The 460,043-nt window shown below is 46.8% G+C and overlaps 13 protein-coding genes and 2 long non-coding RNA genes across 52 annotated transcripts; 9 read left to right on the forward strand and 6 right to left on the reverse strand.

The window, feature by feature from the left end:
- Positions 1-1,382: 1,382 nt before the first annotated feature.
- On the reverse strand, positions 1,383-37,524 carry GAL3ST1 (galactose-3-O-sulfotransferase 1). 18 transcript variants are annotated; one of them, XM_083478694.1, is made up of 6 exons: positions 36,645-37,237; positions 35,186-35,234; positions 18,365-18,500; positions 7,976-8,189; positions 7,621-7,754; positions 1,383-5,785 (listed from the first exon to the last, which is right to left on the reverse strand). In XM_083478694.1, the coding sequence occupies exons 3-6, from the start codon at positions 18,418-18,420 to the stop codon at positions 4,642-4,644; spliced, it is 1,548 nt and encodes a 515-aa protein (XP_083334820.1). In that variant the 5' UTR covers positions 18,421-18,500; positions 35,186-35,234; positions 36,645-37,237; the 3' UTR covers positions 1,383-4,641. The 18 variants fall into 18 exon arrangements, with proteins under 18 accessions (XP_083334820.1, XP_083334819.1, XP_083334817.1 ...); XM_083478693.1 differs by lacking the exon at positions 36,645-37,237 and adding an exon at positions 36,547-36,598; XM_083478691.1 differs by lacking the exons at positions 35,186-35,234; positions 36,645-37,237 and adding exons at positions 31,234-31,313; positions 34,984-35,000.
- Positions 37,525-38,733: 1,209 nt separating this feature from the next.
- Positions 38,734-57,551, reverse strand: PES1 (pescadillo ribosomal biogenesis factor 1). 2 transcript variants are annotated; one of them, XM_083478701.1, is made up of 15 exons: positions 57,419-57,551; positions 56,202-56,281; positions 54,809-54,962; positions 53,674-53,783; positions 53,195-53,366; positions 51,629-51,718; positions 49,402-49,518; positions 48,053-48,130; positions 47,482-47,571; positions 46,902-47,032; positions 45,278-45,403; positions 44,843-45,027; positions 43,955-44,085; positions 43,692-43,859; positions 38,734-39,677 (listed from the first exon to the last, which is right to left on the reverse strand). In XM_083478701.1, the coding sequence occupies exons 1-15, from the start codon at positions 57,440-57,442 to the stop codon at positions 39,597-39,599; spliced, it is 1,737 nt and encodes a 578-aa protein (XP_083334827.1). In that variant the 5' UTR covers positions 57,443-57,551; the 3' UTR covers positions 38,734-39,596. The 2 variants fall into 2 exon arrangements, with proteins under 2 accessions (XP_083334827.1, XP_083334826.1); XM_083478700.1 differs by having other exon boundaries at positions 43,955-44,088; positions 57,419-57,550.
- Positions 57,552-57,900: 349 nt separating this feature from the next.
- On the forward strand, positions 57,901-72,779 carry TCN2 (transcobalamin 2). 2 transcript variants are annotated; one of them, XM_083478745.1, is made up of 11 exons: positions 57,901-58,143; positions 59,386-59,627; positions 60,838-60,988; positions 61,814-62,003; positions 63,460-63,620; positions 63,882-64,043; positions 65,339-65,514; positions 66,464-66,635; positions 68,594-68,792; positions 70,359-70,480; positions 72,167-72,779. In XM_083478745.1, exons 3-11 carry the CDS (start codon positions 60,922-60,924, stop codon positions 72,226-72,228), a joined length of 1,311 nt encoding a protein of 436 aa, XP_083334871.1. In that variant the 5' UTR covers positions 57,901-58,143; positions 59,386-59,627; positions 60,838-60,921; the 3' UTR covers positions 72,229-72,779. The 2 variants fall into 2 exon arrangements, with proteins under 2 accessions (XP_083334871.1, XP_083334870.1); XM_083478744.1 differs by lacking the exon at positions 57,901-58,143 and having other exon boundaries at positions 59,280-59,627.
- Positions 72,780-73,885: 1,106 nt separating this feature from the next.
- On the forward strand, positions 73,886-88,131 carry SLC35E4 (solute carrier family 35 member E4). 2 transcript variants are annotated; one of them, XM_083478845.1, is made up of 4 exons: positions 73,886-74,372; positions 77,324-77,887; positions 78,996-79,695; positions 83,330-88,131. In XM_083478845.1, the coding sequence occupies exons 3-4, from the start codon at positions 79,056-79,058 to the stop codon at positions 83,749-83,751; spliced, it is 1,062 nt and encodes a 353-aa protein (XP_083334971.1). In that variant the 5' UTR covers positions 73,886-74,372; positions 77,324-77,887; positions 78,996-79,055; the 3' UTR covers positions 83,752-88,131. The 2 variants fall into 2 exon arrangements, with proteins under 2 accessions (XP_083334971.1, XP_083334972.1); XM_083478846.1 differs by having other exon boundaries at positions 77,672-77,887.
- Positions 88,132-91,503: 3,372 nt separating this feature from the next.
- LOC310694987 (synergin gamma-like) lies at positions 91,504-100,310 on the forward strand. 2 transcript variants are annotated; one of them, XM_083478944.1, is made up of 6 exons: positions 91,504-91,647; positions 92,768-92,822; positions 95,055-95,151; positions 96,519-96,679; positions 98,166-98,279; positions 99,215-100,310. In XM_083478944.1, exons 2-6 carry the CDS (start codon positions 92,772-92,774, stop codon positions 99,323-99,325), a joined length of 534 nt encoding a protein of 177 aa, XP_083335070.1. In that variant the 5' UTR covers positions 91,504-91,647; positions 92,768-92,771; the 3' UTR covers positions 99,326-100,310. The 2 variants fall into 2 exon arrangements, with proteins under 2 accessions (XP_083335070.1, XP_083335071.1); XM_083478945.1 differs by lacking the exon at positions 98,166-98,279.
- A 1,565-nt stretch (positions 100,311-101,875) lies between these two features.
- Positions 101,876-106,858, reverse strand: DUSP18 (dual specificity phosphatase 18). 2 transcript variants are annotated; one of them, XM_083478938.1, is made up of 3 exons: positions 106,796-106,858; positions 104,270-104,374; positions 101,876-102,733 (listed from the first exon to the last, which is right to left on the reverse strand). In XM_083478938.1, exon 3 carries the CDS (start codon positions 102,676-102,678, stop codon positions 102,112-102,114), a length of 567 nt encoding a protein of 188 aa, XP_083335064.1. In that variant the 5' UTR covers positions 102,679-102,733; positions 104,270-104,374; positions 106,796-106,858; the 3' UTR covers positions 101,876-102,111. The 2 variants fall into 2 exon arrangements, with proteins under 2 accessions (XP_083335064.1, XP_083335063.1); XM_083478937.1 differs by having other exon boundaries at positions 106,792-106,858.
- A 91-nt stretch (positions 106,859-106,949) lies between these two features.
- LOC310694990 (uncharacterized protein C5orf52 homolog) lies at positions 106,950-110,531 on the forward strand. Its single transcript, XM_083478948.1, has 3 exons — positions 106,950-107,112; positions 109,029-109,137; positions 110,109-110,531. Exons 1-3 carry the CDS (start codon positions 106,979-106,981, stop codon positions 110,367-110,369), a joined length of 504 nt encoding a protein of 167 aa, XP_083335074.1. The 5' UTR covers positions 106,950-106,978; the 3' UTR covers positions 110,370-110,531.
- Positions 110,532-114,186: 3,655 nt separating this feature from the next.
- On the forward strand, positions 114,187-270,075 carry OSBP2 (oxysterol binding protein 2; the record flags this gene model as incomplete). Of its 11 annotated transcripts, none has more annotated exons than XM_083478548.1 (14): positions 114,187-114,815; positions 146,661-146,869; positions 210,175-210,425; positions 241,873-242,065; positions 243,696-243,819; positions 245,731-245,797; positions 246,594-246,758; positions 251,196-251,441; positions 253,154-253,274; positions 254,691-254,794; positions 256,903-256,998; positions 260,554-260,741; positions 263,336-263,556; positions 265,419-270,075. In XM_083478548.1, 14 exons carry the CDS (start codon positions 114,502-114,504, stop codon positions 265,559-265,561), a joined length of 2,442 nt encoding a protein of 813 aa, XP_083334674.1. In that variant the 3' UTR covers positions 265,562-270,075. The 11 variants fall into 11 exon arrangements, with proteins under 11 accessions (XP_083334674.1, XP_083334677.1, XP_083334679.1 ...); XM_083478551.1 differs by having other exon boundaries at positions 243,699-243,819; XM_083478553.1 differs by lacking the exons at positions 114,187-114,815; positions 146,661-146,869 and adding an exon at positions 146,949-147,725.
- On the reverse strand, positions 232,930-245,620 carry LOC310695022. 2 transcript variants are annotated; one of them, XR_014519865.1, is made up of 3 exons: positions 245,496-245,620; positions 243,671-243,884; positions 232,930-233,253 (listed from the first exon to the last, which is right to left on the reverse strand). It is a non-coding gene; the product is annotated as an uncharacterized lncRNA (long non-coding RNA). The 2 variants fall into 2 exon arrangements; XR_014519866.1 differs by having other exon boundaries at positions 243,671-243,866; positions 245,496-245,617.
- A 3,653-nt stretch (positions 270,076-273,728) lies between the features above and the next one.
- Positions 273,729-306,368, forward strand: LOC310693890 (uncharacterized protein; the record flags this gene model as incomplete). Its single annotated transcript, XM_083476285.1, has 25 exons — positions 273,729-273,761; positions 274,337-274,463; positions 274,986-275,089; positions 275,680-275,761; positions 276,582-277,694; positions 278,798-278,884; positions 279,035-279,089; positions 280,070-280,220; positions 282,574-282,666; positions 282,808-282,920; positions 284,063-284,183; positions 285,732-285,887; positions 286,653-286,871; positions 289,228-289,290; positions 292,583-292,678; positions 293,401-293,481; positions 293,878-294,060; positions 296,708-296,827; positions 299,085-299,278; positions 300,178-300,316; positions 300,580-300,663; positions 301,732-301,928; positions 302,023-302,101; positions 302,725-302,934; positions 303,630-306,368. 25 exons carry the CDS (start codon positions 273,729-273,731, stop codon positions 303,687-303,689), a joined length of 3,960 nt encoding a protein of 1,319 aa, XP_083332411.1. The 3' UTR covers positions 303,690-306,368.
- Positions 305,093-308,451, reverse strand: LSM8 (LSM8 homolog, U6 small nuclear RNA associated). Its single transcript, XM_083478968.1, has 4 exons — positions 308,300-308,451; positions 307,341-307,381; positions 306,208-306,335; positions 305,093-305,328 (listed from the first exon to the last, which is right to left on the reverse strand). Exons 1-4 carry the CDS (start codon positions 308,328-308,330, stop codon positions 305,238-305,240), a joined length of 291 nt encoding a protein of 96 aa, XP_083335094.1. The 5' UTR covers positions 308,331-308,451; the 3' UTR covers positions 305,093-305,237.
- A 49-nt stretch (positions 308,452-308,500) lies between these two features.
- LOC310694884 (uncharacterized protein) lies at positions 308,501-324,624 on the forward strand. Of its 4 annotated transcripts, XR_014519843.1 has the most exons (6): positions 308,501-308,752; positions 316,946-317,151; positions 318,079-318,205; positions 319,300-319,413; positions 320,996-323,094; positions 323,260-324,624. XR_014519843.1 is itself a non-coding variant. In XM_083478678.1 (5 exons), the coding sequence occupies exons 2-5, from the start codon at positions 317,122-317,124 to the stop codon at positions 322,483-322,485; spliced, it is 1,761 nt and encodes a 586-aa protein (XP_083334804.1). In that variant the 5' UTR covers positions 308,501-308,752; positions 316,946-317,121; the 3' UTR covers positions 322,486-324,624. The 4 variants fall into 4 exon arrangements, 3 of the variants coding, with proteins under 3 accessions (XP_083334804.1, XP_083334803.1, XP_083334805.1); XM_083478678.1 differs by having other exon boundaries at positions 320,996-324,624; XM_083478677.1 differs by lacking the exon at positions 308,501-308,752 and adding an exon at positions 309,079-309,998 and having other exon boundaries at positions 320,996-324,624.
- Positions 324,625-359,118: 34,494 nt separating this feature from the next.
- LOC310694706 (apelin receptor-like) lies at positions 359,119-360,940 on the forward strand. Its single transcript, XM_083478060.1, has one exon. The coding sequence runs from the start codon at positions 359,242-359,244 to the stop codon at positions 360,469-360,471; it is 1,230 nt and encodes a 409-aa protein (XP_083334186.1). The 5' UTR covers positions 359,119-359,241; the 3' UTR covers positions 360,472-360,940.
- A 23,484-nt stretch (positions 360,941-384,424) lies between these two features.
- On the reverse strand, positions 384,425-438,953 carry MORC2 (MORC family CW-type zinc finger 2). 2 transcript variants are annotated; one of them, XM_083478503.1, is made up of 26 exons: positions 438,112-438,245; positions 428,884-428,937; positions 427,202-427,236; positions 425,649-425,717; positions 410,781-410,871; positions 403,621-403,729; positions 402,793-402,952; positions 402,512-402,623; positions 400,829-400,954; positions 399,802-399,881; positions 399,219-399,301; positions 397,077-397,162; positions 396,179-396,319; positions 394,767-394,921; positions 394,479-394,607; positions 393,249-393,354; positions 392,352-392,481; positions 391,682-391,756; positions 391,202-391,591; positions 390,615-390,758; positions 388,456-388,510; positions 387,946-388,087; positions 387,411-387,605; positions 386,860-386,953; positions 385,159-385,347; positions 384,425-384,756 (listed from the first exon to the last, which is right to left on the reverse strand). In XM_083478503.1, exons 1-26 carry the CDS (start codon positions 438,177-438,179, stop codon positions 384,688-384,690), a joined length of 3,087 nt encoding a protein of 1,028 aa, XP_083334629.1. In that variant the 5' UTR covers positions 438,180-438,245; the 3' UTR covers positions 384,425-384,687. The 2 variants fall into 2 exon arrangements, with proteins under 2 accessions (XP_083334629.1, XP_083334630.1); XM_083478504.1 differs by lacking the exon at positions 410,781-410,871 and having other exon boundaries at positions 438,112-438,953.
- On the forward strand, positions 438,681-441,173 carry LOC310695013. Its single transcript, XR_014519855.1, has 2 exons — positions 438,681-438,784; positions 438,952-441,173. It is a non-coding gene; the product is annotated as an uncharacterized lncRNA (long non-coding RNA).
- The last annotated feature ends 18,870 nt before the right edge of the window (positions 441,174-460,043 follow it).

Here is a 460,043-nt window from a genome sequence, read left to right on the forward strand (position 1 = left end):
GCTCATCCTCCTCTGCTGCTCAGAGCCAGCGCAATGCAATTTGGTGCCTGAGGCAGAAAATTCAAATGGACCTCCCCTAAGCAACTGGGGTTGCTTCTCAACAAATTGTTTATCGAGCGTTCAACCTGATTTACTTGCAAAAAGTTTGCAGCAAGATTATGTTGGCTAGTTATGAAACATTTGTTTTGATTTGTGCATGGGGAGGTTAGACGATGGTACACCAAGCAAATATTGTCCTGCACTTTGCGGTTCCTTTCCCCATTGCCTTCCTTATCACAACACATTCGTTTTGAGGGGTGGGGCGAAGAGACAGGTTGATTGTGGAAGAGCACCAATTCAACATCAGTTGTGCACCCTGAAATCGCCAGTATGTGATTGAATCCCACCCCCCAAATGGCAAATGCCTGGAAGTGTCCTGATTCTCATGGGACACAGTTGTCCGTTGGGAGGTTCTCCTGTGATGATGTCACTAGATAGGCTCTGCTGAGCTCCAGAAACACTGCTCTGCAATTCCTTCGCTAGCTGGTATCACATAGGCTGCCTCATACCGTGGCGGTTCATTGGTCCATCCTGCTCAGTATTGTCTACACTGACTGGCAGCAGCTCTCCAAGGTTTCAGACAGGACCGCTGAGCCATGGTCCTTCGCCACACTCACACCCCAACCCACCCCAGCTCACGCCACCACTACAAGTGGGGGAAAAGGAATCAAGAGTCTGAACAGCTCAAAGATCTTTGTATTATAAACAGCCTTACATTATAATTATTTTACAAAATTATAGTGATTTTTAAAATTTCTCATCTTTACAAGTGGAGAACATTAGACATCTATACTGAGTTAATGGTGTGTGTTTGTAGGTATATATACATAGAGAGAGCGAGAGAGAGCTGTGATGGAACAGACAGGAAGTGATGCTGTTCTGAACTATTGTTATTAGTCACAGTAGGACCAGCAGTAGCCAACAGGGTTGGCTCCCATCCTCCCTAACGGTTGCTGGCTGCAGGTGCTGGTAGCAGCTGAAGTTCAATGGCTTCTGGAGGGCCCCACCTTGGCTGTCCCTGAAGTCATACATGGGGCAAAGGGGGGAGCCCCAAAAGGATCTCCCTCACCGTACCCTTCTGAGTACACTCCCCACATTTTGGTTACCTTTTAGCACCACCCAGTTCCTAAGCAACTCCTTTGTGGTGGAAATACTCACTTGTGCACATTTAAAGCACATGACTTCTCCCAAAGAATTCTGGGAACTGGACGTTTGTTAAGGGTGCTGGGAACTGCAAAGGGTAATCTACAGCTCCCAGAATTCTTTGGGGGAAAGCCATGTGCTTTAAATGTATGGTGTGTTGGCAGACGCCTCTCCTGGGTTTTGTTTTGTTTGTTGGTTGGTTTGCAATGAGAAGCAGCAACTGGGAAGCCTCCTCCCTCCCACCATTCCTCTCTCGCATTCTGGGTAGAGCCCTCCCTGTAAGCACACTAGTCCTCATCAGATCCCGTTGCTTGTCAGGGCTGACACCTCCTCTTTGAGGAGAGAAACTCCAGGACCCTCCAACCAGCGAGGACATTAGCTCTGGCAGGGACGGCGGAAGTTTGGAGGAAGACAGCAAGCGACATTCTGCATCCTGTGGAACAACCCCACAGAGGTGTCTGGAAAATGGCTCTGCTGGGTGATGAAGATGATGACAAGGGTCACATCCATACATCATACATTGAAATCACAGCGCTTTCTCAAAAGAGTCCTGGAAACGGTAGTTTGTTCAGGGGGCTGGGAATAATGGCTCCGTTATAGGTAAACTATGGTCCCCAGGATTCTTTGGGGGAAGCCGTGTGCTTGCAATGTGTGGTGTGTACACAGCCGGAGTCCCAGGCCTCCATAATCACAGAAAGAGGTACATTGGCACAGATTGGGTTTGTCTAGGTAGTGTTCCAGGGTGGAGAATTCAACCTGAGATGATGAGGAGCACTCAGTCTGAAATGACTCAGCTCCCAAGGACCTTTAACTAACACTGTAAACACACCATACATTTAAAGCACATGGCTCCCCCCTCAAGAATCATGGGAACTGTAGTTTGTTAAGGGCGCTGGGAATTGTAGCTCTATAGGGGAGAAACTACTTCTTTGCAGGAAGCCCTGTGCTTTAAATGTTGAACGTGCTTTGTATGTATGGCGTGCAGTCCTGAGGTCTTCCAGCTATACGTCAAGAGGGTCTATAGTTTTATGTTCCCCAAGAGCCTATGCTCATGTGAGGCTGAGGGTTTAGGGCGACATGGCACTTTTGGGTTGGTCACCTTCGCACCATACATTTAAAGCGTTATGATACTATTTTAAACAGGCATGGCTTCACCCAAAGAATTCTAGGAGTTGATAGGAAACCCCCTCTTCCCAATTCCAGAGCCACAGTTCTCAGCATGGTTTAACAATAAATCGTTCTTCAAAGAGAGCTCTGGAAATTGTAGTTTTGCAAGGAGGAATAGGGGTCTCCTAACAGGGCCTGCAACAAACTACAGCTGCCAGAATTACCTGGGGAAAGCCATGACTGTTTAAAGTAGTAGCATAGCACTTTAAATGTATGGTGGGAATGTGGCCTTTTTCTTTGTTGCTTACTGTGGTTTGAATGTCTTGGGTTGGCGATGGCAGCGGATGGAGAGCATTTCAACCCTCATGCCATTTGCTCAGCTACATACTTAGTGGTGCCTTCTGTCCTAACAGCCCCATTGCTGAAGCTGCTTTTAAAAAAACAATACAACCCACCCACCCACTTCTTGCTAACTGCTAAGCAATTTTTTAAAAGTGTTTTTATGAGCAAAAGAGAGGCAGCATAAGCAGATGAAACCAACCACACACACACACACACAGAGAGAGAGAGAGAGAGAGAGAGAGAGAGAGAGAGAGAGAGAGGTGGCAAGAACAGCCTTTGCTGGCAAACCCGAGTTCCAGTTTTACTGGGCATTTTATTGTATACCTCCAAAGCAGCTATTTGTAAGCACCAGAATGTGATTAAAAGAGGGATCTGCTAAGGACATGGCTGATTTTTCCCCACCTATAAAGGATTAAGAAAGTCAAAGGTGCCCTTGATGGTTCTCCTAGAACTAAAAGGAAAGGAAGTGTGTCAATTCTGGCATTAATGTACTCTGTACAGCAGCCTCTGCCTACCCTGGGCCCTCCTGATCTTCTTTCTGCGCTACAACTCCCATCAGCCCCAGACAGTGGTTGCCGTCTGGGGCTGATGGGAGCTGTGGTGCCAAACCTCTGGAGGGCCCCAGGTGGGCAAAGGCTGCTGTCCAGTCTATCGCTGCCAGGTGAGTCAGTGCAATCCACAGTTTCTTGTTGCCTCTCACGCATCTGTCTGAAACAGAGGCAGATTTCAGTGCACAAAGGAACACACTCGATCATCCCCCCCACCCCCGGAGCAAAAGACACTGGGCTGTTTCAGTCTCAGGAGTGCACTGCCAACAACACGCAGGGGCGAAACGCCACCTTCGTGTTGGAGCTTAACTTGCGTGTGCAATTAACATACACAAACACACACACTCATTCACAGTTAATCTGTTCGCAGTAATGTTTCAGTCCCCCGCATGGACAATATCTACACTACACATGCATAGCAGTTGGCTATTGATTTAACTGCTGAGGGTGACCACCCTGGGAGCTCTCCTACAGTGAGGATGCTAACCAGGGTCTCTGCCTCCCTCTCACAGAATTACAGTGCCCTGGATTCTCAGGGGAATTACTATTTAACGTGGGGTTAGCCAACGTGGTGCTCTCCAGATGTTGTTGGGTTCCATCATCCCCCATCAGAATTTCCCTATCAGCCCAACCACATCTGGAAGCAAGGTGTTGGCTACCCCTGATTTAACTAGTTTTAAGTCCGTGGTATAGATATGCCCATAGACAGACGTCCACTATTTGCGTCTTCGCGCACATGTTCAGAAATGTGCTGCCCATCCAGCACATCCTTTGTCCATCAGATGTGAGCAAATTACACGTGCGTTGACTTCCCTTCTTTAGAAAGGAGCATCTGTCAATACATGCAAACGCATACATGTGCGAATAGCCACACAAGCACAAACAAGCAGCCACTTCCCCCAAGTTTCTCCCAACCAGGAGGACACAGGAAGCAGGGTGGTGGCAGCTCATCCATCACTGTTCACAGCAGTTTGAAACGAGAGTCAAGAGGAAGAAAATCTGAGCTCTAAAGAGTTAGCAAAATGCTGCAAATTGGCAGAGGTGTCCAGATGCCGTTGTCTGCGGCTGCTTGCTCTGCTCTCAGCTGAAACAGTGGGGCCGGCTCAAGTGTTTGGACTCTGCATGGCACCCAGGGGTGGTGGGGGCCCATCTACTTCAGCCCTTGCCTGTGCTGCAACATCCCCCTCCTGGCACAGCCTGGGCCCAAATGGATGATTTGATAGTGCCTTCCCTTGGCCTTGGCCATTCCTCTCCTTTTAACCGCTCAAGCTTGCTGTCCCTTTTCATTCTGAGGCTAGTTCAAGCATTGGCTGGTGGCAAGCAGGAGCCGTATCTGACCAGCTAAGGTAAAGTAGAAGTGTGGGTAGGGGGGGCGGATGGTTGGGAGGACCAAAATGAAAGCACCTGGTTGTTCTCTTGGACGGGGCACATGTTTGTCAGGAGCAGGGATTGTGTGGCCCTCCTACCACTTGAGGAACTCGCGCACCCAGCTCCACAGCTTGGTGACCCAGATGTTGGCCCCCAGGTCCGTCAGGTACTGGATCTCAGGGGTTAGCATCTTGCGGCAGAGCTTCCGGTGCTTCTTGTTGATCCTCTTTTTCAGATTGTAGCCCAGGATGGTCTTTTTGCCAAACGGCTGCCACGGTTGCATGCCAGATTCCTGGATGGCGCTGGCGTCCACCGGGCGGCCCCCGTCAATGCAGATGTTCTTCATCTTCTCATTCTCTTCCTGAAGCCTGGCCACGTCCCTGGCCATCCTCTCACGCCCGTAGGCTTCCACCTTGCGCCAGAAGGTGGCATTGAAGTAGTGGTAGAGTTTGGCGTCTATGAGATTCCAGGCCGTGGCCTTCTGGTAGAGCTCGTCCGTCAGCCTGGAGATGCTGGAATCATTCCGGGCGTTGAGCTTGAAGTAGATGATGTCTTCCAGCTCCCAGCAGAGCAAGTCCTTCAGAAGCACCAATGACTCGTCAAAGTACTCTAGCAGCATGACCAGGTGGAAACGCTCGTCCACTTCACGGATGTACTGTTCAACTAGAGGGCTGTTGGCATTCATGCTACTGTCATAGCCCAAGTCGAAGAAGAGGAGATTCTGGAGGTAATGTGCACCAAATCCATTGGGATCATAGTAACGCCAAGGGTCCTGCAGGAATTCGGCCAGCTTATCGCCGTCTGACAACTTCCAGGTCATGGGAATGAGGCGCCCAAAATAGTGGAAGGAGGACTCAAAGAGGTAGGCGGGGTCCCGCAGCACGGTGACAAAGATGGTGTCAGCTGGTAGCAGCTTGCGCACTTCCTCGTAATGGAAGCGCATGTGGTTGCAGATGATGTTGAAGCACATGCCAGGCTGGTAGTCCTGCACTTGACTCCGCTCAAAGAAGGAGGGGTAGTAGAAGTCGTTGCGTCCGCTGGGAAAGGCGAACTTCAGGCGGTGCTTCTCCCCAAAGCGGAAGAGGATGTTGATTATGGTGCTGCTGGCTGTCTTGTGGGTCTTCAGGAACATGATGTCCAGCTTGGGATGACACTTCTGTGGACTGTGGCTACCGTTGGCCAAAGCCAGCAGCCGAGCCTGGGAAGGGTAGGAAGAGCACGAGTAGGGAATGGGGACCCTAAGGGGAAAGCAAGGTGGACAATGAGGATCTCTCCAGGAATGCATAAGGAGCTCTCTCACTATTTTCCTTAACTGCGCTACGCTTGGCAAGGGTTCCAGACCTTCCTCTAGCTTCCAGTTTCTACTGGACATTCATTTTCAGGAGTTGAATGTGGTTTGCTAGAGGAGGTAACTGATTGCCAATGCGTTCTGGGCCCAATTCAAGATGCTCTCAATGGTACTTAAATCCCTAAATGACCTAGGCCACAAATATCTGAAAGACCATCTCCATCACTACCAAGATCTTTGTGTGTTAAGATCTGCAGAGATAGTTCTGCCACCCTCCAAAGTGCAGAGAATGGTGGCCCAGGAGAGGACTTTCTCTGTGGTGGTCCCTGAATTGTGGAACTCCCTCCCCACAGAGGTGCATCTGGTATCTTCATCAAACAGTTTTCACCATATGCTCAAGATACACCTCTTTACCATGACCTCCGACCCCTGAAATATATTGTTTTAAGTTTGTGGGGGGCAAGACTCCCCTAAAATCTCTGGATTAAGTAAAGGGGTTAGCATTTAAGCAAACCCCTAATTCCTGGCTTTAGTAAATGTTGGAATTTAATCAGTGGATTTAACATTGAACCTTTCTGAGACCTGAAGGTGTAGGGCAGTATATATATTTTTATAAATAACAACAACAACAACAATTCAACAGTGTAAAAATACAGGCTGGACTTGTTTTCCTGACCAGGGAAAGGCCTGGGTATGGGCAATTATGGAGCAAAGGCAGAGCCATTAACCCATAAAGAAAGCCATCAACAAGGCAGGAGACCTTGAGCTCTAGGTATTTACCAAAAGTCAATCATAGAGTTGGAAGGGGGAAGTTTCCAGGGTTACAGTGAGTGAAGATATACCATATAATGAAGGAGGGGTTCCTCCTTCAGTTGTGTGTTGGTGGGCAGAGATGAAAGGGGTTTAGGATTTCCAAGTGGATGACTTAACCAAACACAGGAAAAAGTGCCATTTTGGCAAGCAGTTTGGCAAAGACAGGAAGTGGGGTCTGAGCTTTATGTGAGCTGGCTGTGACAAAGAGACACAGAGAACATGGCTGATTTCTCTGCTTGCAAACCCAACTCTGCTATGCCTATGAGAGACGTATAGGGGCCCTTTTAGGGTGCTAATGCTCTGAACCCCTCCATAATAGGCTCAGGTTGTATATATGTGTAAATAAACCATATATCATAAAAACACTACAGACTCCACTGTGCCTCCTTATTCTAAAAGGAAACACAGACCCTAGTAAGTGTGCCTGGTACCCCTAGAATCTCTGAGTGGTGCAAGAGAGATATATGCTCACCACATTTTCTTAACTGTAGTTTGCTAAAAAAAATGGGAGGTGCAGAGGGCCTTGGTGGGCACCGAGGGGTGACCGAGGGTGCTTTGAGGCTACAGACGCCACATTGGAGATTCCAGAGGGACATATTCACCAGTGGCAGAGTGGACTGTACCAGTACAGTGCTTTCCAACATTAACCCTCCCACACACAAAACCCGGTTCCTTGAAAACAGAAAGCTAGCATATCAAGGATAACATTTCTTGCCCACCCCCCACATATGTCAAGTTTTCTACTTGCAGGGAATTTTCCTGCATGCCCCCAAAGGAAAGAAAACAGATCCCCCCCCACCTGCCGCCTGAAGTGATACAGTCCATTCTACCACATCAAGGCTCAATCCCTTCACTCTCCTTTGTGCATCTATTCTGTTCTGAGAGCCTTTCAGTGGAGGCAGAACAGACTGTGGTTCCGCTCCTGGTCTCTTGGTCCACACGTCTTCTCCTATGCGCACCAGACTCACTCACTCTGTCATGCTGACTTGTAAGGGTGGGACGGCGTAGGAGTACAGCAGCAGCATGAAGCTGGTTAGGAGAGTCCCCAGGACGAGGCCCTTACACATGGACTTCCAGTTCTTCCCCTGATGCACCATCGCGATCACCTGAAAAGGAAAACAGAAAAAGGGCAGTGAATTCATGGGCAGATTCCTAGAAGCAAGAACCCAAGAAGCTGCCTTATACTAAGAAAAACCTTTTGTCTCAGTGTTGTCTACAGCGGGGGGTGAGGGTGGAGAATCTCCGGCTCTTTGCATATGGCCCTCAGAACTCAACCCAGGCCACACCCTTCACTGGTACTGCTTTGAACCCCGAGTGTTTTCTTTACCTGCCTGGAAGGTGTCTCTGAGCTAAAGATCCCCTCACGCCTTATATACCCAACTGATTGCTGAGGGTTTCCTGTAGATACCATCTTAGCAGGAGGTCCATTCCATACAATGTAGGTGTGGCCGCGGCGGCTGCCCCCCTTTGGTATTCTCTCCCTCCCGTCTCTGTTGCCTCTTCGGCACCTGCTGAACACCTTCCTCTTGAACTTGCAGGTACTGAAGTGGGAGGGGGAAGAGTCAGAGCCAACAGATACCAAAGAGGCTTGTAATCACGGGCAGATTGCTTAACTATAGTTCCCTAATCCCTGGTTTCAAGCCTTGGTTACTTAAGAGAAGAGGCAAGGAACCTTTTTCAGAATGAGGGCCACATTCCCTCGTAGATATAATAATAATATTAAAATAATTTATCATTTATACCCTGCCCATCTGGCTGAGTTTCCCCAGCCACTCTGGGTGGCTCCCAATCAAGTGTTAAAAACAAGACAGCATTAAATATTAAAAACTTCCCTAAACAGGGCTGCCTTCGGATGTCTTTTAAAGATAGGATAGCTGCTTATTTCTTTCACATCTGAAGGGAGGGCGTTCCACAGGGCGGGCGCCACTACCGAGAAGGTCCTCTGCCTGGTTCCCTGTAACCTCACTTCTTGCAATTAGGGAACCGCCAGAAGGCCCTCGGTGCTGGACCTCAGTGTCCGGGCTGAACGATGGGGGTGGAGATGCTCCTTCAGGTATACAGGACCAAGGCTTTAAAGGTCAGCACCCTTCTGGGGGCCACATGCCAGTGGTGGGCAAGTGTGGAGGCAAAAGTGAGTGGGGCAATTGATGCGGATGTTACCTTTGTGCAGTAATTTAACTTCTACACACACTTGCATACCCGCCTCTGGGCAAGCAAGGGGCATTACTGGTGTTCAAGGACAAATTCCAGCCGCGCAATAACCACTCAAGGAGGGTACAAAGCAGGGCCAGTGAAGGGGTGTGGCCTGGTAAGAGTTCCAAGGGCCAGACAGAGAGGTTTGGAGAGCCAGATCTGGCCCCCGAGTCTAAGGTTCCTCTCATCTGGTTAAGGCTGGCAGGAAAAAATTGAGCCAGAGAATAAACAAAGCACACTATCCCATAGGGCTCCTTATTTTGTAATGCGCTCCCCCCCAAAAAATCCTACACACACACAAACAAACAAACAAACAAACACAGACATACACCCCTCCTCCCTCTAGTCTATCCTAACAATTTGCTCAGCAACCTCCTTGCTAGCAGTGAGCAAAGATGAAACATGAAAAGGCTACAGCACCTGCCTGCTGTCCGCAGGAGGAGTCTGCTGAAATCAGACCTCAGAGTTGCTCCAGGAGCTTCAGTGGCTGGATGGAGCAAATGCCTGGTCCTTTCTGAGGCTGAGAGAATGCCTGAGCACCCGGTGTGTGAGTGTCTGCAATGCAGCAGCATTGTCCTCTGTGTCAGGCCAAGGAGACATACTTCCTGGGGCCTTGCAGTGGCAGAGCTGGCAATGGGCACGGCAGGCAGGCAGAGTTTTGGGAGAGAGTGCAAATAGGTTGCTCCCTGGCTGGCAGCCAGGAAGGTCTGATTGAAGGAGCTCTGGGTATCCAACCAGCCTTCCTCAACCTGCTGCCCTCCGTGTGTTTATTTTTTACCCCCTGCCAGTTTAAAGGGCCTTAAGTTGTTAATTAGCCAAAGGCCTGGGGGAAGAGAATTATTATTATTTGCATGGCAACTAAAGATACAGTTGGGTGCCTTCCCCTCTCTGCCAAGCAAGAGCGCATGGGATTCCAGGCCCTCACCCAGGGTTTGTGCTTCTTTGGCAGAGACCGTTGTAGCTTTAAGAAATGTGATTTATTCACATATTCAAAATAAAAAATTCCTTCCAGTAGCACCTTAAAGACCAACTAAGTTAGTTCTTGGTATGAGCTTTCGTGTGCATGCACACTTCTTCAGATACAGAGTGTATCTGAAGAAGTGTGCATGCACACGAAAGCTCATACCAAGAACTAACTTAGTTGGTCTTTAAGGTGCTACTGGAAGGAATTTTTTATTTTGACTATGGCAGACCAACACGGCTACCTATCTACCATTATTCACATATGACACCTTCAGTTTGCATGGGGGTGTAATAAAAAAAATTAAGGTCTTATGTATATAATAAATGTTCATAAATGTACCAACCAAGCACGTACATAGATATGTGGACCACATATCTGGAACAGCACAGGAAGACCGCCCTGAAACCATTTTGACTCCCAAACTAACCAAATATTTTCTCTGCGAGGGAGGGGGTGAGGGAACCTTCCCATTGTCTCAGGAATGGGGTAATCACAATATCAAAGGAATGGCCAGACTACCAGGAAAGGCAATCAGATAAGGCATTATCAGATAACCTGGCAGACAGGAAAAAGAACAACATCCAAATTTCTGTTGTAGACCGCCTTTTCTGTGATGTAGGTATGATGTATCTGGGGGGTAGTCTTGGGCTACACCCCTTCTGTGATCTATGTATGAGGTTTCTGGGGGTGGTCTTGGACTCCAGGGCAGGCAATTTAAAATGTCTAAATAAGGGCAGGTGTGATAGGAATTTTGAGGTCTTAGATATATGTTAAATGTTCATAAGTGTACCAACCAAGCACATACATAGATCTGCACAGGAAGACCGACCTGAAACCATTTTTGATTCCCAAACTGACCAAATGTTTTCTGCAAGGTCAAAGGAAAATGGAAGCGCCTCCCCATTGTATTTTCCTTCACAAATCCTGTCTAAAGGGCACATTTAAGATATGAATAGGGTGTGAGCCTGTGACCTGGCTCAGGAACTAAGTATTTATCATTGCAAAAGACTGGCCAGGCTCCCCAGGCAATCCAATAAAATGATCATTAAACAAGTAACCTGTAAGACGAGATAAACAACATTCATATTTCTGTTTTAGACTGCCTTTTCTGTGATGTATGTATGATGTTTGTGGGGTGGTGGTCTTGGGTTACACCCCTTCTGTGATCTATGTATGATGTATGGAGGGGTGGTCTTGAGCTCCAGGGCAGGGAATTTAAAATGTTTATATAAGGGCAGGCACACCTTGGTTCTGGGTTACTCCTCCCTCCCTGTTGCAACAGATCAATAAAGATCAGGCTTACTAGCTGCTTTGCTTCTCGATATTCTCTGGTTGGCCTCTGTTATTTTCTCCTGTCGATGGGGAACCTACAAAGGACCCCATAAGGGCTCTTGTGTCCCCCATAAGGGAATAAGGGCAGATTTTGTTTACAAGAGGGGAATCCACATCTTACAGCATGGTCATCGCAAGAGAGGCTTGTTCCTACAGCAGTGCAACACTGTCCAAGGCATCTCTCCTAAATCTGTCGTTCCTAAAAAAGTAAGCCTTCGCAATTCAGTTGCATTCTAACTGTCAGTTCTTTGGATGCTATTAAGTACTGTGATAGGAATTTTGAGGTCTTAGATATATGGTAATGTTCATAAGTGTACCAACCAAGCACGTACATAGATCAGCACAGGAAGACCGACCTGAAACCATTTTGATTCCCAAACTGACCAAATGTTTCCCCTGCAAGGAGGGAGGCGGGGTCAGGGAGCCTTCCCATTGTCTCAGGAATTGAGTAATCAGCATTTTAATGGGTGACAGACTATCAGAAAAGGCAATCAGATAACCTGGCAAACAGGGAAAACAACATTCAAATTTCTGTTTTAGACCGCCTTTTCTGTGATGTAGGTATGATGTATCTGTGGGGTGGTCTTAGGTTACATCCCTTCTGTGATGCATGTATGATGTTTCTGGGGGTGGTCCTGATCTACAGGGTGGGAATTTCAAAAGTCTATATAAGTCCTTGCGCGCCATTGTTCTGGGTTCCTCCTCCCTCCTTTGTGTGGTGAGTGAGGACCCTGTTGCAACAGAGCAATAAAGATCAGGCTTACTAGCTGCTTTGCTTCTTAATATTCTCTGGTTGGCCTCTGTTATTTTCTCCTATCAACAGGGAACCTATGTAAGGACTTTATATGGGCTCTTGGATACCCCATAAGGGGAAAAGGGCAGATTTTTGTTTACAACAGTACTACTGGTTAATCCCCTCAGGTGTCACCTAACAAAGGAATTTCCCTGATTTTATGAACACGTTGATTGACTAAGATTAAAGACTGGTACACACTTAGAACATTTACCTAGGTTTACTCTTCACATGCTAATTGCTGATGCTCAGAAGTGGGTACGCACATTCCAGTACACATGGATCTTAATTACATTCTCAGACTTTGAGAATGTAATAATAATAATAATAATAATAATAATAATTGTTATAAGAATTTTAAGGTTATATATATATATATATATATATATATATATATGCAGGTTTTGGTGTCCTCGGGTGTCTTCCCGTGTAAAAGTTGGGGTGTCTAGGCGACGTTTCGACGAGGTCTCACTCGTCATCTTCAGGCTGGTGCTTTCGGCTTCTTGTTACTGGAACAGAGCGGGATCTCAGTGTTTGAGTTCCTATAAATACTGTAGAGGGGTGTGGTGTATTGCCTCAAAAGTTCTGGGCAGAGGGGAAGTTCCCAGGCTAGTGTTCTTTTCTTCTTTTGTTCCTTAATTACTTGAGGGATATCTTGAGTGATTTCTTGAGTGATATTCTGAGTACCACTTAGGTACTTGAGTGATTTCTTGAGTGATATTCTGAGTACCACTTAGGTGGGTCATTAGGTGTGGATTAGTTGCTAAAGCCTTCGTGTCTTGACCTCTTGAATTTGTGAAGAGTTTTTCTGGGAAGATGGCTGTACTGCACTTAGTTGTGCTTTGGCTTGGCTTCGTGTATAGGGGCGAGCTGTGGTTTTGTGCCCTGTGCCAGCCAGATCTGTGTAGGGATTGCAGGGGGGTGCAGCATCCGGAGGTGCCACTATGCCCAGAGAAAAATCATCCAGATGCCCCAAACTCTACGGCCTCCCCAAGATACACAAAGAAGGAACACCACTCAGACCAATAGTCAGCTCCATAGGCTCACCTCTACAAAATCTCGCTAAATTTCTCGCTAAGCAACTTCAGCCCTATGCAGAATCCATCTCTTCACACGTTACAAACTCCTTCCAGTTCATAGAAACAATAAAGAAGCAAAACCTACATCCCGATGACCTACTTGTGAGCTTCGATGCTGTATCTCTCTTCACACAAGTGCCCATTAATGAAGCCTTGACAGCCATTCAAAACAAATACAATCCCCCCGAATACATCCTGGACCTGACCAACCACTGCCTAACCAACACGTACTTCATCCACAATGGACAAAGATACAAACAGATAGAAGGAGCACCTATGGGATCACCCCTCTCACCGGTCATCGCAAATCTGTACATGGAACACTTTGAAACCAATGCTTTAGACAAGTCAGAACACAAACCCAAACTTTGGCTCAGATATGTTGACGACACCTTTGTAATTTGGCCACACGGGAAAGAAAAACTAGATAGCTTCCTCACACATCTCAACAGCCTACACCCCAAAATACAATTCACTATGGAAATAGAAGCCAACAACCAGCTTCCCTTCCTTGACGTCCTAATCTACAAAAAACCTGATGGCTCCCTAGGACACACTATCTACCGGAAAAAAACACACACCAACCGCTACTTACATGCTCAATCACACCACCACCCTGCACAAATAAACTCCGTAGCCAAGACCCTCATCTCCAGAACCAAACGCCTGGCTGACAAAGACCACTTGACAACTGAGTTACAGAATCTCTCAAATGTGTTAATCGCCAATGGATACCAGCAAAACAGGGTTAAGAAGCTAATCCAAAAAGAAACACCCCCCAAAAACCAAGACACGGAAGAAAACAATGGCATGGCCCTCCTTCCTTATATCAAGGGCACTACAGATAAAATTAGCAAAATCCTCCATAAACACAATATCAAAACAGCCTTTTGCACCAACCAAAAAATAGCCAATATCCTCAGAAACCCCAAAGATAAAATCCAGTTGGAAAACCAAGGGGTCTATGAAATACCCTGCAAAGTCTGCCCAGCCACGTACATTGGACAAACAAACAGACGAATAAATGCACGTATCGCAGAACACAAGAATGCCGTCAAAAAAGAAGAAAAATCTTCCTCTCTTTTCCAACACATGAAAGAAACAGGACACGAAATTAATTTTGCAGATTCCAAATTGCTCTTTAACATGGAACATCACCACAAGAGAATAATCATGGAAGCCATCGAGATAGAGAAACACCCTCACAACATGAACAAGCGTGACGACACGTCCCGCCTGCCAGACATCTGGAAATTAGCCCTCCCCACAAAAACCGACACCAGATCCAGAGGCACACAGAACGCCACCACCAATCAACCACACCAGACCCAAACCCAGACCCTCTCCACAGATAAATTACAGACACCATCCAGTAACCAAACCATAGTGGCACCTCCGGATGCTGCACCCCCCTGCAATCCCTACACAGATCTGGCTGGCACAGGGCACAAAACCACAGCTCGCCCCTATACACGAAGCCAAGCCAAAGCACAACTAAGTGCAGTACAGCCATCTTCCCAGAAAAACTCTTCACAAATTCAAGAGGTCAAGACACGAAGGCTTTAGCAACTAATCCACACCTAATGACCCACCTAAGTGGTACTCAGAATATCACTCAAGAAATCACTCAAGTACCTAAGTGGTACTCAGAATATCACTCAAGAAATCACTCAAGATATCCCTCAAGTAATTAAGGAACAAAAGAAGAAAAGAACACTAGCCTGGGAACTTCCCCTCTGCCCAGAACTTTTGAGGCAATACACCACACCCCTCTACAGTATTTATAGGAACTCAAACACTGAGATCCCGCTCTGTTCCAGTAACAAGAAGCCGAAAGCACCAGCCTGAAGATGACGAGTGAGACCTCGTCGAAACGTCGCCTAGACACCCCAACTTTTACACGGGAAGACACCCGAGGACACCAAAACCTGCATTCCTGTACCCGTGAAAATCTACGAAAACATATATATATATATATATATATATATATATATATATATAATGTTCATAAATTTACCAAGCAAGCACATACAAATATGTAAACCATGTCTGAAACCAACAGAAAAGTCCGGAAACCATTTTCTCCCTCCCAAAATGACCTCAAATATTTCTCTGAAAAGTCGAAGGAAATCAGAAATCTCCCCGTTGTCTCTTTCACAAATCCTGTATTAAGGGCACATTTAAGACAGTGTTTCCCAACCGGTGTTCCGCGGCACACTAGTGTGCCGTGAGACACCGGCTGGTGTGCCGTGGGAGGGAGGCGGGCGAGTCGGGCGGCGAGAGGCGGCGGCGGCGAGGATCCGCGTCGAGCCGGGGGCGGCTCCGCGGTGCTGGTGCCGAGCGGCGGGGCAGCGCGCGCAAAAGGGAGGAGCGCGAGACAGCGGAGGAGGAGGAGGCCGGCATGTCCGGGCAGCAGCAGCAGCAGCAGCAGCAGCAACTCCCGGCGACGGCTCCTCCTCCGCCCGCTATCGCCGCCACCACCACAACAGCCGCCGCCGCCTCAGCTGCCGCCGTCCCTCAGTCCCTCGCTCTGCTGCCTCCTCCCACCCCGGCAAGGGGAAGGGAAAAAACTTTCACTTTTGTGCGTCCCTCCCGGCGTGACGCTGCGCGCTGACGTCACGGGGCGGGGCTTTAATGGTGGTGTGCCGCGAGATTTTTTTCCGGTAAACAGGTGTGCCGTTGCCCAAAAACGTTTGGGAAACACTGATTTAAGATATGAATAGGGTGTGAGCCTGTGACCCGTGACCTGCATTTAGGAATTGAGTAGGTATCCTAACAAGAGTGGCCAGGATGCCCAGGTAATCCAGTCTGGTAACCTGGCTGACAGAAAGAAACAACACACCCAGATTTCCGTCCCCTCTCTGATGGGGTGGGGTCTTGGGCCACAGCCCTTCTGTGATGTATGTATGATGTTTCTAGGGGTGGTCTTGGACTCCAGGACGGGCAATTTAAAATGTCTATATAAGGGCTTGTGCACATGGCTCGGGGTCCCTCCCCCCCTTCCTGTGTGTGTGGGGGGGAGTACCCAATTGCAACAGCTTTAATAAAGATCAGACATACTAGCTGCTTTGCTTCTCAATATTCTCTGGTTGGTCTCTGTTATTTTCTTCGACCGATAGAGAACCTACAAAAGGACTCTATATGGGCTCTTGGTTACCCCATAAGGGGAAGGGAGCAGTTTTTTCTCATAACATCATCATCATCATCATCTACTTATACAATGCCCATCTGGGTGTGTTTCCCCAGCCAGATTAATATCTCTGTGTAATTAAAATCCATATTAGTGTATTTTTGGTCTTTGTGGAAGCCGCCCAGAGTGACTGGGGAAACCCAGCCAGATGGGCAAGATACAAATAATAAATTGTTGTTGTTGTTGTTGTTGTTGTTGTTGTTAAATAATAAATTGTTGTTGTTGTTATTTGTAAGATCCACAGTCTTTACACATAATCACTATTTAAACAGCTCAAACTCCTTGCATAATACACAGTCTTACAGCACATCTCAGTTACAACATACAAGTTTTAAATAAATCCTAATATTTACTTAACCTAAACATTCAGCACCACAGATCTATTACAACACCTAATGAAGGTGCCAGGCAAGGCTTCCTGGAAATGGCATTCCACAATTTGGGGGGGAGGGGCTGCAGAAAAGGCTTGTTCTCATGTTGCAACCCTCCAGAACTCTTGCGGAAGAGGCACACAAAGAAGGGCCTCAGATGATGATCGCAGGGTCCAGGTTGGTTCATATGGGGAGAGGCAGTCCTTGAGGTATTGGGTCCTGAGCCCTTTAAGGCTTTATAGCTCAAAACCAACACTTTTAATTGGGCCAGGAAACTAATTGGCAGCCAGTGTAGTCAGGCTGAGATTGGCGTTATATGCTTCAACTGTCTTGCCCCAGTCAGCAGCCTGGCCACTGAATTCTGAACCACTGAAGTTTCCAAGGCAACCCCAAGTATAAGGTGTTGCTGTAGTCCACCGAGGTTAAAGCAGCTAAAGCAGTTAACCAGTTATACTCTAGAATATGCCTTCTAGCCGAGTCTAACTTTGGGGACTACAACTTCTGTCAGCCTCAGACTTTGCTCCCATCAGCCTTAGCTTCATACAGCCATGTTGGCTGGAGGGGGGACTGATGGGAGCTGTAGTTCAACACATCTGGAGAGCACCAGGTTGGCGAAGGCTGGCTTCCTTAATGTTGACTGAGTCATAGCAAGGCAAATATTAGTTCTTGCATGTGGTGGGTAGGTGTCCGGCAGCTCATTTGCCACGAGCAGGTAGCCATCATAGGTTGCGGCTGTCATACACACACAATCTTCCCTCTCTGTTCTGGGGTTCTGGGCTGAGTGAAGTTCACTGTTCCTGTTTGATTCCCCACTGTTTCAGTGACTGCCTCTGCCCTTGCCCTCAATGACAAAGAGACTGCCAAAGCGGTCTGAGTCCTTTCACCCTCCCCACCCAAAACATCTGGAGGGCATCAGGGTGGCAAAGGCTGGGGTAATGGAAGGAACTTCTGCATGGAACACTTTTTATGTGCAGTTTCTATTTGGAGTTTGTGGTCTGTTTCACCAGCTCGGCTCTCAAAAGGATCTCTTAGATGGAGGTCTAGTCTTGCTACCCCAAAACTCTTGAGGGTGATGACAGGGCACTTGGCTCAAATGCTAGAGACTCAACCCCTTGCACAACCACCAAATGGCCAAAAGGAGGGTTGCAGCTCAGTGGTAGAGCATCTGCTTTGCATGCAGAAGGTCCAAAAATCCAATCCCCAGCAGCATCTCCAGGTAGGGCCGAAAGAGAATGAAACCCTGGAGAACTGCTGCCTGTCAGGGTAGGCAATAATGAGCTACCTGGTCTGATTCAGCAGAAGGCAACTTCCTATGTCCCTATTTAAATCAGCTCTTTATTCAGAAGCATGAGGACTAGGATCTTACTTTATTTTTACAGCAAGGGCTGTAGATCAATCCCCAGCAGCTCCAGGTTGGGCTGGAAATGCCCCCTGCCTGAACCCATGGAAAGCCACTGCCAGTCAGCATAGAGAGGCACTGAGCTTGTGTGTATGCCATACATTTAAAACATATACCCCCCCCCCACATTCCAGTTCCCAGGAATCCTTGGGAGGTGTTCAATATGCCGACATGGTATAAGGCACCTTCCTACATTCCATTTTTCATCCCTCACCTTTTCTTCAAAAATACATTTTAATTGCCCCACATCATTAAAGAACAGATAGATATATAAGACAAATAAATGGTTACAACAAAATGATCAAAATCTATACATCAAAACAAAACCCGACAAGGAAGACAATCTAAATCAGCATCATGCGTGTAAATAAATCAATCCATCAGCTAATTATTACTGGCTTTTTGAGAGAGACAATCTAAGGAGGACAGAGCTTTTTGTTTGCCTTGGCATCCTGGGAAAGTCCAGGGAGAGTGAGGGAGAAAAGATGTCTTTGTTACTTATTTCACCTTTTCCAGCTAGAGAGTAGGAGCCTGCGAGAGATGGCGACACAAAAGCACCCACCAGCAAAGTTATCCAGCTGAGACAGAAAAGGTCAGATGAGAGATTTCTGACATTTCTGAAACTAGAGGGGGAAAGAGAGCACATTCATCCAGCGAGATAAGACTACACGCGTATCCACACTTACCTTCTGCCTTACACTGTCTAGGCACAAGTCTGTGATTTAAAGCTCTGTGGTGGAGCGCTCTTTGTTCCGCCCCGGAGCTTTCCCCAGAAAAACACGCTCTTAAAAGCTGAAGTGCAATAATTAGCCATTTGGTTTCTCTTGGATTGCTGTTTGCTCTGATTCAGCAGTAAAGGAATGGTTTCCCGGGGTGAAGAAAAGAACACTTGGTTATGGAGCTGTACATTCTTGGAAATCGTGGAGGAAAGGCAAGTGTGGGTAAGCCCTACGGTGGCTATTTCATGGGCTTCCATTCTAATCTGTTGGAGGGGAGGTTAAATGATGCAGCATCAGATCAAGTGTCACCCCCCCGCCCCCGTTTCCCAGTCCATTTTCATGTCACTTTCCTGGTTGCAAAAAGTCTTATCTTTCGCTACAAGTCCAGTTCAAGGGTAAAAACATTTAGTGGCACTTTGCTAGAGGCTAGCAAATATATTGTGACCTCTGTTCAACGGTTGGGTGCTGCCAGCTGGAAAAAGGCTTTTATCATATGAGGTCCAGTTAACAACCAAATTGGAGTGGGGGCGGCAGCGTGTGCTTGTGGAATAGCAGCTGGCAACTGATTAGGTTTCCATTTAGGCATTAACATGCACCTGGAGCTGCCCTGAAAGTGATGGTATCCAGCTGAAGCCAACGCTTTTTTTCTCCATTATGCCGACAAGAGCCCCAATTATTGGCCCGGTCATGTACAAAGGAGTCAAAGGTTTCTAGGGCATATGCAGAATGGCAGCTAAGAACGGAGAGAACTGTTCATTTCGGTAAACTGGGTTCTCATTTTTCCAGCCTGACATTCAGTGCTCCACCTTTCTACAGCAATCTGCATTTAATTTTTGTAAAAATAAATAAATCCTCATGACAATTTGTCAGCATTTTAGTGTAAATGTCTAAGAATTTAAGAATGCTGCTGAGTGGGGCCAAAGGAGGCCCATATACAGTAGGAGACTCAGGGTTGTGGGTTTGAGCCCCATGCTAGGCAAAAAGATTCCTGCACTGCAGGGAGTTGGACTAGATTACCCTCGTGGTCCCATCCAACTCTACAATTCTATTATTCTAGTCCAGCATCTATTCTAGTTTTTGCAGTAGCCAACCAGCGGCAAGCCCATAAGCAGGACCCAAGCATTTAAAGCCCCTCCCCCAATTCTGGAAACTGTAGTTTACACCTCACGGAGTTACAATTACCAATGCCTTTAAACTACAACTCCCAGGGTTCGGGGGGGGGGGATGTACTTCAACTGTGTGTACATAGCCAATGCCAATGACCAAGTTAAGAACATAATAAGAGTCTATTATAGTCCCAATAGCTCAACAGCCTTCCTTCTGCACAGCAGCCAAATCATTTGCTAAGTGTAAACAGTGGGATTATACAAACTCAGAGACTTTTACAGTAATCCAAAAACCCTTACAGCTCCAGAAAATATAATATCTTGATTATCCTCATGTGGAAGGTCCCAAGTTCACTGAGGTCCAGCACCAAGGGCCTTCTGGTGGTTCCCTCCCAGTGACAAGTGCAAATTCTCCTTTTAATGTGAACTGAATAAAATTTCTCTCACAATCAAACTAAACTTCTTGCTAAGGCTGCAACCCATCAATTGCCCTTCTTGGTAGTGGTGCCCTCCCATCAGATGTCAAGGAAATAAACAACTATCTGACTTTTAGAAGACATCTGAAGGCAAGGTTTAGGGATGCCTAGGGAGGTTTTTAATGTTTGATGTTTTATCGTGTTTTTAATATTCTGTTGGGAGTTGCCCAGAGCGGCTGGGGAAACCCAGCCAGATGGGCAGGGTATAATTAATAATAATTACCATATTTTTCTCTATAAGATGCACCAGACCACAAGACCCACCTAGTTTTTGGAGGAGGAAAACAATAAAAAAAAAAAATCCTGAATCTCAGAAGCCAGAACAGCAAGAGGAATCGCTGTGCAGTGAAAGCAGCAATCCCTCTTGCTGTTCTGGCTTCTGGGATAGCTGCGCAGCCTGCATTTGCTCCATAAGAAGCACACACATTTCCCCTTACTTTTTAGGAGGGAAAAAGTGAGTCTGATAGAGCAAAAAATACGGTATTTCCTGCCAAAATAATTGCAAATTCTTCAGTGACTCAAAAGCATTCAGATTTGGCATATGAGCTGTGTGCAAATTTATTGAACAGCATCCGAATTTGGAATGTTACTGTGCATATACAAACTCCCAAGAATGGGCTTACTTCCAACAGCACCCTCTCCATATCAGTCTGAAGTTGTGGGCACACTATACATTTAAAGTACACATAAAGCACATCCTCTACCCCCCCTCCAATAATCCAGAAAAAGAAAACTGTAGTTTACCCCTTACAGAGCTACAATTCCCAGCACCCTTAATAAACTACTGTTCCTCGGGTGTACTTGAAATGTATGGCATGCATATGACAGAAGCTAGGGTTGAGGGATAGATGCATGGTGCTAGCTGGCTGCATTATGTAGCTGAGATTCTCATCTCAATGAATAATGAATGGAAATTGTAAATAGATCCTGAACTGGGTAACAAGACTCCCTTATTCTTTCTTGACATTCAACACTGCATCCCAGTGTCTTTATGTTGACCTTTCCCTTGGAGGCTGATCCACAGAAAAAACTGGGAACCTGATACAAACTGGAGGGGAAAGAAAGACAGAGAGATAGGTTGCTGGGCAGAGAAGGAAGGTCCAGCCACTGCCTGGTTTGGCATACAGGAGACCACCTAGAGCATGGGTAGGCAAACTAAGGCCCGGGGGCCAGATCAGGCCCAATTGCCCACGGACGGTCTGGGAATCAGCGTGTTTTTACATGAGTAGAATGTGTCCTTTTATTTAAAATGCACCTCTGGGTTATTTGTGGGCCATAGGAATTTGTTCATTCCTCCCCCAAAAAAAATATAGTTCACCCCCCCCCACAAGGTCTGAGGGACAGTGGACCGGCCCCCTGCTGAAAAAGTTTGCTGACTCCTGACCTTTGTGGCACCTCCAGTTTGGCTGCCTTTCTTCATATATTATTTCATGCCACCCAGTGGCAGATCATAATGTACCACTGCCTGGGGTGGGCGCATGAGGTGTGCCCCTGAGGGGGGCAGGGGGCAGAGGGAGCCCACCGAGGCTCTCATCACAAAACGGGATGTGGGTGCATTTGTACACCGCAGCCCAGTGGAGGAGAGGGGTGGCAACGCTGCCACCATCTCTCCTCCACTCCACCCCTGGGTCAGACCTGACCCAGGAGTGGAGCTGCGGCTGGGTGTGAGGAAGCTGTCTTGGCAATGAAGGAGCCTGTCATGGGGACAACTGATCGCACCCCCTCCAAAAAATGCACCCAGAGCTGCGGCCCGCCCCCCCCCACTACACCACTGACACCACCCCAGTCTTTGGGTGGTGCAAGATTCCAGGGGTCCAGGCATTTACCCAGGGTTCATGTTTCCTTTCGAAATGAGGCACAGTGGAGACTGTGGGATCTCCCCCCCCCCCCAAGTTTAATCAATCAAAGGCCCATGTGGGTTTATTTCCTTTCTCTGTATTCCATGTCATATTTTGATTGCTTGGAATGAAATCCACATGGTTAAAAAATGCTCTTATGTCACATAGAGGAGGGAGAAAGGTTGTTTTCTGCTGCTCCAGAGAAGCGGACACGGAGCAATGGATCCAAACTACAAGAAAGAAGATTCCACCTAAACATTAGGAAGAACTTCCTGACAGTAAGAGCTGTTCGACAATGGAATTTGCTGCCAAGGAGTGTGGTGGAGTCTCCTACTTTGGAGGTCTTTAAGCAGAGGCTTGACAACCATATGTCAGGAGTGCTCTGGTGGTGTTTCCTGATTGGCAGGGGGTTGGACTCGATGGCCCTTGTGGTCTCTTCCAACTCTATGATTCTATGATTCTATGATACTCTTACTGCCCATCTTCTGTATTGACTTTCCGTTCAGTGTTAGGGTAAATAATTAATATGCTTCAGAAGGAACTGAACCTGCAGTGACCCAGCCACTCAGGCAGTTCTGGGGGTCCCTTTTTATGCAAGGAACTTACTAGAAGTGAGAATCGGTCCCTGCCTCTTGCCCCAATGACAGTATGGTAGCTGTCCGCGAGGGTCAGAAAGAACTACTGCATGTACAATGGGATCTGTTACAAAAGCCGGGTGCCTGCCCCTCTCTCTGCAAAGCGGTGGCAAGAGCCCATGTGCCCCTTTGGAGAACAGAAGACACGGCAGAGACTGTCGTGCTTTAAGAAATATGGTTTATCCACCTTATCCCTCCCTTCAGTCTGCATGAAGGGAGTGCAGATCTTATAGCATGGTCATTTCTAGAGGCAGCACCGCAAACAGCTTTCCCCAAAGATGGCTCTCCCGTCCTCTTCTCTCCCAGAAACCCCTTGCCCTCCCCCAAAGCAGTTACCCTGGCAACCTCCCAAATCCCCAGTCTCTTCTTACACCTGGGGGCAAGAGGGAAGTTCCCTTGTATTGTTAATGGCCTTTATTGTTCTCTTGATAGCTGTAGCTCTGCCAGGTTGGTTTGCATTAGGTGGCACAGCTCTCCAGTTTATGTTTTAATCCATATCCCAATTAATAAAAATCCTAGCATTTATTCATTCCTAGGGTTTAGGGGGATTCCCCCCCCCCAATCTATAACCTTCTGGCGGTTCCCTCACTTCGAGAAGCGAAGTTACAGGGAACCAGGCAGAGGGCCTTCTCGGTAGTGGCGCCCGCCCTGTGGAACACCCTCCCACCAGATGTCAAAGGAAAAAACAACTACTAGACTTTTAGGAGACATCTGAAGGCAGCCCTGGTTAGGGAAGCTTTTAATATCTTAAGGACTATTATATTTTAATATTTTGTTGGAAGCCGCCCAGAGTGGCTAGGGAAACCCAGCCAGATGGGTGGGGTATAAATAATAAAGTTTATGATTATGATTATGATTATGATTATTATGACACCCTTAAACATGCAAAACACAGCCACTCATACAGCAATGTTCACTGCCCCAGAAACAACCACTATTTTACATCACTTTCTCCTGGAAAGACAAGAATAAAGACGATGCCTTTTAGTTGCAATAAACTGAAACTAAACAAAGTAAACGAAAGCTTGCACGATATAAATTTAATTGCACTTTATTCCTGTTTGGGCTTCTGGGTATTCAGTCTAAGACTTTTTCTTTTTAACCTAAGCGCACTATTGGGTTGCTAACTGGCAGGAAAATGCAAGTAGAGGAAGAAATAAATAAATAAATGCAAAACCTGTGCACAAAAGATTCAATTTCAGCCAGTATTCGCCAGGGCTAAGTCCCACACCGTTAAGCATGGAACATGCCGAATAATAAGAGAGGAAAGAGTTTCTCAGAGCAGGTACACACAGTGCAATTTCTTCACATCATGCAAATACACGGAAATATTCACAAATGCACGTCAGTTTGCGGCACACAATCTCTAGCTATTACTAGACATCACCTTCAGCCCAATTCCCAACCCATCTCCCATCTCCTCAGCCCCTCCTCTTCTCATTGCCTTACTCGCCCCTCTGTTGCCGGCAACACAGCATAACAAACAGCCTGGCTTTGTACTTCACCTTTCCCTCAGTTTAAGCACCTTCCAGCAAACCTTCCTTCGCCCTGCCACCACCAAAGCAGAGTTTGTCAGGGAAACTTTGGGATGCTTCTCCGACATGGGATGGCCTCTCCGCTAGCAGATCTGCTTACAGCATCCTAGAAACCCTCTGCCGGTGTTGGCAAGCCTTGGCCAAAGAGGGAGGTCTTTGCTGGAGCTGAGAGGACCCTCAGGAAGGCCCACCACCACTGCCGCCAAGGGCTCTTCACCTCATTGCAAGGACCAGCTTCCTCTTTTGGGAAGCTTGTAGGAGCCTTCCACTGTCTCCCAGGAGGACAAGAGTTCTGGAAATGAACTCTCGCTGCTGCTGCTCCTGCTGCAACCCAGGCTGACTCTCCTAGCTTTGCCCCTCTCTTCCCACGTCAGGGAACACAGAGAATTCTTTCACAACGGGCTCCCAAGCCAGCTCCAAGAACAACAGCATCGTTTGTATGTCTCTGCCGTGCTGGTATCAACAAAGACATTGTCCCTGCCATCACTGCCTTCTTTTCCCTGGCTCTCCTGCTAAGAGCAGCAAAATCCAGCAAGTCTTCTCCACAGCTCAGCCTACCATAGCCAAATCAGCTGAAAGCATGGAAAATAAAATAAATATGTGGCTCAGAGGCCAGCAGAAGACTCACATTAGGTGGCAAAGAAGGCAAGACTGCACCAGGTTTGTATGTTGGTTTATGGGCGAGGACGGGCAACTGTTTCTATGTCAGCTGAGATTTCAGTAAATATACCCCCGCTCTGCTTCCATTCAATAAGAAGGTGGGGCTTGTACAAACAGGAGCATACCATCACTCTGGAGGACCATTTTTTATGGAAGCCAAAGGTACCACTCTACATATAAAGAAGTGGGATCTACAGGTTCGGGAAAACCTTAAGATTTGCAGAAGCGTAGAAAATATTGGGGGGGGGGGAGTTATGATGGGCTAGGGACCCCCAAAACAGCACAATGCAAGCTGGAACATGTTCAGTGGCCATAGATTTTTGACTGACTGTTGGGGGCTGTAGGGGCAGGTATGGTATACTAGTTGAGGCAGGAAATAGAGTGAAGCATCTCACTTGTGGACTTATTGATGGCCTCACCTGCTGACTGCTGGAACTTGTTCTTCTATTATAGAGTAACAGCCCTCACTTTAGATGACTTTAAAGAAAGAGCCAGCAATTTTTTATGAGGCCTTTGTTTGTTTTGGTAATAACAAACAGCACATATAAAAACAGTACTACTTAAACAAGGTATTAAAGAAGGAGAGGAGAACCGCCAGCCTTTGGGGCAAATCTGGTCCACAAGGCTGTTTCCCCTAAACCACAAAACATTAAAAGCCATGTAAAAGGATCAAATTGAGAACATATAGGTAAAGGGATCCCTGACCATTTGGTCCAGTCGTGACCGACTCTGGGGTTCTGGCGCTCATCTCGCTTTATTGGCCGAGGGAGCCGGCATACAGCTTCCGGGTCATGGGGCCAGCATGACTAAGCAACTTCTGGCGAACCAGAGCAGCGCACGGAAACGCCGTTTACCTTCCCGATGGAGCGGTACCTATTTATCTACTTGCACTTGACGTGCTTTCGAACTGCTAGGTTGGCAGGAGCTGGGACCGAGCAACAGGAGCTCACCCCGTCGTGGGGATTCGAACCACAGACCTTCTGATCGGCAAGTCCTAGGCTCTGTGGTTTAACCCACAGCGCCACCCGTGTTATACACACACACACACACACACACACACACACACACACACACACACACATATTCTCTGCCCAGCTGCTGCTGCTGTTCTCAAAGTCATGATCTGGGAAAGGCTGCTAGGGTTGGAGGCTGAGGCAAGGCAGGTGGAAAGAGCCATTGCCTGATGAACAGTTGAAAGTGTCTCTCCCTTCCCTGCACGATTAGGAAACTAGCCTTAGGGCTGGGCTTAATCACTTTGATTCTGCCGCAACATTTCTTTTTGAAACTGCAGCCTGCCTTGCCTCTAACTTCAACATTTTATGAACGGGTCTGGATGTAGCCCTTTAGCAGGGCCAAGGAAGCTCTTTCCCAAGGGCTTCAGTCTATGAAGAGGCTGTGGTTTTGTTCATCGGAAACAAATGGTTCCTTTTGCTGTTAGACGAGCGGCGGGGATCACCGGAGAGGCAGCCCGCTGGCTCCTTTGTTCTCAATGAGCAAGATGATGGGGGCTGAAAGAGGAGGGTGCTCTTTCCGGCCACATGGCGGCAGTGGAGCCTTGCCCCCATCCACTGGGACTGCCAAAGACATCACCCCATCTTCTATTGTGCAGAATGAGATGCATTGTGCAGTTGGCACCAGCCTGGGCTTTAGCCTGTCAGACTGAAATCAAGAGCAACTATTTTAAAGGGATGACACCAGTGGTGTAGCGATCCACAATTGCAGGGGTGGGGTCATGGGTCAAAGACACATTATTATTCCTCTTGCGGCAGAATGCCTGTCTCCTACAGCCGCCCAATCAGCATGAAACAGGACCTTTTTTAGCCACTGTATGCTCCAAAGAGAAGCATTTAGGGAAACGGAAAACAACAGATGCTTCCGTTTCAAGAGAATGATGTGCAAGTTCTTTTATGCGCAATGGAACTTCAAGGAAAACACAAGTTGCTCTGAAATAAGATATTGGAGCCCTCCAAAACATTTGTCCATGTACGTGCACAGGAAATAGTAGATTTGTCCGAAATGCAACACCTGGATTGTTCTGATGCAACTCTAATGATGACTATTGTGTAATTACGAGGTTATTGTATAATCTTAGGTAAAGGTAAAGGTACCCCTGCCCGTACGGGCCAGTCGTGTCCGACTCTAGGGTTGTGCACCCATCTCACTTAAGAGGCTGGCGCTGTCCGGAGACACTTCCGGGTCACGTGGCCAGCGTGACGAAGCTGCTCTGGCGAGCCAGCACCAGCGCAGCACACAGAAACGCCATTCACCTTCCTGCTATAAAGCGGTACCTATTTATCTACTTGCACTTAGGGGTGCTTTTGAACTGCTAGGTGGGCAGGAGCTGGGACCGAAAGATGGGAGCTAACCCCGCCACGGGGATTCGAACCGCCGACCATGCGATCGGCAAGCCCTAGGCGCTGAGGTTTTACCCACAGCACCACCTGCGTCCCTTTGTATAATCTTTGTATAATCTTAGAAGTTTGTATAATCTTAGATAGGGTCTGGGTTTGCCTACCATGAAGGGACCTCTGCCCTTCTGAATTTTGGGGAAGCCATGATTTTTCAGAGTGGCATCAGAGTGCTTTAAATGCTGTTGGGGCCAAATATTGCGGGTCTCTAGCTTTAAGCCCTTGCGATCCTCTTACTGTTCCCTTTCTAACACTCTCATGTTATATTTATTTCATAATTAATTTCATGAAATGTATATACCGCTTGATGGTAAAATGAAACAAAATGCAAAGGGCTTGAGAGAAAGAGGACGTGCCAGAGAGACAGCCACTGTTTAAATGGCTCAAATCTGCAAGCCTAGGAACAGCCCACCCACCACTGCTGACTAGCTAAGGAATGGGGGAAATTCTATGGACAGGCCGGGTGCCCACGTGTCATTTCGTTAAGAAGACACAGTGAAGAGGGCCCCATCTCTGTGTTCTGTACTTTTGATCAGATTGGATGGCCGCCAGCTCTTATCTGCTGCCAGTCAGGAGTTCTGCTGGACTGAAAGGAACAGTTTTGTGGACTGCAAAGAATCCAACTCAGGCTTGAAAAATGTGGGTGCCAACAAAACAAAGCACTGCAAACAGAGTCAATTGCTTTTGTGATTCTTCACAGAGCATATTTCTCTGCAGAACTCAGTACTGACTTTGTAGGTTTGTATTCATAAAGTTATCACTCTTCATTTTCTAGCCTTCGTGGTTAATGGGATTAGGGGAAGGGCTTTAGTTCAGTGGTAGAACACCTGCTTTGCATACAGAAGGTTTCAATCCCTGGCATCTCCAGGTAGGGTTGGGAATGTCTCCTGTCTGAAAACCCTGGGGAGCAGCTTCCAGACAAATGGTCAGTAGATGGACCAATGGTCTCACCCAATACAAGGCAACTTCCTATGTTCCATTATGTTTGGAAGTTGTGTCAGTGAAAGTGCTCAAAAGGAAAAGCTTCAGAAGGCTAATCCCATTCACACCCAATCACAATTGTCAATCATGTTCCTATCACTCAGGTTGCAAAGCAGACCAATGAGAGATGTGAACTACGGACATACCAAAGGAAAATAAAAGAGGATTGTGATAGCGAAACATTGGAAATTTAATACAATACCAACAAAAGAATGGCTCTCAAAACTAAGTGAATATCTAGAACTTGCCAAATTAACAGACCTAATAAGAAATCACTCAAAAGAAAGATTAAGGAGAGAATGGGATGTCTTTATAAATTACATGGAAAAAGAAGGCTTCCAGAGCATCACTTGGCTTAGCGTAGGTTGAATTCCACTGACAATCAGACGGTTTCTCCAAGACCTACCATCTAAATACAGTTATCTGAGGGGCAAATTGATGTACTAAGTACGTTCATGGATAGTGGGAAGTCATGATTCGAATTAACGAGTCAAGCCAAAGCTGTGTAAAGAAGGCTTGTACTCCCTATGTAGAAGTTAATTTGAAAATATTTGTTTTTTGAAGTTAGTTATCCATTTTTTGTTTTTATTCTTTTTCTGTTTTCTTCCCCCTCCCTTTTTTATTTTCTTTTTCTTTTCATTTTATTAATGTATAATGGATGTATCTACATGTTTGCAATAAAGGTTTTTTTAAAAAAAGGTTAAAAAAGAGGGGTGTGAACTGAGGAGATGGAGTGTGGCCTAGGGATAGCTCTGAGGGCCAGATTCGAAGGACTGGGGGGCCACATTTGTCTCCTGGGTCTGCGGTTCTCCATCCCTGCATTGGAGCATCTGGCTGTCCACTATCAGATCAGGATCCTGAACTAGATGAGCATTTGGTCAGAACCCACTACAGGGGCATTCCTTTGTAGGTATAACGCGTGTCAGGTTTTTTTGTTTGGAGGAGAGGTGGTCACTCCAGCACCCAGCCCTGAGATGGATTTGCCCTCGTGCTCAGTGACTTTCAGCGATCCTTGTTTCCCCTCTGCCAGCTTCCTTTTCAGGCTTCCCCACCCACCACTTTCCCAATGGCTACATGCTTCCTGAGCAGTGGAGGTGGAGGACCTGTGGGCACAAACAGCCTGGCGACTCGCATCTATGGTGCTGAGCCATAGGCAGTGCAAGTTCCACAGGTGTTGCTGTTGCTGCTTGCCTCTACCTCCTTTCTCTGTGTGCTCACCTTCTTTACTTGCTTTCTCCCCCCTTCTAACTGAAATAGTTTCTTGAGTATGTGTGAATGGTTTCTGCCTGTGCCTTCCTTCTCCTTATTTGTTCCCACACCTCCTTCCCTTTCCCCTCTTTCTCTCTCCCCACACAGCTGCTCCTGTCCCAATACTGTGTGTGGTGCCTTGCATGCCTGGGTCGATAGGGACTTCTGACAAGAGTTTCACAAGATCGTTTTTTTGATAGCAGGGCCTACTCCATGTATTCCAAGTTCTTATTCAGGTAGACCTTTCCAGAAGAATGTGTAGCCTCCTTTTTCTTCCTTCAGTTGTCCCTTCTAGGGGGCAGTGGACATGTCTTTCACCACTGGATAGCTTCAAGAAAAATGCAGAGAGCAAAACCAACCACTATATATGGTGTTTATTGACCTGACTAAGGCCTTTGATACTGTAAATCATAATGCCCTGTGGACTGTCCTTCTGAAAGCTGCCCAAATAAATTAGTGAACATCCTTTGGCTCCTCCATGATAATATGACAGCAACAATCGCAGGTAACAATGGCTCTCAAAGTGAACCATTCATGGTGGGATCAAGTGTTAAACAGGGTTGTGAGGTATTTAGGTATACCTTCCTGAAGAAACCAGAGGCCTTTCTCTTGGGCATAGTCGGCCAATTGGTGCCAAAGAAGGACAGAACTTTTTTTATGTATGCAACAACAGCAGCAAGAACATTGATTGCAAAGTATTGGAAGACACAAGATTTACCCACACTGGAAGAATGGCAGATGAAGGTGATGGACTACATGGAACTGGCAGAAATGACCGGCAGAATCCGAGATCAGGGAGAAGAAGTGGTGGAAGAAGACTGGAAGAAATTTAAAGACTATTTGCAGAAATACTGTAAAATTAATGAATGTTAAAGGGATGTTGGATTGAAAATAAGCAGTATTGGTAAAAAGATTAATAAGAATATGTAAATACGGATTGACAATGGTTGGAAATATATAGTTATAAATAGGTTAAGATATTAAGTAAAGATAAATGATAGAGGGTAAGGATTTGCTGAATTAACTATTTGAACTGGAATACAAAAAAGGGGTGTGTGAGGAGGTCAGGAAACAAGTAACTGAAATATAAGACAGGAAAATATTGATTCTTTTTTTCTCACTTTCTTTTTACTTTTTATGTATTTTGTCTTTGTATTTTTGTATCTTTTTTTTTTACTATTGTTATTATTTTTTATTTTTTATTCTGTAACTTTTTATTGTTTGTAAAATTCTAATAAATATCATTAAAAAAAACAACAAGTGTTAAACAGGGTTGTGTTATTGCCCCAACTCTATTTATTATTTTCATTGCCATGATCCTACACTTTGTTGAAGGGAAACTCCCCACTGGAGTAGAAATTATATATCAAACAGATGGAAAGCTCTTTAATCTGAGTAGGCTGAAAACAAAGATTAAGGTTACCATAACTTCCGTCATACAGTTTAAGTATGCTGATAACAATGTAGTGTGTGCACACTCAGAGGATGACCTCCAAAACATCCTAAATATCTTTGCAGATGCTTATGAAAAGCTTGGCCTATTGCTCAACATCCAGAAAACCCAAGTGCTGCACCAACAAGCACAAAACAACCTCTCTGCAGTGCCACAAATCCAGCTCAGTAGTGTAATGTTGGAAAGTGTTGATCACTTCTCCTACCTGGGCAGTTATCTTTCCACAAGGGCTGACATTGAGGCCGAAATCCAGCATCACCTGAGCTCTGAGAGTGCAGTTTTCTCCTGATTGAAGTGCAGAGTGTTTGAAGACCAGAACATTCATAGGGAAACCAAAATGCTTGTTTACAAAGCTATTGTACTACCAACTTTACTGTATGCTTGTGAAACATGGACCACTTACAAAAGCCATCTCCAACTGCTTGAAAGATTCCAACAACGGTGTCTCCAAAAAATTGTACACATCACTTGGGAAGACAGGCAAACAATGCCAGTGTACTGGAAGGAAGGAAGATCACCAGTGTCGAAGCAATGATTCTTCAACATAAACTTCATTGAACTGGTGATGTTGTTCGGATGCCTGATTATTGTCTTCCAAAGCAACTACTCTATTCCAAATTTAAAAATGGAAAGCGTAATGCTGGTGGTCAACAAAAGAGGTTTAAAGACTCAAGGCAAATTAAAAAAAAAAAAGTAGTCTAAACACTGACAAGTGGGAAACACTGGTCGTGAGCACTCCATTTGGAGAACAGCCTTTACCAAAGGTGTCATGGACTTTGAAGTCGCTCAAATGCAGGATGAAAGAAAAAACAAGCTAAGAGAAAGGCACATTTGGCAAACCCTCACCATGATCAACTCCTGCAGACAAACGAGAACAGCCTACCAGAGATATAGGAAATTAGGGACTGCCACCCTACTTAATGCTTATATTCATGTGAGACGGTCCTACAAACAATTATTAAGGAGAAAGAAATTGGAAGCTGAACGAGCCGCATGGCAAAGCTTGGTTAAGGCATCGCAAGAGAAAGATACTACTTGCTTTTGGCGAACCATATCTGGTCTATTGGACCAGGAGCGCACCAATTCCATCTGTACAGTGGAACCAATGGAGTGGTTGCGTCATTTTCAATCCTTGTTTCACGACCAGGAAGTCCAACATTATAAACTACGCATCCAATTGGAGGACCTACCTCATTGGCCACCAGTAACTGCAAAGGAAGTTGAGAACCTAATCGCACAATTAAAGAACAATAAGGCCCCAGGGAACGTTTATATCCCTGCTGAACTTCTGAAGTCTAACATCGGCTGGTGGGCCCCCCTGTTGGCATCTCTATTTTCCTGGATTGACTCAACGGGTCTACTTCCAGATGGCTGGACAGAGGCAATAGTTATTCCAATCTATAAAAAAGGACCTACGCCAGACCCGGCGAGCTATAGACCAATCAGCCTTCTGCCCATACCCAGCAAACTATATGCCAAACATCTTTATATTAAGCTAACCAGCTGGCTGGAAACTGAAGCTATTTTAGCGGAAGAGCAGGCGGGTTTTAGGCAAGGCAGATCCACCATAGACCATTGCTTCACCCTAGCCCACCTAATTGACAAATATGCCAAAAAATCCCGTGGGGTGCTATACGCAGCCTTTATCGATCTAAAGGCTGCCTTCGATTCAATTCCACGTGCAAGACTCTGGGACAAATTGAGCGCATCAAGTATAGACAAAAGACTATTATTTTTGATCAGCTGTTTATATAAAGACACGGTGTTGTATGTAAGAACTTCGTTAAATGGCCATCTTATAGGACCAGTTCCTGTCAGCAAGGGGGTCAAGCAAGGTTGCATCCTGGCCCCAGTTCTATTCAACTTTTACATCAATGATATGGTTAACTGCTTGTCATCTCCGGACTTCCATGCCCCCAAACTGGCTGACAAATCAATATCCGTGCTTTTGTATGCTGATGATGCGATACTTCTATCTCGAACAAGAATAGGCTTAAATAGGCTCATAGGTGAATTTTCAGCATACTGTAGGAGAGAGCAACTGGTAATAAACTATCAGAAAACCAAAATCATGGTTTTTGGAAGGAAATGCAGACAGTATAGCTGGAGGATGGATAACCAGACAATCGAACAGGTTAAAGCCTTTAAATATCTGGGTATCGTCTTCCAGTCGACCGGGTCCTGGGATGTCCATCAAAAATATGCCAAAGAAAAAGCAGCTCAAAGCATTAAGATGCTGTCGCGCTTCTTTTACACGAAGGGGGGCAGATATATCCCAGCAGCCTTTGAAGTCTTTCAGGCAAAACCTCTGGCGCAGTTACTGTATGGGGCACAAATATGGACGGGGAACCACTGCTCAAGTCTTGAAACTGTTCAGTCTAAATTCCTAAGGCAAATATTCGGTGTCCCCTCCTGTGTCCCAAACGCAGCTTTACGACTCGAGGCCTGCCTCCCATCTGTAGAAACTCAGACCTGGCAAAGAACACTCAACTATTGGCTTCGCCTTAATCTAAATCCACCCGGTCTACTGCCTCTAGTAATGCAAGACCCCCATAAAAGCACGTGGTTCAAAACTGTGCATCAAAAACTCCTTACATGCGGTCTGCATTCGCAATCCCTACTATCAATGGGCCTTAGTAAAGCAAAGAGCCTAATAGGCCAGCGCCTGAAAGACATTGAACGGCAAAACAACCTGACTATTCTAAAGAAAATGTGTCCATGGTATACTTACTTTCCCCCTGCCCACTTTGACTTCCCAGCTTCATATCTGTCTAAATTAACCATCCCAAAATACAGACGCGCCTTTACATTGGCTAGATGGGATGTTCTTCCCTCTGCCGTACTCGAAGGTCGTTACCAAAAGACTCCATTTGAAAAACGACTCTGCCCATGCAGAGATGGCAACACGGAAACAGTGTCCCACGTCCTCCTATCCTGCCCCCTTTATAAAGACCTAAGGAATGAGATTATTACTCCACTCATTCTCTCCAACCCCGGCCGTCCACAAGACATTATACTGTTCTTTCTCTTATCTGATACGGACAGTCAGACAACAGAGAAGGTCGCAAGGTACATCGAGAGAGCTGTGAAATTGAGGGCCACCATCTGAGTGACAGACGTGTTCATCTGACGGACCTCCTTTTGTTTGTTTTTATCCCCTCTTTATGTTTATTTTATTTTATTTTTAATTCTTGTATAGCTGTGGCCTGTTGGCTTTGCTAATAAAGTTCTGATTGATTGATCAACTCCTGCCCAGAAACCTATGTCCCCAGTGTGGAAGGACGTGTGGATCCAGAATTGGCCTCCACAGTCACTTACGGACTCACCGTTAAGACCATGTTTATGGAAGACAATCTTAGTCGGCTACAAGTTATCGCCAAAGAGGATGAGGAAGAAGAAGAAGATTTCTGGGCATGTTGCAAGACACTATCTCGTTCCCAAGCCCTGTTTCACCCCTGGGGATGAGGTGCTAGGCAGCATGGATGCAGCTTGAAACCTTCTGCATTTCATCAAACACTTGACTGGGCCTTATCTCTTCACCTCTCCCCAAGGTTTTATTCCAGTGACAAATCAGTGGATCTTTCCTCCAATTCTTTCCCCCAAGTTTTCTGTAAGTTCTGGCAACATGAAAGCTCTAGTAATAGATAATGATGAAAGATGATGAAAATAGTTCACAATGAAAATGTATGCCATATTTATTTACTCATAATAATAAATAATAATAATTTTTTTAATTTATATCCCGCCCTCCCTAGCCGAAGCCAGGCTCAGGGCGGCTAACAACAATAAAATAATACAGCATTCTAAAAGTCTTGGGACAAAAACTCCTTTCTTAAAACCCCAAAGAGCTACTGCCAGCCAGTGTAGGCAGTACTGGGATCCAGGTGGACCAATGTTCTGCCAATGAAAATGTTTTGCATGAGACACCTTAGCATTTTCTTGGGACGAAACTTACATTTTTGGTGCCAGGAATACAAAATGGTCTGAATAAGGGAGTCCACCTGAACAGGATGATGATATGTTTCATAATTCAACTCCTGATATTTCAATATTTCTGCTGTCTGGGACAACATATTCCAGGGCCAACCAAGCTGTCATCTCTATTTCAGGGAGATAAATTATTGCCTTCACTACAATGGACCAAATGAAGCAATTACCTTGAAAGCAATCACTGAATCACCTGAATCACTCCTGTCCTCCTGAGAGCTACAAAAAATGGAAAGGGATCAATCAGATATGAAGTATTTTGGCTTTCATGACATCGCAGGTGTTGTATCTCAGTTGCATAATTCATTTTATATTCAAAACTGCTTATAATCACAATTTTCCCCTGGTAGAAAGAACAAAAACAGCCCTGTCTATGAAATTTCACACAATCACTAGGTCTTAAAAATTATTCCCTTATAATATTACAGATTGCGGAAATTCACCAGGGTGACCAAGGCTATCCTCTAGCCCGAAACCACAACAGAACTGAGATGGAATGGATCCAAATAATTTAAACCGATGAGGCGTCAGCATGGATTAAGTTAGGGCTAGTTGGAAAGTAAAAACAGTCTGCCATGGGTCAATTTCTGGCGGAGCAACCATGACTCTCCCATTTTAGCACTGGTCACACCAAATTGAGCCTGCCCTTTTTAGCCCCCCCCCCCCGCCCAACACCCCACTACCACTACTAGGCCTCACTCGCTCCTGCGGCTCAAGAAACAAACAAAACAGAAGATAATAAACAGCAGGAGCGCAACCCCAGTCCTCAATATAATTAATGATGATGATGGTGATGAAGAAGAATACCCCAAACTGTGTCAAATCGTAGCTTTGAGACCAGAAAGGGAGGGGGAAAGCTAAATTTCCTCCCCCCTAAAATAATAATAATTACCCCAAACTGTGCCAAATTGTTGCTTTGAGGCTAGAAGGGGGGGGGGGGCGGGGGAGCTAAACAAATAAATCCTCCCCTCAGTAGTAGTAGTAATAACAATAATAAAAATATTAATAACCCCAAACTGTGTCATATTATAGCTTTGAGAACAAAAAGCTGACGGTGGCAGGAAGCTAAATAAATTAATAATAATAATTACTCTGAACAGTGTCTTATTGTAGCTTTGAGACTAGAAAGTCGTGAAAAAGCAAGATGGATGGAGACAGAGAGAGAAAGCAAGCCTCCCCAAAGTTGGTTTGCAAACAGGCCTTGCTCTTTTTCCTCCTCAGAAAGCCAGTCTGATATGCAGAGGGGGAAATCATTATATTAAGATCCACAATGTGGGGGGAGGGAAGTCAAAGGGGATTATATGTTTATATTTTTATTTTGCTTGTATATGTAAAATAGAAAATGGGGAAAAAGAGAGAGAGAGAAAAAGAAAGCCACTCTGAGGCCCTAAGGAGACCATGGCTGCAAAATTTCATTTGGCCTCTGCCGTGCCTTAGAATCAAAGCCAGAGCTTTCACTTTTCTCGGCCTACTCCAATCTGCGGCCTGGTCACAACCACTTCTGCCCTATTTGCACATTTGTATTGCATACCCGCCAACATTTCACAGATGAAAATAGGGGCCTTCTACATAAGGAAGCTTCTTCTGCGTTTGATCTCCTGCACACATTGACGTCATAAACACACCTACATGGGTCACCTTGAGCCAATACTGTGGGATTTACTTCTGAATAGGCAGTGTAGGGCTCAGTTTACAATAAAGGAATCGGCACTCCAAGCGCTTAAAAATGGCTGGCTGCTGAAGACTGGCAATTCAAGAATTTAAAGCGGACTGGTTACGTTTTTCCTTCAGAATTATAGCAAGGGCCTCATATGCCAGCTTCATCATTTCCTTAGTTTGGTACAGGTATTTTATTGGTCAGTACAGTATAAGCAGGATTCTTGTTTTTGCACCTACACACACACAGATCGCTTTTAATTGTTCTCTGAGATGTGGAGAGGAGGAAAAAGGAAAATCATGAAATTCCAGGATCAAGTCGGAAACCACGATGGCTTCTGTAATTCCGGGACTGTCCCTGAAAAATCGGGACACTTTGGAGGGTATGCATTTGCGCCCCCATGTTTTACTCTGGATTGATGAATGCTGAAGCATTGATTAGCATTGCTGTGGAGTAGGATCTCTCATGACTCCACATACATGCACATGCTGTTTATTACATATTCTCCAACATGCCACCATTGAAATCAGGGACATGGTTATGACACAGAAATACTCCCAAAAGCTGCAAAAGCCATAGAGGCACCGCACCTTTCCAACAGCTTGTGGTCAGACTGGACCCTTACCAGAGTACCAAATGTGTACTGAAGGAACTTCTGATATCACAAATGCAATTGTCAAGAGTGTGTCTTGTGTGTAACTTTTCTCCACTTCCCATGGAATGGGAAGCATGGAAGTATCGGGGGCCCCCTTTTTTCAACTGCAGGGGGAGTAGATTGGTGTAGGCTTTCACCTTGCTGCCATCTGGCCACACACACCCTTTGCAAGACATGCCTCACATATTTGACAATGACCTGTTCAACCACCTTGTTTTGCTCCTCCTCTTTGCTCCTCATATCAAAGGTGCCAGGGTCCTGATTCTGCAAAAAAAAGAATCAACGTGGCAGCAACACAAAGCAAGGAACAGGACTGTTTCTACCTTGAGGGCCATAGTTCAAGGATACAGGACCTGCTTTGCCTGAAGGTCCATGGTTTAATTATCGGCACCTCCAGGTAGGGTCTGTCTGAATTCCTGCCAGTCAAGTATTGACACTACAGAGCTAGATGGACCAATGGGATAAACGTGGTCACAGAATCTCAGTGTTTGAAGGGACCCTGTGAGTCATCTAGTCCAACTCCCTGCAATGCAGGAATACGTAGCTGTCCCGTATGGGGATTGAACCTGCAACCTTGGTGTTATCAGTACCATGCTCTAACCAGCTGAGCTATTCAGGGCAGCTTCCTCTGTTCCTATGGTACAAACACAGTAAAGCATCCAGTTTGCATGACTGAAGGTCTCACCTTTAATCCTTGGTGTCTCCCGCTGTGCCTGAAACCCTGGAGACACACTGCTGGTTACTGTCCTACAGAGGACACTGAGCTAGACAGTCCAACCATCCGACTCAGTATAAGGCAGCTTCCTATGTCCCTTTTCTGCAATGCCCTGTCATCTCTAATCCTAACCTACTTCGCAGGGTTGTTGCAAGGATAAAATGGGAAGGAGTAGAACCAGTTTGTTTGCCACCTTAAGATGCTTAGAGGAAAAAGGACGGGATATAAGCATAGTAGATTATTTACTCTGGTAATAAGGCATTTGCAGGGAGGCGGCAAAAAAGCTGGCCTTTGTGGGTGGTGGGCAGGCATGGGGAAGAGGCAGGCAAAAGGCAAGGTGTAAGACACATTTGCTCTGTGGTTCACTGTCCTTACCCTGGCCTCTTTACACAACCCGAGATGTGTGTTGTCAAAGCCCACCCTATTCACAGAACCATAGAATTGGAAGTGACCTTAAGGGTCATCTAGTCCAACCCCCTGCAATACAGGAATCTTGTCTGACACGGGATTTGAACCCACAACCCTGGGATTAAGAGTCTCATGCTCTGCCAACCGGACTGTGATTGCAATTGGTTCTAACTGCTTTTAAGTTTGAATTATTGCAACCCACCCTGGGACTTGCTGGTGAACGGCAGGCAATAAATTCAATGATGTTTGTGAGAAGGAGAAGGAGGAAGAAGACTGCTGAGACTCGTTTCAAAGCTCAGTTTAATAAAAGAGAACGTAAATTATTCTGCGATTTGAAATTGTAATACAAAATGCGGAAGAGGTTCGGGGTCCAGATGCATTCTTTAGCTGTCCAGGCTATGAATGGGTGCTATGGGGCAGCATCAGAATCAAAGAAGACAAAAGCAAGGCTGGGGTGGTGGTGGATACATACCCCATTATCCCTAAAATCCCCAAGCTGTTCCATTTACCAAGACAGGACTGCTCTACCTGAGCCCTTGAATCAACGTGTAAATAGGTTTCTTTACAAAGCACAGCAACAGTTCAGAGGCAATTCTGCCCTCTGGAAAGACCACAAGCTCCCTCCCATATGCTCACCAACTAGAAGAAAGTGACATTTAAAATTAAGGGGTGGATTCTGTGGTGGTCTTGCAGACCTCAGGCCTACTTATTCCCTGTGCCAAAATAGCCAGAGAGACTTTTTCTCACGAAAAGTCACTTACAGGAAGTGTATGTGGGGAGCCTTATTCACAGTCTCTCAGTTACCCCACACATTTACCAGTGCGTTTTTTGTTTCTATCAAAGCCTAGAAAGCCTGTCCTGACTGGCAAATCTGATGCATGACAGCAACAATCATACAACGAGAAAACCCTGATGGGAACTGAGGAGAATTCAGATGTGTTTTTAAATAAAGCGGACCTTCTCCTCCTTGAAGCCCAAGGTACTACTAGGCCCAATCATCCCACAGGAGTCCACCTTGGTGAAAATGGATTCAGGGGAAGAAGCCAGAATTCTGAGGCATCCCACCAACAGCTGAAAGGCCCCAAGTGCCCATCTTGTAGGCCTGTGTGAGAAGGGACAGGCTGGGATGAGAGGCCTCTGTTACTCTCATTGTGCTTTCTTCATTTTCTTCTTCTCCGATTTCACTACCGCGTCGTGAGCTTTTCGTTTCTCTGCTAGTTTGTTAGCCTGAGAGGGGAGGAAAAAACAAAATGCATTAGTTCATGTCTCAAAAATCCAACTTTTTTTTGACACATGTGGTATATACAGCAGGGGCTGCCAACTTTTTTGGGTCAGTGGTCCCATTTGGAATTTTGGGAAGGGGCTGTGGGTGCCAGTCACAAAAAGGCTGATGTGTGTGTGTGGGGGGGGGGGTGTAGTGTAAGATAAAATGGCTGCCACATCTAGAAAGGCAAGAAAAGAGACAGGCAAACCAAATGCCACGAGCACTGCCACCCATTCCTCTATGTGAAGGGAAGTCACCTACATCAGCCACCCCTGCACTGGCTCAGAGAGAAGCTATTTGCAGTTCTCCTCTGTTCAACATGGAAGGGAGGGAGCGTGTCCAATTCTGACACCCAGTGAAATGTGGGCATGTTTAAAGAGGTGCATTCAGCACAGCAGATGCCAAGTCAGTGCAAACAGAAACTGAGCAGGAACCGCAAACAGTCTTTTGTGCCTTGTGGAATTCTGATATCTTTCCCAGCTACTACAGGAGGCACTGATGGGCAGCCTCTGTGTATATCACGAGCAATTTCACTGAGCAAACACCCCTTTGCAGGCCATCATCCTCTGTTAGTATGGGTGCTGGGCACCCGAATGCTTGGATTGGAACTCTCAAGCCAAGAAGACCTCGAGATTCAGGTTAATTTAGAAGACACAAGATTTACCCACTCTGGAAGAATGGCAGATGAAGGTGATTGATTACATGGAATTGGCAGAAATGACTGGCAGAATTCGAGACCAGGGAGAAGAGTCGGTGAAAGAAGACTGGAAGAAATTTAAAGACTATTTACAGAAATATTGTAGAATTAATGAATGCTAGAAGGATGTTGGATAGAAACTAAGTGGTTTCCAGCTGTGATGCTTTAAGAGATAGGAAAAAAGGTTTACAAAAGGGTAAAAGCTTAATGGTAAGGATTTGCTGAACTAACAAACTGAAGTGGAATACAAAAAAGGGTGGTATGAGGAGGTCCGGGGAAATAAGTGTAAGGAAGGTATGTTATGGAAAATCAATGTGTTTTTTAACTGTTTTTATTTTGTATGTTTCTTTTTATTTTTCATTTTTACTGTTATACTTTAAAAACGTTAATAAATATCTTTTTTAAAAAAGAGATTCAGGTTAATTTCTCGCAGAAGTGAAAGAGTAGGGGACATAGAGAGATTTTTGCAGCAACACTGCACTCTGAGTCACAGAGAGTGGCATACAGTTCATTAATTCTATGAACCAATGAATCTGCTCTCCAAAAGCAGCCCCATATTGACCCTATACACTCTTGCTCAAGTCCCCCCTTTCTCCCCCCCCATGACATGTTAGGTCAATGCTTGAATTTTCAGCATCAGACAAAATAAAGCAACCTTGGCCAACCTAGTGCTTTCCAGATGTCTTGGACTACAGATCCCATCAGCCCCAGCCAGCAGTCGTGATGGGAGTTGTAGTCCAAAACATCTGGAAGGCAACAGATTGGTCGAGTCTGGATTAAAGCATGTGTTGTGTTTCTTCTGAAGTTGTCCCACAATCAAACAAAACTCACTGCTACTTAATCAAATGCAAACAACCAAGCTCTGGGCTTCCCAACCTGCTGCACCACCAATGAAAACAAATATATGAATAGATAACAAAACTATCCACGTGATGCTGAAACAAAACTCCATACACACACTACGCAACAGAAGGAAACAGCACTACCCCCTTCTCTCCCCACCCCCCAAAGCTCACAGTGCCTACGATAGCAATGACTCACACCAAATGTAACCGACTATGAAAAAGACTCTATGAACTAAAAACAGGAGACGCTATATGGAGCACTGTTAGCCATGAAAATCTTTCAATAAAACCAATCTAAAGAAAGAAAAGTATGTGGCACATTCCACAAACTTAAGATCAGGAAAGTTTTGTGTAGTGAGCACCAACTTTCCATCACTTCACTGCCTGTGTGGGGAATATTTGGTCCTCCAGTTGCTGTTGGACTACAATTCCCATCATTCCTGGTCATTGGTCACGCTTGCTGGGGCTAACAGGAGTTGTAGTTCAATAACTTCTGGCAGGCCAAAGGTTTTCTACGCCTGCTCTATTGAATGCCAGACATTGCAGAGGGAGAGCTAAGAATGCCTCAGCTAATACCCACAAACGCACAATGGCAGAAGCAGAGGACAATGTGGCCCTGCACACATACAAGCCGCTTCTCTTCCTGCAATGGTAGTGCTGGATGTGTGACTCATAGGGTATTGATGCAGCAGAGTTCAATGTTTATTTTGTAATGTTTAAGGAAGGTGGGGTGTGTGTGAGTTGTGATAAGAAGATCCCAACAAAGAGGCTACTCTGGAATGGTAATCTTGGATTTGCCGATACTAATTATAACTTGAAATGAACAATAAACGCTAGTGACTGCCTCTTTTGTAAGTTTAAAAATTATCTAGAAAAATAAAATAAATCCAGCCTGTCTTCCTCCTGTGCCTTGCAAGAGCTTTATGTGTGGAAACAAGGAGGGTTAGCTTTTTACAGCCTAGAGTTGAGCACTGCTAATGCGGTTGTAGCCAAGACAGTGCCTTTCTGGATGTTGCTTGACTACAACTCCCATCATCCCTGTCTATTGGCCATGGTGGGGCTGATAGGAGTTGCAGTCCAACAACATATGGAGGTCACCATTTTGGCTACTCCTGTGCTTATGTCTGTAGATCAAATTGCTGTTCAAGGCACATGACTCACTTGAAGAAAGGGGGGGAAATCTTGGACTGCATCCAACAAATTGCTGTAATCCTGTTTGTGCTATAGCTCAGTAACAGGGTATCTGCTTTGCACACAAAAAGGTCCCAGGTTCCACCCAAGAAATCTCCAGGTAGGACCGTGGAAGATTCTGTCTGAACCCTTGAAGACATGCTGCCCACAAGTGCTGACAATACTGAGCAACATGGGCCCATGTTCTGACTCAGTATACGGCAGCTTCCTATTTCCCTATTTAAATCAGTCTTTAATTTGTAACATGAGGACCAGAACCTTACTTCATTTTAGGGAAGGGCTGTTGTGCGGTGGTAGAGTATGTTCTTTGCATTCAAAAGATCTCAGGTTCATTCCACCAGCATCTCCAGGTAGGGCTTAGGAGACCCATTTGCTGCTGGTGTAGACAATACTGCAATGTACTCTACGTGGGGCTACCTTTGAAAGTGACTTGGAAACTACAACTAATCCAGAATGTGGCAGCTAGACTGGTGACCGGGTGTGGCCACCGAGACCATATTATACCAGTCCTGAAAGACCTACATTGGCTTCCAGTATGTTTCTGAGGACAAGTCAAAGTGTTGGTGCTGACCTTTACAGCCCTAAACGGCCTTGGCCCAGTATACCTGAAGGAACGTCTCCACCTCCCATCGTTCGGCCCGGACTCTGAGGTCCAGCGCCGAGGGCTTTCTGGCAGTTCCTTTACTGCGAGAAGCAAAGTTACAGGGAACCAGGCAGAGGGGCCTACTCGGTAGTGGTGCCTGCCCTGTGGAGCGCCCTTCCATCAAATGTCAAGGAAATAAGCAACTATCTGAAGGAAATAAACAACTATCTGAAGGCTTCCCTGTTCAGGGAAGTTTTTAATGCTTGATGTTTTATCATATTATTAATAGTCTGTTGTGAGCCACCAAGAGTGGCTTGGGGAACCCAGCCAGATGGGAAGGGTATGAATAATAATAATAATAATAATAATAATAATAATAATAATCAGGAAGGACCAATGGTCTGATTCGGCAGAAGACAGCATCCTATGGTCCTAAGGACTGCACAACATGACTTCCTCCGCCTTCCCTTGCCCTGTGTTACTCCCCTTGCAAAGCTGCTCCAGATTTGAGGGGCACGTGGTGGGGAGAGGAAGTCCCACAGTGCAGGTGGGAAACCTAACAGGACAACTTCGTAGGACACACCCGCAACCTTTTCCTAGGCCCAGCACAGCAAGACAGCTCAAGCCTAGGACAAGAAGGAGCGGCCCATTGTGACAATACCTCTCGGATCTTGCGCCTCTTCCCAAACATGATCTTCTGGTACAGGTACTTCTCCCGCTTCTTCATCATCATGATGGCCAAGCGCTTCTCCTCGCTCTGCTCCTCTTGCGCCAGCCGCTGCTTGTCCTCTCTCAGGACTTTACCTGCCGTCACCTTCACCGGGAGGGCCTGTGGGAGGGGGAGGATGAAATCACAAACTCAAAAGGGCAACCCGGAGGCAGGCAAAACTTTCAGGAAACAATTGTGCCTCTCTCCCCACGTACCTTGCTCTGGGTCCTCTGCTCTTCCATCTTCTTCAGCTTCCCCTCGTCTTCTTTCTCAGAACCCTCATCCTCGTCCTCCGAGCCTTCTGTGGCATCGTCACTCTCTTCCTGTTCTTCCGATCCGCTCTCTTCTCCTACAGGAAGGAACCACCTCGTGTTACTTTCCGTGAGCGCCACACAGGTAAGGCAGGCTTGCGAGAAGAAAGCCCCTCACCATTCACTGAACGGAACACATCAGAATGATTGTGGTGCTCATCTCGCTTTCAGGCCGAGGGAGCCGCCGTTTGTCCACAGACAGCTTTCCAGGTCATATGGCCAGCATCACTAAACCACTTCTGGCACAACGAGACACCGTGATGGAAACCAGAGCATATGGAAACACCGTTTACCTTCCTGCCACAGAAATGCCTATTTATCTACTTGCACTGGTGTGCTTTTGAACTGCTAGTTGGCAGGAGTGGGACAGAGCAACGGGAGCTCACCCCGTTGCAGGGATTTGAACTGCCGACCTACCGATCAGCAAGTCCAAGAGGCTCAGACCGCAGGAACAGTATTCTTCAGCCACCAAATTTATGGGTAAAGAGAAATGCTTTCAAATTCCTCCTGAAAGTTAATAATGATGACAACAGGTGTGTCTCACTAGCGACGGAATTCTGCAACTAGGGAACTACCAATGAAAAGGCCCTGTCAGGGGTCAATGCCAATCAGGCAGCCCCCAGTGGCTTGGGGGATTTTCAATTTTGGGGGATTCTCAGATGTTGTGGAACTGTCCCCCCCCCCCAATAACACTGACTAAGCAACTGGGGATTATGGGAGTTGCAGTCTAATATTGGCAGGGGACCCAAGTCTGGAGAACCATGGGCCCCGGTTCACGGAGCATCGCGTTACCTGGCTCGTCACCTCTCTGCAAGGCTAGCAGTTTCAGCTTCTCTGGTGGGATGTAGTCCCCTTCCTTCTCAGTCACGAACGGTGAGAGGTGAGGAGGCAGCAGGACGCCGAGGAAGTAATCTGCCACCGGAAGGCACAGCTTGGCATTGACTGAATCGAAGACCCACTGCGGCTGGATGTAATACCTGGGGAGAAACACAAGCCCAGTCTCTCGAGAACCAGAATGGACAAGTGATCCAGAACCAGGTGGATTGGGGGGGGGGGGATCTGAGACCCTTTATCTCGCTGTGAACCTCCAAGCCTTTATCCCAGAGGTAGCCAACCTGAGGCTTTCCAGATGTTGTCAGACTACAGTTCCCATCATCCCTGGCTGGAAGACATGCTGCCTGGGGCTGATGGGAGTTGTAGTCCCGACCAAGAGACTGCTGCACTCACCTGCCTATCACTTGCTTTTCCAGACTAGGCCGGTCGACGATTTGATGGGTGATGGTTGGGTCCGTCACATCATAGGTAGCGCCAATGCAAACAGACTTGTCCCAGGACACTTGGCCCCCAAAGCACCTGCCAGAAAGGGGACGATGACACACACCCTCTTGAACCAATCAAACAGGAAGACCAAACCCTACAGCACAAACCCAACCATGCCTGCTCAGAAATGAGTCCTACTGAATTGATTGCCAGTCTGTTTCTGCACACAATTCAACTGAGGTCCAGGTCTGAGGGCCTTCTGGTGGTTCCCTCACTGTGAGACGTGAAGCTACAGGGAAGCAGGCAGAGGGCCTTCTCAGTAGTGGTGCCCTCCCGTCAGATGTCAAGGAGATAAACAACGATTTGACTTTTAGAAGACATCTGAAGGCAGCCCTGTTCAGGGAAGATTTTAATGGCTGATGCTATTTTGTGTTTATAATACTTTGTTGGGAGCAGTTCAGAGATGCTCTGGCAACCCAATCAGATGGGCAGCACATAAATAATAAAATTAATGTTCTTCTTCTTCTTCTTATTATTATTATTAAAAGAAAAGGTAAAGGTAAAGGACCCCTGACAGTTAAGTCTAGTTGCAGATGACTCTTGGGTTGTGGCGCTCATCTCGCTTTACAGGCCGAGGGAGCCAGCGTTTGTCTGCAGACAGTTTTTCCGGATCATGTGGCCAGCATAACTAAGTTGTTTCTGGCGTAACGGAACACCAAAACCAGAGCAGCGCACGGAAACGCCGTTTACCTTCCCGCCGGAGTGGTACTTATTTATCTACATGCACTTTTTGACGTGCTTTCGAATTGCCACGTTGGCAGGAGCTGGGACTGAGCAACGGGAGCTCACCCCATTGCAGGGATTCGAACCGCCGACCTTCTGATCGGCAAGCCCAAGAGGCTCAGTGGTTTAGACCACAGCACCACCCGTGTCCCGCGTCTTATTATTATTACTTCTTTAAAGCCCTAAATGCCTAAGGCCCCAAATATCAGAAAGGCAGCCTCCTTCCCTACAGGCTTTCTTGGATGTTAAGATTAGCACAGCAGGCCCTCTTGGCAGTTCACCCACTCTCAGAAGCTGGGGTGATGTTGGCATGGGAAAGGGCATTTTCTGTGGCAGTCCCCCAGTTACGGAACTCCCTCCTGACAAAGGTACAGCTGGCACCTTGAATGTACCGGCTTAGCTGCATGTATAAAATCTATCTCTTTACCCTGGCCTTTGACACTGGAGGTGTGTGCTTTCAGGACTCACTTTATTCCTGGGATCACGATTTGTTTTAAACTCCTTTTAAAGGTCGCATTTTAAATTGCTGCAACCTGCCCTGGGACTTTTGGCTGAAGGGCAGGCAATAAAACAAATGAATTATTGGAATAACTCAATGGGGCTTACCTCCAGGTAAGTGGGGCTAGGGCTGCAGTCTTAGCCCTTAAGCCTGGAATGAGGCCAGGGTTCGGGGTCCTTGCATGTAGACTCCCCTCCTCTCCCCACCCCAATAGGGCCATCAAAATCCAGCCAAACTACCAAGGCCTGGGATGCACCTGGCAAAATCCCCAGAGCCAAAAGCCCAAGGCAGAGCGACCGCGCTACATACCGGATGATGAAAGCCAGAGGCTCCCTGGGCACCTCCCTGTTGAGGAAGAAGCGAAGGCCTTCAAAGAGCCTCTTCTGCTTCTCCAGGGCCTCCTGCTCCTTTTTCCGGGCCTCCTCTTGCTCTGCACTCTCCTGGTGTAGGGGGGAGAAAGGCACAGTGAGATCCCTTCTAGGCCAAGCTTCCCAAACTCAGTGCCCTCCATACGTTTTTGGAGTATGACTTCCATCAGCCTTGGAAGTTAGAGCACAAAGCATCCGGGGGCATCAGGTTAGGAAGATCTTGGGTGACTTCTTCGTTAACCTGAGGTGAGTTCAGGGGAGCTCTCCCATCTCAGGTACCCACCACCAAGGCTAAGGAAAGCTACAGTCCAAGAGAAGCCCCTCCAACTTCTGGCCTTGCCTTCCCAGCCCCTCTGAAATGGGCTGGAGCGGCGACTTATGCTGCGTGGCTTCATTGTTCCCACAAAGGGCCAGTGCCCCATTTCCAGCAGGCCACAGTTACACGTGGTGGTGGTTTTTTTGGTGGGAGGGGTGGATCTGTGGAGGCCCTCCCCTACTCTAGAGCTCCGGGCAGAACTTACTTCCTCCACGGGGAACTCATCCACGACTGCCTCGTCCTCCGGGTCGGGTGCCACCACTCGGGCCAGGCTGGCGCTGAGAGCCGACAGTTTCTGAGGGGAAAAAGATGTCCAGCAATTAGCAGATACTTAATTGTGTCACCGGGTGCAGATGAAACAGAAGCAGAGGTGGTTTGCCGTTTCCTTGGAACGATCATTTGGGGCAGGAAATAAAGCAGAGCTGGAGAGTGGCCAACAGGGAACTACCAATGAAAAGGCCCTGTCAGGGGTCAATGCCAATCAGGCAGCCCCCAGTGGCAGCAGCAACCAACAAGGCCTCACCTGCCGATTGTAGGGTCCAATCTACAGCACTGATCTTCAAGCTCGGGGTTCTCAGTTGTTGTGGAACTGCAACTACCACCCCCAACCCCCTCAACACTGACTAAGCTAGGTCAGGTCAGGTGCCACCACCTGGGCCAGGCTGGTGCTGAAAGCCGACAGTTTCTGAGGGGATAAAGATGTCCAGCCATTAACAGACTGTTGTTCCCCATCCAAGGCCCAGACGGCTGATTCTTGGGGACTCCTGCCCACTCACCTCCAGGTAACTCTCAGAGTCCAAGGCATACACCTCCCCATCCTCTGGCGTCAGCTCTGACAGGGACTGGCCTTCGATCTGAAAGACACACAGAAGCAGGGATGACCTCCTTCCACAGAATCAGTTTAACAAGAGAACATTCCTGCTGGCTGGCAGCCCCAGCCTTCAGGGCTTTTCTGCCTTTAACCCTCCTTGACCCCGCCCAGCCATGGTGGTGATTGGAGGAGAGCCGTCTCTCTCACCCACACCCAGATTTTGGTCTGCTGAGATGTGGGACGGGGCCTTTTCATGAGTGGCGCCCAGCATGACCCTCAAAATTGCCTGATCTTTCTCTCTCCCCATCCCTTCTGTGCTTTTGTGACCAGTTCATTTTTCAAGTTTTTTGTCATTCCTTTTAAAGTGACAGGTCTGCTGCTTTAAAATCAAGCTGGTCCAACGTGATGACGGCCGAATCAAAATTTGATGCCCCCGCACTGCCTTCCCAAAGCCAAGTAAGCAAGATGCTGGACTTGGGGAAGGAGGCATGGGGGCTCTGACAGGGTCCTAGAGCCCTCACCTCCTTCCCAAAGCCTAGGTAGCACTTTCCAAGCTTTGGGAGGAGGTGTGAGAGCTCTAGGACCCTGCCTGAGCCTTGCATCTCCTTCCCAAAGCTCAGAGCCTCACTCAGCCAGCTCTGGGAAGGCAGCATCAAATTTTGGCCTCACTCTCCTCCCCCCCCACTTGACAAGGCAGTGAATGGCCCACAGGTTCCATGTCAAAGTATTCTTGCGGCCTCCTTGATATAAATACAGTGGTGCCTCGCAAGACGAAAAGAATCCATTCTGTGATTCTCTTCGTCTAGCGGTTTTTTCATCTTGCGAAGCAAGCCCATTGAAGGATTAGCGGATTAGCGCTATTAGCAGCTTATCTGCTGATCGGGTCAGCTGATAAGCAGCTTAGCGGCTTAGAAAAGGGGGGGGGGAGGGAAAAAAACCAGCAGGAACTCGCAAGACATTGTCGTCTTGCGAAGCAAGCCCATAGGAAATTCGTTTTGCGAAGCACCTCCAAAACGGAAAACTCTTTCGTCTAGCGAGTTTTCCGTCTTGCGAGGCATTCGTCTTGCGGGGCACCACTGTATTTTGGTTAATGAAGGAATAAAAACCTTACCGCACTAAGCCGGCAATTGGGTATGAAGCTTCTGGGTCACCTTGGCCAAGTCACTGCCTCTCTCAGCCTAATCTACCTCACAGGGTTCTTGCAAGGATAAATTGGGAGAGGGAGAGCCACGTACACCAGCTTGAGTCTCAAGTCCCTGGGATTTCCCCTGCCCTCCAGTTGTTTTTCTCAATTCTACACAGTGAATTCCTCACCTTTGGAGGGTAGTGCAAGTTGATGGACTGGTAGAGGCGGAAATTAATGAAGCCCACGAGAGTGGTGTAGAACTCCGTGAAGGTGGCCATGACTCTGTAGTCCACGTCTGTCGGGTGCTGGGAGGAAAGAGGGGTGCCGATTAAGCCACTGTAACACACACACACAAACACCCCTTTCAAAACACCCAGTTCTACTTCCATGTAGAAGTTTTCTCTACAGACATATCTCATGTTCCGTTTAATTCATGTTACGTTCTTTCAGGTTACATCCCATGGCGACCCGGAAGTACCGGAAAAGGGTTACTTCCGGGTTTCGCCGCTCGCACATATACCAAAGCGCGAAACGATGTCACATGCATGCGCCAAAGTGCTGCGGGTTGCGCTCTTTTCATGTTGTGAAGGGGCCTCTGGAATGGATCCTGTTCGCAACCAAAGGTACCACTGTAGTAACATCTTCACTTTCATAGCTCTATGCAGAACGTACTCCTGAAGGCAGTGACAGCCAATGACTTGGATGGCTTTACAAGAGGAGTAAAGCTATCCATGGCTATTAGACATGGTGATGATGCTCTGCCCCCACAGCTGAAGGCAGCAATGCTTCTGAACACCAGTTGCTGCAAACTACAGGAGGGAAGAGGCCTCTTGAGCTTGGCTGCTGCTTTTGGACTTCCCTTTAGGGCATCACTGTGGGTGGAGAAGTCATCATCTCCCTTCCTCTTCTCTAAGTCTAAGCTGCTTGGCTTTCTCAGCCCGACTGCAACCATCCCCCTTCCGCCTGAAGCAGAATAATCTTTATTTGCATCAGCCACTAGCCACAGCAATAAAATAAAATGTACTGAAGTTAGAGGTAAAAACTTAACTATAGAAAATACATTTTGGGGGTTTACATCAATAATCAAATAACAGATCTTATTGTAATTGCCCCCGTTAAAAACCTTGCAGTTTTTGCTGTCACTTGATCATCTTCATCTGCTAAAAGAAAGGACACTAGGAATGGTTGAGCGACCCGGCATGGACAATAATAGAGGGGTAATAACCTCACTCCTCAAACCTTTATACAAGCCAGAAACATATAAGCCACTGACCCAATACTGTCATCTCAGCAGGGACGTGTTTTTCCAGTGGAATTTTCTGAAATTGACCCTCAAGTACAACCAAAGGGAGTTTATTCAATCTTGCGAAAGCAAAAGCATGCCTGTATTTTGGAATTGTTAAATTTTACAAGCAGGGTTCCAAAGTGTCAAAACGACTTGGTGGGAAACAATCACAGCATGGACAAAATTTCCTGATTGTGGCCAGATTATTCTGCTGCTCGATATCATATAGGCACTGTCTAATTAAATTATTTGCTTTATCCCCCTTCTGCCTGCTTGCCAACAGCAGCACCTGTTATCCAAACAACCCCCTTTAACAAGGCATGGTTGTATATGTTGTTATTATATCTGCAAGGTGCATTAAGGCATGGCCTGATGGGAAAAGCAACAGATTTAAGTTATGCAAGCCAACGGACAGGGCCAAATGTGTCCAAATAACTGGCTGCCCACCAGCTGAGCAGTGTTCCGGGGGGGGGGGTTAATTGTTAATTAAGGTCACTTCTGCAGTGCCCTTTTTCTAAAGTTAATGATTCTTCGACCCAAGGGAAGCTCAGCTGGAATAACCAAGGACAAGAAGTCAACGTGCACCACGGGCAAAAGGACTCAAGGCCCAGGTCACGGTCTCCTAGTTCCCTTTGGGCGGCCAATGGGGACGAGGAGGTGGGCCAAGGCACAGCCAGGGCACCATTGATTGGAGGGTTCTGGTGGCCTCACATCGAAAAGAAGATTGCAGAAAAGGGCAAGCAAAATGATCCGCCACAGGAATCTATGTTATCTATGTTAAGAAAGATATAGTATGGAACTTAAAAACGGGGGGAAATAGCCACCAAAATGGAAAGATTTATCATAGCAAGCTGCCCTATTCTGAGTATGATCCTTGGTCCATCTAGCTTAATACTGCCTATACTGACTGACAGCAGCTCTCTTGGCTTTCAGGAAGGGGGCATTTCCAGCCGTACTTGGAGATACTTTTGGGGAATGAACCAGGGATCTTCTGCATGCGAAGCAGGTGCTCTGCTGGTGAGCTATGGCCCTTCCATCCCATGATACTGAAGGAGTTAGTGCCTTTGTTTTGCAGGGAATGACAATGAGATTAACAAAACTATCCCAGGAAATCTTGCCCAGGTACTCACATTGTGGGAAAAGGCGTAGGGTGTTATCCAGGTGACAAGCTGCCCCATCACCTCCGCCTGGTAGTAGATGCCTTTGATGGACAGGAACACCTGGCAAGGGGAGGAGAGAGGGTGGTTTCAGCTGGAGAATCAACACAGAACACAACGGAGAAGTCCAGTGCAGGTGAAAAAAGGCCGGCCACTTCTCTGATATTGCCTTCCTCAACTTGGCGGCCTCCAGATGTTCTGGACTATGACCCCCATCAGGCCATCAGGGTTCAGCCCTGCCCAGACCTCAAACCTGCAGTCTCTGCAGGAGGAGGGGCAGCACTGCCTGTGACCCTGGGAAGCAACAAGAGCCAGATATCTCTGTTCCAGGGGCTGGAGGTCCTGGTTTCCTGGCTGTCTCTCAGACTGCTCCCCAACACTCCATCTCCAGCTAGCTGCACCTGGGTTTACTTGGGAGGAGGAGGAAGCACACAGAAACTCCTGCCAGAATCAGCACTTGAGCAAGAAAGAAGTGGAGCCTACAATTCCTTTATAAAGCCCCCCAGGCTGAGTTACTGCAACAATGGTTACTTTTCCAAACTCTAGATTTCCTGGCCCAGAGAAATCAGTGCTTCCTCTCTCCCCCTTGCCCCACCAGAGAAAGAATCGACATTAAAAGGGAATTATCAAGCTCTGCCAGCATGGCTGTGCTCCCAAGCAGCCTCAGCATCACACAGTCACGCTTGCTGGTTCTGATGGGAGCTGTAGTCTAAAACTTTTGGTGGGCACCAGGTTGGCCAAGGCAGTGATGGAGCGCTTAAGCCAGCCAGATGTTGCAGGCAGTAATTCTCATCAGCACCAGCAAGCGCAGCCCAAGGGGGCGAAAACTGTTAGTTTCTGTTTGCCACTGTGCAGTGCTTGGAGTCACAGGACTCTGTTTACATTCCTGGGATTCCAGACTGTTGGAAGTCTCACGGAAGACAGGAGATGGATGTGATGTTACTGGTTTCCTGTTCCTTTGTTTGTTCAGTTGAGTTTGGATTTGGATTTGATATCCCGCTTTATCACTCCCCGAAGGAGTCTCAAAGCGGCTAACGTTCTCCTTTCCCTTCCTCCCCCACAACAAACACTCTGTGAGGTGAGTGGGGCCGAGAGACTTCAGAGAAGTGTGACTGGCCCAAGGTCACCCAGCAGCTGCATGTGGAGGAGCGGGGAATCGAACCCGGTTCACCAGATTATGAGTCTACCGCTCTTAACCACTACACCACACTGGCTCTCTGCTTTCACAGAGAGAGGATGTGTTTTCTGTCTGCATAGTTAGTAATAAAGCATAGTGATGTAGCCATAAATCTCATCACTTCTGCGTGTTGCTTTGATTCTCTGCGTAATAGGGAATGTGCCTGGAGCCTTATCAAAGGCTCAGGTCGTTAATCACGTCGGAGGCGATTCCGGAGGAGCTCGGCTGATCACAGGTTCCAACAAATACATCTGGAGGGCACCAGGATGCTGAAGACCCAGCTTGATGTGTGTTGATCTACCTGAAATAAAGCCAACCCCTTCCTGGATCTGTAACTCCCCATAGCCTCTCACCCAGCTCACCTTGCGTAGAGAGCGTGAGCAGATGACGTAGTTGAGGAACTCCACGGTGAGTCGGCGGCACAGCTGGATTGTCTGAACGTGGCACTTGCCGGTACGCGGGAAGGTGGCGAAGAGGAAGCACATGGAAAGAGCGTCGTCAAGGTCCCGCAGGGCATCGATGAAGGTCGGGTACCTGCAAGGGGGAGGTGAAGAACAAGACCATGTAACTCACACAGCCTTAATCATCCCAGAGTGCTTTATAAACAACCGGACTATAGTCAGCTTGCCCTGTCCCCATGGGATCGGATCCCCCTTCTGCTGGGGACAAAATTGAGGATGCTGGATCAGAAGGGGAATTGCATGTAGGGCCAGTCCCAGCAGCACATCCATAGGATGAGCTCTTGGCCAGAAGGAACTGCACTGCCACCCCCTGACCCTCCTGTGCCCAGTTATTTGGAACCCCATTGCAGTTCCTCTGCAATGTTCTCCCTGTCTCTTACCTCTCCTTGACAATGTGGTCCAACCTATATCCGGGTTTGTTGTCCTTCAGCCGCTCCACAGTGTTCCATTGGCTCTTCCCGTACGCTTTGCGCAATTTGCGGACAAACACCTTGTGGGGAAGAAAGGTTTCAGAGACAGGCACCCTTGCCAGCTCCCAGCCGCCCAGTTTAGAATTCCCTAACCTAGTCTGCTGCCCACCAACATTATATTATCATCCTCATTGCTACAGATTTAATAATCACCTTCTTTACCACCGTCTCAAGGCAAGATAATTAAAAACACGAGAACAACAAAAACATTTAAAACAAGACTAAAACCCTGACAAGGTTAGGTAAAGACTCCTTTACGCAGCTGGGAAAGCCTGGTCAAAACAAAATGTCTTCAATTGTTTCCAGAAAATGCAGTGAGCGCCAGTTGTACTTCAAGTTCCCTCTCTCGCTTCTGCAGCACCCAATCTCTTTGTAGGTAACACATGTTGACTTTAGCTTCCCTGCCAGAAACACTAACGGCTGATAAACTTTACACTGGACAAAACCAAGTTTGATTTCATTGGAGGGAACTGATATTCTATCACTTAATGCATCTCATTAGCAACCGGGCTCAGGATCATGTCATTAAAGGCAACGATGTGGGATGTTTCAGTGCTTTGTTTTTTCCATGGAAAATATTCAGTTGTAGAAGTTCATTTGAAACAAGGAATGAATCCCAATTTCAAATACAGTATCAGGCACATTTGGCAGTTTCAAAATTTTCAAACTTTGTTTACTTGCTACAAGCAAAATAAATAGGCAGAATTAAATCACTCAGGATATTTCCTGATACTTAAGTCCCGTAAGGAAGTTACTCTTTCAGAAACAGTAGTTTTAGTTTGCCTTGATGCCTTTTTCTTCTGCTGTCAGTGATGTGGGTTAGCCAGGAAATTCTGAAACAGAAATTTTTCCTTTGCAGTTCAAAATTTTCTATAAAACCCAAATTGCTGAGCAGGGGGGACAAAATGGACTGCAGCTCTTGAAAGGAAATGGTAACTCCCTTCCTCTAATCCGTCTCCAAAGTCAGCTCTCTAAAACTGTTGCAGGTGGTGATATTAAATTTAATACTTGTGATTGGCTGCAGGATCCCCCGGGATCACAATACCTTATATTCCCGGAACTTGTTGACAATGGGCTCATGTAGGAGAAATTTTATGTCTTTCAGGAGGTAGAAAGTCCTGGCAGCAGTAGATCCTTTGTTCACCTTCTTCTTATGTTTGGGTTCATGAGGGTAAATCCCTTTTAGGATGCAGAGTCGCCTGGAAAGGGCAGGGGGTGGGGAAGAGAACAGATGTCTTGTCGGTTTCCCGTTGGCCAAGTTAAGGCAACATAACGCACAATGCTATTCACTGTGAAGCTATCACAGGTCGGAACTGTTAGCAGTCACCTAAATAATGCAGACGGAGACCAGAGAGAAGTGAAAGTGATAATACTTGATTGGGTAAACTGAACAAAAACTGCGTATAACTTGAGGAGACATAGACAGAGAGGTTTTGTCTCATTTACAAGCCTTGTTCATAGCAGAAAGATATTCAGCAACTAAAGAGAAAGAGTAAAACTTCCTCTGAAACTACACAGCCAGTTAGAACGTGAGCTCTCCTGGCAAGGATCATGCCAATCTGCTGGGCAACACCACAACCTTCTAACTAACTGTAAACAGAATTAACCCTTAGGTTATTAACTGAATAGTTCTGCCCTTGTGCTTCCGACAGGATACTGCTGTCACCACCACTACAACCCAAAGCCAAGAAGTCAGTGCGACAACCAACACACTGGCCCTAACTGACATAGGTAAAGGTAAAGGTACCCCTGCCCGTACGGGCCAGTCGTGTCCGACTCTAGGGTTGCGTGCTCAACTCGCTCTAGAGGCGCCATCCGAAGACACTTCCGGGTCACGTGGCCAGCGTGACGAAGCTGCAGCTGGCGAGCCAGCACCAGCGCAGCACATGGAAACACCGTTTACCTTCCCGCTATAAAGTGGTACCTATTTAACTACTTGCACTTAAGAGTACTTTCGAACTGCCAGGTGGGCAGGTGCTGGGACCGAACGACGTGTGCTCACCCCGCCGCGGGGATCCGAACCGCCGACCATACGATCGGCAAGTCCTAGGCACTGAGGTTTTACCCACAGCACCACCCGCGTCCCTGACATAAGACCTTAAGAACTGATATAAGACCTTAAGAAAGGCCTGCTGGATCAGGCCAATGGCCCATCCAGTCCAGCCTCCTGTTCTCTCTGCGGCCACCCAGATGCCCCCAAATGAAGCCCAGTAGCAGAACTCGAGCACCAGAGCACTCTCTCCTCAGACTGTGGAAGAGCAGAGTCATTGTGGTGAGTAGCCACGAGAGAGATGCAAACAGAGATCCAGTGGCATGTGTGTACAGAGAGACAAACTACACTCCTGCCAGGCAGCACTGCAATACTCAAGACACTCCTGCCACACACACATGTATCAAGGGGCCACAGTAAGCTGGTAAGCGATGATTCCTTTCCTTACCTGAAGTCTGCAAGGCTCAGTTGCAACTTCTTCCGGGCTTTGTTCCTGGTAATATAGTTGGTGGCAGAACCCCTCTCGTACTTTGGGACGAAAAGAGAGACAACGCTTAATACCCCCAAGTGTGTTTTATAAGCTGGTCTCCGACTGTAATAAATTATCTATCTATCTAATGCTTAATATATGTCCTTCCACGAGTTAAACCCAAACAAAGAACTGAGTGGCTCGCAGTGAGAAATTAAGCGTATTAATTTAAAAGCAAGTGATCCTACAGTGCTGCCTTCATGCCTAGATAGTAAACAGCTAAGACAGGAACAAAGGAAGCTACCTTAAGCAGAGTCAGACTGCTGGTTCATCTAGCTCAGCATTTTTGACACTGAAGGGCAGCAGTTCTCCAGGGTTTCAGGCAAGGAGTCCATCCCAATCCTGAAATGCCAAGGATTGACATATGCCTTCTGCATATGAAGCAGATGCTCTATCAATGAGTTATGGAAGCTGCCTTATGCCATCTAGTTCACTATTTGTCTGCACCAGCCTTTCTCAACCTTGGGTCCCCAGATGTTATTGAACTACAACTCCCATCATCCCCAGTGAGAAGGGCCAGCAGCCAGGGATGATGGGAGTTGTAGTGTCAAATAACATACGGGGACCCAAGGATGAGAAAGGCTGGTCTACACTGACTGGCAGCTGCTCTTTAGGCCGGGTTTCAGGCAGGGGACATTCGCTGCCACACCTGGGAATGCTGGGGAATAAGCCTCAGACCTTCTACATGCAGATGCCCCATGGTACTTCCAACTAGAGTGGCCAACAGAGGAGGGTGACACGAGTTGGAAGTCCAGCATCTTGAGAGCATCCCTTCCGCTACTCCTGCCCCAGGACACGGGAACGTAAGAAGCTAACACATCTCGAGCCTGGCTACTGGCCCACCTAGCCCAGTAGCGTCTACACGAACTGGCAGCAGCTCCTCAGGGTTTCTCCCAATTCTATCCGGAGAGACCATCAGGCTCTGAACCCGAACATGGGACCTTCTGCATGCTACGGCCCTGCTTCACCAGAAGGATAGTAAAAAAAAAAACCCGCAAGCCGCCGTGTATTAGGTAGCTAGTTCCGGAAGTAACGTGTTTCCACTTTCAGACGTTACTTCGCTACACGGGAAAGCGGCATCCCCTCATGAGAGCAACGCGGTGAGCAGGCTGGGCCTGCCTTAAGCCACGCGGTACCTTCTTTTTCTCCACGCCGCCCATCGCTGTCGCCGCTCCTGCCGCCCCGCCGACACTCACGTGGCGACTCTCGCAGGCCGGCCGAAGGGGCTCCGCCCACTAAATGCGTCATCGCTCCTCCTTCTCAGGGTGTCCACGCAGCTGCCTGACCGGGAGCCAACGTCCTGGAGTTAAGCCCACCCGGCGGCGTGTCACCGGCCAAGCGAAGCGGATCATGAAGTCGCTTCGTTTCAGTCGCCATGCCGGGAAGCTCTCCGAGTAGCAAAGGTTTCGAGCAGGCATAGATTAGGGCACCTTTAGGGGGGCCTTAAGCAAGTCCCTAGGTCTAGGAAGCCGACCTGGGGGAAGCGGCGCATGCTGGGGGATTGGATGACTATGATAGAGGCCTAGAAATAGAAAGGCTTTCTGTGACTTAAAGTCGGGTACCTAGAGATAGGAAAATGTAGACTGACACCCAGGGCTTAACTTTCGGTTCTTGTGTGCATGCAGGTTCAATCCCCAGTGGCGTCTCCAGAGAGGGCTGGGCATTTTCCCTGAAGAGCTGCTGCCAGCCAGTGCAGACAATATAGAGCTACAGGAACCAGTGGTCTGGCTCAGTAGAAGGCAGCTTCCTAGGTTCCTAAACAGTAGCAGCAAAGACCTCCGCTTTCCCCCCCTAACTGGTTTTTAAACATGTCCAAGTCCCAGTCCATTGAAGGCTTTTGTATCCAGCTGCCTGCATTTAAGTAAGTGGGCCTTTTCCTGCAACGTGAGGCGGAGGTCTGAAGCCCAAATCTGCCTCAGCTCCACCACCAACTTGCACTTTTAACACTGGACTACATTGAAGGGCTGTTGTAAGCCTCTCTTTCTCAGCCACGCGCCCATCCAATCATAAATATGGGGACAATAGATAACAGAGAAAACATGCTGCCTTGGGTTTATGACACAGCAAGCAGCCTTGCCCAGTTTGGGATTAAAAAAATACTTGGGAGGGTCTTTAGCTGCTTACCCACTATACCTTTTAAGCACACCTGAAGCACAAACTCCCCTCAAAGTATTCTGGGCACAGTAGTTTGTTAAAGCATGCTGGGAATTGTAACTCTGTGAGGGCTCAACTACAGTGCCCAGAATTGTTTGAGGGAAAGAATATTATGCTTCGAATGTGCGCTAAATGTACAGTGTGCCCAATTTTACAATCAGAGTACCGTACTTCAAATGAATATGCAGCCCGTCAGTGATTAATCCAGGCTTTCCCTGATCCATAAATTCAGACTCCGATTTATGTGCCCGAATCACCCGGAATTCCTGTTTTATTTGTTATGTTATCATATTACTGTTTTATTGGTTTTATGTTACATTTTTGTTTTTACAATAATGTTTGCTTTTATGTTGCACGCAGGACTTAATATTTCTCTCCACCAAATATATTATGCAGCTTATAAATGCTTTTAAACAAGAAAGGGACATTTCCAGCATTTTTTTTTTTTTTGAGAGAGAAATGAAATAGTTACATCTGATTAATGGTCGAATTAACTCAGATCCTGCAAAAAGAAGTTCATATACAGAGCTTGATCCCTCCTTTTTCACACTCTGGTATTCTATAGCCTAAACATATATCTTGATGCAAAATCACTATGGGCAAACTTCACTTTGAAAACTTGTGTGAGGTTTCTTTCAGTGAGGAGTTAGGTCTTTTGTTTCTTTTTTTAAAAAAGGAGAAGAGTTGTGTTCAGACAGGTGCCAGCTTAGGCTGTTACGATCTTTGTACCCGTTATCTGAAGACACATTCCAACCAAGAGCATTGCATTATTTCAGATTATTATCTGAGGTAAATCATGGGAAGGTACTAATATATCATCAGCTAGGTCACAAGGTTATTTGGGGCTCCTTTGTTCCTGGCCGTCTCTGTGAATTATTCCAACGTGCTCTTGACCTGTCCTGATTCCACATATTCAGGACTCTGGAACTTGCGTATTTTTCCCTTCCAGAGCTGCAGCCCAGCCACTTAAATTGAAAGGAAACACTCTGCAAACAGCTGACTTCAGCAGCTGGAGGAGATGTCACGTGACCTGAAATAAACAAGAGTGAAAGAAGATTCCTCACTGCCTGCCTGTGGTGAGAAAGTGGAGGAAAAGTCTCGTTCTAAAAGCTGATTTCAGTCCTCGCGCACCCTAATTCATAATTCACAGGAAGAGGTGAAGACTCCTAGGACATCAAGTGACCATATCAGGTAGGCTCTCCTCCTTAAGACAGCTCGTTTCCCCCTCACACCCCACATCTCCCCACATAATCCTTGATCCCTCGGGTATAATGTTATATTATTGATATAGCTCAATCCCATGCACATTTATTTATGCAGAACTAAGTCCTGCTGTATTTAGTGGGGCTTCCTGCCAGGAATAGGTCCATGGGGTTGCAGCCTGAAGCACTCTTATCCAACAAGGGATGTAAGAGGCAGACACAATGGCTTGGCTGAGCAAGTTGAAGGCGGAAGAATGCACGTAGTTCAGTAGTTCCCAAAGTGGACGGTATATCACACTATCCCCTCTTGCAATTCCCAGCAACAGACATTTAGAGGCATACTTCCTCCGATAGGGGAAGTGGAACGTAAACATCTAGTAGCCACTGATGGCAGATCCTATTTTCCAGGGGCAGCCCTCAATTTACAGAAGCCGTCCCAGTTTCTGATTTGATCCCAGAATGTCCCGCTTTCCCTTAGGACGTCCCTAGTTCCATTGCAGAAATGTTGGAGGGTATGGTATGATGTCCCTGTTTTCATCAGAGAAATGTTGGAGGCAGTGCTGGATTTATGTATAAGCTAAACAAGCTATAAAAAAATTTCACTATTAATATACTTCTTCTTAATTGTATTTCAGTTCAACAATTAAATACATATTTTGTTATGTGCAAATGGCTTTAGATACCTATTAGATCCATAAATTACCATATAGCATATATTCAGCGCACAAAAAAGCAACAAATTGTTGTTTATGAAGGACAGCTGGACATAAAAAGGGCCCCATTACCTTCAGTAGCTTAGGGCCTCATCAAACCTAAACCTGGCCCTGGTTGGAGGGCAGGGGGAAGCATTATCCACGACAAGTTTATTCCTGCATTGAGGGCATGGGAATCCTCTCTGTGAATGTGTGGTGGACCACTTCCTATGCTTGATCTCAAAGGCTGTGGTGTGGAGTCTCATCCTGCCACCCGCTATAAAATATCTAGTTGAGATAAAGTGGTTTCTGTGGAGCCAGATATGTGTGTAACATGCTATCTGTGAAGCATCAAGAGGAAGGATAGCCAATGGACATTTCTGATCTGCCTCACCAGCACTTGTTGTCTCTCATCCAGCCAAAGTCCTTCCTGTTGCGCAGACTCAGCACTTCTTCCTTGGGAAGATTGTGTCATCACTGATATTCCTCCCATTGAATCTTTCACAGGCTGCCTTTGCCTCCAAGCTCCTGGACTCCTTCCTGAAATTCTGGCCGGCATCTCTGTCTGTTGACTTCCTTCTTGTGACAAGCATGGACCCCAGAGGTCTACGGTTCTTCGTCCTCTTCCCCATCGTGTTTGCCTCTGTCCAGCTGTGTGGTAATCTCTGCTTATGAGAAGTATCATATAGATAGATAGATAGATAGATGATCAATAGAGCGATAGATAGATAGATAGATAGATAGATAGATAGATAGATATAGATAGATATAGTTTGCAAATTGTTTTTCCCTCTCACTGAAATTTAAAAAAACATGAACAAGATTCACATTATGATGTATAACTATTGAGGATGTATAAGACAAGGTTCTTACAGCCATAGCTGTCAACGTTTTTTAAAGGGAAATTCCCTTATTCTGAATAGGAAGCTGTCAACCTTCCCTTTTTTTGTGGGAAATTCCCTTATTCCAGCGCCGCTTCCTGCTGCTATCCCGGATTGTTAGATATCCTGTAGACTGTCCCTGGGACAGGTGAGGCTGCTGATCCCTTATTTTCAAATCTGAAAGTTGACAGCTATGAATAGGATTCCTCGCAAGAAAAGGGAAAAGTTGACAGCTATGCTTTACAGCAGAATGTAGAAGAGAATCAGAATGAAGGTGGAGAATCTGTGGCACTGATATGGGAAAAGTTTTTACCTTAATGAGGAAGGGTCAGGGCAGATTCACCCCATGCATTTAAAGCACATTCAACACACCTTCAAAGTTCATGACCCCCACCCACCCGGGCAAGAATGCTGGGACCTGTAGTTTTCCCCTCACAGAGACACAAGTTGGCTTCATTGCAGGGGGTTGGACTAGAACTCTATGATTCTATGAATTGCCAGAACCCTTAATATAAACTACAGTTCCCACAGTTCTTTGGGGGAAGTCATGTGTTTTAAAGCAGCCACATTTGCGATCCTGTTTTGTTCTTCTCTCGGGTCAGAAATCTCTGCAGGAAATTCTGATCGCATCAGGTCTTTGAATGCAGAGCTCCTGAAAGTGGCAGAGGATGCGTCTGAGGAGCCGAACCCCAGTGTTTACCTGGCCCTGCGGCTGTCTAACGACCACAACTTGCAGAAGGAGAGCCAGTACCTCCAGCGCCTGAAAGATGCCTTTCAGCCCAATGCCAGCGCGTATGTTTACAGGGTTTGGGTGGTGGGGAATTTTGCAGCATGAGGGCCAGAGGCAGAAGGGGGTGGAGCAATGAATGTGCATTGCTGGGAACCACAGAAAAGTCCTCTTGGGATCAGGTCCTGCTTGCAGGTTTCACATATGGGTACAGTCATACCTCATGTTACGTCCGCTTCATGTTACATTCTTTCAGGTTACGTCCCGCGGCAATCCGGAAGAACCGGAAAGGGTTACTTTTGGGTTTCGCCGCTCGCGCATGCGCAGAAGCACAAAATGACGTCATGCGCAGAAGCGGCAAATCACAACCCCCGCGTGCGCAGACACACTGCTGTGGGTTGCATTCTTTTCCTGTTGCGAACGGGCCTCCGGAACGGATCCCGTTTGCAACCAGAAGTACCACTGTATCTGGTTGGTCACTATGAGAACAGGATGCTGGGCTGTACGGGCCACTGGCCTTATGCAAGCAGCAAGAAACTCTTAATCTCAGGGTTATGGGTTCGAGTCCCATGCTGGGCAAAAAGATTCCTGCATTGTAGGGGGTTGGACTGGATGACCCTTGGGGTCCTTTCCAACTCTACCATTCTATGATATATTAGTTCAGTATACTCTTGCATTCCAACAAAGCAACATCAAGCAAGCAAGCAGACAGACAGGCCCACCCCATTCCAAGCATCTTACAATCTGAGTTTTGACAGTGTGGGAGACAACAGAGGGGAAGAAGGGGAGAGGGTGAGGGTTACGATCAGGTCTTCATTTAAAATATAGCAATAACGCCACCATTATTATGCCAGTGAATGTAAATTTTATTATGAATGAACATCCTAATTCTAGACGAAACAAAGAGAGAGCTGGTGGTGGTGCCGTGGTTCATCGGCTGGACTAGCAAATCCCTGCTCAGCCACAAAGCTCACTGGGTGATGTTGGCCCAGTCAGGCACTCTCAGCCTAACCTACCTCGCAAGGTTGTTGCGCGGGGAGAGCCGTGTACACAACCTTAAGCCCCTTAGAGAAAAAGGTGGGCTCCAGTGGCGTAGCGTGGGTTGTCAGCACCCGGGGCAAGGCAAGTAATTTGCGCCCCCTAACCCGTGGATTTGCGCCCCTTAACCCGTGGATTTGCGCCCCCTAACCCGTGGATTTGCCCTAACCCCAGATGTTGCGCCCGGTGCGGCCGGCCCCCCCTGCACCCCCCACGCTACGCCACTGGTGGGCTCTGAACACAATAAAACACGGTTTCCCAAACTTAGGTCTCCAGCCGCTCGCTAGCTCCCATCCTCGCTAGCTAGCAGGACCAGCAGTCAAGGTGTGTTGGGATTTGTAGTCCAGAAACAGCTGGAGACACAAGCTTGGGAAGCCCTGTAATAAAATTGAACTGGATAAATGAAGTTAAACCTGGAGAAGGCCTAGCCTGGTTGCATGGGAGGGGCTAACGGCGTGGTTATTCTGACTTCTTCCAATCCAGCTCTCTGACTCCAGTCCGCTACCATGAGCATCCTAGCACAGGTCAGCTGGCCCTGTACCTCCTTGCGCTGCGGGCCGCCTGCCACGACATGGAGGCACTTGAAGGGAGGCAGCTGGTGACGCAGCTTAAGCTTCACTTGAACAAGGAAAAGGCGCAGATAGGTAAGGTTCCAGGCGATGGCGCCTGCTTGGTGTCAAGTGGCAAGGAGTTCCAGTGGGTAGGTGCTGCCACATTAAAAGACTGATTGAATGAAAGCAAGTGTTGGAAGTCTGAATTAGGGGCCAGCACTTAAGGAGAGGTTTTGCCAGCATCTGGAAGTCTCAGAGCAGGGCTTCGTAGGCTAAAGGTCAGCAGGGAGCTAGGTAATTAATTACGGCAGAAAAGGCAGATTTACCCATTGAACTTTCTCTTCCTGCACCCAGGTCACAAGGACACAGGACACCCCATCACCAACTACTACCAGTACAGCTTGGGGGTCTTAGCCTTGTGTGTTCACCGCAAGAAGATCGACGAGCATGTGATCCGCAAGCTCTTGCACGCAGAGGAGCGGGGACGATTTGTGCTCCATAACAAGCACTCTGTGGGTACGTGCTGCCCCCTTTGCACATGAGTCCATTCAGGTTTCTTGATCTCAACTGTTTTCTGCCCGGGGGTGGGGTGGGGTGGGGTTGATGCCTTTCAGCTTTAATGGTCTGTGTGGCTTCTGTCTGGGGGCAGCAAGCAGTTGGGGATGACCCATTTTAATCTGGTTTGCAAGAGGTTTTTTTTACTGCTGGTGAATGACTAATAATGATGATGATTTTATTTAAACCCCATCCATCTGGCTAGGTTTCCCCAGCCACACTGGGTGGCTCACAACAGAATATTAAAAACACGACAAAACATCAAACATAAAAAACTTCCCTAAACAGGGCTGCCTTCAGATGTCTTCTAAAAGTCAGATAGTTGTTTATTTCCTTGACATCTGGTGGGAGGGCGTTCCACAGGGCGGGCACCACTACCAAGAAGGCCCTCTGCCTGGTTCCCTGTAACATCATTTATCGCAAGGAGGGAACCACCAGAAGGCCCTTGGAGGTGGACCTCAGTGTCCAGGCTGAACGATGGGGGTGGAGACACTCATTCATGTATATATTATTGTTGGTAGTAGTAGTAGTAGTAGTAGTATACTATCCTATACCCGCAGGTCTCAGGGTGGTTACAACATAAGCCACAGAATAAAAACACAAACTACATTATAAAAACAAAAACATCCCAATGAACTTCCGCCATACATTTTAAAAGGGCATTGGATGTTAATCAGCCAAAGTCCTGGTTAAGGAGGAACATTTTTTGCCTGGTGCCTAAAGCTGTATAATTAAGGCGCCAGCTGAACCTCCCTGGGGAGAGCATTCCACAAACGGGGAGCCACTGCAGAAAAGGCCCTTTCTCGTGTTGCCACCTTCCAGACCTCTTGTGGAGGAGGCACACCAAGAAGGGCTGCTCTGGGGCTCTGTGCCCATTTCCCCTGTAGCATCTTGGCTGTCTTCTCTGGGACCAGCCCTACCGTTAGACAGAGTGGGGCATTGCCTCAGGTGGCAAGGGGCAGGGACTGGTGATTAGCTGTTGGGAGGACAGCGGTATGGAGAAGCAGGGAGCACCGTGGGTATGGAAAACGGGTGGCGGCGTTCAGTGGTAGAGCACCTGCTGTGCTTGCAGATGGTCCTGGGTTCAATTGCCCACATCTCCAGTTAGGGCTGGGAGAGACTCCCAGAGCTGCTGCCGGTCAGTGTAGACAGTACTGAGCTAGGTGGACCGATGGAGGATGCAAAGGATGTAGACATGTGTTGGGACTGATGGGTCAGCTCTCCTCTTCATGGCTGTTTTAACCTTGCTTACCCAGACACAGAGGCGATGGGAGGTCTGGCCTTTGCCTGCTTGGAACAAGCCACCTTCTACAGGCCAGAGCTGGTGGCAAACCTCAGCCAGGCTGTGCAGAGAGTCAAGCGGAAGATATTGCAGGCCAAGACTGCAGAAGGGGCTTTTGGCAATGTCGACAGCAGCCCCCTGGCCACACAGGTGAGGAGGACTCTGCAGGCAAAGTGGAGGGATGGCAATTCTCACGATTACTATTTTGTAGCTCTTGCTAAGCCATTTTCTTACTCTGTAACCACAAGGTGGAAACTTGAAGGATCTCTCTACTAGTGGGCATGGCCCATTAGAGCACTGGTCCACCAACCTACCTCTGCCCCCGCCCAGCCCCCACCTGCCTGGCCTTTTATATACAGTGGTACCTCGGGTTAAGTACTTAATTCGTTCCGGAGATCCGTTCTTAACCTGAAACTGTTCTTAACCTGAAGCACCACTTTAGCTAATGGGGCCTCCTGCTGCCGCCGCACCGCCGGAGCACGATTTCTGTTCTCATCCTGAAGCAAAGTTCTTAACCTGAAGCACTATTTCTGGGCTAGCCGAGTCTGTAACCTGAAGCGTATGTAACCCAAGGTACCACTGTACAAGCAACCTGGAGGTAGCTGAGCCTCTCTGCTTCCTCCTCCTCTGTAGTCGCAGAACTCAACAAGTAGGAGGGGAACAAAACTAGGATGAACTGGCTCCTACTGTCATTGACTCTGGTGCCACCTACTGCTGGTCTCCTTACGTTCTGCCCCATCAGCCCCAGTCACCTCTGGATTTCCTTTCCTGTTGCGTCCCATTCCAGAATCTGATTCTCTCCACTTGGTTCTATGGTTTTTTCCAAACGCAACGTGCAGTGCTGAAGAGGCAAGTCTTTTTTCCCCCAATCTGAGGTTGAAGACCTTGGCTAGGGAATGGCTTGCCTCTTCAGAGCAGAGTGGAAACCTCTGCGGAACGTCCGGCTGATGCGACATTTGCCTTCTAGCTTTGCCAGGATTTCAGGCAATGCCAGCAAGCCACTGGTAGCCTCTTCTGCCGTAGGTGGGAATGCAAGAACTAACATAAAAAGGCACTTTTCTTCAGTCTCTGATGCCTTTCCCATCTCTTTGTGATTCAGTTCCTCATTGCTACGGGGATGAACCCAGAGTGTCCCGAGGCAGTTGCAACCCTGATTCGGAGCCTGGAGCGAGGAGATTTCCAAAACACCCTCATCAAGTCACAGTTGCTGCCTGCCCTGCGTGGCAAGAGTTACCTGGATGTCGCCAGCATGGTGTGCCAAGCTGAGCCAGGTAGCGGTGGGGGGGGGGAGAAAAGAGGGTGTTGCAAAGGAGTAGTGGGGACACAGTCTACTTTTGGGTCCAGTCAAGCCAGGGTAGAGCTGCGGAACACTGAGACCATAGAGGGGGGCCAGATCCAGAACTGGCCTCTGCGGGCCATTTTGACAGGTGCAAAGGGCTGCCTACATGTCAGTTGCCTGACATCAAGTCACATGATCAGACACAGGCTTGTCCCAGCAAAAGAAGGAAGGATGCAAAAACTTACGAAATATGCAGAAATGGCAAAACTTACTGGAAAAATAAGAAATCAAGGCAACCAAACTTTTTATAAAAGAATGGAAATGGTTTATTGAATATTCACAACTAATCTGTAAACAGATAAGAACACTGGCAGGATTATTGTAATAACCTGCAGTTTTATAAGAGTATATATTTAAAGTAGATGAATTAATGAGCACCATATTTTTTGCTCTATAGGACGCACTGGACCACAAGACGCCCTTAGTTTTTAGAGGGGAAAATCAAGGAGGGGAAAGCCTATCCGCTTCTCCCAGAGCTTCTTGGGGCTGCGGGGGAAGCCTGGGTCCTCCCCCCCCCAGCCCCAAAGAGCAAAGAAGCCAAGACAGCAAGCAGGATCCATCCCACTGGCAGTCTTGGCTTCTGCCATAGCCGCGCAACCTCTCCAGCCGGGAGCTAAACCTCTCCAGTGTGGCTAAAGAAGTGTGGCTAAAGAAGCCAAGGCAGCGAGCGGGATGGATCTCTCCTGGCTAGAGAGGCTGCACAAGGCTAAAGAAGAAGCCTCTCCCTGGTGGAGAGGCTGCGCGCAGCTATGGCCATTAAAAGACCTATAAGCAAAGACTTCTCTGTGATCTTAGTGCTGTGATGCTAAGCACTAAGGTCAGAGATAGCAGCTCCCTGATGTCTCATCTTAGCTCTCAGTGCTTAGATTGGAGGCAGCAGATCTCTGTGCCTGGAGCTGCGGAATTCGCTCCTCCAAGAAGCAATGATGGCCACCAGCTCAGATGGCTTTAAAAGACAAATTTATAGAGGAAAAGGCTGTCGACAGCTACTAGCCAGGATGGCTGTGTACTACCTCTGCTGTCCGAAATATGGGAATCACACTCTGTGCTGTGCTCAGGTCCTGCTTGTGAGCTTCCCAGCTTTCCGGGCCCAGCAGGCACTTCTTATGTCCTTACGACAACTTGCATACTCTCTTCGCCGCCAGCCAAAAAACAAGCAGAGGTTTCACCTGAGCATACACAGAGGGCCTCTTGCTCCCCCTCTGAGATTAAAGAGGCAGGGTTCTCTGGGTACCACTTGAAGGCCGGAGGGGGAAGAGGGACACCTGTGGGGAGGTGGAAGACACCTGGAAAGGGTCCAAAACTGCATCACCAATGATGCAGAAATGAGAAGGTCCACCAGGGGCTCAGCCTACACTCGAGTAGGGCCCTAGCAGAGACACATGCCCGACTGGCATGTTCCCTCCCTCCTGGTCAATCATTCGGGAGCTTCAAAAGCTTTCTTCTGCCCGAACATCACAGCGACAGATGCCAACCGACACCGGCATACTTAGGGATCCGCAGAGTTTGCGCAACTTGCGTGACAGACCTCAGCATTTTGGCTAATCTACTTTATTTACATATAAACATACACGGAGCACTGCAACGTGGCTCCCTCTCTCTCTAGCATCAGACAGCAAAGAGAGAAAGAACAAAGGACAATAGTCCCACTTCACGGAACACAGTAACACAAACATCCTGTCTCTGTCACTTCCCACTCTGTGGTGTCAAAACATACACCGCCATACGATAGACAACAATCCCATGACTGCAATCATGGAGCAGGAATTCTAACAGAACACACCTGGGAAGGGTCCAAAACGGCATCACCAATGACGCAGAAATGATAAGGTCCACCAGGAACCAGCCTGACTCCTGATGCAGCCTCAACCTTTGTTTCCTTGCGTGCAGGTGGTTTGAATTTTGTCACCTCCTCTCCCAGGCTGGAGCCGCCCGCCGGGAGTAGGCCGAGCATCTGGGTCGAGCTGCTTGTGAAGCAGCCACCTCTTCGCGTGCCGTTGTACAGACACGTCGTCAGAGTTCCTCTCGGCTCCTCTCTGCTGGACGTGCTGAAAGTTGCGGAGGAGCTGAACACCCCTAAGCGCTTCACGTGAGGCTAATTCCATCTTCATTTGCTTTGGCTGGTGTTATAGAGGGGGTGGGGGACAGTAGAGGTAAAGGAACCGAGGGAGCTGCCCTCCACCCAGGCAGACCACAGATCCATCCAGCCCAATACTGCCAGCACTGTCTGGCAGTGACTCTCTAAGGTTTCAGATGGGTGATTCATAGTCCTACCTGGAGATGCTATGGGGTGGGGCGGGGTTTGAACCCGGGACCTTCTTCATGCATTGTTTTTAGTTTTGATTTACAGTCGTGCCTTGGTTCTTGAGCAGAATGCATTCCGGGATTCCGTTCGACTCCCAGAACAGTTCAGAAACCGATGCACGGCTTCCGATTGGTTGCAGGAGCGTCCTGCAGCCAATCGGAAGCCGTACCAGATGTTCGGCTTCCGAAAATCATTCGAAAACCAGAACACTCACTTCCGGGTTTCGATTGTTCGGAAGGCGATTTCTTCGGGAGCCAAGGCGTTTTTGAGATCCAACGTACGACTGTAGGTGTGTATGGTGTTTTTTGTGGGGTTTTTTTTTAATTGTTTATGTACTTAAGAAAGAACATACACTTCAATAACATACAAGACGAAAGAAAGGCAACTTAACAAAATAGAAATTAAACATACACACAAATTTCTGTCGTTTCATTCAAAATAATTATTGTTAGCGTTGTTGTTGGGAGTGGGGATAGCATCCCCCCCACACAATTTTAATTATTTGATTTTATCATCTATAACAATACAAATGCTTTGTCTTTTAATTTAAACTTATTGCTGTTTTTACTGTACATCGCCTTGAGCCAATTGTGTAGAAGGTGACTGATTTTATTTATTGGTTTGTTTCAGAAAATTTATACACCCCTTGCTTGCAAGAAAACACACCCTCAAAATGATTTCTAATTAATACGTTGATAATGATATTAATAATATAATAAAGCAATCAGTGCCTACTAGCTGGCTGCTCTGCCTCCCCTTATCTCTGCCTCTGAATACAAATTGGTAGCAATCACAAATGCAGAGAGGGATCTTTTATTACAATTATTTATTATTTATTGGGGTTTATATACTGCCTTATACCCAGAGATCTCAGGGCGGTTCACAGAAAAGATCACAACATATGTAAGCAGAATAAAAACAACAACCCAATAACCCCCCCCCCCGAAAAGAGCCACATTTTAAAAGGGCATAGGATGTCCATCAGGTCAACCAAAGGCCTGGTTAAAAAGGAACATTTTTGCCTGGCATCTAAAGGTGTGTAATGAAGGTGCCAGGCAAACGTCCCTGGGGAGAGCGTTCCACAGACTGGGAGCCACTGCAGAGAAGGCCCCATTCTCGTGTTGCCGCCCTCCGCACCTCTCGAGGAGGAGGCCCACAAAGAAGGGCCTCGGAGGGTGATTTCAGGATCTGGGTAGGTTCAAATGCTTGGATTGCAAGTTTCCCACATGCAAACTGTTCAGCCACTGTGAGAACAGGGTGCTGAGAAGGGAGGTATCTGACCTGGTCCAGAATGGTACTTCCAGTGTTCCTCAGCAATTCATGACAGTTCTTCCTTCTTTTGCTAAACAGGTTTGAGACCCAGAAGACGCTGTCTGGCCCTCTGCTGACCGCAGTGATGGGGGTGAAGCCTCGGGAAGGGGAACGCAAGTACTGGAAGGTTCTCCGAGCTCCAAACACTGCCCTGGAGCAAGGCGAGTGATAGAAGCCCAGCAGCAAAGGAGGCCTTTGTCCTATCTCTGGGGGAGGGGAGGGAGGGATTGGCTTGGACCAGGCTTTGCCAACCCGGTGCTCTCTGGGTTGTAGCTTTGGGCTACAAATCCCATCAGCCTCAGCTAGCATCACCAATTCCGGCTCTGAACCATTCCCTAGGCTTTGTCCCCACATGATTCCAAGCCTGGTTTACACCCTTAGGGACTAAATAATGTGCCTGTGCTGAGGGTGTTAATTTGAGGGCATAGATTCTCTTGGCAGAGCCTTAAAAGGTAAAGGTAAAGGGATCCCTGACCATTAGGTCCATTCATGACCGACTCTGGGGTTGCGGCGCTCATCTCGCTTTATTGGCCGAGGGAGCCAGTGTACAGCTTCCAGGTCATGTGGTCAGCATGACTAAGCCGCTTCTGGCGAACCAGAGCAGCACACGGAAATGCCATTTACCTTCCCAACGGAGCGGTACCTATTTATCTACTTGCACTTTGATGTGCTTTCGAACTGCTAGGTTGGCTGGAGCAGGGACCGAGCAACGGGAGCTCACCCCGTCGTGGGGATTCGAACCGCCGACCTTCTGATCGGCAAGTCCTAGCCTCTGTGGTTAAACCGACAGCGCCACCCACGTCCACAGCCTTACCCTACATCAATTTCTCTGCTTGGGTGTTGCAATTATAGAAGGGCAGTTGAATATATATAGTTTTAATTCTATCCAGGTTTAATTGTTTTTTAATGATCCCCCCCCGTGTTTTAGCTGTTATTATTTTAGTTGTAAGCCACCTTGAGTCAGGGGAAAAGGAAGGGTGTTATTATTAGTAGTACAGTGGTACCTCGGGTTAAGAACTTAATTCGTTCTGGAGGTCCGTTCTTAACCTGAAACTGTTCTTAACCTGAGGTACTTTAGCTAATGGGGCCTCCCGCTGCCGCTGCGTGATTTCTGTTCTCATCCTGAAGCAAAGTTCTTAACCCAAGGTACTATTTCTAGGTTAGCGGAGTCTGTAACCTGAAGCGTCTGTAACCTGAGGTACCACTGTAGTAGTAGTAGTAGTATTACAGTGGTACCTTGGAAGGTGAACGGAATCTGTTCCGGAAGTCCGTTTGACTTCCAAAACGTTCGTAAACCAAGGTGCAGCTTCCGATTGGCTGCAGGAAGCTCCTGCAGCCAATCGGAAGCTGCGGAAGCCCTGTCGGATGTTCGACTTCCAAAGAACGTTCACAAACTGGAACACTCACTTCCGGGTTTGCAGTGTTTGGGAACCAAAACGGACGAGTACCAAGGCGTTCGGGATCCAAGATATGACTGTATTGTTAATGCACACAGCATTGTCCTTGCATAGCCAGCGGATTTAATTCCGTCTTGAATTTTGTTGCATTTCCAGAAGGCGTTGAAGGTGGCTTGGATGTTACAGGCACAGAGAGGTGGATGCATGAAGGCATACACTTCTGCTTGGAATGATTTATCTTCAAGAATATGTCTGCAAACCTCAGGTCTAGGAACTTAACGTTTTTATTTAAAAAAACAGATTGTCAGGAGACGGAATTCTGCACTTTATTTCTCCACTCCCATATCACTGCAGCAAACCCAAAGTCCTGGCGAGGAGCTAGAGGAGGATTTGGTCTTTGGAATGCCTCTCTGTTCTCACAGCCTCGTCTTTTGCCCTCCCGTTTTGCAGGTATCGCAGACTACATCCCACAAAACGAAGAAACCATCCTCTTCAAATTTAGCCCTTGGTAGAAACAGCCCACACTCTGATTGATTGGCTCTCTGCTATCTCTGCCCCAACTGGCTCGCAGGACACATAAAGACACCAGCACAGAGGGAGCAATGAAGAAATCCTGAAACAACAATGGGACACAAGCTCTGCCCGAGGCATAATGGAAAACAGCAACAACTGATAGACATAATATATTACAAGGACAGGAAGAAACATTACAGACAGAATAATTGCCACACCCAGGAAGAACAAGAAGAGCGTTTGAATGCTTCACCTGTAGCTGTATAAATCATTTAATGTGCCAATACAAATGGAAGTCTTTAAAACTGCAGCTGGCGATATAAAGAATTGTTATTTTGACCAGAACATAATTGGAATTTATAAGATTTTGGAACGCAGAAATGAAATAAACCTTCAAATCATCAATTCTAGCACGCGGGAGGCCACCTAAATTGTATAATTTGGCATCTCAGTGATTGGTATTATTAATTGTATTATAATTTGGCAATGTTAGAATGAGGGTAGGATTGGATTATTGTAGTTGAAAACTAATAAAAATTATTTTCCATTCTTACACAGTAATTCTTTTGGACTTCCACCCAACATTCCATGACAGTTTTTTGTACATTTCAATTAGCTGCACATGTAGTAATATCTTCGCCTTATTTTCAACCTTCTCATATCACTTATATTGTCAACTGCTAGTCAGAAGATATTCCCTACTTGGAATTCGTATTTAAGATTGAATTTTTGTAAATATTCCCCTAAATACTCCCACTCACTCCTTGTCTCTTTCATCATCTACATTTCTTATTTTGGGTGTCATATCTGCAAGCTTAGCAAATTCAATGAGTTTGTTTAACCATTGTTCTTTCCCTGGGGTCTCTGTTTCCAGTATCTTGCGTATAATATCCTTGCAGCTGTTGTAGCATATAAGAATAAGTTATGGGCTTTTTTTTGTTTGTTAACCCACTCCCATTTATACCAAGAAGTAATGCTTCTGTTTTTTTTAGGAAATGTAAATGATAATAATAATAATAATAATAATAATAATAATAAATTTAGCTTGTTGTACACCAGAGCCTAGGGCTTGCTGATCAGAAGGTCGGTGGTCTGAATCCCCGCGACGGGGTGAGCTCCCGTTGCTCAGTCCCTGCTCCTGCCAACCTAGCAGTTTGAAAGCATGTCAAAGTGCAAGTAGATAAATAGGTACCACTCCGGCAGGAAGGTAAACGGCGTTTCCGTGCGCTGCTCTGGTTCGCCAGAAGCGGCTTAGTCATGCTGGTCACATGACCCGGACCAGTAAAACGAGATGAGCGCCGCAACCCCAGAGTCGGTGACGACTGGACCTAATGGTCAGGTGTCCCTTTACCTTTACACCATTTGCCCACTTGCATTTCCACCATAAGTGAAAAAAATATACCCTCAGCTTCTAGGCATTGCTTTGAGCTGCCGTGGGAAAAACACAAACAAAAAAACACATAAATAAATAAATAATATTTATTTATAAATATATTTTTATATAAATTTATTTGTATAAATAAACACACATACACACTTTAAAAACATGGATCCAATCCGAAACTGCAATCTCTTCCCAAGCCTTGCTTGGGTACGGCAGCGGCCTCTGCGCACAAGCGGCGGTGCGGGCGCAATTTTGCGCGCGGAGCCGCGGGAGGCAAGGCAACGTTACCCCTCCTCCTCCTCCGGTGCGCTTAAGCCAGGCTGTCGCTCCCCACCCGCGTCCAGGAGGCGGCGCCGCCGAGACGGCTTTGGCCGGCAGGCTCCCGTTTTAGCTTTGCTAGGCAGAGGGGGCGGGAAAGAAACCCTGCAAAGCGATTGCGCTCTCCGCTTTTCTCCCTTTTCTCTCCTCCATCGCTTTCCTTTCTCCCCTCGACAAGCCGCCTCCGGAGGGTTATTGCAAGGATACCGGAGCAGCAGCAGCGCATCCTCGCCTCGGAAGGGAGCGTGGGAAAGGACGCCCAAGGGCAAGGAGGGACCCGATCTGGGATGCTGAGCCCGGGGGTCTGTGCGCGGTCCCAGCCACCGGCTCGCCCCGGCTCTGCCTCGCCTTCTCGGGAGAGCGATCCTTTGGCGACCCTGCAGCCGGCGCCCCCCCTGGCTGGCTGCGATGGAGCTGCGCCTCGCCCCGCCTTACCTGAAGGTAAGAGTCACCTTGAGGGCGCCGCACTCTACTCTTCCCCTCCACCCGCATCGCCCTCCTCTGGCCGGTATGGTTGCTTCCCGGGCCTGCGTTCAGACGTTCAGACGTAACGCCGTTCCTAACCCGGGGAGACGCTTGGAGGCGTGTGCCGGGTCTCCCTGGACGGGGCCGGTGGATGCCAGGACTCCAGGAGCCATCGAAAACGGGGAGAAGAGTGCAGGGGTTAAATAATAATAATAATAATAATAATAATAATAATAATAATAATAATAATTTATTATTTATACCCCACCCATCTGGGGGCTTCCAACAAAACACTAAAATACAATAACCTATTAAACATTAAAAGCTTCACTTCTGGGGCTTACGTCTCCCCCCCCTCAATTTTTTTTATTGGTTTTCACAACATTATAAACAAACACATCAAACAAACATAAATCATAACCTTATTAAAAATTACACTTATTAACATTGTTAAGTGACTTCCTTGCTTCCCCTTGGTTGAATTTCATTGCATGTCCTTTTAACAGTTTTCCAAATCACAGTTCTTAAAATAATTTAACTTAAAATTAACATCCTTAAATCTTCACGTTATGAAATTAAACATATTAATTCATCACTTAACTTAAATAAAATCCTAAGCCAATTAAGTATCTGCAAGCTGTTTTCAGTTAGTTAAACTTAACATGTTTAACTAAGTAATCATTAAACTCCTTCTGGGGCTTACTTCTGAGTAAACGCAGGACGCTGCCTTATTCTGAGCCAGGCAGACAGGTCCAGCCAGCTCAGTGCTGTCTGCACTGACTGGAAGCAGCCGCTGTCCAGAGATCTAGGCAGGGAGCCTTTCCCCTCCCCCCCCAGCCTTAGCTGGAGATGCTGCCAAGGAATTTGAACCTGGGATCTTTTGCATCCAAGGCAGATGCTCTTCCATCCAGCTGTGTGGCCTTTCCCCCTTTTGCTACCAGAACTACAGAATCTGTGATTCCTGACTCCTAATTAGTTTGGGTCTGTACAAATTGGGCTCCAGGTATTAATCTGTGTGCAATTCACCCAGGGGTGAGCGGAGGGGTTTTTGCCTTGAGATGTTGATATCGGTTGAGAAGCCAGGCAAAAGGTCAGCCTATGGAGGAAGGACAATATACAAAATTTAATTATTATTATTATTATTATTATTATTATTATTATTATTATTATTAATATGTGTCAGTTGTTGATTTTCTCACCCAGCTCCCCACCTGTTTAGGGTTTAAACCAGGGGTAGGTACCTAAGGCCCGGGGGCTGGATGCGGCCCAATCGCCTTCTAAATCTGGCCCGCAGACGGTCCAGGAATCAGCATGTTTTTACATGAGTAGAATGTGCCCTTTTATTTAAAAGGCATCTCTGGGTTATTTGTGGGGCATAGGAATTTGTTCATTCCCCCCCCCCCAACATATAGTCCGGCTCCCCACATGGTCTGAGGGACGGTGGACCGGCCCCTGGCTGAAAAAGGTTGCTGACCCCTGGTTTAAACCAACCTTCCTAAACCTTCTATTTTATTTCCAGCTGTTTTCTTTCCAGGTTTCTTGGGGTTTGTGGGTGGTTTAAATGTGCCTTAAATGCATGGTGAGTACAGAGCCTTAGACTACAATTCCCATGAGGCCCCAGCAAACACCACTGCTTTGAAGTGGCCTGTATCACCAGCTTAGGGCATTTCCACCCCATATATTAAAGTATATTCAACACATGCTTAAAGCCCATGACTTCCCACCAAAGAATTCCAGGGAGCTGTAGTTTGTTCTGGGTGCTGGGAATTAAAGTTCTGTGGGGGCAGGTACCATTCCCAGGATCCCTTGGGTGAAAGCCACATGCTTTAAATGTATGTTGAATGTAATTTTGGTAGTTTCACAGCCCTCAGAAGCTTGGGGGGGTGTGGGCCAGGACGGGGCCTTCTCAGTGGCAGCCCCTAAATTGTGGAACTCCCCACAGAGGTGCGTCTGACAGCTTCATTACATGGCTCTCAGAGAATGCTGAAGACGCACCTCTTCACCCCAGCCTTTGACACCTGAAATGTGTGTGTTTTCAAGGCCCACCCTATTCCCATGACTGCAATCTGCATTTTTTATTCTTTATTTTATTTTATTTTATTAACATATAAAACACATACATTTACATTTACACAATACATATACACAACACACTACCTTATTTTCATAGCATAAAACATACCTACATTATATAATACCTACCTATACTGTACATATCAACATACCTACATACTTACCTCACACAGACACCCACCAAGTGACTTGACTTCCAGCCGTTCTTGTTACGCTACTTTATTTTTCCAATTAGGTTAAACGCATTTCATTCTTTCTTTAATCTCTTCTTCTGTCTTAACTTTACCCTCCTTTCGCTCTAATCATTTTCTGGATTCACTCAAGATCTGTCAAAAGTTCTACTTTTTCCACATAGATTTTGATGTATTCCTTAAAGAAAGTCCACTCCTTATTCACTTTTTGTACCGTATCTCCTCTTTTTTTATTCTTAATTTTAAATCTTCGTAACTCAACCCTGGAGCTTCCTGCCAAACAGCGAGTAATAAATTTATGAATAGTACTGATCAAGAAATCAATGAATGCGTGCTTTAAACAGCTGCAGCTTCCATCACCATTTTGAAAGCACTTTTGGACGCATATTGAAAGCACATAGTTCCCCCTTCCAAGAATCATGGGAACTGTAGTTTGTTCTGGGTGCTGGGAATTGTAGTTTGGCGGGAACAAGCGTTGCCAGGATCTTTGAGTGGGGTGGAAGCCATGTGTTTTAAAGGCACAGCGTGGCACAGTCTCTCTCTCTCTCTTTTGGATTGCTATGTTTCCATGGTGACTGGGTTTTTTGTTTAGGATGCTCTCCTGACTGCTCTTTCTTTCCGCTGCTGCTGCAGCCGGTCTGTATGATCTTTTTCCTCCCACAGGGACAAACCGCAGATGAGTCGGCCTGGGCGGGCCCACAAACCGCTTGGGCTGCCTGGCCCTGATCACTTTAAGGAGGCAGACACATGACCCATTGTTGTTGTTGCTGCCGCAGTCCCAGGATACGAGAGGGAGGAGCTTCGCTGCCAACCTCCCAGGCAGCCCATCACACTTTCCACTGCCTTCCTCCTCTCCGCCCGGCATCCTTACACAAGGCTAGCCGGCAGCAGAAGCGGCTAAGCCTCTCCTGAAGTGGGGCAGCCTCTCTCTCCGTAGGCGGCAGGCCAGCCCAAAGACCTCTGGTTTAAGTGAGACTCCAGGGATCTCATCTGTTGTGTGTCGTCCTACAGAATGAGGCTTGCCGAATGTCTAGAAGCCGCTGGATTCCTGTCCCGCCGGAGCTGACAAGGTGCCGGACGTCGCAAGGGCTGGAGGTCGCAACCGAAGGTGATTCTACAACATCGAGGCACATCCAGGGCGTTTCTCCTCTGTCTGTTCCAGATTCCCCCTGAGAAAGCCAGAGGGATCCTCGCTCGCTCCCAGCCGGGACTGGAAATTGGATACTGGTGAGTCACTGGGAGTGACTTTTGGAGAGGAGACAGGAAGGGGGAAATAGCTGAGCGGGACATGGCAAACTTTGTGTGGGCACCAAAACCAGCCAGGAGGCAGTGAGCTCAGGCAATACAGTGGTACTTCAGGTTACATACGCTTCAGGTTACATACGCTTCAGGTTACAGACTCCGCTAACTCAGAAATAGTACCTTGGGTTAAGAACATTGCTTCAGGATGAGAACAGAAATCGTGCTCTGGCGGTACGGCAGCAGCGGGAGGCCCCATTAGCTAAAGTGGTGCTTCAGGTTAAGAACAGTTTCAGACGGACCTACGGAACGAATTAAGTACGTAACCAGAGGTACCACTGTATTATGGTATTGTATTTATTTATTTAATTATTTATTTATCAGCCAGCTTTCCCCCAGACTGGGACTTCATGAAGGCAGCTTTCACAACTTAGAACAACACCGATAAAATGCAAAAAGCTCCTTGAGTTTGCAGATACCCCATAGTGGTGAAAAGTAGTGTTTTTTTTCTAATTGACTTATAGCAGTTATTTCTAAATTTTCACCCATAAATTACCATCTCTTTTTTATAAAGCACTTTGAGGCTTTTTAGAACCAAGCGGTGTACAAATTTTATGAAATAAATGAATAAACATGCTATTTTTATGTTAAATAAATAAATAAATAAAAATGCAAAACCGCTAAAAACACGTAACAGGTAATTGTTAAAAAGGAACGGAACTCTATAACAGAATTAAAACAAATCTATTAAAATGCTGATAGTAAAAACAGCACCTTAAAAGAAATAATTTCCCAAAGGACTGTTGGTATAGAAGTCTTCACCTGCCATTGGAAGGACAGCAAGGAAGGAGCCAGTCTGGCCTCCCTAGGGAAGGAGCTCCAATGTCTGGGAGCAGCCACTAAGAAGGCTCTGTCCCATGTCCCCACCGAGCGTTCCTGTGGGGAGTAAGGGAACCGAGAGAAGGGCTTTGCTCGAAGATCTCAGAGCCTGGGCAAGTTCAGATGGGAGAATATGGTCCTTCAGATAACCTAAGCCCTATAAGATTGACATCTGGGTTAGTTGGGTGATTGTTTCAGGATAACTTTTTGTCTCTAGGCTCACAGCTGTTTGCACAGGGACTCTGTCCCTTGTGCTGATGCCAGGCTGCCGCCCCCGATGTGCCCACCCTCTCCGGGGAGAAGAAATGAAGCAGAGATGAACGCTGGCAATGGGGCACGACCCCCCTCTCCCTGGAAGCTGGATCCGCTGCCGCGTGGGGGGCAAAGGCCGCCCGAACCGTCCCGGCATGCTCTGCCCCTGGTCTTCACGGTCTTCGTCTGGCTGGCCACGGGGACCACCATGTCCAGCCTCAACAAGTGGATCTTTGCCGTCCACAACTTCCGCTACCCGGTCTTGCTCTCCTCCCTGCACATGTTGACGGCCGTGGTGGTGGGCAACCCTTTGGCGAAGCTGCGGGCCGGCGGGGCCGGGCACCCCGCCCCGTGCCCTGGAGCCAAGGGCAGGGTTTTCCTGCTGAGCCTGACCTTCTGTGCCAGTGTGGCCTTTGGGAACCTGGGACTGAACTACGTCCAGCTGGACTTTGCCCAGATGGTTTACACTACGACACCGTTCTTCACCCTGACCCTCTCCAAGGTGCTGCTGGGGAAACACCACCACCCACTGCAGTACGTGGCCATGGGGCCTATCTGCCTGGGGGCTTCCTTGAGCATCGTCGGGGAGGTACATTTTGACCAAGCCGGCTGCTGCTTCCTGTTTGCTGCCACTTTCCTCCGCGGGCTAAAGTCCATACAGCAAAGTGAGTGCCTTGCGTGGCTGCGTGTGGGCCGCAGTTCCTGCGGCAGGGTGGCCTGTGTGGAACGTTGGCCCTTCTTAAAGGTAAAGGGTAAAGGGACCCCTGACCATTAGGTCTAGTCGTGGCTGACTCTGGGGTTGCGGTGCTCATCTCGCTTTATTGGCTGAGGGAGCCGGCGTACAGCTTCTGGGTCATGTGGCCAGCATGACTAAGCCGCTTCTGGCGAACCAGAGCAGCGCACGGAAATGCCGTTTACCTTCCCGCCGGAGTGGTACCTATTTATCTACTTGCACTTTGACGTGCTTTCGAACTGCTAGGTTGGCAGGAGCAGGGACAGAGCAACGGGAGCTCACCCTGTGACGGGGATTCGAACCGCCAGCCTTCTGATCGGCAAGTCCTAGGCTCAGTGGTTTAACCCACAGCGCCACCCCATGGCCCTTCTTAAGGGTCCTTTTAAAAGTGAGTTTCTAGTCTGGGAGTTGTTTTAGACTCACAGCTGTCCTGAGAGGCGTAGGTCAATTGTGTGTCCAGGGCAGCTGTCTACCAACTCCATCTGGTACGCAAGCTGAGACCCTATCTGCCCGCGGACTCTCTCGCCAGAGTGGTGCATGCTCCAGTTATCTCCCGCTTGGACTACTGCAATGTGCTCTACGTGGGGCTACCTTTGAAGGTGACCCGGAAACTACAACTAATCCAGAATGCGGCAGCTAGATTGGTCATATCACACCTGTCCTGAAAGACCTACATTGGCTCCCAGTACGTTTCCGAGCACAATTCAAAGTGTTGGTGCTGACCTTTAAAGCCCTAAATGGCCTCGGTCCAGTATACCTGAAGGAGCGTCTCCACCCCCATCGTTCAGCTCTGAGGTCCAGCTCTGAGGGCCTTCTGGCACTTCCCTTCCTGTGAGAAGTGAGGTTACAGGGAACTAGGCAGAGGGCCTTCTTGGTAGTGGTACCCACCCTGTGGAACACCCTCCCATCAGATGTCAAGGAAATAAACAACTATCTGACTTTTAGAAGACATCTGAAGGCAGCCCTGTTTAGGGAAGTTTTTTAATGTTTGATGTTTTGTCGTGTTTTTAATATTCTGTTGGGAGCCACCCAGAGTGGATGGGGAAACCCAGCCAGATGGGTGGGGTATAAATAAATTATTATTATTATAGTCCTTATGGCTGCAGAGATGTGCTTGAAAGCATGTGGGTGAAGAATATGAGCACTCTGTTTTAGTTCTCCCTGGGAATAAATAATGGAGGAATTATGCCAATAGAGCAAATCTGCAAAACGTCTCTTGTTTTGCATTAAGCAGAGTCCAGCCCTTCCCAGAATTCTAATTGCATTGAAACCAGAGCCAGATTCGAACCTGGAATCGTTCGTTTCGTTTGTGTGCTGAAACTTAAAATGCTGAGCAGGGCAGGCAGAAGGCATGTTTTGTTTTTGGGATGCTAAATCTTTGCCGGGAGGTTTGCAGAAGGGAATACTTTATCCTTCGCTGGGCTGTTGTCTTGGAAATGGGATAGCTCATTCCAGTTTGTGTGTAACTTAAACATACAGCCTTCTGAACCTTCTAGTGGTAGAGCTAGGTCAGAGTCACGCCATCTATTCAAAGCACCACAAATGCCACTTTAAACGGTCAAAGCTTTCCCCCAAGAATTCTGGGGGTTGTAGTTTGTTAAGGACTCTGGGAGCTTGTTAGGAGATACCTATTCCCCTTCCAGAGCTGGAGCTCCCACAGTTTCCTGGGAAGAGGGATTGATTGTTAAAGCACTTTGGGGAAGAGGGAAGGGTTTTTCCTAACAACTCTCAGTGCCCTTAACAAACTACAATTCCATGACTAAAGTGGGATCATAGTGCTTTAAATGGATGCTGTGAATGTGACCCTACACCAGTGAATCTTTATGCCAGTGATGGCCAAACTTGGCCCTCCAGCTGTTTTGGGACTACAATTCCCATCATCCCTGACCACTGGTCCTATTCACTAGGGATGATGGGAGTTGTAGTCCCCAAACAGCTGGAGGGTCAAGTTTGGCCATCACTGCTTTATGCATTTATCCAGCTGCTGCCGGGCAAGCATTTGGGACTACAATTCCCATTAGTCCCGGCCAGGGCTTATGGGAGCTGTCGGTCACAACAGCCATGCTGGCTAAGACTGATGGGCACTATAGTCCAAAACACTTGGAGGGCATCAACTTGGGAAAGGCTACTCCCTAAAACATCATCTCTGGGCTGGACTCTTGTCTCCAGTGCAGGGTTGTGCAAATTTAACATGTACTTCCTCATTCTTGCTTGGTCATCTAGATGCTCAGAGAAATGTAAGTGGCTGTTTACTTTTGCATAAGAGGCCACTGGGGGCTTTATGATAAGATTTATTTTTATTTCAAAAACACATCTTTTTTAAAAACAACAACAACAACACCCACATATACAGTTTGGAAAAGGTCAGGACTCAAGGGCCTAGTTCTCAGTGAGGTGGTGAACCTGTGTTAGGGCTGTACTGATTCAAATTGCGGGTTTGGGACTCCCAGGATTGAATGTTCCTCTGTACAAAAGGATTCAATGCACATAAACAGTGAGCCTTCTCCTTGACCTGCTGATTTTCTATGTGCGGGGAGTTTCCTACCTGTGAGGGAGCATTTCAGTGAATGAGGCTTCGTTTCCCAAAATCTGAAATAATAATAATAATAATAATAATAATAATAATAATAATAATAATAATAATAATTTTATTACTTATACTCCTCCCATCTGGTTGGGTTCCCCTAGCTACTCTGGGCAGCTTACAACATATTGAAAAACAGTTGTATGAAGTTGGGACTGATGGGTTGCTTGGCAATCCTGGCTGGGGCTCATGGGAGTTGTAGTCCAAAACAACAGCAGGGTGCCACGTTGAAGAAGTCCATGCCATGTCGAGGAGCGGCCATGCCTCGGGGAAGTTCTCTCCTGCCTCCTGTGTGCTTTTCTTTCCCTCCTCAGCCCCTTTCTGAATTTGGTGTCCAGCTCCGAGGGCCTTCTGGCGGATCCCTCCCTGCAAGAAGTGAGGTTGCAGGGAACCAAGCAGAGGGCCTTCTTGGTAGTGGCACCCACCCTGTGGAACGCTCTCCCATCAGATGTCAAGGAAATAAACAACTATCTTACTTTTAGAAGACATTCTGAAGGCAGCCCTGTATCGGGAAGCTTTAAATGTTTGATAATATTATTATTATTATTATTATTATTATTATTATTATTATTATTGGTAAAGCGACCCCTGACCATTAGGTCCAGTCACGGACGACTCTGGGGTTGCGGCGCTCATCTCGCTTTATTGGCCGAGGGAGCCAGTGTACAGCTTCCGGGTCATGTGGCCAGCATGACTAAGCCGCTTCTGGCGAACCAGAGCAGCGCACGGAACCACCGTTTACCTTCCCGCCAGAGCAGTACCTATTTACCTACTTGCACTGGCATGCTTTTGAACTGCTAGGTTGGCAGGAGCAGGGACCGAGCCATGGGAGCTCACCCCATCACGGGGATTCGAACCGCCGACCTCCTGATCGGCAAGTCCTAGGCTCTGCAGCGCCACCTGCGTCTATTATTATTATTATTATTATTATTATTATTATTATTACTACTATTACTATTATATTTTATATCTCTCACCCCAGGTACCTTCCTGCAGGAGGAGCGGCTGGACTCGCTGACCTTGCTCTGCCTCACTTCCCTGCCCAGCTTCTACATCCTCTTTGCGGCCGCCCTGGTCCTGGAGGTGGGGCCCGCCTGGGACGGCACCCTGGCCTACGGAGGGGGCCTCTGGGCCTGTGTCCTGCTCAGCTGCCTGGGCTCGGTGCTGTACAACTTGGCCAGCTTCTACGTCATCTCGCTGACGTCGGCCCTCACCATCCACGTCCTGGGGAACTTCAACGTGGTGGGCAACCTCCTGCTCTCCCACTTCCTCTTTGGCAGCCGCCTGACGCTGCTCAGCTACGCGGGCATCGCCCTCACCCTCTCGGGCGTCTTCATGTACCATCACTGTGACTCCATCGCCTCCTGCTGGCGCTCCAGGGGTGGGCGGGGCAAAGAGGAGTAAGCGGAGAGAGGGAGGATGTGATTGGAGCTGTGACTGCCAATCGCGGGAGCCGTAGGGCCAATGGGGTAGGGGCCTGCCCCGCCAACCTCAGCCTGCTCTTGCCCAGCCCCCATCTGGTCCAGGAGGGTTGGCACTGGCTGCCCGCTTCCTGCTCCCCGGTCTCAGTGTCGCTCAGCCGGGAGGAGGACGGGGACAAAACTAGAATGAGTTGACTCAGCCTGCTCTCTGGCGCCACCTACTGTTGGGCTCCCTGCTTTCTGCCCTACTCGGCCGCCACGAGGAGTTAGGGTGACTCTGAATACCCATTGTTGGGAATTGCAGGTGGGCAGAGTGTCGGTTTGCTCAGGTCCCGCTTGCAAGCTTCCAATTGGGGCATCTGGTTGGCCACTGTGAGAACGTGATGCTGGACTAGATGGGCTTGATTCAGCAGAGTTGCTCTTATGTTCTTACACCACCACTGCAGGCGGTGGCACTGCCGACCAGCTTCCTCCCCTCGGTGTTGCCCTTGCGGAACTGCAGAAAGGAGGACGGGGACAAAAGCTGCAATTAGCTGCCTCTGCCTGTCGTTGGCTGTGGCGCCACCTACTGTTGGGCCTCCCTGCTTTCTGTCCTGCCAATCCCAATGGGTGCCAGCCACTACTGCCACTGTGGGAAGGTGTGCCTCTCCTCTCTGATGGATCATAGCATGCCTCTGGTACGTTGCGGGGGGACAGTGGGCTCTCATGATCAGCAGATGCCAGAATTGTGGGAAGGCTTATCCTCCCCCAAATAACTCAGCCCCACCTGACCCCGAGCCATTTTACGCACTGGGCAAGAGCTACAAGCAGATGGTTTTTAGAGGAAACCAGGAGACGCCACCTCTGCCCACCGAAGGATTTGACGGCACGGGGTGCAGGGATTAGATGCTGCGTATCTGAATTCTCACCTACATAGAATCTTTTTTAAAAAATATATTTTAGAAATCCCTGCCCCTAGAAAGCCAGCACTTTGGAAGAGAGAGGGTTCTCTTCTCATTTTCTCCCTGATGTGCTAGATTTCTACATGCAGGTAGTCTCCCCAGCTCCTCTGAGGCAGATAATTCAAGCATGCAGACTCTGGGGAAGAGAGAAGGGAAGAGCGGATCTGCCTCATCAGACCTCCCTGGCACCAGCCGCTACTTCTCATAGGGCTAAAAATTGGGGGAAACCAAGTGTTTCCTTCTTTTTAAAAAATGTTGAGACTTGAATGTGTGCTGGACTTCACCTCTGATCTCCGCAAACCGCTTTGCAGCCATGCCAATTCTCGTGCCAGTTCCTCTCCAACCCCTCCGAGGGCACTGTGGGATTGATGCCCGCAGAGGGAGGTGGCACAGAGTTCCTCCTTTCCTTGGGTAGGGCTCCCCACTAGGTACCAAAGTACTGAATGAGGAGCTCCCATATAGGAGGAACATGGAGATGAAAAGTGGTGTGTTCAGGACATGCATGTGTGTGTGTGTGCGCGTGTGTGTGTGCGTGTGAGTCTATTTCCGTTCTCTACTGCCACCTGGTGGGGTGGCGTATAGTGCAATTTTTATGGATGGATGTTTTATTTCTGTGCTGCCTGCTAGTGAGTTAAGGGTGTGTGTGTGTTTGAGAGAGAGTGAGAGCGCATGCACATTTGCTTATGAGTAGACACCCATTAGTATTTCCTTATCCTCACTGGGCTACATCAAGGATGAGGAGATCTGTAGCCCTCCAGTTTCTGTTGGACTACAGCTCCCATCAGCCCCAGCCATCCTTGTCAATGGTTAGGGATGATGGGAATTGTAGTCCCAGCATCTAGAGGACTATAGAGGTCCCCCCATTCCTGGACTAGGTAACTCCTTAGGGTGCTCATTTGCTTTCGGTGGATGAAGAAAATCTTTACTTGTGGCTTGTGTGAATATATTCAAAGGGCATTTTCCACCTGCCCACCAGATTCACTGAAATCCTCTGATAAATGGGCACCCATTAAGCCCACTGGTAGTGGGTGAAAATGGTCAGTATTACGCTCCATGGGGTAAAATGCTTTTGGACACGTTTGTTTTTGTTTACTTGTTGTTTCAGGGTGGGGATGCACCCCATTTTTGAAGGAGTCAAGATCAATCTGTGCATGCAGATCAAATCACATGGCGCAGAATTCTCTTGGACCAATTTCTGCTTGCACGTAAAAGTCTAGCATGTGAGGGGGTGAGAGTTCTAGCCCACCCGAATTCCCTGGGAGGCTAGCTTTCTACACGCAGGGAAGTATTCGCTCTGCATTCTTTGGTGTCCGTTCCTGCGGTTCGACGTGGAACTCATGTGTCATGTGGTTCACCAGCAAGTGTTGGTTGGCTTTCAGCCACTCCTATAGAAGTGGATTGTCGTTTCCCCCTTACGACACTGGCTGTCCTGCTTTGCATTTTTCGTTCTCTCCAAGCGGAGGCTAATGTGCATATCCGTAATGTCTGCAAGATGCGCCAGTGTCGGCTTGCTGTCATTTATAGCAAAGGGGGTTCGATAATCTGTGTGTGTGTGTGTGTGTTGGTCAGGCTTCTCTGACCTGGCGCTCTCCAGATGTTTTGTTCTTCCATTTCTACCAGATCCTACCAGCATAGCTGTTCTGAACTACAACTACAGCCATTCTGGCTGGGGGCTGCTGGGAGCTGTAGTCAAAACATTTGGAGGAAGGCTGGGTTCCAGATATCATGGGCAGAGCCAACACATTTGTGCCTGGTGAAAAGGCTGTGGATACAGGCATTTCGCTACTCAAGTGTAAAGGGAAACATAAAGGCTGAACTGACCCCCACATAGCCTGCCAGAATCAATTTGGTGCAGCAGAAAGAACTGTTAGCAGATTAATAAGATTGCCACTAGAAGGCTAGCCGTGAGCACTCAGCAGTGCTGGGTGTGTGTGTGGCCAAATGTTTTTGCCAGGGTGTAAATTATTCAACTTTTTTTATTTACCATATGTGTGTGTCTTTTTCGGGAGGGTGGGGAGGGTGGAATTAGGTTCAGCCCTAGCCACTTTTGTGCCTGAGATAAAAATTCGCAAGGCACCACTTTTGTCCACTGACATGAGGAAAAGTCAATATGACGATTCCTCTGTATATGTTCATATAGGGCTGAGTAAAAGTGTTTGGAAGTGCTGGTGGATCAGGTCTGTCTGTCCTACTAGTACCCAAAATATATCGGCTGGAGCAGCCACTCCTAGTGTCTGTCCTCTGTCCACTGTCGGAGGCAGTATGCAGGGGAAGGTAGAAAAAAACCACCACTGTTGAGGAATTCAGTATTGAGAGTTCTTGGGCTTCTGGTCTTTTCTGGCCTCCTGTTTATGGATTGATAGAAGGGCAAAGGTCTCCTCACAATACCATTTGTTTCATAAAACCAGATTTCTACGGTGTGAGGTGGGCCCTGTGTCATTGTTAACTGCTGCCTGAGTTGTCCATAAAGCACAAGGTATTTTGTGACAACCGGAGTGGTGTAGTTGTGAAAAGTGTCTAATCAGGACCCGGGAAAATTTAAGGCCCTTTCCTCACTCAGCCTCACTTCAGGCCAGTCACTCTTTGGACATAACTATCCTGGCTTCATACCCCACGGTTTTTGGATTCTGGCTAGTAACAGAAAGCCACAGTTTCGTGTGTAATGGGAAACTGTGCTTTGGTTCACCAGTATTAACACAGGAAGCTGCCTCACACAGAATCAGAGACTGCCGGTCCACCTAGCTCAGAACTGCCTACGCAGGTTATCGGCAACTCTCCAGAGTTTCTGATCTGAGACATCACCACCAGCCCTACCTGGAAATGCCAGGGATTGAACCCACGGCGTTCTGCTTGCAAGGCAGGTGTTCTGCCTCGAGCTACGGCCCTTTCCTTGAAGCCACCAGGGGAGGGGAAGGAGTTTGTAGGCTCGGTTTCACAAACCATGGTTTCCAACGCCAGGATTGTTACATCCCGACTGACTGTGTCCGTCAGCTTAGCCTACCTCACAGAGTTTTGTGGTGAGCATCTAAAGGGTAGGCAGAGGACCTCATATGCCACGCTGAGGTCCTCAGTGGGAGAGTGTTAACAAAATCACCACCGTAGTGGAGGCATCGCCATTTTTGCATGCACAGCTCTGGGGAATTGTATCTGTCCGGTTTCCTGTCTGGTGATGCTGTCGCCGCTCTCGCCCCTGACCCTTCCTTCCAGCAGTGAGCGATCCTTGCCGTATCACACCCAGCCTGAACCGTCCCAGTTAGGGACACGTGTCAAGTTCTCCTTTCGTGAACCGTCCGGGTCATGCCATCCGATCAACGAGATAATGGGCGACTGAGGGAACCTCTGGCGCAACCAGAGCACAAAGAAGGCCAAGCCGGCCTCTCCGGTTTCATTTGCCCTTCAAATAAAGCTCTATTTTTGTCTTACTTGAGCGGTTGTGCTTGTGTCCTTGAACGACCTGAGGAAGGGAGGGAAACAGAGATGTGGGCGAGAGGGAGAGCTGGAGCCCACTCCTCCACCTCCAGCAGCTGTTTTGAGGAAAGAAATAGCTCTACATCAGGAAAGAGGATAATTCCCCAAGGTCTTTGCCCTTCCGTTGCCAGAGAAGGCGGGCGATGCAGGAAAATGCCTGTTCCTGCCCATCACGGATGGTTGCCATGGCAGCCGGTCGCATGAAAGGCTTGCTTTTGCCAGCAGCAAACTCAAGGGAAGGTTTTTCATCCTATGCCAGGGGTGAGGCATCTTTTTCAGCCCGATGGCCATCTTCTCTTCCGGGCAACGGTGCCAGGGGTAGGCGGGACTGGAGGCAAAGATGGGAGGAGAAAGAAATACAAGTTTTGACTTATATATACTAGGCAGGTTCCTACTCACACTCAAACACAGCTCCATCTGCCGTTCAGGAAAGCAGGAGGCATTATCGGAGTTCAAGGGCACATTCCAGCCTGGCAAAAACACTCAAGGCCAGATAGGAAGCAAAGCTGGTGAAGGACAGGGCCTGAGGACAGGGAGTGTAGCCTGGAGAGCATTCCAAAAGCCAGATAGGCCTGGAGGGTCACACTGACTCACCCCCCAATGTATGGAATAAATGGAGGCAGCAGATCAAGCCAAATCTTAGGCCAGGAGTCAGCAGACTTTTTGAGCAGGGGGCTGGTCCACTGTCCCTCAGACCTTGTGGGGGGCTGGACTATATTTTTGGGGGGAAATGAACGAATTCCTATGCCCCACAAATAACCCAGAGATGCATTTTAATTAAAAGCACACATTCTACTCATGTAAAAACACGCTGATTTAGAAGGTGATTGGGTCAAATCCGGCCCCCGGGCCTTAGTTTGCCTACCAATGTCTTAGGGCTTAGGCCGTCTGTTCCTCCTCCTCAGATTTCCCTCAGCTGATCTGGCCAGTTTTCTTACTGAGCTCCTGAGGCAATAAGGAGCTGTCCACTAGCTATATATTTGAGCTAATGTAGGGGAGACGTGGAGCTCTCTTGCTTCATCCCAGTTTAAAACAGATCATTAATTGACCCTGGTTTCCACCCTTCAGTAAGGGGCCCAGGAAGGCAACGAAAGGGAAAATAATATTGCTTGGTGCTTATTCTCCCTTGCCTCTCGCCCTTCCCCCCCTCCCAATTTGGATTAACAAGATTAACGTCTTGGCATGATCTCGCCCTCCCGGGAGCCGCACAGCATGGGGAACATTCTGTTCCTGGTTTGTCACCTTCTTTCTCCAGCAGGGCTCCTGTGCCTTTCAACGCTGGAACCCTAGCAGAAATGCAGGATCCTTATGGCAGGGAATGTCACACAGGACAGACATCCGTCCTGCATGCGGCAGTCGAGTGCATCAGAGCTTAAAAGGACATGGAAAGTGGGCAAGAGATTTAGGGCAAGGGATCCCCAAAGCTGCCGCACACAGAGCAATGGGAGGCTTTGTAAACACTGTACATTTAAAGCACCATGTTAAAGTTTTGTGCAAACAAGTCAGGATGGAGGCTGAATAGAGGGGCCATTTAAAAGAGCTCCTATTTTAGCACTCAGATCTCTGGATGAACGTGGGTGGTGCTGTGGGTTAAACCACAGAGCCTAGGACTTGCTAATCAGAAGGTTGGCAGTTCAAATCCCCATGATGGGGTGAGCTCCTGTTGCTCGGTCCCTGTTCCTGCCAACCTAGCAGTTTGAAAGCACGTCAAAGTGCAAGTAGATAAATAGGTACCACTCTGGCGGGAATGTAATCGGCGTTTCTGTGTGCTGCTCTGGTTCACCAGAAACGGCTTAGTCATGCTGGCCACATGACCCGGAAGCTGTACGCCTGCTCCCTCGGCCAATAAAGCGAGATGAGCGCCGCAACCCCAGAGTCGGCCACGACTGGACCTAGTGGTCAGGGGTCCCTTTACCTTTACCTTTACTCTGGATGAACAGAGGGTGCTTTCAGACTGTTACTGTTTTCAGGTGAGATTCAGTCACTTCCTGACAAAAAGATTAGACTTTTTGCAATAATGAGAGTTGTGGGGAAATGCACTGGAAACAGTGAGAAAACCCTTGTTTCGATGCCACATCATCTAAGCTCTCCAACATACAAATGAGAATGGATCCCGTTAAACAGCCAACATCGTGCGATCTCACTGCAAATAAATAGCCAACATCGTCTAACCTCCCTGAAAACGAATCAGGATCGATGCTCAAGAAACTGGTCAGCTGGAGGCACCAACAATCCTTCTATGCTACGCCAGGTTTTGTAGTTCTTATTTATTTTCCTACACCCTGTACAAATCACCTTTAAGGACAAGGACTCTCAAGGTAGCACACAATTTTTAATAAATGATGTAATAAAAGCACGTTAAAAACTACTGAAAACAGCTGCAAAATAAAAGAGTTAAAAACCAGCAACAGATAAACGCATTCTTGGCTTTAGCTTTTCGGAACACGGTGGACATGGTGACATGAGGCTTTTCCTATTTTGGAAATATTTTGTCGCTGCTTATCTGTGTGTCTGAATTCTTACAGCTAGTCGGAAAAGACATCTGGCTTTCTGTAAACACAGTGGAGCTCTTTGGTTTATATTCTTGTGCCCAAGTTGCCACCTTTACATCCTGGCTGTGCTCCTCCTCCTCTAACAGCAGACAGAGCAACGCAAATAATTTAGGCAGGGGAGTTTTTTCCTGGCAGGGAGATAATGTGTTACCTGCTTAATTACATCATGGTTGCCATTGCTTAAGACAGAATGCTTTGTTGGCAACCCTACATTTATATAAACCAAATATAATAAACATATTGAAGCAGTTCATATAAAAAGCAGTAACATAAGCATGCCTATATTATAGTTCTTCAAAGAGGAACATTAACAGTGCAATCCTAACCTAATGTCTACTCAAAAGTACGGTAAGTCCTACTGAATCCAGAGAGCTTTCTTCCGGTCAAGCAGGGTAGAGAATGCAGCCTTAAACACTACACTGTGTTTTAAAGTGTTCCAGTTATTCAACAGACGTTTAAAGCACATGATTTCCCCCGACAGAATCCTGCGAACTTTAGTTTCCTCGCAGAGCTAGAGTTTCCAACACTTTGAACAAACGACAGTTCCCAGAATTGTTTGAGAGAAGTCTTCTGCTTTAAATTTATGGTGTGGATCTGTCCTTAATTTATTGAGAGGAATGAATTTATTGAGTTGTGGCAAACCTGGCGCCTTGTGAACTCTCACTCTGCAATGCGCTTGAGAGCCGCAGGAGATTACATTGAGCTCAGGTGGGAAAACTGGCCTGCTCAGAATCCAGAGTTTGTCAGCTGACTCTGGAGTAGCACAAAGCAAACTTCCTGTAGACGGTAAAGAATCCGCCAGGTTCCTGTTCAGTACTTTTCCTTTGGAGAAAGGAATAAAGTCGTTTGCTTGCCCACATATCTCATCCAGAAAACACCTTTGAATTCCAGCTGCAGAGGACTTACCTGTCTCTCCAGGTAGGTCAAGGGCTTCTCTCCTACTTTACAGGAGTTTAAAGAAGCTGTGGATTTTGTTTCGAGGTGGACTGACAAGTGTGTGTGTGTATGTTGGAGGTGAGAGAAATTCAGAGCAATAAGAATGTGTAGTGTGCTCAAAACCCATGAAGCCATGCTTAATAGTTGGTTTGTTTTGTTTTTAAAAAAGCAGTAAGTGCTGCATTCTGGCATCCAAGAAATCTATTCCCTTTGGGTGTGGAGGAATTACATCAGCCTTCCCCAACCTGGTGCTCTCCAGATGTTTTGGACCGCAGTGCCCACCAGCCCTCGGGCAGGGATGATGGGAACAACAGGCTAAAACATCTGGAAACTGCCAGGTTGAGCGCCGGCTGCATTAAACACTCAGATGTGAAGTTAGCAGCCAGGCTGTTTAGAAGCGAGGGGAAAGCACACCTTTCAGCTGGCTGTCTGCTGCAAACAGCGGGAATTAGTGGCTGTTTTTATCTCCACACTCCTGTGTTTCCTTGAACGCTTAACAAACCTGCTGGGTAAGAAAAAAACTTTCGTGGACCACTGCCTGCTTTGTCAAGATGCAGTCTTAAAGGTGCCAGTGGACTCTTTTGGGTTTTCTTTTCACTGCAGGAAAACCAGATCATTCTGTTCTTCTGTGTACATGGCCTTTCATTAAAGTCCTGGCCCATCTAGCTTAGTATTGTCTACACTGACTGGCAGCAGCAACTCTCCAGAGTTTCAGACAGGGGACATTCCCCGCCCTACCTAGGACCTTCTGCATGCAAAGCAGATGCTCTACCATTCAGCTACCGTCCTTCCCCTAAAAATGAATTAAGATCCTGGTCCTTATGGTTTTAAAAGTGGCAGAGCGTGCAGGGCAGATGCTCTACTACTGAGCTACAACTCATACTCCTCCAGTGTCTTTGACAGATGCACGACACTCAGAAATATAGCTGGCAAAGCTTTCCCTGTCATGGTGATAAAGTAATGGGGAAAGATTCAGCTGTTACACTTATTTTATGTTAATCTGCCCATGGCCAGAGGCAGAGGAAGAGGGGCAATGGTCGGTGAAACCCCGCCACCACTTACAGTTTACATCACTCTTAACTTCTTCCTCATTCCTGTCAAGGCTGATGAACTCTGAGGCTGCCCATCTGATGAGATGCTTGCAGCAGATCCATAAGGTAAGGCTATTGGTGGCTATTAGCCACAATGTTCTCATAACTATAATTAAGGGACCCTGTACTTCTGAATTTGCTAGTACGCTACCGTCCCAGGTATGGTGACTGATCTGCCACTACAAGCAGAGGCGTATCTTCTCCCCCACCCTGTGGAAATAAGTTGGTGCCCTCCAACTGCTTTGGGCAACTATTTATTCAATTGATTAACTGCTTTCTACATAAAGAGCCTCTTTAGAACACAAGGCATAACGTCAGGTGAAAACACCAATACATCACAATAAAATCCATAGAATAACCTTCAGAAGAGACCCAGTTAAACAACAGCAAAAGCCTATAATTAATAAATAGCACCACCGTCATCTGTGCAGACTGGGGTTGATGGAAGCTGTAGTCCAAAACAGCTGGTGGGGGACACAGCTGGAAGTATGGGACGTGGGTGGCGCTGTGATCTAAACCACTGAGTCTCTTGGAGCTTGCCGATTGGAAGGTCGGCGGATCAAATCCCCGTGACGGGGTGAGCTCCCATTGCTCTGTCCCAGCTCCTACCAACCTAGCAGTTCAAAAGCACACCAGTGCAAGTAGATAAATAGGTACCGCTGTGGTGGGAAGCTAAACGGCATTTCCGTGCGCTCTGGTTTCCGTCACGGTGTCCCATTGCGCCAGAGGCGGTTTAGCCCTCTGGCCACATGACCCAGAAAGCTGTCTGTGGACAAACGCCGGCTCCCTTGGCCTGAAGGCGAGATGAGCGCCACAACCCCATAGTCACCTTTGACTGGACTTAACCGTCCAGGGGTCCTTTTTACCTTTTAGCCTGGTGTGGCTTATATGGGCAGTTTTGAGCCTTTCTTCTCTCCTATTCTTACAAGTTAAACCTATGTCCTGTTTTGCATTCCTCGTTCCCGTCCTTTGTCACTTTCTCCACTCCTTCAGTCTTCTGGGACAAAAAAACCTTTCAAATGCTGATTGCAGGATTATTATTTTTTACTGCCTGGTTGCGTGTTTGGCATCTTCCCCCCTCTGCTGGTTGAACTTAGTCATTGCACCGGCATATGTGGGTCAGCCCTTTGATTCTTTTCAATTCTCTTGGGGACTCAGCGCCCTTCAAAGAAGTGTTCTTTATGTTCTTTGTGTTGCATAACTTTGGTTTTTGCTCACAGGTTCTGGTTTGAAAAGTGTATTGTTTTTCCTTCTCTGTGGCAAGCATCCAGTCTGGAGGGAGAGACGGCACTCATCATCTTATATGGGAAGCAATGGATTGGAGAAATAGTAATTTTTGATGTGCTTGAAGCCCTAAGAGAGGATTTTTAAAAAGCCTCCCTCAAATCTCTGTTTAATTCCTGCACATTCAACAGATGCAGCCAGGACAAAACTGGTTTTCCAACTCTTCTTTGGCTAAATATTTGCTTTTCCCCAAACCAGTCTCTGAATGATTGGCTGGACCAGGGGCTCAATGTGGCCATCAAGCCCTGTTGTGTGTTTTTTGAAATGTTTAATCTTTTGGTTGTTGTTGTTAACTTTGTTTGCGTTAAATATGTATTCTGTAGTTGACCACCTTTGTAATGTTTTATTTTGAAATCTTTAGGATAATATTTTAAAAAGGTAAAGGGACCCCTGACCATTAGGTCCAGTCGTGGCCGACTCTGGGGTTGCAGCGCTCATCTTGCTTTACAGGCCGAGGGAGCCGGCGTACAGCTTCCGGGTCATGTGGCCAGCATCACTAAGCCGCTTCTGGCGAACCAGAGCAGTGCACGGAAACGCCGTTTACCTTCCTGCTGCAGCGGTACCTATTTATCTACTTGCACTTTGACGTGCTTTTGAACTGCTAGGTTGGCAGGAGCTGGGACCAAGAAACGGGAGCTCACCCCGTCGCGGGGATTCGAACCGCCGACCTTCCGATCGGCAAGTCCTAGAATAAAGAAATAAACCTTTATTTTTAAAGATGCCAAAACGTCATGCAGTAGCTAGCAAGCTTCTGAGTCCAGCAGAACTCTTCATCGGGTTGGATATTAAGCAGGGCAGGAATAAGGGAGAAAGCTGACTTTCTATCGAAACTACAGTGTCTGCATGGTTCAAAAGCTCACTTTTGTCACATTGTCTTAGGAGTGTTGCTGTTTGGATTGCTGTGACGACTGCCTGCGTTTCAGAGTTTGCTGTTGCTAGTGATCCAGCTCTGGTGTGCAGAGATGAACATACCAAGGACTTTGGTTACAGTCTCTCTCCCTCTTTCCCCTGCAGGTATTCAGCAATGCCAATGAAATCCTCGCAGGCATCAGTCAGCCATCTGTGTGCAGCGAGGTGCTGCTGTCTGCACCAGGGACTGCATATATCCTGGGTATGGTATGGATTTGTGCCTATAAAAAAAAGGCCCAGTGTCACAACCTCTACTGCCTATTGGTCTCCCTTTTCCGGAACTTGGGGGGCTGTTCAGTGAAGCTGACTATTAGAAGATTTGAGACAGACAAAAGGCAGTAGTTCTTCACACAGTTATGGAACTCGCTGCCACGGGAGGCAGTGGGGGCCGAGAAACTTGGATAGCTTTAAAAAAAATTAGACAAATTCATGGAAAAGGCTAACAAATGGCTATGCTCTGCCTTCATGGTTGGAGACAATGAATAACAGCTGCTGGAAAGCTCAGGAGCAGTGATGTAGCGTGGGTTGCCAAGGCCCGGGGCCACGTGGAAGGAAGGAAGGAAGGGAAATGGATGGAAAAGGATGGAATACACATGCAAATTCAACTGCATTCGCACCACCCAGGAGATTGCAGCTGTAGAAATAAGAAGACTCATTTTCATTGACCGGAGAGGTCACTTCCTGGTTCACATGGAGAAGCTATTTTCATTAGACCCCAGCTAGGGAAGTACACAGCTGTAAGAAGAAGAAAAAAGGGATGTGGGTGGCGTTGTGGTCTTAAGCCACTGAGACTCTTGAGCTTGCTGATCAGAAGGTTGGTGGTTTGAATCCCTGCGATGGAGTGAGCTTCCGTTGCTCTGTCCCAGCTCCTGCCAACCTAGCAGTTCGAAAGCACACCAGTGCAAGTAGATAAATAGGTACCGCTGCGGCGGGAAGGTAAACGACGTTTCCATGCGCTCCGGTTTATGTCACGGTATCCATTCCGCCAGAAGCGGTTTAGTCATGTTGGCCACATGACCTGGAAAGCTGTCTGCAGACAAACACTGACTCCTTAGGCCTGAAAGCGAGCTGAGTGCCGCAACCCCATAGTTGCCTTTGACTGGACTTAACCGTCCAGGGGTCCTTTACCTTTCTGCACAGCTGTATTGAGACAGCAACAGGTGATGAAATTTTGCTCCCCTAACAAATTTGCAACCGCCCCTGTAGCCCCTCCCCAATGCTACACCGCTGCACAGGAGGAGAGGGTTCTTGTGGTCCTGCTTGTGGGCATCCCATAATGGGCATCTGGTTGCCCATTGTGAGAGCAGGATGCTAGCCTGGATGAACCACTGGCAGCCTAAATTTGCCGATAGGCAAGCTTGATCTTACCCACAAAACAGTGGACTTTGGGAAGTGGCTGTTGCAGCAAGGCTTGCAATATGTGACCTGAACCCTCAGAGGTGATATCCTCCCTCGCTAATACTTTTCTAAGTAACTCCACTCCACTGGTTTATGCTTGTGCACGTGCAAATCTATATCCCAACAGCTGCAGAGGACGACTTTCCTTGCTGTTTCTTTTTTTGCATCCAGGGTTGTCGGAAGTGTACCGGGTCTCCAAGCGCCTGGAAGAAGGGATGAAGGCTCGGAAAGCAGAGAGCGAAGCCCTGCTGCATTGCCTGCGCAAGGTGGATCTGGCCTGGAACAACCTCGTGTCCTTTCTCGCCTTTGGCCATTCTGTATTCCAGATGCTGGTAAGGACGACACAGGTGGCGCTGTGGGTTAAATCACAGAGCCTAGGACTTGCCAATCAGAAGGTTGGCAGTTCGAATCCCCGCGACGGGGTGAGCTCCCGTTGCTCAGTCCCTGCTCCTGCCCACCTAGCAGTTCAAAAGCACATCAAAGTGCAAGTAGATAAATAGGTACTGCTCTGGCGGGAAGGTAAACGGCGTTTCCGTGTGCTGCTCTGGTTCGCCATAAGCAGCTTAGACATGCTGGCCACATGACCCGGAAGCTGTATGCCAGCTCCCTCGGCCAATAAAGCGAGATGAGCGCCGCAACTCCAGAGTCGGCCACGACTGGACCTAATGGTCAGGGGTCCCTTTACCTTTGCCTTTAAGGACGTCTTAGTGGATACATGAAGAACACCTGGAGGCAAGGGCTAGCACTGACCCCACCACTCCCTCTGCTTGGCTTATTTGGTGGGTTTCTCTCTGATGACAACTTGTTTACATAGCCTCAAAAAATTCTCCAATGAAAACAGGGACGTCCTAAGGAACAGCAGGACATTCTGGGATCCAATCAGAAACTGGGATGGCTTTTGTAAACCCGGGACTGTCAAAACTGGGACACTTGGAGGGTCTGTATTTATTTGACCTGCTGAGGCTTGGTCAATGGCACTCTGGGAAATGGTGTCATCATTCCAGCGGTGAAATAAGCAGCAGCTTATTTATTTGTCCCTTAGGAAGATAGAAAGCTGTCAAACAGAACTGGGTCATCTAGCTCAGGAATGTGCACACCATTGGATCATTCTATTCTTCTGGGTACATGGCCTTTCATTAAAGTACTGGTCCGTCTAGCTCAGTATTGTCCACACTGACTGGCAGCAGCTCTCCAGGATTTCAGGCAAGGGGACATTCCCAATCCAACCTGGAAATTCGGAGATTGAACCCAGGACCTTCTGCATCCAAAGCAGGTGTCCTGCCACTGAGCTACAGCCATTCACTGTGCTGAATCAGACTCTTGGTCCATCGAGCTCAGTGCTGCCTACACTGACTGGCAGCAGCTCTCTGGGGTTTCAGGCAGGGAGTCTTTCCCAGCCCTACCTGGGGATGGTGGGGATTGAACCCGGGACCTTCTGCATGCAAAGCAAGTGCTCAACCACTGAGCTACAACCTTCTTCACCATCTCTCTCAGCATTGCTTACTCTGACTGGCAGTGTGCCTCTTCAGAGTTCTGAAGAGCTGTTCGACAGTGGAATTTGCTGCCAAGGAGTGTGGTGGAGTCTCCTTCTTTGGAGGTCTTTAAGCAGAGGCTTGACAACCATATGTCAGGAGTGCTCTGATGGTGTTTCCTGCTTGGCAGGGGGTTGGACTTGATGGCCCTTGTGGTCTCTTCCAACTCTATGATTCTATGATCCTTGACCAAGTGCCTGGGTTGCTGATTTGGCCTTTGGGGGAGAGAAAGCCAGGTTCTGACACTTTGGGTGCCCCCCCCCCACCGTGTTGACTTTGCTTACAGAATGTTAACCTGCTGGAGCCGCCTGGTGAAAGTGACTCTCGCTTGTCAGCTTCTGACCTTGCACCCGAACCAGTCTGTGGGGTTTGCCTAACTGAGGTGAAGCGGGAGCCCCAGGTGAACTTATTCATTTTCTAATTTGTTTCACACATGGAATGGGGAATCTGTGGTCCTCTAGATGCTGGTAGTAGTATTTTAGTTGCTTGTTATCCAAATGTAAGGGACGCGGGAGGCACTGTGGTGTAAACCACTGAGCCGCTTGGGCTCACCGATCAGAAGGTTGGCGGTTTGAATCCCCACAATGGAGTGAGCTCCCGCTGCTCTGTCCCAGCTCCTGCCAACCTAGCAGTTCGAAAGCACGCCAGTGCAAGTAGATAAATAGGTACCACTGCAGCGGGAAGGTAAACGGTGTTTCCGTGAGCTCTGGTTTCCGTCACAGTGTCCCACTGTGCCAGAAGCAGTTTAGTCATGCTGGCCATATGACCCTTAAAGCTGTCTGTGGACAAACACTGGCTCCCTTGGCCTGAAAGCGAGATGAGCGCCACAACCCCATAGTCGCCTTCGACCATCCAGAGATCCTTTACCTTTATCCAGATTTTAAAATGACCATAATAGTTGTCGTCGTTAAATTTATTGCCTTCCCTTCACTGGCAGGTCCCAGGATAGGTTACATCAGCTTAAAATGCAGAATTAAAAACTGTTGAAACATCACAGTCAGAGGAATACGGTGGGTCCTGAAAACTCACACCTCAGGTGTTCCAGGCTTGTTTAAAGAAGAACATTTTCAGCATTTATTGAAAGCTGAAGGTGCCAGGCACACTTCTGTGGGGTACAAAACAGAAGCATGAAAACAGAAGAACACCCTTAACAGCCACAATAAGCTTTGGCAGCACATCTTAGTCTATGAGATGCCATGGGGAAAACACAATTCTGTAACTGGCGTTGAAAAGATCTTAATGAAGGTTTCAGGTGGATCACACTGGGAAGGGTATCCTGCAGACAGGGAGCCATGACCAAAAAGGCCTTATTTTTTTTTTCCTTTGCCTTCTCAGGTGAGTTCTGGAAACTCAGATCCTATTATGTATGAAGGTAACTGTTATCATGCCAGCTGTGCCAATTTCTGGCTGAACTGTGTGGAGGCCACTTTGCCAGGAGGGACGTGATTTTTTTCCTCTCCCCCCCCCCCCCAACTTTCTGAATGTACTCCAGTCGTCAGTTTCTTTGGAGGTTAAGAAGATCTGGAGACAGAAACAGAGACTTTTGGAAGGCTACAGAATCATCTCCCAAGGTTTCATTTGTGGTGGGAAGTATCTTTGGAGAGACAAAACAAGATTGCGTGAAACCAGACTTGTACTTTTCTGTTCATCAAAACAATCTTGTTTTTTAGGATGCTTTAAAATGTGCCCAGGAACAACCTGTTTTCTAATTTATTTCGAGCACTTCTCTATCTGTATTCTGTGGTTTGCATCCGGACTAAATCAGTGGTGGTTCATCTATGTGAGCATCAGTGGGACTACACAGAATCTTTTTGCACGATTGATGTTGTTGGTGAAGCTTCTACCTCAAGTGACAGCGTTTTGGATCTGCTGTGACTTTTTCTGCCCACCCAACCAAACGTCTGCTAGATGTTTTGGACTACAATATATAATTCGGTATTTGAAAGATTGGTATTAGTAATTGTATTATAATTTGGTATTGTTATAATGAGGCTGTTATTGGATGGTAATTGAAAATTAATAACAATTATTATCAGCCTGGTGACCACCAGAAGTTTTACACTACAACTCCCTTCAGCTCCAGAACCATGCTGGCTGAGAGTGATGGGAATTCTATGTAGTTTAAAACTTCTGGTGGTCACCAGGCCGGACTTAGCAGTGTGAGACCTGACCTGGGCAGCCACGATTTACATCCCTGGTATCTTTGCTCCATTGCCAATTTTATGCCATCTTACTTTGGTCCGACTGAATTGAATTAGCCTTGCCCTTGGGTAAGTACGTAGCATGACATTTGCAACCAGTATCGCCAAATAAAGTCTTCATGCAGGTCTGTAGCCTGAAATAAGGTGAGGGTAAAGAAGCCTAAGGAAATACTGTAAAATGCAAGCAGTCTTTTATTTTTCTAATTAAACATATTGTTCAATTCTATTAATATAGGTGCTCTGTGTGCAAGTCAATTGATGAACCTAATACTAGTTCTGCGGGCTTGCCTGCCTGCCTGCCTGTGTGCTCTTGCTGGGCAGCTCCCTGCCAAGCCACACAGATCAAGGAAGGAAGGAAGGAAGGAAGGGGGTCAAGGAGGAATGGGCAGCCAGGCAGGGGACAGACATGCTGCACACTCACATGTGCCCCCTTTCTCCTCTGGGAGGCAAGCCAGAAACAGAGGGTGGCGCCTGGCTGGGGGGAGGTGGCAGACTGAGGGAGGGAGGGAAGCAGGAAGGGGGGCAGGGGAATATTGAGGGTGCTGTGCTACCAGAAGAAAATGAAAGGTAAAAAAGATCTTTTCAATGCCAGTTAGAGAATCGTGTTTTCCCCATGGCATCTCATAGACGAAGATGTGCTGCCAATGCTTATTGTGGCTCTTAAGGGTGTTCTTCTGTTTTCATGCTGCAATTCATTTGTGCCCCACAGAAGTGTGCCTGACACCTTCATTCTTCAGCTTTCAGTAAACACTGAAAAAGGCACGCAGGTGGCGCTGTGGGTTAAACCACAGAGCCTAGGACTTGCCAATCAGAAGGTAAGCAGTTTGAATCCCTGGGACGGGGTGAGCTCCCGTTGCTCGGTCCCAGCTCCTGCCAACCTAGCAGTTCGAAAGCATGTCAAAGTGCAAGTAGATAAATAGGTACCACTCTGGCCAATAAAGCGAGATGAGCGCCGCAACCCCAGAGTTGGTCACGACTGGACTTAATGGTCAGGGGTCCCTTTACCTTTACCTTTAAACACTGAAAATGCTCCTCTTTAAACAAGCCTTGAACACCTGAGATGTGAGTTTTCAGGACCCACCGTATTCCTCTGACTGTAATGTTTCAACAGTTTTTAATTCTGCATTTTAAGCTGATGTAACCCACCCTGGGACCTGCCAGTGAAGGGAAGGCAATAAATTTAACAACTACAACTATTATGATCATTTTTTAATGTGGATACAGGTAAAGGACCGCTGGACGGTTAAGTCCAGTCAAAGGCAACTATGGGGTTGCAGCGCTCATCTCGCTTTCAGGCCAAGGGAGCCGGCGTTTGTCCATAGACAGCTTTCCGGGTCATGTGGGCAGCAGGACTAAACCGCTTCTGGCGCAACGGGACACTGTGACGGAAACCAGAGTGCACGGAAACACCGTTTACCTTCCTGCCACAGCGCTACTTATTTATCTATTTGCACTGGTGTGCTTTCCAACTGCTAGGTTGGCAGGAGCTGGGACAGAGCAACGGGAGCTCACTCCATTGTGGGGATTCGAACCACTGACCTTCTGATTGGGAAGCTGAAGAGGCTCAGTGGTTTAGACCACAGTGCCACCTGCATCCCTCAGAAGAAAATTACTGGGTAGGGGGCAAGGGACCCCAGCCCCCTTGAGTTGGCACCTATGTGGTCTGGTAACCCTAGGCACTACAGTCCTGCTTTGCTGCAACATTGGGTGTTTCCCAAAAGAAAAGCTCTCCGAGCCCCCTAAAGGCTTTGTTATTTTGGAACGAGACACAAAAGAGTCACAAACTGAGCTTGCCTATGGTTTGCTTGTTTTTTCAATTTTTTGTCGCTTTTATGTATAGAAAAGAAAAAGGCACACGCATACACACAGAGCATCCCCTTATCGACAATCCCACCCCCTTCTTCTTCATCAGGCAATAGGGTTCTGCACTGGACAGAGTTGGGCAAAATTTCACACTTAGTAAAGATAGCGTCGGGGTTCGTTAAGCTCCGCTGAGCCCCCTTCTCCCGGAGGGTGCGAGTTCTGTAATTGTCACAAGGCTATCATGACCCTGACTTCGTTTTCGTAAAGGTCAGGAATCATCCCCAGCGGGGACTGGACCATCTTGACGCTGGTTTTCCCAAAGAGTTTCTGCTCGTACTGGATGAGCTGCTGCCAAAAGCCGTTGTTGGGCCGGACGATGGGCCGGCAGCACTTGACCCAGGCGTGGGCGTTTGCCAGAGACATCGAGTGGTACTTCATCAGGTAGGCGATGCACAGGGCGGCGGATCGGCTGACGCCCGCAGCGCAGTGCACTAGCGTCCGGCCTTGGTTTGATTCCACAGCGCGGATCTTATCGGCTACGGGGTCGAAGAAGTCCAAAAGGCGAGACGAGGGGCAGTCTGTTATGGGGACGTGGATGTAGTAAATGTCTGGGAAGTAAGTGTTGACCACCTCCACTGAAACGTTGATAACTGTGGTGATCTGGTTGGCATAGAGGAAGAGTTTGTTGTTGGCGGCCTCGCCATTACTGAGGAACAGGCTGTTTGTGATCCGGGAAAGGCCGTAGACAGACGGGTGCCTGAATATGATAGGGATGGTTCCAAACACTGCATTCATCAAGGCGAACTTTAGACATCAGCTACGACAGGAAGCATCATTCTTGCTCGCTATGCTTTAGGGAGGCAAATGAGGCTTCCGGTTAGACAACAAGGAAAAAGGAACCAGAAGCTTTGCTCTTGGGAATTATAGGGACAGAACTACTGTATTTTTCGCTCTATAAGACGCACCAGACCACAAGACGCACCTAGTTTTTGGAGGAGGAAAACAAGAAAAAAATAGAATTCTGAATCTCAGAAGCCAGAACAGCAAGAGGGATCGCTGCGCAGTGAAAGCAGCAATCCCTCTTGCTGTTCTGGCTTCTGGGATAGCTGCGCAGCCTGCATTCGCTCCATAAGACGCACACATATTTCCCCCTACTTTTTAGGAGGGAAAAGGTGAGTCTTATAGAGCAAAAAATACGGTACCTAAATTGTATAGAAACTTATTCATGTATGCGACTACAGCGGCAAGAATGTTACTTGCCCAAAAATGGAAAGAAGAAGTCCCAGCAAAGGAAGAATGGATGCAAAAACGTATGGAATATGCAGCAATGGCAAAACTGACCAGAAGAGTAAGAAATCAAGATAACAAGCTTTTTTATAAAAGAATGGAAATGGTTTATTGAATATTTACAGATACATTGTAAACAGATAAAAACACTGGCAGGATAATCGTACTAACCTGCAGTTTCATAAGAGTATACAGTGGTACCTTGGTATTCAAATGGTTTGGCTCCCGAACAAATCAGCTCTTGAATGCCGCAAACCCGGAAGTGAGCGTTCCGGTTTGTGAACATTTTTTGGAAGCCGAATGTCCGAACGCGGTTTCCGTGACTTCCGAATGAGTGCAGGAAGCTCCTGCAGCCAATTGGAAACTGCACCTTGGTTTACGAACACTTTTGGGAGTTGATCAGACTCCCGTAACGGATTAAGTTCGAGAACCAAGGTACCACTGTATTCTTAAAGAAGATGAATAAATGAGCAAATTAAGTTAATTTGGATATGCAGAAGATATGAAAAATAAAGTTAAGGAACTGCAGAAAGAGGGGGAAGGAAGTCAAGTTTTGAAATGTCAAAAGGATTGTAAAATCAGTGAAATGTATAAATCTGAAAAGTATAAATATATTTTAGAAAAAATAGACAATGAGGGAAAAAGCAAACTGAATGTGTGGTATCCAGCAGTGACTATCACCAGGGTTTTTGGGTTTTTTTACCTCCCAGGTAGGCGCCATCACCATTCTAAGAGAACAAGGGAGAAATTATTGGTGAGTTCCTAGCACCTCATTTTCTAGAAAAATAGTACTGGCTATTGCTCAATGTCGGGAATTATTCATAAAGCGTTAGGATTAAAGATGTGAAGGCACTGAAGAATAAAAAAATACCTGCCAATTTTTCTGGTTTCCCTTGCAGAGAACAGGGCTGGAGGAACCTGCAGATCTCCAAATGTTGTTGGACTACAACTCCCATCAACCCTGGCAATTAGCCCTGCTGGCTGATGGAGGTCGGAGTTCCACTCTAGAGGGATATATGCCATTATATAAAAATCTTGCAAATCTTGCCAAAGTTAGCAGGGAAAACAGCAGCACTTTGTGAGTCGTCTTTAGCTATACCTGTATATATTCCTGGTCAAACACCACCGGCATCTATCGTGGCCCCCAGACACACTGATTCAGGAAGTCGTTTGCTTCTTGAACATCATAGTCTTTCAATAATGTCTAAAAGGAGAAAAAGACATTGAAAACTTGGAGCTATTTCAAATGAAGTTCTTTGTAGTCAGGCCTAGCTCTCTGCACCCTTAACAAACCACAGTTCCCAGGATTCTTGGGTGGTTAGAGCCATGACGACTACTATTTTTCACCCCATAAGACGCTCTAGACCATAAGACGCACCTAGTTTCTGGAGGAGGAAAACAAGAAAAAAAAAATTCTGAATACCAGAAGCCAGAACAGCAGGAGGGATCACTGCGCAGCGAAAGCAGTGATCCCTCTTGCTGTTCCTGGCTTCTGGGATAGCTGCGCAGCCTGCATTCGCTCCATAAGACGCACACACATTTCCCCTTACTTTTTAGGAGAGAAAAAGTGAGTCTTATATAGCAAAAAATACGGTATTTAAAATGGAACAATACTGCTTTAAATGTATAGTGCATAGTACAAGTAAAAGTGGGAGGGAGGGAAGACTAATGACTTGGAACATTTGTTGTATGAAAAGTTACCAGCAGTAACTTACAGGATATGCACCCTTTGGAAAATGAAACAGTGAGACCACCCCAAAGCTTCTGAAGATGCAAAAGCAGGATTGCTTAGGACCACCTTGCTAGCACCGCAAGCGCAAATCCTCATGAATTGCATCCTAGTTGGATGCAACCCTTTAAAAGCATGGTTGCTATTTTGATTACCCTCGCCATCTTTGAATTTGCTCAGACCCGCACATTTGTGCATCTATGTGTATAAATTAGCACATGCAAATTTGCACCAGGAGCATTGCACCTTCTTAACTACCTAGAAATCAGCATTCTGCGATTCTCTGTTTCTGTGAATTAAGTGTCAGAATTTAAGGACTCGTTTTGAGTTCAAGGTTCCAGGCTAAATGGCCCTTCTGCTCCCCTTCTCCAGGGTTTCTGGCAAGGATTTTTGCAACCCCTCCTGGAGATGCGAGGGGCTGAACTGGTGGTAAACTACTGAGCTACAACCCTTTCTCCAAATCCCAAATCCTGTCAAGGCTCAGAAACTGATATGCCAGAGCAGTGAGATGGCCAAATTTGCTGAACTGCTCAGCAGGGTTGTTAAAAGAGAGAGGGGGGGGGGGAGGGAGAGAGAGAGAGAGAGAGAGAGAGATTGCAAAGGGCTGCAAAGGGACCCTCTCCAAACTGAGTGAATGGGCAAATATATTATCATTGGGTCTGAACAATGGTGGACTTGGTTTTTTTCCAGATTTTAGCAGTGCCCTGTGCAATGCCAAAATTTGGTGCCCTCCTGCCTCTCGTCTTCCATTCTAAGTGACTGTTGCAGGAGCTCCTACAGCACCCTCTTGGCTAGGCGCCCAGTGCAGGTGAACGGGTCCCTCTCCTCTGAATCCTCCTCTGGTTTGAATCCGCCTAGGAGCAACTGTTGGTGCTTGGAGTTACAGCAGATAGCTAGATGAAGATGTCAACCCAATACAGTATATGTCAGCTTTGAAAAAGGCAGATCCCACGCTAGGGATCATTCGGAAAGGAATTGAAAACAAAGCTGCCCATGTCGTAATGCCAATATACAAATCTAGGATGTGACCATATTTAGGATAGGTAAAGGTAAAGGGACCCCTGACCATTAGGTCCAGTCGTGACTGACTCTGGGGTTGCGGCGCTCATCTCGCTTTATTGGCCAAGGGAGCCGGCGTACAGCTTCCGGGTCATGTGGCCAGCATGATTAAGCCACTTCTGGCGAACCAGAGCAGCGCACGGAAACGCCATTTACCTTCCCGCCAGAGTGGGGACCAAGGAGCAGGGACCAAGCAACGGGAGCTCACTCCGTTGCGGGGATTCAAACTGCTGACCTTCCGATGGGCAAGCCCAAGAGGCTCTGTGGCTTAACCCACAGCGCCACCTGTGTCCCATATTTAGGATACTGTGTACAATTCTGGTCGTCTCCCATCAAAAAGGGCATTGTAGAGTTGGAAAAGGTTCAGAAAGGACTTCTTCAGACAGCACAAACTATGGAACTCCCTGCTGCAGGAGGCAGCGATGGACACTGACTTGGACGGCTTTTGAAGAGGATCAAACAAATTCATGGGGGAGAGGGCTGTTGATGGCTACTAGCCACAATGGCTCTGCTGTGCCTCCATAGCCAGAGGCAGAAATGCTTCTGGAAAACCCGCAGGAGAGTCCCCTTAGGGCTCATGTCCTGCTTTCCACTCAGGCCTCAGGTTGGCCACTGTGAGAAGAGCATGCTGGTCTAGATGGCAGGATCCGGCAGGCTCTCCTTACGCTGTTATGGCCATTCAGAGATAGACTGCCTTTGGACATGGAGGTTCTCTCCCCCCCCTCCTCATCCTTCCCTGACTTTGGGGATGGATTCTTTCGCAGCGCTTCCTCCGCGCCCCACTCGCCCCACCAAAACCCCTTCTCGACCTGACGACGGGGAGCTCTCCTTACCCACCGCCCACCCCAGACGCTTCCTGCGGTGCCCCCTCGTCCTCCTCCTCCTCCTGCTTCAGAAGCAGCGGCGGCAACGAGAAGGCATTGAGCCCTTCCAAGCCCCGGGGCCGGTTTCCAGGGCAACTCTGAACGCCCGATCCCATTGTGACCTCCGCTCCCTCCAGCGGGGAGGCATTTCCCAGCCATGGCTCAGCGCAGTCCGGTCCAGTCCCCGGTCAGGGGAGGCGCCATGGAGGCGGGGAAACCCGAGGACGCCCCGCCGGCCGTGGTCACCTTCTTCCAGCCCCACGTCGGCGGCCAAGTGCTGGTGCTTTTCAGGTAAAGGGGGTGGGTGGATGGAGGGAGCGGGGCAAGCCCCCCCCCAGGGCACAGGGAGGTAGGGGAGGGGCTTCACTCGTGACACCCTCCCCCCTCAATCAGGAGTTTGCCCCGTTTTGCCTCTGAACATGTGCAGAGTTCTTTTCCTCCCCGAAAGGGGAAAATACTTTTTCTGGGCACAGGGAGGTAGGGGAGGGGCTTCACTCGTGACACCCTCCCGTCTCAATCAGGAGTTTGCCCCGTTTTGCCTCTGAACATGTGCAGAGCTCTTTTCCTCCCTGAAAGGGGAAAATAATTTTTTTGGGGGGTCCCTCTTTCACAAATGTAAATATTGCACAGTCCCAATGGAGGGCCCTTGAACATGTGCAGAGTTCTGCCGTTCCCTGATAGAAGAGGGAAGAGGCTTTGTTGCGTTTCCCCCCTTTGTGTCTGCATGAATTGCATGCCATGTTCAGGGGTAGCAAGACAGCCCCCAGTGACATGCCTCTGAGCATTTGCAGAGTTATTTTGCTTCAGGAGGGAAGAAGGGTTTATCTGTTGTTCCTCACATATAAAGCTTGTTTATGTGTCTCCTTTAGGGGTTGCAAGGCAGCCCCGTGGCTCAGCTTCTCTGAGAGTTATTTCGTTGAAAGAAGAGGAAAGGTTTTCGTTCAAAGAAGAGGGTTGGGGTTTTTTTGTCTTTCCACAAACATAAAGATTTATATTATGTGTATGTAAAAAATAATATTCTCTGCCTTATAGCAGTAGCTTTTGGTTAAAACAAAAAACTAGTGACCCAGAAACAGATCTCCCAACACTCTATATACTGGGCATTTTCAAAGCACTTAGCATATGCTCTTGAAATCTTTACAATAAGTATGCAATGTATATCAGTATAAATATCGTTCAGATATTGCAGAGGGCCTGAGACTAAGAAAGAAAGAAAGAAAGAAAGAAAGAAAGAAAGAAAGAAAGAAGGCCTGACTTTTCTTTAGGTTACGAGGTTAGAAAAGCAAGGTTCAAACCAGGGACTGCATGGTTTATTTAAATCTTAAAATGTTTATTTGCTTCCCCCCCCCCCAAAGAGGCTTACAAAAATAAGAAGGCAGCTATATCAGTGTTGCCGGAAAAAGATAAAAAACACATTCAAATCTTCCATAACATAATATTTCAGCCTTCATCCAGCGAGCAGGAGAAAATGGCTCATGGAAAATTAACTTGCATGTGGTTCAGCCTCCTCCTAGCTCCTAGAATACACCAGTGTGAAGAGACAGTGCGGTGTAATGGTTATAGTGCCAGACTATGACGCAGGTGGCGCTGTGGGTTAAACCACAGAGCCTAGGGCTTGCCTATCAGAAGGTCGGCGGTTCGAATCCCCACGACAGAGTGAGCTCCCGTTGCTCGGTCCCTGCTCCTGCCAACCTAGCAGTTCGAAAGCACGTCAAAGTGCAAGTAGATAAATAGGTACCGCTCTGGCAGGAAGGTAAACGGCATTTCCGTGCTCTGCTCTGGTTCGCCAGAAGCGGCTTAGTCATGCTGGCCACATGACCCAGAAGCCAATAAAGCGAGATGAGCGCCGCAACCCCAGAGTCGGTCACAACTGGACCTAATGGTCAGGGGTCCCTTTACCTTTACCTATGACCTGGGAGACCAGGGTTCGAATCCTCACTCAGCCACGATGAAGCTCACTGGGTGACCGCAGGCCAGTCGCTGTCTCTCAGCCTAACCTACCTCACAGGGTTGTTGTGATGGTAAAATCGGGATTAAGGAGAACCATGTGTACTACCTTGAGCTCCCTGAGGTATATAAATGTATGAAATAAAAAAGTGCTAGGCCTACAGGCGGATATTCCTAAATTAGTGGTATTTACTCCCTTAATTTTGGAGGGAGGCAGTATAGCAAATGCGGTTCTAACCAGGCCCCTTTCCCCCGTGCAGTTTGCTCAGTGGCAGCGAAGCCGTTTTAAAGAGGTTTTTACCCAAGAGTCATCTTTCTAAGGTGATCATTCGTGACAACATCAGTGTCCAGAGAGTGCACGATATCAAGGTACATCTCACTATTGAACCTCCTTACCTGAGCCTCCTGCTTGTGTTACATTTCAAATGCACAAGAGAATGTTTCTTTAGGCTGGTGAGCCAAATAACTATTGTGTATCCGGGAACTTGTTTGTATACCTCTATCTCTTTTATCTTCAAGAAGCTCCCTTTGTGTCAATGGGGGAAGAAGACATTCTTTGTGTCAATGGAGGAAGAAGGCGTTCTGTGCACACAATGTCCTTGCAAATCAACTCCATCCACAGGAATGAGCAGAGTTGTGGAGGTGGAAAGAGCTCCACATGGCTCCCGAACCAGGAATACTTTGGCTGCATTCGCACAGCGGTTTATCCCATTTCCCCAGCGCTTCCCTGTTAATTTCAGCATTATATTTGAGCTTTCATACAACGCAAAAGCCACTTCTGGAAAACTAATGGAATACAGTGCATATTGGGCATTTTGTTTCCATGTTTTTGAGCCCCCGAAAATGTGTTTGCAGCCCCCAGTTTACCTGGAAAATTGTGGGAGTAAAGCAATGAAATTTGGGGTAGTATACTGGCATACGTCCCCCCCTCTCTTTTCATGGGGGAAATAGAAGCACACATATGTGGAAAGGGCGGCGGTGGCAGCGGGGCAGTTAATGACATTATCCAGTGACATGCACGTCTGAATGCACCCCTAGGTTACACAACTGGATTTTGTGTTCAAGCACAACAAACCCGCTTCTGACCAGGTAGAGTGGCATGAATTTCACACACAAGCTCTGATTGGCTGAGTAGTTTGTAGGGCTTTTCCTTCTGTATGTTTGGTTATATGTCTCTCTTCCATGAATGGAGAAAGACAGAACCTCTCTGTTCCTTAATCCTCAGATTATGCACCGGTTTGGTTCAGCTTGCTTAGAGTGTTATTAAGACTTTTCTCTCTGGACTTTTGTCTGTGTTTATTTAAGTGACTTTGCTAACAGTTGCTTCCGATTTCTTAAAGCTCAAGCACATTGAAGAAAGCAAAAGGAAGATGGGCAATCTCATCGACCAGATGATGAAGAAGTTTGTGCATGACCAGCAGAAGAAAATGAACCGCTGGAAGAAGGAATATGGCCACTACCAGAGAATGCTGGAGAAGATTGACCAGAGGGCCTGGCTCAAAGCCCACACCTCAACCTTTGCACTGCCGGAGCTAACAAAGGCCAAGGAAGTCACAGGATGGAAAAATGTGAACCTGCCACAGCAAAACAGGCTTAGGTAACGTGAGTGACCATGAGCTAGAGGAGTGGCTTCATGGTTCCACTTGGCACAGAAAATCATCATGAAAAAGACCCATGCGTGTCCCCCCCCGCCCCGTAGGCTTTCCTGCTGGCTTGTCTCAATAGGATAATGGAATTAAAGTTAATAAAAGGCCTTCACAGCATCCATGTGGCACAAATGTTTCTGTTGTAGGCCTTTAATTGGATTTTTTTTGATGTTCAGAGGGCTTTATGGTCTTTTTGCAGGTCCAGCCTTACCATTAGGCAAAATGCAGCAGCAGATTTAGGGTGTTATGGAAAAGTTGCAAATTGTTAGCTATTGACCAATTTATTGTTATTGTATTCTTACTGACAGGAAGGGGGTAAGGTGCCTGTGGGTTGGTTTGGATTTTTTTGCCTCAGGTGCTAAAATACCTCAGTTTGGCCTTAGATGCTTTGCAACTTGATTTGGGGTGGGAGGGGGCACCAGGCTGCCTGCCTCAAGCGGCATAATGTCTTGGACTGTCCTGGTCTTTTGGTTCTCTACAACCTGTTATTCCCTGTTTACAGATAGTTGATTGACTAAAGCTGAGAGAGAAATAGTGACTTGCCTAAGGTGAGTCTGTGACCATGGCGGGGGGGGGGGAGGTATTTGAACCAGCTTGTCCAGATCGATCAGATGTTTCCAAAAGAAGATGCATTTGAAAAGTGCAATGAAATGGAACATCCTGGGTCTGGTGGGGTCCTTTTCTGCAGGTTGGTGTTCTGGTATGCAGCTGGCTGGCAAAATTTGCATGGCACTACACAACACCCCCATTCCCAAACACCAGTTCTATCTGCATTGCAGCCAAGGTTGTGCATAGCACACGTTGAAGGAGACAGAAGTACCTGGGTTTATTTAGTGTCTGTACCCTGCTCTTTAGTCACAAAGACTCCCATGGCAGCTTACAAACAATCAGATATAACTGTTGCTGTCTGCAGGCCTACAACGTAAAATACATGGCACACAAGGAAAGAAGTATAGGGGTGGAAGAAGAAGAGAGCAAACCCAAGAGCACTTCTTAAAGTAAAAAAGTAGTTCTTATAATGACCAACTGGAAACAGTTCAGCGGCCAGAGATGCCTGATGAAGCTGGTCTTAGGAACACAGGAAGCTGCCTTATACAGAGTCAGGCCATTGGTCCATCTTGCTCAGTAATGTCTACAATGACTGGCACACACCATGAATAAATGTATACATCTGTATCATCTCTGCTTACCTGCCTTTCTTCCTTAAACTAAAACCCCTTGATGATGTAGTCTTTTCTCAATCTGCTGGACACACAAACAATTTAGCACCCTCCTCTTCATGTCGTGCAGGCAGCAACAGCCCTCCAGTGGTGAGCCTCTAGGAATCCCTGAACTTGAATCCTCTTATACCACTCACATAGAGAAACTACTAATAAGTACTTCTTTTATTTATTTCTCTATGCGGCCAAAAGATGCTGCCAGCTATCAGCAGAGATGTCTGATGAGCTGAATAGGCAATGAATGGTGTCCTTTATGTTTACTCCAGAGACAAACTGGCTTCCATCTGAAAAGCATCCAAAAGATGTAGACACCTGACTTGCAAAAGCAATAAAGATCTAATTCATTTCTGTGACATACATTTGCAAGGGATTAAGACAAGAAGATATGGCCTACATTGATCATCTGTGCTAAAGGGGCAGTCTCATATGGTAAAATTGGTCTGTACACAACTGAGTTGAGATTGGCAAGGTGAATTTTCTCATCTGACATCACAACAGGCTGCTAGCAGAATACACATTTTTGTGTGTGCATCTCACACACCTGCACAGAAAACTGGACAGCTGACTGCCTTCCAATAATGGTTCTGTTCTCTCAGGTGCCTCCCACCAGCTTATGGATATCCTGGCTCAAGTTCGCACTAAAAGACAGCACCAGGACTGACTGCAAATTGCCTCTTAGTGCCTGACAATTCATTCTGCTAATGCCTGTACTAGGCACAAACCCTGCCTGCAGTGTTCTTGCTAAAGACTTGTCTGTTTTCGGCATCATTCTGGGTGAAGTCTCTTCCTGTCCCTTGATCATCCAGAAAGAAAGGACCTAGGTGACTGGAGATATGGTGGCCACAACTCCTACGAGGCACCAACTCACTTGTAGGTTTGAAGTCCTATCCCCAGAACTATAATGGTTGTTGCTTCTGACTTGTCCTAGCTCCCAGTGCTCCCAGGTCAGACCTAAATGAGCATGGCAGGTGGGCCACTGTTGCTTACCAGGAGGGGCAAAGCAGTGTGCAGGTCAGCATGTGCCAAATAAAATAATAAGCAAAGTTCACTGGATAAGCCCAATGAGTCATCTAGTATAGCACCCTGTTCTCAAAGTCAAGCAGAACCCATTCACAGGAGCCCTGTCCTCTCCTGTGGTGTTCACAAGCGGATATTCAGAAGTATTACAGTGGTACCTCGGGTTAAGTACTTAATTTGTTCCGGAGGTCTGTTCTTAACCTGAAACTTTTCTTAACCTGAAGCACCACTTTAGCTAATGAGGCCTCCCGCTGCCGCCGCGCTGCTGGAGCCCAATTTCTGTTCTTATCCTGAAGCAAAATTCTTAACCTGAAGCACTATTTCTGGGTTAGCGGAGTGTGTAACCTGAAGTGTATGTAACCTGAAGTACCACTGTACTGTGTCTGACCATGGAGGCAGACTATGGTCATTGTGGCTAGTAGCAGTTAATAGGCTTATCCTCTATGAATCTGTCTAATCCTCTGTTAAAGACACCCGGGCTGGATGGGCTTTGCTGGCATATTTGCAATCTTCCTGCATCAATCCTGTAGCTGGGACTTGAGGCTCACAAGGGATGAGGCAGGCTGAGTTGGACGGATTCAGGTGGAAGTAAGCCCAGACATAACAAGTCCGGGCAGGGCAAGCCTGCTGACTCGGCCACAGCATTCTCTGGGGACCAGCAGTCAGGACCATGGATAGCTCCAGGTACATTGTGCTACCTGACCCGTAGGCTGCAACCTTAGCAAAGGATTCTCTGATGAGATCCCCCAACAACATCTGTAGTGGCAGGTGTCCACATACACATTTTACCACACCTCTGTTTTGCAGAATTGTAAAACTGTGTGAGAAAATGCAGAGTCAGGTGTTGTCTGGATGGAGTGACAGTTTAGCAGAGTTTAGATGTGTGTTTCATGTGTTGAAATGCTGCTTCGGAAGTCAAATGTTTCAGCTTTCAAATGCTGAAAACCCAGAAGTGAATGCTTCCATTTTTCAAATATTTGATGTACGTTCTTAGAATGTACAGTAATTGTTTAAAACATTTATTACTTAATTCTTTGATTATAACTATTTTAAGTACTTCTCACCGTGATGCATTAATATTTCTGACTTTTAAAACTTATATATTTATACAAACACCATTTTAATTTTTTATCAAAACATATTTTCTTAAGCTCGCTCCCGGGTGTGTTCCTTTTCCCTTTTCTAGATTGTAACCCTGAAGGCAGCGACTGTTTTGTTTAAAACTGATTGGATTTAGGGCTCTTTATATATAAATGTGTAATAAATGACATATATATATAATTTTTTTTGATATAAGCTTTCGCTTGCGTCGTCTTGGCCACGTCGCCAGACGAAGCTTTTGCCGCCCTGTCACCTGAGGTAACAGCGTGGCAAAATGGCCGCCGGCGCCTCCACCTGGACAGCGAAGCGCTGAGCCTCGAGGAGCTTCCCGCCTTTTTTTTATTCTAATCAAGCGGCGTCCGCATCCCTATTCCTTGATTGGCGCCTTGCCGGCCCCGCCCCCTTTCCATTCCCCGCCCTCCGCCTTCCACACAACTCCCGCGAGATCTCCGATCCTCCGGCAGCCCGACGAGCCTCGCAGACGAGGCGCACGTGATTGGGGAGCCGTTCGGCGCGCTCGCCGTCGGAGAGGGGAAAAGAACAGAACGCGGGGCGCCGCTGTCGTAGCGGCCGCGTCACGCCGCTCCCTCGGGTGGGGTGGCGCGTCACATGGCCAGGAGCGGAGGGGCGCGGCCTGCCGCCGTCACGTGTCGCGCGGCCCCGCCCCCTCGCTAGCCCTGGCGGCGGCGCTGAGGCGAAGCAGCCAGGAGGAGGAGCGGCCGGGCGCAGCCTCAGCGGCGGCGTCGCCTATGGGGAAGGCAGCCGCGCCGCTGTGCAGCGCCGGCACCCGCGGGCTGGTCTCCCTTCTCAGCGCCGTCCCTTGCCTGGCCTGCAAGCAGCCCCCTCGCCGCCCTCCTCCTCCCCCCGCCCTCCTCGTCGCCATGAGCCTGGCCGGCGCCACCACCCTCGAGGGACCCTTGCCCTCCACCCCCGCGACCACCCCAACCTCGGCCGGCCCCGGGCCCGACACGTACAAAGGCTGGCTCTTCAAGTGGACCAACTACCTGAAGGGCTACCAGCGCCGATGGTTCGTGCTTAGCAACGGGCTGCTCAGCTACTACAGGTACCGTGGTACACTTTTTTTGCCCGGGCATTCCTTTGCTAACGTTTGTGAGTGCGCGAACTTTAGGGGCAGTGTGGTAGTTGTTAAAGGGGGGGCAGGCGCTTGTGGGGCGCGCGAGTACTGCGCTGCTGCAGACTAGGGGGTAGGAGAAGTCGACGTGGCCCGTTACTAGTAGTATTACGGTAACGCTGTCTAATGTATGGCACTCGAGAGAGGGGGGTCGTGGTCGTGTGACATGGGTGCTGTGCAGCTGCTACGATAACTCAGATGATTTCCGAATACTGCTGATGCTCCCACCCCCAATAACTCACCAGCAACAACCTGCCACCCAGAGTGTATCTGTGATCCTTAGTTCGATGGAAGAGCATCTGATCTGCGTGCAAAAAGTCCCATGTTCAATCCCTGGCCTGTGTAGGTAGGACTAGGAGAGACTCCTGTCTAAAATTCCAGAGAGTCACTGCTGGTCAGTGCAGACAGTACTGACTTACCGTATTTTTCGCCCTACAGGACGCACTTTTCCCCCTCCAAAAATGAAGGGGAAATGTGTGTGCGTCCTATGGGGCGAATGCAGGCTTTCGCTGAAGCCTGGAAAGCGAGAGGGGTCGGTGCGCACCGACCCCTCTCGCTCTCCAGGCTTCAGGAGAGCCGCAGCGCCAGCCCCACAAGGTCGGGGGACAGCGGGGAGGCGGAACGCCGCCATCCCACTGTCTCCCGATGTGGTTTGGAGGCTGATGGTGGGGAGACGCATGCTGATGGTGGGGAGAGCCAGTGTGGTGTAGTGGTTAAAAGCGGTAGACTCCTAATCTGGGGAACCGGGTTTGCGTCTCCGCTCCTCCACCTGCAGCTGCTGGGTGATCTTGGGCCAGTCACACTTCTTTGAAGTCTCTCAGCCCCACTCACCTCACAGAGTGTTTGTTGTGGGGGAGGAAGGGAAAGGAGAATGTTAGCCGCTTGGAGACTCCTGAAGGGGAGTGAAAGGCGGGATATCAAATCCAAACTCTTCTTCTTCTTCTTCTTCTCCCCACCGCCAGCCCCGCAAGCTCCGGGGACAGCTGGGAGGCGCAGCGCGTCTTCCCGCTGTTCCCGGACCTGGTATGCAGGCGGGCGGCGGGGAGAAGAGCGCTTCTCGCCACTGACTGCCCCGCAAGCTCCGGGGACAGCTGGGAGGCGCAGCGCGTCTTCCCGCTGTCCCCGGACCTGGTCTGCAGGCGGGCGGCGGGGAGAAGAGCGCTTCTCCCCGCTGCCGGCCCCACAAGCGCCTGGGGGGGAAATAATTCCCCCCTTTATTTCCTCCCCCCCCCCAAAAAAACTTGGTGCGTCCTATGGGCCGGTGCGTCCTATGGGGCGAAAAATACAGTAGATGGACCAATGTGTCTGACTCATAGAATCCTAGAATTGTAGAGTTGGAAGGGACCGCCAAGGATCATCTATTTCAACCCCATGCAATGCAGGAATCAATGGCCATAGCTCAATGGTAGAGCACCTGCTTTACATGCAGAATGTCCCAGCTTCAATCCCTGCCATCACCAGGTAGGGCTAGGAGAAGCTCCCTTTCTGAAATCTTGGAGAGCTGCTACCACTCACTGTAGGCAGTGCAAAGCTGTGTGGGCCAATGACCTGACTCCATATAAAGCTGCCTTCTATAATAGGGAAAGGGTTGTAGGCAGCTCACTGTTAGAGCATGTGCTTTGCAGGCAAAAGGTCCAAGGCTCAGTCCCCAGCAGCAACTCCAGGTAGGTCTGAGACTGACCCCCGACTGAAACGAGAGTTGCTGTCAGTCAGTGTTGACAGGACTGAGCTAGGTGATCTGATGTAGTATAAGGCAGGCTCCTATACCTTTTTGGGAAATTGTGTTAACGCTGTGTGTGTTTGCCTGCATGCTCAGCTACTGTCTGAATTGTGACAAATGAAAGATGGAGTAGTGCAGTTTCTACAAGCAGCATGTGGTAGTGTGTCCCACCACACTGTAAAACATGCCTTCAATGTAGGTCTCTTGTCTGTTGAATTAGTAGCTGCAGTCAGAGTACCAGTTGTGTTAGTGGAGGGATCATCCTGAAAATTCCTGGTGTTTTTAGCGCTTCAGGTGAAAGCACTTTGCAATAACAGTAACAAGAAGAAACTAGTTCCTGCCTGCAGGAGTTTATGGTCTAAGCTTCAGCAGCTGGGAAAACAGGGAAGGGAGGGGAGTGGCAGGGTAACAAAACAAATACAAGAAAAAAGGGGGGAGGATACAATGAGAACGGGAAGACGGGAGCAAATAGTTAGCAATATCTTTGTGCTCAATTTCCAGAGAAAGGGTATTTTTTGTTTTTGCAAAAACAGGCTTACAAGAGATCTGTGGCATAAAGCTTTTTGGGTGAAAGCTCACTTGGTCAGATGCACACAGAGGAAAAATGGGTTATAAACAATGGAGACAAAGACCATGAAATTCAGATGGTAGTGATAGTTCTCTCTCTGATAAGAATAGAAGGTTCCGCAGGTAATGCTTTTGCCATGCTAATTTCTTGCCTAAGAAGAGAACAGCTTTCAATTATTGATTAGGTTTAGTTTAACCTAATTTGCTAATGAGTACATTAGCAAATTTTGGTTTTCGAACAGCTTCGTTCTTGAATGTTTTGGCTCCTGAACTCTGCAAACCCGGAAGTGAGTGTTCCAGTTTGTGAACTATTTTTGGAGGCCGAATGTCCGCCACGACTTCCAGAGCTTCCTGCAGCCAATCAGAAGCCACACTTTGGTTTCCGAATGTTTTGGAAGTGGAATGGATTCCGTTCGACTTCCAGTGTAAAACTGTACTACTTAATCAATTTAATGCTGTATGAATTTCTGAATTACTGTAATCTGAAAGGTTAGGCTGGAAGCTGTGGGTCCAGCTTTTGGAAACTTGGTGCCTTCTTTATGTTTTGGAGTTGTGGTCATTTCCACACTATGGTCTACTAGGCCTTTAGTAGAAAGTTGCAATGGCTGGAAAGAGCTCTGGTATTGTTCTGTCTTCTTGCTTAGTGTGAGAAGAATAGGCACTCTTTTGTCAGATATAAGTATTTAAATACAAGTTTGTTTCCTGTTGCACCAGTGACGGCTGCTTGAGAAAGCAAGGCTTCTTATACAACAGGAAAATTGTCTTCCCAGATGCATGTTGGCAGTGGTTCTCCAAAAACATCTTGAATGAAGAATGCTTCTAGTTTACTTTTGTGAAATAGCCAAATGAGTATTGTATAGGCAAAGTCTGAAAGGAAATAAATAACAAATTATTGCTTAAATATTTATATCCTGCCTTTCAGTTCATATAGTGCTTTTGTGGCATCCGCAACAAATGTTAAAACCGAACAGAATCAATAAAATTGTCTGCGGTCTTAGGGTTGTCTGGATAACAGGCACAGGTCTGGATAATAGGCACAGGTAAGGTTGGCTAACGTTGTCAAGTGACTTGCTGCTCAAGTCAACTTACTCATTTACTCATTGCTTTGTTTCATGTATTAGCACTTTTGGATCGGTGGGTGGAAAAATATGTTGCACTTTACTTGGCAACAATCACAGACTCTTAGATTCTGGATTCGCACCAAACCATCCACTTTATATTGTGAAATGACAGGTTTATAACATAGACCAGACATTTCAAGCTGCTTTTATTCAGGCTTTGCTTGGTGTGGAGCAGTGGCTTATTCTGTTGATACTTATATTTTTAGTACTGTGTTGTAAGCTTCCCTAAGCCTGTTGAATGGAATAAGCAGCATTTGTAAGATGACTGCATTGAACAATTTTTTAACTTCCTGCCTTCAGGTGGCTGATTGCTTTTTCCATATACCACTAATGGCTTTTGTTTGTGATAGAGAGAAGTCAAGGGGAATTTGCATCCCTGCACCTCTATTTTGGGGACGTGGGTGGCGCTGTGGGTTAAACCACAGAGCCTAGGACTTGCCGATCAGAAGGTCGGCGGTTCGAATCCCTGCGACGGGGTGAGCTCCTGTCACTTGGTCTCTGCTCCTGCCAACTTAGCAGTTCAAAAGCACGTCAAAGTGCAAGTAGATAAATAGGTACCGCTCCGGCAGGAAGGTAAACGGTGTTTCCGTGCGCTGCTCTGGTTCGCCAGAAGCGGCTTAGTCATGCTGGCCACATGACCCGGAAGCTGTATGCCAGCTCCCTTGGCCAATAAAGCGAGATGAGCGCTTCAACCCCAGAGTCGGTCACGACTAGACCTAATGGCTAGGGGTCCCTTTACCTTTTACCTCTATTTTGGGGTAGAAATGGTTCTTAACAGCTACACTCTTGAGTGGCTATGGGTTGTATCTGATATTAGTCCTACTTAGAGTATAGAACCATTGGAATCGATGAACTTTAGGACTAAAACAAATGTGACAGGTGAAGAAGCATATCTTTTGTCAGGATTTTAGAGAGATGTGATGCGTAAAGTCAGTTTTAAAGCATGATTCTGCTACTATATTATTTATCTAGGTATCTCACATGAATGTGGTTTTACTGATTGTATTCCTTTTATTGCTTTTGCACCTAGTGTAATTTGTGAGAGCAAAAAATTTGGGGGCATGTTTTCTGTCTGACAGCTTTAGGGGCATCCCTGCATCAATATCACAAGAAGAGCCCTGCTGGATCAGGCCAAAGGCCCATCTAGCCCTGTATCTTGTTTTTACAGTGGCCAACCAGTTTCTCTTCTGGAAGCCCTGCTAGCAGGACCAAATTGCAATAGCTTTCTTCCAGCTTGGGATTCCCATGAATTAATTCCCCCATGAATTATTTGTTTCAGTGAATTCATGATCTTGTTTCTTTCATAGCTGAAGAGTTTAGGTCCAGGAACATGATAGATAAAAGCAATAAAAAGTTTTTATCAGAAAGAAATATATCAACTTACCTCTATCTAGCCTTTAATAACTTCTATTGATGCTTCAGGTGAAAATCCTCACTCTGCAGGCAGGATTCCTAGAACACAGCGCAAGGTTTCATACATATTGTGTCCTGCAGGGCTTTAATATGCTTTATAGAGAAACTGTTCCTGGTCAACACTTCAGATGCATTGGAAATCAAAAACCTCTTTTACAGAACGGAGCCCCAAGCTATTTTCCCATTTAACACACACACTAGGTGAGAGAACACTACTTTGCTGCTAATCAAATTGCCAGCATTAAATATTGAGACTGCATACTGGTTTGAGAATGACCTTTCCTTGAGCTGAGTAGCAAATGTAAACAGGTTTGTTTTCAAAGACTTGAGAATGTCATAATAACATAAGAAGAGCTGTGTTGAATCAAGCCAGTGGCCCTTCTAGTCCAGCATCCTGTTCTCACAGTGGCTAGCCTGACATCTGTGGGAAACCCATAAGCAGGACCTGGAAGCAGCAGCCACACTCTCCCCACACCCTTAGTTTTTCCAGCAGCTGGCATTCAGAAACAAACTGCCTCTGACTGTGGAAGCCGAGTGTGCCGGTTGTGGCTAGTAGCCATAGTTGGCAGTATCCTCCAAGTATTCTGTATTCCTCTTTTAAAGCTGCCCAAACTGGCGGCTGTCACTATTTATTGTGGGAGCTGATTCCATGGTTAAACTACCGTATTTTTTGCTCTGTAAGACTCACTTTTTCCCTCCTAAAAAGTAAGGGGAAATGTGTGTGCGTCTTATGGAGTGAATGCAGGCTGCGCAGCTATCCCAGAAGCCAGAACAGCAAGAGGGATTGCTGCTTTCACTGCGCAGCGATCCTTCTTGCTGTTCTGGCTTCTGAGATTCAGAATATTTTTTTTCTTGTTTTCCTCCTCCAAAAACTAGGTGCGTCTTGTGGTCTGGTGCGTCTTATAGAGCGAAAAATACAGTAATTGCTGCAGGAAGAAGGACTTTCTTTTGCCTGTCCTGAATCTTCCAATGTTCAACCTCATTGGATATCCACCAGTTCTAGTGCTATGAGGCAGAGAGCAATACCTTTCTCCAACCACTTTCTCCGTGGATAATTTTATACACTTCTGTTTTGCAGCTTCTTGTTTGTTCTTTCTATAAATAAAAATGCTGCAATCTTTCCTCATATAGGAGTTTTTCCAGTTCCTTGATCATGTTGGTTTCCCTTTTCTGAATAGGCAGAACTTTGTAGCTAGGAAAGTAAGAAAAATACAGGAAGCCCAGAGCATTTGTTCTTATATTCATCTTTACATTTATACCTTGCCTCCAAACAGCTCAAAATGGATATGTGCTTCTCACTCGGCATTTTATTTTCACAACAACCTTGTGAGGTAGATTAGGCCGAGAGACAATGAGTGGCCCAGGATCACCCAGGTGGCTTTATGCCTCTGTGGGGAGTTCAGTCCTGGTCTCCCAGTTCCTAGTGCGACATTCTAAGCACTACGCCACACTTGGCAATATTGAGAGCTGCCATTTCTAAGCAGCAGCCAACACTGCTGAATTGCAGCTGTGTGTTCCTCTTTCCTGTGTGGCTTTCTATTCTTCTTGCTGAAAACCTTAATTCAATAATGCTTTGGGACAAGCACCCTTCTTTGGGCAGCAGGGGTGGCAAACCTGTGGCTCCCAGGTGGCGTTGGACTTCAGCTCCCATCAGGCCCAGCAAACATGGCCAAGGGCTAGGAGTGTTGGGTGTTGAAGTTCAGCAGCAGGTTAGCCACCATGATTTACAGCAGATTTGGTGTGTGGGAGGTAGAGCACCTTGTTAACAAGGAAATGCAAAAGAGTGCAGACACAGTTTATTTAACCCAATAGATCAGCTGAAATATTTCACAGTGAAGTCAATATCTCTGCAACTGATGGAGATTTTCAGAAGTCTTTCCCACTGGCCAAATGCAGGTGGGACTCTTGTATTCTTGACTCCTGTCACGTCGTCAGTGTATCAGGTGAACAGAAAAAAGAGAGTCTAACTAGCCTTTTTATTCTCACTCAAGGAGAGTGCCGCTTCACCTCTAGCTCACCCATAGCCTATTAACCAATCATATTCCACGGAAAGTTTAATAATGCTTTCTATTTGGGTGGGTCTTCGATTAGTAGGGTTGCTTACAGAACAGCATCTCACACAAGCACAATGTCAGTGAACTTAGCAGCATGATTTAGAGCTCAGATAGCCATCTGAAATGAGAACCCCAATAAGCAGCACGTTGACTTTGTCTGGAACTATTTTGCATAATTCATCTTAAGAAACGTCCTTTGTGCCAACTGCAGTCCTTGAAGGAATCCTCCAGCTGTGCCTGGCCCCGCGTAGCTAATGTCCTCAAGTGCAGCTATATTTGCCTTTGCAAAAATTCAAGAATGTGCTGCGATAGTATTTATAGCGGACAACTTGCCAAATGTTGACAAGCAAGTACATGCACCCTGGCAGCCTTGCAATATGTGCTTGATACTCCACAGAAAATTGAAACAAGACCTTGGTAGAAGTGTGCATTATTAATCTGGCAAAATCTGTGACATGGCAGCAAGAGAGCAGGCAAATCCAAGTTGGTACAACCACAAATGAGAAACATTAGCCTGGGGTAGGCTGTGAGCATGAGTGTTTCATTATTATTATTATTATTATTTAAATTTATTGGTCATTTTTTAACCAAGGTAACTCAAAATGACTTACAATATATAAACAAAGCAACACGCACATTAAAACTGGCATAAAAGAAAAAGAAAAATCTAAAAGACAACCTTCTTTTTAAAGGGCAGGAGTAAAACTTGCCCCCTGCTCAAGGAGGCCACAGCTAATTAAGAACTGAAGGCTTGCCAAAAAAGAAATGCTTTTTGCCTGGCACCTAAAGCTATGTAATTGTAGTGCCATCAGGCAAGCATCCCTTGGGGAGAGCATTCCACCAACCGAGAGCCACCACTGAAAAGCCCCATACTCCTGTTGCCAAACCCAGGAGTGGAGGGGGCACATAGAGAAGGGCCTCATATGATGAAGGCCCTCATCCTTAGGGATGTCCACTTAGTAAGGCCCTAAGGGATGTCCACTTAGTAAGGCCCTAAGAAGAACCTTCTCCTATGAGCTACATTAGGAGTAGCCACTGTTGTGCCCTCCATATGTTCTGGGACTGTTAACTCCCATCAGCCCCAGCAAGCATGGCCCATTATCAGGGATGATGGGAATTGTAGTCCAACGTTTAACAGGCACCATGTTGGCTATACTTGACCTAAATGGTGAGGCTGATGCACTTTGTCATGTGCATTGGGACCCCAAGGTATTAGAATTTTATAAGCCAATGACAGAAACTTGGATGGGGCTCAGAGCAGAACTTAGAGGCTGGGTTTAGACAACATGATGAGCTATGGTTTTATGGTTTGTTGCTCCTGGTGCATGGCGACCTCACCTGGCGTAGGGGAGGTGCAAAGTGGGGGACTTTCAAGCATGCTGCTCATTTGTGTTTATACCATAGGTAAACTTTATCAATTGTTTAACATGACACGTGAACCAGGTCAGTGTTTAGCAGTAGCTGCTGACTACAAAGACAGCCACTCTGCCTGAAATGTAGTCCTGGAAACCTCCCCATTTTGGTTTCATGTGACCAGCACTTGCCTGCCAGCTGGATTGAGAAACTACAAAGGGGCTTTGTTTGTAGACTAACAATATCACAGAGATATTTTAACTTCAGTGCCTTGTAGTGTAATTTCTAAGCAATCTTTCATTTGAAACTTACAGCTTTGCTGAGCTCCTGTCTAGCCTTTATTTCTTTAAATTAGAAGTAGTCACTGTGGTGCATTCTAGATGTTAGGCTACAACTCCTATAATCTGTGACCATTGGTCGCGCTGGCAGGGACTGATGAGAGTGGGAGTCCCGCCCTAGATCAGATGTGGTTGCAGCAGCCACGTATAGGGATGTTGTGACTTGTTGTGTCCATCGTCTTTACTTTGCAAGGCCTGTCACTGATGTTCTAAAAGGCAGCATGAGCAATTGTTTACTGTGGAGCCTCACATCAGGAAGTGGCCTTCTTCCAAGAACTGCAGTTCGTGATCTCCTAGTGTACACCAGAATATTTATTACATGCATGAGTTCTGTCCCCTTTTGACCAGAATGAATGGTGGTTATGGTTCAGTTAGCATGGTGTTTTTAGAGACTGAGCTTCAAAGGGAAACTGGAAACTCGTGCATTACAAAATGCCAAGGGTTACATTGCATTGTGAATTGAATGGAGACAGTTATGTGTATTAATTGGCTAACTAATGCTAGGGTGTCTGTATCAGAAAACTGTTCTGTGAGTTACCAGTGTTATGTAATTAAACAAAAACCATCTGTACTTTTCCGCATTTCATTTCCCCCTGACCTTGCTTTTTACCATGCCATCCCCCAGGTATACATTTATTTACCTGCATCTCAAGTGAGCTCTTCATGCAACTTAGAAAAAAGTGGACTTTTGTTCATGAAAGCTTATGCTTGGTGTAGCAGATGTGATGCCCTCTAGGTGTTTTTGGACTGCTAACTCATGTAACCCCCAGCCAACATGGCCAACTGCTGAATATTTTCCGTCAGTGATTATGAAGATACCCAACAGCATTTGAGAGGGCTTCAGGTTGACTACAGTGGTGCCCCGCAAGACGAATGCCTCGCAAGACGGAAAACCCGCTAGACGAAAGGGTTTTCCATTTTTGTGCTGCTTCGCAAGACGATTTTCCCTATGTGCTAATCCGCTAAGCCTGTAATAGCCGCTAAGCCCTTAATAGCCGCTAAACCGCTAATAGCGCTAATCCGCTAATAGGGTTGCTTCGCAAGACGAAAAAACCGCTAGACGAAGAGACTCGCGGAACGGATTACTTTCGTCTTGCGAGGCACCACTGTACTGCTGGGTTCCACCATTGTAAATTGGTTAGTCTTCAAGGTGCCCACAAGACTGTGTACAATTTTAGGTGCCTCTTATTCCCTTTTTGTCTCTTAAAGCAAGGATTGTATTGCTGTGGTTCTTACCAGTTCCGTACTAAAATTCATATAAAAACATGTTGCCATAGCAACTGTAATTATACGCTGGGAAACTTTGCAAGATGTTTCTATGTTACATAACTTCAATGGGGGTAAATGGTGAACTCATTCATGGGAGTACCTATCTTAGAAACACATTTGACCTTCTTCCGTCCCATTCTTCCATATGTTCAGAGTTTTCTGGTCACTTAGTGTTCATTACTATTAATCTTCCCAACATAATACACTTCTGCTCAGGGGCGTAACATGTGAAGCAGGGAGTAAAATGCTGAGCATGTTTTAAAGAAGGTTTTGCCTGTAAATGTGAGTAAAGTAAATGCATTAAAAAGGAGTAGTTCTTGCAGTCCAGCAACATCTCTGGATGGATCATAGGTTCTCACGCCTGATTTAGGAATGCAGGAAGCTGTTTTTTGTTGAGTCAGAGTATTGGTCCATCTTACTCAATATTTTCTGCACTGATGGGCAGCAGCTCTTTGTTTCAGATACAAGTTTCTTCCAGCCCTACCTGGAAATTGAACCTGAGACCTTATGCATGCAAACAGATGATCCACCACTGAACTGTGTTTCTTTTTAAACAAGACTTCATGTTGCTTTGCTTTTGTAATCATAGAATCATAGAGTTGGAAGGTACCCTGAGGATCATCTAGTCCAGCCCCCAGCAATGGAGGAATATGCAGCTGTTCCTTACGGGGATTGAACCTGTGACCTTGGCATTATCAGCACCACGCTCTAACCAACTGAGCTATCCAACTATTTCCTTTTTTAAAAAATTGTAAGTGTAGGCTGACTGATCCTGGTATTCTAGGATAGAAGCCAAAGAACAACAGCTGAGTAAATCATTCATATTTATAGAAATCATGTCCAAGAACACTACAACAATTCATTGTAATTTAAAGAAAAATAAATTTCATTTTAACAGTAATAGCTAACTTAGAACAACAATTGCTTATAAGCGTATGTATGTTAGGTCATTGGCAATATTTGACCAAATATGTTTTTCAATTCTTTTTTGACCTAGTTCAGTGCTTGAGGGAAAATTGAGGTAGTGCTGCATTGGTAACCAGTACCAACAATTTCATTTCTTTCTTTTTCTCGGTCTAAGAGGAAATTTTGTTTTGTTTTGTTACTTTTGCCTTTGTATTCTTTTTGAAGAAGTGAAACAAAAGTAAACAGAGGTTGGATGGCCGTCTGTCGGGGATTCTTTAGCTGTGATTCCTGAATTGCAGGGGGGTTGGACTTGATGACCCTTGGCGTCCCTTCCAGCCTGACAATTTTATGGTCCATGATTTGGACAAAGAATTACCGTATTTTTCGTCCTATAGGGTGCACCGGCCCATAGGACGCACCTCGTTTTTTGGGGGGGAAATGAATTAAAAAAATTTATTTTCCCCCCTCCGCCCTGGCTGCCGCCCCAAGCCTTTCGCTCACCTGCCCGAAGCACAGGGCACCCTCCGGAGGGCTCCCTGTGCTTCGGGCGACAGGCTGCCGCCCCAAGCCTCCCGCACCCGGCGGGACCTCCGGAGGGCTCCCCGTGCTTCGGGCGACAGGCTGCCGCCCCAAGCCTCGCGTGCTTGGCGGGACCTCCTGCCGGGCGCGCGAGGCTTGCAGACACTCGCCCAAAGCACAGGGAGTCCTCCGGAGGGCTCCCCGTGCTTCGGGCGACAGGCTGCCGCCCCAAGCCTCGCGCACCGGGCGGGACCTCCTGCCGGGCGCGCAAGGCTTGCGGACACTTGCGGGGGCTGCAGGCTGCTGCCCGCAAGCCTTGTGAGCCCGTGGGAACTCCCACCGGGCTTGCAAGGCTTGCGGATAGCTTCCTGAAGCCTGGAGAGCGAGAGGGGTCGGTGCGCACCGATGCCTCTCGCTCTCCAGGCTTCAGCAAAAGCCTGCATTCGCCCCATAGGACGCACACACATTTCCCCTTCATTTTTGGAGGGGAAAAAGTGCGTCCTATAGGGCGAAAAATACGGTACTCAAGGACCTAGACTTGGAAGTTTCATGAAGCTGCCATGCATATATATTCATGTCAGAGCTACCACCCTATTCCATTAACTTCATATTCATTGAAATTAGTCCTTTTGAGCAATGTATTGAGTAGGTGGAATTAAGTTGTCAGTTCTGGAAAACAACCTTGTTAAGTGTTATCAAAACAGTGGACTCTCTTGTTAGCTTAAGCATAGAAATTAAACACAAGCGGACTGAATTTCAAGAATGTGTGTGTGTTCTGTTCTGGGTGAAGAGCAGCTTTTTCAGCTGGAGGGCCGCATTCCCTCATGGGGAACATTCCAGGGGCCACATGCAAATGATGGACAGAGTCAGGAGCTGAAGTGGGTTTGGCAGTGGATGTGACACCTTTGTACAGTAGACTTTTTTCCAGCCACACACTCCTTAAGCACACACACTCTTATGCACATATCCCTTCTTCCACCATCCAGGCAAGAAGGAGGTGTTATCAAAGGCTATCCCCGAGGTGTGACCTAGTCAAATATGGGATTTAGTTGTACTTCTGTAGAATGTACAATGGTTGGAGGCAGTAATCGTTCTGAATACCAGTTGCTGAAAACCGAAATGGGGTGGGCTGGGGAAATGCTCTTGTGCTCTGAGGGTTTCTCATAGACATTTGGCTGTGTCGCTGTGAGAACAGGATGCTGGCCTGGATGGATCACAGGCCTGATCCAGTGGGCTCTTCTTACATTCTTAGAAACAGTGTTAAATATTTTTATACTTTCTAAATGGCTTTACTGTTTCAGAGTTCATAGAAGATTTTTTTTTTAAAAAAAAAAACCTTCTACATTTTGCATTTTGTTTTTACCTTGTACAGTCATACCTCGGGTTGAATGCACCTTGGGTTGAGCGCATTCGAGTTGCGCTCCGCGGCAACCCAGAAGTAACGGAGTGTGTTATTTCCTGGTTTCACCGCTTGCGCATGTGCAGACGCTCAAAATGACGTCACGTGCATGCGCAGAAGTAGCGAAAAGTGACGCGCGCAGATGTGCCGTCGCTAGTTACGTTTGCTTCTAGATACGAATGGGGCTCCGGAACGGATCCCATTTGTATCCAGAGGTACCACTGTAGTGGTAAAAATGGTTTATAAATTTGTGAAGTGGCCTGTGAAGTGGGGGCATGAATGAAGAATGGCTAGGGCCAGATATAGAGAGCTTGAGGTTTCCCACCTTTGGACCGTATTCTACACAGCATTACAGTTGTCTGCTCAGTGGCGTTTGCTTACTTGATTCCTTATTTCTGCATTGCCAGAAACCAAGAGCAATAACCTGATTGATTTTGGCAGCTCTGCTGTTGTTTGGCAGCAAACTGCGCCTACACCGTGTCAATTTCTATGTTCAGATGGGAGTTGTGGTCCAAAACATCTGGAGAGTGTATGCTTTTTATTCTGTTTTATTGTCACTGATGTTTTGTCATGTGTTTTTAATGTTGCACACCGCCCTGGAATCTTTGATAAAGGGTGGTATATAAATTGAGTAAATGCAGACGATCCCAGCTTCAGTCCCTGCCTTCTCCAGGTAAGGCGGGGAGAGAATCTTCCCTGAATCCCTGGAGAGCCGTTGCCAGCCTGTTAGACAGGTGGACCCTGTGCTCTGACTTCTTAACCTGCATCACTGCTTTGTGGCTTTGTGGCTGCTTCTGAGGAGGGATTTGAAGGAAAAGAGAGGCGATATCTGGAAGCGGAGGCTAAGGAAGCAACCAGGGCTGCAGCAACTGAACTTGTGCATGGTCAAATTTAGGATGAAGCTGCTGAGGCATTGCTGTGGGAAAGATGATTTGGGCAATGGAATGCTTACATCCCTGGGCATGGAGTCACTCTTGACAAATGTGGCAACTGGTTCCTCTTACCAGAACCCTCTTCTGATGCTGCTGTCAGGGAAGCATTATAAGGCATAGGTGGAGCTGGATGTTTCTGTACTATCTCCGGGATCACAGAGTACATTTTTATGGGCAGCTGGCAGCACCCCAACCCTTAAAATCATCCATGCATGCTAAGCGATGAGTGTTCATTGCCACATTTTGCTTAAAAAGAAAGAAAGAAAAAGTCATAGAGCAACATGCCCTTTTCTTAGTTGTTCCTTATTTATGCAAGTTTTGAAGTTGCCCTGGCACTCAGGGTTTCTGCTTGGAAATGCTTGCTCAACATCTATTCTTACTGAAGTCCCAGGGTATAGTTTGAATGACACATAGGAGCACCACCTTGCTGAATCAAAGTAGGTCCAGGTCTAGTCAGTGCTTGGATTGCCTGAAAACCACATGTAGGCCTCCGTGGATTCCATGATGGAGGAAAGCTGGATTATAAATGTAAGCGAGTAAATAAATACTTTTCAGGTGAATGGTGTAATATAAATACTTTTTTATGAACAAACCGGAAAGTAAATGGATGAAATTCATTCTACTTACATTCTTCAAACTGGCCTGCAGCCATATGTAATTGTAGTGAGGGCTCCTTTGGTTAACAGTAGATAGTGGGAATTGCAGCCTCAAACAGCAGCAGGGCACCTGGTTGGTCAAGACTACCTTAAACATTGTCCCTAATTTCCACTGCTTTTTGGAGACATTGGAAGGGGCAACATTTAGGGCAGCTTCCCACAATTGGGTTCTCTTTCTGAGCTCTGCTGTACAGTACAGTACAGCAGTACTTTGTATAGGAAACTTAATTTCATATTTGACAGTCATGATCTGTCAGTTTCCATTTAATAAACCAAGTACTTGAGATGAGACAAGAAGCTTAAGCCCAGAGCTCATGCGCTATTGGATAACTTATTTCAAATACATTAACCTGAATGTCAGGGAACTTCCATCAGCTCAGAGGTGAGAGATGGAAAGGCAGTTGTGATATAGGGAGCCTCCGAAAATCTTGCGAAGCAGTTCCTCTTCTGGTGACCAGGGGACCAGGGGATGCTAGGGAGAGCCTCAACACTGAGCCTGAGCAAACCGGAGAGGCGGGAAGTACGCCCTTGCCAGCGCCCATTCTGCGCAGTAGGCTTTGGCGTAGAGAGGGGCGGAAAAGGCTGGGGGTGATGTGACTTTTATGCTGGGGGGAGGTACAAAGACCGACCACTCCCAGATTCTGTTAGTGATTGAGCCAGACACTGTACACTCTTTACTGTAAATAGTTTGCACCAAGAATAAAGTCTGGAAAAGACAGGTTGGAGTCTTGCCTGTTTACTCTTGAGCAACCACACCAGCACCTGACACTGAAGATGGGTTAAGAGAATTCTTTAGGATGAATATGCTACTGCCTGCATTTTGTTCGCAAGCAACATTTATTTGTCATTTATAGCTCTGTCCCAGAATGGGACTTTTGTCCCTGCTGCAAAAGTGGTGACAAGTTTTATAATGGAAGGTTTCTGCAGGTGGGTTGCACAATGGAAAAGGTGCAGGGAAAGGGTGTATTTCTCGGAAGCATCCTAAAAGCCAGTGCATTGATTGTTTTTTGTGGACTGCATGTAGAAGAGGCTAGTTGCCTCCCCCCCCCCCATTTCCCCCAAGAATGTTTTGTTCTCAAGTCTCCTGTTCTGCCCATTTTTATGACTTTGTTTTGTGACTGGGTAAGTGGAATTTCCCTACCATAACATGTAGAGCTCAGGCATACAGTGGCTATGAATAAAAGGCCACACTTAAGGGCAACTCTGCACTCATTTGAATGAACAGGAAATTCCTGTCTTCATTGAGATTATGAGGACAAAGGAGCTATGAGGGAGAAATTGATGTCTTGTTGGAGCACTCCTGGGTGCTAGGGCCCCTGTTCATGTCCTGGATTTAACGTTCTCACTAGATGGGTTTCCCTTGAAATGTTTTGGAAACTACAATTAGTCCAGAATGGGGCATCCCAGTGCTTGGTGTGAACAAACTGTAGTGTGCTTATTAGTCTGTTGTTAAGCGTGATGGCCTGGGAATCCGATTCAGAGGGTGAACCGGAGGAATCCCAGCCTGCACGGCTGAACTGGGGCAGGGCCTTGATTCTGAGGCGCCTGCACCTGTGCCGGATCCTCAGGAGCAGGCACCAGGTGAATCCACTCTGGCTCCAGAGGTGGTTAAGGACTCAGTGCCTACAGGTGAGTCTCCCCCTGGGCCCAGTAACCCTTCAGCCTCTCCTGAACTGCAGAGGCTCAGGGCAGAGAGGCGAAGGGAACTGGTTTCTCCCAGGAGGAGTGCTCACCTTAAGGCCAGGAGAGGCGGGTCTCCTGGGGGCCGGGACCGCCCCTGGCCTCAGAGAAGATAAAGGCCAGTCAGCCAGGTTGCGGGAGCAACATCGTTGTTGAGTACCTGTTCCTGCCCGGACCCAGACCTGACCCTCCAGTGTTCCTGTCCCCGCCCGGCTTCCTGCTTCGGACCTCGCCCCGCTCCTTGTGAACTGTTTCCAGGCTAGTGACCCAGGACCAGACTTTGACTACGCCAACGGTAACCTTCCCCCCGGGACCAGCACATTAAGGCAGCTTTCACTGCATCTGCTTGAAAGTGAAGCAGTCTACATACATATTCCTGTATATTTATATGTCTAGGTCCAACAAGGACTGATGAAATAGAACAATGCAATATGAGGAGAAGGTTCAAATGACAGCAGATATTGGGCACAGAACAGGTTAAGAATGCATCAAGAAAATGTGAAGCTTCGATAGTTTCTCTTCTTTATGTTCCTCTACCAAAATATATACTGGATAATAATGGATAATAAATGGAAGAGCTCATGTAGGGTGGGAAATGCAGACCCACTTCAAACCATGATTTCTCGCCCTGGTTTGCAAGGGAACAGTAGGGCTATATTCAGTTCTCTGCCCATTAGTGCAAGGGGTAGGTGAGTTTTAATGTTGTGGAGCAAAGTACCGTAGTTTTCGCTCCATAGGACGCACCTTGTTTTAGAGGGGGAGAACAAGAAAAAAAAATCTCCCCCTCTCTGCGCAGCGCCCCTTCAGCGAAGCGGCAGGAGAAACGGAGCCCCTTCCATTTCTCCTCCCGCTTAGCTTGAAGGGGCACCTACCCCTCAGCGAAAGGAACCCGAAGCCTCCGGAGCGCAGCGGGAGCTCCCGCCGCACTCTGGAGGCTTTAGGCGGTTATCCTTGAAGCCTGGAGAGTGAGAGGGGTCGGTGCGCACAAGATTGTGCAATCTATAGTGATGGTGGAATTTCTCTGAAAAAGGGAGAGGAGGGAAGTGAATTTATAGAGCTGTTTCAGATTAGCCCTGTATTGGCCTATGGTATTCTTGAAACACTTTCCGCAGTAGATGCTGAAGTGACTCTTGGACAGTGTGAACTCTATAATGGTGAAGTCACGTCCAGTGGTGTTAAAACTTTTAATCAATCTGCTGCTGTTTTGGATTACATCACTCACCATCCCTAAGTAGGACTCATAGCATTTGTAGGCTAAAACATCTGGAGGACACCAGGTTGGAAAAGGCTGCAATAGACTCTAGATCTGCCTTTGGCAAAACTACAGGAATGAGCTGTATTTTTCTCAGAAATTAATAAATCCAGTAAACTCTGTTAAATCCAGTAAACTCTGCAAATTTGTTTTATGGATATTCTGCTTTATATGGAAAAAGTGTCTTAAACAAGATGTGTTTTGGATAGTGTCTTAAGCAGCGATGAGATTAATATGATGCTGTAAGTATGTCTACAAGTTAGCAACCTTTTCATAACTGCAAGATGTTTGGTGTGCATTTTATTTTCATAAGCATGTATAAGAAAAGCACCCTTGTCTGACTGCTGCAGCAACGAAGAGTCTCGTGGCAACTTATAAATATCAACCAACTTACTGTGGCTTGAGCTTTTGTAAGGATACTTGAAGAGGATAGTGAATAAGTTGTTGTTTAAGGTAATGCGTTTTTTGCATCTCTGCTATAAAGTGTCCACTTTGCAATTTAAGCAAATTGAGTATGATTTTATTTTATTTTTCTTTTGCATTGTTCTCATTTTGCAAGTTGTGGGAGAGGCAGAGGCACCAGAGTTTACACAGAACGATTGAAAAAACTTAATTTGGCTTTCTGGGATATTTAGTTAAGCCTTTTCAGTTACTTCAACCTTCTTTGTTGATTTTTGATTACCGTAATCTTGCTGTAAATTTTGCAGAACTTAGGCGAGGTCTTGGTGTGATTACTATAATATTTGTTCTTTAAGACAAAGCCCCATACAAATTAATAATTCTGCTAGAGGAATGGAAACGCAAATGTAAAATGAAAAACTCGCTGTGTTACTTTTACAGCACTGTCAGCCAGAAGCCAATTGTGCAAATATAAATACATGCCTATTTCTCTCTCAGCTGAGTTGCTGGATCAGCAAGTTATAAAAATACAATTGCTACATGTGGTGGTGAAGACCAGCAGGATTGTCAGAGGCAATTTGGAGCCCCATCAGCCACACAGGGAAAAAGGGCAGAATGGCATAATCAGTTTTTTTATATACTGCATTTGTGGTCAAAGCAGTTCGCAGGTGGGGAAAAGAAGTCTTCAGCAATTGAGACTGGTAGTTCCCCAATTATGGAATGAGTCCCTAGCAAAGTGCTTCTGTCTTCATCACTAGGAGAACATTTCTAGACATTTGGTGACGGACGGATACTGTCCCTGGCAAACCCCCAGATTCCTTGATGGAAAGATGTGGGTTTTTTCACCTGAAACTTACTTTGGAATGTTTCTAACTGCAGTTGCCTTTAGATGAGTGTAATTGGTTTTAGAATGTGTTAACGGTTTCAGAATGTTTTTGTTTCGTTAAAAAATGGTGGATCTTGCTTGCTGCCCTGGGCTGTTTTGGCAGGAAATAAATCCAGTAACTAGGAATAAAAGTGCAGAATGTTCCTCTGTTTGCTTTATGCTGCAAGAATCTTCTGTGAATGTAAAATCCACAAAGTGTAGGATATGAGTAGCCAGTGTGGTGTAGTGGTTAAGAGCGGTAGTCATGTAATCTGGGAAACCGGGTTCGCATCTCCACTCCTCCACATGCAGCTGCTGGGTGACCTTGGGCCAGTCACACTTCTGTGAAGTCTCTCAGCCCCACTCACCTCACAGAGTGTTTGTTGTGGGGGAGGAAGGGAAAGGAGAATGTTAGCCGCTTTGAGACTCCTGAAGGGGAGTGAAAGGCGGGATATCAAATCCAAACTCTTCTTCTTCTTCTTCATTGTGGCACCCTCCAGTTGTCGTTGGACTTCCAGCTCCCATCAGCCCCAGTCAGCATGGCCAATAGTCAGGGATGATGGAAGTCAGAGTCCAGCAGCATTGGGAGGGCACCATGTTTCTTGTTGCCTGACCCTGAGCTATGATGTGCCCTTGATTTTTTTATGCGTTCTTCCACTAACGCAGCAGTTCTCCACCTGTGGGTCCCCAGATGTTGTTGGACTACAACTCCCATAATCCCTAGCTAGCAAGGCCAGAGCTCAGGGATGCTGGGAGTTGTAGTCCAACAACATCTGGGGACCCACAGGTGGAGAACCGTTGCACTAACAGCATTCAAACAATGAATTTAGGAATTACATCTGTCGTAACAGTCATAGTACAACATCTGGCTTTGGCTGGCCGGCTAAACCAGGCGAGGGTAGCTGATGGGTCTCAAACCCTCAGTGAATTGGGGACTTCCACAGCATGCAAAGACAAGTTCTGGCTGATGGAGCAGGCAAGACCAAGAGTGGGTCCAATGGTAATGGGTCCAAATGGTTTCTGCACAGGGAAGTGAGGGGCCGGTATGGCTCGTCCATCAGGGAAAGGTAGCCCCTCTCAGAGAAGGAAAACTCTGACCTTAAATCACCGCTGCCTTGTGGGATATCTTTAGGAGGAGAAAAGACCAAGGAGTAAACCCTACACAAATCCAGAATGGCATCCTTAAGACGGTTGGGTGACGCCCTATATGCCTCTTTCTGGCAACTCCTGTAGCCAAGCTGGTACCAAACGTATTTCTTTCCTTTCCTTTGGACCACATCAGTGAGGTCAAAAGGAGGGACCTCCATACACACTGCCCAGGCTTGCGCCCCAAGGAAAGCACATCTCTGCTGCTAACGCAGTGGTTTGATGCCCCCCCCCCCGAGGAACACTCCATTCTCTCTCGAGACAAATGGATGCCAACAACTTTAAAATGCATATGAAGTAATGTGTACTTTTAAAAGCACTGGCCTTACAAAATTGCATTCCAGGAATAATTGTTTCAGGGTTAGGAATAGTTCAGCCCCACCTCAAAGATACTTGGGCATGTAGGTGGGCCAGCTCAGGCTGCCCTTTTTTATAATAAGGACAGCAGGCCTTTGTTTTTGTAACCCCCAGCCTGAACCAGTTGCCACCAGCTCATGCATTCTTTTTATTTGGTTTGATTTGACATAATGCTTGTCTTGTCTTGTATTGCCCCCTTCTGAACTCTACCACTTATTGTAATAACAATAACAACAATAATAACAATAACAATAATAACATTTTTATTAAGCAAAGAACCAAGTTGTATTTGAATATCTATGTTCACATATACAGTGGTACCTCTAGATACGAATGGGATCTGTTCTGGAGCCCTGTTTGCATCCAGAAGTAAATGTAAGTAGCGATGGCATGTCTGTGCACGTGCGTGTTGTTTTTTGCCGCTTCTGCGCATGCGCGTGACGTCATTTTGAGCATCTGCGCAAGTGGCGAAACCCGAAAGTAACACGCTCCGTTACGTCCGGGTTGCTGAGGAGTGCAACTCGAACGCGCTCAACTCGAAGCGTATTCAACCCGAGGTATGACTGTAATGATAAACCATATCCTAGGAAAACTATGGCTGACCATGAGTAAGCAGCATGCTACCTACCTGCATGCTGCTCAAATCCTGAAAAACTCTATTTGCTGAATTGGAAGGAAACAACAGCTGTGGATGTTGCATTATGTGCAAACCAGCGCTCCTGGTTTGTTTACCCCCAGGCAGACCTTGACTTCTTGCTTGTGGTTTGTTTGGAGAGAAGTTCAAAGCAACTGTCCACACATAACTCCAAGGCAACACTGTGATTTCCCCCCAGTGCAGCAAAGGAAGCAGCAGTGAAGGTGCAATTTGAGCAGCATGCAATTCAAAGTATTCTGCAACACCCACATTGCTGTCTTGTATATAAATCTTTTGTGCTCCTCGGTTCTTGTGGTAGGAGTTTAGTGAGCAGTGTTCGAAATTAGCCAAGCACATTTTGCACCTAGCTTTCGACCACTTGTGACCAAGTGAAGATGCCTGGGTGCCAGGATGGTGCCTGACATCTCCACCATATGGGGATCACTGGATCTGGATTGTTTCCACACATTAATATCCTACCCTATAGTATTCTATCAGTTGTATTTTATCTGTACAATCACAATGAATCTGTTGAATCAAGTTGCTTTTTCTGTGCAGCCTGAGCAAGTGCATTAAGAAAAAGAGGTTGGAATAGGCCAATATATATGGACTGTCCCTGGACCAAGTGACTTTTCTTCTTCAAGTTCTCAAAGCTCCTAACCTAGCTCAAGGTTGTCATCTGAACTAGCCAGGTGTTTAACTGAGAATTGATCACAGTTGGCCCATCCTTAAAAAGATAAGACTTAGAGTCGTCTTGCCCCCAAATGGCAACTAGGCATTCCATTTTGGCAACCGTAACCTTGGTTTAAGGAGCCATTTCATGTCTATCTTATATATCTGAGTTTCTAGCACTCGTAGTAAGGATGTTGTGATATCAGCTAAGCTTTCTGTTATATCTCCACTGTTGGAGGCAGTATGTCTCTGAATATCAGTTGTTGGGAATCACAAGTGGGGAGAGTGCTGTTGTGCTCAGACCCTGCTTGTGGGTTTCCCACATGTATCTGGGCGGCCACTGTAAAAACAGGATGTTGGACTAGATGAACCATTGGCCTGATCCAGGAGGGCTATTATGTTCTGATTCATAGGCAGTCTGGTGCTCAAAACTTGTTTGAGTAGCCACACGGCACAATTTGTTTTCGGAGGTTGTGCCTGCATTTTTCATTTCAGTTGGAGAGAGGGAAACTAGGACATGCATCGCCTGTTGATGTAAGTGTATCTGAGCACCTGGCTTCTCCTCCAAGGCTATTAATCATCCTACTCTGTGGCTCTGGAGACGAAAAGATGAGTTCCATGATGCAGCATTGCTTGGAGTCCTTGAGGCATCATGTGATGCGGCTTGATCAGAAACACAGCAAAGCACTCTGCCTTGGGGGCGTGGGAGTCTCAGAGAGGCAGCGCTTGGGCTCAAGGCCACTTCGGGTTGCATGTAAGAGAGGGACTGAGAGAATGAGGCCACACCGGAAGTTTCTGATTTGCCTAGGACCAATGGAAGAGGAATGACTTATACCGTATTTTTCGTCCTATAAGGCGCACTGGCCCATAGGACGCACCTCATTTTTTGGGGGGGAAATGAAATTTAAAAAATTATTTCCCCCCCCCAGCTCTGGCTGCCGCCCCAAGCCTTGCGCTCACCTGTCGGAAGCAGGGGGAGCCCTCCGGAGGGCTCCCCATGCTTCGGGCAACAGGCTGCCGCCCCAAGCCCCGCGCACCTGGTGGGACCTCCTGCCGGGCGCGGGAGGCTTGCAGACACTTGCCCGAAGCAGGGGGAGCCCTCCGGAGGGCTCCTCGTGCTTCGGGCGACAGGCTGCCGCCCCAAGCTTCGCGCACCAGCGGGACCTCCTGGAGGGCGCGGGAGGCTTGCAGACACTCGCCCGAAGCAGGGGGAGCCCTCCGGAGGGCTCCCCGTGCTTTGGGCGACAGGCTGCCACCCCAAGCCTCGCGCACCCGGTGGGACCTCCTGCCGGGCGCGGGAGGCTTGCAGACACTCGCCCGAAGCAGGGGGAGCCCTCCGGAGGGCTCCCCGTGCTTGGGGCGACAGGCTGCCGCCCCAAGCCTCGCGCACCCGGTGGGACCTCCTGCCGGGCGCGGGAGGCTTGCAGACACTCGCCCGAAGCAGGGGGAGCCCTCCGGAGGGCTCCCCGTGCTTCGGGCGACAGGCTGCCGCCCCAAGCCTCGCGCACCCGGTGGGATCTCCTGCCGGGCGCGTGAGGCTTGCAGACACTCGCCCGAAGCAGGGGGAGCCCTCCGGAGGGCTCCCCGTGCTTCGGGCGGCAGGCTGCCGCCCCAAGCCTCGCGCACTGGCGGGACCTCCTGCCGGGCGCGGGAGGCTTGCAGACACTCGCCCGAAGCAGGGGGAGCCCTCCGGAGGGCTCCCCATGCTTCGGGCGACAGGCTGCTGCCCCAAGCCTCGCGCACCCGGTGGGACCTCCTGCCGGGCGCGCAAGGCTTGCGGACACTCGCGGGGGCTGCAGGCTGCTGCCCGCAAGCCTTGTGAGCCCGCGGGTACTCCCACCGGGCTTGCAAGGCTTGCGGATAGCTTCCTGAAGCCTGGAGAGCGAGAGGGGTCGGTGCGCACCGATGCCTCTCGCTCTCCAGGCTTCAGCGAAAGCCTGCATTCGCCCCATAGGACGCACCCAGATTTCCCCTTCATTTTTGGAGGGGAAAAAGTGCATCCTATGGGGCGAAAAATACGGTATGTAGCGCAGCTTCCAAGGATGGTATATGGTGGGTCAGATGCTTGCCGAGTGTCTTCAGAAACTGTATTATTAGGACAGTAACAGAATCACAAAATCTACTCTCTTCTGTAAGACTTGAGATTTCTAGAAGTCCTGAGAAGTTTTGCTGGCTGTGGGCTAATGGGAGTTGTAGTCCAAAACATCTGGAGGGCAGTGTTTGCAAACTCCCATTGTTCTAGGCGCACTTTGCGACAGGTAATTTCATTAGCGTGAGCAGTTTCTGAGTTCTGGGTGCAGTACTGCGCCTAAGATTTCAGATTAGAACTGCAGAGTGGAAGGAAAGGAGGACCTTTTTCTGCCTCCCCACTTCCATCTACTCTCTGAAGACTGGTGAAGAGACCTTCTTAAGAATATTAAGGGTGTGGGCAGGGGAAGGACTAGACCAGGGGTGGTCAACTCCCAAGAGGCTGCAATCTACTTTCTGAATTAAAATCTGGCAGTGATCTACCCCTGTTTTTAGGGGGTTCAGTTCAAAGTTGTTGAGCTTTTTTTAGGGCCTAGGCTGTGGTCCATTCCTGTGGTTATAACCTAGATTTATGGTGCCATTTAGCACCTAGCTTTCATATCTCAGTTTCTAACACTGCTGGAGGGTTCTAAATTAAAGAAGGCTTCTCTAGGGAATAGCAGTGGGGGCGGTGACGTACACCTGCATCAACTCTAGGCTGGGTTTCAAGCAGCCTTCAAGGGATCAGTGTTAGAAATTAGCCAGGCGCCAAGCACATATCGACCACTTGCAGCCAAGTGAAGATGCCTGCAGATCATTGGATCTTGATGGTTTGCGCAGACTAATACCACATCCTGTAGAATTCTATCAGTTGTATTTTATCCGCACAATCAGAATGAATTTAAAGAAACAAAATGCTTTTTCTGTGCAGTCTGAGCGGGAGCAGTCACCATTAAAAAATAGAGGCGTGAGTAGGTCAGTACAGTATATATGTGGACTGTCCCTGGACCAAGTGTCTTTAATTCTTTTAAGTTCTCAAAGTTCTTAAGTAATCTGAACCAGACACATGTATACATCTATACTAGACACATGTTTAACTGAGAATCAATCACAGTCAGTCCATCATTTGAAAAATAAGACTTTAGAGCCATCCTACCACAAAATGGCAACAAGGCATTCTGCTTTGGCAACTATAACCTTGGTTTAAGGAGCCATTTAGTGCCTAGCTTTATACAGTATATCAGAGTTTCTAACACGGTTAGCGATATACATATTCTGCTATTGAACTCTTTTGTACCAGGGAAACATTGTTGCACAATAGATTCTGCAATCTGTTGCTCAACAAGTTTCCGATACTGCAGCACTTGTACTGGATTTTTCGGCAGAATGTTACAACTCACTCATCTGCTAGTACATGACACTGGTCTCCAGGAAATTAAAAAGCCGAAAGAAATTTTGACCCTTAAAACACACACACGGCATATAGCCAGCTTCCTTTTGGGTGGAGTTGCAAATCCTTTTTACATCCTTTAATGAATCAACTATATTGGCTTCAGAACAGCTTCGTAGACATCGGAAACAGATGAGATCACTTCCCCAAACTTGAGAATCAGCAAAATACAGTATGTATCATACATTGGTGTAAACATTGAAAAGGTATTCTCGTTTTAAAATGAGGTGAATATTGGGGGGAAAGGCCCCATTGCCCTGGCCCAAACGCAACAAGCATGCATTGGTGACTAGACAGGCAAGTCATTAAGGGTACCTGGTAATTATACCTCACTGTTGTGACCAGAAGATATGTGTAAGTGGTTGCAGTCACCCATTTCACACAACACTTACTCTTTGGGATGCCTTGCTGACAGGGTTTGAAATTAGCAGGGCACCAGGTGCATTTTGTGCCTAAAGATTCTCCATTTGCGAGCACCTCAGAAAGTCTGGGTGCCATTTTTTGCGCCTGGCTGACACTCAAGGATTACTGAAATGTATGTGTTTTGAAGCCTCAAAGTATATGCTAAGGATAGACAATATGTTAAGGAGTTTAACAATAAGGAGTGAGGGTGTTTTGAAAATTGAAGTACAGTGGTACTTCGGGTTAAGTGCTTAATTCGTTCCGGAGGTCCGTACTTAACCTGAAACTGTTCTTAACCTGAAGCACCACTTTAGCTAATGAGGCTTCCTGCTGCTGCTGTGCCGCCGGAGCACGATTTCTGTTCTCATCCTGAAGCAAAGTTCTTGACCTGAAGCACTATTTCTGGCTTAGCGGAGTCTGTAACTTGAAGCATATGTAACCTGAGGTGTATGTAACCCAAGGTACCACTGTACCTCTGTACCATTCCAGAGCCCCGTTCGCATCATGAGCAGAACGTAACCCGTGTCTGCGATTCGCCGCGTCTGCGTGTGCGCGTGATGCCATTCTGAGCGTCTGCACATGCGTGAGCGGCGAAACCTGGAAGTAATCTGTTCTGTTACTTCCCGGTCACCGCGGGACGCAACCTGAAAAGATTTAACCCGAAGCGACTTTAACCCGAGGTATTACTGTATGGTACCAATATTTTTTATTGTAAACACCAAATTAAACATGTATTAACAATTTCTGTTAAAAGTGTGATATTCACAATGTGTCACTTATGTGAATTGCATATTAGTTCATGCTTATCAAAATAATAAAGTGTTACTGACATCCCCCCCCAAATGATGACTAGACATTCTGTTTTGGCCCCCACAATCTAAGTCCCAGAAGCCATTTGGCTCCTGGCTTTTCTATCCCAGTTTCTAACAATGCTTACTGATTTCATTATTGGTGTCAAGATCACCCTGAACCTTTTGGAGACAGTATGTCCTCAGGACTAAATGAGTCTTGGAATCGTGTGCTACCACTCACAGTGATTCAGTGGACAATTCTGTCTCTTTTAATTTTTCTACTTCTTTTGACTTTGTGTCCTCTTTGATGTGCCGTAGCATGTGCTTCTATGCTCAAGAGATAAGTGTCCCACTGGTTTTCTCCATCCTAATAGGCTTCCATTAACCTAGCAGTGCACACTTCCAGACCAATTCCATTTTGCAGGTGGGATTAAACTGTAGTCCAGCAAATTCAGGTTGCACAACATGGATTTGGTGCTCTTGTGCAACAAACATGTTTCCAAAAATAAGAAGCCAAAACAAAAAATCAGGAAGGTATAACTTCTCTGCAAAATAAAATTGGAATGTCTGCTCAGATAGGGTTGGGAAGTGACCTTAATTAATCTTTACAACCAAGCATGCTCACTTAGACTCCTATAAGGTTTCAGCTTATATTTGAGTTGGCAATTAACAATGTATGGAGTTCTTCACACAATTTTTACTTAACCAAGTGCTAAACATTAGGTGTTTAAAACAGTGTTCCGTGTGTATTTTGGAGAAGCATTCTTTTGTCAATTCCTTATTTAGGTGCCCTCTTGCTAATATCCTTCTGTTTGTTAATACCAGCAAAAATGACCGAAGGTTGATGTTCTAGCATTATCTTTGTGTGTGTGTGTGTGTGCGCGCGTGTGTGTGCGCCTACATAGTAATCCAGGACTGTGTCTCCCCTACTCCCTCCATGCATGCTTCTTAAGGATTATCTCATATTTGAGACTGGAAACTTGCCCATGTATTTTTGTTATTCAGTCGTTGAGATGCTAATACTGAGTAGGAGAATCTGTTGAGATGCTGGCTATTCACTGCTGAAGGGCACCTTTACGGCTCCGTGCATAGCAGTAGATGGGGAAGTGTCTGCTGAGAGCACTCTGGGAGTGTCTGCGTGCAAGTAGGGAAAATAGATTTCCGTGTTATCTTTAAAAGTGATATTAAAAAAACAAACCTCCCTTAAAAAAAATGATCCCTTTTTTGAGAGTAAAGGAGCTGGTCAACGTACTCTGGAACGCAGTCCAGCCGTTTGGTTTGTTGAAGTTATCCTCTGGGAATGTGCATGTGTCTGGAAGTAATTCACGAATGACTGATTTCCAAGCAAAGTCTTGAGCAAGACACGTGCAGCTTGCTGAGCACTGCGATCCACGTTGGCAGCATTGTGAGCTGTGCTCATTCTGTTCGTTCCAAGTTAACCCCCCCCCCCTTTCAAACACAAGTTATCTGGGTAACTTAAAGTAAAACGTTAGAAACTTCTTAAAACAGCTAATACATTAAAATAAGCTAAAAAAAACTGCAAGTTGCCGTTTAATTGAGATTAAACCGGCCAGCATGCTAAAACATTTAAAAGTCTGGTAAAATAAAGCAGGTTTTGCTTGATGCTGGAAAATGCATTGGAGCAGGTGAGCTGCTTGGGGAGAGCGTTCTGGAACTGGGGTGCCGCTAGTTGGGAAGGCCTTACAGTGGTACCTCAGGTTACATACGCTTCAGGTTACATACGCTTCAGGTTACAGACTCTGCTAACCCAGAAATAGTGCTTCAGGTTAAGAACTTTGCTTCAGGATGAGAATGGAAATTGTGCTCTGGCGGCGCGGCGGCAGCAGGAGGCCCCATTAGCTAAAGTGGTGCTTCAGGTTAAGAACAGTTTCAGGTTAAGAACTGACCTCCGGAACGAATTAAGTACTTAACCTGAGGTACCACTGTATTTCCAGTAGCACCTGCACCACACCTGGGAGGACAGGGAAACCCAGAGAAAGACCTTTGAGGATCTTGAAGGATAGCAGAGGCACATAAGGAGATGGGTACTTTGGCCCCAACACACTAAGAGTTTGTAAGTCAGGACCAGAACTTTGAACTGCTCAAAGCAGCTGATCCCAGTACAGTCGTACATTGGTTCTAGAACAGAATGTGTTCTGGGAGTCCATTCAACTCCCGGAGCTGTTCAAAAACCAAGGCGTGGCTTCCGATTGGCTACAGGAGTGTCCTGCAGCCAATCAGAAGCTGCGCTGGACATTCGGCTTCCAAAAATCGTTTGAAAACCGGAACAATCACTTCTGGGTTTTGATTGTTTGGGAGCCGATTTGTTCGGGAGCCAAGGCGTTTGAGATCCAAGGTACGACTGTAGCAGCCGTATTATGAAATAATTGCAGTTTTCTGCATATCTTCCTTGCAGGTTTAAATTTGCGTATGGTTTCCATGAATAAGGCTTCGGATGCCAAACGGAAGTTGGTGGGTGGGTTGGATTCGCTTAACCATCTGGATGGGCACCTTGGACTGTGCAACCTGCACTTAGATTTAGCAGCATCTTAGCTGTTGGGATTTTACATCTTCATTTCTGATAATTTTGCATTTGCTTCGGTTGCAGCAAAACCGTGATGCCTTTAGTGAAAATAACCAGGAAAACCTTAAGCAGCCCTACAGAGGCAGGAAATTGCACACGGCATGGCTTGGGCTCTGCTTAGCTGAGTTGGTAGAGCAACTTCCTTCCATTCAGAAAGTCCCAAATTCAGTTCGCAATGGCATCTCCATGCAGGGATGGGAACCTGCTGTCTTGAAACCCTGGAGAGTCGCTGCCAGTCAGGGTAGACAGTACAGAGTGAGATGGAAGCGGGTTGCATAAATGTTCCAAGTGCGCCAGAATACAGTTGAATCATCCCTGTAAAATAGTGACAATCTGGAAGCTACCCAGACGTAGGAAATAGGCTTGTTTTTGTCTTCCTTCTTAATATCTTTTTCAGCGTGTACTCAGAAAAGGGCAACCAAAATGTTCAAGGGGTGGCACAACTCCCCTATGAGGAAAGGTTAGGGAACTGTGGTATTTGCTTCCACAGGAAGTGTCAGGGGACTGCTATCGGAACAGGGGTGGAAGGCAGAGGAATACAGAGAGCCTCCCATGCTTCTGAGGAGCAGCTCCTCATCCAACAGTGGGGAAAACCACACCTCCAGTGGAGCAGAGGAGGAAGGGGAAAGCCGAGCGAGGAGAGGGCTCGAAGATGCTACTGAGAGCCCAAGCGCATCACCTAGCCCGGGTCGCCCAGTTTGCACAGAGGGGTGAAACGTAAGGAGGGGAGGCGAAGATTTGGGGTGTCTAAGTTCTTATGCTTGGGGGGGACCAGAAGAGGCCACTCCCGGAATCTGCAAGTGACTGAGACGGACATGAACTTTCTGGTTCTGCACTGTAAATAGTTTGCACAAATAAAACCTGTTAAAGACAGGTGGGAGTCCTGCCTGGTTACTCGTGAGCAGCCACCTCACCACCTGACAGGACGTAATGACAGCCACCAACTTTGATGGGTTTAAAAAGGATTCATGGAGTTTAAAGCTCTCAGTAGTTACTTGCCAGAATGACTGTGCTCTATCTCTGCTGTTGGAGGTCCAAATGCCAGCTGCTGGGAATTGGGGTGGGGTAGGGGGAGAGTGTTGTTACACTTCCAGACTTACCACGGGCATTTGGATGACCACTGTGAGAACAGGACGCTGGACTAGGTGGGCCTTTGTTCTGACCCAGCAAGGCTGCATTTATGTTCTTAGGTATAAATCTAATAATTAGATTTTGAAACTGTGGCAGGGGCTGACTTGTTTTTAATATCTGTGCAGTGCCCAGAACACTTTAGACTCTTCATGCAGCAGGATTAGAATAATATGCAGCAATGCTAGTTTATGCGGAGAAAAAGACCACTTTCCTCACAGTCTCACCGTTTTCACACGCCCCGGGGATTTCCAGAGCACAACTCTGTGGTTTTTTGTTTTTGTTTCTGCTGCCTTAAGTATGACTACTTCTGGGAAATTATAGTCTTCCTGCTGTCAAACCTTCCAGCTATTTTTGAGGCTTAGGGACCCCACAGCAAAGTAAACAGGCTGCTACTCTTTGAATGGGCTTGTAGCAGACAGAGCTGAGTTTCCGGATAATTCTGTTTGTTCTTTGACAACTTATTGGCAAATATATGCTTTGCAACAGGACAACAGGTACGCAGGACAATTGAAACATTTTCACAAGGAGCTTAGACTTCTTGCTTGCTTGAGGGAGAATGTGTCTCTTTTGATATATAACATTGTCAGTTGGCATTACTTAAGGCACACCCACTACTGTAGTTTCGTCCGTCAAAACACTTGGTTTCATCCAATTTGTCACACACAGGTGACTCCCTAGCAGATGCACAGCAGCCTTCACCAACTTGGTGTGCTCCAGATGTTTGGACTACAACTCTAGTGCAAAGCTGCCTGCTGCCTGGGGCTGATTGGGGTTGTCGTCCAGAACATCTGGAAGGCACTAGGTTGGTGAAGGCTGATTTTAAGGTGCCGCTTGCTTTGAGTTAAGTTTATACAGTGGTACCTCAGTTTACGAACTTAATCTGTTCCTGAAGTCCGTTCTTAAACCAAATCCATTCTTAAACCGAGGTGCACTTTCCTTAATGAGGCCTCCCGCTGCCTGTGCCCTTCCACCATTCGGCTTCTGGTAGTAGACCGCGGTAAAGTTTGCAAACCAGAACACTACTTCTGGTTTTGTGGTGTTCATAAACTGAATAGTTCGTAAACAGGACTGTTCGTAAACTGAGGTACCACTGTACTGAAATCTAGGTTTTTATTTCTGTGTTACCAGTTTTGGTTTCAGTATATATGCAAAACAAACGAGGCATCAGGAAGCCTTTGCTGATCTATGGCAGATTACCCAGAGATGTACAGTACTAGTAGATCCAGGATTCCACAGTGAAGGCACTGCTTACAGCAGAGCTTTCCAAACTTTTCATATTAGTGACACACTTTGTAGACCTGCATCATTTTGTGACACAGTACAGTGGTGCCCCGCAAGACGAACGCCTCGCGAGACGAAAAACTCGCAAGACGAAAGGTTTTTTCGTTTTCGAGTTGCTTCGCAAGACGAATTTCCCTATGGGCTTGCTTCGCAAAACGAAGCTTGCCACCGCACCCCGGACCTCTTTTGAAGCAAGGGGCGGCGGGGAGAAGATCGCTTCTCCCCGTTGCCAGCCCCGCAATCTCCGGGGACAGAGGGGAAGGCGCGCGCGTGCCTTCCCCTCTCTCCCCGGACCCCTTTTGAACCAAGGGGCGGCAACGGGGAGAAGCGATTCTCCCCGCTGCCCCTTCCCTTGCTTTAAAACAGGTCCGGGGACAGAGGGGAAGGCCCGCGGCGCTTCCCCTCTGTCCCCGGACAGTCTCCATAGGAACGCATTGATTGATTTTCAATGCATTCCTATGGGAAACCGTGCTTCGCAAGACGAAAAACTCGCAAGAAGAAAAAACTTGCGGAACGAATTAATTTCGTCTTGCAAGGCACCACTGTAATTCAGTTTTACTAGCAAACCAGAGGTTAAACTAACCCCTTTGTAGCCCCGAGAGGAGCATTCATGCAACACACTTACAGACTGCAGCTGACTTACTAATGTGTCGCAACACACAGTTTGGAAAGCTCTAGTGTTCAGTGTTTCTTGGCACAGTTCAAACCAGGACCTGCTGCCCGAAGGAAGTTTTACTTGATGCAGTCATGTGGGAATCCTGGTTTCAGTGCCTAGGGAAGTCCTGGTGGGGGAGGTCCCCCACCCCCCTAGCTAGCCTTGATCAGAAGGTGAAACCCAAGGCGCTTGCTTATGCTTCTTCCCTTGTTCCTTTTTGCAGGACTCAAGCTGAAATGGCTCACACCTGTCGGGGAACCATCAACTTGTCAACGGCTCACATAGACACGGAGGACTCTTGTAACATTGTGCTTTCCAATGGGGGAAGGACATACCACCTGAAGGCTCACTCAGAAGTGGAGCGGCAGCGATGGGTCACTGCTTTGGAGCTGGCCAAGTCCAAAGCCATCCGCATGAGGAACAACCAGTCAGGTAGAGTCCGTGCTTGGTGGGGAGGATCTTTCTGTAGGCCCCTCCTCTCCTGCAGAACACCCCAGTGGCAGAAGAAGTTGCAGGGGAAACTGGGGTCTGAGGAAGCATTGCACTGTTCCTTGAGAACTGCACCGTCCTTAGTGGAGGTGCAATGTCGTAACAGGAGCACTGAGCTAAATCTTGGCTCCTACGCCAGAAAACTAAACAAATCACTAGATTCTAATCCTTAATGTGGGTGCTGCAGGGGCTGGTTATGCAAGGCTCCTTAAGGTTCTGCAGCCGGAGAGAGGTGCCTTGCATGCCTGACTGTCTCCTCTAAGAATTTGGATAGGTCAGCATGAATCAGCAGAGCAAGCAGCTTTTCCACACAGCTGTGAGCTTGGGCCCAAAGGGGTTCAGAAACAGTACTTCAGCATTTTAAAACCAGAAATCCACAGGGCCCGTTATATCTTGACCAGACCTGCCGCCCAGAATCTCTTTATTTTAACTGTTAATACCTTCGACACAAACACACAGTCTTAGGGTGGCGTAAAGGTCTTGCCGCTGTGTTGAGTGACGGCGATACTAATGTTACATTTGACCGAGATGGAATGAAGAGGGCTTTCCAGGCTAGTAAATGAACTTGGGAGGTGTTGGTTTTCTGTGACACAGTCTTCAAGACGGTGACCACCGGTGGTGACCTTATCAGGCTTCAGGTTTGCGGGGTGGGAAGCTGCCTTGCGCATCTCGCGCTTCCTTTTCGGTAGTGTGCAAGCTGTTGGTGAAGGCCCAGGGATGCTGTGTCGCGTCTCACCCTCTGCCACAGGTCAAGCAATGACTACCAGCCGTGCCTGCCTCACGACCAGCCAGGGACTTGGTAAGGCATGTTGTCAGCCTGTTTAATTGAAAGAGCAGGGCAGCACCTGACAAGCCCCTGTGAGTGGCTGGAGACTTGGGCGAGGGCTGTGGCTCGGTGGTAGAACATATCCCATCAGGAGGGGCTGGGAGAGACCCCTGCCTGAATCCCCAGAGAGCCTTGTAGGGGTTGTGAATGGCAGGCAAGTGTGCAGGGGGAAATGGGGAAAGTAATGTGGATGTAAAAGTGGACAGGTTGTCCCTGTATTCTCTTCTCTTTCCTCGTCTCTGCAGTTACTAGTTGGAAAGGGCTGTAGCTCACTGGTTAGCGTACCCATTTTGCATGCAGAAGGTCCCAGGTCCAATCAGTCAATGTTTATTATGGGAAAGCAGCCAGCATACACCCAAGGTTCAATCCTTGGTGACTTCTGATAGGGCTGGGAATGTGCCCCTGGTCTGAAACCCTGGACAGCTGCTCCCATTCGGCGTAGACAGTGTTGGGTCAAATGGACCAGTGGTCCAACTTTGGTATAAGACAGCTTCCTGTGTTTTGGTTTGAGGGGTCAGAGGTTGTGCAACTATGCAACTCCTCCCTCAGTCTTACTGCTCCCTCACAATTTCCAGCCACTTGAGGGTTTCTACAGGAGAACGTTTGTCTTGATATAGTTTCAGGGGGTAAATTTGCAGCAGGTTTATTTATAGAGGAACTGTAATATCTTACAAAACAGATATTCAAGGCTGCAGTAAGTGGGGGGTAGGAGGGCAGGGGGAAGCAGCTTTCTCCAGGACAGTCTTCCCCAGCCTGATACCCTACAGATTATTTTTTTTGGACTACAGCTCCCATCAGCCCCAGCCAACATGGCAAATGGCCAGGGTTCATGGCAATTGTAGTCCAAAAGGTGCCAGGTTTGGGAAGGCTGCCCTAGGAATAATACTGGAAGAAGCTTCCTTTGGAATGAATAGAACAGTTTTCCTAAGCAACATGCTTGAGTAATGAAAGGAAGGTGGTGGTATTATATTTTGGGACTGCTGTATGGAGATAATAAACATTTGAGATACATCAGGGCCATTTCCAGGGCTTCTAGGAATGCTTCTGCAGGTATGAAAATAGTAACGTAAACAATGGGTCAACGTCTTAGGCACAGCTTCCAAGACTGTAAAGCAGGTGTGACCAGTGTGGTGCCCTCCATATACTTTGGACTACAGTTCCCATAACTGCTGACCTTTGGTCCTGCTGATGGGAATTGTAGTCCAACAGCATCTAGAGGGCACCATATTGGCGACCTCTTGCTATAGAAGTGGTTCCCAATTAATTATATGTAAACAAAGTTATTAAACTCTTTCTTCCCACCCTTCCTGAACCTTTTTGCTGTCAGCCTGTCATTGTGCTATTACCTTGCCCTGAATCACTTTCTACCAAAGATAATTTGCTTCTCTCTCTCTCTCCCCTCCACCAACGCATACACACAGATTCCTTTAGAATGTCACATTATTCTTCCTCTTTTTCCCCTAGCCCAGGCCCCCTCAGCCATGTGTTCATTAAATCCACGCCCATTAGATCCAAATTCAGTACTTTGTCAACTTGGCCAGACTTGTTTCCCCTCTGTCTGTTCGCAAGGATGGATGCATTTGCTAGCTCCTTTCTGACACTCTTGACTTCAGGAAGCCCCAGTTTCATTCCACTTTGAAGATAGAGCAATGTCATAACACAGATTAAAGGGATTTTTAATCCTCTTTAGAGACCATAAAACCACGTTTTGCCTACATCTGGCACTAAAAATAAACAAGCAGTCCACCCCAGGATTTTTTCAATGCTCTCTCTCTCTGCTTGCAAGTCTGATTAATTCCCGCTGACTTTAATGGAATAAGTATAGCGGTTTGGTATTAAAACCTGCCGAGTCTCCCCTGCAGAAGCTGGTGGAGTGGGGGCTGCCCAAGGGACGTAGGAGCATGTTGCCCTTTTATGGAGGCTGCTGGGCGTCTTTTTAATTAATCATGCCCTACAAGCCCTCCTGTTATTTCTGCTTCTTTTCATCACACAGGCTGGTTGTGTTTGCTTGGGCTTAATGGGTGTGAACATTATGCAACATGAGCTGGCTGCTTGGTTGCCGGGTCACTTGGGGTCGCCACTTGCTCGCTTCTAGCCTCCTTGAATGAAGGGTCTTTTCTCTTGCTGTCATCTCTGAGAGCTGGCACGTGCTCCTCCCCCCCCCCCCAAGTGAGCATCAGGATCTGCCCCCTCACTTCCATCAATCTAGTTCCAAAGCTTTGTACCTAGTATAAAGGCAGGGTTGCATCATCAAGATGCCCTTCAGCTGGAGATCCCTTTGCAAAACCACAACTGCCTCATCTGGGATAGAACAATGTTTCATTTGATCAGGAAATTGTGTGTGTGGCTCCAGAACCTGAATTTCCTACCTGTTGCCAGAGGCTTCCTTCCTGTGTTGGCTGAAGAAGAGAGTCCTGATGAGCAAAAAATAATAATTTCCCCTCGTCAGTGAATCGCTAGAGCGTAAATGCCATCTTTCTAAGGCTGGAGGAGAAAGGGCATGATGCCCTTTGCACACTAGCGTGACTTTAAATCAGAATCTTTAGTGTGAATTTAAATGAGAGCCTTTGGCTTTTGGGCTTCCTGTTAGGGCATCTGGTTGGCCGCTGTGAGAACAGGATGCTGGGCTAGATGGGCCTTTGGTGGTTCTTACATTCTTAAAACAATATGAAGCCTTGCACAGATGGAGATGTTGGCTCACACATTTCATACACCTTGCTGGGCTGTAATACTGACATTCACATCTGAGGGTTGGTGTAGCTGTAGGCTGACTCTCTGCGCTTCAAGGGGGACGGACTCCTTTTGTACTGTTTACAGTGCTGCATGCAGTCTGTTTTGATCCATTTGCGCACACCCTGTCTTGCCAGCTGGCAAACCTTTCTGAACCTGGCAGTCCTGTTTGGTGCTTGTGCCCTGGGAGAGGAAGGGAAGGCAGAAGAGTGTGCAAGGAAACAGTACAAGTGCAAGTTGTGTGTGTTAGAACTCCTTAACTGCACTATAGCCTCTGCACACACCTGGGTTGCTTCGTAATATGGTGGTTCTACACCTCTGTTTTTCTTTTCAACTTCAGGTGGGTTTTATTTTAAAAACCACACAATTCAGCATGCTCAACAGCACAGTCTAATGAGATACATAAACCTATTAAATATACAATACAGTCAGTGGCGTAGCGTGGGGGGTGCAGGGGGGGCCGGCCGCACCGGGCGCAACATCTGGGGGTTAGGGTTAGGAGGCGCAAATCCACGGGTTAGGGGGCGCAAATTACTTGCCTTGCCCCGGGTGCTGACAACCCACGCTACGCCACTGAATACAGTCATACCTCGGGTTGAAGTTGCTTCAGGTTGAGCGTTTTCGGGTTGTGCTCTGCGGCGACCTGGAAGTAACGGAACGCGTTACTTTTGGGTTTCACAGCTTGCGCACACGCAGACGGTCAAAATGTAAGCTTTTCACCCCAGGCTTTTCTAGGTGATTTTGCTCAGCTGTGTATTTCCTCCTCCCTGCTGTGTCCTTGGTGCCCCCTAGCGGCAGCTGTTTTACTTGTGGGATTTTCCGGGAATAAAGTTCTGACCTTCCAGAATCTGTGCCCTCCTTCTGTGTTTTCCAGTGCTTTTTTCTAACCTCGCACTCACCCTTGCTTTCCCTCTCTTTCCCCTACTGCCCCGTGATGGACATCCCGGTTGTGAAAATCTCCAACTATTATCTGTTTCAAATGGAAGCATTTAGATCAAATAGTCCTCCAATGATTTGTTTGCTTGGTGAATATAAAATACAGCAGCACCAGAGCTGTAATACTGAGCCATTACTTCAGCCATGGGGAACCTTTGGCTATTCAGACGTTTTGCTGAACTACAACTCCCACCATCCCTGGTCATTGGCCACACTTGCAGGGGCTGATGGGAGTTGTGGTTCAGCAACATCTAAAGGGCCAAAGTCTCTCCATTTCTGCATTACTTGAAAGAGGTGCCATGGAATTGAAATGCAGTGTCACATATTGTTCTTCCACTGGTTAGGCCTGAAAAGCTTCTGTTTTGTCTAGAACATTGTACGTATTTGTGCCTGTTTGAAAACATTTTTCTTTGTTTTGTCTTTTTCCTTGATGTCCTTTTGCATTCATGTTTCCTGCCTCTGTAAAACCTTTGGTGGAGGGATGTATATATGTATGTATGTGTGTGTTCATTTCAGGTGCTGGGTTCATATATATCCACTCTCTTCCACTGTTACTGATGCCATTAATAATTGTGTCACACATTTACCATTTCCATCTTTTCTGCTGTTCATCAATAAATGTTGCATGCATATAACCTTTTGTGGCTTATTTTGTTCGTTTGCTTTTCCCCACTTCAAATAGCAAAACCTAAGAATTTCATTCTGTGCGCTGCACATGGTCAAGGTTTCCTTCCTATTTTCCATTTTCTTTAAGCTTTCATTTCTATATTGGGAGTGTTTGTTTAGAGCAGCTTTTCTCAATCTGTGGGTCCCCAGATGTTGTTGGACTACAACTCCCATCACCCCTAGCTAGCAAGGCCAGAGCTCAGGGATGATGGGAGTTGTAGTCCAACAACATATGGGGACCCACAGGTTGAGAACAGCTGGTTTAGAGCATTTGTACTCCAACTCTTCACCCAAAAATGCTTCCAGGGTGGCATACGTGTGATTAGTTAAAACAGTCCTTGCCCGCAGGCTTACAATCTAAAAGACATGTCACACAAGGAAAAAGGGGCAGGGAGGGAAGAGGGGTGAAAGCAAACTCAAGCATCACATTATTAAAGTTAGGCAGTAGTTCTTATAACTCCCAGAAAGTGCTTAGCAATATTTCTCAGAAGTGCACATGTATAAGTGGACACACTCTCCAGTTTGCTTTAGACATGCATCAACCTTCCCAGTCTTCTGTGCTCCACCAGATGCTTACCACCAATTTTGTCCTGCTTTAACACCACACAATAATCTGCTTTTTGCCCAGCTAAACTACAGAAGCATGGAGTGTGGGATGGCAATGAGACCATCAGTGGAAAGGTTAGCCCCCTGCTCTCTCTCTCAGCCTGTGAGAACCCGGGGTTAATGGTTATGGGATGGGAGGGTCAAGGCTAAGTTGGGTGTAGAAGGGGAATATTCCTGTAAATAATTGGTCTTCTGGTAGATCCCTGACTCTCTTATGTCTGCCCTAAGGCAGCACTGTCAGGAAGCTTTTATGGGAGCATCTTGAGTTTTGCTTTCCACAGCAAAGGATGGTGTTGGCTCTTGATAGGTTTGAGGGTTAATTGCTGGCAAGACAGAAGCATTCTGTCTCCTCCAAAGCAGATCTGTAGCCACTTCTTACAGGTATGATGTATAGAGCCCAGGCTGGATCTACACTGATCTGGAAAAGGCTATTAAAAACACTATTAAAAAATACAGCTCCCAATGCAATTTGCGACTGGTGACAGATTGCTGCTCTACAGCGCCCTCTGGTGTCACATTTTCAGAATGCATTTTAAACGTCATAACTCACCAGTGTAGATTAGTCCCCAGTGTGGTATAATGGCTAGAGCAGTGTTTCCCAACCGGTGTTCCGCGGCACAGTAGTGTGCCGGGAGATGTTGCCTGGTGTGCCGCGGCGGCTACAGCGGCAACCTCGGGCGGCTCCTGAGGCGGCGAAGGCGGCCCAGCGGCCGGAGGCGAAGACGGTTACGGCTGCTCCCGACGCTCACCAGCGGCCTCCTCTTCCTCGCCGCTGCTGCTTCGCGGCTTCTCCTCCGCCTCCTCCTTCTCCTCGCCACCGCCTTTTTCGGGCTCCGGCTCCTTCTTCCCCTCAGGCTCCTCCGCGGAAGGCCCGTCCGGCAGCTCGGCCTCCGAGTCGCCGCTGCTGCTGCCGCCGCCGCCTCTTTCTCCTCCGCTACCGCCGCCGGGCTCTCCTCCTCCTCCTCCTCCGGGCCCCTCGTCCTGGGCGGGCAGAGCGGCGGGGGTCTCGGCGGCCGCCGGGCTCTCCTGGGTCTCCTGCATGGGGGGCTACGCGGCCTTCCCGCTCGCCTCACACGCGCGGCGCACGAACAGGCAAGGCGGCGCGCTGGGCCGAAAAGGGGGAGGGAGGGGGTACAGAGCGCGCTGGCGCGCGCGCAGGCGCGCGCACAGGCAAGGCGCCCTCTCGCCGGGCTATGTGCGCGAGAGCGGACCCGGCGGCGAGTCTCGCGAGAGGGGCAGGGACCAACTCGGCAGACGAGAGGGGGAAGGAACGGATTATATGTTAATTTCCTATGTTAATGGGCTAGGACAGGGTTTGCTTTCCCCCTAGGAATTAGGCGTTTCGGTCTTGAGGTACGCTCGCTTCACACCCCACTTGGAGGTTCCCCGGCAAGGAACCGGGGAAGGGGGAGGGAAAAAAATTGAAAGTTACACCCTCCCGGCGTGACGCTGCGCGCTGACGTCATGGGGCGGGGCTTTAATGGTGGTGTGCCGTGAGATTTTTTTTCAGTAAACAGGTGTGCCGTTGCCCAAAAAAGTTTGGGAAACACTGGGCTAGAGCAGTGTTTCCCAAACGTTTTTGGGCAACGGCACACCTGTTAGCCGGAAAAAAATCTCGCGGCACACCACCATTAAAGCCCCGCCCCGTGACGTCAGCGCGCAGCGTCACGCCGGGAGGGACGCACAAAAGCGAAAGTTTTTTCCCTCCCCCTTGCCGGGGTGGGAGGAGGCAGCAGAGCGAGGGCAGCTGAGGCGGCGGCGGCGATAGCGGGCGGAGGAGGGGGCGGCGGCGGGAGTTGCTGCTGCTGTTGTTGCTGCTGCTGCCCGGACATGCCGGCCTCCTCCTCCTCCGCTGTCTCGCGGTGCCTCCTGTCTCCGCTGTCTCCCTTTTGCGCGCGCTGCCCCGCCGCTCGGCACCACCACCGCGGAGCCGCCCCCGGCTCGACGCGGATCCTCGCCGCCGCCGCCGCCTCTCACCGCCCGACTCGCCCGCCTTCCTCCCACGGCACACCAGCCGATGTCTCACGGCACACTAGTGTGCCGCGGAACACCGGTTGGGAAACACTGGGCTAGAGTGTCAGACTAAGGCTTTGGAGACCAGGGTTCAAATCCCCACTTAGCCATGAAAATCACAGGGCGACTTTGGGGGCCAGTCACTGCCTTTCTCAGCCTAACCTACGTAACAGGGTTCTTTCTGGGGATTAAATGAGGAGGGGGGAACCATGTACGCCACCTTGAGCTCCTTGGAGAAAAAGGTGGGATATAAATACAATTAAATAAATAAATAAACAAGCAGAGAAGAGAGGGGTTGGCTTACTGATGTTTTGTGGGGAAAGTTGTGAGGCTCTGTGCTAGGGTAAACCCCATCCCTGTTTGGGTCCTTTCAACTTGTAGGGCTACCTGAACATTCATATGACATTCATTCATTCATTCATTCATTCATTCATTCATTCATTCATATGACATTCATTCATTCATTCATTCATTCATATGACATTCATTCATTCATTCATTCATTCATTTCTTTCATATACGACCTTTATCTGCCAAGGAACTCAAGGTGGTGAACCTGGTTCTCCCTCCCATTTCATCCTCACAACAACCCTGTGAGGTAGGTTAGGCTAAGAGATGGTGACTGGCTCAAGGTCACCCAGTGAGCTTCAGGGCTGAGTGGGGATTTGAATCCTGGTTTCCCAGGTCTTAATCCAACACACTTAACCATTTCACCGCACTGTCGCTAAAACAGCATGTGATCAAACTGAGTGAGACTGTTCAAAGATCTTGGAACATTATTTACTTTTCTCTGAAAATTTGCTTTCACAATTCTGCTCGTAGTGTGTGATGACCCTGGTTGCTTTGACACTAAAATATGTTTTTGGACAAAACCACACAGAATGTGTGTTTCTCAAAATTTGACAAACACAGATGCTAATGCAAGAATTCTGTGCCGCCTTTAAAGTGTAACTAATTCATTACAGTGTAAGCTGTAGTTTAACTCTGTAATAAATTTGTTAGGGTTGTATGCAGTGCTGGCCCCCTGCTCAGAGTAAAACCACTGAAATTAATGGACCTCAGTTAAAGTCATATCCATTAATTACATTGGGTCTGCTCTGAGCAATACTAGCACTGCATACAAGAAGACTGGTGTTCTTACTGAGACAGAGTGACCCTTCTGGAAGATGCAGAAGTCTCTCCCAATGAGGACAGCCTCTGGTGCTATACCTTGCCTGCTTGGAATGCTTCCTAATAGTTATATAGCACAAATATTTCCCTGCCTCAGTTCAGCTGTTACTTTCAAATTAAGCTGGAACTTAGCAGCAGCTGCTGTGATAATTTATTTGTACCGGAGAGAAGAAATATATAACATGCAGGCAATATTCCAGGATATGAAAAGGTTGCTGGACCCACCAGCTTTTTCTGGGTCTCTCGTAAGAATTACAAAGCTTACAAAACATGGCTTACTGTTTCTATGCAAGTGAGAATGTTTGGGACAGTTACTCCCTATAGAAATTTGAACATTATGCTGGTGGCCACAAGGTGGCTGTGTTGCATTTGTCTTTATTGTAAGGAATGCAGGATGGGGAGAGTATATTTGGTGCACATTGAAAGAAGTTGCATACCGCTTTAAGGAATTGTGCTTCTCCCAATGAATCCTGGGAGCTGTAGTTCATTGTTTGCTGCTGAGAGATGTTGGGAGACCCCCCCCCTATTCCTCTCACAGAACTACAACTCCCAGAATGGTTTAGCAACCAATCTCTCTTCCCAGGGAACTGTGGGAACGGTAGCTCTGTGAGGGGAACAGCGGTCTCCGAACAACTTCCAGCACCCTTAAGAAACTACTGCTCCCAGGATTCTTTGGGGGAAGCCATGACGGTATTTCGCACGGGTGGGTCCTAAATCACATGATGTCTCCCAGATGTTTTGGACAGTAGCAGTTGCTCTCAACCCACACCCTGTAGGGCCACTGTGCTGGTTTCCAGGAAAGGAGGAGGGAGGCTGTATAAGAAGGAAGTTGCAATGGCATAAGCTGCCTGGTGACCTCGCTGACCAAGAAGCCCAGGGAAGCATTCTCAGGGGCATTAGCTAATACATACCCTCAGTTTATTGGCTAAACCTGTCGGAATAGGATTACTCCGGAAGTTCCAAGAAGCTGAGACGCACTGTTTGGTGCCTGCAGAATTCTCTCTCTGTGAGAGAACCATCTTGCAAGCCCTGGGATGTTCTCCCTGCTGTTATTCAAATACGAACTTTCAGTTTCTAGAAGCTGTTTCTAGCCAGACCTGCTGAGTGATCCACATTCTCCTTTAAAAGGGACCCTGCTGTTTTGGGGAGGGCAGGGGGTGAGGAGGGAGAGATCCCCTTCACATTTCTTTCCTGAGCGCAAGGAGCTAAAGCTAAGGGTGCCCTCACTGATTCAAGTGGCACGGTTGTGCCAGCACGGCTACAGCTGCTGGAGCAGGTAAGGACTATTTATAAAAGTCTATGTGGAGGGGTGGGTTGCAGCTGGGGCCTCTGGGTAATGAAAGGAATGGGGCTTTTGTGTGTGTGTGTATACCTGTAGGGAATAAAAGGGACGTGGATGGTGCTGTGGGTTAAACCACAGAGCCTAGGGCTTGCCGATCAGAAGGCTGGTGGTTCGAATCCCTGCAACGGGGTGAACTCCCGTTGCTCGGTCCCTGCTCCTGCCCACCTAGCAGTTCGAAAGCACGTCAAAGTGCAAGTAGATAAATAGGTACTGCTCCGACGGGAAGGTAAACGGTGTTTCCGTGCACTGCTCTGGTTCGCCAGAAGCGGCTTAGTCATGCTGGCCACATGACCCGGAAGCTGTACGCCGGCTCCCTTGGCCAGTAAAGCAAGATGAGCGCCGCAACCCCAGAGTCATCCGCGACTAGACCATTTACCTTTACCTATACCTGTAGATGTCCCAAATTTGCTCACCCTCCTGCCAGTAAAAGCAAAGTCCAGTCCTTCCCAAACATTATAGAACATGAGACTTTTAATTTCAGCATTGAGGGCTCAAGCCCTACGTTGGGTGAAAGACTTGGTGATCCTCCTGGTCCCTTTGAACTCTGAAGTTCTATGATTAAAAGAGGCAGCAAGGACAAAGACCCATGGAGCCACCTCCCAGGCAGCAGGAAAAAAATGTAGCGATCTTTTCTACCGTAGGCTGATTGTGGCCTTGCTGATTCTTTGAGAGAAGGAGACTGAATTCCTAGACAGGGTTTTATTTTGTATGTGTGTTTAAACAAAAGAACATTTCCCCAGCATTTCCATATTAGTGTGAAGTACCAGACTAATCAATCTGCAGCTAAGGGAAAGCTAGAAGTAGCTTGGTGAGATTTGTAATTGTTCTTGCAGGGAAGGAGCAGAGATTCCACCCCCCCCCAAAAAAAAATGTAAATGGAACTATTTTGCACCTTATTAAAGAAGAATGTTTGCAAAAGGTGGGGTGCTTGGCTTCCTTGCAGTGCTTTGCAATAGCTCACCACATCCTATACATGAAACAAAATGGATCGGGACCTGTGATTGAATTGACTTGACCTCCCATAATTTCTAACCATTGAGCATGATGGCTGGGACTGATTGGGGTTTGGGGTGCAGCAACATCTGGAGGGCAACAGGTTGGCTAGCTCTTGAGTTTCTGTATGGATCACAAATTGGGAGCGGATGCTAAGCCTGGATGCAACAGCAGGGGGCAACAGCGCTGCAGTAGTGGATGGGTGTTTACAAAAGCTGAGCAACAGTTTGTGTGTTTGCAATTAAGAGCCCAGTTTTATGATGCACAAAGGCTATCATCTTCCTTGCTGGGTTTTAAAGTTGCAGTATTGTTGCCGTTTTTTGGAAGTGCCACATAAACACAAATAGGGCCCTGCTGAGCTTCATTGCTTTGTATGACGCACGCTCACCAAGTCTGCTGTGAATCAGCAGCAAATGGATTGCAATTCTCTTTTGTTTTGTTTTGTTTTGTTTTTATTTAAAGGCAATTCCCTTCATTTTGAGGAGCAAATTAAAATAGAGGGTATGACTTGTGCTAAATTCCCAAAATGAAAACAAACAAAAACATTTAAGGAAACAAAGGAAAATAATCAACTGCATGAAAGCAAAATGAAGCTACCACCGTTAATGAAATATCAGGCAGCTTAAAAATATGTGCTCTACGGGTTGCCTCCCACTAAGTTGGCAGCAGCGGGAGCTTTCCCGCCTAAGCTGAAGGAAGGGAGGTCTCAGGACATAGCCAAAGTCACAGTGGGCTTCATTGGCAGTTTTAAATTTAAAATGAGCAGTTTCATTTGGGCTCTGCAACCACCCAGTTGCCAGTTCAGCATGTCTTGCCACAGGGACGTGGGTGGGTTAAACCACAGAGCCTAGGACTTGCCAATCAGAAGGTCGGTGGTTCGAATCCCCGTGACGGGGTGAGCTCCCGTTGCTCGGTCTCTGCTCCTGCCAACCTAGCAGTTCGAAAGCACGTCAAAGTGCAAGTAGATAAATAGGTACCACTCCAGCAGGAAAGCAAACGGCATTTCCGTGTGCTGCTCTGGTTTGCCAGAAGCGGCTTAGTCATGCTGGCCACATGACCCGGAAGCTGTACGCTGGCTCCCTCGGCCAATAAAGCGAGATGAGCGCCGCAACCCCAGAGTCGGTCACAACTGGACCTAATGGTCAGGGATCCCTTTACCTTTCCTTTATGTTTTGCCATTTCTGAACCTCTCTTTCCACAAAGCAAAGTATGGTCATCTGTTTGGGTGCACCAAACCAAGTGGTGATTTATCACATTGTATAAATCTTCACACAGAATTCTGCACGGAATTCAGTTCCACTTCAGTGTAATAACATACCTACATACATAATTTTATTTAGGAAATGTTCTTGTGTTTTATCTTGTATTTTATTCTGTGAACCACTCCGGGATCTCTTGATGAAGGGCGGTATTTAAATTAAATAAATAACAGTAATTTCCACAGTTCAAATGATGCTCAAGGTGACTGACAACATGAAAAACAACAATGTAACTGCAACATATCAAAGTGTTCATAATAAATAAAATATTAAAGGATATACAGCCAAATGGAACAATTTCCACATAAATCACAACAAGAGTGAAAATAAAGATACAAAAAACCAACAGCAACCCCCCCAGAGCAACACCCCAGCCCAAGAGCATGTAACGAGCTGTACTAGTAGGGGCAATGCACATTAAAAATATATATGGGGGCTTTTGATCCCATTTAGAGCAGGTGTAGAGTATTGAGTGCTTCCCTGTCGTCTTGGCAAATGCAACACTAGTTTATTTTTAAGGAAGGCAGTGATGGCACCCACCCCACAAGCCTCCTTGCTGTAAACTAAAATTAATATTCACAGCCAATGTGAGGAGGTGGGGGTGGGGGAGAGAATGAGGCTGCAATAAAAATCCATTTTATTATTTCCCCCGCTGGGCAGTAATGGGAGTACAAACTGCTGACTGAGGCAGCTCCATACTTGAGCGATGTGGCGAGATTTAACTTTTGCCACCCAGGAACAAAGCAGGGCGTGGATTTCGCAAGCTCAGAAAGCAAAATAAAGCAAGACACTGTTTCTGGGAGTGGGGAGAAAAGTGCTCAGTTTGGGGTCCATAGCTCTCTTCCCACACAGGCCTCCCTGCGGTGCTTTTGCAGACCTTACAGTCTCTTGCAATCCATTGCTGTCTTCTCTTCTTTTCTGAAGCAGAGGAAGATGCCTGATGCTGGATCCAGACCGCTTATTCAAGTATCCCAGGGGTGGAGAACTGTGGGCTCAGGGGCCAAATGTGGGGCTACCCTAGGGGGCATAGTCCAGAGACCCCAGCTGGTGCAAAACACTGCAGTTACACTGTTGGTGGGTACAGACCAGGCTTCCTCAACCTCAACCCTCCAGATGTTTTTGGCCTACAACTCCCATGATCCCTAGCTAGCAGGACCGGTGGTCAGGGATGATGGGAATTGTAGTCTCAAAACATTTGGAGGGCCGAGGTTGAGGAAGCCTGGTACAAACTATTGCCAGCATAGAATTCAGGTGCTCAAAACTCTCCACTGGCTTGCCCTCGTGCTACTGGGCCAGGTTAAAAGGTGATGCATTAATATACAGGACCCTTAACAATTTGGGTCCAGGATATCTCAAGGACCTCCTAACCCCTCATATCCGTGCTTGATGGATGAGGTCTTCGAGGGATCCATTATCAGTGTTTCCCCGTGGCTAGGATGCACAGCTTGTATCTGCCAGGAGTCCTGTGTTTAGTATTGAGGGCCAATTTTCTGGAACTCCCTTGCAGTTGAACTTCCAGTACCTACAGAATATTTTTTTTAAAAAATTCCAGCAGGCATTTTAATTAAAGGTTGATTTTATCGTTTTAATTGATTTTTTTTGTTTTGTTATTGTATCTCTGTAAACTGCTTAGAGACTATTGTAATTAAGCAGTATGTTGCTATCAAGGACTGGTTGGATGCAGGGGGATGGGGGGAGGAACCAGTTGGGGAACCCCCAAGGGATGAAGGCTTAGGGCCAGAGGATTTGTGGTGAGATGACGATGAGTGATCCGAGGGAGAAGACTGGGACGAGGAGGTGTCAGAAGCTGAGAAGGTAACAGGATTTAGTGAGCAGAGAGAGTCTGTGTCAAAGAGCAGCCCAGAATCAGAAGCAGGAGAGGAGGAACTCCCAAGAGGTAGAGATGAGTCTGCCTGGTGAAGCATCACGGGTGTCTCTCAGAACCAGGACAGGTGTGAAGAGGGCAGAGGAAAAGTTAGCTTCACGCAGATGCAGTCTCTGATTGCTTGTGGAAAACCCTAGAGAGGGAAGAGACTTGGGCAACTGCTGGGAGACACAGACCTTCAGTCTCAGCAAGTGCTTCATGGGGGCAAGACCTGCTTTGAGGTCAGTTGCTGTGCTCATGAGGTCTAACACTCCTGTTCAGAGATGCTACACTCCTATTTTTGCTAATAAAGAGTTAACTCCCATTTGCTTGGTGTGATTTACTGCTGGCTCGCTTCTGTCAATTGCTTAAATAGATTTCCAGCCTTTCCTGGTGATGCCATAGGGGATCGAACCTGCAACCTTCTGCATGCAAAGTGGGTGCTCCGCCACCTGAGCGATGGATGGTTCCTGTTGCCTCCCCCCATTCTTCCCCATTGCCAGCCCTTCTGTGCACTCTGCTAGGCTCGGCTGCACTGCCTCCTTTCCATCCGTGACTTGCCCCGCCTCGGCTGTGATCCCGCCGAGGCCATGGCTTCAGTGTAATTACTTTGAAATATATCACTTGCAGATTGCAGCTTTAGGCATCTGGAGTGCCCGTTTGCATACTTTATTTGTCTCATCAGTGTAGCAGCCCATCAAAGGGCTTGCTGCAATTTGTCCCGGTGGCACTCCTGAGTGTATTTAAAATGTGGCGGCGAACATAGAGAGAATGTTCCATGCATCATTGTCCCTTAATCAAGAGCACATTGCTAATGGAGATGGAGAAAACTCAGGGTTGCTTGCTGAGAGATTGCAGCAGAAAGGATGTTAACCAAACAATCTCTCAGCTGTGGGGAGACCACCTGCCGTGGCTGCTCTTTTTATACCTTCACGAGAGCAGGGATGATCCCTGCTGGATCAGGCCAGTGGCTAGCTAGTCCAGCATCTTGATCTCACAGTGGCCAACCAGATGCATGTGGGAAACTCGCAAACAGGACCTGAGCTCAAGAGCTCTCTCTCCTCCTGCGGCTTCCAGCAACTGGTATTCAGAAGCATTGCTGCTTCCAATTGCGGAGCCACAGCAGAGCCATCATAGCTAGTAGCCATTGATAGCTTTCTCATTCATGTATTTGGCCAGTCCTTTTTTAAAAACCATCCAAGTTGGTGGCTTTCACTGCCCTCTTGGGAGAGCAAGTTGCACAGTTTATCCCAGTTTCCTTGGATGTCCATGGCCTCTAGTGTTATTAGGAAAGGAGGGAAGCTTTTCTCTATCCATTTCCTCTGTGATAGGCATTATTTTAGGGACACGGGTGGCACTGTGGGTTAAACCACAGAGCCTAGGACTTGCCGATCATAAGGTTGGCGGTTCGAATCCCCGTGACGGGGTAAGCTCCAGTTGTTCGGTCCCTGCTCCTGCCCACCTAGCAGTTCAAAAGCATGTCAAAGTGCAAGTAGATAAATAGGTACCGCTCCGGCGGGAATGTAAACGGCGTTTCCGTGCACTGCTCTGGTTCGCCAGAAGCGGCTCAGTCATGCTGGCCACATGACCCGGAAGCTGTACGCCGGCTCCCTTGGCCAATAAAGCGAGATGAGCGCCGCAACCCCAGAGTCAGTCACGACTGGACCTAATGGTCAGGGTTCCCTTTACCTTTTACCTTTAGGCATTATTTGATAAGCTTCTATCATCATGTCTCCTCTTACTCAGTTTACTTGTTGGAGTTGTTCAATCTTCCAACCAGAGGATATATTTTCAAAGGCAGGTTAGGATAAAGAGTGAGGAAGTTGCCCTTTAGTGAGATTGGTGAGATGAAAGAATGTTTAGTGAAGGAAGTAGAAAGGAAGAGTGTGGTTAAATTGTGTTCAGCTGTGTTAAGTTCACCTGATGGAGTTCTTTGTGGAACATTCATGATTCTACCCTCTCAATCGTCTTTTTTTCTTTAAAATGAAAAGTTAGGCCATTCATGGCTCCACAACACAACTTTTTTTGTACTGAAGTGGACTTGGTTTTTTTGTTTGTTTTTTAGTAACCAACCTACCCCAAATAAGGAGGATGCCCCAATTTTATCAATATAGAAAGCCTTAATTGGATTTTATAATTAATAATAAATTCTTATAGTTTAAATGTAATTCCTCCCAATAAGGTTGAAGTCTGTGCCACAGCAAAAAAACCAAATGATGAATCTATTGAGAGGACCCCCAAATGTAGAAAATAATTTGGGGGGGGGGCTCGTGAAATCAATTACAAAAAGAGAGAATAGTTCATTAACTTTTACTTCTGCTGCTGAATGAGCAACTGGACACACTCTGAGCTTTCCTGGTGGTTGCCATTGTTGTACAAACCCATTAATTTCATCACTTTGGCGAAATTCCAGGTTGAACTTGTACCAGCAGGTGCAGCAGTAATGGGCGTGACACTCTTTTTCCCTGTTCCACATGAGAACTCTCTTTTAATTTTTTTTTTAATTTAGAGCATTTGTAACTTGCTCTTCAGCCAAAAAGACTCCCAGAGTGGCTTACAACAAATGATTAATCGAAGCAATACAATCCCTTCTTGCTCACAGGCTTACCATCTAAATAAAAACCCACACCACACAAGGAGGAGGGGAGGTGAGGGGAAGAGAAACACAAGACCAGTTCTTAAACAATTGTTCTTCTAATGACCAGCTTGCATAGTTCAGAGGTAAGAAGGTAAAAAGGTAAAGGGACCCCTGACCGTTAAGTCCAGTCGTGGACGACTCTGGGGTTGCGACGCTTATCTTGCTTTACTGGCTGAGGGAGCCAGCGTTTGTTCGCAGACAGCTTCCAGGTCATCTGGCCAGCATGACTAAGCCGCTTCTGGCAAACCAGAGCAGCGCACGCAAACACTGTTTACATTCCTGCTGGAGCGGTACCTATTTATCTACTTGCACTTTGACGTGCTTTTGAATTGCTAGGTTGGCAGGAGCAGGGACCGAGCAACGGGAGCTCACCCTGGTGTGGGGATTCGAACCGCTGACCTTCTGATCGGCAAGCCCCAGGCTCTGTGGTTTAGACCACAGCACCACCCACGTCCCTAGTTCAGAGGTAGAAGGTGCCTAATGGAGCTGGGCTTTGGGCAAAGTGGATGGATTGATCTTTCTCTCTCCTTTTGAGGCAGTCTGATGGAATGGCTATCCCAGGTGTCAGTTGAGGGAAGAGGAGGCCCAGTGGGGTTGGCCTGGCACAGCAGGGCAGATGGAGGGAGCCCTGCTTCTCACCTCTCCCACTATTTAAAATATCTATTTAAAATATACACTGCTTAGGCATGTAAAACATGTCTGGGATCTTTGCAACAATAATATAATGATATAGTAAAAGCCAAATATTATATAAAACAGTGGACAGGAACATATATTTTTTATGGTTATTTGCTTCCCATAAGGCTGCAATTATTATTATTAATTTAAGTAACTACCTTCTCTTCATCAGCAAGTCCCAGGGCGTGTTGCAACAATTAAAAATTCAGAATTAAAAACAGTTTAAGCATATGCAATATAATAAGAGATACGAAACAGTTACATATATTTTTAAAAAATCTAAGAAATCACAAATTTAAAAAGAAAAAATATAAAACAGTTAAAAACGACAGTGGCATGGACATAAAATCAATTCACATCAAAGACAGATACCAACAGGGATAAAGATTTTAGCAGGTTTGTTGAAAGAGGAATGCATTTAGCAGGTACCAAAAACCTAATAGAGAAGACACCTGTCTGTTATGCAGTGGGAGGGAGTTCCAAAGGATTTAATTGCTACCACATTAAAGTTCTGATTCTGACATCATACAGAACAGACTTTGGACAGCACCTGTGGGATGCCCTCTCTTGCAGAACACTGATTGGTTGAGTATGTCAATCACATGCTTTGGCGAAAAAGTCTTTCAGCCTGTGCCTGAACTGCAACAGTCAGTGTGTGGTTTTATTTCTTAGCAAAATGGATGTAAATTCAGTGTCCAATTTATATGCAACCCAGTCAAGTAGGCCAAACCAAGATATCCGTTGGTGCAAATGTTTCGCTGCTTTCCTCTGGCAACTCTCCGTTTTAGAACCACAAAGGCTACCTTCCGAAGTTCATCTCCAGGTATTTCTTCGATAGGAGTGGATGTTTTCAGCAGACTTGCCCGTCAGTTGCAATGGTCTCACAAAACGCCTTGATGATGCGTCCAGATGGTAGCTTGTTCTGTTCTGGAAAAACCACAACAAAACAAAAAAAGGTCCCACGGAGGAGGTGGCCAGCCAGCCAGCCAGCCTCAGCCTGAAAGCGTACATATGAAACCATGCTGAAGAAGTCCCACTTGCTCTGGTTTCAAGACCTTAGAAAGATCACCAAGTTGAGTTGGGGCTTTTTAAAACCTCCTTACTTTGTGGACTGTGGGGAAGGGAAGGAAGAAGGGAGCAGCCAGCAGCAGCAGCAGCACGGTGGCTTCATCAGTTTGTCACACCCCAGATTTGCGAAGGGGAGGGCGGCGATGTTCCAAGAGCCAGGAAGGGAGAATTGGGAGTGGGTGGGGCCGCCCAGCACCCGGCAGAACACATGACTGCCCAATAAGTCTCCTCTCCTTCTCCTTGAGTGTGCGCGGGTGGTTTTTTTGGGAGACCCATCCATCTGGCGGCTGTCCATGGTGCTGATCAGATCGCTGCCCTAGGCAGCCTCGGCGGCGACGGCAACGGCGGCAGCAGCAGCTGCGACTCCTCTCCTGGGTGGAGATTGATGAGAGCTCCTTGCGGATCCCCATCCGGAGATTTCACTTGCTTGTATTTATTTGCTTTCGCCTGCCTTTCTCGGCAACCGAGACGAGGGAGGGGCTGAAGACGGATGGACTGAGGTGGGAAAGGATACATACCAGAGTGGAAGACCACTATAAGCCCCACACGCGCACCCCACCCCACCCCACGGCAGGTTTAAGGAAGACTTGTCCTTTGTCTCTCTAGCTGCTGCGAGGGGAAGACTTGGCTGGGTGAGTAAGGGAGGGGTTGGGGAGATCGGGGAGTGTAGCCTCTCCCACCCCCACCCCCTATTGCTGGACTGGCAAAGCAGAGCAAAAGGGGAGTGGGGTCTTTCCTCCCCTCCTGTTTCTCTCTCGCACGCAGCTCCACTCCTTAGCCCGTTCTCCGGCTGTATGGAAATGGCACCTCAGGGTGGAGCAGCTGTCCAGGCTGAGAACTGGGGAAGAGAAGGAGGTATAAAATGGAGGGGGGGGGGAGTTTGAACTGCTTGGCTTTCGTGAGCACTGTGTGTGAACCCACTTTCTGGAGAGGAACAGCAGCCCCCTACCCTAATATTTTTAGGTGAACCCTCCCATCTATTGCTTCTAATGTGAAAATATACAAAGTGGAAAGTGGGGTGGGTGGGTGGAGAAATGAAATCCAGTGGTTTGGGGGATTATTATTATTATTATTATTATTATTTTGCAACTCTTAAGGATTCTTGTAAAAAGCTGTAGCTGAGCAGGGCATCTCTCTCCGATCTCTCAGGTTGGGGGTTTGGGGGTGGCGGAAGAGTAAGGAGCCCAAGTCCTGGGAGGAGGGGGCCGATTCATGAGAGATGCTACATTTTCTGGCCAGGACCCCTGCTCTCTTTCTCACTTCCCCCCCACCTTCCGTAGAGGCGATCTCTGCTTCTTCTCTCCCCCCCCCCCTTTGCCTGGGCAGTGCCTCTCTGAGTAAGCACTTGGTTCCCAGTCTCTCCGCGAAGCTGGACTGCACAAGAAGCCTTGGTTCCCCCTCCCCCCCTAAGCCTCCCCTCTCCTGCCAGCTCTCCATGGGGGAAATGTGCCTTAACCTTATGGGTCACCTCTGCCTGCGGCCCCATCAGAGTGAGGTCTCCGTCACGTGGCAAGGTCAGAGAAGCATAGGAGCAAAGCTGGGGAGGGGAGGGGTGATGGGCTGCTGCGTGGGGTGGGGTGGGCTGGGGGCGAAGGCTGGGGGCGCCCAAACCGAGACTTGCTTATCATGCCGGGTTAGGTGGCAGCTTGGAAGCGGGTGGCGGCAGCGAACGCTGCCTCTTTTACAGACAAGGCACTGGGAATTTCGATACTCCCTGCAGTGTGGGGGGGAGAATCACCTGTGTATTGTAACTTCTCGCTTCCAGAAAGCTGTCCTCTTGTTTAGATCAAGTTGCTTTAAACAAAAACAGAAACCCTCCGTGAATTTGTACAGCTCTGGATAAAACCCTGCCGGTTCCTCTGGGAAGGGTGGTGGAGCCCAGTATTGATTCTCTGTTAGTCAAAGAGAGAAGCACTGCAATACTGGCAGGGTACTGTTTTGCTGGTTGGAAGTGCTGTGTCAAAGCATCCTTCAGAGGGGAGGGGAGGGGGGCAGTTTCCCTAACACAGGCTTGTCCTCCTATAGCAGCGTTTCCCAACCTGTGGGTCATGACCCGCAAGCGGGTGGCAGGCACACGGGGAAGCCAAGGGAGGGGCCAGGCTTCTGACAGTGACACCCTCCCTCCCTGGTGATTCAGCACTTGGACCTTCAGGTGAGCTTCAGGTGAGCCTCCTCTGGTCTGTCCGGAACAGTCAGGCATCACTCGGTCAGCATTGAGCTAAGATTTCAGCCACCCTAGGAATTTGCTTCACTTCCCTGTAGACGTGCATAGGCTGTAAATCTCTCTCGGTTAATTCAATGGGGCATTTTACCATAACGTTTTAACAGAAATGCTTAACTGTGTGTAACTGTTACTAAATTAGTAGTAATAAGAGTGAATGATTTAATAAGTTAATAATCATTAAAGGGGGCGCTTTAATCACAATCACAATCATGTATTTTCTTTAGCCATGCTTAAAGTTAGCATTTAATTGATAGAGGGTGCGATCCAGCCAGAATATATACACTTTCGGTTCCTATGGGTTCCAGTGGGAGGTTCCCATTACATCTGTTAGAGCTTTCCCATTGAAATCAATAGAATGTGCAGCCAGTTTAATTCAGAAGTAGCAGTGAGTTCCATAGAACTCACTCCCAGGTAAGCATGCTTGGGATAGCCGCCGTAACATGTTTCACTTTGAGTGGATTGTGCCCATATCAGAACATGATTTACTAATTGCAAAAGCTCATCGTTAGGAAATAACTGAGCACCCTGGTTTGACAATGTATCCCACTACAAGCTATCTACTATGAAGAATATACAGATTCCTTTGTAGTAGCTCACTGTTTTCACTTCTGGGTGAGAAATGTACAATCCCTCCTCCTTACAATGGCCCCTTTTTGGTGCATCTTTCCCCACCAACAGATGGGGTTCATACATCGCCTTAAACAAAACTGTGAATAACTTTGTAGGTATAATTGTTTCAACAAATTCTGCATCAATAGGGACGTTGAGTAAAGAATTTTATGGAATGCCTCAAGGAATTGTTAACAAAAGAGGCAGAGTTGCAGTTAAAATGCACAAAACTGCTGCAGAAGAGCCAACGTCCCAAATTCATATGACAATAAATTGTCATAGCAAGGAAATTTGGGCTTGTGGGATCACCATACCAAAAAGTTTGGGAACCACCACTATGTAGGACCAAAAAAAAAAAAAAAATGGTGTTGAATCAGGCTGGTTGCCACAAATGAGCTTTTCAAGGTAAGATACTAGGCATCTTATTGCCTTTTATTTTTATTTCTTGGATTTATGATTCGATATTGAGGTGGCTGATTTGGAGGCTGAGAATTTAGTAAGAGCAGCAACGCACTTTATTATGTGTGACGAGGTTTTGAAGTAGAGAAATGATGCACCGTGGCTTCGCTGGATTAGTGTAATCACAGTCTTTTCAACTTCCTTAGCAGCCTTTAAAAAGAAAAAAAAAGCTAATCAGATTGTTGCTATTAACTAAACAAACATTATATGGGGAAAATAAAAATGTTGCCATTGAAGTATGTGCTGCTTGCTTTGGGAAACTGGACTTTAGATGAGCTACCGCACTAGACCAGTCGTTAGAGCATGAGTTTATTAATCTCAGGGTTGTGGGTTCAAGGTCCGCATTGGATGAAAGATTGCATTGTGGGGGTTGGACTAGATGATCCTTGTGCTCCCTTCCAACTCTTATGATTCTATGATTTCCATGCAATCCAGACTATTCCAGAGTGTGGGGGTTTGCTTTGTGAGAGCCCCAGTTAACTCATTCAGTAGCATTGCATTTCCCTCTATCCCCCTCCACCCTCCGAATCTTCTTTGGCACTTTGTAGAACTTTAGAGGAAACCACTAGTACATTAAGTTTGACCTGGGAGAGAAATCCAGTTCCAGTGCTTTGGAAATTGGTGCAAATAGAACCACTTTCAATTTTCCATCTTCTAGAGGAATATCAGGGGAGTGATAAACTCTTGTTGTCAAGAGCTAAGTGCACATGGAAACAAAAACGAGTGGCTTGCGAGCTTAATATGCTGCTTCTGAAAACAGAAGCGGACCACTGGAGCAGGTTCTGAACAGCTTGTTTTGCTTGAATGAGATGACGAGTTGATGTGAAATATAGAATTCTTATGTTGCTTTTGGAGGGCATTGATAGCCAAGGCCCGATTGACATCTCACACGCTTTTCAAGCCCTCTGAAGTCTCTAATTTTCCACGTTGTCGTTATGCATTGATCCACCTGAAGCATGGGTAGCTTTTGGGGTTAATGACTGGAATCTGAGGGCCCGAGTGTGGAGGCCTTAAGATTGCTTTCAGTGAACTGCATGTATGAAAATAAAGATTTCTTCGCTAATACGTGCTTCCTGGCCTTCAATGAAAACCTTTCATGAATGCGATCCAGTTTTCACAGTCTGAATATTTGCAAATCTGTAAATATCAGATGAAAATGAGATCGGGAGAGTTCAGGTTTTGAATGTTGTTGTTTTTTTACAATCTTGAATAAGCAGCCTTTCAGAAATAGCACGGTTTCTGAAGTACAGACAGTGCTAATTCTGAAAGGCTGTTTATTCAAGGTTGTAAAAACTGTTAAAATCTGAATTCTGTAAGATCTTATGTTTTCACTGAGAAGGTGAACAAGTCAGAATTACAGATGGGAGTCAGTATTGAGTTGAATGCATAAATGCATGATGGGGCAAGGTTATCAGAGGTTACTAGTCACAGTGGCTATACTCTGCCTCTGAATACCAATTACTGGAAGCCACAGGAAGAGTGTTGCTGTTAGGTCAGATCCTGCTTAGGGTTTTCCCATGGACATCTGGTTGGCCACTTTGAGAATGGATACTGAACTGTGATCGGCCATAGGGCTATTCTTAAGTTCAAAACATTTTATGAATGGGAATATATATATGGAAAAAAGGAAATAATCTTGTTAAGAGCAAGTGTTTATATATAGAAACACATCTAAGCAACACCATAACAGTTGGGGGGGTCTTTTTATCATACGTGGGGGATGTGTTGAGTTGCAAACAGGTACGGGAGTAAAATTGGAACCGCTGTAGAAAAGATGAGCCATATAATGCCAGATCCTTTGCTACTTCTCCTGAATTATATAAAGAAATTACTGTTAAACTGATGCAGCATTAGCCATGTATGTGATTATAGTCACTAGGCTTTGATACGTGAAGTTAATGGAAAATACTCCCGAGAATGACAGAATGGGAAAGTGGAGCGCGGTGGCGTTGTTATGTTTAAATGAGCCAGCTATACAAGAGTGGAGGGAGGAAAATAGCATTGTAATAGCTTCTTAGAAAATCAGGAATCGTTCCTAAGTCATTGGCAAATTGAAACATTCGCTTGCGCCCGATGGCGTGAACGCTGAAACCTTTGACTTGAAATAACTTGTTCCTTCGGTATGCTATGATCTATGGCTGCTTTCATTATTTCCATTATTCTTTGTAGTAATTCGCTCTGTCTTTTAAAAAAGAAAGATTGCTCTCGGGGCACAGTGAACGCTCCCACACATACTCACACAAGTCATCTACCCCTCAAAAGAGTGTGTGATGATGACCCCCTCCCCCTTCTCTCTCTCTCTCTCTCTCTCTCTCTCCTGCTTCTCCCCTTCTCTTTCCCCCCAGCCCTTCTGTCCTCTGCCCTGCCCTGAGTAGCAATTTGTTCCCAGTGGGGACTCCCTACCCCACCCACATTGCTGCACTGGGATTTGTGGGCTGGGATGCATCAGAGCTGGGAAGGGAAAGAAAGGGGTAGTAATAAATAATAATAATAATAATAATAATAATAATAATAATAATAATAATAGTATTATATATACCCCACCCATCTGGCTGGGTTTCCTCAGCCACTCAGCCAACAGAATATTAAAATACAATAACCTAGATAAAGGTAAAGGGACCCCTGACCATTGGGTCCAGTCATGGCCGACTCTGGGGTTGCGGTGCTCATCTCGCTTTATTGGCTGAGGGAGCCGGCGTACAGCTTCCGGGTCATGTGGCTAGCATGACTAAGCCGCTTCTGGTGAACCAGAGCAGCGCACGGAAACGCCATTTACCTTCCTGCCAGAGCAGTACCTATTTATCTACTTGCACTTTGACATGCTTTTGAACTACTAGGTTGGCAGGAGCTGGGACCGAACAACAGGAACTTACCCCGTCGCGGGGATTCGAAGCGCCAACCTTCTGACCGGCAAGCCCTAGGCTCTGTGGTTTAACCCACAGTGCCACCCGCGTCCCTTTTTTAAAAGCTTCCCTAAACAGGGCTTCCTTCAGATGTCTTCTAAAAGTCTGGTAGTTGTTTTTTTCTTTGACATCTGGTGGAAGGGCATTCCATAGGGCAGGTGCCACTACCGAGAAGGCCCTTTGCCTGGTTCCCTATAACTTGGCTTCTTGCAGCAAGGGAACCACCAGAAGGCCCTCGGAGCTGGACCTCAGTGTCCGGGCAGAATGATGGGGATGGAGATGGTTGCAAATCCCCCCTTCAACAACTAGATTAAGAAAAAAAGCTTCCATTGGTACCGATGGGAGCTTCCTCCACCCCCTAAAGCTATAATAGGCATGTGGTGGACAGGGCCAAGGATGAGTGGCTGCTTGCCAGATTCAAGAGACACCATGGGCTGCATCTGGCTCTTAGACTCGTGATTCCTTACCCTAGTGTTTCCTCACCCCCTAATTTATAGCGTGGGATGAAGTTGGGGTAGACCCAACATAGAGAAGGTGAATCTGAAAGTTGGCGGTTCGAGCCCGTCCAGGGACAGCTGTGGCCGGATACTACCTTTTCCACCATTCTCAGACTTTTTCATTGTTTGCTTTTGAATGTTGATGTCAGTTTTCTAGCCCTGTTCATTAGATGTGCAAGGATGCTCTGTGCATCTTTCTTGTCTGCAGTTAGATTAGCAGTTTCAGAGAGCAAGGCATGGGTGGTGGCGGCACCACTTCTGATCAACACCCCCGCCCCACACAAGGCCCACTTCACCAATCTGGTGCCCTCCAAATGCTTGGGACTACTTCAGAGGCAGAGGGCCTTCTCGGTAGTGGCACCCACCTTGTCGAATGCCCTCCCATCAGATGTTAAGGAGGTGAGTAATTATATAACATTTAGGAAACATCTGAAGGCAGCCCTGTATAGGGAAGGTATTTTAGGCTTAATGTTTTATTATGTCTTTATATATGCTGGAAGCCGCCCAGAGTGGCTGGGGCAACCAGTCAGATGGGCAGGGTACAAATAAATATCATCATCATCTCCCATCAGCCTCAGCTAGTTAGTTGAGAACATCTGGAGTTCAGGATTCCATTCTTTAAATGCATTAGTAGCAGGAGGCTGGGAGACAGCTGGGCCCTTGGATGACAAGGGAATCAAAGGTGTGCTAAAGGAGGATACAAACATTGCAGAGAAACTCTATGAATTCTTTGCATCTGTCTTCAGAATGGAAGAGAAAAGGGTTCTGGACTAGATGGGCCATTGACCTTATCTGGCTCTTCTTATGTTCTATATAACAGTTCTCATTTCAGCGTACCAGTGCAAACTTGGAAATGTACAGTGGTACCTCGGGTTAAGAACTTAATTCTTTCTGGTGGTCCTTTCTTAACCTGAAACTGTTCTTAACCTGAAGCACCACTTAAGCTAATGGGGCCTCCTGCTGCCGCCGTGCCGCTGCCGTGCGATTTCTGATCTCATCCTGAAGCAAAGTTCTTAACCCGAGGTACTATTTCTGGGTTAGCGGAGTCTGTAACCTGAAGCATCTGTAACCTGAAGCGTCCGTAACCCGAGGTACCACTGTACACTGTTTTCTTTCTATTGTATAATTAGAAGGGATAGAATCATAGCGTTGGAAGGGACCCTGAGGATCATCTAGTGTCAGAACCCCCTGCAATGAAGGAATATATTGGGGGGGGGGATGAACGAATTCCTATGCCCCACAAAATAACCCAGAGATGCATTTTAAATAAAAGGACACAATCTACTCATGTGAAAACATGCTGATTCCCAGCCTATCCGTGGGCCGGATTTAGAAGGCGATTGGGCCGGATCCGGCCCCCAGGCCTTAGTTTGCCTACCCATGCTCTAAGCCCAGGACTGTGGGCTTCTTTTATTGTTGTGGGTGCTTCCTGGCACTCTCCAATTCCTTTATTGGGGCGGGGAGAAGTGGGACATAAATAAAATGAGGCTAAAAATGCAGACCTTTCAGAACTCAGCATGAACTCTTTTGCTGGTGCAACAGAATACAGAGGTTTGTGTCCCTGGGTTGTTGGCCAAGGGTGGGGTTGAAGAATGGAAGAAAGAGGGTGGGTGGGTGGGAGGAAGCAAGCAAGCTGGGAGACAAGGCTGGCAGTCGAACGAGTATTGCACGAGGAAATCAATCTCCCTGCACGGATCTTGGGTGTATTCAGGAGCTAATTATAAAGCTGTCAATATGCACATTTATTATTAATAACAACTAATAAAAGCCCAGCCAGATGGAGCCACAGACTTATTTCAGGCTTTTTCTGATAATATTAATGGTAGCATCTTCCTATTTCTCATCCCTCAACCCCCAGATTTCTGCATGCAGATCTAAATAGAAACAAAAGATAAACTCTGTTTAAAAGATGGTTTTAGCAGCTGATGCAAGAGAATGCAGTAGTTTATATATCCCTGTGATGTTTCAGGATGTGCCTGTCTATGGTTACCCCTGCTCCTGACTGCATCCGTGTTTCAATCTCTTTAGCCTTTGGAGCAACCTGAGATGTTTCTGCATCGAGTACCCTCTAATCTAATTTAGCTGGCATCCCACCTCCCACAGTCCATTTAAAGATTATTAGGCGGAATAAGATGATTTCGTTTTCGTATTGCCTAGCAATACTTCTGGCAAATTCACAAGCTCATCCTCTCCTTTGTGGATTTTCGGTCGGTCTTAATGACTGTATTGCCCTACCGTGACTTTTGGATGCTTTTCTTAATAAACCAAGATAAGAGAGCTGGTTTGTACATAACTCTAAGCCAAACTATGGTTGATTGGGAACGCAGTAGCAAGAGGGTTCCTGGAGAGGCGGTGCTGGCTGTTTCCTGCTTCCTCTGGTCCTTGTATTGGTTCAGCTTAATGTGTTGTCTGAATCTGAGCTTATGGTTTGTCTGGAGCAGAATCTCCTCTCCAGGAGCTCACAAATGCTTGAGCATTGGTGCTAAGCCATAGTTTATGGATGAGACAGCTGAACAAATGGCCATTTTGTCTCTGACCACAGGGACACTGCCTCCTGTTGGCTGTTGAGGGAAGTGCACTTTAACTACTGTTTGGAAAGACGGGGCACTCAACAAGCCTTGTAGTCTGATTGAAGCCACTTATCCTAAGAGATCATGGCCGCTGGGCCCATCACCTCCTGGCAAATAGAAGGGGAAGAAATGGAGGCAGTGAGAGATTTTACTTTCTTGGGCTCCATGATCATTGCAGATGGTGACAGCAGCCACGAAATTAAAAAACGCCTGCTTCTTGGGAGAAAAGCAATGACAAACCTAGACAGCATCTTAAAAAGCAGAGACATGACCTTGCCAACAAAGGTCCGTATAGTTAAAGCTATGGTTTTCCCAGTAGTGGTGTATGGAAGTGAGAGCTGGACCATAAAGAAGGCTGATCGCCGAAGAATTGATGCTTTTGAATTATAGTGCTGGAGGAGACCCTTGAGAGTCCCATGGACTGAAAGAAGATCAAACCTCTCCATTCTGAAGGAAATCAGCCCTGAGTGCTCACTGGAAGGACAGATCGTGAAGCTGAGGCTCCAATACTTTGGCCACCTCATGAGAAGAGAAGACTCCCTGGAAAAGGCCCTGATGTTGGGAAAGATGGAGGGCACAAGGAGAAGGGGACGCCAGAGGACGAGATGGTTGGACAGTGTTCTCGAAGCTACCAGCATGAGTTTGACCAAACTGCGGGAGGCAGTGGAAGACAGAAGTGCCTGGCGTGCTCTGGTCCATGGGGTCACGAAGAGTCGGACACGACTAAACGACTAAACAACAACAACAACAACAACATCCCAAGAGATGCTACAGACTGAGCTATGTATGTAAACCTAGTTTCAGTGTGACTGCTCTGAGTAGGACTAGCATTGGCTACAACCTATACCACCCACTAACTCAGTATTGCTTACACTGACTGGCAGCAGTCCTCCAGCGTTTCAGACAAGGAATCTCTTCCTAGGGGATCAACTCTGGGATCTTCTGCATGCAAAGCAGTTGCTCTGTCACTAAGCTGCAACCGCTCCCCGGAACGCGAATGTGTGCTGTTAGTCTATACATTTTCTTCTTACTCTGAGCTCTGAATCTTTACTTTGTGGTCCGACAGACTTTAGGATTTCCCCCTAAAGGTTACAAGGACTGGGAATAATAAAATTAAATGCTTGTAGGCATTTATAGGTGGTTTCCCCATTTCCCCCCTCATCTCTCCCAACTCCTATTCAGCAGCAAATACCCTTTCCATAGTGAGGTTACTGTAGCTCACACCTAACAGGAATTTATCCAGCATTTTCTCTCTCTTGCTCTTGTCAAATTCCTTCTGTGGGGTAGAGTGTGGGGTGGGGAAGTGCATATTCAGTTTGGGGGCAAGCCCAGATTTCTCCTCCAGTAGAGGGGTGAGAAACCTTTCCCTTTGGGTATGAAATTTATTTTGGGGGCGAATACAGAATTGTTCGTTTTCTGAACGTAGTTTTTAGGTCATTTTTCATTTAACAGAATGATGTAGAAATCACTCTTCCAAGCTGTGTGTGTGTGTGTGTGTGTGTGTGTGTGTGTTTAAGCTCTGATGCATATTCCAGCAAACGTCCTAAAAACAACCTCTAGCGAGGATTTAAAGGCACAGGGCTCTTTCCCCAATTACCTTCCCAGATCGCCTTTGTCAGCTTCCTGTGGTCCATGTGACTTTGCAAAGCGCATGTTCCATAAAGGGGAAGCAGCAAGCCGCCAATGCAGCCTATGCGTTTCATATGCGGCTCTCTCCTTTCCCTGTTCCAGTCCCCTTTTACTTTCCGAGAGAACTCCTGTCTCCCCAGCAGGGATGGAGTTAAGCCTTGCCTTATTGCTCCCAAAGAGAGGCTGTGGTGCATTGTGGTATAATGAGGCAGCTTTCATGGTTGCCGGGAGATCCATGGGGCTAAACTATATGGAGAGAGAGGCATAGCATGTGGCCAGAATCTGTAATGTGGGATGTGCTTTCTCTGAGAGCAGTGATGCAGCAGGCCACCATCTCCCTGCTGAATCAGGATGTTTCTTAAATATTAGTGTCTTCCATTTTTTTTTTTTTATAAACAACCTCAGGCAATGCCCTGAGCTGGAGCTTCCGCCAGACCCCTCTGACGGCGGGAATGAAGGGGAGGGGCTGCTGGGAGTCAGGATCCGTCCGCTCCTTCTGCAACTCGGGCTGCCTGAATAAAATTAAGAAGGGTTAGTTGGCCTTCTCTGGACTTCTCCCCCCATCACCACCCCCTTTCCAGAGGCCTTCGGTTATCTATGGGCCCTTCCGGCTTCCACTGACTGGTATATTTCACTGCATGATCAATTCATGGGGATATTTGTGTACTTTAAAAAGAAAACGGGGAAAGTGTTGTGCTTTATTGTGGGGGTGTGGGGGAGGTTGCCTTGCAGCTGGGAAAAGCATGTTAATCTCATGCGGAATGAAAGGGAGCAACAGCAATAGACCACCAACTATGTCTGCACAGAGCTTAATTCTCCTTCTCTTGGCAGCCGCGGAGAGTGTGAAATTGTCACGGATCAGAGTGGGGGAAATCCACGTTTTTCATAAATGTGGAGAATGTGGCTTACTTTGTCTCTCTTTTGACTACATCCTATTTATAAGTTCAGTGGTACCTCGGGTTACATACGCTTCAGGTTACATACGCTTCAGGTTACAGACTCCGCTAACCCAGAAATAGTACCTCGGGTTAAGAACTTTGCTTCAGGATAGGATCAGAAATCACACGGCAGCGGCGCGGTGGCGGCAGGAGGCCCCATTAGCTTAAGTGGTGCTTCAGGTTAAGAACAGTTTCAGGTTAAGAATGGACCTCCGGAACGAATTAAGTACTTAACCTGAGGTACCACTGTACAACACTGTAGTCCCCACCCCCGTCCCCAACTTATCTCTGTGTATCAAACTTAACTCCTAACACTTCCGATCACCTGCCCCTTTGCCTGTTTTAACTGGCACGAGGTGGTGAGTTCTTGAAGAACTGGCTCTTGCATAACTCTAGCATGCTCTGAATTCAGCTGGAAGGTGAAAAAACATTTCCCAAAGCACAAAATATGTGGACGGTGGCATTTAAAAGTGAAAAGTGGTATTTTGAGGTTTTTGTAGCAAAATATATACCCTGAAGCAAACATGGGAAAGGTTCTGTCTCTGTAGAAGTGGTCTGCTCCTTCCCTTATCTTTGCCTTCAGGAACTTGGTACCTTTCAGACTACAACACCCCTCAGTATGAACTGGCAGGGGCTGACGGGAGTTGTATTGACAATATCTGGAGGGGGCCCCAGCTTGGCAAAGTCTTCCTTATATGATAGAATAATGCTTTGTGTTGATGGGGTGCTTGACACAGTGCTCTGTGGCATTGCATGTGGAATACTTTTGGTGGGTCAGAGCTGCCTCACGGCAGTACAGTGATACCTCGGGTTAAGTACTTAATTCGTTCTGGAGGTCCGTTCTTAACCTGAAACTGTTCTTAACCTGAAGCACCACTTTAGCTAATGGGGCCTCCTGCTGCTGCTGCGCCGCCGGAGCCCGATTTCTGTTCTCATCCTGAAGCAAAGTTCTTAACCCGAGGTACTATTTCTGGGTTAGCGGAGTCTGTAACCTGAAGCGTCTGTAACCCAAGGTACCACTGTACTTGAACATGGCAGAGGAATCCAAGGGTGTTCTGCTACTTTCCCAAGAGGAAGGATGTGAATGACCGATCCTGGATTTTACACCTGCACAAGCTTTTGTGCAAGTGTTTGTGGAACAGGGTGCTAGTGTCTGTTTCCTTCTACTTCCTGGCTCTTTGGATCTAATCCACCCTCTTCGCAATAATTGCATTAGCATTATAAATCAGGTCAGTACAATTATTGACCTATTTCTGATGTGGGCCTAGTACCAAGATATAGTGCCTTGCCTGAGGGCACATAATGGCCTGGTTTGGACATCATGATAAGCTGTAGTTTAGTATGGACTGCCATTCTCCAGCCCAGTATTGACTGCCATTCTCCAGCCATTCTCCAGCCCAGACCCTGCTGTTTTTATCACTGGCTCTTCTCTGTGTGGCCCACCTATGGGAAGTGTGGAGGATGGCTGCATGAGAATGCTCCTTTTCAGTGGTGGCCCCCATCTGAAACACTCTTCCCAGCGAGATGCACCTGGCCCCATCCTTGTCAGTCTTTAATCACTAGACTAAGGCTGTTTGTTTCCCCAGGACTTTGGTTAATTAGATTGCATCCTGTGGTGGTCTCATCCTTTAGCGGCATGGGTAGGACTTGTCCTTATGAATATGTTGCTGGATGAGTATTTAATGCATCTGTATTGTTCATTTTTTCATGGTTTTAATTGCTATTATCTGTTGTATTGGGACGCAGGTGGCGCTGTGGGTTAAACCACAGAGCCTAGGACTTGCCGATCAGAAGGTCGGCGGTTTGAATCCCCGCGACGGGGTGAGCTCCTGTTGCTCAGTCCCTGCTCCTGCCAACCTAGCAGTTTGAAAGCACGTCAAAGTGAAAGTAGATAAATAGGTACTACTCCAACGGGAAGGTAAACGGGATTTCTGTGTGCTGCTCTGGTTCTCTAGAAGCGGCTTAGACATGCTGCACACATGACCTGGAAGTTGTACGCTGGCTCCCTCGGCCAATAAAGCGATATGAGCGCCGCAACCCCAGAGTCGGTCACGACTGGACCTAACAGTCAGGGGTCCCTTTACCTTTTATCTGTTGTATTTGCTGTTGCTAAGTTGCTTTGAGGTTTCTTTTCCTTGTGTAAAGCGACTGATAAATGTAATTGATATTAATAGCAATCATTAAACTGTGGCTTAACGTGAACAAGCAGAATGTGTGAACTAGGTTTAACCCTTGTTTTCCAATCGTGGTTTGCTTGGACAGAAGCAAAAGCCACGAATGCCGGTTCCCACATAATGCAAAGCACGCTTCCTGTTTGATTTCTTCTCCAACATGTCAAAGAAAAGAAAAAGTGGGGTGCAGCAGGGACAGATGAGCGGTAAGCACCGACACATACTGCTTGTTCATGTTAACTGTGACATCTGAACCCAGCAGGTGAGTTTGTTGTGACACTTAATTTTGCACTGGGACTTCTGATTGACAGTTGTAGTCTTTTAGCCACTATTACCAGTTGTTGTTGTTGTTGTTGTTTAGTCGTGTCCAACTCTTCGTGACCCCATGGACCAGAGCACGCCAGGCACTCCTGTCTTCCACTGCCTCCCGCAGTTTGGTCAAACTCATGCTGGTAGCTTCGAGAACACTATCCATCCATCTCGTCCTCTGTCATCCGCTTCTCCTTGTGCCCTCCATCTTTCCCAACATCAGTGTCTTTTCCAGGGAGTCTTCTCTTCTCATGAGGTGGCCAAAGTATTGGAGCCTCAGCTTCAGGACCTGTCCTTCCAGTGAACACTCAGGGCTGATTTCCTTCAGAATGGAGAGGTTTGATCTTCTTGCAATCCATGGGACTCTCAAGAGTCTCCTCCAGCACCGTAATTCAAAAGCATCAATTCTTCGGCGATCAGCCATCTTTATGGTCCAGCTCTCACTTCCATACATCACTACTGGGAAAACCATGGCTTTAACTATACGCACCTTTGTTGGCAAGGTGATGTCTCTGCTTTTTAAGATGCTGTCTAGGTAGGCCCCTAAATTGTAGGCAATTGCACTAAGGCTGTTTCCAATAACTGGAGGGCTGAGAGATTCCCTTTACTTTATTGCTATTAAAAATGGGACAACCCCACTCTTTCTTTAATCATTAAAGGTTTTAAATGTTTTAAAATTTGAATATATTAATGTTTATGTATCTGGAAGCTTTGCATGCTGATGATGGACGTTTGGAGAGTGTGATGTGTTTGTATATCATAGTTATGGTTATCTGGGGCCCCAGGGATAAATTCCACCCTTTCCATTTTTTTTAGTACGTTGCTGTTGTGTGCAGTTCGAATTGAAATAGAAAGTGTCCATGGTCCAGTGGCACATACATATACCGTGGTGGCTGGTGCCAATTGGGACTGGTTGGGTGGTAGGCATGGAGCCCAACAGTAGGTGGCGCCAGAGACAATGACAGGCAGTGGCAACTGATTCTAGTTTTGCCCCCATCCTCTTCCCTACAAGGGCAGCATTGAGACTAAGAAAGAAGAAGCTGGTGGCCAGTGCCATCCCCTGGACTGATTGTGAGAACATAAGGAGCTGCCTTATACAGACTAGCTCAGGATTATCTACAATGAGTAGCAGTGGCTCTCTAGGATTTTTTCCCAGACCTACCTGCAGTTGCTAAGGATTGAACCTGACACCTTCTGCATGCAAAGCAGATACATGAGGGCTGGCTACAGGCAGACTGAGGTTGGTGGAAGAGTGCCCTAATGGACCAGCCTCCCCTGTAAATGTGTTTTTCCCCTACCTGCAGATTTCCTGTCCCTCTTAAGCAGCTCAGCAACATGCTCAAATATTCTGTTTTCTCTGAATAGCAATGTTCTCTGAACATTTTCATTTTCTCTGAACTAGCAATACGGTCTAGGACCCTCGTACCTATGGGATCGCCTCTCCTAGTATGTCCCACAGAGGAACTTACGGTCTTCAAACAAAAACATCTTGGAGGTCCCAGGCCACAGAGAGGTTAGGCTGGCCTCAACCAGAGCCAGGGCTTTTTCGGCTGTGGCTCCGATCTGGTGGAACGCTCTGGCACAAGAGACTAGGGCCCTGCGAGACTTGACATCTTTCCGCAGGGCCTGCAAGACAGAGCTGTTCCACCAGGCCTTTGGCCAAGGCACAGCCTGACCCCCTCCTTTGGTAATCCTCACAGAACTCTAGCCCAATGGTTGCCATTAATTTGATTTGAACTGATTTTATAATGAAATGATTTTAGAACGTTGTATTATTTTATTGTTGTTAGCCGCCCTGAGCCCGGCTTCGGCTGGGGAGGGTGGGATATAAATAAAATATTATTATTATTATTATTATTATTATTATTATTATTATTATTATTAGGCTGCAGATGGCAGTCACCGTCTGAAGAGGCCTCCACCCTATTCCATCTCCATACATTTCTCATGTAAGGAGGAGGTAATGCATCTTCTATCTTGGTGCCTGCTCCAACTACTGAAAAGCAAAGTTCACATTTTGCTTTGGGAATTCCCCCCCCCCCCTTGCTTAATGGACTAAAACTCATATGATTTTAATGAATGGGCTGAGAGCAGCAGTAGTTCATCCGGCCGAAGTTTAAACAATTGATTTTGTATTTTTCCTCTACGAGCAACGCAGCTTGGATTTCTGTTGCACCTGCAAAAGGTTCTGGCCCACGAATGCCTGGGCTGAAATAACAGCGTCAGCTGTTCGGATGCTGCAATGGACCAACATGGACACCTTTTGGGGGGGATCTGCTTCCCTTTTTTATTATTTATTTATTTCATAAAAGATCATGCACTGCTTGAATGTTAAAACAACAACAACACCGCGAGGCAGTGTACAGTAAAATTATCAACAGGAAAACTTAACAAGAATAATTTAAGACTTTTGAAAAGTTAAAATAACAATAGGCGAAAAATGGATTAAGGCTTTCGTCAAGTTCCGAAACATCTGGGTAGGCTTATCTAAACAAAAAAATCTTTTTAGCAGGTGCTTAAAAGAGTACAGTGATGGAAACTGCCTTCCATCCTAGGGTTCAGCTGGCTTGATCATTTTCCACTCTTGGTGATGTGGTGGTCAGGTGCTATTTTTATCCCACCATTACATAATTGTGCATATACACACATACATGCAATCTGTGCATTATATAATTAGAACTTACTCTTGCTTTTGTTTTTTGGTCATGCATAAAAGAGGACATTGCTCTCAGTCTAATGGGTTTAATTTTCAGCCATGTTTAAAATGTTGAATGTATAGTTAATAATAATAATAAATTTTATTTATATCCCGCTCTCCCCAGCCAAAGCCGGGCTCAGAGCAGCTAACAACAGTAAAAATAGCACAATTCAGAATCAAATTAATGGCAACCGTTGGGCTAGAGTTTCATGAGGATTACAGAAGGAGGGGGTCAGACTGTTCCTTGGCCAAAGGCCTGGGGGAACAGCTCTGTCTTTCAGGCCCTGCAGAAAGTTGTCAAGTCCCGCAGGGCCCTAGTCTCTTGTGACAGAGCGTTCCACCAGATCAGGGCCACGGCCGAAAAAGCCCTGGCTCTGGTTGAGGCCAGCCTAACATCCCTGTGGCCCAGGATCTCCAAGATGTTTTTATTTGAAGACCATAGAGGCGTGGAAACTCAGACCTCAAGGTGCTTGAGGTTTTCCCAGAGGCATTTGGTTGGCCCATATGGGAAAGAGAATACAGAATAGGTTGTAGGCGCTTTAAAGATTACAGGCTGCTCTCCCAAGCTGGCGGAGCCAATAGAAGGCAAGACCCTAGCAGTGTTCTTAAGATTTCGGGCAATGCTGGTTCTTGATTGAGACAACATCTTCCCCACCTTGTGTGATACGCCTTGTGCCCAGGCCTGCCCTGGCCAGACTGGAAATGACTTTTGCTTCCCCTGAAGACCCCACACAATAAGTGGAAGCTCTGTGGCGCCAGAGGTCAGCAGATGGCTATACTCTTGTGGCCTCCAGCAGCAAAGACCCAGGGATTTGGGATTGCAATCTCACCCAGCATTAAAGGGAGCAACTCCTTTCCATCATCACCACTGATGGTCTGCCTTGGGAGACAATGGAGGAGTGAGACTTTGGGGGGTGAGATCAAGCTGTTGGAAGGTTGCAGCGCCAGCTACGGCTGCAGAGATAGATGCAGAAGAGACACGTTTTGTTTCAGCTGGGGCAGACAAAGGTGTCCAGTCGTGCTACTGCAGATGCACCACGGCATTCCTTCTCCCTGCAGTCCTCCCAGAGGTCATTTCTCCTCTGGTCACTGCTATGGGTGTACAACTTGTCTGCAGTCTCCAGGCACAGTGGTCGCCTGCAAGGGACGCCCACATGGCAGGGTGTGCGTGATGTTGTTGCCATTATTATTATTGGGCTGCAGCCAACCTACACAGAGTAGATCCATGGACCTAAGTGAGTCATGTCCATTAATTTCAAATGGTTCTCTATTGAGTATGTCTAATGTTAGATACAACCCATTATATCCCAGTGTGATTATGTCAAGAAGGTCAAATGCGTTGCAACTGAAAACCAGCCTGCTTGCTTGCCTGCCTGCTTAAAGGTAAAGGGACCCCTGACCATTAGGTCCAGTTGTGGCTGACTCTGGGGTTGCGGTGCTCATCTCGCTTTACTGGCCGAGGGAGCCGGTGTACAGCTTCCGGGTCATGTGGCCAGCAGGACTAAGCTGCTTCTGGCGAACCAGAGCAGCGCACGGAAACGCCATTTATCTTCCCGCTGGATCAGTACCTATTTATCTACTTGCACTTTGAGGTGCTTTTGAACTGCTAGGTTGGCAGGAGCAGGGACCGAGCAACGGGAACTCACCCCGTCGCGGGGATTCGAACCGCCGACCTTCTGATCGGCAAGTCCTAGGCTCTGTGGTTTAACCCACAGCGCCACCCGCGTCCCGCCTGCCTGCTTGCCTTTCCACAAATTCTGGACTCCTTTCCTCCCTGCTGTACTTGCATTATCATTTAGGAAAGTTTTGGCAGGGAGTTTTAGAACAACTCCCAAGAGCAGTGAACTGAAGGAAGCCTGTATGATCTTTTTCCTGTGTTGTTTTTAAATGGCTGAAATAGCTTGATGCTCAACAAAAGAGTTCAAGCTTGTTACCAGGGCCACGTCCTCGCCACATCTCCTCTTTCTCCTGGCCCCCTGGGGAAAATGTGAAAGGGGGTCAGTCTGTTTTTGCATCCTTCTCTTCCTGTGAGATGGCGAAACCCTAGAACGTCCTGAGGGTGGAAAATGTATTTAAATAATGATTAAAAATTTATTTTCGGTGACACGTTTAGAAAAGCAAGAGAGAGAGAGAGAGAGAGAGAGAGAGAGAGAGAGAGAGAGAGAGATCGCCTTTATCTGCCTACTGGGAAATTATATCCGTGGGGGAGCTTGCAAGTGAGCTGAGCTGTGCCCCAGTTAGTGAGAGGGACCTGACTCCAAATGACGTCCCGGAACTGGTGTTGCTTACAGGCCTCGGGCTCCTGTTCTGCCTCGCTAGCATTATTTATCCCCCAGACACGGAAGTTGCACAGGACTTGTGCAAAGCAACTGTGTTTTGCCCTGTGGTGGTTTAATTGGGAAAGAGACTGCTACATTGAGAAGTAGCTAAATGGGTTTACCTCCCAGCAGTCACTACAGGTTGCAGTGTGTGTTTAAACGGATGTTCAGGTTGCCTGTGCTGTGTCTTATCTGCTCCAGCATTCTGCTTCCAGCAGAGGGCAGCCAAATGTCCTGGGAAGCTCAGAAACATTGGTCCATTCTGTCCACTGTCAGAGAGGCTGTGTGTGTGTGTGTGTGTGTGTGTGTGAGAGAGAGAGAGAGAGAGAGAGAGAGAGAGAGGAGAGTGAGAGCACACTTTTTTTCTGGGAGTATGCAAGGGTACGCATACCCCTAAACATTTTGCGAATCTAAGTTTGGCCTCATTGAGGGGCAGTAGGAAAATGAGAGTACCCCTAAACGTTTTTAATAGAAAAAAACTGTGTGTGTGTGTGTGTGTGTGTGTGTGTGTGTGTGTTTCTGATGATACACAGAGTAGCTTACAGCTAGGAAGCTAAATAACTACAGTGGTTCCTCGGGTTACAGATTCTTCGGGTTACAGACTCCGCTAACCCAGAAATAGTACCTCGGGTTAAGAACTTTGCTTCAGGATGAGAACAGAAATTGTGTGGCAGCGGCACAGTGGCAGAGGGAGGCCCCATTAGCTAAAGTGGTACCTCAGGTTAAGAACGGACCTACAGAATGAATTAAGTTCTTAACCCAAGCTACCACTGTATTCTGGGTGATTGATAACTTCTTTGTAAAGACTATACAATGTCCAGACTCTTTATATTCAAAAAGAACTTTGCTTTCATAAACATATAACAGAAGAATATATTTACAATCTAACTGCTGCACAGATTTCTCAATTATTTAATTAATTAAGTAACCGCCCTATACCTGCAGGTCTTAGGGCAGTTCACGGGATATTAATGTTTAGGGATCTTCCTCTGTTTTACTTCAGACGGATCACACTGACACCACACCGTCCTCAGCAGTATCTTGAGAAGCCTCTCTCAGCAGCCATTCCCCCTCATACAGAGCAAGCAAGTGAGCGAGCAAGCAGAAAGCTGTTAAAAACAACAGTTACTGGAATAACAGTCACAACAGAATGGAATGTGACTCTCATATGACTCACAGTCAGCCAATCACATGACAGCTAGTGCCAAAGGATAAACCCCATGCTAAAAATACACAGTAACCCAACATAAGTAAACATTCCCATTTCCGGAAATTAAACCATTATCCTTAACGTTCAGGTAACGTATCAGTTGCTGAGAATTGCAGGTGGACAGAGTGCTGTTGCGATCAGCCTGAGGAGAGTTCTGAGGGCCAGATGAAGACGTCTAGAGGGCCACATTTCTCCCCCAGTCCTGAGGCTCTCCACTCCTGAAATGCAACCCCATATTCAGAAACAGGCTTTTCTGTCCAGTTTCACTTCATGGTTACTAAGCCCAAGACCATGCATACATCTCTGGGAGGGTGCCCCACCTGTTTTTGAAAACCCCTCTCATCCAGATATATAAATAACTTTCTGTACAGGAGAGAATGAGTCTCTTCTTTTGTTTTTCTAACAATGCGCTTGGCTTGGTTTATATTTGGGCCTCATTATGTTTCCTGCTGATTTCTCTGGCTGTTCTCTGGGTCAGCTTTGTAGCTATTGAGTTCCCGATGTTGGGTTTTCTCTTTGACGTGTTACCTGAGCTGCCTGTGACCTTTCTTTTATTGTGGAGAGAATTGCAGCTTGTTCGTGGATATGGGACAATGAAGCCAGAATTTGCAGTTGGAAGCTATTCTTCCCACCTATTCTTGCTGAAGGGCTAATCATTTTGTGACAGAAAGGCTATATTTGTGACTGCACTGCCAGATACATGAGCAGTAGTCTAGTGGTCAATCCAGAAGTGCAGGGTCCCTACACGATAGTCACAGCTGTGACCCTTCTAAGATTATACAGCTTTCAAAGATTATACAATAATAATAATGATGATGATGATAACAACAACAACAACAACAACAACAACAACAACAACAACAACAACAATAATAATAATAATAATAATAATAATAATAATAATAATAATTCAGGATACATTGCATTGATGAATGCCGTTCTCCATGTGTTGTCTTTTGGCCAGATCTACTATTTTTTGTGCATGTAGATGGGCAAATGATTCCAAGTGCTTCTATATAATCTTTTGGAGCGACTTAAGTTGTGTTTTCTGAGAAGTTCCATTGTACATAGCCAAACATGCGTGCCCTTCTTGTGAAACTGAAGCACCTGGTATTTTCATTGTTCCTAAATGCTTAGCTTTGGAGCATACAGAACAGCTCCGTCTTGGTGTTCTTCCCATGTTCTTTCTCCAGAAGGAACCCTATGAGCCCATCCTCAGTGGCTAGCTCACTTCCTTTCCCTCTGATTGGGCAGCTTTAGGACACTAGAGACATGGACCCTGATGGAACCTTGCTGCAGAAATAGCAGCAGGTCTTAGGACACCCCACCCTGGTACTCACAGCTGTATATGAGCTCCCACCCATCAGTTGATCTTTGCCAGACATAGGCAAACACTGCCCTCCAGATGTTTTGGGACTACAACTCCCATCATCCCTGACCACTGGTCCTGTTAGCTAGGGATGATGGGAGTTGTAGTCCCAAAACACCTGGAGGGCCGAGCTTGCCTATGCCTGATCTTTGCAATCTAATGTGTATGGTCCACACAGTCTCTGTAAAAGGTAAAGGGACCCCTGACCATTAGGCCCAGTAGTGACCGACTCTGGGGTTGCGGCGCTCATCTCGCTTTATTAGCCGAGGAAGCTGGCGTACAGCTTCCGGGTCATGTGGCCAGCATGACTAAGCCGCTTCTGGCGAACCAGAGGAGCGCACGGAAAGACCATTTACCTTCCCGCCTATTTATCTACTTGCACTTTGATGTGCTTTCAAACCGCTAGGTTGGCAGGAGCTGGGACAGAGCAACGGGAGCTCACCCCGTCGCGGGGATTCGAACCGCCGACCTTCTGATCGTCAAGCCCTAGGCTCTGTGGTTTAACCCACAGTGCCACCCGCGTCCCACACACAGTCTCTGTATTAGGGGCTTAGATCAGCCTTCTCCAATTCAGGCAGGGAACACTTATTTGGGCAACTGGATAGCTCAGTTGGTTAGAGCATGCTGCTGATAACACCAAGGTTGCAGATTTGATCCCCAAAAGGGGACAGCTACATATTCCTCTGGGTCCCTTCCAGCTCCATGATTCTATTCTTCTATTAACCTGGTGATCTCCATATCTTTGGGGCTGAATCTCCCATCAGCCCCAGCCAGCCAAGATCCAATTGGTTCTGATGGCCTCTGTGAAGGTGCTGGTGAAAGCAGCAGCGAGTGGAGACAGTGAAGCACTCCATCCCCCCCAAAAAAACAAAACAAAATGGGAGTAATTTTGGGCTCACAGCTGTCCATGGAGGCGCAGGTTAATTCTGTGTCCAGGGTGGTTGTCTACCAGCTCCACCTGGTACGCAGGCTGAGACCCTACCTGCCCGCAGACTGTCTTGCCAGAGTGGTGCAAGCTCTAGTTATCTCCCGCTTGGACTACTGCAATGCGCTCTACGTGGGGCTACCTGTGAAGGTGACCTAGAAACTACAGCTAATCCAGAATGTGGCAGCTAGACTGGTGACTGGGGGTGGTCCCCAAGACCATAAAACACCAGTCCTGAAAGACCTACATTGGCTCCCAGTACATTTCCGAGCACAATTCAAAGTGTTGTGCTGACCTTTAAAGCCCTAAACGGCCTCAGTCCAGTATACCTGAAGGAGTGTCTCCACCCCCATCGTTCAGCCCAGACACTGAGATCCAGCGCCGAGGGCCTTCTGGCGGTTCCCTCGCTGCGAGAAGCCAAGTTACAGGGAACCAGGCAGAGGGCCTTCTCAGTGGTGGCGCCCACCCTGTGGAACACCCTCCCTTCAGATGTGAAGGAAATAAGCAGCTATTCTATCTTTAAAAGACACCTGAAGGCATCCCTGTTCGGGGAAGTTTTTAATATTTAATGTTGTACTGTTTCTAACATTTGATAGGGAGCCACCCAGAGTGGCTGGGGAAACTCAGCCAGATGGGCGGGGTATAAATAATAAATTATTATTATTATTATTATTTATTATTATTAAAACCACAGACTCGTTTCCCTATGGACCATGCTTTTCACTGCACAAGCAAGGACAGCGAGGAGCCATCTGGCCGGGCTGTGCATCTCCCGCTGGGGCTAGGGTCCCATCTGTGCCATGGTCAGGCTAGCCTTTCCCTCCCCTTTGGCTGAGCTGACCGCATCCTTTCCCTGCTTCCGCTGTGCTCAGAAGCGCTGACTTTTAAGAGCTGTCTCTCGCCAGCCATGAGAGATCGCTCTTTATTTTTGCGTGCAATCTATTTGTGCCAAATGCTATAGGTATGCATTAACTATGAAAGCGGGCGGTTGTGGTAGGGGGAGAAGAGTGGGGTGTCTTCTGCTTGTGGTGTTGTAATGGTGAAGAAATTGTTTAATTTTGCCAGCGCCAATTTGCGTTCCACGTTGTCGGTTTCATTAAATTGCAAATTTTGAGAAACTGAAAGAATTGCCTACCTCTGCCTTTTATTTGTGGTTTCTATTAAAAACAAGGCAGCTGTCTCAAATATATAAACTAGAAGGCCATTAAATATGAATGAGGCTTTCTGTTTAATATTCATAGCTATTAAAACGAGGTGAAAAACAATTGAGAGTCCCCCCCCCCCATTAGAAAAATGACTAATGCTCCCCCTTTACAGACAAGCGGGAGACGAAAGGGATGTGGGTGAGGACAGAATGAAAGAGATTAAGTTTCTTTGTGGGACAGGAGTCGGGTTAGCATTCCACATTGGAGGCGTGCAGATACGGCAACATATATTAATAGCTGTCATTTTGCATTCTGTTGCAATTCCTGTGGGCTACGTGGCGGAGGCAGAATATTGACTGAAATGCATTGATCTATTGGGTATGTAGGAGATCGTCTTACCACACATACGAACGCTTGATGGTTTTGATTGGCAGAGCTGGCACCGTTTTAGGTGCCGCACAATAACCTGCTCTGCATTTGTGAGAACTCAAATCTTTTAGCGTGGCAGCGACGGCACCCTGGAACTCACTGCCTTTTGACATCAGGCAGGTGCCTATGCTGTGCTTATTTTGCCAGTGAACATAAAGTGTTGGTATATTGATGAACGTGCGGGGTGGGTGGGGGTTCAAAGTGAAGATATTAATTTATATTTAAATTCAAATTTAGATCAACCAAACGCTGATTCCGTGTGTGTTGTTCATTTTCTGGAATGCTGACATATGTTATGAAATTAAACCACACTGGGCTGAAGCCGTCTTTCCTTATCTGTCCATGTGTCGACCGTGGTTTATTTGTTAACCTTTCAAGGAGGGCTGTTTCCCAAACTGTTTTGTACCAATTGTCTATCGTTGTGCCAAAAAGGTCTTTCCCTTGTCTGGTTATGTTAATGTTTCTTGTTGTAATGATTCCTAAATATCCAAGTTTTATGTGACAAAGTCTAATGCAGCGGTTCTCAACCTGTGGGTCCCCAGATGTTGTTGGACTACAACTCCCATCATCCCTGAGCTCTGGCCTTGCTAGCTAGGGGTGATGGGAGTTGTAGTTCAACAACATCTGGGGACCCACAGGCTGAGAAAGCTGGTCTAATGACTTTGAGGTCTGTGAATGCATTTTGGATCTTAGGTGGTACATTGAAGAAGAAAGCTTCATATTTTGAGAAAACCTGCAGGCCTGATAGTGTTGCAAAGTTGTTAAGCTCTCGAAAGTGCTGTTGCTTCCGTGTTCAGCAGGTCAGGTGTCATAATCATTAAATTGTCAGCAAATAACCTGATTATATAGTTTTGTTTTCCAGTTTGGACTCCCTTGATGTCTGGTGTTGTTCTGAGGTATATAGCTAATGGTTCTATAGCTAGGATGAACAAAAAGGGAGAGAGTGGACAGCCTTTATTTGTTCCTTGCCAATTTCCCACTGGGGATGAATTTATATTGTTTGTTTTTAGTGTAGCTGAAGCTTTGGAGTGTATTCGTTTCAAAATCTGTATGAATTTGGGCTCAATTTGTGTTTTAGATAGGACTGTCAGCATGTTGTCCCATTCTAGGCAGTCAAAGGCCTTGTGAATATCCAAGGCCCTGAATAGAAGGGGGGAAGTTGTTTATTTACTATGTCTGAAAGTGTTCTGATTGGTTCAGTGATATTTTGATAGGGGACAAAGCCAGCTTGATCTGGGGCTATTATTTTTTGTAGAAATACCTTAATCCTGATGTAAATATGTTACGATCCTGATTAATCAGAGAGATTGTCTGAAAAGATTCTACCTTCTGGTGGTCTTTAAATGGTTTTGAGATAACTACAATCTTGGAGTGGTTCCATGTTTTGGGGAGGGGTGCTCCTCTAATTTTTAGGTCATCAAATAGGTGAAATATATATGGTGAAATATGGCCATAGTTGGTTGTCTGTATGGCATTCACATCTTGTCAACCCATTGAGGAAGTTCCTCTAGTGTGGTGTAGTGGTTAAGAGCGGTAGTCTTGTAATCTGGGGAACCGGGTTCGTGTCTCCGCTCCTCCACATGCAGCTGCTGGGTGACCTTGGGCCAGTCACACTTCTTTGAAGTCTCTCAGCCTTACTCACCTCACAGAGTGTTTGTTGTGGGGGAGGAAGGGAAAGGAGATTGTTGGCCGCTTTGAGACTCCTGAAGGGGAGTGAAAGGCGGGATATCAAATCCAAACTCTTCTTCTCTTCTTCTGTATGATGGAGGTGGTGTTAGAAACTCGGATCTATCAGCTAGGCACCAAATGGCTCCTTAAAGCAAAGTTGTAGTTGCCAAAAGGGAACATTAGTAGTTATTTTGGCTCCAAAGTCTTATTTTTTCAAATTATGGACTGACTGTGATTGATTATCAGTTAAACATCCATCTAGTTCAGATGACAACCTTGAGCCTAGGTTAAGTGCTTTGAAAGCTTAAAGAAGAAAAGTCACTTGATCCAGGGACAGTCCACATATATATCACCCTATTACAACCTCTTTTTCTTAATGGTGACACGGACCATTCATAATGTGAGCAGGGCAGTGGTAGGGTAAGTGAAAACAAGCTACAACAAGTGACTATAATGTTGTTCACTGCTCCTTCTCAGGCAGCACAGAAAAAGCACATTCCGATTGTGCAGAGAAAATATAACTGATCGAATTCTACAGGATGTGGTTTTAGTGTGTGAAAACAGCCCTGATCCAAGGATTCCCAGGCATGCACCTCAAGATGGTGGGGATGTCAGGCATCATCCAGGCTCCCAGGCATCTTCCCTTGGTTGCAAGTGATAGATAGTTGTGCAAAATGCGCCTGGCGCCTGGCTAATTTCAACACTGGATGGAGGATCTTATAGTTGGAGTCAGCTGCTGTTTTTTGAGTGTGCAAAGCACACCTTGCAATAGGGAGCGGTGGGAAGGACCATGTGGTGTCGTTTCAGGGAGACCTCTGAAGAGCAGGATGTGGTCCCTTTTGGTAACAGATTTCAGGGGTAGGAAATACCGGTCTGCCTTTTTGCCTTCTGTGTCTAATACATTGCCCCCTTGAGAATGCAAGAACAGGATCTTAGCTCAGGGCTAAGCAATCTGTGGCCTTCCGATGCTGCTGCACAACAGCTCCCATCATCCCTGGCTGTTGGCCACACTGACTGGGGCTGATGGGAGCTGAAGTCCAGCAACATCTGGAAAGCAACCGGTCCCTCATCTCTACTTTACCTTAATATTTGTTTGTGTTTGGGGTAAATCAGCCTTTCTGCTTCCTTATCTCTCTCTCTCTCTCTCTCTCTCTCTCTCTCTCTCTCTCTGTGTGTGTGTGTGTGTGTGTGACTGCTGCGGGCTCATCATCACCTGTAGGTGAAATGATTTAGAATCAGCAACAGCATCTGGTCTCATTGCTTGCAACTTGCACAGCAGCTAATTAAAATTCAGATGATGCCATTTTCGATTCAGGGTTGCTGCTTTGACAGGCCAAAGCCATGCCAGGAATGTCAAATTGCAATGGCTTGGGCTGAGAAGGCTGCTTGAAACATCATTTTCAGGCCAGGAACAGGCTGTGCTCTAAGAACCACAGGAGTCCCCTAAATGCCTTGGTTTCTTCTCAATTACTTGCCCTCTTCACATATGAACTGCGACATTTATTTCACTAGTTTATTCCTTTTATTTTACCTATTTATTTTATTTCAGCTGGGCTTAATCTCTGCATCTTCTAAGCAGTGTGCATAAAAAGAGCTAAAAAGCACAAAGTGGATAAAATCAGTTAAAATGAATGATAAATACAGTGGTACCTCAGGTTACATACGCTTCAGGTTACATACACTTCAGGTTACAGACTCTGCTAACCTGGAAGTAGTACCTCAGGTTAAGAACTTTGCTTCAGGATGAGAACAGAAATCGGGCTCTGGCAGTGGTGCTGTGGCAGCAGGAGGCCCCATTAGCTAAAGTGGTGCTTCAGGTTAAGAACAGTTTCAGGTTAAGAACGGACCTCCAGAACGAATTAAGTATGTAACCAGAGGTACCACTGTAGTTACAAGTTACAAGAAAGGAGATTGCGACTAAACATCAGGAAGAACTTTCTGCTGGTAAAAGCTGTTTGAGAGTGGAACGAGGACTCCCTTCGGAGATTGTGGACTCTCCTTTGTTGGAGGTTTTTTAAGTAGAGCTTAGTTGAGATTCCTGCATTTCAGGGGTTGGACTAGATGACCCTCAGGGCCCCTTCCAACTCTGCAATTATATGGGGAAAAACCAGGAAGCTTTCTTAAAATGCCTGGAATAGAAAGGCATTTGTTAAGGAACGGAGTGTGCAAAACCGAGACAACACTGAACGTATTCCTTCCATTTACGAAACTGGGTTATTTGGTATTTAACAAAGACACACACAGACCCAGAGCTTGTTCCTTTTGTGTCCATGGGATAAGCTGATACATGAATTTGTCTAGGATTATCCATCAAGGCAGGGGATTGGGCATTGTCTTTTTGCAGAGACCTAAGAATCCATAGTTTGCAGCAAGTAGGGCTGGAGAGGATGGTTTAAAAATAGAATTTGCAGTCCTTTCCGCCAGCAGCCTGGCTTGTGCCCACGCCACGGTTTCCTGAGCCGAGATGTGCTCAGCGCTGCCCCTGAGACAGCAGGCTGGAGATGCATCTCACAGGAGGTTAGGGCCAGTAGCTTCTGAGCCACGGTACGCCAGAGACTATCGTAGCGTCAGGTGTCTAAGAATAGCAGCCTTGGCTTTCCGTGAGGCAAGCAGTTCCTATGGCAACCGGTTCATTTGTAAGTGTCCTGCAGATCAGAGCCAAAAACACCCACCGCCCATACCCTTGTCTGTCAAAGATATCATAATAGCGAGAGGAATGACAGGCAAGTGTGTTTTGGGTTGGCATGTGGAGCTTGGCTCAAGTACGTGTTGAGCATGCCAAAACAAACAAACAACAACAGCTTGGTCTTCCATTTAAATGTACAGGGAGTAAATAACAAACGAGGCGTTTATACATCTCTGCTAATAACTCAGTGTTCTGACGTTGTGTTTGATCTGGTGTAGAATCACCTGCGGTTTCCATTCTCCCCCTTCTAAACATTGCAAACGCATAGCTTCCCGACACGCACAGAATGTGCGCCGATTTATTCTTAGCGTTTTTTCCGCCGGCATTCAGTTCACGGTGAGAATGGCTTCCTGCGAAAGCATTTGCTGGCCTCGGTTGATGGGGAGGTTGATGCCTTCCAGGGAGGCAAGTGGTGGGTCGGGTTCTCCTGCAGATATGCATGACGTTGTAAAGGAGGCAGTGATGCAGTTGGACGGTGCAGAGTCCACAGCTATTTTGCAGGTTGGATCCCATCTGCATATTCCTATTAGATTGGTCGCAACTAGGGCCAGGGCCTTTTCAGTACTGGCCCCGACTTGGTGGAACGCTCTGTCACAAGAGACTAGGGCCCTGCGGGACTTGACATCTTTCCGCAGGGTCTGCAAGACAGAGCTGTTCTGCCTGGCCTTTGGTTTGGACTCAGTCTGACCCTTATGTTTTTCCCTCCCCTTATGGTTTTGATCTATGGGCTACTTTTAAAATGAGGCTGCATTTTAAATTGCATTTTAACCTTTATTTTAAATTGCCCCCCCCCATTATGAGTTTACTGTAATTTTACTGGTGTTAGCCACCCTGAGCCCGGGATATAAATAAATTTTATTATTATTATTATTATTACTACTATATTGCAAGGGGTTGGACTAGATGATCCTCAGGGTCTTTTCCAATTCTACCGTTCTATAAGGGGAGCTATTCCTGGCCCACTGGTTGACCTCTGGAACATCAGGAAGGAGGGTCTGAGAGAGAACCCAGGCGGCACTCAGTGGCCCTTCAGAATAAAAATTCCAGGGACACACATTATTGAAAATATAAGTTCTATAAAAAAAGAAAGCACTTCTTCATGCTGTGCATAAAACTATGGAGCCTGCTTTCACAGAAGGCAGTGATGGCCAACAACTCAGATGCTTTAAAAGAGGATTGTACAAATTCATGAAGGATTAGGCTGTCAGTGTCTACTAGCCGTGATGGCTGAGCTCTGCCTCCATGGTTGGAGACAGCAATGCTTTTGAATCCCAGTTGCTCTTGTCCTCAGGTCCTGCTTGTGGGTTTCCTGCAGGCATCAAGTTGCCCCTTGTAAAAGGTAAAGGACCCCTGGGCGGTTGAGTCCAGTCAAGGCGACTATAGGGTTGCGATGCTCAGCTCACTTTTGGGCCGAGGGAGCTGGCGTTTGTCCACAGACAGCTTTCCAGGTCATGTGGCCAGCAGGACTAAACCGCTTCTGGCGCAACAGGACACCGTGACAGAAACCAGAGCACACGGAAACGCCGTTCACCTTCCTGCCGGAGCGGTACCTATTTATTTAGTTGCACTGGCATGCTTTCGAACTGCTAGGTTGGCAGGAGCTGGGACAGAGCAACGGGAGCTCACTCCATCGTGGGGATTCGAACCACCAACCTTCTGATTGGGAAGCCCAAGAGGCTCAGTGGTTTAGACCACAGCGCCACCCGTGTCCCTGTAAGAACAGGATGCTGGATTAGATAGGCCATTGGCCTCATCCAGCAGGCTCTTCTAATGTTCCTGTCTTGATTTTTGGCACTGACTGCATAGATTTAAAGCATATCCTTACATCTCTCCCCCTCCCTGAATCCTGGGAGTTCTAGTTTAAGGGGACTAGGAATTATAACTGTGAGTGCTAAACTACAGTTCCCAGAATTCAGGTGTGGAGTGTACACAGCCATGGAGCTGGATGTCATGAAAGGCAGCCTTCTCCATCCTTGCACCCTCTAGATTCTTAGGACTACAGTTCCCATCAACATGGCTAGGCTGCTTGCAGGTCCCATCAGCCCCAACCAGCACAGCCCTGCTGATGGAAACTATAGCCCAAAGAATTTGGAGGGCACCAGGTTGGAGAAGCCTAACGCAAGGTTATCTCTGATTTCTCTATTTGAAATTCTGAAAGCAAATCCACATGTGTGTGTTTATTTCCCAAACATCACTCATGTGAGTCATCTCTGCTTTTCCTTGCCACCCCTGTTGTCAGATACCCCTGCTGGTTAGTGGCACTCTGTTGGCAGCTCTGATTTGCAAGGACAAGAAGTGTGCGGGTGTTGTGCGCTCTCTTGTAAGTGTCACTTATTTTTGAGCATGATAAAACAGTGGTTAATATAGTAGTTGCTGGAAAAACCCGAGCTAAACCCCAAACTGTGTTACTACTTAGCTCTGTTTATCCTTCTCCATCTGTCTGTCCTGTCTGTTTAGATCAACTTGTTCGGCATTGAGAAGCCCTTCGGAAATGCATCAGTTGTTTGAGGGCTGTTTCTTTTTACTGTTGGGTGATTAATGGAAATCCATGTGGCCCATCGCATTAACCACCCAGAGTGCCTTGTTACTTAGGCCTTCATTTTTCTTGCAGATAGAGAACCACAAGAGACTTTGGTCTTTCGCTTTCTGCATGATCTCGGAGTAAAAGGAACTATTCCAGACAGAATTCAAGACCAGCTTCGATCTAATAAAATCTGAAAAGGCCTGATAGTTAACATTGCTAAACATTAGGAGCTGGATCTGTTGTCTTTGTTTGCAACTACAGTGGTACCTCGGGTTAAGTACTTAATTTGTTCCGGAGGTCCGCTCTTAACCTGAAACTGTTCTTAACCTGAAGCACCACTTTAGCTAATGGGGCCTCCCGCTGCTGCAGCGCCGCCGGAGCACGATTTCTGTTCTCATCCTGAAGCAAAGTTCTTAACCGGAAGCACTTTCTGGGTTAGCGGAGTCTGTAACCTGAAGCATATGTAACCTGAGTTACCACTGTACTGATTATCTTACTCTTCTCACAAGCCTTTTAAGTCGAGCTCTTTCCCAATCTGCATCTGAATTGTTTTTAAGGTGTTATTCATATGTTTTTACTTTTTAAATCACTTGTTGTTTGCTTCCCTGGGCTCCTTCCGGAGGAAGGATAGGATATTAATTTAATTTAATTAAAAGAAAAAACCGTAAGCCACTTTGAGATGCAGAAAAATGGGGCAGAAATAAGTTAGCAGGCTGTTGTTGCCATTCCCGTGTGAGCACAGGAACCTTGCAGGATTAGGCCAGTAGCCCATTGGGTCCATCACCCTGTTCTCCCAGGGGCCAGCCAGATGCAGCTGGATAGCACATTTGGTTAGAGCGTGGCGTTGATAACGCCAGGGTCGAAGGTTCAGTCCCCCTAAGGGATAGCTGCATATTCCTGCGTTGCAGGGGTTTGGACTAAATGATCCGCAGGGTCTCTTCCAACTCTGTGGTTCTGCGATCCTATGGAACCTGCAAGCAAGACCTGAGTGCGAGAGCCTTCCCCACCTCCTGCAGTTTCCAGCAACTGGGATTCAAAAGTACAGTGGTACCTCGGGTTAAGAACTTAATTCGTTCTGGAGGTCCATTCTTAACCTGAAACTGTTCTTAACCTGAGGGTACCACTTTAGCTAATGGGGCCTCCCACTGCTGCCACACCGCCGCCATGTGATTTCTGTTCTCAACCTGAAGCAAAGTTCTTAACCCGAGGTACTATTTCTGGGTTAGCAGAGTCTGTAACCTGAAGCGTATGTAACCTGAAGTGTCTGTAACCCGAGGTACAACTGTATTACTGTCTCTTGACTGAAGGCATTGATGGCAGAGCCTTACCCTCCATAATACAGAAGTGCCACAGCTCAAAGGGAGGGGAAATGTCACAGTGATTTGAGCATCTGCTCTGCATGCCAAAGGTCCCAGCTGCATCTCCAGGTTAGGAGCCCTTTCCTGAGACCCTGAGGAGCTGCGGCCAGTCAGTGTAGACCAGGCACCCCCCAACTCGGCCCTCCAGCTGTTTTGGAACTACAACTCCCATCATCCCTAGCTAACAGGACCAGTGGTCAGGGATGATGGGAATTGTAGTCCCAAAACATCTGGAGGGCTGAGTTTGGGGATGCCTGGTGCCTAGATAGTACTGAGCTAGATGGACCCAACCATGTCACAGTACAGTGGTACCTCGGTTCTCAAACCTAATCCGTTCCGGAAGTCCAAAACCAAAGCGTTCCAAAACCAAGGCACGCTTTCCCATAGAAAGCAATGCAAAACAGATTAATCCGTTCCAGACGTTTAAAAACAACCCCTAAAACAGCAATTTAACATGAATTTTACTATCTAACAAGACCATTGATCCATAAAATGAAAGCAGTTATTAATGTACTGTACTATAAAATAAATAAGACAGTATTGTAGATGATAAAAATTAGAATTAATTTTTTTCTTACGTGCACTCAATCAATCAATCAATCAATCAGTAGCTGAACTCGGTTCCACACAGTCACAAAAACAAATGAACCAAAAAAGCCTCAAAAACAAAAATGCAAAATAAATAGCGAAAACAAAAGTGCCAAATACAGTGGCACCTTTGTTCTTGAACTTAATCCATTCCGGAAGTCCGTTTGACTTCCGAAATGTTCGAAAACCATGGTGCGGCTTCTGATTGGTGCAGGCACCCCGGAAACGATAGCCGACAACCGCATCGGAAATTTGGCTTCCGAAAAACACTCGCAAACCGGAACACTTGCTTCCAGGTTGTCTGTGTTTGGGAACCAAGGCGTTTGAGAACCAAGGTACCACTGTGTAAGGCAGCTTCCTACATTCCCCAGAAACGCAGAAGCCATGTGGGAGAGGGGCAGGATCACGTGGGAAGAATTTTGCCCACTGCTACACCAGACGTAGGTGGCGCTGTGGGTTAAACCACAGAGCCTAGGACTTGCCGATCAGAAGGTCAGCGGTTCAAATCCCCACGACGGGGTGAGCTCCCGTTGCTCGGTCCCTGCTCCTGCCAACTTCGAAAGCACATCAAAGTGCAAGTGGATAAACAGGTACCGCTCCAGCAGGAAGGTAAACGGCGTTTCCATGGGCTGCTCTGGTTCGCCAGAAGCGGCTTAGTCATGCTGGCCACATGACCCAGAAGCTGTACGCCGGCTCCCTCGGCCAATAAAGCGAGATGAGCGCCGCAACCCCAGAGTCGACCACGACCTGTTCCCTGCCATAGGCCTTTGCACCTTTCCCAGGGCAGCTTCCTACGACGGCAGAGGAGCAATGCCACTGCTTCTGTGAAACCAACCCGAATGGAGCATCCCATCCAAACCCAGAAGTTTCATATTACGACATCAGTTGAAATTGGTCCAGCAAATTTGGTGCCTGGTGTTTCTTGACACACTTGGCAACCGTTTCAGAACTGGAGGGTGTGTGTGTGTGCAGAGGTGTGTTTTTCATTCGTTTTCAGTTCCTTCAGATTTAGTCACGTTCTGGAGATTTTTTTTTGTCTTAATAATAGCAGCAGCAGCAGCTGCCAGTGCCGGTGGCTTGTTTTCACCATAGAAAGAAATAAAGGCTTCCTCTCTGAAATCATACTGTAAACTTGTTTTCCCCTTTGTTGCCGTGCTTTAAAAGGAATTCATAGGTTGAATGCCTGTAATGACAGCCCTTGAAATATAAAAGGGGAAGCTTCGGGAGAAATGGTAGTGTTGAGCATTGAGAAAGCACATTAGGGGTTTGTGGGTGGGGTGGGGAGAAGCAAATCCTAATGTTCCGAACTGCCTGTTGGTTAAATCTATCTCTAAGGGAAATCGAATGTCCGCAAGCCCTTCAAAGCAGACAGAAGTCTTTTGACCGACAGCCTTTCCACTGAGCAGGGCTCACAAAGTTGTTGTTGTTGTTTTTAATTGCCGCAAAGCGTTGCTGATGCACCTGCAAATTCCATATTCTTTCATAAGCCACCTTCTGTTGAGCCTCTGAGCTTGGGGAGCAGTGTTTGGTAGCTCAGAGTTCCTGCAAGCTGCAGCTGTTATGTAAGCCTCCCTGTTAAAAGGACTTTGTCCTCATTTGAACTAGCCGAGACTGAGCAAGCTGGCACTGTTGGGGTCCCAGTGCCAAGGCTGTCCTCTTCTTTGGGATGCTTATTATGCCCATAGAGTCGGCAGCAACAGAAATGGAAATGCTTAGTGTGTTGGGGGGTTTTTTGTGGGGGGGGGGGAGAAGGTCAGGAGCTAACTTTCAATCCAAAAGCCAGCTATAGAAAACCTGGAAAACTGGGCATCCATTTTAAAATTTCTTAATGAAACATTAGTTTCATCATGATTTGATCTGACCCACGTTGGGCAAAAGCTTCCTGCGTTTTGCAGGGAGCTGGACTCAATGACCCTCCTGGTCCCTTCTCACTCTACAATTCTATGATTACTGAAGTTGTGTTTCTGTATTGGAGTTTTGTTTCTGAATTCTTCAGCGACACACTTGTTGTCCGTGTGGTAAGCATGAGATCTGAGGGACGCGGGTGGCACTGTGGGTTAAACCACAGAGCCTAGGACTTGCCGATCAGAAGGTCGGCGGTTCGAATCCCCGCAATGGGGTGAGCTCCCGTTACTCGGTCCCTGCTCCTGCTAACCTAGCAGTTCGAAAGCACGTCAAAGTGCAAGTAGATAAATAGGTACCACTCCGGTGGGAAGGTAAACGGCGTTTCCGTGCGCTGCTCTGGTTCGCCAGAAGTGGCTTAGTCATGCTGGCCACATGACCCGGAAGCTGTCTGCGGACAAACGCCGGCTCCCTCGGCCAATAAAGCGAGATGAGCACCGCAACCCCAGAGTCAGTCACGACTGGACCTAATGGTTAGGGGTGCCTTTACCTTTTTAAGCATGAGATCTACATGCTTACCATCAGTATTAGAGTCATGGGGTCATAGAATCGTAGAGTTGGAAGGGACCCTGAGGGTCATCTAATCCAACCCCCTGCAATGCAGGAATATCCAGCTGTCCCATACAGGGATCAAACCTGCAACCTTGATGTTCTATTATTATTAGTCTAAAACAATAACAAGTAACACCCAGAGTGTCTCTTGCAACAGCAAGACAACATATTTAACAAGATGTTATACATTGGGATAATTGCAAGCATTTCAGAAGAACACCAGCGGCTTTTGTCTTCTGCATTTTGTTTTGTTTGTCGTTGCTGTTTTCATATTGATGCCGGGGATACAGCAGCTTTCAGACCTCTTTGCCCCTGGGCATGGTTTGGCATTGCAGGAATAAATCTGTTAAAATTGCTCCCCAAGAACAGAGCACATTTAATTTCTCCTCAAACCCATCCCATCGCCTGGAAACACTTTTTAACTTCAGATCTGTAAACGTAACATACGGAGCATAATCTTAGTTATTTCTGTCTTATATTGCTTTCCTTCTTTGTCTCAAGGACTGTGCTTGGATGTATCATCCTGACAGCATCCTTGTGAGGGAGGCTGTATAAATCTCTGTCCAAATCTTCCTGTTAAACCTCATGGTAGAATTGGCAAGTAGAACAGGCCTTTTCATTGTTGGCTTGTGGAATACTTTCTCCAGGGAGGTAGGCCTGGTATCATTTTTATTTTTAGACATCAGGCAATAACTCCTTTTACCTGGGCTTTTGGTCCTTAATTTGAAGGGTTTCAGTGGCCTTTTTTATTAGGTCAGGATCTTATAAGCACTGTATTTTATTTGTATAGGTGTGTTTTTAAAAGTTTTTATTAGTTGCTGTATTTGGTTTTAGTGTTTACATCGTGTTTGTAAGATGCTTTGGGTCACTCTTGTGGGGAAAACAACTAATAAATATTAATAAATGAATTCGGCTGTGATCTCCAGTTTTGGAGGCTATATGTTGGACTGTGGTAAAAACAAAACGCTAATTATGCTAAGGAGGAGGAGGAGAAGAAGAAGAAAGAAGAAGAAGAAATGTCTGAGGGTGTTTCTACACAGCAGTTTATTATGGACTCTGTGCTGCTTATGCATGCATAAAGCATTTTCACTGATGTGCAGAGAAATGTTTGATCCTCGGAGGAGTCATTAAAACCTCTTCCCAGTAGGAAACTGCATTCTCATTTAGCTTTCTGCTATGCTATACCTTGTTTGCTTGACTTTGCCAACTGAGCTGGCACCAGCAGACAAGAGAACGAGAGGCTGTTTGCAAGGCGAATGTATCCCCTTAATTGGAACTTTTTCAGAACAGCTGCACCTTACCTTTCTACCACCCAGGGCTGTCTAATGAATCTCATACCTCCTGAAGCTTGTTTCATTTACCTTCTCATCTGGGTCTGCTCCTCCAATCAGTGGGCACTCATCTGCTTCCGTGACTTTTCCCCAGTGAAGCTGTGGTTCTGTTTTTAGCTTTGCCTTTTCTTTAAAAGTGTGTGTTTTGAGCGTGTTTACATTCACATTAAAACATTTTGCAAAGGTACAATTGCTGCAGAACTACGTCTTGATATTCAGATGGAACTCTGGGGCCTTTTTTCATCTGAAATCCTACTATCTTGTCCGATGGAGAATAGTGGTCCAGCACAGCCTTCCCATTGCTGTGTTGCGATGAGAGCTAGCGTAGTGTGGAACTGACAAGATGAACCAAGAAGTCTCTGATTCCAACTTTGCTTCTGTAATGTAGCCAGCAGGTAACATTAGGCAAGCTGGTCTCTTGGGGACACCCCCTCAGCTGGCAGTCATCCCAAAGAATATAATACTGACCTTCTTTACAAAGCATTGTTGTTTAGTCGTTTAGTTGTGTATGACTCTTTGTGACCCCATGGACCAGAGCACGCCAGGCACTCCTGTCTTCCACTGCCTCCCGCAGTTTGGTCAAAGCTTCGAGAACACTGTCCAACCATCTTGTCCTCTGTCGTCCCCTTCTCCTTGTGCCCTCCATCTTTCCCAACATCAGGGTCTTTTCCAGGGAGTCTTCTCTTCTCATGAGGTGGCCAAAGTATTGGAGCCTCTGCTTCAGGATCTGTCCTTCCAGTGAGCACTCAGGGCTAATTTCCTTAAGAATGGATAGGTTTGTTCTTCTTGTTGTCCATGGGACTCTCAAGAGTCTCCTTCAGCACCAGAATTCAAAAGCATCAATTCTTCGGCGATCAGCCTTCTTTATGGTCCAGCTCTCACTTCCATACGTCACTGCTGGGAAAACCATAGCTTTAACTATACAGACCTTTGTTGTCAAGGTGATGTCTCTGCTTTTTAAGATGCTGTCTAGGTTTGTCATTGCTTTTCTCCCAAGAAGCAGGCATCTTTTAATTTTGTGGCTGCTGTCACCATCTGTAGTGATCATGGAGCCCAAGAAAGTAAAATCTCTCACTGCCTCCATTTCTTCCCCTTCTATTTGCCAGGAGGTGATGGGCCCAGCGGCCATGATCTTCATTTTTTTGACGTTCAGACCATATTTTCCATTCTCCTCTTTCACCCTCATTAAAAGGTTCTTTAATTCCTCCTCACTTTCTGCCATCAAGGCTGCGTCATCTGCATATCTGAGGTTGTTGATATTTCTTCTGGCAATCTGAATTCCAGCTTGGGATTCATCCAGTCCAGGCTTTCGCGTGATAAGTTAAATAAGCAGGGAGACAATATACAGCCTTGTCGTACTCCTTTCCCAATTTTGAACCAGTCAGTTGTTCCATATCCAGTTCTATGAAGAGCTTTTCTGCTGGATCAGGCCAGTGGGGGCCCATTGAGTTCAGCATCCTCTTCCATTTAGGTTTGCACAATTAAAATGAATTCAAGCACTCCATCGCCCTAGCGCAACAAATCACTTTAGAAAAAGAAACAGGTGGGTGCTTCTGTCATTAAATGTGGAATGAATGAACGATTGAAGGAAAGATGTGCAAACACAGCAAATCAGGATGAATGCTCATTGGTTGTTTTTTTTTTTTGTATGCCGCCTTTCCACACTTCAAATCATGCTCAAGGCAACTGACAAAATGGAAAAATACGTAACTGCAGCCTAACAAAAGTAGTCATAAACAATAAATAAAACATCCAAAAAGTACACAGCCAAATGGAAAAATTTCCACAGAAATCATAATAAAGAAACAAAATATAATACCAGTAACAGCATCAAATACCCACAAGCAATACCCCACTATATTCACCCCACAAACCAATCAGAAAAAATGCTCACTGCAGACCAGATATGGTCTAACCTCCACGTAAGCTTCGTGCAGCAAATCAGTATGAATGCTCAATAATTAGGTTGCCTGGAAGAGCCCACGTTTCTCTCATGGAGGCTGCACATGATGCAGAGGAGGAAACCAGTGTGGTTAGGATCTGGGAGACCAGGGTTCAAATCCCCCTCAGCCATGAAGTTCACTGGGTGACCTTGACCCAGTAACTCAGCCTGAGAGGATAAAATGGGTTTTGGAGGAGAAATCGCATACGCCACCTTGAGCTCCTTGGCGGAAAGGAATGCAAGAAACAAGCAAGCAAATCTTTAGTGTCCCGGTGGCTAGATTCACGATAAGGGCTTGTAGACGGGCTTTGATCACACAGTGAGGCTGTTGTTGCATTTAAAACAACAACGCAACTTCATAACAACCGCAGCTTGGATTCCTTTGTTGTGCATTTGGTGGCGTCACTGCCACAGAAGCTGGGGAGCGCTGGAGCCTCTTCCCTCCTTGGCTCTTTGTCCTTCTCTGTCTTCTTGTAAACATAAAGTGTCCTCAGCTGCGGCTTCTTCCGTCTGCCGCCTTTCCCTTCTAGAGGGATGGAGGTTTGGCCTCGGCGCTGCAAACTGTAACGTGAGCGTCATGGCAGCCCAGCCGTTTGCCTGTGCCCTTGTGCCAGCCGCCGTCCCTGGCCACCTCAAGCCTGACTAATTGGCCTTCTTGACAACCTTTTCAAGGTTGGCTTTTTCATTCCGTCTTCCTTCCTTTATGGGAGCAGAGGCCAGGATTGGGTGCCTGCCTTTTCCCCCTCTCCACCTCTGAAGTCATCTCACCTTCTGTCTTTAATTACTTCTGAACACAGAGCATCTGCCTCTGTGTCCTCTGGGCACAGGGATGGATTTGACTGTGAGATTGGTTTGTACTGTTTGCAGCGCATAGACACATATGCACATGCTCTTCCCGGCGCGCATATGCACACACTCAGTACCTTGTGGTGATGCTCTGTTTCCTGCAGTTATGAAAAGTAGGCACTTCCCAATCTTCTCTCAAGGAGAAGGCCAAGTAATAATAATAATAATAATAATAATAATAATAATAATAATAATAATAATTTATACCCCACCCATCTGGCTGGGCTTCCTCAGCCACTCTGGGTGGCTTCCAACAAAATATTAAAATACAGTAATGCATCAAACATTAAAAGCTTCCCTAAACAGGGCTGCCTTCAGATGTCTTTTAAAAGTCTGGTAGTTGTTCTCTTTGACATCTGGTGGGAGGGCGTTCCACAGGGAGGGCGCCACTACCAAGAAGGCCCTCTGCCTGGTTCCCTGTAACTTGGCTTCTCGCAGTGAGGGAACCGCCAGAAGGCCCTTGGCGCTGGACCTAAGTGTCCAGGTAGAACGATGGGGGTGGAGACGCTCCTTCAGATATACTGGACCGAGGCCGTTTAGGGCTTTAAAGGTCAGCACCAACACTTTGAATTGTGCTCCGAAACATACTGTTAGTTAAAACTGTGGGCCTCGCTCCCACAGGAAGCAGCAACGGCCACCACCATAGATGACTTAAAAGAGAATTGGACAAATTCATGGAGAGGGTCATTGATGGTTCTGTTCTGCCCCTGTGGTCAGAGGCGCCAATGCTTCTGGATCCCAGTTGCTGGAAACCACAGGAGAGGAGAGTTGCTCTTGTGCTCGGATCCTGCTTGAATGTTTCCCACAGGCATCTGGTTGGTCACCGTGAAAACATTTTGCTACTGGTGCAGGTCCAATTGCGTTGAGGTTAGTGGGCGCCAAGTTGGCAACCACAGACCTTAGTTCACAGACCTTTTCCATTTCCACTGTGTGTGTTTCTCCTCCTTGCATTCTGAGACAAGCGAATTCTTGTAAGAGCAAGCTACAGCCAAGCAATTTAGTTGAAATCACAGAATCGTAGAATTGGAAGGGGTCTGTAACCTAGATTTAAGGTGCCATTTGGCACCTACTGTATTTTTTGCTCTATAAGACTCACTTTTCCCCTCTTAAAATGTAAGGGGAAATGTGTGTGCATCTTATGGAGCAAATGCAGGCTGCGCAGCTATCCCAGAAGCCAGAGCAGCAAGAGGGATTGCTGCTTTCACTGCACAGCGATCCCTCTTGCTGTTCTGGCTTCTGAGATTCAGAATATTTTTTTTCTTGTTTTCCTCCGCCAAATACGGTAGTTTATATATCTTGAGTTTCCAGCACTTAGTGTTAGTTCACATGTTTGGGGGGGAAAGGTTACTGTAATTGGCAAAATGTGCGACTGAATTGTTTAATATATTAATGTTGACGATGTACATGATTCATTTTTTATATATATTTTCCAACCTTGGAAGAAGGAAAAAAATGAGCCTAGACGTTCCATTGTGGCAACCACAACCTCAGTTTAAGGTACCACTTGGCAAATTGCTTACACATCTGAGTTTCTTACACCGAAAGTTGATTCTCGACCACTGAGCCATAGCTCTAACCCAATTGCTTCTGCATGAGCAGATTTCTGCAGTTGATGTTGGTGGGTGTCTGCACTCTGTCTGCAGCTGGCGAGGCAGTTTCTTCAGTTGTTGGCAAACTGTTTAATTGCTGGGACCTTAATTAGTTTACCCTGAGATGTCCGTCTTCTCCTCAGCTCAAAAAAAATAAGTAAAAATTTTTTTTGAGCTCCTTCTGCTTCTCAATTCAGTCCCTAAATGGATTTTTGAAATAGAAGCATCAGAGATGCGTGCGTGCACACACTCACACACACACACCTTACTCATTTGGATAAGGTGCTAATTCTATCAGTGTGTGTATTCCGGAAAGCAAAAAGGCATAAGTGACTGCCTTGCAGCTGATGATATTTCCAGATGGGTCCTTGATCCTGAAAAAAACAAAACTACCTGCCTCTGGTCTGAATGCTGTGACATTTCGGACACATGTTCCATGCAGCCTCCAGCCCAGCCTGCCCTATGCTAATAAAGGCTAAAGCCACACAAGCTTGCAGCAGCTGGTGCTGTTACTGAGCTTCCATAAGTAAAGGATGGAGAACCTTTCTCAGTCTGAGGGCCGCATTGCTTTCTGGGCAGGTTTCTGAGGGCCGCATGCCAGTAATTGGCAGGGTCAGAAGCAAAGGTTGCTGGAGCAATGGATGGAAATTCCACTTTTCTACAGTGGTCTTATTTCTACACACACCTCTCTCTATCCTCCATCCCAGTGTTCGAAATTAGCCAGGCGCATTTTGCTCCTGACTTGCGACCAAGTAAAAATGCCTTTGCCTAGGATGGCACTTGACATCTCCACCATCTGGGGATCATTGGATCTGGACTGTTTTCACGCACTTATACCCCATCCTGTAGAATTCTATCAGTCTTATTTTATCCGCACAGTCAGAATGAATTTCTGGATCCAGATTGCTTTTTCTGAACAGCCTGAGCAGGAGCAGGATCCATTAAGAAAAAGAGGTCGGAATAGGCCAATAGATATGTGGACTGTCCCTGGATCAAATGACTTTTCCTCTTTAAGTTCTCCAAGCTCTTGACCTAGCTCAAGGTTGTCATCTGAACTAGCCAGATGTTTAACTGATAATCAGTCACAGTCTGGCCATCTTTTGAACAATAAGATTTTGGAGCCACCTTGCCCCCAGATGGAAACTAGACATTCCATTTTGGTGACTGCAACCTTGGTTTAAGGACCCATTTGGCGCCTAACTTATTTATATGAGTTTCTAACACTGCGGCAAGCAAGAAACATTTCCAGAGTTCAAGGATATATTCCAGCCAGGCAAAAGCACCCAGGGAGGGTGCAAAGCAGGGTCAGCAGGGATGTGGCCCTTGGGAGTCCCGAGGGCCGGATAACAGGAATTGGAGGCCACATTTTGGAGGCCCTGGGTTGATGTTTTCCACCCCTGCGTTGGCACTTAAATATGTTATTGTCCACATTTCCTTATTCCCTTTTGGGGTTCTGCTGTGTTACTTCGCTGTTGTTAAATCCAGGACTTTTCAGCTTGTTTCTGCAACCTTTGAGTGAAACGAGAACCAGTAGTCCCTTCTGGAACAATAAGCTGAACATCAGTCTAACTAAGCCGGTTCTGCCTTGAAAGCACTTGAACGTGTATTTCCAGACTAGGGGAGGAATTCAGTTTCATCAGTGGAAGCCTTTCTGCTGGCCAGATGGAACAATCCTCCTCTCCTTCCTGCCTCCCAGAGTGCTATTCTGGGGGTTCCCCTGGCTCTCCAGAAAGGATTTGGGGATGCCCTGTTGCACCAGCAAGAGCTTCCGCGTTGACATCTGCTTGCCTACTGGGCTGGTTGAATCCGGGCCTTGTAGTTTTAAAAGTTAGGCTGGGCATTGGAGACCAGTGAAATCACAGAAACATAGCACTGTGAGGGACCAAAAGGGTCTTGCAGTCCAACCCCCCCTGCAAAGCAGGAATCTTTTTGCCCAACGTGGGGCTTGAACCCACAACCCCAAGAGTAACAGCCTCATGCTCTTACCAACTGAGCTATCCTTTCTTCTGGCGGATACAGGGGGGCTGCCATTACTAAGGGGCTGCAGTACTCCTTAGTGCAGTTGACCCCGGCTTGAAGTCAGCTCCTCTTGGATTGGAGCTTGAAAGCAAGCCACGCCCCAAAGGAAGAAAACAGGCCTCATGACAATGTGTCAGGTGATGGACAGGTGGGGCCCACTGGAGGTGGGGGAACCCAGGATCTGGCCTGCTGAGTGGAAGAGATCCCCTGCCCTGTCTTAGAGGATGAAGCTGTCGACAGCTACCAGCCACTGTGGCTGTGCTTTCATGGTCAGAGGCAATGCTTCTGAGTACCAGTTGCTGGAAACTGAAGGAGGGGAGAGGGCTCTTGTGCTCGGATCCTGCTAACGGGCTTTCCATTGGGGCATTTGGTTGGCCACTGTGAGAGCAGGATGCTGGACTAGATGGGCCACTGAAGGAGGTGCTGCTTCCTCTGGCCTGATTCAGTCTACAATGTAGATGTTGGCAGTAGTCCGTTGTCCTAAGCACAATTACAGTGGTACCTCGGGTTAAGTACTTAATTCGTTCTGGAGGTCTGTTCTTAACCTGAATCAGTTCTTAACCTGAAGCGCCACTTTAGCTAATGGGGCCTCCCACTGCTGCTGCACCGCTGGAGCACGATTTCTGTTCTCATCCTGAAGCAAAGTTCTTAATCTGAAGCACTATTTCTGGGTTAGCAGTCTGTAACCTGAAGCATATGTAACCTGAGGTACCATTGTACTTGGAAGTAAGTTCCCTTCAAAACCAATGGGGCTTTCTTTTCCAAGCCATGTGTTTCTGGATTTACAGTTGCTGGAGAGAAGGAATAAAATAAAACAAAATCTCTGCACAGAGGGGAATCGTTCAGGAGAAAATCGGTGTGTTCTCTGGGCTGTGACTTTTCCCAACCTAAGGACAGTCGGAGATTTGGCGCCTTGTGCAAACAGAGGTCTTGCTTCACTTCTCGCCGCACAAACCATCGCTCTGTTTTCGTTGCAGTCCGGCCGGTAACCATGGAAACCATTTTGTCTTCCCCTCCCTCCTTTTCCCTCTTTTGCCGTTCCCCTCTACAGATGACTCTGGTGATGAGGAGCCAGCCTCGCAGTCTGACAAGAGCGAACTGCACGGCACTCTGAAAAGCCTCTCGAGTAAGCTGGAGGATCTCAGCACTTGCAACGACCTCATCGCCAAGCATGGGGCAGCTCTCCAGAGGTCCCTGAGTGAGCTGGAGAACCTCAAGCTGCCCGCCGAGAGCGGGGAGAAGATCAAGGCGGTCAACGAGAGAGCCACCCTCTTCAGGATCACCTCCAATGCTATGATAAATGTAAGTGGAGCACAGGTCCTGGCTGTAGAGGCTGGTGGCAGGTGCGCAACACCTCTCCTACCTAACACAGGATTTTTGCAGGCAGGCAGTGGTAGCAGTAGGCAGGTAAGTGTCATAGGAACCTGCAAGGATGGACATGCTCACAAGACACCTTCTGCAGCCTGGAATTTTAATTCTCTTCCACTTCGAGCTCTCAGAAGATCTCAGCCTTGAATATGAAATGCCAGGATTCCATTCCCCGATTTGCCGTGTTTCTCATTTGAGCAGTCTAGGTTTACCTGTGAAAAGTGAAGCCTTGAGCACATCCTGAGTTGTCTCTTCAATCGAAGTCCCTGCTAGTGTTTGATACAGTTCAAGGTCAGGTGTATTGCTGTGGTTTGCTGTTTGCAAGACTAGGTTGTGAGGGTCTGGTTTAATATTAGTATGGCTTTATTTTTATTTTTTTAATCGGTTTCGTTTCTGTGTGCTGCCCTGGGATCCTGTGGACGAAGGGTGGAATGAATAAATCAAAAAAGGTGTCCACACAATCTATAGTAATAGCTGAAAGAGCATATGAGATACGCTGGCAAATTGCACTGTTTGTTAAAAGTACCAGAAGACTAGTGAATTTTTGACTTTGTGGTGCTAAATTTTCTAAGGACTCTTAAGCTAAATGTTATTTATTTGAGAGTGTCAGTTCCTTCCTTGGTCTTCCTTGCCTGTTGCTACCAGTTAGACATGCCTAAGAGGTCTGGGCCCTGGCTGATTTAGGGATTGTTGCTGGGCGACAACATTTATTACAGAATAAGATTTAGTGCCTTTTCCGTTACTTGGATTGTGTTTCTGTGCTTCTGTTACTAGGCCTTCGTATCAGTTATTAGCGGATTGTTTAACCTTACTGTATTCTTTATTCATATGAAAAATCTGCTTGGGCTATTGATATTTGTATGGCTTTTTTTGCTAACTTGCTAGCCGTCGCAAAAAAATATTTTTTTCTTGAAATGCTGCTGTGTAGTTCGTTACGTAAACTTTCCTGGCAATGTTGTCAGCAGTTTGAACTTGGTTTAACCATGAGACAGAGGAGGGGAAATGAACTGGTGAGGATACCAAGTTGCTGGAGACTTCAAATTGCAGGTGGTTGAAGCTGGGCTGCCAACATCCCATGCCACGATCTTCCTGGTTCTGATTTGGAAGGGGCCATCATGTACCACTGCCAGCTGTAAAAAAACCAAAACCCACCAAGATCTGTTGTGGGGCAACTAATTGCCATGGGAATTGCTTGGGCAGCGGTAACCAACATGGTGCCCTCCACCCCCAGCCAGCATGGCCAGTTGTCAGGAATGATGGGACTTGTAGTCCAACGCATCTGGAGGGGCCACCACATGGACCGTCCCTGCACTAGGGCAGGCATCCCTAAACTTGACCCTCCAGATGTTTTGGCACTACAACTCCCATGATCCCTAGCTAACAGGACCAGTGGTCAGGGATGATGGGAATTGTAGTCCCAAAACATCTGGAGGGCCAAGTTTGGGGGTGCCTGCACTAGGGCGTCTCTGCACCAGTCTCCCCACCACCACTTTCTCCCCTGCGATGGTGGAGAGTCGAATCTTGCTGACGCTTGGACCTGATCATTTCTTACGTGGGTTTGCTGACTCACAGCAACATTGGGAACTGCTTTATGCAGAGTCATTGGTCCATCTAGCTCATTGTCGCCTGCGTTGACTCTCTAGGGCAGCGGTTCTCAACCTGTGGGTCCCCAAGTGTTGTTGGACTACAACTCCCATCATCCCTCAGCTCTGGCCTTGCTAGCTAGGGGAGATGGGAGTTGTAGTTCAGCAACATCTGGGGACCCAAAGGTTGAGAAAGGCTGCTCTAGGGTTTCAGATAGGGGTTTCTCCCAGCCCTTACCTGGGATTGCACCTGTGACCTTCTGCATGCAAGGCAGGTGCTTTGCAACTGAGCTTTGACCCCCAACCCCTTCATCGGAAGCTGTGGAAAAAGTCAGACCGATGGTCCATCTAGCTGAGTATTGTCTACATTGACTGGAAGTGGCTCTCCAGGGTTTCGGACAAGGGACTTCCCTGTCCTACCTGGAGATGCCACAATCTGTGACCTGCATGCAAAGCAGAGGCCCTGGCGCTGAGATACAGCCCTCCTTTTGCCTTGTGCTTGTCTCTGACCTCCTTCGCCCTACTGTTCTCCTTGCCTTCTTATTCCTTTCCATGCCTCAATGCTTTCCTCGCAAATCAGAACCGATTCAGCCAGCCTTTTTCTGCTTCCAATTAGCAGAATTGGTACTGGGGCTCTGAAGGGCTGGAGTTCAGCTGAAATGTCGATACTTTCTTATTCTGCTCACACCCCAGTTTTAAAAAAAGAAAGAGGAACAAAGAGTTTTCTTTCTCCGAAAGGCATGTCAGAGATGTGAGTGGGCTGGCTTGGTCTATTTGGGATGGGCTAGTTTAGCTTCGATCAACTTGGGAGACCATGCCGACGTTCAGAGGCTGGCGCTGCAAGGGAGAAGAGGCTTCTTAACTCTAAAACAGGCTTTCTGTGAGTGGGGTTGTGTGTGTGAGAAGGGGGAGGGAGATGTGCGTCTCTGCGTGTTTCATTAATGCAAAGTCCTCTGTGCTTTATTCCTGCCCTGCATTTGTGATCCAATTATGCAAATACCACAAAGAAGAGATTTGAAAAATCAGAAGTAAAAGGGCCATGCATCCTAAGATAACTCTGCTGTAATTTCTGGATCAAGTTTGTAACCGAGAGCAGAATTTGGATTGCTTTATTCCACCCCCACCGAAAACGATGGCCAACGCAGCTCAGCTTTGTACATGGACTTCATTTGTGAGGCATGTAGCAAACTTCTAATGCCAGGCTGGGCAGATTTCAGGTTTACAGGATCAACTCTGTTAGTTGTTTTTTATTTAAAAAAAAACCCACTAGAATCCCAATAATCTACTCACCGAAGGCTAGTGCAAAATATATATACCGTATTTTTTGCTCTATAAGACTCGTTTTTTCCCTCCTAAAAAGTAAGGGGGAATGTGTGTGCGTCTTATGGAGCGAATGCAGGCTGCGCAGCTATCCCAGAAGCCAGAACAGCAAGAGGGATTGCTGCTTTTACTGCGCAGCGATCCCTCTTGCTGTTCTGGCTTCTGAGATTCAGAATATTTTTTTTTCTTGTTTTCCTCCTCCAAAAACTAGGTGTGTCTTGTGGTCTGGTGCGTCTTATAGAGCGGAAAATACAGTGTACTTAGAATTAAAGAATTCTAAACCCAGGAATATTCCCAAAACAGAGAGCTATAAAAAAACCAATCCACTTCTGTTTACTCCAAACTTTCTTCATTTCAGCAGAATAAAAATCAGGGTGGGGGAGTCATTTTTGTCACTGCTATTGTTAAACATTTCGGAGTCAGCAGTCCTTGCCGAATCTACTGCAAATCACTCAGAGATCTGCCTGCAGGTCCAGACCTGTCTTCTTTCCCTCCTGATGACTTAATTAGGATAATCTTGATTAGAAAACGCAAATGTAGTTAGGCCGTTGGCGGATGCATCCCAGGTCTTTGTGTATACTGCAGCAATCTTGTAAAAAACAATGTGTTGCGATGTCTGTCCACTAATCCATCACAGCAGCAGCAGCGAAGCATCTCATGTTAATTGGTTAGCTGTGTAAAAGTCTTGAGCATCAAAAACCCAAAGTGCTGTGGTAGATTTAAAACAAAAACAAAACCCTACCTGGTTTTCAGAAATTGGAATATATAAAGCCTCTCTTCTCACCTGCATTTCCGCATCTCTCTACCTATCAGCCATGCCCAGTTATTCCAGTTTCCCGAAGCTACTGATTTTGTAATGGAATTCTTTCCAGAAGAATCAGCGTTGTTCCCTTTCGGAATGACGTACTCAGAGTTTTTTGCCACCTGCTTCATCCTGAGAAAGGACCTATTCTCTCACAGATGTCAACGCATAAAATCCTGGCATATTTATTTAATTCCTTTATTTCTAATATCTTTATGGTCCCTACCAGGGTGACACCCCCCCCCCGGAAGGTGGCTCAACATAACATGATTAAAAATGCAGTATTATTCTTTTTATTTATTCATTTATGTACTGCCAACTCATATAAGATATCTCTATCTATCTCAATGTGGCGTACAGAATCTCAATTAAAACCAAAACGGCATAAAAACAAAGCATAATAAATTGAAGAAGTTGGAAAATGGGTCATCTTACAAGAAGGTTATAAAAACAAATAAATCATTTTCGGCAGGCTCTCTGAGAAGCTTGCATACAACTTATGACAAAAAGATGGTGCAGTTTAAAACTGTAATCAACACACATTACAGAACAGCATAACAGATTGATAAAACAGTGACAGCACCCATTTTAACAATGAAAACACATTTTTAAATGGCAAGGGTCAAAGAGCAGCTGTGAAGTACTATACTGTCTGTAGTTTTATACTTTTTCACTTTAAAGTTTGCTCTAGAGTGGATCTACACACAGGAATAAACCGCTATAAATAAGTCAGAAATTAAATCGTTAAAAAAAACAATGCCATGGAAAATCAGTTAGAATATTTTTTTTGCTCTCTGGCGCCATCTGGTGCTGCATGTTTATAATACATTGAAAACGCTTTTTCGTGACTAATGTAGTTGAGTCCATAGTGATGCTTTTCTTCCCCATACCCCTTTCCAGTTGCAACTTCTCAAAACTTTGGTTGCCAAGATGTTTATATAAAAGAAATAGACTCATTCATTTAACGTTGGAGCAACATTAATGGGGGGAGGCAGCGCAACTCTTGGCCAATGCAGAGGTTCCCTACTTCTAGAACAGAAAATAGTGATCGAAATGGAATCATTGCGATCCTCATAAACATACTTGGGATTATGGCATAAATCAGGGTTTCTCAGACTTCTGAGTTGATTGAGCCCTTGGTGAGATCATAAAGTTGTCGCCGACCCCATTCTAAATTCTGGAGAAAAGTCAAGAAATAGGAACACGTGATCAACTTTTATTAATCATCAGTTACCTTTACTAGAAATCACATGTCAAAAATTAATATATACACAAAGCAAAAGTGCACCTGTATACTCTCATTTTTAAAAAGCAATAAAGCAGCATGGTCTGGGAATGCTGCAATCTTGGCAATGGGGGAAAGTGCACTCTGTACATGCCCGTGTTCTTTATTTTTGAGGCTTTTTTGCACTATACCTTGTAAACTACCTTTCCACCCTTAAGAGGAGAAGAAGAAGAAGAGTTGGGATTTGATATCCCACTTTATCACTACCTGAAGGAGTCTTAAAGCGGCTCACATTCTCCTTTCCCTTTCTCCCCCACAACAAACACTCTGTGAGGTGAGTGAGGCTGAGAGACTTCAGAGAAGTATGACTAGCCCAAGGTCACCCAGCAGCTGCATGTGGAGGAGCGGGGAAGCGAACCCGGTTCACCAGATTACGAGTCCACTGCTCTGAACCACTACACCACACTGGCTCAGAGCCTTTCCTCACCCCCTTTCACCCCCTTAGTCTTTATTCACATTCCCATCGACCTCCCCGGGGGTCATCACCAGCCGCTTTGGGAAACCCTGGTCTAAATTAAGCAGAAGAAGTTAAGCGCTACTGGACCGAGCCCAAGAGCTGCAGAGGAGAAGCAGGAGCCGCCGAGATGGAAATAAGTGGCAATCTGGTGCAGAGGTGGCGTGGGAAGTGTTTGCCAATACGGAGGAACCGATGTAAAGGGTAAATTACACAGAGGATTCCAAGGAGCCCAGAAAAATCCCCTTGGGTGGCTTCATAGGCAGAAGGCATGCGGAGACGTCGCTGGATCGTGGCAGATGAGGCCAGCTTGGAAGTTTGTTGCAAAGGCTTATCAGAAGTGCTGTGGGTGGTGCTGGAAATAGATTTTGGGTTGGAGTGAATTACTCTGCTGCTGCAGACAGCAGCAGAGTGGGCAGGAAGGTTGTGGACGGTACAGTCGTGCCTCGCAAGACGAAATTAATTCGTTCCGCAAGTTTTTTCTTCTTGTGAGTTTTTCGTTTTGCGAAGCACGGTTTCCCATAGGAATGCATTGAAAATCAATCAATGCGTTCCTATGGAGACCGTCCGGGGACAGAGGGGAAGCGCCGCGGGCCTTCCCCTCTGTCCCCGGACCTGTTTTAAAGCAAGGGAAGGGGCAGCGGGGAGAATCGCTTCTCCCCGTTGCCGCCCCTTGGTTCAAAAGGGGTCCGGGGAGAGCGCGCGCCTTCCCCTCTGTCCCCGGAGATTGCGGGGCTGGCAACGGGGAGAAGCGATCTTCTCCCCGCCGCCCCTTGCTTCAAAAGAGGTCCGGGGTGCGGGGGCAAGCTTCGTTTTGCGAAGCAAGCCCATAGGGAAATTTGTCTTGCGGAGCAACTCGAAAACGAAAAAACCTTTCGTCTTGCGAGTTTTTCGTCTCGCGAGGCGTTCGTCTTGCGGTGCACCACTGTACATGTCCGGGGGGGCAGTTTCTGTGTCCCCCTTACACACCCCCACCCCCAGCAGAAGGCTTTGCTTTTGTGTTACGTTGACTGGGTTTCGTAGCTCTTGTGCATGTGAAGATGAATTCACAGGTAAAAAATTGTACCAGCAAAGTAGGGTTTTCTGGAAAATTTTGAATGGGAAATCTCTCCCCCCCCCCCCAATTCTGTTTGTTTGTCACAGTGAGGGAACCTTCTGGCAGTTCCCTCCCTGCGAGAAGTGAGGTTACAGGGAACCAGGCAGAGGGCCTTCTCGGTGGTGGCGCCCGTCCTGTGGAACGCCCTCCCATCAGATGTCAAGGAAATAAACAACTATCTGGCTTTTATAAGACATCTGAAGGCAACCCTGTTTAGGGAAGTTTTTGATGTTTGATGTCTTACTGTGTTTTTAATATTCTGTTGGGAGCCTCCCAGAGTGGCTGGGAAGGCCCAGCCAGATGGGCGGGGTATAAGTAATAAATTGTTGTTGTTGTTTATTTGCTTTTTGCCCTCCCTGGAACCCCCACATCACTGGTAACCTGTCTTTGGGAGTAATCTGCATAGGGTACTTTGCGTTGGAGACACGTTCTGGAGTGTGTGGTATTTGGAGACATTTGCTGCTTTTGGTATTGCTGCTGATACTGACATGTAGCCATTGATAGCCTCACCCTGCATGAATTTGCCCGATCCCCGTTTTTTTAAAGCTGCCCAAGCTGGTGGCGTTACTACATCTTACGGTGGCAAATACTACAGTCTTAACAATGTGCTTTGTGAAGATATACAGTGGTGCCTCGCAAGACGAAAAGAATCCGTTCTGTGATTCTCTTCGTCTAGCGGTTTTTTCGTCTTGCGAAGCAAGCCCATTGACGGATTAGCGCTATTAGCGGCTTTTAGCGGCTTATCTGCTGATCGGATCAGCTGATAAGTGGCTTAGCGGCTTAGAAAAGGGGGGGAGGGGAAAAAACCAGCAGGAACTCGCAAGACATTGTCATCTTGCAAAGCAAGCCCATAGGAAATTCGTTTTGCGAAGCACCTCCAAAATGGAAAACTCTTTCGTCTAGCGAGTTTTCCGTCTTGCGAGGCATTCGTCTTGCGGGGCACCACTGTACAGCCATACCTCTGGTTACAGACACTTCAGGTTGCGTGTTTTCAAGTTGCGCACCACCCTGAACCCAGAAGTACCAGAATGGGTTACTTCCAGGTTTCGGCACATGTGCAGAAGCGCTGAATCACGACTCGTGCGTGCTCAGACACGGCTTTGCGGGTTGCAAACATACCTCCCGCACGGATCACGTTCGCAACCCAAGCGTCCACTGTACTTAATTTTGCCTCTCCCGTACCTACACGATTCCGTTTCATCAAATAACCCTGAATATTGAATTGAATAATATGAGAGGAGGAGGGAATTATCTTCCAATCCACGTCCTCTGCATCATGCAAAATTCTTCACTCCTCTATAGTACTTCTCTCCCCCCCAGAAAAAGAGGTACAGTGGTGCCTCGCAAGACGAAGAATCCGTTCTGTGATTCTCTTCATCTGGCGTTTTTTTTGTCTTGCGAAGCAAGCCCATTGACGGATTAGCGCTATTAGCGGCTTTTAGCGGCTTATCAGCTTATCGGATCAGCTGATAAGCGGCTTAGCGGCTTAGAAAAAGGGGGGGAGGGAAAAAAACTCGCAGGAACTCGCAAGACATTGTCGTCTTGCGAAGCAAGCCCATAGGAGATTCGTTTTGTGAAGCACCTCCAAAACGGAAAACTCTTTCATTTAGCGAGTTTTCCATCTTGCGAGGCATTCGTCTTGCGGGGCACCACTGTACTGGTATTCATCATGAAGTTGTTACAGTAAGTGTCATACTTTTTAGCAATAACCAAAAGAGAGAGAGAGGCACTGGTATGGCATACACTTGAGTACCTGCTGAAAAACCAGCGCCGCAGAGTCCTCTATCATGCCCCTCTTTATGCCCCTGCATTTCTAAACTAGAAAAAGTGCCCCATATGCCTACCCAAGTCCTGATTCTTGTACAGCCCTGTACATCTTGGGACCAAGATACCTCAAAGATCGCCTCGCCCCATATATAGCCGACCAATCACTGTGCTTTGCTGGTGAGCGCCTCCTGCAGATACCGGACTCAGCTACGTTAGTAAAGAAAAAGTGTTTAAAAAGCGTTATAACACTTTGACACCAGATGGCGCTGCAGAGTTCCGTCTTTTGCCAATGTGATTTCCCATTATGAGGTTTACAACACGTTTTCCGGAAATGGTTTTTTTAAAAAATGTGTGTCTAGATCCAGCCACCGTCTTATTGGGAGGTCCATTCCGCACAATTCAGGAATCAGGCTTCTAGTGTCGTGACACCTGCCCCTTGGAATTCCTTCCCCTTAAATATTAGGCCGGCACCATCTCAGTTGTCTTTTCGGAGCCTACCAAAGACCTTCCTCTTCCAGCAAGCCTCTCCAGTTGCGAGCTTTCCCAAAGTGCATCTATATTGGATGTCAGGGAACTGCCATCAGCTCAGAGGCGAGAGATGGAAAGGCAGTTGTGATATAGGGAGCCTCCGAAAATCTTGCGAAGCAGTTCCTCTTCTGGGGACCAGGGGACCAGGGGATGCTAGGGAGAGCCTCAACACCAAGCCTGAGCAAACCGGAGAGGCGGGAAGTACGCCCTTGCCAGCGCCCATTCTGCGCAGTAGGCTTTGGCGCACGGAGGGGCAGAAAAGGCTGGGGGTGACGTGACTTTTATGCTGGGGGGAGGTACAAAGACCGACCACTCCCAGATTCTGCTAGCGATTGAGCCAGACATGAACTTACGACACTCTTCACTGTAAATAGTTTGCACCAAGAATAAAGCCTGGAAAAGACAGGTCGGAGTCTTGTTTGTTTACTCTCGAGCAACCACACTAGCATCTGACATTGGAATTGTTTTGAAGCCATTTTTATTGTTCTATCCCTTGTTGTTTGCTGCCCTGGGCTCCTTTAGGAAGAAGAAGAGAAGAGTTTTGGATTTGATATCCCACTTTATCACTACCCTGAGGAGTCTCAAAGAGGCTAACATTCTCCTTTCCCTTCCTCCCTCACAACAAACACTCTGTGAGGTGAGTGGGGCTGAGAGTCTTCAGAGAAGTGTGACTAGCCCAAGGTCACCCAGCAGCTGCATGTGGAGGAGCGGGGAATCGAACCTAGTTCACCAGATTACGAGTCCACCGCTCTTAACCACTACACCACACTGGCTCCCTAAGCCTGTAGGGAAGGAAGGACAGGATAAAAATAAAGTAAGGGTGGACGTTACAGCCGTCCCTCGTCGTTTCATCCCTTTGATCATTTTGGTTGCCCTTTTCTGCCTCTTTCTCAGCTCTACAATATCCTTGAGGTGACCAGAACTGTACGCTGTGTTCCATCCCTCATTTTGTGATACTTCTGTTAACATGCACTAAAAATAGCAGGGCTTGCTTTCCTCTCCTCTCCTGTAGCATCAGTTTATTGGTTTTTTAAGGCACAGGGAAGGTTTTAGCTGTGCAACCATCTCGCCAACCATCTCCTATTTCTACTTGCCTGTGTAATGGCCGAAAAATGAGGCTGGTAGTAAGTAAAAGAGGTTCTGTGTGTGCAGTGATCCCAATTGAGAACTGCAATGCAAGACAAGACAAGACTCTCCCCATTTCCAGGTTTGCTTCTGTTCTATAAATGTTTTAAGAACCAGCTTTTGTCAGATTTTCCGAAGCTGATGCTGGCAGGGAATCCGATACGGAGGTTAGGAAGGTTGTGAGTGGGTACCAGACAAATCATTTTGTACAAGGAAGAACATTGGCAGATTTGCTTCTTAGCAGGAGAACCATAATTTTACACGTGTTGGTCAACTCCCCTGCCATTTCACACCTGAGGGCTTTAAAGCTGTTGCAGCCTGTTGCAACTTCTTTCTCAACTCTACATCTTCAGTCATTTGCTGCCATTTTTCTGGAATATTACCAGAGTTGCAGTTTGGTTGTGGGGATCTCTGTGCAGCATCTTCTGCAGCAGAGACCGGTGTCTTTTTGAGAATACGGAGTCTCCAGTCTTACGGCTTTGGCCCTGTATATCTGAAGGAGCGTCTCCACCCCCATCGGCCCCAGGCACTGAGGTCCAGCTCCAAGGGCCTTCTGGCAGTTCCCTCACTGCAAGACGTGAAGCTACAGGGAACTAGGCAGAGGGCCTTCTCGGTTGTGGAACCCACCCTTTGGAACGCCCTCCCATCAGATGTCAAGGAGATAAACACTTTGTGACTTTCAGAAGACATCTGAAGGCAGCCCTGTTCAGGGAAGTTTTTAATGTTTGAGGTTTTATTGTGTCTTTAATATTTTGTTATAGGGACGCGGGTGGCGCTGTGGGTTAAACCACAGAGCCTAGGACTTGCCAATCAGAAGGTCGGCGGTTCGAATCCCCGCGATGGGGTGAGCTCCTGTTGCTCGGTCCCTGCTCCTGCCCACCTATGAGTGATCACCAAAGAAGATAATATGTGGTGCAGGCAGGTAGCAGCCTTCCCATACCTTTGCAATTCAGGATCCACTTGAGGCCCAGGGAAGCAAGTGGCCCAGTGGAATTGTAAACACCCGAAAGCAGACCAAACACTGGCATGAGGGAAATTGCTGAGGTTTGCTCGGTCCCATTTGTGCAAATGCAATCAGCCATGTATTCCTTTCATTATTGGGAGAGGACGGGGAGTCAGCAGTTCCTAATGAGAGATTAAGGACCGCTTACGATTGGTGCAGACAGTTAAAACTGCCACCTTTCTAAACAACACTTCAGTGTGTACAGCTGATTGCATTTGGCTAATGGACAATGAGCCCCTAGCCTGTGCATAGCAGCACATAAGGCTTCTGTTTGAGGTTGCACACTGACGGCAGATCCCAATTAATGCAGGGGATGGATGTTGCCTGCTTTGTCACAGCCCTGCAGAGTGGCACCAGGCTTGGGTGTCAATGAGATGTGATGGCTGGATGGTTTCGTGGGAGCTGATTGAAACTAAATCCTTCAAAGACAGAGGTCCTCTGGCTGGGTCGGGATGGTATGGGGATGAGGGACCAACTCCCTTCTCTTGCGGGGGCCCAATTAGTGCCATTGCCTTCCATTAAGAGTTTGGGTGTAATCCTTGACGCCTCCCTTTCCATGGAGGCGCAGGCTACAACAACAGCCAAGGCGACATTTTTCCACCTTTGCCACATCAAGCAGTTGGTCCCTTACTTTTCCCGCCCTGACTTGGCCACAGTGATCCATGCGATGGTCACCTCCAGGCTTGACTACTGTAATTCGCTCTATGCGGGGCTGCCCTTGAAGCTGTCCCAGAAACTCCAGTGGGTGCAGAATGCTGCAGCGAGGCTCCTCACAGGGTCTCTGCCATGGGAGCATATTCACCCAGTGCTTTTCCAGCTGCACTGGCTCCCGGTGGAGTACAGGGTCAGAATTAAGGTGCTGGTTTTGACCTTTAAAGCTCTTCACGGCCTAGGACCCTCGTACCTACAGGACCGCCTCTCCTGGTATGCCCCACGTAGAACCTTAAGGTCCATATATAGGAACACCCTAGAGGTCCCGGGCCCTAAGGAAGTTAGATTAGCTTCAACCGGAGCCAGGGCCTTCTCAACACTGGCTCCGGCCTGGTGGAACGCTCTGTCTCATGAGACCAGGGCCCTGTGGGATCTGATTTCTTTCCGCAGGGACTGTAAGACAGAGCTGTTCCACCTGGCCTTTGGCTTAGAATCAGTTTGATTCCCTCCCCCTCTTTCTTTTTCCTTTCTCCTCCTGTGAAGAGGCTGCATCCTAATGTTTTAATGTTGTATTTTAATCTTTTAAATTTGTATTTTAATCAACTTGTTTTTATTATTGGTTGTTAGCCGCCCTGAGCCCGGTCTTGGCTGGGAAGGGTGGGGTAAAAATAAAAATTTATTATTATTATGTGTTCAAAGAAGAGGAAAGACGGGGGCAAGGCCCTCTCTTAGGTCTTCTGTTCCTGTATCCAAATACCTTTCTTTCCTCATTGAACTGGAATGAGTCGTGGCTACCTTCTAAGGTTTTTTTTTTTTTAAGTTTAACAGTAATTCTTTATGCTTTCCCCACTGAGCACATTGCTTAGTCTGTTTTGGTGGGAAGAGTTGCCACAATTTGGTAAGAGTGAATACTTTGAGAGTGATTCCTGCAAGCTTCCGAGGGGCCAGGAGGTTGTAAGTGGTCGCTGCAGATTGATAAAGGGTTAATAGTTTCAGGCTCTAAATGCCATTTCCTGACAGAAGATGTGCATTGATAAAATGGCCCGGGAAAATGTGGACTTCTGTTTCAGGTTCTGCTCCTGTTCCAGTTTTCAATTGTCGTTTTATGAAAAATCATTCATGCTCTGTTTGTGCGCCATTCTTCAAAAGCACTGCTGGGATTCCAGCACACCCTGGATTTCTTTCACACTGTCTATGGTGAATGTCTCACCACAGATTCCTAGCCCACCCCTGCTGTGAAAATCCCAAACCCTGAAAAGCACAACTTCTCTACTCTGCACAAATAACTTCAACGTAATAGGGTGCTATCCAACCAAGTCATATTCAGAGCAGAACTGTTGATTTCATTGGGCCTACTCTGAAGAAAGAGTCCCTATTTTCCAGGGACAATTGTGGATTTATGGAAGCCATCCCTGTTTCTGATTTGATCCCAGAGTGTCCCTCTTTTCCTTAGGACATCCCTATTTTCGTTGGAGAAATGTTGGAGGGTAAGGAGTTATGCGACTCTCCCATCCCAAGCCAAGGTGATAAGTAACTATACAACATTTAGAAGACATGTGTAGGCAGCCCTGTATAGGGAAGTTTTGTAATGTTTAATGTTTTATTGTGTTTTTAAATACGTTTGAAGCTACCTAGAGTGTCTGGGGCAACCTAGTCAGATGGGTAGATAATAAAATCATCATCAGCATTATGGAGTAGGACATCCCTATTTTCATTGGAGAAATGTTTGAGAGTATGCTCTTACGTTCTTTTGTTCTTAAATATGCTAAACGTTGACTATTCCCAAAGAATTGGACTCTTTCAAACGTATCATACCGTTAAAGGTTGGCTTGTTGAAATAACCTTATTTTGCAGTTTTGTTGACTCCTCCAAAAGCCACTTTGGCATATGTACTGAAATGCCTCTTGTTTAAGGAGAGTGAACCATTTAAATCGCCCCATTTCATTCTCTGCCTTCCCTTTTTCCGGCAGTCAGTGAGATCTGAGGCATCGGTGCCTTGCTATCTCCTAATGAGTACCATCCTTCAGGCCTTTTAAAACGCTCGCTGCTGCCAGCCGGTTGCTGCTGCCCTATCTGTACCCCGGTAGCATATTCTAAAATGAGTTGTTTATCTGTTTATCAGGGAAGGTGGGCTGCTAAAAAGAGCTCTGCCACGACTGATTTTTGAACACACAAGGCAGGAGAGGGGAACTTCTTCCATTCTGAGGCCACTTTATCTTCTGCGCAGCCTTCCAAGGGCCACGTGCCACTAGTGGGTGGAGCCAATGGCAAAAGTGGGTGGAGCAACCAATGTAAATTTTACCCGCGTGAACTAGGCTAGTTCGTTCACTCATCCCTCTCTATCCTCCATTCAGGTAAACAAGAGGTGTTAGCAGAATTCAAGGGCAAAGTCCAGCCAGGCAAAGCAGGGCCAAGGAGGAGGGGTGGCCTGGGGGGCCCAGTTTGACCCTGGAGCAAGAGGTTCTCCCCATTTGCTGTGCAGGCCATTTTAAGCGAAATACACTTGGGGACGCGGGTGGCGCTGTGGTCTAAACCACAGAGCTTGGGCTTGCCTATCAGAAGGTCAGTAGTTTGAATCCCCATGACGGGGTGAGCTCCCGTTGCTCGGTCCCTGCTCCTGCCAACCTAGCAGTTCGAAAGCACGTCAAAATGCAAGTAGATAAATAGGTACCACTCCAGCGGGAAGGTAAACGGCGTTTGTATGCGCTGCTCTGGTTTGCCAGAAGCGGCTTAGTCATGCTGGCCACATGACCCGGAAGCTGTACACGGCTCCCTCGGCCAGTAAAGCAAGATGAGCGCCGCAACCCCAGAGTTGTCTGCGACTGGACCTAACAGTCAGGGGTCCCTTTATCTTTACCTTTTTACACTTGGGGGTGTGGCAGGGTGAAGGGAAAACACTGGTCTAGGCATATTGTGGTGGCAAAATCTGCATTTTTAACAGTCTTAAGACAAAGTGCAGGAGGTGGAGTACAAAGACCTCATCCTGAGGGTCTTAAAGCCTCCCTGAATGAGCTTGCCTGGGCTTTGAGATCTTCTGCGGAAGAGGCCTTTCCGTCCTGCCACCCTCACAGGCATGTTTGGTGAGGACAAAAGAGTGGGCCTTCTTGGTGATTGCTCCCAGATTGTGGAACTCCCATGGGAAGGCTAGGCCAGTTCCCTCTCTGCTTACTTTTTGCTGCCAGGCCTTTGGCCACTGAGTGGCTATTGTGGCAGCATCTTCAGAGGGTAGGTTTTGTAATTTCTGGTCTCAGGTTGGGTTACAAAAAGAATCACCCTTTTCAAGCAAGTAGGAATTCTGTTAAAATCATAGCAACGAAACCACTCTTGGCCAAGAAACAAGAGCCTTGTTGCTTTTTTAACCTATAAATATAAAAGGCGGCTGTTAACTTGGATCTCTCGCAGAGGCAAGTGAGAGGCACAGGGTTGAAGGAGGGGCAGATGAAAAAAATCATTATATTATCAACGCCGGAGAATAATTTTAGCTGACTGTCGCAAGGAGCCGAACTGAGGAGTGTTACCTTGTGGTCGAAGGGTCCTAATTTAGGCAACCGATTCTAGCAGCATCTGAAATCTTGGCTTTCATTTTTGTTTTTTAATGGCCCAATATGGCTACCTGTGATTTCGAAGTTAGCTCAGCTGCAGAAATCGTTTCTATTCCCTCCATTTTTTCGCAGAGGGCTGGAGAACATCTGTGCATCAAGAGCTGCAGTTTGACATTCTCTGAGTTGAAGTGGGGTTGGGAGGGGGGGGGGAAGGCCAGGAACCCTGTGGGATTATTCTGTCCCTTCATTGATAATCTAGTTTAATCAGCCACCCACCAACACAGTAATTGCAGCAGAGCAGAGACGGGCGTGCTGGAAGAGACTTGTTTTGCAAATAAGATCACGGTGGAGCCCCATCGCCCCTCCCTCCCTGGGATAAGATGTTCCACAGCAACACCCACCTCCTCAGCCATTCCATATGTTCTGGGGGGTGGAGTGTGTGTGTGTGTGCATGTGTCCTTTTGGCAGCTAAATTTGTAGCTCACTAATGAATGTACTTCTCTCCCTCCCCCCCCCCTTTTAATCACACCGCAGTTTATTTTTATGAGGGATCCCAGCCAACCCCACCCTCATTGCAGCCAACACCATGTATTGAAAGACGAGATGACATAAAGCGCTGGTTAACATAAGCCGAGGGAAAGGGATTTTCTATTGTTTCTTGGATAATCCTACATTTATGCATGCAGCAATTGTGGGATAACATCCCCCCCACCCAACAAAAAAATACTCCTCGCCCAAAACATTTGCCGGCAGCAGAATTCTCACCAGGGAGCTAAGATCACCCCGGCCATAAGGCTGTTAGTTTTAGTGGGTGTGCCCAGAGCTATTCCCAACAAAATATGCCTCCCCTACTCGCCCCGTTCCGTTCTTAATTTATATGTATTAAAAATAAATCTCCTGGTTGTGTGTATTGGCTGTAGAGAAGCTGCTATTATTAGAAGATGGAGCTGGATGGGACTCCCTAATCCTGAACAATAATTTAACGCAGGGTGGGAGCATTTTTCCAGGCTGAGGGGCTCATTCTCTCTTGGGGAGCCTTGCAGAGGCCACATGCCAGCAATGAGCAGGGGTGGAGGCAAAAGAGGTGTTGGTCTTCCTTTCCTAGTGCAGACTCCATTCCAGCCATGCAAAAGTCAGAGGTGTCTATATATACAAACATTTCCACACACCTCTTTCCGTGCAGGCAGCCAAGAGACATGATCACAGCTCAGCAAGTACATTCCAGTAGGGCAAAAGCACTCAAGGAGAGCCCAGAGCAGTGAGGCAATGTGGCCTTATACCCAATTAGCCAACATGGCTCCCTCCAAATGTTGCTGGACTACAACTCCCATCATCCCTTGCTGGTGAGGCAGATGGGAGTTGGAGTCAAATACACAGAAGACACCACATTGGCTAACTCTGGCCTAGCAAATGTCCTGAGGGCCAGATAAGAGAGCCCTGGAAGGGGCCACGTTCTAGGTGTCCATTGCCCGAGGCTTCTAATCTTTGATTTATTGTATTGTACATTGCGGCAGGGAGGAAGGGAGAGACTCTGAGAGGTCTCGCCAGCAGACATCTCGTGGAGTGGACAGAAGACACACACGGCTAGCATGCTTCATTCTGTTTCATTTCACAACCTGTTCTTTGCTCCAGCCTCTGTAGAAGTTTGCATTGAATAATTCATATATATATATATTATGAGAGGCATCGTGTGGGGAACAGTGATAGAGCACAATTTGTCATCTCACTTCCCTTGTGAGGTTGCTGGGAAGAGGAGGGGAAATTATTCTGTTGCGCAGCCCAAAATAGCTGTAATTGGGATCACGGCTCCTCCGAAAGCACCATGTACCTCCTATGGCACCATGTTCTGAAGTAGCAGTTTAATTTGTGCCAGTGGATGCTTGCGTATTTATGTGGGGCCAACTCTGTCAAGGAGGCTGAGAGATGTAGTTCCTGGATGGGGGAAGATGGGGCTTCCCTAAGGATGCTCTGGCAGTTGCTCTCGCTCTCTCTCTCTCTGTGTGTGTGTGTGTGTGTGTGTGTGTGTGAGAAAGAGAGAGAGGGAGCGCTCAAGCACCTCTTGGCCATACAGTTAGACTACTAAGTTCATTCTCTAAAGGACAGGGCCTGCGCTGCATCTCTTTGAGGTCATTTTCAGCAAACAAGGGAGCAATAGAGGCCTGGCAAGAACACATCAGCTAGATTGTCAAAGCCTCGATGTTTCTGAGACGGAGATCATAACCATCAATAAAGGGCTTTTATTGTTTTGCTTGCTAGATGTTGAATATCAGGGAAATTGCCCCCAAACGAAAAAAGAGAAACACAGTAGAGACCCATGGGGGTTCCAGATAGAAATGCACATCTATCGAGACACTATACAGCCTAGTTTTATTTAATGTAAAACTAAACAAAAAAAGATGGAGGCGATACCTATCTCCATGCATGTCATGGTGGCCCCATGTTGGGAACGTGAGCTCAACTTGTGGTGGTCACCAGTTGATATGCACAGAAATCCCTTCACACAGGGAAGAAAGGTGTTTTCTCTGTGCATATCACGGGGGCCACAGGTTGAGCTGATGTTCCCACGTTGTGTTCACCTGCTGATACGCATAGAAATCTCTTTCGCAGGTAAGAATGGTCTTACCTTCCGTGGAACAAGCCCCAGGGACAGCTAGGGAAGACTCCTGCCTGACTTCCTTGGGCATTGGGTATATGCCTCTCTGCTAATAATTTGCCCATCCCAGACTTTTCAGTGCTGCTTTCTTAACAACAGGAAGCCTGTTTCTTTTGGGGAGGGAAAGGCTCATACTGCTGTTCTCCTGTTTGTTTGCATCAACAGATGTGGAATAACCTGGGATGGTCGCTGTACATTGCTTGAGAATTGTAATGCTGTTTTCTATTAAACTCTTGACAACCCATGAAATCGGCTCTTATTTGCTGTGACTAGCCCGTGAAATTTGCCAGCACGTTTTGCGTCTGTTGGTGTTGTGGTATTCTTCCCCTTCTCCCCCCGCCCCTTTCCTTATTCAAAGCAGAGCTGGTGTGGTGAAAAGAATGTTGGACTCGCATCGGGGGTTCTGGGTTCAAATCTCATTTTCTTCATAAAATCAAAAGTAGGCTTGTGATAGAGGGACGCGGGTGGCGCTGTGGGTTAAACCACAGTGCCTAGGACTTGCCGATCAGAAGGTCGGTGGTTCGAATCCCTGTGACTGGGTGAGCTCCCATTGCTCTGTCCCTGCTCCTGCCAACCTAGCAGTTCAAAACCACGTCAAAGTGCAAATAGATAAATAGGTACTGCTCCGGCGGGGAAGGTAAACGGCGTTTCCATGCACTGCTCTGGTTCGCTAGAAGCGGCTTAGTCATGCTGGCCACATGACCCGGAAGCTGTATGCCTGCTCCCTCAGCCAGTAAAGCGAGATGAGTGCCGCAACCCCAGAGTCGGTCACGACTGCACTTAATGGTCAGGGGTCCCTTTACCTTTACCTTTAGGCTTGTGATATGAAGTCAACCTGGTGGTGAGCACTAAGAAGGGATTTTGTGTGTGGTTGCCTTGTTGTGGTTTGATGTCAGATCTCATGGAGAAGGCAGCAAGTCAGGTCAGGAGTTGCAGGACCAAGAACAGCTCCAGGTGAGAGCAAACTGAGCCTTTTACAACCTCTGCCCCCTTGTGACCGGCTTGAAGGATGAACACTCTGTTCTCCTCTTCCTCCTTTATTCCCTCCTGCCTGCTACACTCCCTGTACTGCTGGACCAGTGAGCTTCTGTGCATGGCATTTTGTTCCTACGGGAACCTAATTATGGTGCCAGGCGAATAAAACGGAACAGCCTTGTGTACGGCAAACTGAGTTTCTTGAATGATGATTAATTTTTCTTCCCATATGCAAGAGCGGGAGGGTTCTGTGTGTTCATGTCTCTCATTCCTCTAGTACCAACTCATATGAAAAGGGAAAGTCTTGGTCCTTCTCTTTCATGGAGCTGTTTAGGGAAGTTTTTAATGTTTGATGTTTTATTGTATTTTTAATATTCTGTTTGGAGCCGGCCAGAGTGGCTGGAGAATTTAGTATTATAAATACTGGTAAGTAAATTTATTATTATTATTATTATTATTATTATTATTATTATTATTATTATTATTTCTGCGGAAATCACATGCTGTTGCTCTTTCAACTGCCTGTTTCTCCAGAGAAAATATAAATGAGAAATCACATGGCTTTCCTAGGTCTGGAGCACCTTTTGAGGATGGGCGCATGAGAGTGGCCTCCTGCCCCATAGTGTTTCTGTTGGTGTACAACTCTGCTCCTTTTTAATCCTATAAACCATGAGCAAGTGACCAGATATTAGGAATGTAGGTAGCTGCCTAATATTGAGTCAGGCTGTTGGTCCATCTAGATCAGTATTGTCTACACCAGGCATAGGCAAACTTGGCCCTCCAGATGTTTTGGGACCACACTTCCCATCATCCCTGACCACTGGTCCTGTTAGCTAGGGGTGATGGGAGTTGTAGTCCCAAAGCATCTAGAGGGCTGAGTTTGCCTATGCCTGGTCTACACTGACTGGCAGCAGCTCTCCCATGAGTTCAGACAAGGGAGGCTTTCCCAGCCCCACCTGGAGTTGCCGGGATTAAACCTGCGACCTTTTGCTTGCAAAGTGGATGCCATACTGCTGAGCTACGACTCTTTCTTAAATGCCCGCTGCTGAGATCGGAACTGTGAGTCTGTGTATCGTGCTGCTTCCCTACCCAGATCACTGCCGCCGAGTGTGCCTGGCTGCTGTTTTCCGTCTCTTCAATCTGCAGCTTCTTCTATTAATCCTGCAGCACAACATTAGTTTAGAGAAGGGATTTATTGCCTCTGTTGCTGCGAAGCATCTGCATGTGTTGAACGGTCCTCTCGCCGGCTGAGAATCCCAGAGTAGGAGTTCCTGCCTGGTCTGTTTTAGGAGGTTTCCTGGTCCTTTCCCACTGCTTCCCACAGAGAGGAGTGGAACAGCTATCCTGGGTTCTTCTGTGCACCAGAACCCACGAACGGTTGGATTATTACCTCGTCCCCCTCAAGATTGGCGGTCATCACCTCGCACTGCAAATAACCTGGCTAAATCTGTGTAATTCACAACGGGGGTAAGGCAAATTATTATCCGTGTTCAGCTGCAAGTGGAAATTTGTGCAGCAATACTTGTTGCTCCTCTCCTGTGCTGTTATTTGTCCCTTACCCCCCCCCCCTCACAAAAAAAATCATTTTGCGGCTGCAGACATACCTCACTCGCCCATCCTCTCAGCTTAATGCTGGTTGGAATCCCAGCAGTGCTGCTGCTGCCTCCTGATTTCTGCTGAGCCTCTGGCTTGCATGAGCTCTGACCCCATTTGAATGTCCCTGTTTGTTTCCCCACAGATCTGAGAAGAGTATTTTTTTTTATGCAGTGCTAGGATCTCTCAAGAATGCTTCTCAACAGGTTATCTGTTTCTAGGAGCCATCTCATATTTTCTGCATTTTGTTTCCTTCTGACCTTAGTTTTTTCCAACCCTATTCAACCCCCCCCCCATACCCTCTGTGCATGTGTAGTTTGTATATCCTCACGCTGCAATTTATGATAACACGTCATACATCTGATGAAGTGGGTGTCCACAAATGCTTATGCCGGCCTTCCCAACCTGGTACCCTCTGGGTTGTTGTGAACTACAGTTCCTCTCATCTCATGTGGATGATGGAAGTTGTAGTCCAAAACCGGCTGTGCTGGCCAGGACTGATGGAAACTGTGGTCCAAAACATCTGGAAGGCACCAATGTTGGGGAAGGCTGGCTTTATCCTTTAATAAATTAAAGGTAAAGGGGTAAAGGGACCCCTGACCATTAGGTCCAGTCGCGGATGACTCTGGAGTTTCGGCGCTCATCTCTTTTTACTGGCCGAGGGAGCCGGCGTACAGCTTCCGGGTCATGTGGCCAGCATGACTAAGCCGCTTCTGGCGAACCAGAGCAGCACACGGAAACGCTGTTTACCTTCCCGCCGGAGTGGTACCTATTTATCTACTTGCACTTTGACATGCTTTCGAACTGCTAGGTTGGCAGGAGCAGGGACCGAGCAACGGGAGCTCACCCCGTCGCGGGGATTCGAACTGCCAACCTTCTGATCGGCAGGCCCTAGGCTCTGTGGTTTAGACCACAGTGCCACCCGCACCCCTTTAATAAATTAGCTAGCCCTTTAAAGTTGGCGCAAGGCTCTTTGTTATTCTGCAGCGCCACTAACATGGCTGCCCCTCTGGAAATTGTTCCAGTTCTACAGAACACCCTAGAATTCTAGTCATAAAGTTGCCCGGGGGTCAGCGTTGGGCAGGCTTTGTGAATGAGTGCGGGAGGCAATATGGAAAGAGGACTTGCAGCTATTGAACTATAACAATAGAGGGCATGTGTGCTTGTTCTCAGATTGCTTTGAGAGAAAGAGAGTATTAGTTATCTGCTAAAGAATGAATGACTTGTATCAGTGGCTGATGAGGGGTAGATTGTATTGCCTTGAAAAGGGAGCAAAGGAAGGCCGTCAGAAAGGCCCCATCTCTTCCAGCATCCTGTTTCCCACAGCAGCCAATCAGATGCCTCTGAGAAGTCTGCTAGCAGGGCACATGCCCAACACCCCTTTTCAGCTGTTGTTCCCCAGCGACTAACATCCAGAGGCAGGCTGCAACTGATCCTGGAGGTAGCACACAGCCAGCTTGACTGGTAGCCATTGATAGTCTTATGAAAGGTGAGTCAGGAGTAGCCTTATCCTCTGTGAAAGGTGAGAGTCAGTGTGGGGGTATTGCTTAGAGTGTCAGACTAGGACTCGAGTGACCAGGGTTCAAATCCCCACTTGGCCATGAAGCTCACTGGGTGACCTTGGGCCAGTCACTGCCTCTCAGCCTAACCTTCCTCGCAAGGTTGCTGCAGAGATTAAATGATGGGGAGAACCTTTTCCGCAACCTTGAGCACCTTGGAGGAAACGGTGGGATGTAAATACAAAATTCGAGGTGAGTTAGGAGTAGCCGTTGATAGTCTTATGAAAATTGAGATGGGAGTAGTCCTTATCCTCCATTAAAGGTGAGGAGTAGTGGTGGAGGCGGAATTTGAGTCAGTATACGTTGAAAGCCAAATCGGATCAAAGCCAAGCTTTCCCAAACAATATGTAAACCGAAACACAGCTGTATGTTGAAATTTGCACTTATTTGAATTTTGCAATGCAATGCTCTAGTCTTGTTTGTAAAAATGCATGCATCAAGGAAGATATGTGTATAAAAATTGAGGTATCGGTCAAAATAACATACACAAACACGTTGCATTTGAGAAAATTGCTGCCGGAAATGTGTACATTAGTAAAAACTGCATGAATAATGTATTCGGAGAAATTTGCACTAAAATGCTTCCAAGTTTTCATGAACGTTTTTATTATTATTATCATTGCAAATTGCCACAACATTTAGAGAACAGCATTTAAGATTGGGGAGAAAATGTGAAAATCAAAGAACCAAACTGGATAGATATTTCCAATCCTAATTTAGGAGTGTCCAACTTTAGCCAGAGGAGTGCTAATGTACTTCAGCAGAAAGCATCTTTTTGCAGGAATGTTGTTGCTCTTTCAGTTAGAAGATGAGGTGAATAACCAAGCTGTGAAACAAACAAAAAATGCTACTGCAGTATCTGAATGCAATGAGACCATCTGAGATAGGGAACTGGATGGGAAGGAACTCGGGGATAGTTTACAGTGGTGCCCTGCAAGACGAATGCCTCGCAAGACGGAAAACCCGCTAGACGAAAGGGTTTTCCGTTTTTGAGCTGCTTCGCAAGACGATTTTCCCTATGGACTTGCTTTGCAAGACGAAAACGTCTTGCAAGTGTTCCGTTTTTTTTTGCTCCCCCCCCTTTTCTAAGCCGCTAATAGCCTTTTAGCCGCTAATCCGCTAATCCTTTAATAGCCTCTAAGCCTTTAATAGCCGCTAAACCGCTAATAGCACTAAGCCGCTAATAGGGTTGCTTCGCAAGACGAAAAAACCGCTAGACGAAGAGACTCGCGGAATGGATTAATTTCGTCTTGCGAGGCACCACTGTACTCTGCTAAACTTTGCATATCAAATAAGACCCCTGTGAGCATAAGCAGGCCTCTCCTGGTACGCTGAAATATACAGTTGTACCTTGGTTCTTGAACGCCTTGGTCTTCTTACATTTTGGCTCCCAAACGCCGTAAACTCGGGAGTGTTCTGGTTTGCGAACGTTCTTTGGAACTTGAACGTCCGACGTGGCTTCCTTGGCTTCCGATTGAGTGCAGAAAGCTCCTGCAGCCAATCGGAAGCTGCACCTTGGTTTTCAAACGTTTTTGGAAGTCGAACGGACTTCCTGAATGGATTCAGTTCCAGACTGTACACCTAAAATGTACCATTGGTTACTTCATGCAATGCAAGTTGGCTAGATTTTTTTGTTGTAAGTCACTCTGAGTTGCTTTGCGCAAGATAAAACTAATAATAATAATAATAATAATAATAATAATAATAATAATTTAAAAAAATACCAGAAGGGCCCTGCCTGCCATATTATTTAAAAAAGGGTGGGGAGAGAGGCAAGGAACTGGGAGGCTACAGGTGTAGTAAAAGTTTTTGTCTGCTAAATCACTGCACCAGCCTCAGTCTGCCACCTGCCTGTCTTACCTGCCCCCCCCCATCTCAGTGTTGTCCTTTTTCATCTCAGCAGGGCGAGGGACAAAACTAGAGTTGGTTGGCTCCGCCTCTTGTTGTCTGGCTCCGCCTACTGTTGGTCTCCCAGCCTTCCACCCTCCCAGTCCCGTGGAGCATGTCCTGTCACTGTGTGTGTGTGTGTTTTTCAGGCCGCCCAGCCAAAGGGGCTGTCTCCACACCGCAGGGGCCCTTGCGCTCTGCCGCTGTGTGAGATTTGCAAAGGCAGGCTGGCTGCTTTCGCCCGCCCTCCCCCAAAACTGATCCATATGACGAAGCTGAAGACCAAACGTCAAAGGCGGTTAGCCTCAAAATGGTTGTGTGCTAGATGAAAAGTCTCGTTGAAGCAAGACCAGCGACTCTCGGGCGCTGTTCCACTGACATGGTTCCTTCTGCAAAGAGCGGGCGATTATTGTAAGAGTTGCCAGCCCAGATCAGCCGAGCTGCTCTGCCTCAGCCTGACAGCGGTCGGCTACCTGGAGAAATATGCAGGAGCTACCTGTGAGACAGATTAAACCTTTCCAGGGGCCTGTGTCCCGCCAGTCTTGCCTCTTGCCGCTGCTTAGGATTCCACCTCCTGGCTTAATGGTTCTTCTGCAGGCAAATACAATTGCACGATTGCACCTGTCTGCTTTTGACTGCTCTGCACCCGTCAACCGTCTTCCTTTTCTCGCGCAATTTCACCTCCCGTTACTTGCTTTCAAAATGTTTATTCTCTAGCTCAGACTTGCCCTCCAGAAGATGTTACGGACTGCATCTTTCATCAGCTCCAAGAACAATGCTGTACGGGCCAAGCTGTGATATCATAATGATTAAGGCCTTAAATGATAATTTTAGGTTATATTTTAGTGACTAAGTTTTTATTTATATATTTTAAAACTGTTGCTATATTTGTATTGTCCCTGTTATAAGGTAAAGGTAAAGGGACCCCTGACCGTTAGGTCCAGTCGTGGCCGACTCTGGGGTTGCGGCACTCATCTTGCTTTATTGGCCGAGGGAGCCAGCGTCCAGCTTCCGGGTCATGTGGCCAGCATGACTAAGCCGCTTCTGGTGAACCAGAGCAGCACACGGAAATGCCGTTTACCTTCCCGCCAGAGTGGTACCTATTTATCTACTTGCACTTTGACGTGCTTTCGAACTGCTGGGTGGGCAGGAACAGGGACCGAGCAACGGGAGCTCACCCCGTCGCGGGGATTCAAACCGCCGACCTTCTGATTGGCAAGTCCTAGGCTCTGTGGTTTAACCCACAGCGCCACCCGTGTCCCTCTATACCCAATTGCAAATTCAAATGTATCCCTATCATTTTTTATGACTTCCTTGATATTGTATGTGGGCTGGAACTGGTCTGCGACCGAAATAATACATTCATTCATTCAGTGCTGTACTGGCAGGGGCCGATGGGTATTGAGAGCTGGGTGCTGTAGCAGTTACAGTGTTGGACTAGGACCTGGGAGACCAGGGTTCAAATCTCCATGCAGCCATGAAGGTGACTGGGTGACTTTGGACCAATCACTCACTCTCAGCCTAATCTACCTCACAGGGTTGTTGTGAGGAAAATACACAGAGAGGGAGGGCTCCTTGGAGGAAAAGGTTCGCTATAAAAACAAATAAAATGTTTGTAGTGCAAAACATACGGCAAAGGCCACTCTAGCTTCTGCTTATTCTCTTTATTGTCTATTACATTTATATCCTGTTTTCCCTCCTAAGGAGCTCAAGGTGACACACACATAGTTCTCCCTCCTGTATTTTATCCTCACTACATCCTTTGGAGGTAGGTTAGGCTGAGAAATAGTAACCGGCCAGAGGCCATCACCCAGGGAGCAACCATTCTTATCCTTTGTTTAGAGAAATGCCTTTAAGCAGTGGTGTAGCATGGGTTGCCAGTGCCCAGGGCAGGGACTGGGGTGGAGGTGCATGGAGCCCCAGGCTGCGGGTTCTGCTGCTGCTGGCAGTGGCCGTGCAACTTCTCGGCTTGGGGGCTCTGCTGCCTCCTGGCTCTGCCAGCTCAGAGATGGGGCGTGTGGGCACCCCTTTACCAGCCATGAGGAGGAGGAGGCACTGCCCAGTTCCGAAGGCCTTCCTCCCCATGGCTCCAGAAGGTGGCAGGAGCTCAGCCACACAGCCTTGTAGGGGCCCCTTGTTGCACTCCTCTCAGAATTTTGCGCCCAGGGCCACCACCCCTTCGCCCCTCATGCTGCGCCAGTGCCTTTAAGACTCAATTATTTCAGCTAGCCTGTCTTTTTGTGTTGGGCCTTGTTTGGTGGGCCTTTGTTTACTTATCCCCCCCCCCTTAATAATATGACTATATTGCAGTTGCCTACAAAGTGCCAATTTAAAACCAGTGCAAAGTATAGCAGACAAATCGATGCATGAAACACAGCAAAGTTTGGGCTTTCTTTTTTTTAGTTTAAATTACAGTGGTACTTGGTTGTCAGACAGCTTGGCTCCCGAACAAATAGGCTCCTGAGCACCGCAAACCTGGAAGTGAGTTTTCCAGTTTGCGGACGTTTTTTGGAAACCAAACTTCCGACGGGGCTTCCACGGCTTCCGGTTGAGTGCAGGAAGCTCCTGCAGCCAATTGGAAGCCGCGCCTTGATTTTTGGATGGTTCCGGGCGTCGAATGGACTCACGGAACGGATTAAGTTTGACAACCAAGGTACCACTATAGTGGCTCCACCTAGTCCAGCATCCTGTTCTCACAGTGGCCAACTAGAAACCTTTCCACAGAAGCCTGGAAACAAGACCTGAGTGCAATGAGCACTGCTGTCCCCACTCAAGATGCCCAGCAAAAGGGGTATTCAGAAGGATTGCTGCCTCTGAGTGAGAAGCCAGAGCATATCTGTTGTGGCTAGTAGCTGTGGACAGCCTTCTCCTCCATGAATTTGCCCAATCCTCTTTTTAAAGCCATCTGCGTTGGTGGCCGTCCCCACACCTCGTGGGAGCAAATTCCACAGCTGAAGGAAAGTCATACAACTGCAGAGTTGAAAGGGATCTCCAAGGGTCATCTAGTCCAACCCCCTAAAATGCAGGAATCTCAGATAAAAGCACCCAGGACAGGTGGCCATTTGACCTCTGCTTCAAAACCTCCAAGCATCCGTCTTGCTGAGACAACAATGGTTTTAAGCTGGCAGCTATAAACAAAAATGCAAAGCTTTTATTTTAAGTTTAAATTAGATTGTATATCCAAGGGGCAAGTTTTGCAATGGTCAGTTTTAGAGGCAATACTGCTTCTGAGTACCAGTTGCTGGAAACAGCAAGAGGGGAGAGCGCTGTTGTGCTTGGGTCCTGCACATCCCCAATAAATAACGAGGCAGTAATCTTGTTAACAATAAATTGATGCCGTAAATAGGATTCCCCCCCCCCTCGCAGAACCAGTCTGCCTGCCAAAAACCACTTGCCAGAGCCTTAATATGGAAATTGCTTGCTGTCCCCCAGTAGCGAGGAAAGGATTATTTTTCATGTAATGCGTTTTGAGAACATCACCTGTAATTACACAGCTCCCTTTTAAGAGCTTTGAAAGACTCTTGCAGTAAAATGGCCATTACGGGGCCATCGAGTGTTAAGAGAGCAAAGGAGATGATTACCAACTGGCTTCAGAGATGCTTATCACAATGCACACATTTTGAACCACGTTTGGAGGTTCAGGATGCCAGCGTAAGGAGCTGGTGGAAAGGAACGTTGGCATGATTTATAAAGGAGCTCAGGTGGTGTGTATGTGGTCGCTAACATGTTGCTGTCCTTCCCTCAGACCCAGAGGGCTCTCTTGGAAGGATCCTTAAGCTCTCTAGCTATCAAGGTAGCGACAGTTGAGAGGAACAATGTAGAAATGATACACCGAGTGGTAGTTTGGCTTAAAGAGCTGGTTTTTTTAATTTGCTGTGAGCATTATGAAAACCTATTTTATCCCCCTTCCTTGCCCTCTTTTGCTTTCTCTTCTTTGACCTTGTTCCCGGCCTCCTTCTCCAGGTTTCTTTCCCCCACAAAACAACCACCTGCTCCAGCCTTGAAAACAAAAGATGGCTTGTGTAATATCCAGAAGGACATCAACAACGAAGCCCAACTGAGCAGCTGTCAACAGGCGTGGTGTGTGTGTGTGTGTGTGTGTGTGTGTGTGTGTGTGTGTGTGTGTTTGTGTGTTTGTGTGTTTGTGTTTGTGTTTGTATGGTTTGTTCCATCCTGTTTGGGTCATGTTGCTGATCCAGAGAGGGCTGCTTGACAATAGGAAATCCGAGTATTTGACACTCTAGATTAAGGTTTAGGAACTGGCAGCCGGTGGGCCAAACCAGGTCCATGGAGTGATTGATAGCTGTCAGGAAATTCTATTCAGTATTGATCCAGAGCAGAACTTCAACATATAGTTAGCAGAGTAAAAACTTAAACATGTTGCAGGATTCCCAAAAAATAGACCAGAGGCAATTGTATTTTATCCATCAGAGCTTTACTGCTACTGAAGGCAAATGAGCATAACTGGTCACAAATCCAATACATTCGGGATTGGCACTGTCCATAAGAAATCCAGTTGCAGCAGGCTTAACTTAAACTTACAATAACTTATAATAAGTCTAAACTTTAACACTAAGCATATAATGTACAGAACAGCACACCAGAAGGAGAGAGAGAGAGAGAAAAGAGTGAATCCCAGGCTCCTTCTGGCCTTATTATTATAGTCAGCATGACCTTCGCAGAAAGAGATAACAATCAGTTTAAACCAGCTGTACTCAGCTTCTCTGAAGGAATACCCCAACTTCATGAACCTTCTGCTTGCTTCTTTCACACACAGAAGCTTCCAGAACCCTCTTGAATTAATTAGAATAGGAAAGATCTCTACACATCAGATCAACACTTTCTGCACTAAGAATGCAAACTGACAATAGCATCTATACCAGGGATTGTTAACTAGCAGTCCATAGGCTATGTCCACCACCCAAAAGGTTTTTTTGTGGGCCTCCAAAAGCTGTCATTAATTAGGCTTTTTGTTTTAATTCTTGACAGTTCCATGGGTTCACACCCCCTTTGATGCCAAAACTTTGTTTTCCATGGCCTCCCAAGGACCCCCCAAAACTGCCAATTTCTGTAATTCATTGATTGATTGATTGATTTTTGAATGTATTCTTTAAGTTTTATCTTTACTAACTGCTCCTATAGCTTCCTCAGCATTGTGTCAAAAGGGATTTTGTGCTCCCCAAGTCCCCGCCTTTCAAAATCAGCCCTTATTTGTTCTGAATTTAACCATGAATCATTAAAAAACCCCGATTTAAAATAGTAGAAGACTCTATAAAGACTTGCTGAATAGGAGGCAAATATGAAATAGCCTGCCTTTAGTCACCTAAGGGAGAGAGACCTTGTTTAACAGAAATGTCTTCCAAAGATATTAAGGTCACATTGTTATCTGTGCTGCTTTTCAGTTTTCTGCGGTTAAATTTGAAACTATGGGTTGCATTTTATGTTGTGTTTCTTTGCTTCTCTCTCTCTCTCTCTCTCTCTCTCTCTCTCTCTGTGTGTGTGTGTGTGTGTGTTAGAAATTTAGAAATAGGCTAACAGTTGTTCAGGAGCCCATCTTACAAAATTCAGCCCAGATTGTGAATTCCGACACTGAGCATTTGGAACTAGAAACGCTTGTTAGAGAGCTCTGCTTTGCACATCTGTGTTTCCCCAGGAGTCTGACCTGTCCTTGTTCCACCTGCAAAAAAGCAGGGCTTTTAAGCTGTCAGGAGCATCTTGCCGTATTGTGCCTTTAATTGCTACACAGGGGATTGCCTGTCTTGCCTGGACTCCGCTTGACTAAGAATAGGAAAAGAGGGCTAGCCATTCTGCCTGGCTTCGGAGGAGAGGGAGGATGGGAAGGAATCTGCAGTATGTGTGTGTGTCTGTCAGTGTAGCGGAGCTTATGTCCAGGGAGGGGCTCAGTCCCGGATTTACGTATAAGCTAAACAAGCTGTAGCTTAGGGCCCCACTCTCTTGGGGGTCCCAAAAAAAATTAAAGGGAAAAAACCTGGATGTACATTTCCAAAATATAAGATAAAAAACAAATAAAATAAAACCTACATACAGCAACAGTGTTTTGTGTTGTGTAGGCTCCTATGATGTAAGTAATGGGCCCCGCCTGCTAGCCTGCTCCCTAAAATATCACTGTTTGCTCATTTCTATATATAGGGTGCCTACATTCTGTATGTGCAAATGGCTTTAGGTCTATAAATTACCATATAGCATATATTCAATGCAAAAAAACAGCGACAATTTGTTGTTGACAGCTGGACATATAAAGGGCCCCATTACCTTCAGTAGCTTAGGGCCTCATCAAACCTAAATCCAGCCCTGGAGGGGCTCACTCTCTGCCTCAAATACCCCAGTCTGAACGCAGACACCCCAGTTGTGCAGCTGTATATATTGAATAAAGTATGTGAACTAAACAGGGATATGAGCTCAGTTTGCATAACTGTTTCCATTTAGGGGTTCGTGGCTGCAGATTTAGGATTGCGGGGTGGGGCGGGGGGAGTCAGAGCACTAAATAGCGTGTGCTGTGATGGAATGCGAATATCAGAGAGCTATTTTTTGCAACAACAGGCTTGGACTCTTGTGTGTTTGTGTGTGTGTGTGTACATATGTGTGTGTATGTCCCCATCTGGACTGGTCCCTTCATTTTCTCCTGGAGCATAATTTAACATGCTGTCTCCATTCCCCCGCCCCAGGTTCCACATACTCTCCGCTAGAAACCTTTACAATTCTCTGCCCTGGCAATCCAAATCCTATGGCAACCCCACCACCACCACAACCCCCCCCCAAAGAAAAACCACTGACTTCTGCTACCTATATAGATTATGAAAACACAGCAAATGTGCATATGTTGTTTTGTTTTGCATGGTTTTTTAGTGCACAAGTCTAGTTTTGCTAGAACCTCCACAACTCCTGAAAATCTTATTCATCCAACATATCTCTGGCTTTGCAGGTTTCATTGGGTGTTTCTTGTATTCACACATAAGACTTAAAGGTATATTCACAGGCTAAAGAGCTAGTAACCAGCTTTTAAAAGGAAAGGAAAAGGAAAAGAACTTGAGATCCTCTGGAAGTTGAATTTTCGACTCAGTTCCGTTTTCTAGGTTCTTGTGTAATCTGAACATACCCATATAAAACATCCTGTGGAATAATGTCCCGTTAAGTGGATTAATAAAACAGCCTTCACTTTTGTCTGGGAGGCCAACAAGGAGGAAGCCTGGCTCCTCTGGGAAGCCTGGGAGCAGCCAGCGAGAAGGCCCTGTTCTGTATCCCCACCAAGCATGCCTGTGAGGTGGCAGGAGCAAGAGAAGGCCTTTCCCCGAAGATTTCAGAGCCTGGGCAGGTTCATATGGGAGAATACGGTCCTCCAGATGGCCATAGAGTGCTGACCCTCCTAGAATCATAGAGTTGCAAGAGACCATGAGGACCATCTAGTCCAACTTCCAGCAATGCAGGAATCTGTCACCCAATGTGGGGCTCAAACCCATAACCCTGAGGTTAAGAGTCTCGTATCCCTGGGCTCCTGCAGGTCTCCCCTGCTGACCCCTTGCCTTCTCTCTGCTTGCAGGCCTGCCGCGACTTCCTGGATTTAGCCGAGACCCACAGCCGCAAATGGCAGCGGGCGCTCCAGTATGAGCGGGAGCAGCGGACCCGCCTGGAGGAAACCATTGAGCAGCTAGCCAAGCAGCACAACAACTTGGAGAGAGCCTGCCGAGGGGCCCCCTCCCTCTCTGCGAACACCAGCATCCGCACGTCCAAAGGTGAGGAGGAGGCCCACTGCCGCTACTGCTTCCATGTTTGACAAGCGGCTCTTGCCCTGCACCTTGGCTGGCTAGGACCTTTCGCAGGGAAGGGCCGGAGCTCAATGTTAGAGCACCTGTGTTGCATGCAGAAGGTCCCAGGTTTGATTCCCTGCAGCACCTCCAGGGAGGGCTGCAAGTCAATATACAGTGGTACCTCGGGTTACAGACACTACAGACTCTGCTAACCCAGAAATAGTATCTCGGGTTAAGAACTTTGCTTCAGGATGAGAACAGAAATCGTGCAGTAGCAGCATGGCGACAGCGGGAGGCCACATTAGCTAAAGTGGTGCTTCAGGTTAAGAACAGTTTCAGGTTAAGAATGGACCTCCAGAACGAATTAAGTTCTTAACCCGAGGTACCACTGTAGGCAATAATGAGCTGTGTGGACCAATAGTCTGACTTGGCATAAGGCAGCCCTCCTATGTTCCTGCTTCATTCGGCTATTTCCCTATAACCATGGGGACTAGGAACTTAACTCTTTTTAAGGGGAAGGGCCAGAGGCAGAGCACCTGCTTTGCATGCAGAAGGTCCCAGATTCAATTCCCAGCATCATCTCCAGGGAGAGACCCTGAAACCGTGGAGAGCTGCTGCAGCTAAGCAAATCAGTCTCTTAAGCTTAAGCCAAGAAAGAGTATTTTCTGTAAGATTGAATATCAATATACGTATCAAGACTTTGAGATTAGACCACTGAAGAAGCCTGGAAAACTATATTGGGAGTGTGCTACCTGCAAGCCCCAGTAAAAGGGCCCCATCGGGGGCGAACAGCGGCCTCTTGATTACTTGGACTGCAAGGGCGAAACAGGTGCAAAACACTGGACCCTGTCTACAACTTCATTAACATACATTTACAACTCCACTAAGGGACGCGGATGGCGCTGTGGGTTAAACCACAGAGCCTAGGACTTGCTGATCAGAAGGTTGGTGGTTCGAATCCCCGCGATAGGGTGAGCTCCCGTTGCTCGGTCCCTGCTCCTGCCAACCTAGCAGTTCAAAAGCACCTCAAAGTGCAAGTAGATAAATAGGTACCGGTCCGGCGGGAAAGTAAACGACGCTTCCGTGCGCTGCTCTGGTTCGCCAGAAGCGGCTTAGTCATGCTGGCCACATGACCCAGAAGCTGTACGCCGGCTCCCTCAGCCAATAAAACGAGATGAGCGCTGCAACCCCAGAGTCGGTCATGACTGGACCTAATGGTCAGGGGTCCCTTTACCTTTACCTTACAACTCCACTTGCATCTCTCGGTATTGTGAATAACACCGAACTTACCTTTTGTTGGTATCTTCATGAACTTCTCTAAAAGACTGAGTTAAGCATTGGAAAAATCTATTGAAACCAGACATTATAAGTTCAACTTAGGTTGGGTAGTTCGCAAGTCTCTGTGGCTTTGTTTAATGTTTTGCATTTTCCCTGGCAAGGTGGCATGACGGATGGGGGCTGGCAGCAGAGACTTGGGGGCCTGCACTACAGGGGGTTGGACTAGATGATCCTAAGGGGGCCCCCTTCCAACTCTACAATTCCATGATTCTGACTCCCATCAGCCCCAGCCAAGCCAGCGGATTTGCTCACCTGGGTATTATTGCCTCTCTGCCAGCAGGGAGCGTACAGAGCGTGAAAGCGGAAGCCAGTGATGAAGATGAGGAGACGGAGTACTTCGATGCCATGGAGGACGCACAAGCTTTCATCACAGTAGCTGCGGATCCATCGAAGCACCACCGGTAGGTATGGCACCTGCTCCATGGGAGCCGCCAGGCGGTCAGAAACCCTAGCATAACAAAATCCACTATAAAAAGAAGAAGAAAGAAACTGACCATCTGCTGTTAGGGAAGTGACAGGGAAGTGCATTCAAAAGAGTTGGAATGGACGTATGATTAGCGGGAAGTTGCATAAGCAGCCCCCAAGCAAATAAGAATGGAGGACTGTTGTTGTATAACCTGCCCACAAACAAATCAGAGTAAATGTTTGAGAGTAGATATACAGGTGAAACTCAGGAAATTAGAATATCTTGGAAAAGTTCATTTATTTCAGTAATTCAACTTAAAAGGTGAAACTAATATATGAGATAAACTCAGGACCTGCAAAGCGAGATATGTCAAGCCTTTATTTGTGATAATTGTGATGATCATGGCGTACAGCTGATGAAAACCGCAAATTAACAGTCAGAAAATTAGAATATTAAATGAAATGAGCAAAACAAGGACTGCAAGTAGAGCAATATTGCACAATATTGCACTTTGCATGTCATGAGTCTATCTCATATATTAGTTTCACCTTTTAAGTTGAATTACTGAAATAAATGAACTTTTCCACGATATTCTAATTTTCCGAATTTCACCTGTAATCTACCAAGAAGATCAAGGGTCTGGAAACCAAGCCTGCTGAGGAATGGTTGAAGGAGCTGGGTATGTTTAGCCTGGAAAAGAGACCGAGAGGAGATATGACAGCCATCTTCAAATCTCAAAGGGCTGTCATGTGGAAGAGGGAGCAAGCTTGCTTTCTCCTGCTCCAGAGGGTAGGACTCGAACCAACAGCTTCAAGAAAGGAGATTCTGACTAAACATCAGGAAGAACTTTTTGATAGTAAGAGCTGTTTGACAGTGGAACAAGGTCTCCCTCAGGAGGTTGTGGATTCTCCTTCCCTGGAGATTTTTAAGCAGAAGTTGAATGGCCATCTGTCACGGATGCTTTAGCTGAGATTCCTGTATTGCAAGGGGGCTGGACTAGATGACCCCTGGGGTTCCCTTCCAATTCTACAATTCTATGATTCTATTATTCTAACCTCTGCGCAAGCTTTGTGCATGCAGATCAGGATGAATGCAAAACAAATAGGCTGTGTGAAAGAGGCCATTTCCTCTCTTTGGAGCCCTTGGCAATGGATAGCAGGCCTCTTTTAGATCTTGCCCATTTTCAGCAGACAAGTTTGGCTTTTCATTAGATGCTTAGAAGGCCACCCCTAATGAGTGGGCCAGTTGCATTCAACTTGAAGTGGGGGAAAGAAACCCCCTTTCCTTCAGTGCCTCCAGCCTGTTCAGTGAAAGAGCAGATAAAAGAAAGCTCTTTTTTGAAAAACAACAACTGTGGAACTCACTGCCACATGAGGCAGTGAGGACCACCAACTTGAATGCTTTAAAAGAGGATTGGACAAATTCATGGAGGAGAGGGATACCAGAATGGCTAAGCTCTGCCTTCACAGTCAGAGAGGCATCAATGTTTCTGAATACCAGTTGCTGGGAACCTCGGGAGCGAAGAGGGCTCTTTTATATGAATCCTGCTTGTGGGTTTCCCATTGGGGCATCTGATTGGCCACTGCAAGAACAAGATGCTGGACTAGGTGGACCACTGGCCTGATCCAGCAGCCTCTTCTTCTGTTCCTGTGCCCAGTTCACTCTTCTCACCTGCCTGGTCCAGAAAATCTTGCCTTTGGGGCTTTGGACAAGCTGGCTGGCAAGCTGGCTTTGTAGGAATGTGAAGCCGTGCATTTGCATATCAGAACCCGCCCATTTGTGACACTCCCTCTCAAGGGCATGTTCTGCAGCAGAGGCTTCCGTTGTGGATGGGTAACTCTCGCTCGCGGCTCCGGGCTTCTGTGCGCCGCCTCACTCACTGCTGCCCCCTGCGTTTTCTCTGCAGGCGTGCCGGGAGCAACATTAGCGGGACCAGCGAAGGCCGAGGGGAGGCCTGGAACCTGGACGACAACGTAAGCGCATTTTGCAAAGTTTGAAATGGGAATTTCCCACCCCACCCCCTTGGTGGCACCAGACATGTCCTAAGGAAGGGGTTATGGCTCACTGATGGGGCAGAGCTTCTACTTTTCTGGAAGAGAAGCCTTATTTGAAGTCCCAGAGAACCACTTCCAGCCACAATGAGCTTCCTATGCTTGTCATTGGCCTGCCAACACCCCCCACCCACCTGCAATACCTTCCTCCCCATAATAATAATAATTTTATTATTTGTACCCCGCTCATCAGATTGGGTTGCCCCAGCCACCCTGGGTGGCTCCCTACAAAATATTAAAAACACAACAACATTAAAGACTTCCTCATACAGATGTCTTCTCAAATTGGTGTAGTTCTTTATCTTCTTGACTTTTGATGGGAGGGCTTTCCACAGGGGAGGTGCCACTACCAAGAAGGCCCTCTGCCTGGTTCCCTGTAAACTTCACTTCACACAGTGAAGGGAACTGCCTGAAGGCCCTCAATCCTGGATCTCAGTGTAGGGGCTGAACAATGGGGGTGGAGGCGCTCCTTTATCAATATGATAGACATTTATTTGTATCAGCTGCTAGCCTTTGCCATTCAGGGGCAAGCATATAAAAGCACAGCCAAGCAGCAAAAATTAGCAAGCTGAATTAAAGACAGCAGCCGTTGCGATTTTGGGCTGCTGGGGAGATCACTTTCCCGTATGCAGAGGTGGGCGGGGAGCTGAAAGTCTCAAGGTGTGTTGCTGGCTGACCGGCCCCTTGAACTCTCCCTCCTGCTCTTCTTCCTCCCCAGGTGTTCGACAGCTCTCACCAAGCCAGCTACGAGGGTTCAAGCAAAGATGGCGTTCACAAGAAGAAGAGGCGGACTCGGGTCCCGGACAAGCCCAACTACAGCCTTAACCTCTGGAGCATAATGAAGAACTGCATTGGCAAAGAACTGTCCAAGATTCCCATGCCTGTATGTGATTCCCCACTGCCCCATGCTCTGGTTCCGGGGGTGGGGGTGGGGCATTTCCAGGCCACGTTCTCTTTCTGGGTGGCCTTCCCGGGGGCCGCATGCCAGTGTTGGGTGGGGCCAGAGATAAAAGTGGGAAGAGAAATTGGTGCGAATTTTACCTTCGTACAGTATGCTAGTTCCTACACACACAGTGCAATAAGGGGTTTTTTTTGTATTAAGTCCAATCAGTTGAGCATCTGTTGGAGGTGCTCCTCTTTACCCTGAAATCTGACACTTGAGTTGTATACTTTTTGGACCCCCCTTATTCCTGCAACAGTAAGTCGTTTCAAACTGCTTTTAACACTGCGATTTTTGCGACTTGCCCTGGGACCTTAGGGGGAAGCGGAGATAAGCAATCACCATCTAGCTGGCTAAGTCAGGGAGATTTCCCAAACACTTAGGCTCTTTGACAGCAATTTGCTTTGAATGGCACCGATAGAGGAATCCTCTCTCCTCCCCACTTCCCCTGAAACAAAATATAGTCGTACCTCCGCTTACGTATCCCTCCGGTTACATAAATTTCAGGATACGTAAGCGGCAAACACGGAAATGTATTTCCAGGTTTTTGCCGCGTGCACATGCGCAGAAGTGCTCTACTGCTGTGCACACATGCGCAGAAGCAGTCTCTCTGGTTGCAAAAACTCGGGATCCGGCCAGACCTCCAGAAAGGATCCCATCTGCAACCAGAGGTACCACTGTGCTAGTTTCAGGGTTGCAACAAGGGAGAAAAGGGTTAAACTCCACCCTCATATTTGCTCCCATCCTGTTAATTTATCAGCCCCCTCCCCTGCAACACCCACTTCTCCCTTACTGGCATTTCAAGAAACCCAATTGTTAGATGCAAAGGCTCATTTAATTCTGCTTACAAGTGGTCCTATGAGGTAGCAAGCAGAGAGAGAGAGAGAAAAGAGAGAGAGAGAATGGGACCTTTGGCAACAGGAAAAGGGCTAAAGCAGTTTCACATCCCAGCCTTTTGTTTTCCCATTAGTGACAAGGCTGGTTGTGGCCACAGGAACCCAGTTGGCCGGTAGTGGCGAAGATTTGTGGCTTGTGTGGCTGAGCAGGTCCGTTCCTGTTGTGGGGAGTTGGTGGTGGGGAGAGGGAAGGTTTAAACTCTGCCTTCAAAGGCAAGAAAGCCACCTACATTCTCTGCTCAGGAGTGCCTGGACAGCTAGCCGGGGTTGGCAGCGGCCCAGCAGCACACAAGCCACTGGCAGCGCCTGCTTTTGAAACAGTCAGATATGTTTAATCAGGAAGTAATTGAATGCTTGCTTGTTACATTTCCAGAGCTGCTTCCTAATTGAGCCCACGCAGGGCAGATGCTGCTGCCGATGCTCTCCGTAGCAGAGATGCTCTGGCAGTTCTTCCCTTTGCAGATTGTCATAGTCAGTATATTTATAGCCTGCATTTCTCACAAGTAAATCTGTGCCTAAAGCAGTTCGCATTAAAATAAATAAATGTCTACACAATAACAATACATAATAGGACATATGATGTTCCTGCAATGTAACACTAAAAAATTAATAATCAGCAGTTGAACCAGTGTTTCTCAAAGTAGAATCTCCAGCTGTTGTTGGACTACAGTTCCCATCATCCTTGAGCTAGGGATGATGGGAATTGTAGTCCAACAACAGTCAGAGACCTGAGTTTGAGAAACACAAAGTTTAAACAGTTCATTTGACATATACATACAGCTTACCAATAGGTCAAGTCCAAGTATCCCATTAAGAAATTCATTTAGAAAGGTCCAGGGGTTGGACGGTGGGGCAAGGCAGGTGAGAAAATCTATCCCCCAATGGTCAAAATGGATTCCCTAATGCTCAACTCAGGTGCAGATATCCTTGTGCATTTTTTAAAGTTCAACACAAATGAAGCACATTTAAATTTAATAAAGTGGGCCTTCACACCTCCTGGTTATCTCAGTCCCTGTAGGAACATTGGAAGCTGCCTTTTACTGAAGTCAGACAATTGGTCCGTCCAACTTAGGGCAGTCTGCACTGACTGGTATTCCCAACCCTCCCTGGGGATTGAACCTGGGACCTTCTGCATGGGAAGCAGATGCTTTTCCACTGAGCTACAGCCTTTCCCCAACACAGACAGGTATAATAATAATAATAATAATAATAATAATTTTTTATTTATACCCCACCCATCTGGCTGGGTTTCCCCAGCCACTCTGGGCGGCTTCCAACAAAACACCAAAATACAATAACCTATTAAACATTAAAAGCTTCCCTAAACAGGGCTGCCTTCAGATGTCTTCTAAAAGTTTGGTAGTTATTTTTCTCTTTGACATCTGGTGGGAGGGAGTTCCACGGGGCTGGTGCTACTACTGAGAAGGCCCTCTGCCTGGTTCCCTGTAACTTGGCTTCTTGCAGCGAGGCAACCACCAGAAGGCCCTTGGCGCTGGACCCCAGTGTTCGGGCAGAACGATGGAGATGTTCGCCTCTTTCCCCCAGCGTCCCACTCTCAGTGAAGGGGATCTGCTTTAGCCTTGAGTATCTAACACCAGCATTTCCCCCTTTTGCTGCAGAGGGTCTTGCTGTTCCAAAATCTTAGGCCAGGCATAGGCAAACTCGGGCCTCCAGATGCTTTGGGACTACAACTCCCATCATCCCTGGACCACTGGTCCATCTGGAGGCCTGAGTTTGCCTATGCTTGTCTTAAGCCCTTTCCTTCCCTCCCACCCCCAGTAGGTAGCAGAGAAAGAGGGGTGGGGTGGGGGGTTTGCTCACAGCAGAGCCTGGTCTTTGTACAGTGTCTCCACTCCCCCTTTGAGTCAACAGGGAGTCTTTCCCCTTCAATTACGCAGGAACGTGCCCCTGGCGAAGGACACAGAGGCCCCTTAATAGCCCTGGCACTGTGATGTATAAATAATCCCTGCATCCAATACACACAATCCGTAAAATTGCAGCAGTGGGCCAAATGGAACGATCCGTCGGGGCCTTTAAATCAGTCATTGCCGCTCCTGTGGCAGCAAAGAGATTAAAGTTCACATAGAAAAGCCACACTGGGAGAGGCTTGGAAATGTAATATCGTTTTGGCATGATGGTAAATCTTCCGCCTTCGCGGGGAGCTTTTTGTGTGGATGACAAAGGACTTCAGATACAGACACATACCACTTGCAATTATATATACATATATATTACATGCTCCTTTATGGGTTTTTCCCAGCCAAGTTGCTAATCATACTCGCTCAGCTGCAGCATAACATTCACTCCCCTCCCGTTTTTTTTTAAATAGAGAGATGCTTGCTGTTTCCCCATCCATATATCCCAGGCATAGGCAAACTCAGCCCTCCAGATGTTTTTAGACTACAATTCCCATCATCCCTGCCCACTGGTCCTGTTAGCTGGGGATGATGGGAGTTGTAGTCCCAAAACATCTGGAGAGCTGAGTTTGCCTATGCCTGATATATCCCTTCTTGCCTAATAAATAACAACAGAAGAGTCCAGTAGCAGGATCAGGCCAAGGGCCCATCCAGTCCAGCATCATCTTCCCACAGTGGCCAGCCAGGTGCCTCTTGGGAAGAAAGCCTGCAAGCAAGACTTGAGCACAACAGCTCTCTCTCTCTCCCCCCATTTGCAGCCCCCCAAAGCAGAGGCAGTTTCCTCTTCGTACAGCAAAGGAGATCATCTGGAAGCCTTTGGGAGTGGTTGCGCGAGGACATTTAAACAGCTGAATAGCTCAGTCGGTAGAACATGAGCCTCGTAGTCTCAGGGTTGTGGGTTTGAGCCCCAGGTTGGGCAAAAAGATCCCTGCATTGCAGTAGGTTGGACTCAATGATCTTCATGGTCCCTTCCAACTCTACAATTCTATGGGTGTGTGGGTGTGATGGCAGATAGATTTCCACCCCTCCTGTCCCAACTTGCAAAAGTAGCCCAGACCACTCATGGGAGGCCTCTTTTTCTCACTGGCTTTCAGCAAACATCACAGAGTTTGCATTCTGCAGGAGGCGATCCAATAGAACTGGATTATAAGGTGTCTGCTCCCTTACTGCTGCGTGGAGATTTTTGAAATACTAAGTGATATATCAAGGTAAAGGTACCCCTGCCCGTACGGGCCAGTCTTGCCAGACTCTAGGGTGGTGCGCTCATCTCACTCTATAGGCCAGGAGCCAGCGCTGTCCGCAGACACTTCCGGGTCACGTGGCCAGCGTGACAAGCTGCATCTGGCGAGCCAGCGCAGCACACGGAAACACCGTTTACCTTCCCGCTGGTAAGCGGTCCCTATTTATCTACTTGCACCCAGGGGTGCTTTTGAACTGCTAGGTTGGCAGGCGCTGGGACCGAAGTGGTATATAAGTGCCTTCAAATAATAATAAAAAATGAGATAGAAAGAGAGTGATGCCCTTCTCCTCCCCTTGGGTTAGCAACCAACCTCTCTGGCTTTCTGCAGGTGAACTTCAATGAGCCGCTATCCATGCTGCAGAGACTGACAGAGGACCTCGAGTACCATGAACTGCTTGACAAAGCCGTCAAGTGCGAGAGCTCCATTGAGCAGATGTGCTTTGTGGCTGCTTTCTCCGTGTCTTCCTACTCGACGACAGTCCACCGGACGGCGAAGCCATTCAATCCGCTCCTGGGCGAGACCTATGAGCTGGACCGGCTAGATGAGCTGGGTTTTCGCTCTCTTTGCGAGCAGGTGAGGAAAAGGGGAGGGGAGCTGGTGGGCCATTGTGGGGTGGGCCCACATGGGGCTTGGGCCACGGAGACCTGGGTTGACATCCTCTGCTTGGCCGTGGATGGGCCTGCCATTCTCTTCCAGCTCAGACCCAGATTACTCGCATCCGTTGTTTCATTTATTTGTTCCTTTTTAAATGTTCAGAACTTTATTGTATACTATGTACTATACTATAGGGACACGGGTGGCACTGTGGGTTAAACCACAGAGCCTAGGACTTGCCGATCAGAAGGTCGGCAGTTTGAATCCCCACGACGGGGTGAGCTCCCGTTGCTCGGTCCCTGCTCCTGCCAACCTAGCAGTTCGAAAGCATGTCAAAGTCCAAGTAGATAAATAGGTACCACTCCGGCGGTAAGGTAAACAGCATTTCCGTGCGCTGCTCTGGTTCGCCAGAAGCGGCTTAGTCATGCTGACCACATGACCCGGAAGCTGTACGCCGGCTCCCTCGGCCAATAAAGCGAGATGAGCGCCGCAACCCCAGAGTCGGTCACGACTGGACCTAATGGTCAGGGGTCCCTTGTGTACTATACTATACATAGTATATGACGAGCTTAAAAAAATGTTTAAGTATAACTTTATAAAAAATACAGAAGCTTTTCTACTAGGGATAATGGACGCAGGTATAGCAAGGGAAGATCAGAATATATTCCTCTATGCCACAGGAGCGGCAGGGATCCTAATTGCTAAAAACTGGAAAAAAGAAATTGTGCCAACAAAAATGGAATGGCAAGACAAACTGTTAGAGTATATTGAACTGGCTAGATTAACAGAAGCAATTAGAGACCACACTAGACAAGAATTTCAAAAAGCATGGGGAAAATGCAGAGAATACTTCACAAAGCAGTGCCCTAAAATTCATACCTGGACTTGTTTCAATTAATGTCTACAGGAGACTTTGTGGATATTTAAGTTATAATTAGAAAAATCTTAATAATTATTCATAAAGGAAACAGCTTATAAGAAGTAAATAAGGATGCCAGAAACAGGAAAAAGGAAGTATTTTATTTGATTGTTTGTATTGTTGTATATTATGCTTGTTTGTTATGTTCATGTCTGATGGGGGTGGATTTCTGTGTTGGGGGGTGGGGGATTTGTGTTATGTTGTAAATAAAATTTCCAATAAAAATAAAAAAAGAAAGAAAGAACTTTATTGTATTAGTAAAATAGCAATCCAATAAGAAACAGAAAAGGGAAAAGGAAGGAAGGGAAACTTTACAGAACAAAAAAACTGGGTTCGCAGCCATTATCTCATAATACATTTAGTGTTTACAGCAGGCCTGCAACTTAACGCATATCTTTCTTACACAACTGCAACTTTAGATGGATCGTGAATAAAGAAATAGAAAGGGAGCAGGAGACTGTTGGATACGGAGATCTTGTGAGATCTTGTAGGGCCATCCACAGGATTTTCCTTTGTGGAAACAGCTTTTGAAGCCCGATACCTTGCTTGCAGGGCTCTGGGACTGTCGCACAAGATCTCACAGGGCTCTCTGAGATCTCGGATGGTGGGAGTGGTTCCAGGGATCCTTCTGACTTTGTGCAATTTTGACTTTGTGCACTGACCCCTGGAACATAACCCTTGCATAAGTTGTGGGCCTGCTGAACTGTTTTGCCAATCGCTTAGACCTAACACCATTGGGGTTTGTTTCTCCTTGGATTTCCCCTCACTCCAGGTGAGTCATCACCCTCCGGCCGCGGCCCATCATGTCTATTCCAAGCGAGGCTGGACACTGTGGCAGGAAATCACCATTGCCAGCAAATTCCGAGGCAAATACCTCTCCATCATGCCGCTGGGTAAGCACCTGCTCCCCAGGTAGAACGTTCTGTGTCCTCGGCAGTTAATCATTCATTGGCATAGATCATACAATCATAGGGTTGGAAGGGACCCTGAGGATCATCTAGCCCAAGCTTCCTCAAACTCGGTCCTCCAGATGTTTTGAGACTACAATTCCCATCATCCCTGACCACTGATCCTGCTAGCTAGGGATCATGGGAGTTGTAGGCCAAAAACACCTGGAAGGCCGAGTTTGAGGACGCCTAGTCCAACCCCCTGCGATGCAGGAATATGCAGCTGTCCCTTACGGGGATTGTACCTTCAACCTTGGCGTTATCCGCACCACGCTTAGGCCCATTGTTGTTGGGGAATTCCTTGTATCTCTAAGGCAGGGTTTCCCGAACTGTTTTTGGACTACAACTTCCATCTTCCCTAGCTAGCAGGACCAGTGGTCAGGGATGGTGGGAATTGTAGTCCAAAAACAACTGGAGACCCAAGTTTGGGAAACCCTGATCTAAGAGATCTCCTCCTCTATTTAAGAGCACCAAATCAATATAAAGATAGTGACAGTCTGGCAGTGCCCTTAGACTGCCTTGAGGTTCTCCCAAGGCCTTTCCATGTTCATGGCTGGCAGCAATTCAGCAGGTCATGGAACTGATTCTAAACCTGACAGAGGAGTTGACAACCTCAGCAGTGGGAGTTGGCTGGTAGAGGAAGGGATGCTCTGAGCCGTCTCCAAGTGCTGCTCCTCTCCCTCTAATCGCTGGTCCTAGTGATGGCTGCTAGAATCTTTGAGAAAGTGCCAAAGACCCCTTTCTAGATTGGCTTGTGCTGTCATGTCAGAGTTGGAACATGTGGGAATCTGTGGGGAAGGCCCTGTGGCACATGGATGGAGCCTTTGCAATGCATGCAGAAGGTCCCAGGCTCAGGCCCTGGCATCTCCAGGTAGGACTGGGAATGTCCTGCCCGAAACCCTGGGAAACTGCTGCCATTCAGTGGGTCCACAGATCTTGTTGGGACTTTTTTAAATTACCAAAGTCCGACCCCCCCCCCCGGAAGTGTAAATCTGGATCAAATTAGGGATAGGTGGGTGGGCTGGCATTTTGATGTCAACCATGTTGTGTGGACCCTGCCCAAAAAATGTGCCTGCGTGAGGATCCTATAATAAACACCCTCCCAGAAGCCCCCTTCATCCCCTTTCCCCTGTTATGTGAATCCTGCTGCCCAGGCATGATGGAATATTTAGTCCATCTCCATGGTGGGCAGTGAGCAAGCACATGATGTTCATCAGAAATCCCACCCCTTAATGAGAGGCCTTTGAAGAGCCTGTTGCCTGGATTAGATCAGAAGTCCATCTAGCCCAGCATCCTGTTCCCACTGTGGCCCGTGGGGCAAGCAGGACATAGAAGCAAGAGTGTCTCTTTTCTTCCCTGCAGGTTACATCCACTTGGAATTCCACTCCAGCGGCAACCACTACGTCTGGCAGAAGGTGACCTCCACCGTTCACAACATCATCGTGGGCAAGCTCTGGATCGACCAGGTCAGCTGAGCAAGAACTCCCCTAGCAGTCACTGTGGCGATCACACAGGGTCCCCGGACATTTCAAAGTCTATTGATTCCTGTGACACCACTTTATTTCTTGCTGCCACCACCCAGGCCCTACCTGGTACAATACTGAGTCCAGTCAGTTTATTGGAACATAAACTTCTGTTTATTTATTGCAGTTTAACAAGCGTGTGGTTTCATAAACAGTATTAGTCCATTACAATCATGGGGTGCCTATCCAGACCTATAACTTCCGCTACCTGCTTTCACTCACTAAACCACCTCTCAGATACAGTGGTACCTCGGGTTACATACGTTTCAGGTTACAGACTCCGCTAACCCAGAAATAGTGATTCAGGTTAAGAACTTTGCTTCAGGATGAGAACAGAAATCGTGCTCCGGCGGCGCAGTGGCAGCAGGAGGCCCCATTAGCCAAAGTGGTGCTTCAGGTTAAGAACAGTTTCAGGTTAAGTACGGACCTCCGGAACGAATTAAGTACTTAACCTGAGGTACCACTGTATTTACTTGTCTTCCTAGCCCCTAACTGTTCCTGACTCAGCTTATTTCACTACACTAACTCAACCTACCCACAGACTCTATCCCAATTCACTCCCACTCCAACCAACCACCCAACTCCCAACGAACTCTCCCTTCGCCCCTCCCAGAGCTGGTTTTATAGTCCCTCTGACTCCACCCCCTGGGTTCTGATTGGGTAGCCTGTTTAACTATTTCACCTCCAGCACTCTCCTATGTTAACATCACAGTCACGGGTAGTGGGAATTAATGGAAGAACACAAGAAGAGCTCGCTGGATCAAGCCAATGGCCCCTTTGGTCCAGCATCCTGTTCTCACAGTGACTAACTGGATGCCCCAATGGGCAGGATTTGAGCACAAGAGCTTTCTCCCCTCCTGTGGTTTCCAGCAACTGTCAATCAGGAGCACTGCTGACTCCAGCATAGCCATTGTGGCTGGTACCCACTTCTCTTCCATGAATTGGTCCAGTCCTCTTTGAAAGCCATCCAACCTGGTGGCGGTCCCTGGTGCCTCCCTGCAGGAGTGAGTTCCATAGTTTTAACTATGTACTGCACCAAGAATGGAGCCCATACTAGGGACAGTGGGTGGGCCTCCTTATATATACATTACTGAAGGCTTCCTGTGAGTCTTCTCACACATTGTGCATTCATGTGCTCCCCTGAAGGTGCAAAGAGTGAAAGCAGCAGCACATATTTGCAGGTGAGCGACAGAAAACAGGTACACTCTTTGGCAAGCTGAGATAGGGCACGGTGACTCCCTTCCGACTTTACCCTCGATGGCAAGCCCAGACTCGCTGCCACCAAATGTGTGAAATGGCCCAATAGACTTCCCATCCTGCAAGACAAATATCTGTTGCATCTGAGTAATTGGCCTCTCTTACTTCTATGTAGGAATGATTAAATATTTGTGGAAGCAGCCCTGTTGCAAGTTGATATATTATTGCTTTTAACTTAATAGAATTTACATGCACATCCTGTGTTTTAAACAGCTGCATTCAATCTTATTTTGGCACGTGTTTGGCGTTGCTTAAAAAAAGGCATGATTTAAAGCCCTTTTGTGGTTTAGACTAAGGTACATGGAGCTTTCAAGATACTCAGAGGTTAAGGTAAAGGTAAAGGGACCCCTGACCATTAGGTCCAGTTGTGACCGACTCTGGGGTTGTGGCGCTCATCTCGCTTTATTGGCCGCGGGAGCCGGCGTACAGCTTCCAGATCATGTGGCCAGCATGACTAAGCCCCTTTTGGCAAACCAGAGCAGCGCACGGAAATGCCATTTACCTTCCCGCCAGAGCGGTACCTATGTATCTACTTGCACTTTGAGGTGCTTTTGAACTGTTAGGTTGGCAGGAGCAGGGACCGGGCAACAGGAGCTCACCCCATCGCGGAGATTCGAACTGCCGACCTTCTGATCGGCACGTCCTAGGCTCTGTAGTTTAACCCACAGCGCCACCTGCGTTACCCCCATATTATTTTGAAAGTCGAGAAATCTCTCCTGAATTGCTGGTGGGGTAGATATGGAAGAAATGTAGAACTAATCTCTTTTCATTTTCTTTCCTCTCTTTTCCCCTAGTCTGGTGACATAGAAATCATCAACTACAAATCAAAAGACAAATGCCAACTGAAATTCACTCCCTACAGCTATTTCTCCAGAGATGTCCCCCGAAAGGTAGGCCTCCCCCCCCCACCCCTGAGAGATGCAGGGCTACTCTGCCTTTATACTGGGTGTGACTAACCTGTAGCCTTCTAGAATTCGTTGGACTCCAACTCCCATCATTCCCTGACCCCTGGCTGTCCTGGTTGAAGATTATGGGAGTTGGACCCTCAACAGCATCTCACAAGCCACAGGAAAGGACTTGGAATATCCACACAAGGGATGATGGTGGCAGAATGTAATCTTTGTCTGAAAAACAGACAAAAAGGGGTGCATGCTCTGAACTGCACATGTGACTCCATTGAAATACAGTGGCCTTTTATAAGATTGTCAAATAACATTTCAATGACCAGCACCCACCGAATTGACAAACAAGTTTATGGCAAGACTTGATGAACGGATCATCTGTTTCTGGGAGAGAGAGGGGGGAACTTTTATGTTCAGTTAGTTGAAAATTAAATAAAAAGTTCTATTTTAAAAGGGAAAAAGAAAACCAGAGAGCATAAGTTAGTTGAAACAGGGGTAGCCAACCTGGTGCCTTCTGGGTGTTGTGTTGGACTATAACTCCCATCATCCCTGACCACTGGCCCCATGCTGTTGGGATTTGATGGGAGTTGTAGTTCAGCAACATTTCGTGGGCACCACATAACGTCTGAACAAAAGCATACACATGTATTACAATAATAAAATTGAATCATCCGGTTTATAATTGCAATGGTCATTTCATGGCCAAAGACCCATCTAGTCCAAGATGCCCACAGGCTTCCCCCCTATAAAGTCCTTTATGGTCATCATCAATCTTTTCTCCATATGTAACCAGAGTCCGTTGGACAGTTCTAAGTGCTAGCAGAATAGCTAAATTGCAGCTAGGAAGCTAAATCCTGTGCAATATCTACTCTCTTCTTGAAATTAAAACAATGTCCAAACACCTGTTGATCTATTCAAAAGCTTTTACAGTGGTAGCTTGGTTGTCAAACTTAATCCGCTCCGGGAGTCCGTTCAACTCCCGGAACCATTCAAAAACCAAGGCTTGGCTGCAGGAGCTTCCTGTACCCAATCGGAAGCCGTGGAAGCCGCGTTGGATGTTCGTCTTCCGAAAAACATTTGCAAACTGAAACACTCACTTCCAGGTTTGCAGCGTTCAGGGGCCGATTTGTTCAGGAGCCAAGCCATTCAACAACCAAGGTACCACTGTACTTGCTGAACATAGAGCTAAAGAAGAATATATGCAAATTATTTACATTCACATGCTTATTCAAGCATCAGCTTAGTTTTTCTTAGTTGAAGATTACAGCTTCTTTACAGATTAAAACAAGCTGTGTCTTTCTCTCTTTCCAATACTTGCACTCAGCCTTAGGTCCATTACCCAGCTAGGCCACGCAGTTCCAACTGAGAGGTTTCCACTTTCTCCTTCTGGCAGACTTGTCCTTATTGCTTCTTGGGAGAACATCAACTTCTGTACTTCTGTCTGTCACATTCACACAGAAACAGCATCATTCCTCTCCTGTATTGCATTTAGAGAGAGAGTTATCTGATACAGTCTCTACTTCAATATTCAGGGAAATGCAGCAGTCACAGTCAAGTCACTCACAAAACAAAATGGAGAATGTAATAGGATGCTGCCCATGTGGCCAAAATTAGCCAATCACACGAGAGTTACTGGGGAATGTTCCAGAATTACACACACAGCAATGACATTCAAGCATTCCCAGTTTCGGTAAATTAAATCACTATACTTGGCAATAAAAACGTAAGAGTCCAATTGCCCGTCTAGTCCAGCTTCCTCACAGTGGGCAACCAGATCCCCTCATGGGAAGCCCTGACACGAATTCTACTCAATATTGATCCAGAGCAGATTCCAAAGTATAGTTAGCAGAGTAAACACGTTGCAGGATTCCCCAAAAATAAGACCAGAGGCAATTAATATTTCATCCAGCAGAGCTTTACTGATACTGAAGGCAAATGAGCATAATGGTCACACATCCAGTATATTCAGGATTGGCACTGTTCATAAGAAATCCAGTCTCGGCGGACTTAACTTAAACTTACAACTTACAATAACTTACAATAAGATTAAAACAGAACACCATATAGTTGGAAAGAAAGATAGAAAAGAATGAAACTCAGGCTCCTTCTGGCCGTATTATTACAGTGGTGCCTCGCAAGACGAAATTAATTCGTTCCGCAAGTCTCTTCGTCTTGCGAGTTTTTCGTCTTGCGATGCACGGTTTCCCATAGGAATGCATTGAAAATCAATTAATGCGTTCCTAGGGAAACCGCCTTCAGACCAGGTCCGGGGACAGTCTGTCCCCGGACCTCTTCTGAAGGCTGGGGGGGGGGACAAGGGCTTTTCTTCCCACCCCCAGCATTTTAAAAAACCCCGGGACAGCGGAGGACTTCTCCGCTGTCCGGGCGATCTTAAAATGCTGGCGGGCGGCATTTTAAAATCGCCCCGGGACAGCGGAGGACTTCTCCGCTGTCCGGGGCGATTTAAAAGCCCCTGGGAAGGCAGGCAGGGGGGACAAAGACTTTTGCCCCCCGCCAGCCTTCAGAAGAGGTCCTGGACCTCTTCTGAAGGCGGGTGGGGGGCGAAAGTCTTTGCTCCCCCCCGCCTGCCTTCAAAAGCCCTCCGGGACAGGCAGGCTGGGGGAAGCAAAGACTTTCGCCCCCCGCCCGCCTTCAGAAGGTGTTCCCTCCCCACCGCCCAGCTTCAGAGCACCGTTCCGAAGCCGGGCGGCGGCGGGAGGTGTTCCCTCCCCACCGCCCGGCTTCGGAGCACCGTTCCGAAGCCGGGCGGCGGCGGGAGGTGTTCCCGCCCCGCCGCCCGGCTTCGGAGCATCGTTCCGAAGCCGGGCGGCGGGGGCAGGTGTTCCCGCCCCACCGCCCGGCTTCGGAGGAGGTCCGAGGACAGTGGGGAAGACGCGCTGCGCTTCCCCGCTGTCCCTGAGATTTCCCTATGGGCTGTCGTCTTGCGAAGCAAGCCCATAGGGAAATTCGTTTTGCGAAGCGCCTCCAAAACGGAAAACCCTTTCGTCTAGCGGGTTTTCCGTCTTGCGAGGCGTTCGTCTTGCGGTGTACCACTGTATTGTAGTCAGTATGACCTTGACAGAAAGAGATAACAGAACCAGTTTAAGCCAGCTGTATTTAGCTTCTCTGAAGGAATAACCCAAACATCACAAACCTCCTGCTTGTTTCTTTCACATAGAGAGGCTTCCAAAAGCCTCTTGAATTAATTAGAATAGGAACAATCTCTACACGTCAGATCAATACTTTCTGTACCAAGAAATGCAAACTGACAAGCCCCACCAGCAGGATGTGGGCCTAAGAGCACTCTCACTCTAAAAAAAGCCTTCTTCAACCCAGTGCCCTCCAGATGTTGCTGGATTCTAACATTAATCAGCCCTAGCCAGCTTGTCTAATGGTCAGGGATGAAGGAAGTTGTGCTTTTAAACATCAGGAGGGAACCAAGTTGAGGAAGGTTGCTCTAGACCATGAGCTGGGTAGGACGCGGCTGCTGGCGGACATTGTGTCTCTACGGAGGGACTGTGAATCCTCAATGTTCCTTCCTAGGTGACAGGCCTAGTCATGGATGCGGAGGGCACAAGTCACTATGTCATGTCTGGCACGTGGGACGAGAAGATGGAGTGCTCCAAAATCGTGCAGAGCAGCCAAGGAAACGGCAGCTCAGAGGGCAAGGTGCCCAAAACCGTCTACCAGACGCTGTCCCCCAAGGTCCTGTGGCAGAAATACCCTCTTCCGTGAGTCTGCCCAACAGGGCTCGGGTGCCGCGGGTGTCGCCAAACCCACATGCCTGCGTATTTTAGGGGCTGGTGTAAGAATCACGTTTCCGTGGCTAGTGGGTCTGACAAACAGCAAACAATCTTGTCTCCAGATGTTTGCCTCTCCAGATGTTTGCCTCTCCAGATGTTGCCAAACAGCATCTCCCATCAGCCCCTGCAACCAATGGCGAGGGATGATGGGAGTTGTAGTTCAGCAACACCTGGAGGACCCCAGACTACCTATTATGCTGAGTCAGACCATTAGTCTTGTCTCTGTCGCTGCTCCCTAATCTGGCTGTTGGTGGTTCTGGGAGGTCGCTGGTACAGGTCATCCTTTTCAAGCACAGAGACCCAGAATTGAACTCTGGACCTGCTTACGTTCTGCCGCTGCAGGGCAGGGGGAGGGAGGGTGTAACAGGTGCAGAAATCCAAATGGCAGCCTGCCTGCCCTCGTTTTAACTTTCCGAAGTAGCATTTATATCCCACCTCTCCTCCGAAGAGTTGCAAGGCGGTGTGCCTGGGTTTTCCTTTCCATGTTTTTTCCCTCACAACAACCTTGCGAGGTAGGCACCCTTTTTATAATTCCCCAAGAGTTCTGTGGCAGCCCCTGTGGAATTCCTTCCTGGCGAGAGGTGCTCCTTGCACATTACAGAGCTTTTGTCATAAGCTGAAAACCGTTTTATCCTGACCTTTGACACATACACACAAAGAATATATAGGTAAAGGTAAAGGGACCCCTGACCATTAGGTCCAGTCGTGGTCGACTCTGGGGTTGCGGCGCTCATCTCGCTTTATTGGCCGAGGGAGCCGGTGTACAGCTTCCAGGTCATGTGACCAGCATGACTAAGCCGCTTCTGGCAAACCAGAGCAGCGCACGGAAACACCGATTACCTTCCCGCCGGAGCGGTACCTATTTATCTACTTGCACTTTGACGTGCTTTCGAACTGCTAGGTTGGCAGGAGCAGGGACCGAGCAATGGGAGCTCACCCCGTCGCAGGGATTCAAACCGCCGACCTTCTGATCGACAAATCCTAGGCTCTGTGGTTTAACCCACAGTGCCACCTGCGTCCCCCAAAGAATATATGCCCATCCTATTTGTCTGATTGCAAATTGTTTTAGCCAATTTTAAATATTGTATTTTTATAATGTTGTCACTTTCCCACTTGGACCTCATGGTGAAGGGCCAGTAAGAAAACCAGGAAATATTAGTAAGCAGCTGTACAGGCCAAGAGGCAGTAACTGGCCCAAGGTCACCTGCCAGAGAGCTTTGTGGTTTAGTGTGTGTTTGAACCCTTGTCTCTCGTGGCCTAAGCCCCACGCCCTAAGGTACTCTAGTCACTATTATTATTTACTAAGTATATTAGGTGGGGTTTTTGCCATGGCCACTCAAAGTGACTTAGAGTATTTTAAGCAATATTAAAAAACAACAACCATACATACAACCATGAAAACCAGCATTAAAAAAATCTAAAATATAATCTTGTTTGTTTGCTTTTAACTACATTAAAGCATCTCGCCTGTGCAAAAATGCCATAGATAATTAAAAGCCAAGGCCTGGTGAAAAGAGAATGCTTTTGTCTGGTGCCTAAGGATATGTAGCAGTGGCACCCGGCGAGTCTCCCTGGGGAGAGCATTCCCACAAGCAGGAAGCCACATTGAAACGGCCCGTTTTTGGGTTTCCACACTATGCTCATAACTATCTTGGCACGATTGCGCACCACTGGGGCCTGATCCCTTGGGAAGTTCTTTCTGTGTCAGTTGAAGTGCAGCTGCATGTGATCAGTTAATCACGTGCAAAAATGCCACCGCATGTTTTTATTTTATTTAATTTATTGAATTTATATACCGCCCTGTACCTGGAGGTCTCAGGGCAGTTCACAGAAAAGATCACAATATATAAAATAAAAATAAAAACAATACCCCCCTCCCCCGCAAAAAAGAGTCACATTTTTAAAATGGCATAGGATGTCCATCAGGTCAACCAAAGGCCTGGTTAAAAAGGAATGTGTTTGCCTGGCACCTAAAGGTGTATAACGAAGGCGTCAGGCGCACTTCCCTGGGAAGAGCATTCCACAGACGGGGAGCCACTGCAGAGAAGGCCCCGTTCTCGTGTTGCCACCCTCTGGATCTCTTGAGGAGGAGGCACACGAAGAAGGGCCTCAGAAGATGATCTCAGGTTCATATGGAAAGAGGCGGTCCTTGAGGTATTGCGGTCCGGAGCCGTTTAAGGCTTTATAGATCAAAACCAGCACTTTGAATTGGGTCCAGAAACTAATCGGTAGCCAGTGCAGTCGGACCAGGATCGGTGTAATATGCTAAATCCATCTTGAGCAACCATCTTGCTGAGTTCTGCACGAGCTAAAGTTTCTGAACCGTCTTCAGAGGCAGCCCTACGTATAACACATTGCAGTAATCTAACTTTGAAGTTACCAGAGCATAGACAACAGTATTTGGCTATCCCTGTTATGGTCTTAGCCGTGGGAAGTGGACTTCAGATGGCCAAACACCTAAGCCCGTTCATGCAATGGACACACGCTCTTTCTTAAACCGGCCATGGGTCTTCCTCCTGCAGGGAGAACGCTGAAAACATGTACTTCTTCTCCAACCTGGCTTTGACGCTGAACGAGCCCGAGGAGAGGATAGCCCCCACGGACAGCCGCCAGAGGCCTGACCAGCGGCTCATGGAGAACGGCAAGTGGGACGAAGCCAACGCAGAGAAGCAGCGGCTGGAAGAGAAACAGCGGGCTGTGCGGCGCAAGCGGGAGGCAGAGGCGGCAGAGGCCCTGGAGGAAGGTACGGATCACTGGCCACTCTGGGCGGCTTCCAATCAAGTGTTAAAAAGAATACAGCATTAAATATTAAAAACCTCCCTAAACAGGGCTGCCTTCAGATGTCTTTTAAAAAGAAGATAGCTGCTTATTTCCTTCACATCTGAAGGGAGGGCGTTCCACAGGGCGGGCGCCACTGCTGAGAAGGCCCTCTGTCTGGTTCCCTGTAACCTCACTTCTCGCAATGAGGGAACCGCCAGAAGGCCCTCGGCGCTGGATCTCAGTGTCTGGGCTGAACGATGAGGGTGGAGACGCTCCTTCAGGTATACAGGACCAAGGCCATTTAGGGCTTTAAAGGTCAGCACCAACACTTTGAATTGTGCTTGGAAACATACTGGGAGCCAATGTAGGTTTTTCAGGACCACTGTTATGTGGTCTCAGTGGCTGCTTCCAGTCCCAGCCGCATTCTGGATTCGCTGTAGTTTCTGGGTCACTTTCAAAGGTAGCTCCACATAGAGGGTACTGCAGTAGTCCAAGTGGGAGATAACCAGAGCATGTACCCCTCTGGCAAAACAGTGCACAGGCAAATTTGTTGGACTACAAGTCCCATTGGCCTCAGCCATGCATCAACCGGTCATGCTGGCCAGGGCTGATGGCAGCTGGTAATCCAAAACATTTGGAGGGCACCAGGTTGCTATTAATGGAAGACCCACATAGCAACCAGCCGTGGAAAAAATGGGCCACACATATAGAAAGGAATTGAGGAACCCAAGGATTAGATTGCATCACAAGTCAATGGCCCCGAGAATGGAGCATGTGGTTTGGGTTTTCATCAAGGGTTGACCTGTCTGTTGCGTCATCATCCTGTGTTGTGCCATCATCCTGTGAAACCCTTTAGAATCCTAGTGCATTCTTGTGGCGAATGGGGTACAGCTCAGTGCCAATGAAGGTGATCGTTGGAAGATGCAGGACAGATAAAAAAGAAAGTCATCCTTTAAGCAGCGCATAGTTGAAACTATGAAACTCCCTCCCACAGGAGGCAGGGCTGGCCCCCAACTTGGGTGCCTTTAAAAGAGGATTGGACACATTCATGGAGGAGGGGGCTGTTGGTGGCTCCTAGCCTGTGCGTTTTTTCTTTAAAAAATGTTTAGGGCTACTCTCATTTTGACTCAAGAAAATCACCATTTTATAGTTCAAATCAGGAAAAATAAATACGGTAAACGGACAAAAGTACAGAGAACATGCATTACCTCATATTACACAGCTGACAGCTCACAGAAACTTCCACATTGGCATGAGATTGTGTGCACTAACATCTTCCCGGTTCCTCTGCTTGCTGTTGGTGTCCGTTACCAGATATCCTTTCAAAAACCATGAATTTTCATACACTGAAGGCTTAAACAAAGGGGAGGGCCTACCAATTATAGAAACGTTAAGTTGGCTACAGTGTCTAAATGCATTCCACACTGCTTCACACATTAAACGCCCGCTTCTGTCCGAGACTCAGGAAACACCATGACAGAAAATGAGGCCACCATCGGGGGTAACAACGGAACTGGCGATTCACTGTGCTAGAAACTAAAACTGTTAATTTTTTTAGTATCTTCTCCCGTTAGATTCACAAAATGTTTAGGGGTATGCGTACCCCTGTGTCGTTGTCCCCCCTTAAAAAAACCACTGCTCCTAGCCATGATGGACGTCCTCTGCCCCCACAGATGGAGGCAGCGATGCTTCTGAATGCCAGTTGCTGGAGACCATAAGAAGGAGAAATGTGCTCTGGTCCTGGCTTCCCACAGGCACCTGGTTGGCCACTGCGAGAACAGGACTCTTCTTACGTAAATTCCAAGACCGCTGTGTTAACCTCTTCCCTCTTCCTTTTCTTTACAGGCAAGGACTACAGAGGCTACAGCCCGCTGTGGTTTGAGCGGAAGGTCGACCCAGTCACCGGGGAGCTGATGTGCGTTTACAAAGGTGGATACTGGGAAGCGAAGGAGGAGCAGCAATGGAGTGCATGCCCCAATATATTCTGAGCGGCTTCTGAGCCGGACTGGCATCTCCCGGGGCGGAAGGGGAGCCTCCCTCCTCATCCTGCCCACGGGAAAGAAGAGCTGGTAGCAGAAGCACTCCAGGCAACGACCTGCTGGTCAACACACACTTCAAAGAAACACACAAGAGTTTAAATAAATGCAGATTTTTTAAAAAAAAGAAAAGAGAAAAACTGCAAGACGAAAACCAAACAGGGAATTCCAAACCTATTTTTATGCACTAATGAAATGGCATTTGGGGGTGTGTGTTTTTTTTCCTTTTAAGTGACTTTTTAAAGCTACCAATTAGGATTGAGAGATGATGGATTATTTTTCCCCCTTTTCTTTTTAAGCCTGGCCTATTTATTGCTGCATCAGGAGATGCAGCCTCCTTACATATTTTGAGCTTCCGGTTCTCTTAACCGAAGCTCTGACATTTCCAAAGATGCACGTATTTGTGGGGGAATGATGTATGTTTGATTCTTTTTTTCTTTCTTTCTCATTTGTGCTCTGGGGACTTGAAATATCTTTTATATATAAAATAGTATACGTATAATTCAGGTTCTTTTTCTCTAGATGCAGCAACTCCCTAAGCCACGTCCCAGATGGGTCCTAAATTCTAGGGAGAAAGTGCGGTGTCCGGGGGTGTGTGTGGGGGGAGTTAACAAGCCAATAACTTTCCCCAACCCCATTTTGAGTTTTGCATCTTTGGAGAAGGGTTGGAGCAGCGTTCTGACAACTGTGGTTTAAGTTCCCTCCCATGCTTTTTGGAGTACTTGGATCCAGTATCGGTCAACAGGCAATATTTTTGTTACTTTGTCTTTAAAAATCAAGTCTCTGGGCGGTTTTGTGTGTTGGGGCGTGTATGGCCATTTAATTTTGGTTCTGTAATCACCCCCTTGGGAGAGAAGTCCCCCTTTTGCCAGCTGGTTGTTCTTTTCCGAAAGGCCTTTCCCGGTGCGGCTAGGCTTGGGGAGAGCTGGAGATGAACCCTGGCACGCCTCAATGCCATCTTGCTAGTTCCTACCCCCCCCCTCACTTTGAGATTACGGCACAGGAGCTGGGTGCAAGCCCAGGCAGGGTGGAACTGAAGGCTCCCCCACACTCTATTTGGTTAGAAACAGCACCCTCCTTCTCCATCACACAACCACAAGGCTGCTCATTCACACAGCCAGCAGTCACAACAAACTGCCGAGCCCCTGGCGCCGTGGATCAATGTGACGCCGGTGGCGAGGCGCATCTGGGCAGCACTCTCTCCATGCGCAAACGTGAGACACCTCTGTGGGCCTCGCTGGCGCCATCTTTGTAGGAAGCACACACGGACGCTCCCTCTCCTTGCTTGCTGTCCTCTTCATCAGAGGCCTGGTGACTCTGGAGGATGCAGAGAGCGGAGCTGGCGAAGATGCCAGGGGGCGCTGCCCTCTGCTGCAGTCAAGGGGAAAGTGGGTTTTCCAAGGACAAACGCCTTCATCCCAGATGCCTCACAAGTAGCAAGTCAAAATGTGCTCTCTCTGTCTTTCTCAGAGCAACGCATTCTCTCTCCTGCCCCCGTTTGTCATTCAAGGCTAGCCACTGAGCTGCCGACAAACCCCCATTCTCTGAAATCGCAGAGGCATTGATACCGTTTTGCCAGCTGTTCTTAAATTGCCCGGCTGACCACCTTTCTCCCCTGACCAGAACTTGCACAAGCAGGCCCTAGTTCTGGGTTTTTTGGGGGGGTGTTCCAGGGAAGTTCTGCCTGGCACCTGGATTTGCACGTCCCTCTTTCAAACCGGCTGGTTTGCCGATGCCGAAGGCCTGGCTGCCTGGTGTTTCCCTGTGAAAGAATGGTGCTTGGGACAAATGTCCCTTACGTCCAATGGGCCTGGCGGCTCTTTTTGAGAACTGAACAGGGTCCATAAGGCCTTTTGCCTTTGGAAAATAACAGAGCCGCCCAGTCCTCTGGCTCACAAAATCACATCTTGACAGATGCAGGAACCAGTGGGTTTCTTGTGGCCAGGCACATTTTTGCAGGGCGGCGGGGAGAAAACGAGCAATAACGAACTTCAGGGCTTCACTCTCTGCCCCCAGATTGCAAAGGGGAGGTCCTGAGTCAGGTTATCTCCCAGAGGGATTTCCAAAAACCCTTTCCCTCACAGCACCTGTAGGAACTGATATTTACTCTCTGCGTTTCCAAGTATATATGTATATACATGCACACACACCTTTGCACAGTATATTTATATATTTATACAAATCTACATAACCTGTGCAAATACACACACACACAAACACGCATATACACACCGTACAATGTAACTGTAGTGACTGAACATCAGTATGCCAACAGCTGATTTCAGTGTGCTCTTTAATCTTAATTATTTATTTGCTTCTAATTTATATATATTATATATATAAAGATATATATAAAATTATTTTTGTTTAAATTTATATGGTACATAAAGTAGGGGGGGATAATAATGAAGACGGGTGTGTGCCTCTGTCTGAATTTTCTTTTTATAGTGCAAATTACATGTACGGTGAATCTTGATTCCTCTTTTCAGGGTAGGTGTCCTCTGTCTCGCTTTCTTTCTTAACGAGAAAAATAAAAGTGTCGAGGTTAGAGGCACCGTCCATGCTGAGCTCCTGTTCATTTCGACGGCTTGCGCAGGAGAGCGGTCTCCAGGATTGTGCCCCCAGACCATTGATTTATACATAGAGAGAGGAGATAAGGGTCTTGCCTTGCTAACATTTGCTCCAAAGCCGCAGACTGAATAGATTCAGCAGGCCGGGTGTGCGCCGGCTTCCTCTTGAGCAAGCCCGTTTCTCCCAGCGGGTGTTTAAAAGGAGATGCTCCCGGTAGATAATGCTTCCAAGTGTCCCGATTGCTCGGCCTCCCCCAAACCTGTGCGCTTCCAGATGTTTTGGACTACTGGGGAAGGCTGATCCATATCCAGTGTGGGGAAGCTTTGGCCCTCCAGATGTTGCTGCAATGCAATTCCCATCGTCCCCAGCCATGGGCCATGCTTGCTGGATCTGATGGGAGTTTATCTGGGGAGCCAAAGGTTCCCCCGCACCCAAATCTAGAAGAAGAAACCACCCCTTTCTAAAGAGAGCAACACATTTCCTGTTCCTGAAAATTCCCATCAAGCCAAAACAGTAGCTTCTGATGCAGTGTTCCTCCTGTGTTTTACTTGAAAAAAATTACTCAAGGTACTACCACTTTTGGGGTGCTTCTTTTGGATTTGTTTCCCCTCACTCCTGTATCCTGGCAGGGGGTGGGAATGTAAATGTGTGCGTCTGAATTTTTATTTATTTTTTTAAAAGTCAAACCTGCTGCAGCAGTGTTGCCAAAGCCCACCACGAACCGCTATATATATATACGTATATATAGATAACGTCTCGATCGAGTCAGCATTATGTCTTCGACAAGGGTAGTTTTTCTTAGGTAACAACAACATGCTGCAAAACTCGTGGGCAAAAGCGAAAGAAGTTCGATGCCGTTCTTGAAAATCTGATGTGTGTGTGTGTGTGTAGAACAGTTGTACTCCAAATGAATTGAGAGAGGGATTTAATTTGGATAAAGGATTTCTTTCAAACACACTTTTTGAAAATTGACTTTCCCCTGTTCATATATACAGCCTAGCGTGGAGGCAGTTCTGTGAGCTCTGAGGCTGCAAACGGGTGTTGTTTTTCCAGAATCGAAAGGGGAAGCGACAGAGCCGTTGTTGCACCAACGTGGGCACAGAAACCATTTTTTGTTGTTGCGTCCATTACCTGTACAAGTATGGCATGTTTTGTTTTTAATGCTTGAAAAACCCACCAACCTATTTGGTCTGAAGTCACAGTGGGACAGGAAAGGATATCTCCCTCCAGGGATTACGTTTCTTCACCTTTTACTTTCTGCAGCAGGAGACAGTTCTGCAATGTGGGGGTCTCGTTTTTTTCCAGACAGCTGATGCACCATCTACAGAAATGGGAATGGCTTGCTGGAGAATTAAAACAGGTCTGTTGCATTGTGAGGAGCTGCTCTCCAATAGTTGAGGACGATGGGTGTTTGGCTTTTTGCCAGACTGACTCTTTCCCCTGCCACAAAGTGTAGCATTTTCCCAGAAACTCCGAGCCTACGTGATCCAGTCTGCTGGACCGCCTCAGATGGATTATTCTGCACAAGCTTTTCCTAATCTGGTTTCCTCCCAGTGTTTTAGACTACAGCTCCCATCAGCCCCCAAGATCACTTCGCCGTGCTGGCTGGGGCTGATGGGAGTTGTAGTCTAAAACATCTGGAAAGCACCAGGTAAGAGAGGGGAGGTTGCTGAAGACACCTGGATGCCGCTCTTCCTAAGATGCTCTTTTACCTAGAGCCGGAGCAACCGAGCAAGCAGTGGTTTTCAACTCTTTGTACACTCTTTCTCAGTTCAGTTTTTAATGCTGTAAAAAAATAAAAGATACAGGGGTTTCTTGCTTTGCTTTTGTTTTCACTTTAAAGGCCTAATTCAGTTTCATTTTTTTAAAAAAAATAAAACGGACTGGGAATCACAGCTCTTTCTAACGCCTTATTGTCTGTGCTTACTTGACGGTGAGTCTTAGCAAAGCAGTTTGTCACTTTCCCTCTTATCTTCAACTCGGCGGTAGTAAGGTCTCGTTGCCGCTTAAATAAATGAAACCTGACAAGTGCAGGCTAGGCTCATTAGGCACCAGCACCTGAATGTGCAGGGATTGGAGCAGGAACGGGACATCCTGTTCCCAAAGCAGAATATACTGCCCAACGGACCAAGCCAAAGAGCTGAGTCTTTGGCCCGAACCCTGAGCAAATGACAGTGGCTTGACTAGAGATGGCACAACTCCACAGTCTGCCTTTAAGAAATAAAAGGGGGAGAACATGGGAAGAAATGTTAAAATGCCATGCTCTGTAAAGGTAAAGGGACCCCTGACCAGTAGGTCCAGTCGTGGTCGACTCTGGGGTTGCAGCGCTCATCTCTTCTTTATTGGCCGAGGGAGCCGGCGTACAGCTTCCAGGTCATGTGGCCAGCATGACTAAGCCGCTTCTGGCGAACCAGAGCAGCGCACAGAAACACCGTTTACCTTCCTGCCAGAGCAGTACCTATTTATCTACTTGCACTTTGACGTGCTTTCGAACTGCTAGGTTGGCAGGAGCAGGGACCGAGCAATGGGAGCTTACCCCGTCGCGGGGATTCAAACCGCCAACCTTCTGATCGGCAAGTCCTAGGCTCAGTGGTTTAACTCACAGCACCACCCGCGTCCCTGCCATGCTCTGTAAGAGTGTTATATTGCAGGGGAAATATCAGTCTGGGAGGTTTGTGGGCTTCCATTCCTTTCCTTTGAACTCACTTCCTAGCATTACTGGGGAAGGTGCAGAAATGTCCTTTCTCCTCAGCAACCTGCCACCCACTCCTGCTGTCCACGGAAGCTTTGCAGCCAGGCATGGCACCCAAATTTGGGGAGTTTAATCGCAGCAGGGGAGTCACTCGGCAAAGCAGCCCCTTTAACCAAGAGCCTCTTCCTGTCCTCTCCTGCGTGACAGCGACACTTAACAAGAGCACCGTCTTCCTGGTCTTTTCTACTTTTGTCCAACCAGAGGATTTTAATGTCATTCTACTATAAATGCTGGTTGAATGTAATACTTTCGAACAAATATTATTGTGAGCGCTCCCTCTTCGCTGACACAGTAATAATAAAAAAAGTGGATTCAGGAGTTTTAAACCTTAAACTGTGCTCCGACCCATCGCTTCTGCCCAAAGGTGGGGGATCATAGGGAGGTTGGGCTGTTTCTTGGTTTGGAAGCAGCATTTGGAACCTCTGGCCTTCCAGATGTTGCAACTCCCCCATCACCCCTTAACCATTGGCTGTGCTGCTTGAGGCCAGTGGGGAGTCAAAAAACATCTGGAGGGCCACCAGTTCCCCATCCCTGGCTTGGAGAACCATTGCCCGATAGCTGAGAATTCACTGAAGTTGGAAGCGATGGGCAGCTTAAAGGTCGCTCATTAGTGGTGAATGTGTAAAAAGGAAAGTTCAGGGGCTCACGGTTCTCTGTTCTTCCACCTGCGAGGTCAGTTGACTTTGGAAGGAAATACACACTGCACGTGCTCAGAGGCATGCTGCTTTGTATTATAACTTCCCATTTTCCCATCTGGATTTGGCAAAAGCTTCTGGGTCTTGGATCTTGGTCGAATTAAGTTGCAGGTGGTAATGGGAGGGGGGCTACCTAGTGCCTGAGGGCCTTGATTAGCTGGAAATATGGGTAGGAAAGGCCGCTGAAGACATCCCCCCACAAATTTTCTTTGAAGCCACAAGAAGCACCATGAAGCCCAGCCTAATCACAATGATAGGCAATGAACTGTTTCTTAAGGAAACTTTACTGCATCCCTGCAATTGCCTGAGTGGCTACTTATCATTCCAGTGGATTCCAAGGGGACCTTGTTTCCTCCTCCATTATAATAAATATTTTTATTTTATTTATACCCAATTTAAAAACCGGGCTCAGGGTGGCTAACAGCAAATATAAAACATTGATTAAAATGCAACTTAAAAACAGCATAAAACACCATAAAATACAGCATCAATAAAATCCTAAAATTCAGGAGTCATTTTGGGAAGGAAAAAAAGAACAAAACCAATCAGTAGACATCAAATGATCACCAGGGCTAAGTTGCCAAGTTGGTCCTACTAGGGCCAGCAAGGAGACCAGGGAAGAATTTAAATGTGGGGTCCCAGAAAGGGTTTCTTCATAGAAGAGGAAAGGGAAAAGAGAATAGAGGATCAGGCTAATTCAAATTGAAGGCCAGGCGGAGTGGCTCTTTCTTACAGGCCCTGCAGAAGGAGATCAAGTCCTGCAGGGCCCTAGTCTGGTGGGGCAGAGCATTCCACCAGGTCGGAGCAGTCACTGAAAAAGCCCTGGCCCTGGTGGAGGATAGCCCGGCTTCCTTAGGGCCCTGGACCTTTAAGCTATTATTATTCATGGACCTTAGGGTCCTCTGCGGGACATACCAGGAGAGGCGGTCCCGTAAGTAGCAGCTGAAGCTAGGTGGCACCACTCCATGTGGGCATCACAGCTGCTAGAGCCATCTCTGCAACCTAGTGCTCTCCAGTTGGTTTTGGACTGTGACATGCTAGTTGGCTGTAGTCCAAAACAGCTGGAAGGAACTAGGTTGGAGAAACGGCTGTGTCAGGGGAAGGCAGTTTTTCTTGGCTTCCGTTCATCGCTACCAGTTTTGAAAAAGGATGTAGGGGGGCTCTTGACCTCAGGAACAGACGGACCATTTTAGCGGGATGCTTTTAAAACTATTTTGTTTTCTTTTTATCCTGCCCTCCATCGTGGAACTGAAGGTGGTGCATATTTATTTATAAAATACATTTATTCTGCAATTGCATATAAAAAAAACCAAAGCAGTGTACAACAAATACACACACACAAAATCACATAAAAAGTGTGATTGCAGATCATCAACCAGCTGTTATAGATGTTTTTCTTAATTTTCAGCATAAGCCTGGCAGCATTAAAAAAAAACACATTTGAAGGCTCTTCAGAAAGTGCACCCCCTGAATCTCTTGGAAGAGCATTCCAGAGGCCCAGGCCAATGACACTAAAGGCTTGGTTTTGTGTCACTGTCAAATGAAGCTCACCAATTTGGGGGATGACAAGTGAAGCTTTACCTGGGACCTTTTCCTTTTCCAGGGGCCTTGATCTTCTATGAAGGCCTGTGCAGGACTCAAATGAAATAAACTCTGTGCAGCAGCCACCATTCATTTCAGGGCTTATGGAGGAAGACCTCATTCATGCCCTCTCTTTTCAGGCCCCTGCAGTTGGTGGCGGTGGTGCAACAGGAAGGAGCAAAGTACTTGTCGGCAGCTGTGCGTGTGCAGGACTTCTGGTCTCCACCTACACAAAAATCCCTTTCTACACTGCATTACAGTGGTACCTCCGGTTACATACCCTTCAAACTCCGCTAACCCAGAAATAGTATCTCGGGTTAAGAACTTTGCTTCAGGAGGAGAACAGAAATCGTGCTCTGGCCGTGGGGCGCCAGCAGTGGGAGGCCCCATTAGCTAAAGTGGTGCTTCAGGTTAAGAACAGTTTCAGGTTAAGAACGGACCTCCGAAACGAATTAAGTACTTAACCCGAGGTACCACTGTATAGCTGTAAAAAGGGTCAGATGGGAGGTGCGCTTGCAAAATGGTTGTGGTCCCAGGAGAAAGCTGGGTGGAGGTATAAGACCAACAGTACCCCCTTGTGGCGCATTCCCCCCTTATTTACAGATCATAGTTGACCCTTGGATCTGCAGACTACAGCCTTATAGCCATGGGCTTCGCCAGGATTTTTGTTGGGAAGCCAAAGATTTCTTTTAGGAGCTTTTTTAAAGGAGATCCCGCCTCCTCAAGCAGTCGTTGAGCTTTTGGGGGGGGGGAGTCACGGGTTAAAATACTCCCAAAAGACGACATTACGGGAAGCAAGCTTCCTAGGGCGCGGGGGAGGGCAGGAATCTAGGGGGAAGTAATTGAGTACTTTCAATACTTTTTGCGGATCTGCCCCCCTCCCTTGGCTACGCCCATGCTTATAGCCTTGCTTTCCCTTAATGCTAGAGACTCGAGTGGTTGCCGAGGAGAAGCGCTTTGCACATGCACAAAGGCACCCTTTACCATTAACGCCTGTCTCCCCCCCCCCCCCGCCAGCCACAATGGTGGGTCTCTGCAGCGCGACAGAGACGCACCCCTTCCCGCCACCTCTTGCAACTTTCCGCCGAGCCGCGTTGTTTGGCAACGGGCACGACACTTCACCAATAGGAGCGCTCCGGCTGCCCAGCGTTCCACGGTTGCCTGGCAACCCTGGCCGGGGACGTTCCACGGTTGCAGAGGCGGCCCCGCGCTGGGGCGCGGCGGAGGGATGCGCGGCGCGGCCTCGGGGCCACGGGTGAGTGATGCGGAGCCCCGAGCTGCCGTGAGTGACCCTCGGACGTAGCCCGGAGCTCCCACCCGGCCCACACTTCCTCCTAAGGAGGAGCCCGGCAGGCAGAAACTTTTACTCCAATCCATAGATGGAAAGAGCGAGACTCCCGCGCCATCGCCCCCATAAAGTTGAAAACTCTCGTTCATTTGGGAGCCCGGTTTATAGTTTTGCACAGAAGCCATTTGACGGGGCTTTGCAATAAGAACATCGGAAGAGCTCTGCCAGCAACTTCATTTCCTAGGATTCTTTGGCAGGCTTCTTAAAACTGCACGATATGGAGCCTTGTTTTAAACACCCCACTTTACTGATAATTTTAATGTCTTATTTCATGTAGAGGTACCAATGATTAAGCAGTACATAAATCCTGGTCAATAAAATAAAAATAAACCTGTCCCCCAGCGCCTGGACGTTGGGTTTCTTTGCAGGGCCAAGGGAGCCTCCTTGCCCCTGTGGGCCCAGATTCTTTGCCTTTTGTCCCCTTCCTAGGAGTGATAATAATGTCTTCCGTTCCCGAGAGACCAGGACCTTGGGCGAAGGATCACTGTGATTACCTGCTAGATTCTATTGATGCTCAACTCAGCCAGCTCCAGGTAAGTAGGTAGGGAAGGGATGGGCTTGTCTGGAGTTGTTCGTTGGGCAACGCTGGGTTTATACAGCCCTGACTAAAAGATACCCTGGATTACGAAGGGAGACTTTTCCAGGGTGAGACCTATTATCCATGGCAGTCCTGGTGCTGTCCTGCTGTCCCGTGCACTTAGCTCAGTGGGTAGAGCATCCACTTTGCTTGCAGAAAGGTCCCAGCTTCAATCCCTGGCTTCTCCAAGTAGGACTGGGAATGTCCCTTTGCCTGAAATCCTGGAGAGCTGCTGCCAGTCAGTGTAGACAGCATGGAGCTAGGTGGACCAGCTGGTCTGACTCCATATAAGACCACCTTCTATGATGGGCGAGGGGCCATTGCTCAGTGGTAGAGCATCTGCTTTGCATGCAGAAGGTCTCAGGTTCAATCCCTGGCTGGGAATAACCTTGGTCTGAAACCCTGGAGAGCTGCTGCCAGTCAGTGCAGACAACACTTAACAAGATGGGCCGGTGGTCTCACACAGCATAAAGCATCTTCTTGCATCGCTCCCTATCCAAGACCAACAAAGTAAATGTGTTTTTTCATCTCCACCCCTATGTTCAGGAACCCAGCGGAATAATCAAGGGCAGCAGTGACAGTGGGAAGGCTTCTCTCAAGAAAACTGCGGGCACTAATGCCACAGCAGGTAAGACCTACCCTCTCCGCAGGCTGACCTTTAACCATGTCCCAAGCCTCTTTTCCTCAGTCTTCCCTTCTGCAAACTGGGCACAATTTATTTATTGGTCTGCATGTCTTAGGTGTAAGACTTAAGCCAGGGAGAGACCTGGTCACAAATCCCCAATTCAGTGATGAAGGCCAGCTTCCTTTCAGTCTAGTCTACATCGCACGGTTAGTTTGAGGATAAAATAGGAAAACCTTATGATTCACCAACTTCAGCTCTTGGGAGGAAGGGTGTGGGGTGGGAGGACAGTGTATACGTAAGTAGTCTGGCCTGTGTCGGACATTCAAATTTGGAAAAGAATCCATTGGAACGCTAAAATAATCTACATTGGTGGGGGGAGAAAAACCCCATCACGTTGGATTTTTCTGCTGCCAAGCCAGACAACAACACTGGTAGCTTGGATCGGTGCCTTCTTCTGCCTCCCTGCTGCAAAGAGTTTCTGCATCAGACAGAATTGCCTTTCCAGATGAAGATAATCATACCCTTTGAATGAAGCATTGTGCATCAGTAAATGGACGTTTCATTTGTGGTCCTGAATCTGTGGGGTTTTGGTCACTGGCTGTGCTCTGCTCCTTCACCCGCTGGGCAAATCTGAACCCTGGTTAGATCGCCAAATAAACGAGCTCCATCCATCCTGTGGCCCTGGCAAGATCTTCTGCGGGGGAGTAGAAACTTGCCTCCTTGCTAGCGCAGGTGCGCCATCGTTGGGAGAGATTTCGCAGGTATGAATTCTGATCCGGGAGGAAGCTCACTGCTCTCTCCGTTTGCTTTCTCCTCCGTGCAGATCTGGACGGATGCTCTGGGGTCAGGGACAGAGAGGCCTCTCCGGGGGAAGATCCGTCCTCTTGGGAAGAGGATTGTGCCTGGTGGCTGGTGCGTTTCCTCGACTTGGGGGCCGCCCTAGGAGACAGGAGCAGATCGGACTCGGTTTGCACGGAAGACTTTGCGGCCAAGTTTAACGAGGTCCTGGTGGATCCCCTGCCCGGCTCTGAAGAGGAGAGCAGTGCCTTGGCTCTTGACTCGGGGCCTCTACAACACGCTACTCGAGATCCAGTTAATACTTCTTCGCCTTTCGCGGACTACAAAGCAGCCTCGGATTGTCTCTCGGTAGATTCAGCAAGAAAGCAAGGAATCGCCCAGTTGCCTAAGGGAGGGTCTGAGGAGGAATGGGACCAGGAGAAGGAGCTGGCTGGCAGTTCGAGAGATGCTCCACCGTTGTGTATCCCGTGCAGAATTAAGAGCGCAGAGTCTCTAGGAGAGCAGATCTCATGGCTTAGTCGGAAGTGGTCCACGGATGAGACATGGAAGAAGGTTTTTCAGCTCAGGCCCCTGAGCTCTGGGGAGGGGTCTCTGGGCTCGGAGATCTCTCCGCGAAGCATCTTCCTGGGGCCACAGCAGGAGCAAAGAGGTTCAGAGGACTCCTTCGAGTGGGTTCAGGATCCTCACGAAAATACAGAGAGCCCGTTGCTGCTTGAAGATTTGAGGCCTTCCCAGCTGCTCCCAGCGTCTAATGTAAAAACTGTTTTGGATTGTGGGTCCCCATCTGTGGGGACAGCAGGATGCAGCCACCCCGTGGAGCGGTCCAGCTGCCCAAGGGGTTCGTTGGATGTGGCCTGCCCGTGCACCATCAGAGCATCTTTGGTACCCTCTAATGAAGAGGATGGAGGTGGATCAAAAACCCCTTTGTGTCTTCATCCACAGGGAGCCTGGGGCTCTGGTAAAACACAGAGGCCAGCTCTATCAGAGATCGGCATGGACAGTGGTGCCACTCGGGCTACTGTGTATTCCCATAAGGCTCTGGGCTCAGCCAGTGATGACTGTATGGGATGCAGGAAGGAATGGATCATGGATGCCCATTGCACAGATGGGCACAATGAGGCTTGGGAATCAAAGGAGTGTGAGTTGGAGCAGGATCGTTCCCTTGCATCATTTGGGTTAGGGAGCCTTTGTCCCTCCAGATATTGTAGGACTCCAAACCCCATCAGACCCAGCAGCTAGAATGGTCAGGAATGATGTGAGTTGTAGTCCAACAACACCTGGCTGGCCAGGTGTTCCTCAGCCCTGATTTGTGTGTGTTTTAAGGGTTCTGCTGTCTTTATAACAACTCTTTGGATCAGGTCACTCTGCCTTTTAACTAAGGGGGGAAACTGAGGCTTAAAAATGTTGGGTGACATGACCAGCACCACAGAGTGTCTGTGGCAGATGAGGGACTTGAACTCGGGTCCGGCTGCGATATTGTGCTCATTGTGTGCCCATGATTTTTGGTTCCAAGGATGTTTGGATAAGCCAGCTGCTGTTTTCCAGTCAATCCACGTTAGGGATTTATATCTGTACTCTGCTGATGCAGTAATTCAGAACGGGTTTGGGGTTTTTTGCAGGAAAGAGAAGGTGTGAGGATGCATGCCTAAACTTTAGTTTGAGAGTGGATTGGCAAAGTGACATTGGCTCCACTAGTAGTGGTTTGAGCAAAAGAATCTGCTGTATTGATCCTGAAGAGGAAATGTTGGAGTAAATACAGTACACCTTCTGTTGTGATGTTTATATTCCACCATTCCTGCAAGCAGCTCTCAAGCTGGCGTAGATGGCTCAATCCCCTCCATTTTATCCTCACAACAACCCTGTAGGGTAGGCTGAGGCACAGTGACTGGTCCAAAGTCACCCAGCGGGTTTTGTGGGTGTTTGAAGATTATTGAACATGGGTCTCCCAGGGCCTCATCCGACACCCTAGCCCAAGAGTGCAGGCTCCACAGCCCTCCACATCTGGCTGGACTGCATTTGCCATCCCTCTGACCATTATCCATACCGGCTAGAGCTGATGGGAGCTGGGAGTTCAGCAACAGCCAGAAGCCCCCAGGGCGCTCACTCATGCTCTGACCACTGCACTGTACTACTCTGGGTGAATTAATCCTCTGAAAAGAGAGAGAGAGCCTCTCTTAGGACTCTCATGGCCAGGCCACTTTGAAACTTCTCTGACGTTTTTCTTTTTGGTCCCCTCTTTAGGTGACAGTTTGGGGGCTCAGCACCATGATCCCCAGTCTGAGCTGAACCAGGGCTGGATGGAGTCCTTTCACGACAAACCTGTGGCAGGTGAGGTTACGCGGAGCCAGGAAGGGCTGTGTCAGTATTTGCATTAGCAGAAAATGCTGGATTTGGGGCTGGGGATAGAGGGTGGCGCTTTTCCTCTCCCCATTGTGTCTGAAAACCTGGGATGAAGTGCTTTTCTTGTCTTCTAAATAGCCACCAGCCTCAGTGTCAAGAAGATCCTCTTGCCGCCGCAGCGGGATTTGCTGAGGTAAATATTGATGAGCCTTGGACTATTGAGATAAAGATGGCCAAATATGTCCATTTTTGGGTCTTTCTCAGTTTCTCGTTTTTCCTGCCTCAAGTTCAGTTCTTCCCATTTCCACATCTTGTGAAACTGAACTTTCACTTTGTCAAATTGTTTCTTCTGGAGAACAAGGCACTAGCCCTCATGGTGGCGAAAGCGTACAGACAATGCCTACTGGAATCACAGAAGGTGGGGAGGTGACTGGATAAGTTGCTGGCAGCCGGGGACAGGAGGACTTCAGTATCCCTTCTCCTCCCGTGAACTAGCAAAACCTTAATAAAGTATGCAAATGTGTGCGCAATTTGCATGATTCACGCAGGTCACAGAACCCGCCTTTTCTCAATGCAGGAATTTAAACGGTGTGCTTAAATAAAGCATGGAGTAAACAAGTCCTGCCTATATAACCTTTCAGGCCGTAGGAAATAAGGTGGCATTTATTAAGCATCCTTGCAGTGCATGCTGGCCAGGAATGTATGTCCATCTTAGCTGCTGGGCCCAAATCCTCCCACCTGGGGTTCTGAGCTCTGGATAAATCACACAACAAATGCCGTGGCCCTTAATTCTGCTGTCACTCTCTGGTGTGCTTTCTGGGGCAAGGCAGCAAGGTGATCACAGTGCTCTTTGCTCTTGTGGTGCAGTGGTTAAGAGTGGTAGACTCGTAATCTGGGGAACTGGGTTCGCTTCCCCACTCCTCCACATGCAGCTGCTGGGTGACCTTGGGCCAGTCACACTTCTCTGAAGTCTCTCAGCCTCGCTCACCTCACAGAGTGTTTGTTGTGGGGGAGGAAGGGAAAGGAGAATGTTAGCTGCTTTGAGACTCCTTAGGGTAGTGATAAAGCGGGATATCAAATCCAAACTCCTCCTCCTCCTCCTCCTCCTCCTCCTCTTCTTCTTCTTCTTCTTCTTCTTCTCCTCCTCCTCCTCCTTCTCCTGTGGCCTTTCAGGTCCCCCGGTTGCAGTGATGGAGGCAGCAAAGAGGAAGACGAGGAGTTTGCCAAGTTATGCAGGGCCAGCGAGTCGTGGAAGTGGGATGCGAGCAGAGGATCAGAACCCAGTGGGAAGAGAGCTGAGCTGGGAGGCTACAGAAACCTCGAGGTAACTCCTGGTGGATGCAGAACATCACAAAAGTCAGAGGTGGAAGGGGCTCTCTACTGAGGTATGTGCAGCTGGGAAGGGAGAGGTGTGGCGGAAAATTTGGTTTTGCTGGAAAGATTGGAACAATAAATGTTTTATTTTTTCTTTCTTTCCCTGCCAGCAAATGGTTAATGAACGGCAGCCTCTGATTGGCCATGGTTCCAGGAGGGAGAGTTTAAAAGGAGAGGATTTGAGGAGAGACAGTTAAGGGGTTAGGAGTTAAGGGATTAAGAGGGATGGAAATGAGGGAGGCAGGTTAGGAGACAGGTTGAGGTATAAAGAGTGAATGGAAGAAAGAGTTGGTTCTGGAAAAACAACTTCCACTCTGAGCATATTGTGAAGGACAGAGTGTGGTGTCCTGTAGAAGGAATAGACTGGAATTTTACTGGGAGGCAGAGGTTGAGCCAGGAAAAATAGGAGCTGGAAAGGAACAAGTAGGGACTCAAATCTAGACTGGAGGGGAGAGATTCTTTTAAGGAAAAGAAGAAACTCCCAAACCCAGTGAAGGGAGGGGGTGTGGAGAGCCCTTTGGTCTATTACTTAAAGCAGTGTTTCCCAACCTTTTTTGGGCAAAGGCACACTTGTTTCATGAAAAAAATCTCGAGGCACACCACCATTACAGCCCCGTGACGTCAGCGCGCAGCGTCACGCCGGGAGGGACGCACGAAAGTGTAAGTTTCAATTTTTTCCCTCCCCCTTGCCTTCCTTCTGTGCCAACCACCAAAAAAGCCAAGAATCGCGGGACCGCCGGCGGAGGGGGGGAGGCCGAGTGGAGGCAGCGGCGAGCCCCGTTCCTCCCCATCTGCCCCATTCCGTGCAAGGAGCGCGAACAGGTGTGAGAAGGGGGTCAAACCTGCGGGTCGGCGCCGGGGAACCTCCAAGCTTTGGGGGGGGGGAGGAGGCAGCAAAGCGAGGCAGGAAGGAGAGCGCGGCTTGGCTGGGTGAGCTTTGGCAGGGGCAGGGAATGAGAGCCGCGAGGCGGGCGCTGCGGACGGAGGCGCTGCCCGCCGAGCTCGCAGGCAGCCAGGCAGGCAGACGGCGAGAGCCCCGCGCTGGGCGGCCTCTCCTCGCCGCCGCCACCCCGCCTCTCGTCGCCTGACTCGCCCACCTCCCTCCAGGCAACATCTCGCGGCACACCAGGCAACATCTCGCGGCACACTAGTGTGCCGCGGAACAGTGGTTGAAAAACACTGACTTAAAGTACCTCAGGAGCAGGATTGTTAAACGGGGTGGATAACTGAAATAACATGTCACCGTATAAAGGAACCAAACCTATCACACAAAAACAACTGAGGATGAATTGACATGAAATCACACTTTATTCCTGAAGTAACCTAAGTTTAATCCATTTTGTGTTGTATACTATCTTGCCTTAAATAAATTTTTGTTGTTTATTTAAAGAAGACCTGTCTGAGACTCCAGCTTACTAGTTATCCCCTCACAAAAGTCCTCTGCAGGATACTCTGGGCTAGAATTCTAAGAGGGAAGGAAAAGAAAAAATTGAAAGAAATCTCGATGAAATTGTTAAAGAAAAGAGTAAATTATAAATATTTGATGGGTGCACTGAGATATAACAAAATCCTTTATCGCTGAGAATATCCTGAAGGAGTATCTTTTACAAATAAAGGAATAAAACAAAGGTGTCAGGATCCCAATGAAGCAGGCAAATTCTGGAGAAAATATGGAAAAGAATTAGCAGGAGAAAGGGCGTTTGGTTTGGAAGAAGAAGAATCAACAGAGGTTGAGACTGGAGACAAATAAATGAAGAACAAGATGGCCTTGAAAGTCTTAACTTGGAATGTAAATGGACAATAATAAAACCCAAAGGAACAAGATTGAACATGTAGTTTAAAAAGTTAAATTCGGAAGTGATTCGCTCCAGGAAATGCACGTTGCGAAGAAACACAAGGGTTTTGATTAATAAAAGATTGGGAAAGGACTTTGTAGCCTGTGATGTAACAAAGAAGAGAGGAGTGGTAATGTGTATAAAACCCAAACTGGATCCACAGCAACTATTTAAAGACAAGCAATGAAGAATATTGGTAACTCAGATAACATCACAAGGAGAAAAAAAATATTGCTAACAGGTGTGATGATAAAAAATCAATTTAAGGAACCGCAGAAAGAGGAGGAAGGAAGTCGAGTTTTGAAATGTTAAAATGAGGGCGCTGAGTTGGATAAGACTGCAAAGTACGGACAAAGGTGTGATCAAAAGAAACCCAACATTTAGGGCGGGACTTAGGGGTTTGTTTGCTTTTTGTAGGACAGGCAAATGGGCTTAAAAACAATAATGATAAAAGCCTTTGTTCGACAGGAGTTGGAATCGGAAGAAGAAAAATTGTCGCAGAAAAGGGGCCAGATCCGCGAAGCTGACGAGTCCCTGCAGAGTGTCCTCCAGCAGAAAAAGGTACAGAGCCAAAACTCTAGTGGGAGGGAGTCCCACAGGCAAAGGACGTGGTCTAGCCACTGTACAGCCTGCTCTGAACTACCCATGACCTGGAGGGGGACGGCAGAGGAGCAGAACCCACGACTTTCCTCCTCTTTCTAGCATGTCGCTCTGGAGCTGGAGACTTTTCGGGAGGCCCTGGAAAAGAGCCAGAGGGAGGCGAGGAGGCTGCAGGTGATCATGGAAGAGAAGCGGAGCCAAGTGGATGAGGCCAGGTGTGTGAGGCAGGGGTGGCTAGGGCAGGGCCGTAGATAATGGGGGTCGGGTCTAGCTAGGGTCTCAGACCCGGGTGGGGAACCATTGACTCCCCAAAACACCTCAGTGATCACGCAGAGGTGTAAGGAGTCATCATCAGCAAGGGACCACGAGGGTCATCCAGCCTCTGCAAGGCAGGAATCTTCTTGTTGTTTCAGTTGTTATGATTATCCTTGCCATTACAGTGGTACCTTGGTTTTCAAATGTAATCTGTTCCGGAAGTCTGTTCCAAAACCAAAGCGTTCCAAAACCAAGGCGCACTTTCCCATAGAAAGTATTGCAAAACAGATTAATCTGTTCCAGACTTTTAAAAACAATCCCTAAAACAGCAATTTAACATGAATTTTACTATCTAACGAGACCATTGATCCATAAAATGAAAGCAATAATCAATGTACTGTACTATAAAATAAATAACACAGTATTGTAGATGATTAAAATTAAAAAAAAAATATTACCTGCACTAATGATAGTCATGGGGGGCTTTTATCCATTTCCACAGTCAATCAGTCAACCAATCAATCAATCAATCAATCAGTAGCTGAACTAGGATCCACATAGTCACAAAAACAAATTAACTGAAAAAGCCTCAAAACAAAAAACGCAAAACAAATAGCAAAAACAAAAGCACCAAATATAAGCTCCAATTATCACCTCAGAACACTGCAATTGGAAACGGAAGACTTGAACTACAGTGCGGGGGGGACGGGACACAAATTAGAAGCGCAACAGGAAACAGGGGGACTCATAACGGAGGACGTTTGGCTTCTGAAAAGGAATTCAAAAACCGGAACACCTCCTTCTGGTTTTGCAGCATTTGGGTTCCAAGTTGTTTGTGAACTAAGCTGTTCGAAAACCCAGGCACCACTGTATTGATTTCCTATGTAGCGATTTCACAATAAAAGCCCTATACGAGACAGTTGCATCTGTTAAAATGCAGTGGCACAGATATCAAAATAAGAAATCATTATGGAGGTACTTCAGAATGCTGAGCCCAGCGCCCTTTGCTCCTCTGCTGCTGACCTGAGGCCACAAGGTCCTTCTCTCTCCCCGTCTCTCCTTCCCATTTCCACCGCCTGACCTGCTGCTCTCTGTGACTCAGGGCTGACCTGTTGCTCCTGGAGTACAAGCGGGAAGCCTGCCTGAGGGACCTGCTGGCGCTGGAGCAGGAGCTGAGCGTGCTGAGGAGCCAGAGGAGCCAGCATGGGGCTGCCCAGGCAGACGTGAGTAGCAAGGGTTGCAAAGGCTTTGGTGGGATCTCTTCCATGGGCATCAAGCAAAGACACAACTCAAGTATTTGGACTGCCCTTCACAGAAATCTCAATAATAATAATAAATTTTATTTATACCCCGCCCTCCCCAGCCAAGGCCGGGCTCAGGGCGGCTAACACCAGGTATAAAAACAATTGATTAAAATACAACTTAAAAACAAGATTAAAGTACAACATTAAAATGCAGCCTCATTTCAGCAGAAACTCAAATCAAAAACTTTTTTGGGGGATGAAAACGTCAAATCTTGACCAAGGCCAACTATCCAGGCTGGTCCTACGTGGGCCAGAAAAAAGCCAGGGAAGTCCCCAAATAGGAGTTCTATCACAGAAGAAGAGTGAGGGTTAAGAAGCTTTCTTCCAGCTTGAGGGCCGTGCTTCTTCAAGGGCAACTTTCTGGAGGGGCCTGATGCCACTGGGGCGGGGCCAAAGGCAAAACTGGGGGGAGCCATGGCTGTGCCTATACCTGTTCCGCAGTGTGCGGCAGCCATGCGGACATTTCTGCGCACGCCATTCTCAATGCAAGCAAACGAACATCGTTGGTACACTTGCCCGTTTGGTACACTTGCCAGTGTGTTGGTACACTTGCCAGTGTGGTGTAGTGGTTAAGAGCGGTAGACTTGTAATCTGGTGAACCGGGTTCGCTTCCCCGCTCCTCCACATGCAGCTGCTGGGTGACCTTGGGCCAGTCACACTTCTCTGAAGTCTCTCAGCCCCACTCACCTCACAAGAGTGTTTGTTGTGGGGGAGGAAGGGAAAGGAGAATGTTAGCCGCTTTGAGACTCCTTCGGGTAGTGATAAAGCGGGATATCAAATCCAAACTCTTCTTCCTGCTGCTGTAATGCTCTTTCAGCAGGGAGTGTTTTCCATCTTCCTCTTCTTCTTTGGTGATCACTCGTAGCAGAGTAAGATTGTCTTCCATAAACACGGTTTTAACAGTGAGTCCATTAAGTGACTGTGGAGGCCTGTTCTGGATCCACATGTCCTTCCACAGTGGGGACATAGGTTTCCGGGCAGGAGTTGATCACGTTGTGGATTTGCCAAGCGTGCCTTCCTCTTAGCGGGTTTCTCCCTTGCGTCCTGAGTTCAAGTGTCTTCAAAGCCCATGACACCTTTGGCAAAGGCTGTTCTCCAACTGGAACACTCGCAGGCCAGTGTTTCCCAGTTGTTGGTGTTTATACTACATTTTTCTAGATTTTCCTTGAGAGAGTCTTTGAACCTCTGTTGTCGACCACCCACATTATGCTTACCATTTTTAAGTATCTGAGTAGCATAGTTGCTTCAGAAGACGACAATCAGGCATCCGCACAACAGGACCAATCCAACAAAGTTGAGGTTGGAGAATCATTGCTTCCATAAGCCCAGTTTCACCCGTGAGAAAGCCGTCTCCTGCACTGCCACAAGCTGACAACAGCCAGGCTGTGGGAAAGCTGGCCAGTTTGTGGATCTGAATGCCCTTAGCAGGCAACGGGCCTCTTGAACTCCTGCTGTCTCCTCCAACAGGTGTCTCGGTTAGCCGCTGAGAGGGAAGAGCTGAAGTTCCAGGTGAGCCAACTGGAAGGCAAGCTGTCTTCCTTGAAGCATCAGCTGAAGTCCTCCAGAGTAGAGCTGGCCTCTGTGAAGGAAACCTCAGGGGACGGAGCAGGACCACTGCAGGAGGTAGGAATGCTAGGCAGACTCTGGGCTCATGCCATTGGACCATGGCAGCCATCTTTGAGGCCCAGTCACCAGGGTTGCTAAGCTACGGTTGCCATATGTCTGGAATTTCCCAGGCATATTCAGAATACTCAGTCGGAAGCAGTATTTCCAGGGGGAAATCGCAAAAATGTCCGGTGAAATCTGGACGTATGGCAACCTATTTTGGACATATCGTTTGGGGCGATTTCCCTTAAAAATAGCCCAAAACAAAATGGTTGCAACAGGAGCAGGAAACCTGGTTTTTTAAAAAAAGAACGTATTAAATTTAAGTAATTTGGTTTGATTTGTAATAATTTGGAAAACTAATAAAAATAAATTGAAGAAAAAATACCTCAAAAACTTTGAGCTTTTTTTGGCAAAGCTGTTGAGCTTTTCTTTTCGGGGGGAGGGGGACTATTTTGAGCTATTTTTAAGGGAATTTGTCCAAAAAATCAACACTTCTGACATGGGTTGCCATACATCCGGGTTTTCCCAGGCATTTTTTGCGGTTTTCAGAAATTCCTCCCGGACGCTATTTCCAACGGACAAATCCTGGATATATCTGGGAAATCCCGGGCGTACGGCAGCCCTATGGTTAGCTGTGCATCCAGGGAAGGGCGGCAGCTGCGTAAATTCCCCCCAGATGTTACCTGCCACGTGTCAATCTTCCCAGGGGTCTTCTGCACCAGCTTTGCGGCCTGCTCACACCAAGAGAGGCCACTGTTGTGTGACTTCCTCCAAGCACAGGTTGCTCCAGGGGCCAGCGAGGCCGGCGTGCGGCGGGTGCAGGGGCTGGAGCGGAGGATCTCGGCTCTGCAGGCAACCCTTGGGGAGAAGGAGCAGGAGCTCTCGAGGCTACGCCAGACCGTCTCTGCCTTGGAGGCTGAAAAGGCGTCTTGGAGCGTCACTGCGGAGAGCCTGGCAGAAGAGCGCAAGAAGCAGCTGGACTTGTTGCGGCAACAGAAGGTGGCTTTTTGTTGCGAGGCGGGATTTGCAACTGTGTGCGTGGCAACTTTGTCACTCGGTCTAACTAAGGAACTCCCTGCTGCAGGAGGCGGGGGTGGCTTGAAAAAAAGGATCGGACTAATTCAAGGAGAAGAGGGCAATCGATGGCTACTAGGCACAATGGCTGCGCTTTGACCCCATGGCCAGAGGCAGCAATGCTTCTGAATGCCAGTGGCTGGAAGCTGCAGGAGGGAAGAGGGTTCTTGCACTCAGGTCCTGCTTGTGGGTTTCCCAGAAGAGGCATCTGATTGGCCGCTGTGAGATGAGGATGCTGGACTAGATGGGCCATTGCTCTGATGCAGTAGCCAGGCTCCTTTTCGGTTCTTATGTACAGTGGTACCTTGGTTCTCAAACTTTTTTTTTATAAGATATTTATTAAGATTTTTTTAAGATATTACAATACAAAATGAAAAAGGAAAAAAAATACAAAAGAAAAATGATTAAAAACCACTCCATTTTTCTATTACTTATTTTCCTTAGCTTGTTTCCCGGACCTCCTCATACCTCCCTTTTTTGTATTCCAGTTCAATTTGTTGGCTCAGCAAATACTTACCCTTTTTGTTTATCCTAATCTTTGGTCTTAAAATAGTAACATTAGATTTTTCCCTATTAAGCCATTTTTCATATTCCCTTAAAGCATTACAGCTGGAAACCACTTAATTTCTATCCAACATCATTCTAACATTCACTAATTTTACAATATTTCTGTAGATAGTCTTTAAATTTCTTCCAATCTTCTTCCACCAACTCTTCTCCCTGGTCTCGGATTCTGCCAGTCATTTCTGCCAGTTCCATATAGTCCATCAGCTTCATCTGCCATTCTTCCAGAGTGGGTAAATCTTGTGTCTTCCAATACTTTGCAATGAGTATTCTTGCTGCTGTTGTAGCGTACATAAAAAAAGTTCTATCCTTCTTTAGCACCAATTGGCCGACTATGCCCAGGAGGAAGGCCTTTGGTTTCTTCAAGAAGGTATATTTAAATACCTTTTTCAGTTCATTATATATCATTTCCCAGAAAGCCTTAATCCTTGGGCACGTCCACCAAAGGTGAAAAAATGTACCTTCAGTTTCTTTACATTCCCAGCATTTATTGTCGGGCAAGTGATAGATTTTTGCAAGCTTGACTGGGGTCATGTACCACCTGTAAATCATTTTCATAATATTCTCTCTCAAGGCATTACATGCCGTAAACTTCATACCTGTGGTCTCAAACTCAATCCGTTCTGGAAGTCCGTTCCAAAACCAAAGCGTTCCAAAACCAAGGCGCGCTTTGCCATAGAAAGCAATGCAAAATGGATTAATCCGAACCTGATCCAGAACACCCACCCACCCCACTCACATATGAAAACAAAGATCACCACAGCCAACCACAAATGAACAACCACACCCTAGGCCAACCCCAACCTCTCTCACCACCAAAGGAACACAAGCAAACAGCAGAGAACCTGCACAAGCAACGCTGACACCAAACCCTACGAATAGTAAGTAAAATAGAAACATCGCCACCCGACCCCACCCCCACCCATCTTCCCCCCCGCTCTACCTCTTTCTCCCTTTTCTTCCTAATGTCTCAACAAATGAAACTGATTTGTAAAAATGTTACATGGTAAAAATACAAGAGAGAGACATTACACATACTTTTGTAAATCAAGAAAATCTTTAATAAAAATACATTTAAAAACAAACAGATTAATCCATTCCAGACTTTTAAAAACAACCCCTAAAACAGCAATTTAACATGAATTTCACTATCTAACGAGACCATTGGTCTATAAAATGAAAGCAATAATCAATGTACTGTGCTATAAAATAAATAAGACAGTATTGTAGATGATAAAAGTAAAAATTATTTTTTACTTACCTGCACTAGTGATAGTTATTGTTTGGATGGGGGGCTTTTATCAATTTCCGCAGTCACACAATCAATCCATCAGTAGCTGAACTGGGTTCCACACAGTCACAATAAAAAGAAATGAACCGAAAAAGCCTCAAAAACACAAAATAAATTGCAAAACCAAAACGCCAAACTTAATCCGTTCCGGAAGTCGGTTTGACTTCTGAAATGTTCGAAAACCAAGGCGCAGCTTCTGATTGGCGCAGGTTCCCCGGAAACAATAGCCGACAGCCGCATCGGACGTTTGGCTTCCGAAAAATGTTTGAAAACCGGAACACTTACTTCCGAGTTTTCGGCATTTGAGACCCAAGGCGTTTGAGACCCAAGGTACCACTGTAGATGCAAAAGGGTGGTACCACCACATGTGTGTTAGGGAACCCCTCACCAGACAGCTGTGAAGGCATCTTTTCTGTCCACCTGCAGGAGGAAGAACTTACTCAGCTGCAGGAAGAGCTGGAGGGCAAAAAGCAGCAGGCCCTGCGAGAGGTAGGCATGGCAGCTCCCCTTGGCAACATCCCCGCGAGAGTTCCCCTTTCTCGAGCCCCACTGCATGGAGGAAACGGGCTTAGCTTCACTGCCTTAGCTGTAATTTGGGTTTGGTGTGGTTCGTGGCTGCAACCATGAAACCCAAATCCTGCTTTTGGATTAAGCCATTTTAATTGTTACAGTGGTGCCTCGCAAGACGAAAATAATCCGTTCCGCGAGTCTCTTCGTCTAGCGGTTTTTTGGTCTTGCGAAGCAACCCTATTAGCGGCTTAGCGCTATTAGCGGTTTAGCGGCTATTAAAGGCTTAGCGGCTATTAAAGGCTTAGCGGATTAGCGGCTAAAAGGCTATTAGCGGATTAGCGGCTTAGAAAAAGGGGGGGAAAGCGAAAACAAATCGGAACACTCGCAAGACGTTTTTGTCTTGCAAAGCAAGCCCATAGGGAAATCGTCTTGCGAAGCAGCTCAAAAACGGAAAACCCTTTCGTCTAGCAGGTTTTCCGTCTTGCGAGGCATTCGTCTTGCGGGGCACCACTGTATTTTATTTAACACAGGTTGTAAACAGCATTTGGTTTATTAAAGAAAACAAAAAGCCATTAAAATTCTCCACAAATTACAAAGTTAAAAACAGACATTTAAGCATTTCGAAATATAATTAAAACCAGCAGCTGCCTGTTTGTATCATGCAACATCTTTGGTATCGCCAGGAGGTGTTTGGGGGCGGTTCATTGTAGGCTGAGAGTCGTGCCCAGAGTTTTTCTCTACAGTCTTTAGAGCTAGGAAGTTGCTTTTGCTTCTTATTTTCTGCAAAAAATAAATTTGGCTTCCCCACCCCCTTTTAAGTTGTGGGCGAACATATCAGACGACACAGCGATTCTTCCAAAGCAGCTCTTTATTTGTAAGCTGGAACAGAACTGAACTGAGGAGCTCAGTCAGCCTGCTTATATAGAGCTCCAGAACAACGTACCGTATTTTTCGCTCTATAACACGCACCTGACCATAACACGCACATCGTTTTTAGAGGAGGAAAACAAGGGAAAAAATATTCTGAATGAAACAGTGGACGTATCATTTTTGTGCTTCATGCTGTGGCCACAGACATGTGATCTGATGGTGAATTTGGGGTGACCCAATGCAAAAATCCTGAGAATCCCTGTGGATCCATGCTTTGTAACCACGTTTTTGCACCATTGCAGCCCCAGGCAACAGTGGGTGCGTGATTTTTTTTTGGGGGGGGACAGGCTGTAGCCATGGACATGCTATGTGCTCTGATGGTGAATTTTGGCTGACCCAATGCAAAGATCCTGAGGATCCATGTGGATCCATGCTTTGTAACCACGTTTTTGCACCATTGCAGCCCCAGGCAACAGTGGGTGCGTGATTTTTTGGGGGGGGGACAGGCTGTAGCCATGGACATGCTATGTGCTCTGATGGTGAATTTTGGCTGACCCAATGCAAAGATCCTGAGGATCCATGTGGATCCATGCTTTGTAACCACGTTTTTGCACCATTGCAGCCCCAGGCAACAGTGGGTGCGTGATTTTTTTTTTGGGGGGGGGGACAGGCTGTAGCCATGGACATGCTATGTGCTCTGATGGTGAATTTTGGCTGACCCAATGCAAAGATCCTGAGGATCCATGTGGATCCATGCTTTGTAACCACGTTTTTGCACCATTGCAGCCCCAGGCAACAATGGGTGTGTGATTTTGGGGGGGGCAGGCTGTAGCCATGGACATGCTGTGTGCTCTGATGGTGAATTTGGGGTGACCCAATGCAAAGATCCTGAGGATCCATGTGGATCCATGCTTTGTAACCACATTTTAAGTGGGGAGGGAAGGAAAAACACAGAAGGCTAAGAATGCAGGAGAGGGCTATAACGTGAGGAAAGGAAGGCAAAAGTTTCCCCCCACCCACCCACGCAAGCCAGCCAGCGTGCGCTCTCTCTCTCTCTCTCTCTCTCTCTCTCTCCCTCTCCCTCTCCCTCCCACCAGCATGACAGAAGAAAGCATTTTAACTGCATTAAGAACTATTTAGCAGCGAAACCTAAGCTTTGCCATCCCTTAAGAGGTACAGACACTGTAATCTTCCAGATCGCATGAATTTACAGGCAAAACACTGTTTAAGGATTTCATCCTTTTAAATGGAAGAAAGCATATTTGAATGCTGTGTGTCTCCAAAAACAAAAAGCAGGAAGTCAAAGCAGAATTTTAAGCCGAACCTGTAATCTCTCTTCCCTTCACAAACATTGTTCCCTCCGGAGCAGGGAGAGGATAGAAGGAAGGACGATCCTTTCCTTTCCTTTCCTCTCTTCTTGCCTGGAGGGGAGGGGCTTTCCCTGCTCTTTGTTCCGTTTGAGCAAACACAGTAACGAAACAGAGCAGGGTGGGCAGTAAGACCCTGAGGCAGAATGCAGGAAAGCTGCCACTTCCTCTCTCACGGAGCTCCCTTCTCCCTGAAGCGCGGTTTGATTTTTGCCTCATTTTTCGGCTCCAGGGACACACATTCGCTGCATAACACGCACAGACATTTCCCCTTCCTTTTTAGGAGCAAAAATCTGCGTGTTATAGAGCGAAAAATACGGTAACTGTTGCAACTTTCTAAAACTATCCAATCACTGAACGTCGCTTTCGATCCTTCATTTGCATACCAACTATCCAATCACTGAACGTCACTTCCGATCCTTCATTTGCATAACTATCTACAGTATCCCCCTGCTGGCCCAGGGTGAGAACTTCAGTACATAACACCCCCCAAGTGCCAAATGCTGCATACAGCATGAATTTGCTGGCCCCACTACTGCCTTTGCTAACCATCTTTTTGTGGGTGCGGCTGGGGGGAAGAGCAGGGCATCTGTTGGACTTGTTCCATATTTGCCATTGGGTCCCCGGAGCACAGATTCACACAAAGTGGCAATCAACCTTGCAGGATTCAAAAGGATTTATTTTTTCTGGCCCACGTAGGACTAGTCTCGATAGTTAGTCTTGGTGAAGACTTGACGTTTTCATCCCCCAAAAAGTTTTTGATTTGAGTTTCTACTGAAATGAGGCTGCATTTTAATGTTGTATTTTAATATTGTTTTTAAAGTTGTATTTCAATCAATTGTTTTTATATCTGGTGTTAGCCACCCTGGGGAGGGCAGGGTATAAATATTATTATTATTATTATTATTATTATTATTATTATTATTATTATTATTATTATTATTATTTATTATTTGCAGTGGCTCTTTGAGTGACCAAAAGCAGTGTGAAATGTGGCATGTTCTAACTGATTTCCCCCTTTCTCTCTCTCTCAGCTTGCAGAGAGCCTGAAGCAGGCAAAAGCCAGAGCCCTCCAGGAGCAAGCGGCCAAATTTCAGAAAGAAGCAGAAGACCTTTGCAAGACCATAAAGGTGGCTATTACCCACGATGCCTTGAGGCATGGGCTGCTGCTGGCAATAACATTTGTATACCAACCTTTTTCCCTCAAGGGGTTAATTTGGAAGTTTGGTGGGGTGTCTTCCCTTTTAACCCCACACCATAAGCCTGACTTGGTCCAAACTGGATTCTTAGGTTCTTAAGGCAGGGGTGGAGAACTGCAGGCCCAGAGACCCAATGTGGCCCCTCATGCCTATCCATCTGGCCCTCGGGTCAAGCCATCTGGCCCCGCCCACTTTTGCTCTGGCCCCGCCCACCACTCACATGCCCCACCCAGAAGAATGCCCACATGGCAATGCGTCTCTCAGGCTGGCAATGACTTCTCGACCCTGTCCTAAGTTTAACCGCCGGTCTGGTTTAATTCTGTGGTTTAATTCCCGCTCTGAGACCCCACAGCTAATTCTCCCCTGGCCTCCTCACTGGCCCAAGTAGGACTAATTCAGCCAGCTAGCCCTGGTGATTATCTAATGCTTATTAGATGGATTTACCCTAAATTGATTTCTGAACTTTGAATTTTATTGTTATTCATGTTTTTATACTGTATTTTATGCTGCTTTTACAATTAAGTGTTTTAAATTTGTTGTTAGCCGCCCTGAGTCCGGTATAAATAAATTATTATTATTATTATTATTATTATTATTATTATTATTATTAATAATAATAATAATAATAATAATATTTTCCACTTTCTTCCCAGGAGCGAAATGCTGAAATTGCCCAGCAGCGGAAAGCTATGGAACAGCAAACCAAGGAGCTAAAGCAGGAAGCTCAGGAAATGGTAGGGGTACATTATTATTATTATTTGTTATTCTTATTCTTATTATTTTACATTTATAGCCCATTCTTCCTCCTTATGGCAAACAGATTTCAAAATAGAAAGGAAGCAAGAACATTTCAAAACAGTTTGAAACATTTGAAAAACAACTACAGTTCAAATATTCCAAAACATCCAACGCGTTTCTTAACTGTCTTGGGCAAAAATCCACATTGTTGATGGTGAATAAAGTCCTGTAGTTTAACGTTTTAGCTTTGATTTTTATAAAAAGGGTGCTGAGAGTTGCTAGGAGAGGCCCTCTGTTCCCTTCACAGAACTGCAGTTCCCAGACTTCCCTGGGAAGAGGGAGTGATGGCGAAAACTGCTCTGGGGATCATAGCTCTGCCCTGTTCTTCTCAGGTTCAGAACTCGCTGCTCCAGGAACGGAAGAGCCGGGAGGCCGAGACAAGGGCTGCCCTCCAGATGCAGCGCAAGGCCCTGGAAGAGCAGGAGCGGAAGATGCGGGGGGAACTCCAGGAAGCCCTGGAGAAGGAGAGGAAACTCAGCCTGGCCTTGCGGGACGAAGCAGACGACCTCCGCAAGGTAGCTGCTGAGAGAGGAGAGCGGTTCTGTGATCTCTGTGACACATAGCTGTCAACTTACAGATTTGAAAATAAGGGACCAGCAGCCTCGAAAATAAGGGATCAGCAGCCAAAATAAGGGATTTTGCTTAGCTTATGCACATCGGGGCTGCCGTCGTCCTGGCGTGAGGAGTTCCATCGGCCCTTCCTCGCCTGAGAGAGAGAGAGGGAGGGAGAGAGAGAGACTCTTGCCCGCGAGCCCAGCATGAGGCGGTTGCGGCACAGCCTCTGAAGCGCCGCCCTTCTGCGTCCCTCCCCATCCCCTCCTCTTCCTCCTCCCTCAGGTGCCTCCTCAGCCGCTGCTGCTGCCGCCTCCGGCTTCCCCTGGCAACGTGGCGGAAGTCTTGCAAGAGAGGGGCTGCCTGCCTGCCCACCGCTACCTGTCTCCTCACAATGCGCCCCTGAGGGGGAAAAGGGAGAGACGGAGACGCGGCAGCTCATGCGCGCGCTCTCTCTCGGTGGAGGACCCCGAGCCACTGCTTCCCTCCCGAGCCGGGCGAGCATGAAACCTGGGAAATTTAAGGGACATCATCAGTCCGGGACAGCAGAGGGACACGGTGCTGGGATAAGGGAGTTTCCCGCCAAATAAGGGACGGTTGGCAGCTATGCTGTGACAGTCGCTGGCAGAAGGAGTGGGGTGGAGGGAAAAGGATGCACACGGACCAGGCGGGAAGAAACTTTTGCAGTCTTGAGGGGCACATTCCTCTCTATGGGAGCTGCATGCCAATGGGGGACAGAAGAACAGTACCTTCGTTCTGTAGGTAACGTTGTAGCCGTGCAAATATTTTCCCTATGCACACACATCTTCATCCAGGCCACCAAGAGGCGATATCAATTAAAAGGGTAAAAGAGCATTGGGAAACAATTTATAATGAATTGGGGGGAAATGTTCAAAAGCACCTTTCCCCCAAAAACAGAGTCTGTTCCCAAAAAAACAGTGGACTGCTGAATGGAAGGGACAGCCAGCTTCCAAGAAACTGCGATCTACTCGCACAATTAAAAACTGGCAGTGATTTCCCCCTTTTGGGGGAGGGATCAGGGTGAAGGAATACAGTGGTACCTCGGGTTAAGAACTTAATTCATTCTGGAGGTCTGTTCTTAACCTGAAACTGTTCTTAACCTGAAGCACCACTTTAGCTAATGGGGCCTCCTGCTCCTGCCGTGCCGCCGGAGCACGATTTCTGTTCTCGTCCTGAAGCAAAGTTCTTAACCCAAGGTACTATTTCTGGGTTAGCGGAGTCTGTAACCTGAAGCATCTGTAACCCAAGGTACCACTGTAGATAGAAAAAGTTCCTCACCAAGAGATCGCTGATGAAACAGTCAGCCTCACAGCAGAGAGCTCCATCTTCCGGTATAGTGTTCTAAAGGGTGGGGCGAGGGGCTGGGGCCGAATGGAGGAGCCAGCGACCAACCACAATTCAACAAAACCTCTCAGGGATCAACCAGTAAATCGCAATCTACCTGTTGGACATCCCTGCTGAATGGTTTAGTTTATATAAAATATGCAGAGATTTAGTGCTATGTAAAATGAACCATGGAAAGAGAAGAAGGGAAGTCATTGATATTTTAAGGTGGTATAAATGAATATTCTAAATTGTAAAACAGAAAATTTAATTAATATATATATATTATTGTTATCATTTAAGCTACAGATGGGATAGCTCAGTTGGTTAGAGTGTGATGTTGACAACACCAAGGTCACAGGTTTGATCCCCTAAAGGACAGCTCCAAATTCCTGCATTGCAGAGGGTTGGACAATTCTATGGCAGGGAGAGTAGCAAATGTGGCCCTCCAAGGCTCTCTTTCTGGCCCTTGAGACTTTACGTAGGCCACACCCCTCACTGGCCCTGCTTTTCGTCCTCCTTGAGTGTTCACACCTTGCTGCAATGTGTATTTGAACTCTGATCATGCTTGCAGGTGGCGCTGTGGGTTAAACCACAGAGCCTAGGACTTGCCGATCAGAAGGTCGGCGGTTCGAATCCCCATGATGGGGTGAGCTCCCATTGCTCAGTCCCTGCTCCTGCAAGCCTAGCAGTTCGAAAGCAACTCAAAGTGCAAGTAGATAAATAGGTACCGCTCCGGCGGAAAGGTAAATGGCGTTTCCGTGTGCTGCTCTGGTTCGCCAGAAGCGGCTTAGTCATGCTGGCCACATAACCCGGAAGCTGTACGCCAGCTTCCTCGGCCAATAAAGCGAGATGAGCGCCGCAACCCCAGAGTCGGTCACGACTGGACCTAATGGTCAGGGGTCCCTTTACCTTTACATGCTTGCTTGCCTGGATGGTGATGCATGTATGATCACTGGAATTTCATTTAAAATTATATGTATTTGTGTGTGTGTGTTTGCGGGGAGTGGAGAGCTGAGGAACCCATGGTTTGTGCATGTCCTAATGTCCAAAGATAAGAGTCTTGCTCCGCCCACTTTTTTGCCTTCTGCCCCGTCCTCTAGTGGCACGTGACCCCGGAAGCATTGTCCACAAAGGGATATAGCCCTGGGGCTGATCTCCTTGGGCTGAAGCAGGGTCCCCACCCCTGAGAGGGGAGAAGGAGCGAGTAGGACAGGGAGGTTTGAATTAAAACAGTTTCTCCTGATGTATTTTTTTCTGCCCTAGAGGATCCAGGTGTTGGAGGACGAGGCTCGGGAGAAGAATGGGGCCATGGAAGACCTCCGGGCTCTGCTGCAAGCGGAGAAGACAGAAGCCTCGAGGAGGCTGCGAGAGGAGCTGGAGTTGGTGAGCAGGGAAGAAGCACCCCCTTCGTGTACTTTGGGGTCCCCTTCCCCCAGAAACAAGAGTTGTAGCTTCAGGATGTTATAGGGAAAAACCTCCTTTTCCCTTATGGGGTATCCAAGAGCCTGTACAGAGTCCTTAGGAGAAAATAACAGAGGCCAACCAGAGTATATTGAGAAGCAAGGCGGCTAGTAAGCCTGATCTTTATTAATCTGTTGCAACAGGGTCCCCACTCACCACACGCAGGAGGGAGGAGAACCCTGAACAATGGTGCACAAGCCCCTATAAAGACTTTTGAAATCGCCCACCCTGTTTCCCAAGACCACCCTTCTAAAACATCATACATACCTCACAGAAGGAGGTGGTCTACAGCAGAAATCCTTTCTGCCAGGATACCTGATATTGGCCGTTGATTATATTACCTGGGCAGCCTGGCCATTCTTTTGTGATGGTTAATACTTTAGTTCTGGGGTCCCAGGTCCCAGGCTCACCCTATTCATACACAAATATGCCCTTAAGACAGGATTTGTAAGCAAAAATACAATGGGGAGGATTTCCCGTTTCCTTCCTCCTTGCAGACAAATATTTGAGGTCAATTTGAGTGTCAAAATGGCTTCAGGATTGCTCTCCTGTACTATTTCAGACACGTGGTTTATATGCTTGCATATGTTTTTGCCTTGGTACATTTATGAACATTTAATTTATATTTGGGACCTTAGAATTCTTATAACAGCAACAACAGTTTGGCTTTGCAATTCCACCTCTCTCCTCCTCAAAACCTCACCTTAGCACAGCCCTGAAGTCCCACAACCTGCTATGGAAGTGGGGAGCCTGAGGGGCAGCCGGGCAGAAAGGAGAGCACAGACCTGGGCTGATGCCAGATACGGCCTGGGAAGCTGCCTTCTACTAAGTCAGACCACTGGTCCATCTAGTTCAGTATTGCTTACACTGACTGGCAGCAGCTCTCCAGAAGTTTTGGGCAAGGAGTTTCCCCCCAGCCTTACCTGGAGATGCCATTGGGAATGGAACCTGGGACCTTTTTAGCATGCAAAGCAAGTGCTCTTCTACTGAACTATACTGCCCTTAGCCTAAAAATAAATCAAGTCTCTAGTCCTTATGGTTCTTTTAAAAAAAGCAGTTGCATTAAATAGGAAGTTGGTCTATCTAGCTCAGTGTTGTTGGCACTGATTGGCAGCAGCTCTCCCGCGTTTCAGGCAGGGTACTGAATCTGGGACCTTGTATAAGACCTTGAATCAGATAAGTACTGGAGATGCAAAGAGGTGGAGGGAACGTTCTTCCATATGTGGTGGACTTGTAAAAGGGTAAAAGAGTACTGGGAAATGATCCATCATGAATAGAAAGAAAATGTTTAAAAGTACTTTAAAAGTACTTCCCCTCCCAAAAACAGAGTCCTTTTCATTGGGGATAATTCAGACTGAAATTCCCAGGTGTAAAAAAAGGTTGTTTATGTATGCTACTACTGCGGCCCGTGTTTTGTTAGCCCCAAAATGGAAAACGAGCGAGGTCCTAACCAAAGAAGAATGGCAACTTAAGTTGACAGAATATGCGCAGCTCGCAGGCTTAACATATAGAATAAGAGAACAAGAAGAACACACGTTTAGAGAAGATTGGAAAACATTCGTGGAATATATGGGAAATAATTTCGTACAGCTGAAAACGCTGGCAGCATTAAGATAAATTCAACAGTGTAAATAAGTTATGATGGGTGCGATACTGGAATACTGAATGGTATAGTTTCTGTAAAACACGCAGGGATTCATGATATGTAAAATGAACCATGGAAAGAGAAGAAGGGAAGTCACTGATATCTTAAGGATGTAAAAATGAGTACTTTAAATGGTAAAACAGAAAATTTAATAAAACTTATATTAAAATAAAGAACCTGGGACCTTTTAGCCTTTCCACACTGATACCGTGTACAGTGGTACCTTGGGTTAAGAACTTAATTCGTTCCAGAGGTCCGTTCTTAACCTGAAACTGTTCTTAACCTGAAGCACCACTTTGGCTAATGGGGCCTGCTGCTGTGCCGCCAGAGCACGATTTCTGTTCTCATCCTGAAGCAAAGTTCTTAACCCGAGGTACTATTTCTGGGTTAGTGGAGTCTGTAACCTGAAGTGTCTGTAACCTGAAGCGTATGTAACCCAAGGTACCACTGTAAATGTTAGCTGTGAGAAACCTGGGGTGCATCAGCGATGTCTGATCAAGGCAGCGTGGTTTCTGTCTCTCTCTCCCTGCCTAGGAAAAGGAAAAGTGGCGAATGCAGTTGCAGCGGACGGAGGAAGAGCAGCGCCTCCTGCTGGCTGAGCAGCGCGAGACGTCCCAGGCACAGACTGCAAGGGCTGACAGCTCTCTGGCCAGGGAGGTTGCCTTGGCATGCCAGAGACTCCGGGACCTGCTACCCCAAAAGGCCGGCCTGCCCCAGACGCTGCAAGGGTACAAGTTGGATCCAGAGGGGAGGGAGCTGAATGGCACTCTTCCTGGGTTGAAATTAGTTATTTATATTTTATCTCGCTTCCACCAGCCCTAGCCACTTTCTAGCTTCCTGCCTTTCATGGACTCAGAATGGCAGAGTTGGAAGGGACCCCTGAGGGGTATCTAGTCCAACCCCCTGCAATGTGGGAATCTCAGTACATGGTTCCCCCATCACCTCTGTCTCTGGTTTTTGTTATTTTTTTTAGCTCTGCAACCTGATTTCAGGGGGTGGGGAGGCTTTGCTTCTATTTCTCCAAAATAGCTTCACACCTTCCTGTCCTCCGCATATACAGTTTACAGCTTTACTTCTGGTCTTTTGGGTGTTTTTTAAAAAGGTTTTTTTAAAAAAACTACCATCCTCATTGACTGGAGTGAGGGCAAACCTCAGGTCCAGGGGGCTGAAACCGGTTTCGAAGTCCTTAAAGTATTATTTCTTGCTATCAGAGAGTTGGGCATCTTATCTATGGCCCATGTTTAGCCTGCCCATTCCCCCCCCCCCCAAGGAGTTCAGGCACACAGTCCCCCCCCCCAACATGTTATCCTCACAACAACCCTGTGAGGCAGGCAGGGATAGTTGTGTTCTCTCTTTCAGCCGATGGGCCACCTAGTGATTTTCACAGCCAGCTGGGGATGAGTCCAACAGCCCAGTTGCTAAACCACGGGAGTACCTTGTTTTTCCCCCACAGGCTTGCTTTGGCCTGTGGCTTTGCGGCCTGTTTGTGCGTTGCGTTTACACGGAGGAAGGGATTGTGTGAATTTGGGTGTGTGTGTGTGTGTGACCTGCTAAGTGACTTCACTTTCCCCCAAAGACCCTGGAAGTCCTGGCCGCTATCTTAGGCTACCTCTCTTCATCCCCCAAGGAAGCCAGCGCTCCTCTCCTCCAGCCACGCTCTCCGGGCCTTGCAAGAGGTGACGGAAGAAACTCAGCACTACCTCCGAGAACTGAAGCACGAGGCAGAGGTGCAGAGGCAACAGGCCCTTCAGACCCAGAGGGAGAAGGTGAATGGGGTTGAGCTGCCATCTCTTGCCTGGGGGTGGGATATAAGTAAGGCAGCCTGGGGGCCACTGTGCAAGGAGGGTTTGGGATCAAACAGGTATGCTCCATTAATGATTGGAGAGAGAAATTGGCTGCCGGCCAGAGCCCAGAACACCAGAGTGGAGTATATAGCCCCAGCTCAGTAGGAGGCAGCTTTTGATACATCCATTCCAAGTGCAGTCCTCTAATTGTCTGGCCAACTGCTGTGACTTTTCTGCCATGTCAGGAGCGGGAGCTGAGGCAGCAGCAGGAGAAGCTTCACCTGGACAACCGGTCGGCTCTAGATGCTCTGAAGGAGCAACTAGTCCAGGTGAGCAAAAACCGCCCCCCGCTCCCAATAGCTCTGTGCAGCTGTGGCTGCCTTCCTCTGGATTTAAACCGCTGTGTTTCATGCAATGTCAGAGGTAAAGGTAAAGGGACCCCTGACCATTGGGTCCAGTCGTGGCCGACTCGGGTTGCGGCGCTCATCTCGCTTTATTGGCCAAGGGAACCGGCGTACGGCTTCCGGGTCATGTGGCCAGCATGACTAAGCCGCTTCTGGCGAACCAGAGCAGTGCACAGAAACACCTTTTACCTTCCCGCTGGAGTGGTACCTGTTTATCTACTTGCACTTTGACGTGCTTTCGAACTGCTAGGTTGGCAGGAGCAGGGACCGAACAATGGGAGCTCACCCCGTTGCGAGGATTCAAACCACCGACCTTCTGATCAGAGGACCCGGGTTTAAAAGAGCACCTATCCACAGCTGCACATGTAAAGAAAAAAAAATGTTCATCATACACAGAATTTCTTAAAATTATAAAATAGTCAGTGAAGTAAAGCTCTTCTATAATTCTAGAACTGGTGGGAGTAGGTTCCGTGGTTCTAACTATGCAGTGCTTGAAGAAATATTTTCTCTTTTCTACCTGGAACCTTCCAGCTTCATTGGTGGCCCTGAGGCAGGGATGGCCACTAATTTGGATGGCTTTAAAAGAGGATTAGGCAAATTCACGGAGGAGAGGATGGCTCCACAGTCAGAAGGAAAGGAGCAGGAGGGGAGAGGTGCTGTTGTTTGGTGGGGCTGAACACATCCCTGTAAACTGCTGGGACTCTCATTCCAAAGGCAAGGAAGCCATTCCCAGTTATCAGGAGCCCAGTTCCTGTCCCATTTGATGGAACATCAGCCAACCATTCCGGACAAAGGTCAGCCACCATCTGTGGCAACATGGAACAGGGTTGATGCTAGGCGGTGAAAATGTTTGCCAAGCCTGCAAGTTCTTCTGGGGAGTCAGAGCATTGGCAGCTCTCCAAGGTTTCAGGCAGGGGGCCATTCCAGATCTCCTAGCACCCTTCTTCGTGAAAAGCTCTGCCACTGAGCCAGGGCAATCCGGTTCCCCTTCAGGAGCACCTGGAAGACATCGCCACCTTGCAGAGCAGCTGGGTGAAGGAGATGGCGGGGAAGGAAGACGCATCGCTGCGCCAGCAGCTGCAGAAGGACGGCGAGCAGCAAAGCCAGAGAAGTGTGGCCTCTGGGAAGGGCCGGACATCCTGCCAACTGGCCAGTGAGTTTAAGGAGGAGCTGGAGGCGGAGGTGGAGAGGTGAGGACCCCAGGAGCTATCTGAAAGTACACATCAATTGGGAGAACAGGTTACACCATGGTGAGAGATTTGCGGTTCCTCTCTCCCCTTGCAGGCGCCTGTCCAGGGACAAGCCCATGGATTTTCACAGGAACCTGGAGGCATCCGGTTCGGAATTCAGACAGTTCTGCATGGTAAAGGGGAAGGGGTGCTTGGGAGGCGTTTGGCAAAGGCCTGCCCCCTTTGGGCCATGTGAGAGTTGGGACCCCTGCTCTGTGTACACTGAGCCACTGCCTCCATGCACCCCTCTTGTCCAGCAGGGCTGCAGTCCAGTGCCAGAGCAGTGTGGTTCAGTGGCAGAGCATCTGCCTTGCATGCAAAAGGTCCCTGGTTCAATCCCAGGTAGACTCCATCTGAAATCCTGCAGAGCTGCTGCCAGTCAGTGCAGATGATTCCAATCTAGATGGGCCACTGGTCTGACTTGGGTATGAAGTCTGGGCAGCCATCTTGGGGCCACATGCCAGTGGTGAGCGGAGCCCAAGGCAAAAGTGGGCGGGGCAACACATGAGTTTTTTACCTTTGTACAGTAGGTTAGTTTCCACTCTCTGCCCCCCACCCAAGGGACACAATTGCAGAACAGACTCTAGCCAGACAAAAGCACTTGCGGGGGGTGTATCCTTGGGGAGAGTCTGGAAGGCCAGACTGAGCCCTGGAGGGCGTCACCCTGCCTGATGTTTGTCTCCCCTAGTTGATGACCTCAGTCCTTTCTGCTGCATTTCACAACTTTTCCTTCCTCTCTCCTACCTGCTTTTTGCAGGGTCGAAATGAATACCTGCACCCCGGCCCACTCTGTTCTCCGGCGCTGAATGCAGACCCTTTCTCCAGCCAGCGCCTCTTCAGCACCCCAAGACTGCTGCAGCACCTGCAGAGACGAATCCGAGAACTGAGGGCGGAGAATGCCCTGTATTGCAGAGGCAGCACAAGTAGCTATGGCCATTTGCGGGGAGATCTCACCTGCAGAAGCAAGGTAAGAGCTTGTTTCAGCTCTTGGGGGACAGGGGAGTAGAAAGGGCAAGGTCTTAATTCCGCAGGAGCACTGGGGGGGGGGGGAACCCACTGAGAATTATTTGGCTTACTGAGAAGCTGTTTCAATTTTTTAAGGCGAGTTTCTAGTCCATATGGGGGAGAAGATATGCTTGAAAGTGGCCTGTGGAGTACTGAGAAACTGAAGATTTTGAATGGCTGTCCATAGCATTTCACAATGGCGAGCAAAACAAAAATTGTGCATTTATTTATATTTTGCAGTCTGTTATTTTACATGTGTGTGTGTAGCATATTGCATTTTCCTGTACAGTGGTACCTCTGGTTTCGTACTTAATTCGTTCCGGAGGTCCGTTCTTAACCTGAAACTGTTCTTAACCTGAAGCACCACTTTAGCTAATGGGGCCTCCTGCTCCTGCCGCACCACCGTCGCGCGATTTCTGTTCTCATCCTGAAGCAAAGTTCTTAATCCGAGGTACTATTTCTGGATTAGCGGAGTCTGTAACCTGAAGCGTCTGCAACCTGAAGCATATGTAACCTGAGATACCACTGTATTTTCCACCATTCCACCTCATTGACTGGGCCTGAATTCTAGCAATATGAGTTTTCTGCCTGATCCACTTTCTCCACAATCGCATCATCTTACACATCCTGTATCCCATGCCCCTTCCTGCATTTCAGAGGCACCTGACGTCAGAGCTCTCCTCCTCTCAGTTGCACAGGAAGAGCAGCTGGAAGTAAAACAGTCTGAGTGGGACAGATGAGGCGTCACAACAGCAAGGAAGTCGGAAAAGCTTCACCCAGAAATGGTGCTTTGTGCAGAGTACAGCAGAGGAAGGAATAACCATGACCGGAAGAGCAGATTTTGAAGCTGCTGGTTTGAGGACATCACAAGAGCTCTGAAGCTGGAGGTCCAACTCGCCCAGCTTCCTGTTCTCACATTGGGCAACTAGATGTCTCTGGTGGCCAATTAGATGTCTCTGGGAAGCCTGAAAGCTGGACCTGAGATATTAGTCTCTTGCAGCAAAGAATCATGTAGCACCTTAAAGACTAACACATGTATTCTGGCATAAGCTTTCATCGGCTATAGACTGCTCCGCAAACACATGTGCCATCTACAAGTAGGAAATTCATTTTTATAATACTAAACAGAGAGCCAGCGTGGTATAGTGGTTAGTGTCAGACCTGGGAGAACCAGGGTTCTAAATCCCTGCTCAGCCATTAACCTCCCTGCCAATCACTGACTCTCAACCTACCTCACAGGGTTGTTGTGAGGAAAAATGGAGGGGGGTCAAAGCGTTCATGCCACATTGAGCTCCTTCGAAGAAAGGTGGGATATAAATGTAACACATAAAATGATGCGATGGGGAACTTTTTTAAAAAAAAATAAAAGTGCTGAGTTTGGGCAGCTGTTTATGGCTAATCTGGTCAGTTGTGTGATTATGGCTATAACTGTGCTATAATGGCAACCAAGGATGGCAAAGGGTCCCTAAGAGATCCCTAGCAAGTGGTGATAAATTGTCAGAATAAGCCTTTATCTTTAAAAAATAATAATAGTAGGATTTCTAATCAAATTTTTGAAATGGAAGTAAAAGGAGTTCAAATTGATGATGCTGAACAAGAACTAGACAGTAAGAACTGTTGGATAGTGGAACGGTATCCCTCAAAAGGTGATGGAATCTCCCTCATTGGAGGTTTTTAGCAGAGATTGGGGGGGGGCACCTGTCAGGGATTTTCTTTAGCTGCAACTCCTGCATAGCAGGGGGTTGGACTAGATGACCCTTGGGGTCCCTTCCAACGCTACAGTTCTGATAAAGGTCTGGAGATGTCAAAACAAGAATCATCCCGTGTCATGTGCTCACCCTCTTCCCTATAATGCAGGGATAGGGAACCCTTTTCTTCCCCAGTCTGAGTTTTAGTCACAGTGAGATAAGCAGAGTGTGTTGTTGCATTTTATTTCTGGCTTTGCCAACCTGGTGTGCTTTGGATGTTTCGGACTACAACTCCCATAAGCCCCAGCCAGTGCACACACCAGGTGCATGCTTACTTTATGAAGTCAGAAATGTAGTGCAAGACTACTTTAAAGGTTACTATTATTTTAATACGTCATGGGGTTTTTTAAAAAAAAAAAAAGTTCACAAGGCTTCAATAAAATGTAGACTTTATTATACATATCAAACCATAACACACAAAATTACCCTCAACTTGTAAGAAAAGTAGCCGTGCCGTCCTATAAATAGTTTTGTACAGCCAGATATTTCTGAAGTCCTTTTATACACACTTCTTTCTTCAGTGTACAACTGAGTTCAGAGGTTCTGCTCGGATATTCCCCAAGTCAAGAGCTGAATCCGTCTCTTCATCAATTTCTCCAATTACAGCCCTATAAGAAAAGTACTGTATTGTAAACTCCTGCAAGTGAAATGCTTCAGCTCTGAAACAAAGTTGATATGCTGAAACAATATTTCTTCCACTCAGCAAGTACTGTATTTTTCCATCTATAAGACGCCCCCATGTATAAGACATTCCCATTTAAGAAAATGGGGGGGGGGGGGATACTATCTGTGTATAAGACGAGCCCAGCTTTTGAACATTATTTTAGAGTAAAAAAAAATAGTCTTATACACAGAAAAGTACGGTATCTTTTTTATCCTAACATATAGCACTGAAAAACTGAACAGGTTATTTCAATTGGTCTACTCTGGACATGATTTTGTTGGATATATAATCTATTGTTATAGTTACTTATGAACTATAAAACAGTGACATCAAAAGGGAAGCTTTCTGAAATAATGTCAAGCTACAGTAGCTGGGATAGCTCAGTAGGTAAGAGCATGAGGCTCTTAATCTTGGGGTTGTGGGTTGAAGCCCCACGTTGGGCAAAAGATTCCTGCATTGCAGGGGGTGGACTAGATAACCCTCATGGTCCTTTCCAACTCTGATTCTCTGATATCCCCCTGGAAAAGAATGGATTGTACTTTCATCAGACATGTAAGGTCCTTGGCTTCTTTTTGCCAGGTGGAACAATCACCCCATGTGCTGTTCTGGGGGTTTTCCTGACCCCATTAGAGCCAACCTGGGGGACAGAAAGTGAACAAGTGTGTGAATGTATGTTGTGCTGGTGGGACTACTTGCGCTGGACCTAACTAGCACAACTGTTTAGTTGAATCTGGCCCCTTGAGAGCTAAGCAAATGCTTTGCTACTTTAGCTCAGATTGCACTACCTTATTAAAAAAAAAAAAGGAGGGTGTGGCAAACTTACACATTATCACCTCTTACAATATACAATCCCAATACTACTTGTTCCACTCCTTGTGAAGAACTGAACACTCTTTCATGGCTTTCATCCAAAATCAAGTTGATGGTCTGATCAAAACCCTTGAGCGTTCCCTTTAAGAAATAAAAATGTAAATTAAAAAGCAATGAAGTACTCCAAATTATCAACATTTATCTCGATTCATAAACACGTCCTAAACACATTACACCACTTACTATGATAAAGCTTTAATGATTAAAAGATTTTTTAAGTAACCCTTCAGAGGCACTCCCTACACTAAGTGACTTTAAATTATCAATGCAATTCATTTTTCCATGGGTTCTTTTATCTTTCCCAAACAGCAGACTTAAAAAGTAGGAAGATAAATCTTTTGAGAACAGTGGTCACTGATTTGCAACTTGCTGTCATTCACACACACACACACACACACACACACACACACACACACATATATATATATATATCCTGCAATTTTTTTCATCTCTTCAACTCTCTTCAACTCTCAGTTTCCAGCTCTTCCAGGATAGACATGTTTTGCAGAAGTAGTATTAAGTTATTTACAGCAAGGATTTGAGCAAAATACTCACTTCTAGTAAATTGCCTAACCACATAGCACCAAGGTCAGTGGCACCTAATTCAGAACATATTTACTTGATATGTCTGATGAACTGTTTTACAATTAAACTTGAAGTCCAGCAGAAGCCAAGATATGTGTGCAGCCTAAGCATCTACTTCAAAGTCTGAGGGAAAGGCCATAGTTCAGTGTTTGGAGCATCTGTTTGAATGCAGAAAAGCCCACATTCAATCCCTGTTATCTTCAGGTAGGTCTGGGAGAGAGACCCTTGCCAGAAACCCTGGAGAACCACTGCTGGTCAGTGGAGACAGTACTGAGCTAGATGGACCAACTAGATGGTTTTACTTAGTAGAAGGCAGCTTCCTGTGTTCCTAAGTGCCACTCTGCTTACAGAACTACTTGTGTATTCCTGTAAATACAACTCAACCGCCTTTAAAAGATCAGGGCTTTATTTTCCCACGCAAGTATAATCTAGTACAAAACATTTCCAATCATTTACATATTTAAAAACAGGGTAAGACTTATATTTACAAGCAATTCTTACCACAATCATTCGGCCGTCTGAAGTAATTACAGCAACAGTACCTGAGACTCAAGTTAAAGAAATATTTTGAAACAACATACATATAAACAACAGGAAAAGGAGTTTCCTCTGGATTTAGTGCCTTTTAAGAAGCTGAGCGTGAGGTTGAAGAGGTGTGTAGACCAGGAGGGCACAGAACACAAAGAACTGAGGAAAGAGTGAGAAATTCAACCTCTTGCAATCACCAAAGCTGATAGAAAAGGTTTCCCATGCCCCACCTGTTTTAAGGATTTTGTGTGTGTGGGGGGGGGGTGCCCTTGCTGTTGAGATGCAAATCTTAGACTACAATACCATAGCTGTCAACCTTCCCTTTTTTTGTGGAAAATTCCCTTATCCCAGCGCCGTTTACCACCGCTTTCCTGGATTGTTAGATATCCCGTAGACTGTCCCTGGGACGGGTGAGGCTGCCGATCCCTTATTTTCAAGGCTGCTGATCCCTTATTTTCAAATTTGAAAGTTGACAACTATGCAATACCCATCAACCCCTAGCAAGTGCAGCCCATCTTGGACCACAATTCCCATTGACCCCGAGCTAGAGCAGCCATCTTGGATGATTAACTAGCAAGGGCTGATGGGAGTTGTAGTCCAAAACAGCTGCTTCTTTGTGTCGAACGGGGAGTACCTGTATCCCAAACCTTCGAGAGGGGAGAAGATGGATGGAGGCTGGTTTCAAATGGTTAAAAACCATTTAAAAAAAGAAAAAAGAAAAGAAGAGCAGCGGAAGTGGCTGCGCGCGTCCCACCCAAGGCAACCCAGCCCACAAAGGGATGGAAATTTTCGCGTGTAACTGAGGAAAAGCAGGAGCGTTAACGCGCAGGCGCAGAATTCCGCTTCAAACCAGTGTCGTCGTTCCCCCCTCGCCCGGTCTCATAATGCAGCGCCCCCCCCCCCCGACAGACAGGCCGCCCGCGGAAGGATACGGTTAATGTAGTTCTCCAACGCGGAGGTCATGGCGGCAATCCTTCCCGGCTCCCGCTGAATCCAGCTCCCGCGAGACTTCCCGGTATCTCGCGTGAAAGTGAGCGGAGGCGGCCCCTGAAGCAAATCGACATCCGGGGCTTCAAGCGGCGCATGCGTAGAGACGCTTTTGTGTGTGCGTAGAGATACTATAGATAGAAAAAAGGGATAAGCAACGCCTTCTGCCGGAGACGGAACTTCCTGGTTCCTTCTGGAGTTTCTCCACGACCGCCCCAATAGAAAACTATGATGGGTGGCAGAGAATCGTGCGTGTGTGTGTGTTGGGGGGCTGTCTTTGCACCAGCTGTGATAGGATAATAGCACCGTGTCTTGCTCCCTCCCCGAACCCACAAAATACTAGAAGCAAAGGCGGGGCATAGAGATAGGAAAAGGGAAGAGCACGGCTGTTTTGCAAGGTAAGTGCAGTCACCCATTTATTTATTATATTAGGGTTTCTATACCGCCCTTCGCCAGCGGGCTAACACACGACACATTCGTACTGCATAATATAAAACACAGGGCACGGAAAAATCAAAACAAGTATAATATTAATATTAATATTATAATAATAATATTAATAATAATAAATGCACTTTTCTGCCCGACTTCTCCTGGCAGCAACAGCATAAAAAGAGGAGAAAATCAGCAAATACAAATACCTGAAATACAAAACCAGCACACTAATGCAGGATTAACTTAAAAGTGTGACCCCTCGCTTGAATTCAGTAAGTCTTACCTCTGCGTAGGCATGGTCAAGAGTCTGCTGAAAGTATATATAAGAGCCATTGAACTGAATGGACCTAAATAAGTCACGTGTGCATCGATTTCAGTGGGTCTGCTCTGATTTGGGTGGGACTAAGCTTGGATGCAATCCTTGGGAGGTTTGGGTGTCTTTGACTGGTTTCCTATATGGAGAGCCTGGCTGCTGGATCAGACCCTCTAGCCCAACATCCTGTTCCCACGGTGCCCAAAGCAGATGCCCCAAAGGGAAGCAACGCAAGCAGAAAATGAACACGACAGCAACTGTCTCCACCTGGGGGTGATTTTACAGAAAAATGACATTTTGTTTGCGTTATTGTCTCTGGCCCCTTATGCAATGTTTTGCCTCTGGACTTGAATCATCTCATCCTAATCCCCACTTAGACACGTAACGGGTACAACTTCGCACCCTTCCCAACACTGCAAGCCGGATCTGCTGCTGCTGCGCTTGGGGCGCCTCTCCTGCTCGGGAGAAGGGGCTGCCGGCCAGGGGGTGGCGGTGTGCGGATCTCCTGCCTGCCTGCCGGGGTGCTGCTGCTGCTGCTGCCGCCGGGGAGAAAGGGGTTAAAGCGCTGTACGCTTTGCGGAAAACCCCCGCTGCCTTTTCACTCTGAACCTGCACTGCTGGGGAGACGGAGGAGCGATCGGGAGCGGTTTTTACGCCGCCTGCTTCCTCTGGTCTGCTATTATTTTAGAAGGGCTGGTCGGGATTCCGATCCGGATTGAGCCAAGCGGTGTGATGTGAACGCAATCACTCCCCTTTTTTATATATACTGTAGTTACCACTTTTTGCAAAAGCGCTTAAGACAACCGCTGGCATAGCAGCAGCAGCGGATTGCAAGCCACAGCGGCCCCGATCCGCAAAAGCGGATGCTTTTCCTCGCGCAATGGGACTACTCGTGGGTAAGTGCTGACCATCTCAGCTGGCAGACCGGGAAGGCCCCAGTTTACAGCAAAGGTGGGCTTTCTTTAAAATCAAAGGAAACGAAATGAAAAGTCTCGCTGAGTCCAGTTGGGCTTCCTCCTGAGTAAGCCTGCAACTGACTGAAGATGTAAGTGTCGGTGAGTTTGGGTGGACTTTGGGTTTACTTTCAGAGATGGCTAGTCCACTCCAAAAAAACTCTCTGAGTTAGGCTTCCCACCAAAACGGGAGAAATCTCTAACATTCCTGGACATGAAAAGCAAACCTGGTTTAATTTACCTTTTTTAAAAAAAACCACAAAAAACCTTTATTTTTGGTAGGTGCCTAAAGACTCACTCACTTGCCCAGCTACAAATTCGTTTACGAATTGCAGCTATAGCTATAGGGGAAAGGTGTGTGTGGTTTACTTGAGTCGCTTTAATTTTACAGCATCTTGACTCCCCCCCCCCTTTAAAAATTACATCCCACTTATGGGGATGTGGTAGTTGTACGTTGTTGACAGCTGGTCTTTGGGAACAAATTCTGTAGCTCGGTCAGCTGCAGTCATCCACTTACCTGGGAGTAAGACTCACTCAGCCACTGTAGTGCAGCAGTTAGAGTGGGTTAGAGTGTCGGACTTGGACCTGAGAGACCGCAGTTGAAATCCCCACTTAGCCATGAAAATCACTGGATGACCCCAGGCCAGTCACTGTCTCTTAGCTGAATCTACCTCACAGGGTTGTTGTGGGAACTGAAGAGAGGGAGAACCATGGATGCCACCTTGAGCTCCCTGGAAGAGAAGGTGGGGTCTAAATGCAATAAAAATAATAAAAACTCAACTAGGTGTTACTCCTGAGTAAACATGCCATAGAGCAACCCGATATAGCCACTTTCCAGCTGGGGCTGATGAGAGTTGTCTTTCAAAACATCTGGAGGGTGCCAGGTTGATGAAGCCTGTCTCTTAACATCTGTCTGCATGTTGACAGGCTACTTTGGGGAATAGGGTCTGATACCAATATCTGGCAATATTCGGGGTTATCTACTGCCTCTGACCATTAGGGCAGTTCATTATTTATTTTGAGATATGTATCTTGCTTTTCTGCTCCAGAATGACTAACACCGTATTTTGAAAAAGAAATTCTGAATTAAAAATAAAGAACCAGAAAAACCACAGAAAACTTGCAAAGGGAAAAGATGGATGGCATTGTATGAAGTTATTTGTCACTTTGCCATAAGTGAGCTATTCTTTGCGTGAAAAGCATCCTTTTTCTGCCTGCCTGGAGCAGTGTTGTTCCCAAACTTGGGCCTCTAGCTGTTTTTGGACTACAGCTCCCATCATCCCTAGCTAGCAAGACCAGTGGTCAGGGATGATTGGAATTGTAGTCCAAAAACAGCTGGAGACCCAAGTTTGGGAAGCACTGACCTAGAACAACGTTCCCCAACCTGGTGTCCTGCAGACATTTTGGAGTACAGCTCCCACAAGCTCCAGCCAGTTTAACATTTCCTTGGGTGAGCTATATAGATTATATATCAGTAATCTTACTGACACACTCTCTCATAAAGTGGTAAACTTCTCACATGTGGCCCCTTACTTCTCTAGCTGTGGACATCCAACAAAGATAGATGGTGGAAAATTCAGGACAAGTGAAAGCACTTCTCCACTCAGCACGTAGTTAAACTGTGGAACTCACTGCCACAGGAGGCAGTGATGGCCACCAGGTTGGATGGCTTTAAAAGAGGATCGGACAAATTCATGGAGGGGACGGCTATCCATGACTGCTAGCCACAGGGGCTTTGCTGTGCCTCCAGGTCCTGAGATCAGTTGCTGGAAACTACAAGAAGGGAGAAGGTTGTTGTGTTTGAGCCCTGCTTGATGGCTTCCCATCAAGGCATCTGGTTGGCCTCTGTGAGAACAGGATACTGGACTCGATTGGCCACTGGCCAGCAGATTCTCCTTGTGGAATGGACCACAGATTTAAATTGTTTTGAGACTCGTGGGTATTGCAGCTTGATGAGGGTGTTTCAAACTCAGTTGAAGATTACACCCCCTCTCCCAACACAGTGCTACAACTCCCAGGCCTTGCGGCAGTTTTAAACTTCAGAATCTTAAGATGTGCATATGTTCCGAAATATTCCAATTTCCAGCCTTTTCATAATATTAATTTTGGGACTCAGCGTTTCTCAAACCTGGCACAGGTTCTGGCTGAAGCTGATGGCAGTTATCATCCAAAACATCTGGAAGGCACCAGATGAACGAAGCTTGGATTAAGGAAATGTCACACTTCTAGCAATCCTAAACAGGTTTACTCAGAAACAACTCCCGCTGAGCTCAGCTGGGCTTAATCCCCAGTACCTGCGATTTTGCAGCCCTTTGGATGATGTAAATGTGAGGGTTTTGCCAGCCTTACCCAAAATAGCAAGGCGGGAAAGAGAACTCAGTAGCTGTTTATTTGCATATGTTAATTCATTTAAATGTATGCACATTTTTAAAACAGCCTATTGTCTAAGACTGGGGCTTGCCACTTTGTCCAGAGAAAGAGAGAGGGAGGCAGACACTGCTGTTTGCATAGAACATGTAAATGGGTGCATATTTTGTTGGCATAGAACATTTAAATGGGTGCATATTTACATTTCCCTGAACAAGGATGCTGAGATGGGCGAGGAGAGGAGAGGAAAGGAGGGGAGGGGAGGGAAGGGACCCTGTCAGGCAGGTTTGAAGCACAGCTGGTCCTGATTCTGTCTAGGTGCTGGGAGTACCTGGAATGGATGTGCTTTTTAGCTGCCTTCGGGAGTGTTAGGGCGATGGTGGGCCGGACCTGAGAGTCAGGGGGGCTTCTTTAGTAAATGGAAGAAGGCAGCTCTTGACTTCTGATTGCATCTTAAGGAACATCATTGCTGCTACTTTCCGTTCAGGGATTATCAGCACAGTTCTCTCCAGATGTTGTGGACTACAGCTCCCAGTGATGGCCGGCTGACCACACGGAGGAAGGCCGCCATGGAAATGCTTTGGCAGCCAGAGAGCTGTGACTTATTTGCATGCTTAATCTTGTACATTGCTCATGCTGTTTTGTGTGCAATTTGCATGAATGAGCTGGACATAGGGCCCGGCTTTTGAAACACCTACTGGTTGCGTGAGGCTGGTTTCTGCAGCTTTTTTCCGGGATGGAAGCTTTGTTTGTTTTGTTTTGTTTTTTTATATTAAAAAGGGCAACCTTCTTAAGATGCTTTAGAAACGGGTCTATTAAAATGAAGACATCACCTCGCTGATGCTATAAAGCAACAGACTCACGATATAGGATTGCCTGGTTCTCCATCCGCCTGTAAGGACATGGGCTATATTCAGACTATACACTGAAAGTGCTGTAATGCTGTTTTCAACACTCATGGTTTCCATCAAAGAATTCTGGGAGCTGTAGTTTGTTAAGGGTGCTGAAGATTGCTAGGAGACCCCGATTTCCCTCTCTGGGTGAATTACAAATGTCCATGAGTAGACAGTCCCTGCTTTACATTATGAATACCAGGACACAAAAGGAAAATAGATTCAAAGGAAGAAGGTAAAAAGCATACTCAAGCACCATTTCTTTGTACATTTATTTCTCCTATAGCCTGACAGAAAGACTGCTGTAGACATCTCATGTACAGTGGTACCTCAGGTTACATACGCTTCAGGTTACATACGCTTCAGGTTACATACGCTTCAGGTTACAGACTCTGCTAACCCAGAAATAGTGCTTCAGGTTAAGAACGTTGCTTCAGGATGAGAACAGAAATCGTGCTCCGGCAGCAGCAGGAGGCCCCATTAGCTAAAGTTGTGCTTCAAGTTAAGAACAGTTTCAGGTTAAGTACGGACCTTCGGAATGAATTAAGTACTTAACCTGAGGTACCACTGTACTGGTGCCCTGACAGTTCAAAGCTGACGCAGACCAGTCATGGATTCCCCCAAAGAATTATGGGAGCTGTCGTTTGCTAAGGGTGCTGGGAATTGCTGGGAGACCTCCGTTTCCCTTGCAGATCTACAATTTCCAGAGTGGCTTAACAATCAATCTCTCTTCCCAGGAACTCTTATATAATTGTAGCTCTGGGGAGGGAAATGGGCACCTCCTGACAAGTCTCAGCACACTTTACAACTCCCAGAATTCTTTGGGGGAAGCCATGACCCATAGCGCTTTAAATGTGAATGTGTGAACGTCGCCTGCTTCTTTCTCCTGTAGTGATGGGAAGAAGGACGAGGAGACGAGGCGAGTGTTGAAGGGGATATCAGTGCACCCGACAGCATGTCATGCACACACTGACGGGCTGCAGCACTGCTAAGGGTGGCCTCCTTGACAGGGAGCAGCCCTCACCTTGAAGGCATCTCCTCTCTGAAGGCTTGTCTGGTTTCAGGAGAAAGATTCCTGGAGAAAGGAGAGCAGGAGGGGGCTTTGAACTGCCCGTCCACAATTAGCAGACTGAGACCGAGACCCCTTGATCTCAGCCTTCCCTGTTATGAAGGGCATTTTTTTTACTTCTGGCTGAACTACAGTCATTCTTTCCAAACTGCCATCCCTACGTATGCATTAGCACATGCAGTTTTTGCACAGATCTGCCTCTTCCTTTGTCCTCCCTTTCTCCAATGTTGTAAGTTGCGACCACAGTTGCTCTCCAACCACCGATTGACTTTCCTGCCTCTTCTATTTTTGAAGACTTCTTGCTGCCTTCTTCTACAACCACAATGTTTACACCCTCCAATGGACATGTGGGTCAGAAATCCAAGAGGGCAAGGATTCAGAGGGGGATTCTGTTACTGCAATTTCAATAGAAATGCAATTCTTCCCAGGGAAGACTGTGGACAGGTGCTGCTGTGGGCCTGTATGGGTCTGTTGACCAGGGTCGGCGGTTTGAATCCCCGCAACAGGGTGAGCTCCTGTTGCTCTGTCCCAGCTCTTGCCAATCTAGCAGTTTGAAAGCACATCACTGCAAGTAGATAAATAGGTACCATTCCGGCGGGGAGGTAAACAGCATTTCTGTGTGCTCTGGCTTCCATCATGGTGTCCCACTGCGCCAGAAGCGGTTTAGTCATGCTGGCCCATGACCTGGAAAGCTGTCTGTGGAGGACAAACGCCGGCTCCCTCAGCCTGAAAGCGAGATGAGCACCATGACCCCATAGTCACCTTTCACTGGACTTAACCGTCCAGGGGTCCTTGACCTTTTAATTGTAGATGATCAATTTTGAACCCCTGCCACACTCTCCCACCTTTGAGTATTTTCAAAACTGATTTGGAGTGGCTGGCTCTTCACATCCTCTGTGACATATTACTGTGGTTATTATGGTTATTATTTAATTACCTGCCCTTTGCTGTAAGGTCCCAGGGCAGGTTGCAACCATTATAATACTGAAAACAGTTTAAAACAACTTACAGTCACGGAAATAAGATGGGTCCTGAAATACGCATCTCAAGTGTCAAAGGCCAGGGTAAAAAAGAGTGTCTCCACCCCCATCATTGAGGTCCAGCTCTGAGGGCCTTCTGGTGGTTCCCTCACTGCAAGAAGTGAAGTTACAGGGAACCAGGTAGAGGGCCTTCGCGGTAGTGGAACGCCCTCCCACCCGGAAATAAACAACAATTTGAATTTTAGAAGGCATCTGAAGGCAGCCCTGTACAGGGAAGTTTTTCATGTTTGAGGTTTTACTGTATTTTTAACCTTTAGTCAGGAGCCACTCAGAATGGCAGGGACAACCCGGTCAAATGGGCAGCATATAAATGCATATTATTATTATTAATATTCACCAGAAGTTGGATAATGAAGGTGCCAGATGCGTCTCTGTGGCAGGGAGTTCCACAGGTTGGGGGCTGCGACAAAGATAGCCCTCTCCCAGGCCGCCACCCCCTAAATCTGAGGGTGGAGAAACAAACAAGAGGACCTGCTCTACCAATCTTAGCACCTGGTGGGATTGATAGAGAAGGAGGCAGCCTTTAGGGTATTTGGGGCCTGAGTCGTTTGGGACTTTAACAATGGGGGATGCCTTTGCCTAAAGGTCCGCCCATGTGGCAGCCTTTCTCAGAGGACTGTTCTCTATAAATTAGGACACACCTTATTCTATAGGCTTCTCTACGTGCCCAGAGGCACTTCCATGTCTGACAGCAGCCAGTCTTTTTAACGATTGTTCTGCACTGCTTTTAGCATTTTTGGGAAAATGTTTCTTTTATGCTGCCGTATACCACTGTGATGCTTTATGAGAGGGCAGTATACAAATACTTTTATGAATAAATAGCATTTATGCCAGGCCTTGATGATGGGCAGCTGAATGTGTGAACTGGCCCCTGGTGGGGGCACCATTGGTACTGCCACCATTTTAATTTCCCAGAATGCCCCTGATATAGCATTTCAACAATAAAAATGGTGGCGATCAGATCCAGCTGACCAGGTCAGAGGGCCCAGGATCTGTGGGTCTCATGGGGGTAAACTGGACCCTGGGAGATGCCTGAGGGAGCTGGCTGCTGATGCCAGGCCAGCCAGGGGGCCCTGTGAATAGTGCTATGTGGAAGCTGGGCTTTGGTGGGTAAGCAAAGATCATGGAGTGTGTTAACTCGCCTGGGGTTAGGAGCCGGTTCTTCCTGGGGCTCCTTCTTGACTCAAGTCGGCAACCTCCCACTGCAAAGAGAAACATCCCTGCTGCGGGGCTGCGTGCCAGGAAACGGTCTCTCCATCTGCTTCCTTCCGCCCCATTGCAGAATCATTTCGATGCAGCGACAGAGAGAACACGTGATGCAACGAAGCATTTGCAAATTCCCTTTATGCAAACGAGTTCTTCTTCCTCCCGGAGCAAAGGAGCGATTTGCATAAGCTTCATGCAAATTTATTCAAAGCCACCAACGCCTTTGAGTTTCTGAAACTTGCAATTTGCAGTCATGCCTGCCTCTTTCCCCCGCCCTCCTTCCCCTCTGTTTTCTCTCCCCCACCCCACCTCCAGGCATCAAAACTAAAATTGGAGCCCTCCTCTTGACGCTCCCCTCTGCTACTGAAGGACGTCCCGCAGAAATGGATCCACCTAGCCCTCGGTGGTGACTCCACCCAAGACCTCCCCACGGTTTTTTTGAGGCAGGTAAACAGTTGACCGCCCTGTTCAGAGGAGCGTCGGCTTGAGAGATGGCTGGGGCTGCTGGGCCCGCACTCTGGGTAAGAGGCTCTTGCCCTTTTGTGTAAAAGCTTCTGTCAGTTCTGCATGTTATCAGTTAGGATGTCTGTAGTGCCATCATTGTAACTGACCTGTGATGGAAGCAAAAAACAGACAGGTCCCTGCCTCAAGGGGGGCGTACGGTCAATGTTCTCATCGACTGAGCTTCATACAAGTGGGGCGTCACTTTCACATCTGTTCTTTGTGTCAAAAGACCCCAACATTTTGTGTGTGTGCGTGTGTGTAAAATCCACACCCCAACATTTAGAAAATACCTGGATTATCATAGAATCAGAATTGTAGAGCTGGAAGAGACCACAAGAGTCCTCATCCAACCCCCTGCAACACAGTAATCTTTAGCCCAATCTGAGGCTCAAACCCACAACCCTGAGACCAGGGGTCAGCTAACTTTTTCAGTAGGGGGCGGTCCACTGTCCCTCAGACCTTGTGGGGGGCCATACTATATTTTGAAAAGAAAAAAAAAAGAATTGCTATGCCCCACAAATAACCCAGAGGTGTGTTTTAAATAAAGGGACACATTCTACTCATGTAAAAACATGCTGATTACCAAACTGTCCACGGGCCAGATTTAGAAGGCGATTGGGCTGGATCCAGCCCCCGGGTCTTAGTTTGCCTACCCATGCCTGAGACTCTTGAGCCACAGAGGTGTGGAGCATGGCTTGACACTGCTTTGAGAGCCAGTGTGGCATAGAGGTTAGAATGTTGGATCGGGACCTGGGAGAGTCCAGGGTTCAAATCCCCCACTGAGCCATGAAGCTGGCTCTCAGCTTAATTTCCCTCTCAGGGTTGTTGTGGGGAATTAAGTGAGGAGATGGGAAACCAGCTATTGCCGCCTTGAGCTCCTTGAAGAAAGAGGTAGGATATCAATGTAGCAAATAAATCAATAAACGAACAAATTCCTCTTTCAGGACCCAGTGACTTTTGACGAAGTGGCCATTTACTTTTCCCCAGAGGAGTGGGCAGAGCTGGCAGATTGGCAGAAAAATCTCTATAAGGATGTGACAAGAGCCAGCTACGAGATGCTGGTTTCATTAGGTAAGCTACTTGCTGTTTATTGGATGGCTCACAGGTTGTGCTCACCCGATGAATTTGAAGGGTTCCGAAAGGCAAGAGGTTTTTTCACTTCAGTTATAATTAATATCCCACTTTGGACTTTGAAAGCTTTGGGCCTCCAAATGTTGCTGGGGTGCAGCTCCCATCACCCTGACCGTTGGCCATGTTGGTTGGGACTGATGGGGTTTGGCATCCCACCTCAAACCTCTCAGATCTGTGTATCTCCAGAGCAGTCAAAACTGTGCTGTTACAGTGGTACCGCGCAAGACAAATGACTTGCAAGACGGAAAACCCGCTAGACGAAAGGGTTTTCCGTTTTTGAGCTGCTTCGCAAGACGATTTTCCCTATGGGCTTGCTTTGCAAGACGAAAACGTCTTGCGAGTGTTCCGTTTTTTTCCGCTCCCCCCCCTGTTTTCTAAGGCGCTAAGCCGCTAATAGCCTTTTAGCTGCTAATCCGCTAAGCCTTTAATAGCCGCTAAGCCTTTAATAGCCGCTAAACTGCTAATAGTGCTAATCCGCTAAGCCGCTAATAGGGTTGCTTCGCAAGACAAAAAAACCGCTAGACGAAGAGACTCGCGGAACGGATTAATTTCGTCTTGCGAGGCACCACTGTATAGTTTTGCTGCTCTTGCAACGGCTCCCACCAGCCCTGACCATTGGCCCTGCTGACTGGGAATGGCAGGAGTTCTGCAGCATGCAGAGGACTCTGCATTGGCCACTCCTGCTGTAGACCATACATACCCAGCTAGACTGATCAATGAGAGACCATGTGGTATAGTGGTTAGAGCTGGGGTGGGCAAATTTTTTTATCCACAAAGCTCAACAACTTTGGTCGGCCCTCACGCATGTTCAGTTCATCAAATCTGGCCCTCTTTGAAAAAAAATTGGGCACCCCTGTCGTAAACTGAATCGTTCGTAAACAGGACTGTTCTTAAACCGAGGTACCACTGTACTTTAAAAAAAAGCACTGAGGCAGGGGCAAAAAGTGAGGGGGTGTGCCATCTTGTTCTTTGCCTCAGGTTACATAATGTCTTGGGCTGGTCCTCAAGTGCCCTATCAATCTCCACTTTACCAGGCCTCGCCTTACAGAAGCCCGACATCATTTTGAGAATCGAGCGAGGGGAGGAGCCTTGCGTGGGGAGTCTCCAGACCTCAAAGGCAAGAGAGGTTGCACACCACAGCATCTTTGGTGAGTCCCAGGCTCATAGATCAGAATATTGGGAGCTTCTGGTTGCTCTGAAGATGGCCGCCAAATCTGGTGTGCCAGTGCGGTGGGAGATGTGCTCTACATTGCATGCTCGCATGGTGTTACTGGGAAGAAAAGTGTACTGAAGATTTCCTTCTCTCTAGAAGTAAATGATGTTGCAGGCTAAATGTTTTATTTTGCTTAAGAGGAGGATGGGGACCCCTTTCTGCCTCAAGGGCAACAGGCTTTCCAGAACAGCTTTCCAGGGGCCACATGCTGCAATGGGTGAAGGAGAAATTTGGGTTGCCTTGAAAGGGGAACCCTTCCGAATTTGTGATCTTTGCAACAATACACAAACCGAATCACAGGTCCTGCCCCTCGAAATTCGCACATCTCTGAATTGTGCAATGTGACGTGTACAAAATTGCATACAGTGGTACCTCAGGTTAAGTACTTAATTCGTTCCGGAGGTCCGTTCTTAACCTGAAACTGTTCTTAACCTGAAGCTAATGGGGCCTCCCGCTGCTGCTGCGCTGCAGGAGCACGATTTTTGTTCTCATCCTAAAGCAAAGTTATTAACCCGAGGTACTATTTCTGGGTTAGAGGAGTCTGTAACCTGAAGCGTATGTAACCTGAGGTACCACTGTACAGTACAGGTGCATGCCTTAGTGAAAACAACATATAGCAATACATCATATTCAGGGAACATCACCGTTACTATTTCTGCAGCAGGGGCCCTGTCTCCAGGGCCCTAGAGCTGCCCAATCAGCATGAAGTCTTCACGTCCTTTGTGCTGATTAGAGCCAATCAGAGTGTAAGGAGGTGGGTCAGCCACTGAGGATTGGCTCCTAGGGCCACTCTGGAGAAGGCGTGCAGGAATAATTAATTAATTAATTAATTAATTAATTAATCCATCTACCCTGCCCCTCTGACAGGGTTACCTCAGCTACTCTGGGCAGCTTCCAACAAAATACAAGGGGACCAGAAGAAAACAACACATCAAACATTAAACGTTTCCTGAAACAGGGCTGTCTTCAAATGTCCACGAAAAGTCATTTAGGTGTTTAAGCACTGAGAAGAAATAGTTCTGTATGCTCCAAAAGCTAAGCATCTAGGAACCCTGAAATGACAAGGGACTTCACTTTCAAGAGAATGGTGTGCAAAGGGTCACCATATAAACTTGAAAATTCTGGTAATGTCCAGGGGATGGGGGCTAATTTGGTGCCCTCTGTCTGCCTCTGCCAGTCGCCCCGCAAAAAGCTGAACAACTAAGCAACTGCGTCTGTACTTTTACTTCTTGAAATAGGGCAACCCTAAATTAGAAGGTTATTGTATAACCTTCGAAAAGGACTCGAGTGCAAGGAGGAGTTGCTGTGACTATTACGAAGGGCCCTTGCACTTCTGGATTTGCTGCCATGCTACTGTAACATGGTCCCTAAGGCTGGACCTCTCCACACTGGGTGGTGGTAAAAAGGCAGGTTTTTAACCCTTCTTGATCAAAACGTAGTCAGGTCTTCTGTTGTGATCTCACCAGTTTTCTGTTGGCTCACATACAACCTTTCGCTCTTGTCTCCTGTTGTTGCAGATGGCCAAATCCTGATTAAGAAAGAATCCTGCCTCGAGGAGCAGCCACCATGCTGTGTGGGGCACCCAGAGGTGCTGAAGGCAGGCCCGAACAACGGGAACTTTGGTGAATTTTCCACGTGGCCAGGGAGCCACCTTGGGGCCAACTCGGCTGTGAATGGAATGGCCGCTCTGCCACCTTGGTCGACTAAGCTCCAGTGGCAGAACGCGCAGGTGCCTCCTGTGGAATTTCAGGTGGGGCACCCAGGGGTCTCTGGCAGTGCTTTCTGGCCTGGCAGTGTCACGGTGCCCCCACCTAGCACCTACGAGGAGACGCTGCTCATCTGCACCCAGTGTCAGAAATGTTTCCCTGCCCGCTCGGCTCACGGCGCCCCCTCCGGGGGAGAAGCAACGCAAGTCTGCCCCGAGTGCGAGAGCAGCAGTGGCCACAAGGGCACTCCCGCCGCGGCAGACCCGCGAAGCCACAACGCAACGATGCAGCCCTGCTCTTGCAGCCACTGTTCGGGGCTTGGCGTCCGCCAGAGAGTCCCTAAGGAGGAGCGGCCCTACAAGTGCGGCAAGTGCGAGAAGAGCTTCCGCTTCGTCCACGAATACACGTGGCACCAGAAGGTCCACGCCGGGGAGAAGATCTACAAGTGCGGCGTGTGCGAGAAGGTCTTCCGCCACAAGCAGGAGCTGATGTGGCACCAGCGGGCGCACACGGCCGAGTGGCCCCACAAGTGCGGGGTGTGTGGGAAGAACTTCCGCTTCAAGCAGGAACTGACCTGGCACCAGAAGACGCACTCGGTGGAGCGCCCCTACAAGTGCGCTGAGTGCGAGAAGAGCTTCCGCTTCAAGCAGGAGTTCATGTGGCACCAGCGGGCGCACGTTGGGGACCGCCCCTACAAGTGCACCGAGTGCGAGAAGAGCTTCCGCTTCAAGCAAGAGTTCAGCTGGCACCAGAGGAGCCACGCCGGGGAGAAGACCTACAAGTGCCCCGGGTGCGACAAGAGCTTCCGCTACAAGCAAGAGTTCTACTGGCACCAGAGGATCCACACGGGCGAGCAGCCCTACCCCTGCGCTTCCTGCGACTCCACCTTCACCTGCCGGCAGGAATACATGCGCCACCAGAGGCTGCACGACGGCGAGAAGCCCTACCAGTGCCCGCACTGCGATAAGACCTTCCGGCGAGGGTCCACCCTGATCCGGCACCGGCGGATCCACATGGGAGAGGGGCCGTTCAAGTGCTCCCACTGCGACAGGACCTTTGGCCAGAGTGCCAACCTCATCAAGCACCAGAGGATCCACACGCTGAAGGACGAGCCTGTGGAGAACGCCCACGGAGAATGGGGCCCTTGTTTGCAGGGCGTGGGGGTCCCTTCTGTCCAGCCTGAGGCAGTCAGTGTGCTGAGCCTGAAGACGGTTTCCGTGGGGGCGCTTCTCTTGCTGAACCTCCAGGAGCCGAAGCAGGAGAAAGATCCAGCCGGGAATTCTTGGGAACCCCAAATGTGACTTCGGGTTTTTTACAGGACCCCTGTTAAAAAAAAGATGGGGAATTGGGTTTTGTAGAGGGGAGAAGAGAGAGAGATTGATTCCACATTGGTAGGTTTGGGCTGATCGGTCAATCTCCAGAGTTTTGGGGGCAGATCACCCAATGGCAGACATTAAAAACTGTAAAGTAAGGCAGTGCCCTCTGAAGTGTGGAGGGAGGGGGAAAGGGACCCCCATCAAATCCCGAGGAAGAGGCAAATTCTGTTGGTGAGGCCTGTTTGGAATATGTGAAGGCAGAGCTGCCCCCAGCTGAGCCGAACGGGAGCGATGCGTTGAAGGAAGTGGCTGAGGCTCTTGGTTCCACATACACCAGCAGCATGGTGACATCCAGATGTTTGGGAGTACATGTCCCATCAGCCTCAGCCTGCACGATGGTGTGAGCTGATGGGAGTTGTAGTTGAAAACATCCCCGTCAGCTGGGGCTGATGGGAGCCGTATTCCAAAGCAGCCACATTGACTGGGGCTGTTGGGAGTTGTAGTCCAAAACAGCCACATTGGCCAAGATTGATGGGAGTTGTGGTTGAAAACAGCCCTGTCAGCTGGGGCTGATGGGAGTTGTAGTCCAAAGCAGCCACATTGGCTGGGGCTGGTGGGAGTTGTAGTCCAAAACAACCACATTGGCCAGGATTGATGGGAGTTGTAGTTGAAAACACCCCTGTCAGCTGGGGCTGATGGGAGCCGTAGTCCAAAGCAGCCACATTGACTGGGGCTGATGGGAGTTGTAGTCCCAAACAGCCATATTGGCCAAGATTGATGGGAGTTGTGGTTGAAAACAGCCCTGTCAGCTGGGGCTGATGGGAGTTGTAGTCCAAAGCAGCCACATTGGCTGGGGCTGGTGGGAGTTGTAGTCCAAAACAACCACATTGGCCAGGATTGATGGGAGTTGTAGTTGAAAACAGCCCTGTCAGCTGGGGCTGATGGGAGTTGTAGTCCAAAGCAGCCACATTGACCAGGGCTGATGGGAGTTGTAGTCCCAAACAGCTGCATTGACTGACGAGAGTTGTAGTCCCCAAACTGCCTGAAGGGCACCAGGTTGGATGAAGCCTCTGCGTTCACAGCCTCTGGTGGTTATCTTAGCACCACCGTAGTGCGCGATGTGATTGATTGATTGATTTTTGCCTGATCGTGCCAGGCTCTTCTTGGGAGACAAGGCCGCTGATAATTGTTTCTTTATAGATCTGGCACCCTGTTTATTCATCCCTTCTGTCTCAACCTGCTTTGCACCCAGAAAAAACAACAACACCCTCCTGGCTCCCAGGTAGTCGCTTCAAACTGTTGGCCGAAATCTTATTGCTGGGCCGAGGGTAGGAGGTTGTATTCGAAGTGCAGACTGAGAATACCTAAATGAGAAAGCAAAATAGCCCCTTGAGGGTGTGCTCTTGCACCTGCCCAAAAGAAGACTTGCAGGTGTTCCCCGTCAGAATTTGGAAACTGCAAGGAACAGACACCCACTGTCTCATCTCTCTGCATCATTACAGTTGCTCTGAGCCTCAGTTTCCCCGACGCTTGGATTTAAGCTGGTTAGACATTTTCTTTCCAGCTCTCCCTTTTGCCACCCAAGAAGCTTTCGCCTAAAACTTCCTTGCTTTGACTTCAGTGCTGTTCCTTTTGAGCATTGGCACGGAGAGGTCCTTGCTTGGAGTGATCTGCACGTTGTAAGGTTCTTGCTTTGGGAGACCCAAATAAGCACCTGAAAATTAAAAGCTCTGTTGCCTGGGATGTTTTCCTGTACGTGAACAGAAGACTTTTGCACAGCCCCTGCCTTGTTCAGTGTGTCTTGAGAAGAAAGGCCGAATTTGGTCGCCTGTCTGCCTCCTTTCATAGCCGCGTCCCATGATGGCTTGGAGGGGTGGACTCTGTAGTTGGGACAATACCCGAGCGCTGATGGTTTCTGCACATTGAAGCAAAAAGGCAGCAATTTAGCTTTCCTGGGACCTTGCTTGCACAGCCCAATTCTGTGACAGCCTCTTAATCCAAACTGGCAACCTCCAGCACCGTTTTTAATCTCCTGGTTGACGCTGTCTTGCCGTCCTTGTGAGTTTCCGTGAAATCTGCCCGAGGCTGCTATTTTCTTACTTAAACGAGTATTTTAATGTTGAATTGTGTTTGGATAATGTGTCATGAAATACGCAATATTTTTAAGGGTGGGGAGGGAAGGGTGTACGATACTATTTGGGGTGCTGAGGTGCCAGCATTTTCTTCCTCAAAGGGCTCTTATGTCTTTCCAAGCGGCCTGATAATCAGAAACGAGACTGTGGCAAGGCAGAGGTAGGCCGGTTGCCATGGATACCCTGTTTATCACGGAAGCTGCCCTTGTTGCAGGGAGTGGCAGGGAAGGTTGGGTTGTAGTTTTTTAGTCTGAGGGCCACATTCCCTCACAGGGAACCTTCTGGGGGCCACATGCCAATGGTGGGCGGGGCCAGAGACAAAAGTGGGTGGGGGAAATTTACCTATCTGCAGTGGGCTACTTCGGAAGCCAGAGGTTTCGACACACACATCTCCATCCTCCATCCAGCCAGGTGAGCAAGAGAGATGATCTCAGGTCAAGGAATCATCCCAGCCAGGAAAAAGCACTTGAGGAAGACTTGAGGAGGAGGTACGAGCATCCCAAGGGCCAGAGAGAACTGGAGAGCCTATGGTTTCCCCACCCCTGTCTTATTTGAGACCCCGTGCATGAGGGATAGCTCAGTGGGCAAAGCACAAATGTCTTAATCTGAAAGTCTCGGGTTTGAGTCCCATATTGGGCAAAAGTTTCCTGCATAGCAGGGGGTTGGACTAGATGACCCCATGGGGTCCCTTCCAATTCTACGATTCTAAGGGTCTATGATTCTAAGGACCCCAGGGCTTTCCTCTACCACAGCACACTATAATTGGGCTACCCTGGTGCTCAGATCCCACCCCACCCACCTCTCAATGCAACACAGCTGCCCCAAGCAATGGAGGAAAAGGAGGAATAGCCACCAAGAGGCTTGGCTTGAAAGATTCAGTAGCCTTGATATAGATACTGAAAATAATAATAATAATTTATTTATTTATTTATACCCCACCAATCCGGCTGGGTTTCCCCTGCTACTCTGGGTGGCTCCCAACAAAATATTAAAAACACAATCAAACATTAAAAACTTCCCTAAATAGGGCCGTCTTCAGATGTCTCTTAAAAGTCAGATAGTTGTTTATTTCCTTGACATCTGATGGGAGGGCGTTCCACAGGGCGGGCACCACTACCAAGAAGGCCCTCTGCCTGGTTCCCTGTAGCTTCACTTCTCGCAGTGAGGGAACCGCCAGAAGGCCCTTGGAGCTGGACCTCAGAGTCCGGGCCGAACGATGGGGGTGGAGACGCTCCTTCAGATATACTGGGCCAAGGCCATTTAGGGCTTTGAAGATCAGCACCAACACTTTGAATTGTACTCGGAAATGTACTGGGAGCCAATGTAGGTCTTTCAAGACCAGTGTTATGTGGTCTCGGTGGCCACACCCAGTCACCAGTCTAGTTGCCACATTCGGGATTAGTTGTAGTTTCCAGGTCACCTTCAAAGGTAGCCCCACGTAGAGCACATTCCAGTAGTCCAAGCAGGAGATAACCAGGGCATGCAACACTCTGGCGAGACAGTCTGAGGGGAGGTAGGGTCTCAGCCTGCGTACCAGATGGAGCTGGTAGATAGCTGCCCTGGACACAGAATTAACCTGTGCCTACATGGACAACTGTGAGTCCAAAATGACTCCTAGGCTCCTCATTCACACACCCCATTTGTTTCTACTCTAGCACCCTGTGGTTGTGGCACCCGGCCATTTGTGTTGCGATTGTACGCCAGCTCAGATGGGGACCTTTCGTCTTCGGGGGGTTGGTTTGCCTGTGGAAGTGCCGCATGCGATCCTGAATCAACATTAAAAAAATTCCTTCCAGTAGCACCTTAAAGACCAACTAAGTTAGTTCTTGGTATGAGCTTTCGTGTGCATGCACACTTCAGGTATCTGAAGAAGTGTGCATGCACACGAAAGCTCATACCAAGAACTAACTTAGTTGGTCTTTAAGGTGCTACTGGAAGGAATTTTTTTATTTTGACTATGGCAGACCAACACGGCTACCTATCTGTAACTGAATCAACATTGATATTCAAAATGAATGAATAAATCAAAATTCTGGGGTGGGAATTAAAAACAACAACAATGTCCTGTGGGTGAATTGCATCATGACCTACAACTGCCAGTACTTTGGGGGCATGGTCTGAGCAAAGTCCCTGAGGGCCTGATAGTGGGATTTGGAGGGCCACATCCAGTCCTGGCACTTGAGGACTTGCATAAAGGCAAGTCTCTGTTGGAGACAAGTGTCTTCTGTGCTTAAAGGTGAGGGCTGACAGGTGGGGCTAGGTTTTTAAACTAGTCCCACATCTATCAAGCAATGCCACTTTCCACCAGATGATGGCACTCTATCCTTTTCAGCTCAAGAGTCGTCTTTTCCCTTTGTCCATGAAGGGGCAGCAATCGGAAGGGATTCTTGCTACAGGAGCAGTTTATGGCAGCTTCCAGAATTATACACCTTCTGCCCACATGTTAGATAAACCAGGTGTGGGGAAGTGCCCAGACAGCAATCACAGGAGAGTATGTATGGCTTTATTATGGTGCAAATAAGAGACCCAGCTCTTGCAATTTTCCTGGAGGAGTAATTTCCTGGCGGTTTTGCCTCCTTTATATAACACAGAAGTTTCTTGCCTTGCAAAGGTGTGTTTCGGCCCACATTTTTAATACGGGCCTGCCAAATTCACACTATCCAAACCAGTTTGTGCACCAAAACACAGCTATCTTTGGGAACCTGCACTTCTCTCAATTTTATGATGCAGCTTTTCCAACCAAATGAATGTGTGCAAATATACATACGTTAGGAGACATTTAAAAACTCACACATCAGTGAAAACAACATCCCAAAGGGCATTCTGCTCCGGGGAGGTTACGTGCAAAACGTGTCTATTAAGCAAAACTGGAAATTACAAGAATGATAAAATGTGTTCCGAAATGCCAATGAATTTCAGATGCGCACACAGAAATTGATGCAGAAATGTGGAGAAGCATGGAAAAATGAGAGACTGAGAGACTGTGGGATAGCTCAGTCAGCAGAGCACAAGACTCTTCATCTCAGGGTTGTCGGTTTGAGCCCAACTTTGGATGAAAGATCCCTGCATTGCAGGACTAGATGACCCTCAGTACCCCTTCCAACTGCAGTTCTGAAATTGGCAGATTTCATTCAACGTTGCTCAGAAGTAAGTTCCATTATGTTCAATGGGATTACTCCCTAGGGAAGCATCCATTAAGCATCCGGGTTCACGTGTCCCTTGGCCTAGACCCCTGGGCACTTCACATGAGAGGTATTGATACATATTTTAACATGAGACCCTAAGAGCAGCCCTGCTGGATCAGGCCAGTGGCCTGTCTAATCCAGTATCCTGTTCTCACAGTGGCCACCCAGAAACCTTAATTGGAAGCCCTCAAGGAGGACACTGGCTCTAGAGCAACTGTTCCCACTCATGTGGCTTCCAGGAACTGATAATTTTTCTTTCATTAGATCCTGGTGGGCCGTGTTATGACCACGGAGGGGGGGGCGGGGGGGGGAGTGGAGTGGGATGCAGGTTTCGCTCGTTGATGGAGCACATGTGCTAATCAAAAAGAAAATACAGCCTTCCCAGAACTGTGTCTCGAGTCCACCCAATTAGCCTTTATCAATGCTATTTTAAACCCTGTGTGGACCCCCAATCTGCTTCCTGCTGCTTATTTGGTACTGCTGCTTAGCCCTGAGTTGATTCCCAGCGCGCCCGGGCACACCACCCCTCCCTCCTGTTGTTGACCGGAGCTGTTCTGGGCCAAGAAACATTTAGGGGAAAGGAGAAAACTAAGTACAATTTTCCCAGCCGCTTAAGCTATAAATAATCAGGGGAAAGGGCCTGTTGACAAGAAGAAAATAAGGGAGAGCCAGACTTTTTCCTCCTTTGCAGCATTCCACAATAAGGGAACTTCGACGGGTTCAGCTCTCGGGGACAAATCAAGGAGAGGGGAGATTACCTCTGAGTGTGTGCAGAGTGCATTTCTCATTTGGTTTGCCCTATCCAGCTCACATGCCTTATGGGTTTTGCAAAGGGACTGTTACTTTAAATCCCTCCACTGAAGTGATGGGACGATACCAGCGAGAGAATTGTCAGTCCCACTCCTCTCCTGGCCCCCAAAGCCCTTTGGGAGCAGCCTGAGGGCCAGTCAAGGCTGGCCCAATATCTTTTGCCACCTGAGGCAAAGGGAAAGATGGCACCTCCCGTTATACCACGAGCAAAAGCTGAAGCAGACCAGGAGTTGGATCTTACACTAGCATCCTCTACTGCACCTCAGCAACACATTCACACACACACACACAGGCCTGCCTCCTGGGCCTCCTGAGGCACCTGCCTCACTCTGTCTCATGGTAGGGCTAGCCCCTGGTGCCAGAGGTCAGCAGAGGAGAGGGTTGCTGGCTAGCTGTGTGTGCAATGGGGCAGGAGAGGAGAGGGGGGGCTCTGAAGAAGTCAGGTGGGATCTGTAGTAGCTCAGGAGGTTGTGGACTCTCCTTCTTTGGAGGTTTTGCTTTAGTTGAGATTCCTGCATTGCAGGGGGTTGGACTAGATGACCCTAAGGGTCCCTTCCAAGTCTACAGTTTTATGATTCTTTGATTTTGCCACTGAGCCTTGGAATCTGGAGTTGACACACTTTTAAGACCACCTGCCAAAACACCGTTTTATTGATTTCCTCAGTAAATACTAGTCAGGGTAGGGTTCTTTTTGGGGTGGGGGCTGCCTCTTATGATGTGCCCTTGAGGTTTCCAGTGCTGAGTTGAGGGTTTTCAGGGGAGGAAAGCAGCTGATGTTTCAGAAGCAACCATAGGCATTTCCTGAGAATCTTCTACAAGGTTAAGGACCTATCCTTGGAGACTCTTCTATCAATGGTTGGGGAAAGGGGGGCGGGGCTGGGTGTTCCTTTGGGAAGGAGAATTAAGGAGATGGAGATGGAGTGAGCCTTGCTTTTTGCTCCAGGATGAAAGGAATAATTGTTCTAGAGTTACCAATTTGCAAGCATCTATTGTCGACAATAGATGCCTGGGACGCAGGTGGCGCTGTGGGTAAAACCTCAGTGCCTAGGACTTGCTGATCGCATGGTCGGCGGTTCGAATCCCCGCGGCGGGGTGAGCTCCCGTTGTTCAGTCCCAGCTCCTGCCCACCTAGCAGTTCAAAAGCACTCTTAAGTGCAAGTAGATAAATAGGTACCGCTTTATAGCGGGAAGGTAAACAGCATTTCCGTGTGCTGCGGTGGTGCTGGCTTGCCAACTGCAGCTTTGTCACGCTGGCCACGTGACCCGGAAGTGTCTTCGGATGGCGCCGGCTCACGGCCTCTAGAGCGAGATGAGCATGCAACCCTAGAGTCGGACACGACTGGCCCGCACGGGCAGGGGCACCTTTACCTTTACCTTTATTGTCGACAATGGTGGAATAAAACTGGGGGGAACTCAAGAAAAGTAACAAGTTTATGAGAGACTTGTTTTTAATAGCCGTATAGTTTTTTAATAGCCTAATAATAATAACAATAATAATAATAATAATAATAATAATAATAATAAAATTATTTATATCCCGCCCTCCCCAGCCAAAGCCGGGCTCAGGGTGGCTAACAACAATAAAATAGATGCAGCCCCAGTGATTTTGTTAGATCTTCTCTATGATTTAGCTGGATCTCACCCAAAGGCTACATTTTATTCTGCCACAGGGTCCATTTCGATTTACAAACCATGCAAAGCCAAATAATAACATTATTTTTTTAATTTGAAAAAAAACCACAGAAAGAAATAAGAAATTAGCCCGTTCCCAGCTGTAAAGAAAGGTCATTGCATCCCCAGCTTTCAAAAAAGCAGGGGAAAGATGCCCAGGGTGGCCTCCTTTAGGAGTGAAGGGGTTGACCAGTCCCAAGAAGTCCCTGTTTGATCCAGATGTTTGACATTCACTGTGAAAATTAAATCATCTGCTTTTTGCCTACTAGTTGAAGTCAGCAGCGCCTGGCTTAGGAGAATAGAGTTCTGGAGCTAAGCTGATGCTCCTGCTTGTCATAACCACTTATTTTGGGGTGTTTTTTTTTAAAGAACTTTGGCTGGAAGTCCAAAGGAAGCATCTTAAGTGTTTGTGCAGCTCCATCCTTTCCTTAACTCCCCCTTCATTACACAATGGGAGGAAGCAACAGGGGTGGGTCTGCTTGATCCTGTTATTCTCTCTGAGTATCTAACCTGTGTCTCTTTCCCTCCACTCCTTCCTTGGCTAGGAGCATTAATTCAGTTCCTTTTATCTGCTCCCCAAAATGTTTGCAGTTAAAAGTAGAGCAGTCAAATGTACCTCCCGCTCCCCATTCATCTTAGGCAGCAAAACACATTGGGTCAGCTCAAGCACAATTTTGCCTTAAAAACACCCTCCTGGGGCAGGCAGTTCCCCCTAATGCAATACCTTTCACATGTTGTTTTCGCTGATCTATACATATCTATGCACACTTTTCTCTAACGCATGCATTTATTGCAAACGCCGTTTTGGGTAGCCTTGCAAAATTCCGAGAAGCACAGATTTCAGCACACATATCATTTTTGGGTAGTGGGAATTATGCAGGTCTGTGTCAATGTCCAAACTGAATTGACTTTTTTGCTCCCTTGCGGCCCTCTTTGTCAACATGCCTTTTTGAAACAGAGCCATCTGATGCCTCCCGGCTCCATCTGCCTCGCAAAAATAATTCCCACATTTTGACTTCCCACCGACAGATTGGAAATGGGCTTTGTCAGCCTCCGAAAAGTCGCGTTTGTGTGTCTGCTGTCTAGGGTGCCGGGCTCCCCCTGCCCTTCCCAGACCCCTGCCCTGCTCCTGCCATCCTGAACATCAGTAAGCTTTTATTGGCTTGGACCAGGGAGTTAAAAACGCCAAGATGACGCTAAACAAGGCGGACTCTCTCACCTGGCAGGCTCAGGGACCAGATCCGCTCATGGGAACGTCTCCCAGCTCCATTCCCAGCTCCGTTTTGCTTTGGCAGCAGGGGGGAAGGAGGAGTGTTTCAAGACATCAGGCAAACAGCTGGCTATTTGGGTCCACTGATAAACACGGCCATCTAGGGATCAGCCCATGTTCGTTGTCACTCACTAACTCACTCACTCACTCACTCACTCACTCACATCCTTCGCTGGAATTCCTGGGGGAGGCCAGAAAAAAAGCAGAGCACTCCTTGGAATAAGAGCTGAGTGCTGGAGGGAGCAGAGCAGCCTCCCACAGTCTGAGACCCACCAGAAAGTTTCTGGCTACAGCTCACGTCAGCCCTGGCTGGCAATACCACCCCTGCCCATTGTGGAGGCTTCATCAGGCATTAGCTCTACCTCATGAGGACTAGAAACCTGCTTTTAAAAGGTGCATGCAGCTTCTTGGGGTGCCAAATCCCGCACCTAATAATCTGTGCTGCACTCAGGATGGAGGGTTCGGTAGTGTTGGAAATGCAGTCTGCACACACTCAGGGGTATGTTTCAAAAACAGAAGAACTGTTTTTGGGGGACAGGGGGCGGGCAGGTGTGGGGAACTCCCTGGTCCTGAATGGGGTAACTGTGCCCTTGAAGGACCAGGTGCGCAGCCTGGGAGTCATTCTGGACTCACAGCTGTCCATGGAGACACAGGTCAATTCTGTGTCCAGGGCAGCTGTTTATCAGCTCCATCTGGTACGCAGGCTGAGACCTTACCTGCCCGTGGACTGTCTTGCCAGAGTGGTACATGCTCTAGTTATCTCTCACTTGGACTATTGCAATGCGCTCTACATGGGGCTACCTTTGAAGGTGACCTGGAAACTGCAACTAATCTAGAATGTGGCAGCTCGATTGGTGACTGGAAGCGGCCGCCGAGATCATATACCGGTAACACCGGTCTTGAAAGACCTTCACTGGCTCCCAGTACGTTTCCGGGCACAATTCAAAGTGTTGGTGCTGACCTTTAAAGCCCTAAACGGCCTCGGTCCAGTATACCTGAAGGAGTGTCTCCACCTCCATCGTTCTGCCCAGACACTGAGGTCCACCGCTGAGGGCCTTCTGGCGATTCCCTCGCTGCGAGAAGCCAAGTTACAGGGAACCAGGCAGAGGGCCTTCTCGGTAGTGGCACCCGCCCTGTGGAATGCCCTCCCATCAGATATCAAAGAGAAAAATAACTACCAAACTTTTAGAAGACATCTGAAGGCAGCCCTGTTTAGGGAAGCTTTTAATGTTTAATAGATTATTATATTTTAGTGTTTTGTTGGAAGCCGCCCAGAGTGGCTGGGGAAATGCAGCCAGATGGGCGGGGTATAAATAATTTATTATTATTATTATTATTATTATTATTATTATTATTATTATTACTACTACCACTACTACTACTACTACTCGTCTCACTTCAAGCGTCTCAGGGTTGATATTAATGAATGAAAGTGCCATAAGGTGTGCTTGTGTTTGTGTTTGTGAGTGTTTTAAATGTCACATTCATAGAAGCACAGATTCATAGAATTGCGAGAGTTGGAAGGGACGCCAAGGGTTGTCTAGTCCAGCCCCCAACAATGCAGGAATCTTAGCTAAAGCACCCATGACAGATGACCATCTGACCTCTGTGTTAAAAACCTCCAGTGAATGAGAATTCACAGCCTCTGCTGTTGAACAGCTCTTATGGTCAGAAAGTTTCTCCTGGTTTTTAGTTTCCTTTCTTGTAACTTGAAGCCATTGGTTTGAGTCCTAGCTTCCAGAACAGGGTCCCAAGTCTTATAGGGTTGGAGACAAAAGCAGTAGTTATGAGCACAAAATGCAATCTGGGTGAAACACTTTCCTTGTTACAGATTGGATGGATAGACGATAGGTAGATAGGTAGATAGATAGATAGATAGATAGATAGATAGATAGATAGATAGATAGAGGTTCAGAGAATTGGAAGTACAGTGGTGCCTCGGTTTTCTAACATAATCCATTCCGGAAGACTGTTTGAATTCTGAAACTTTCAAAAACCGAGAATTCAACAGCCGACAGCTAGGCTTCAATCAGCAATCAGCAGAAGCCATGTGGCCTGTTCGACTTCCGAGGCATGTTCGAAAACCCAAGCATTTACTCGTGGGCAGTGCTTTTTTTCCCTTAAAAAATATTTAGGGGGTACTCTCATTTTCCTACTCATTTTGAAATACTGTCCCTCAATGAAGCCAAACTTAGATTCTCAAAATGTTTAGGGGTATGCGTACCCCTGCGTACCCTCAGGGAAAAAAGCACTGCTTCCGGGTTTATGGCGTTCGAAAACCGAAATGTTCATCAACGGAAAAGTTTACAAACTGAAGTACCACTGTATATAATACTTCCCACCATGTAAACATGGTCACATACACGCAAATTTCTCTCCCCCGTGTTCTTGCCTGAGGTCTGGCCATGTCGTCTGGGCAGTGCAGGCTGAGCAGACACCCAGTGAGGTGTGCCTGCTTCCAGCATTAGTACAATTCCAGGAGGAGTCCTAGAACAGGCATAGGCAAACTCGGCCCTCCAGGTGTTTTGAGACTACAATTCCCATCATCCCTGACCACTGGTCCTGTTAGCTAGGGATGATGGGAGTTGTAGTCCCAAAACATCTGGAGGGCCGAGTTTGCCTATGCCTGTCCTCGAATCATAGGATTGGAAGGGACCTCGAAGGTCATGGACAGAGCGCCACCCAGCCTCTGCTTAAAAACCTCCAAGGAAGGAGAGTCCACCACTTTCTGAGGGAGTCTGTCCCACTATCAAATGGCTCTTGCCATCAGAAAGTTCTCCCTAAAGTTCAGTCAGGTTCTCCTTTCTTTGAACCCATCGGTTCTGGTCCTCCCCTCTGGAGCAGCAGAAAACTAGCTTGCTCCACCTTCCATGTGACAGCCCTTCAGATATTTAAGGATGGAGTTTGAACGCATTCCTGTTTGTTGTTTAGTCATGTCCGACTCTTCGTGACCCCATGGACCAGAGCACGCCAGGCACTTCTGTCTTCCACTGCCTACCACAGTTTGGTCAAACTCATGCTGGTAGCTTTGAGAACACTGTCCAACCATCTCGTCCTCTGTCGTCCCTTTCTCCTTGTGCCCTCCATCTTTCCCAACATCAGGGTCTTTTCCAGGGAGTCTTCTCTTCTCATGAGGTGGCCAAAGTATTGGCGCCTCAGCTTCAGGACCTGTCCTTCCAGTGAGCACTCAGGGCTGATTTCCTTCAGAATGGATTGGTTTGATCTTCTTGCAGTCCATGGGACTCTCATGAGTCTCCTCCAGCACCACAATTCAAAAGCATCAATTCTTCGGTGATCAGCCTTCTTTACGGTCCAGCTTTCACTGGATTCCCTTCATGGATCACTGCCTTGCCGTGGTGAAGGGCCTTGAATAACTCAGAGAAGCTATGAACTATGCTAAGCAGGGCACCCAAGATGAACAGGTCATAGTGGAGAGTTTTGACCAAACGTGATCCACCTGGAGCAGGAACCGGCAAGCCACTCCAGTATCCCTGCCAAGAAAACTCCATGGACAAAGACAACAGGCATTCCTGTTTACCCATGCACATTTGGTGGCCAAAAAATCCTGCTCTGGGAACCTCAAGATGACTGGACAGATGGATTTTTTTAAAATTGTAACTTCCTTTAATAGTTTTGAGCTGTTTTTGTTTTTAAAATCTGTTTGCCATCCTCGGCTCCTTGGGGAGGAAGGTTGGGATGGGGTAAAAAATTGATAAATAAAACAATAGCAGATAAAAGTCCTCGGGCCTCAGTACCCCTACTGTAGCATCAGAAGGAGAGGAGCAAACTCCTGCTGGGAAAAAGCATTGTTTTAATGGGAGGGGGGCATCTTCCTTTCAGGTGGGGGTGGGAGGGATGTTTTGCACCAAGACGGGGACTGTTTTGGCTGCTGCTCTGGAGTCACCTTGATGCAGAGGCCAAGTGGGTCAGGACCCCCGGCGGCTGCAGCCCAGCAAACAGGAAAGAGCCTGGCTATCGCCACTTTCCGTTCCTCCTTAGAAGATGCCCTTGGAAAGAGAAGCAATCAGGGATAAAAATGGGACAGCCCAGTCAGAGGAAGACCTTGCGATCAGCGAACTCTCTGTGGAAGGCAAAGGAGGAAGCCTAGGATATGAACCAGCGAGGGGCATTTGAAGGAAAACACAAGGGCAAATCTCTGACTCACGTAGAGGGACAAATTTACATAAGAGCCTGCTGGATCAGGGCCAGTGGCCCGTCTAGTCCACCACAAACAGAACGCTCAAGCAAGACCCTAACACCAGAGCCCTCGCCCCTCCTGCGGTTTCCAGCAAGCATCGTTGACTCCAACTATGGAGGCAGAACAGAACCATCATTGCTAGTAGCCATGGGTGGCCTTCCTGATGAATTTGCCCAGTCCCTTTTTTTTTAAAAAAAAGTTTTTATTGTTAAAATAATTCAGCATTAATACACACATATTGCGAAGATACAAACATACATTTCATACAATCCTTAAAAATGTTCAAACATACCTACACTCAATCCCACAGATAATTCCTTTTCCCATCACCATCCACCACCCCGCACCCCACCTTTGTGTTAGACTTCCAATCTACTCAATTGCAATTTCTTTCCACTTCTATTACTTTCTTTCACACACCTTTAACCTAATTTCATGCTTCTTTTTCTATTACACATTGTTATCCATCTTATTTAGTATTCCAGTATTTAAAATGGAACTTGTTTATTCTAATAGGAGTTCTGATTTTTCAATATGGCTTTGCAAGTATCCTTTAAACACCTTCCAGTCCCTGTCTCTCTTCTCTTTTGAGATCCTTCCAGTTTCTCCCATTGTTTTGGATATATTGTAGTACTCCGATAATTTGGCAAGCCACTCTATTTTTGTCGGTATAATACCACTTTTCCAATTTTTCGCAATCAATAGCCTTGTGGCTACTGTTGCATATAAATATAATGTCTTGTCTTCTTCCTTTAGACATCCTGGTACTGTTCCCAATAGAAAACCTTCTGGTGTTTTCCTAAATGAATATCTAAACTTTTTTTTCATTTCGTTATATATTGTTTCCAAAATTGTTTGATGTTTAAACAATTCCACCATATATGTATCATAGTACCTTTTCTAGTGTTGCATCGATGCAGCCCAGTCCTCTTTTAAAGCCATCCAAGTTGGTGGCAATCACCTACCTCCTGTGGCAGTGAGTTCCACAGTTTAAAAGAAGTCCTTTGTTTGATCTGACCTGAATCTTCCAACATTCATCTTCCTTGGATGCCCCCAAGTTCTAGTGTTTTGAGAGAGGGAGAACAAAAATTCTCTGTCCGTTTTCTCCATGCTGTGCATTATTTTATAAACCTCTCTCATGTCACCTCTTACTCACTTTTTTGCTAAACTGAAAATCCCCAAATGCTGCAACCTTTCTTCATAGGGGAGATAAACCATTTCACCCACCAGCAAGCTGTAACTCATTTTTTGAATGGACTCTCCGGTTCTGGTGTCATAATTTTATGTTGCATCCTTTTATTGGCCCTGCATCCAATTATAAAATGTTGAGCTGGGGTTGGCCCTGACATGGCCTTTTTAGTGGTGGTTCCCCAGTTGTGAAATGCCCTCCCTGCTGAAGTATGTTCATCATTATTAACTTCCTGGAGGAATTTGAAAATGTTCTTGTTTACCCAGGTACATCTGTTGGCTGAAGAATACTATTTCTGGAAACCTCGAGAACATTAGATGGAAGGATGTCTTTATTTCTAATTGCTTTTAGAATGTTTTAATTGTTTTAGAATGTTTTGGCTTTGTTTGTGGTTTTTAAATAGTATATGCCACCCAGGGTTCCTTGGGAAGGAAAGGCAGGATATAAATTCAATAGGAATAATAATAATAATAATAATAATAATAATAATAATAATAATAATAATAATAATAATAATTGGTCTTCAAGGAGGCAAGGATTGTATGTGGGAGGAGGTGGAGAGAATAAATTTGAAAGTGAATCTCCTTGTCACTTCCCGAAACAATACCCAAACTGAAATGCAGCTCTCTTTTAAACCTTCTCCAGCTTTTGTAATGTAATATCACATCATTCCCAACAACCAGAAAAATTAGACTGACCCTAGCACAAGCATTCATGTAAACTTCATGTTGTTTGGATGCCTGATTATCATTCATGTTGTTTGGATGCCTGATTATCATCTTCCAAAGCAACTACTCTATTCCGAACTTAAAAATGGAAAGCGTAATGCTGGGAGTCAACAAAAGAAGTCTAAAGACTCTCTCAAGGCAAACCTTTAAAAATGTAGTATAAACACCGACAACTGGGAAACACTGGCCTGTGAGCGCTCCAATTGGAGAACAGCCTTTACCAATGGTGTCATGGACTTTGAAGACGCTTGAACTCAGGACAAAAGGGAGAAATGTGCTAAGAGGAAGGCACATTTGGCAAACCCTCACCGTGGTCAACTCCTGGCTGGAAACCTATGTCCCCACTGTAGATCCAGAACTGGCCTCCACAGTCACTTACGGAGTCACTGTTAAGACCGTGTTCATGGAAGACAATCTTACTTGGCTGGGAGTGATAAGAAGAAGATGAAGAAGAAGAAGAAGAAGACGAAGAAGACGAAGAAGACGAAGAAGAAGAAGAAGAAGAAGAAGAAGAAGAAGAAGAAGAAGGAGGAGGAGGAGGAGGAGGAGGAGGAGGAGCAGCAGCAGCAGCAGCAGCAGCTATATATACTTGGCCTATTTCCACTTGACCTGGAGGGGCAGGACCTGACTGACTCCAGCTCCAAAGACTTGATATGCTTAGAGGCCAGCAAGGGGTGGGGTACCATTTAGGGCTTATTGCTGAAGTCGAGATTTAAGTAGCTCAGTAGCAGAGCATCTGCTTTGCATGCAGGTCCCAGGTCCAGTCTTTAGGATCTCCCAGTTGGGCCTGGAATGTCTCTCTCAGAGATCCTGGAACAGCTGCTGCCAACCAGTGAAGGCAGCGCATAGCTAGACGGATGAAGGGTCTGACTCAGAGCAGAGTGGCTTGCTCATGTTCCTAAATGAAACAAAATTGCTTCAGAATGTGTTTATTTTTGCAGGAAGGTTTCCAAAACCATCTGACCTGCAATTAAGAGATCAGGCGAGATAAATTTGCAAGAACTGAGCTTCGAGATTAAAAACAAAACACACCTACTTGACAATAGTGAAATTGACCAGAGCTCCTTTTCCCAGTTAATTCCAGCCTTCAGATAATCTCCCAAAGGGTTGGGCTGTTGGATCAAACCACACAAATGATGACGTTTGCCAGAGCTCCTTGCACAAGCTTCTCTGAGAGATCGTTACATTCGCAAATTGAAGGGACACTTCAAGCACAAGGAATCCTGGGAACTGTACTTTACCCCTCACAGAGCTACAATTGCCAGTACCCTTGATAAATTATAGCTCCCTGTATTATTTGGGGGAATGAATGGTGTGGATCTGACCCTTGTGTGAGGAAAGTAGAGGTAGAAAGGGGAGAAGAGGGGGGACATCAAGAGATGGTCTTCAACTTTCCTCCACATAAAGACCATATATTGAAACAATTCAGTAAATGTGCCTGCTTATAAAATTTGTTGTTGCTGTTTAGTTGTTTAGTCATGTCCGACTCTTCGTGACCCCATGGACCAGAGCACGCCAGGCACTTCTGTCTTCCACTGCCTCCCGCAGTTTGGTCAAACTCATGCTGGTAGCTTCAAGAACACTGTCCAGCCATCTCGTCCTCTGTCGTCTCCTTCTCATGAGGTGGCCAAAGTATTGGAACCTCAGCTTCACAATCTGTCACGATTATAAAATTAATGAAAGTAAAATCCGCATGGGTGGCATTTAATATGCAAAATAGAATTAAGGAACCAGTTTAACATCAGGGATTAACATTAATGGAAAGTTCTGCTAGAATCATAGAATCGTAGAGTTGGAAGTGATCCCAAAGTTAATCTAGTCCACACCCTGCAATGCAGGAATCCCAGCTAAAGAATCCCTGAAGGGTGACCATTCAACCTCATTTTAAAATCTCCAATGAAGGGGAGTCTACCACCTTCTGAGGGAGTCTGTTCCACCGTCAAACAGCTCTTACCATCAGAAAGTTATTACGAATATTTAGTCAGAATCTCCTTTCTCCTCAATTGATTCCATTGGTTCAGGGTTTCCTCTCCGGAGCAGCAGAAAACAGCTCCATCTTCCATGTGAAAGCCCTTTACATTTCTAAAGCTGGCTATCATACCACGTCTCAGCCTTCTCTTCTCCATGCTAAACATGCCCAACTCCTTCCTCATCTTGGTCACCCTTCCCTGAAAGGTAAAGGTAAAGGACCCCTGGATGGTTAAGTCCAGTCAAAGGTGACTATGGGGTGCAGTGTTCATCTCGCTTTCAGGCCAAGGGAGCTGGCGTTTGTCCGCAGACAGCTTTCTGGGTCATGTGGCCAGCATGACTAAACCGCTTCTTGAGCAACGGAACACCATGACAGAAACCAGAGCGCACGGAAACGCTGTTTACCTTCCCACCACAACGGTACCTATTTATCTATTTGCACTGGTGTGCTCTCGAACTGCTAGGTTGGCAGAAGCTGGCACAGAGCAATGGGAGCTCACTCTGTCGGCTTCCCTGAACACATTCATACAAGCATACATAATTTCATTTGTATGCCACCTTTGCACAGTTCAAACCATGCTTACAAAGCGAGGGGGAAATATCACATGGTTACAAACATAACCCAAAGTAGTCATGAACAATAAATAAAACATCAAAAAGTGCACAGCCATGATTTGCACATAAATCATAAGTTTTTAAAATAAAGATACAAAAATAATAATCAATCACACCAACAATCTCCGCTCCAACAAAAACCTCTGAGCAATGCCCCAACTCAAGCGACTGCCTTGTCAATATCCTTCTTGAATTGTGGTGTCCAGAACTGGACACAGGACTCCAGGTGGGGGTCTGACTAAGGCAGAATAGAGTGGTACTATTATTCTCCTTGATCTGGACACTTCTGTCAACGTAGCCTAGAAATGCATTAACTTTTTCGCTGCTTCATCAGACTGTTGTTGAGCTTGCGGTCTAGTTCCTTTTTACGTGTATACTGCTGTCAAGCCAGATGTCTTCCATCCTATATCAGTGCATCGGATGTTTTAATTATTTTATGTTTATCTCTTGTTTGTTACTTGTTTTGATAGATAAAGATTTGGAGGAGAGGATTTTTCTTTTTTTAATCTATGGAAAGTTAGTTCAGTTGAATATCTAGGAGCCTGCATACAACCCAGAATTAGAAACATTTGTGCAATCATAAAAACAAATATCCATTGAAAAAGACATAGGGAACTGGACCTCCTTAGAAATGTACAGTGGTACCTCTGGTTAAGAACTAAATTCGTTCCGGAGGTCCGTTCTTAACCTGAAACTGTTCTTAACCTGAAGCACCACTTTAGCTAATGGGGCCTCCTGCTGCTGCCGCATGATTTGTGTTCTCATCCTGAAGCAAAGTTCTTAACCTGAGGTACTACTTCCAGGTTAGCGGAGTCTGTAACCTGAAGTGTCTGCAACCCGAGGTACCACTGTACTGGCTAAGGAGAATGGCAACTATCACAATGAAGCTCTTTTGAAAAGAAAAAGGGAGAAATCACTTCTGTTTTATCAGCACTCCACTCTCAGAAAGCCTGCTGGTTTTTACTGTCTGCTTAGAAAGTGAACAGGGAGATTTCTCTCCTTCTCTCGGAATACCAGAACCCAACAGGGACATTATTTGATGTTTGAAGAGCCAAGACAAACAAAAGGAAAGACTTCTTCACTTAGCACATGGTTAAACTCTGGCATTTTCTCCTGAGAGAGGTAGTTGATGTCCACCAATTTGGATGGCTTTGAAAAAGGATTAGCTCTACCACTAACTCTCAAACAGCTGTAATGTCTCTTATAATGAGCTGACAAGCACTGATAGATGTGGGGAAGGGGCATAGCTCAGTGGAAAAAACCCATCTGCTTTCCATACAGATCTTCGTGGGCTCAATCCCTAAGAGCATCCAAGTAGGGCGTGAAAAGACCCCCTGTCCCAAATCCTGAAGAGCTGCTGCCATTTAGTGCAGACAATGTTGTTTAGTCGTTTAGTTGTGTCCGACTCTTCGTGACCCCATGGACCAGAGCATGCCAGGCACTCCTGTCTTCCACTGCCTCCCCCAGTTTGGTCAGACTCATGTTGGTAGCTTTGAGAACACTGTCCAACCATCTCATCCTCTGTCGTCCCCTTCTCCTTGTGCCCTCCATCTTTCCCAGCATCAGGGTCTTTTCCAGGGAGTCTTCTCTTCTCATGAGGTGGCCAAAGTATAGGAGCCTCAGCTTCAGGATCTGTCCTTCCAGTGAGCACTCAGGGCTGATTTCCCTCAGAATGGAGAGGTTTGATCTTCTTGTAGTCCATGGGACTCTCAAGAGTCTCCTCCAGCACCGTAATTCAAAAGCATCAATTCTTCGGCGATCAGCCTTCTTTATGGCCCAGCTCTCACTTCCATACATCACTACTGGGAATACTGAGCTAAAATATAAATTTCACTAACAAGGTTGGAGCTGATGGGGCTTGTAGTTCAAAACCTCAGGAAGCCAGAAGATTGGCAGAGGCTGACTTAAATGTACGAAGTGGGGATACAGTATAATTATAAGCAAAGAGGAAGAAAAACTTTGTCCAAACTCAGCACTTTATTGGTCTGGAGGTCCAAGCCATGGTTCTGAACATTACCATGAGAGGTAGTGTGGTGTAGTGGTTAGTGTGTCAGAATAGGACATGGGAGGCCAGGGTTCAAATCCTCCCACTCAGCCATGAAGCTCACTGAGTGACCGGCCTTTCAGCCTAACCTACCTCACAGGGTTGTTGTTGCTGCTGCGGGGATTGAAATGAGGAGGTGGAGAACCATTTACACCACCTTGAGCTCCTTGGAGAAAAAGGTTGAGCTATAACTGTGGTAAACCAATTAAAACACTCTGGTTAAGCCTTGAAATGTTACTTCAGTGCCAATAACCCTGCTTAAAACCATCCCAAGTAACCAGAGTCTATTTTGCTAATCTCATTGCTCCATCTTTGCATCATAAAGCAGATCAGGGGGAATGGAAAAGCGGCTCATGTTCTTAGGCAAACTCTCTTTGAAATCAGATCCCTATACAGGAGGGGAGGGGATCCACCAGCAGCAAGCGTGGGGCTCTGTCCTGCCAAACAGACTCCCCAAATGCCTTGCAGAGGAGCTTATTTCAAAGGCAGCACAAATGGGGACCACCTTTTACAGGAGTGTTTGAATCCCAGGCCCCTTTTATCTTTCCATTCATTTCCCCACCCTCAGAAACACAGATCAGCTGCCTCCCAAGTTCCACTCTCCTTTTTAGGATCAGAGTTGTGTGCAGTTTCAAACTTGCATTCAGAAGATGGGAGGAAGAATCTTCATGGGGCAGAGTTTGGGTGTCATCAGAGATGGATGTTAGGCACCTCAGACCCTCCTAGTACAATGCTCACAACTCTCCAGAAAGTATTGGGAGCCCCATGTGTTGAGTATAGTGATTTAATTCACTATAACTGGGAAATTGGGAATGCTTAAATGCATTAGGTAAAGGTAAAGGGACCCCTGACCGTTAGGTCCAGTCACGGATGACTCTGGGGTTGCGGCACTCATCTCACTTTATTGGCCGATGGAGCTGGTGTACAGCTTCCGGGTCATGTGGCTAGCATGACTAAGCCACTTCTGGTGAACCAGAGCAGCGCACGGAAATGACATTTACCTTCCCGCTGGAGCAGTACCTATTTATCTACTTGCACTTTGACGTGCTTTCGAACTGCTAGGTTGGCAGGAGCTGGGACTGAGCAACAGGAGCTCACCCTATCGCAGGGATTCGAACCGCTGACCTTCTGATCAGCAAGTCCTAGGCTCTGTGGTTTAACCCACAGTGCCACCCGCGTCCCTTAAATGCATTACTGTGTGTTCAATTCTGGAATGTTCTGCAGTAACTCTTGTGTGATTGGTTAACTCTGGTCACATGGCAGGTATTTTAGGGTTGCCATGTTTTGAAGAGCCAAAAAGAGGACACATTTCCCGACTTCTATTTTTAATTGTGGATTGCTATGATGACTCTACACATGAAAAAGAGGACGTGTCCTGGAAAAAGAGGACATATGGCAACCCTGGCATCTTATTACATTGTCCATTTTGTTCTCTGTGTTACTGACTGGTCTTTGACTGCAATAAAGATTGATTGATTGATTGATTGATTGATTGATTGATTGGTAGTTTTGTGTGTGAGTGACTTGACTGTAACTGCTGCATCTCCCTGAACACTGAAGAAGAGTCTGTATCAGATAACTCTCTCTCTAAATGCAATAGAGGAGAGGAATGATGATGTTTCTGTGTAGATGTGACAGAAAAAAGTACAGAAGTTGATGTTCTCCCAAAGAAGCAGTAAGGACAAGTCTGCCGGAAGGAGAAAGTGGAAACCTCTCAGATGGAACTGCGTGGCCTAGCTGGGTAATGGACCTAAGGCTGAGTGCAAGTATTGGAAAGAGAGAAAAACACAGCTTTTCTGAATGCATAAAAAGAAGCTGTAAACTTCAACTAAAAAAAATTAAGCCCATGCTTGCATAAGTATGTGAATGTAAATAATTTGTATATATTCTTCTTTGGCTGTATGTTCTGCAAGCAAATGCTTTTGAATATATCAACAGGTTGTTTGGACATTGCTTTAATTTCAAGAAAAGAGTCAGTATTGCACATGATTTGGCATCCTAGCTGTAGTTTATCTACTCTGCCAACGCTCTGCTGGTCTTTTAGGAAAATATCAAAATCCACCAAAGGACAAAAACCTACGTGAGGAGCGATCCAAACGGCGCCAACTCAGATGGATTTAAAAGCGGATTTGAAAGATGCATGAAGGCTATCAATGGCTACTAGCCATGATGTCTATGTTCCCCCTCTGCTTCTGAATACCAGTTCCTGGGAATGACAAGTAGGGAGAGTGGCTGTGGTGCTTGTGTCCTGCTTGTGGGCTGTTCAGAAGAGAAGCAGATGCTGGTCTAGATGGGCCATTATCTTGATCCAACAGGGTTCTTAATGAGGGTTGTTGTCCTTATGAACTGGACTAGATGAGCCTTGGGCCTAATACAGCAGGAAGGCTCTTCTGATCTTCTCAAAACAGTGAGCAAAGTTCTCCAGAACTTCAAGACATGCAGCATGATGAAGAAGGCTTCTGAAGCACTCAAAAGCTTAGCAACGACTGTGGGACCTTTTGGAACAACCTCAGATATGCAGATGACACAACTTTGATGGCAGAAAGTGAGGAGGAATTAAAGAATCTTTTAATGAGGGTGAAAGAGGAGAGCGCAAAATATGGTCTGAAGCTCAACATCAAAAAAACGAAGATCATGGCCACTGGGCCATCACCTCCTGGCAAACAGAAGGGGAAGAGATGGAGGCAGTGAGAGATTTTACTTTCTTGGGTTCCATGATCTCTGCAGATGGTGACAGCAGTCACGAAATTAAAAGACGCCTACTTCTTGGGAGAAAAGTGATGACAAACCTAGACAGCATCTTAAAAAGCAGAGACATCACCTTGCCGACAAAGGTCCGTATACTTAAAGCTATAGTTTTCCCAGTAGTGATGTATGGAAGTGAGAGCTGGACCATAAAGAAGGCTGATTGCCAAAGAATTGATGCTTTTGAATTATGGTGCTGGAGGAGACTCTTGGGAGTCCCATGGACTGCAAGAAGATCAAACCTATCCATTCTGAAGGAAATCAGCCCTGAGTGCTCACTGGAAGGACAGATCCTGAAGCTCCAATACTTTGGCCACCTCATGAGAAGAGAAGACTCCCTGGAAAAGACCCTGATGCTGGGAAAGATGGAGGGCACAAGGAGAAGGGGACGACAGAGGACGAGATGGTTGGACAGTGTTCTTGAAGCTACCAACATGAGTTTGACCAAACTGCGGGAAGCAGTGGAAGACAGGAGTGCCTGGCGTGCTCTGGTCCATGGGGTCACGAAGAGTCGGACACGACTAAACGACAACAAATAATACTGCTGCCTGGTGCTGTATTTCTAAAAGAAAAGCACACTAAAATATACTGGAATTAAGTTGCCGAGCAGCAAAAGGTGCAAACCACTAAGAATCAATAACAGACGTGTCCAGCTCTAGATTCAAAATCACTGGCTCTTGGAATAGATTCTGCTGCATTTTTGGAGGCACCTGCCATTCATCCTATCGCCCCCTTCAGCAGGTAACTCTCTCGGATGGCTCCTCTGCTCTGCCCTTAAGGGATGGTACTTTCTGCCTAGGAAATGAATGTCGGTGAAATTACTGCCTTCCCTTCAGCTAGGCATCAATTAAGACCAGGAGGCCCTTCTTGAAAAGGAGGATCGGGAAGTCAATGGCATGCAGGTATTTGCCAGAGATTATATGCTTTGAAAACAAAACCAAAATGCCCGGGGGAAGAGGGCAGGAAAGGTTTCACACCTGGATAGTGATGGAGATTGCTATCATTCTGATTGCTACCTGCTGGAGGGCAGGTGACTCCTTAGAAAAAGGGGGGTCCTTCAAACAAAATGAAGGAGGTGGCAGTCAATAGGGAAAGATGTTCAAGCAGGGCATCCTTAAGGTGGTTGAAAGGTAAGGCGTTCAGGGGAAACAGATTATGGCCCTTCCCCAGTCTTAAATGGAGACCCTTTGTGGAATTATGTCAAATAGACCATCACAATGATCTGATCTACCAAGTATCGGTATTCTATAAAATCATAGAACCATAGACTTGGAATGGACCCAATGTCATCTAGTCCAAACCCCTGCAATGCAGAATCCAGCCTCTACTTTAAAACCTTCAATGAAGAAGCCTCCACCATCTTCTTTTCCAGGGAGTCTGATGTTGGGAAAGATTGAGGGCACAAGGAGAAGGGGACGACAGAGGACGAGATGGTTGGACAGTGTTCTCGAAGCTACCAGCATGAGTTTGACCAAACTGCGGGAGGCAGTGGAAGACAGGAGTGCCTGGTGTGATTGGGTCCATGGGATCACAAAAAGTCGGACCGCTTCTGACACAGCAGAACAGCGTGACTGAAATATACTCAGAGTCGAGAGTGGATTCCATGCTCTTTATTCAGCTCATAGTGGTGAGGAGGAACGGAAATTCCCCCAGAATGTCTGCTTTATATACATTATTTACACAATGGGCCCCATGTGATTGGCTAATTCTGGGATTCTCCTGTAGGCCAATCAGGTTGTGGATTCAGTTCCACCTGGAGCTGGATTGGGTGGCTCCTGTAGACCAATCAGACTGCTGCATTCTGGATCCTATTGTTCTAGGACCAATCAGACTGCTGCATTCTGAATCCTATTGTTCTAGGACCAATCAGACTGCTGCATTTTGAATCCTCTTCAACTCAGTACATAACAGTGACAGAAACCAGAGTGCACGGAAATGCCATTTACCTTCCCGCAGCAGTGGTACCTATTTATCTACTTGCACTGGCATGCTTTCGAACTGCTAGTTCGACAGGAGCTGGGACAGAGCAACAGGAGCTCATTTCATCATCGCAGGGATTCAAACTGCCAACCTTCCACTTGGTGAGCCCAAGAGGCTTAGTGGTTTACACCACAGCACCACCCACACCCCCTACATTGTGTAGAAACCAGTCTGCCACACACAGGTGAAATTTAAACACGCTGCTCTGCCCCCTTTGGCCTCAACCCTGCCCACCACTGGAAGGTTGCTCTGAAAATATTCCCCATTCCTGGCTCAGCTCTAAAGGAAGGATTTTGGATGAGAAGCAGGATGAACCCCCTGTGGTTCTTGTTTTGCTTGAACTCTCAGATGGTGTGAGGCCAGTCCTGGGCAGTGAAAGCAGCATCTTTCCTTGTCTCTAATGGCTCTCCCCAACATCCGAGGAACTCACGACCTCAGTGGGATGGCCTCAGTGGCAGAAAGCCCATCTGTTTATCTTTTTTAAACAAACCAGCCCTTCCAGGAATTGTCTCAGAGGAGACCCTGGGGCTGCCCACCTTCCCTGGCCTCAGATCCAACAGGCGGCCCACTGTTTATCAACAAGAACTATACAGCCTCCTCTGTTTTGTGCTAGGTTACGCTGCCCTGGTCAAATGCAAGGCTGAAGCATCTCTGGCCTGCCAAGGGTGTGTGTTTGCATTTTCTTGGGACATGGATTGTAGCTTGATCTGCAGAAGGGAGAAAACCCAAGCCTTTTTTCCTCCCTGGAGAGAAGGTGGATCATGTGCAAGTTCGGCTGCTGTGAAAAGAGCAGGAATAAATGGGACGGTTACAAAGCTGGCTGTGAAAAGTCCCTAGAGTTTGGGAAGGGCAGTAGCTCATTGGCAGAGCATCTGCTCTGCATGCAGGAGGCCCCAGGTTCAAGCCCCAGCAGCATCTCCAGCTAGAGACAGAAAAGGTACAGCCACACTGGAGAGACCTGTCAGGATTAAGCATGGACCAATGGTACCTTGCCAACAAAGGTATGTACAGTTAAAGCTATGGTTTTCCCAGTAGTAATGTATGGAAGTGAGAGCTGGACCATCAAGAAGGCAGATCGCCGAAGAATTGATGCTTTTGAATTATGGTGCTGGAGGGGTCTCTTGAGAGTCCCATGGACTGCAAGAAGATCAAACCTATCCATTCTGAAGGAAATCAGCCCTGAGTGCTCACTGGAAGGACAGATCCTGAAACTGAGACTCCAATACTTTGGCCACCTCATGAGAAGAGAAGACTCCCTGGAAAAGACCCTGATGTTGGGAAAGATTGAGGGCACAAGGAGAAGGGGATGACAGTAGACGAGATGGTTGGATAGTGTTCTCGAAGCTACCAGCATGAGTTTGACCAAACTGCAGGAGGCAGTGGAAGGCAGAAGTGCCTGGTGTGCTCTGGTCCATGGGGTCACGAAGAGTTGGACATGATTAAACAACTAAACAACAACAATGGTACCAAAGAGTATGGGAAACAGCCCTACTAGAAAAATTAACCAATAAACTGAAACTGACATGGGCAGGGGCGCCGACTTATAAAAAATATTGGGGGGGCCCATACCGGGGTCCTGCCGCTGGTTCGCTCGGGTAGCTGGGAGAACGCAGTTCGAGGTGGCGGTGTTGGGGAGAGACCCTCGCTCAGGGCGCCACTAGACTTGGCGGCCGGCGGCCTATCTGGGGGGTTTTGGAGCATATTTCGGCGGAGCGATTGGGGAGGAGGGGGCTTGTTGCCGGATTCTTCAGCTGGGCCGGAGATCCACTGCTGGGGGGTCCCTGGGCCGAGTTGTGAGCACGGCCTGCTGAAGGGAGATCCAGCCGATTGCGCGACGGGGACGGCCGGGGCTCTCCGGCTAGGGCGCGCGGCTGGCTGGCTGGCGAGGGAGCAGGTGGGGAGGAGGCGGGGGTCCTCACTCTCTTAGGAAACGCACCGGCGCGCCCGATTGCCACGAAGTCCGAAGGGTGCGTGTGTGGAATTAAAAAGCAAAAACGAGATACGGGCAGGGCAGGCAAAGAGTTTTCTGCAAGAGGATGGAGGGCAGGTTGAAGAGAAAATCACTCAGGATGAGACAGTCAAATCAGCCATGATAAAATGGGCTCAGGATATTGGGTATAACATCATGTTTGAGGACTGGGAAAGGTTATGGACCACCGGAATGAAATTCACGGCATGTAATGCCTTGAAGGAAAATATTATGAAAATGATTTATAGGTGGTACATGACCCCAGTCAAGCTTGCAAAAATATATCACCTGTCTGATAATAAATGTTGGAAATGTAAGGAGGCTGAAGGGACATTCTTTCACCTCTGGTGGACTTGTCCAAAAGTGAAGGCCTTCTGGGAAATGATCTATAATGAGTTAAAAAAGGTATTTAAGTATACCTTTCCCAAGAAACCAGAGGCCTTCCTCTTGGGCATTGTTGGCCAGAAAGTGTTAAAGAAGGATAGAACTTTCTTTATGTATGCAACTACAGCAGCAAGAATACTTATCGCAAAATATTGGAAGACACAAGATTTGCCCACACTGGAAGAGTGGCAGACGCAATTGATGGACTACATGGAACTGGCTGAAATGACTGGCAGAATCCGAGATTTGGGAGAAGAAACAACGGAAGAGGACTGGAAAAAAATTTAAGGACTATTTACAAAAACAATATAAGTTGTATGAATGTTAAAAATTTACACGATTCGGAAACTATAGCTTCAGCAATTAGATTTGGGAAACAGGAAATTATATTTTAAGTAAGAAAATGTCAAACTCTAAGGTAATACTATGTTTAATTTAAGATATAAGTAACTGATGAAAAGTATGTTAAATTTAGAGGTATAGTATTTGAAAAGTACAAAATAAGGTACGAAACAAGGTAATAATTTGCTGATATCTTTATTATAAAGAATGCAGGGTAAGGGAGATGCGAGGAAGTCCAGTTAGTTATATAAAAAATGTGTTGAATGGTTGGTTTTCTTTTCTTCTTTTTCTTTTTTTCTTTTTCTTGTTCTTTTACTTTTTTCTTCAGTGTATGTTTCTAACTTTGTATTTGAAAACTTAATAAAATATTTATAAAAAAAGAAGAAGAGAAAATCCTTTCACTTTTCTGGGGCGCAGGGAAGTCTCAGAGCCGGAGGTTGGGGAAGGGACCCCCTTTGCTCTGCCCTCTTCTCCCGTCTTAGATTCGCATGGGGGTCCCCGCCCGAGCTTGCCTGGCCACCGGGCCACACAAGGGCCGCGCTCTACGCGGCGCACCTTGCTAGCCGCGCAGCTGTCCTCCGCGGCTGTGGAGCGGCCCTGCGCCGGTGCCCAGCCCCTCTGGGCGCCCGCTGCGCTGCCAATGACAAGCGGGCGACGTCGCGGGCGGGGAAGGCGTCGCTTTCTTTCCCGATCCTGCATCCTCCCAGTCTTCCAGCCCTTTTTTGGGTTGGAAGCTCGTCTCGTTCGCCCTTCTCCTTTCTTCACCCTGCGCGCAATTTTCCTCCCTCGTCTCCCTCCCCATTTCTCTCTCCTTCCTTTCTTCCTGACTGACTGACTGATGGGCTCTGGCTTTGGCTCGGGCTCGGGCTCAGGCTCGGGCTCGGGCATCCACAGCGTCGGCGGTGTTGGCTATCGGCGGCGCGGGGGGATGGCCCTCCCAGGGGAGCCGGCGCTGCTCAATGTTGTTGCCAAGGAGACAGGCCGGCCGCCCCCCTCCCCCGGCCCGGCGCCCCCCGCCGCGCCGGTGCCCGTTATCGAGCTGGTGCGCGCCGGGCGCCCTATAAAAGCCGCGGACGCGCCCACCGCCGCCCGAGATTATTGGGGGGGGCTGAGCCCCCCCAAACGAATTTTTGAGGGGGCTCGGGCCCCCTCAGGCCCCATGCAGTCGGCGCCTATGGACATGGGGACAAATAGAAGACACCTTCACCCCCTTTATCATATCACAGCCCACAAGACAATGGCAATAATCCACCAACAGCATTCAAATCAATATGGATAACCAAAACACCCACCCACCCCACTCACACATGAAAACAAAGACCACCACAGCCAACCACAAATGAACAACCACACCCTAGGCCACCCCAACCTCTCTCACCACCAAAGGAACACAAGTGAACAGCAGAGAACCTGACACCAAACCCTACATATATTAAGCAAAATAGAAACATCGCCACCCACCCCCACCCCCACCCATCTCCCCCCCTCCACCTCTTTTCCCCTTTTCTTCCTAATGTCTCAACAAATGAAACTGATTTGTAAAAATGTTACATGGGGGGGGGGAAATAGGAGAGGGAGACATTGCAAACACTTTTGTAAATCAAGAAAAGCTTTAATAAAAATAAGCAGCACAAAAAAGAAAAAAAGAAAAAGAAAAGGTACAGCCAGTAGAAGGCAGCTTCTGAAACTACTGAGATTGTTTCGGGATATTTAGCCGAGATTTTTAAAGTCAAATTTAAAATTTCTTAATTTTATTTAATGGTGGTTACTACCAGTTTGATACTACCAGTGTTTTATGGATTTTTCTTGCTTTCTCCTTTATGATCTTATTGTCTAAATTATGCCAATAAAGCCTGAATGAATGAATGAATGAATGAATGAATGAATGAATGAATGAAAGAAAAGGCAGCTTCCTATGGTGTCTCTGTGTGCGCAGTTGAGTGGCAGTGCCCCTGCTTTGCGTGCAGAAGGTCTCAGGTTCAATTTGCGGCAGCGTCTCCAGGTATGAGAATGATTCCTGCCTGCAATCCTGGAGAACATTGTTGGCATCCATCTCAAGAGACAATGGAGTGCACTTCCGGGGGTGAAGTCAAACCGCTGTGTTAGCAGCACCTAAGTGACCTCCCCGGGGCGCAAGCCTGGGCAGCGTGTAGAGAGATCCTGGGCTGCCCAGATGACAAGACCCCCCTCTCGGCCTGGCTGAGGTGGTCCAAAGGAAAGCAGAGCAAGATGTTTGGCACCAACTTGGCTGCAGAAGGTAGGTGTACAAGGCGTCACTCAACTTTGGGACTCCACTCTGGATTTGTGTAGGGTTTACTCCTTAGCCTTTTCTTCTCCTGAAGATATCCCACAAGGCAGTGGAGGTTTAGAATCAGAGTTTTTCTTCTCCTAGATGGGCTACCTTCCCATGTTGACGAATCTTACCTGCCCTTCACTTCCCTCTTCAGCACGTGCAGAAACGATCTTCTTGATCATTGGGCCCACTATTGGTCTCATCCGCCAGAGCATGTCTTTGCACACAGGGGAAGTCGCCAACTGTGGCGTTCGAAAAGAGCCCCCAGTTGTTTCCCAGACTATTGACTTGTACACCACTACAGTGGTACCTTGGGTTAAGTACTTAATTCGTTCCAGAGGTACGTACTTAACCTGAAACTGTTCTTAATCTGAAGCACCACTGTAGCTAATAGGGCCTCCTGCTGCCGCCGCGCCGCCAGAGCCCGATTTCTGTTCTTATCCTGAAGCAAAGTTCTTAACCTGAAGCACTATTTCTGGCTTAGTGGAGTGTGTAACGTGAAGCGTATGTAACCCGAGGTACCACTGTACTTTATTCTTCCGCTGCCACCAATTTTTGTGAGGGGAAACGCAGGGCTCCCCAGTGAAGTACTGAGTCTTAGGTAAAGTTCACAATGAAGATTAAAGTTTATTTCAAACACAAACAAGTTTTAAAATATACAGTGGTACCTCTGGTTGCGAACGGGATCCGTTCCAGAGCCCGGTTCACAACCTGAGCAGAATGCAACCCGTGTCTGTGTATGTGCGGGTCACAATTCGCTGCTTCTGTGCATGTGTGTGACATCATTTTGAGCATCTGCACATGTGCGAGCGGTGAATCTTGGAAGTAACCCTTTCCGGTACTTCTGGGTCGCTGCGGGACGCAACCTGAAAACGCTCAACCTGAAGCAAACGCAACACGAGGTATGAGTGTATTCCAAACACAGTCACTCTATTCCCTCTCAGTCTTGTCGCTGTCTCTAACTCACTCTGACTCCTCTATCTCTGCCCCCCCCCAAAAGAACCAACCGAACTAACTGTCAAAACCTCAGGGCTGAGCCTCAGAATCAGGTAGGCCCCGCCTCCAGGCTTTCTTATTGGTCAACCTATTAACCCTTTCTCTTCCCCATTACAAACATATCCCCAAAGGATGGGCAAACGCCATACCAACTCACCGAGGTTTTGAGACCCATCAGCTACCCTCACCTGGTTTAGCCAGCCAATCAAAGCCATTCCCAGGGTGTGGCCACTGTCACATGCTGACAGCTTCTGGGAGCCACAGGTGAGAGCTGAGTGTAAGGCGAGAACCAAAAATGGACAGATTACCCCAGAAGGAGCTCAATATGCCCCCCACTAGAGGTTCTATCCCCTCCCCTAACACCCCATACACCTCTGCAGCAAGACAATACAGACAGTATTGAACTGGGTGGACCACAACAGCCTACTTTGTTCCTATGGCAACCTCAAGGCAACAGCAAGAATGGACCAGACTTCACTGGAATGCCCATATGGAATCCTGGCAGGATAGCATCCATTTGTTCAGTTCACATCCTACAATTCAAGCCTGGATCAGGCCTGAAAACAGCTTCCTGACTTACGTATCATAAAATAGATTAATTCCATTTTTCATGAGGGTGGGAAGACTCCAGCCTGTATCTCTAATCAGGCCCAAGAAGCCTTCAAGCTGCACAGGGCCACAATTACCTGAGATGTCAGGTGATCAAATTTGGCCTACAGCGGGCAGGTGAGAAAACGACCTGGCTCCCAGGCCTGATCTGGACCCCTAGCCCTGTTATAAAGCAGGGGGTGCAAGGAGCATTAAGCTGATAGGACACAAGGACATAAGTGCTTCCCTCCCCACCATATTGACTGATGACATTTGGAAGTATAAATGCATCTCGTGGCTGTAACACGTCAGGAGACAATGGATGAGTGTGCTTTTGAGGTAAAGTCAAACTACTGGAAGGTTACAATGCCTGTTGTGGCTGTAGAGACCAATACAGGAGAGACATGTTTTGTTGCAGCTGGGGCAGATGCACCATGGCGTTTTCTTCTCTCTGCAGTCTTCCCAGCAGTTATTCCTCCTCTGGATCACTGCTGTGGTTACACGACCTGACTGTCTGTCCCCGTCCCCCCCATGATTGCTTGCTCCTTCGTACAACAAAAAAAAATGCAAAGTCTTTGCCTTGAACAGTTAAACTCACCAAAACCCGCTCTGGAAACTCGTGGTTATTCCCATTTTACAGACAGGGAAAACAAGGCAATAAATGGGCCTCCAGTATTCAGCACTGTCAGAATAACTGGCACGTCAGGGAGAAAGTTAGGGTTGAGCATGCAAGTTTTTCCTAGGTACAGGGTTTTTCTTTCTAACTTAGCCTCCCGCCCCGCAGTGTGACATGGTACAGCCTCAACACAGGTCCAAAGGCAGCACTGATGCACAATGATCTCACTCACCAAGGCAGCCTGTGAGAAACAGGAGAGCTGTGCCCCTCCTGGCACTGAGTGGAATTGCACTACATGACACCATCTTTTTCACACCTTGCATCCTATGGCTGGCAGAAGCCAATCTGGGCTGGATCTATTGGCAAGATCTCCAGCAAGCAGATCTGTCTCTCAGCTGTTTAACTGAAATATTTCATTTTGAAATACTTTATTGTCACTTTTACAACTTGTATACAGTGAGATTACACAAGCACCCCCCACTCAGCTCTTAGTCTTAATTCCCCTCGTTTACTGACGCACACTCACCAAACCGGAAAGTCAGTTGCCCTGTTGTTATCTTTTCATTCAGCAGCCTAACAGTCCACGGATAGAAGCTGTTCTTTACCCTGTTGGTGCGACTAATCATGCTTCTATATCTTCTGCCTGAGTGCAGGAGATTAAGAAAGTGCCGGCCAGGGTGTGAATCATCCCTGAAAATTTTCCTTACTCTCCTGAGACAACGTTCTTCCGCTATTTCATGGGACAGCCCATAATATCTTGTGCTGTATTCACCACCCTCTGTAGGCACTTCCTATCAGTTGATGTCAAACCAGCGTACCACACAGTGATGCAGTATTAAAGGACACTTTCTACATTCGTACCTCGGGTTAAGTACTTAATTCATTCCAGAGGTCCGTTCTTAACCTGAAACTGTTCTTAACCTGAAGCACCACTTTAGCTAATGGGGCCTCCTGCTGCCGCTGCACCGCCAGAGCCCGATTTCTGTTCTCATCCTGAAACAAAGTTCTTAACCTGAAGCACTATTTCTGGGTTAGCGGGTAACCTGAAGCGTATGTAACCCGAGCTACCACTGTATTCTTGACCGGTAGCAGGAGATCATCAAATGTTGATTGACATCATTCTTTCGCAATACTCTGAGGAGATGGAGTCTCTGTTGGGCTTTCTTAACCACCTGGGTTGTATTGATTTTCCAAGTAAGGTCTTCACTGAGATAAACTCCTAGGAATTTAAAGGAAGAGACTCTTAATGATAGCAGCTGCAAAATAATTACCACCTCCCCCCCCCTCGCCTGCATTATGTTGCTGCATTGCAGAAAGCTTAGGGTAACCTAAGGATTAGACAACTTCACAGAATCATAAAGCTGGAAGGAATCCCCAGGGTCATCTAGTCCAACCCCTTGAAATGCAGGAATTCTGCCCACAGCTGTCCCAGGTGGGCTCAAACCGCCAACCTTCTAGTTAACAGCCAAGTGCACTGACCCATTGTGCCACTGGGGGAAGGAGGCAGGTAGCAATAGGTACCAGCTAACATGTGGCACTGTGGGTTAAACCACAGAGCCTGGGGTGAGCTCCCATTGCTCGGTCCCTGCTCCTGCCAACCTAGCAGTTCAAAAGCATGTCAAAGTGCAAGTAGATAGAATCATAGAATCATAGAGTTGGAAGAGACCACAAGGGCCATCGAGTCCAACCCCCTGCCAAGCAGGAAACACCATCAGAGCACTCCTGACATATGGTTGTCAAGCCTCTGCTTAAAGACCTCCAAAGAAGGAGACTCCATCACACTCCTTGGCAGCAAATTCCACTGTCGAACAGCTCTTACTGTCAGGAAGTTCTTCCTAATGTTTAGGTGGAATCTTCTTTCTTGTAGTTTGGATCCATTGCTCCGTGTCCGCTTCTCTGGAGCAGCAGAAAACAACCTTTCTCCCTCCTCTATATGATATCCTTTTATATATTTGAACATGGCTATCATATCACCCCTTAACCTCCTCTTCTCCAGGCTAAACATGCCCAGCTCCCTTAGCCGTTCCTCATAAGGCATCGTTTCCAGGCCTTTGACCATTTTGGTTGCCCTCCTCTGGACATGTTCCAGTTTGTCAGTGTCCTTCTTGAACTGTGGTGCCCAGAACTGGACACAGTACTCCAGGTGAGGTCTGACCAGAGCAGAATACAGTGGCACTATTACTTCCCTTGATCTGGATGCTATACTCCTATTGATGCAGCCCAGAATTGCATTGGCTTTTTTAGCTGCCGCGTCACACTGTAGGCTCATGTCAAGTTTGTGGTCAACCAAGACTCCTAGATCCCTTTCACATGTACTGCTCTCAAGCCAGGTGTCCCCCATCTTGTATTTGTGCCTCTCATTTTTTTGCCCAAGTGCAATACTTTACATTTCTCCCTGTTAAAGTTCATCTTGTTTGTTTTGGCCCAGTTCTCTAATCTGTCAAGGTCGTTTTGCAGTGTGATCCTGTCCTCTGGGGTGTTAGCCACCCCTCCCAGTTTGGTGTCATCTGCAAATTTGATCAGGATACCCTTGAGTCCATCATCCAAGTCGTTGATAAAGATGTTGAATAAGACTGGGCCCAAGACAGAACCCTGTGGCACCCCACTAGTCACTCTTCTCCAGGATGAAGAGGAACCATTGATGAGCACCCTTTGGGTTCAGTCAGTCAGCCAGTTACAAATCCACTGAGTGGTAGCATAGTCAAGACCGCATTTTACCAGCTTCTTTACAAGAATATCATGGGGCACCTTGTCGAATGCCTTGCTGAAATCAAGGTAGGCTACATCCACTGCGTTCCCTTCATCTACCAGGCTTGTAATTCTGTCAAAAAACGAGATCAGGTTAGTCTGACAAGGAAAGATTGGGGGTAGAAGTCTCTATAGCCATTTTGTACCATTTCATTTTCTTTAGTATTTTTTTGGGGGGGGGTGGTATTTGTTGATGTTTTCATATGTTATTCACTGCTTTGGGGGCTTTTTGGCCCGAAAGCAGTACATAAATAAACTGTAACAACAACAATTTTAATTGCTGTTGTAACTGGTTTAATTGCTATCCTTTTATCATGTGGTTGTTTCATGGAGCATTTTAATTTTTAGAATGGGTTTTGCACTTGTAAACTGCTCAGACTAGTGAGATGTGCCTGCCTGCCTCCATTCTCAGGAGGAATTTGAGAACATTCCTGTTTATCCAAGTGCACTTGGTAGCTGAAGAATACCTCAAGATCATTGGCTAGAAGGATGCTTTTAATGGCAATTGCTTTTAATTTTAATCTTTTTAAAGAATGTTTAAATCTGTTTTAGATTCTTTCCCCCAACTTTGTTTTTAAATTGTGTATCTGTTTGCTGCTTGGGAACCCATGAGAGTGGGGGGGGGGAGTATAAATTGGGAATGTCCCCTGCCTGAAACCCTGGAGAGCTGCTGCCAGTCAGTGTAGACAGTACAGAACTAGACGGACTAGTTGTCCAACTCAGTATAAACAGCTTCCTGTATTCCCATGTAGCTCAAAATGCAAACTGGAATGGTGCAAACAGACCCTTATTGTGCATGTACCGCTATCCATAATCTGAGTTTGGGAAGCTCTTGACTCTCTGTCAAAAGAGAGAGCAACATCTGGATAGGATTGCAGAGACACCCCCCTCCCTCCCGGTCACCCTATCCATCTGGGGTGATGAGCATAGCAATGGGCATTGGGGAGGAGCACCCCCAATGCTCCCCTCTGGTGTGCCCATGTGCCTGCACACAATTCTGAAGCCCGCAGCTGCGCATCGCTGTGAGCACATCCTCATGATGCTGATGAAAAGCATTCATAATGCTACTTTTTTGCAAGTGAGAGAGAGAGAGAAGGGTTTGCAATCTCTGATGGTGGTTCTCATGGGAAGCAGGAGCCTCGGAGCGCCCACTGCGCTCCCCTGGCAAAGCATCCGGTCTGGAATATTCCCACATGAAGGCCTGCGAAAACGGAACAGCAGCTTCTCTTATTCCGAGGCTGAATCGTCTTCTTTCTTTTTGGGAAGGGGGAGGGGGCAGCAATGGCAACGAGGCAGTTCAGCGCCCAGGTGCACACTTTGTTGCCCAATGTAGAAACCTCCCCAAGCAGACCCCCCCCCCTTCACTAATGGACAAGGGTTAGGATCCAGGAAGGCTTTCTTGCTGAAATGAATGTGCATTGTGTCCAAGAGTACGCACCTATTTCAAAGCAGCCGGAAAGGGAGGTTTGTCCCATAAATTGCCATAGGAACATTGAGGGGGGCTGCCTTATCCCTCAGGTCTCTAAGTAGCGCTGGGAGAGAGACTCCCTGTTGGATAGCTGCTGCCAGTCAGTGCCAACAATACTGAGCTAGATGGACCAGCAGTTTGACTTGTTCGAAGGCAGTTTCCTAGGTTCTTATTTAAACCAGCCTTTAATCCTATGGTGACTGTGGGGTCTTGCTTCATTTTTAGGGGAAGCTGTAGCTCAGGGTCAGAACACCTGCCTTGCATAGAAACGGTTCAGGGGCTCAGTCCTGGGCACCCCCAGGTAGGGCCGGGAAGACCGCTCACCTGAAACCCAAAGCCAGTCGCGGCTTACAAAATACTAGATAGACTAATCTGCCTGACTCGCTGTAAGGCAGCTTCCTGCAACAGTAATGGATAGGGGCATTCTCCCCTATAAAGGACCTGTCACCTGGGAGAAGAGGCTCTGATGGACGGCTGCCGTCCATCCCAGCAAATCCTTTCGCTGGGGCTGATCTGCTGGCTGTCCCTGGCGAAGCAGGCAAGCAAAAACTCATCGCAAAATCCCAGACCGGCTCCGTCTACCCACTCAAACCCCGACGGGAGGGGCTGGCTCTGTCCCGGCGGGCGCGCAGCGAGAGGGCGGTGTCTCCTCAAGCCACCCCCTCCTCCTCCGCCCACCCCGCCGCTCTTTAATAGCTTCCCCTAGCCAGAGGACAGCTGTCGGAGGAGAAAGCCGCTGGTGCCAGCCGTCGGAAGACAAGACCCTTCGCGCCTGCTGTCCGGTTGGTGGGCTGCCTGCGCCATGGAGCGCCACCAGCAGCCTCTCGACTATCCGCTGGCGGGGGACCAGTACGAGTATGAGGAAGAGCCGTCGGGGGCCTGGAACGACAGCTTCCTGGAGCTGCAGTGCGCCTGGGAAGAGGCCGAGACGGACTGGGAGGTCTCCTTCTCGCTGCTGCCCGTCCTCTACATGCTGGTCTTCGTTCTGGGCCTGTCGGGGAACGGCCTGGTGATCTTCACCGTGTGGCGCGGTCCGCCCGCGAAGCGGCGCTCGGCGGACACGTACATCGGCAACCTGGCGCTCGCCGACCTTGCTTTCGTGGTGACGCTGCCCCTCTGGGCCGCCTACACGGCGCTGCGCTTCCACTGGCCCTTCGGCTCGGCGCTGTGCAAGCTGAGCAGCTACCTGGTGCTGCTCAACATGTTCGCGTCCGCCTTCTGCCTGGGCTGCCTCAGCTTCGAGCGCTACCTGGCCATCGTGCACGCCCTGCCGCGCTCCGTCGGGCGGCCCGCCTCGGCGCGCCCGCGCACCTCCACGCTGCTCTCCCTGGTCGCCGTTTGGCTGCTGGCCGGGCTCTTGGCGCTGCCCGCGCTCTTGCTGCGCAACACGCGTACGCGCCTTCCACCCCACCAGACCGACGGCAACGCCTCTGCTGCTGATGCCGCTGCCGCTGATGCAGCTACGGCCGCTGAGGCCGCCGTCGAGTGCGACATGGATTTCAGCAGCGTGGCGTCCAGCCCGCGGGAAAAAGAATACTGGATGGCGGCGCTGAGCCTTTCCACGACGGCGCTGGGCTTCGTGCTGCCGCTGCTGCTCATGACGCTCTGCTACTGCTGCATCGGCGCCACCGTCAGCCGCCACTTCCAGCAGCACGTGCGCAAGGAGGAGGGCCGCCAGCGCCGCCGCCTGCTGCGCATCATCGTCACCCTGGTGGCCGTCTTCGCCGCCTGCTGGTTCCCTTTCCACCTGCTCAAGAACCTCTACGTGCTCTACTGGGTGGGGGTGCTGCACCTGCCCTGCTCCTGGCTCGAACTCATCCCTCGCCTGCACCCCTACGCCACCTGCCTGGCTTACATCAACAGCTGCCTCAACCCTTTCCTCTACGCCTTCTTCGACAGCCGCTTCCGCGCCCAGTGTCTCCTCCTGCTCGGCCTGCGCCGGGCCCTGCGCGCCCAGGCCGGCTCCGTCTCCTCCACCCTCAGCGGGCAGACCCAGAAGTCTGAGCTGCCCTCCTTGGGCACCAAGGTGTGAAGAAAGAGGCGAGGAGGAGGAGAGCGAGGCAGCCGCTCAGACGGCTCCTCCGAGCTCTCCAGTCCCGTCTGATTGGCGGCGGCAAGGGCGGCTTTCAGCTCCACGAGCCGGCAGGCAGCAAAGCGAGAAGCGCGCTTTTGGAAGAGGCGCCTGCGCGCAACCTGGGACTTCCGACGGCGAGGCGCCCCTCTCCAGCGATAGCACTTGGGCATCGCGTCTTTCTCGCCCGACGGGCTGGGGCGATTCAGGACACTGCCATGTCACCCCTTCCCCGTCTCTTTCTCTCCCCCCCTTCTTCTATGCCGGACACTGGCGCTTTGGTGCTATCCGAGTAGGTCGGACAGTTCTTCATCACCGCCAAGACCCGAGAATCCCCCCGGATTGGGCAGGTCCCTCTGGCGGGTGACTCCCCTTCTGACCTTTGTAATCAATAAATACTTTTGTTGTTGTTTCCTCAGGAAAAAACCCCAACCTGGTTCTTTTTTTCTCCTTCTTGCCTAAAACCTTGCGCGTAGTGACCGAGAGTGACTGAGCTGCGCTTGACAAGGAATGAGTGAGCGAGAGTTTGTCGGACCGAAAGAGATACTCTGGGCTGATGTTCAGAGAAAGGTGCTGGTGGGAGGTCATTAAAACATACACACAGCAGCAACCCGAACCCATTTCAGGCTACGTGAAAAGGAAGTATTTCAATCCAGATAGCTTTGCACCTTAGGGATTTTTCAAACGAAAACCCGAATTTTCAAGCGTACGTACGGTAGTTTAAATCCATCGCGTGCTATGCGTCCCTTTGATTACAGAGAGACTTCAAAATACTATTAATATTATTCGTTAAATTTGTATATCGCCCTTGCGTACCAAAGATCACAGGGCAGTTCACAACATCAAAATGCAAAATACAAAATGAAACAAAGACAAAACAATTTAAAAACAAAGAAAGAAATGAGCTAGTCTCTTGGTCCTTGCTGGGCGTTGTGTGTGTGTGTCCCAGAAAACCCCTCCCTCCCTAGCGATCCTGCTTTGGTCAAATTCAGAGCCCTCTGCATCTGATTAAAACATTTTTTTAAAACAAGGAAACTGGGAAGGTACGGGCCAGGGGCAGTGAAAAACCCTCGATGCATGTGAGCTCAGCTGATGTTGCGGACTGGGCTGAGGGTCCGGGGAGCCACTTTGTGAGTTTCATCCCTTTGGAACATCTATACCCCATCTTTCCAGCTATGAGCTCATGATAATGTACATGGTTCCCCCCTCCCCTTTTCCTTCTCACAACAATCCTGTAAGGTAGGGTAGTCTCAGAGAGATAGTGATTTTTATGGCTTTGTCAGATGCAATCACTATTATGTTGCACATGCTCTCTTTGTGGTAGTCATCACTGTAATGCCTTTGAACATGTGCAGAGTGCATTTCTGGAAAGGGCTGTAGCTCAGTGATAGAGCATTTGCTTTGCGTGCAGAAGGTTGCAGCAGATCCCCAGTGGAATCTCCGGGTAGGGCTATGATAAACTCCCTGCCTGGAATCGTGAAGAGCAGCTGCTAGTCAATGAGACAATACAATTCTGACTCAGCTCATGCCCGTGTTCCTATTTATTTCAGTCTTTTATTCTGAACAATGAGGACTAGAATCTTACATTATTTTTACAGGAAGGAGACCATAGCACAATGTGTAGAACACTTGCTTTGCATATAGAATGTCCCTAGTTCAATCCACAGCATCTCCAGGTGTGACCAGATATGTCCCCAGTCTTAAATCCTGGAGAGCTGCTGCCAGTCAGTGCAGACAATAGTGGACTAGGTGGACCCGATGGGCTGACTTGGTATAAGGCAGCTTTATATGTTTACAGTCAGCCAGCTGAACCAGCTTTCTTCGACGTTGCAGCGTGTTTACATGAGATCGAGTCCTCCCCGCTTCACAGACAATAAGCACTGGTTGCAACAGCCTCTTCCCTTGGTGAAATCCCTCCCACATCCTCAGAAGGTATACCAGAAGCCAAGAAAGGGTAGGAGGGGAGGGGAACAAACCAACTGGGACAATAGGTGGTGATTAATGGGCAAACACCAGCCCGTCTGTTGGGAGGTTGCCATCTGCATCTGCTCTATAAGACACTAGCCAGGTCTCAACATGAGAGCAGTGGTGGGCTGAAGACTGAACGATCAGGAGAGATCTACTTATCAATCTGATTGGCAGTGGTTTGGAAAAGGTGTCCAACTGTTCGTTGCTGTTGTTTAGAAATTTGGGAAATGGCAGCAGTGGAGAGGTTAAAAATCCCACCAGAATCATGAGCTCTCTAGCTATTAACTCACCCACCACATGGCTTGTTTAAATCAATCAGTCCCCTGCCATGTTGCCCTTCAGTTCTTACTTTCACCTCTTAAAAAAAAACAAACAAGCAAGTTTCTAAACCTCATGGTGACTGGGCAGTATTTGACACCATCGTAGCTCCTGCAGGCTCTGCTTATCTATCTCACCAGTGTGCCAGTGTGGTGTAGTAGTTAAGAGCAGTAGACTCCTAATATGGGGAACCAGGTTCGATTCCCTGCTCCTCCACATGCAGCTGCTGGGTGACCTTGGGCCAGTCACACTTCTCTCAAGTCTCTCAGCCCCACTCACCTCACAGAGTGTTTGTTGTGGGGGAGGAAGGGAAAGGAGAATGTTAGCCGCTTTGAGACTCCTTCGGGTAGTGATAAAGCAGGATATCAAATCCAAACTCTTCTTCTCTTCTTCACCTGGTGATGAGGTTTGTTAAATCCAGGGCTCCTTATCAAACCACTCCCAAACCTTGCCATATTAAAAGCTGCAAACAAGCCCCTAGGACAGGTTTGGGCTACTGCCTCCTTGGTTCTGTAAATATATCCCCAGTGCCCCCTCCCTACCCTATCAAAAGCATTGTTCAGAATAACGGAATAACCGCCCCAATACATTTCAAAGCAGCAACAATTTCATTCAAAATCCAATTAAAACCTGGATAGCTCAGTTGGTTGTGGTGCTGATAATGCCAATTTTGCAGGTTATTAATTCAACATAATTGATGAACTGGATCCAGTGGTACCAGCTCCCAAAGCCTGATAGTCATTTACACTTCCAGCGGACCCCTGCCACCTTGGGCGCGCACACACAGTAATCCCCCTGCCCAAAAGGGGATGGCACTGCCTACTTTGGAACGGCTGCTCTACGCTGGCTGCTTGTCCCTTATTTCTCCTGCCTCAGTCCTAGTTCCAAGGTCCTGGTGGGCTACTGTCACTCTTTATGCCAGTCTTCCTGCAAGCTAGTGCCCTCCATATGTTTTGGACTACAACTCCCATCCACCCCAGCCAACATGTTTATTGATTATGGGAATGGCAGTCGTCCAAAAAGTGACACAACCTTGATGGCAGAAAGTGAGGAGGAATTAAAGAACCTCTTAATGAGGGTGAAAGAGGAGAGTGCAAAATATGGTCTGAAGCTCAACATCAAAAAAACGAAGATCATGGCCACTGGTCCCATCACCTCCTGGCAAATAGAAGGGGAAGAAATGGAGGCAGTGAGAGAGTGTACTTTATTGGCCTCCATGATCAATGCAGATGGTGACAGCAGCCATGAAATTAAAAGACACCTGCTTCTTGGGAGAAAAGCAATGACAAACCTAGACAGCATCCTAAAAAGCAGAGACATCACCTTGCCGACAAAGGTTCGTATAGTTAAAGCTATGGTTTTCCCAGTAGTGATGTACGGAAGTGAGAGCTGAAGGCTGACCGCCGAATAATTGATGCTTTTGAATTATGGTGCTGGAGGAGACTCTTGAGAGTCCCATGGACTGCAAGAAGATCAAACCTATCCATTCTTAAGGAAATCAGTCCTGAGGGCTCACTGGAAGGACAGATCCTGAAGCTGAGACTCCAATACTTTGGCCACCTCATGAGCCGGACACGACTAAACAACTAAACAACAACAACTGGCGTCCAGTGCCTGGGAAAGGCTGTCATGCAATGGCAGAGAACATGTATTGTGCCCAGAAGGGCCCAAAGTACTTGATTCAATCAACCATAATTGAAAGGTGTTTGCAGACTCTGCCACTGGTCAAAGCACACCAGCGATAGGTTAGCATTCCCAGTGGTCAGCGATGATGTGAGCTGAAGCCCAGGAGCATCTGAAGAGCCATGGGTTACTCACCTGATTTAAAGAAAAGCAAGCATGCAATGTGGTGTAGTGGTTAGTGTGTCACACTAGGACCTGGGAGACCAGGGGTCAAATCCCCACTCAGCCATGAAGTTCCCTGGGTGACCTTGGGTAGGTCATCATCTCTCAGCCTAACCTACCTCACAGGGTTGTTGTGAGGATGAAATGCAGAGGAGAGCCATGCATGCCATCTTCAGCTCCTGGGAGGAAAAAAATGGCATATAAATGTGTAACATTTAAATAAAAATATTTGGTGGGGAATATTTTTCAGACCAGGGACGCGGGTGGCGCTGTGGGTTAAACCACAAAGCCTAGGACTTGCCAATCAGAAGGTCGGCGGTTCGAATCCCCGTGACGGGGTGAGCTCCCGTTGCTCGGTCCCAGCTCCTGCCAACCTAGCAGTTCGAAAGCACGTCAAAGTGCAAGTAGATAAATAGGTACCACTCCGGCGGGAAGGTAAACGGCGTTTCCGTGTGCTGCTCTGGTTTGCCAGAAGTGGCTTAGTCATGCTGGCCACATGACCCGGAAGCTGTACGCCGGCTCCCTTGGCCAGTAAAGCAAGATGAGCGCCGCAATTCCAGAGTCGGCCACAACTTGACCTAGTGGTCAGGGGTCCCTTTACCTTTACGTTTACCTATTTTTCAGACCAAGAGGCACATTCCTTTCAAGGAAACATGTGCCGTTGGGGAGAGGGGTTGAGACAGAGGGAAAAATGGGTGGAGCATCAAATGCAAATTTTAGCTTTGTTGGTAAAATGCTCTTTCCCCCACCTTGGTAAGGAACAGGCATGATCAGACTTCAAGGACCCATTCCAGTCAGGCAAAAACACTAAAGGAGGGTGTGAGGCAGGGCCAGTGAAGGGTGTGGCCTGGGCAGAGTCCCAAGGGGCACCTAGAGAGGCCTGGGCCCCCCTCCCCCTCAGATTTAGCCCCTAGGCAAAAGGCTCCCCACCTTTGATTCTAGTGTGGATGGGGGGGTGGAACCTGGTGCTCTCTGGCTATTGTTGGACAACTCCTCCCATCAGCCATAAGCACTGGCCATGCTGGCTGCTTCGGAGTCCAATAGCACCTCTAGGACCACAAATGCCTCATCCCCAAGCTAGCAGATCTTTAATGAAAAGAATGTCACAGTTTTGGGTGTTCAGGTTTTTTGCCTTTCAAGGTTTGCAGCTCTGATACGGAAGGAGGAAGGGGGGGGGCCAACCATTTCCCTCCATCGCTACCTGAACGGGCCCGAGGCGATGACCTCTACAGTGCCCAATCCTTCCTGGAACCCTCAGCCCCCACATCGTTGCACAAGCACCACACTATACCCCTGCCTTACAAATAAAAGGCTCTTTCCTGTCTCAATCTCTTCCTATGCCTCCCTCTTGCCCTATTCCAAAAGCGAGTTGACCGTATCATACTACGTCCCCATTCAAAATACTGAGCTGCGCCTTAGCCAATCACAGCCATGCATCCATCCTGCAAGAACTGGCTCAGGCAGCTCAGCGAGCTCTTGCACGCCTCATTAAAGCTGCTGACAAGCTACTGACGGCCCCCCACAGCGAGAACAATCGAACCGAAACTTCCGACCTCCTAATCCAATCAGGACCTTGCTACAATGTATCCGTTTTGCTCGTAAACCTGTCAAAACCTTGTTACAATGTATCCAACTTTGACCGAGGCTACGGAACAGGTTGGGAACCTTCAGAACCTTCCGAAAATCATATAAAATCAACCATAGCTCCGAATTCCTTGCTTTCAGCGTCATTCAACCCAGCTCCCTTTGGACTCCATGATGACACCCTGACCTCCATAATCCCTCAAGCGGCAGGGCACGTACACAGGAACTTCTTAATCCTGTCAGATCGTCCTGCCTAACCCTTCCTCCGGGCAATACCAGGTGGCAGACGATGCATATCACTGTCCCTTTGTCTAGCCACCACCGGTACTCAAGAAATGTTTACTTATGTATATCCCTCACTCTGCACATTCCCCCTCCCTTGTCTCAAATGCTAATCAGTGTAACCCCACCTCTCTGTAAATATATTCATGACGTGTGTAAAATATTCATGATGTAATCCATGAAACCCAACCTTCCCATAATGTATTCATGACGTTTCGTGCACTGTATTCTGGGACTTGGAGGGAACTTTTAAAAGTTTATGTCACCCCATTCTCGGGGTTCAATCTCGTCTTGAACCTGTTGCGCAATAAACTCGGATCTCCGCATCTTGCTCCTTTTTCCGGCTGAGCTTATTTTCTCCGCTAGGACCCGCGGACTCAGTCCGACGCACCGGGTGGCTTGGAACTCCACGCCCGGGATTTTTCCGTAACATTTGGCGCCTGAACAGGGACGAGCGGTTCTCCCGTGTTGCTGACCGGGGGCCCCGAATCTTCTGCCGGCTCCGGGCCAGTTTGCCCGAGAAGACCCTCTGGACCTCCGGCCATCCTCCGGGCGGTAATCGAACGTCCCAGGAGTTCAGCCGGGGAGCAAAGGGACATCCAGCCGGCTTCTACGATCCCGGGATCTACAAGGAAGACGCGTGAGTATAGGAAACCCAGTGCACTGGTGGAAAAGGGGGGTGGAAGTCTCCTGGCAACTGAATTCTCTGCCTTCCTCTCTATCGCTCTTTCTCGCCTGTCCCTTGGTCCAAGTGCTGAGAGAGACCGTGGACTGCCGCTCGGCCCGAAAGGGGGGCTCTGAGCTCTATCTCTTTCTCTCAAATTCTCCAGTCAGCCGCACCAATCGAGAGTCCGAAAATAAGACGGAGAGACCCGGCTTGAAAGGACAGCCGACTCCCTGCAACGGGCATCTCGGTTGAAAGCAAGGGATTGGAGTTCTTCTTCCGAACTTCCCGAGCGCCCTTACGGAGGGGGCAGGAAGGGGTCTTGCTTTCCTATCAATTAATCCCAGCCGCACCGGTCGGGCCACGTAACACGTGTATCGTGCGTGAACCCGCTTCCGATAGCAAGGGGGATTTTCCGTCCGAAACTCTATCAAGGGATCACCCGATCTGGCACCGCACGGCGCGGGCGTTCAGTAGGGTCCCTCTTCCGAGATTTAACGATAGGTAGGAGGTTGCCAGGAGGGGAACCCGAGAAGAGTTGGGTGGAACTTGGCAGAGTGGAGAGGAACCCCTGAGAAGTTGAAGAGTAGGAAAAGAAGGAATAGAGAATAGGCAAGAAGAGCTCTCTAAAAAACCCGCTAAGAAGTTGCTAAGCAGCAAAACCTTCCCTAAGCCCACACCCCTAACGACCCCTTTTCCCCTCTCTTTACCTAGACACGCGTGAATAAAATGGGTACCCAAGCCTCCAAACACGAGAGGGCTCGCTCCGGGAGGAAGGCTTCTAGGAAGCCATCCGAGTCCCAGAGAGACCCCGACTCCCCTCTTGAGTTCGTCATCTCTTACTGGAAATCAGTTCCCGGGCACAAATTGTTATCGAGACAAAAATTAGAAGATCTCTGTACACGCACCTGGCCCACTGGAACTGCCTCCGCAAAACCAGAGTTACAGTGGCCAAAGGGGGGCTCCTTTAACGAAGAGCGCCTACAATACCTTAAGAAGTACCTGATGGAAGAAAAACCCCGCCAATTAGAATACCTAGCCACATTTGAGACGGTCAGAGGACTGCTCCAAGCCACTAAAAGAGCCACGACCTACCAACTACCTATCTTAAATCATGGAAGGTCGCCTCCGCCCCCTCCATACGAAGGACACCCAGGGGATGACTCCATGGAACAAACGCTCATTCCATTCTACTATGGGCCAACTATTCAACCCACCCCTAGAGAGGACTCAGACAGCGATGAGAATGTAGAAGACCAAGGGGCGCGTGGGGTTGCGAGCCCGCGGTTAACGAGGCAGCGAGCCAGAGTAATACAAAGCGCCACCTTAGAGAGCTCTAATCTCCTGTCCTTGAGGCAGCGAGCCAAAGAAATACTAGAGGCCACTTCAGGACACCCTAGCCTCCTTGAAAAATCTAAAGAGAACCCCGAAAAATCTCAAGAGGTCCCAGAAACATCCAAGCAAGCGGATTCAAATCAGGCAGACTCCGCAGCAGTCCAGATGCCCTTAAGGGCCCTGCCGATCCCACCCCTACGACCAGATGGACCCCCTCGAATGGTGTATACCCACCAGCCTTTCTATACGGCTGACCTGGTAAATTGGTCAAATCAAATGCCATCATTAAGAGACGATCCGGATAAATGCCACCGTCAGGTCAGCGCCATTTTTTCGACCCATAAACCGACCTGGCCAGACATTCACGTTCTCTTAAACACCCTCTTCAACGAGGCCGAGAAGGCAGATATTCTGGCAAAGGCAGGAGAGGCAATCGAACTCCCCAACTACCAGGCAGGTCGCCGAGAAGGGTTAGAGCCGCTCACAGCTCAATGCTTACGCACCGAGCCGACGTGGGATTACAATACTGCCGACGGCATCTGGTATCTGGACTTATTCAAACGGGCAATCCTAGACGGCATTAAGGCCGCTGGACAACGTACTGTCAACTGGACGAAGGTCCAGTCCGTTTTGCAAGGGGCAAACGAACACCCATCTGATTACTATACCCGGCTAGTCTCAGCCATCAAAACATGGGGGGGAATCGACCCCGAAAAACCCCAACACGAAGTCATAGTCAAAGGCTTCTTTAAAGACCAAGCCTGCCCCGATATAAGGAAGGCCCTGAACTTACAAATAGGGTATGATGGCAAAAGTATCAGTGAAATCCTCTCAATCGCCAAATCTGTATATAATTCACGGGATGAGAGGAAGAAAAGGGACCCCAAACCCGAAACCGAACAGATCCTTGCCCTGAGTATGGACTTAAACTCCGGAAGGGGCAGGGGTTTTAGCCGAGGAAAGGGAATTCGAGGAGGAGGACCTCCCCATTCCCTTAGACCATGGGGACCAGCCACCGGAGCCTGTTATTACTGTCAGGAAGAGGGACACATAAGAAGATTCTGCCCCTACCTCAATAATATAACTTATGCAGCGCCGCATCCAAATCCAACTTACGGATACGGGAACCAACCACCCATCCTTCATAACCCTCCACCAGCCACGGCCACATATCAACCCCAACCGCCTCCGAGTGCATCTACCCAAAACCAAAGACCTCCACCAGGACCAAGGACCCAGATGCCCGCTATAACGCCGTCCACCCACCCGTGGACTAACGCCACGGCACCTCCCTTGCACCCACCTAACCAACCCTTTCCTGATGACCAAGAAACCTATTGACAATTAGGAGGGGATCCCAACCAAACCCTGACCATCTGTCCAGTCCTTACGTTATCCTCTGAAGACCCATTTTGCACGATAGAGATCGATGGCCATCCGTATCAATGCCTACTGGACACAGGAGCCACATACTCTACTTTAACCGATAGCCACCTGAAACCGGGTCCGGAGACCAGAAAAGTTATGGGTCTGGATGGGATACCCCGCACTTGCCCACTATCACGTCCTTCCAAGGTTACCCTCGGACCGCTACTGGCCGAGCATACCTTCCTTCTAACTAGCAGCCCGGTAAACCTTTTGGGAAGGGACCTACTTTGCAAACTGAACGCTACCATTAAGTGCACCAAGGAAGGCATCTACCTACACATGCCCGAAGAATCCATCCCATCCTTCCAAGGAATAGTTGAGGAGGAAAAGACAGACAGACAATTCCCAAACCTACCCCCGGAATTGGAACGAGATTTGCCCTCCTCTTTATGGGGCACCGAATCGACCTCAGTGGGTCTCTTATTATCAGCGACCCCAGTGAAAATTACCTACAGGACTGACTTACCCTTTCCCTGCACAAAACAATATCCCTTACCCAAAGAAGCTATCGAGGGGTTAACTCCTATGATCGAAGACTTCCTCGAGAAGGGAATCCTAGTCCCTTGCGCATCCCCATGCAACACCCCAGTGCTCCCAGTAAAGAAGCCATCGGCAGAGGGGGCACCAGTTAGATATCGTTTTGTGCAGGACTTGAGACTCGTGAACCAATTTGTCATACCTCGACATCCAGTAGTGGGCAACCCGAATTCTTTACTGAACGCCATACCCGCAGAGACTAAGTGGTACACCGCGGCGGACCTCTGTTCCGCCTTCTTTAGCATACCCCTAGACCCGGACAGCCAATTTCTCTTCGCCTTCACCTGGGGACCTAGTCAGCTCACCTGGACTAGATTGCCCCAGGGTTACGTAGAATCGCCCGCCATCTTTTCGGCCATCCTACACCAAGATTTACAAGACATAAATCTCCCAGCTGGCTCCGCCCTTTTACTCTACGTAGATGACCTTCTCCTCTGCTCCATTAGCGAGGAAGCATGTAAAACGGACACTAAGCATCTCTTAACAGAACTGGCTAGAAAGGGACATAAGGTGTCGCCAAAGAAACTACAGTATTGCAAACAAGAAGTTAAATACCTCGGGCACATCCTAGGAATAGGCACCCGAAGTTTGGCAACAGACAGGATAGAGGCAGTCACTAAAATCCCCCTCCCCAAGACTAAGAGACAATTACGGGGATTCTTAGGAATGGCTGGCTTCTGCAGAGCATGGATTGCGGGTTACAGCGAGATCACTAAGCCCCTGTCGGCTATGACCCGCCAAGACCACCCAGACACTCTAGTTTGGGAGGAAGAGGCATACAAGTCCTTTGAACGACTGAAACAAGAACTGAGATCTGCCCCCGCCCTAGGCTTACCTGACTACAGAATTCCTTTCAACTTGTTCGTCCATGAGCAAATGGGGGTGGCTTCGGGGGTGTTAACTCAGCCTTTCCGAGACCAGGAGAGACCTGTGGCATACTACAGTCTTCAACTAGACACAACCGCAAAGGGGGCGGTAAGCTGTCTACGAGCTATAGCCGCCGCAGCAATCCTCCTGGAGAAGGCTCAAGAGACAGTTCTGGGGCACAAAATCACTATCCATGTGCCCCATTCCGTCTCTACCCTATTAACATTAAAGGGGTGCCATCACTTTTCCAACTCCAGACTAAATAGGTACGAGGCCGTCCTGCTAACACCTTCAAATGTCACCATCAAGCGAGTTAACTCCCTCAACCCAGCCACCCTTCTTCCCCTCCCTAATGACGGGACCCCGCACCATGACTGCGCCACCATAGTCCGGCAAGCCGAAAAGCCCAGGGAAGACCTGGACCACCTACCTTTAGACAACCCAGATATAATACTCTACACAGACGGCAGCTCTAAGGTTGTCGAAGGGGAAAGGAAAACAGGGTACGCTGTGGTCACTGATTTTGAAGTCGTAGAAGCCAATCCAATAAACCCGCAATACAGCGCCCAGGCTGCAGAGTTAATAGCGCTTATACGTGCCTGTGAGATATGTGAAAACAAACGAGTTACAATCTACACGGATAGCAAGTACTGTTTTGGATTGGTGCATACCACCGGCCAAATTTGGTTACAAAGAGGCTTCCTAACAGCGGCTGGTTCAAAAATTTCACACGCTGCCTTAGTAGAGAGACTCTTGACGGCCATTCACCTACCTACCGCGATCGCAGTCGTCCACTGTAAGGCTCACACTCGCGGTAGAGATCCAATTTCAAAGGGGAATAGACGAGCAGATAAAGCAGCCCAGTCAGCCGCACTCCGCCCCCCAAACAACGATTCGGAATTTCAAGCTCCACAAATCCCGCTTAACATAGACACTACACAAATTTACGAGGAAGCACCCGAGGAAGAAAAGACCCTCTGGCGATCTGTGGGCGCAGTCCAACACAATAACGTTTGGGTTCTCCCAGATGGCAGAACCGTCCTTCCAAAGGCATGGGTTCCAAAATTGGTGAGGGTCCTTCATCAACAAACACACTGGGGAAAAGGGAGACTGATAGAACACGTAAAAAGATCCTGGTACGCTCCTGGACTTGCGGTCGCAGCCACAACAGCATCGAAGAACTGCGTTACCTGCAACTCTTATAACCCCAAACGACAACCCAGAACACCACCAGGGGCTAGACTGTGGGCATTTGTTCCATTCGAGAGCCTACAGCTGGACTTTATCGACCTACCGCTCTGCCAAGGGTTTAAACATGCGCTGATCATAGTGGATAAACTCTCCTCCTGGGTAGAAGGATTCCCTTGTAGAAAACCCACTGCCTCTGTAGTGGCCAGAGCCCTCCTACAGGACATTATCCCTCGGTTCGGAGTGCCCCGTCGCCTAGATAGCGACAGAGGAACACACTTCACAGCTCAAATAGTACAATTAGTGGCCAAAGCCTTACGAATAAAATGGGATCTCCATACTCCCTACCACCCACAATCTTCAGGCCAGGTAGAACGAATGAATCAAGAAATTAAAACCCAATTAGGAAAACTCTGTAGACTCACTGGACTGAAATGGGTGAATGCACTCCCGTTGGTCCTTCATAATATACGGAGCGCACCGACTGGACCATTGAAGTTGTCCCCCTACGAACTTTTATTTGGGAGACCTCCCCCCGTCTATAACACTCAGTTCCCACTCTCAGAACTTGAACTGGGAGAAGCGGAACTTACTAACTATGTCATTCAGCTCCAGACACAGCTACAACGACTCCACCAGTACGCGGCCGTCGAAGGACAAAGTCTACCCATCGACGTGCAAGCCCACTCCTTCAACCCAGGCGACTGGATCCTCGTCAAAGTCTATCAGAAGGAACCCCTCCAACCCGCGTGGGAAGGCCCCTACCAGATACTCCTGACGTCACCAACCGCCGTAAAGTTGGGTGAGAAGAATTCGTGGATCCATCACACGAGGTGTAAGTCCTCACCCCCCCCTCAAGAAGCCGAGGAAAACATCGGGGAGGACTTCACTTTTTCAACTCCACCCACCCCACCAACTTCGTACATTGACGACGACGACGACCAACAGACCGGACCAGATCGGGGTCAGAATCGGGCCCAACAGACCGGACCAGATCGGGGTCAGAATCGGGCCCAACAGACCGGACCAGATCGGGGTCAGAATCGGGCCCAACAGACCGGACCAGATCGGGGTCAGAATCGGGCCCAACAGACCGGACCAGATCGGGGTCAGAATCGGGCCCAACAGACCGGACCAGATCGGGGTCAGAATCGGGCCCAACAGACCGGACCGGAGCCCACCTCAACCAATTGGACATCCGAGATCGTCCCCGATCCCAATACCATCCGAATACGCTTGAAACGCACTGACAGCGCGCTTTGACAGCTTCTTTGACAGCTCCACTGACAGCGCGCTTTGACAGCTCCTCTGACAGCTCCACTGACAGCGCGCTTTGACAGCTTCTTTGACAGCTCCACTGACAGCGCGCTTTGACAGCTCCTCTGACAGCTCCACTGACAGCGCGCTTTGACAGCTTCTTTGACAGCTCCACTGACAGCGCGCTTTGACAGCTTCTTTGACAGTTCTTCTAACAGCTCATTCCCACAGCCTTCCGACCTCCTCATTCTCCAATGCTTTGCCTTTCCCGGACCCTAACCATGAACTTCTTCATTTTCCTTGCCTACCAGACTTTGACCTACTCCTCAGCCATGCCAACTGATCACTGCACCGGCTTACCCACGGATTACCACTTCCTGGACTATCACCGACTCGAGACGGGTGGGAAGTCGAACCCCAACCGAATGGGGGACTTTGACTTTTGCCTCCCCGAGTCCCGGACATTACTACGACATTCCCTCGTACCCCAGCTGACTGACAACGAGTATTGGGAACTTTTCATCCGAGACCAAACCCTACACCGAATTGGGTCAGCCGCAGTCACCCTCGACCACTCCTACTACCGCCTCACCTGCAAGAACGGGACCCATTTCCTATTCGGCAACGGGGAACTCTTGAGGAGCCCAAATTGGACCGAAATCGAGAAAGGGGGGGCCGCACCAGCCTACACTGACGCAACGAGCCCCTCCGACAACCTGATTTTCGGGTTCCAATGTCTCCTCATGACCCCGGAGCTCCGAAAGCCGCAACTACAAGGACTTTGTCTAAGGAATTTCTGCTGCCTTTGGAACCTCGGAATTACCCACGATTGGAGAGGAGCAGAATACCTTGAGGGCTGGTACCATCCAGCACATCCCTCACGCTCCCCCACGTGGGATAACGTGGGACCTTTACGATGTGGGGGCATAGCCAAAGACAGGCGCCTCTTAAATACCACCGACCCCCTTCATCCCCTCGGCACAGCACCACGAAAACTCGGCGCAGACCCTTCCTCCCCAGGAGAGGATCTCCTTTCCTCCTGGGAACAGAACTCTTACATTAAACTCCTCGGCCAGGTGGCCAAGGAGGCACCCTACCCTGAATGCTGGATCTGCGCCCATGCTCCCAGCCACCTCCAACAGAGCCTTCCCCTTGTTCCGGTCCCGGTCACCATACAACAGTTCCGGTCAGGGGACGTCGCCTCCTGGAATCTAACTGCGTTGAACTTGACCCACCAATACCTTTACCTCACCGGCCCGACAAAGGGTCCGCTTTGCCGCACCTTCACCGGGGAAGGCACCTTCATCGGCTCCAGCACCTGTACGTCCAATTTAGAGCTTTTGTCCACCGGCCATGTCACTATCACGGACATGACGGGATCCCGGACCTTTCCAAACCTTACCCTTGCTTGGGCCACGGTCATCGACCACCCTCCAACCTGGCAGCCCCAACCCACCGACGCCATGTTACTGCAAGCCTTCGCCTCAGGAAGAATGGAGTCATACCTCAGTGGTTTGTTCTGGGTATGCGGTCATCGTGCATATACCTGGGTGAGCCCCCATATGTCCGGGTCCTGTTTCGTCGGGTACATCATTCCCGGCATAAGGATAGTACCACACCTGCCCCCTGGGAGGCAGAGGAATAAACGGGAGGAAAAACAACTGTCTGACTTATCCGATGTTGCTGCCAACGGAGAGACCGTGGGTCGAGCACTCTTTCCTGCCTACGGGGCAGGATCCAACCATGTCGACATCCTCCGGCTCACCGATATCCTCCTCAAGTTCATGCAGGAGGCAACCGAGATCACGGACTCCCTGATGTCGGAACTGTCTGAGGTGAGACAGCTCAGCTTACAGACGAGGATCGCTACGGACTTTCTACTGTCCAGTCAAGGAGGAACCTGCGCTTTAATAGGTACCGAGTGTTGCACCTACGTAACTGACCAGTCTCTAAACATTACAGGACACTTGAATAACATCCATGAGTTAGCAGGGAGGTTACATGACATACAACACGAGGGACTGTCTGACGTTGACTTGTGGGGATGGCTACCAAAGCTGGGGTGGCTCCGACAATTGATTAAGGTCATATTACTCACAACTCTTACGGTTGCCTTTTGCATTTCTGTCCTTTGCTGTGCCATACATTGTGTCTCCCCTTGCTGCTCTCTCCTCCGCCTCCCGACTCAATCTGCTCCTCTTCCCTTTCGAGCCTATTCCCGCTCCCATAACGCTCCGGTCTTCCCCGAATACGTACAAATGAGACACCTGGGGGAAGGCGAGTATGAAATCACAGGGGTATAGGGTGCGGAGAAAGGATTTGCAAGTTCTAACAGAACTTTAATGCAAATCTATCTCCGAATGGGGGACTGATACGGAAGGAGGAAGGGGGGGGGCCAACCATTTCCCTCCATCGCTACCTGAACGGGCCCGAGGCGATGACCTCTACAGTGCCCAATCCTTCCTGGAACCCTCAGCCCCCACATCGTTGCACAAGCACCACACTATACCCCTGCCTTACAAATAAAAGGCTCTTTCCTGTCTCAATCTCTTCCTATGCCTCCCTCTTGCCCTATTCCAAAAGCGAGTTGACCGTATCATACTACGTCCCCATTCAAAATACTGAGCTGCGCCTTAGCCAATCACAGCCATGCATCCATCCTGCAAGAACTGGCTCAGGCAGCTCAGCGAGCTCTTGCACGCCTCATTAAAGCTGCTGACAAGCTACTGACGGCCCCCCACAGCGAGAACAATCGAACCGAAACTTCCGACCTCCTAATCCAATCAGGACCTTGCTACAATGTATCCGTTTTGCTCGTAAACCTGTCAAAACCTTGTTACAATGTATCCAACTTTGACCGAGGCTACGGAACAGGTTGGGAACCTTCAGAACCTTCCGAAAATCATATAAAATCAACCATAGCTCCGAATTCCTTGCTTTCAGCGTCATTCAACCCAGCTCCCTTTGGACTCCATGATGACACCCTGACCTCCATAATCCCTCAAGCGGCAGGGCACGTACACAGGAACTTCTTAATCCTGTCAGATCGTCCTGCCTAACCCTTCCTCCGGGCAATACCAGGTGGCAGACGATGCATATCACTGTCCCTTTGTCTAGCCACCACCGGTACTCAAGAAATGTTTACTTATGTATATCCCTCACTCTGCACATTCCCCCTCCCTTGTCTCAAATGCTAATCAGTGTAACCCCACCTCTCTGTAAATATATTCATGACGTGTGTAAAATATTCATGATGTAATCCATGAAACCCAACCTTCCCATAATGTATTCATGACGTTTCGTGCACTGTATTCTGGGACTTGGAGGGAACTTTTAAAAGTTTATGTCACCCCATTCTCGGGGTTCAATCTCGTCTTGAACCTGTTGCGCAATAAACTCGGATCTCCGCATCTTGCTCCTTTTTCCGGCTGAGCTTATTTTCTCCGCTAGGACCCGCGGACTCAGTCCGACGCACCGGGTGGCTTGGAACTCCACGCCCGGGATTTTTCCGTAACAAGCTCAGATCATAAACAAATTTGGTTGTGCGAGAGGTGGAGAAAGGCTAAGGGAAGGCAAGACTGCCTCCACCCTGTCCAAAGCCTGTAAATTGAATGCAATCTGTTTTGTTAACAGCTCACCAATTGCTCTCTGCAAATCAGTCCAAAGCCTGCTGTCTCTGAGAAGGTGTGAAGGCAGCCTCTTCCCCCGGGATTTGGAGGCCATGTCACTTGCTTGTGTGAAAAGAAATTGATTTCCCATGTCTTAGCCAATCTAGGGCTAAGAAAACTCTGGGAAGTGGAGGTAGGAGCGTCCCCCACCCAGACTAAGGAATGCACCATCCGAGATAGAACCAGGTAGGGATGGGGGAGGGAGAAGTTTGATTCAATTCACATTTAAAGCTGAATCTACCTAAACCACACTTTCCAGAACAATATGAGAACCAAAACACAACCGTCCTTCAAAACCTGCCCTGCTCCAAATTTTCCAGTGCAGTTCTACAGTTTGGTAATGTGTGCAAAAATGCATTTGATAGGATAAAGTGTGCACATAGCGGTGAAAATAGCTCACAAACGTGAATTATATTTGGAGAAGTTGCTTTGTGTAAACACGTGTATTAAGAGAAAATGCAGACAAATTTTCATCGAATCTCAAACTGATGTAGGAATGTGGAGAACTGAATTCAATATAAGGAAATTGGGCAGATGAGGGAAAGTGTCATTGAAAAGATTTGCCCAGCTACTGGACCTGGAGTACTCTGCTGGGGTTTTCAGCTGCAGGATTTAATTTGACTCAGGATCTGTGATTAGTGCAAGGGCTCTGTTCCATAAAGGGCAGGTTGGATAAAAAGCAATGATTTTTTTTTAAAAAAAATAGGATTTTTTAAAATTTAAATCAGATTTTTTAAAAAAATTAAATTGGATTTTTAAAATAAAATGCTTTTGTAGGAGAAATCTTTCTAAAGATAGTTTTCTATTTAAGTTACATTATAGTCCAAAGGCTATTCATCAGGAAATAAGGATTTGTTTTAAGTTTTTCATGTGTGGTAAAACCCAGTCTATGGTTGTTGTTTTTTAAAAATTGTTTAACCACATGCGTTCACTAACATGGATACATATGCTATAATGTTTTAGTAAAATAAATTGTTTAAATTGTTATTAAGGAAGTGGTTATTTTTCTCCTTCCAATAAAGTACAGTAGAAAAGTTGCCCAAATATAAACAGTTAACTTATTAAACCTCACAATAATTTCATAATCATCTATGTATTTCTAACAGTATAATCAAATCAGTAATTTTTGATATACCTGTAAAAACTACTCTAAAAATTTATTATTCCAAAATGAAACCTTCATCTGGTTATACCAGATGCTGGTTATACCAGCAAGAATGTCTTTCTGTAAAAAAATATCAGCTCCAAATCCTTCCTCCCTGCACTCCTGTGGGGAGATGGGCAGGGGATGAAGACAACAAGCTTTTCCTTCCTCCTGTGCCTTATCTGTTTGCCCTCCCTGCCCTCTGTTTTCTTTACTCACTGAGGAGACATAGGGGAGGATAATTCAAGTCATTGATCTTAGATTCTCACTCCCAAGCACCCCCCCAGTGCCTATTAACACCTTTGCTACCTAAGATCAGAGCATCCCTCCCACACCCACCATGGCCCATTTGTCAGGTCCCCTCCCACTTCCCCCCAAAACAGCCCTCATGTCTCAGCTCTAACTGGTCACAATTTGTCTTTATTTGTATTGCTTTTGCATAGGCAGTACTGTATGTATTTTAACAGGGACACAGGTGGTGCTGTGGTCTAAACCACTGAGCCTCTTGAGCTTGCCAATCAGGTCAGTGGTTCAAATCCCTGCGAAGGGGGTAAGCTCCTGTTGTTCTGTCCCAGCTCCTGCCAACTTAGCAGTTTGAAAGCACATCTGTGCAAGTAGATAAATAGGTACTGCTCTGGCGGGAAGGTAAACGGCGTTTCCATGCGCTCTGGTTTCCATCACAGTGTCCCATTGCATCAGAAGCAGTTTAGTCATGCTGGCCACATGATCCGCAAAGCTGGCTGTGGACAAATGCCACATGTCAGGGAAGACACCTTTCTCTCTGGCATGCAACATTTCTAAGTTAAGTGAATGGATTTTGTGTTGGAGGGGTCAATTCAGCAGTGAAGGCCAGTCCATTGTGGTGAATGGGATGTCGTTCCCACCTGCCTGCCAGCTTGCGTGCAACCAAATCGTGGGCAGTGCTGGCATCATATCCCATTCTGCCCTGTACCTGTCGCATGCAGCACCTTTTCCTTTCTGCTGCATTCATCTTCCTCCAAAAACTCCGCCATTCGTCTCACCATCCCAACATCACACTGAGAATTAACACATTATGGAACTAACTATACTGCACAACTAATGATGTTGCAAAGCCACATGAAGATCGCTGTACATTCCACTGGCCACCACAGACCATTTTTGTTGTTGGTGGTAAACTTTTTAAAATTCATTCATACCTACGTGATAGAAAACAAATGTTGTTTATTGAGACGTTCAGGCATTCCCTTGTATGTCAAGAAGAGAGCACTGAACAGGCCTCGGACGCTGCCTCCCTGGGAACCCTGCCCCGTGAAACACCTGCATGCCTTTCTTGTCTGAGCTGCATCTTCCCAAGGGAGCTGAGGTGGAACGCCAGAATTTAAAGGGGGTGCAACAAGGCACCAGTGTCCAAAATGAAGTAGGAAATCTGGTTTGGGTAAGGGGGGGCTGCGCAGCTCCCTCCCCTCCTGGCATGGGTGAAAACATCAGCAGCTGAGGCTTTCTTGCCGGCGGAGGAAAAGCCCAGGGTCCCAGACAGCTGCAGAGAGGGGAGGAGGGGTCGGTAGGAAAAAGGAAGAAATCTTTGCTTATCTCCGCAAGGAACCTCAATGACACGGCCGGCCCAGATGTCTGGCAGGAGGCAAAGATACCGCCAGCTTCACCCGAGGTTGCTGTGGTGATGGGGCAGCTTGGAGCAGAAAGCAGGGTGGTTGGTGGGGAGAATTACCTTCAGAAAAGGCTGCTGCCGAGCTCAGGTTCTGGGGGACTCTGCCATTTGCGGACAATAAATGGCTTTATTTGCCCGTCTTATCAATAGGTTGGGGGGGGGGCTATTTCATCAGTTCAAGGGCTGTTCTTAGCAGCTGCACCTCCTTGCCAGGACAGAGCAGCCTCTGTAAAATAGGGTACAGTGATGATGGTAGGAGAGAGTGAGTGTGCATGTGTGTCTTAGCAGCAAGGCCCAGCTGGGGAAGCCTACAAAAGGGAATCAATCAACTAGTGATTGTGCATTTGTCTTTCAGCTTGCAGCGACGGCAGTTAGGATGGTCTTTAGAGGCAGATGCAGCTACCTACAATCTCAGCTAATTGCATGGCTCCTCAGTTGCTCATACTCCCATCTGTGCAAATAATAAAACCGGAGCACGCGGCTGTAATTGGGTCCCATGTTTTCCTCCCCGCCCTTCTGCTTGCGGACGTCTGGGTGGCCACTGCGAGAACAGGATGCTGGACTAGAAGAGCCACTGGCCTGATCCAGCAGGGTCTTCTTCTTTCAGTGAAAGCAGTTTGCCATGCTTTATTGCACCTGTGATCTAAGTTCCCACTGGTTAAATCTTCCCAAGACGTAGCCCATATCACCCCTTTCTCATGAGCAACTAAAGCAGGTGTGGGCAATGCTTGGCTGTCCAGTCCAGAGGCTGCTAATTGGCCATGTTTTCTGGGGCTGATGGGAGGCCAAAGGTTCCCCACACCTGCACTAAAGCCTTGTTTTGCAAATCCTTATTCTCATCCTTATCTTCTGCTTTGCTCTGATCCGTGATCTTTAACATGCTGCGAATGTAACTGCTGTACTTTTGTCGTTCCTGGGAACATAAAATAATAAATAATAAAAGCACCGTGCAAGTGAAAGGAAAACACTGTTCCTTACAGAAGGAAGGACTTACAGAGCAGGCATGAAGTAACATTTCTGCTGAATCTGTATGAGGGCATTTTAAGGGCTGAAGGATGGGATATGAATTTTGCAAAATAAGTACTTCTATTTCCTTCACACACACCCCTTGACTCCATCAATGCCTTTCCCCACCTGGTTGCTGCAATAGGGGTGCAAAGGGACGTAAGGGCTCTGCGCCCCAGTCTGGACGGGACCAACTGGGAGACTCCCACTGCAGGCATTGCAGCAAGTCATATTGTAAAGGACACCTGTCTAAAGCCTGCCTTTCTTCTCCAGCGTGTGTCATTCTTTTTGTCCGTTATGTATTAGATAGGAAACAAGTCTCCAGTCTGTTCCTTTACCAGATCTTTGCAATATTTGAGGGCCCAGGTGGAAAACAGTACAAGACATTCCTCGCTTGCTGAAGCCTCTGACGAGTGCCCAGGGTGGAATGGGCCAGCAAACCTCTCTGCATCGCTTTTGAGGTCCATGAAAGGAGGCGAGGCAGAAACACATATAAACAAAATGACAGATCATAATCATGCTAGTGACCCAGTGAATTAAAATATAAATATGTACCCAAATTCTGGCTAAGCGTCACCACCTCACGATGCTGAAGTCATAGCTAGGCCCTGACATACCATTAGAACTAGTTTGCACTAAAAAAAATTTGATCTGTGGAACTAGTCCACCAGGGCACTATGACCACCAGACAGAAACCCAGTCAGTTCTACCACAGCCTGACATTATCAGTCTGTGGCAACAAAGAACTAGGTCTTCATTGGTGGCTGTAGTGTGGTTGGAATGCCCTCCCTGCTGAAATACACCACCTCCATCCATATTTGCATGTCACTGGCTCCTGAAGACGCATCTGTTTAGGGAAGCCTGCACTTGCACTTCTGATGTTATTTAATTGTAATGCTTTTAAAATTAAGGATGTTTTAATGCTTTGACAAAATGGTTATTGGGTATTTCAAATGTGCATGGATCTCGGAATTGATTTTATAGATAGCTCTGTTGGCTAGAGCGTGACTCTGATAACACCAAGGTTGCAGGTTCGATCCCTATATGTGCATTCCTGTACAGTGGTACCTTGGTTCTAGAATTTAGTCCATTCTGAGAGTCCATTTGACTCCCGAAACAGTTCAAAAACCAAGGCACAGCTTCCAATTGGCTGCAGGAGCTTCCTGCACTCAATTGGAAGCCCCGTCGGACATTCAGCTTCCAAAAAACGTTCGCAAACCGCAACACTCTCTTCCGGGTTTGCGGCATTTGGGAGCTGATTTGTTCGGGAGCCAAGCCGTTCCGACAACCAAGGTACCACCTTATTGCAGGAGGTGGTAAATGAACTTCAGGGTCCCTTCCAATGCTGATTCTTTGACAAAAACTACTCAGAAGCCATCTGGCATTTAAGCAGTATATAAACTAATGAATAACGAGTAATTCTCTGCTGACGTGAACCTATGGGAGGTCCCCGTTCCTCCTTGGAAAATAACAAAGCAGGAGTTGCTGTTTATCTCTTTTTCTGGAAAGACAGATGTAGCACTGCATGATTTCATGTCTCCCTATCACTTTGCACACACAAGCTGTTTATTTCCTCTCCACTCCCCCGAGCCCACCTGCTTCAAGGCAAGCCAACTCTCAATCACTTCAAACATTTTCCGTATTTAGTATGGGGCACAGGTGAGGGTCTTGTTTTCGTCCACCTTAACAGCATGATTGAATCGGCCACTCTGCAGGAAGCATCCGTCTGGAGGTTGAAGTCTCTCTGCACAATTCTATAGAAAAGGGGGGGGGGGAGGGCCCACTTCCCTTCTCGGGGATGGTCCCTCTGGGAACGGCTGCAAAGTGTTGTCACTGTCTTAATCAAAACTGAGGAAGAGATTATTTTTTCCTAACGTTTCTTAGATGCTTGCAGCAGCTGCAAGGGTCAGCTCAGTTTGCCACGGTAGTACACTTGCTGGGGAGTCCTCAGAGACAGAGCCTCTTTTCCTGTTTTTTTGGCTTGATATTGAAGTTTATTATTTATTTTTCAAGAAAGAGAAATGGCAGCAAAAAGGGGAGAGTATATTTTGAGTCCCAAATTTTCCCTAAATTCTATTGAGCTCTGCTGTTATTGAGAGACTGCACAGTCAGCTGTGTTTAGACTGCAAAAGGCCTCCTTGTCCAGAGTTGGTTTTTTTTAATGGGTTGGAACAGTAGCTTCTTAAAATACACTACCACCCCAAACTACTGGAAATTGCCAAGTGCTGGAAGACATCATTCTTGCAACCCTTTCTGAGAGACCCATTTCACTGTGAGAATAACACACTGACCTGTGTGATCATTCAGCAACCCCATAAAATCTGTCTTGAAGTGATGCTGTAAATGCCAGCCTTATTAATGCAACTGTGCTCTAGCTAATGCTTTTGGTCTTACCTCTTCGTATAAAGGACAGAACTGGTTACATTCTTTAAAAGGACAGAGTAGTACCTCAGAGAACTGGTAATCTAGCAAAGCGCTTGGGTCTCAGACTCAACAATGTGGAAGCAGCCGATTTGCAAGCAAAGGTTAGCCAAGCTTGGCCAGAAAGATGCCACCTGATGCAGGAGCAGCAGTTTCCCCAAGGACTTAAACCCTGGGTTACTCCCAGACATCTCACCTTTAACTGAAGATACCAGGACCATATGCACGAACTCTACTGCTGAGCTGTGGCCCCTCTTTATGATCACAGAACTAAGGTGGCAGGAGCTCTTTCTCCCTGTAATACACAGAAGAGTGTTAAAAGCTCCCTGACCCCCCCTCCCCAAGGCATCCTAAAAGAGAGAATCTGCTCTTTCAAGCTTATTGCTGCCATGCTGAAGATGGTATGACACGGTACCTAAGGTTTAACGCTGATCAACGCCTCCATGGTATCAGCACAAGTTTAAAGACCTACTGACGCTCAGCCCCAAGCCCTTTTTTGGGTTGAGCTACACACCCTCTGTCAGCAGAGGTTTGCTCTCCCTCTACTGCACAAGGAACGCTTTCTGGCTGTGAGGCTTGTAGTTTGTGGCTTCTTCCTGTAAAGAGACACCCACAGGTGACAAAGTGGCAGGGTTGCCCTTGTGCCAGCAGCACGTTTTATAAGCTCCACTGTACTTCTTCGTAACAGGCACAACCCACCACATATCTTAAGCTTAACAGAGGCCACAGATCAATCCTTTGCACCAAGCAATGCATTGGGTTTTGTGCTATTATTATTATTATTATTACTACTATTACAGGTTGTTGTTTTTTCCAAAATATTTATAAACAAAAGGCTAATAACCTTCAACAGCACTTCTGTTACATATGTAAAAAAAAAGGGCTTAAGAACAAGTTGTACTCCATTGCACACTAATACAATACAGCGTCTAATGTCCTCAGCCACACTTCTCTACACATCACTCTGGGATTTTCCAGGGAACCGACTTCACACGGGTGTTGGAATCCAATTGGCTGGTCAGTCTCCCCTCGTGATCAGGTCCTCAATGTATGCATCCAGTTCGTCATCTGTACTGAAATCAATGTCCTGAAACCAGCAAAGGGAAATAATAGTTCAATGCCTATGAGAAAGCACTTGATACAGTAGGGTGACTACTTGCTAGCTGGCGCTGATGTGAGTCGTAGCTGAAAACATCTGGAAGACACCAGGTTAAAAACATGCTCAGATTTTTGAGATTCTGCAGAATCTGCAAGATTCTGTCTGTTGTATTTTTGTGATTAAGAAATTTGTTTCCATACTCATATATTTCCTTGTAGCCAGAACGAAGAGGGAAATAACAAGAAAATATGTAGAATAGCAATATAAATATGTGTTCTGTACAGCAGAGTAGATGCAACCAAACTTCTTGGATAATTTACATTTAAATAAAAAAGTCATAATGAAAAAACATTTCCAGTTTTTTGCAATTCTGGCTGGGGCCTCACTCACCTCTTGGACTTTTTTGAGCAGTGATACTATGTTAGTCCTTAGCTTCTGGAGTTTCTCTTTTGTCTCTATGAGCTTCTGTTCTTGGATGTGAAGCTTCTCCTCAGAGGCTTTGGCCTGGGCATTAGCTTGAGTCTGGTAGGAGTTGCATAAATTTTTCAGCCCCTTCTCGTACTGCTTGAAATATTCTTTCTGCAGGGAGGCAAGACACAAGAGAGTCTGTTCTAGGAGCTTCAAGAAAAGCCACATGTATTGTTGCAATATGTCCTTACACAGTGGGAGGCCACACTCACACCATACATTTAAAGCTGTATCATACCACTTTTAAGTGTCATGGCTTCCCCCCAAAGCATCCTGGGAACTGTAGTTTGTTAAAGGGTCTGAGAGTTATGAGATCCCTGTTCCCCTCAGAGAGGTATAATTCCTAGAGAGATTTAACAATCACTATCTCTTCCCAGAGAACTCTGGGAAATGAAGGTCTGTGAAGAGGAGTAACAGTGTGGATGTAGCCAAAGTGTCTGTTTCCTTCCCTCACCCTCACTTGTGGCAGAGTGCCACAAGGCTCTTGTCTGAGGATGTAGATACACTGCAATCTTTTGCTGCGAAATTATGTCTGTCTGTCTGTCTTTCTTTCTCTTAAATAATATCCATGTTTGCCAGAAGGCAAAAAAAAAAAAAAAAATAATTGGAGTTAAACTGTCAATTTGACAGTGGAAGCCTCTGCATTTGCTATTAAGTAAGAGCTGCCTTCCACCCCTGCAGTCTGCTGCCCTCTGCTGGCTAAAAGGTGTCTGGAAAAAGACAAGAGCTGTTCACATCCCAAAAGGGTCTCATTTATTTTAAACGCTTGCACAAAAGGTGTCAGGCAACCCTTTTCTCTCCCCTTTGTGGCACATTCAAATTATAATCTGAGGGTTCGGCTCCTAATTTAGGCACTTTATATACATTATAAAAGGTTACAATTATGGTGATATCATAACCACTAGCTCCAGAAAATGTCTCACTAAAGTCGATGCGACACTGAGTTAAAAGGGCAGCAACCTGCCCCTCTAAAAACTGGCAGCTGGCAAAGTATAGAGGAGTGGTTCTCAAAGTTTCTGGTACCACCCCCTGGAGATGTTTACCTAGGTGGGCGCTAATGAGACAACAGGGAGGCACGGGGGTGCTGGAGGTGCTCCCCCTAAGTGCATTGAATGCTTATTTGCAATTGAGCCTAGAGCAAACACCTTCCTTGCTTCATATTTAAAGTTTTATTGCTCATCACTTTCAAAGCTATTTCCTTTGGTCACATTTATATTTACAATTCTGTATTGTCACAAGTCAGAAGACAGCTATTGGTTTTCATATAAATTAGTTACTGTGCATCTGTGGTAGGTGAAGGTTTGTGCATGTCTGGTAAACTGAGTTATGTATGGATATTTTTGTTATAAATTTCCTTCACCGTTATGTTTTCAAGAGCAAGAATGTGTAACCATTCTTTGCTGGATTTTATTTTGTGATTATCTTCCTCAGTGGGTCATGCAAACTGCTATTCTGAATAATGCTTTTTTATAGGGTTGGGTATTTGGGCACTGGAGAGGAGTTCATGGAACCAAGTGGGCTGTGCCCCCCCCCAAACAGGGAACAACTGGTGCAGAAGCTAAGAATGTAGCAAGAGCAGCCACCAGCTCAGGTCTTGCCTCCACTTGTAAGCACAGGACTTACCAGAGGGAAAGCAGCCAACTCTTCCAAATTCATGGCACTCAGGTCATTCTTGGAGATGGGGAAATTTGGGGGCAAGAAGTACCGCAAGCAATTCCTGCCCAAACAAAAACAAGCATGCTAAGAAGAGCAAGGCTATGTGTGCATTACAATTTGGAGAACACAGAATATTTTACAGAGTACAAAGTTCATCTTCTTGAACAGCTTATTCTCCCCGCCTCCCTTTTCATTAATACACCGAGTTTCTGCTCCTTGTGATTCTGAAGATATGCTTCCAAAGATGGTGGGGGCAATGCCTGGTGGAACCACAACAAAGGCAGAATAAATTATGCAAAGTTGCTCAATTTGCATTGGCACAGGCTGCGGAGTTTAGATTGCTCAGGCACAGAATATTAACACGTTGGGCACTTTCTCTGTCCCAACAAAAGAAACTCTACAGCAGGTAACAGGTCAGATACAGTAAGAACATCACACTGGCAACAGGGTGTTAAAAGCCAAAGCAGGAGTCCAGAATTAAGCTGGCATCTATAAAGCTGCTTAGCAAAGAGGCTCACCGGAGAGATTGAGCTAGTAAGTCTACAGTCTCATGGCTGTTGCTGGAAGCGGTGGTGTCCGGCTCAGTCCGGACGCACTCCGAGGTAGAGGGCTCAGGCGCAAGGTCTTCCTTCTCTTGCTCTTGAGTGTCTGGCGTTCGCAGTTCTGGTGAAGGAGGCTTCATGAGTCGAACATCCTTGCTGTTTTTCTCGACCCTGAAGGGAGCAACAGACACATCACAAGGAATCCTTGCCATTCTAAAGACCTGAGTAACAGTCTTTGCTGCCTCCCCACGGCAAACTGATGTGCTGACAGCCATTCCCTGGGTACCGAAGATTTGCTTTACATAGTGAAGACCAATACTGGCTGGCATTCATTTCCCTTTCCCTGTCTATACACTGTGCTAGAGGCAGCAGCTACCACAGCCCCTGCATCCCAATATAGCTGTGATTCCTACATTGCAGGGGGCTGGTCAAGATGGCCCTTGTTGTCCCTTCCACCACTACAATTCTATGATTCTACACACACACACACACACACACACACACAAATTACCAGCGATCTCTTGGGGTGGTATCTGTCGGGACATAGTCAAACTTCACTTTCCAGCGGATACCTTTCTTGCCCGCCTCCACACATGTAACTCGGCCAGTGAACCACTCCTTGTTCACTCGGACTTCCACGTGGAGTCCTTTATCTGAGGGGCACAGAAGGGCAGAAAATCTTGCATTAGGCATCTGTTTTCAAAGCAAGCAACTGCTTTCAAACAGGATTGAGGTTCAAATCTTTTGTTTAATCCAGAAACAGCATCCCATGGAAATTACATCGCTTTATGTGCCAGAAAGAGATACAGCTTGGTCCCATTCATTATTATGCAGGTTTAAGGGTTAGTCACAGTGGCTGTATTTGAAGCCAGGTGGTTTTGCTTTAACCTGGACTATAATCTTAATGGATGTAGAACAGATCTGCCCCAAACCTGCAGTCATCATGGTGTTCAATACATGCACCATTTTGCTCCCCTGGAAGAATCAAGTAGGTGCAGAGACCAAGCGACTTATTTCTTACCTTTCTGTGCCCTCTTCAGTTCTGCCAAATCATCTTCCCCTCCGCTGTCTGTGAGCTGAAAGCAGAGTTAAGAGAGACTCAGCATAGAGTACTTTACTAACTAAAAGAAGACCCAACAAAAAGCTAGCTTTAGAATTCAGCAAAAAACTATCTGTGGGCATTTTCATTTGCACTCAACTTTCTGGGCTGGGGATAAGCAGTACTTATGGAATAAAATGTTAATATATTGCTTAAACACAATAGCCTTGCAGCCATTTGCCACCTAGAACAAAAGACTAGAGCAGTCATTCTCTAACTGTGGACAGAAGCTAGTAGCCACTGATGGCCTTATCAAGAAATAATAATAAATAAAATACTAAATTTAAAACTATTATTCTTTGTGAATTTCTCCTCTTTTAAAGCAAACCAAGTTGGTGGATGTCAGGGGTTCAGGAGCAGAGGCGAGGGCAAGGGAGGAAACAGAGAGCGAGGGGGAGGAGTCCGAAGAAAAGATGAGTGATGACGACGACCCGAGATCTCCGAGTCTTTCCAGTGAATCAGAAGATTCACAGAAAGGAGCGCCAGTGGCCAGAGCAAGGGGGGAGCCTAGGGGGACACCCCAGGAAGAAGGGTCCAGAGGGGGTTCAGAGGGCAGCAGTTGGAAATCGGGGCCAGCGTCCCCAACAGAGCGCAGTGGAGAGGAAGGGCGCCAGGTATCGAGCTCTGGCAGCTCGCAGCAGGGGGGAGGGCATGAGTCAGGAGTGGCCACACCTCCATCGGGGAGCGAAGAAACGGTCAAGCGGAAAGTGGAAGGTTGGGCGCGCGCGCCAAGTTCAAATGCACAGGAAGGCGGCGCAGTAAGCAGCCCGGAAAGGGAGCCAGGTCCTAAAGCCCGACGCAAGGAGACAGAAGGGTCCGGGGGGTCAGCGTCAGAAGAGTCCAGGAAGGAAGAGACCACGGGGGGCAGAGGGACCCAGAGAAGAACGGTCAGGCGGAAAAGGTGGAGTAAGGCTAGGGTATTAAGTTGGTGTACAGGGGGCGGAGACTCAGACGGAGCTTCGCCGGTCTAGCTTATAAGACGTAGAGCTGCACGCGGCAGCTTGGAAATGGAAACTGTAACTCAATAAAGACTTTTATAAAGTGAACGCTGGCTAGCGTGATCCTCTGTGAGCTAGGATCTGGGAGCAGCTCTGACAGTGGCCATCACTGCTTCTTGAGAGAGCGAATTCTATAGTTAACTCTGCGCTGTGTGAAAAAGTACTGATGATTTTACAAGTTAAATTATGATGTTATGCAGGGCAAATTGCTCACTAGCCCTGAAGCAGTCAGTTAAGCTATAGCAGCACAGCAAAGCAGGAATTTCCAGGCAGGAACACAAAGAGTCATCACTGCTGAAAGTCATTGCCTAGTGGTTAGATTGGGTAGTGCACTGGAACTTAGGAGACCATGTAATTAGCCGTGTAATTGTTTCATAACAAGAGCAATCAAATTTGGTTTTGTCATTAACACAAGCATCAAACCTTTTAAAGATTACTTTCCTTCTTGTTCTCATAACCCGAACTCCACTTAAAATCCCTGCCAATTATATGACAAGTTTTAACCACTTAATGAAATGGATTTCTTTTGATAAATCAAATGCCCAACTCCAGGTGAAACTGTAAGTCAAAACTTGACAAACAATGGACAGATATTTTAATGGAGTTAAAGTCATGAGAAAAACAAAGGTGATCTTAAAGCAGGTTTGGCACTTCTGCTAATTGCAAAAGACACACATCTGATAGCTTTTGCTGTGAAACTGAGTGAAGGCTGCCATTTGATGGAACACATTATCATATCCTACCTGTGCTTAAGATGAAATACAGAACATTGAGGCAATTGGGGATTTTATCTCCATGTTCTATATCTGAGCTCAAGCAGAGGAAAGACACGATAATACACTCCATCAATTGGCAGCCTTCACTTGAGGAGTTTAAGGGGAGGACAAATTCAGCTTGTTTAGCTGCTCGTCTTGGATCTGACTGTCAGAACTGTCTGTCCAGACAGTTTTCACTCACTGACTTCACCAAAATATAGATGTCCATATTTTGGCAAAAGTTCCAGAGGGGATGGAATAGGGACGAAGAACAGCAACTTTATGGGATTCTGAATGGCAAAATCAGACTTGCAAACGTCTCACTCACTTCCACCTCCACCTCGTTGGTGTCCTTCTTCTCTTCTTTCACTGTCACGTGTCGCCCATGTTTCCTCTTCTCTTTCCTTGGCCCAATTTCCTCTTCCAATTCATCCTCTATTGAGCTAATGCTTCTCTTCTGGGAACCTGAAGCCTGCAGAGATTAAGACACGCACTCAACCACCACAAGGAAGACGCATTGCTCCATGGACCATGCGGTTGCATTTCCAAAAGGCAGAGGCACAACGCAGCTACGTGAAGGCAGGAAGGGGCCTTATGTTGATTCTGAACCCATCAAGCTCAGACTTGCTGACAGTGACTGCAAGCAGCTCTCCAGAGTTTTAGGCAGAGGCAATTACCCAGAGATGCTGGAGATTAAATGTGAGACCTTCCACAAAGCAAAGTTGGTGAACATAAGAACAACCCTGCTGGATCAGGCTAGAGGAGGCCCATCTAGTCCAGCATCCTTTTCTCAAAGTAGCCAGATGCCCTGAAGGGACATCCTATGTGTTTCTTATCCTGGTTTCTTAATGCTGGCCGTTGACTGTAATAATAAATGAATCTGATTGGTTTTTACAGAGGAGGGGTGTGTCTCACCTGGGGGTGCTTCACGACAGGGGATTTCTTCAGCGACAGCTGTCCCTTTGCAGGTCTTGGGCTGGGGGATCTGTGGTGGTTCTTGGAGTTCTGAAGAGGAGCAGGGGGCACCCTGCCACTTGCTGCAGGCTTGGAGGCAGGCCTGACAGAGGTGGATGTGGACCTCCCAGGTGTCACCACCACGTGATTGGAAAGCCTGGCTTCTTCCCTGGAGACTGAACTCTGTGGCTTAGAGCTGCTGGTGGCTGGCCGAGGTGGGGGCCCCTTATTCTGCTGGCCAGTGGACCTGGAAGTGGTCAGTGGGGCAGGAGGCTTGCTTGGGGCATTTCGAATCACATCTGGCAGAGGGGGAGAGCGTGGCCGCTGTGGCCTACTCGGTGGGTCTGAATTCTGTAAGGAGGAGGAGAGAAAAGGCAAAGTCAGCTCAGGCTAAGTGCGGAGAGCAGGTGTACAGGCAGCAATGGAAGGGGTGGCACTCACCTCTAGTGCTGGACGGGTGGTGACTTCCAAGGGCAGCTTCCGCAGGTCAGCTTGGGAACGTATTGGAGTCGTTTTCTGGAGCAGAGCAGATGGAACAAAGACATTAAGAACAGCCACTGCTGGCTTCAAACCTACTTCCTTAGCAAACCTCACAGACCCTCTTCATCCCTGAGAAATTGTATTAAGTACCTGATGACTCAGTGAAGCCCCACTATGTGAGGTGGGGCAATGCTTTTCAGACTGAGATTGCTACAAACTAAGGGGCTGGTTTGCACACACATGCAACACCAGTAGCCGAAAGTGAGAATTAATATGGGAAATCGTGCTACCTTCAAGACAAGACAAGTTCTATCTGTTCCTGGCTCAGTTTACATATGCAAATCACAACACTTGCTGCTGTGTAGGGCTGAAACAAAAATTATCCATGAATGGAGAATTTCCAGTTCAAATTTGGGGGTGGGGTCACAAAAGCAGATCAAGATCCTGGGGGGAGGGGAACACTGGCTGTCCATATAATACCCTAGTGGTTAGTGGCTGTAATTCTTTGACCCTGCCACCACCTGAATGCATTCCAACAAGAAGCTCACTTGAAAGAGACAACTGAATATACAGCATCACTGGCGAAGAATGAGACAGACTGCAGATCAGGGGGCCCAGTGTCCAGACTTGCCTGCAGCGCCTCCAGCTTCTCCTGCTCCCGGCGAATTTTCTCTGACAGCTCTTTCTGCTTTTCCTCCTGAGACTTCTCTTTCCGCAGCACACACAGGGGAACCTTCTGCTTCTGCTCAGGAGTTTCACACCTGCCAGGGAGAGGAAAAAGACAGCAGGAAGACTTTAGCAAGGTGAAGGAAGAATGTAAACATGAGAGCAAGTTAAAAAACAACAACCCCAGAGCGAGTTTGGGAAACGCCTGCTCTGTCCAGAGGCTAAACTTCCACACCATACAGGCTCCCCTCTGTAATGAATGAAAGGACAAGAAGAAAAAGTGTAGGCTTAAGCTGTCAAGCCTATAAAACATCTTGTAACCCTGATGGGCTATGCTCTGCCTCCACAGAAGCAGTAAATGCTTCTGAGATCCAGCTGCAGGAAACCACTGGAGGGAAGTTGCTGTTGAGCCCAGGTCCTGCTTATGGGCTCCATTGCATCTCTCACCTGAATGATTTCTATGGGCTCCCATGTCTTTCTCCCTTGACTTTATTTACATGGCAGCATAAAAACATAGGTTCTCTGGATGGCTTACAGAAAATACAAAATGGTCACTTTATAATAAAAAATACAAATTTCAAAACAATGCTAAGCAGCATAAAATAGCTCTTTCTGGGAGCAGAAGAAATGTAACAACTAATAAATGCAAATAAACGAGAAAGCCCAGATAACAGATCGAGAAGATCAGTTATTTTAAATGGCCTGGGTTTATTAAAAAAACCTCCTATGGCAAAGATGGGAAAACATATGGCTCTGTCAAATATGGACCCCAACAACTGCACAGTTACAAGCTAGCGCTTACAGACTGCTGTGCAGATTACTAAATTAAGAGGGCTCAGAGAGCTTCATAACACATCCTCACCTGTCCTGATCAGGGCTGGGGTTCATGGCACAAACCCAGGTGTCTGGGTTTTCCTGCTCCACGGAGCTGAGCTGGAAGGGGAGGGTCCGCCATTTCAGACACAAGTCTATTGACACAAAGACAAATCATGCCGTTAGCAAATTGCAAAGCCAGATGAAAGAAACCCAATCTGCACCCAGGGCCTGCAAGCAAGGACTTGGTAATGTGAACGAACACTAAATATGTAATTGTTTTAACTGTTTTTTAGGAAACTGTTTTATTCCATGTGATTATATTGTAAACCACCTTGGGAGGATTCATAAATTTTGGATTATTTATTAAATTAATTAGTTGCTTTTTTGCCACAGCAACTCAAAGTGACTTACAATATTTTAAATAAGAAACAAACACATACATACATTTAAGTCAGCATTTTAAAAATCTAAGAGACAAATCTTTTTCTTTTTTTTAAAGAACTACAGTCGTACCTCCTTTTGCAGCCGGGATCCATTCCTGAGCCCTGGCCGCTAGCCGAAAAGGACACAGGGCAAAGTGCCGTGTCTGCGCACGTGCGCGGAGCGGTTTGCGCTTCTGCGTATAGTGATTTAGCGCTTCTGCGCAGGCGCGAGTGGAAAACCCGGAAGTAACCTGTTTCGGTACTTTGCTGCGGACGTCCGCCAGAATGGACGCTAGACAAGGCGGACGTTCGTGGAGGTATTATTGTACATTAAAACATCCCACCCATTGTAGGAAGCCACAGATAATTAAAAGCCAAAGGCCTAGTGGAAAACAAATGCTTTTTGTCTGGTGCCTAAAGATATGCAATGATGGCTCCAGTCTAGTCTCCCTGGGGAGCGTGTTCCACAAGCGGGAAGCCACCACTCTAATGTTGCCAGCTTCCAGACCTCCTGCGGAGAGAGCACTCAAAGAAGGGACTTGGCTGATGACTGCAGGGGTGAAGTAATAATGACAATGATATGCTTATTGCTTCTTTGCCCCCCCCCCTCGGAAAAAAGAACACCAAGAGAGGGCTGACCCCCCCCCCCACCTCCTAGTTCCCAGCACAATTAAGAAATCAGTTCCCAAGATTCTTTGGAGGAAGCCACATGCTTTGAATATGCATGGTGTCAATCTAGCCTTTTATCACTATAGTTTGGTTGTGTTGCCGCCTAAGGCACTGCTGGGGCTTCAACTCCCTGCAAACACCTTTCCAATCCTGGAATGCCGGAAACTCGGCACTACCAGACGTACCGCACTGAATGGTGGTGGGGATCTCCATGGCTCTCCGCCGCTTGTAACGCAATTCATTTGATGGAGGCTGGTTCCAGTTAGCAGATAAATAGCCAAAGTCATCCCAGAACTTGCTTATACCTTTCTGTGCTGGAGGGTTGTTGTTGTTGTTGGGTTTTTTTGAAAAACGAAACAAAGCATCAAGATGAGTAAGCAAACAAACACACAATAACTATCCACTGTCCCTTCCCTGTGTCTAGCATTCCCCTTCCATGCCCAACATCCCACCAGATTGCAAGAGCGGCTTACCAATCTCAACATCCTTCCAGTACTGAGCCAAATGTTCTCCCATTGCCCTTAGTAAGTGCCGATACTCCTTGGCGTCGGCAAAGTCCTGCTTGTTATGTGTTGGCTCCAAAACCAGGTAGGGGACGTCAACCACTCCGACAACACCACCGCATGCCCTGAGTGGGAGGAAACACAACAGTGATAAGCTTGCAGGCAGCAACCGGCCTGAGAAGGACAGAGTCGGAAGACAGGCTCCTTCCTTCCCACTACAGCAAACATGAACCTGGCTCAGTGTAGGGCAGACGGAGCAGGGTTAATTAAATATCAAGCATGGAATAACTCATGGAGGTGAAGGCTACTGATGGCTGCCAGCCACAATGGCTATGCTGTGCCTCCAGAGTCAGAGGCAAACATGCTTCTGAATACCAGTTGTTGGAAACCGCAGGAGGGGAGAGTGCTCTTGTGGTTGGGTCCTGCTTGCCGGTTTCCCACAGACATCTGGGTGGGAACTGGATGCTGAACTAGATGGGACCTTGGCCTTATCCAGCAGCCCCGTCTTATGTTTGAAATGAAAAGGCTTGATGTAATTAAAGGCTCCAGCAAACAGGGACCCAATGAATGAACAAAACTGGCTGCTACAGCAGCTGTGAAATCCGTCCACAGATGAAGCTTTCAGTTAATGCTGTGCCACGAACAACATGCCTTTGTTTCTAGTAATCATGAGTTGCACATGTATCTCTGCACAACATGGACAGATGGTTCCCTATGATAATGTTCTGCTGGAAACAGGTTATCTAATCTAAGAGAGTATCACCCTGACAAGATCATCTGTGTACTGTGCAGAGCAAAGGCTCTCTGCCAAATTGTAATTAGGATCAGTTTGGCACCATGATCAAATCAGTTTGCCTCCTGCACTTATGAACAATGCAGTTTGCTACCTGAAGTCTCTGTTTCCTTGAAGTTTCAATTCGTGGTTGAGGGGACCTTTAACAATTTAGAAGATGCAACTCAGGGTATACATGCAAAACCAACAATGGATTACTCCTCACAATATATTTAACCATTCATATGAAATCAGAGGGAATTAGAGAAAGTGTTTTCTCCATATCCCTGGGACATATATTTCTGCTTTTGGGTTTTCCAGAAGAGGCACCTGGTTGGCCACAGTGAGAACAGGATGCTGGACTAGGTGGCCTGATCCAGCAGGCTATTCTTATGTTCTTAAGATAGTAAGAACTGAATAAAGCATGCAAAATAACTGTGCAATGAACTTGATTTGCTGCAGCTCCGTTTTCTTTTAAAGTACAGAATACACCAAGTGGAAGAGGAGGGTGGGGCTGATCAAAACTCACATAACACAGGAGGAAACAGGCCGATTCACTTTACTTGTCATTAAGGCAAGAACTAACTAGAGGTCTCTGCAAGAAACTCACATGCCACCCTCCAGCTGCGGGCCCACCTTCTCATACATCTTAATCAGTCGGCTGCAGTTATAGATAAACATCCCATCCAAATGCCGCTGCTCAATGTTCACACCAAAGATGAAGTTCAGCTCCTTTGGTTCCTTGAGGGCTCTGCAACAAAGATGTAGAGAAAAGATAGCAAATAAGGCTGGAAATCCACTGGCAAAGCACAGAACAGCCAATGTATTTCCCAGTGCCCAGGAGGGAGCACATGTCAAATGCTTCCAACAAATAACAAGTGTATTGTGGGGGGAAACAGGGGAATGAAAATGTATGGACGAGAAAAGGGTGAGTGTACAACAAATGAGGGTCCGCACATGACAAAAATTCTGACTTTTTTGCTGAATTCTTGATATTAGTATTTATTGAATTTTTACCCTGCCCTTCCTCTTGAAAACAAAACAAAAACATTCTAGATCGGTTAAAAATTCCAAAAACAATTAAAAGCTCTAAAAGCAGTTACACCCAGCGTGATCTCCGGATTCCCAAGAACAGTATTCTTCAACTTTGGTCAAATCCAGAACTGTCCACACCTAATTAAAACATTTTTTAAGCAAGGAATTTGGAAAGCAGGGGTGCCAGCTTGAATGAAATATGTGGGGGGGGGGCGCCTCTCCCTGCATAACTGATCATGTGACACAGGACACGCACACCATTTGGATGGCAATGCTCATCAACTTTGGGAGCCCCCGGTCCCCACAAATATTTTTTGGGGGGGGCAGAAGAACCCTTGGCCCCTAAGAGTTGGCTCCCATGGTAAGGTATAAATGAAATGGATACACCTTCAGAACTGCAAGATCCTTGAGAGTCGCTTATCAGCAGGGGAACAAAGCAAGAGGCATGGAAGAACTGGAGCTCTGCCACTCACCGCTGCTTTGCCTCCCTGATCCTCTTCTTAACATCTGCCTCTCTACGCATGGTTATCGCCACATCTTGGGCTTGGCGCAACATGACCTACGGATGTGAAGCACACTTAAAATGGTTACGCAATCTTGAAGCACTACCTAAAGTTTGTGTTTTTATACACACAGCTTCTCCTTAGTGGCCCTAAAAAAGCATTCTACAATAGTAGCGGTGAAACAGAATGACTATCTTATTTATTTATTAATACTAACTATATTTTCACAATATCAGATTCTCATGAAGTCTATGTATATATTAAAAACACACAAACTGCTGGACTTTAGACAAATTACTAACTTTCTTGTTCCAGAAGACGTTTTATGGTAGTGTTCAGTTTAATGAATAAGGCTTATTATTTTATTGTCCCATTTTCTGTGGATTGTTTTTATGTATACCACTTAGGAATGCAAATAATTAAGCAATATATAATATCTTAATAAATAAATACTCCGTCTTCCTATTTCATCAGGGGTTTTATCTTCTTCAAATTATCATATATTATTCTTTTACTTCATCACATTATTTATATTTATTTACAACCACACCCTTCTATTAAACTTAAGCATTACATTTAGTCTATTTCATAGTGAATTATCATAAATATTGTGCCACAGATTTCCACCTTTCACAATAATTTTAAAAACTTCTATTCTTCCTTCTGATAAGAAATAAATGCAGATGATACTCAGCTCTACTTCTCTTTTAAATCAGAACCAGTGAAAGCGGTGAAGGACCTGTGTGAGTGTCTGGAGGCAGTTGGAGGATGGATGGCGGCTAACAGATTGAGGTTGAACCCTGACAAGACAGAAGTACTGTTTTTTGGGGACAGGAGGCGGGCAGGTGTAGAGGATTCCCTGGTCCTGAATCGGGTAACTGTGCCTCTGAAGGACCAGGTGCGCAGCATGGGAGTCATTTTGGGCTCACAGCTGTCCATGAAGGTACAGGTCAAATCTGTGTCCAGGGCAGCTGTCTACCAGCTCCATCTGGTACGAAGGCTGAGACACTACCTGCCCGCGGACTGTCTTGCCAGAGTGGTGCATGCTCTGGTCATCTCCTGCTTGGACTACTGCAATGCGCTCTATGTGGGACTACTTTTGAAGGTGACCCAGAAACTACAACTCATCCAAAATGTGGCAGCTAGATTGGTGATTGGAAGTGGCCGCCAAAACCATATAACACCGGTCCTGAAAGATCTACATTGGCTCCCAGTACATTTCCGAGCACAATTCAAAGTGTTGGTGCTGACCTTTAAAGCCCTAAAAGGCCTCAGCCCAGTACACCTCTGAAGGAGCATCTCCACCCCCATCGTTCAGCCCGGACACTGAGGTTCAGCTCCAAGGGCCTTCTGGCAGTTCCCTCCCTGCAAGAAGCGAGGTTACAGGGAACCAGGCAGAGGGCCTTCTTGGTAGTGGTGCCCTCCCTGTGGAACTCCCTCCCATCAGATGTCAAGGAAATAAACACTATCTGACTTTTAGAAGACATCTGTAGGCAGTCCTGTTTAATGTTTGATGTTTTATTGTGCTTTTAATATTCTGTTGGGAGCTGCCCAGAGTGGCTGGGGAAACCCAGCCAGATGGGCGGGGTATAAATAATAAATTATTATTATTATTGCTAGATTGTTTGTTTGTTAATTGTGCCTATACTATTTTCACAGATTTGCAAGCTGTAAAACTATGCTCCTCATTCTGTGATTCTATGCAATTCTGATCTGTGAATATTCTGAAATGAATCTTCTCCAAAAGAAGAAACTCTATGAAAGTAAAAGGGAATTATGCAATTATTACCTACATGAGCCATAAATGCAGAGATGAATTGGCCAAATCCTATTCACAGGATGTTCAGCCTCCCTTCACCACACATCACTTTAGAACATAGGCACAACTCGTAGGGGCTTCTTAACTTCTGCAGAGGAGGAGTAAAACCAGCAGAAATACTGACTGTCACCTGCTGGAACAGACACTCGAACTGTTTTGAGAGCCTAACCAGACACCATTCTTTCAGCCTCTTGCATTCACTGGCAGCAGTCCTGCTTAGCTCAAGGAAATGTGCCCCTGTCCTTCTTGAACACTAGGAATTCAAATCAACCACCAGACACTACAGATCTTACCCTGGATTCCCTAGTGAGGTCCCCTCCCAAGCGCAGCTCCAAAGCACGGGCTTTGCTCTCAGCTTCCCGAGCCTTTTCTTCAGCTGAAAACGCAAAGAGACAGTAGAATCAATGCAAACAGAACTGAAAAACCAAACCAAACCAAAAAACAAAAACAAAAACCCAGGCTCTCGGGGAAGCTGTATTAGATGTAGTGTATCAGAAAATAGCAAGAATCTACACAGTAGAAGCAAGAAGCTACCTCTACTTGCAATGTCAATTACAGTTATATGAAGACCTGATCATTTTGGGACCAGGCTATCACTTTGCAAATGGTCCTTTGCACAGCTCCAGTGATATCCATGAACCGACCTAGGGAACCTGGTTCAGAAAATAGACAGGGTACGTGTACATTCAGTTTAATGGAATGACCTGACAAAGGTAGAGACCAATGTGCGTGTGTTTGTAGATGCCCATCGGATTGCTGATCAACTGAAAAATTCCTTAAGTAACACAAAGAGCAGAACTGGACCGGAATTACTTAGGCTATCAGAACTTTGAGGCAGCAGGTGGGTGGGCGGACTCACCCAGCCCTGGAACTCACCAATCCGAGCCAGATGCTCGGTTTTCTTCACTTCCTGCTCTGCTCTGGTCTTGAACCGCTTGGAAGTATATTTGTACATCCTGCCAGAGGGGGCAGAGGCAGGAGAGAGAAAACACTGTGTTAAACAGCAAACTTTAGATACAACTATTGACCCAAAGTCCCTGGTCAGATAAAATATCACTTTTATTGCATAGTTTATTTAGGCAGCAAGTCCTTTATCGGGATTCCGTAATTTAGTGATTCCCAAAGTGGATGGTAGGCAAGGGGGTAACAGGGGGGTGCTGGAGGTGTAAATAACTATGAGACTTTGAAAAACTGGGAGCTGTGGATCAAGTTTATTTGTTGAATAAACTAAGTAGTTATATGATTTTAGTTGTAAGCAAGGTGGTGTGGGCTCTAGATTTTGTAATGTCCTTTGAATGGACATTTTATGCAGCCTTACAAATAAGAACAGTCTCTCCAGGCCACAGGCAGAGCCTTCTAGAAGGTTCTGTAAAACAAAGCACATCACCTCCCCCAGCCTGTGCATTCCACACACGGGGCAAAGAGGCAAAGCCAGCATCTTCCCACAGGTGGAAGAGGGCAAGACCAATGATCCTACATTTGGAAAAGATGAGGTGCTGTGCAGGGGCCAAATGGCACTGTTCATTCTGAGCTCATTCAGTCTTCCTTTTGTGGCACAGGCCCATGCTTTAAAGCTCTGTGTCCGAGCACTATTTTTTGTCCCTGCACTTTCCCCATGAAAACCCGCTCCTTACCACTTAATCAGAGAGAACAGCAATCCTCTGAAAACCCAAACTTTCGTTTGTTCCAATTCAGTGTTAAAGAGAAGGCTTCACAGAGAAAGAGCGGAGGGGGAGGGGGGAGTGCTGACACAGAGGTTTAAAGCACAGACCTGTGCCTGGAAAGTGTGGGGCAAAAGGTAAGTGTGGACAAGCCCTATGCAACTTTTTCACCCTGCTGAGAAATTGTGGCACGCAGCAAAAACAGCCCCCTCGTAAAGTAAATCCTTGGCTATGACTCATACCTAGGCTTGAATAAGCAGCAGGAAAGACGCTTAGTCTGCACTTTGTGTCCATGGATAAATATTCTCATTCTGGGATCAATGTAGAGCACAGCAGCATAAGCACGGAAGGAACGACGCTCTGGCTTCCTGAAAGAGGGGGGGAATCATAGAATCACAGAGTTGGAAGGGACCCCAAGGATCATGTAGTCCAACCCCCTGCAATGCAGGAATCACAGCTAACGAATCCCTGATAGGAAGTCAAAGGAGACAGAAAACCAACCCCAGCCCTTAAGATCAGCCTTCTACCCATTCACTAGCTGATCATCATCATGTGCAGAAAAGGAGACCAAGATTATTCACTATGCCCAGGGTGCAAAAAGAGTCAGGGCAACTCAGTTAAACCCAGGTAAGGACATACATCTTCACCCAATCAACTTGGTTTGGGCTGAACATGACAACCATTATGCTCTTCCCCTCACCTAACTCAAAGCTAAGTGAGACTGTCTTCATTTTCCCAGAGGTGTTTGGAGAGTGACATCGTCCTACCTCTGTGTTTATAGCACCATTGGGGGAAGTCAGAAGCCATGAGAATCTCTCTCATGGCTTCTGCCCTTATTCTGAAGGTTGCTGTGAAATTAACGGTCTTACTTCAGGGGAGGCTTTGGAGAAACCATGATTTTCCACCCCACCTCCATTTCTGACTTTTACCACAGTTAGTGCAAACTGAGAGATGAGTCCCAGCTCTCCTAAGTTTTCTGTGTGTGAGAGAGAACTCAAGGGAGGAGACGGGACGACTACAAACAACAGAAAGCTAATACATGCAGCCAAACTTGGTAGATTCTTCAGTAAGCCCATTAAAAGAACTCTGAAGTTAGCTTTCCTTGAAAGAGGATTAAATGTGGATATGGCTTTAAGACTACATTCCATGTGTTAACATCCACACATTCCCAACTTTCTGTTTCTCAAGTGAATACAGTGGTACCTTGCAAGACGAATGCCTCGCAAGACAAAAAACTCGCTAGACGAAAGGTTTTTCCGTTTTCGATTTGCCTCGCAAGACGAATTTCCCTATGGGCTTGCTTCGCAAGACGAAAACATCTCGCAACTTTGTTTTCTTTGTCTAAAAACAAAGACATGTTTTGTTTATAAAGTTAATTTATTTTCCCTTCAATTTTTGAACTGCTCTTTACAGTATGTGTGACTTTAAAGAGCAGTTAATAAACTGTTGTTGTACCAAATTTGGCTTTGTTTGGACTTTTTTTGACCATAGGAACGCATTAATTGATTTTCAATGCATTCCTATGGGATTTCGTGCTTCGCAAGACGAAAAATTCGCTAGACGACAAAAATTGCGGAACGAATTAATTTCGTCTTGCGGGGCACCACTGTACCTGTGATTGACCAGTGTCTCATTTCTAGATCCTGTCAGCTAGAAACAGGCCTTGAATTTAAACATTCCTCAAGGGTCAGCTGCGACTCCCTTGTGTCTCAAGAGTGCTCACAAGCCCATAAAATTATCCTTCCTATATCTGTCATTAACCCACAATCTCCTCCGTGAAGGGTTAAATGAAGACAGATAACCTCTACTTCCACCAAAGCACAAAAATAATTCAGCTGCTACAAGCAAGGGATGCCCTTCCCCATGAAGTAATTTGCTTCATAGAAACAGACTTAGATATGAAACTTAGGCTGCATCAAGCTTACGTTCCCTCAGGTGGTGTTTCAGCCATCTGGATGTCTCGGGGATCTGAGGTCACATCTAGCTCAGGTTCACCATTATCCATCAGTTTGAGGTTGAAGATTATCACCAGAGTCCCTGAGGCATCAGATACAACAATATTAACTCTGTCATATACCCGTTCCTTCTTTGGGTAAAAAAACCCCCATAAGCATTGGGCTCTTATCATACACACAAGCATCAAATTTGGCATATATAGTGCCTTTTGGGGCACAAATCTCTGACCTTATGAAGATTATATTCTCACCTTTGTCCCCAGAGATCTTGTTAAACTGTTCCATTATTTCCTGCTCTGATTTAAAGGGAGAATACTTGTAAATTAGTTCAGTCTCAATGGAGAATTTCTCCATGTTGTCTGTCCAGGGTTCCCCAGTACGAGCATTCCAGGTGGGCAGTGGAACAATTACCTACCATTTAAAAAGAAAAAATAGACTTGAAATGGATACTTTCAAACAGTTATCCAGTAAGGTTGCAGCTTCTAAAAGGTCCCCATTTATAAAACTTATCCTCCACTATAAAGGCACTCCACCCTGCTAAGGACTAATCAACCCTGCTTTGGATCCTTGAATGTTTTGGCTAGCTGGAATGTGTCCTTGAACTTGGGTGATGCTTTTAGCTTGCCTGGACTGAGGGCGGAAAGGGATGTGTTGAGACCACGCAAAAACTACCCTACTGCACAAAGGTAAAAGTCATATTAAATGTGCTGCCTTCTTTTGACATGGGGGCCTCAGGTTTCCCAGAAAGTATGTGGCCTTTGGGCTGAAAATGCTTCCTCATCCCTGTAGTAGACAATCCAAAACTAATGAGTGTCTAATGAAGGTCATCTCCAACAAGCTTTCAAGAAACTCCAAGATTTTCCATTATTGATTCAGCTGGCTCATACTCTTATTAGTAGTAGTAGTAGTAATTTGTGTATTGCAAAAAGTTGAAACAAATTTAAGATATTGTAAAATAGTAAAAATAATAATAATTGGAGGGAGGGAGGACCTCATATTTAATACGTAATAAAAACAGGCTTAAGTTAATATAGCTGTATATACTGTTTGATTCTACAAATCACAAAATGTTTGCAAACCTCATCAATTCCTTCTTCCTCATGAAATGTGCGAGACAAGAAGAGGCAAGTGAGGCTGTTGTCCTTCTTCGTGAAGAGGATAAAATCCTTGCCAATACGCATGGAACCCCTATGGGAAGATTTCAGTGTTAAGGTACATACCAACAAGTCTTACTCAAGATCAATACACTGATTACAGCTAATCACATATTTGAAGCAGAAGCAGAGTACAGTGGTACCTTGGTTTACAACCATAATCCGTTCTGGAAGTCCAGTTCTAAACCAAAACAGGTTGTAACCCAAGGCGTGCTTTCGCCAATGGGACCTCCCCCCCCCCCCAAAAAAAGAAGGTTGTAATCCCCCCCCAAAAAAGAATGGGGGTTGTAATAATAAAAAAGGGACACACACTTCTGGGTTTGACGTGGTTGTAATCCAAAACGGTTGTAATCCAAAACGGTTGCAAACCAAGGTACCACTGTGCAGCTTAGGAGCAATATTAAAATACTCTGCTATCCATGTCCTAATAAACAGCATTTTTTCCCTGATAACCAAAGATGTAATCTTGTTTACTGTTCCAACTTGAAGCAAGTACCCGACACTTAAGTCACATTCCAGAGTGTGACCAAGATACTGACTTGCTCATAACGGCACAACAAAAACCAGCAACCCGCTAACTAAATTGAGTGATACTTCACATCCAATCAGCACCTCTGTTGTATAAATCGTAATGCAACACATTCATTTATCTGGACACTTGCGTGAATCATCACTAAACTTTCTGCCACAATTCCTGTTTATAGGACTTCTGATATGTAGTTACATCATTAATAAAGCTTGCAACCCTAGCTAGTAGATTAATAAGATAAAACCCTTGTTGATTTAGTGGAGTGGAACAGTTTTAATCAACAAGGACAATATTTAAGTAGGTTAAGGAAGACAGATTTGCTTACTTCTGAGACTATTTTGCTTTTGGTGTGTTACTTCCAATATGAAAAATATTTAAAAATAATATTTCTAATGAATGACAGCATTAAAAATATGTCATACAGTGGTGCCTCACAAGACGAAATTAATTCGTTCTGCAAGTTTTTCCGTCTTGCGAATTTTCCGTCTTGCGAAGCACGGTTTCCCATAGGAATGCGGTTTTAAGAAAAAGGAAACAAACTTGCAAAACGTTTTTGTCTTGCGAAGCAAGCCCATTGGGAAATTTGTCTTGCGAAGCAACTCAAAAAACCAAAAACTCTTTTGTCTTGCGAGTTTTTCGTCTTGCGAGGTACCACTGTACTTCCAACTGATGTTTCAAAATATGGCACCTATGTTGAGATTGGAAAATACGTAAATCAAATATGTATGATTACTCAACTAAAATTCTTCATTAGGGTTGTCAACCAGTTATCCAAAATAGTAGTTGATTTTTAGATTATGTATTTTTCAATGGATAAGACTTTTCCTACAAATAATCCAATTGTCCCATCCTACTCTGGCATTAAAATTCATCAGTAATAATTATATGTAGATGTAAAATAACAGAATAGACACCATAATCCAGATTCTTCCCATATTCCAGAGTTCAAGTAGCTTCTGTGCCTTGGAGCGTCCATGGCAGTTTGATTAGATGTACATATGGAGCAAAATATATAAATGTACAACAGATCAATGCTCTCCTACTTAGTTTCAGAAGAGAAACTTCTTGTTGACAAGAAATTTAGATTTCAACACACACACTATTTGTTGCCCTAGTCCTTTTGAAGAGGGGACTGTGGCTCAATGGTAAACATGGTTTGCTTATAGACAGGCTCAAATTCAACACTCAGCATCTCCAGGTAGGGCTGGGAAAGGCCCTCATCTGTAACTCTGGAGAGGTGCTACTGCCAGCATAGACAATGATGTGTTTGCTAAATGGTCAATGGTTTGATTCAGTATGAGGGAGCTTCTTACATACTGTATCTGCAACATGCACTTGAGGAAACAGAGGTACAGTACAGCACATCTTAGTGACAGTTACTTGTCACAGCTCTTTTGTTCCATTTTGTACAAGTTCATAGATAGGCTATCCTGTGAAGACTTGGGGTGGTCTTTCATCACAAGATCATTCTGAAGGAGAGAAGAGCTAATGACAACCCGAGTTGATGCCAGTTAAAAGTACGAATTGAGCACATATTCTGTAAATCACGCATGTGAAAGGGTTGCCCACAGGCACACTTAGCCTGTGTTAGAAACTGGGCTTTTAGTGTTGCAAATCTAGCTCTCTGGAACAAATTACCAGACAGATGCCTTGAGTGAAGATGTTTAGGTACCTACTGAAGACATTTTTTTTTGTTTATGAAGGCTTTCTTTAAGGTGCAACGCAGGCAATTTTCTGTCTGATAAATTGGTTCATTGTTTTATGGATAGTTTGTTGAATTGTCCAGTTTGCCCAAATTTGCTATAAGGGTTTTCTGCGAGGTCATGAATAAGAACATCTTCCTTTGGAAGAATTGAGAAGATCTCCATTTAGAGCTGTAACTTTATAAATATTCTGCAACTATTATTATGCATTTTGTGAAAATCCAAGATGATAGACCACCGGAAACACCTAATATTGTTGGAGGAAAGCAAATACATTACCCTCTTTTAAGCTTCTAGTTGATGCATGTAGCTTTAAACCACTAGAGGGCACTGTTTCTGTAACAACCTAGCCAGCACTTACTTGTAACCTATCTAAGTTAACTCTACCCTTAAAGCTTAGCAATTTTGTTTGTTGTTTTCTCCAGACAAGATGTCTGCTATTTTTCTCTCTATTTCACTCATCCTATGAATAGTTCCTGCATGAATAAAGCATCTGAACTCCAGAAGCCGTAAGTCATTGTTTAGTCGTTTAGTTGTGTCCAACTCTTCGTGACCCCATGGACCAGAGCACACCAGGCATTCCTGTTTTCCACTGCCTCCTGAAGTTTGGTCAAACGCATGTTAGTAGCTTCGAGAACACTGTCCAACCATCTCGTCCTCTGTTGTCCCCTTCTCCTTGTGTCCTCAATCTTTTCCAACATACAAGGGTCTTTTCTAGGGAGTCTTCTCTTCTCATGAGGCAGCCAAAGTATCGGAGCCTCAGCTTCAGGATCTGTTTTTCCAGTGAGCACTCAGGGCTAATTTCCTTAAGAATGGAGAGGTTTGATCTTCTTGCAGTCCATGGGACTCTCAAGAGTCTCCTTCAGCACCGTAACTCAAAAGCATCAATTCTTTGGCAATCAGCCTTCTTTATGGTCCAGTTCTCACTTCCATACGTCACTACTGGGAAAACCATAGCTTTAACTATACAGACCTTTGTTGGTAAGGTAACATCTCTGCTTTTTAAGATGCTGTCTAGGTTTGTCATTGTTTTTCTCCCAAGAAGCAGGTGTCTTTTAATTTCGTGACTGCTGTCACCATCTGCAGTGATCATAGAGCCCAAGAAAGTAAAATCTCTCACTGCCTCCATTTCTTCCCTTCTATTTTCCAGGAGGTGATAGGACCAGTGGCCATGGTCTTAGTTTTTTTGATGTTGAGCTTCAGACCATATTTTGCACTCTCCTCTTTCACCCTCATTAAAAGGTTCTTTAATTCCTCCTCACTTTCTGCCATCAAAGTTGTGTCATCTGCATATCTGAGGTTGTTGATATTTCTTCCAGCAATCTTACCTCCGGCTTGGGATTCATCCAGTCCAGCCTTTCACATGAAGAATTCTGCATATGTTAAATAAGCAGGGAGACAATATACAGCCTTGTTGTACTCTTTTCCCAATTTTGAACCAATCAGTTGTTCCATATCCAGTTCTAACTGTAGCTTCTTGTCCCACATAGATTTCTCAGGAGACACGATGAAATGATCAGGCACTCCCATTTCTTTAAGAACTTGCCATTACTTCAAGTGATTACTTCAATCTAATTCACCCAAGCTGAAAGGTCTGCCAACTGGTATTAGTGGTGCTCTCCACCCACTATAGATTTCGGGTATCAACTGTCATGGGATCACATGACAGCAAGTGAGCTTTTAGATGTAACTCCAACAAACCAGCTTGTAATTTTTTCTTAGACAAACCACCATGTTCACCACCATGAGTTTAGCTTCTCGCCGTCTCCAGACTATGAAATCCCACTGACAACATGCAGGAAGCAATACTGCTGCCTGCCAAGTGGTTTTATTTGGATAAATGTGCAAATCCAGTGCCCTCTCCTGCTTTGTGGAGCCCATTTGGCTCCCTGGTATATTCCAGAACTTAGGGAGAGGGAACAGGTTGGGAACCTTTTCAATTCGGGTTTAGTCCCGGTTTTGGCACAGAAACTCCTTTGCTCACCCTGTATGATGACCTCTATTGGGAGAGAGACAGAGGAAATGTGTCCCTGTTAATGCTCCTCAACCTCTCAGTGGCTTGATGCCACTAACCATGCTATCCTTCTTGAGTAGCTGTCCGAGTCAGGGATGGCTGGCACTGCTTTGCAGTGGCTCTGGTCTTACTTGGATGGCTATTTCCAGAGGATGATGCTTGGGGAGTGCTCTTCACCTCCATGGAAGCTTCAACATATGAGTTCCTTAGGGTTCAATTTTATTTCCTCTACATGAAACCGCTGAGTGAAGTTATCTAGCATTTTGGAATACGTTGTCAGAATATGCTGATGACACACAGCTCTACATCTCCTTTACATCTGCAAGTGTGGCAGTGGATATGCTGGACTGTTGTCTTCCCTTGGTAATGACCTAGATGAGAGCCGGCAAACTGAAGCTCAATCTAGGTAAGACTGTTAGTGGGTGGTTCCCTATATCAGATGGATGAGAGGTTGCCTGCTCTTGATGGTGTCACACTCCCTCTGAAGGAGCAGGTACGTACATTGTGGGCATTTCTGGATCCTTTGCTGTTGCTTGAGGCTCAGGTGGCTTCAGTGGCAACGAGTGCTTTCCATAAACTTCAGCTGATGGCACAGCTGCACTCCTACCTGGACAGGGATAGCCTAACTTCTGTTGTCTATGCTCTGGTAACCACTTAGTTAGATTATGCAACTTATGCATTGGGCTGCCTCTGCACATGCTACATAAATTTCAGCTGGTGCAGAATTCGGCAGCCAGGTTGTTCACCGGGGCAAGATAATTTAAGCATATTACACCAATCCTGGCCTGGCTGCCGATTAGTTTCTGGGCCCAATTCAAAGAGCTGGCTTTGAACTATAAAGCCTTAAACTGCTGAGAGCTGCAATACCTTAAGGGCTGCTCCTCCCCATATGAACTGAATCAGACCCTGAAACAGAAGCTCAGGCCCTTCTTTGTGTGCGTCCTTCATGAGAAATCTGCAACACGAGAATACGCCTTTTCTTCAGCAACTCTGCTTTGTGGAATGCTCTCCCCATGGAGGCTGAGATCTTTGGATGAAGAACAGTATACAAATTTAATAGATAAAATAAAATTTGAAGATGGCTTGCCAGAAGGTTGAATGGCTGTCATGGATGCTTTAGCTGAGATCGCAGAGGGTTGGACTAGATGACCCTTGGATCCCTTCCAACTCTTAAGATTCTATTGATTCTAAGTTTGGGAAAGGGCAGAGTTCATTTGGATTTAGGGTTCAGTCCACAAAGGCATTAAATCCTCCTTGGCTGAAGTTATTTGTTGTCTCAAGAACTCATACTGTGCACTTTCTTTTGCTTTCGGACAGCATAGCATAGAAGACTCAGCAGAAACCTCACCAACAGTTGCTGCTTAACTCTTATCTGCAATACAAATTATCAGTAAGCAATAATGACGACGGTTATGAAATGGTTTCATAAGACACTCCAAAGGATTTAGCAGTAGATCTCATCTCATTAATCACTTATATCACACAAAGACATGAGCAAGATAATTGGAATAATTCTGTCCGCAACATGTTTGTTCAGCAGAGATTGGTTGTTGTGATTTCTGTCTTTATTAATGTCTCTACTGCCAGGCGTCAGTTGCCTCAAGGGAGCCATTACTCAGTCCCAAGTCAGCTGATTTTTGCTCAATCTCTATTGCTTGATTCATGAGCAACGTACCTGAGTGTAACTGCCAACTAACTCCTGGCATACCTGGCTGAAATATATTGTTATGAGTTTGTGGGTGCCAGCCAGCTGTAACCCCCCCTCAAATGTTAGAATATAAGCCAGCTCCCTGTGTTGAGGCAATCACCTGGGTGATGGGCCATTAAGAGAGCAAAAGAGAGGGGGCTCTGTGCCAAATGGGAGGGGACCCTCCTCCAGCTCTTAGATAGCTAGAAGGACAAAGTTTGAGGTCTGAGTTTGCTGTGGTGTAACCCAGAGGGGGAAAGCTTGCAGATAGGAAATAGTGTGTGCCATGGCCGATTTCTGCTTGAATCCAAGGCTGCAGCTATGGGAGAAAGAAGACACTTTTTGGGGTGTCAATACAGTGAGCCCCTCCATTAAGCTGAGGTTGTATATGTGTGTGAACAAACCATATATCATAAAGACATCTCAGTTTCCACTGTGCTTCATTACCAAACAAAAACATGAACCCTGGGTTAAGCGCCTGGAACCCCTGGAATCTTGCACCGCTCTGAGATTGGGGTAGCATGCAACAATAGTTTTCATATGAAATGAGGATTTCGGGCTATATTCAAGTAATTTCTGTTCCAATGTTTGTAGCTACAGACAGCCAATTGGGAGTATACACATGCTTGTTTATGAAAATCTGCAAGGACTATCTGATACAGAAGACAACCAAATTCTTCCTAGCCAGACCAGAAGATTGCTTTTTGTATGAGTTGCTCTTTAAGGTAGTGCTGTGCAATGGCTACTCTGCCCACACACTCTGGGGGAATCAGGAAATATGCCCACACATTCCTATATTGTCTCCACTTAACATGCAGCAACTGCTGGGTGGGATCACCCAGTGTTTCATAGGATGTTAGTTTAATTATTACCTATAAAGTGCTAAGGGTATTCTGGGGGGGGGGGGGGGAATCCTGTCTTATACAAAATTGTCTTGAAAGAATAAAAACATGGAATGCTGTTGGCCTGCAACTTAAACTTGATTCCTGAAATAAGGTTAAAGGACATACACAAAGGACATAAGTAGTGCTAGGGAAGCAAGCCAAGTCAATGCAAAAATTCTGAATGATTTGAAAAGCAAAACTCTATCTTTCTTGCTTCTTATACCTCCTTAGCCAAACCAAAAGGTTTCAGGAGGTTTCAAATACCTACGATTTCAAGCCATTCCCATACTGTCCGATCTGAGTAGATTCTGGTGACCGTTTAGCAGATTTACCAAACTGAATCACACTTGCAGCATCATCTAAAAACAACAGAAACAGGGGAGTTGTTACTTAAAATATGTGTCTCCCTAATTTTCTTTACTTCCATGTCATAACATCATACAGGTTGCAACCAATGCTAGTCCTACACGGAACAGACCCACTGAAATTAATGGACATGACCAATTTAGGTCCAATAATTTCAATGGGTCTACTTTGTATGGGATTATTTATTCATTCATTTAAGCGGCACTTATGTACAGCTTGGTTGTTAGCATTTTTAAGTGGCATATATAAAGCATAGCCTTACAGAAAAATAAAACACTACCTTAAAAAGCCTTCTGGAAAAAGCAAGTCAACAACTTTTAGTTCAACAAGGAGGGTGCCTGTCACCCTCCAGGAGGTGCCTTTAGGGGTGAGATATAAGCTTTCACCAATGAGACCAGCCATCTGGTCCTGGAGCTTTCAGTTTCAGTTTTTTAAAAACATTGTCAATTTCTTCCAGTGAGATAGAGCTATCTTAAAGTTTCCTCCTCAGGAGTTAGTGATGGTATAGGTAAGTTTACTAAGATATTGTGGATATCTGTTTTTGCTTGTGGATTGTGAAGTGTATAATTTAGAATGAAAGGAGGCAAATTCTTAGACGTCTCTAGGAAGGAATTTCAGACGCTTTGCGAAAATTCCGCTCAGACTGCCACAAGACGAATCCCGGCTAAAATTCTGGATGTATTGCAGCCTTACTACATCAGTTAAGTCAGTGCTCCCCAACCTTTTTAACGCCGCGGACCGGTAAATGTTTGATAATTTTTCCGTGGCCCGCTTGTTTTGAGCTGAGTCCCCCCCCCCTCCGTGCACTTACCTCACAGCAGCTTCTCTTCAGTCCCCGCGTCTCCGACCTCGAGTCCTCAGTCCTCCCGTGGCGCCTCCTCCTCGGCCAATGGTGTAAGGTTTGCCTTTCGGCCAATCAGGAAGCGGGAAGACCCGCTTCCTGATTGTCCAGGAGGAGCATCAGTGTAACAATAGCGAATTTTCATTCGCTATTGTCACACAATGGGCGGGCTTGAGAGGGCGCAATGCTCTGCGCCTCGGCCGCCCGCTACAGTGAAATGATTTGAAGTTCCTCGGGCGGCCCGGTACCGATTGATCCACGGACCGGCACCGGTCCGCGGCCCGGGGGTTGGGGAACACTGAGTTAAGTCACGTTTATAACAGAAATACACCACTATCAGACCAAGAAATAATGACTAAACTAGGAAATTTACAAATCCCTTGGCTGCTAATTCACCAAATCCAGTTTTATGGCTAACCCTATTAACAGAAAGACTGTCACAAGACCACTAACCTCATTTGAAAGTATTGCAATATACACAGGACAAGGCCCAGGTATAACATTCACAATCTGTAAAATTCTAGTCGGGACATCAGTGGGTTTACTTGACCCTATTAAACATCCAAAGGAATGTGATTTTGGTTATGAACCTGACCCAGGTCAATGGAATAGACTTTGGACAAAAAAATAAAAATAAGTCTATTTCAGCAAGCAATAGAGAATTAACCCTAAAACTCATATACAGGTGGTATCTAACCCCTAGGAATCTGGCAATGCTATCCCAGTGCCATACCATATTGCTAGAGAGGCTGCCCCATACCTGGTAAGTGTCTCCACATGTGATGGAAACGTGCAAAAACATCCAGCCTTTCTGAAATTCAGTATAGGCAACTTCCAATTTACATGGGAGGTTACGTTCCAAGGAACCACCCATTTATGTGAAATCACATTTATTTGAAACACCATTGAAAAAGCCTGAAAAGACTGTGCCCCACCTCTTTTTGTGACATTTTGTGTCACGGATGCAGTACAATGCACATGTGTGCAATGGCACACATATCAGACACGCCTAAAACAGTTCTGCCTGTATTACAAGAAATTATTAAGTCCAGTTGCTGGATCAGCTGTCTGAACCTTGTACAGATGTACGAGTTCAACTCCAGCAGCATGGACCAAGGATAAAGTGGGGATTGTTGGAAGGTCCCTGGAGTGGTATCCATAACTGGTATAAAATGAGATCTGGTATATACATGAGTGGTGTAGTTACAGGTGAATTCTGTGCATGACAAAAGAAGACCCATTCATCCTGATGACAGTTGAGGGAGCAGCAAAGATATTGGTTTACCAGTTTGCTGATTGATTTATGAGTGATATGCCATGGACAGACATACCCACATTATTCCCAGCAGCTCCATTAATGCCTTCCAGAAACAAAGAGATGAACGGAAACCAGTGGTCTGAGAGTACATTTATCCGTAAGCTCACAGAAGTGGAATGCCTGGTTTACAGTGTGTCGGTGGAGACAAGACAGTAGGCCCCAATTTGGAATGAAATGCCCCATTTTGAGCTGCGTATCAATCACAATTAAGATCACTAGCATTTCCTCATGCAGATAGGAGTTTAACAATGAAGGCCAGAGTTGTTGACTCATAGTCTCCAAGGGGTAAACCCTGGGGTCTCTGGTGTGGGGTCTTGTTCCAGGTAAAAACATCACAGAACTAGACAGTGTTTTACATCCTTTCATATGGATAGGCACCAGAAGTCAGGAGCTTCTCAAGAATGCAGTGCCCCAGCAGGAGCAAGATGGTAGCCATGGAAGGTCTCAAGCTTAAGTGGACACTCAGGAAAGTAGTATCTCTGGTGGTGGAACAGGTAGTAGCTCTTATACGGACATGAGGTCAGTCAACATCAGCTGCTACACCAATCAGATGCTAAATGGCATATGCATCAGTTGGCAGGGCTCTCTGAGCCTGGGAGGAAGTCCACATTGATAGTTCCATGGAGGGATAAGAATTAAGGATAGTAGAATCTATTCACAGGAACAGAGCCCATCTTTTCAAGATAAAAAAAAAAAAATCAACCTTGCCATTCTTCCCGCAATATTGGTTTGCAACTACCAAGTGTAACAAATAACAACTGATGAGGTTTTGTACATTTTATGATCCAAATGTATGATACTTTTCTCTTATCAGATCCCGCCTTGATGGCCAGTAGCTCCCAATCCTAGAAGTCATCATTTTCTTCAGTAGGGGCCTGTTGCTACAAATAAAATGCTGCATGTAAATATGAGGTTCTGGCGCTGGGACAAAATGGCCCCCACAACCTGACTGGATGCATCTGCTGTTATTATAATGGTTGACTTGGGTGAGGGTGAAGCAGAATGGGGTCAGAGATGAAGACAGCCTTCAGCTTTTTGAATGCGTGTTTCACACCTGCAACAGCGTCTTTCTCGGAAGCCCAGTGAAAGGTGAAACCAGATGGGAGGTGGTATAAACAAGTCTGCAGAAGAAGTTGGCAAAGCCCCAAGCACTGCTGGGATCTTTGTGTATCCATGGAGGAACATCATTTTCCATCAAACCATTTGAAGGTCCCTGGGAAAGCTTGTGTTCACATAGTCGCTCCAAGACTAAGCAGACATGTTGTCTATGTTCCTCAGGTTACTCACAGAAATTCAATATGTCATCTTCGAGCTAGTCAAGGAAGTCTAATCACATTGCTGGAAAAGTGCTAGAAAGTTTCAGAAACAATGCATAGGTAAACTACTTGAAATGGTTGCAGAGGGTGTGAGACATGGTCTTCCATTTATCCACCTTCAGGGTTCATACTAGGTCAATTTAGTTAACTATTGGGACTCCTCTGCAAAAAGTTAGGGAATAAGTTAGGGAATATAGATCGCTGGGGAGATACATGGCTCATAAACCTCCTTTCCAGGTTGTCCTGGAGATATTCCTACAAGACCTTGAACTCTGGGGCAGAAATGTGCCCATACTGAAGGTCTGCTCCAGTCTGACGGTTGATGGGGATTAGGGTCAGTTTTCTCCATGTGGTTGAAGGTGTAATTACATGGAGTTGTAAGGTTTTAGAACTACTTCCTTCACAGATGTGTAGGTCTATGTTTGGACAGAGATAGGAATAGTAGTCTCATTAATCATATGAAACTGGAGAAAAAGGATAATGCTTCTTTCTCATCTTATAAAAGCTTTCGATACAGTGGATTACACCACTACAGCTCCTCAACCATTTCAAACTTTTGGTCAGAAAGTTTCATTCTTTCAGTTTATTATACTCAGGAGCAGGGGTCAGCAACCTTTTTCAGTCATGGGCCGGTCCACCGTCCCTCAGACCATGTGGTGGGCCGGACTATATTTTGAAGAAAAAAATGAATTCCTATGCCCCACAAATAACCCAGAGATGCATTTTAAACAAAAGCACACATTCTACTCATGTAAAAACACACTTATTCCCGGACCATCCGCAGGCCAGATTGAGAAGGTGATTGGGCCGCATCTGGCCCCTGGGCCTTAGGTTGCCTACCCCTGCTCTAGAGTTTGACCACTGGAGAGCCATGGTCAGCCATAGGGAAGCTGACATGTGATGCTTCAAAGCTCAAAGCTCTCTCCACTGCACTTTAGTATCTGCACAAAGCCACCGGGAAAGATCCAGTGTTTGAAACTCCCATGGTTCTGGGCATAGTTTACAACATTAGCATAAGAAGTTTCTGAGCTCTGGGTGCAGTACTGCGCCTACGTTCACAGATTAAAACTGCAGAGTGTAACGAAAGGAGGACCTTTTGCTGCCTCCCCACTTCCAGCTACTCTCTAAAGACTGGAGACAATATTAGGGGGTGGGCAGGGGAAGGACTAGACCATGTGAAAAATGAACATAATATTTTATACAAATACAAAATTGCAAGTCATTCAACTCATTTTTTTCTAGCTAAGGTACAAAATACAGCAGTACATAAACAAACTATGGAAATCACTCCTACAGATGGCAGTGATAACCATCAACCATCAAAAGAGGATTAGAAAAATTCACAGAGGAGGCTATCAACAACTACTAGACTTGTTCTAACTCCACTGCCAGACACACTGCACCTCTGAATATCAGTTGCTGGGAATTGCAGGTGGGAAGAGTACTGCTGCATTCATAATAATAGTAATAATTATTTATTACTTGTACCCTGCCCATCTGACTGGGAAGCCCCAGCCACTCTGGGCAGCTTCCAGAAGAATATAAGAAACACATTACATTAAATATTAAATGCTTCCCAATACAGAACTGCCTTCAGATGTCTACAGGCGGCTTATAATTGGTTAATTCTTTGACATCTGAAAGGAGGGCATTCCGAAGGGTGGGTACCATTACCAAGAAGGCCCTCTGCCTGGTTCCTTGTAACTTCACTTCTTGCAATGAGGGAACTGCCAGAAGGCCCTCAAAACTGGACCTCAGTGTCTGGGCTGAATGACGGGGGTGGAGATGCTCCTTCAGGTATACAGGACCAAAGCAATTTAGGGGTTTAAAGGTCACCACTTTTCTTGTCCATTCCAGGTCGCCCAACCACTGCCACAGTGTCCTTTCTCTTGGCAGATCAAGATGAGTAGGTGACAGCAAAGGCAAGCAAGGTTTTTAGCTGGGGCAATCAGAATAAGATCTACTATTTGACTATTGATTCAAAACCCTAAAATGTATTTTATATAATTGACTTTTTATTTCTATTCTTTGTAAATCGTATCGTTGTTTTATTGCTATGGCTGATGCAAATAAATATTCATTCATTCATTCAGGTCATCACAAATGCATTGAATTGTGCTCAGAACCAAACTGTGAGCCAATGTAGGTCTTTTAAACCAGTGTCAAATGGTCCCAGTAGCCACTCCTAGTTACCAGTCTGGCAGCCGCATTCTGGATTAATTGTAGTTTCAGAGTCACTTTCAAAGGTAGCCACACATATCCTGCTTGAGGGTTTCCTACAGGCACCTGGCTGGCCACTGTGAGAACAGGATGCAGGACTAATGAGCTATTAGCATCATACAGCAGGCTCATATTATGCTCTTTCAGCAGTGACATAGAAGAAAGAGACACCATCAGGTCACTTGATGTAGCAGATGGATTCCACCATTTTCACTGTTTGAAAATGGTCTTTCCCCCCAGAATATAAAACTTACTGCTGTTAAGTGGAGTTTGTGTTGGGATAGAGCAACTTTTTCGATTGGTTTATTGTTTAGTAATCTATTATATTTTAAACATTTTCAAAAGATAATTTTTAATACTGTTGTAGTTTTACTATTTTCTCCATGATCACTTGAAAACATGCTAGGAATGGGAAGTTTAAATAGTCTCATGATCTAGGTTACACTCTTCAGATGTTATAGTCCTTCTACTGCACAAACACATTGCTGTTCTTAAAGATGTATTTTGCTCTCAATTGGCAATGCTAGATTCGAAGAGTTTGCAGGAGCCAACTTGGCACGGTAGTATTCTGATAGCATGAGTGCATTGACTGCAGGAGTATATATAATGGTATAGACCTGATAAAAAAATTCCTTCCAGTAGCACCTTAAAGACCAACTAAGTTAGTTCTTGGTATGAGCTTTCGTGTGCATGCACACTTCTTCAGATACACTGGCAATAGTGAAGACATCATTATCACGGATGAAGCAGCTGGACAAGAGAATAGCAGGTTTTAATATGTCAACTGAACAGAAAAGAAGCATGCCAACCAGAAAAGGAGTCTGAAGTGCTGCAAATGTAATTTTCAATGTTAACCTCAGTTTTAACGATCTGTCAGAGTGTATAGTTTGAGGCTCACAGTACCCATTCTCGAAGATGACAGCTGGGAGGCCTCTCTGCTCCTGCTGATACAGATTCCAGGCCAAATTCCACACTGGTGTAGTTAGCAAAATTAGTTGTCAAGTAACCTTGTCTTCTCCACCAACCTGAAGCCACTGAGGACCTTTCTTGGGTATTAATTTTTCTCCAATTTGATGCGCAGGATCCAGACAAATGCCTGGAAGTTACATAACTAGGTCATAAGAAGCTAGGCCATCCTGCAATCAGCAGTGAAATAATTCTCATACATCTGGACATAATGCTGTACTCTACTTATTTCATGATCAAAAATAAAAATGGATGCAGTGTACATAAACCCAGCTGATGTGTGGTTAACCAAATGTATACTTTGCCAGCTAACAGCATATAGCTGTTACTTTTTTATTATTTTCTCTGTGGCTGCAGCAAATTTTGCAACTCTGATTGCAACATACTTCTCTTGGTTTGACAGGTGATATATTTAAGTAGATCAGAATTCGCCAGGTAATCCAACGCAATTGGATTTTCTTCTGGATTTGATAAAAATACCATGATGAAGGACACAACAGCTAGTGTTCTCAGTCCTCTGAACTCTGGAAGTTCAAGTACTCAGTAATCAGAATTCTACAAGATCTGTGGGGATCTTCTAATATTTGAATGTCTCTCAAGAGATCAAGTAAGAATAGTTTTGAATCCAACTGCAAAAACAACAACAGAGGAGAAAGGCACTGTACTAGCTGCTCGGTTCCTGTGTCTGACTCAAGAGTAATTTCTTCCGAAGAATCTCCGTCATCTTCAAGATCTGGAAGCAATATCTGATTGCCTAATTAAACAGCGGAATTGAGAACTTCTGTTTTCGTGCTTCTGGGAAATGATGTTTTATTGTACTGCTTTTACTGTTTTGTTGATAGTTGTTCAGAATAAAAAGCAAAACATTCTCACTTGAAGGCTACTTTGCATGAACTTACACCCACATCCCTCTAACTACAACTAGTGGCCAAAATTGTGGAAACCTTTTGGGGAAAGTGTATTTCCAAGGTCTGGTGGCTCATAACACCACTTTTTTGGAGTAATACCATAAAATTATATATCAATGGAAAAATAATTTAATGAAGAACATAATGCAATAACTTTTATGAAGGATCATATATTACAACAGCAGTTCTAAACATGAAACACATAGAAAAAATGATACACACAAAAATTCTCACCATGTCAATTAATACTTTGTTGGGTAACCGTTAGCTTTAATTATGACCTTACAATGCCTTCTCATGAACTAAGTTTTTTTTAGTTCTGCAGCTGTAATAACGTGAAACCAAGACTGAATTATTGCCTTTATTAATTGGGTTTTATTGCTGGGTTGTTTCTGACTAACAAGTTTCTTTAGTCAGCTCCATAGAATTTCAGTTGGGTTAAGGTATGGGCTATGTATTTTAGGGCATTTACATTCTCATTAATGACGCAAATTTTGCCCACACCTTTTGCTGTCATACAACCCCAGATCATAACACTAACTGGGTGTTTCATGGTGGTGTAATGCAAATAGGATGTAAATCTTCTCCAATGCTTCTCCTCATGTATTTCATGCCATCACTACCAAGGAGATTTTGGTGTCACCATTCCTAATAACACAGCCCCGCTGTTCTACTATCCAGTTAACATGGGTTTGGTTTCCCCCCAATTTTTTTTCATTGATTTTCCAAAATTTTAAACAAACAAACATAAATCATAACTAAACTTGATCTAATCTTAGTAACATTGTTAAGTGACTCCCAGTTAACATGGGTTTTAGCCCAGTTTAATCTTTTCAACCTTTGTTTAAGAGAGAACAATGGCTTTTTTCCTTGGAATTCTAGCATTTAGAACATATTCCTACAGTCTGCGCCAAACAGTCCTTGCACTCAACTTCACATTACATTGAGCCATGTCATCTTGTATACATCCAGATGATTTTCTTCTGTCATGTAGGCACAGTCTCTCAATTCTTCTATCGTCACTTGCTGTTGTGCATCTTTTCCTGCCTTTACCAGTCTGATTTTGCAGTGATTGAGTCTCCTTATACCTCTTCAAAAATTCAGAAATGCCACCTTGGGTTAAGTTTCCACCAATTTTTCTTCTAATTTCTTCATAACGGTAGCCTTGTTCACTTAATAGTACTATTTTATATCGCTTTCTGGGTGACCAGTCATCTCTTTACGCCATTTCTTTAATTTTATTAGGTTTTACAAGCTCTAAATGAAAGAACACAAAAAACCCAACCAACTTGATAGCAATCACATAACATCAATAGCCAAATACTACTGCGACCTGATTGGATCATTGCAAAACCAGATGACACCTGATTGGCTCTCTAAACACTCATGCTCACTGGCTACATTCAAATGAAGGACAGCTATTACATATCAACCTAAACAAGTTGTGCTTCCTTTTTCTGGTTATTTGACTATAACTTTTGATAGAATACAGATAATTGAACAAACCTTGTTTTATTACATTCTTCATTAAATTATCTTTCCGCTGATATATAATTGTCAGGACTGGTCGTTGTCCTCTTCAGATCACCACACAAACGCTTCTTGTTCTTTTATAAAACTTTTTATTGCGTATTAACAAAACATTCTTATAAACAGTTCTTAACTATTATTCCTCAGAGTCACTTCTTTCAGATACCTTCTGAGCTCTGCTTCTCCATGACCAGCCACTCTCAAAATGGCGAAGGCGCCTTTCCCTTCGCTTTCCCGCTCTTTTTTCTAACCTCCTGGCTAGAGCTGGCCTGTATCTCCCCTCCTCCGAATCTGAGCTAGAACTTAACCCTTGCCTTTCCTGTGAACAACCGGTCCCTCCCTGTTGTTCCTCTTGCTCCCTTCTATTAGATTCACTGCTCTCCTCCCCCCCTTGGGGAATGCTTTCTCCCTCTGATAAACTGAAAACCTCTAATTCTTCCCTGACATCACCCCCTCCCCTAAGCCCCCCTTCCTCCTCCTCGCTCCCCTCTGTTTCTGGAGGACCGAACCCTATGAACTCCTCTTCCTCGCTATCTGTCTCTTCAAAAATTTCTTGAAGATGCCAGTTCTGGGGTTTTGGCTTGTGGGGATATTTTCTATGAAATTCTCGCTGCAATTCCGGAACGTTAATTTTTTCTGCTGGTTCCCATGAGTTCTCAGACTCATCTAACCCTTTCCATGCAACCAAATACTGTAATTTCCTCCTACTTATTCTCGAGTCTAATATCTCTTCCACTTCGGTCTCTTCTTCCCCCATCATGGTGGGGAAAGGAGGTGGTTCCCTTGAGATTTGATACTTATGTGCTGGTACAAACACTGACAATAAAGATCTATGAAATACAGGGTGTATTCTCATATTTTCAGGCAAATGAAGCTTGAAAGCGACTGGGTTAATTTGAGCCTTTACTTGGAAAGGTCCCAATCTCCTTGGTTCTAGCTTTTTACACTTCCCTCGTATTGGTAGTCCCTTGGTAGACAGCCATACCCAGCTCCCTACTTGGATTTCTTCCCCAACTCGCCGGTGCCTATCTGCAGCTTTTTTGTAAGCCTCTTTAGCTTCTTCCAAATCCTCTTTCAATATCTCATGCATGCACCTCAACTCCTCTATCATTTGTTCTGCTGCTGGTACTGCTAACTGCTCCTCTTGACCTGGGAATGCCCTTGGGTGCAAGCCATAGTTTGCCACAAATGGGGCTCTGCCCGTAGACACATGCATTGCATTATTATACGCAAACTCTGCTAGACTCAACTTCTCTAACCACCCGCTCTGCTGATAACCAGCATAACACCTCAGATATTGTTGTAGTGTTGCATTCGTTCTTTCAGCTTCCCCATTGGTTTGCGGGTGTCTCGCTGACGTGAGGCTTAGCTCCACATCTAGTAACTGCATTAACCTCTTCCAAAATTGTGATGTAAATTGGGCCCCTCTATCTGAAATGATTTGTGATGGCATACCATGCAACCTAAAAATATTATCTAAAAACATCTTTGCAGTTTCCTGTGCGGTCGGAATTTTGGTACATGGTATGAAATGTGCCATCTTGGTTAGCATGTCAACCACTACAAAGATCACTGTTTGCCTGTGCGATGACGGTAGATCCGTTATAAAATCCATAGACACCACATCCCAAGGCCTTCCCGGCGTGGGCATAGGTTGCAACAACCCTGCGGGAGCTGCTCTGGGTGCCTTGGCTCGTTGACATACTTCACAACCTCTTACATATTGTGTTACTTCCTCCCTCAACTTTGGCCACCAGAACTGCCGTGTGATCTGATACAGGGTCTTTTCTCTACCAAAATGTCCTGCAGTCGGGTTATCATGATGTTGCCTCAACACTTTACCTCTTAATTCACCTGCAGGTACATACAGCACCCCTCTCCTGTACAACAATCCATCTTTTTCTTTGAAACCTTCCTCTTCCCCTTTACCTTTTCTCAGTTCCTCCATTTTCTTTTGTGCAAACTCATCTGTTACTGTCAATTGCTGGAATTCCCTGCCGTCCACTACTACGGCTGCACACCCCCACTGATCCAATCTCAGCATTTCTCGCAACTTGGGAGGTGCTTCCCCTTCCATATACTCAGGTTTGCGCGATAGCGCGTCTGCACGAATGTTTTGATGCCCAGGTATGTACTCAATCCTAAAATTAAACCCAGCAAAAAACTCTGCCCACCTAATTTGCCTTTGGTTTAGCTGTCTAGCAGTTCTCCAATACTCTAAATTCTTATGATCTGTTTGTACCACCACCTGATGTGATGCCCCTTCCAAAAAATGTCTCCACACTTTAAAGGCAGCGTGCACAGCTAAAAGTTCCTTATCAAATATGGTGTAGTTTTGTTCTGATTGATTTAATTTTCTAGAGTAGAATGCACAGGGTCTCCAGTCCCCTTCCTTGTCCTGTTGCAGCAGAATGGCCCCAATAGCCCTGTCAGAGGCATCAGTTTCTACCTTTATACGCTTACTTGGATCTAGGTGCATAAGATATTTTTCTGAAGCAAACACCACCTTTAATTTATCAAAGGCCTTCTGTGCTTCCTCAGTCCATCTGAATGGCCCCTTGCCTCTTAGACAATCAGTTAGTGGCGCTGTGATTTTGGAGTAATTACCTATGAATTTACGATAGAAATTAGCAAATCCTAAAAACCTCTGTAGATCTTTCTTAGTTTTAGGTGCTTCCCATTCCACCACTGCCTGAACTTTACTGGGGTCCATGTGCACCCCTTTGTGGGAAATGCAATATCCCAGGAACTCCACCTTTTGTGTGTGGAATTTACACTTCTCTAACTTCACATATAACCTGTTGGTCCTCAATCTCTCTAACACCTGTGTGACATGTTTTACGTGTTCCTCCATACTTTCACTATATATTAAGAGGTCATCTAAATAAGAGACACAGAACTGATCCAGTATACCTGCTAAGACGTGATTGATGAAGGTTTGAAATACCCCTGAGCCATTTTGCAAGCCAAAAGGCATTACCAAGAATTCAAATGCACCATACTTAGTACAAAAACTGGTTTTCCACTCATCCCCTTCTCTGACCCTTATCAGATTATATGCTCCTCGTAGATCAAGCTTGGTAAAGACTTTGGCTGACCTTACTCTCTCTAAGAGGTCATCTATACGTGGCAGTGGGCACACACGAGGCTTCATTTGACTGTTAAGGATTCTGAAGTCACATACTAATCTTGGTGCCCCTTCCTCACCTTTCTTTTTGACAAAAAAGACAGGAGCACCCCCAGAGGCCGTAGACTCTCTAATAAAACCTCTCTGCAAATTCTTTTGCAGGAACTCCCTCAATGCTGCAGATTCTACCTCCGACATGGCATATATCTTGCTTGGTGGCAACTGTGCCCCAGGGACTAGATCTATCTTGCAATCATAGGGCCTATGTGGTGGAAGTTTATCTGCTTCTTTTTCACAAAAAACATCCTGATAAGCCATATATTGTGATGGAATCTCACTTTCATTCCCCATCAACTTCCCTTCTACCTCTGTTCCCATTACTTCCACCGAGATTTTTCCCTTTTGCCCCAAACAATGTGTCATACAATATATCGAACCAAAAACCAAAGATCTTTGATGCCAGGCAATTACCGGATTATGACGATTGAGCCAACTCATGCCCAGCACCATTGGGTGCCCAGCTAGTTTGGTCACATGAAATGCCCTGGTCTCTGAGTGATGACCCATATCCATTCTCATTGGTGGAGTCTCATAAGTCACTTCTCCTGAAAGTAGCGGTCTGCCGTCGATTGTTTTCACTCGCAGTGGGGAACTCAAAGGTAACAAAGCGATTTTGTGTTCCTGTACCAATTTCTGGTCTATGAAATCTGCTGACGCTCCTGAGTCTAACAACGCCTCTACCTGGACGCTGTGTCCATTGGGTAGTTGTAGTTGCACCTTCACCGTTAGCCCTGGGATAGGTGGTTCCGCGTGAGAGCCTTCTATTGCTTCTCCACCCGGCTGCAAGCTCCCATTTCCAGCCGGGGACATTCGTTTCCCTGATGCAGTTCCTCTGGGCAATTGTCGTGTCTCATGTCTGCTCCAGATAGAGACTCCCATCCTTTACGATTGTGACATTGTCGTGCTAGATGCCCTGGTTTTCCACAGACAAAGCAACGCCTTGCATCTCTTCCTTTCCCTGCATTTCCTCTTACCATGGAAGAGGTAGTAACTGGGAGGGGTCTGGCTGCTCCTAATTCCATGGGCTCTGGCCGCTCTCGTCCTGTCACGTTGCCTGCTCTGCTCTCTGTACTTTCGATATTATTTTCCCGCCACCGTGGTCTCCATTGTTCCTTCTTTTCACTAGCCCTCCGTTCCACGCGTAGGCTCAATTGCAGGCACGTTCGGACCAGAGAGTCCAAGGAACTAGGTTCTGGCATTTGGGCCAATTGGTCTAAAATCTCATTATTCAGTCCTTCCCTAAAAAGGGCTGCAACTGTTGGGGAATTCAGATCCCATTTTAATTTCTGCACCAGCAAACTAAAGTTGGACCAATAAACTCCCACAGTGTCTTTTCCTTGTCTCATTCTCAACAGCTGCCTAGCTGTGGTTGTTTCATGCGCAGGGTCTAAGAAAATTGTGTCTAGATACTGCAGAAAAATTTGTAGATTTCCTAGGGCGACATCCCTCCGAGATATGAGGGGTATAACACAGTCCTTAGCCCTCCCTTCCAAGAAATTAATCACATAAGCAACCTTCTCTTGCTCAGATTGAAATTCTTTATCCTTTATCTCAATTATGTAAGAAATTTCTGTCTTGAAAGCCATGTATTCAGAGCTTTCTCCCTTGAAGCTACGTGGACGTACAGTAAATGTTTTACTCACTCTATCTCCACACGTCGATTGCAGCATGGTTCTATGTTCTCCCAGTGCTGCCGATAGTACGTCGACTTGACTTTTCAACTGTAAGTTCTGTTGCCATAAGTCCTGTAATGTTAGCTGGAGCGCGGGGGTTTCTCCTTGCCCAACTGGCGCCACAGCTCCATCCATTTTGGCTTCTCCTTCTTTACTTATAGTGAAGAGGCGCAGAGCAGAAGGTATTCTGTCAGGACTGGTCGTTGTCCTCTTCAGATCACCACACAAACGCTTCTTGTTCTTTTATAAAACTTTTTATTGCGTATTAACAAAACATTCTTATAAACAGTTCTTAACTATTATTCCTCAGAGTCACTTCTTTCAGATACCTTCTGAGCTCTGCTTCTCCATGACCAGCCACTCTCAAAATGGCGAAGGCGCCTTTCCCTTCGCTTTCCCGCTCTTTTTTCTAACCTCCTGGCTAGAGCTGGCCTGTATCTCCCCTCCTCCGAATCTGAGCTAGAACTTAACCCTTGCCTTTCCTGTGAACAACCGGTCCCTCCCTGTTGTTCCTCTTGCTCCCTTCTATTAGATTCACTGCTCTCCTCCCCCCCTTGGGGAATGCTTTCTCCCTCTGATAAACTGAAAACCTCTAATTCTTCCCTGACAATAATTTTATGGTATTACTTCAAAAAAGGTGTTATGAGCCATCAAATATTGGAAATACACTTCTTCCAAAAGGTTTCCACAATTTTGGCCACTAGTGTATGTTAACGTAGAATGAATTTTTCCTAATCATCATAGTTCCAGTTGTAAAATAGTATCTTCAAGGTTCACATTTCCAGTTTTTCTCCAATCTCTTTTCACTTACTTGAATCCATTCCTGCTCCATCATCCAAAAAACACAGCATGAAGCCACCTCTCAAGCTCTCTTGATGTACTACAAAAAGAGAAAAATTATCAATGTCAAAGGTACATCATTTTTGGCTAGCCTCTTTGGCTATCATTTATGGTTCCTGGGGCTCTGCCAGTCTGCTTATCCTTGACCTCAAGCTGCATCTTCAAGCAAGGGCAAAATCACCTTCCAACTCCAAGAGTACAACTGGAGAACCATTCCTACTCCTTCCCCAGGTCCAAGATGGAGAAAAAAGCTCCTCTCAAAATTTTCCCTAACTGGTGATGGAATACTTATCAAGTGGAACTGTGGAGTTCAGTAAGTGCCAAACTTGAAGAACCAAGAAAATATAAAACAGGATTGGATTGGTAATGAAATACAGGAAGTTGTGTGTTCCACCCAATATTAATCATACTTATAGTAGGCTCACTGAAATGAATGGAAATGACTATCTTAGGCCCATTACTTTCAGTGAGTTTACGCTGAGTAAGTTAGTTGAATATAACCTATCTAAGATCCTAATATAAAAAAAGAAGTCCATATATTCAATAATAAAATTAAATAGGATGGTCACTAGCCATAAGGACTCTTAAGCCCAACTAATATGTACTGTATTGCAATGCTGGTGTGGACATCTCAGTTGCCAGATCCATGTGATACTTATGTCCCAAAGCTAGCAATTCAATGCAGAGAAGTGTACATGTGGGTCCCAGGTGGTCACCCATGCAGGCACTGACCACACCTAGACCTGCATAACTTCGGCTAGGTGTCTTCAGACCATATCCTGAGATAACATGGATGCTGTTCCCATGCTGGAAGAGTAACATGAGAACAGGGCACAGATCTTTTTTATGGCAAAACAAGTACTAGTTGAACAGGATAAAAAAAAAAACCTCAATTCTGCATCCAAAAATTGTAGAGCAGGAAAAGCCTTTTAACAATGCTCTAAAATAAAATTGCAAATCATAAAATTCTTTGATCTCAAACATGGAACCCTGCCATTTCATAGTGACAATTTTAATAGTACAAAAGGGTGAATATTATCTTGTGCTTTGCCTTTTCAAAACATGGTCCATTTAAAAAATATTATCTGCTTATCTTTTCTCTTACTTTACTCATGCATACTGCACCCTGGACAACAGTCAGATCTGAACTGTTACATTACCAGGAAGTGTATTTCAAACTTGCAGCTATTCCCCTTTGAACCAGTATCAACACCCTAAAATAACTGCACGGTAATTCAGCTTAAAAGAAAGAACTGAGCTACTTAATTTTGTTGTCAAACTGCTAACAAATTATTTCCTATTATCATGACAAATAACAGCATATTTACATCAGGAACTATTAAAGAATAAAACAATTCTTCCATTATGCCTTTCTTTTTTGGCCAAGATATTGGTCAGGGCATTATATCAGCACATAAACACTTCATGTAGCTACCAACGTAACAAATCTGTTATTTCTCCTTCCCACAGTCATACTCTAGGCTTATAAGCAAAGATGGCAATTGTAGAAAAGAGAAAACTTACCAGAAAAGATATCTATTCTTGTGGCATCAGCATCTCTATAAAACAGCAGATACTAAAATCAACATTCAACGTGTGGAGTGAAAATGATGCAATCGTAGCAGAAAAGCATGCCTGGGTGCTAATTCCAGAAACAACTGAGAGCATGGATAAAAATCTTTAGATGGTTGAAACGTCAATACTCTTCAAGGAGGCTCTCATGTATTTCTACCATATGAGCACCACCTATACTATGCAGTATTGTTTTAAAAGCAGGTATATAGTTCATCAAACATTACCATTAGATCACTATACAGCACAAAAAGGAAAAATAAAATTGGTGTCCCATCTTTTTTCACAAGGACTGGATCTTATGAACAGCCCTGCCATGAAAATGGCAGATCTCATACACAGGCACAGACAACTGCAAGATCATTTAAGAGTTCTGTGCATAGAGGACAGTATTCATCATATACTAGAATCAAACTGAGAAATATCAAGCTATTTCTGTCAGTTATTCTGCTAGCATGCTTTTTATATGAAGTTTCACAATGTAACAGCACAATCCTATCCATATCTATTATTATTATTACAATTTATTATGCAAAAGCAAGCCCTGCTGAGGTCAATGGGACATATTCCCAGGTCAATGGATATAGCTAAAGGTAAAGGGACCCCTGACCGTTAGGTCCAGTCGCGGACTATTCGAATCGCCAACCTTCTGATTGGCAAGCCCTAGGCTCTGTGGTTTAACCCACAGCGCCACCTGCGCCCCTAATGGATATAGGACTGCACCTTAAATGGTTAATATCTTACTAAAAAAAATGTTTAAAGTGCCCTCTATGGATGTAGTATCCTTTCCAGATTTTTTTTAAAGTAGCTTTCTATTATTATGTCTTTTCAGCTCCATGAGAATACATTCTGTTTAGCAGCTGTTCCTATAAACTGAACTAGATTTTATAAAACCTTTCTCCAGTATATTGTATATTTATAGGACAGATTCCTTGCCCAGACGTGGTTGTGGCAGCAAGCTTTCCATAGTCCTCTGGTGGAACAGTTGAGTACACGATGCTGGGCTAGATGTCCTTTGGTCTGATCTAGTAGGGCTCTACTTTGAATGGTTAAGGGAGTTGGGCATATTTAGCATGACAAAAAGAAGACTGATACCCATCTTCAAATATCTGAAGGGCTGTCACATGGAAGATGGAGTAAGCTTGTTTTCTGTTGCTCCAGAGGGTAGGACCTCAACCAACGAATTCAAAGAAAGATTCGGACTAAACATTAGGAAGAACTTTCTGTCGATGAGAGCTGATCAACAGTGGAATGGACTACCTTGGAAGATGGTGGACTCTCCTTCATTGGCGATTTTTAATCATAGGTTGGATGGCCATCTGTCAGAGCTTCTTTAGCTGGGATTGTGGGGGTTGGACTTGATGACCCTTGGGATCACTTCCAATTCTACAATTGTGATTCTTATGTTCTTATCTTCCTAGTTTCAGACACATTTTTTCCAGTTTAAAAGAACTAATGTAAAGTAAAAGTAGTACTGACAAAGTAGAAAACCTATTGCACAAAGCTGAATAAAATCACAATTGAATAGCATCCATCTTCCTAGCAAGCCCAATATTCACACCATTGCCTCAATTAGGTTAAATGGTTAAACAATGTAACATGAACCTCTTGCAGTTATGATTATGACTACATACCTGGCATTATCTACGAGCTCAGCAAGAGCCCCAAATAAGAATTCATGTGTGGTTCTGCAAGGTCAAAGAGAGCAAGTGGTTACTTTGGGAACTATTATACATATTGTCCATTTCTGCAAGATTATTTTTTCAAACTGAACAATTAAAAGCTTTAGAGATTCTTAACCAAAGCATCCCACAAGAACCAAACAAATTTTATATACTGTATTCAAGGCCACAGTCTGCTTGGAGCATTGCAACCCTATTACCAATATAGAAGATTAAAACTTGAGTATCAGTTAGGCAACAATAATTTCAACACCCAAAAAGAGGGAATTGATAACTGGAGTTTCACAGCTTGCAATGGATAATTTGTGATCAGGCATTACTGATATCAGTTCTTAACATATGCAACATTAGAGGCTTTTTTCATGAAAGCAGCTCTTCCAATTTCATAGATCAGCTTTCAATAAATGGGAATTCCACAACAAAAAAGAACTTTTTGGTGCTCCATATATCTAGTGATGCTCTCCACAGTGATGCATGTTGGCAGCTGCTGCTAATCCAGAACGTTTTAAAAAAGAATGTTGAATCTGTATTGGAACTATCGACATTGGCACATATGCTCCATGCTGGGTGCACTAGGTTGATTCCCAGGATTGTACCATCTTTAAGTGTTCATCTGAGCATGTATTGTAGAACGAAAGTTTTGAAGATGTTTGACTAGTTTATTGGCTTTGAGATATTTGTCAGAATAATTGAAACAATGGTTCCATTGACCTGTTTGGGACTAAACCGTATTTACTTTTCAGTATACTGCATCTTTATTCACAAATATGCTTCATAAGTAGAGAATAAAGAGCAATATCAAAGTCAAATTCACAGTAAACCCTCTGAAATAATTTTTTCAGTGGGTTTACTCTATGACTTTTCGGCATCACCTTACAGGATTTAAATACAAAGGCAATTGTGAAGTTTTCGACAGCTGAAATATTAGTTTCATATCACATGATAAACAAGCAAAAACATTATTTTCTTGACATTTCTTCTCATCTAGGCCATCCAAACACATTCTCATCTAGGCCATCCAAACACATGCAGTAATTCCAATACATTGTCTTCAAAGTTGCCACAATATTTTTATTTCTGAAGTATTATAGAGCAAGAATACTTGAGTCCTGAAAGTAATTTAGTTCTTAAGAAAAGTTCAGTATCTTGGCAGGTCTGAACATGTTTGCCTATGCACAAAATTATGGTGTTGGCATGGAATTCTCCAATTCTTTTCTCTCCATCAGCAAATGTAAGGTAAAATTATCCAGATGTGTCTTGGTCGAGTAACACTATTTCAAGTGAAAGACAAACTACAACACGAAGGTTCAACAGTACACATACTACAGGCATTAATATCCACATAAGTTGGACCTGCAACAAATGATGGCAGTGCTTAATACTCATATTCAAGGTGTTAACTCAGCCATGCCATCTTCCAATACACTTGGCTCTATTCCTTCTTCTTCCATATTTTGTCATTTTCCTCTTCAAGACAGCAATCATTCTGTTGACACAAAACATGAAGTCCTCATTGGGCTGTTCTCTGCCCCTTAAAGTCCCCCACCCTCTCCTTTAGCTTCTACTAATACAGTGGTACCTAGGTACTCAAATGGCTTGGCTCCCGAACAAATTGGCTCCCAAATGCCACAAACCCAGGAGTCTTACGGTTTGCGAACATTTTTCAGAAGCCGAACGTCTGATGCCACTTCCAATTGAGTGCAGGAAGCTCCTGTAGCCAACTGGAAGCCATGCCTTGGTTTTCGAACAGTTTTGGGAGTCGAACAAACTGCCAGAACTGTTCGACAAGCAACTGTGGCACTGTACTGTTATTGTGCACAGACTGCAACATTTTGGCAACAGAAGGACCAGTACTTTTACTATTTTGTTTTAAAAATAACAAAATCATATGTGAAAACAAGCCTTAAATATTACATCAATGAAGTGAGGTTTGTTTTTACTGTCTCCAGGTTAAAATCCAGAACTTAGTGTCTAACTAATAAGATCTCTTTTCTCTGAGAAACTATGTCCTTGTAGGACTCAAATAGGCAATACTTGCTTATATCAAAGTAATTAAAAGCAGGTATAAACAAAGATGATCATGAGCAAGCAACAGGCACATTAAACCTCTTTGAGAAACAGTACAGATGAATTCAATTATGAATGGCATCCACCCACACCACTGAAGAGACAGAATTAGCTTTCTACAAGAACATACTGTTCCATCTGCCAGTTGGGAAGTTGTGCTTTCTCATCCCTACTTGCATCAAGGTGTCATCTACTCCAGTAACTCAGCAACACGCAAGTGCAGATGCCTCTACCCAGAGTTTTGCATAATGCAAACCTGAATATGCAATAAAGAAACAAGTACATGGACCTAAATTATCATTATCTCAGATAGCTTCTCAGATAGGTCATTATCTCAGATCTTTACTACTTGTTCTCAGCTAGGTTTCCTCCCTGCTGGATCACACCCTGGGCAATTTCTCCCTATCATTGTTCCTGAGGATTATTTCTCAGTTCCCATCTTCAAAGGGGGGTGGGGAGGGGAGAAGACCAATGGGTAAGCTTGAGTTCAATTCCAGGAAAGATCCTAGAAGAGGTAGTTCAACAGCTAGAGAACTTATAAAAGGATGCTGTAATTACTAAATTCAGCATAGGTTTCTCAAAAACAAAGTCTTGCCAGACAAATCTCATTTCTCTTTTTGATAATGTTACATGCTTTTGATAATGTTACATCAGGGGATGCTGTGGATGAAGTGAATCTTGATTTAAGTAGGGCTTTTGACGAAGTCACCTATGATATTATTGCGGAGAATTGGACTTGATGGCCCTTGTGGTCTCTTCCAACTCTATGATTCTAGAAGCTGGTAAAATGTGGACTGGACAAGGTAACTGTTGGGTGGATTTGCAGCTGGTTGACTGACTGAATTCAGAGTACTCACTAACGCTTCCTCATCATCCTGGAAAAAAGTGTTAAGTAGGCTGCCGCATGGTTCTGTCCTGGACCTGTTCATGTTCAATATCTTTTTAACATCTTAGATGAAGCTATTAAGGAGATGCTAAGCAAACTTGCAGGTGACAGCAGACTAGGAGGGATAGGCAATATAAGATGGGAGATACCTGTCTTGGGACACGGGTGGCACTGTGGTCTAAACCACTGAGCCTAGGGCTTGCCGTTCGTAAGTTCGAATCCCAACAACAGGGAGTTGCTCAGTCCCTGCTCCTGCCAACCTAGCAGTTCGAAAGCATGTCAAAGTTTCACCAGAAGCGGCTTAGTCATGCTGACCACATGACCTGGAAAAACTGTCTGCGGACAAACATCGGCTCCCTCGGCCAGTAAAGTGAGATGAGCGCCACAACCCCAGAGTCGTTCACGACTGGTCTTAGCTGTCAGGGGTCCTTTACCTTTTTACCTGTCTTGCCAGTACACATGAAAAGGATTCAGGGATCTTAGTAGACCACAAGCTTAACATGAGTCACCAGTGTGATGCATCAACAGAAGTATAGTGTCCCAATCAAGAGATGCAATAGTATTCCTCTGTTCTGTCTTGGTCAGACTAAACCTGGAGTACTGTATCCAGCTCTGTGCACCATAATTTAATGATATTGCAAAGGATGGCAACCAAGATGATCAGCGGACTGGAAACCAAGCCTTATGAGGAATGGATGAAGGAATTGTGTATGTTTAACCTGGTAAAGAGGTGACTAAGAGGAGATACAGTAGTCATCTTCAAATATGTAAAGCACTGTCACATGGAAGATGGAGCAAGCCTGTTTTCTCCTACTCTGGAGGGTAGGACCCAAACCAGTGGATTCAAGTTACAAGAAAGGAGATCCAAACTAAACATCAGGAAGAACTTTTTAACAGTAAGAACTGTTTGACAGTGGAACAGAATCCCTTGGGAGCTTGTGAACTCTCCTTCACTGGAGGTTTTTAATCAGAGGTTGGATAACCACCTGTCCTGTATGATCTACTTGAGATTCCAACTCTACAATTCTATAATTCTAAGCAGTGTTCAAAATTCCCCGTTCAGCAGGTACATATTGACTGGGAATGGTCCACTTGCGGCCATTTGAGAAGTCTTGTCACAGGTATGGTGACTGACATCTTCACCATCTAGCTGCATGCTGCACGAGTCAGCTGGCTGGTGTTGCAGTGTGAAATTAAAATAAATATTGTGATTTTGCCTACCAGATTCATTCCTTTGTTGAATACAAAGCAAAATTTCTATCTTTGTAATGCCTTCCAATTGGTAGAATGTGTGATTAAATTGTTAAGAAAGCATGTAAAAAAAATGACTAGACATTCTGTTGTGGCAACCATAACCTAGGCTTAAGGTGCCATTTGATATGTCACTTTGTCACTATACAACAATAGATATTGCTATTATCTGATTTCTTATAAACTGAAAATCTTGTAATTTCATTCCAAAACAGTGTTGCTTTCATAGATGGAGCATCTGTGTTTTGGATTATTTTGTTAGTTCAAGGGGACTTCCGGGGTGGCGCCTCCGATGATGGCGGACTCCCTCTGAACTGGAGGGACATGCTCCGCAAGAAACGGGTCTTTCCCGCTGCGGTGTAGCGGGGACCCTTCTGAAAATCACAGGCGGATGAAGCCTGTGACCGTGGGACTCGGCGGGCACCTTTAGCGCCCCCCAACCCACCAAGGAACCCAGAAACGGGCTCCGAAGTGAAGAGGGGGAAGTGGCGCTGTGCTGTGAGTCGACTGCTTTTTCTGCGGAGCGAAGCCGCACAGCCGTTGCCGGAGAGCGCTGCCTTTTTCCTGGGACAATTTGGCATTGAAATAACCAACCGTGAGTACTGGAACGTTAAATAACTGGATTTCAAACAAGTATTGGTGAAATAAAAGGAATTTGGACTTTAAATTTATCCTAATTTGGTATTGAAACGGAAAGGGGTAAACAGGAAGTCACCCTTTCGTTCTCTTGTAGTCATAACAAAGCAAAGACAAAGTAAACTAGAGCCTTAAAAATCATTTTTAAAGAATCGTCTTTCACCATTTTAAACTGCGGAATCCCCCTTCGGAAGCAGGAAAAGAAGGGGGATTGTTACTGAGCTGTTTAAACCTGCGGAAACAAAGTCAAAGCAAAGTATCTTTCCACCGTCCTGACCCTGGAGCGGGGTGTCAGATTTGGCATTTGAACCTCATTGACCAGAAATAAATGCTTTGACAGCTAGTCTAAAGGAGGGAAACATTGTGATTCCATTGTTTCCTTTCGCTTTTTTTAAAAAAGGACAAATATGGACAGAATATCTTTAAAGAAGAAATTTTGTTGCTATTGTGCTTAAGGAAAAGAACAATCAGAAGTTTCTCCCCCTAGAGGGAAACTATGAGTTTGGTGACCTTGCAGGACAATGCCTTCAGAAGCACAGTTGGGTGCTTTCTGCAACATAAGTGCCCTATTGGACCAGTTAAGCCAGAAGATGGATTTTATGATAAAAGCTGCTAGTGCCTCTAAGCAGGCAGTGGAAATTGACATGGAGCCCATTCAGGAACCAAAACAGGAGTGCGTCATGACAGAACAACAGAAAGAGGAGGACACTGCTGAATATGGGACGCCAGGGACGAAGAGACTCTAGGCCCAGCAGGAAAGTGAGCTTTTGGATTTGGCTAATGAACTCGGAAAGAACCAGACTTGGAAAGACAAAGTTTGGACTGAACTGGAAATGGGTGGTTGGATTGACCACCCTATGCAGGGATGTTTGGACTTTCCGAGTCTGGAAATGGGTCGTCAGAGGCTTGGAGTTGTTGGGACCTCCAACTTTGGAGGGAATCTGAAATATGCTCTAAAACATCATATGGAGCTCAGTTTGGACTATGAGAAAGGGGCTGATTTGTTGAAAAGGGTCAAAAACAAAGCCGGAGTTCCCGCGAGTGAAAGGGAAATATGAAGAGCTGCGAAAGGGACATGGAAGAGATTTGAAGGCCTCGGATATTAGGGCACCAGGTTAATGTGCCAGACTAAAAGAAAGGACTGACAACCCCGGGACCGGGGGGAGGGGACGCTGGAAGAAGATTGGATTGTTTTTATTCTATTGTTGTTCCGCCAGGCCTTTGGTCAGGGCGCAGCCTGACTCCCTCCTCTGGCAACCTGCACAGAATTTTGCTTAACTGGTTGCCTTCAATTTGATTTAATTAATTTTTATAATGAAATGTTTTTAGATTGTGTAACTATTTTACTGTTTGATTATTTGATTGTTGTTAGCCGCCCTGAACCTGGCTTCGGCTGGGGAGGGCGGGATATAAATAAAATTATTATTATTATTGTACTTTTTTGTATTATTATTATTAGAAATGTTTTATGAACTATTATTAGAAATGTCTGATGAATGTTGGGAAAATGCTGAAATGAAAGTATTTGGCTCTTGTTAAAATGTTTAAAGAATATGGTAAAACGGTAATGGTTATGAGAAGTTGGTAAAAAAGATTTAAGTTTTAAGCTCTAAGATTATTTTCATAAGATAAAATGAGAATAGAGTAAGGTAATGTAATGATTAAATATTACCTATTATGGATTTAAGTTTTAAGTATCAAGGATTTCTATAAGATAGGATGATAAATAGAGTAAGGTGAAGTAATGACAGAATATTACGAATTTTGAAAAGGATTTGCAGGGACAATTATTAATCAAGATACAAGAGATGGGAGGATGAGGAGGTCGTGGAAAGAAGGTAATGGAAATTGGGAGAATTTGAAAAGGATGGTTTCATTATTGTTTTCTTTTTATATTTTTGGTTTTTTTCTTTTTTGTAATTTTGTCTTTTTTGTGTGTATTTTTTAAAAAATTCTTATGTTTTAATAAATATCATTAAAAAAAAATATTTTGTTAGTTCAAGTCACCTATTTTACCAAACTACTCATTGTCTGCCAGCACATCAAAGTACATGTTGAATCCTAGTCTGTACAAAATACAATATAATCTGGATTATTAAAAATCTGTAGTGTTGATATGTAGAGGTTCCCAGTCCCATTATAATATACATCATATAAACTGGTAAACTAAGCCAATACCAATAACTTTGCTAAATTTTATCATTAAAAAATGGAAATTCAAGACAAATTCAGTCTCCAAACTAGCTAGGGAAACACTTAACTGTGCTTAAAATAGCGGAACCTGTTGTACATATTTCAGTTTGTTTATTATCTCACATCTTGCTATGAAGTATCCAGAGCAGCTTAAAATCATTTTCAATAATAATAATAATAATAATAATAATTTAGTGTCTTACAAGAATCAATAAAGTTAGAGAAATTCCACCAACATGGTGCTACTAAATGCTGGGGATGTGAAAAGTTAGCCATATGCTCCTGGGCTCTCTCTTGGTAGCAGTGATCCCAACAAAGGGCTGTGATGATTATGATGTCATGTCAGCCTTTATACAAGCACACGTGTCCAAGCTGTACTGCTGATCTCTCTTTTGGGCCAAGTGGTAAACCCAGTGAACCGCCAGAAATCTGTTGCTACAGCTGCCAAGGGGGCAGCGCTTTCTCTTACTCTGGTGCTGATGTCACACAAGTCCAGCTAGTGACTCCTCTGGTAGCTGCAAAGTCTGGAATTCTTCAGCCCTGTCAGCCATTCTTCAGCCCATGTGCCCTGGATGGACTGTTGATCTCTCTCAAGGGCTAGTTGTATCTTCTTCCATTCATATATTATGGAATAGGTAGCAAGAATTTTAAAAGCTGAAGATTCAAGACTGTAGGTAAAATAAAGGAACCCTGGACATTTAAGTCCTGTCAAAGGTGACTATGGGGTTGCAGCACTCATCTCGCTTTCAGGCCAAGAAAGCCAGCATTTGTCCACAGACAGCTTTCCGCATCATGTGACCAGCATGAATAATCTGCTTCTGGTACAACAGAACACTGGGACAGAAGACAGAGTGCACAGAAACGCCGTTTACATTCCCGCCACAGTGGTACCTATTTATCTACTTGGACTGGTGCGCTTTCGAACTGCTAGATTGGCAGGAGCTGGGACAGAGCAATGGGAGCTCACTCCATCATGGGGATTCGAACTGCTAATCTTCCAATCGGCAAGCCCAAGAGGCTCCGTGGTTTAGACCACAGTGCCACTGCAAAGTCTGGGAGAATGATTATGTCAGCCATTCTTCAGCCCATGTGCTGCTGATCTCTCTCAAGGGCTAGCTGTATCTTCTTCCATTCCTATATTATCGAATAGATAGCAAGAATTTTAAAAGCTGCAGACTCAAGACTATGATGAACCTAGCTTGTACTTGGGGAGAGGTAGTGTTGTACCTTCCAGTTCCAACAAACGAAAACCCTGTGGTGAAGAAAAAACCAAATAATTTCCTACTGCATGCCTTCCTTCAATGAAGTCCAATCCTGGTGGGATTTCTAAGAACCAGCAGGGTTACAGGCACTGGACAAAATCATACTGCAGGCTGAATGATGCCCATTTTCTGAGACACATATATACAGATCAAGAATATTGGCTGGTACTATAGTACCATTCCCTGATTATCTGTCACAATAACAGTCTTCTCTAACTAAAAGGTATTCATCATCACTGAGAAGGCTATCTGTAACATGAAAATCAAAAGCCAAGCTTTCTGCACAATTGTCAAAATGAAGAAAATTTGCCCCAAAACTAGACAAACGTTTCTACAAGCATATTATATAGTTAAATCTATGAACTCCACTTTGAATCAAGGTGGCAGATAAACCTTTCAACATTGCATTAATCTTCCCGGTTTCTTCGAATTCATGAACAATGCCAGGGACAAGTCTCCAACAAATTAAAAATGCAGAGAATATGCAAATATACAATCTTTCCCAACAGCTACTAACATTCTTCCTTTTCATAATTTTGCTACGTTCATTTTCAAGCGTGGTTGAATCGTCTGTTGCTCTTCTGAGCAGCAAAAATTCCACAGGCAAGTTGTGGGTAAACATATTTTCCATCTGTGCTTCAGTTTCACTGAATGCCCCGTTTTTACTGTCATATCACGCACTGTTCCTTCCTTGCTCAATTTTCCCCAGTATTTTTCTTTCTTCCCAACGGCGACGATGCTCAGCTTTCGTTCCTTTCCAGGGAATCCAATTACCGTTTCGTTTTTTCCCCTCCTGGATTAGCAGCTGCTGCCAACGTGCAAGAAGCAGTGAAAAAGAGACCGCCTACAGCTACACCGAGCCCCACAACCTCCATTCCTACTCACGAGTTGGTGTGCAGATACTCGAAGGTCAGTTGAGCACGCTGAAGGCTGCTGTAATTGCTGAACGCCATGACGCTGATAAAGACGACGCCCCACCCACACCCCTCCCGCCAATTTTCAGGCGTGAGAGAAAAACAAGCTTGAGGCGACCCAACCGCCCTGACCACCACTTTTCTTCACTAACGAAACTATAAAAGCTTGCCTACTGACAGGCGCGCGTACGAGCGCCCTCAGTGGCTCCCCCGGCCCACCCGTATTTATCTTCTTCTTTCCCCCCTTCTGCTCGCCCCTGAGCTCTTCTGTCGTGCTCGTTCCCCTTTCGCTCCCGACGCCGCCAACGGCCGTCAACCTCCGCCCGCGTGCGTTCGTTCGTTCTCCTCTTTATCGCAATATGCCTATGAAGAGAACCCGCCGACGGGCGCCGTCCTTTGTTCCTTCACCACGTCTCCCGCCCTCCGCCTCTTCCCTCGCTACACAGCTTCGCCTTCCCTCACACACTGCGCTGAGGGAAAGGCGGAGAAGCGAGCCACCACCGCCGCTTCCCCGCCATTGGGCGGCGGCGCCCCACGTGACAATTAAGCCTTGGCACCACGACACAAAGAGGGGAGGGGAGTCGAGAGAGAACGACAGCGGATGAGCGCTGCGTGTCCCGACGGCGCTGTTTGCACCGCGTGAGGTAGTGAAATAAAGCGGCTTCCCTTCCCTTCCCCCACCGTTTCCGGACGCATTCTTCTCTCCTTCCCTCCCCCCCGCCCGCGTGACCGTTTTAAACCGTTGGGGGAGAGGCGGGGCGGTAGATTGCTGCGTCTGCGCATTGGGAAATTCTGTGGGGTTTTTCCTCAGACGGTTCGCAGTGTACGTAGAAGCCTCGATGCGGCGTTCACGGGATCGTCAGTCGAGCGAGGTGCGAGAGCGCGCGCTGTTTTCCCCTTTCCCCCTTCTCCCGATTGACGACTGGGACCCTCCTTCTCCCCCTTTCCTCCCACTCTCCCTCGGACCAGGGCGCGCGTCCTCGTCATTCCAAAGCCGCGCTGCTTGCTGCTTCGCCCAGAAGCCATTTTCCTAATCGGCTGCATGAAGAAGACGGCGATTTAAAATGGCGTCGGCGGCGTCTTTCTCTCAATTATCGCCTTATTTCTCTCAGGGGGTTCACCCCCCCTCGAGCCTTATTTTTAGATGGGTGAATGTACTTAAGTCTTTTCCTGTTGTTTTGTGTAAAAAACTCGAGTTCATATATTTTCCTTGCCTAATTAAATGTCATTAAAGATGACTTGGTTTTTTCAAGGTGAATTTCAACACCTTTTATAGGACTCTGTGTGCTCTTAAAGTTCAGAAGAATAGTATTTGGTTAACGTTCTCGTGTCGCACTTGGTATTAAAATATCCATCTGTTTCTGTGTCGTCCTTGGAATTAAAATAGTGTGCTTTTTCTCGAGTTGCTTTCGTCTGCTTGCCAGGTATTTCAGAACACTTAAGGAACAAAATATTGACTAGATAATGGCATCAACCTTTCTCAGGAGAACAGTCATAGTTCAGAACAATCTGCACTCAGTATCTTACTGCAAAATGGCTACAAAGAGACATACTGTATAGGAAAAGTAGGGAGAGATGAATCTGCTGCTAATTGAAATAGTAAGTATTGGGTTGGAGTCTCTATGCTAAGAACTGTCAGAAGTGTTATCATGTTTAATAGTAGAAATGCTAAATAGACAAAAATAAAAAAGTTGAGTAGATAGGTGTGGAATTTTAGCTCAAAATACATTTTATACCTTTGCCTGTTTTTACATATTTGAATTGTGTTAGAGAAACTGGTCTGTTTTTTGCCTCTTGTTTTTTAAGAAATTGAGAAATGAATGTTTTACAAATGAATTTGGCAGCAAATTGTTTTCACCACTTTGAGAGCACCTGACATATATTGGAAAGATACATGCTGAAAGAGAGTTCAGAGAAGGAGGGGGAAATCACTCGGTGTGTGAATGACTCCAGGAAAAAAAATACATTCGGAAAAGCTGGAAAATATGCTTGTAGCAAGACTAGGTAAGTAAATTTTCCCAGTGGTGTAGACATCACAGGAAGAATTAGGATGAAATTTTAAAAGATTTAGCATAAGATGTACCACTGTCAAACATGTTTAGAATGTTGGTGTAAGCTACATTAGATCATTGACCTATATCCAGTTTTATTCTTGAGGCTCTGCATCTTGTGAAAGAACAACAGGCTAACCGTGTATTCAAGGATGTACAATATAATAAAATAATTTGAACTGAAAACTGGCTCTCACTTGATGGACTGCATGACTGTGGAACTTCTGGACCACCCATGAAAGACAGCAGAAGAATTTGACACATCTGTTCATCCAAGAAGCCTTTCATTTTATATCCAAGAATATGCAAAGACTCCAGGTGGCTTCATGAAGAAATTTAAAGCTTGAGGGCTGAGAACCTATATGTGAAGAACTAGATTTCAAGTTAAAAGTTTTTTTAATCTGCCAGCAAGTAGCATATTAAGTTTCTGGTCTATTCGTTAAACTCGGCATTGCAGCTTGTAGTGTTAGTCTTGGAATACTCTCTCCAGGGAGATGTGCCTGGCACTGATACCTTTCAGAGGACCTTTTCATTTTCTCAGGCTTCTTGAAATCCTTGATTATAATCACTTTTAATGCTTTGGTTATTTTTCATTATTGATGTCATTACCGTCTACATTTATTGACAGTATCCATGTTGAGTCGCTTTGAGAACAGCTCTGGGACTGAAAATCAAAATATTCAATACAGGCACGCCCCGATTTGTGCAGGAGTTGCATTCTGGGGGTTGCATGAGACAGCAGGACATGCATAAACCTATGCTCCTGCCCCGCATTATATCTCCTTTTCCAGCCACTTCCAGGTCATTGTGATGTGCAAAGTTGTGCAGCTGCTGAACAAGTGTAAATCTGTTGTTGCCTGTAATTAAAAAATAATGCTAAGCTTAAGAACATATACAAAGCATAGGACCTATTTCTATCGTTAGGGCATATAAACCATTCCTGTAACTGGATTATAAAGACTGATTTCTTATGAATGTGGAATGAGTATTATTGTACTGCTTGTAACAGTGCCTGTTCTGCATTTTGAATTAGTTGAGGGGGCATATATGGGGCAAGTCAATCTCACAGTAAACTGGTCCCAAGGTGTTACTGGCTGTATATACTAATAGTAACACTTGAACTTGGCAACTGGTAACAATTTGAACTTGTCAAATAGGCAGCTGGTACAGGTCTCTGAAGGGACGTGGGTGGCGCTGTGGGTTAAACCACAGAGCCTAGGACTTGCCAATCAGAAGGTGGGCAGTTCAAATCCCCGCAACAGGGTGAGCTCCCGTTCTTCGGTCTCAGCTCCTGCCAACCTAGCAGTTCGAAAGCACATCAAAGTGCAAGTAGATGAATAGGTACCACTCCAGTGGGAAGATAAACGGTGTTTCCGGGCGCTGCTCTAATTTGCCAGAAGCGGCTTAGTCATGCTGGCCACATGACCCAGAAGCTGTATGCCGGCTCACTCAGCCAATAAAGCGAGATGAGCTCCGCAACCCCAGAGTCTGCCACGACTGGACCTAATGGTCAGGGGTCCCTTTACTTTTACCTTACAGGTCTCTGAAGGGATGTGGGTGGGATTGTGGTCTAAACCATGGAGCTTCTTGGGCTTGCCGATTGGAAGGTTGGTGGTTCAAATCACTGTGATGGGGTGAGCTCTTGTTGCTCGGTCCCAGCTCCTGCCAACCGAGCAGTTCGAAAGCACGCCAAAAAGTGCAAGTAGATAAATATGTACTGCTTCAGTGGGAAGGTAAATGGCGTTTCCGTGTGCTGCTCTGGTTTCAGTTTTCCATTGCACCTGAAGCGGCTTTGTCATGCTGACCACATGATCCAAAAAAACTTTCTGCGGACAAGCACTGACTCGCTCAGCCTGTAAAGCGAGATTAGCACTGCAACCCCAGAGTCATCTGCGACTGGACTTAACTGTCAGGGGTCCTTTACATTTACAGGTCTCTGAGCAGAGCTGTTATATGCTGGCATAGTCTCAATCCTACAGCTTCTGGATTAAGTGCCATGAAAGCTGATACGAGTCCATTGCAGTACAGTGGTACCTCAGGTTACATACGCTTCAGGTTACATATGCTTCAGGTTACAGACTCCGCTAACCCAGAAATAGTACCTTGTGTTAAGAACTTTGCTTCAGGATGAGAACAGAAATCGTGCAGCAGCAGCAGGAGGCCCCATTAGCTAAAGTGGTGCTTCAGGTTAAGAACAGTTTCAGGTTAAGAACAGACCTGGAACGAATTAAGTACGTAACCCGAGGTACCACTGTAATCCAGTCTTGAAGTAACCTACATGAACTACTGTGACCAAGCTTTCCTGACCCAGGAAAGGCCATAGCTGTTGTACCTGAAGGAGCGTCTCCACCCCCATCGTTCTACCCGGACACTGAGGTCCAGCACTGAGGGCCTTCTGGCAGTTGCCTCACTGCGAGAAGCCAAGTTACAGGGAACCAGGCAGAGGGCCTTCTCGGTAGTGGCGCCTTCCCTGTGGAACACCCTCCCACCAGATGTCAAAGAGAACAACAACTACCAGGCTTTTAGAAGACATCTGAAGGCAGCCCTGTTTCGGGAAGCTTTTAATGTTTGATGTATTATAGTATTTTGATATTCTTTTGGAAGCCGCCCAAAGTGGCTGGGGAGGCCCAGCCAGATGGGCGGGGTATAAATAATAAATTATTATTATTATTATTATTATTATTATTATTATTATTATTATTATTATTATTATTATTATTACCTTTTACCAGCTATAACTGGTACAACTAGCCATTGAAGCTACCTGGGCCTCCAGTGTCCAAGCTGGATCCAGAAGTACACCCAGCCTGCAGACCTCCAGGGGAAGCACAACCCTATCAAGGGTAGACAAGTTACCAATTTCTCAGACATGGAAACCACACATCCTCAGTACCTCTGTTTTGCCCATATTGAAACTCGCCTTTGTTTTCCTCATTCATCTCGCCACTGTTTACAGACACCCAGTGTTGGAAACGGAGATATGAAAGCTAGGAGCTAAATGGCACCTTAAGCTTAGGTTATGGGCACAACAACTGAATGTCTTAAGCACGCTTTTTTTATAACAAGAATACAAAGATGAAAATGAGCTGCAGCTAAAATCTTCTATTTTTCACATGGTCTAGTTGTCCGCTGAAGACCAAAAAACAGTGCTTCGCCTAGAGCTCAGAAACTGCTTGTGCTAATGAAATTCCTTGGGAGTTTCAAACACTGCAGAGACCAGTCCAGGGACTGCATGATGTGATGACTCCTGGATGATTGTCAAAATTTGCAGCTGCTGAAGGTGAAACAGATTCTACAGTTTAAAAGTTCGTGTGTGTACATGTCATTTAAAATTATTAGATATTGTGTGTATCTTCTACAGCTTATGCCCAAATTCCTGAAGGGGGTATGTGTTGGCTGCTGGTGTTGCTTAAGACTTACGGGAAAAAATACAACCACACAAGTTTTGTGTGTAAGAACTGCTGTTTACAGAACCCCAAAATACAACCAGAAGGAATGCAGTACGTCAGTACCTTGAGGAGCTACACTATCATCCAGTCTGTATTTTGGGGTGATCTGCAGAGAAATATACTAACTTGTACAGAGCTATGCCAAATGAGTTGGATGGGTATGGTTGGAAGTAGACCAAGCTCATTTCTGGCTACAGAAAGATATTAGGATATTTGTGTCTCAATGCCTAGATTTCAGCATCCATCTCATAATGGACATACAGTTATACATTCAATAGGTAGAGGAATAAGAATTGTTAACATAGCTGTTAAAGTTTCCAAGAAAATGTAGCCTAAAGTTAGCCTGGCAACAGCAGAGACTGAAAGCTGCTTCCATTGGCTGACAGGATTATGACAGCATAATTCAAGATACAGCATCATCTACTGAGAAATTCAGTTTATACTGATGGCTTTTCACCCTCCTGCCATTTTTTGATAAGTCTACGGACAGTTGACAGACACCCACATCCTGGTGAACTATCAAGCTGAGCGAATTGAATTTTTTTCGAAGAAAGATGCGGGTTCTGTTTCACCCACTGCTGTTACAGTGATGGACTACCTTCTCTTCTGCTTTTCCTAGTCAATGTCACTTTTTGTAGGCCCCAAAAATCTTGCCTTGACATAATGACACTGACCAAACAGCATTTTAAGATTTTCTGAGGAGACTTGTAATGGCACAGCCACACTCTAGAATGCCCTCCCTTGGTTGATTCAAGAGGCTGAGATATTAATGACCTTTAAATGCCTCCTAAAGGCATAAATGTTTACCCAAGCTTGCTTGGATTCTGACTGTTAAGCTTTTAGTTTTGGTTTCTACACAACCAATTTTTATTATCAATTATGTTCTTACATAGTTCTTAAAAATAAAAAGTACCTTTAACAAGCGTCATGTATATTAATGAAATCCTAAGGGCTGATTTTTACAACAAATAATGGGGAAAGAAACTGCACTTGCAATAGAACAATGCATTTACAGTTAACTCTGTCGGAACCAAGACATCACCTGTTGTTGCAGTTTGAAAGAACAGCACCACAGCTTCTACGAAAGCTTTATTTTTGTGACATTCTACCCCAGCAAGATTAGGGTTCTGTATACAACACCCATTTAAGGCACATGGCTTCCCCCAAAGAATCATGGGAACTATAGTTTACCCCCTCACAGAGCTACAATCTCCACTACCTTCAGCAAACTACAGTTCCCAGGATTCTTTGGGTCATGTGCATTAAGTTTATCGTGTGTACACAGCCCAGGGATAATGTAGAGCCCTCCAGGCTGCACAGGAAAATATAACAATTGGAAAGGGCCACACCTGTGTTGGAAATTGCTCTCCTAATGGTGAGCAAGAACTTCAGGGATGGAGAAGAGAGTTCATGTCCGTGCTTTCATCTGTGACACTTCAGCCCTGCATTTTTTAATGTGGCAGTAAGGAAGTGGAAAAGGGACACGGGTGGTGCTGTGGGTTAAACCACAGAGCCTAGGACTTGCTGATCAGAAGGTCGGCAGTTCGAATCCCCGCGACGGGGTGAGCTCCCGTTGCTTGGTCCCTGCTCCTGCCAACCTAGCTTGAAAGCACGCCAAGTGCAAATAGATAAATAGGTACCACTCTGGTGGGAAGGTAAACGGCGTTTCCATGCGCTGCTCTGGTTCGCCAGAAGCGGCTTAGTCATGCTGGCCACATGACCCGAAAGCTGTACAATAAAGCGAGATGAGCACCACAACCCCAGAGTCGGCCACGACTGGACCTAACGGTCAGGGGTCCCTTTACCTTTAAGGAAGTGGAAAGCGACTGGTAATTTCCAGAATTACCAAGAGAAAAACCTCAAGCTCGCTCTCTCTGTGTGTGGGTGTGTAGGAGGGAGCACATTTCCCCTCCTGCCCTTTACACAAGGACTCTATCCCTGACAGGCCTCCTCTCTTATGCAAGTTAGTAGGATAGGAATTAGAGAAGGAAGGGGAGTTGAGAGTGAAAGATTTATGAAGAGCCTATGGGGAGGCTCTATTGCTTCATCTTTTCCTCTGTTGCAAGAGCCAGTGTGTGCTAGAGTTCCTAAGATTAATAAAATCCAGTAAGCATGGGGGGGGGCACTCTCTTGCCTTTCCAAAAGCTTGGCGTGCTTGCAAATTGTTCCTGATATCTCAAGCTAAAAAAAATTACTGCTATTCCTTTTGATCAAAGTCTTCTCATCTCTTTGGCATCTAATCTCCAGCACTCGACACCTAAAACTGAGCATTGAGCGTAACACCCTAAAACCCTTGGCTACTTCTGCGTGACCCGCACACCGGCTGTAAAGTTGAGTGCACCCTTTGGGAGGCTGCAATTACTCACCACTAAACAGGACGTTATTCATAGCAAACAGCACTTCTCTGCCCAAACAATTTCCCCATTTAGGGTCTGGGAGAAATCTTAACTGCCCTCCATGATTCAGAGCTTTGGTATCAGAACCTCAAATATTTAGTTTTTATATGCTTGTAAATGTTTTGTTTGAAGGCAAACAGAGTTGGCCAGGATTTTCAAGAGCCCAAGTGGTTTTTAAGCCCAGCTGTGGAAAACTGGCACTGCCTGTAGTTTGAGATGCTGCCCTAAACTTCCATAGCACAGCTGGGCCTAATGAGATCTTGTTGCTTACTGGGGTCTTAAGAACAGAGGAAGCCACCAGCAACTAAAGATGTTTTACCCAAGTAATCTTACAAAATGTCTTCAGCCACGACTCTGAGAATGCTCGTGTCAATCTGGCTATAGCATGTTAGAAACATTGTACATTCTGATTAAGAATTAAAGCGCTTGTCCAGGTGTGGAAAACCTTCGGCCCTGACGTTGGATGGCCAATGGGCAAGGATTTATCCAGTAGCTCACTACTAAACTCACTACTTTTGAGAGATTTTCACTAAATCTTGTTGGACACCCACTTTACTGTCATTCAGAGGCCTGGTTGAAGTTTTCATCTTAGACATTTTAATAGTTCATACAGTGGTGCCCCGCAAGACGAATGCCTCGCAAGACGGAAAACTCGCTAGACGAAAGGGTTTTTCATTTTTTGAGTTGCTTCGCAAGATGAATTTCCCTATGGGCTTGCTTCGCAAGACGAAAAATGAAAACGTCTTGCAAGTTTGTTTCCTTTTTCTTAACACCGTTAATACAGTTGCGACTTGACTTCGAGGAGCAACTCATAGAACACGGTGTGGTAGCCTTTTTTGAGGTTTTTGAAGACTTTGGTAATTTTTGAAGCTTTTCCAAAACTTCTTTTAAACTTTTAAAACTTTTTTGGGGGGGGTTGGATTTTGGGTTGGGGTGTTTGGAATTCAAGGACTTGGTGTTGGGGAGGGGTTTGCAAGAATCTGGAAGCTTGTGTGTTTTTTTTTCAGCATTTTTATTATTTTCTGTGACCTTTGGGCCACTCTGCTGTTTTTTTAAAAAAAATCTGGATTTGAATTTCTGTGTGGTGGGTGGCTGGGGGAACAGTTGAGGAGGGGGTTCTTCAGCAAGAAGCAAAGAGTGGAAGAGGAACCTTCTTCGAGTTGTCCCCCAGAGTCTTAGAAAATGTACTGTACACTTTGTTGATTTTTAAATGTTTTTCTGTCATGTTTAGAAACTTAATTTATTGTAACCCTCAATTTTTGAAATGCTCTTTACAGTATGTGTGACTTTAAAGAGCACTTAATAAACTCTTGTTGTACCAAATTTGGCTTTGTTTGGACTTTTTTTGACCATAGGAACGAATTAATTGGATTTCAATGCATTCCTATGGGATTTCGTGCTTCGCAAGATGAAAAATTCGCTAGACGAAAAAACTCGCGGAACGAATTAATTTCGTCTTGCGAGGCACCACTGTATCTTACATGATTGGCTGTTAGAACATTTTCTATTTTCCCATTTTTGTTATTTTTTCCTTTTGTTTGTACTTGATATTTTTGTGTTTTACGTTATTCTAAGCCATCCTGGGATAAGATTTTATTAGCTTTTATTAATTTTTGAGGTGCAGCGAGTTTTGTTTTGTTTTTCCTCTTTTTTATTTGGGCTGCTTTCAAGCATTCTCTGTCTGCATGGGCTTTTGCGCTAGCGAACAGGTGAGTTCTAATGTTGCACACTTAGAAATCCAATGCAACAGTTGCACTAGCAGAAATTCTTTGTGCAACATATAGCACAATATTGTACAACAAAAGTACTAGCAACCTGCTTGTGCATTTTCTCATGCAACAATGTTCTGCTAGTGCAATCATTTTGCCAGTGAAACGAATCTACTATTAAGAAACTTTATCTTAATGCTGCATTGGATACAACCCCTGGTTTGTTACCATGGCTTGGTGTGAACGTGCAGATTCCCAAGAGAGGTGATTGTGGCAATTTTGCTTCTCCAATCCTGCTGCCGCCATGTTTCTTTGAGCTAAGGCATGGTTTGATTTAGGATGTTGTCTGAACCCAGGCTTATGATTTGTCTTGCTTCAGACAAATTATGAATTGTAGCCATAATCTATGACCATATCTTGTAACTTACATAGTCCCCTTCTAAAAATGTGTGAAAAGAAGCTTCCAGCGCCATTTTAAGACTTCCATTTTAAGGAACTTGCTTGTGATCCATTTTCCATTTCTTAGGAAGAAAAGTGACATACCGTAGTTAAATCGTTTATTGAAAAACTGAGAAAAAATATTTATGTCCTCTGTTATAAAAAGAAAAGTGTGCAGCCTGCAGAAGAAAATAGTTCAAGATTTATATCTGTACTTCAAATGTTTGATTTACCCCTTTTTATATTTATAATAAGATGAAACATGTGAAAAAGCCAGTTAGGGCCAGCCAGGAATTCAGGTTATGTGGCAATGTAGGCCACATAAAAAAATAAAAACTTTCTTTTTCATCTATACACAGAGAGAAAATACAAAGAGATACTGTAACGATGGTATCAAAGCATATCCCAAGTGCCATTCCTAATTCATCTTATATATTACATTTCTTCTTCAAAATTATATTTGCACGTGGGCTGTAAGCCTGAGCAGCTACCTAAGAGTCAGTTCAATAGAAAGGTATAGAATTGTGCTTTCTAGATTGGGGAAGCCAGATTTCTACAGCTCCGTTTGCCCTTGGATTGGAAGTTCCCCTGGTCCATTTACTTACCAATCTCTACTAAACCATCCTTGATATAATGATGAATGCAGCAGCATAAAAAAAAGAATAGGGCTGGGGAGGGGAAAAGCCAGGATAAATTCTAGTGGGGCATCTTTCTCATATATTTAAACTTTCCTAAACAAAAGCAGTGGCATATTTCACATTTTTCACATTAATGCTCTGTTCCTAAATACATACAGTATTTAGGTGTTTCTACCTTGTCCATCATCCCTTAAAAGGCATCTGATGACAACCTAATAGAGATAAAAAATAAAAAGTGTCTATCTTCAGTCTTACTATATTTAAGTGACAACACAGAAGGAAAAGGGAGGAGGGGAAAACTAAATCAAAGTGGCAGATATTCTTAGTCACACTTTCTTATAATGACCAGCTGGAATGGGGAAAGTTTAAAGGAGAAGAGTTAAAAGTTGCTGGTTGCTCATCAGTGGTGTAGGCCTGCTTCCATTCTTTCCAAGTTACTCAAGAGGAAGTCTCATTCAGTGAGTAGTGTAATTGCAGCTTTCCTTCAAGTTCTAATGTGGTGGTCTCTTGCTGTGGTTTACATTACATGGTTTTTTCTTTGCTCTAGAACACCATAATTTTGATGTATTTTTAATCTTTGTTGGAAGCCGCCCAGAGCGGCTGGGGAAACCCAGCCAGATGGGCGGGCGGGGTACAAATAATAAATTATTATTATTATTATTGGGTTTTTTCTGGTGCAGTCTTTCAAAGTTTGTATCAAAAAATGCCTTCAAAAATTGAACAAATCCAAATGGCTCAAGTAAGTGAGCCATTTAACTCACCTCAGGGCCAGGTTCACTCCCTGGCACCTCCAGGAAGGGCTGGGAGAGACACCATACCTGCCTAAATACTTGGAGACTTGCTGCCAGTCAGTGTAGATAATACACTAGCTGGATGAACACTCAGCATAAGACAGCTCCCTATGTTCCTAGTTCAGTAAAGCAAAACAGGGAGGGTCTAATGGAGAGAGGCACCTCTTCTGCCAAATCAAGAAAACCCAGATTGCTCTGCTTTGCCTTGAGCCGAGTTCTGAGCCGCAGAAATCAGCAGGTGAAGCTGCTAATGGAAAAGTGACTAGCAGAACCCCCTGTTAATTGCTGCAGACCCAGAACAGCTGTTAAAGGGGAAATTACAGGGGATTCTTAAAAAGCTGCAGACTTAAATTGGCTCACTAAACTATTATGTTGCACACTGGACTGGTTGACATGAAAGATGGTACTCTGTCACAAGAACAGAACGAAGCATGCTGACATCTCTTTCTTTTTTTGACAAACACTGGAACTTCAAAATTATCTCTCCTTAGAAGGAAACCTTAGGAGCAGAGCATATCTCACCCCCCCAAAAAAAAGATGAAATCAAACCACACTGGAGAAACATAGATCAGGACTTCATGGTGTTTTTTGGATGAGATCCTGGAGGGATTTGGCAGATGATGTCATGACTTCAAAACGAGTTACTCCAGCCTCCGAAACATAAGCATACATTTGCTTCAGTGGAATATATATAATCATTGGATTATTGGAGAATGTCCATTTCTTTTTAGACGGTTCCAAATTTTTAAATATTTCCACCACCACCCAAAAAGAAAGGAGGACTGTGCACAGCTGCACTTTTTGAAGAAGGTTCTTAATCCCAGGAAACCAGGGCTTCATTCCTAAGTGGGGGGAAAGAGACACATGGACTCGTTGGTCTAGAAACAGAATCTGAAAGGCATTTTAACTTAACTTATGACATTTGGGGCTCCTCGGTGGTGAGGACAGTGCACTCTGCACATGCTCAGGGGCATGTTCATTCATTCCAGGGGCTTTCAAACTGTGCTTGGAGGACTCCCAGTTTTACTAGGTGCTGATGAGGTTCTCATGGAGGACAGCCATTGTGGTGGTGGGGAGGACACCCCTGAAAGTTGGCTTGCATTCACAAGAGTAGAGGAGCACTGGGTGTGCTCTAGTTTATGGCCTATGCGCCATGCCAACTAAGTGTGTGCCCTCACAATCCCCAGAACCCTTTGCAATATGCAGATATGTCAACATGTCATGTGTGTTCTCTAAGGAGAAGAAGTCCATACTTGATGGACAGAACTCCCTCCAACAGCAGGCAGTGATGGCCATCAACATGGATGGCTTTTAAAGAGAATTGGATGAATTTATGGAGAAGAAAGCTATTGATGACTATGTTCTACATCCACAGTCAAGGGCACTAATGCTTCTGAATACTAGCTGCTGGAATCTGCAGGAGGGAAGAATATGGGAATGAGTTCCATTAACTATGTGCTGTGTGAACAAGTCATTTATTTTATTTGTCCTGAATTTTCCGACATTCAGCGTCACTGGATGCCCATGAATTCTGGTGTCGTGAGAGAGGGGCTGGATCTAGACATGCCAAAGAAGCGATTCAATTAAACATGTTGTAATCTCATACAGGGACATCCAGTAGAGAAAGATGGGACTCCACAACACCATCTGGTGTCACAGTACTTTATCTCATATACAACACATATAAAATGCCTTTTCTTTTCTTTTTTGAAATCGTTTTTATTTGATTTTACAAATGTAAAGTTGTAACAATACCAAATACATATCCATATATAGAGATTTCTCTGAACATCAGGACTTCCCACCATCCCCTCCATGGGTCCTATTGTCAACATTTTCAACCGAATATTATTTCATAATCTATATTTTGTATCTGTCCATATTGTCCATAGTGTTTGTTACATTACAAGTGTTACTAGAATCGTGCTAATGTTTTCGTCTCCTTACAGTGGCCTCCTAAATACATTACTGTATAAATTTGCCCCATTCTTTCTTAAAGTTTTTGTCTTCTTGGTTCCTGAGCCTTCCGGTTAGTTTTGCCATTTTGGCATCAGCCAACAGCTTAGTTGGCATTCTTCTTTCCATCTCTGGGCTAGTAACATCTATGTGGCTGTTGTCACGTACATAAAAAAGTCTTTTCTGATCCTTTGGGATGTCGTAAAACACTTTTTCTTCACCAATCTAGCTGAGTCCAAGGGTAAAAACTTCCCTCTATCCATTTTATCCATGCCACGCATCATCTTATAAACTTCTATCATGTCACCTCTCCACCAAAAGTCCCAAACGTTGCAACTTTTCCTTGTAGGGGAGTCTCTCTTTCCCCTTGATCATTTGCGTTGCCCTGTTCTGAACATTTTCCAACTCTACAATAACCTTTACGTATTGCGGTGGCCAGATAATTGGTTGTCCTCATAAACTGCAAACGACTCCTGTATGTTTACCCTCCCGCTGCCTCTCCAAAAAGCAATTTCCTCCTCTCCCCGATGCAGACAGATAGATGTTTATTGCATACTTCATGTTCTGCTGAAAGGAGCTTATCTACTGTCTCCTTGTCAGGTTCTCATAGCCAGCCCTGGCAGCGTAACACAGTTGTCCACGAGGTGATGTCTGCCCTGGGCAGGGGGTGCTGGCTTGGGGTTGTCAAACTTTCATAGCAGAGCCAGGAAGATGTCTGGACAGCTGGGCCTGTGTTGTCTCAGGATGCAGGAAGGGGGGCCAAACTTGGACCACTTTCATCCTCTGGCCCTCTTGATCCACCAAGCTGCCCTTCCTTTCTTGGGCACAGCTGTGTCTCCGGCCTGCAAATTTATGAGCATGGAGGGAAGAGGCAATGGAGGGAACAGGGAACCTGAAAAGGAGGACAATGCTCAGTTGCAAGACAGGCAGAAAAGGTTAAGCACATGTGCACTGCGCTGTGCTCATCATGCTTCTGAGGTCAATAACAACAACAACAGCTGGAGAGAGAACTGTGTTCTTGCATTGTAGACTGGAGGGAGAAGTGGAGTTAGTGATGGTTAGAAGTCGTGTGGCATGGCTGAAAGGAGACCAAAGAAACGTGGATATATAGAATTCATAGAACTGTAGTTTTTAGTCAGAATTTCATTTCTTGTAACTTGAAGCCGTGGGTTTGAGTTCCATTTTCCATGTGACAGGCCTTCAGATATTTGAAGGTGGCTTTCATATTGTTATAAGAATTTTAAGGTCTCAAATATAGAATAAATGTTCACAAATGCACACATATCTAAATATATGAACCATGTGTCTGAAATAGTACGGGAGAGCAATCCTGAAGCCATTTTGACTCTCCCAATGGCCTCAGATATTCCTCTGCAGTAAGGGAGGCCAATGGGGAAAGCCTTCCCATTGTCTTTTTTGCTTGCAAATCCTGTCTTAAGGGTGTATTTGTGTATGAATGGCCAGGCTGCCCAGGTAATGCAATCGGTGACCATTATCAGGTATCGTGTCAGACAGGATTTTTGCTTTAGACCGCCTCCTCCTGTGATATCTGCTGTAGACTGCCACCTTCTGTGATGTATGTATGATGTTTTGGGGGTGGTCTTGGGCTACAGGGTGGGCAGTTTCAAAAGTCTATATAAGGGCTTGCACACCATTGTTCAGGGTTCTCCTCCCTCCTGTGTGTGGTGAGTGGGGACCCTGTTTCAACAGTTCCTTGAATAAAGATCAGGCTTACTAGCCACTTTGCTTCTCAATATACTCTGGTTGGCCTCCTACCAATAGGGAACCCACTAAGGACTCTTTGCAGGTTCCAGAAAGGGAGCAGTTTTTCTTATAACAATATCTCCTCTCAATCTCCTTTTCTCCAGGCTAAACATACCCAGCTCCTTTAACTGTTCCTCATAAGGCTTGCTTCCAGACCCTTGATCATCTTATTTACCCTCCTCTGTACACATTCCAGCTTGTCAGCATACAAATTGTGGGATGCGCAGGAAGTCAGGCCATCGGTCCCCTTGGCTCAGTGTTGTCAGTGACCGGCAACAGCTCTCCATGGTTTTCAGGAAGGTGGCACTTCCAGCCCTACTTGGATATGTCTTGGGGATTGAACCTGGGCCTTTCTCCATGCAAGGCAGATGCTCTCCCACTTAGATATGGCCTGTCCCTAATCATAGGAGGCTGTCTCATACCAAGTCAGAAGCAATTTTGGGAATGTCTGTGGCTCCCCAGATCTTGCTCATCTTCCAGCTCCCATCATCCCTGACCACTGGCCTTGCTGCCTGGGAATGATGGGAGTCCAACAACATATGCAATACCCAATCTCTGCCTTATTGCTACTAGCCACAATGGAGGCAATGCTCTGCCTCCATGGTCAGAGGCAGTAACACTAGTTGCTGGAAACTGCGAGTAGGAGAGCACCGCTGATGCGCACGGGTTCTGCTTTCAGGCTTCCCAGAAGAGGCATCTCATTGGCCACAATGAGAACAGGATGCTGGACTAGATGAGCCTCCTTGGGCCTGATCCAGCAGGGCTCTTCTTATGTTCTTTGAGTGCTTCAAGTCACCCTTGTTACAGAAATTACAGGGTGGGGCACATCTTTAAAGTTGTTAAATGTTACAGATATTATGCCTGAACGTATCCTTTTGGCTTGACAGCTCAGGGAAGATAGCTAGCTTTATAAATCACATAAAATCAACCCCTTTGTCGATTTCCTCCATTCCAACACCATTTTGTCCTCGGAAAAAGGACTCTTTCCCCTGCCACTTCCCACCATAATCGCTCACATGTGAGGACATGTATACACACCCCACCCAGGGAAGTGCCCAGGGGTGACAATTACTGAGCAGTTAGTTTCCAAAAGCCAGACTTGCCCCAGGTTATAGGTGTGCAAAGGGAGCTCTGTTGTCCTTTGATGGTGGGTATTTGAGAGCAACAGGGGTGAGCTCCTGTTGTTCGGTCCCAGCTCCTGCCCACCTAGCAGTTTGAAAGCACACCAAGTGCAAGTACATAAATAGGTACCGAACTGGCGTGAAGGTAAATGGCTTTTCCGTGCAGTGCTCTGGTTCACCAGAAGTGGCTTAGTCATGCTGGCCACACGACCCAGAAGCTGTCTGTGGACAAACACCAGCTCCCTTGGCCTATAGAGCGAGATGAGCACCGCAACCCCATAGTTGGCCGCGACTGGACCTGAAAGTCAGGGGTACCTTTACCTTTTACTTGAGAGGAGCCCGGGCATGTTTTGCCTATGCTAACCTTGTACCAAAGACTTGTCTGGACATGTTTGCCAAGGTTGAAGTAGTGTAACCCCTGTGTACCCCTCCCCTTTTGTGACATGTTAGTGATGTAAAGATGATGTAACAATGATGCTTTATGAACTGTATTCTCATACAGAATATGAGAATTCCTGGGATATTGTGGGAAGTTGTCACCCCATGCTCGGGGTTCCTTACTCATGTGGGGACCTGTTGCACAACAATAAAGAGCATAGTCTACTGATCACTGTTTTGCTCCAAATTACTTAGCTGGAATTTCCTTCTTTTACTGATCGCATGGACCACCGGGGGACTTGAACCCTGACGAGCTGAGCTGTTGAGTAGTCTCTCACCCCAGAATTTTCCTTATGACCCTGTTTATTGAACATTCACTCTGAATTGCACGCAAGGAGGATAGATGATGCTGGCTATTGTTTATTCACAGACAAATCCCTGTTAGTGCGGGGGTTGTGCTCCTGGTTCCCTCCCCCCAACATATAGGTGGAGTGCGCATGAGCCGACCCCACTCTGTTATGCCCCATTTTTGGGCCACTTAAGGTTCCTAATCATTACTTATTCATAAAATTATCTATATACTATACAACATCTGATCCCATTGAAAAAATACAAAATATCACAAAATCTATAAAGGAAATTAGATACCCGGTATAAAAAGTCAACAAGAGATGTACAGTGGTGCCTCACAAGACGAAAAGAATCCGTTCTGTGATTCTCTTCGTCTAGCGGTTTTTTCGTCTTGCGAAGCAAGCCCATTGACGGGTTAGCGGATTAGCGCTATTAGCGGCTTTTAGCGGCTTATCTGCTGATCGGATCAGCTGATAAGCGGCTTAGCGGCTTGAGAAAAGGGGAAAAAAACATCAGGAACTCGCAAGACATTGTCGTCTTGCGAAGCAAGCCCATAGGAAATTCGTTTTGCGAAGCACCTCCAAAACGGAAAGCTCTTTCGTCTAGCGAGTTTTCCGTCTTGCGAGGCATTCGTCTTGCGGGGCACCACTGCAATGTTAAATTTCTCTCTCTCTCTCTCTCTCTCTCTCTCTCTCACACACACACACACACACACACACACACATCAAGAGATGTGTTTGACAGTTAGCAGCTTGGAGGTCTCTGCTAACTCTCTGCTGGGAGAGTATTCCACAGTGTTGGGGCCATTAACACTAAATGCTCGTTTATCCATTTATTTTCATTTTATCTGTATACTGCTCAAAGCAGCTTACAACAAACAAACTGGGGTACATTTCAAACGCTACAAAAATGATTTCGTAATAACAATAAAACAATAGCATAGCAACCATTTCATAATAGCATAGCAGAACAAAAAATATAGCAACATACCCAAAAAAACCACCCCACCTTTCAATACTATAGATGTAACAGTATTACTTAAACAGCAAGCAGCCTCCAATAGCAAAAATAGCAAGGGAGCTTCACAGTTTCACCTTAGTCCTAGGAACACCCCTCCGAGGATGGTGCTCACAGTCCCTTTCCTGCAGCAGCTCCTTGGAAGGCTTCGAAGAGCAAAGGGTAAGATAGCTGGAAATACCCCTTCCATGACATTTCTTTACTTCAAGTGAAGCCACTAGAAGTGAAGCCACTGTGGGGGGACAGCGAACAGCACTTCTCTGGGTATTAAACTATTTAATGAATGTTGGAAGATTCAGGACAGATAAAAGGAAGTACTTCTTTATGCAGTGCGTAGTTAACCTGTGGAACTCACTGCCACAGGAGGCAGTGATGGCCACCAACTTGGATGGCTTTAACAGAGTTTTGGACAAATACATGGAGGAGGAGAACACACTCAATGTCATCTGGTCAGCCACTGTGAGAACAGGATGCTAGACTAGATGGGCAACTGCCTGATCCACCTGGACTCTTCTCTTCTTGTGTTATCCAGTGCAATTTCCTGTCACCTTCTGTGATAGTCTGATCCTTTTGATAATAAGTGTTGGAAATGTAAAGAAACTGAAGGTACTTTTTATCACCTTTGGTGGACGTGCCCGAAGATTAAGGCTTTCTGGGAAATGATATATAATGAAATGAAAAAGGTACTTAAATGTACCTTCCCTAAGAAACCAGAGGCCTTTCTCTTGGGCATTGTCGGCCAATTGGTGTCAAAGAAAGATAGAAATTTTTTTATGTACGCCACCACAGCAGCAAGAATACTCATCGCAAAGCATTGGAAGACTCAAGATCTACCCACTCTGGAAGAATGGCAGATGAAGGTGATAGACTATATGGGACTGGCTGAAATGACCGGCAGAATCCGTGACCAGGGGAAAGAGACAGCGGAAGAAGATTGGAAGAAATTCAAAGTTTATCTTAAGAAACATTGTAAAATTAATGAGTGCTAAAATGTCATGGTTTTAGGGGGGGGGGAAAGGGGACTACAGCTGTAAAAGATTAAGTAAAAGAAAAGAATAAGGGAAAAATTTGATAAAACCAAGTGTTAGGATTTGCTGAAATAATTTTGGAAATTGGGATGTAGAAAGGGGAGGTATGGGGAAGTCTACGAAGTAAGGTTTAAGAAAAAGGGATATGAAATTATACATGTTTGTTTGTTTGTGTGTTTGTTTGTTTGTATTGTGTATTGTTTGTGTTTATAAAAACTGTGAAAAACCAATAAAAATTTTATATAAAAAAAGATAGTCTGATCCTTTAGGGTAGTGGGTTTGTTGTGCAATACCTCCCAACTCACTATAATTGCACAAACTGAAATTGCCAGTGATATAGAAAAAATAGGGGTGGTTGGCTTTTTCTGCCCAACTACCCAAGGGACTGAGTCCCCTAAGTTCATGATCGGTCAGAGATGAATGGGTGGAGGCAGGAGGCAGTGAAAGCAAGGCAGATCTTTATTTTTCTGTTGCAACAGAGTTCCCTCCCCTCCTAGCAAGGAGGCAAGAGAGACCCAGAACCCAGAAGAAACATTGTGTTTTGGCGTGGAGAAGGACATCCTCTCTACAAACAGTTAGAAATTACTACGCTCATAAGGAGGGGTTGCTGTGGCTCAGGCAGGCCAAGGTGTGCTATTCCTGAGGATTTAGCAAGTTTTACATAGTTCCAGACACAGTTTACACAAAACGTTAGCATTTGATAAGACCATCAGGATGCCAGCAGACATCCCTTGATGCAGGGCATCTGGGCAAACAATGACAATACAAAGGAAGTTCAGAGATATAGGGGAGGAATCCCTTCAGGAACTTCCCCTGATTGCTGTCTGCCTACCTGTTCTCAGGCAGGGGGGATTAAGGAGGCAGAGGGAATATTTAGTCTTTAGGAGAGCTTTTGGATTGCTCTCCTGTACTATTTTAGACATGTGGCTTATATACTTACGTATGTGTGTTTACCTTGTACAATCACCAACATTTATTCTATATTTGAAACCTTCGAATTCCTATATCATGTGATACAGAAACAAATAGTAGAAGACGCCTTCACCCCGGTATAGCTCCCCTTTATCACATACACAGCCCAACAAGACAATGACAAAAATCCACCAACAGCATACAAATCAATATGGCTAACCTAATCAAAAACACCCATGCACCCCACTCCCACACGAAAACAAAAATCACCACAGCCAATCACAACCAACCAACCACACCCTAGAATCACAGAATCATAGAGTTGGAAGAGACCACAAGGGCCATCGAGTCCAACCCCCTGCCAAGCAGGAAACACAATCAGAGCACTCCTGACATATGGTTGTCAAGCCTCTGCTTAAAGACCTCCAAAGAAGGAGACTCCACCACACTCCTTGGCAGCAAATTCCACTGTCGAACAGCTCTTACTGTCCCTAGGCCAACCCCAACCTCTCTCACCACCAAAGGAACACAAGTGAATAGCAGAGAACCTGCACAAGCAACACTGACACAAAACCCTACATATATTAAAATAGAAACATCACCACCCAACCCCACTCACCTTCCCCCCCCCACCTCTCTCCCCCATTCTTCCTAATGTCTCAACAAATGAAACCGATTTGTAAAAAAAAAAGTTACACGGGGGGGGGATACGATAGACATTGCACATACCTTTGTAAATCAAGAAATTCTTTAATAAAAATACATTTTAAAAACACACAATATCATGTGATGGAATCCCACCCAGCAGGAGTCTGGAAACGTCCTTAAACTCAGTGGCAATGAGTGGTTGGGAACTGCATTATGGCTGCTAAGCCACTAGGTGGAGCTCCTCACTCTGGATCAGCAAAAGGAATGGCAGCACACCAGGTGCTAGGCTGCTAGAGACCCAGCGCTTTAAAACAAGTTCCTAAGTATTGCCCAACTAGCAAAAAAAGTCAGGATGGGATGCATGTGACAGGAGAAGGGATCATATTTTGCAGGGGCTTCTGGAGGAGACAAACTTTCTCTGTGCACGCTGCATTTGAGATACACAGGCTTGCATGTACAGGCAGGCCTCCCTTCGAGAATTAGAAGTCAAAATCTTCTGGCTCAAAGCACATGATGTTTCAGACAAGTGCAAGCCCCAGTGCAATTCAGCTATTAAGTTGTTACCCTGGAGGTTGGGTGATCCTTGCTCCTTGTTAGGTCCAGAAACTTGCAAATGAATTAGGCAGATTACTGTTTAGGCTAGGTTATCGACAGTATGAAGCAGCAGGGGGAAAGGAGCTCATGCTATTCTAGGCTGCATCAACAAAAGTCTAGTGTCCAGACCAAGGGAAGTCATAGGACCACTCTTTTTTGCCTTGGTCAGACCTCACCTAGAATACTGTGTCCGGTTCTGGGCATCACAATTTAAGAATGATGTTGACGAGCTGGAACGTGTGCAGAGGAGGGAAACCAAGATGATCAAGGGTGTGGAAACCAAGCCTTATGAGGAAATGTTGAAGCAGCTGGGTATGTTTAGCCTGGAAAAAGAGGAGACTGAGAGGAGATATGATCGTCATCTTCAAATATCTCAAGGGTTGTCACATGGAAGATAAGAGCAAGCGTGTTTTCTCCTGCTCTGGGGGACAGGACTCGATCCAATGGCTTCAAATTACAAGAAAAGAGATTCCAGCTGAACACTGGGAAGACCGTTCTGACAGTAAGAGCTGTTCAACAGTGGAAGGGTCTCCCTCGGGAGGTGGTGGACTCTCCTTCCTTGGAGGCTTTTAAGCAGAGGTTGGATGGCCATCTATCGTGGATGCTTTAGCCGAGATTCCTGCATTGCAGGGGGTTGGACTAGATGACCCTTGGGGTCCCTT

The sequence above is a fragment of the Podarcis liolepis genome (assembly GCF_965112155.1).
Source record: "Podarcis liolepis genome assembly, chromosome: 15".
Classification (NCBI taxonomy): Eukaryota; Metazoa; Chordata; class Lepidosauria; order Squamata; family Lacertidae; genus Podarcis; species Podarcis liolepis.

Excerpts from the sequence above, each read along its gene's own strand:
- GAL3ST1 (XM_083478681.1), bottom strand. The coding sequence starts at position 20,129 with ATGAGGATAATCAAGATATTATATTTTCTGGAGCT. Across the intron at positions 18,593-20,094 it reads ATATTATATTTTCTGGAGCT|TTTCAGAAATGTCAGAAATC; the intron begins GTAAGGGTTTTT and ends TTCCCCCTCTAG. Across the intron at positions 5,786-7,620 it reads TTACAAGTCAGCATGACAGA|GGTCCCCATTCCCTACTCGT; the intron begins GTGAGTGAGTCT and ends CTTTCCCCTTAG.
- PES1 (XM_083478700.1), bottom strand. The coding sequence starts at position 57,442 with ATGGGCGGCGTGGAGAAAAAGAAG. Across the intron at positions 48,131-49,401 it reads ACTTGCACTACCCTCCAAAG|ATCGAAGGCCAGTCCCTGTC; the intron begins GTGAGGAATTCA and ends TGTGTCTTTCAG. Across the intron at positions 47,572-48,052 it reads ACTCTGAGAGTTACCTGGAG|AAACTGTCGGCTCTCAGCGC; the intron begins GTGAGTGGGCAG and ends TTTTCCCCTCAG.
- TCN2 (XM_083478745.1), top strand. The coding sequence starts at position 60,922 with ATGGACCCCAGAGGTCTACGGTTCTTCGTCCTCTTCCCCATCGTGTTT. Across the intron at positions 62,004-63,459 it reads TTTCAGCCCAATGCCAGCGC|CTCTCTGACTCCAGTCCGCT; the intron begins GTATGTTTACAG and ends CTTCCAATCCAG. Across the intron at positions 68,793-70,358 it reads AACACCCCTAAGCGCTTCAC|GTTTGAGACCCAGAAGACGC; the intron begins GTGAGGCTAATT and ends TTTGCTAAACAG.
- SLC35E4 (XM_083478845.1), top strand. The coding sequence starts at position 79,056 with ATGTGCCCACCCTCTCCGGGGAGAAGAAATGAAGCAGAGATGAACGCT. Across the intron at positions 79,696-83,329 it reads GCTAAAGTCCATACAGCAAA|GTACCTTCCTGCAGGAGGAG; the intron begins GTGAGTGCCTTG and ends CTCTCACCCCAG.
- LOC310694987 (XM_083478944.1), top strand. The coding sequence starts at position 92,772 with ATGAACTCTGAGGCTGCCCATCTGATGAGATGCTTGCAGCAGATCCAT. Across the intron at positions 92,823-95,054 it reads GCTTGCAGCAGATCCATAAG|GTATTCAGCAATGCCAATGA; the intron begins GTAAGGCTATTG and ends TTTCCCCTGCAG. Across the intron at positions 95,152-96,518 it reads AGGGACTGCATATATCCTGG|GGTTGTCGGAAGTGTACCGG; the intron begins GTATGGTATGGA and ends TTTTGCATCCAG.
- DUSP18 (XM_083478938.1), bottom strand. The coding sequence starts at position 102,678 with ATGAATGCAGTGTTTGGAACCATCCCTATCATATTCAGGCACCCGTCT.
- LOC310694990 (XM_083478948.1), top strand. The coding sequence starts at position 106,979 with ATGGCTCAGCGCAGTCCGGTCCAGTCCCCGGTCAGGGGAGGCGCCATG. Across the intron at positions 107,113-109,028 it reads CAAGTGCTGGTGCTTTTCAG|TTTGCTCAGTGGCAGCGAAG; the intron begins GTAAAGGGGGTG and ends TCCCCCGTGCAG. Across the intron at positions 109,138-110,108 it reads AGAGAGTGCACGATATCAAG|CTCAAGCACATTGAAGAAAG; the intron begins GTACATCTCACT and ends GATTTCTTAAAG.
- LSM8 (XM_083478968.1), bottom strand. The coding sequence starts at position 308,330 with ATGACCTCCGCGTTGGAGAACTACATTAACC. Across the intron at positions 307,382-308,299 it reads GTTGGAGAACTACATTAACC|GTACTGTTGCTGTAATTACT; the intron begins GTATCCTTCCGC and ends CTTGAGTCTCAG. Across the intron at positions 305,329-306,207 it reads ATTGTAAGAGGTGATAATGT|GGCTGTAATTGGAGAAATTG; the intron begins GTAAGTTTGCCA and ends CTTTTCTTATAG.
- LOC310694884 (XM_083478678.1), top strand. The coding sequence starts at position 317,122 with ATGGCTGGGGCTGCTGGGCCCGCACTCTGG. Across the intron at positions 317,152-318,078 it reads CTGCTGGGCCCGCACTCTGG|GACCCAGTGACTTTTGACGA; the intron begins GTAAGAGGCTCT and ends TTCCTCTTTCAG. Across the intron at positions 319,414-320,995 it reads TGCACACCACAGCATCTTTG|ATGGCCAAATCCTGATTAAG; the intron begins GTGAGTCCCAGG and ends CTGTTGTTGCAG.
- LOC310694706 (XM_083478060.1), top strand. The coding sequence starts at position 359,242 with ATGGAGCGCCACCAGCAGCCTCTCGACTATCCGCTGGCGGGGGACCAG.
- MORC2 (XM_083478503.1), bottom strand. The coding sequence starts at position 438,179 with ATGGCGTTCAGCAATTACAGCAGCCTTCAGCGTGCTCAACTGACCTTC. Across the intron at positions 400,955-402,511 it reads GAAACACCACCTGAGGGAAC|GAAGCCAGAGCGTCGTTCCT; the intron begins GTAAGCTTGATG and ends CCCCTCTTTCAG. Across the intron at positions 399,302-399,801 it reads CGAGCATCTGGCTCGGATTG|CTGAAGAAAAGGCTCGGGAA; the intron begins GTGAGTTCCAGG and ends TTGCGTTTTCAG.